This window comes from Equus asinus, chromosome 13, assembly GCF_041296235.1.
Source record: "Equus asinus isolate D_3611 breed Donkey chromosome 13, EquAss-T2T_v2, whole genome shotgun sequence".
Classification (NCBI taxonomy): domain Eukaryota; kingdom Metazoa; phylum Chordata; class Mammalia; order Perissodactyla; family Equidae; genus Equus; species Equus asinus.
Genome location: NC_091802.1, coordinates 3538485 through 4036613, shown reverse-complemented (window position 1 = coordinate 4036613; position 498129 = coordinate 3538485). Strand labels below are relative to the sequence as shown.

General features: G+C 41.5%; 4 protein-coding genes across 21 annotated transcripts; 3 read left to right on the top strand and 1 right to left on the bottom strand.

The window, feature by feature from the left end:
* Positions 1–23395: 23395 nt before the first annotated feature.
* LOC139039960 (uncharacterized) lies at positions 23396–44523 on the top strand. The gene is made up of 3 exons (XM_070481973.1): positions 23396–24086; positions 36075–36208; positions 42480–44523. The coding sequence occupies exons 1-3, from the start codon at positions 23538–23540 to the stop codon at positions 42742–42744; spliced, it is 948 nt and encodes a 315-aa protein (XP_070338074.1). The 5' UTR covers positions 23396–23537; the 3' UTR covers positions 42745–44523.
* SPECC1 (sperm antigen with calponin homology and coiled-coil domains 1) lies at positions 31916–312916 on the bottom strand. Of its 14 annotated transcripts, none has more exons than XM_070481960.1 (15): positions 312598–312866; positions 223647–223813; positions 214505–214640; positions 129012–130591; positions 115565–115772; positions 111759–111832; positions 111181–111359; positions 97371–97516; positions 96127–96227; positions 92113–92194; positions 88790–88946; positions 84567–84669; positions 48231–48347; positions 39678–39737; positions 31916–32454 (listed from the first exon to the last, which is right to left on the bottom strand). In XM_070481960.1, exons 1-15 carry the CDS (start codon positions 312632–312634, stop codon positions 32365–32367), a joined length of 3237 nt encoding a protein of 1078 aa, XP_070338061.1. In that variant the 5' UTR covers positions 312635–312866; the 3' UTR covers positions 31916–32364. The 14 variants fall into 14 exon arrangements, with proteins under 14 accessions (XP_070338061.1, XP_014708657.3, XP_070338064.1 ...); XM_014853171.3 differs by lacking the exon at positions 312598–312866 and adding an exon at positions 290980–291102; XM_070481963.1 differs by lacking the exon at positions 312598–312866 and adding an exon at positions 265387–265516.
* Positions 312917–319296: 6380 nt separating this feature from the next.
* On the top strand, positions 319297–389042 carry AKAP10 (A-kinase anchoring protein 10). 2 transcript variants are annotated; one of them, XM_014853168.3, is made up of 15 exons: positions 319297–319590; positions 330631–330678; positions 335232–335414; positions 338793–339350; positions 353499–353597; positions 357723–357807; positions 358635–358758; positions 359811–359947; positions 362526–362670; positions 365376–365549; positions 370482–370591; positions 372784–372866; positions 380317–380369; positions 380985–381080; positions 387298–389042. In XM_014853168.3, the coding sequence occupies exons 1-15, from the start codon at positions 319503–319505 to the stop codon at positions 387301–387303; spliced, it is 1989 nt and encodes a 662-aa protein (XP_014708654.1). In that variant the 5' UTR covers positions 319297–319502; the 3' UTR covers positions 387304–389042. The 2 variants fall into 2 exon arrangements, with proteins under 2 accessions (XP_014708654.1, XP_070338060.1); XM_070481959.1 differs by having other exon boundaries at positions 319361–319590; positions 335263–335414.
* Positions 389043–410166: 21124 nt separating this feature from the next.
* Positions 410167–497360, top strand: ULK2 (unc-51 like autophagy activating kinase 2). Of its 4 annotated transcripts, XM_070482296.1 has the most exons (29): positions 410175–410402; positions 411498–411590; positions 412716–412757; positions 422993–423025; positions 423328–423364; positions 428208–428381; positions 429248–429321; positions 430931–431032; positions 432119–432177; positions 433858–433940; positions 437324–437371; positions 437731–437819; positions 443599–443770; positions 454777–454837; positions 464144–464281; positions 467368–467513; positions 469404–469484; positions 471139–471425; positions 472477–472664; positions 473072–473175; positions 484037–484186; positions 485520–485728; positions 487971–488149; positions 488610–488728; positions 489093–489250; positions 491710–491845; positions 492707–493029; positions 496757–496823; positions 496921–497360. In XM_070482296.1, exons 1-27 carry the CDS (start codon positions 410313–410315, stop codon positions 492763–492765), a joined length of 3111 nt encoding a protein of 1036 aa, XP_070338397.1. In that variant the 5' UTR covers positions 410175–410312; the 3' UTR covers positions 492766–493029; positions 496757–496823; positions 496921–497360. The 4 variants fall into 4 exon arrangements, with proteins under 4 accessions (XP_070338398.1, XP_070338397.1, XP_044602106.1 ...); XM_070482297.1 differs by having other exon boundaries at positions 410167–410402; positions 492707–496823; XM_044746171.2 differs by lacking the exons at positions 488610–488728; positions 489093–489250; positions 491710–491845; ... (1 more) ...; positions 496757–496823; positions 496921–497360 and having other exon boundaries at positions 485520–485793; positions 487971–488109.
* Positions 497361–498129: the final 769 nt, after the last annotated feature.

The window sequence follows — 498129 nt, the reverse complement described above, 5'->3', positions numbered from 1 at the left end:
CACCCATCCTCCCATCTCCCACTCCTTTCCATCATGCCTCAGCTGCCAGAGCAGAATCCAGGTGGCATCCAGATGGTACTAGAGTAGGTTCAGCACTCAGAAATGTCATCAAAGACCCAGACTGTCTCTGTCTTTTGGCTCTGCCATCTTTCACCTTAGGCTTATTGCCTCATGGTCACAAAAATACTGCCAGAGCTGCAAGTATCATTTGCTTATGCAATCATACTACAGCAGAAGGGAGCTAGTCTCCTTATTGTTTTCATGGGGCAAAGTCTGGATCACGTGCTACTCTAAACTGATCATGAGCATGGGGAAGTGGAATTATCATACCAAGCTTAAAGCAAACATGGTTTCCTCTGTGGGGCAGAGAAAGAGGCCCAGCTGCTCCAAATATGTTGTCATCTAAATATTCTTGGAGTTCTGTAAACTGAACAGGAAAGGAGGACAATGCACATTGTCCTTGACTGTCTATGACTGTCAGAGGGGATTTTCAACTTATAACCTGAGCGTCCTAGGCCTCACAGGCTTGTACGTAAGGATGGGGGCACATGAGGAATAACAGCCTATATTTCATTGGTTCTTATTTTCCCCTGACCTAGTTACTCACAGATCCCTCAAACATTTCTGGGAGTCCGCAGAGGGTATCTTAGTATTCTTGGAATTTCTACTTTCCTCTGATGTCTAAGACTTTATCACTCGTTCTGGAACTGGCTCCATTTTTCCTTAGAATGAATGCAGTCTCAGGAGGCTCCTCAGCTTCTGGTCAGTGAACTGTCAGGTAGGTCTCACCAAGTCTCCAGCTGTAGGTTTGCAACCCAGAGATGGACACAGGAGGAGGCTACAAGTCAGACCAGACTCCTGCCCATTTGCACACACGCTGCATCTCCCAACACTGGTGGATTTCAAGTTCTTAGACTAAAAGACTTTGTCTTTTATTTCTTGTGTACTGTCTTTCCTAGGGCTCTTGAACAGTATTCACAAAGTAATGAACACTTAATTAATACGGTTGCTCAATGTATTATTTCAGAAGGAAAATGGGTGCCAGGCAGTGCACTTCAGTTTCCCCAAATGTGCATTGTGAGTGAAGGTTAAAATAAAAATCAAATTATATGACAAATATAGAAGCACGTTAAAAAGTACTCATTCTATTTATGTATGAAGCATTATTACGTATTTATTCTTTCTGCCCTCAATCAGAGAAAAAAATATAACTTTTTTATTCTGTAATTTATTGTGAACTTCTTCCTGATCCCCCACTTCATCGGGGAGCAGAGGTAACTTAGATTTGCCAATTTACATTATTTGAGCAAAATTACCAGGATGAAGGGAAGCCCCAGAATGACTGCCCTGCAGCATTTCTGGATAATCAATTAAGATTGGAGCAAGACAGAAGGGACGTCCCTAAGTAAGAGTAGAAAGAAGCTACGTTACCTGGTATGTTTGACGTTATCAAAAGAAATCTTAAATACACCTCAAGAACCTAGCAAATAATTAGTGATAGGTACTTGGAAACTAAGCAAATAAAGGAGGCAATTAGTAACTCTAGGACTCTAGGAAAAAAAGAAAGTTGAATGAGAAAGAAAATGCAGTAATAGTACATATGTGTCTCAGTGTAAACATAATTATACAGTCACAATATTGTGACGTGGAGGTTCTTAACCAAAGTGATGCTGACCCCTAAGCTCAAGAGGGTGCTTAGAAATATGTGCAGATGTTTTTGTTCCCTACGTTTGTGTGGCCACTACTGGCACTTTGTTGTCAGGGACCAGGGATGTTAAATGTCTTTTACAATGAAGCGTTGTCCAACTAAAATGCCAATGTTGCCCTTACTGAGAAATTCTGATGTAAAATTGAATATTGACTTCATAAAAAATTATGGTAAAACTTTATTGAGGAACTGGCAGTGGGAAGGTGGAGAAATGTGTATCTATATGCAGATGGGGGTGGGGGGTTAAGAGCACAGCTGCCTGAAGTGGCAATACCAGTTGAGGCTAACAAGAGGCTGGCCAAAAACTTAAAAAGAAAAACCAGAAAATGAGATGTCCATGAGGGACTTTGAAAACTTTGACATATTCCTTGGAATATGGAAGGCCACATACATGTACAAAGACCTGAAAATACCATAATCTCTCACTTTTGGCTGACTTTGAGGCTCTGTGTAGGCAGGAAGTGAAGGCTAAGGCAGAGTTTTAAACTGTCTGCCAGAGCATTGAAAACCTGCCGTAGCACACACACTGAACCCTTCTGCAAAGGCTGGGAGACTCATGGGTTCAAGGCATTTAAGGAAAGCTCTGTCCAATCATTAGCTGACCATTAAACTAACTGAGCAGAGACTTCAATTGTCACACATGACAAAGAATATGGACGTTATAGAATTAGTCTAGGAAGTTCACTAATCAAACAGCAACAACAACAATAAACAACAGCAACTACATACCCTGGGGAGGAGAAAGAATCTGATTTTCAGACTGTAATTTCAAATGTCCAGTTTTCAACAAAAAATTATGAGACCTACATATAAACAGGAAAATATGGTCTATACATAGGAATAAAACAGTCAATAGAAACTGTCTCTGAGGGAGTCCAGATGTTGGATTTACTAGACAAATAATTTAAATCAGCTATCATGAACATGTTCAAAGAACTAAAGAGATTTATGTCTAAAGAATTAAAGGAAAATATGAGAATGATATTTCACCAAATAGAGAATCTGAATAAAGAAACAGAAATTATGAAAACCAAATAGAAATTCTGGAGTTGAAAAGTACAATACTGAAATGAAAAATTTAGTAGAGGGGCTCAACATCAGATTTGAACTGGTAGAAGTAAGAATCAGTGAACTGAAGAAAGGTCAATTGCAATTATCCAGTTGGAAGAACAGGAAAATAAAAGACTGAAGAAAAATGAACAGAGTCTCAGAGACCTGTGGGACACCATCAAGGGTACTGTCATATGCAAAATGAGAGTCCCAGAAAGAGAAGAAAGAGAGAAAGGAAAAGAAAAAAGACTTAAAGAAATAATGGTGGAGGAGCCGTGGCCAAGTGGTTAAGTTTGCACACTCCACTTTGGTGGCCCAGGGTTTCACCGGTTCGGATCCTGGGCATGGGCATGGCACCACTCATTAGGCCATGCTGAGGTGGTGTCCCACATGCCACAACTAGAAGGACCCACAACTAAAATATACAACTATGTACCAGGGGACTTTGGGGAGGAAAAGCGGAAAAAAAAGAAAGCATGATGGAAAACTTCACAAATTTGATGAAAATAATTAATCTGCACATCTAAGAAGCTCAATGAACTCCATTGGGGGTAAAAGCAAAGAGATATACATTTAGATGTCACATAGTCAAATTGTCAAATCCAAAGTCAAAGAGAGAATCTGGGAAGCAGCAAGAGAAAGAGGACTCATCATGTGCAAGGAATTCTCAATAATATTAACATCTGATTTCTCATCAGAAATCATGGAGACCAGCAGGCAGTGAATAACATATTCAAAGTGCTGAAAGAAAAAGACTGTTAACCAAAAATTCTACATCCAGTAAAACTATTCTTTGAAAATGAAGGAGAAATTAAGACAGTAGGTAAACAAAATTGTCACTAGCAGACTTACAATAAATGCTGACGAGAATTATTCAGGCTGAATGGAAGGACACTAGTCAGTAAGTCAAATCTTCATGAAGAAATAAAGTACACCAGAAAAGGTAACTACATAGGTAAATATAAAAGACAGTATAAATGTAAATATAAAAGGCAACATACCAGAATAATTATAAACCTGTGTTGATGGGCACACAACGTAGAAAGATATAATTTGTATGCCACTAACAGCAAAAAGGAGGGAGGAAATGGAGCTATATAAGAGCAAAGCTTTTGTATACTATTATATACTCTAGAAACCTAATAAAAGAATTGATAAGGGAATTAAAATGGTACACTAGAAAATATTTAACAAAAAGAAGGCAGTAATGGAGGAACAGAAGAACAAAAAAGACATAAGACATATAGCAAACACATAGCTAAATGATAGGTGTAAATCCTACCTTATCAGCGTCCCATTAAATGTAAGTGGATCAAACATTCTAATTAAAAGGCAGATATTTGTAGAATGGATTAAAAAAACTAGACCTAAATACCGGCATACTTCATTTTATTGTGCTTTGCTTTACTGCATATCCCAGATATTGTGTTTTTTACAAATTAAAGGTTTGTGGCAACCCTACATTGAGCAAGTCTATTGGCTCTATTTTTCCAATAGCATTTGCTCACTTTATATCTCTGTGTCACATTTTGGTAATTCTCATAATATTTCAAACTTTCTCATTATTATTATGTTTGTTATGGTGATCTGTGATCAGTGACCTTTGATGTTACTGTTGCAATTGTTTTGGGGCACCACAAACTGTGCCTACGTGATGACGAACTTAATTGATACATGTTGTGTGTATTCTGACTGATCCACCACCAGCCATCCGCCTGTCCCTCTCTCTCTCCCCAGATTTCCCTATGCCCTGAGACACAACAATGGCCTTGAAATCAGGTCATTTAATAACCCTACAATGGCCTCTAAGTGTTCAAGTGAAAAGAAGAGTCTCATGTCTGTCATTTAAAATCAAAAGCTAAAAGTAATTAAGCTTCAAGAGGAAGGCATGTCAAAAGCCAAGACAGGCTGAAAGCTAGGCCATTTGCACCAGTTAGCCAAGTTGCGAATGCAAAAGAAAAGTTCTTAAGGGAAATTAAAAGTGCTACTCCAATGAACACATGAATGATAAGAAAGCAAAACAGCCTTATTGCTAATATGAAGAAAGTTTTAGTTGTCTGGATAGAAGATCAAACCAGCCACGACAGTCCCTTAAGCCAAAGCCTGATCCAGAGCAAGGCCCTAACTCTTCAACTCTGTGAAGGCTGAGAGAGGGGAGGAAGCTGCAGAAGAGAAGTCTGAAGCCAGCAGAGGTTGGTTTGTGAGGTTTAAGGAAACAAACCATCTCCATAACACAAAGTGCCAGGAGGAGCAGCAAGTCCTGATGTAGAAGCTGCAGCCAGTTCTCCAGAAGATCTGGCTGAGATAAACCATGAAGGTGGCTACACTGAACAACAGATTTTCAGTGTAGACAAAGCAGCTTTTTATTGGAAGAAGATGCCATCCAGGACTTTCATAGGTAGAGAGAAGTCAATGCCTGGCTTCAAAGCTTCAAAAGACAGGCTGACTCTCTTGTTAGGGGCTCATGCAGCTGGTGACTTTAAATTGAAGTCAATGCTCATTTACCATCCGGAAAATTCTAGGGTCCTTAAGAATTATGCTAAATCTACTCTGCCTGTGCTCTCTGAATGGAACAACAAAGCTTGGATGATAGCATGTCCATTTACAACTCAGTTTACTGAATATTTTAAGCACACTGCTGAGAGCTACTGCTCAGAAAAAATGATTCCTTTCAAAATATTACTGCTCGTTGACAATGCGCCTGGTCACCCAAGAGCTCTGATGGAGACGCACGATGAGATGGATGTTGTTTTCGTGCTGCTAACACAACATCCACTCTGCAGCCCATGGATCAAGGAGTAATTTCAACTTTCAAGTCTTATTACTTAAGAAATACATTTCGTAAGGCTATAGCTGCCATAGCCAGTAATTCCTCTGATGAATCTGGGCAAATAAATCCAAAACCTTCTGGAAAGGGTTCACCATTCTAAATGCCCTTAAGAACATTTGTGATTCATGGGAAGAGGTCAAAATATCAACATTAACAGGAATTTGGAAGAAGTTGACTCAACCCCTCATGGATGACTTTGAGGGTTCAAGCCTTCAGAGGAGGAAGTAACTGCAGATGTGGTGGAAACAGCAAGAGAACTAGAATTAGAAGTGGAGCCTGAAGACGTGACTGGATTGCTGCGATCTCACAATAAAACTATAATGGATGAGAAGCTGCTTCTTATGGATGAGCAAAGAAAGTGGTTTCCTGAGATGGCATCTACTCCTGGTGAAGATGCCGTGAAGATAGTTGAGATGACAACAAAGGATTTAGAATATGACATAAACTTCGTTGATGAAGCAGGGGCAGGGTTTGAGAGGACTGACTCAATTTTGAAAGAAGTTCTACTGTGGGTGAAATGCTATCAAACAGCATCACATGCTACAGAGAAATCGTTCATGAAAGGAGAAGTCAATCGGTGTGGCAGACTTCATTGTTGTCTATTTTAGGAAATTTCCACAGCCACCCCAGCCTTCAGCAGCCACCACCCTGATCAGTCAGCAGCCATCAATATCAAGGCAAGATCTTCCACCAGCAAAAAGATTACAGCTCGCTAAAGGCTAGGATGATGGTTAGTATTTTTCAGCAATATAGTATTTTTTAATTAAGATATGCACATTATTTTTTTAGACATCACGCTATTGCATACTTAATATAGACTACAGTATAGTGTAAACATCTCTTTTATATGCACTGGGAAACCGAAAATTTGTGTGACTTGCTTTATTGTCATATTTGTTTTATTGTGGTGGTCTGGAACGGAACCTACAATATCTCCAAGTTATGCCTATATATGCTGTCTACAAGAGACACATTTTAGATTCAAAAACACAAATAAGTTGAAAGTAAAATGATGGAAAAAGATATACCACACAAAGAGTAACTAAAAGAGAACTGGAGTGGCTATACTAATATCAGAAAAAATAGACTTTAATAAACAAATTGTTATTAGAGACAAATAAGAATATTTTATAATGATAAAAGGGTCAATCCATTACAAATATATATGCACCTAATAACAGAGCCCAGAATACATAAAGCAAAAATTGTCAGAATTGAAGGGCGAAACAGACAATTCAACAATAATAGTTGGAGACTTCAGTATTCCATTTTCCATAATGGATAGAACAACTAGACAACTAGTCAGAGGATCATCATGGAAACAGAGGACTTGAACAATACTATAAACCAACTAAACCTAATGGGCATTTGTAGAACACCCTACCCAAAACAGCATAATACACATTTTTTCTCCAGTGTGTGTGACATTCTCCAAAATAGACCATATGGTAGGTCATAAAACAAATTTCAATAAATTTTAAGTGATTGAAACAATACAAAATATGTACAACCAAAATGGAATTAAATTAGAAATTAATAATAAACGGATATTGGGAAATTCACAAATATTTGGAAATTAAATGACACACTGATAAATAATCAAAAGGTCAAAAAAGAAATCATAAAGGAAATTAAAAAGTGTTTTGAGAAAACAAATCACAAGATACCAAAATATATGGGATACAGTGAAAGCAGTGCTTACAAGGAAATTTTTCATTGTGAACACCTATATGAAAAAGAAAAAAAAACAGCTCAAATCCATAACCAAACTTTTCACCTCAAGAAACTAGAAAAACAAGATCAAACTAAACCTAATGTAGGCAGAAGGAAGGAAAGAATAAAGACTAGAGTGGAAAATAAATGAAATAAGGAAAGGCAAAACAAGAGAGAAAATCAACAAAACCAAAATCTGTATTTTGGAAAAGATCAATAAAATTGACAAACCTCTAGCTGGACTGAGCGAAAAAAAAAAAAAAAAAGGAAGGAGAGAGAGAAGACAAATTTACTAAAATCAGGAATGAAAAAGAGACATTGCTCCCAACTATACAAAAATAAGGAGTATACAGGACTACTATGAACAACTGAATGCCAACAAATAAGATAACCTACATGAAATAAACAAATTCCTTGAAAAATGCAAAGTACCAAAACTGACTCAAGAAGAAATAAAAACGTGAATAAATCTATAACAAGTCAAGAGATTGAGTTAGTAATCAAAATACTTTCCACAAAGAAAAGTCCAGGCCCAGATGGCTTCACTGGTGTTTTTTTTTTTTTTTTTTTTGGTAAGGAAGATTGGCCCTGAGCTAAGATCTGTTGCCAATCCTCCTCTTTTTGCTTGAGGAAGATTGTTGCTGGGCTAACATCTGTGCCAAACTTCCTCTATTTTATGTGGGATGCAGCACAGCAGGCTTGATGAGCAGAACTAGGTTGGTGCCTGGGATCCAAACCTATGAACCCCAGGCTGCTGAAGCAGAGTGCATGAACTTAACTATTACGCCACCGGGCTGGCCCCCTCACTGGTGCATTTTACAAAACATTTAAAGAAGAATTAATACCAATCCTTACAAACAGTTGTGAAGGAGTTTCACAAGAAGGGGGAGAGAACACATCCCACATCATTCTATGAGGCCAGTATTTATCCTGATACCAAAACCAGAGAAATACATAACAAGAAAAGAAAGCTACAGACCAATATTTCTTATGAATACAGATGCAACAATTCTCAACCCACAACTGAATCCAGCAACATATAACAAAGCTTATACACCATGACCAAGTGGGATTTGTCTGAGGAATGGAAAGTTGCTTTAACATACAAAAATCAATCTATGTAATATACCTTATTAATAGAATAAAGGACAAAAATCACATGATAATATCAATAGACACAGAAGCAGCATTTAATAAAAATCTAATATCCTTTCATGATAAAAAAAAATCAACAAAATAAGAATGGAAAGAAACTTCTTCAATCTGATAAAAGCCATGTATGAAAAACTCACAGTTAATGGCCTACTTACTGGTAACAGACTGACAGCTTTCCCTCTAAGATGAGGAACAAGATAACGATGTTTGCTCTCACCACTTCTTTTTTTTCTGCTTTTTCTCCCCAAAGCCCCCCAGTACATAGTTGTATATTTTAGTTGTGGGTCCTTCTAGTTGTGGCATGTGGGACGCCACCTCAGCATGGCCTGACGAGCAGTGCCACATCCGCACCCAGGATCCGAACCGGCGAAACACTGGGCAGCCGAAGAGGAGCGCACAACTTAACCGCTCGGCCACGGTGCCGGCCCCTGCTCTCGCCACTTCTATTCAGCGTTGTACAGGAGGTTCTAGCCAGGACAATGAAGCAAAAAGAAAAATAAGAAAGAAATGAGGCATCCAGATTGGAAAGAAAGAAGTAAAACTCTCTCTATTCACAAATGCTGTTATCTTGCATATAGAAAACTCTAAGGGAGCCACAAAAAAACAAAAACTAACCAAACAGAAACCTATTAGCACTAATAAATGATTTCAGCAAAGTTGCAGGATACAAGATCAATATCTTGTACAAAATATGAAGTCAATTTTTTTTTAAGATTTTATTTTTCCTTTTTTTCCCAAAACCCCCTGGTACAGAGTTGTGTATTTTTAGTTGTGGGTCCTTCTAGCTGTGGCATGTGGGATGCCGCCTCAGCATGTCCTGATGAGCCGTACCATGTCTGCACCCAGGATTTGAACAGGCGAAACTCTGGGCCACCAAAGCAGAGCGTGCGAACTCAACCACTCGGCCACGGGGCCAGCCCCAGTCAATTGTATTTTTATTCAATAGCAATGAACAATCCCAAAATGAAATTAAGAAAAGATTTCCATTTACAACAGTATTGAAAAGAATAAAATGCTTAGGAGTAAATTTAAAGAAGTGTAAGACTTGTACAATGAAAACTGGAAAACTTCACTGAAAGAAATTAAAGAACACCTAAATAAATGAAAAGACATTCCATGTTCATGGATTGGAAAGCTTAATATTGTTAAGATGGCAATACTACCCAAATTGATCTATAGATTCAAAAAATCTCTTTCAAAATCTTTGCTGACTTCTTTGGAAAAATTGACAATCTAATCCTAACATTTATATGCCGATGCAAGAGACCCAGAATAGCCAAAAAAATCTTGGGAAAAAAAAAATTGGAGAAGTAATACTTCCTAATTTCAAAATTTACTACAAATCTACAGTAATCAAGACAATGTGGTACTGTCATAAGGATAGACATACTGATCAATGGAATAGAACTGAGAGCCCAGAAACAAACCCTTACATTTATGGTAAATTGATGTTCAACAAAGGTCCTGTGACAATTCAATGGGGGAAGAATAGCCTTTTTAACAAGTGGTGCTGGGACAACTGATATCCACATGCAAAAGAAAGAAGTTGGACCCCTACTTCATACTAAATACAAAAATTAACTCAAAATGGGTCAAAAACCGAAATACAAGAGCTAAAGCTATGAAACTCTCAGGAAAAAACATAGCATAAATCTTGTGACCTTGGATTAGGCAACAATTTCTTAGATATGATACCCAAAGCCCAAGCAACGAAATAAAAAATAGCTAAATTGGACTTCATCAAAATTTAAAACTTTTGTACATCAAAGGGCACTATCAAGAGAGTGAAAAGACAATCCACAAAATGGGAGAAAATATTTGTAAACCATATATCTGAGAAGAGTCAGTATCCAGAATATATAAAGAACTTGTATAATGCAATGATGAAAAGACAAATAATCCAGTTCTTTTGACGGGCAGAAGATTTGCATGGACATTTCTCCAAAGAAGATATGCAAAACAAATCACATAGCTTGAAACTTGATGCTGTGTAGAGGGGGAAGCAGCCGAGGTGGAGAAACTGGATGGCTTCCCCAGAGTCACTTCACACAGCTCCTACGCGGCAGTGCTGTCTTACACCAGGCCTGTCTGCGCCCCACTTGCCCCTCCCGGCAATGCCCACAGGTGCCCCACGCAGGGACTGATCTGCCTGTGAATCCTCAGTAAGGAAAAGGGCACTGAGTTTTTCTTAGATACGCTGTTTCTATCTACCCAGGGTCGATGGCCTCCAAGGGTACCAGCTCTAAGGTTATGCAGGAAAGATGCTGGGAGGACTTCTGAGACAGGATGCAGGGTGGCCCTGGGGGTGACTTCGGACTCAGGCCCTTAGGGAAGGTAGGTGGTGGAAGCTCTAGGCTCCAGGGGGAAAGTGCCTGGTGAGATGACGTGAAAATTGAATCTGGACCGCTGACTTCCCTCCTCTTCTCTTTCCTGTCTGTGTGGCCCCAAGACTGTGCAGAATTCTGCTCATTCTGCTCTGGGTTTGGCCCAGGGTATATCTCCAACCTAGCTGCCTTTCCTTCAATGGAGGCAGGAACAGGAATGAGGCTGAGGGTCACCAGCCAGACCCCAGGCAGGCCGACCGCTTCTCTCTCCTGCCTCTGTGAGCCTCCGGCCCCCAGTCTATTCTCTGAGAAGCTTGTTCTATTTTCCACCAGATGTTTAAGCTGCAAGCCCATGTCACTGTGCCCTGGATCTGGGGACTTCTGCAGTTCATGTGAAATGAGGCACTTTCTTCTGCAGCTGATTTCAGAAACCTCAGGTGGAAAACGTCATTTTTCACCAGTGTGGTTTGCAAACACATCATCTGAGGAGACTGAAGGAGCCATCAGGAAATTAGAATCCATTTATTGGCTCTTCCCCACATATTTGAATAATTTGTTCTACACTTATAACCATCACTTTACTGCTCCCATGTGGAGTATGGGACCTTACCTCAGGCTGAGCGCTCACTATGGTCACTACCAAGAATCAGGAGCTTGTGGCAAGGTTGCTCTTCGGTTCCCTAACAGCAATCCCCTTTCTGGGTTGCTAACAGGACCTGAGTGTGGTAGTAATATGCACACCCCAGACATCAGTCATGACTGGTCTAAGCCAATCAAAGAATCCTTTTCCCCTTCGCCAGTGATTGGTCTAAGGGATGGGCATGTGACTAATTCTGGCCAATAGGATGTAAGGGGAGTTATGCAGTGAGGTTTGGACCTCCTCCTCCTTCCTTTCCTTCTTTGGACACTGCTATGTGAAAACACAACATCTAGAGATAAGGCAGCCACCCTGCAACCATGAGATGACAAATCCAATGTGAAAAACAACACATTGGAGTTGATGGGGGAAAGATAGAGGAAAGAGCTTGTGTCCCTGGTCGCCTCTTCAAACATCCCAACCAGTGTCAAGAACAGCTCTGCTTAGACTCTTGTTCAGTAACACTATAGATGTCCCTAAGGTGTAAGCCACTGTTGCGATTGTTTTCTGGGACTTGCAGCAAAGTGTCCTACAGAATTCAGAGCTACACAATTATTTAGGTCAAGAAAATCTTAGTTTTTGGCTCATCCATTTGATGGGATCTCATGGAAGAGGATGGCCGGGACCCCATAGCCTAGTGTCCAGGGCAGAGCCAGCTCTCCCTGCAGGGCTGGGACGATCATGTCACCTCTTTGAACCTTCCTTCCTCAATCATGAAGTGAGAAAGTTGAATCCAGTCATCTCTGAGGTCTCTTCCTTCTCCAGTCTCCTGTTTGTTTTTTTTTTAAAGATTTTATTTTTCCTTTTTCTCCTCAAAGCCCCCAGTACATAGTTGTGAATTTTTAGTTGTGGGTCCTTCTAGTTCTGCTATGTGGGACGCCGCCTCAACATGGCCTGATGAGTGGTGCCATGTCCGCACCCAGGATCCGAACCGCTGAAACCCTGGGCTGATGAAGCAGAGCGCATGAACTTAACCACTTGGCCACGGGGCCGGCCCCTCCAGTCTCCTGCTAATTAGAGTCCAGGACAGAAGTCCTAACTGTTGCACTGGCCACAGGAAACACGAGAGAACACAGTGAGCAGCTCCTGCCTCCAGATGTGATCAGGCCGGGAAAAAAACAGCCTCCACTCAGCTCCTGCTCTGTTCTTCCTGGTATCTGGGGCGACAGTTCACATCGTGGGGAAGATGAAAAATGCTGAAAGGAGAATTGCTGCTCCCTTCAGAATAAAGGTTGTCCAGGGTGGGAAAGTAAAACTTGCCCCCCGGCGGCTCAGGATGAGATCTGGCGGTGCTAGTCGTGGCCGAGTTGGGTCTGTCTATTGTTCCTGTTTTATTTTTATGCATTGCAAAAATGACATGTGCTCATAGTACAAATTTAAACTTAGGGAAATGTTTAAGACAGTAAAAGTGCCCCTCGTCAACCTCCCTGATCTTACCCTCCCATGGTTCAGTTTGGAGTATCGTTGCAGATATTTTTCTGTGCTTATACAAACATAATACCATACATTACAGAATCAAAGATGCTAATGATAACATAGCGTGTTAAAACATGAGAAGGGTATGCAACCTGGAGTTAGTGAAATGGGGCATATATAGTCATACATGTATAGATTTTTAAAAACAAAAGTAGACTTACCCTACCCACACTGTCAAGAAACCTGTTTTTAACTACTATATCTTACAGACATCTTTCTAAGAACACATTTGCCTGGGTCTTCCTTGTAGATGCCTACTAGTCCATATTATTGGACACATGCAATTTACTTTACCACTCTTCTAGTCACAGAAATTCCTAGTTTATTCCCATTTTCGCTATTCCTCTTATCCATGTCTCTTCCTGAACATCCATGAGTACTTCTGTGGGGTAAATTTCCAGTAGGAATGTCGTATCAAAAGGTTTATATATTTAACATTTTTATGTTAACCTTTAACATAGTACCATCTCCAAATCACTCTCCAGAAAGATACTACTCATTTATCCTTCACCAGCAGTGTATGAGCGCATCCATTTCTGCATAATTTGCCAAAACTGAACATTATCAACATTTTTTATTTCTTTCAATCTGATAAGTAAACAGACATATCAGCATTGCTTTATTTTATATTTCTTTGCTCTTTAGTGAAATCAAGCTTCTCTTCACTTTTACTAATACTTTGCATTTTTTTCTAAGAAATGCCTGTGAATCCATGTTTTGACTGGATTGTCATCCATTTTTAGGGGCTCTTGGTACATCAGTTATTAGGTAGTGAATATTGTGTATTGCTTGTCATATATTGCAAATATTTCCTCGAAGTCTGTTTTCAATCTTTTAATTTTGTTTATGGTGTCTTTTGTCATACAGAAGTTTTTCATCTTATGGGTTAAGTGCACCGGTCTATCTCTTCTGTTTATGGTTTCTGGGTATTGTTGTGTCTTGCTTAGAGAGCATGAACCTAAGCCACCCTTTCCGTCGGCACCCCGGCACAGGTGTCCACCCACGTGGTGACCGCCCACCTGGCCCTACCTGGGGCGAGGTGGGGAACAACACCCTCCTTGCTCAGATCCTGAGTCCTCGTCCTAAGAACTTATGAATTCCTGGACTCTGTTCTGATTCACGAATCTCTTTTTTCCTCTCTTCCCTTGCTGGTACTACACTTTTGGAAAGTGCTACATCTTTATGGCATGTTTTAAATCCTGCAGGGAGCATTCCCCTTCATTATTCTTTTTTTTTTTTTTCGTGAGGAAGATCAGCTCTGAACTAACATCTGTTGCCAATCCTCTTCTTTTTCCTTGAGGAAGATTGTCACTGAGCTGACATCTGTGCCAGTCTTCCTCTATTTTGTATGTGGGTCGCCACCATAGCATGACTTGAGCAGTGTGTAGGCCCGTACCTGGGATCTGAACCCATGGACCCCAGACCGCTGAAGCGGAGCACGCAAACTTAACCACTATGCCACCAGGCCGGCCCCTATTCTTTTTCCTTCTTTTTATTTTTCCTTCATTATTCTTCTTCAGAGTTTTCTGGGTCTATTATTCTCTGTGAGCTCAGACTCCCTTGTAGGTTGCCAACAAGCGCTACCAGGCCGGCCGTGCTGAACACACACTCAAGGGAATATTGTGGTGTTCAGCAGACACTATTTTCTCTAAATGAAGAAATCTGGACATTTTAATGATAGTTTTGAGATTTTGCACTTGAGATTGAGGTCGGGAAGATAACCATAGAGCCGGTCCTGCTGTGTGCGAGCCTTCTGGCTGGCTGCTGAGCCCCCGCTCCAGCCCGTGCAAATCACCACCCTTGAGAATTCGGAGTCTCAGGATGAGGTTGGAGTGCAGCACAGGAGTAAGCAAAAGTCCTTCCCAAGAGGCACTCAAGCACAGCCCCCCCACACACAGGGTCACCCCTGCGGGTGCTCATCACCTCAAGTCACCACCCACCCTGGCTCTTTCTCCCAGGCCAGAGCCCCTTGCACAGAGTGGGCTCAGGAGAGAGTTTCTGGTCCAATGTGTGACCTGAGGCCATAGGGTGGCCTTAGTTTCTCCACAATGACTTTTTAAAAAACCATTTTAGGGGCTGGCCTGGTGGCGCAGAGGTTAAGTTCGCATGTTCTGCTTCACAGCGGCCCGGGGTTCACCGGTTCGGATCCCGGGTGCGGACATGGCACCGCTTGGCAAAAGCCATGCTGTGGTAGGCGTCCCACATATAAAGTAGAGGAAGATGGGCATGGATGTTAGCTCAGGGCCAGTCTTCCTCAGCAAAAAGAGGAGGACTGGCAGTAGTTAGCTCAGGGCTAATCTTCCTCAAAAAAAAAAAACAACAAACCATTTTACCCATTTCTAAGTGTACAGTTTGGTGGCATTAAGCACATTCACATTGTTGTGCGGCTGTCACCACCATCCATCTCCAGAACTTCTTCATCTTCCCAAACTGAAACTTTGTCTCCATTGAACACTAACTCCCATCCTCCTATCCCCTGCCCCACAACCAGCTTCTACTTTCTGTCTCTCTGAGGTTGACGACTCTGGCTATCTCATATTAGCGGAATCATACAGTATCTGTCCTTTTGTGTCTGGCTTATTTCATCAAGCTTCATCCACGTTGGAGCACATGTCAGAATCTCCCTCCTTTTTCAGGCTGTACAATAGTCCACTGGGGCTGGACCGTGCTTCTGCCTTCCGGCTACAGTGAATCCTGCTGCCGGACCGGGCGGGCACCATGGTGGCTTTTGAAGCAGGGTAGAAGGAGGTTAGCACAATGCTTCTTGGTCACCTCCACAGGGGAGGCCCGCAAGCAGGCCGGCCCCACAAGCAGCCGGGCAGAGAAGTGCACGTCGAGTACCTGCCCTGATGCTGTGTGCTACAGCCCAGCTCATCTGGGGATCCGCTCCAGGGCTCCTGGGCTCGCCTGGGGCTTCCATTCCTCGGACTCCTCTAGAAAGTGCTCCCGACTCTCTGGGTTTTGGCTGGATTCCACCTCATACTCCACATGTTATGATGGCCACACGGCTCAAAACATTCCCTCGTCCGATCCAAATGTCCACGTCCTCCTGACCTCCAAATTTCTCCTGGGCCACCAGGAACTCATGATGTCACCGGAAAATGCTCCTACTCCTCCTTCTGTTCAGCCCTGAGAGAAACTGGTCCCGCCTTCCCGCAGCTGCTTCCCCCACAGCTCTCTCCAGAGGGGGCAGGTCTTGTCTCACACGTCCTGCATCCCAGAGGACCCAGAGCTGACAGTGTTCCCCTCCTCACTCTCCTGGAATGTGTCTCCCCTCTCCTGCCATATGAAGGAAGCATTTTCTCTCCGAAAAGCATGCGTTTAGACCACACCACCGTCTACTCTTTCTTACCGCCGCAGTCCGCTTCCCCTCTGGCCACTTCGCCCACTTCCAGGAAGGTTTTGAGCACCACCCTCCCCCCAAAGTTCTCTTGTCTCTGTTTCCCAACTTCCTGGTCCACGCACTTTCCCTCTAACCCACCTGGACCACCTTTGCCCTGGGCATCCTGCTTGGGGTCACCACCAGTAACTGCTGGTCTCCAGAACTGCTGCTTCAGGCGTCCCCTCTCCCACCCCTGCCTCCGCGCTTGCAGCCCATTTCCTCTGCGAGACCCCCCACCCCACCCACCTGATGTTCAGCCCCTTGGGCCCTTGTATAGCTGCACCAGCTGCGAAAATAAAGACATACGTCCACCCAGGTTGACAAACAGCCACTGCCCCAGGGGCCCTGAGCGATCTCACTGCCAGGGCCTCCTGCCTCCCCACATCAGCCTCAGAGATCCTGGTGTGGGATTTCGCAGCCTGCCCTGCTCCCATGTGCAGCCTTGCTGACCCTTAGGGCCCTTTCTGCCCAAGAATCTGCTCCTTCCATTGTTCCCTGTCCCCCAGCATCCACACACTCTCCCTTACTCCAGGATTGTCCCCACAAGCAGACAAATGTGCTGTATCCTTCCATCCATTAAAAAAAAAAAAAGAATGAATGAAAATGAAAACCCTCCTTAACCCCACATCCCTTCCAGCCATCTCTCTTTTTCTCTGTTCTCCGTTATAGCAAAACTCCTCCAAAGCGACGTCTTCCCTGGCCTCCACTTCCTCTCCTCCATGGGCCTCCGTCAGCCTTGGGTCCCCGCCTCGTCCCTGAAACCGTCTTGTGAAGTCACTGACAGCACCCATCTTGCCACACCGGGTGGGAAATTCTCAGTGCTCATCTTACTCAGCAGCATTTATCACAGTCCGTCACTTCCTTTTTCTTGAATCACTGGCTTCCCAGATGCCACAGCTGGCAGTGCCCTGGCCCTCCTCCAGCCTCCCCGGCAGTCCTCAGCAGCTCCCAGCCGAAATCTCTGGCTCTTCCAGCTGCTACGTGTTGGAGGATCCCAGAACCATCTTCCCACAGTTCTCTTTTTTCTCCTGAACTTCAGGCTCTTTTGTTTTCCTGTCTGCTCACTTCTCCACTTGGACGTCGAAGGTGTCTCAGACCTGCTCCTGACTCCGAGCAGTGCCCTCCAGCTCCGAAGGCGGCCCCAGGCCCACCTGATGCTCAGGTCACATGCCCGAGGGGCAGCTCGGTGCCTCTCCTCTCGCTGCCCGCATCCAATTCCAGTCCGTCGGCTCCGTGCGACGTCTCTTCTGAACTGCCTGCTTCTCCTGTCTTCCCTGCTATCATCCCATCTAAGCTCCCTCTTCTCTCCTGAACTACCCCAGGGACCTCCTCAACAGGCTTTAATTAATTAATTAATTAATTATTTTGAGGAGGATCAGCCCTGAGCTACCATCTGCCGCCAATCCTCCTCTTCTGCTGAGGAAGACTGGCCCTGAGCTCACATCCATGCCCATCTTCCTCTACTTTATATATGGGATGCCTACCACAGCATGGCGTGCCAAGCGGTGCCATGTCCACACCCGAGATCCAAACCGGTGAACCCTGGGCTGCCAAAGTGGTACATGCACACTTAACCGCTGTGCCACCAGGCCGATCCCAACGGGCTTTATTTTATTTTTACACTTTTATCCCTCTACAATCACTTCTCTGCTTGACTTCCAAAGAGAATGTTTAGGAATGCAAATTAGGCCACGTTCAGAACCCTCTAATTACTTCTGATAAGGCCTGGGAGGTTCTTACCTACCTACCTCATCTAGCCAGCTGCCCCACCCATTCTGCTGCTCACGTTGGCCTTCCTGCTACACCCCCAACACACACAGCCTCCTGCCGCCCCCCCCCCCCCACTTCAACTAGCACATTCCTGCTGCAGGGCTTTTGCACATGTTGTATCCCAACTCATCAAGTTCTCACCACCTTTCCATATGGCTCCCTCTCATATCATGAGGTATCTGTTCATATTTTGTCACCTACTCAAAGAGGCTTTCTCTGACCATCCTTCCTAAAATAGCACCTGCCCACACTGGCACACTCGATTTTCTGCCCTGCTCTGCTTCCTAGTGCTTAGCACTGCCTGTCATCTCTGTTTCTCATCTGCCTCCCCTCCCAGAATGTGAGCTCCAGAAGGGCCTGGGCCAAGTCTGTCTTATTCACAATGGTATCCCCAGCACCTGGCGGGCTGCCTGGCCAGAGGAGCCATGGGGAATGTTTGCAGATGAATCTCAGGGTTGCTCAGAAATGCTAGGCTGAAAGCACCGGAAGTAAAGAGAACAAATATCAAGTTATTGCTTATTCAGAGGCAACTGCAACCAGCTAGTCGAATGAGATTATTTGAGTAGTTGGAAAAAAATGCTTTAGGGGCCGGCCCAATGGCGCAGTGCTTAAGTTCGCATGCTCTGCTTTGGTGGCCCAGGGTTTGTGGGTTGGGATCCCGGGTGCAGACCTACACCACTCATGAGCCATGCTGTGACAGTGACCCACATACAAAAAATAGAGGAAGACGGGCACAGATGTTAGCTCAGGGCCACTCTTCCTCAACCAAAGAAAGGAAGATTGGCAACAGGTGTTAGCTCAGGGACAATCTTCCTCACACACACACACACACAAAAGCTTTGGAGAAAAAAAATAAGGCGTTCCCACCTCCCGTGTCTTGTACCCAAATCTGACTGGTTTTTATACTTTTGAAAAGGGAGTCACAATTACTAAATCAGGTCACTTACTGAAAAATAAAAAGTTAAAGCATTTTTAAAGAGAGAGAAATAGAACATGGTCAAATTCTGGTACCAGCTGCCCAGTGAACTGTCATGTCAATACCAACAGATTCCAGGGGCATTTGTGTACCAGGGATGTGGAGGCGGAGGTGTAGGACTTGAAATCTCATGTGACAACAATACAGCATGCTTAAAATCGACAAAGTGAATACGGAGCAGTGGAAGTGACTATTTATAAATGTGAAGGTAAATATCAAAAGAAACTTTGGAAAGACTGGAAAATGGCTGGCAAGATCCATGGGGATGGCTGGAACAGGAGACTGCTAATATGATTTGACTTTTTAACTATGAGCTTGTATACTATGGAAAAAAGTAAATATACTTATTAAAAACACATATAAATCCATACCTCACATGTATGCCATGATAAATCCCAAACACATCAAGGACTTAAAATACAACAGTGAAAGTTCTGGAAGAAAACATTGGAGTACTCCTCTACAACCTTGGAACAGGGAAGGGCGTTCAAGCTTGACTTAAAACCTAAAGGCATAAAGGAAAGATAAAAATAAAAACCTACTGCATGGCAAAAACAAATCATCATAAGCAAAGACAAACAACCAGCTGGGGGAAACTATTTGCATCTCAAATCACAGACATCATCTCTCTAACCTACACAAAGCTCCAGGATAAGATTTCTAAGGACTCAGTAAGAAATATGGGCAAAGGATATGAAAAGACAATTCACAGAAAAAGGAACATAAATAGGATATTAGCGCATAAGAGCATATTCAGCTTCATTCATAACAAAATGCAAATTAAAACTAAATTCTAGGGGCTGGCCCTGTGGCCGAGTGGTTAAGTTTGTGCACTCTGCTTTGAAAGCCCAGGGTTTCGCCAGTTCGAATCCTGGGCGCGGACATGGCACTGCTCATCAAGCCATGCTGAGGCAGCGTCCCACATCCCAACTAATGGGTCCAACTAGAAGGACCCACAACTAAAAATACACAACTATGTACCGGAGGGCTTTGGGAGAAAAAGGAAAAATTAAAAAAAAAAAATCTTCAATTAAAAAAAAAAACACCTAAATTCTGATACCACTTTTCACCCATCAGATCTGCAAAATCCAAAAGTCTGATAACATGCTCTGTAGGCCAAGCCGTGGGAAAGAGACACCCTCACACGTTGCTGATGAGAGAACAAGCTAGTCCAATTCCTACAGTGGCAATTTGGCAGTCTCTATCCAAAGAACAAACGCACACACCCTTTCAACCAGCAATTATACGTTTGAAACATATGCAGATGAACTTGTCTATACGTGTGCACATTAATAATTACAGCACTGTTGCAATTCCAAAAGACTGGAAACAACCCTGATAGGCATCCTCCATGGGGTGACTCTATTTCCCGATTTGCTTGGGACAGTTTCCTCCTTTGCTCTGGTATTATTCATAATAGAGACCTCCACTTTCACTCTTGGAAGGGTCCCAGTTTGGATGACAGATCCCTTCTCCACAAGGGACTGGCTAAGTGATTTACACTGCCCCCACGCAGTGGAATGGCAGGCAGCAGAGACAAAGAGTGAGGCTGCTCTCTGTGTATTACCAGGGAAGTGTCTCCAAGGGACACTGCTGAGGGAAAAGAAAACAGACAAAACAGAACAAAAAGCAAGTTGCAGAACGAAGTACATAGCATGCCACCTTTTGGCTTAAAAAGAGGAGGAGGGTATAAGAATATTCACATTTGCTCGTGTATGCAATAAGACACTCTGGAAGGATACACAAAATAACCAATAACACAGTTAGCGGTGTGCACACGTGTGGGGAGGAGGGGGGAGACTGAGTGCATGGGGGACTTTCCCTGAATATCTTGTCATAATTTTTTATTTTTGAGCCAAGTAAAAATAAGTTTTTGAACCTATTTGAAGAATTAAACTTTAAGATGAAAAGGAATATACATTGTCACAGAGGCTTCTAGGTGCCTACACAGTGTTGATTTTTCCCTTCCTTTTAGTAACGGAACCCCAATTTTTAGCCAGCCTCACTGCTGTTCACCTAAAAGACTACATTTCCCAGCCTCCTTTGCAGCTAGGTATAACCCTAGGACTAAAACCTGCCCGATGAAATACAAGCGAAAGTGTGATGTGGGTCTTCTAGGAAGACTTAAAAGCGACCAGGCGCTCTTCTTCTATCATGTCATCTGGAACACAGCTGTGACAACTGGGAACTCTGGTAGCCATATTAGGTCATGAGGACAAATGCCACTGCCTCAGGGATATCAGAGCTGAAAGGGGCCTGGGTTGCTGCTGATTTTATGACTCCAACATACTAGCCTTGGACTTTCCCCCTCCGGATTTCTTTTTTTGGAAGAAATAAGTAAGTTTCTTATCTTGTCTAAGACAGTATTTTTCAGGTCTCTATTCCTTCCAGCTTAACCTAATCCTAACCGATACGTAAGTGCACCAAAAGGATGTGAATTTTGGAAATTCATTTTTGATGTGATGTCAAGAGATTTTTATTTTCTTTGCACATTTTGGTATTTTCTGTACTGAACACATATTTTAATAACTGTCACTTTAAAATAATGACATTTACACAATTAAAACGAAATGGATCTTCTAGGTTCCATTTTTGTGGTAGGAGAATTTCAGTTTCAAAGGAGATGATGGTGATGAGAGGTAACATCCCTCAAAGCCACTAACAGTGGCCCTTTTCCAACAGCAGAGACCCCATCGCATCTCTGCTGTTTTGCAGGACAGGCTGAGAGCCTGCAAATTGAGGAAAAGCCGCCTGTTGCTTTAAATTGTAAATAGGACTAGTAGATGCTTGGAGCCAGGTCTGATCCAATCTGCCAAGTCCCCAGGCTCCACTTGTCTGCTCCACGCTGGCCAACAGATTTCCTGTGTCTACAGACTGGCTGAAGCAGGGGAGACATCCTCCGTGGCCTGAGGACATGGACAATGACCTTCATGTGGGTTCCTGGCTGACTCAACCTGGGAAGGCCAGCAAATGTTCTTGGAATCCAACGTTGGTTTCCCATATCGCAGTGTGCAAACAATCCGGAGAGAGGACTTTTCCAGAAACATGTTGACAGGGACTCTGAGGAGGCCACTTACCACGGTGCTGCCTGGCTTTCTAACCCCAGACACCTGCAGGCACACAAGTTGTCACTCACCCTGTGGGCGTGTTGCGGGGCTTCTCCAGCTGGTCTCACATCCCCTGAGGGGCCAGGCCCGCCTGTGGGTTCTCAACAGCGCAGGACACATCAAAATGATGTGGTAAACCTTCCTGGCATGTTGATTTCACTCAAAGAATTTTTTGAGGAAAAGTCACCATTTTTACATTAAACTATCACTGGTATCTTATGAAGGGAATGTGGAATTCTTAACATTTTTAAGACTTCAAGTAAAAATTTTAAGCCTTCAAAATAATAAGAACTGAAACACTGTTGTAGAGCACAGCTGCAGATGATGCTCTGGGACCTCTAAGGGGCCGTTTGGGTGCGCTGGTCTGAAGCCCTGGCTTAAAGGATTTCAGGCTCCGACTCAGTGAAGGTATCTCAGGCACTGTAATAGGTCCGCCCCGTCTAGACAAGTTCACCCAATGCCTTCCTGAAGAAAGAGGTTCACAAAAGGCAGTTGGAGAAAGCGGGTCTTTCCCTTCCTGTACATCCAACTAGCTGCCGTGTAGCCCCTTCCTGGCCCCTGACCCTGACGCCGCACAGGCCTCCCTTCCCTTCCCAGCCCGCATCTCCACTGCAGTACCTGCTGGCCACGTACTGACCCCCCGACTCTCAGCCCCTCCGATGTGCCTGCCATTGGACTCCCAGACCTCCATTTCACGCTGAAAAGGTGGTGCCAAGACATAGCAGCCGGCCAAAGAGACAGGTCCCTGCCCTGGGACAGCTTGTAGGGGGGAGGGGGAGCAGACATTGACCCAAACTGACACCCATGGCTGGAGAGTTATCCATCTCACAATGGCCCTAGAGGAAAAGGGAAGGCTGCATGGACGGGTTATTTCAGGGGGCCATGGTTTGATTAGAGTGGGGAGAATTGAGGGAAAGCTTCTCGAAGGCAGTCTTATTCAAAGTAACCCTGAAGGTGAGCAGGAGTCAGGCAGGTGGAGGCACGGATGACTCGATGGACTGCGGTGGGATTGGAAGGTGCACCTTTTTAGGCTTTGGCTGGACAATTCAGGTCAAACAACCCAAACTGGCCCTGAATGTGGCCTGGATCTGGCCGCTGGGCATTTAAAACAGGACACCTCCAGGGCCCCACTGTGGTTGGGTGATGGGGAAGTCCTCCTCAGGAGGAGGAGGAGGCCGTGGGAAAGCCAGGCTGCAATGAAATGCATGTGTTCCCAGCTGCTCTAGCTCAGCCCTGCGTTAGCCGCCCAGGGAACAGAGAAGAAAATCATCTCCCCCTGAAGACCGACAGGGACACCACCCGGCCGCCAGCAGTGGACTGGGCCCGTCTGGTCTGGCTCACTCAGGGTTTAAGATTCACTTCAGTGGAGCCCTGCAGGCAGTGGGGGCCCTGCCTCCCAAGAGCCTAGCATGGCTGGGGCTCAGGCTGCCCATGCCCACCTGGGCAGAAGCCCGCCTGTTGGAGCAAATAAAAATGGAAGACACCCAGCGAAATTTGAATTTCAGACAAACAACAAATACTTAAAAAACATATGTCTTAAATATTGCAGCAGATGTACTTATGCTAAAAAGCTATCCTCTGTTGATCTGAAATTCGAACCTACCAGGGCGTCCTGTATTATCGGTGATCCTCCCACCCTCATCAGGGCAGGAGAAATTCTTCCGAAAGCCTGGCCCCCAGATGCCCTGCCTTGCAGCCCTCTTGGAGGACGGACAGAATGGGCATTGCGAGGAGGTGGGAGCCCAGAGTTCAGGGCCCGTGTGGCCGCATGTGGCGGCCCACAGAGGCTGAGCAGGGGGACCCGAGGAGGGGGAGGCCGGGCGCGGGGAGCGCCTCGCCAGCGTGCGGGCTGCCGGCCGGAGGCAGAGCTGTGTCAGGGCTGGGGACCGACTCGGCCTGTGCGCTGGGGGCCGGCAGGGGCGGTGGCAGCGCTCCTTTCACATCCGCGAGGACGAGCGGTGAGTGCCGGAGACCTGGAGAGAAAGGATGCGGGGCGGCGCTTGGGGAGGACAGGGGCGGGACAGCAGCCGGGGCCCACAGCCCTGCGGGGAGGAGCGGAGGCATCCCCAGCGGGCCCGCCCCGTCGGCACCGGCCCCGAGCAGACTGCCCCCGGCCCCTCCGGCTGTCACTCAGCCCAGGCATGCCCGGTCGGGGGGCCATTTCCCAAAGCCCCGGCACCCGAGCCCCACTACCCGGGTGTGCCCCTCCCGCCTCTGTGAGCAGCCCGCCCGGGGGGCGCAGGGCCCGAGCGCGCCCACAGGCCTCGGGCAGAGCGGGCGGCAACGCTGCAACCCGGCCAGGTGCGGTCTGCGGGCAGCAGGTCGCCTGGCCCCTCTGAAAGTGGCCCCCACCTCCTGGGCGGTCGTGGGGAAAGAGGGGACTTTCCCCGTGCAGGGTCAGCCCGCGCAGGCAGGGGAGCCCCGGACCCGGCCGCTGCTCCTGTTCCTGTGCACTTCCCTCCTCCCAGGCCGGCTGACACGTCCCTTGGGGATCTGAAGATGTTGACAGGTGTCACAGTCCCCAGAGAGAAAGCCTTCTTCTCGGGGAAAATACGGGCAGTGACTTTGGCACACTGTGGCAGACACCTCTGGTCACCCACTCAGTGGCCCCAATATTCCAGGCTAACAACTCGTTTTGTTCAGGTGTGGGGTGCCCCGTGTCAAGGACGGTGGGCCCCTCCCCCATCCTAGAACATGTCACAGATCGCGTCATTCCCTTTGCCGGTGATTGGTTGGGCGGGGGCACGTGACACCGCTTTGGCCAATGGGATGGAAACTGAGGGGGTTCGAGGCGGGTTCTGGGAAAGGCTTTTGACCTGTCTTTGAGTACAGATGTTCTGAACTTAAGTGTCTGACCCTTGCTTATTTAGTCTGCCTTTAGAAAAAGAAATATACGCACAAACTCCCTTTTGGCTAAGATGCATCTGACGTCTCAGTGCAGGAACTCACTTCTAACCTTCACCAGACATGTATTTGGTTGTATTTCAAACACAAAATCACAGCAAGTGCATTAAGTAACGTTACCCCGAAGAGAAGCAATGCTCTCCAGTAGCTCTTCCTTTTCCATGACAGGTGGCCCATGGTGGAGTGTCATGGCTTTGGTGCCAGACTGCTTGGGTTCATTAAATCCTTGCTTTGCCCTTTCCAAACTGAGTTATTTTGGACAAATTTATTTTACCTTTCTGTGCCTCAGAATCCGCATCTGTAAAATAGCCTAGTATCTACCTCATTCAGTGGCGTCCCCAGCCCTAAGAATCAGGGACCTGCTCAGCCGCTCCCTGGCACCGGGTTTCCAGCTACAACAGCACAAGGCTCTATCACTCACAACTGCGCTTGAGTAGGAGAAGCCTGGTTCCCATCCCCTGGAACGCGCCAGCACAGGGCACACCCGTCGCCACCGCCTTTGGAGGGAGACAGCCCTAGTCTGCAGGAGGCTTGGCTTCTTTTTCCGGGGCGTGGCTGTATTCAGTACCACATGACACCCCACCCTCGGTCCACCCTGGGCCCCACTGGTGCACAGCCAGCTCCCCCTTAACTAAGTGCACTGGATGCTTCTGCTGTTCCTATGTCGCCTGTCACTCAGCTCCCTGAAGACAGAGCCACATATTTATTTGCTTACGATGCCTCAACCTTCTGCATAATCATTGCTGGATAAATCATTTTTGATTAATTGGTGGAAACATCCAGCTACCACGAACTCCTGCTCCCACATGGAGTTCCTCATTGAGCTCTGAGGACCAGACGCCTCAGCATCCAGCCTGGTTCCAGTGCTATGGTCGGTCTCGTGAACAGTCATTTCCAGGATTTTCCAGCTTGAGGATAAAAATCCCAGAACTGCAAATGGGAAAGACCCTCGGGGAGAACCTCGAAATCTGATGGTCCGAAGATCTTCGTCATTTTTCCTTCTTTGTTTGTTAACATTACTTCTATTATCATGAATAAAATGATACATTTCCAAGCAGAATCTCAGCCTCCCAACTCTTTATATGAATGCAATCTAATTTAACTCACCTGCCCTACCAAAAACTCAGTGAGATTTTTCTAGATTATAAAAAATGAGCTATAAATAGATTGGGCCTGGACATCTTGCAGGGTTGGCCAAAGAGCCGGCACCCCTCCCACTTGTCCATCTGGGTCACTATTTCTAGCACTCCTTAAACCATATCATTACCCTCCTATCAGAAAAATGAAGCAGAATAGAAAATGGAATGGGGGGAAGTTAGCTGCAACTTTCCTTTACTGAAAATGCACGTGATCTCAGACGGCTTGGCCACCTTTTGAAAACTCATGTCTTAGAAGACACATCTGGCTGGAGAAGAAACCTCGCCCCGACAGGACAAAGTCGAGGGCAGGACCGAGGCAAAGTCTCGCACCTTCTCAGGCCGGGAGGACCTCCTGGGGCCCTTCCAGTTGCTGGGAACAGACCCAGGCAGGTCGTCCGTCACAGGCATCGGGATGCTCGTGGCAGAGGAAGAGCCATACTCAGTCCTGGCGAGGCGTTTTGAACTCACATTTAACTCCTACAAAGGTGACCTCCTAGGTTTGGGGGAAAAGTGATTAAAAAGAAAAAGTGAATGCTGCCACCTGCCATGCCAGTTGATGACCACGTGCCCTAGAACAAGCCTGAGGTGTGGGACGTGTCTGGCTCCCTTCAACCATCTTGCTTCCTGTGGGTCCCTCAATGTGTGTGTGTCTCACAACAGAGCACGATTTCAGTGTTTAAAGCTATGTTTGTTTGTTGTTTGGGTACAGTGTGGCCCCTAACCACAAGCCAACTACTTCAGCTGAAGCTCAGCCATCACTGGAGGGAAACTCAACCGTGTTGGGTTCGTTTGAGAGAGAATTTGTAGGTGTTTAAGATGGTATCTTCTTAAGGGGTTTGCAAGGATAACTTTGGCAAAGAGATTTCCAGCTTCCATGCTGACTTCAGATCCTAACTCCTTAAAAAGAGGCAGTCCTCAAAGTTCAGATATGTCGGGGTCCCAGGAAGCACTATTTTGTGTGTCCTCGTAAGGCTGGGGTCAAGGGTCCCCACTAGTGCTGCACTCCTGACATGCCTTTGCTAGTGTCGTGTTAGTCTTCTATGGCCACTGGAGCAAACGACCATAAATTTATCATCCTACAGCTCAGGAGGTCAGAAGGCCGACACTCACCTTCTGGAGGCTCTGGGGAGAATCCGTTGCCTTGCCCTTTTCAGCTTCTTAAGGTCACCCACACTCCTTGGCTTGTGGCCCCCTCCTCCATCCTCAAAGCTGGTAACGCTGCATCTCTGACCATCCTTCTCAGTCACACCTCCCTCTGATTCTCTGCAGCTGGGAGAGCTCTCTGATTTAGGGAGCTATGTGATTAGTTTGGGCCTATCTGGGTAGTCAGGCTCTTCTCTTCATCTCAAGGCCCACAACCCTTAGTCCCATCCGTACAGCCCCTTCGGCCATGTAAAGCACATACACACAGGTTCCAGGGATGGGGGTGTGGACATCTTTGGGACATTATTCTACCCACCTCAGTCATCTTTTGTGTCCTCCCATTAACGATCAGTAAAATCTTTCTGTATTTCCTGGTTATAATTACCAAGCTAAAGAATCAGATTGACCTACCACCGGGCCTCCCCACCCTGCCTTTTCGGGCACTGTTTTTCCTACCGAATCATTTCACAGGTCACTAACCAGCCAATGGTTAGCTCCCCTTGGGTCAGGTGCCTCTCCCTGACTAGTCAGCAGGCCTGGAGTTCCCAGTCCTCCGTGGCAGCAGGGAGCCACTGATCACAGATGGCATGACAACAGACACCACGGCGAACATTCACTGTGTGTCAGGCACCATCGGGAGACTCCTGCCTGATCCTGATTCAGTACTTACTGGCTATGACAATACCTAGGGCACCAATGTCCAGGGATGTGCTTCATTCATAGAGGGGTTCAGGCACACAGAACAGGAACCTTCCTGATGGGCCCCAAACTATGGAAGGGATCTATTTGCAAGTGATGAGACACTGGCCATCCATCAAGTGCCCGTGTGCATGTGTGTGTGTGTGTGTGTGCAGGCTGAATAGCTGGAGATGGCTGTGGGTGATCAGATGTTGAACCTGGCATCTCCTGGGTACAGCCTCTCCCGTCACCTGACAGCCACAGAGGAAAGTGAGCAGTGGCCGCCGTCCTGGCTCGGGGCATGTTAAGCCCTGATCAGAGACTGTGCTATTCTGAGAAAATGGAGAATCCTTCAGGAGAAAAAGGCCAGTGACAGTGGAGCCTCCCAGGAAGGAGCGGGGCAAAGTGAAGACTCTAGGATGGGCAGCCTCCTTTCCACTCCTGTAGGCAGGGCTGGTGGCCTAGGACACCAGTGAATGGCGGCTTTGGAGTGATGTCTAAAGAACCACACCTCAGCTGATGAATTGGCACACACAGCATAGCGGTGTCAGAGCATTTGCTCAGCCTCCTTGATCTTGGCATAATCCATCCCCTCCCACTTAGCACCCCCGAGCGTGCGGTTTCCAGGACCTCGGTGAGCACAGCCGACACACGGCGTGGGCCAGCCTGTGGTGCGGGTGCCTGTCGTGCGCACATCTGCACAGCTCTGCAGCAGCCTGCGCGGCCCTGAAGGGGGATTTTCACAGGAGACTGTCTTCACAGCAAGAGGTGTGCGAAGGGAAGGAGGTAGAGGAGCCATGAGGACCCCAGTCCTTTCCGGTAACTTCCGGTAATGCCAGCAAAGCAGCTGCAGTGGGGACAACAGCCCAACAAGGAAGAGAGACATGAAGATGCTGGTTTGAAAACAGACTGAATGCAAGTTTGACATTTTGAGAAAATATTAACAATAAATGGCATGGGGAAAAACAGGTAAATCAGACAGAAACAAAATATATTTATTAGAAATATTACAGAGGCATATACACAGTACACGTTCATGTTAATAGTTAAATACATCTTTGTTGGCACGTCATGTCCTGACAACACTGGGACAATCTGGGGTGCTCTCTGTAGATACGAGGCCACAGATGTATCAACTGCTTTCAACTAATGTAGTTACACAGTGAGCTACTCAGATGTTACAGATTTAGCCAAACTCCAACCTGGGTCAGAGAAGTGAAAGACCCAGTGAACTTGGGCAAAGGAGACATTAAAAAGACTTTTTAAAAAGGTTGCTAGGCTACGTCCTTTCCTGCATATCAGGGGTAGTTCATCGCAAAATGGCACTCAAACTTTGGAAGGAAGAGCTGCTGCTGGACTGGCACAGGGGGTGGTGCCCGGCCTGCCCTCCCTGGGGAGGCGGGAGGGGGAGACTGGGAGGGCCCGGCCAGTGTTTCTGAGAGGAAGAGAACACTGCAGACACTCGTCCTAGCTGCCTGCGTGTCACCACACGGTTCATCACTTTGGGACACTCTGGATGGTCTCAACAGAACCTATAACATAACAACTGAAAGAAGAACAAAAACCAAAGACTAACTTGGCTTCTGAGGAAGTGCAAATTCGCCCGCTTCCTCACAGTGCTCACGCCAGGGGGCCCGGCCCCAGCACTGTCAGCCGTCAGCTAGAATTCAAGTCCATGAAACAACTCATAGTGCAGAGAGCCACGGTCTTCTCTTTAAAGACTCCTCCACTCTGCTGGGCCTTGCATTTTGCATGTCTTTTACATAAAAATTAATACATTTTTAAAAAAAAGGATCTGCAGAACCACCAAATAATTTTAAAGGACTAGGTATTGGCTGAAGAAAGATGGGAAGAAATATGGATACTGCAGCCTCAGGACAGGAAACTGGGGATGACACAATGGCTGGCACCATCCTGTCTTCTCAATTTATCAATTTCCCACATTTGCCTTGTGCTCTGAGCTTTCCAATTAAAAATGGGTCTAAAAACTCCAGTCTGTGGCCCAGCCCCGGCCTGCAGTGCTGGAAGGCCTGACCCCGAAGCCCGTCTGCCTTCAGCCCCTAAACCAAGGTCCCGCAGCGTCACACCTGCCCCCAAACGCCACCTGTGTTTCCGTGAGCAGGACACACTTCCTCTGCTGTAATCACGCCCACTGGCCAAGATGATGGTGGTCAAGGAACTTCTGTGACTTATAAAAGTAAATTGCACGTGGCCTTTCTTTCACATGCCATTTCTTTCCTTTTTTTAACCTAAAGGGAGCAGGCTCCAGCGTGGAGGGAGGGGCAACAGCAACACCACCCCTGCATAGAGAGCTCTGCTGGGGCTCATTCTCAAGCATTTGCGGTAATCACAGAAGAGGCACCTGGAACACCAGACACCTCTCCGGGGATCCCAGGACCTCCACTGCATCTCCCCACGAAGCCCTGTAGGACCCCCAGATTAAACAACAATCCACAGCTCGGCCCAACTACGGGGATATGACTCTTCCCCACTGTGCTGGTGAGCAGCGAAGCATGGGGATGATGAAAATGTACCAGTTACGTCAACAAGACGGATGCATGAAGCAACACAAGGAGGAACCTCCCTGTGGGTGTGTTCACAGGAAGGAGTCAGTTACGTGTGTTCAGACTGCGCCTCCAACTTCCCTCTGAAAACAGAGGGGCCAGTTCCGCGGTTTCAGCACCAAACCCTGCTCTGGAGCGACCTGTGCTCACTGCCCCGCGTGGGGCCGAGATGCACGGGGCACTTTCCTCTCAGGGGCTCTCAGGGAACTTGGCAAACACAGAGAACACATCCTTGGTCCCCTTCCAGAGGTTCTGATTCAACTGACAGGCCAGGCAGGAGTGTGTGTTTTCAACAAGCTCCCCGGAAGGTTCGGATCTAGAGCACAGAGGAGAACCACAGCAGGGCAGCGCGCGGCCTGGGCACGAGGGCAGGTCCCTCCGCCACGCCCGCAGAGGCGGCCTGAGGGGGGCCGAGCTGCCGTCCCAGCACAGGGACCGCAGCCTCCAGGCGTCCACTGTGAACAAGGCTCGAGCAGCCATGCAGACTGGCTTTAAGTAATGACGGCAGTATCGTGACTCGTGGTGAGCAGTCCCACAGAGCGACGGGCACTGACGAAGCCACCTCAACCGCCAGTGTGAACCACACCCTCATCTGCTACGCAACGGGCACCTGTTTTCCCAAGAAGAATATCAAAGAGCCACCAGGTGGTTCCTGTGCCGAGCGCTTCCGAGGTGACCATGGCCGCTCCGAGAGCTCTGCCGCCACTCAGGGTGCTGGCAGGTCAGCCGAAACTGCATTTTCTTTTGTTCAATTATAAACGGAGCCATCGCTGCCTCCCCCTAAGGACTTCCTTTCCCACACAGACGTAAAAGGCCTGCCCAAGTACCGAAAACTAAGTCTTGGGTTGAAATGTTTAAATTTGCTGTCTGTCCAATAGCCCAAGAAATACACATCTTCAGCCTGTTTGTGCAAATGCACGAAGGCCCCGGCAGGCACACGCAATTTCACACGAGTGACTTTCTGTTAAGTTCTGCACATGGGACAAATGTGTGTGGGTGTGAACGAGAGTGTGGATAAATGGGGGACGAACAGAGCAGGCGCATCAGCACAGAGGCGGTCGGCCGAGAGGGAGGTCTGCGTGTGACCGCGGCCAAGCACACAGCCATGGGGCAGCACCGCTTCCAGCTGTAGGACTCCCCACGGGACACTGCGGCACGCCACCCAGGGGCTCCTCTGCATTCTCAAATGTTTTTTCTTCCATCCAAGGAATCAAATAAGTAAGTGACGGTGAGATCTAAAAAATGTAATCAAGTTCTAGGTGTTAAAAGTGTTACCCAGAACAGGAGTATACTTCCCACAGACACAGGGCTGCTTGTTTCCAGGCTGCTTGAGAGCTAACGTTTCTTTGACTTTTTGCATTTTGTTGTTTTTTTTTTTTTGAGGGGGTGGGGAGTGGCAAGGGCAAGGTTTTTATAAAGGAAAAAGTCAGGATTTTTAGTAAAAAGATGACAGATTTGGAAGTGCCATTTGTCATGAACTCAGTGCAGCTCACGTGTGTAGACACGCAGTGTGACTGGAGATGTCGTCCTGGGGTCGTGGGAATGAGCCGGGAGTGGACTTGGGTCTGGAAGGAGGAAGGCCGTGGCAGAGCGAAGCTTCCTCGACGTACACTCCCAGTGCCTCTGGATGCACGGCGGGTGCACGGCGCAAGCCAGCTCTGCTTCTTCTTTGTGTTGGTCCCCCTGGGTTGAGCCTTCCTCTGAAATCCAGACAGTCGGGTGGCAGATGGAGCAGGGCCTGTGGAAAGTGACCAGGTGCTTCCAGGACAAACTGCAGGTGGTAGCGGCTGCTCTTGGGCCCTCTGGGTTTACGTCTCAAAGTACTTGTAGATTTGGGCCACGTACTGCATCACGCTCTGCCAGTCGGGCCGGTCTGTGTACAGCATCTCACTGAGCTCCTGCAGGAGAAGGGCAGAGGTCACAGGGGACATCACAGACCCCCTTCCCACAAAGGGGCTCATATCCAGGTCAGGGCTTGAGCTGCCTAGAGACCCTCCACCTACATGCACAGAGGGTAGAGGCAACACCAACATGGTGTTAAATGTGACTAGTTAAAAGAAAAGCTTTTTCTTTCCTTTTATTCAGGAGATATCATCCTTTTTAAAAAACATTAGTCATGACCTCCCACCCCTCTCATCTTTTATTAACGTGACAGCATGAAAAAGTTTTGAAAAGAGGAAAGTCACTCATAATTCCATTATTGTAAAACAATTTCCACTTTTCTAAGTTACATTCAAAGATACGCTTGTACCCTGGCTTCCATCACAGTAGTCATTCTATCGTGTGCTCTGTGCTTTTTACTTAACGCCTTTTATACACAATTTCCAATGTGGCAGCACTGCGTCGGCTGCCATTTTAGGGGATGCGCACTGCCCATCGTCGACATGTCATCTCCTAGCACTTGATGCAGTCTGCGTTCACTTCTTCACGTTACAGACTTTGCAATAAGCATCTTTGTGCAGTATTGTTTCCTTCTGTTGAATTAGTGCCTTAAAAATGCAACCACTGTTTTATCAGAATTAACTGTTACCATTTAATGTTCTCTCCCTTAATTTAGTAGGCAACAAGCAAGCAGAAGGTAGAGGCCAGAAAGTGCTAGACAGGAGGGCAAGGTCCTCTGCTGAGCCCCTAGTCAAGCTTTCCTGGAATTTGCGCCACTGAACATATTTAATAATTCACTTTGGGGCTGAATTTGGAGTCTTTTGTGGTCACAAGAGAACGGAGACCCGTTCTGCTGTGGAAAAGGACCCTGAAGAGGAAAGGACCCTGAAGTAAAGCCAGAAGCAGAGATACATGGAAAAATAAGGCTGAATTTAGTACATCTGTTCCTGGGCGGTGACACAACTGGCTGGGCCTGTAACTAGCCACTCATCTTCTGTTTCAACATCTGAACATATTTTATCAGTTCTGCTCCCTGGTTATGCCATAAAACTATCCGCATATCACTGGTCGTGGAAAAGGAGCAAGTAGAACACTCCACACAGATATGCCTAGAACAATTTAAAGAGAAAAACAAAGTTTTCACAGACTATAACAATAAAAACTCTCCTTCTAGCCCAAATACTGTGGTCAGGACTGTGCACACAGACTCATGCATGAAAAGCTAAAATTCTTACAATAGGAGGGTAGTTACTATGACGATACAGAAGTGATCCAGAATTGAGTATGCTGTTTAGGAGACAGATGAGCTCTAAGAAAGGAAGGAATGCCTACAGATGCAAGAGAGATGGCAAACTTTCCCCTGTATCATAGGAAGGATGTGTCTTCCATCTCCAAGAGGATTCCCAAGTCTGATCAATATTCAGTTTTACTCAGACTATCTTACATGCCTGAACCTAATAATAATTAAATTAAAAAATATTTTGGTACATTGTCAAGATAGTTGAACACATTTGAAGAACTAATTCAGCACATATCAGGAAAGAGTATGCTGCATAAAAATCTGATAATGCATGACATTTACTTGAATTTTTAGCTAAAAACCATCCGAAAAAGAAAACACCAGGCCCAGATGGGTTCACTGGTTAATGCTACCAAATATTTAAGGAAGAAATAATCCCAATTTTACACAATCTCCTCCAGAAAATAGAAGAGGAGGGAACACTTCCTCACTCATTCTATGAAGCCAGCATTACCCTAATACCAAAACCAGACAAAGGTATTAAGGAAAACTACCAATTTCTCACATGAACACAGACACAAAAACCCTTAACAAATATTAGCAAATGGAATCATGATCAAGTGGGGTTCATCTCAGGAATGCAAGGCTAGTTCAACATCCACAAATCAATGTTATTCAGATTAACAGACTAAATAAGAAAAACTGTATGATCATATCAACAGATGCAGAAAAAGTAGTACAAAAAATTCAACCACTATTCATGATAAAAACTCTCAAAAAACTAGAAATAGAATGGAAATTTTTTTTTTTTTTTAAAGATTGGCACCGGAGCTAACAACTGTGGCCAATCTTTTTTTTTTTTTTGCTTTATCTCCCCAAATCCCCCCCGTACACAGTTGTATATCTTAGTTGCAGGTCCTTCTAGTTGTGGCACGTGGGACGCCGCCTCAATGTGGCCTGATGAGCGGTGCCATGTCTGTGCCCAGGATCTGAACCAGGGAACCCAGGGCCACCGCAGCGGAGCATGTGAACTTAACCACTCGGCCAAGGGGCCGGCCCCAGAATGGAATTTCTTTTACCTAATAAAGAAAACATACAGGGGCCAGCTTGGTGGTGCAGCAGTTAAGTGCACATGTTCCACTTTGGCAGCCCAGAGTTCGCTGGTTCGGATCCCGGGTGCGGACATGGTGCCACATGACAAACCATGCTGTGGCAGGAGTTACGCATATAAAGTAGAGGAAGATGGGAATGGGTATTAGCTCAGGGCCAGCCTTCCTCAGCAAAAAAGAAGAGGATTGGCGGCAGATGTTAGCTTAGGGCCAATCATCCTCAGGTGGGGAAAAAAAAATACAAAACCCAAAAGCTGACATCATACTTAAGGGTGACAGAGCGAACACTTTCCCCCTAAGATCAGGAAAAAAGAATAAGGCAAGGATGTTTTCTCTCACCTCTCCTATTCAACACTGTACTGAAAGTTCTAGCTAGTGCAATAAGGCAAGAAAAAGAAAGAAACGGCATACAGATTGGAAAGCCAGAACTAAAACTATCTTTATTTACAGATGATATAATTGTCTATGTAGAAAACCCCAAAGAGTCTACCAAAAAATTTCCTGAACTAACATGCAAGTTTAGCAAGGTCTCAGGATACAAGTCAATAGCTTTCCTATATACCAGCAGTGAGCAAGCGGAATTTGAAAAAATAAAAACAAAAATAACGCTTTTAAATGATGCCAAGGAAAAAAAGAGGATCTATATGCAGAAAACTGCAAAACACTATAGACAAAAAACTATGAAACACTGATAAAAGAAATCAAGAAGCTCTAATTAAATGGAGAGATACTCCCTGTTCATGGATTAGAAGACTGCGTATTGCTAAAATGTCAATTCTTCCCAATCTGATCTATAGAATACAAGACAATCACAACCAAAATTCCGGCAAGTTTTTGGTAGATATTGACAAACTGATTCTGAAATTTATAAAGGCAAAGGTACTAGAACAACCAAAACAATTCTAAAGAGAAGAATAAAGTTGGAAGACTTGATTTCATGATTTGTAAAGCAAAATTAATCAAGACAGTGTAATACTGGTCAAGGGACAGAACTGAGATCATGTTATGTGTATTTTGCCAGAATAAGAATAATTGGAAAGGGTAGGGCTTCTCACCCTCGGGAGCTCAGGGTGGGGGGTAAATAAGCTCTATAAATCAGATAAATCACAGCACAGCACACATACTGCACAGCACTATGAGTAAATCGTGCTTTAAGAGCCCAGAAGGTGGGCACAGCTGTCCTGGTGCGGGGTCACGGGCTGGGTAAGGTGTAGGCTCTGGAGCCAGCCTGCTGGTCTTGACTCTTGTCTACTTCTCACTAGCTGTGTGATTTTGTGTGGAACTGCAGGTGCCTCAGTGTCCCACCTGCATGGAGCTTGATCTCGGAGGACTTCTGAGGGGCCCAATGACTCAACAGATGTGCTTGGCACGCAGTAAACATGAAAAACACGTTTTTCATGTGATTAAGTTTGAATTAACTCCGTAAGTATCCTTTATAAAGTTTATCCACAGAGCAGGCTCAGTTATGGCTAAGGAACCATTCTGACATCCTCGTAAAATCCTGTGTGGCAATGACCTCCCTCCGTAGGTGACCTGAAGAACTTAATCTGTGTGTATAGCGACTGTGCGGGTGGACACACTGGCTTACTGAGGAAGCAACACCCTCACAGAGGACATGACCCCGTGTGGGACCGGCCCCTCACGAGGATACAAACACATCACCCCTCAGAGGACACACTTTCTGGATGTTTTTATGGAAATGGTGATGAGGCCCCATGCCCTCTCTCACCTATTCCTGCTGTGAGGAGTTGCTCGCCCCTGTGACATGGTGGCTAAACCTCTGTGTGACGCTGGCTGAGAAGGAACGCTTTCCACAATTGTAGGAATGCTGTAGAGCTTTCACTTATTAAAATCTCATCCTTGCTAATATGCCACACCCAAAAACCTGTATTTACTTGAATATACACATATAAGTGAATTTTTTTCCTAACAATAGAACTTGATCAAAAACTTGGGATTATCACTGCTGCCAATTCTGAGTATTTTAAAAGTGTCGTGTAGTTAAATGTATTATTTTTCAACCCACATCAAGTTACTGAAAAACAAATTTAATAATGTAGGAAGTTTGTATTTTGTTGACAGCATAAACTGGTTAAATTGCTCTCAAACATTCCTAAATGCTTTTGAGATTATTACGTTTGTCAGTAGCTCCTCACAGACATCTGGACAAAGGAAATTGCTGGCTCTGATAATTAGTTCAACAAGATGATCTCATTCACTTCCAAGCTTTCACTGTAGTACATTAGATGAAAAACAGGAAAAAAGGTTAAATTGAAAAAGAAGCAAATATTAACTGTAACACTACAAAGAAAAACGTCTTCTGTGTATAACATCATCTTCAAACAAGCTCTCATTGTCTCTTTGATTCCTTACATAAACTATCTGTTGCTACTTGTTAGCCGTTTAGTGTGCCAGAAGGGAAGATAAATAAGGTTCCTGTTACCCATCTTAGCCAGATGTGCAAGTCCCCTCACTCCTTTTTAAATTCTCTAGATAGAGACATCTGTTTCTTAAAGGTCTGGTAGAATGTGGGTTTACTGGGATTCTTCTGTGTGTGTTTGACTACATTTTCAACAATGAATTCAACTCCTTTAATGGTTAAAGTTCTACTTCTTCTTGAGTGAGTTTTGGAGAAATATTTACATTTAATATTTGAAGAAATATTTTTATGTTTTTAGAAAACTGTCCATTCTGTTTCAAACATATTGGCATAACATTGTTCACAGTACTAAAATTCCTGTGATAGCTGTACTTTCACTTTTTCATTTCATTCCCTATGTCCTCTGTGGGTTATGGAAGTGTGTCTCACTGTTATTTCAACTTAGATTTTCCTGATCGATAATGAGATTCAACACCTTTTCTAATGTTTATTGGCCATTCGTGAGTTGCCTATTCTAGCCTTTGATAATTTTCTACTAGATTGTTTTTTATTATTGGTTAATAGATACTATTTGTAGATTATCTGTCTTGTCTTTGCTTTTTCTGGAGTTTCATTATGATGTATGTGGAGGGATATTTTTCTATTATTCATCCTGTTCGAGATTCATTAAGAATCTGTAGTCTTTCATCATTCAGGAAAAATTTCAGGCACCATTTCCTCAAATATTTGTCTCTCTCCCATTCTTTCTTTCCTCTTTGTCTGGAATTCCCATTGTACGTGGGATTTAGACATTATCTGATTTTATCTTCCATGTCTCTGAAGCTCTGTGACCGACACTATCATTTGGTTAACCCAACAGTCATTCCCAACCTCTCTCTCCCTTGCAGGCTTCCTGCTAAAGAGGATAAAAAATGTTATATGCTCACTTTCTCAAATTCCCTTGCAGCCGGGGTGGCCATGTAACAGAGTACTGCCAATGAGCTGGAAGGGCTCTAGGAAGCCTTTTGACGTCCTTATCAAAGGGGGAAGATGTGAGGCACTTACTCTATCCCTTCTGCCTCCTCCCTGCCCTGCAGATGGGAGTGAATATCTGGAGCCTGGCAGCTGTGTTGAAACATGGAGGAACAAGTAAGGGAATAAAGAGCCAGTGGATTAAAGACGGTAGAGTATAGAGAAGAGACATTCTGGAGCCCTTGATTATAACAGTGAGCAATGAATCAATCTTGAAACTACTTCTAGACCTGTTCAAAAAAAATTAACATCTTTATGGTTTAAGCAACTGTTAGTTGGGTTTTCCACTTCTTGAAGTTGAATACATACTATTAAAAACCCTCTATTATATTTCCCATTTTTTAATGTCTCTGTTTTATGTTCTAATTTCCCAAAATCTGTTTTCCAGTTCAGTAGTTCTCTCTTCTGCTGTATCTCATCAGTTTTTCAACTCAGCTGTTTTTAATTCCACATTTTTATTTCTACAAGTTTTATCTGATTTTTTTCCAAATCTTTTTATAGTACCATGTTCCTTCTCTATGATTTTTATTCCTTCCTTTATCTCTTTAATACGTTTAAATGTAGTCTTCTGTAGTCTCTTTCTTACTGTTTTATTATCTCAGGTTCTGGTAGATGATCCTCTTGTTTGTTGTGTCTGCTGACTAGCTCAAGTAGATCATTTGCTTGAATGTTTTGTAATTTTGGATTGTGAGCACATCTTCAGCAGCCATTACACTACCAGCCCAGGAGACTCCTGCACCTGAGATAATAAACAACCAGTGGCTTCTTGCAGCACAGATATTATAAATTTGAACTCCAAACATCATCTGGCCCAGTTTTCTTTTCTTACAGGAGATTTCTTTTTGGCCACAAAAAAATCTGAGGTGGAGACCAAGCTTCCTTATCACCTCCCTGAACTAGCAGGTGTTTTTTATTTCCTCCTTCACTAAGAAGAGCAACATTTTGTGAGCCTTGGTTTTGTGCAGGGGTCTCAGAACTAATGCTCTCTTTATGGGCGCTCAGGGCCTTGTCTCTTGTTCCCATGTGGGCATTAAATAAAGCCTATACTCATTAGGTACCCATATATTATGAGCCCTCTACCACCAACTCCAGCCCCACCCCTGCCTCAGCTCATGCCTCATGGCTCTGTTTTTCACTTCTCTTTTAACTGCTGTCATCTGGTTATTTCCCCTTCTTTCTTCGGAGCTCAGCTACGTATTGATGTTTTTTAAATTACATTTTATTCAGATTGCGAGGTGACCTGAACAGGAGGGCTTCAATGATAATTCAGTCCACTGTGCTTCCAGAATGAAAAATTATCCACAATGAAATCTTCACTGAAAAAACTCCAAGTCATATGTGGTCACACCAAATGAATAATTTTATATTAAGGATCATGAGTAACAAATTTTCAGCAAATGGATTTCAATGTTCTGTAAGAAATTATTTAGTAGATGGCATAAAGTTCTTTCTCACGTAATGAGAATTAAGTATCACAAGGATACAAAATAAGATACTTACCAGGCTGGGTTTGATGCCTACACTTTCAGCTGCTTCAAATGCCAACAAGAGATTCCTTTTCTAGGTTAAAAAGACAAAGAGACTGGAATTATCAACTAAAAATACATAGCTTTTCCTAGGAAAGAACACCAACTGACACTCCCATATAGATGATCTCCATTATAAAACATCTAAATTTTTAAGTCAAATATGCAAACAGTGGTCTCAATTTAAGGGAAAAAAAGATTAACAGGTTACAGTTGTCACTAAAAATGACATTACTGATTTGATCTCCTGACTATCAAAGATAAGTTTTTGTTTGGTTATTTTCTTTGTCAAGATTTATGCCATACACATTCTGGTGTGTATCAACGGTTGTTTAACCATGGTGCCATATTAAAAAATTATCACAGTAATATGTGCACATAGATAAATATAATCATATGAAAAACTGTTCCTTCCCCCAATCCTGGTCCTTCGGAGAACCATTTTTAATTTTTCTAATTATTCTGGTGATTACCTCCCTATCTCTGTAACATGCTGTTTCTCTTGATTCCTCAAACAGAGGCATTACCTGCTAACATCCTCCCAAGATAAATAAGGACTTAGGTATCACATACCTCTCTCCACCCTTTACTATACATACGGCCAATTTTAGTTCATTAGTTATGTTTGTGATTTTAAATAACACCCTTAAACCTCCATTTCTTATTCCATCAATTGTGTATGGCAATTTCTGACTCCACTTTGTATGACAGAAAAGTTCCCCTTGCCTATCCTACTCTTTGTCAAGTTTTACTTTTAAACTGCGAAAACTTACAACAATTTCTTCCTTATAACCACATTTGCGTCTTCTGCACTCTCTTACTAGGATGATTCTGAAAACAACACACAGCATTCACACAGCAGTGTGCTGCGATTACACTTCCTTCTCTGTAGCTCCAGTCATGATGCTGTGCCACTCCAAACATTTTTTTAAAAGGATTTTCCTCTTTGTGACTCAAACAAGTGCTTGAAATCATACCACAATTTAATGTGCTCCAGATCTGGACCTTGCCTTTCTTCAAAAGTTTGTATGCTCTCAACAGTTCTGCGTGTCTTGGATTTTTCTTATTGGGAGAAGATCTGTATGCCTCTTTTCATCTTCTGGCTTCTTACTCATCACTATTACTTATAATTCATAATATTCTCCTAGCAAACTGACTTTCTGTTCTAACACAGAGAGACTGCCCCATATTTGGGCCATAATTTCCTTGCACATAATTTCCTTCCTTTCTCACTTTTTCCTTTATCATACCCTCGAGCTCTTAAACATATCATTATTCTATGAAAACCTTCAGCTCCAGAGTCCTCCAGAACCTCACGTCAATTTTTGGATAATAATTCTGTTCTAGTACATTCTTAGGTTTTCTTCTTAAGAGAGGACGTGGCAGAGATATATTTTCTAGATGCATTCATATATGAAAATTTCTCTTTTCTATCATCACACTTGGTTAATAATTTGGCTGGATGTAGAATTCTAGGTTGAAAATAACTTTCCGTAGAATTTTAAAGGTGCTGCTCCACACTTATTTAGCCCTAATTTGCAGCTTCTTTTTGAGACTTCTTCTGGCTGTTCTCTAATGTGTCTTCATGTGTATGAACTTAACAATCATTTGCCCAAGGCTCCCCACCTCCATAATTTGTTTGAAAGTCATTATATTAAAATTGTATATATTAAATTTTAATTTAGTATATTAAAGATTATATTAAAATTTAATTAAACTGGTTAAGTAAGTATAATTGAGAGACAAATGTTTCTGTCCATATTCATGTTTTATGTTCCTCAGTAGAATTTGGTTATTTTATGCATTTAGATTTTACACAGTTTTCCATTTCCCCGTGGCTCCCACCTTCTGTCCTTGCCTGCACATCTGGTGCCTGATGACGAAGGGGTCTGCCCTGACACAGAAGCAAACTCTCTGCTCTGGGTACCAGGTCACGGAAAAACCCTAAGACATGGCTACGCACGTTTTCTTCTAGTCTGTGGTTGAGGCCCTGGGAAGCAGTTGATCTGTGGTCACCTTGCCTAAGCCGCCAGCCCTCTTCCTCCAAATTAAGGGAATTAATGGGGATGGGCTGGAAACCTTACACTTATTTCTCTAACACTATGTTGAGAGGGGAGCTGTAAATTGGCTCCTGGCTTCCTTCTACTTAGCCCAAATGATTGGCAGCAATCTCCTCTTTTGGTGCTAATGAGGCCTTTGTTGTCCTTACTTTAAAGTCCTTTTGGTTAGTTTTGGGGAGATGGGGTTTCTAAGCCAATTTTTAGGCTACCATTATACCAGAAGTCAAGATACAAATATTTGTATTGCTTATGATATATAATGCCAAATTGCTCTCTAAAACGCTACACCAATTTTCAATTCCAGGAATGGTATGTAAGTGTCCATTTTCTCGCACCCTTACCTGCATAATTACGATTTTTCAAGAGTCTCTGCCAAATGTGGCAGGCTAAAAGTAATATTTTATTGTTTTAATTTGTATCCTTTGATTCCTAGTAAGGTCTAAGGAAAAGGCATTTCTAAACCTAAGGTTTTATACAGAATTCTCCCAAGACCCCCTAGCCTGATTCTAATGAAAAAGCTAATGTTTTCTAAACAGATATTGAACAAAGAGTCTATGTTGAAAAATTTTCTCAAAATATTCTGAAATAGTGTACAGTAGGACATGGAACATTATATAGAGAGAGGTGGTTTTTGGTTCACAAAAATAACTTTTATTGGGTTTGGCAGCAGCAGGAATCAGTGACCAAGCATCGCTCCTCTAATTCTCTTTCGTCAGAACACTGTTGCGGCCGCTGCAGGACGGCTGCCGGCGGACGCCACTCCTGGGATCAGAGAGTGTGCCCAGGCAGGGCTCAGAAGGGCCTCGCCTGGCCTGTGGTGCAGCTCTGTGCTCACAGTGGTGCAGGGTGAGAAGCCAGCAACGGATGCGGTCTCGGCCCTGGCTGGGGACAAGGGGACCTTCCAGTTCCAGGAGAGTGAAGGGCCCAGCCCGGCGGAACTCTGCTGCTGGCCGGGCTAGCAGGGATCTCACCCGAAACTGATGGGAAAAAGGGTCCCAAGCTCAGAACTTCTCCTCTCACACCAATATTTTGTTTCAGACGCTGAAATAAACACACTCCATTCTATCACCTGAATTCGTGTAGCCTAAGTGGAAGTGAATACACTTTTTATTGAAAAAATGCTCAGACCTGCCATTGCCTGTGACTCACACGCTGTGCCTGTGTATCTCTTTAATGTCTCAGAAGACATTCCTATTTAGAAGAAATTCCTATTTAATACCAATGTCAAACTATAAACATTACAGACTCTCTCGGTGCCCTTCTCATGTATGCGTACATCAAAGACACCCCCATCCACCGAAGGCCGAGCGCTGCCGTAACCAGGCTCTGGGCCAGGGCTGACCTCCCTCAGCCTGCGGACTTTGACGTGTGCGTTTTCTTCAAATTGGCCGGCTCTCTCTGAAACCCAACTCCAAACACGCCTCCTTCAGGAAGCTTCCCTGCTCCCTCCCTCTCCTCATGCAGGAGCGCTGAACCAGGTCTCACACGTGCTCAGTCGGCTTCACACCGTTTTGGTTTGATTTGCCTGTGCTGACACATTATTTTGAAAACCCTCCTCAGTAACTTTAATACATTTCAGTTTCTCTCACCAAACTGAACGTAAGCATCCCCCGGGGCAGGCTTGTCACACACGGCACAGGCGAAAACCATCACTCCACCCACAGTGCATCCACACGGGGCATTCAGGAAGCGGGAAGCCAGACGTTCCTTGGTAACTGGCAGAGTCCTGGGCCCTGGGACACACATCCAACTCTAGCCGACAGGGAGGCTGTGCAGCCGCAGAGATCTTAAAAAGGAACATCCCGGCCTTCTGGAGCTGACTCGTTTGTCCCCTCCCAGACCTGAGGTCCCTCACAACCTGGCCTGCGTGCTCCCAACGGCAGCACTGCAGATTACGGAGAAGAGAGCCCAGCCTACGGGCAGAACACACGGGCCCCTGCACCAGGACAAGAGACGGGGGTGCAGTGACATCTGCTGTCCTCCCGCACTCTCTCTCTGTGGCGGTCCCTGTCCCTGGGCAGCGAGCCGTGCGCAGCGTGTGGGCCTCAGCCGGCAGGGGCAGTGGAGCGCGACAACGGCGTCTCAGCCACTGGGAAGTGACGCCCACCAGTTAAAAGGTGAAAGCTAACACTTTTAGGCTCGTTATTTTCCAACAGATCTACTGATTCAAGGACAAGGAGCCCAGGCGTGCTCGTATGACTGTGACAAACGGTTCTCCCTCCCAGGAAGATCCCTGTTTGACAGCGTGGCCTGAGGGCTCGCCTCGCCCGTGCTGCTGACAGCCTTACCAGCTCCAGCCAGGTCTCCTGTTATTTTGAATTGCTCTGTGCCCACCATGTACTCGCCTATATTCGTAACCTCACGTGGAGGCGGCAGGCTGAGAACTGAAGCGGGCGGGAAGCGGGGGACAGGGAGGACATGGACGCGGCTCTGCCTGTGAGAGGCACGATGCACAGGCGGCGTGGACCCCGGATGCCACACCCTCCCAACCTGTCTGCCCCTCTGCTGGGTCCTCCTTCTCCACCTAGACAACAAGCACTGGAGTCCTCAGGTTGCCCCGTGGGCTTCTCTTTGTGCCTCTGTGATTTGTGATTTATAATAAGCACATATCTGGTCTTTATCCATTGTTCCTGGCACAGAGCTCCTAAAATCCTTGTCATTTCCTCTTTAAGAACCATAGGGGCATCTTTTGTTATACTATTTGGGTTTTGTCCTTGGTTCCAGAAATGGCTTCAGAGCAATAAAGGTGAAATAGATGTTTTTTGTTATTCATAACAAACTCCTTTCAACCACACCTGAGTTTCTGTTAATAAGGTGATTTTCCCAAAGCCCCTAGCAAACCTAAGGATGGGGGCTGGCTGCCAGGGAACCTTCCAATGATTCGAGGTCTCACTCCCTCAACCCTGGGGAGGGGAGAGGGGCTGCAGGTTGAACCCATCACCAGTGTTCAATGATTTAATCAATCGTGCCCACGTAATGAAGCCTCCACAAAACCCCAAAAGGGTGGGGTTCAGAGTTCTGGGTTGGTGAACACATTCAGGTGCCACGAGGGTGGGGCACCCTAAACACCAAGGGGACAGAAGCTCCTGTGCTCAGGACCCTTCTGGACCTCACCCTATGTATCTTCTGTTCATTGGTACCCTTTAATATCCTTTCTAATAAACTGGTAATCTAGTAAGTAAACTGTTTTCCTGAGTTCTGTGAGCCACTCTAACAAATTCACAAAACCTGAAGAGGGGTAGTGGGAGCCTCTGATTTATAGCTGGTCAGTCAGACGCACAGGTGACAGTCTGGATTGGACTGGCATCTGAAGTGGGGGCAGTCTCATGGAACTGAGCCCTAAACCTATAGGACCTAATGCTATCGCCAGGGAGACAGTGTCAGAACTGAGTTAAATTATAGGACCCCAGCTGGCGCTGAGGAATTGCCTAGTGTGGGAACCCCCAACTGTTCAGAAAACTGTCAGTGCAATAGTGACAGCGAGGGGACACACTGACTGTGGCTTCCTTAGAGCCTCAGTAGGAGCCAGGGACTGGGTGAGCCCAACTCCCACGGCTTTAAATACCATCTACACCTGCCCTGTTCAACACAGTACCCCTCATGACATGTGGCTATTTAAATTATAAGTAATTAAAATTAAAAATTCCATTTTCCAGTCACACTAGCCACATTCCATCAGTAGCCCATGTGGTAGTGGCCACCATACTGGACAGCACAGATGCAGAGCATTTCCATCCTTTTGGTTCAGCTCAACGGCACTGATCTATTCACCAACGATGCCCACCCTGGCTTTCTAGCTCTCATCTCCCCGCTGAACTCCAGAGCTGCTATCCTACTGCCTGCCTGACACTGCCACCTGCACACTTCACGATGTCTCAGACTTAACATGATTCACAAGTGAACGCTTTTTTGGTCGGTTTTTTTGTCTTCCAAATGTTTAACAATCCTGTTCAGGCCACTTCACAGATTACACAGCACCACACATAAAAGTGCTCAGAAAGGTGAATACACTCTGTGATTGTTAGTTTATGTGTCAACTTGGCTGGGCTACAGTAACCAGATATTTTGCCAAACATTATTCTAGATGTTTCTGTGAAGGTATTTTTAAGATGAGATTGGCATTTAAGTCAGCTGACCCTGGGTAGAGCAAATGACTCTCTATAATGTGGGTGGGGCTCACCCAGTCAGTTGAAGGCCTTAATACGAAAAGACTGATCACTCCCCAAGAAGAGGAAATTCTGCCAGCAGACTACCTTCAGACTCAAACTGCAGCACCAACTCTTTCCTCTGTCTTAAGACTTCCAGCCTGCCCTGCAAATTTTGGATTTGTCAGCCTCCACAATTGTGTGAGCTGATTCCTTAATATAAGTCTCTCTGTTCTGTTTCTCTGGAGAATTTTAATACACAGTGTAAAAAATTACATCATTTTGTTCAGTTATTCTCACCATCAGTGCCATGACCATCCTTTGGACTGTATTTAAATCCCAGTGTGGGATCATCAAAACAGAACTTTTAAACATTTCTATTCCTGCCTCATCTCAGAAAATGATCTGGACAAGCTAGACAGCTGGGGTTGTCTCTGACTCTTTCCTTTTCTTCTCCTCTACAACCAACGAGTCACTAAGTCCAGCTGCGTCTAGATCTAAGACTTACTTTGAATTTGTCTATGTCTTTCCATCTGTGATGGTATCAGCCTAGAGCCAGCTAACGGGCGAAGCCAGGCAAATGCTCTCACATCGACGACTGCAATGGCCTCTCAACTGGCAGCCCCTCTTTCACTCTTGTTCCCTCCCATTCCAATTCACTTTTTTCACATATCAGCCAGAGAGATTTTTTAAAAACATGTATCGTGTCTCTCCATGGTGAGAATCCTTCAGTGACTTCCCACTGTGCTTGGAGCAAAATCAAACTTCTTAGGGCTGGCCCAGTGGCGCAGCGGTTAAGTGCGCACGTTCCACTTTGGCGGCCCGGGGTTTGCCGGTTCGGATCACAGGTGCAGACATGGCACCGCTTGGCACGCCATGCTGTGGCAGGCGTCCCACATATAAAGCAGAGGAAGATGGGTACGGATGTTAGCTCAGGGCCAGTCTTCCTCAGCAAAAAGAGGAGGATTGGCAGCAGTTAGCTCAGGGCTAATCTTCCTCAAAAAACAAACAAACAAACAAAACCCCACACACAACAAAACTTCTTAGCAGCATCCTCTGTGGAAGCCATCCAGGGTCTGGACCCTGGGGATCGTCACAGGCCACTCTTCCCTATGCACTGCACTCCAGCCAGCTGGCCTTCGTCACGTCCTTGGCTGCTCCGCTGCCGCCTCTCCCTGGAAAGCTCCCCTTAGCTCTTTGCATCGCTGGCTCCTTCGTGCTGGTTCTTCAGACACCAGCTTCACTATCATCTCCTCAGAAAGACCTCCTCAGTCTTCCTGATCTAAATGAGATCCCCTTTTCACTCTCACAGTTCTGTGTTTCTCTCATAGCTCCTCTACAGTTTACAATTATTTACTTATAACATTACTTGTTATAGGTTTACTCACATGTTTACTGTCTATTTCATGAGGGCAAAGAACACGCCTATATCACTCACTGTTGTCTTTATTACTGTGCATGACGCTTGGCAAGAAATACTTGCTGAGTGAATGAGAGCAAGGCCTGGCACAGCATTTTCCAAAGTACACTCTGTGGAATACGATTTTGTAGAATGGTCTGGGTCATGGTTTGGCAAACGACAGTCTGGAGGCCACATCTGGCCTACAGCCTATTTTTTAAATAAATTTCATTGGAATGCAGCATGCCCATTGGTTTGCATCATATGGCCACTTTTAGTGCTACGATGGAAGAGCTGAGTAGTGAGACAGACACACAAAGTCTACCATTTGGCTCTTAACAGGAGAAGTTTGCCAACTCTTATTATAGGTGATTATATCTGGAAAAAAAAGGTTCTTTGGATCTGATACATGTTGTGTTAAACTGTCACACAGGTTTCTCTAATAAAGGACTTCTTGAGGTCTTACTGTGCTAATGAGCCTTCATTACTGCAAATCTTTAACCATGTGATATGATGTACAGTCTCCAAGCTTATTTGAGAGGGAATTATTTTGGTGATGCTTGCTGGTTCTTTGGAAAAGACTTTGAAAAACACTGACCAAGGTCTCAACACCATGAAGGTGATAACCCCTGAGGCCTTTCTCTGGAAAATGAGTGACAGGAACTTCTCAGCAGCAATCTGGCCTTCGCTGGGCTTTTCTAGGTAACAAGGGGTACACACTGAGGGGGGGAACTGAAACGTGTTCACCCTGAGTGGGATTCCACAGCGCAGTCACACACTCAGTAGTCATCTGTGGCTGGTATCAATGTCCTCATTTCCTCCTCAAGTCTCTAAACCCCATCCCCAGTGGGATGTATCAATATCATTAGGAATTCCCCTCTGTCTTCTAGAGAACAACCAGGGTGACCAGGCAAGTGACTTACTTTCTCCTGACTGTTCAGCTCCTGGTATGGGATGTGGGCAGGCAGGTAGGTATGGAGCAGAGCACAGAACGCCAAGCCATCACTCCAGCTGCTGCTGAAATTGGTGATATCAATGTTCTGTAGGAGGGAAAAGCAGCATTAATCACCAAACTCTGCAAAGTCACAGAATGATGAGACTGTGTTACAATGGGTATCCATCTCAGGGTTTGCAGTAAGGTAAGATAAGAAACTACACAAGTCTGCTGGGAGTACATTTAATTTTGGTGCCAGGAATGGCCTGGTGTTACCCAAATCCATTCACAGAATAGCATGAAAAAAAGGCCTCTGTGCTTCAAACAGCAGGGAATTTCGGCCTGCTCTCTGGTACTGTAAAGGCTCTGAGACGTCTTATTCTCAAATGAACCCACCTGGTTAGCTTTGCATCTCCCAACACTCCCAGCCTGACTGGACCAAGGAAGAATCAGCATCATCATATGACATCCTCACACACAAGCCAATTAACACGAGTAGGCCGAGACAAGATGGGGTCGCAGAGACCTACAAGGCTGGTCTCATGGCTTGCTCCTGCTGCTACACTCTTCTCCCCTCAACTTGAGGGGCTTCTGAGGGGAGAAAACCCTTCATGCTCCATAGTGTCCTTGCTAGCACACCCAACACGGGCATTATGAGGCTTCATGGGGAAAAAGGAGCTCCTCCTTCAGGGCAGACAGGGACCCAGGCAGCTGCCTGGTAAATAGTGATAAGGAAACCAAAAGCCAACTTTATACGGCAGCCCATGGAGATGACAGCTTCCGACAGCTCAGGCAGGGCCCTGGGGCCCCAGTAGCTCCAGGATACCTCCACCTCTTAGATCCTTTCACCTGTCACCCACCTGCCTCTTTCTCCTTGACCCTGCTCATCCTAACAGGGTTTTCTTCCCTGGTTCACAAAGCTCATCCCACATGAAATGTCAGGTTCCAAAGCTCACTAATTCCTGAACGCTTAGGTCGTTTTACAGACAGGCTGCCTAAACATACTGAAATAGTCTGTGAGCGGGACCGTGTGAGGGACACACAAGTGTACACCTCCAGGGTTTGCTGAGTTTTCCATCTGTGTTCTGAGCACTTCTGGTGCGATGAGAGGACTCGGGCAAGTCTGGGGCTCCTTCCTGCAATCTCTCCACAGCCACTGAGGGAGGGGGAAGCAGGGAGGTCCTCCTTCTCCTCAGAGCACCCCATCCTGGGAAGCAGGACGCCGGCGAAGGTGAGGAGGCGCGGTGGAGAACCAGCCCTGTCTGAAGGAGCGGATGCTGACTACCTTGCCCTCCCTCCGCCGGGCCGAATGCAAGACTACCGCCGGTTACTCTGAGGCCCCGGAAAGCAGACTCAGGGCACTTCCATCAGAAGCAATGGCAGTTTGAAAGGAGAGGAAGGGTGAAGAGGAACACGGCATGGAGTTAAACTGGAGTGGAGGAGGGAGACTTTACAGACTTCTCAAAGTGTATGTAAAGAAGTTGGAATAGGTGGAAACGTGTAGTAAAATATGGTTTCCTGTGAGGTTTCCTGAGGGTTTGGGAAGCCAATGACCTGTAATCTCTTGAGCTTTTTATCTACTTTCCTCAGTGTTAGTTCGAGCTAGCTTGGCCCTTAGTGATGAGGTAGGTCAAATGCCTCATTTTATAGCAAAGAAACTGAGGCCGGAGGAAGTGTTGTCACACATCACACATGTGGTTCACCTGAACAATGGACACACCAGGAACCCAGGTCCCCACCTTACGGCTGTTTCTACCGAATCTCTTCCTGCTTTCAGCAGGAGGCCAGGACGAGCCTACAACTCCCCCTGTAAGGCCCCAGCTTTCAGGAATACGTCGTGGTCTCCAGACTGCTTTGCAATTACATTCCCCAGGGAAGGATACCAGCTGAGAGCAACAGGCAGCCGTAACAAGGCCTCTTCATTCTGGTTTTCATGACTCAGCACAACCACCTGTTAAGAGTTGCTCAGCATCAGTGTTACACGTAAGTCTGGGAACGCCCTTGCTGGAAGGCGCCCCATCTGAGTTTTCAGGTTGAATGTGCAACAGCTGGGACTCTTGGTAAGCTGATCGTTTGGAGTTTTGGTTTCAAACAGTCTCTCAGGGGCTACTGATGAGGCCGGGACGCTGTTTTAGAAATGGGAAGCACTTTTATTTTTTGAGGAAGATTAGCCCTGAGCTAACACCTGCCACCAATCCTCCTCTTTCTGCTGAGGAAGACTGGCCCTGAGTTCACATCCGTGCCCATCTTCCTCTACTTTATGTGGGACGCCTGCCACAGCATGGCTTGATAAGCGGTGTACAGGTCCGCACCTGGGATCCGAACCGCTGAACCCCGGGCCGCTGCGCCACTGGGCCGGCCCCAGAAACACTCTGATTTTATATTTTCTAAAGAGGTTTGTATGTTAGAGAAGCAGAAGAAAGAAACAAGCGGGGCCATGACCTATCCAGTTCACGCAAAGTCTCAAGCATTCAAACCAGATGTTGTAGACATCAGGCCCTGGGAAGGCAAGGCAAGGAGCAGGCCGCGCCAGCCTCAGGGAAAACCAGAAACTGCAGCTCTTATCAAGATGGAGTGCCCGCCCTTTCTTTGCCATGCAGAGGTCGTCTGAGACCCCATCTCCAAACCCAACTCTCACAGTGCCTGTGACCCGGCTGAAGGAAAGCCAGACTTTATTTCCAGAGATGCTTTACGGTTACTGTTCATGGTGAGCACTACGGCATCCGGTAAACATCTAGGGTGTTCTTCCCGAAAGGCAACACTGACATGTGCCTCATTTCTTGGTAAAGACACTGAAGCCGCAGGAGGTGGCATTTCCACTAGAAAGGCCATGTTTGAAACAAAGCAAAATGCTCAATGATGGAGATGCAAGCCCTTTAAATATGAGTCCCCTTGAATATAGAGCTCCCAGAAGCGGGGTGATAAGGGAGAAACATCGGCTGAGTATCTACAATGTGCCTGTCACTGTGTATTTTCTCACTCAATTCTCAGAACAACCACACCCAGTAAGTAGCTTTGTACCCATTTTACAGAAAGCTGAAGCACAAGAAATATTGCTGGTACAGAGTCAGGGTCGACTCCAGTTCTGTGTGACTGCAGAGCACAGGTCCCAGTTGCCGTGCTTTCCCTCCTTTTTTCTCCCTCCCTCCCTGCCATCCTTCACAAATTTACTTTACACCTAAAGTTTTAATACTTGATAAATCTTTCTTTTCCTAAAACAGGAGAACATTTTACACACTTACCTCTTGCACCATTCGATACAAAATATCATTTTTCTCCCTCTCCACAATCTTCAGAAGCATTTTGAGAGGCCAAATGGACCCAAATGAGTGATGATGCTATTCATCTCACAAAACCAAGGCAGTGCCAGGTATTTTGGTTAACTGAATGACATTTAAGAACAAGCATAAATGAGTAACAGGTTGAGACGAAAATGTGGCGAGATCAGAGCCAGGGTTGAAAATCAATCAAAATGACTTGCAAGCTCAGGAGGGCTGGGAGATCCCAGACGCTCCAGGACAGACTGCAGCCCACAGGCCACCTCAGGGCCTGAGACGCACTGTAACGCAGACCCTTGCACTTCAGCAGCATGACCACACAAAAACCACACAAGAAAAAGGAGGCAGTGTCCTGTCTCTAAAAAAAAGGAATTATGGAGGGGCTGGTCCAGTGGCAGCGTGGTTAAGTTCGCACGCTCTGCTTCGGTGGCCTGGGCCTCGTGGATTCGGATCCTGGGCACGGACCTACACACCGGTGACTCATCAGCCATGCTGTGGTGGCGCCCCACAAACAAAATAGAGGAAGACTGCTACAGATGTTAGCTCGGGGCAACTGTCCTCACAAACACAACAAAAAAAGGAATTAAGGAAATTTCAAATCTAGTCAGCTCATCAAATCCACTCTAGGTCAGGAAACGCTTCTCTCTCATGTAACCTATATTTGCAAGGCCAAGACTTTGAATTGTTCTGAAATGGGCAGAGATGGAGGGCAACCAGCTGTAATTTCTAATATTACATTCATTCCAAGAACATTACACCATCAAATAAAAACTTTACCCTTCTTATCTCTGAGTGGAACAGCCTTAGTTCTAGTTCCCTGAATGTCATTTGAAATTGTCTGTAATTTGTCTGTTTGTCTGACAGTTATTGTCAAATAATTCTATTTGTCTGTAATTCTATTTTACAAGAGTACCAAAAATTTCCAACTTAAGACAGCAGGCTGAAAAATTACAAATTTGTGTATACATCTGTGATACGTCAAAGAAGATGATGAAGATCAATCTGTAAAGAACTATACAAATCTCCATGGTTGCTTTTGTTACTGTCATTACTACAAAAGTGGCTCATCTCTGCTCACCGACGCGTATCTGTGAGCCAGAAGGTATGTTTTGGTGAATGAGGAGTTAGCTGATGGGGTGCGGTACAGTTTGATAATGCTCGTGTTTTTCGCATGACTCATGGAGAGAGATGAGTTGATTTATGCTTTCCCGGATCTCCCCCTCCCTTCATTTTGGAAAAGCCACGTCACTTGAATTACTGTTCACCTGCGGACCCGTCTACAGACTGCTGCAGCCTGAGTGGCAGGCTGGACTCTCAGAGCAGACCTGAGGGGGCGCAGGGGAAGCTAAGAATGGTAGTAGGGTGGCCTCGCTGAGCAGGGAGAAGGGGCAATATTAAGGGGTCCCTGGGCTTCATGGGGGCCAGCACAGCCTTCCCAGGAGGTCCCGTGGACTGGGCTGTGCAGACAGCTCAGGAATGTGGGCAGCATGCTGTCCACCTGGTCTCTGGGTAGCTGGTTTCCCTGGACTAGAAAAGCATCCAGGGGTCAGTGAGGCAGTGTATGTGGGTCCCAGTGAAGTGGGCTAAGATCTAGTCCCACTGTAGTGACCAGAGAGGTCCAGGAAACCACGGCGGGAAGGCACTCATATGGACTGAACCAATGTACTGGGAAACAGGCAGAAAGACAGCAACTTCTGGGGTATGGGTGGCTGGGCCAATCGTGAGCAGCCCAGGAATCGAGGTGAGTACTCGTTCCAGATGGTGCCCCTGGATGTGGATGCTCAGCCTTATTTTTGGTTAGGGATGATCAGGATTGGCTTGGCCCTTGAGCAGCGGTGGGGAGGGGGCGAATCTTGCTGAGCTTGTGGGCAACAGATCTCAACGTCACAGATGCAACCTCTGACTTAGGACACAGACTGAGGATAAAAACACAAATACCCCAAGGTGTGTTAATATGATAGCCTCCTTTTCCCAATTATCGTTCAGCTGAATTTTAGAGGTTCATCAAAAGAATAACCTAGAGGAAAATGGAAAATGATCAACAAGGCTTTCTATAGGATGTATCTTCAATTATTTTCCTTGTTATTTATTTCTGAATAAAATTGACTAGGATAATTGTTATCCTTGACTGAAAGTTAGTAACCTGAAGGGGGCACGAAGAGGATTCTGGGATGCTGGCAACGCTGTGTTTCTAGACCTGGATGCAAAATACATGGCTATACTCACTTGGTGAAAAGTCATCGAGCTGTACATTTACATGTTACACATCAATAAAAAAGAAAGAAAGGGAGGAGAGGATGGATGGAGGGAGGGCAAGGGGGAGAGAGGAAGGAAAAAAGGGAGGAAGAAAAGCAGACCCTGATCATCTTAAGAGATTCAACTGTGGTTGTTAAAAAGAATGCTAACATTTTGGAATTTATGTGCGATAAGATTTAGTCGGGGGAAAAGCAGAGCGACAACCAAAAAACACTTGCTGATTATTTTCCAAAGGAAATAAACGGTAATTACTCATTGCAAATTATCTTTTAACTTCCTCTAGGATGTAAATACCTTAGAGATATTTCTGAGGGAGAGAAAATTCTGGGGAAAGGAAGTCTCAGAAATAAAAAAGGGAACAGTCCAAGCATCTCCGAAATGGGTTAAGTTTCTAGGAGCACTTAGAAGAACATTTTTTTTTCAATTGATTATTTGTTTTATCGAGGTAACACTGGTTTGTAACATTACCTAAGTTTCAAGTATATGTCATTATATTTTGATTTCTGTGTAGATTACGTCATGTTTGCCACCCAAACACTAATTACATCCACCGCCACACACATGCGCCTATTCACCCCTTCTGCCCACCTCCCTCCCTCCTGGTAACCACCAGTTCAACCTCTGTCTCTATGTGTTCGTTGTTGTTTTTTATTAGGAGAACCTTTTTTAAGATATAGAATCTTGTCCTCAGTGCAGCAACAGTGAATACACCAAAGAGTACATGGGAAGCTAAACCAACTTTAGCAACTATCCAAGAATATTCCCTCAGAATGGTTGAGATTGTAGACAAAGTTCTAGAAGAGTGAATGTGGAGGCAGCACTCTTAAATAACACAGCGGGACAGAGCAAAGCAAACCCTACCATCCACAGCATTTGCTGCTTTCCATTTGCCTTTTGTTGCCTGGAAACGCCAACATTTGGTGAAAACATTAACCACTGGGGAGAGAAGCTGCAGAGCATGTACTGAAACGGGACCTGTGCGAAGTTCCACTGAGCACACAGCTGGATCCCGCAGCTGTTTGACCTCATTCCCACCACTTCACCTTCTCTGAGGATCTCTAGGTTCCTCCATTAGATTTCTATGAATGGGTTGACTCCATGTGCGCTACATGCAAAGTTTTCTTAAAAAGTTAAAAACAAAAAAAAAAATCATAGCTTGGGAAGAAGACAGGAGACTGTTTAGAAAATGCAATGTCTTCCCTGCTGCGGGAACTGGCTGTCCTGGGCCCACCGTGACTTAAACATCCCCTCTCCTGGGACTTCTCTTGGCTTTTTTTGATAGGTCTTTATTGTCCCAGCTGTAGAATCAGACCAAGTTGTTTTTTTGGTGGGGGAGGAGGGAATATAACAATTTATAGATCGTACAAGATAAAGGACGCTTATTCCACTAAGGTTCAGTATGTACAGGAAGAGCCCTGGGGGACCAAGCATACTTTGAAGATTTGGTGAGAAAAAATACAGAGCATATGCATATATATAAGTGGGTTCCCGTGAACTCTCAATGAATGCAGCCTACACTCCCTTCCCGGCACATAGATTCTGGGTTCATCCCTTGCCTTGGGCAGATGTTGACAGACATCCAATTCTAGTACCTCTGTTCCAATCTCAGCCTATCTGGTAAACCTCAAGTAGTCCAGCCCTCAGCCATGGACTCAGGGAGACCCGCACATGGAGCGCTGGGGCCCCCTCTCTGCACTGCTTTTTCCTTTCTGATGCTGCATCCCATAGAATGTGGCTGCTTCGGCTGCCCACTCTGATCACTGCCTCCTCAGCTCAGAGGACCGCCGTGCTCCGATCACGCCCCAGCTCTCTGACTGTGATATGGAAACTGTTCCCAAGCAGGGAGCTCGTGATCATGGGGATCGCCTCCTGGGTTTCCCTTCTCTCGGAGATTAGCTGTCTGGAGATAAGTTCCAGATGGCTAAATTTAAAAACCAAAATTAAACATTATTAGAATACCGATGAATAGGTTTACAATCTTGGGGAAAGAAAGCTATCTAGGGCACAAAATGCAAATAAGCATAAAAGAAAGGACTTAGAAAATGGACTATATAAAATTAAGTTTCTGTATGACAAAAATTAAAAACAATATATATACATATATAGCAAATTACTAATATCCAAAATATATTCCCTTTTTTGTTTAAAGATTTTATTTTTCCTTTTTCTCCCAAAGCCCCCCGGTACATAGCTATATCTTTTTAGTTGTGAGTCCTTCCGATTGTGGCATGTGGGAGGCTGCCTCAGCACAGCCTGATGAGTGGTGCCATGTCTCTGTCCAGGATTCGAACTGGCAAAACCCTGGGCCACCAAAGTGGCGGAGTGCACAAACTTAACCACTCCACCACGGGACTGGCCCCCAAAATATATTCCTATAATTAATAAGAAAGAGATAAATAACTCAAGTTAACACTGGCAGAGGAATGAACCAGTAATGCACTGAAGAGGAAATACAAATATAAAAACGTGTTTAGTCTCACTAGAAAATAAAAATAGTGAAATGTTTTCACTCATCAAATTGGCAAAAATTAAAAAGATTGTTAATTCAGGGGCCAGCTTAGGGCACAGCGGTTAAGTGTGGTGTGCTCTGCTTTGGTGGCTTGGGGTCACAGGTTCGGATCCCAGGTGCAGACCGACACCATTTGTCAGCCATGCTGTGGCAGTGACCCACATATAGAATAGAGGAAGATTGGCACAGATGTTAGCTCAGGGCTAATCCTTCTCAAGCAGGAAAAAAAAAAAAAAGACTGTTAATCAACAAAGTTAATGAAGATGTAGGGAAACGGGTATTTTTATATTGCCTGACAAGAATATAAATTGGTCAAGGCTTTTAGGAAGGCAATTAGAAGCAGTGTTTCAGAAAATGAGAATATGATTTTACAAAGTAATTTCATATCTAGTATCTATTTTAGAGGAAACAGTACAGCATGTGCCCAAAGACACACCTACAAGAATATTTACTGCAGCATTACTGTTCAGAATGAGGAACTGGAAATTTCCTAGTTGTCTACCTTAAGCTGAGTAAACTTTAAAAATTTTTTTATTAAAAAAGTCTTTATTCTTGGAGTGGTTGAGATTGTACACAAAGTTCTAGAAGGACGAATGTAGTTTTATGATCAGCAGTCATTCCTGTGAACCTCATGGGAAAACTCTGATGTTCTGGTTTTCGATGCGTTTGCTATATGCAATAAGTTCTAGATAGTTGATGTTTTTCACTAATTATTGGATAAATGTCAACCCAGAGGGTTGGTCCTGTACTTTTCTACATTGTCAGCAACTTAGTTGAGGAAATCTGGGAGGGATAGAAAATAACAAATGGACAGATTCAGAATCCAAAAATTCGATAGGCCAGAAACAGGAACCAAGTGAAGTGAGATGACATTTAACTTAATTCTTTTTCTTCTTTTTTTGTGTGTTTTCTGATATTTGTACAATGACCATGTATTTACTTTTATAATTAAGAAAAATAACATGTTACTAAAAATATTAAGGACATCACATATGGACAAAATAGGCCAATGCAGACTCCCAGGAAATGAACGAGCAAGAATCCTAATAATTGTATGTTTCTATGTTGAATAGATTCTGGGGTGATGACCTCTTTTTTTTCAAAAATTCTGAGGAAGAAAAGTAAAGACCTGGCTGTAGATGAAAGAAGGAAGAAGCAAGTACGAACTTGCTTTTTTCCTTATGTGGTAGATTAAAGGCAGCTACAGATTCTCGGAAATCTTGCAACTGAGAAGTGGAGTCCAATTCTCCTCTTGAATCTGAGCTGGCCTTAATAATCTGCTGGAACAAGGAGGAAGTGACATTTAGGGCTCCCAAGCCTAGGTCCTAAGAATCCTTAAGCTTCCACCCAGGGTTCTTGGAACACTCTCCCTGGGAGCCCTGAAGCTCCTAAGGTGTGCAGAAGCCCATGTCAGTCCAGTGCAGAGGCTGTCTTGAGAAAGACTAGCCAGCCCCGAGCTGTGCCGGCCTCCAGCCATTTAAGGCCCCAGACATCAGGGAGCAGAGAGGAGTCAGGCCTAATTTGCAGACTTGTGAACAAAATAATTGTCATTATTCTAATCCACTAAGTTCTGGGGTAGTTTGTTATACAGCTATAGATAACTCAGAACACTTTCTTTCTTTTACATATGCTGCAAAGGGCAGAATGGAAACCAACCTTTTGTTCCTCAAGCAAGTAATTTTGGGGTTTCCTTGAAATTCCTTTCCTTTTCAGATCCTATTTCTATTATTGCTTTAGTCGTTATTTTTCTGCTTAAGATTTTATATGGTTAATTATCTCTCAAATCAAGAACGAAAACTTTTGTTTATTTTTTAACATTTTTAAAACATGTGGCCCTACTCAATCTAATCAATACTCTTAAACATGAGCCAAAGGAACCACATTCAGGTCTGTTTCCACTGTTTGTGTTATCCCTTCTGGAACACCTAAGCGGGGTGAGGAGGGGTGATGAAGGAGGGGCCTTGTATACTACGGCTCCGTAGTGTATTTCTAACAGGTAGGACAAACACACCTTCACTATTATTCTTTCTCAAAACTTTCTTGGCTGTCTTATTTGTTCTTCCAGGTGAACTTTTAATTATTTTAAGTTCAAAAATAAGGTAATCCTGTTGGGATTTTAATTGGAATTGAGTTAAATTTAGAGATTAATTTGGAATAATTTACTTTTTAATGATTCTTCCCACTCTTTATCCCTGTGGAAAAAATGGAGGGTTTGAGACCTGGAAAAATAGACTGGAGTACCAAGTCTAGGAAGGAGCACCCTTTGCTTTACATGGTGAAGACCAAAGGGTTAAGTTACAAGAGACAATAGAGCAGGAATATCCTCCTTCCAAAGACAAAGGGCTGCTGTGTCTCCAGAGACTGTAGGCAGATACTGCACAACCTCTCCCTGGAGACAGACTCAAAGGACACTGACATCAGAAGAGTGGCTGGAGCTCTATCTTTCTTGCTTCCTCCTTCACTTCCTCCTTTGTAATTTAATGATCAGTCGAGAGTACCCACCCATTATGTTTCCTTCTTGGTGTTCTCTGGCCTCGACATTGTGACACTTGGTCCAGTTTCACTGCAAGTGCCCTGCTGCCTGACACCTCCTGAACCATCCAGCTGGGTCTACACCCCCGCCAACACTGCCCTCTCATCCCCTCCCAGCAGCTCAACTAGCAAGGCTGACCTCACACAGCCAACGCTGTTGAAAGAAGCTGAAAGGCCGTGGCTCAGGGCAGAAACTCCGACTCTCTTGCAGCTACCTGTGAAAGGTGTCCCCTCTCCTCCCCTCAGCCTGCCTCTCAGATGGTTCTCCGCCATGTTCTATCCCCAGGCCCAGACCATGTGCAAGATCTCCAGAGAAACACTTTTCTGGAATTTTCCTCCCCTCCTTTCCTCTATTGCTATTGTGTTGAGTTGATTACCTCTTTTTCACTAATTTTACTCATCCTCTTGGCTTACTTTTTCTAAAAAAAAAAAACCCATAGTTATTTGCAGCTCTGCTGGTTCCATTCATTCTAGAATCACTCAATCACCCACATTCCAGGCTCAGTAATCTGTTAGCACCACTGAACGCCAGCCTTCTCCTAGCTGAGAGCTTATCTATATCCATCAGTCGCCCAAGGAAATGTTAAAGAAACCTTCTTATGAACCATCTGAACTAATGGGTCAACTCTCTAGGCTGGAAGGAGAGCCCAATCCGTGGCTCTTAAATTTCTAATTATGGCCAGGAAATGTTCACTGAGCCCCTCTAAGTGTACAGGGCTGAGGGACAGACAAACACAATGAAAAGTGGCCCCTGGCCTGAATGGTCCACCACATAGAGTAGAGCATAGGGAGGGAGAGACAAGGTGAGCCTGGCATGTGGAGGAGGCGTGATGCAGTCTGGGCTGCAGAGAATGAGCAAGTCACAGAGAGGATTCCCCATGTGGTTCTGGGAACACTGGAGACAAAAATCTGGTTTTTGTTTTCTATTTCTGAGCTGATAATCAGACTGAATGAGCCTTGGCAAACCAAAATATAAATGACTCTAAGGAGGAAAAAACAAACCCAAATTGTGACCAGTTCCTAGTTCTGGATCTTCCTCTGTCACTAAAGCAGCTGTGTGACTGACTTTGGGCAAATGACTCCACTTTTCTGTCTTTCAGTTTCCCCACCTCTCAGATGAAGCAGTTGGATGACATTAGTGATTCTGACGCCATCAGCTATGGAACCTGTCCTTCCAAATAAAGTTTCTGCAGAAGCTTTTTCTAAACCAGAGTTTGAAAACCACAAGATTAAATGATCTCTTGCCGGCTTCTTTTCATCCTTCCATGTATATTCTATCCTGCATTGTCCAATACAATAGCCAGATGTAGCTATTTAAATTAGTTAAAATTAAGCAAAATTTAAAATAGTCTCTCCATCACATTAGCCACCTTTTACGTGCTCAAGAGCCACAAGTGGCTAGTGGCCACCATACTGGACAGTGCTGCTCTGCACTTACGCAAACATGTATATTATATTTCCCCTCTTTTTATGCAAATGGTATAGCACGTTATGTACACTGTTCTGCATCCTGATTTTTTCCCACTTACTAAGATCTACTGAGATAGGTCCTTTCACTATCTATGGAGAAACAGTTATAGCAGACACGAAGAGACTGGATTCTGAAGCCAGAAGCCCTGTCACTTACCGGTTGCATGACTGTGAGCAATTACTTAACTTCTTTGTGCCCTAGTTTCCGTATCCTTAAAATGGATATGGAATAGATATAGGATTGGAGTCAAGATTAAATGCACAAATAACACGTAAAGCACTTGGAACAACGTCTGCCATATGGTAAATATTTAATAAATACTAGTTCCCTCCTCACCACCATCAGCTACTCCATTCTCTTCTAATGGCTACGTACGGGTCCATCCTACGCACGAATATAACAGTCTGTTGGGTTGTTTCCAGTCTTTTGTTATGACTCTGCACACACGTGGAATAAATTACGACGGATTCTGCCAGACTGCCCTCAAAGATGTTCTCCCACCTTATACTGCCCCCGCGCCTCAACATATGACTACTGCCCTACACATTCATAAGAGAATCCACGACGTTTCAGAAAGCAACAGGATTTTGTCCACACTATGATGCTCTAGCACTCCAAATAGGATATTTTTAGTAAAGGAAAACGTTTTTTTAAGGGAAACAGCCCTTCTATATTTTTGGACGTGCCTACTAAAAAAATAATACGTAAAACTAAACAATGTGTTCTAAGGAATTCTGTTCCAAGACCAAGTTTAATTTATACTACACAATCTTCAACCCAATCTTAACCTCCCACCCCCAGAAAGGCTGAATTCAGCCTCTGAAATCATAAGCTTCTTGTGGCTAGACTACTTATTTTTCCAAGATGAGCATTTCATGAATAAGGAAATGGAAAAAATACTCAGTGCGGATTCACTTGGGACTGCTATTATCTAAAGAGACTTACACGGTGTCCCGGGGGACGGAGAGGGAACAGCGGCAAGCATCGAGGCTCGTCTCCCTTAATGATGGCAGGATAATGGGTTTGGTGTTGGGTGGTGCTGCGCTGCAGGACCAGCTGCCAGCATATTTGATCTGCAGAGGCCCTTGCGCAGGACACGTGATCCACGGGGAGGAGGGGGGATGAAGGCGCTTTCAATCCACCTCGGTCCACAGCATGAGAAAACATTCTCACAGCGTTTTATTTTTGAAAACCCTGTTTTTACTTCTTGAAGCTGGCAGGACATCTAACGTTTCTATATATACGAAAGAATGTGTGCACTGGCACTGTCTGGATGCAGCTGGTTCCTCCACATGATCCTGTAAAGCCAGAAGACTCAGCCAACTCCCGCCCAGAGCCCTCACCTCGAGTCTAGCGCAGCCTCTCAGAGCCCACCTCACTTCGCCCCTCATTTCTCCTGCAGTCCGTAGGAGTCTGGCGGGTTGGAACAGGCAGGGTGTGGGCCCCTCAGCCTCCAGTGTTGACCAGCTGAGTCCTGTCTTGGGTTTCTGGTCTTCCCAGGTGCACTTTGCAGCTGGGCCTCAAAGCAGCGGCTAGCCCTCCAGGGCACACGGGTCCCTGCTCTCCCTCCAACCCTCTCCTTGTCTGTTACCCTCTCATCTCTAAGTTCTCAACAAAGACCTTCATGACTGACAGAACTCCAGAACCAAAATCTTTGGTGACCAAAACAGTCTTTCCTTTTCCTTAAGGACATGGAGAATTTAATCTCCCAGTCTTTCTAGTAGGTGGTGGTGATTGTGGGGGGATCTGGGGGGACAGACTACTTCCACACCTCTGAGAAAAGGGAGGAAAAACCAAACAGCCAAATATCCATGTTAGAAAAGGCTGATCCTCCCCACAGTCCACAGATATGGGTCTAATCTGGTCGGCTACAGAGTCATTAAGGGTTTTAAAGCCACAGTGGCAAGGGGTCTCCCAGAGCTGTGGTTCTGGGAGACTGAAGTGTCCCAGCTGGAGTTCACCCTCGAGGGAGACAATGGCTGCAAAAGCAGAAGGTATGACACGCTGCAACACGGACGAACGTCCAGGGTATCACGCGGAATGAAACGAGCCGGTCACAGAAGGACAGTACTGTGTACTCCATGGAGATGAGGTGCCTGGAATAAGCAAACTCACAGAGACAGAAAGGAAGACAGAAGTTCCCGGGGCTGAGGGAGGAGGAACCGCTGTTCAATGGTAGACACTCGGTTTGGGAAGATGAACAAGTTCTGCAGACGGAGGGTGCGGATGGTTGCACAATAGTGTGGATGTACTTAATGCCACAGAACTGTACACTTAAGAATGGTTAAAATGGTAAATTTTATGTTATGGACATTTCATCAGAAAAAAAAAGGTCAAGAATGACAACAGAGCAGGAGGGGTAGGATCGCCACACCATCTTCCCACGAACCCCACACAAGCAGCTAAGGGGATTTCACTTGACAACAATGAGTCCTCCCTGTGTAATTCAAAGGAGTACTTTCAAGAATATCCTGCCCTCCTTAGCAGGCTGCTAAGTAATCTTGTCCAGTCTGAAAGGAAAGTCCCCGATTATCCCTTTAAATGGCCGCCACTGGTCCCGCTTGGCTGTGGTGTTCTGTCCAGGGGACCCCGTGCTGAGAGCTCCGCCCAGTCCTGCAGAAGCGACGCAGCGCCTGCGCACCCCCACAGGATGGGACTCTGACACCAGTAGACCGGCTCCCAGTCTGGCTACGCCTGCTCCTTCTCTCCTGGCCCAGCTTTCTCAACACCTGAACCGTTCCAGGTTGCTGTCTGACCCCATCTCCACCGGCTCACGATGCTCCAGATTCGTTCTCAGGTCTCCTGAGTGCCTCTTACTCCGGAGCCTAACTCTGGCTGTGGACTGCTCCCCTGGAAGTGCCCTGTCTGCTTGGGGGGCACACGGAGCCCGCCCACGTGATCCGCCCCAGACATTGCGCCTGCCGAGGGCAGCTGAGGCCCTGCCGTGATGCCAGCTCTGACTTCTGACCCCAGGGGGCTTCGCTGAACCACTTTTCATTCACTCAACTGGCTTTTTTAGCTCTACATTTTAAAACTTTGATTTTGATGGGAAAAGTTCTATCTATTCTACTCAAATTTGATAAGAACTGACGAGCTCTAAACTTCACATGATTACCCATTATGCTACTCAGAGTCTCAGGCAGGGATGCCTGTGTTTTTCCACCTCTTCAACCCCCAGGCCTTACCATGAGCATGCTTAGGTGACTAGAAATCAGGGGAAAGAAAATCAGTTAAAAGAGCGTACTAAAAGCCTAAAATAAGATACCAGGAATGAGACTAAATCTACACTAAAAAGATACGAGAAATGTGAATGGGCTAAATTTCCCCATTAGACGAATTTTCAGATTACATATGAGGCTAAACTACTTATAAGAAATCCACCTAAGGCAAGTAACTAAGAAAGACTGAAAACAAAGGCATACAAAGATACATCCTACAAATAAAAGCCGAACAGAAATGGGAACAGTAACAGTAGTATCATAACATGTAAACTTTTAGATCAAAAGGTTTAAGGGAAATAAAAGGTAAACCTATTGAGAAGATGTAAGAGCTACATACCCTGAAGTCTGGTTGCAAAGTATCTAAAGAAAAACTCTTAGAAATCAATGATCTTGACAAAAACCACAGTCAGAGTAAGAGACTTGAACACACGTCACTCAGAATCCAGCAGGTCAGCAGCACCCAGTGAGGCCGCCCTCCAGCGCCCGCAGCAGGCGCGCAGGTCGCCGGGGTAGCTCTGGGCCACGCACGCTGGTCCCTTCAGAACAAGCAGGGACCTGCTTCAGGTTTGTGCAACTACAAGGTCCTTGCAGAGGGCTTTCATCAAAAGAAAAGAACATCCAGTCCCAAGAAAAATTTAAGCCTTAACTGCTACAGACCAGGAAAATTGAAACTTTTAAATGTGAGATCTCCCAACTTCTACCCAACAAAAATCAGAAAACTTCATGGGGCCAAGCCCAGCGGTGCAGCGGTTAAGTTCACACGTTCTGCTTCGGTGGCCCAGGGTTCGCAGGTCAGGATCCCGGGTGTGGACTTGGCACCGCTGCTCAAGCCATGCTGCAGCAGGCGCTCCACATAAAATGTAGGAAGAGGGGCACGGATGTTAGCTAAGGACCAATCTTCCTCAGCAAAAAGAGGAGGATTGGCGGCAGATGTTAACTCAGGGCTAATCTTCCTCAAAACAAAACAAAACAAAAATCAGAAAACGTTGGGTTTTCATTTGTCAGACGGAGTGTCACAGTCTTGTGCAGATCTGTCCTGAATCCCAGAGTATAAAATGTTCCTTCTGACTAAGAATTAATTGTCACCAACCCTCCTGGAAAAGGTAGTAAAATACCTACTGCATTTTTTGAGCATGTACACATGATAAGAGTGTTTTCATGCCCACTGACATCATAACAAAAAACCAGGTCTTATTAACACAAAACTTCATTTATACCTGAACGAAGCAACAATAAGCCAAATGTCCCTTTATTACTAATAGAGTATAAAAACTAATATACTTTGTATTAAAGAATAACATACAATCAAGCAGGGATTTCCCCCCAGGAATAATATGCCATATTATATATCATATACCATGATCAAGTTGGAATTTTGCCCCCAGGTATATAAGAATATGTCCCCTACTAGGAAATTAACATATAATGTAATACGTTAATTACATAAATGGGTTAAAAGAGAAAACACTTTATGGATTGCTCAACAAATGTCAAAAAAGGATGCTATAAAAAATGTTGAATTCAGGGTCCAAAAAAGAACTCCTAGAACTTAAAAATATGATAGCAGATATATACAATAGAATATTATTCACCGTTAAAAAGGAAGGGAATTCTGACACGTGCTATGACATGGATGAACCTTGAGGACATTATGCTGAGTGAAATAATCCAGTCACAAAAGGATAAATATGCATGATTCCACTTACATGAGGTTCCTAGAATAGTCAACTTCATAAGGACAGAAAGTAGAACGGTGGTTGCCCGCGGCCGGGGGATGGGAGCTGTTGTGTAATGAGCAGACTTTCAGTTTTGCAACATAAAAACATTATGGAGATTGGTTGCACAATACTGTGAATATACTTAACACTAGTGAACTCACACTTAAAAACGGTTAAGACAGTACATTTAATGTTGTATATTTTATCACAGTTAAAGACTTAAAAGATTGGGGCCGGCTCCGTGGCAGAGTGGTTAAGTTTGCGCGTTCCGCTGTGGCGGCCCAGGGTTCGGATCCTGAGCGTGGACATGGCACCGCTCCTCAGGCCACATTGAGGTGGTGTCCCACATCCCACAACTAGAAGGATGTGCAACTAAGATATACAACTGTGTACGGCGGGGTTTGGGGAGATAAAGCAGAAAAAAACAAAAAGAAGATTGGCAACAGTTGTTAGCTCAGGTGACAATCTTTGGGGGGGGGAAAAAAAGGAAGATTGGCAACAGTTGTTAGCCCAGGTGCCAATCCAGGAAAAAAGAAAGACTTAAAAGATTGAAATGATGCAAAAAATATATAGCAGAAATGAAACATTTAATAGATTTTGGAGGAGTAAGTTAAGGAAGTCTCTTAGAAAACAAAATTGTAAAACAAAGAGATGGAAGAATATGAAAAAATATATAATTAGGGGACCAGGCCAAGAGGAGGTCCAGAAAAACAAACAGAGAAGAAATTACCAAAGAAATAACTTAAGAAGTATGTCATGAGAAAAGGTGCAGTGAGTGCCCAGCACCATAGAAAAAAAAAATTAAAAGATACACACTAAGGCACATGATCCTGAGATTTTAAAATGCTAGGACAACCAGAAGCTCCTACAAGCTTCTGGAGTGAAAAAACATGACATACAAAGGGAAATACTTCATGGCCTCAAATTCTACACCCAATGAAATCATCAAGTGTCAGGGGAAAACAATGACGCAAGGTCATAAAGTTCTACCTTCCATGAACCCTTCCCCAGGAAGATACCGGAGGAACCAAAACAAAACAGGACAAAAAAAAAAAAAGGACACAGCACAGAGATCACAAACAGAGAGAGGCAAAGATGGCAGTCAAGGGCGACTCCAGCTTGACAGCAGCACAGCAGGTGCAGAGGACGAGCCGTGCGCGAAGGGGTCAGAGGCTCCAGGAGAGATCTCCTCAGGGGAAAACGTGGGGTCCCTGACATGTACGATGGACAGAGACATTTCATAAGAGTTCGGACTGAATTAGTGATAACTGCATAGAAAACTAACGTAAACAAAGAAATAGAAAGATAATTATAAACAAGAAAAACAAAATGTGCAGAAAAGTAATGTTATATATACTACTACATGGCTTACCTAAGAATAACATTTACATCATCTTAATGTAAACTCCAAATACATACAACTAGATTGGGAGAACGGGAAGACAGGAAGCACGGGCAGCGTGAAAACACAAACCCTCATCTGTCACAGTAAGAGATCAGGTATAACACGTAAAATAAAAAACAAGAAAGAGAAGTATAAGTACGCTACTTAGAAATGTGGAGATCAATTCCAAAAGAACCAGCTGGGTGAGGCAGAAGTGCTTGACTTGGGAGAGGAAAATAGAGCTCTAATGGTCTCATAAAGATCTTTCTAGACTGCTACGGGTTGAATTGTATGTTTCGTGTGTCATGCACCCTCCCCCCACCCCCAAAAGGTCGTATGTTGAAGCCCCAACCTCCAATGTGATGGTATGTGGAGGCAATGGAGACAGGGCCTTTGGGAAGTGATTCGATTTAGAGAGGACATGAGAGTGGGGTCCTCCTGATGAGTGTCTGTCTGTCTGTCTGTCTCTCGCCATGTGAGGAGAAAGCAAAAAGACAGCTGTCTGAAGCCAGGAAGAGAGACCTCATCAGGAACCAAATCGGCTGGCACTTTGATTTTGGACTTCCAGTGAAACAGATTTCCACTGTGTAAGCCCCCAGTCTGCGGCATTCTGTTACAGCAGCCAGGCTGACGAAGACGCAGAGATTTTATTATGGGCATGTATAACTTTGATAAAAATAAAAAAAACAAAAACAAAGAGAGCTCTCATATATTTTCAGGAAAAAAGAGGAACACACGACTAGAAGAGGCAAAGCAACTGTACTAGTATTTCAAAGAAGAAAGATAAATGACTAGCAAACTGATGAAAGGTGTCAGCTTGCTCCAGTAGTGAAAAATGAAAAGGAATGCCATTTTCTCCTCTGAGACTGGAAAAGATGAACAGAGTACCTATCTCCAGTCCTGGAGAAGGCGGGAGGAAACAGGCACTCTCGTGCACTCTGTACAGGAGGGCAAACTGGACTAAGCCCACCAGGAGAGCAGTCTGATAACGTCTATCAAACGTGAGAGTGTAACATACCCTTTCACAAGCAATTTTACTTCTAGGAATTTATTTTACAAAAATTTAGCACAAGTATAAATGCACATGGTAAATCATGTTCGTCATCATGGCACTATTTTTTGGGGGGAGTAAAATTCACATAACACAAAACTCACCACTTAAGCCATTTTAAAGTGTACAATTCAGTGGCTTTTAGTACATTCACAACGTTGTTCAACCATCACCACTGTCGAGTTCCAGAACGTTTTCACCACCCCAGTAGGAAGCCCTGTACCCGTTAAGCAGTCACTTCCTAGTGCCCCTGGCAATAATTTTTCTGTTTCTGTGGACTTTCCTATTCTGGGTATTTCATATAAATAGAATCATACAATATGTGGCATTTTGCCTCTGGCTTCTTTCACGTAGCGTAATGCTTTTAAGGCACATGCAGGTTGCAGCATGTGTCAGTATTTCATCCCATTTTTTGGCTGAATAATAGTCAACTGTAAGGATATACCACATTTCCTTTATCCATTCATCAGCAGGCGGGCATTCCAGTTGTTTCCACCTTCTGGCTATTGTGATGATGATGCTCTGAACATTTGTGTACAATATCTGTTTGAACTCCTGTTTTCAATCCTTTGGGGTATATATCTAAGAGTGGAATTGCTGGATCATAGGGTAAATCTATGTTTAACTTATTGAGGAGTGGTGAAACTTTTCCATAGTGGCTGCATCATTTTACATGCACACCAGCAACGTATGAGGGCTGCGATTTCTTCACATTTGTTAATAATTGTCAAAATTTTCATTCCAGTTATAGTACTTTTGAGCTCCAGAATTTGGTCTCTTTTTATACTTTTATCTCCTTGTTGATAATCTTTTTTTTTTTTTTTGAGGAAGATTAACCCTGAGTTAACATTTGCCAGCCACCAATCCTCCTCTTTTTGCTGAGGAAGATTGGCCCTGAGCTAACATCTGTGCCCTTCTTCTATTTTATATGTGGGATGCCTGCTACAGCATGGCTTGATAAGCAGTGTGTAGGTCTGTGCCTGAGATCTGAACCACAGAACCCTGGGCCACCAAAGTGGAGCACATGAACTTAACCACTATGCCACTGGGCTGGCCCTGTTGATAATCCTCATTTTGTTCATAAATCCTTTTTCTGATTTCCTTTAGTTCTTTGTCTGTGGTTTCCTTGAGCTCTCTGAGCATATTTAAGACAGTTGGTTTAAAGTCTTTGTCTTGTAAGTCCAGTGTCTGGGCCTCCTCAGGAAGAATTCCCCTTTTTTTTTTTTTTTTTTTAAAGATTTTATTTTTTCCTTTTTCTCCCCAAAGCCCCCCAGTACATAGTTGTATATTCTTCGTTGTGGGTCCTTCTAGTTGTGGCATGTGGGACGCTGCCTCAGCGTGGTCTGATGAGCAGTGCCATGTCCGCGCCCAGGATTCGAACCAACGAAACACTGGGCCGCCTGCAGCGGAGCGCGCGAACTTAACCACTCGGCCACGGGGCCAGCCCCAGAATTCGCCCCCTTTTTTTTTTTTTTTATTGTGAATGGGCCAAACTTTCTTGCTTCTCTACATACCTGTAATTTTTTGTTGAAAACTGGACGTTCTGATTATTATAACATGACAGCTCTGGACAGCAGCTCTCCCCCCTCCCCAGGGCTTGTTGTTACTGTTTGTGGTGCTTGCTTGTTTGTTCAGAGACTTATCTGAACTAACTGTAAAGTCTGTATTCTTTGTCGAGAGTGGCCACTGAAGCCTCTGTTCAGGTAGTTTCGCGGTTAGCTAGTGACTTGACAGATTTCCTTAAAGGCCTGGAAAAGAACCTGTGCCAGTCTTTGCAGGTTGGCTCTCTGATGAGGTGCTCCTTCAGAGCTTACACCGCGGCCTGAGCTTTCACTTCCTGCTCTGAGGGGCCTGAAGGTCAGCAGAGGTCGGAGCTTAGGGTCTTGTCCGGTCTTCTGAGCATGTGTAATTCTACACTCTATGGACTACATGGGAACTTTTCACAGCCCGTAATCCCCTACATACCTCCTTCCTCAGACTCTGCTCAGGCTTTTCAGTCCCTCTTTGCTTGCCCCAATTGTTACTCGACTCAGGAGGCAGCAGTTAATACCTCTGCCTTTCAGCGCTTTTGACTAATGCTGCCCGGGAAGCCACCTCTGCCCTGGGGAAGTTCCTATGCAGGCAAAACAAAGGCAAGCCCTTGAGCCAATCCTTCAGGGAACCACCAGAGAGGTCAAAATGCACAACCACAACTCTTGGAGAACAAGGTCTGTATGGTTCCCTCTGGCGCTAGCAAGCTGCAGCCGGAATGCTGGCCGCCATCTTGAAGGCCATGGCTGAGCTGGGGCGTGGAGGATGGTTAACAATCACCTATACCTTTCTAGGAGCCGGCAAGTTGAAAAGTACGTTTCCGAGACACTCCTGCAGCTGGGGTTCAGGATGTGTCAATCACAGGCATTTGCATGAGATGGATTGAGAACTGGCACGTGGGGAAAGAGGTAAGTTTGGGGTGTCCACTAGTCCATATACAGCAGAGGCTTCTGATTCTGGAGCCAACAACTCCAGTGGCAGGTTCCCGATTTCGCATCTTCCTGATCATGGATATAGCTCCCCCGGCAGGTCTCTTCTAATATGTAGAATTTGGGAGTTATGCCTAGAATTTCAGCCTAGAGTATGTTTCTTTAATACTTCCAACAATTCTGTGAGGTATGCATACCCTTACTTAATAAATTCCTTTCTGCTTAAAACAGCTGGAGTAGATTCAATGGTCTAAAGCAAAGAACTCTGGGAAATTCAGGTTGCAAGCAACTTTAAGGTCCACCAATAGGAGACTGAAGTATGGCTTATGCATACAATGAAAATCTATGCAGGGGCTAAAAACAATAAAGTAGCCCCACAGGTACTACCTGAAAGATGGCCAGAGTATATCAACTGAAAACATTCATCACAGATCAACATATGATTCCATTTTTGTGAGGCGAATGTGATGACCACTACACTACGGAAATCTCACTCTATTTTTGTAAAATAAGTGTACGTATTTAAAGCAGTGGTTCTCAACCAGGGGCAATCTTGGCCCCACTCTCTCCTGTTTGGAGACATTTGTCAATGTCTGGAGACATTTTTAGTTGTCACAACTGGGAGAGTGCTGTGACATCTAGTGGGTAGAGGTCAGGGATGCTGTTAAAATCCTACAATGGGGGCCGGCCTGGTGGCATAGTGGTTGAGTTCACGTACTCTGCTTTGGCAGCCACGGGTTCAGATCCCTGGCGTGGACCTATACATTGGTCATTAAGCCATGCTGTGGCAGAGTCCCACATATGAAATAGATGAAGATTGGCACAGATGTTAGCTCAGGGACAATCTTCCTCAAGCAAAAAGAAGAAGATTGGCAATAGATGTTGGCTCAGGGCCAATCTTCCTCACCCCCCCCACCCCGAAAAAAAATCCTACAATGCACAGGACAGCCCCCACAACAAAGAATTTTTTGTTCCAAAATATCAATAGTGCCAAGACTGAGAAACCTTGATTTAAAGAAAAAATATCAAGTTGTTATTAAAAAATACTTTTAGAGGGTAGAACTGAGCAATGGGGTAGGAGTTATGTCACTGTTTAGACACAAACATAATATTTTTACTTTTTTTTTTTACAAGAATTATGATTCATTTTTTAAATTGGAAAAATACAAATAAGGAATAAATCAAATACCATTTATTTCTAATAATAAAAGGAACAAATGCTTAGTGCCAAATATTTAGAAAATGCAGAAGCAAAGAGATCAATTACGATCCTTCTATATGAGCCAGAACTCTTAAGCAACAAAACCCAAATGGAGCTAATTTAAGAAAAGGTGAAGTCTGTTTAAGGATTAATGTTTCACAGAAACTAAGGATTTCCGCAGGGATGCTGCCCAGCCTGGAGAGGCATCTGGAACGGGGAGACTGGAAGGAGTCACATCGCTGTTTTATTATCTGGTCTTCTACCCGTGTATTCATTTAATTTTCTGTCTCTAGAAAGGTTTCTTCCACTTCTTCCCTGGTCACTGCGGCCATGTCGGGGGTCTCAAAGACCACCTCCACCTCAAGCTCAGTGATCGCCAGGAGCACTCACGGCACCCAGCACACAGTCCCATTCACAGCTGTGCCCAGATCTATCACGATGAAGGGACACAGAGCAAAACCAGCAAAGGGGACAGCCGTGAGGCAAAGTCTGGAGAGACCAGACACAAGCTTCAAGAGTCCTCTCCCAGTGGAGTCACGTGTTTACTTCCTCCAGCAATGAGCTGTGACAACAGACGTGAAATGGCGTCTACAGGGAAGCTCACTGGAGACTCAGCACCCAGGGTTTTTATACCGGGGGCTGGTCACGTGGGTGCGCTCTGCCTAGCACGTACCAAAACTCCAGACTCCCAGAAGGAAAGCTGGTGTTCAGCATAAACCAGTGTTTGTACCAACTGTGTAGGCACAGTGAGCCTCTCTTATCAGTTCTGGGAACTGTGGGAACCCTTCTGGAACCCAAGTTACCAGACCCCAGTCAAGGCCACCCTTGCAAGCAGCCTTTGTAACCACAGCCATCTCAGGCCTGTTACCTTCACTCTTCTGCACAGCGGCAAAAACACAGCTGCCAACAGCATCTGAGTCCTGTATTATAACGTTTCTCTCAATTCCAGTCCCAAAACTCCTGGGAAGAGGCTGACTGGCCTGGCTTGGATTGGGTGCCCTCCCTTGGACCCAGCAGCAGGGATGAGGGTGGTCACGGCTGCTTCTGTACTCTCGTAGAAGCAGGTGGGAGAAGTCCCCCAACCTGCCATGCAATCCCACAGGTTTCTTTACACTCTTTCATTTGATTTGATATTTTTGTTCAGAAATCATTTTTATTACTCAAAATCTCAAACATCTGGCATGCACACACAACTGAGAGGAAGAAAGGGAATTCCTAAGCATGCTGGCTCATGAGATAAAACCAACTGGAAATACGGTTGCCAAGAGTTGACTGTCTACCACAACTTGGGAAATAAAGCCTTTCCTCTATCTCCCAAACAAATTCTACTGTTGCCTCAGGTTGTAGGACAACGCCTGGTGCCATTTAAAATGTCTTCACAATCACCATGTTCCACACACAGCTGCAGAAGCAGAGACACTGGGTGAAAAGGGGCCTCAACAGAGGAGAAGCCAATCATGACATTCACTTTCTGAGACTCTATCTTTATAATGAAGTCAGGAAAAGAACCACTCTAATGACAATAAATAAATCAAAGCATTTTACTTTCTTTGAGTTGTGCACGAGGCCCTCAAGAGACCTGTCTCAAAAAAGAAAACAACAAATAGAGCCCCAAATGGCCTGATACAGCACAGGCTGCTTGCCATTGGATAAGCATACGTCAGTGCTTATCTGTGGGAACTCAGAGACAGAAAAACAGAAGTTGCCGATAAATGCGGGTGTTCTCTCCAGATGCAAAATAAGATTTGTTTTGGACAGCACGAAGGTTGCTTTTTTCTCTAACAGAGAAGATTATGTACCTCCTAGCTAATAGGTTAAAAACAGGTTCAAAGATGTCTATTTGTGCCTTCATGAGAGCACAGCTATGAGCTATCTCCTTGGTAGCTGAACTCTTGCAAAACAAATTTGGAAACTGAACAGATTCAGATAAATTTTCAAGTCAGTCTCTTGCCAACTGACTACTTGCTTCCTGCTATCTGAACTGCAAGAACCAAATATGAATCGAACAACAGGAGACACTTGTGTGCATCTTTATTCCAGGGAGGGGTCGGCTAACTTCTTCTGTAAAGGGCCAGATAGGAAATAATTTCAATTTGTACATCATACAGCCAGCCAAAAGGGCTCTGTTGCAACTACTCAACTCTGCCACTGTAGCACCAAAGCCACTATGGGTGATATGTAAATGAAGGGTGTGCTGCGTTCCCATAAAACTTGATAAAAAACGTGGTGGGCTGGATTTGACCCCTGGGCTGAAGCTGGCTGATCACAGATCTGAGTAGAAACTTAAATTTAGCGTAACAAGATCAGACCTACATTATTACTACTTCAAATGGCAAAAGCTTTGATGATATAAAATGTCCAGTTTTACTACCTTTAAAAAAATAAGACGGGGTCAGGCCAAAATGAGAAAACTCAGAGTTATACTAGATGCAATTCAGGGTAAGGAAATTTTAGGTACACCATTTGGAAAAGCACCATTTTTATGAAAAATGTTTTATCAGTTTTTTATGTTTATATTTTAATTTAAAAAGACAATTTTTAAAAAAAGATTTTATTTTTTCCTTTTTCTCCCCAAAGCCCCCCAGTAAACAGTTGTATATATTTTAGTTGTGGGTACTTCTAGATATGCTATGTGGGACGCCGCCCCAGCATGGCCTCATGAGCAGTGCCATGTCTGCGCCCAGGATCTGAACCGGTGGAACCCTGGGCCACTGAAGCGGAGCGCTCGAACTTAACCTCTCAGCCATGCGGCTGGCCCTGACAATTTTTTTTTAAAAGATTTTATTTTTCCTTTTTCTCCCAAAGTCCTCCAGTACGTAGTTGTATATTTTTAGTTGTGGGTCCTTCTAGTTGTGGCATGTGGGACGCTGCCTCAGTGTGGCTTGATGAGAGGTGCCATGTCCGCACCCAGGATTCAAACCAGCGAAACCCTTGGCTGCTGAAGTGGAGCGGGGGACCCAATCACTTGGTCATGGGGCCCGGCCCCAAAAGACAATTTTTTTAAATTGACTTGTTAACTGTCACACGGCTTTGGAGTGGCACAGGGAGGGCATGGAACCTTACTCTGCAGGCTCCTTGAGCCCCTTCCTTAGACAGTCATTCCTTAGGTGTTCTCTTCTTTCGCTTTAAAATTTTTCTCAGGAAGGATCTGGTTTAATTATTGACTGTAATACATCTTTATGGTCTTTCCCCTCAGACTTTCACCCTGAAATTGTATGTCATAACGTAACATTCGATACAAAGAATATAGTTGGGTTATGAATCGTAATCATAAAGTAAATACCTGTGAACCTTACCTTCCAAATACAAACTAGAATACCAACATCTTGCATGTTTTACTTTATTGTTTTATTTCAATTACTTTTTAGTATATGATGTAATACATGAATATGTTTTTTAAAGTTATAGTTTGATAAGATTTATAACTTAAACACCAGTTTTCTAGCCCATTCCTACCCACCCCTTATTCACCATCTCCTTGATCCCCCTACTTCAGCTCTTCTAACTGCCCTTTTTAAAAATAAATGATAGCTTTATTGACATATAATTCACATACCATAAAGTTGACCCTTTTAAAATGTATAATTCAGTAGCTTTTAGTATACTGACAAGGTTGTGCAACCACCACCACTATCTAATTCCAGAACACTTTTTTTCTTTTTTTTTCCTTTCTGCTTTTTCTCCCCAATCCCCCCAGTATATAGTTGTATATTTTAGTTGTGGGTCCTTCTAGTTGTGGCATGTGGGACACCGCCTCAACATGGCCCCATGAGCGGTGCCATATCTGCGCCCAGGATTGGAACCAGAGAAACCCTGGGCCACTGTAGCAGAGTGCATGAACTTAACCACTTGGCCACGGGGCCGCCCCTCTCCAGAACATTTTCATCACCCCGAGAGAAAGCCTGTGCCCAGTCACGGCCTAGCCTCCCTCCCCCCAACCACTGGCAACCACTCATCTACTCTCTGGCTGTGAAACTGCCTACACCAGATATGTCACATAAATGGAATCAGATAATAGGTGGTCTCTTGCATCTGGCTTTTTTTCCTTTAAAAGGACGAAATTTTTTAAATGAATTTTTTCTGTTAAAAATTTACATGTTTATTGTAGAAAATGAAAATACTACAGCAAAGTAGGAATAAATTTTAAATATTTACCCAGAGATAACCATTGTTACTATTTGTATAAATTTCTTTTTACAGAATTGGAATCATACTTAACAGACTGTTTTGGAATCTGATTTTTATTTTTAAGGAAGATTAGCGTTGAGCTAACATCTGCTGCCAATCCTTCTCTTTTTGCTGAGGAAGACTGGCCCTGAGCTAACATTCGTGCCCATCTTCCTCTACTTTATATGTGGGACGCCTACCACAGCATGGTGTGCCAAGCGGTACCATGTCTGCACCCAGGATCTGAACCAGTGAACCCCAGGCTGCTGAAGCGGAAGGTGTGAGCTTAACTGCTGTACCACCCCGCTGGCCCCTGAAATCTGATTTCTGACTTAATGTACAATGCACATTTTTTCCAGTGCTTTTAAATATCTTTGCCCAAAGCATGACTTTTAAGGGCTTTATAATATTCCATTGTACACATCTACCATAATTTGGTTTCCTATTGTTAGAAACTTGTATCACTTCCAGTTCTTTTAAAATAATTTTACATAAATAAAACTATAATAAAGTTGCTTGAAATTATATCTTCATAGGCATCCATGTTATTTCCTTGAAATAAATACCTAGAAACACAATTTCTACGTTAAAGGGATACTCACTTGCCCTTTAATTTAGCAATGTATTGCTAAATTTCCCTTCCAAAAGGCAGTATTCATCTATACTCCCACCAAGGGTGGAACAGAATTCTCATTTTGACCATTTCATCATTTAAAAAAATCTTCCAGTAGGGTAAGCAAAGAAATGGTATCTCATTTGTATTTCTTTGCGTACAAGTGAGATGGAACAATTTTAACACTTAGTTTCAAAAACAATTTTAATATTTTTGGCTATTTATAACTATTTACAATGCTTGTTAGAGATTAAAAGAACATTTTAATTACATGGAGTTTAGTATATTGAGCTCAAGGATCTAAAGCCACAGATGGTCGCCAGAGCCTGTGGTACAGAGATTTTCATGACTCTGGGAAAGCAGGATGATCACTTTAATTCCCTCAGAGACAAGCGAGGAATCCAGGGGCCGCCGTGCAACGGTGTGCAGGGCTTCAAGCGTAACCACTCTCCAGCTGGGACTCAGCAAGGATGTTACCATCGCTCTTTCTGCGCCTCAACTCCCACCCACAAGCCTGGAGCCCCATTCCCACTCAAATGAACCACGATCCGGATGTTCCACTCTCCAGGCTCAGCCCCAGACCCCCGGCACCTCGCCCTCCGCCACCAGCCACGCAGGCCTGCGCTCTGTTCCTCCAGCACAGCAGGCTCCTTCTTGCCCAACCCCATGCGCTCACTGTTCCCTCCAGCTGGGATTCCTTCCACCCCGCCTCCACAGGGCTGCTCTTCCCGTCATTCTGGTCAGAGCACACACATCACTTCCTCAGACAGGCCTTCCCAATCTAGAGCGCCCCCAGTCACCCTGCACCGGGAGTCCTGCTTAATTCTCTGCCCAGCCCTTGGGCCTATTCCTCTGCTCCTTCTCCTCTCTTTCTTTGTTGCCTGTGCCACTTTGTCGACTGTCTAGAACTGGTTGCTGAGCACAGTATCCAGCAGGTGTTCAGCATATATTTGTTGAGTGTATGTACGAATAAAATTAGTTCAGTGACCCCACCCAACCTTGGACTAAAACTAGTCTGGTCATTCCGTGATCAGCACTCACCCGCCTGTGTGTCTCAGCTCAGGGCTGGAAGTATGCCTACGATGTCCCCCAGAAACTGCCCGAAACCGAAGCTGCGGGGGCCCGTCCTGACGCTGCTGGCCTCAGCCTGAGGCAACACTGCTCCTAAGACACAGCAGCGTCAGTTCTTCACCACCGCTGTCTCTACAGCCTCAACCAGGGGCCCGTGAAGGCTCGGCACCTCTCTCCTCTGGCCAGGGCTTGCGAAGTAAAATGATAAGCCCCTCACACTTTGACCCAGCCGTCAAAATTAAAAGATAACGTGAATCATACTGCAATGCGACGGGATGATTCGGGAAGAAACAATCTTGTTGACAATTAAATTTTCTCACTAAATTACCTTACTGAAATTATCTTAGTAAAGGTAAGATGAAAAAGAGACAGTTAGACGATACTCATGCGCCAGTGACCACAGAGCGCCAGGAAGAGGAGCACTGGTCAGGAAGGGCAGAGGTCTCACTTGAGTTCAGACCCATGGAGGTTCCAGTCTTCGTCCGAACTCAGTTACTCTGTTCAGCTTCCCCAGAAGGAGGAAGACGCTCCCTGGGCTATTCAACTATTCACCACAATTTTCTGGTTTAATTTCTCTGGAATTAAGCCTTAACCATGAAGCATACTATGACAACAAAGCTTGTTAAAGGAAATAGCATTTACATCTAATATGTAGAATATGTGATAAGAAAATGAATATCTGGGGCCGGCCCTGTGGCCAAGTGGTTAAGTTCGCCCTCTCCGCTTCCGCGGCCCAGGGCTTTGCTGGTTTGGATCCTGGGCACGGACATGGCACCGCTCATCAAGCCCTGCTGAAGTGACGTCCCACATGCCACAACTAGAAGGACTCACAACTAAAATATACAACTATGTACTAGGGGGCTTTGGGGAGAAAAAGGAAATAAATTAAAAAAAAAAAAGAAAATGAATGTCCACTTAAGCAGTTAACGTACACTCAAGGCAAGAGCCTTGAGATAAATAACCCACTGCTCGCTCCCCATGTGTGCGGGGTAGGTTTTTGTTGTTTGTCAGAAGGCTCTAAAATCATCAGGCCCAGCCTTGTAGAAGGTTTGAAAGAAGCAGTACTTCCAGCAAATCCAAATCCAACTATGGAACCTCATTCCCCACGGTGTCTGTGAACCAAATGGGAATTTCTAGCATTAAAGCTTTAGCGTGCTGAGGCCTGCGGACACCCAGGAAACACCGCGGGGGGCGCCCTGCAGTTTTGGAGTCCACGGTGATGAGTTTGGTGCTGCAGGGTCCTTTGCTGTTTCTCTCCCTGTCCAGATGATGCCCTCAGACCTCAGCTAGGCCCAGGACGGTCAGTTTGCTGCACCTTCTGCTTTCCCTTGGCTGAGGGACCATGGTCTGTACCACACTCTGATGAACGTGTGGAATTCGGCCCCAAACCTCTGCAAAGTCCTCATACTTCCCAAGAAGCACGACTAGGCGCAGCCACCCCACACTCTCACAGGCGGCACCTTGGCTGGGTTCCTATGGCCCTGCTGTGCCCTGGACTATGTGGCTGACACTGGTGATGCGGTCAAGGTCATAGTGCAAATTTATAAGGGTGATTTCTGCCAATACCCTGGGTGACCCTGGAAACGGATTCTGTCCCAGGGAAGAGCCAGCCCAGCTGACACCCTAAAATCTGAAACAGAGAATCCAGCCGAGCTCGCCAGGACTCTGACCTACCAAACAGTGAGCTGATCATAAGTGGATGTTGTTTAAGCTGCTAAATTTGTAGTTAATTTGCAGCAACAGAACTAATAGAGTGGAGTTCCTGGGGTCATAAGTTAACAGAGAGAATCCCATAGTTTCTTCCTTAGGGTCAGGTTATTTACTTTTCCTGGATGATAAACCAGTGCTGGTCTTTTCTTCTTCAGGCCATTAGTGTTTCCATTGTTCATGTCCATTGTGTTTCTAATTTTTTATAGCACGCAGGCTCTTGGCAACTTGAGATACAGAACCATAAAGGTTCTCTCAGGCACAGGTGTGACTGTTAGATCCAAGGCTCTCAATGCTGCCTGCACAGTAGAATCCCCTGGTGCCTGGGACCCTGGGTGGGTGGTTTTGAGTCCCTGAGATCTAGAGTGGGGCCCAGGCACAGGTATTTTACAAAAGCTCCCTAGGTGATTGAACGTGCAGTCAGCACTGAGAACCATGGCTGGGCGGAGAATTCTAAGACACCCCCATGATCTGGCCCCTGGTGTTTCTCCCATGATCGTGCTATGTTACATGGCAAAAGGGATTTGGCAGACGTAATTAAGCTTGCTAATGAATTGGTGCTAAGACAAGAAGAGTATCTGGGCGGGCCTAACCTCATCACCTGAGGTGTTTAAAGCAGAATTTTTACAGGCTGGAGGCAGAGGAGAAAGTCAGATTCAAAGTGCGAATTGGAGGGGGATGCGTCGCCGGGTTTGAAGTTGAAGGGGGCCAAGCTGAAAGGACCTGAGAGCTGCCTTCAGGTGCTGAGTGGGACCCCTGGCTCACACCCAGCAAGAAAATGGGAGCCTCAGTCTTACAAACACAAGGAACCCGCCTCCAACCAGAATGACCCTGGAGGCGGACTCTTCCTCGGAGCCTCGGGCAAGAACGCTGCCCAGCTGAGACCTGGATTTCAGCGTGTGGGACCCTGAGCTGGGAACCCAGCACGTGCTGCTGGACTTCTGACCTACAGGAACTCCATGCTCATAAACAGGTGGTGTTTCAAGTCACTGAGTCTGCGGTTACTTGTTACACAGCATAGAAAACTAATACAGTGACTTTGAAAGCAATAAAAATACTTGGTCATTTCTAGCCAAACTATTTTCAAATCCTGTTTCCCATAAGGTGAACCTTGGGTATCACTTTACATACTTCTTTCTTCCTACTACAATACTGCTCTAATGTTTTAATTTGACACTTGAAATCTGAGGCCTTTAAAACTTGCTAAAAGTTATGGATTCTAGCTTTTGAGAGGTAGATGAGATGCCGGTAATCCCCACCTATGCCCTCAACCAAATAAACCACTAGTGTCAGGTGATTCCTGTCCCAGGCACAGCAGGGCCCTAGGAATACAGCCAAGGTGCCACCTGCGGAGGTGTGGTATGGCCTCACTTAGTCATACTTCTTGGGAAGTACAAGGTCTTTGCAGAGATTTAGGGCTGAATGCCACACGTTTGAGGCTAGGGTCCCTCAGCCAAGGAAAGGAAGAAGGCGAAGCAAACGGACCTTCCTTGGCCTAGCTGAGGTCTGAGGGCGTCAGGACAGGGAGAGAAATGACAGAGGATCCTGTAGCACCAACCTTGTCACTGTCCACCCCAAAACTGCAGGGCGCCCCCCATGGCGTTTTCTGGGTAGGACCTCAGCACACTAAAGCTAGAAAGTCCTGGTTTCCTCGCTGACTATCAGCTCCTTCTCATGTGCCCCCTCTACCTTCAAAACCACCAACAAACAGTGCATCAAGTCCTTCTTAGGCTTCACAGAAAACTCGCGCCTTTTAAATGGCTCAGGCTTTTAAAATTGCCTGTGTTCAGTCTACCTGAATAATCCCCCTTTTGCCATACATAGGAAGGAAACCATACAAGGACGAGGGTCACTGGAGGTCATTTTCAGAATTCAGCCCATCATGTCCACCACCTTGGCTTTCTGCCCCTTTAGAACCCGTACTGGTAACCACATTAGAGATGCAAACCTCTGTCATAACCCCAAAGAAGGAACTAAAAGCAGATTAAGAAAGGGAGTTGTGTTGGTTCCATGGGTCAGGTCCACCCCTGGCTTGGGATATAGCTAGCAGGCATAACAAGCACCAAGCCTGGGGAATGAGAGTAATTTGCAGGGCCTTCCTGAAAGTCTGACTTTTTCCAAAAAAGATCCAAGGAAATCTGAGTTGAGCAGAACGTCTGGAAGAGTCTCCTCTGATGAGAGCCGTTTCAAGCTCCACAACGAGTGCTTGCTCATGTTCTTCCACTCGATCTCAATTCCACAGCTTCCTCAAGACACCAAAAAGCTGGACCTGGGCTCAGGAGTGGGCCCGGCCTGCTAGGTTAACTTTTCAGTGCTGCAACACTGGAGTGGCCACCTCATATTACTTACACTGCTACTGATGTAGTCACTAAAGTGATCAGCTCCTCTCTCTCACCTTCCCAAGCCTAGTACTTGGTATGAGATAAACCCTGGTGAAAACACAAACGTTCTCACCTTCTTCAGGTGAGGTGAGCCACGGCTCAAATGTCACCTCCCCAACCTTTGCACTGAAATCCACATATCCAACAGCCTCAGTCCTCCCTCCCTGCTTTATTTCTCCCATAGTACAGACCACCTTCTAATATAGTACACATTCTACTTTTTCATTGTAATTATTGCCACTCCCTTGAGAATATAAGTTCCATGAGAGCAGATATTTTGCCTATTTCATTCACTGCTGATTTCCCAGCACCTGATATATTACCTGGCACTAAATAGGCCCCTCGATAAAAATTCATTGAATTACCACGCGCAGAGTTTTGACTATCACACTATACTTTGATGGGGTAAAAAGAAAGTTATTTTAAGTCAAAATACACAAAGCTATTGCTTTTCAAAAGACCATGAGCCATCTGAGTTTTCTACAATTTACTTTTGGCTTCCTAGGTTGGAGAGAACAAGCTTTAGAGGCTTAAGAGGCATCTCAGACAAGCAGGTCTAGACAGAGGGTGTTTGTGGAAAGTCAATACATCAGACATATGATTTATATTTATCTCTCTCTAAATTTACAGGGATTTAACAATAAATGAAAAGTACTCTTTAGGCAAAATGAGTTTTTGGTTTCATCAAATGTAAGATGCTTTGAAAACTAGTTCAAGATGGTCACAAAACAAAACAAAGCAAAACAAAATCACTACAGCAGGAAATATTCTTGCTCTTCGGACTGGAAATATCTTACTGTATAATTCTTCCTGCAATCTAATCACAACAACATTAATCTAAAAGGGCCAACTTCTTCAATTACAATTTTAATTGTCTTTTCACTTCCATTCTAGCACTTCCCTCTCTCCATTTCCGTCAGGTGGGGAAATGACAGTGAGGTCAACCATCAGTGACCACATGTGGCTCAGCCACTGTCAAGACTTCATTCCTGGCCAACTCCTCCTTTTAATCTTCAATTTTCTGTTACCATTCCTATTTCCTTTACCCTAAAACCTCCTGTAATCAGCCTTCTCTCCTTGACTTCTTGTTCTTTTCCATTTCCTCGGCAGTGTGGCTGACATGCTGAGTATGTAGTTACTGAGATGGCCTTCCTTTACGGGATGGTTTCAACTTTTAGAATGGGGTGAAGCAGAGGGCGGACAGAACAGTTAAAAGAAAACTCAGTGGGTCAGAAGCAAGTCTGTACTGTGGGATCCTCTATTATTGGTCATTAAGCTGACTAATTTTTCTCTTTTTCTTTTTTAACAGAATATAAAAAGAAGGTAATGTCAAAGATACAAGACACTAATATCCTTGGGTCATTCTGATTTTAGAACACCTGACTGCGTTATTACAAAGAGAACCCCAGCTCTGCTTCTTAACTATCTGGGCTGGCTCTTGGCTGCGGCCCTGTTCCCCTACTTGTTTCTTTCTTTCTCTGTCTCCACCACCCTCAAAAGTTTGAGGTTGGGAAAGGAGCATTGTGGTGCCAGCAGCTTCAGAACTTTCAGCAAAATGGGGTAAAGGTATGGGAAAGCTGGGCCTGAGTAAGGAGACTGGAGCGGGAGTTAGCAATTTTAGAGAGGGTGTCTACTTCATGGGAAAGGTAAAAGAAATCAAACTTCTAGAAGGAAACAGGAAAACAATGTCATGATCGTGGAATAGACAAAGATTCTTAAACAAGAACAAAATGCACTAACCATTAGAGAAAAGACTGATAGATTAGACTTAATTGAGAAGTTTGTTCCACAAAAGCGTAAAAACTGAAGCCACACTGGGAGAAGGCGTTTTTAATACATCTCTTTGACAGAAGACTTGTATCCAGAATATATAAGAACTCCTGAAAGCAGCAAGGAAAAGAAAGACTATCTGATTTTAAAAACAGGCGAAAAACCTGAGCAGGCGCCTCCCCAGAGAGACCATCCAGATGTTCCATTAGCACATGAACAGGTGTCAACCTCGTGAGCCAGCAGGGAAATGCAAATCACGCCTGAGTGAGCTACTGATACACTAAAACACACTTATCCACACGACCAGGAGTAAAAAGTCTGACAATACCGAGTGCTGATGAGAATACAGAGAACCAGGTCTCTCGTAAAGTGCTGGTGGGAGTAAACTGCAGGACTGCTTCAGGAACCTGGTGCTATCCGCTACACTGAACACAGGCTTACCCTACACCCAGTAACTCCATTTCTAGGTGTAGATCCAGCAGGAATGAGTACATCCGTGTTCCAAGAGACTTGTGCAAGAACATTCCAGCACTATGTATAAGAGCCCCAAACTGGAAATAACTCAAGTGTCCATCAACAATAGAATGGATACATAAATAATTGTGTGGTCATACAACAGATTACTAAATGGTAAAGAAAATGAACAAACTATAGCTACATGCAACATGGACAAATCTTACAAATACTGTGTGACAAAAGCCAGATGCAAATATTACAGGTTTTTATTCCATTGCTATAAAGCTCAAATGCAAGCAAAACTACCATGGCACATGGGAATGCGCACTTTTATAGACACTGTAAGGAAAAGAACTGAGGACAAGAGTTCTCTCTGGGAGTAGTGAGGGGCTATGATTCAAAGTCATATGAAGGGTCTGGGGGTACTGGTGACACTCTACAGAAGTGAGTAGTGACTGCGTAGGTTTTCACTTCACAATACTTCATGAAACTGTCATTTTTATATGTGGTGCACTTTTATCTTTGTGCATGATATTTCATAACAAAAAAGCTTAAACTTATATCAGGTATTACTTCCTCATCTAACCTTTACAGAAAACAAATACTGTCCAGGTAAACGGAAACTCTTAAACTAAACGCAAACAACTCTTAAAGTAACAGAAAAATTCTGAAGGCCCATCTACGTGGGGGCTTTATGTGAATTAGAAGAAGGCCCCTCTTTAGGAGGATGATTTAGCAAAAGCTGACTCCTTGGGTTGAAGCAGCCTGTTGGGCACACTGCTTAGGGGGTTTATGTCTCTTTGAGCAGAGGAAAGGTACCCCTTCCAGGAGGAGACGCAGGTCTGCATTCAGGCACACGCTTTGCTGGATGAGTGCAAACTGGCCTCCCACTGGCCTCTTTGTCTGGGTGCCTTTGTGCTGTGCACAGATTGCAAACCCTACCTGGCAGCCCTGCCTAGGAGAACAGAAAGATGACAATTATACGCACGGGCCCACCTAAGCACTTGCACACACGCACACGTACAGGCACAGGACTACTACCACACACAGCTGGGTGGAAGGTGGCTGACTGTCACTTACCGCATAACCTTCTGTCTTCTTCTGGCACCACTTCAGCAGAGCATTGCGCTTGGAGCCTCCATATTCCCGGGCCAAGGCAGCCAGAGGATCTCTTCTTTCCACACTAGTCAGAAAGAAGAGCACAGAGTAAAGAGCAGATGCTAAGTTTCAGAGCCCCCGAATAAACAAGAAATAAATAACTAGACTAGAAAAGCAAAAGTCTAGGTTTATTCAGTGAGATTCTGCAGAAACAACCAAATTAGTCACATTAACAATATATTTTTATTATGTCTTGTGGTATGAAAGAAATATTAAATTGCGCTACTTGGCTATCAGAAGTCCGGGGAGAGGTTTATTTATTTGTTTTTTTAATATCTGTTGCTCCATCCATCTAGCCTTTTATTTATTTACTTAAGTACAGTGTCATTTGAAATAAGAAATCTACAGAAAAAACACTCTACGCGGTTCAATGCTACACCTGTATCTAAAAAACATATAAAAGGTAGATTGGAAGAGTGTATTATACCAGGCTGGCTGCTTACAGGGGTGATGGGAGCAGTGATGAGGGCAAAAATCAGTAAAAATAACTCAAAAGAGGGGCTTTGCACATTCCAAAAGTGATACCTATACTCTTCAGTTTGTGGTACATTAACCCAATTCTGAACACCTGATTAGCCAAAGTTGAAGTGATTTTACCAATTAATACCTTGGCATTCAAAGAGCAAGAGTTTACGTACTCCATCCTCAATTTTCCATAGACGTCTCTGTGAATTTTTATGCTAGCTAAAATCAGCCAAACACTAAAACAGGAGTGAAGATCACACAGTCCTTCCATAGTGAACTGTACCCCTGCGGCATATGGAGCAGCCCTTGGCTTCCCGACACCTCGCGCAGGAGCGCAGGCGCAGAGCGAGCGAAGGGCGGTGCAGCTTTGAGGCATCAGCTGCAGCCGAAGAGTTTCAGGGTTCACTCCTACACGTGTGTCATCAGGGCACAGACATGAGGCTGTTCATGCAGCACTTTTTACAAGAGCAAAAATTAGAAACAACCAAATGTACATCATCAGGAAAACAGATAAACTGTGGCATATCCATACAATGGAATGCTATTATATAGCAAGAAAAACTAACAAATTATAGATGGATGCGATAATTTGAAAGAAGAGCAGGAACAATTTTGCACTTTAAAAAAAGAAAACAAAAGAACAAATATATAATATAATATGTTTCCATGAACAGGCACACGCTGCGTAACGACAAGTCAGTCAACAACGGACTGCACACATGGCAGTGGTCCCGTAATCTCAGTGCCATCTAGCCCAGGTGCGTAGAAAGCTGTAGCACCTGGGTTTGCGTAAGTGCACTCTGTGATGTTCGCACAACAAAACTGCAGAACGACATTTCATAGAACGTATCCTCGTTGTTAAGCAACGTACGACTGTATACAAAATTTTAAATATGATGATTATATTTTTGAGGCTGCAAACGTATGTGATGAAACTGTAAAGAAAAGCAAAGAAAGGCATACATAAAATTCAGCACAGTGGTGACCCTGGAGGAGGACGGGGGTAATGCAAACGGAGGGGCTGGTAGGAAACTTCAAAGGTAATGATTTTCTTTTCCTTAAACTGGAAGGTGGGTATCCAGGCGGATCTTCATCGTGTTGTTACTCTTTATACCTTATACATATTTTATGATGATGATTATTTTGTCTCTATATAATATTTAATAAAAATATTTTTAAATGATTTTTAAAAGAGTAATAGGATGATTTAGACTTAAGCAATATGAATTAAGGTAGAGAGATTTTAAGAAAAACTTCATACTTGAATTAACATTTTTCTTCCATAATTGGAAGATTGTGTTTCCTGTGTCTGGCAGACTTGTAAACTCAAGTCCATGATTCTCTGTGGTCAGAGCTGCTGTTAACTATGAAGCCACATTGACTTTGCCCGTGTTTACTATGTCTGCTCTTATTTCATCCCTCAGAGCCAAATTTCTAAGCCTGACGAATTAGAGAATACTGAAATGAAGGCTTGGAAAAGAATTTCTATACAAATGGATGACTAAAACATTTACCAAATAGTTTTATTTAAAAATAAAGTTGGGGGTCGGCCCAGTGGTGCAGCGGTTAAGTGCGCACGTTCATTTCTCAGCAGCCCGGGGTTTGCCGGTTCGGATCCCGGGCGCGGACATGGCACCACTTGGCACACCATGCTGTGGTAGGCGTCCCACATATAAAGTAGAGGAAGATGGGCACGGATGTGAGCTCAGGGCCAGCCAGTCTTCCTCAGCAAAAAGAGGAGGACTGGCAGTAGTTAGCTCAGGGCTAATCTTCCTCAAAAAAAAAAAAAAGAAAAAAGAAATAAAGTTAACTAGATATGATGACCAAAAAGAAAAAAATTAATAAGAGGATGAGAACTTCCAAAGTAGGTAATTTCTATCCTGTCTTGGTTTATCTCAATTACATGAATATAAAAATCAAATAAATTAATTACATGAATTTAAGCTTTCACTATGAAAGGCACACTATAAATAGCGTATTAACATACACATGGCCTTTTTGTATGCATTTCTGGCAAAAAGAAATGAGCAATTTCATAATAGCACTAACCCTGGTCCTTAAAACTTGTTTTGATTATTTAAATCTCTGGGATATAAACAAGACTGATACGTAATATCTGGGGCTTTAAATTAAACCTCTGAAAAGATATGACTTCATCTATTTGGGTCCAAATATAGGCTACACCCAAAGATATTACAAGAGCTAACTTATTCAGACTTTTATAAAATACTTTTATAATAATACTCATAATGTAGTTATAATATTTCTTAAAAAGTCATTACTCCTAAAGCAGCTAATTCAGTACATTCATCCATCTACCTATACCTAAGTACTGAGTGAAATGCTATGTGTGTAGCACAACATAAGGGCTGAGAAAGACACCAAAGTGTAAGATGAAGTATTTACTCTCCACTAAATTACACCCTGACCAGGGACAAAGGCATGCAAACCGTGCAACAGTGACTTAAATACCCAAACGAGTGTCAGAAACCAAAGGCAGAGAAAGGAGGTGTCGATGTTACCAGGGTGGTTAGCTACAACCTCACAGAAGGTTTGACCCTGAAGGAGAAGTAGTATTTAGGAGTGTGAAAGGACAAAAGGAAGACAATTCAGGCCAGAACCTTGTAAGCAGTTAGAAATGCTCGCATTATTTTGCAAAGGCAGGGAGTAAAATGGGCTTGGATGGAGTGAAGGGCTGGGACATCCTAGCAGGTGAGCTGTGGTAGGGCGAGGCTGTGGAGAAGCTAGAAGACCAGGATAAGGAGTACGGACCGAAGTGGGGACACAAGAGTCATGAGAGGTTTCTGAGAGGGTCTGCACAGGATGCACTCAGTGTTTTAGAAGACCGACCCAACATGGAGAAGCAGGGAAGTGAATGGACAGTGAGGAAGGAGTTGAAACAGGTTTGCTGTGGCTGGGTGACCGGGAGCACTGAAAAGGTAGGAGGTGGCAGAGGTATGAGAACGAAGGCAGGCCCTTACTGACCACCCCTGACAGTCTCTGTCCTCTCCCTCTCCCCTCCCACTCCATCAGTCCTCTTTAACCACTAATTTAGAAATGCCCCTCCAATCCTTTCTATACGCCACTGTTTACTGTACCACTACTCAAAATCAAAAACAAAAATCCCACAAATTTAGTGGTTCCCACTGCTTTACCAAAGTAAGTACAAACCTCTTACCACGTTGTGAATGAAGACCCCTCGCAATGTGGCTCAACCTGCCTTTCCAGCGGTGATATCCTAACCATCTCCCCACATCCCCAGCTAGTATGGATTGAGCGCTTGGTGAACGTAGGCCAGATCCCTGTCCTCATAAAGCCCACGGCCTAGTCTATCCACACGAAACCTCCTACCGGTCCCAGAACACTCTGCCACAGCTCCTCACCATGGCACCCTCAGGCTCCCCGCAGAAACACTCCCCCCTCTCCCTCGACTTCCGGATCCAACTCAAGACCCAAGTACTCTGCTTCTACTTCTTTCCTCACAGCCCTTTTTCTCATTTGCTCAGTACTACTGTCCAGTGCCCTCTTCTCTGACTGGTTGGAGGCAGGTCCTGTGTCTTTATCATTTTCATGCAGGAAATATCTGTAGGAGTAAATCGACCAGAGGGGATAACACAAAAGGAAGAGTACGACGCTCCAGCCAGTGCCGCTCTGCTTTCTCACCACCGAAAATGCGTTACCTGAGTTTGCTTTGTGTTTTCAAGCCCCCAGTGGAAGCGCTCAGCAGTCTGGTGCTCGCGAAGCCCAGAGAAGGGGGTCTGCTCAGTGACTCGAGCGAGGGACTCTTACGGAGATAAGGGTCCGGTTTCAGGTCCTCAGCCCTTCCCTTTAGAAGATCTGTGTGAACAACAACATAATCACCTATTCCTGAAGAAGAGAATCTGGTCATCACACTTTGTTCTCAAGTACAATACAATTCTCGTTTTATTCTCAAGTACAAATATATAATAGATACAGATATATAGATATAGTTTCTGGATCAAGTAATAAAAAGGCAAAGAACGACATGGTATTTTCAAGAAAGGATTCTGCAGGGAGGACTGACTATATAATTCACAGGGACTAATGTCAAATTAGCCCCTTGTCCAAAAATTATTATGAATTTCAAGATGGCACCAGTACAGCATTGAACCATGGCCTGTCTGAGAGCCTTGTGCAGTTGCACAGGTCGCATGCCCACAAGCCAGCCCTGTTCCCAAGTAAAGCACTTCGTTTTAATTGATAAGCATCTGACAGAGAGAGCTGGCAAGAAGATGCCTAATGTGATGATCAGGTCACAAGTGGCAGCAGACAAAAAGCTGGGAACCAAGAATGATAACTATTTTACAAGAAAAAAAGCCACTCCAATCACAGGGCCTGGCTCACTAACAATAAGTAAAAATAATTCTTTTAAGGCTCCTCTCTGCTGTCATAGTAGTCTGAGCCAAAACAGGCTAAATCCTCCAGATGATATTTCTTAAAGGATTACCAAAATAAATAACCGGAGAAAATTTCCGAGATTGTCCAGTTTGTATTTACAGGAAATGGGAGCTCAGAGAATTAAGCGACTTGCTCAGTGCCACACAACAGGCCAGTCTCCAGGCCGAGGCCAGGGTCCCTTCCTATGACACCATAAACAGTCATGGAAGAAAACAATATTTGTACAGCTAATAGCCACCAATTATGGGTAGCAAAGCTGGGAGTGAGGCCAATTAGCTCGGAAGAGCGGAGAAAAACAGTGTTTACATCACTACAGAGAACAACAAAAACAGTGCATAAATCCCGTTTCTGCAGCTTCTGATGACCTCAATGTTGGCAAAGCTTGCCTGAAAGCAAGCCATTTTCACAGGGCAATCCTATTTTTGAGTAGTAAGTAGAATCATCTGGGTAGACACGTGCCAGGTGGGGGCACAGAGGGGGCGCTCACAACGAACTAGTTCCTGCAGGGGAACAGCTGCTGTGGGCTCAGCATCGGTATCTATCTTGTCAATTATAGGAATGGTTTCTCTACACGAAAGGAGATTTTAAAGCTGGAGGAACAAACACGAATACTATGACCAAAAGCCCACTTAGTACACTCAAAAATGGTTAAGATGGTAAATTTTATGTTACAGGTATTTTACCATAGTTTTGAAAAAAAAGCCTCGCCCAGGCACACAGCACTATGCATATCAAGCTATTCCCTATTTTACATGACAGAGCAAGTGTGGAGAAGTCAAATCAGGCAGGTTCTCAATACTCTGCTGTGACCTCCCCTCCGTTTCCTGTAAAGGGGCACGTGGTGTGCACAGGGCTAACGACCTGCTCTGCTGGACTCACTCACCCTGTTTCTTATTCTCCTGGCCTTAGACTATCCTCTGGTCTTTGGTCACCATTTCCTTCCTCCCGGAAGTCATTATTATGACTGGAAGCCCTATATAAACCTTTATCACTTCTTTATGAAGCTGCTAATCAGAGCAATCACCAGCCTCATTACCAAAAGGCAACAAGGTGGAAAGAATCAGGAAAAATCCTATGCTGATCCCAGAGCTACTCAAAATCAGCGTGGCCACTGTAAGTCACTTCACAATTGTGGGGCCGGAATCTCTACATGTAATCTTTAAATCCTCAATGTCCATGTTTACCTAAGTCTAAAACCCTTATTAATTCCATGAAAAAGAAAACTAAATTCAGAATGGAAAAAAATAAGGTGGTAAAGTAAAAGAATTTACAATCCAAGGGTGAAACTTATCTCACAGAAACGACCATTTTAGGAATAAACCTGACCATGTTTGACCATGATCTAAAAGAAGCACAGTGGGAATTCTTTTTATTCACACTGTTAGAGAAATGTTGTTTCATACAGTCAGGCGTCGCTTAACAATGGGCACACGTTCTGAGAAGTGTGTCGTCTGGCAATTTTGTTGTTGTGTGAAATCACAGAGTGGACTTACACTAAACCCGATGGTATAGCCTACCACGCACCTAGGCTACTTGGTACTAATCTTAGGGGACCACCATTGTATGTGCCGTCCATCGTTCACCAAAACGTCACTGACTGAAACGTCATCATGCGGCCACGACTGTACTTAAAAGCAAAGGATTTCTATCTATGTGATCCAGACTTCTGGCTTTCTCTCTTCCTACAGATACCAGTAAATCATTCATTTAGTGTTCTCTTTATCTTTTTTGTCTCCTCATGACAGTGGACACATATATATAAATTTCTACGGTATATATCCTGGACAACTTTAACATTCTGCTCACGGCTCTCTGTTCTGGCACGTGAACTGATCTGGAAGAGGACAGCAGGTAAGGTGACAACAGTCGACACTCCTACGGCGCTCACCCCACACGGGGCCGTGTCCACTCAGCCCCTGATGCAATCCTATGAGGTAGACGGCATTATTTCCGTTTTACAGACGAGGGCAACAGGGCAGAGAGGTGCAATAACTGGGCCAAAGCGGGACTGCAGGTGGCAGCGCCAAGACTCAGACTCGAGCAGTCCCGCTCCTCAGACTCCCCCCTAACTGCCACTTCACATCGGCCATCAGTGTGGGAGCACAGCAGGAGTGAAAACGTGACCCTGTGAGGACTGCGGACTACAATCACCACTTCGCCATCAGGATGTGAATTTAAAAAAATATACAGTGTAATAACAGGAAGATGATCACACTCAAAGACCAAGACATCTCAAAAGAGGCATGTTTTGAGAATTCTGGAAGCAACAGATTTTCAGAATCAGATAAGATTTTTTCTTAAAATAGTTACTTTGAAAGATTATACAATATTCTCTTGAGATTCAGTAAAAAACAAAGAAAAAAGCCCCAAAGTTCAACATTTCTCTGGAACATGAGCACACTGAAAAGTGCAGCTAGCAGGAAGTTAGGGTCTGATATCCACAACACATACAGTTAGAGCCTGAAATTGTTTGGAATAAACGCCAATGATTGTTTTTCTAACCTCAGTTTCACGCAAAGAAAAGAAGAAAAGTCAACCCCTCAAAAAAATAAGTCAAAAGTACTTCACATTGAAGGTAATTTACCTGAGAGGGGAAGGTCTGGAAGATCCAGGCGTTGCGTCCCTCCTTTGCTGGCTGGCCGGACACTGCTGTACGCTGAATGCCTCTAAGAAACCAAAGGGCAAAGCGGTGCAGGTGAACTTGTGACACCAGGAGGAGCATGAGGAAGGTGCGTGCCTGCCTGTCTGTACAACGCTTCTCAAGCTCATGAGAATCACCAGGGGGATTTTTTTTTTTAAGATTTTCTTTTTTCCTTTTTATCCCCAAAGCCCCCCCGGTACATAGTTGTATATTCTTAGTTGTGGGTCCTTCCAGTTGTGGCATGTGGGACGCTGCCTCAGCATGGCTTGATGAGCGGTACCATGTCTGTGCCCAGGATTTGAACCAACGAAACACTGGGCCACCTGCAGTGGAACGCGCAAACTTAACTACTCGGCCACGGGGCCGGCCCCCAGGGGGACTTTTTAAAACAACTTTTTTTTCCTGCTTTTTCTCCTCAAATCCCCCCAGTACACAGTTGCATATTTTAGTTGCGGGTCCTTCGAGTTGTGGCATGTGGGACACTGCCTCAGCGTGACCTGACGATCAGTGCCATGTCCACGCCCAGGATCCGAACTGGTGAAACCCTGGGCTGCTGAAGCAGAGCGTGTGAACTTAACCACTCAACCATGGGGCCGGCCCCTAAAACAACTTATTTATCTGAATAGGTAATAAATGCAATTGGCATGATCTTCAAAAGGAACAGAGAGGATACATAGTGAAAAGAAAGTCTCCCTTTCACTTCCATCACCCAGTACTTCTCCCTGGGGGTAATCATCATTAATCAGCTTTGTGAATATCTTCCTGGAATATTCTATGTATATTCAAGGATGTGTGTAAAAACTACTGCTTTTTAATGGCCAAGAGGCATGTGAAAAGATGCTCAACATCACTAATTATCATGGAAATGCAAATCAAAACTACAAAACAAGCTATCACCTCGCATCTGTTAGGATGATCACTATAAAAAAAAACAACAGACAATAACAAGTGTTGACAAGGATGTGGAAAAACTGGAACCCTTGTGCACTGTTGGTGGGAATGTAAAATGATACAGCTGCTATGAAAAATAATAGGGAGGCTCCTCAAAAAATTAAAAATAGATCTACCATACGATCCAGCAGTCCTACTTCTGGGTATTTATTCAAAAGAACTGAAATCAGGATCTTAAGGAGATATTTGCACACCCACATTCATTGTAGCATTATTCACAACAGCCAAGAGGTGGAAACAAACTAACTGTCCACCAACAGATGCCTGGATAAAGAAAATGTATATTTACACACAAAGCAATATTATTCAGCCCTAAAAGAGAAGGCAGTCCTGTCACATGCTACAACACGGGTGAACCTGGAGGACAGTACTGTCGTGCGGGCAGTGATTGCACCTGTGGCAGGCTGGTTCTAAAGCTCATCCTAGGTCCTGACAGAAGTGCTCGTCCTAGGCAAGCACTTAGAGAAAGACTTCCTGATTCTGGCAGAAATAGAAGTTCCTTTAACAGGCCAACTTTGAGGTGTTCTGGGAACCTTTCTTAGAAGCTCAGTACAGACTAGAACCTTCGCCTCGAGCCTTCCCTGTGTTAAATTTCTTTCTGCTTAACTAGCTAGAATGATTTCTGACATCTGCAAATTAATCATGACACACTCTCATACAGAAACAGTCCCTTAAGTGGACAAAAATTTGTAGAAGGAATTTGACTGCATTGTTTTTATAATAAGTTTAATCCAAAACCACCTAAATTCCCATCAATAAAGGAGTGATTCAGTAAGTCATGGCATTCTACGCAGCCTTTCAAATGAATGAACTACTTCTCCAAATACTGACATTTAAAGATGCCTCTGATATACTCCTCCACTCATTCAACAAATATGCACTGAGCTTCTACTATGATATGACTATGTGCTGGCCACTGTTCTGGACAAGATAAAACAGCAAGCAAAATAGATAAAAACCCCGCCCTCAGGGATTACATTCCAAAGACAAAGCGAAACGAGCCAGTGTCTGAATAATGTGTAGTACAATCCAATTTATAAAACTTTCTCACCCTCCCTAAACACACATTATGCTAAAGAGAAACTTCTAGAAGGATACACAACAAGCCATAGAGAGACATTACTTCTGGGACTAGGAAGCAAGGGAGATTTTCAACTTTTTTCCCTTTACACTGAAATTTTTGGGAAAACATAGTTTTTATTTTTTATTTATTTATTTTTTTTGAGGAAGATTAGCCCTGAGCTAACATCTGCTGCCAATCCTCCCCTTTTTGCTGAGGAAGACCGGCCCTGAGCTAACATCCGTGCCCATCTTCCTCTACTTTATATGTGGGACGCCTGCCACAGCGTGGCTTGACAGGCAGTGTGTAGGTCCGCACCCAGGATCTGAACTGGTGAACCCCAGGCCACTGAAGTGGAACGTGTGAACTTAACTGCTGCGCCAGTGGGCTGGCCCCCAGATACTTTTAAAATAAGCACAAGAGTAAAAAATTGGAAATAATCTAAAAGTCAACCATCAGTAGAATAGATAACCTGTGGTATATTTACACAAAGGAACACTGTACAGCACTGAAAAAGAACAAACTCCTGCAACAACATGAGTGACTCTCACAGATCTAATGTTGAGAAAAACAATCTAGTCACAAAAGAAAAGATATTATATGATTCTACTTACATGAAGTCCAAGACTACACAAAACTAATCTTTGCTGACAGGTCAGAATCCTGGTTACTTCTAAGGGGCTACTGACTGGTGGTGGCATGAGGGGGCCTTCTGAGGTGATGCAGATGCTTATCTTGGGGTTCGTTACATGGGTGCATCCATATGGAAACATTTAAGCTGCATTATATATTAAAGAGTTGTACACTTTACATGAATGACAGCCAGCGGTGTGCTGCAGCTGGTGCCTACCTGCTCATAAGGGCCAGCTGGTAAATGATCAGGAATTTTACAAGCTAGTTGTTAAACACAGCTGTTAGTAAAATTAAACTCAATTAAAAGCAAAAGCAACAAATACTCAAAACTCATTGCTTCTTACTCATTTTACTATTGAGGTTATCTATGCCTCCTGTGTCTGTATTGTAGAAATACTACACAGCACACAGCTCTTCTCCACTCCACGTCCACTGACGTCACACAGACGGCTGGATACTGGCAATGATGGGAATATTTACAGCACAGAAATTGGCAAACACCACCAAATGGGGTTACCAGAGCCAGTTGTTAAACATTTACCAGCAAACTAGTGTTTATAGCTCAACAAAGATAAGTAAAAATGAAGCATGACCTATTTCAGTTTTATTAAACTTGATGATTATCATAAAATAAATAGTAGTTTTATTTGGTTTTTCATATAAGGTGGTGGAAGACCCCTTCAAGGACAAAAAAGTGAAAAAAAAACTTAAAAGATCCCAAGCAATATACATAGCTACTAAGGATACCAAAAAACGGTACTTGTTAATAACAACATCAATCTCAGCTTGGCAAGCAGCATGCTGAATGTTATCAATCACATCAAAAGCCCTGGTCTTAGAAAATGCTTTAGACCAAGAAGCTTTGGTCTAAAATCTTCAGAAGATATCACAGGTGACATAGGTTGCATTCAGTGAACTCTAAGAACTTATAAATTGTTAACATTCTCTCTCTCCAGGGGCATTTTTCAAAAACAATTCTTTGAGAAAAAGATCTAGTTTAATGTCCATTTCTAGTAAAGATTACAGCCTTTAACTGAAAATTTCAAGTGTCATCTTGTAGAAAACAAAGAAAGAGCTATTAACCAATTTTATGAAGTTTACAGTGTCTCTCTCAGACCTTTATCAGGCACCCAAAGTGTAATTTTAATGAAAATTTCATTATTATTATTTTAGGCTTATTAAAAATGATGTTCAATGTGCCTCAAAAGATAAATCAATTGGTTTTCACTCCTCTTTTGTTGCTTAGGTATAAGACACCATTATGATAGCACGCGGCACTGACCACCCCCACACATGCAAGGCTCTTCCCATACCTGCATTGGAGAGACGGCAGCGGCTGGCGCAGTCCTCACCGGTATTCCACTTAGGGGACTTCTAGGGGTCTTATGGACAGAAATATTCTGCCCAGCTCCACCTGCCGAGAAAAGAGATGGGAACATCTATATGTTGTTCCTGTTCAAAACAGCAAATCATAGTTCCTGATTTGTTACTATTTTGGTCACTAAAGAGACATCTCATGACACTTGTAAGGTAGCACATTTCCTCTTTTAGCCTGTACTCCTCTGGACTAGTGCTGAACTGGGGAATGAGAGGGAAGGAGCTAACTAAATGGGAGTTGGTCTTAAACGTAAGACACACGAGGAAAAAGAAAATGTATATGTAATGAGGCACCCAAGGCAAGAAGGAACAGGAAAATTCTTGCACAAACCATTATTGTTAACTCACGTCCCATCTTTATAGCCTAAATGTAGTCACTGGGCTTTCATATCTTTCCGTATTTGTAGTCTAATCTTAAGCTAATTTAGTTGCAAACTATTTTAGCAGGTAACCAGCTACATCTTAGCTAGGACTCCAGTCTTCCAAAACAACAGGCATATTTGTTGCAGTCAAGGGAAGAAATATATTGTTATTTTGGACAGGTGTAAATTTGGTTTCTTCTGTTTATTTATATATGTAGAGTACAGATATGCATTTTTCTCATATATATAAGTAACAGTGAATAGAGGCGACTTGTGAGTCAGCCAGACATTTCCAGAAAAGACAGGAATGTACCAAGATCAAGAATGGCAGATTAGCACAGGTGGTCACACACAAGACCAGGCGGAGAAAGTCTAAGAGCATGCTGTGAGATGTGGAAGGCCAGAGGTACCAACCAGAGAGCTGGATGCAGAGTCATTGCCTCGTTTCCTAGGAGATGAAGCCTCTGGTTGACCCTACTACTTCTCATGAGAACGTAAGAAGGCAGACAGCAGTGACTTGAATTTAATGGACATAGAGGCAGAAAAGGAAGATGGCAAAGCCGGAATTGAAAGTGAGGAACAGGTGGAGAGACAGAGGAGACTGACTCACACACGAGCCAGACTCCCCAGCGTCGTCTCGTTGGAGCTTGAACCAGGCTGCAGCAAGTCTTCTCCATGCGGCGGCTGCATGTGGAATGATCTACAAAGAGCCCTCCTGGTTGCTGCAACTTGGGGCCAGTGTGGAGTAGAGACAGGTTTGATACATGGGGACACAGTTTGAAATTGAGTTTTGCTTATGAAACAAAATGATTCAATACCTGGGCGTCCCAAGTCAAACGACTTGATAAGGGACTTCACAGTGGCAGCAGACTCCGAAGGTGTTGGAGATGTTCTGTTCACGCAGACACCACGCCAGCGGCCAGGAGCATCGACCTCGCAGGGCTCTGACTCTTCATTCACAGGTCTGCACGGTAAAGAGCACACCACGTTGAAAAGGCGGAGGATGTTTCCATGGGGAAAAGACATAGATGGAAACAACCACCGTGTAGAAAATAAACAAATCTGGAAGGAGAATCCCAAATTTAAAATCCTGTTTTCTGCATCAGCTTCGCATCTTTAGGAAATAAGGTAGTAACTGTTCTTGATTTTTATCAGAGATGTTTTCTTGGAAATGGCCAGAAATAGTATTTTTATATGTAGAGTGATTTGACGTTAGCTCTAAATAAAATGGACATGAGTCTACTCTGCAAACTGTAAAAAAACAATACAAATGTCACTTATGAATATTTGGCTTACTGTCAATGGTGGATACAGTGCACTGGCTTGTCAATGTGTATTCCACCCCTACATGGCACACAGAGGGTGGAAGGACGACATCTCAGGACTTCCTTGCACCTAAGATTTCAGATGTGATTTGGGTTCCATCAATCAGGATGTGGGCAAGACTTGGCGTGAGACCAACTGGGGGAGAGAGGCAGGGCACAGGGTGTCCACTGTGTTGAGACAGACTGTAGCAGAGGCAGGATGCTTCCGCTGTTGGTAACTGTGGTGGTAGCTTTCCAACTGGGCAGGCAGCCTCCTGATTTTAGGGCTCCCGTTCACGGCAGAGGCAGCAGCTCCCCTGGTAGCCCAGCTCTGTGTTGGGACTTTGGGAGTTGTTCCTGGAAGCTCAGCCTGGAGTCTGTTTCTTCACCCTCTCAACAATCCTGCAAGCCATTTAATACCTTTCTGCTAAACCAGCTAGACTGCAATCCATTATGTACAACAGAATCCTGCTTCATTCACTGCTTACCCTCCAAGAGTGAGAATAGTTGAGAGTACTCTAGAATAACACTGCAATTCTGCATGAGGTGAAGCTCCTACTCTCATCCAAACTTCCCTGGTTAAGTTCTTACTGTGGTTTCTAAATTCCAGCACAGACTCATAGAAGCGTCTTTTAAAGACAGATCATCTGATTCAATTCTCTCAAGCATGGCTTCCTCATCTGGGGGACTTTAGCATGTCATTTAATCTCCCTGTGAATGAGCCAAGACAAGATCTCTCAATCTTCTGATTTCTAAATCATTGCTCTTTTTATTATATCAAATTGCCACAGCTGTTTTGCAAGAAGATGACTAACTTATGAGAATGGCTTAAACAGAATAGTTCTGGCATATGTTTTAATAAGGTCAGCGGAAGTTTAAAATATTTATTTACTGATCTTTTTGAAATCAATCTAGCTACTTATAAGCTTCTGCAGTTGAATTTACTTGTCCTTAATTCTCAAAGCTTTCTTCTGTTGCTCTGTAATCAACGTGAATAGAACAAATTTAAGTGAAACAGAACTTAAAACACTGAAATCACATTGCACTACACTATTGTCTCCACAGGCCCTTCTTTCGAGTGAAAAAAAAAATCAGTAAACTGATGACTTCTTTGGAAGACAATATCAGGCATTTCAGAAACTGGTAGGGGGATGGGTTTAAAAATTGTTTTTTAATTGAATGGGGTTGATTTTTGTATTTTCCCCATTGTGTTACACAGTCTAAAATCAGGTGGTAAATAAGCAGAAAAAGAATAAAGTCAGGGTAGGTACAAGCAGAGAAAGAAAATCTACTTCTGTCCCAGCCATTCTCAGGAGGTCAGAAACAAAGTGAAGCACCTTCTTACCAGTCCATTTAAATGACTTCCTACCAAAGGGCCTTGTAGAGACTCAGGGCACCCCTGAAAGGAAGATCATTTTTAAAAATTCATTTCCATTTCATTCCTTGATGATTTAATAAGAATAAAATGGAGAATCCTACATTCTGCTAAGGTATTCCCTTCAGTTGTCTAAGTTTCTCTGTGATTCAGCATGTCAAATGATAATTAGGAAGACTCATTTAGACTCCACAAGGAAAGAGCAGGGGTTCAAGGACCCATTCCCGGCACTCCCGCCTTCAGATGTCCACACACCGTATTTCAAACGATCAGTCTGCCTGGCTACAACAATAAGAGTCAGTACGAGAAAACCCTGCAAGTTGTTTGAGTGGGGAAGCTGTTGGACTAAACACTCACCGTGTTATACAACTCTGTGCATGTGTGCACACACACACACACGCATGTGCAGGGATTCACAAAACAAAGTCTGAACTGAAGAACCAAAGAAAACAGTTACTAAGAACAGTACTGGTTTTATTAGTACTTTAATCGTAAATACGCTTGAAATTCCTTATACTAGCCTGTCTTAGAATTCTTTGGGATTAACCAGGAACAACCCTAGCAAAAAAGGAAGTATTACATTTCCCCTGTTCCAAGGAAGAATAAGAACTCTGTATTCTATAAAGCATATTAAGACTATTAAAGCATATAGCCAGGTGTACTGTAGCAAATTCACTAAATGAAGAGAAAACTACATGGTACCTCTGTTGGTTAAACATCTGTTGAAGGCCGGCTACTGCCTCCCAAGACAGATATTAGATTCTAAGGTCAATTTGTAAAATAAAAATCATACATATAGTCAAATGAGCCTTGAAAATCCCTCAAATCACCCAAAAACACAGCATGGTTTGTAAATATAACTCTATACAAACATACCATCTTCCAATAAGCCTAATGCATTCAGTTTCTCTATAGCATTTACCAGTTTGCTCTCTCTCGAGGGGCATCTCAGATGAAATAGCTGCCTCATGTTTAGGGGCCATGTTTAAAACAACAACAAAAACAAGGCATGTTTTCCATCCACTCCCAGCCATGTAAAACTATGATACTAATAAGTATGTGGATGATGTAACTCCACTGTCTACGCCTGCTACTGTATCGTGTTCCTCATAAACATCATCTAACTGAATTTTCCAGAAAAACTCTGTAAGTTATTATCCTTTATTTTAGATGAAAAGTTTGACAATGACATGGCTTGTGAACGGTGAAGTTGGGATGCAAATCCAGCTCTGTATGGCCATGCCTTTCTCAAATTTTCCATAATACATGGTTGTCCTGTGAGAGGTATATAAGGGCCCTAAAAAAATAATGCTGATGGTATTTCTTCTTAAAATTTATTCAACATACTTTTAAGGAAAAATAATACCAATATTTATTGCATTGCTCCTATTTTTATGCAATCATCTGCTCCTAGGAAGTGGCAACCCATACCTGAGAATGACAGTTGTAGGTGAGGTCACTTGACGCATGAACACAGGGCAGGAGATGTATTTCCTAAGGACCACGTCATCTACTGACTGCCTGCTAGTCTACCTTATATACCTTTCGTTATAATTTAAACACACATATACATATATATCTATAATTAGCTTTTATTTTTAAAATGCTACCTCCACCTCTCTAATTCACTGATTTCCTTGTTTGGTTACAGAACAGTCTTCAAATGTTGTTGGTTTTCTATAGCACTTACCTCATCATATGGGACATGACTTTGTGTTGCTGTCTATTTTGATCCAGGCATGTGTGAGCTCTTGTACATGAGGATTTTTAAGGTACTCAAAGGTTAACTACATTTGGGAAATGTCACCTTACACCACTGCTACCTTCACAATTGGCAGACTAATATTTGTAAAGAACACCAGTCATGTCAATCACGTACTTACAACTGCCAGGGGCTCTTTCCTGAACAAGTGAGTGAAGGCCAGCTCCAGGCCTTTCCTGGTCCTATACAGACTTATTTCCTATGACTCCCCTCCACCCACCTAGCTTTCAGACTATTAGCCTGGCCACCCGAAGTTCTGTTCCTTTTATGTCCTGCCTCTGTGCCTTTGCTCATTCTATGTCCTTACCTGGAATGTAATTTTCTCAAAATACTTATTATTATTATGCATGAAACAAATCTAAAAGAAGTTTGTTGCTCTAGAGTGAGATAAATTAGTAAGTATCCTGTCTCTGAGGTGTCAAACAGTGTCTTCTGCATTTTACCTTTGACTTTCAATATAAGCATATCGACAACAATAAAAACAAACAGGGTAAGATGGCAATTTTGAACACAAGCATCTTTATCTCCAAATCCCAACAGTAAAAACCAAAGAAATATATCATGAAAATCCTGCATCAGCACTGGAAACTACAGAAAGGTATCATCCACATGCCTCAGACTCTGAAGAATTTCTGCTACATAGAGAATAAGGGGGTGGGAAAAATGGAAAGAGAATACTAAGAGTTTGTCCTCAATCCCCTTTCAAAGAAAATGAAGACATGGGAAAATTCCACTAATGTTCTTGATCCTAGAGGGCTAGGGCTGGGAGGAGCAAGCAGAGCACTCTTCTTGAGAAGCAGCAGCGACATGAAGATCTGATGGTTAGAGGGGAGGGATGGTTTATCCCAGGCACAAAGGACAGCAGCAGAATGGGGCAGATTAGGAAGAGCCACAGTATAGACCTAAAATGGACAATGGGCCATGCAAAATTAGACCCAGAAAGCTGGCTCTGAATTCTGGTTTCACCAAACAGAGAAGAAACTGGATACTGATAAATTTCCCCCACTAGGCACCGATTCCTCTGTACTTTATCTAAGCTTATGTGACTCCAATGTGTGACATAAATTTACCTTAAAAAATCTTCCTTCTAGTTTAAGATATGAGAAGAAGATTTTAAAAGCAGTCAGGCAAGGTGAGTATAGATCTAAGCAGAATCTATAGACACTGATCTTGGGCCAATGTCAGGCCCTGAGACACTTTTAGGCTCAAGCAAAAATAAGTGATGGGCTAAAACATGCCCCGATCCACGAGTATATCTCATAACGTAAAATGCAGAGAATGACTGCACTGAGAAGAACAGACATTTGTAAATTTATGACAAGCAACAGAATTAGACATGTGCTAGCATCTGCCTTGAGAATACAAGAAAATACATGAAAGATGACAATTTAAAATGAAAAGCTGAGCTTAAAAAATGATAACAGTAAGCTAATGTTCCCATTAAAATATTTTAAAGCAAAACCAGCTCAAGATAAAAAGAAATGAGGATATATTGGGAAAGTCCCTCTGAATATAGATGAAACGAGTAACGTCAAGGTAGCATTTCAATTCAGTGGGCAAAGGATGGTTTTGGTAATAAAAGGTGCTGACATGGCTGGTTATCCATCTGGAAGAAAGAGACCCACATCTCACATCAGACTAGGAGTCAGCATGAGAGTGTGTGAGTGTGAGTGTGTGTGTGTGTGTGTGTGTGTGTGTGTGTGTGTGTGTAAAATAAGCAAAGAAAATGTAACAGCTTATTTGTATAAGATTAAGGCAGGGGAAATCAAACAAAAACCCAGAAGCATTAAAGGAAAACACTAGATTGTATTACATAACAATATAAAATTTTCCATGGGGGCTGGCCCCGTGGCCGAGTGGTTGGGTTCGCGCGCTCCGCTGCAGGCGGCCCAGTGTTTCGTCGGTTCGAATCCTGGGCGCGGACATGGCGCTGCTCGTCGGACCACGCTGAGGCAGCGTCCCACGTGCCACAGCTGGAGGAACCCACAACGAAGAATACACAACTATGTACCGGGGGGCTTTGGGGAGAAAAAGGAAAAAATAAAATCTTTAAAAAAAAAAAAAAAAATTTTCCATGACAAAGACGGTAACATCAAAAGACACATAATACACTGAGATAAACAAACATCCCTAATACAATACTGACTTTTAAACTGATAAGAGAAAAACAATCAGCTCAGTGAAAAAATAAGCAAAAGTGCTAAACTAGCAATTCTCAAAAGAGAAAATGCAAATGGCTAATAAACATACAAAAATACACTCATGGAAATGCAAATTAAAGTACTAAAGGGGGCCAGCCCTGATGGCCTAATGGTTAGGTTCAACATGCTCCTCTTTGGTGGCCCAGGTTTGGTTCCCGGGCACAGACCTACACCACTCGTCTGTTAGAGGCCATGCTGTGCTGGTGGCCCACATACTAAAAAATAGAGGAAGACTGGCACGGATGTTCACTCAGGGCAAAAACAAATAAATAAACATAATTTTTTTTAAAGGGTACTAAAGAGACAGCATTTTGTGCTTATTGTACTGGCAAAAATTAAGATTAATACTAATCACAGCTGCTAAGGCTGTGTATAAATGAGGACTCTCATCCAGAGTAAAATGTCACAAGTCTTAGGTAAGTAATCTGGCATTATCTACTAAAAATTAAAACATGCATATTTTTTAATGCAAGAATCATATTTTTAGGAACTCATTGTATAAAAATAAAAACACAAGTATACAAGCCTATATGAATAAGGATTGTTATTATGGCATTATTTGGAAAGAAAAAAAAACCTAGAAAATATAACCTTGATGTTCACCAGTATGACAATATTTGAATAGTCTAGGGCAAATCCATCCTCTGGGATACTTTGCAGCTATGGCAATGAGTTAAGTTTATATATATTACCCTGGAAGGATGCCCATGATACACTGTTAAGTGAAACAAAGTACAGAGTACATAATCCCATTTTTATAAAAAATATAAAAATGAACACTATATGTATCTACATAAGCAAAGGGAGAGGTAAAGAAAAATACACACACTGATTACCTGACAGGGTGGGACTGCAGGGGGAGAAAGACTCATATTTTTCTTCATACATCTCCATTTTGTTATCAGTATACCTAAATATTACTTCACAACTAAGAAACCCAATACATTAAATCACCAAAAAAATCTGTTTTTAAATTTCAGTTAGACAAACCTAGACTTCAAATTCCACGCACTGGGAGATCTCGTCAAGATGGTGGCAGAGGCGGACTCTGGACTCATCTCCTCCCACAAACATAGCCAGGCTACAACTATCCTCGGAAAAACTACCCTGGAGAGAAAACTGAAAACTGGATAAAAAGAACCCCCACAACAAGGGACAGTCCTGACTGAGGCAGAAGAAGCAGAAATTCCTTCTGGAGAGAAAAAAGCCACCTTCTCGAGTGGTGGAGCTTCACAACCGGCCAGGCGGGAGCCACCCTAAGCTAAGGTGCGCAGCTGTCCCTGGAGGAGTGAGGTCCCGAGCAGGGGTGATACTGCTATAAGCATCGTCCAGACTCAGCACAACTGAGACGACTGTCCTCCTATCTGGCTTCGCTGGCTATTAACTGCAGCAGGGATAGCCCCAGAAAAGCTGTCAAATTCCATGTACTATATTTTCCAATACTCGAGAGTTTTGCTTTAAAAATTAATTTACGCAAAATTGGTATTTTGCCCCTTGCCCTTCTTGCTCTAATAATAGTCATTAAAAAATTACATTCATATTTAAAATCAACCTCCTATTTACAGCCTGTATTGAAAGTCCAGCTTGCTTCCACCTCAAATTCTAGCTATTTGATGTGGTTTTCAAGTTCTAAAACTATATGCACTAGAAAATTGAAAACAAAACGACAGAAAGGCCCTGCAGAAACGTGGCCCGTGATTAAAAATCAGGCAAGAGACTCTTCTAAATAATATTTATTTAGCACTTCATAAACGCTTACATATAAAAATGTTCAACAGTACCCAGAGTAAAGACAGATCAAAACATGGGGTACAAACACAGCCATGCATTTTAAGTTGGGGTTGCATTCTTCTTCTTGTTTATATTTGAAAACACCTGGTAAATGAATTTTAAATCACTCTAAGGCTTCTCGATCCCAGGTAAAGGTCTCCTGGTATCAATTTCTATCCTATTAGGACAAATCCAGCGAGTGTCTAAACATCTTACAGAAAAGACGTCAACATCTCTTCTTTTGATCATCAAGTTAAATTTTTCTAGTGACTCTGTGCTCTCAAAACATCCTCCTGGGCTAAACAGCATTCCTGTTCCTAACCTTCCTCGTACTCGGCGGTAACTCTCGTCTCATCCCTTGGATAACGCAGCTGACGGTCCGACGTGCCCGGACTGTACATCAGCTCCTCATGTGAGAAGTGCAGTAGGTCTTGCCTGGTGGAGGTTGCTGGACTGAATACAGATCTCCACAAACAGACGTACTTCCAAAAGCTTAAAATCACATTTTGGATTTGGATCACTTTGAATTATACGTTTCTGGATTTAAGTCTTTAAGCTTCCAGGGTAAGTTTTATTCATGAGGCTTTTGTTGTAGTTGTTGACTAGTTTTCAGTGAGATTCCAACTAGCACGGTCATTGCGTAAACTTATCTGGTTTAACTACATCCTTTATTATCAACCAAATATCTATTTATGTTGAGCCCAAGGGAGACTTTGGAAATCAAACCAAAACTTAGTTGCAGCTTGTTTCAGATGAGGTAATGAAGTCAGACCCCAGAGTGAACAGGCTCGATCAAGACTTGATGTAAACCAAGCACAACTTCCCGACTTCTTCAGGATGAGATGTCACACAGACGGCTTCCCATCTTGCCTTCAGCAGTGTTAATTCCAAGATTATCAGACACTGTATTCATAAGGAAGCATAAAAATAAACTCCAAAAAGTAAAACACAAGCACAGGTTGCATGCCAGCACTCTGAATTTGCTATGCCACTGCCTTCTCTGAACACTCTAGTTGCATGTAAAAATTTTTTTCACGACAGACTTGTACTTTGTTCTTTTTCAGAACAACTTCATCTTATGCTCCAAATAAATGACTGCTGAATCTTCTGAGAGAAAGAAAGAAAAACAGTGGGAGGACTCATCTTTGATTGTGCAATGAGTTGATTCCAACATGTAGAAAAAAGGTACAGAGACTTGATTGCAATGACTCTGTGAAACAGTGGATGCTATCAGGAGACAATGCGGCTCTCTATAAGAGGCGACTGCTCCTCCACATTACTCCCCCTTTCATACAGAAATGGCTGCAGTTTCCCATCATGGCAAGGGCTGGGCTGTCTTTCTTCCACCAAACGCTCTGCTAGCTGACAGGGACCATGGAGCTGTGAAAATAGAAATGGGAGGGGAAAGGCTGGTAAAGGAGTTACTTACTGCAATGTGGTCCTAGTCTACAAATAGAAGAATTAACAGCTCACACTGTCCCACAGGGAAAAGCTAATATGCAGAAAAGGGCCAATAAGTTTTAATTCCTACTTTTCCAATTATTATGGAAGTCAAAGATCATCAGACAGAGAAAAACGCCAGACTTCCAAATCTCATTACCAGGCTCCTTCCACTAGATCTTCACCAACAGACAGCTGTGTTGGTGAAGCACCCATGTCCAGGGTGAACAGATAGGCCCCTCTGTAGTTGACAGAGGAGCTTGTGCTTCCTTCTACGGTCCTACAGTTAAGGCCAAAAAAAGGGTTTCTTTTATTATTATGGCACAAAAATCCTAAAGGCCTATAGGCAGCTCATGTCCATACTTTTCAAAGCAAATCTGTGAAGATGGGGGTTGGGGAGAGGGGAAGCAGATACAGCTCTTGAGAATTACAGGCTATGTATCTAACGACAAAAATGCAAATTTAAACTCTGAAAAAATAAGTAGTATGAGAGCGAAAGGATTATGTTTGTTGGGATACCAGAGGATCAGTTTGCACATCAAGGGACAAATAAAACGCCAGAGGTCACGGACAGCCGTAGGTGCTACTGTGTGGTCTGCTCAGAAACTGCTTAGGAATCCCAACGAGAACTGGTCCCTCCAGCACGCCAAGGGCACTGTATCAAAGCCTCTGCAGCAAGAGAGCTGGAAAGGATACCTTAGTGCCCCGGGGAGCTACGCCTCCACCTTCCACTGTCCTTTCCACGACAGCTACAGAACATTCGGTGAGCGGCTGTGCAACATTAGAGCTGTAAGAACAACATACAGGGCGGCACAGGCACACGACGGACGTTAGGGCAAGAATACATTTGTGCACACGCAGAGTTAAAAGCCAATTCCAGAAAGTCTGGCAGTGATATGCCGCCATGCTGCTCATTTCAGAGGTGACAACGCAAGATCCAGTGGTACAAGCTAAACACATTTTCAATCTTAGACATTCTATTTCAGAAACTAATACAGTTAACAAGGCCCAGACATTTAGTGTTTTTAATGACCTCTGTTTTTTTTGGTGAGGAAGATTCGCTCTGAGCTAACATCCGTTGCCAATCTTCCTCTCTTTTTGCTTGAGGAAGATTCGGCCTCAAGCTAACATCTGTGCCAGTCTTCCTCTACTTTGAATGTGGGTCACTGCCACGACATGGCTTGAGGAATGGTGCTGGTCCATGCCCAGGATTGGAACACGTGAACCGGTGAACTTAGCCTGCAGAAGTAGAGCGCGCCAGACTTAACTGCTATGCCATGGGGCTGGCCCCTAACGATCTCTTTTTTTAAAGATGTTTTCCATGGATGCTTATTGGCATCATATGACCGACACAGTAAAAATCAAGTAAGTCACCCTAAAAACAATGGTCTTTACTGTTTGAGACTAAGAGAAAAACCACATAAGGCCGTCCTAGCTACTGTTTGAGAAGCCTGTGTTGTGGACTGCTCGTCAACAATGTCTTTCAGGTGAAAGGCTACGTGTGGCCCATCAAGTCATTAAATCCAGCTGCATGTATGTTCTCTGTATCTGCCAGACCCCAGGACTCAACTTTTCAGGAAAAAGATGTGCTCTTTTAATTTTGATGAAAGTTTTAATTTCAATGTCTTTCTCTTAATTGTTTCAAACTGGAAGAAGCCAGAGTTGAAAAAGTTATTCATTATCCTTCCATACATTAATTTATACATGTTCAGGAAAACAGATCACTTTCAGGTCCATAAAAACTACACTGGTTCAAAAAAGAAAATTTACCACAAAGTTCCAGCAAAAAAAACCCATCTACATTGGCTTGTTCAAATTTCTAGAAGAGAAAGATGAGGTCCACAGCTCAGTTCAACAGGGAGAGGCCACTGTGTGAAGGAGGTTCAGAGGGTTGCACTGGGAGGGCGCCACGGCTGGCACTTGAGTCCCTGATGGGAGCACCAGGGACAGGCCAGCCGACCTTGTCTCAGAGAACTGCAGAGCTTACAGGGGCCTTAAAACAACCTACTCCTTCTTATCTTCTGACAGAGGTAGGAGCTAGGTCGCAGAAGGACACCTTGCCAGTTGGTGGCAAAGATGAGACTAGAGCCTCATTTTCCCATGTTTCTTTTTTCTTTCTTAATTTTTTTTTTGAGGAAGATGAGCCCTGAGCTAACATCTGCTGCCAATCCTCCTCTTTTTGCTGAGGAAGACTGGCCCTGAGCTAACATCCGTGCCCATCTTCCTCTACTTTATATGTGGGACGCCTGCCACAGCATGGCTTGCCAAGCGGTGCCATGTCCACACCCAGGATCCGAACTGGTGACTCCTGGGCTGCTGAAGCAGAACGTGCGCACTTAACCGCTGCGCCACAGGGCCGGCCCTCCCATGTTTCTTAACATCAGTTATTCTGACTCTAAAATAAAAATATCTTTGAAAACATAACAGGACTGAAGATCACTAATGAGCTGTTTTAGGATTACCTAAAACACTAAGTTAGATAATACTCCAGTTTGTTTTAGTGATTGAGTTTTTGGTAATAAGTGCTAACTTGTATTCACACCCAGGCACTTCATTTGCCCGCCTGCTCGCCTGACTATATTCCCTCAAATGCATATAGACGCAAAATGAGAACACGACTCAGTTCATCCCGCTTCACCATCAAGGTGCTTTTCAGAGGCTCTTACCTTCTCTCAGTTGCATTTGGAGGACCTCATCAGAGAATTTTCTGCAAGTTCTTTGGCTGTGGCTGAACCAAGAAAGGCTTTTGAGTTCTCATTATATGACTGTCAAAGTCAAATTGAGTTTCAGTCAAGAACCCATTTAGCCAAGATGGAAACACTATGTTGCTTCAAGAGCTGTGAGGGTGTGAGCTGGTTTCAAGTCTTGCTTATGTGGTACCTTCAGGAAGTGGTTGAGCCATCAGTGAGTAACTTTCAAACAGTCAACACTGTAGCAGGGGCAGCTTGCCAGAGAAGCACAGAATCAGACAAGAAGCCAGCACCGGCAGTTGTCTGAAGTCCTGCCCCGTGCAATGACAGGCAAGAACCACACTGACGCCTACAGGGTTTCAGTAACATGCCATGTTCTGGACTGGTGTCAGTTCTAGAATTTTGAAATGTTTTGTGATAAGGGATTAAGCTGGATTTGGGAGGTAGGTTTTCAAATCACTGGAAAAACCAAAAGAGAAACATATTGTGTTAAGAAAAAAAAAGTGACCCTAAGTTTGAAGATGTAGGATACAACATGTGGAGCCCTAATCTGTCAAGACACATGCAGAGATTTCCTGTGCTACCAGGGTTCAAGCTGTATCATCTGGCCTGTATCTTAGAATCTACGTAAGAAACGCAGCGTCTCATACAGTCACTTATTTAGGGCCACCACACAGACTCAACTTGTCTTCTACAATTTATCTTTAACATAATGTATATATGAAGCAATGCAAGTTACGATTTGGTTCCTCTTCCAAAAACACACCATATAAAGGCAAGACAAGTGAACAAATACACAAAAGCAGACACAAAAGCAAATGAGAATGACCTTGCAATCATTTCAACAGGGAACACTATGACACCTACTTTTCCTATTCTTCTCCTTTAACTTAAAATCCACATACTTAGATGGCCAGAGCGCATAGGTGTGACTGCAGAATAATGATCTTGATTTTCAAGAGTAATCGTGGAACTAGCTACACGTCGTATTTTAATCCTTCCCTGGAGGCTGTTTTATATGAAAGTCATAAACAAGGGAATGAGGGCTTGATTGGAGAAAGTTTGGTAAGAGAATCGAAAGAGTTCTGGGAAGAAATCTACTCTTTCCAACGTCATGAAATTCATGATAACGCAACAGACCCAAAGGCTCAGAAGCTAGCCAATGACACCCCCTGATCCTGGAAAACATGTGATAAGGGCAAACTATACAAATCAGCATTCAGAACCCACTAAGTCCGATTTAAAAATACTACATTTTATATTTGAGAGATAACTGAAAATTAAAAACAGTTTCCTAATATCCAAAAATCTCAAAGTTCAGGACATTTTTGGGGAAAGGCAACACTGCATTAGTTAAAGCCTAAACTACTGTTTATAATCTTTTTTGTAAACCACTTAAATTTTAAATAATAATTAACTTTGAGCTCACCTTAGGAATACCTTCCTCTGAAACGTGTCTGTTAAGAAGAGCTTTCTGGGGCAAAACATTGTGTGATTTTCCTCCCTCGAGAGCAGAAGGGAAAGTCACACATCAGCTAGATGTAGGTTTTCCATGTTCACCCTTTTTAACAAAGTGGGTTATTTCAACGACAGTTTGAAGTAGCCCACAGATGTTGCCAATAAAGAAGCATATCCCTGAGCCAGGAGGAAGGAATCTGGGAGCGAGCCCAGCTTTCCCACTGCCTGACAGTGACCTAACGAAGGTGTGGCTGCTGCCTGCTGAAGTGTGTGCCTCCCTGCACTAATAAGCTCTAAAGGTTAAGGAGCTTCCTAGACATTACTTCTACTCTTTAAGTCTAGGAGGGACTTGGCCAGAACTTTTGTACATATGAAAGTGAAGAGTTTTCCCATCACCATAGGCCAGACAATGGCAGTGACTGGGCACTAGATGGAAGGTTCCTAGTCACGTAGTGGTGGCAGCAGAGATAGAGTAAGCATAGAAAAGACATGAAGAATCTGGCACAGAGAGACACAAAAGCATCGTATCTCTAGACAAGAAAGGCCCATGCACGGTAATTAAGTGAGAAGCCAAGCACTGTGCAGGCGCCCATCAGATCACGGACGTGCAGCTCCACTTGTGACCAACCTGCTGTGGCCCTGAATGTCCCCCAGCTCCTTCTGCAGCCTGGCATTCTTCTCCTCTTCCTCCAGCAACTTCCTCTTCACAGTGCGCAGCTCCTGCTGGGCCTCACACTTGATGTCATTGGCCACCACCACTGCAGTCTGCAGGTCCGCCTGGAACCGCCTCCACTCCTCGGTCTCCTCCTGAAAACGCCAGAGTCCACACCCATGTCAGACGCCAGCCAGGGCTGGCACCTGGGCAGGGTCTCCAGGGTCCCCCGTGTAGGTCATCAAGAAGACCGGCCGGGTGTACTTAGTGAAGCACTGCTCTAATGGTATCTCGCTACCGGCAAAAGGCACAGGTGGGAATTACACCTTCGTGTTATCAGAGTTCTCCATCCTGAAACTGAATGGCTGCTTTAATTTTACTTCCTGCCAACACTAATTTGTGGTTCCAGGGCCCATGCCACGGAAATGTACTATGAGAAAGCAGACTAGAGAGAGTAATCATGGTATTTTTCAAAGGTTTCCAAACCTAAGACGGGTATGCTTCAGTAAAACGATGGAGAAGGTTGCCTGTCCCCTGCTGTAGCCACATCTCACCTTTATCTGCTTAGTCAGAGTCCTGAGCTGCCTTTCCAGGTCTGACTTCTGTTCTTCCAGCTTCATCACATTGCCTAGAAATAAACAAGTCAGATGGGAGTTGGAAAAGTTGCAAGACTCTTGGGAGAAGGTAAGCCAGGGAGCAATGAGTAGCTCCAGATTCTGCAACAGGCTTTTTTTTTTTTTTTGAGGAAGATTAGCCCTGAGCTAACATCTGCCGCCAATTCTCCTCTTTTTGCTGAGAAAGGCTGACCCTGAGCTAACATCTGTGCCCATCTTCCTCTACTTCATATGTGGGATGCCTGCCACAGCACAGCTTGTCAAGCGGTCCATGTCCGCACCCAGGATCTGAACCCGCGAACCCCGGGCCACCAAAGCGGAACGTGCAAACTTAACTGCTGCGCCACTGGGCCGTCCCCTATAACGGGCTTTAAAATCCATCCATTCTACTATAAATTCCATTCTTAGCACCCTAAAAATGGGGAGCTAGAAGCAGGAGGTTCTGCCAAGATAGAAAATGGGATGATTTGGAAAATAAGTGTTATTTAGTTAGATTACACCCTCAGATGACGGGTTGTACAACCATGTAGCACCATGGGAAGAGATCTAAACAGCCACTCACCCTTACTCCATTTACTCTTGGCTTCCCTGAAATTCACACACAATCGTCCTGAAGGGCCTCTACCATTGTGAGGTAGAGAGCTTTTGTATAACAGATGATATGACTGGTTATTACTATTGTGCCTTTTAGCCCAGTTTCTAGAGTTGTGGTTCTTAATCGCAGTTAAACCTCAGAACCACTTGCGAAGCTTTTTGAAAGAGCAGATGTTCAAGCCCTAGACTCTGACCCATGGAATCTGAATCTCCAAGGGTAGCCAGGATCTGGGGGATGTGAATCTTAACAGCTCCACAGACGACTTGACTACCTCTCCCCAATTAGAAACGTCTTCAGTCTCTCACTCTCTCTGCCTCCAATTCTCTCCAAGCTGCTAACAGTCATTTCCATTTAAATCTGATTACATCCATTACCTAGTTAAAATTCTTCAGTGGTTCTCCATGATCCATTCCAGACCAGTAGTTGTCTATTAAGGATATGAATCAGAATTACCAGAGAAGCTTTAAAAACAACAACACATGGTCAGGTCCTTCCCCAGAGGTTCTAATTCAGCACATAGGGTCTGAGAATTTGTGTGTGAGGTCAATGCTGCAGAAGAAGAAAACACTCCTTTTCATTTTTCTGTCCCCTTCTCTCAAAGATCTTATGGGGAAGAGTGACTGGTCTCGGGCTGGATTTGTGTGTCCCTGGATCTCCTAGTGAAAAGACATCTTAATAATACCTTAACATCCCTGACAGAAGTTAAAAAGCTTCTCCAAAGACGCACGGTCTGTGTTATTTTCAATCTTGGATATATTATGCTATAACCACAGGGAGTGGGCCTGACATTGGCTCTGGACATTAATTACATGTTGGCTTCCTTGGTGTGTCTGTGCTGACCTTTAAGGATTTGGGGACAACACAGCCAAATTCTCAACAGCAATATATCACAAAAACAAAAACAAAACTCTTCTCTATGGCACTGTGTCTGGAAATATACATGACAATGGCAGCTGGGTTTTTCTGTTGTATTCTCAAGCATGACTATCGAGAACAGTCTGAATGACACTGACACTGAATGCCCACGTTCCACACTTCCACTGCATGTCACGTCTAACGAACAATGGAACTCTGACACTAACCCATCAATCAAAGTGTAGAACACACAGTCAGTTGTCATTATTTGTAGTAGTTACATAAAGTTGACATGCACACCGAATTAGCAAATGCTGAACTGTAGCTCCTACAGGAAATAACAGGGTTAGGTTCCCGCGAGCCTCTGGTCACAACATTTTCATCAAACAAAATGCTGTGTGCATTACAAAGGTTCGTTTGCAAAGGTCCTTGTAAAAAAAGCCCGTCCAATTAGTGCCAGAAACCTGCTCGCCCACGTAACTTTTCCTGCGTGACACTCAGCAGAAACTCTTCCCTGGCCTCCTCATCTGCAGAACCTGCCTCACTTGCAAGTTTTAAACTTTTCTCAGCTGTGTGGCCTTTTGAACCATGCCAGCCAGTCAGCACTAGCTGAGAAGGGTTTAACACTTTCCTGACCCTGGGAAATGTGACCGTAAATTTCTCTGGTTTTTGGCTTCACAACAATGCTGTCCACTACATTTTTTTTCAATCGGCCGTCATCTAATGAATCCACAAATTGAGCTGCTTTTCCATGTTTTCTACAGCTTCATCATGCACCCTGGACTTTATGTCAGCACCTTCTGGAGCAGTCTCATATACAGATCGGTGAAGTTCCTCTTCTTTTCTCAGGAAGTTTCAACGCTGAACGATTCAATGAACACTGCTGATTCACTAACCGTGAACTCACGGCCAACAGCACCGTAACTCGTGCTTGAACAGAGCTTATCTAACACGTGTATTTTCTCCATAAGGCAGATCACAGCTTTCCTGCGGCTAGGGACACAAGACAGCGTTTCAGGACTACACTTGGGGGCCATTTTAAACAATGAAACCATCAACAAAAAGCTCAAAAATGCAAAATATGTGGCACTAAATAAACTGTGGAGAAACTTGTTTACAGCATGAGAGCTGAAACAAGAAGGTGGAAGGGGCCGGCCAGGGGTTACAGAGGTTAAGTGCACATGTTCCGCTTCAGCGGCCCAGGGTTCGCCAGTTCGGATCCCGGGTGCAGACATGGCACTGCTTGGCAAGCCATGCTGAGGCAGCATCCCACATGCCACAACTAGAAGGACCCACAACTAAGAATATACAACTATGTACCAGGGAGCTTTGGGGAGAAAAAAGGAAAAACAATAAAATCTTTAGAAAACGAAAAAAAGAAAAAAAAAAGGCGGCGGAGCGTCACCTTGTTCGGCCCGAGCAGGGCATGAGCTCTGGAGACCCGAATTTTTCTTTGCCTGCACATGTCTGTGAATGACTGCGGAAGTGTTGCGAGTACTGATTTGGGGGTTACAAATAAATTTTGGCAAGTGAATTTGCAAATATGGATTCCACGAATAATCAGGAAGGGCTGTACATGTTGTGTAACTTTTCAGGCAACTAACTGACTACGCTATTTTTAGCAATGGCTAGTGTCACTAAAAGCTCTGTGCATTCATTCTTTTGTGACAAAAGCCAAAAACATTAGCTGTGATAATTTGATAAGGCTTATTTGGACAAAGCAGGCAATGTTTAACCTCTTTTAAAAATGTCTTTCCCTATTCAAAGCAAACAATGAGTTCATAAATTAGCCATATACTGATGCCTCTTCAGTAATGAAGTGGCCAAAATCTCTAAGTTATTTGATATTCTCCCATCAATGGGACACATGCTGGAATCGTTTTCTCCCTGAGACCATGAGCACACACTGTTCGAATCAGTCCGACCATGTGTCAACCGTCTTTCCATCCATCAGATCCAAAAGACAACACATTGTCAATACCTGATGCATGTGGTCAGCAGTGTGGCTCACACACAGTACACCTAACACTCCAAAATGTTTGCTTTTTCACAATCACCCCATACTGTTGACTCTCATTCAACAGTCTTTTCTTCTACCTCACCCAGTTTTCCACTTAGCTTAAGAGATTAATTATTCTGTCGTTCTTAATTGCCATTCTTCCTAGGACATTACAGAACCCTCAGAAGGAAGACTTTTCATAAACATTCTCACCTGCCCTCCCAGCCACCCACCGCTGTGGTTTCCTTTGTATCCCACTCGCTCCTGATCCACATTTCAGGCTCTGACTGCACTTACTTTCTAGCTCGCTGATGAGCTGATTATTATGTAACTTGACAGCTCGATGCTGTTCCACCTGATCTTCCAATTCAAATATGGTCTCCTTCATGTCTTTAATCTCTGCATCACTCTCGGATGCTTTCTCTTGCAGTTTTAGGCTGGTTCGGCTCAGCTGTTCCGCTTGATGATCACATAGCTCCTTCAAGTAAGAATAATCCTTTTCCACCTAGAATAAAAGGAAGGTTCCCTGGTCAATTTAACAGGAAAAAGTTCCCCACACATCAGCATTGGGCCCATCATTGCAGCAGCAAAGGAAGCTCTCGGAACGTGCCGTACATGGTGTCATTTCTCTATTCTTAGCCTCAGAAATAGCCAAGGCGACAAATATTCAGAGAAATGTGATGTATGTTACAGGCCAAATGGATGGATTCTGTGCCCCTTCCTACGTCATAAAGAAAGCTGCGTGTACTTATATACCTTTCTCTCCTGCACCAGGGTGGAACAGCGCTTGGCTGGAAGGCTCCGACAGTGCACCAGGAGAGCCGGCCCGGCTGCCTGAGTGAGGCTGCCCGCTGCACATCTGCTAGGGAGCAGCGCCCTCTGCTGGACATCCAGGAACAAGGCCCCTGAGACCCGACAGACCCCCTGCAAACCCCAAATCTCTAGCCATAAAGTACTTGTGGTTACAGTGTATCTTTAGAGGAACACAACATTAATGCAACAGAGAACGCAGGCTGAAGGCACAGAACATAGAAATGGGCATGCACCAGACACGGAAAAGTGGCAGAGCAGTCACTCATTCCACCTTTTCAATTTTTAATCATTAAGCATCTTAGATACTATACAGAAAAACACCAGAAGTGACGAGATAACCACGTACCCTAACAGACAGTGGTCAAATTTTTGCCACATTTGCTCAGTCTTTTTACTTTAACAGGATTTGTTAAAGTCTGAAACCTTCGCTCTGACCCCAGAGAGTAACATACATCCTCCCAAAGCTGGCGGGTGGTCGTTCCTTGAACTGGTTTTCACTTTTACAATATATGTATGTGCCCATGACAATACATAGTACTGTTCTGGATTTTTAAAAATTTTTACACAAATGATATTATACTGTATATGCTTGTGTAATGTAACATATTATATACTGCACTGTATTATATGGTAATATGCTTTTGTTTCGTATATACTATGCTTACTATACATTTGTAACTTGTTTTTAACTGTTTTTGAGACGTATCCATATTGATACACTTGGTTCCAGGTCATTACTTTAAATGCTGCATAGTGTTCTATTGTCTGAATATCCTAAATATTATTATGAACTATGCCCCTTTTCTATAGTCCTTTAATTCATGTTACTAAACAGCTGTATATTTACCGGTAATGTAAGCTTGATAGTTAACAGATTTCTGCCTAGATTTTGAGGGGAAGGATCTCCATATACAATAGGAATTTTGGGGTCCGGCTCTGTGGCTGAGTGGGTAAGTTCGCGTGCTCCACTGCGGCAGCCCAGGGTTTCACCGGATCGGATCCTGGGCGCGGACACAGCACTGCTCATCAGGTGACACTGAGGCGGCATCCCACATGCCACAACTTGCCGGACCCACGACTAAAAAGAAATATACAAGTATATACTGGAGGGATTTGGGGAGAAAAAGCAGGAAAAAAAAAGGATTGGCAACAGTTGTTAGCTCAGGTGCCAATCTTTAAAAAATAAAATTTTTTTCCAACTGCATTTAATGTGCAAAACCTTCTAGTTGTAAAGCTCTATGGGGACAGGGAGCCTATCTGCTTTCTTCGCCACTGTATCCCTGGTCCCAACACAGTCAGACACGTAAGAGGCACCTAATAAATATCTGATGAATGAATGAGCAAATATTAGAAGGCAGTATTGCACTGTTTTTCAATAAGGAAGGAAGGGAAGGAGGGAGGGATTACAAATAGAGAGAACAGCACGGGAAAGGACCAGGGCACACGGCCTAGGTTAAGGGTGAGCACTGTTGAGTGAAGCTTGTGTTTCAAATATAAAGGTATATGGCTCTATACTGCAACATAAAATACATCATTGTAGGCTGCGCTCAAAGTCTGAAGGCTGCTGTGGTACATCAAAATGGCTAAGGGTGCGGACCTGGAGCAGGACTGCCAGAGTTTAAATAAATATCACTTCGACCAAACCAAGCCCTGTGTTCCTTAATCTCTCTGCCTCGGTTTCGTCATCTGAACAATTAAATGAAATAAGGCATTTTGAGTTTATCACAGTGCTTGGCACATGGTAAAAACTCAATAAAAGTTATTATTTCTCTCTTAATTGCCTTAGGTCTTAGAGCATACAGTATTAGATAATAATACAGGTCCAAGAAAATTACAACATGTGGGAAAGACCAAAAGTCTTGTATCTTATAATAGGTCCTTTAATCAACAGAAGATCACTCTTAAGGAGAAAAGAGGCTGCATTTTAGATGCTAGAAAGTTGACGTCTGACAGCCCTTGAAAAGCAGCAACAGAAGGTCGCTTGTGAATCTTGCATCCAGAATCAGACCGTGGCTTTCTGCAGAGCTGGCTGGAGCCCTCAGGCTGAGGGCTGCTCACCCAGACGTTACTTGGCTGGGCCTAGTATGGGTCAGGAGTAAAAGTGGGGACGTAACCAGGTAACAGAAAGGTTGAGCACCCTGAGGAGGGTCTCTGTGTGCAGCTAAGGCTGCTGGCCTCTCGGAGGCTCTGACCCCCTTTACTTCGTATGTGTTGGCTCGTCATGATCACAAGCACCAAATGGTAAGCGCAGGGGTTGGGGGCCACTGCAGCGTGGGCTGCGGGCTGGTGGGGTAGGTAAACCAAATCAACACGCTGTTTCAAATTACAGACTTCATTCTTCTTTCTTGATTTTGGAATCATTCTCTCAAGTTTAGCAGTATATTCCAGAAAGCTCTTTTATTTAAAAAAACAAACAAACCCTTAAGTAACTTCACAACTTCTTCCCCTGTGGGCTTGCTAAGTAATAACATGCAGGTATTTTTATATTCATTTTACAGATCAACAAACGGAGAAAGGGAGAAATTAAACCATTTGCAAAGAACAATCCACTTTGTCAAGTGGCTCAGACCAACCCCCTGTACTCTGACGGGTCTTAGTTCTAGGTCGTCCTCCACATCACTGGCCTTCTGCTGGCCTGTTCTTTTGAGTCTAGTGTCTCTCAGTTCAACAACTGCGCTATCAGACACCCAACAGTGTGCTTTCCAATGTTTCCCTTTAAGAAATCACTTTCATGCATTCCAAGCACCTCTCATCTTCAAAAACCAACCTTGTCCAGAAATGGGGTGTGTGGGATTGCGCTACAGATAGATTCAAATGAATTTCCCCGGAGCACCAGTCCTCCCTAGAGAGGGAGCAGTGAAGCAAGGCAGATGGCAGCAGAGACCATTCAGGACTCTCCTGCAGGCACTGCTCCTCCAGTGCCTTGTTACGCACCTGCTGGGAGCAGGATGCAGGGAATGGCGGGCAGCTCTGAGACAGACCAGGCTAGAATCTGGGCAAGTGTCACCACCTTTCCTCTGGCCCGCCAGACACTGAAAGTGAGGAAAAGGTATTGTCTCACATCTGGTTCCCAGGGAAACAGACTGTGAGATGGGGACGTGCATGCAGGAAGTGTACTGAGGAGCGTTCTGGGGATCCACACTCGTAGGAGAGTGAAGGGAGCAAGACTAGGCAGGAGAAGAGGAGCTGCAAGGCAGGCACAGCAGAGGCCTCAGCCAATCCCACAGGCAGCTCTGCACCTAGGATGCCCATCAGAGTTGTCCCAAATTGAAGCAAGAGCCTGGGCCTGTATCCCTCCCCACCACAATGGACTAGCCACTGGGTGCAGCTACCCTCGGGAAGGTGGACCCTTTGGCAAGGCAGCTCTCCTTGCAGAGGGCAAGTCCTGGAGGGGGACTCTAGCTGGGCAGCCAGCAGCCATCACTCCCCTGCAGCTGGGGGAAGGAGTGCTTCAGTCCTCGGCGGGGCCCTGCAAGTGTACCCCCACCCACTGCAGATATTAGAGAGCATTCTGTGCTGGGTGAAGTGGTGCCACAGACACACCCAGATTCTCTTCCATGGGAAATGAACAAATGGCCGTGAGGTTTTACCACTAGACAATCCGACTACAATGAATAAAGATCATCTACAAGGGCAGAGAACGGTAAAAAGAAGTTAAGAATCCTACCTACCCATCTTCAATAACATGTTCTCCCCTGACGTTGTTGAGACTCTTTGCAAACCTCGGCAAGTGTAAAATGCATGAGTAGAACATCCTGGTTATCCACATTTTTACTGCTTCTAAAGATACCAGAGGAGCAAAGGGAGACAGACTGTAGGCACAAGAAGAGAGGTGGCACCCAGCCTTGGAGGCACTTTGACCTGAGGATTTGTGTGTGGCTGGATCAGCAGGTTCTGAGGGCAGCCTGGCTTGCAGGACTGGATGGTTCTGGCTCCACTATTCGCACATCCACTTGGCAACTGTCCTTCCTCAAACCCTCTCCATGTCCTATGGTCCCTCTCAGTAAACAGCACAACCACATATCCAGCCACACAAGCTAGAGATCTGTGAATGAACGGAACCCCCTCTTTCCTGCACACCCCCAATGTGAGGTCGCCAAACCCTACTGAGCCTACTTCCTAAGTGTCTTTCCAGCCCATGTCCTCCCTCCTACCCGACCCCGTTCAGTCCTTCATTCTTTCTCGCTTAACTGTGGCCAAAGTAATCTTTCTAAATGGCAAATGTGATCCTGTAAATCCCACTTCAATTTCTTCAGACCAAAAGCACAAGTAACAAAAAAGAAAAGAAGGTAAATTGGATTTCATCAAAATTAAAAACTTTCAGGCCTCACAGGAAACTATCAATACAGTAAAAAGATAATCCAAAGAATGGGAGAAAATATTTGCAAATCATGTATCTGACAAGAATATATAAAGAACTCCTACAACTCAAAACAATAAGACAAATACTGCAATTTAAACAACGGGTAAAGGATCTAAACAGACGTTTCTCCAGAGACATACAGATGCCCGATAAGCAGATGAAAAAATTCTCAACGTGATTAGTCGCTGGGAAACGCAAAACAGAACCACAATGAGATCCTACGTCACACCCACTAGGATGACTATAGTAAAAATTTTTTAAAAATGGAAAACAACAAGTGTTGGCAAGCATGTGGAGATATTCTGGGACCCTCACACATTGCTGGTGGGAACGTAAAATGGAGCAGCCACTTTGGAAAACAGTTTGGCAGTTTTTCGAAAAGTTAAATATAATTACCATAAGACCCAGCAACTCAAATCCTCGGCATATAACCAGGAGACAGGAAAACACATATTTACACAAAAATCTATACACAAATGTTCAGGGCAACAGTACTCACAATAGCCAAAAGGTAGAAACAACTCAAATGTCCATCACCTGCTGAATGGGTAAACAAAACGTGGTCCATCCACTCAATGGAAAATTATTCAGCTATAGGTAGTAATGAAACACTGGTTCATGCTGCAACATGGATGAACCTTGAAAACACTATGAAGTAAAAGAATCCAGACACAAAAGGCCCACACAGCATATGATTCTATTTAGATGACATGTCCCGAATAGGCCAATCCATAGGGAGAGGATGTAGCTTAGTGCTTGCCAGGGGCTGGGAGGGGGGAGTTTTGGGGAGTGACTGCTAATGGGTATGGGGTTTCTTTATGGGGTGATAAAAATGTTCTAAAATTGATTGTGGTGATGGCAGCACAACTCTGTGAATATAACAAAACCACTGACTTGTACACTTTATGTGAATTGTATCTCAATAAAGCTGTTATTAAAAAAAAATCTTCTCCAGAGACTCCCACTGCCTTGAGGATAAAATTCAAGCCGCTTGACGGGCGGTCTCCTCCCCGCTCCAGGTCACCACCTGTGACTCCAGCCATCACAAACCATCTGTAGCACTTCCTTGATCGGCCCAGCTTTCTGGCCAGAGAACTTGCTGTTCTCTTCCTGCAACATTCCCACTGTCCCCGCCCCTACTAACTCACCTGGTGAACTCCCACTCCCCTCAAGAATCAGGTTGTAAAGCAAACAAAAGGACGTGTCCCGATGACTCAGGTTTTCACTGTGAATTTCTCTATGTGTTATAATCAAGCAAAATTCTCCTAGTTCATCAAGACTTGAAAGATTGCTTTCTTCAAACCAAAAGGCTCTGGCCTTTTGATCAGTGTCCTTAGGTCTGCTTTAAAGGTTTTTCTCTTTCTTCTTTATTTTCACATAACCATAAAGCAGTATAAATAATTAATTAAGAATAAGAGTTCTGGGGTCAGACCCAACTTTCAATCCTGGCATTGGATTACTTAACTAGCCAAGTAACCATTCTCTGCAGCAGTTTCCTCAACTGAAAAAAATTAGATGACAGTATCAACAGCATAAAATTATGATGATTGAATGAGATTAAATGATCTAAAGGCAGTAAGAGTGCCTAAACATAAAAAGCACTAAAATACTAGATGTCATTAAAATACAATGACAAACTGTGTTTTCTAATATATTGATATGATTACAGCAGCCTCTCTTCTAATTCTGTTGCAAGTTTCTTAGACATTCATTCATTCAACAAGTATTTACTGGATACCTAACATGTGGAAGAAGTCACAGTGTTAATATTACATATAGTACGAAAGTAAATACATTTGGAATGACTGCTTGGGTAACTCTACCACCAGTAAAAACTTGTGTTATTTCTGTTCCATTTGCTTTTACATCCGACTTGGCTGCTCCAAAACTCCTCCTACTTAATGCCCGGCTGTTCTGAAGACACCTGCTGATGGAGAGGCATGTTTCATTCATACTGGCCTAAATCTGAACTTTTTTTTTTTGCGATGCTGTCCTCCCAAGGGAGAGGAGAATATGCTAGTTTAGTTTACACTGTTGCTATGGAAAACTTAAAAGAAGAGGGTGAAAAATCTGTATTTCACTTTGGGGACTGTCTAGGACCCTCCAAAGCCAGGGTGGTGAGTGCTCACAAAGTGCTTCCCAAGATCTCACCCAGAAGAGACCAGCGCTGGGGCGACACTAGGCTTCAGAGGAAGCCCTAAGGTCAAGTTAAAGAAAGAGAATGGTGCTCAGGCCAAACCTCACGAAAGGTATTAACACGTGTAAAGAGGAAAATGGGTCCCTCAGGAGGGAAAGGGGGTCAGCAGAGAAACCCCCAAAGGCAGAGGTGACACCAGGTTCACAGAAGCAGCAGCCCCCCCTCTTGTGAACTACAGGGAAAGGAGGGAGCTGAGCACAGATTCAGCTGTTCTGGTCCCAGTGGCAAGACCACCCTTACTGAAACATCAGTTCAGCTCTTTGCCAGACCCTCTGGTTCAGGTGTCCCGTTCCCCCCCCCCGCCGCCCCTTCACACACCTTGAAGCGCAGAGCTCTACCAGGCGGGAGGCGGGGAGTCATGCCAACATGTGACTGCTGGGTGTGTGGGCCACGTGACTGCGATATCTAACCAAATAAAGGAGGATGGGCGTTCTGGCTTTATAGTTGAATCTTCCTAAGCTCCAGCTCCTGGCACACAGTAGGCTTCAGGGTCTGCAAAACTGGGCTGGGGCCTGTGGCAAAGCTCCGGAGGCAAGTGGCCTGCCTTAAAGGCTTCCAGGTGAAGAGCCCGCAGGCCCTTCCCGAGCTGCCTGACGCCCCCTCCTGACTTCCATGGGAGAGCTGGGAAACAGGCTCTGTGTACACAAGTTTCTCACAGGCCTTCTTCCCAGCCTGAAGTCACAGGACTCTGTTTCACCAAGAGAGCTGATACACTGTTGTCAGCCAAAGGTACTGGAGAGAATGGGGGAAAGTGTCCTACCTGAAGATCACTGAGATTTTCATGTTTTCAGTCTAAAAACTCGGTCTTCACCAACTCTGCCAACAGTATTCAGTCCATGATTCATGCAGGGGAAGTGGTCCCTAAGTCCCTCAACTCTACTGACAGATTCACCAGCACTTCTGAGCCCCTCGAGGGGCCGGGACGGACAAGGGGTTTTCCCACAAGTGATCCTAGCTGATCTGCAACGGTACAGCCTGTTGAGTCCATGAGACAATGACCCCACAGAGCCGAAGGCTTCTCTGAAGGAGTGACACCCTGGTTGAGACCTAAAGCAGAGCTCTCCCCTCCAAGAACAAACAACAAACACCTGGCAAGAACTGGACCTGGCTGGTCTGGGCGGGGAGGGTGACGGGACTAAGGCTGGAGGTGTAGCAGAAGGCAAACTGTGCATCACATGAAGTGTTCGGTGCAATGGGAAACTGCTGAAGGCTTCACACGTTTAGGAGAAAGGATGGGAGTGGGCAGACGCGAATGTGTGCAGTCCTGGGAGAGGCTATGGCAAAGGGTCTTCTTACCTACCCAAAAGCCATTCCCCTTTTTTTTCTTACTAAGAATTCCAACTTTGTTCAAGAATCAGGCTGTGATCTTGTGATTTCGAGGAAGGTGGGCTGGGAGATGGTGTGTGGCCCAGTTCTGACCAGAAATAAAGGGAAAGCTGCTAAGAGTGCTCTGGGGGAAAATGTTTTCCCAACAGGACTGAGGTATCTGGGGAGAGGCCAAGCCTCCTGCCTGTCAGGACTGTGGGGATAAGATGCTGAAGACACTGTGCTCACCTGCACCCGTGGCAGGAGGGTGGAGGGAATAATAGAGCTGCCAGTACAGAGCCTTGACATTATGCAGCCCCTGGACCACGGCTGCTAACTGCCTACCTCCCGACTTCTGATTATGGAGCATGGTGAACATACGTCTGTCAGCTTGGGCCACTGACAGTAGGGGTTTCTGTTTCTTACAGACCAAAGCATCACCTGGGCATCCTCATGGGCCACCAGGTTCCAAGATCTCGCCAGTCCTTCATGGAGTCCTATTCTGCAGTCGTGGCTACAGGATCAAGTACCAGCCACGTCTTTCTCTCAAATCCTGGTCTTGCCATTTGTGGCCAGCAGCTACCCTAATTAGTTTGGCCTGGTGACCAAGCTGGTCACACAATGATCCTTTCACCTCGAGTTTTCCCCAACCACTCACAGCAAGTGTTTCTTTACAATCTCCTTACTCCTCTGGAAGAGATGCTCGTGTTTCTGCAGAAAAAACTAAAAATACCTAAGGATACCTAAAGCTGAGTTATAGGCTAAGCTTCCCGATAAGCTTTCAACCTCAGGAAGAAAAATGCCAGTATTTTCTTCTAGGTTTCAAGCCTTATAAAAATTCTCTAACTTGAAATCAAGATACCAAATGACAGAAAACTTCAAAGTCAAAAAACGTAAACCTAGACTGCATTATAGTCTGGAAAACAATGACCCCATGAACTACAGTGTTTGCCAGCTGGGGCGGCACACGTGCGGCTGACAGGAGGAGACTGCAGGACGCTGGAGATCAGACCCCTCCTCAGAGCAGTGCAGTGCTGTGTTCTAGAATCACACATTCAGCTGCCAGCAAAATGTACACGGCAGATATCGGAGAAGCTGAAAAGAATGGAGATATCAGCCAACAGCTGAAGACAAAGAAACGAGAGGAAGAAAAAGCCTACAAAACAGTCACACAATTACTGTAAATGTCCTACCAATTTTCCACTTACTGTATGAGGAACAGATCCGCCCTGGACCAAAAAAAGTACATTTTAAGGCTTTTCAGGCTCGTCAAACAGCATCTGAGTCACTTAAGCAACTTATCTAAACCGGAAACTTATATAGATTTACTAAACCTATTAGATCATAGGAGAGTTTGGCACTGCCTCTTTGTACTAAATAGGTTATTTTGCTCTTTTCTCATAACATCCGTCTCCTGCTAAGAATCAGAGAGGATGAATGGAGAGCTCAAACGTGCTGTATGAGACCTATACTGTATCTTGTACATCTGCTGTGATCTTACAGTTTTTATGTCATCATAACGGTTTTTCTCCTCTAATTTGTTAATGAGATGAATTACAATAACAGATTTTCTCATACAGTGCAGATGTTACAAATGTGTAAGATCTACCGTAGACGTAGAAAAATTGGATCTCCATCCCTTTTTTTAAGATTGGCACCTGAGCTAACTGTTGCCAATCTTTTGTTTGTTTTCGCTTTTTCTCCCCAAATCCACCCAGTACCTAGCTGTATGTTCTAGTCGTGGGTCCTTCTAGTTGTGGCATGTGGGATGCCACCTCAGCGTGGCCTGATAAGCGGTGCTATGTCCGCACCCAGGATTCGAACCGGAGAAACCCAGGGCCGCCAAAGCGGAGCGCGTGAACTTAACTTGGTCACAGGGCCGGCCCCTCCATCCTTTTTTTAAAAACAAGCAAATAAAACAAAATGCTTCTTAGCAAAATACTTGCATAACTTAGTAAAAGGTACACAGCAAATGCTACAACAGACGTCCTTAATGACGGAATGCTGAAAGCACTCCCTTCAAACAAGGATCCATCCACCACTGCGCTTCTATTCCACACCGTACAATGGAAAGGGGCCGCCCAAGGCCACAAAATTAACCACTAGCCACGTGAGGAGGTCCCAGGCTTTCCAGGTGCCAGCCCTGCCCTCTACATCCTTCATTACAGTTCTGTGCTAAAAGTGCTCCTGTTTCCTGTGGGCATGAGTCCCTACATCTGATCGTTGGAATTCACGGTTGCTGGTGGATTAGCCGACATTCTGCAGTGGGGCTACAATAAGCTAGCAGTCAGCCTACGAGATGTGGGCTTTACTTTTTCTACAGTAATAGAAACGGGCAGGATGATTAGTACAAGTTACAACTTTGCTGCAATGACAGACACATAAGACAGCACAAAATCACAGACCTAGGATCTCGATACATATGAAACTCTAGGTGATGTCCTGCCTCACACATTTTACCTAAGACTCTTACCTCAAAAGACTAGCTAGGACCTTTTTCGACCTACTGTCAAGTATTTGGTAATTCTAATCAGTAAGCAATACACAAAGATATGGAATGTATGAATAATATAATTAACAGCTTGATTTAAAACATGTATCGTACCTTGGACTCTACAGAGAATGAAACACTTTTTCTTTTTCTCCAAATTAGACTTAGTTTATCCCAGAAAATTCTAGATTTTACTGTCCTCATTTAGACAAAACTATAATAAAGGGCAAATTCATACCTTTAAATGCTTTCATTGTCAATCAAGAAAGGACAAATGATCAAAAAATTTTACTCAAGAAACTCGGAAGAAACCAAGGAAATGTACAAAAAGCAGGATAAAAGAATAAAGATGAAAGTAGAAACAATTAGACAGAAATAGATTAACAGTATAAGTGATAAGCTAATCCAACTGGGTCTCTGTATTCATGGAATGTGGAGTGACATACTCTGTTCTTCTGAATAGGAAGATTAAATATTGTAATCATGTCAATACAAGTTTGCATGCATGCCCAAACGTGCATAAACTGGGAAAACATCTGAAAAAACATATAGAAAAACGTTAGCAGTGTTTTTCTCCAAGTGGTGAGATTAAAAGTAATATTTATTTTCTTTATACTTATCTGTATTTTCTAAACCTTCTGTAATGAATATATAATTTTACAATCAGAAAAAAATAAGCTATCGTTTTAAGATGCCAAATTATTTCTCAATGACACATATATTTAATGCAAGGCCAACAGAAATACCAAAGAGACAGATGAGGGACTGAGGGAGGACCTCAAGAAGGTTGCCAGGGAGATTAAACATTTCACAAGAGTAACGGAGGGGGACTTATTCCAGACATTAACACTTAATGTAAAGAAATAAGCCAGACAGAGAAAGACGAACTCTGTATGACTCCACTCATAGGTGGAAGTTAACATATAGACAAGGAGAACTGATCGGTGGTTACCAGGGGAAAGGGGGGGTGGGGGGAGGGCACAAAGGGTGAAGTGGTGTACCCACAACACGACTAACAATAATGTACAAGTGAAATTTCACAAGGTTGTAAACTATCAAAATCTTAATTAAAAAAAAAACAAAACTTAATGTAAAGCTACAACTCCCAACCTACAGTTTAAATAGGCGCCTGGCTAGTACCTTATAATGGAATTGTGTCCATACCTTCAATAAAATGCTGTGAATTTAGAACACAATGATAAAAACTCAGAACACCACCCACCATTCAGATCATCAGACAGCCCAATGTCAGATTAGGTTGCAACTGACAACAGTAGAGAAAAATCCCCCTGGGAGCTCATGGCATAATTAGTTTCTTAAAACACTGAAAACTGTGAAATAAGGTAGGAAGAAGTTTTCAACCTCTCTTACCAAGGAACCGCTAAATCACAGACCCAGAGCTTAGAGGAAACGGAAAATAGGAAGTCACCTGTCTACACACTTCCAGCACTGCTCTGTGAGTGGGCAGAATGTTATACAATTACTAGCAATCTTCATCATATAACAAAGATCCAGAGACGGACTAAAGGACTCTTTCAAAGATGAAAGAAGTGATCATTTATTTGATCTTGGGTTGGGGAAGATCTTTGCAAGTGAAAAAGGGGAGGAGAAAAGAGGAGATGAAGACCAGATTTGGATGACCCAACAACTTGACACCGAGTGTTGGCAAGGGCTCAGGGAAGCAAGCCTGATCTGCTGGGGGAACAAACTGGTATGGTATTTCTGGAGGGTAATCTGGCTAAACATACTGAAAGTGTTTAAAATGGTCATACTCTGACACTGTAAGTCAATGTCTCGGAATTCTTCCTAAGGAAATAATCAGAGAAACATAAAAAATGTATTTACAATATCAAAAGACTAGAAAAGAACATAAATGTTCAACAAGAGGCGACCAGCAAAGCATATATGAAATATTTATATAACAGAATACAATCTGGCCTTTAAAATCATGTTTCAAAGAATAATCATGAGAATATGCTCAGAAAATATTAAATTAAAAAAAGTTAATATGTACAGGATGATTCTAAAAATTTTTTTTAACTTGTGAGATACAAGTACACACATACACACATAGATCTGGAAGAAAACACCAAAACAGTGGCTATATTATTACTTGGTGGGAAAACTCAAGGTGATTTTAATTTTCTGTTACTAGCAGCCCAAAGCATGCTAACTGATAGGCCTGCATAACTCACTCATTCTTCAGGACTCGGCTTTCAGCATCTCTTTCAAGAAGTCCTCCTGCCCTGCCCTCCTTTATCCCATATAATTCTAGGTGGTCCTCCTTGGCACTGGTCTCTAGCCTGGCCTCTATGACATTCTTCATCCCTGCATCATACTCACTGATTTGACCCACCATATCCCCACTACACTTTGAACTGCCTGTAGTTGGAAACTGGGGTATTTCATTTTTGTATCCCCAGTCTGTCTGGAATCTAACATCTTCAAGCCAGAATGCTGGATTCATGAAAGAAACTGATGGAACGATTCTCTGTGCTCTGTGAATTTAAAGGTCAAGGAGGGAAATGTTAATTAACAAGGATGAGCAGATACTGGTAAAGAGGTATCACCTTACCTTGGCTAGTAGGCTTGAAACACGTTTAACTTCACCATGTGCCTTTAGTAACTCTTGTTTGAGCTCGGTGCAAGACCGTTCCAGCTGATCTTTCTCAGCTCGAGCTACTTTCAACATTTCTTGAACTTCACAGCCCTCTGCTGTTTGCCCCACAAGACTGGTCTCTGCAGCTTTTTGCTTCTCATTCTCCAAATGAGCCTTCAAAGACCCATTTTCCATCTTCAGCCCTTCGAAGGTAACTTTATATTCTTCCAGAGTTTTGGCCATCACACTATTACTATGCCGTTCCAGTTCCAGAAGCCCATTCAGTTTTTCATTTTCTTCCTTTAGGTGTTTAATCATTTCTAAAGCTCCTTGGTTTTCTTCCTCAGCCTTCCGTAAGCTACAGGTCAGCTGCTGCTGAATGTTGAGCAGCTTCTCTCTTTCAAAGCGGCCCTGTTCAAGAATTTCTGCACACTTCTGTTCCAGTTCAAGGATTTTTCCTTCCTGAGCACTGGGCTCTTCATTCTTCACTCGCTCTTGTAAGAGATTCATCAGCTTCTCGTTTTCTTGACTTAGCTGCTCTGCCCTCTCTCGATGCTGATGAAAGGAAGTTTCCAAAATAGTCTTCTCGTCCACCAGTTTCTCATTTTCAGCTGTCAATTCCTGCACCATTTGCTGCTGATCTGACAATTCTTGTAAAGTTGCCTGCAGCTCTTCTGCTGTGCTATGGTGATTTTCTTCCATCTTTTGTATCTTTTCGGTAAGGGAAGCCAGGGACAACTCACTCACGTTGTTAGGGGAACTCCCAGTGGTGGAACACTTGGAGCTCTTAAATGGGTTGCTGGTGGAAGACAGGGGCCTAGAGGGGGTGTCTGCTGTGATGTGCTCAAAATCGGAGGCATCTGGTGACAAAGAAGCTTTGGTGACATCGCTACTGGAAGATCCTGACGTCCGTAATGCATTTTCGTGTATGTTTTTTTTATATTCATCGATTTCACCTGACAACTGATCTCCAGTTGGGCTTCCGAAGCTTGAATCTTGAGTTACGGATGTTGGGCAGCTGCTATCACCAGTCTGACTTGCCCCCGCTTCTGAATTTGGAGAATGCTCAAAATAAGTCAGTTTTTCCTTCAAGGCCCGGTTTTCTTCCTCTAGGTCAGCAAGTTCTTTCTGAAAATTTTTGTTCTTCTCCTCAAGAGCTCTTATCAAAGGTTCAGAGTCACCTGGTGAAACTGATGTTCCATCTATATTTGGGTCCAAAGCATTAGTTCCTTCAGTGTTCAGAGTCCTTTTCTCTTTGAATTTCTTTAGTTCACTTCGAAGCCTGTTAATTTCACTATCTTTTGCTTTGGCTTCTGCCAAAAGTTCCCGAACCTGGGACTCGAGCACGGCTTTTTCTCCACTTTCATTCTCTTGCTTGGGTCTTGTGGAAGTGGTCCTCAGGTGCTTGGTAGGGGTAGGTGTGCTGGAAGAAGTTGGGCTGGACACTGACTTCTTTGGGTTGGAGGGACCACGTGGCACAGTTCTCTCTCTTGAGACAGTTACCGAAAGTTCTCGAGGAGCTGGAATGCCTGTCCTTTTGGTTGTTGTAACAGCCCCTAAAGACAGAAGTAGAAACCAGTGAAACAAAGTAAGACCTTTTACAAATGAAACCTAATGACTTCAGCTTACATGGCATAGTGAACAGGGTGGCTGTCGCCCTTCATCCATTTCCTCCTCCTCTAGACAACTACCCAGTTCTGATGGGGTTTCTGTACCGCCTCCCACAACCCTATGCTTTGAGGAAAGCTGACTCCAAGCCTGAGCTACTCAGTATAACCCCATCTCCAGCCATAGTTGCTGGTTCAAGGCATGGGCACCATTCAATTAAGGTCAATGAAACACAAGGAAAGGTTTTCTGGGTGAGCTTCTGAAACATTACTGGACATGAGCGAGGGATCACATAAATCTGGGAACGGCTCGTAACCACCATGTCACCACAAGAAGAAAGTGAGAATGCAGAGAGTAGAAAGAAGGAAACCAAATTCTTAGCAGATTGATTCATTCTCAATCAATCAACCCTGAGGCTGGACCTAGTGCTGGCCTTCCAAATACACAAGCCAACTAATACCCTTCATATAAATCACCTTGAATTAGGTTTTCCTTAACTTGCAACTTAATACAGCTTAACTGACAACCCTGGCAACTAAAAAACTGCTTTTTGACAAAATACAAAAATTCATTGTGAATTTCTCAATAAACACTTAAAAAAATTCATCACTAACATATCTTGACTAAGCACAAATTAGATTAAGAAATCAGAAGATACAAATAATACTAAGGAGAGACTGATCTGATCCAATGACCTACTGCTTTCAACATTAAGTGGAAATGGTGTGCTCATACGTATTCAGACAGAAACAAGAACAAATGGCCTCAGGGCTTATTACATCTATCCAGGGTACAGTTTAAATCTAAAACGGATTTATAGAATATGGAAATGATACAGAATTAAGAACACACAATGAGAAATGTAAGGTAAGGAATTATTTTTAATTTTCATCTATACTACTATAATTATTTTTTAACTTTCATCTGTAATATATTTTTTATTTCCATTTATACTATTTACTACAGAAAATGTTAAAAAAAAAATTCTAGGGATGAAAACCCAGACATCCATCTCCTACAGGCTCTAGAAATGAAACCTACTGCAGAGCTTAGAGGGTAAATGAAAAATCTGGACCTATTTTACAAACTCAAAGACTGAGGAACCAAGGCTGACTGCTATCACTTACACAACTATGCACCTAGACCGACCTCGAGGCCTCTGCAGTGTGGGGAGGGTTGGGGGAAACAGATGCATGCAGACTGGCAGCAGCCCCATCTGCTGAGGCCGAAGCAGACCAGGAGGGCACAGCGGTTCTAAACCAACTGCAAAGACTGCTTCTGGGACAGGAGCAAGTGCACACCCAAACATCCTGAAATCTGAGGTGACGACAGGAAGGCTGAGAGCATGCGTTGCTAAGTGTCTAACAGCTGAGTGCTCTTAAAACTTTGACATAATAAAGGCTAAACACTGTCATGTTAATATACAGAAAAACTATGGTTTTTAAATTGACTTTTTCAAATTAAGTTACTGGAAAGCTAAGAGGACTATATAAAACACATTTAATGCTTTCAGATGTCCAGATGCCTCACTTACATCATACTAAATACTCGATGAAGAAAGGATTTATTTAATTATTCACGTAAAATGAAGACTAAAATCACTAACACGTGTTAGCGACACGAGTTCTGTAGAGTGAAGTAATGTTGGCAAGGACCATAATGAAAACTGGAAGATAACTAAAGTTTCACTATAACTATGGTCAGAACACGCAAAACAGGGTCCAGGACTGAATACAGGGAGCCGTTTGCCGTTCCTAATACTGACACTAAAATTAAGGCTCCTTTTCAGTTGTTTGTTGGTTTTGAAGATGGGAAGGACTACGACAGATCAGTAGATCAACTCCGTCATCATTTCCAGCTACAGTTTAACTCGTTCCTTGTGCTGCCAAACCTCAAGTTTGTTCTCCGCTTAGGTATTATTTATGCCTTATCTTTATATCAAACCAAAGTACATTTATGTAATATATCCAGTTGTGGGTTATGAAATACACAATCCACTTGTATTTTTTCCTATATTGGTTCTTTTTCCCATTCTCTTCACCTCATCATTACTTGAAGACAGTCACCAGTATACCTGTTTTCTATTTTCTAAAAGGTTCTTCCCATCTCTGTACACATCATTCCAGAAACTGTAATCAGCAGAGGTTAAGTTTACAGAGTTGTTAAAATCCATCATCAGACCAAACTAAGGTTGGCTCTTGGCTGCTCACTCCCCATCCGTGCTTAAGTCCGCTGCAGACCCACCCTGTCATGGGCACTGATGGGCAGGAGTCAAGTGGCGGGACCCTATAGCTTATGATGTAACCAATCAGAAGGGTACCACTCAGAGTCTCCTTCAAGGACTGTCAGAAAAGAAGCCACACTGCTGAACAGTACATCCTGGAACCCTGAAAGTGGGCATGCTACCTAACACAATACAACACGGCAAGGGTGACAGCAGGGCTGGGGGGAGGTCTGGCCGATGGAACCGGGACTGGGCTCAGCTGGCACCCTTACTTCTCTGTCTCTTTCCCATCCTCACACCAGAGCATCACTGATTCCTACTGAGGCTGGTTCTCCAACTGCACGTAGTTAAAATAAAAGCAAGCTATACCTAACAGGATAAATTTTTTAAAAAACATGTTTGATATATTACATTTAAAAATGCCAAATGAAAAATTATATTAAATTGTGGCTGATCACAGGTGCATCAAACTGTATTCACAGAGACACGCACTAGAGAGGAGTGTAGAATATTGAGAAGCAGGTGAGTATTAAGCTGGTTGGACCATGAGTAATTTTCCTGTTTCTTTTCTACAGTTACATTTATGCAATAAATCAAAAGAACAGGAGGGAAAAATCCTATCATGACAATATGCAGAGACATAAGAGGTGGGAAAAATAAGCCATTTCCGAGGAAAAGAAAAGAATATATTTAAAATAACAATAGTGTAAGCGTTTAAATCATGGATCAGGTGACTGTGATTAAATAGTGATTGTCAAGAGCTGAAAATAAAATATTTTCAGTCCCTTTTTAATTTCCTCATGTTACCCAAAGAACATGCTACCGGGGTGGTTCTTTGGTAGGTCTTCTGTCTACCATGCAGGAAATGGTGACATTCTGAAATAAACTATTGATCTTTCACTTATTCAACAAGAAATCAGAGAGTGCCAGCTCTGTGGGAGAGACAGGTGGGAGACACGAATGAAAATCGCCATCTTCACAGACCACACCATTGCTGCCTTCCCTCCTCACACAGGAGAACTCGCCCGTTCTGTATTTAAGACTCTAAACTAGCATGTTTTTTACTACCATTCTTCATAAATTTGTCTCAAAAAGTTCTAATAATTTCTTTATTGTCAAATCTAATATTTCCCCTTAATCTTGATCCTTCTCAACTCTTCAGTGGCGGCTAACTTTATTAAGTATCTGTTCCTTCTTTCTTGCATTCTTTTTACTCATGTCGACAGTGGCACCAATCATTTTTCAGGTTCCCCTATTCAAGGAACCTTAAAAACATATTTCAAACTTCTTTCTCCCTTTCTTTTTGCAACCAATCAATCGGTCACTAAAACCTGTTCACTGTTTTTGGAAACGTTTCCATATTTTTCCTTTCCTTTCAGCATGAATCTAGTCCAGGTCCTCAGAACGTTCCATCTAAATTTCTGAACCATTCTCATAGGTCTTCCTGATGCCAGGCCCTCCCACCTTTGAGACATTCTGGATCAATATCCCTTAATTAACTCCTTCATTTTGCTGTTCCAGAATCTTAACTAATTCTTCATCTGCTGCACTGACGCCAAACTTCTTCCCTTGGCTTTCAAGGTCACACAAAATCTCTAATCAACATATCCAATTTTATTCACCTTTTGGGGGTTTTGTGCTCTCCAACACACCCACTGAACTCTAGTCAGTATCCTCAGTGTCCGCAACGTACTTGCGGCTTGTTGAAGTATCATTCCCTTTCCACTGGATCCTTCCAACGGTCATTTAAACATGTTCAGTTTTCTTTAGTTTAAAAAAACCTAGAGGGGCCTGCCTGGTGGCGCAGCGGTTAAGTGTGCATGTTCTGCTTCTCAGCGGCCCGGGGTTCGCCGGTTCGGATCCAGGGTGTGGACATGGCACTGCTTGGCATGCCATGCTGTGGTAGGAGTACCACATATAAAGTAGAGGAAGATGGGCACGGATGTTAGCTCAGGGCCAGGCTTCCTCAGCAAAAAGAGGAGGACTGGCAGTAGTTAGCTCAGGGCTAATCTTCCTCAAAAAAAAAAAAAAATAAAAATAAATAAAAATCTGGAATCCACATCCTCCTCCAGCTAAAATCTTGATTTCTCTTCCATCTCACAGCAGCACCCTTCAAAGACTTGTTTCCTGGTTGTCTTCATTTCTTCCCCTCTCGTTCACTCCTCTACCTACTCCCGTTACTCAACCGGAACCCTGTCTGCTGACGTTGCCAATGACTTCCATGTGGTCCAACGCAATGGATATTCTCAATCCTCTCAGCAGAGCTGGAACAATGCCTTCCTTTTCAAAACATGTCTCTGATGTCACACTGCCCTAGTTTTTCTCTTACCTCAGAAGCCACCCTCTGTCTGTCTCCTTTGCTGGTTCCCCCTCCTCTCTCCACTCTCTCTGTGTGAGAATTCTTCATAGCTAGATCCTGGGTCTTTTTTCTTCTCTTATTACAAATATTTTCCTGGTGATTCTACTTAATCCCATGATCTTAAATACCACCTATATACTGATGGCTCCTCAATTAACTCTCTTATGTGGAGCTCTCCTTTGAGCAACATCTGAATATCAAACTACTTACTGGATAAGCAAAAAGGAATTAGCAGAAAGGCCCTGGAGTGCACAGAGCCAGGGCAGGGAGGGGACTAGTGAGGAAAAAGGCTAATTTATATATGACAGAAATCCTGACTGAATGAGCACTATGAAAAAAAATGAGGATATAATAAAAATAGTGGGAAAAAAACCAGAAACCTCATAAAGACAATAAAGCTTTAGCATAAAAAAGGTAACAAAACCCTAACACATGACTTTACTCTGCAGGGAAGAATAGCTTTGTAGTCACAATAACAATAACACTATTTAAATTGACCTATACACAAAGTATGCAAGACTATTTTATACAACATTTGACTATTATCATCCCTACTGGTAAAAAAAGTTAAAGTACAGATAAAAAATTGGAAGGTAGAAGACAAGGTGGAGAGAGCTGGTAGAATAATATCCATCCTCACCTTACAAATGGAGAATCAAAAATACTATACACAGTTGACAAAACAAGAAATCAAGATGAAATACATTATTAAAATAAATGAGGGAACCAAGAAAGGAACTAAAAACAGCGATATTATGACCCTGGGAAGGGGTGAAAGGTTCTGAGTTAAATCCTCATCTATTATAGCAGGAGTCAACAAAACATCTAAATTTGAAAAATCAAAAAACAGCGATGTCAAAAGAATGAGAAGACAAGCCACAGACTGAGAGAAAATATTTGCAAAAGACATATCTGATAAAGGACTGTTATCCAAAATATGCAAAGAACTCAACAATAAGAAAATGAACCACCGGATTAAAAATGGACAAAACGTCTGAACAGACACCTAACCAAAGATATACAGATGGCAAATAAGCATACGAAAAGATGCTTCACATCATATCATATGTCATTAGGGAACTCAAATTAAAACAATGATGAGGGGCCAGCCCTGTGGCCGAGCGCTCAGGAGCTCCGCTGCGGCAGCCCAGGGTTTCACCAGTTCAGATCCTGGGCGCGGACATGGCACCACTTATCAGGCCATGCTGAGGTGGCACCCCACATGCCACAAGTAGAAGGACCCACAACTAAAAATACACAATTATACCCGGGGGGCTTTGGGGAGAAAAAGGAAAAACAAAACAAAACAAAATAATGATGAGCTACCACTGCACACCTATTAAAATGGCTAAACCCACAACACTGACAACATCACACGCTGACGAGGATGTGGAACAGGAACTCTCATACTCTGCCAGTGAGAATGCAAAACGCTACAGCCACTTGGGAAGACAGATTGGCAGTGTCTTACAAAACTAACCATACTCTTGCCATACAATCCAGCAATTGCACTCCTTGATCCTTACCCAAATGAGCTGAAAACTTATGTCTACACAAAAACCTGCACGTGGATATTTATAGCAGCTTTATTCATGATTGCCAAAATCTGGAAGCAACCAAGATAGCCTCCAGTAGGTGAATGGATAAACTGTGCTACATCCAGACAATGGAGTATCATTCAGCGCTAAAAAGAAATGAGCTTTTCAAGCCATGAAAAGATAGAGGGAGCTTCAATGCATATAACTAAGTGAAAGAAGCCAATTTTTTCCTACATACTGTATGATTCCAACTATATGACATTCAGGAAAAGGCAAAACTACTGAGACAGTAAAAAGATCAGTTATTGCCAAGGCTTTAAGGGGAGGGAGGGATAAATAGGCAAGCATGGAGACTTTTTACGACAGTGAAACTATTCTGTATAATACTTAAATGATGGATACATGTTATTACACATCTGTCCAAACCCACAGACTACACACCAAGAGTGAACCCCAGGTAAACTACGGACTCTAGGTGATCAGGATGCATCAATGCAGGTTCACCAGCTGTAACAAGTACCACTGTGGTGAGGGATGCTGATGGTGGGGGAGGCTGGGCGTGTGTGGGGGCAGAGGGTATACAGGAACTCTCTGTACCTCCTGCTCAATCTTGCCGTACTAAAACTGCTCTGTCTATTTAATAAAATGAGCGGTATGAGCAAAATGGTTCCCTGTGAGAAGTGGGATGAGAAACGGGAAGGTGCAGGGCAGCAGTAGTCTTCCCTGTCATAAGAAGGGCCTTGTCCTATTTCATTTTTATAACTTGTGCATATACTACTTTGATAAGAAGAATTAAGAAAAAGAAATGTAAATGTTTGCAAACACAGTGCGGAAGCAGGACATCAGCAATCCGTTGGTTTTATAGGCAGCACTGATCCTTTGGACTTAGAACAAATGAGATTAAAAAAAAGTCTGAGGCAACTCAGCAGGCAGCAGCACTGCCCTAAGGAACTAAGTCTGTTATCAGATCCCGGCCCCGCCTTGCCTGCAGCAGAAAGGAACTTTTTCCACACTGGACTGCCTTTCGGGGAGTCTCAATGGAGTATTTTCTAGAGATTCACACATACCTCATATTAAAGTTAATGGAAACTCTTTGTAAACCAAACAGAGGGAAAAACACAGAAGAATCCGAATATGCAAGTGAACCAAATTACTTGCTCACTTTGCTTCCTTTGTTAAAAGCAAACAGTAGAGGCCACGTTCAGAGACGGCTTTTCTAACAGGATAAATGCTTTCTGTCTCATCTTCATTTTACGTCTTTTTTTTTTTTTACTAGAACACAAAACAAATTTTGCTCACACTCCACTTGCTCAGCAACTTGGGTCAGAGTTTAAAACACCTGTAAATCTACATCCTTCTCTTTCCCAAATACTCACACTGGACCACAGCCACTATGAACAGCACTCCAGAATGGCGGGGCTTTTGAACAAAAGACCCCTAACACTCAGAAGGGGCTCTGGCCCGCGGAGGGCACGGTGACCGCTCTGTTGCGGGGATAAAGGCAAGATAAGGCAGCAGACAGAGCAGCAGTGTTAGGAGAAGACAGAACGGTATGGTCATCTGACCAGCTTCTTGCAGGCGCCCACACAGCCGGCTGCAGTTAGCCGTCTCCAGAAGCCAAAACGCAAAACAGTGCTGGAGGGGCAGCTTTCAACGTGCCACTTGAAAAGTGCAAAGCAGGCAGGGACACCTGATTTCCACTGAAACTGAAGCGGCCAGAGGAATGGTGGGTCCCAGAATTCACTCTCCACGCTGCATTAGCCTCCTCATCCACAGTGGGTCAAATGAAATCCTTATTCCCTCACTCAAGAGCTTGGCACCTTTGCACAGGAATCCCCCAGAACTCCCATGGTCTCTAGGCAGCCAGCACTAAGAATGAGGGGCAGCTGAGGGCAGTGAGGTGACAGGGAATTAAAAGATCTGCCTCTCCACGTGCAGCCTTCCTTTCAGTAGCGACGGGAAAAGATCAACTTCCCAATTTGTGAGGCCTGATGCAACTTGCAATGACCTGTCCTAGATCACAATTTAGCTCTGGCTCCCTAAAATTACGCACTGGGCTCAGTTAGCTCTCTTAGTGACCACCAACCAACTTCCAGGTTCCATCATTAAAAGATATCAAGTTCATCTGAATTTTCGATTAGAGCAATTAGAGAATCAGGTGCACTGGGCAGGCTGAATCCCATTTATTTGGATTAACATCACTTTTTTCCATGTTTTTTAAACAACCCATAGGTCAAAACATAAAAAGAAGTGTAAGAAATTGTCCACGTTCTTTAAACTGGAGTTCACAACGTAGGAAATTATGACAGCACTTTACGTTTGTGTGGTGCTTTGGTTTTCAAAGCATTTTCATACACATTAATCTGAGGCTCAAAAAATCAGTCAGCAAAGTGTTATTATCTTCATTACAGACAAGGAAACTGAGAGTCTAAGAGGCTTCACAATTTGCCCAAGGGTCACGTGATAAGTACTAACTTCTGATACCTAAGGAAGCGAAACATCCTATTATTTCAGAACTAGAGGAAACAGAGAAATCATGCAGCCTAATCTTTTCCACATGTAGTACGACAGCCTCCAACTCCTGTTGCTATTTACTAAACTCTCATGTCGCAGTTACCATTGAATCTTTCCACTGAAAGAGAACCCAGCATTAGTGCCCTCCAGCGCCGAGCAGCTCAAACAGCTGGACAATCCTTCTTTACATCTGGCTGAATTCTCTCTTGGTTAACATGGCACACGCTGGTTCCAGTTCTGAAACAATCTGGAACCACAAAGAACAAACTTACTGCTTTTTCCACAGGATATCTGAATATCTGAAGCAGCTTCGTTTCCCCTTGGTCTTCCATTCTTTAGCAAAACACTCCCAATCCTTCCCACGAGGCCTCACAGGTCTGACCCGGGGTCATTCACTGGATGAACCGCCTGGAGATCCTTTGATTTAGCAAGGTTCCCGTGAAACATTATCCAGAATCTCGAAAATGCTGCAGATGTGGTCACTGCGAGTTAGGAATCTTTTGGCTCCAACAGAAGACCCAACACAAGCTTGCAAAAATAAAAAGTTTTTGGCTCACATAAGTTAAAGTCTAGGAGTGGGTCCAATTTCAGGTCCAGCTCAATTGAAAGATGTTCTCGGTCCATCTCTCTTCATCTCTTGCTCCTGCCTTCCTCAAGAGGTCACCTTCATCAGCAAGCTGTCTTGCTCACGGCAGTGTGATGGCTCTGGCAGCGCCAGGCCGCACACCTGCTCGCCATCAAATCCAGTGAAGAGAGCTAAGTCTCTCTCTCCCAGGCATCCCAACAAATGTCTCCTCACTTCTCATTGAGCCTGAGTCTGTACCATCCTTGACTCCCTGAGGTCAAGGTGATATGCTGATCCACTGAAAGTGGGAAAATGGTAAATTATCCAAGGAGAATTCTTGAAAGAAGAGGGAAGTTGATTCTGGGAAAAAGACATCAAACAAAAAGCATTCATAATGTGGTCTGACCAACGCCGAGTTAGTTCCCTGGTAGAGTAATACGGCATATAGAAAATGGTATAGCACACCAGCTTAAAACAAAGAAAAAAGGCTTCAGACCCCAGCAGAGGATATTAGGCAACAATTAAAAGAAAATTATGTATACTGTTTAGCATATATCTAGTATATATAATGCACATACATAATACTTAAAACGTTAAATGAAAAAAAGACGAAAATACCAAATTTTAAGATAATTGTGATCCTAACTGGGCAAACATTTCTTATTTATGAGATCGTTTTTCTTCATGCAATAAGCAGCTGGGATTGGCTCTGTAAAGGCTCTTCCGACGTGACTGAGCGAACGTCATCACAGTTAAGTTGCTATTTCCTAAACCCTCATGCTCCAGTTACCGTTGTTTCAGGACAAGTTTCACCATCACTTCATGGCTTAAAACAACCAATTTTATTTTGCTCATGATTTTGGGGTCAGGAATTCGGGAAGGGCTGGGCCAGGCAGCTCTCACTTAGCTGCTCTCAGGAGGTTGCCGTCCAACAGTGGCTAGGGCTGCAGTCCCCGGAGGACATAGCTGGGCCGGCCGTCCCAGCTGGCTCGTGTACATGGCTGACAGTCAGCACCGTCAGAGGGGAGCTTATCGGGGCTGTGGATGGGAGCACTATGGGGCCGCCTCCCCAGCAGGGTGGTCTCCTGGTGGCTGGACTTGTCGTGGAACGGCTCAGGGCTCCAAGTGTGAGTGTTTCTGCAGACAGGGGAGTACTCTGCCTCCTACAACCCAGCCTTGGCAGTCACACAGCGTCACTTGTGCCATATCCTGCTGGTTGAAGCGGTCCTAGTGCTGCCCAGATTCAAGGTTCAGACACCTGGATGGAGGAAGTGGCAAAGTCACAGTGTGGAAGAGCACGTGGGGTCGAAGACAGAGTCACAGCCGTCTCTGGAAAACAATTCATCATGCCTCAGTAGGATGACAAGACATTTTTATCTCATAAAGCCATGAACTGTGCGCCTCTACTTCCCAAACTGACGTTTTCATCGTTGAAATGTTGAGACATGAAAGCCAATGTTAATTCTACTGACAATTTGCCAGTTCCAAAGATACAGTGAAGACAGCTGTAAAGTCCACTCTGCAAACACAAGACTCTCGATGTTTTGCACTTTCTTGGGCAAGCTGGTGCCATTTCTTCAGTACCGTGCAAAGGAGTAAAGACATCATTGAGAAATATGTTGTTGTTTCACCCCGTTCTTCAAAATCAAGCTCTAAGACTGATGAAATATGTTCAGGGCTTCACCACAAAAAAGAATAAAATGAACTTTTCCTTACCCTTGACTGACTTTATTAATATTTTTAAGTTTAAAAAGAATAAAAGCAGCCCTCTCTTATGCACAACTTATTCTACACCCAATAATTTACATATATTACGTCATTTAAACCCCACGTAGCAGGTGTTTTCATACATATTTTAGCTCACAGGAAATGGAGGCAGATTTGGGGCCAGATAACTTGTCTAAGGTTATACAGCTTGACTTGGGATTCAAACCCAGGAAACGTGAGCTCCAAAGTCGTACTCTTAATCACTAAACTCTCCCCTCTGCGTATAGAAACAATAATGCTCTAAAACTGAAATAATCAAAATGCCCCACTTCCCTGAGATATCAACAAGATAAGGAAAGAATGTGTTCTTCCATGTTGATACAAACAGGCTTAGTCTTTTGTTGGGGATCCTAACGTACGCATAAGTACACAAAGCTGTAAACATTCCTTTGTGAATTCTATTTTATTACTTTAGAACACATCGTATTTACAGCCTTCCAGGACAGTGGAAACAGAGCCAACTTGTTCTTTTTAATACAGTCACGTGTCGCTAACAACGGGGACATATTCTGAGAAGTGCACCATTAGGCACTCTCGTCACTGTGCGAACATCATAGTGTGTACTTACACAAACCTAGATGGTGTAGGCTACTCCACACCTAGACCACGTCATACATGAGTCCCGTCATTGACCAAAACATCGTTATTCAGCCCATGACTGTAATACAATATTTCATAAGAATGATTTACTACAATTTACTCAACCAGTTCCTACTGAGGAACAGTCTGATTGTTCCTAGATTTGGGCCACTATAAAAAAAAGGACTGCAGTTAGCAAACTTTTTTTTTAATTAATTTTTTCGTGTGAGGAAGATTGGCCCTGAGCTATCATCTGTTGCCAATCTTCCTCTTTTTGCTTGAGGAAGACTGTTGCTGAGGTAACATCCGTGCCCATCTTCCTCTATTTTATGTGGGATGCCACCACAGTGTGGCTTGACAAGTAGCACTAGGTCCACGCCTGGGATCTGAACCTGTGAACCCCAAGCTGCAGAAGCCTAGCGCACAAACTTAACCACTACATCACTGGGCGGCCCCTAACAAACTTTTACATTCAATACATACTTAAGTATTGATGGTTTAATTTCTGGAGGATAGAATCCCCCAAATGGGGTCACTTTGTCAAAAAGAACATATATTTTCAATCTCAATAGTGACTGCCAGATTGCTTTCCAAAAAGACTGCAATCATTCATGCAGCCACAGCAACGTATGGGAGTGACTGTTTCTCTACATCCTGACCAGCACTGGAAGTTATTATTCTTTTTGATGGGTGAAAAACGGTTTCTTTTGACTTCCAGTTCTCTGATTACAACTGATGTTCAATATCTTTGTTTTTGTTTTTGGTTTTTTTTTTTGCCACTGAATTGCTTATCATACTATTGCCAATTGAGTATACCACCACCTCTTTGGCACAGTTTTTCCTTATTCGTTTATAGGTGTACCCCATACAATCAGGATAGTGTGCAGTATTTTCCCCAGATTATTCCAGATGATTAAGCAGAGATTGGTTGTACCCCAGTATTTCTTCTTTCCTTTCCTCAGTAATGTGACTTTTCATTGGACCATCGTTTCAGGATAAGGACATTCTCCAGCCTCTTTTGCAGGTGAGTGTGGCTGGGTGACTAGGTTCTGGCCAACTAGATGAAGCCTTATCCGGAAATTCTCCTTACAGGCAGTGCTCACCCCTCTCCTCCAGCCTGCTGTCTGAAATGCAAATGTCACTTTGGACCACAAGGTCAGGGTCTCACATAGTGGAGCTGGAAGTCACCAGGAGCCAAGGCCCAGGCACCACTGAGCCCCACGCCGGCCTGGACCACCCACCCAGACTTCTACACGAGAAATAAACTGGGGTCTTGTTTAAGCCACTATTATTTGGGGGGTTTTGTCATTTGAAGCCAAATTTAACCCTAACACACAGAGTGACCCTGAATAGATAAGGTGATACCCATTTCCCAAAATGGCAAAAAATAAAAACAAAATACAAGCTTCTTGACCCACCTGAGTAAATTTTTATTGCTGCAAATAGTCAAATCCCTATCTTTAATTTATATTTTATATACGCAAAAAATTTAGTACGTAGTATCATATATTTACATATAAAACATATACTTTAATTACATATTATGTTAGTATATAATTATATATAATGCCTTACTGCATTATGTAATGTATACTAATACATTTATATTTCTATGTACATATTTAAACTCACATTACATAAAATATATTCATTTAGAAATACTGATCCTATACTCATATTTCAAGAAAAGTTTTACCAAATCCGTCACAGGTACACTCTACAGCACTGTCTCCATCATTACTAGAGCTGCTCCTAGTCCATGCATTCCAACGTGACAGAGAACTAACTAAGCTCTTTGAGACTCGGCACTTTTTTGAATCCAGCAACAGTATCACACTGTCACTGAAAATTTCATACCAAGTCACAAATATATATTTACATGATATTGGGTCAATTAAAAAAATCGTTCCTGGGGCCGGCCCGGTGGCGCAGCAGTTAAGTGCACACGTTTTGTTTCTCAGCGGCCCGGGGCTCGCTGGTTCAGATCCCGGGTGTGGGCATGGCACCGCTTGGCACGCCATGCTGCAGTAGGCATCTCACATATAAAGCAGAGGAAGATGGGCGTGGATGTTAGCTCAGGGCTAGTCCTCCTCAGCAAAAAGAGGAGGACTGGCAGTAGTTAGCTCAGGGCTAATCTTCCTCAAAAAAAAAAAAAAAACTTCCTGTGGGTATACATTTGTGATCTCTACAACCTAATCACTGACTGTACTGTTATATAATCTTTCAAAGCCTCAATTCAACATGCAACATTTGTAACTAGGTAATCATACCCCACAGAACAAATACTACATTTGTTTTAAATTTGTCCCCTTTTTCTAAACCAACTCTACCAGATGGCCTCTATAAAACTTTAAAACAGATAGAGGTTATTTTAGTCTGTCTTCCCCAAATATTACTTTCTTATTCAGAAACAGTAATTAAGCATATGCCCAGTTAAAAATGACATCTTGTGAGGCTTCAATGTAAGGCGCTTCCCTTTTTCCTAAGAAATAATTCTGTGGAGAAATTAGTCTCATATCCAGGTGTATTAATCTGGGAAGGATTAACAACTTTACAATGTTAAATCTGCCATCCTGCAACGCAACGTAGTTTCTCCATTATTTCAAGTCTTGTTTTATGAACAACAATGAGATTTAATACTTTTCACCCTGTGTCTTATAATATTCTAGTTAAAATTATTCCTAGATATTTTATGGCACTTATGAATTGAATTTTTTTTTAATTTCCAATGTTAACCAGTTAGTAGTAGTATAGAAAAAAGCTACTGTTCGTTTTATGTTTAGCTTATATACAATCACTTACCAATTTCCTTATTCTTGGGTTTGTTTTTTCTTTTCAATATTTAAACCAAAAGACATTTCTGCCTTATTGCATTAACACCAAAACAAGGTTAAATAACAGTGATAATACTTCAAGTTTTATTTTTTTCTGGACTAATTTTGTCAATTTACATTTAGAGGGAAATTCTCCCATTTCCTCATTTTTCAAATGTATTGTTATAGACTGAATTCTTCATTTCTTTCATACTTGTAACAATAGAACTTTACTCATTTTTAATATTTCTTCCTCTTTTTTCCCTTTAATCAGAGATAATTTCCATTATTTGCCTTTTCAAAGAACTAGTATTTGGTCTTAATTATCTTCTCTGCCATTTTATGTTTTCTACTTCAATCATTTCAGCTTTTATTATTAATTTATTTCTCTCTTTTATTTTGTTTTTCTCCCTAGTTTTGTAAGTTGAATATTTCACTCACATATTTTAGTCTTTCTTATACCAATAAAAGTACCTATGTTTATACATTTTCCTTTGAGTATGGCTTTACTTCTATTCCACAGATTTTGCTATAAAACTCTTCTCCCTCCATTTATTTCTAGATGATTTATAATTTCTGTTTTGACTTTCTTTTGGTGCAGAGATTATTTAAAAACAATGTCTCTGAGGGGCTGGCCCTGTGGAGTGGTTAAATTCGCGCGCTCTGCTTCGGCGGCCCAGGGTTTCTCCGGTTCGGATCCTGGGCACGGACATGGCACCGCTCATCAGGCCATGCTGAGGTGGCATCCCACATAGCAGAACTAAAAGGACCTACAACCACAGTATACAACTATGTACTGGGGAGCTTTAAAGAGAAGAAGAGAAAAAGAAAAAGACCGGCAACAGATGTTAGCTCAGGTGCCAATCAAAAAATTAAAAAGTAAAAAAAATAGTCTCTGAATTCCAAAGTAGTTTTTTGTCATAATCATCTTTTTTACCACTAATTTCACTGGATTAAGATTTTATTGCATATAAAATCATAATTTTTTATTTTACTTTTTGTTTTCTGTGACAAAGTACATGATCAACTTTTGTTTTTTAAAGATTTTATTTTTCCTTTTTCTCCCCAAAGCCCCCCGGTACATAGCTGTATATTTTTAGTTGTAGGTCCTTCTAGTTGTGGCATGTGGGATACCACTTCACCATGGCCTGATGAGCGGTGCCATGTCCGTGCCCAGGATCTGAACCGGCAAAACCCTGGGCCGCCACAGCAGAGTGTACAAACTTAACCACTTGGCCACGGGGCCGGCCCCCATGATCAACTTTTGTAAACAATTCCTGGATCCAGAGGAAGAATGCGTAGTCCCTGTTCTATAAATTTATTGTTATTTATAACCTCTATATTTTTGCTTTTTTTATCTGTTTCAGAGGTTGAAAAACAGCAGCCTGCAAGCTACAGATACATTTTGTTTGGCTGGCAAAGAGCTTTAAAATGGATGAATCTCAATGCCTCAGGCAAGGCGCGCATTCTCCAGTTCACTGTGCAATTCCCATCATCCCCGCTGTCCGTCACCCAATAATTCACATACTCCTGCTGCCCAACTGGTCCCTGTGGGCATCCAAGTTGACAATCTACTCTGCCTGGCTTGTCAAATTAGAAAAGACACATAATTAACATCTCCTAGTATAATGTGGGTTTTTTAAAAAATCAAATTATTTTATTCCCGGTTTTTGTTCTATGTATTTTGTTGCTTAAAGATTAATGACAGTTACATATTTCTGGTTTTTATCAGGATATAATATCCTTCTTTGTCCTGTTCAATGCTTTTGTTCTTGCATTCTGCTTTGTCTGACACTAACACTGCTGATCTTTGTTTTTTAATAGGTGAATTTACTCAAGAACATTTATTGTGGGGCTGTTTATTTGGCTTCATTGTTTCCACTTCATTTTGTTTACTGTTTGTTAACTCTTGTTCCACCTTTTTTCCTCTCCTCACTTTTGCTGATTTGACACGGCTTCTCTTTATTCCTTTCTGGCCTGCTTATCCCTCATTATCATCCTCAATCCCTGTTATTTTGGGAATATGATGCTTTTCTATTCTGTTTGCGGTTACCGGCCATTCCTAACAATCTTAACCAAACTTGCATCAAAATTAAGTAACTATGCCCCCCAATCCCTTGCCAACAAAGAAGAGATTAATTTTAGAATAATTTTACACGTAATGCCTTGAATGCCCCCACCTGCAATCCTGGGTTTCGCTGAGATAGTCTAGAATTTTTAGTTCTGGGGTATTTCCTAGATTTTCCCTGAAAGTATGATCCTTCTTTTCAAGAATCCTACTTTACAGTTACACTATGAAATTTGAGCACATTAGTGTCCTCATTTATGCATACAATGCTTCATGATGCAAGAGTCACTGCTCACACTGTTTCTTATATTCTCCACCTTCTCAGTTTGATATTTCTACTAATTCAATTACCAATGATATCTTGGCAGGAGAATTTCTACCTGGCATTCTTCCTGACTACCTAGCTTTTCAACCTCTCTTTCCTATGCTTGGGGACTTCCTCACTCTATTAGTCTCAGTTGAAAGCAGGGTCCACCTCCCATTAAATAAGCTGAAAACATCAGCTGTTTGCTCTCTCAGCATCCCCTTGCGGTTAGGGCTGCCCCTTGACCCTGCCATTATTTACACTTGCCCCAGACTTTGACTCAGGAACCAATGCTGCAGAGCAAGGACTATGGTAGGAAATGCTTGCCGGTAGCTATGGTGACTGCAGCAAGATCAAGATCCTGGCAAGCAGTGGCCCGGGTGCTCGCTGCAGGCTCCAGTGCCAGTGTGTCTGGTGCAAGATGCCCCGTCTCTGCTCACGCACAGGGAAGCAGTGTCCAGCATGAGCCAATTCTGTGTGAGGTTTTAGGCAGTGTTCCTGGCTGCACAGTCTCCAAGCCTCACTCTCTAGCCTTTATGACAATTCTACAGTAACTCATATCTTTTAAAAATTGATTCTTCTTTCTAGATCAACTCAACCAGCTTCTGTGGCCAGAAAGTAAGAACCCGGGCCAATATGGCTGGGTATAGCAGACTTACTTAGTTCTTTAGAGTCAGCAGCCCCTACAGACACTACCCCAGCTGCCAGTACAAGGGCATTTCAACGCCATCCTGATTCTCTTCAAGACTAGAAGTCGGCAGTATTTTTATCTTTACTGCTGCAGTCTAGCAATTATGTCTTTTTCCAGAATTCCAGGAGTCCTTTTAATCTGAAGTCTAAAATTTTCTCCAGCTCAAAAGGTTTTCCCCTTTGATTTGTTTATTATGTCTTGTTCTCTGTTCCTTTTTCCCTTCTAGGAATCCCAGTGTTCAATTATTAGATCTCCTGCACTGGTCCCTCAAGCATCTTACCTTCCCGCCTCATGATGTCGAGATCCTTGTGTTTTACGAGATGCTCCTTTCAGAAAACAAATTCAGTGCTCAACAGGGGCTGTGAGCCTTTGCATTTCATCTAGTAAAAGTTTGAAATCAGGAATAAAAACTCTCTGAGAGCTATTACTTGTTTCTGGTGAATACTTTCTTCTGTCTCTCTGATTTAGTTCCGCCTGTTCTGGATGTTCAGCTTGAGCTCTCTATCTCAAGTTATTAAACCCCCTTAAAGTGGATCTCACTTTTTCTTTGCTAAATATGGGTTTGGCCTTTGACACCCACACCCATCAGTGCTTCTCGGGCAGTGGCAAATTATGACGCAGAGGAGGATGTGGAAGCCTTCATTCTGGGACCCAGCAGTGAATGGACTGGCACACTGGGACCTCCACCACCTAGCCATGGGGAACACTTCTGTCTGATCTCAGGTCTCTGAGCAGACACAGAGTTTGAGAAGCACTCCTTCCCAACTACCAGCTCCTCCCCACTCCAGGCTCCTTGGATACGCAGGAACTGGGACCCCTTCAAGGACTGAAGGGAGGAAGGGAAAGGGAGCTGTTATACCTGACACGCTGTGGCTTTTACTGTGTTGAAAATCAATTCTGTTGTAAGCAGAGGCCTAAAGACGGGAGCAGGCCTGCGCTACACCATCCATATACCCAGACTTCCAACCTAAGGTACACCAGAGGAGGGCAGGGTACGGGGGTACTGACTCCTCTTCTCTTTCAGTATCCTTTTCCATAATACGATTCTAAAGCTTCAAACCGCCACACCATGTGAACAATTCTTAAATATTAATCTCTAGCTATAAAGTTTCCAACCAGCTGCTGAATCTCCCCATCTCTACGTCCTGGTGTGAACATAGTTCAGATTATTTTCATTTGACAAACCTTTCCTAAATATTGTGTATGTGTCAAACACAGCAGTATGAGGCATTGATGTAGGAAAGTATGTAACAGACACACAAGGAGATGGTTTCAATACAGGGCAGTAATCAGAGTGAAAACAGTAAACGTGGCGGCTTGGGAGTACAGAAGAACACCGCGTCCAGCCCAGAGTGTCAGGAAAGGCGGTCAAGGAAGGGATCACAACTAAGCCGGGTCTTAAGGGTAGATCAGTAAGATCAGTGAGGACAGGTCATTACAACAGAGCTAACGGACCTGTGGACAAAGAAAGTGGAGCAGACAGGTGAAGCCACAAACCCAATAAAATAAACAACATGTAATAAAATAACAAAGAATACACCAGCACGGCTAAAATTAGGGGGGAGACAATCTCACCCCATAACCTTGAAAAGTGTCATCCTGAGAGAGAACAGTTAAGAGGATAAAACTCAGAGAAGACTCCAGAGAGACCTGAGGGCAGCGCAGCAGAGATAACAGCGAATGAGTAGAATTGTAAATATATACATTATAGCTATCCACTCCTCCTAGACAGGCCGGGGGGGGGGGGGGGGGGGGGAGGAATTGGTATTTAGCCTAAGGAAAAAAGTACAGACCATCTCCACTGACCAGCCACTCTTCCCCACTACAAACCAACAGCAGCTTAACAGAAGAGAGCAAAACCATTCAGATGTGCCTCTGGGCTAAAACTCAACATTTCTAAAAGTGAATTCGTTACGTTGCCTCTCAAATTCTCCTCCTGACTTTCCTGATTTTTGTCTCTCTCTCTCTCAGTGATACTACCATTTTTCCAATCATCCAATCTTAGTATATCAACTTTAATTCATTTCTCCCTTTATAGAAAGTAAGTTAAAAATTTTACTAGAGAATATAAAAGATTGCGAAGGAAGACATTTATCACATTCCTAGAAGGAAAGGCTCAATACCGAAAAACATGCTGATTCTCTCCTGAAGTAACACAATTTCACCAAAATTCACACTGGAAGTTTTGGAAACCAGATAAAGTGACTCAACTACTCATTTGAAAGAATAAACAACGAAAAAAGAGTAAAAAAAAAATTTACAATGAAGAAAACTTGATTTACCAGATACTAAAATATTACATAGCTACAACAATTAAAATCCCGTAATTAATGGAGAATATGAAGAGCAGCAAATATATCCAAGACTATGTAAGCATCTAACACAGGATAAAACAGCAAATCCCAATCAGTGAGGAAAAGAAACCTTGTGCAGTAAATGCTGCTGGAATAACTGCCAAAGGTTTTAAATACATTTTATTAGGTTATATACCAAAGTACATTCCAAATGGATTAAAGACATAAATACTAAAAAATGGAATATAAAACCCAAAACCATGACCTTTGGGTGGGAAAAATCTTTCTAATAAGCCTAGAAACAATGTAAGAAATCACAATGGAAAAAATAAATCTCCATCATAACAGTTTTAGATTTCTTTTTTCCAAAAAAAATATCAATCAATATATTACCAAAAAAACCCCTGCAGAAATTATCTGCAACAAAATAACAGAAATGGATTGGTAGTATTAATATACCAAAAAATAAGAAAGAATAGCATTTAAACCCCAATGGAACATTGAGAAAAGACAGGAATAGACAAATTACAGGAAAAAATGACCAATATATATATATGAAATTCAGCAGACACGCAAATTAAAACAATGAAATACTTTTTTTGCCTATCAAATTAGGGGGAGTTATTTAGGATCATAATAACGCTGGCAAGGCTGCAGTGAGACCAACATTCTCCTACACAGCTACACGTATTTTATAACACTTTTAGAAAAAATACAGAAATACGTATCAAGAGGTTTATAAACAATTTTATATTTTGGTGAGAAGAAACTGGCCCTGAGCTAACATCTGGGCCAATCTTTTTTTTTCTCCCCAAAACCCCAGTACATAGTTGTGTATCCTAGTTGTAGGTCATTCTAGTTCTTCTATGTAGGATGTCACCTCAGCATGGCTTGACGAGCGGTGTGTTGGCCTGCACTCAGAATCCAAATCGGTGAACCCCGGGCTGCCAAGGCAGAGCACACGAACTTAACCACTCTGCCACGGGGCTGGCCCCAAAACAATCTTATATTTTGGCCAAGTAAATATCTATCTAAGAATTTAGCCTAAGGAGACACTCAGAAACTTAAACACAGATTTATGTACTGGAGTTATTTAAAATACAGAAAAATATTGGATCTAACAATAGGAGGATTAAGTAAATTATGGTAATACATACGAGAGAATATTATGGAGCTGTTAAGAATATTGGGGAATATTTAATGACACGAAATCTCATAAGACACTGTTAAATAAATAAGTCAAGATATGAATTTGAGAGGCTAGCCCTGCGGCCTAGTGGTTAAAGTTCCACACAACCCGCTTGGTGGCCCGGGGTTCATGGGTTCGGATCTTGGGTGCAGATCTACTTCACCGTCAGCCACGCTGTGGAGGCGTCCCACAGACAAGGAGAGGAAGACTGGCACAGATGTCAGCTCAGGGACAATCTTCCTCAAGCAAAAAGAGAGGAGGATGGCAACGGATGTTAGCTCAGGGTGAATCTTCCTCAGATACGAATTTGAATACATGACATGGTTTTAACTCTGTGAAAGTACATACGTGCGTGTATGTGTGTGCATCTATACCTATATATACATTTTTATTTTCTGAATACGTTTCTTTAGTTTCTTCATTTTCTATAAAATGAGCATGTATTACTTATACAATCAGACAAAACATTTATATTAAAAAAACAGCTCCACTGGTTCCTCTCTCTTGACAGGATACATTCCAAACCCATTATCACCAGCACACTCTAGTTTTAACCCACACATTTCTTTGCCTACCATCACTCCCTAATGTTCTGGCAACATCAAAGATCTATCTAGTCCTCAAAACTGCTGGATCCTTTCACAATTCCATTTCTTGTCAAGTGCTGTTTCCGCCGCTGAAAAGCTCTTCCAACCCTAGCAAAGACCTCTTTATACTTTAAGACTCAGCTCGAATGTCCCCCTCTTTTGTGACTCTCCCAGCGTCCCCAGGAAGAAATACTGCTTCCTCGTCTGAGTTCCACACTGCTTCGCTTAGGGCAGCACGGTGGAGTGAACGCGCTATAACAAGATTTATTACACGTCTCCCTGCCTGTGGGAGACAGAATAATGCCCCTAAAGTCGTCCACATGCCAGTCCCTGGAGCCTGTGAGTATGTTACACGGCAAAGCGACTTTGCAGGTGTGACTAAGTTAAGGATCTTGACTTGAGGAGATTATCTGGGATTATCTGGTAGGCTCAATGTAATCACAAGGGTCTTAAAAGAGGGAGGCAGGAGGGTCAAAGACAAAAAAAGGAGACGCGCTGAAAGAACCAGAGGCTGGAGTGATGAGCTCTGAAGCTGGACGAAGAATGCAGGTGCTCTTTAGAAGGTGGAAAAGACAAGGCAACAGATTCACCCTGAACTCTCCAGAAGGAATGCCAACAGACCTGCCAACACCCTGATTTTAGACTTCTAACCTCTAGAACTATAAGAAAACAAATATCTGCTGTTTTAAGCCAGCAACTGTGGGAATTTGTTACAGCAGCAATGGGAAACTAATACACTCCCTGATTACACCAAAAGCACCCTGGAGGGGCGGGGCACAGTGGGACGCGGAGGCAGGGGAAGAACTCTGTCAACCTTTGGTGAGAAATGAAATGCTGCCTACCTCAAGGAAAATGACTGGAAAGAAGTAGGAAAATGATCAGCAGGAGGAGGAAAAAAAAGAGGAGGGGTTAACATTTATTGAGACATTAACATTTACTGTTAATTTAATTGTTAACATTTATTAACATTTTTGGGGAACTTACTCCCTTCCAGGCATTGTTCCAAGGACATTACATTGTTCTGACTACTCCTTTAAGGAAACGATATTACCCTCATTTTACAGAGGAGAGAAACAAAGCAAGAAATTAAGAAACTAGCCCACAATCCCACAGCTAGTAAACAGAGAAGCCAGGATAAGAAGGCAGGGATTCTGGCTCCAGAGCCCATCCTGTTAAATATTAAGAAGAAAAAGCTTATACACTGAGGGATTTGCAGGAGTTTGCACATTTACATAAGCCAAGGGCACTGAACACAGTTTAAATCAGACGAAGTTGTTAAAGGAACATTCTCTATTCGATGTGCCATGTTCTGTGTGGTTGTTTCCTGTGTGGTCTACTTCACACCTGGATTCAAATCCCTTGGCATGCCACAAAGGGGGAAGTACAAAGTCTGTGGGAATGCTGCCCTAGAGCCTATCCCTCACCCACCCTCCCACCCCACCCTGCAGAGGCCCAGAGGAGGCGCTCTGCACCAGGACCTAGCTAGCCAGGCTGAGAGAAGCCCCAGCACCTGCAGACAGCGTCAGTGGTGTTCTTTTTGGTCAGGTGTGCTGGTGGGAGCGAGGTGGGTGACCAACGGCCAGCAGCAGCACTAAAACCCAGGAGCAAATCAGTGACAGTTCCCAGATTACGCTGCAAGGCCAGTGTGGTAAACAGATCTTTACAAAGTCTCCCATCCATATTTCCAATAAGATTTGAAAGAAAAACACCTTCATTAAAAGGGAAAACTTGGCATCAGGAAAGATTGCTTTCATGTGCAAAATACTCAACACTATAGAAAATCCAGTCAATGAATCAGAAGACCAACTAAGGAAATTCATTCAGAATTCTGAGAAAAAGGATAATGAGATGAATACAATTTTTTTTTAATTAAGAGACATAGAGGAATATCAGAAAGATCCAATATAAGCATTAACAGAAAAGCCAGATGGCAAAAAGAAAGTGATGGGAGAAAATTAATCTGAGGTAAAGAAAAAGGTTAAAAGACTTACAGGGTTCGCCAATTACCAGGTAAAATTAATAAGGAGGGATTTGCACCTAGACGTATTACCAAACGTCTGAATTCCAAGCTGACCCGGAGCAGATGTTCTCCAACCAGAGACTGGAGGTGAGGGGTTCTGACAGTTTGATGATGTTGTTAGAGGCAGGAGCCTAGGAATGACTAGATCCTGTCCGGGGGCTCAACCCTCCTCTCCATGGGGCTCCAGACTGGAGGTGCTGGGCCCACAGTGAACAAGTCACAGCAGAAACCCCACACCTGAAAGAGCACTTCACTGACAGCTGGCCAGGGCTCTCCTGCCAAAGGCAAGCTTAAGAATGCAGGGGAGGCTCAAGGCTTCAAGAGGCCTAAAAGAACAAATTCTGTTTCTCTATTGTACTCACACCAGCTTCTGACACCAAATGTGGGGGTTTTCCCCACACTGATCAATTCTCCAACTCTCCAGACACAACTGGGTGTCCTACAACTCAACTCTGACACTAACTACCTGGAGTTAACACAGACCCCACAGGTTAAGGGCTCAGTCCCAGACTGTCACCTGTACTTCTGACCAACCAGCTGTAAATTAGAAGTTCCTACAACCCCTGCCTCAGGTTTGATAATTCGGATAACAGTTTACAGAACTCAGGAAACAGTTTACTTACTAGATTACCAGCTTATTATAAAGGATACAACTGAGGAACAGCCAGATGGAAGAGATGCATAGGGCAAGCTATGGGAGGACGCATGCAGCTTCCACGCCCTCTCCAGGTGCACCACCCAACCAGCACCTTGATGTGTTCAGCAACCTAGAAGCTCTCCAAATCCCACTGTTTAGGACTTTTCTGGAGCTTCCATTATGCAGGCATGATTGATTAGATCACTGGCCACTGATGGTTAAACTCAATCTCCAAACCATTCTCCCCTCCCCAGAGGTCTGGGGGTGGGGCTGAAGGTTCCAACCCTCTCATCGCAGGGCTGGTTCCTCTGGCAACCAGGCTCCATCCTCCAAGAGTCACCGCATTAGCATAAACTCTAGTAGGGTTGAAGGGGGCTTATTATGAATAACAAAAGATGTTCTTCTTACCCATATCACTCAGAAATTCCAAGGGACTGGGCACCAAATATATATTTCTTATTATATCATTAGTATCACAAGCCCTCTAACCCTCACTCTCTACTCTGCTGAGCAAGCAGCGACCTGCTTCCCCCTGAGGCACAAAGGTGGTTACAGGCCCTGGTCAGACGTCCTGGGGAAGCAGGCCCTGACGAGGGCGGCGGCGAGAAGCAGAGGAGTGTGAGTCAGGCCCAGATGCTGACCTCCTGAGTCAGCCAGTCCGTGTGCAGGCAAAACCTGCGGTCAGTCATGGAGCCAACTCCTTCAGAGAGAACTTTTTAAGGAAGAAAAAACTGAGAGAATGTTTATTTGCTTTTAGGATATCAGAATACCCCCTTCAGGGCAGAATTCATAAAGGAAAAGAAAGACTGCTGGAAAAAGCAAGCCTTCCCAGGGCTGATGGGGGAAGGTACAAAGGTCTGACCACCTGGCCTCAATTTGGGACAGCTGTGGAGACCATCCTAGCCCGAGCTCCCCGCGACACTGACTGAGACAGGTGCTGTGATTACACCCCATTTCAGCTTCTCCCTCTGCTTGGTCCCCTTCCCTGTACCCCCTCACAGGTACTGTTCCCACACACACCCCCCATAAACTGCACACAAGTTTCTGGCCTATTTCCCCTGGATGCAACCAAGACCATCCATTATAATTATAACCTCATTATATATGTGTAGTACATAAATTTAATTATTTTACCACATCTTAAAATAATCTTTATTTTAATTTAGTCTTATTTTTTAATTAGTCTTATCATTATTATTTTTTCACCAGAGGTCAAAGATTCAACTGCCTGTGGAGCCACACAGGTAAATAACTGTCTGTGAAAGGCAAATAAAGAACCAAAGGGAGGTCCGACACGTGTAGAGCTCAGGTCCTGACAAAGTATTCTTACTCCAAAAACTTCACGACGCTCCGTAAGGCAAATGAGGTTGGCCAATTTGTGTCCTCTGGACCATACTTTTACAAAAATCGAACTGGTATATACACAATTTTGCACTCAGCTTTTTCATCCATCTCTCTATCAAACATTTCTCATCCTTGGGAATAATCCTGACAATTACAGTTTGAACGGGTCTGCGTACCATCCGATGAATGAAATCACCAAATTACTGAACTGTTCCTCTATGTTCAGATGGCTAAACTGTTGGGAGGCGACCTAGCAACGTGTGTGCTGGTATTAAATAGGAGTGTTTGTTCAATGTCTACCATAATCATTTGGGGGCCTAGATTAATTTTTCTAAATTTAGTTCTCAAGCACTGCTCCTGGTACATATACAATTAAGCATGGTAGTTTTATAGTAAAAGCAACCACAGTGCTCTCAAGGATAATATAATCATCTCAACATTATGCAAATATCTTAAAAGTCTGAAGAGAAACTTCTTTGGGCATAAGGGTCAAAGCTGACCATTTCACCTAAATATGAAATAAAACAGAAACCTTTAGGTCAGTTAACGGTCTGCATTCTTTTCATGCCAGGGCAAAGGCTAGACTTGTGTTTTAGTTATTGTTTCCCTTTGTTTCCCAGAGTAGCTGGTGCATCCTTATTTGGTAGTTTCCCTTTCTGGCCCGCAACTGGAAAGAAAAATAGTACTCTGTAGAAATTCAGAATGCTTTCTAGTCTGGCCTCTCCAAAGCATACGAAGGAATCCTGTTCTTCTAAAAGGTGGAAGGGACGTCACAGATGTGGCTCAAGCCCTCATTTCACCAACACGAAAACCCATCAAGGTCAAAAAAGGAGAAATGAGCCTCGAACATCTGTCTCTGAACCCAAGGTTCTTCTAACATCATAACCTAGAGAAAATGGAATTTGTTTATTTAATGTAATCCGTTTATAATCAAACCTCACCAGAAGTCTCCCCCTGCATCCGTCCCCTCAAGGCTAATCACAACCCCGGCTCGTTTCTAAAACACTCAGATCTGCCTCTCACAGCCTCGAGGGGCAGAGCAGATTAAAATTTCTCCTGAGGGATGATGTACACAGTCACATCAGGACGCCTTCCTATAAAGCCAAGTCCTCGGCACTCTCCCACACTTCGTCCTCACTTTGTCCCCCCTTTCTCCTCGCTTCATCTCACCTTCCCCTCGCACATCCCTCCCCTGCACACCTCTGCACGCAGAGCCTCTCCTCTCACCTCCTCCAGCCTGGCCCTGCACAGGTCCTCTTGAGGAAAGAAGCCTAAATTTCTCTACCTATCACAAACCCTGGCTCAGCCCAAGCAAGCCCTGGGGGCTATTCAGCAGCCACAACGAACAACCAACTGCTCTTACCCCCTGGGGAGAAGCCTAACTGGGCTGGTGGAGAAAGGTCCACCTGGGGAGGTGACGTCTAAGCTAAGGAGGCCTGAAAGGATGAGAGTAGGATGAAGGGATAATTTATCTTCCAAATGGCGGCACTTCTGAGGGTAAAAATAATAGGTGTAAACTGACCTGCAATGGGAGTTAACTGAGACTATCCTGGACAAAATGGGACTTACGGCCAAGCTACTGAGAAGTCAGCTGTAAAGTTCTGAGAAGGGAGCAGCAGGTAAAGGCGAGGAGTGTGGTGTGGTTCGTGGGACATGGAGGAGGCCTGCGCATCTCAGGAGAGGTTAAGGCCGGAGGATGGTGCGCGTCCGCACAAGCGTGCAGGAACAGTCTATCTAACCAAGTGCAAGGCCACGCAGCTACCTGAGAGAACAGGAAGAGGTCTCTAGAGAAGCTAAAAATGTGTGCCCTAAACTCCATACCTTTTCATTAGAAGCATCTCTGTTTTAGACACAGTTCTGGCAGCTTTAGTTACTGGTTTCGAGGTAAGCAGGAACAGGTTAGAGACAGGAGATGACAAGTGAGGCAAGTCCAAAATGCTGACAAGCATATGATCCTGGGGGGGACTGACCACAGCCATCAAAAAGCCCCAAAGGAACCCCAAGAATCAAGGCTAGTAACAGAGCTGACACTGATAGTCGCGACCTGAGTAACGGGAAAACAGTGAATGAAAAGGGGGTGTTTGTAACACTTTAAGGACTATTTTGTATCAGAAATGGGTAGCATAAGGCTTGGATACCAGAATTTATTATAAAGAAGAGGTCATTTTAACAATGGCAACAAAAAGAATAAAATACTTTGGGATAAATTTAACCTAGAAAGTGAAAGATCTATACGACGAAAACTACAAGACTTTCCTGAAAGACACTGATGACGACATAAAGAGATGGAAAGACATTCCATGCATATGGATTGGAAGAATAAACATGGTTAAAATGTCCATACTATCTAAAGCAATCTACAGATTCAACACTATCCCAATCAGAATCCCAATGACATTCTTTACAGAAATAGAACAAAGAATCCTAAAATTCATATGGGGCAACAAAAGACCCCGAATTGCTAAAGCAATCCTGAGAAAAAAGAACACAGCTGGAGGCATCACAATCCCTGACTTCAAAGCATACTATAGAGCTACAGTAATCAAAACAGCATGGTACTGGTACAAAACAGGTGCATAGATCAATGGAACAGAATTGAAAGCCCAGAAATAAAACCACACATCTATGGACAGCTAATCTTCGACAAAGGAGCTGAGGGCATACAATGGAGGAAAGAAAGTCTCTTCAACAAATGGTGCTGGGAAAACTGGACAGCCACATGTAAAAGAATGAAAATCAACCATTCTTTTTCACCATTCACCAAAATAAACTCAAAATGGATCAAAGACCTAAAGATTAGGCCTGAAACAATAAGTCTTCTAGAAGAGAATATAGGCAGTACACTCCTTGACATCAGTTTCAAAAGAATCTTTTTGGACACCATAACTCCTCAGACGAGGGAAACAATAGAAAGAATAAACAAATGGGACTTCATCAGACTAAAGAGCTTCTTCAAGGCAAGGGAAAACAGAATTGAAACAAAAAAACAACCCACTAATTGGGAAAAAATATTTACAAGTTATTTATCTGACAAAGGCTTAATATCCATAATATATAAAGAACTCACACAGCTCAACAATAAAAAATCAAACAACCTGATCAAAAAATGGGCAGGGGACATGAACAGACATTTCTCCAAAGAAGATATACGGATGGCCAATAGACACATGAAAAGATGCTCATCATCACTAATCATCAGGGAAATGCAAATCAAAACCACACTAAGAATCACCTTACACCTGTTAGAATGGCAAAAATATCCAAAACAAAAAGTGACAAATGTTGGAGAGGTTGTGGAGAAAAAGGAACCCTCATATACTGTTGGTGGGAATGCAAACTGGTACAGCCACTATGGAAAACAATATGGAGATTTCTCAAAAAATTAAAAATAGAAATACCTTATGACCCAGCCATCCCACTACTGGTATCTATCCAAAGAACCTGAAATCAGCAATTCCAAAAGTCCCATGCACCCCTATGTTCATCGCAGCATTATTCACAATAGCCAAGATGTGGAAGCAACCTAAATGCCCATCACCTGATGAGTGGATAAAGAAGATATGGTATATATATACAACGGAATACTACTCAGCCATAAAAAAGGATAAAATCGTCCCCTTCACAACAACATGGATGGACCTTGAGGGTATTATGTTAAGTGAAATAAGCCAGATAGAGAAAGACGAACTCTGTACGACCCCAATCATAGGTGGAAGTTAAACACAGAGACAAGGAGAACTTATGGTGGTTACCAGGGGAAAGGGAGGGTTGGGGGAGGGCACAAAGGGTGAAGTGGTGTACCTACAACATGACTAGCAATAATGTACAATTGAAATTCACAAGGTTGTAAACTATCATAATCTTAATAAAAAGAAAAACAACAACAAAATGTTAGCGATATATTCTTTAACAATTATTCTGCTATGGGGAAGATTTAAAAGTATTTAGAAACTAATGTACGCATGGAGTTTTCATTAAAAACAACGCAAAACAAAAATTAAAGATACAATTTAAAGCATTGGAAAAAAAGAGGTCATTTTAATGTACAGTTTACATTAAAATGCAATCACAGCTTCAACTACTGTTATCTCTTGATTTTCATTTTTTCTTCTTTCTTAATCACTTACAATTACTGACTGAAAATCCCTACCAAGCATACAGCACAAAAGTAGAATGCCACAGAAGGTCAGGATGTCAGGGAAGTTGTGAGGGACACACACATGGAAACACAAACACACAGGCAAACAACACACACACACACACAGATTGTTAACCTGCAAGAAAAGACCGTTTAGTTTGCAAGCATATAATTCCATGTAACTTTGGCGCACTGTAATGAAGTCAGATTGAAGGGAGAGCAGAAGAGACCAAAATATAACTGTAAACAGATAATTTTCATAATAGTTCTACGACCACTATGAATGGGCTCTTTGTTTATCTGTTTATAAATCAGAAGGTTAGACTGCTGATAATTTAACCTTCCAAGGTTTTTTTTTAATTTGGCTGCTGGTGCTGGAGAAAAATGCAGGACCAATTAGAGCAAGGAGATAAATTCTCTGGCAGATAAAACAAAGGGGATTTTCAAGAGCTTTGGAGGTTGTTGGCACTAGTTCTTTATTGCATATAGTTTCAGGTCAAAATTTATGACTTTATTTTTCCAGGCTTATCATAACCCCTAATCTTAACACTTACTCACAATTAGCTTCAATTTGGAATAAGTAGCTAATGAGAAGAAGATAAAGAGTGAAGAACAAAAGATATTTTTCTGAAGTAACAGAGCAAGGGTTAAAAAAATGAGCAAAGGCAGAGGATACGAGTAAGAGAATACTCACTAATAGATATGAGTTGTGAAAGACCAGAGGGAAGTGGGGATGGTGGCCTGTGTTCCGTCTCTCTGACAAGGATGAAAGGAGACAGCACGTGGGCAAGTTCCATGTGCCATCCCCCCCAGGGAGTTGTTGGCCCAGGATATCTGGGTTATCTTTGTAGTGGTGGAATGCAGAAAAACTTCCCATGAAACAAGCTTTTCTGAAGATCATAACGTTAAATGATTTTTTTAAATCTCAATTTAAAATATCTGGCCAACCACATTAATTTTGAAATATCCAATCTATTTTTCCTCCTAGGAATTCAAAAATTTCCTGAAAACACAAGGGACAGCTGCCATCAATTCACTAAAACTCTCCTTTCTGCTAGGGCCTACTGTGGAGTGTTGGGGGCCATGGAGATGAATAAAACAAGTAAGTGTCTCAAGCGGTTCTTACTCAGCTGGAGAAGAACCAGCTATCATACAACATTCACCTGAAGGAGGATGCCAGTGGGCCTTGAAGGCTGAGTGGGAAGGCAGTGGACAAACTGGGGAGACGGTGTCTCATAAAGCAGAGCAGCAAGGGTGAAGACCCACCAATATGGTCGGTCTGTTGAGTAGACAGGCCCAGGGGGAAGTGCTTTGTCATGGGTTGGCAAAGTCTTCAGAAGGATACACTGAAACCTCCAAAATGCTCAATGTTTTCATACTGCCCCTATGAAACTACTACAGAGGCTGGTCTGATCTGATTGGAGCCATCTAACAATTTTAAGAAAGTAAAACAGAATTCAACAGACTAGAAACCTTATACCTAAAGTACATTTCGACAACACACTCAACAGAGGAAATCCCAGTCTCCTCCAAAACACTTCTCTGAGTTAAAAAGTTTAAAAGTCAAAAAACATAAAATTATAGTGAAAGTTAGAAACGTTAGAGTTAACCTTGCACACACCCCCTTTTTTACATATCAAACAAGGAACCAATAAAAACTTTTGCTAAGTTAAAAAAAATCCATATTAAAAAAAATTCTAAAAGAGGGATTTAGAAAAACCTGACAAAATTTCATTATAAGGTGAAAACTTTCAAATCTTTATGTCTAAAAAGAAAAAAAGGCACTTGACAAAATGTAGCAACTATTTCTGATTTTAAAACCCATAAAATAGGAAGGACAATTCCTCCATATGGACAAAGGACATCTACTTTATCATCACTAAGTCTGCTCCCTGAGTAGAGAGTTTAAAATCATAGAGGCCTTTGATTCCTTATTTCTCCCCCAGGTTTTAGACACTTCCCTCACACTGTGAATGTCACCTTTTAATAAACCAGTGTTTCTGATTATTACTAACAAGAAGAAAGCTACATGCTCTCATATATGCACACACATGCATATTCCTACATATACGAATATATATATTTTCATTTCCAAACTGATTCCCTTTCTGAATTCTCGTTAGTTCTAATAGCTTTTCAGTTGATCTTCTTGGCTATTCTAACAAGAGAATTATGCTATCTACAAATAACACTAATTTTGTCTCATTTCTAACAAACACTTTTTTAAAATCTTACTGCTTTAGCTGGTCTATCTGAAAACAATGTCCTGCATGGGCACCACTGTTTTTTCCTGACCTTTATAGGAATGTTTTAAATTTCCTGTTAAGCATGGTGTGTGTGGCTTTCAGATCATTTTATTTATTATCTTAAGAAAGGATCCATTCATTCCTATTAAATGTTTATGAAGTGGATGTTAAATTTTATCAAATGCATTATTGACATATATATAGTAAGACAAAAATTCTTTAAACTTACTGATGTCTAACACATTTTAAATCAATTATATAATAATATTATTGCATTCTTGGAATGAACCAGTTTTTTTACCAGTGGTATAATATTTTAAAAATACACGGTTGAATTAAGTTTGGCTTCCATGTCAGTTAGGACTCACACACCTACACCAGGAAGAAGCAACTCTGGCTTTCTTCGTCAGCTCTGTCTCTGACAGGCTTTGGTATCAGGAGTGGCCTTAATAGCACTGGTAGTACTTTTGGTAAAATAAATTGGAATGCTTTCCACCTTTTCTGCACTTCTTTTTTTAAAGATTGGCACCTGAGCTAACATCTGTTGCTTTTTCCCCTCCTTCTTCTCCCCAAAGCCCCCCAGTACATAGCTGTATATTCTAGATGTAGGTCCTTCTAGTTGTGGCATGTGGGACGCCGCCTCAGCGTGGCCTGATGAGCAGTGCCAGGTCCTCGCCCAGGATCCGAGCCAGTGAAACCCTGAGCCGCTGAAGCAGAGCACGTGAACTTAACCACTCGGCCACGGGGCCGGCCCCATTTTTCAAGTTTCTATTGAGTATCACCTTCACAGTTTTGGCTATATTTATATTTACCTGTCCCATCATATATTTAATATTTTTCTGCATAAACTTCATATTGATTGACCTCCTTTTTTTTAACCTAACCTCATCCTAAGCAACAGACATAGATTCGATGTACCACGTAAAATTTTTCTAACACATTTGAAATTAATATAAGAAAGTCATCTGTACCCTCTTTAAATCATTATCTTTAAATCATTTATCTGTACCCTCTGTAATATAGTACTCTTTGGGAAACAATGCACTAGACAACTTTAAATAGCATAGAAATGATATTTTTGTTCTATCTGAAAAACTTACTTACAAAACCATCTGGGCTCAGAATTATTTTTGGAGCTATTTTCTTAGTCACTTTGTGATGTCTTCCAAGATTACTTTTCTCTCCAAGTGTTTCACTTCTTCATGAATTGATTTTAGTAGTTTCATCTTCCTAGAAAATTTCAATTTCATCAAAATTTTCTTTTTTTTTTAATCTCTAACTATACACATTCTTACATTGCTACTCTGGGGTATTTTTGCTCTTTGTTTTCCTTAAGTAGCCTAACTACAGCTTTATCTACTTCATTGTTTTAACAAAGAACCTACTCTTATTTTTCAATTCCAGTGTCTTTTTCTTTTTCGTTTATTCATATATTCATTTATTCAACAAATATTTGCTAAGTGCCAATCATATGTCAGGCAATGAGCTGGGTGATGAGGGCAAGAGCAGAGAGAGACACAGCTGTAACTTACTTCACTAATCTGCCCTTTTAAACACTTCCTCCTGTTTTCCCAGGTTCCTTTTATTGTTCATTTTCTAATTTTCGGTGTACAGTAATTACATCTTATATTTTCATTCTTTCTTTTTTGATAACAAAAGCTTTCAGTGGAATGAACTTGCTTATTATTTGGAACTTTATTAAGTACGTCATAATTATTTTTCCATAATTGTAGTTTCTAGTTCCTATATGGGTCAAAATTTCTAAATGGATTAAGTTTTTAAAATTTCAACTTTTATTATCTACAGTTTTATTGCATTATCATCACAGAGTCACCAGTAAAATCTCCCCTGAGATTATAATGAGGTTTTCTTTCTGGTCTAGAATAGATCAGTGTTTCAACCATTCCATGAACAATCTAGAAAAACTGTTTGTATAAGACACACTGTTGAATTCTCTCATTTTACTTGTGAGTTTTTCCATGCATTTCTAATAGGTTTTGCTTTAGTCACTTCCAGTGTTTTGCCAGTAGTGTACTGGATTTTGTAACTGCTACTTTTTCTCCTTGAATTGTACTTTTGTCAATAGGGAAGGCCCTGTCCGACGTAAGGGACTTTGTGGTGTGTGTGTGCATGTGTGTGTGTGGGGGGGTGGGTATCTTTAACTGACAACACTATTTCAGTAAAATTACACTGCAAGTCAAACAAAGCATGAGAGATATCCACAATTAAATCAGGCTTTGTTTTACTATCAAAAAAGATACCACCTCAAGAGACAGAAAACATTAAAACAGCAGGTAGTGTTCTATCAAGCCAAAGGTCTTTGGAGTTAGATGGGAAAATATTTACATACTTTAAGTGCCAAAGAAGTGCAAACTCTAATCAAGCGATAGGTCCTAACAAAGAAGTGAAAGGCTTCTATCATGAGCCATAAGTAAGAGTTACATAAAATATAATTTGAATTTAAGGTGCGTGAGCATTATGACCACCTCCTTCTTCAAGTTTTGAGGTCAGTGTTATAGAGAGGTTACAAAGATTTTGAACCTAGAATTCTATATCCAGGCAAACTATCAAAAAGGATGAGGGCAAAATACAGATATCTTCAGATAAAGGCTGAGAAAATTTATCATGCATGATTATCTTTGCATATGCTCCAATCACAGCAAATGGGGCTCAAGCCGATATCTGGAGTCCAGGGTAGGAATCCGGTTCTTCCTGCCAGAGATCTCTGTTGGTTAAAAAAACCTCAGCAAACTGAGAAGGCAATCCCCAAAACTATATGGGACGAAATCCCAATATTATTTATTATTTGGAATAAAACACTCATGTAAAAATCTTCTAATCCCAGAAGGATTTAGAATCAAGTAAAGAAATATTTAAAAGAACTCAACAAGTATTAATAGTATTACATATTAAGAAATACCAGCATTTGGAATTATATGTGCCATGTTTAAGAGAACTGGACCCATTAAGAGTTACAGATCAGCCTTGTAATTCCAATTTAAAATGTGCAATTGAGTAATTAATTTGTAATTTTAATTTGAAAGTGTGCATCTATATATACACACACATATAAAGAGAGATTGTATGAGTGTTTTGGAATACATAAGAGAATCACTATGTTTATAAGAATAATTATTAAATTTATAAGACTTTAAAAAACTGGACTGTTTGTCAGACTTTAACAGGAATCTAAATATTTTAAACTAATAAACACAATTTAAAATATTTCAAGCTTATTAACCAAGTTTGTAAATAGGATTGAATATTAATCAAAGATCCCCTTAATTAGTGATAATTAAATTTTACTGAACCTATAAATAGAATAAAAAGATACTGAACTCGAAAGCTTAAAGAACTAGTTTATTATTCACAACATCAAATGACAATTTTAAAAATCAAAGTATCATCTGAATATGCTTTTCTGCAGCACATATATTTTGTTTTCTGTCTTAATCTAAAGGAGGAGCCTCTTTTTTTAATGGAGTTTAACTCATTCACATTTATTACCATAACAGATATATTTGATATTACCTATCTTTTGTTTACAATGTATGGTGGATGATCTTTTAGACATACACACATATCTATACACACACATATATATGACACACATATACATATATACACATATATATACACACATCTCTTTTAATCCTAAAAGGGTGCATTTTCCAAAATCTCTCTCAGAACACGAATTCCACTCTGAAATTCTTCTAAGAAACAAAATACATGAGAGAAAAATGCATACTTTATTCTCCTCTTAGTGGATATTGTAAAAATTCTGTTGAATACCTGAAATCTAAAACTAACGATTAACAAAAGCAACATTAACTCATCTGCTCAAGCCCTCCAACCAACTCCACTTTCCTCCCCCTAAACTCAACCCCAAACCCTAAACAGAGTAAGATAAAACAGAGGACAAAAAATATTTTGGAAACAGAAAATATAGTTGATGAAATTTAAAAAGTCAAAAGGAAAACTGGAAGAAAAAGGTGAGTATAGAGATGATAGAATATATAAAAGTTTGGCAACATAGAGCATCATAGGAAATACTCCAGCCAAGGCAAAGGGAACACCAAAAAGGGGGAAAGGACCCAAGAAGTGGTGGGCTAACCTGAGAGCGAGACAGGACCAGAAGCCAACACGTCCAAACCAGAGCGTTAAGTCAGAAGGCCAGTGACATAACAGCCAAAGCTAACCGGGCACTTTCTCTGTGCCGGCCTGTTCTAGCCTATTAATCACCACAACAACCCTATGAGGCAGGTTATGTCACCACCCGCTTTTCTCATTGAAGAAACCAAGGCTCAAAGTGCTTAAACCACCTGCCCAAAGTCTCAGAGCTACGAAGCGACAAAACTTGAACAAGGTGGTCTGGCTCTGACCACCGTGCTTTCTGTCTGCAAGAAGAAAGGGAATTCTCCACAACAATCAGTAAAACTAAGAAGCTGGACAATAGGACAAAAGTTAAGATAATTTTAAAAGTCAACAGTTATAATACTTGTACCAACTCCTTTGCAATCTCCTTACTCCTCCCATTTCCCTCTTAAAGTAAAATGGTCTGTCACTGATCACAAGCTGAGCACCGTAAAGATTACGTTTCCTCCTCTCTAAACCTAAACGCACTACCTGGTTTTCCAGGAAATAATACACATGGGTTCCTAATATTTTAAATGCTGATTTGCTTTCAATTTTTACAATCTACATATAAACAATGCACAGAAGATTTAACAGTGCTAACTACAGAACAGAATGCTCTCACCGTGTAAAACACAGAGGCAGGGGGGGAAACAGGGCACAGAGGATGCTGGGGAAAAGGCAGAAGAAATTTAGGGAAGTTATATCCTCGTTTACCAAGCCAAGGACACTGTTTAAAGTTTGCTAGTCAAGAAATACAAGTGATAAACAATAGAAGATTTCCTTAGAACTTTTAAATTTTTTAAATGAAATTTTCATATAGCAAAGTTGAAAGAAGTGTACAGTCAAAACTGTATACTCACCACCTGTATTCCACCATTAGCATTTTACTATACTAACAAGAGATTTAGAAAATTTAAGTATGGGGCCGGCCCAGTGGTGCAGCGGTTAGGTTCGCACGTTCCGCTTCGGGGGCCCTGGGTTCACAGGTTCGGATGCCGGGTGCACACATGGCACCATTTGGCAAGCCATGCTGTGGTAGGCATCCCACATATAGAGTGGAGGAAGATGGCCACGGATGTTAGCTCAGGGCCAGTCTTCCTCAGCAAAAAAGAGGAGGATTGGCAGCAGATGTTAGCTCAGGGCTAATCTTCCTCAAAAAAGAAAAGAAAAGAAAAGAAAATTTAAGTATGACTTGCAGGAATGGAGGAGGAGAGAAATATAGTAGTAAAAATGCACTTAATTCCTCAGCTTTCAGACTGAGGGTTAGTAGACAGCCTCGAAAGCTAAGAAATCAAGAAATACTATAGTTATAGCATATTATGTAGATTATAGAGATAACCACCATTTCTCTGAAATGTACAAAAAAATAAGATGGAGAGAGGATGAACAGATGGGCAGATATACAAATAAAGCAAATGGAGCAAAAAGTTGATTGTAGAAACTAGGTAGTGGATATATAAGGGTTTCCTATATATGTCTTTCCATTTTTCTGATTAAAATTTTCTTAATAAAATATTGACACAAATGTGGTTGAGAGTGGAAATCATGCCTGGAAAGAGCCTGCAGTATTCACCACCATCTGTGCTGTCCTCTGCTTGGCACTCCGCAGGGATACTCCCCCCCCAGGCATCCGGGTGGGGCTGTGTGCCTGGGGCCGGCCAGTAGAGGTGGGCGGAGACGACGGGCACCACACATCTCCGCAGGATCCTCCAGGCGCTCTCCTGACCGCTGGTAGATCCTGTGCCACTTGGGAGCCAGACACGGAAGATGAACACTCACCAGCCTGAGTCTCTAACAACCATCTAACTCCCGGGACAGCCCCCAACTCACGCCAGACTGTGACGTGAGGGACAAATCAGCTTTTACTGTCTTAAGTGGCTGTTTTGGGATTCATCTTTAACCGGTTAGCATTAACTGTAACTAACAAAGAGTGGGACCTGAAGGAGTATGGGTAGAAGCTTTTAGTTTGGTTTCAAATCATTCGTATTCATTGTTTAAACACACACGTGCAAGTTTAAAGTAAATAGTAAGCAATATCAGCTAGTAGTGAGACTGAGGAAAGCCTTCCAAGCTCCCCTTCTACTAAGGCCTCCCTGAGCATGCTGGGCACCTTTGAGTGATCATAAAAAGGTAAAATTGCAAAATGGCACCCTGTCCTCTGGATTGATACAACACTACTTGGGCCCACTCATTTCTTTATACCCAGATGCCTTTGAACAGTGCACAACTATACCCAGCAGCCCTCTTTGACAATTCAGGCACTGATAACCTTGGTTGGAAACTGAAGGACTATTAACTGGGACCTTCTAGAAAGTAAGAGATGTGGTCATCAACATGATCAGATTCTAGTTGCCCTCATTCAGGCAAATTTTCCTGTCTTTTACTTGATCCATTTCTCTTGTCCACCCTGCAATGCCACAATAAGTCACAATGACCCAACTCAAGAGGATCAGAGACACCACAAAAGAGGAAACTTGCTGCCATCGTGGCGAATTCAAGAGCTAGAAGAGAAGCAGCAGCTGAGAACCTGCCTTCTGCCTCAGGTGTGCCGCAGAGACGACAAGGCGCTTCCACCTGGCAGAGACAGGGGTAACCCCAGCCCTTTTAAGGCAGGGCTGGGGCGGGAAGCAGGATCTGAGACGGGGATTTTACCTCATTTACCCTTTAAATAGACCCTCCCTGTCCAAACAACTGAGGTCCTGTGGAAGCCAGCCACAAGGTGTGCCCCCTTGGATCTCTATTTGAGAAAGAACCTGGCATTCAGCTGCAGGGCCTGCAGTCAACTGACACCTACAGTTGTTAGTGCCACCGGGATCCCAGGACTCAGTCTGGCTTTTGAGCTGAAGGTACACTCTTCCCAGGCAGCCTCCAGCAGTGACTAACCACAGCAAGAGGACAAGGCACTGGCCATTTCTGCCCAACCTGCAGCTCCTCTAACGGGTGGTCTAATGGGGCTCCCCAAGCAGTTGGCCAAGACTTCGCCAGATGTGCACGGCTTTCTGAGGCGCTCTCTGCCCCAACCTGCTGCCTCTCCCTTTTCCTGTCATAAGTGCTGGGTCTGTACCATGGTCTAAAGCCTTCCCAGCCCAATTCTGCTTCCCACCCCTTTTATCTTTCTCGGGTGGTACTCTCTAATAAACCTCTTTCATTCCTAATTCTGTTTAAGGGTCTGTGTCTCAAAGGACAGAACCGACACAATAACAGGAACCGTGTAAAAATGAGACATGGGTGTTGCTCTCGCCTCGTCCAGCCTCCCTGTTTCCTTCCTTACCTCTGCCACTCATCTTTGGGCCCCTTGCTCTGAGGACCCACTGAAGCCTTACTGTTCTGGTTCTAGTCCCACGCCCCACACTGCCAGTGGGAGGCCCCCACCTCACCCCAGCCCTCGGGGTAAAGCAGACTCAAGACACATTCATCTTCAACAAAACTCCAATTTCCAGGATCTCACTGATGCGTTCTCTAGCATTTCATCACAGCATTAAGAGACCAGTTAAAATTAAACTCACACTTTCAGGAACAATAGCCCAGCATTTAAAGTCTTTCCTAAGATTTTCTAATTGGGTATCTTTACTTGCAGCAAATCAGACTGTGTTCCCATTCTGAAATTATATGCACTCTTTGAAAAATGCAACAAAATAAGTCACTCCTATAAAAGTGTCCTTCTCATCTCCTATCCATTAGAGGGCTTTAAAAAGCATGGTCACTTGGAAACTGGAACACAAGCACCCAAATAACTCTTAATGGCTCTAATGAGGGGGACAGTCTCCTCACAATTTTGACAAAAAGAGAATAATACACAGGAGTTTTCACAGTACCTGGGCAGTTGTATACTAATGAGAGGTGTTTTTAAAATGTTACATATCCTTTATCACAGGGCTGTTCATGACAACAGCATTACTTTGCAAATATTGGTTATCCTGCCCAAAGAGGTCTGGGTAAGTGCCGTGTAATTTAGAGAGTTACCCCTATGTAATCGATGCAGTAACCCCATCTCTAAAATTTTTTCTGACAGTGTTCCCGTGTGGCAAAGTTTTCTATCCTGGTTCTTGTACCAGGTCAATGTACCAAAATTGCCAGGGAAGGACCCAGCTCAGCCCAGCCCCAAGGACACGGCCGGTCTGCTGGGCCTCCCTGCCAGGACAGGCAGCTGAGGCACTGGGAGGTGAGCGACGAACAATGACTGAGGCTAAGACCAAAGTTTTAATTACGCCATTCAAGGGATAAGTCACTTACACAGGTCACTTCACCTCTCAAAGCCTCAATTTCCTCATTCAAATTCAAATTAAAAAATTACTCCCTTGAAAAATTCTTTAGAGTTCTGACTCTGTCACAGAAACACAGACTCCATCACCTGCCACTCCAGGATTCCAGCATTAGGTCGACCATCTCTCCTCAGTCAGCCAAGACGCAATTCTCGAGGCTAAATTAAACTCCATTTGCTTCCTGCGACAGTACAGAAATGTTCTGTTTTGCTTTTAAATGCAACCCCGTGGTTCTCAGCATCTAAATCTGCGCTGGAGACCAGGATGACCAACCAGAAGATGAAAACTACAGCCCACTGGACTCTCCACCAAGCTCGCTTAAATTCTGAGGAAATCAAAATCTGATAAACCGGAGACATTTTTGGTATCCCAAAATAAGCAGAGACTATTTTGGGTAAGAAACAGTCACAATCAAGCCTTTGGTCTGAGTATGAGTAACAGATCTGCTGACGGGTTGTCACCTTCCACGGGACTCCAGAAAGTGTGTGACATGCAAACGATGCACTGCAAAATGGACAATGAACCAGAAAATGACTGCCAAGTCACACTTTTTGTCGCAAATGCCTAGAAACTCTGCAAGAAGTGCCTAGACACGGTATATGAGACCCGGTCTAGGCGGCAGACAGGAGGGGCAAGTCAGATTCCACCGTAAAATCTGTACAGACGACCCCCCGCGCCCAGGACCCCTCTCCACGGAGCCAGGCTCCTTCCCGCCCCCCTCGCCGCGTCCGGGCGGACCCAGGGCTTCCAGGTGCGTGTTTACGGTGAGCGGCGTTTCCTTGTCGCGGAGCAGGCACAGGTAATTCCACAACCCCATTAGCGCATTCCAAAGGCAGGAATCACACCCCGGGACTCCACCTTCCCGCTCGCCCCCTCGGCGCCCGCGGGCAGCGCGGCGGCCCGGGCCCGGGAGGCGGGTGGGGGAAGGGCGCCCGGCCGGGGAGGGGGCGCGGCGCGACCCCCGCCAACCGCACAGACCTGCTTCGGGATCCTCGGGCCGCCCCGAGTGGTTGCCCATGCTCGGCCGGCTCGGGCGGCGGCCGGCTGGCCGGCCTCGGACGGGGTGTCCGCCGCGCTGCAGCTCGCGCCGGCTCCGGCTGGCAAGGCAGCTGCGTCCGGCGGGTCCGCTCCAGTCAAAGAAAGGGCCGGGCGCCTTCCAGTTCCCGGCGGCCGCCGGCGGAGCCGCTCTGCGCCCGCGGGGCCGGGCCCGCCCCTTCATCTGCATGCCGCCCGCCCACTCATTTGCATACCGCCCACCCACCTCATCTGCATACGCCCGCTCGCAGGCCCACCCACCTCAACTCGAGGCTGCCAGGCCGGCGGGGCCCACCCACCTCATCTGCATGCCGCCCGCCCACCTTATCTGCATACCGCCCGCCCAACTTATCTGCATACCGCTCTAGAGCACCAAAAGGGTGCCTCCCAGGCGTGGGAGGGACGCACCGTCTGACCGACTGAAGGCCTCTAGGGGCCGACGCTGAGAACGGCTGCGGGACTAGGGAGGCTGGAAAACCCCCTGCGGGGAGGCTGCAGCCAAGTGCCGCCGGGAAGGCAAAATCTGCGCGTGAGAAATTAGATCTTTTATCAGGACAAAAAAACCCTAGGGTTGGCATAGGACAGGAGCTTACTAAGTACTTTTGGGGTGAGGGAATGAATGGACGAACAAACAGCTCTTGAGACGAAGGCGATGAAGAAAAATAATGCATTAACAAAGACTTGCCCATTACTCAAGATGAATACTACCGCTAATAATAAAAATGCATATCAATCTTAAGTGGAAACTTTTGCTGCTATCAGAAATGACTAACTTATGGAAATTACCCTGAACGACTTTGATTGTTAATCTTACAGTGAAAACACTTGGAACTAACTAAACCTTGCAGTGAAAATATTTAGGACTCATAAAATCATGAGTGGAATGGTAGGCTCTGTCTCCTGCATCTCCTGACCACTATGGTACATTCTCAGTTCTCATCTTACCTTCAACCTCTTAGGATACCACTGATCACTCTCAGGTCTTCAAAAGAGTTTATTCACTTGGCTTCCAAGACACCACACTCTCCTAGTTTTCTGCCCACCTTCCTGGTAGCCTCTTCTCAGTCCCCTTTGTTGGTTTCTCCTCATCTCCTTGACTTCTAGACCCTGGACTGCCCTAAAGCTCAGCCATCTCTATCCAACGTGGTCATCTCTTCTCTAACTTGGCCATCGCGACCAACTTGTGGCGTTTAAATGCCATCTATATATCTTCAGCCCAGTCCTCTCTTCTGAACTCCAGACTCATTTATCCAAGTATTTTCCTGACACCTCTACTTGGACGTCTTAATAGGGATCTCCAATTTAACTGGAACAAAACCAAATTCTTGATTTTCTTCCATAGATGCTTCATATAGTCTTCTCCATTTCTGTAAATGGAATATGTCGGTGTATATGTTTGTGTGTGTATATATATATATATATATCATAAATGCCACCGCATCTCACTACTTCTCACCACTTCCACTGCTACCACCTCGTCCAAGGAGATAGTCATCTCCTACCAGGACTATTACAACTGCCTCCTAACCCGTCTCCCTTCTTCTGCCCCTGCCTCTTTATAGTTTAACCTTCACATAACGGTCAGAGTGATGCTTCTAAAACCTAGGTCAAATCCTGTCATGCCTCCACTTACAATGCTCCAATTGCTTTCTGTCTCACTCAGAGGAAAAGCCAAAGCCCTTACAATAGCCTCCAAGGCCCTGAAAGATCTTTTTCTCCCTCCATCAGTGGACTCACCTTCCCCCCTCACATTGCTCTTGCTACAGTTGCCCCCTTACTGTTCCTCAAATAAGCCAAATATGCCCCCATCCAGGGGCCTTTGCCCTCGCCATTCCTTCTCCCTGGAATGATCTTTCCCCACATTCCTACATTACATGCACCACATGGATCACTCTCACTTCCTAGGTCTCTGGTCAAATATCATTCTATTAAGAGGAGCTTCTCTCATCACGCCACATTAAATAGTAAAGCTGACTCCACACACACACTTCCCTGCTTTGCTGACCTCCGTGACACTTATCACCATTTAGTATACTATATACTTATTTGTTTAATGGTTTATTGTCTCTCCACTAGAGTGCAAGCTTCATGAGAGTATGGACTGACTGAACAAAGGAAGGAACAAATGAACAAAAGAATGAATTTATTGGCTGTACCATAAACAAGTCAGCTCTTATACATTACTTCCTTTTAGTAGTAGTGCCATGAGTTAGTTTCTCCCACAAAACTGGTTTGTTAAAGGCAGGAGTCATAAGTCTGTTTGTATAATCTACAAAACCTAGCAGAACCCTGACACATAGAAGCAAATATACCAAGGACAATAAATTGCATGGGATGATTTTAGAGCAGAAATTCACATGAGATCAAGTTCACCCCCCTTTTGCAGAAAAGATGGTTGACTTTCCAAAATATTTATGGAATGGTAGAAAAGGGCTGAGTTTGTCAACACTGTAACAGTGCCAGAACTTCAATTTACATAACAGTTACATACTTACCTAGAGAGTTTTGGAAACTAAAGAGTCATTTTATTAATCCCATAAAATGCTGAGCAATTAATGTGTATCTCTTAATGAAAGCTGGGCAAGTAAGACACCAACCCAAGATACGTCCTGGACTCCTGTGGTTCTCTTTTATAGTCTATAATATCGAGTCAAGTCCTGTGTGTATTTTATCTCCTTAACATTTTCAAGTCTTGCCTTTCTCTTGTCTTTGAGGCACTTGTTTAATTCAGGCCTTTAATTCATACAGGGATGAATTAGCATTAGCTTCCAATTCACTCGAGTGCTTCAAGTTCTACTACTGCTCAACTCACTCTCCACTCTACTTATCAAAACTGCAAATCTGACTATATCACATCTCTGCTTAAAAGCTCCCCATAGCTCCCCTCTACCTTTACGATAAAGTCCCCAGTTCTCCCGTCTGGTACACAAAGACCCTTCCCCACGTCCAGCCCTGTCATTCTAGCCTTATCTTTCAAAAGGACACCCAGCAACATGAAGCCAGTTGTGGTGCCCTGAACTTACCCTATTGTTTCAGGCCTCTATGCTTTTATAGCTACTATATTCCCTTTGACTTGATACTCTTCTATAACCTAGCTGCCTGGAAAATGTCTATTCATCTTTTAAATTCTTGGTTGGACATCACTTCCTCTGATGAGCCTGCCCATCCCCACCAGAATTAAATACTCTCGCCCTCATGGTACTTCTGTACCTTGTAAATACTTGTATTTTCCCAAAGAACCACATTATTCTAACCATTCTTCCTTATAAGATTGTGAATTCTTTGAGTGGCAGTGATGCTGTCTTAATCATTTTTGCATCCTTAATATCTAATATATAGCAAGTGAACTAAATAACATATTTATTAACTCTATAATACAATTAAAATGCTAACTTCTCAGAGAAACTAGCTCTGGGATGTTTACTTGAACTTCCAGAAGATTACTTACTATCCAGAGAAATCCTATGTTATTGAATGAGAAGACTAAGTATTATAAAAACATCAAGCCTGCCCAAATTAATCTATAATTTTAACAAAATTCAAATTAATCATGAACTTGATGTGTTTACTCCAAAATTTACTTGGAAGAATAAAGACACTGGAAAATCTAAGAAAATTTGGAAAAGGAAGAATAAAGAGGAGAGAGTCACCTTATTAGAATTAAAAACATGCCATAAAATTACTTAAGCAAAACAGTGTGGTTACAACAAAATGGAAATTTCCAAAAAAAATAGATTTAAACGAATATAATGTATTACTTCAAATTAAGTGAGATCCATATCCTCTTTATGCCAAAATTAAATTCCAATTCAAAATAAATTTAATCATAAAAAATGAAAATATAAGTCCTAGACATAAACATGGATGAATATTTTTATAATATTGAAGGAGAAGAAAGTCTTTCTTTACTGTCTGACTTTTCATTTTGAACATTTTCAAATTCTTCAGCAAGTGTGGCGAGAACACTCCAAGGAAGACCGTATCTACCCATCACCTGTCTTTACCTACTGCAAACACTTCACCAGTGTGCTTTCTCTCTCTTGCCCTCTCCATTCTTCTTCCTGTTGAATCGTTTGAAACTATGTTGCAGACATCATCACGTCATGCCGCTGCGCCCCTAAATACATCCAGCATGCTCTCCTAAGGCACTCTCCTACAATACCCTTATCACCTAGGAAGATTTTCAAAATATCATATAGGATACAGTCCACATTAAAATTTCCCCAATTGTCTCCAATTTTGTGTGTGTGTGAGGAAGACTGGCCCTGAGCTAACATGTGTTGCCAATCTTCCTCTATTTTATGTGGGATGCTGCCACAGCGCTGTTTGAGGAGCAATGCTAGGTCTGCACCTGGGATCCGAACCTGCAAACTCTGGGCCACTGAAGTAAAGTGCACGAACTTAACCACTCCACCACCAGGCCAGCCCCCCAAATATTTTTTGTAAAAAAACACCAGGATCCGGGGCTGGCCCCGTGGCCGAGTGGTTAAGTTCGCGCGCTCCACTGCAGGCGGCCCAGTGTTTCGTTGGTTCGAATCCTGGGTGCGGACATGGCACTGCTCATCAAACCACGCTGAGGCAGCATCCCACATGCCACAACTAGAAGGACCCACAACGAAGAATATACAACTATGTACCGGGGGCTTTGGGGAGAAAAAGGAAAAAATAAAAAAATCTTTAAAAAAAAAAAAAAAACACCAGGATCCAATCAATGTTAAATACTGTTTAAGGAAGACACATCCTGAAACAACCTTGATCAATGACAGTTTTAGATGCTGATAGAGGTTACCTAATAAAACCATTTTAAAAGGAGGTAGAGAATTTAATACACTCATAATACTTAGTCCTGAGGGCATGACCTCACAATTTTAAGTATTAGACATCACTGTACACAAATCTTTTAAAGATAACTTTAAAAGCAGTGTAGTAAGAAGTCAGGCTGTGGCAATCACACATACAGGGCAAATGAAAACCAGCTGCCTGAATGTTAGGTGAATGGGATAAAATTTCCAGTGGAATCAGAGTGCTTATCTTGAGCAACAGGAGGAAGTGGAGCTGATGTGCTCCAGAACCACTGTGAACTAACCTCAAAATGCCTCTAGTGATGACGGCTGATGGTCACGTCAAAGACGCCTGTGATGCTTGTTTAAAAAAAGCAACAACGTAATTCGAAATTACTACATTTTACATAATGTGTGATTTCAAATGTAAAGGTATATCTAAGTTGATAAATTAGACATTAAAATTATATATTTTCTATTTCATCTGTATTTGAAGTGTTTATTTAAAGAGGACAAAAAAGGTCTTTAGGAATCCTTATTGTATATAAGGAGTCCTTTATATTCAGGCATATACAATAAAATAATATGTACATGGTCCCATTTTTATTAAAAAATACTATATTGTATTGTACATATTAGTATATGTAGAAATAAATTTGGACATGTATATAGCAAATTACTACAAATACCTGTATCTGAAAAATAGAGTTAGAAAGGACTTTTTCCATAGCAAGTATCTCTAATGCCTTAACAATAAACATATTTTACTTTTATGATCAGAACACACAAAAAGAAAAAAAATGTGCATATCCATAAACCCAGCAATTCTTCTACAAGTTCATTCAAAAGAAATAATTACAAATATACATAAACATCTAGTTTCCAAGATAATAATTCTTAACATTTATTGAGAAATAATTACATGCCAGGGACTATTCTAAGAACTTTATCTATTTTAACTTATTTACTTCCTCATAAAAATCCAACAAGATAAAACTATGTTTTAACTCCAAGTTTAGGAAATGACTGAGAGGGTAAGTAACTTGCCCAAGGTTACCCAGCTGTAAAGTGGCAGAGCCAGGACTGGAACGTGTGTCAGGGGTGCCCCAGCCCACCCCCCCCCCCCGGCTTGGAGAGTCACTAGGAGGACTCTTGGGGCTCAGCAGGTAGTTGTGCTCATGGCTATGATTTACTACAGTGAAAGGATTCAAGAAATGAGAAGGGCCCCTGGGATGAAGGCCAACGGAGACCAGGTGCAGGCTTCCAGGAATCCTCTCCCAGTGCAGTCAAAGAGAGTGTCCTAATTCCTCCAGCAACAACTTGTGACAACACAAGTATAATGTTGTATATGAAGGAAGCTCACTAGAGACTCAGTGCTCAGGTTTTTATTGAGGACTGGTCACAAAGGCACCCTCTGCCTAGCACCTAACAAAATTCCCGACTTCCAGAGGAATGCAGGTGTTCAGCATAAACCTCAGTGTTTGCACACACAGTTTAGGCACAGTGAGCCTCTCTTATCAGTTGGGGTGGAGGAAACCATCCTGAAATCCAAGTTCCCAGACATGAGCCAAGCGCCAACCTTGCAAGCAGACTTTCTAAGGATAATGTCCCAGGCCTGCTATATTCACGTTTTTCTGCATAGTATCCATGCCATTTAACTCCAGAGTTTGTACTCTTAACAACGCTGCACTGATTCCCCTGTGTCTATAACAGCAAAAAGCTGGGGAAAAACCTTCAATGTTTAACACAGGCCTAGTTAAATAAATTATGATGCAGCCATACAATGGGGTCCTATGCAGCCCCTAAAACACTGTGTCAGATGTACTAACTTATAATGCAGAATGGTACATATATTAAGAATGTAATTCTTACTTTTTGCATATAAACAAACAAAAAATATCTGAATACAAATACCCAGATATGGAGGAAAGGGTTTGGAAATCCTCAAGGCTCTGATTAAGAGTGGCTCTATTTGAGTGGGTAAGATTTTTACGTCCTTTATGTTCTTTTTTTGCCTGTCCATATACATTTTTTATTTTGCTTTGGTGGGCATGTACTGCTTTTTGCGTTTGTAATTTAAAAAATTCATTTTAGGGGCCGGCCCAGTGGTGCAGGGGTTAAGTTTGCACAGTCCGCTTCGGTGGCCTGGGGCTCGCTGGTTTGGATCCTGGGTGTGGACCTATGCACCGCTTGTCAAGCCATGCTGTGGTAGGCGTCCCATATATAAAGTAGGGAAAAATGGGCATGGATGTTAGCTCAGGGCCAGGCTTCCTCAGCAAAAAGAGGAGGATTGGCAGTAGATGTTAGCTCAGGACTAATCTTCCTCAAAAAATAAATAAATACATAAAAAATAACATTAATAATAAAAAAATTCACTTTGAAAAAATCACATATATTCTTAAAATAATTTCAGGTAAAATTGCTTATATTACCAAAAGATTCTTCAGTTTCTAGGAGGATTCTTTAAATAATTATTAATTCAGTACATATACAATTATTTAACAGATAGTCATTTCTTCCCCGTAATACTATTAAGGACTGAGCTTAATCTGAAGGTGGTACTAGAAGATAGAAGACAGTTTATAATTTTACTAAACACTGAAGTGTCCACTATTTTTTAATAACATGACATCAAATTTTACTTTTAAACATTTATTATAAAAAACTTCAAACATATACAAAAGTAGAAAGAGATATTATAATGATCCTCTATGTACCTATCAACCCCGTTTCAGCAATTATCAACTCATGGTCAAACTGGTTTCATCTACCATTATCCACTCTCTCTTCCCTAGGCTCAATTATTTTGAAGGAAATCCCAAACATCCTATTTCACTGGTAAATACTGCAGTATGTATTTCTAAAGATAAAGACTCTTTTAAAAAAACAAAACCACGATTCCATTATTCCAACTGAAAAACTTACCAATAATTTCTCACCAAATCGCTAATCAGAGTTCAAATTTTCTCTCGTCCAAGATTTTTAAAAAATCGTTATCCATGCCACTAATACCTATTAGAAAGGTGAAAATCCAAAACACTGACAACACTAAATGCTGGTGAGGATGTGGAGCAACAGGAACTCTCATTGCTTGTGGGAATGCAGAATGGTGCAGCCACTTGGAAAAACAGTTTGGCAGTTTCTTATAAAACTAAACATGTCCTTACTACACAATCTGTCAGTCATGCCACTTGGTATTTATCCAAATGAGTTGGTAAGTTATGTCCACACAAAAACCTACATACAAATGTTTACAGCAGCTTTACTCATAATTGCCAAAACTTGGAAGCAACCAAGATGGTGAATAGATGAATGGATAAACAAACTGTGGTGCATACAGTGGAATATCATTCAGCACTAAAAAAGAAATGAACTCACAAGCCACAAAAAAAACCATGAAGAAACCTTAAATGCATATTGCAAAGTGAAAGAAGCCAGTCTGAAAAGGCTACATGCTGTACGATTCCAACTATATGACATTCTGGAAAAGGCGAAACTATGGAGGCAGTAAAAAGATCAGTGTTCACCAGATGTTTGGAGAGAGAGAGGAAGGGATGACCAGGTGGAGCACAGGGTACTTTTAAGGCAGTGAAACTACTCCGTATGATACTCCAGCGGTGGATACATGTCGTTATACATTTGTCAAAACCCACAGAATGTATAACACAGAGAGTGAACTCTAATATAAACTGTGGACTCTATTTAATAATAGTGGATTGATATTAGCCCATCAACTGTAACAAATGTACCACACTAATGCAAGACGTTAATTACTGGGGAATCTAGGGGAATTGGTTAGGGGAAATATGGGAACTTTCTATACTTTCCATTCATTTTTCTGTAAACCTAAAACTGTTTTAAAAAATAAAGTCTACTCCTTTGAAAAGAATCATGATCCAAATAACTATCTCAAACTTAAAGTAACACCACAAAACAGGAATAACAGTCACTGGGGATCGCCCGTCTATCACCCATTTCCTACTTCTTTCTTGCTAAAGAACTCCATGGACATGATGCTGATGGAAGGTCACACTGTTCTTAGCTCAGGAGGGAATCTTAATTACATAGTCTAAGTCAGTCACAGCGACTCCATCTTCCTCGCTATGACTGGGTTAGGGATGCTTTGTGACCCAATTCTGGCCAACACCACATGAGGGGAGGTCTGGTGATGGGAAGATTGGGGAAAGTTCTCTTGCCCATAAAGGAACATACCGGAAGAGATGCCCTCTTCTTCCACTGGACTTTGTCCTCTCTACTCGAGATGGCCAGAACCACAGCAGTCATCTCAAGATGGTGAGGGCAGCTAGCCAGAGCGCCAAGTCAACATGGTCATGATGGTAGACCAGAAAGATGGAAAGAACCTGACCCTCAATGACATTACTGAGCCCACAAATTAAACAGCCTTTGATTCACCTACCTTTTGTTTTGTTATACAACACAGTATACTTCCTCAGTGTTGAAGTCCAGCTAAATCAGATATGATCTGACTGTGTAGCCATTCTTTTTCTCCTCTTACAAGTAAGGGACTCAGGCTCAAAGAGATTAAGTGATCTTGCCCAAAGTTCATATAGACTGAAAGTAAGGAGCTGGAATTTAATTCAGGTCTATTGCCTCCAAAGCACTTGTTCTTTCCTTCTATACCACTTTGCCTCCAGTAGAAGCTGGGCACAGAATCTTGAAAGAGAAGACAACATTTCAAGATTCAGAAAAGCAGGAGCCGGCCCCATGGCTAAGTTGTTGAGTTCACACGCTCTGCTTCGGTGGCCCAGGGTTTTGCCGGTTCAGATCCTGGGCGTGGACGTGACACCGCTCATCAGGCCATGTTGAGGCGGCATTCCACATGCCACAACTAGAAGGACCCACAACTAAAAAATATACGACTATGTACTGGGGGGCTTTGGGGAGAAAAAGGAAAAATAAAATCTTTAAAAGAAAAAAAAGAAAAGCAAATTGTTTCTTGCAATAAGTAACTATAAACTGTGGAAAAATCTTGAAAATCCTTGAATTACAGACAGCACATTTTTATCTTTAACAGGGCTTAACTTAAATACAAATAACATCTCTACAATCTAAATGAAAGAAGATTGAGATATGATAATTAGCACTATAAATGCAAAAATTCCCTTGTCTATACTTGTCTCAGCCACTGACTCATTAAGTGACCATGTTCAGGCCACCCCTGAGCCTATAGGAGCTCTATTATCTACCCACCACCCTCCCTTGGAGCTTGGTATAAAATCATCATTGGCCTTCAAGATTCTGGAATTCACATTATATGTGAAAGAAGGGTCTAGACTGAATACCTACCTATATATTTGCATAACCTATGATTCCCTAGGTTGCACAAGCCTAGGAGTAGAAATGGGGTCACGTTAATAGAATTACACGGTATTTTTCTGGTTCTAGTCATTTACTACTGTAACTTGACCTTCATCCCCACTGCAAAGCTCCCTCCAACTATTTCTGGGAGTCCTAGGAGTGTGGCGGCCTCCAAGGTCTCAAAGCAAGAGCTCAGTGAACTTGGAGCACGTGCTCTTTATGTTCTCTCTCCTACAGAACTCCCTCAGGAAGTCCAGCTGCAGAAGCCTCCACCTCCAGCCTCCACTCAAGTGCACAAGGAGGCCCCCCATTGCCACTGCTCCCCACTCTTCCTGTCTCAGTCAATGGAACTGCTCCACAGGCCAAGCCTGCCATCCACCCAGTGCTGCTGGTGTCCACAGCTTCCATGCCTCATGTGGTCAGATGTTGCTCCTGCTGCAGGCCTACCCCTCAAGGATGCCTATGTCTGGCGGATTCCCACTGCACCCAAAGCTGCCTACCCCAGCTAGCAACTCTATCAGTATTCTCTTTATGGCTGTGTCACTCCTGAGAGAGATGTTTCGAAAGATAATCACCATAGTTAACGCTGGTTGCTTCTGAGAGTTGGTGTTCTAGAGCATGCTCTAACTTTCTCTGTACTTTTCTACATTACATAAACTTTTTAAGCTATCAAGCATTAATCATTTAATAAAAACAATATCATTTTTCTTACCAAAAAATAATAATTAATGTGGCTTTATGTGCAGTGCACTGCACTGAATATAACAGGAGATAAAATTTTCCATGCCTTAGAGAGGTTTAGATTGCTTTATTCCATAAATAGATATCAGTATCTGTTTTGTACATGACACTAATCAAGTTTTCCATATTCTAAAGGAGAGGGGAAAACCTCAACTTTCTTAATAAGCCAAAGGCCAACTTGCTAAACAGAGTAGGCTCACATAAGAAAGAAAAGCAGGAGAAACTTGAACATGGAGAGAGAGTAAAAGAGAGGGTCACAAAGCATAGTGAAAGAATCAGAGGAAAAGTTCCTCAGGCAGATTGCATGTACACTAGTCTAAAAAACACTCCAATGATGAAAGATGGCAGGAAAAGTCAAGGGAGGATGTGCAGGATAGAAAGCAGTGTTGCTGGGGCTGGGGGTGAAATGGATTGACTGGAAACAGCACAGGGGATCTTTTTGGGGTCACAGAAATTTTCTAAAACAGTTGTGGTGAATGGTTGAAACTCAGTAAATTTACTAAAAATCGTATTGCATATTTTAAATGGGTGAAATTTTATGATATGTAAATTGTACTTCAATAAAGCTGCTTTTTTAAAGTCAAAGGAGATAAATGAGTAACCCTTCAAGATTTTATGCATTACTTCCCATCTAAAAAGGGCCCCATCCCCACTCTGAATCAGTTGGTATGACTGAAGCCTGGGGGTGCCTCCCTGCCGGGAATAAAAGCTAGAAAGAGAGGCTTTGGAGAAGATGAGATAAAGGGAAACGAGAGGCCTCACCCATACTGGGCATGTGCCTGCTTACTGAATGTGCTGCCAGCAGGTCCAACAAACTGGCTTCCACTCAAAGCAACCCAGAATTATTAGGCAGGAAAGAGAAACAGTACAAGGAGGGATATGGTGAGCGTCTTAGCACTGCAAATGCAGTGCTACAGAGGGCCTTTAAAAGGGAAAAGCACATCCTGTTGTGAGAGCAAGAAAGGCTTTATGAAGGAGGTGCTGCTTATGAGCTGGTCCTTTCACTCCATCAACGTCCAGAGCGGCAGGAGCGGGCAGGGGGCAGTGGGAGGAGGTGTCTGGCATGGACATGCGCATCCCGGACAAGCAGGGCCCAGCAGCCGGGCCGTGTCTTTGTTCCTCTGAGTGAACAAAGGCTTGATTGTGAGAAAGTCCTGAGTGTGTTCAGAGAACAAGCCACCCTTGGCCCAGGACTGGAGCTCAAGGCACGAAAGGGGATCGAGATAAGGCAGCAATGGGATCACGCTGAATCAAGGCGAGAGGTTTGCCCTTGGTTCCTTACCCGGTGAGGAGTGCCTGAACTGTCTGAGCAGAGAAGTGGTCTGATGAAAGGTGTGGTTTAGGAAGATTACTCTGGTAATACAAAACTTGCTCTCTTATACACCCTCTACCTAACAGTTTACAGATAACCAATTCACCAAAATAACCAACGTACCCCATTTTAATAAGACATACTGATTAACGACCTGGGCCAGATGAATACTGTTGGTTGGTCGGCTGCTCTCCCCAACAACTGTGCACTTCTGCTCCACCATTTGGGTGTCTGTGTGTACTAGGAGTCAGGTGTGTCTGTTCTAAACCTGTTTATGCTAGCTCTACCAGAGCTTTTATTTACATAACTTAATTATTATGTAAACCAGTGAAACATGAGCACAAAGAGAGAGAGAGACATTGTTTCCTCTGAAACAATGCTGAATGCTTTAAAAAGACTCAATGAAGCTGAGTCGTTAAAAAATGGCTGAAGCAACTATAAAAGATTAGGGGAAGATTTGTAAACATGGAAACCATGGAAGATGTACTACAAATGTGGACAGATGTTAAAATCCAATCAACAGGGCTGCTCTAAGAAAATGCCTTGGCCCTATAATTGGAGATCAGCGAATGAATAGACACTTGTATGTTTTAGGTGAAAAAAACCATTTTAAAGTATCTATGCTTCGTTTTAAGATTCCCTGATTTAACCAACTTTTTCAGTTAATTAACCCAAACCGGTCCCAATGGCATAGGACAAGAGAGTACGGAGCAAGCATTAACAGCAGCGCAGCTCCAACTGGGAAGCCTCTGTGCTTTAGATAGAGAGCTATGCTGGGCAAGGTCAGAGGAACCCAGAGGAAATGAAAAGAAGTGGACAGCTGCGGCAAAGACAATACACGTTGAAGGAAAGGAAGTTAACAATGATAACACAAAAATTTACCTGGGTGACTGGGAAACCGGCACTGCAGTCAGGATGAGTCCAGATGCTAGACTAGGAAGCAGTTAAACAAGTCTGCAACGAGGGTGAGTTTCAATGAGAACGCAACGTAAAATCCATGAGAGCAGAGGCTTCCGTTGTTTTGTTAATTGCTGCATCCCCAGCACCTAGAAAGATGCCTGGAATACAGCAGATACTCTAAATATCTGTTGAAGGAATGAATGGATGGACACACATGCAGAATATCCACGAGATATTTTCAGCAAACAATTGGAGGAGTGTTTCCAGAATGTAGGTCACAAGTTGGAGCAGAGATGCAGGTTTGGGAGTCTTCAAGGACCTCGTCTATCTTATAACCCTAGGGCCTGGAATGGTGTCTGCCACGCGGAAGGAAACAAGAGAAGATATCTAAGAAAATGTCTTTGACCTTAATAGCAACCCCTTCAGGGCTGGAAAGGTCTTTCATGAAGATCTTCTAATCCTATCACCCAACAACATCTCCACTAGTTGTTCAGTGCAGAATGAACACCTCTCTAGCAATAACAGGGAATTCTTTATTTCTGGGCCAACACACTTCTCTGAACTTCTGTGGCTATTAGAACATTCTTCCATATACTAAGTCAAAACCTGGCCCTAATTTCACTGCTTGGAACCAAAAAGGAAAAGTTTAATTTTGACGAAAAAAGGAATTGGTTGACAAAGCACAAGTGATGGTAACTTTGGAAGAAAACAACATGTCACCTTGGGAAAGCAAAGCAGAAAGAGTCTGGGAAAGATGCCCCAGAGTCTAAGGCAGGTGGATTTGTTTTTCTTGCCATAATTTCTAAGTAGGAGATTCTGTTAAGGAAGATGGTTTGAGAGGAAAATCACATTTTATAAGAATATCTACATTTCAGGTTCTGCTCTTGGGTTCCTCGCATATGCCATTTCATTTCCTCATCGCAGCTTCCTGAGATGGGTGTGATTAACCTCAGCTTACAGATAAGGGCACATGCTCGGAGAGGCGGAGCAGCTTGTCCAAAGTCACACATGATGCTTCTCCAAGGGGGAGATTCTGACCCCCAATGAGTAACAGACACCAACCGAAGAAAGAAAGGGGGGAGGCTCCTAAAGCAACCAGCGTGACTGTACAGGTTGTTGTCAACGTGCTCCGGAAAACATGAGAGCACGTACGAAAACCGAAAAACAGGACACAGAGCCTTGGATGAAGACAAGGCTGGCAGAAACCTTTATGAAAATTGTCTGGAAAGCTAATCCAGAAAAGGAGCTGAGGTTTGTTGAAAATGGTAGGGCAAAAGCCCCCCGGCTGCTCTCGCAGTTCTGCCCATACTTCTGTCTTCCCTCTTACATAGACACCCCAAAATGGTCTTTGCCCTGCAAACGGTAGACCAAACGTTAGTGAGAGGAAACTGAAATCCAAGAAAACCACCTAATCCGCTTAAATGTCCTGGCCCAGGGAAATTACAACTCAACATGCTGAGAGAATGAGGTCCTGAACTGCTATCGACAAACACTGAGAAATGAGGAAACAATGCCACAGAGACGGAAACGAGAACAAGGAGCCTCTCTATGACCTCCAGAATAAACTGTTCAGAGGAAGAGCACACCACGTGCAGTTGGTGTGTCCATTTCCGCCCTCACCTGTGCGCAGAAAGGAACGAGGATATGCATTTGCTTCCACACACACGGGGTATCTCTAGAAGGATACCAGACTGTCAGACAGTGATAAAGGGAGTGGGCAGAGGGATAGGAGCAACAGTTTTCTCCATACCCTCTACATCTGGAACCATGTGAATTGTATTACCTATTCAAAAAATAAAGAAAATGAAAAAATCTTTACCTGAAGAAAGACTAGATAGAACAAATTTTTAAAGGAATGGTTTGTAAGGACCTAAAAGTAGACACAGAGATCACTGGGAGCCAGTCTGATTAATTAAGAAAAACCACTGAGAATGAGCCAAACTGCTCTAGGAGCATTTCCACTTGCTTTCATTTCAAAATCCACAGGCTTGGGCACTCCCAAGAGCAGAAGTGGTAGTGGTGCTGGATTAATTTGCTTATGGCCACACAGCTAGGATGTGGCAGGAAGGGCAGAACAAAGCTGTGTCTGTGCTCCTCTGTCTGGGCTCCCCTCTGTGACTTTTCTTAGCGTCTTCTTGTTGCTCCATGGACTGTGTACAAGTCTTATTTTCCGCTTCTCTGGCATCAACTCCACATACAGTTCCTAATGTCATACCCTGTACATAGATTATTAAATATATGTTGATTTTATTATAAATCTCTTGGCTTAATGTTCCAAAATTAGTTCCCATAGCATAAAACCACCACAATGGGCTGTCTTTTGGGACTGATCAAATAAGGAGAAGTATGCCATCCAAACAGCACTAAGAAAATCTGATAATGATTCATTTGCAGGCGAGGGGAGGTAGCAACAGCGCACACTTCTGCTCTGACTATCTGTACTGTAATTTGCTTAGGAAAAAAATACTTTCCACAGTATTAAACTAATTTTGTACGTGGAAACCAGTATGCAAACAAAGACAATTCAATGGCAAGCTCAGTCATCCAAGCAAACTTGCAGGAAGAGAGAATACAACACTGAAAATCTACTGTGTGTCAGCAGCCAGGAAAATCAGCATAAGAGAGCAGATCTAATCATGTTTTCCATTGAGGGACTTGAACATTTCAGAAGGTCATAGCGAAGTTCAAGGACTGGAACTTTAATATTCCATGAATTCAGTGGAAAGACCTTCAGTTTCCCTTCCATCCAACATGATGATTACACAGAACCAGAAAAGCAGAACTTTCTTCGGGAACATAAGACTTGTTCGATGATGGGACACTATTTCTTTCCCTTTTCTCCTCTTCCATAGTGAAGCCTAGGGTGCTGGTACCAGGTCACATTGTGCTGACCATGAACCAGCTCAAACTAAAGGAGCAACACCCACGATCATTCTCTTAGAAAAACCAGTAAATTAACGCATATATTTAGAAGAAGAAGCTGACTCTATCAAAGGACTTTAGTCCCAGTGTTTTAACAGGAAGGACAGTTGCAGTGGAAAATAGCCTCATCCTCCATCTTCTGTGCTACAGTCATATAGTGCCTGAGTTTTTACAGTGACCCCTGCCATATTTATTCACAGTGCATCTTCCACATTTCTGTTAGTAGACACCAATTAGTTATTAACATAAACATCCATCACTGATAAACGTACTATCTCCATCCCTGGCATTTATTGATGTCTTATTACTCTAACACATAACCCAGTCCTTACTATAGTATTACTGACACATACCCAATCCTTACTGTAGTATTACTAACACATATCCCAAGCCTTAACGTAGTATTACTAACACATAACCCAATCCTTAATACAGTATTACTTTAACACGTAATCTAATCCTCTTTCCTGGCACAGGCATCGCTTGGTTTACTACACTAAAATCTAACAGTAATGCTGTGTTCTTAATTAAATAGTGTAGAGAAAAGAGTAAATGTATGAATTATTTTGAGAGTAACAAAGGAGAAAACATTAACCAACTAGGCGCTAGTGGGTGTTCAGCCATGTTATATTTACTTTATATAGTGACTTTGTTGACTTTATAATATCGAATTCCTTGATCCCTTCAGATTCCCAAAGGAGACTTTTTTTAATGTTTCAGTCCCAGGAAGAGTTGCGTGTTTCATTAGTTACTGGCTTATTTTCATCTCATCACCATAAATCAGCTTTCCCTCCTTCCCCTGGTTTCTAAGAAACTCAGCACCAAACTAGTAGCCTACCACAGTGCTCTTTACATCTATATGCACTTTACTTTTTACTTCTATCTTCTGATTTTTTTGTTTTTCCATTTCCTCATTTATTTTTATATTCTTGCATTTATCTCTGTAGGACTTCTCATACAAGAAAGGGTATAAATAAAAAAAATTTTAAATCCACTCTTCATTTTTCTTAGCAAGTATTTCACAAAATGCTCTCTCAGCCATCCATGTTTTTATAGAGTAAAACTAGCTGATAAAAATGTTGGATGTTTGCTGGTCCACTTTCTGCATGATAGCTTGCAACGTAAAATTCACAGGGATAGCTCGCAGGAAGCTAGTAAGGATGGGCACTCACCAGGCAGCATTCCCCACGCTCTCTCCGGTGCTAACCCCTCCCAGCTGATTGGGCGCTGGCCACAAGAGGAGCACCTGCAGCAGAAGCAGTGGGTCCACCCAGTCTTTCCGTGTTACCCCAGAGAGAGCATCTCACACACCTTCCCTTGATTGTTCAATATTTCAGTTTAGGCAACGAGAAGTAACTCTTTCTCACCAAGAAAGGCTAGAGTTCCTGCTTTTCAATAATGAAACAACTAGAAGTAATAAATTCATTAAATTGGCTTTATAATATACTATATTAAGAAAGCTCCTGGGCTCATCTTTCCTTCCCTTCCCAGAGTGGAGGGGTCAGCATGGTAGCTGAGATATGGGGCAGTGAAAGGAGGCTAGGGAGCCAGACAGGGGTATGAGTTGGTGGGCCTAGGGAGTTGGGTGGAGATGGCAGGCGCGAGAATGAGTTCAGAGACTGGCTACATCGAGCAAATAACTAAACACATTGAGGATAATGAGAGCCATGTTTTTCACTACCGGAGATGATAGTTACAAACAGAAAGGAAGAAGGCTAGAAAGAAGTCTGAGATGTTGGGCTGAAATAGGTGTGTGTTATATATTATTATATATATAACAAATATATATGTAATATGTGCATTCTATACAAGTATATATAATGTATACATATATGCATGTAATGTGTTGCATACGTATGTGTATACACAGTGAGACTTGTAACTCTAACCATCTACTGGTATGAATGACACCACTTGGGCCCCAAGGAAACACTTCCCACATCTCTTTTCCATGTCCTTGAAGCAAAAGGGACTTTGTCTGAATGCTGTGAAGGTTGGCAGGTTGCACTACAGCCCACAATGGAAACAGAGCCTGATCTGGAACGCAGAGTACAAAGCTGGGGAAGGGCTTTGATAAGAGATAACACAAATGGTTAACTTGTCAAATTGGTTGTTTCACATGGCATGAATTCAATAGATTCTTACACTTGGCCAGAGGTGCCAAGTGGCCATTTTCCATTTTCTTTCTTTTCTTCACATCCCAACAGGTGGTTCTGGAGTACTCATAAATTCCTGCAGTATTTGTAATAGCTGCCATGGTGGCTAAGGAACATTTTGCAATACTAAACAATTCTTATTACTCTTAAATTTGTATATATTGTAAATCTAAACATAACATGGGTCAAGTGTAATTCTGAGGAAAAAACCCATACTTTAAGAAATGAAAGCTTGAAATTCTGGGCAGGTATTCTAGACACTAGCATAGGTATATTCCCTTTTTTTTTTTTAACTGTCATAATTCCTAAGTAGGGATTCCATTAAGGAACATAGTTTGAGGGTGGAAAAAAATCACATTTTACAAAAATGTAGACATTTCAGGTTCTGCTTTAAGTTCTTCTATATGCCATTTCATTTAATTCTCACAACTCTATGAGATGAGTGAGATTAACTTCATTTTACAGATAAGGAAATAATAAGAGAAGAAATTGATGAAATTGAAAACAAAAACAATAGAGAAAAATTAATGAAACAAAGAGTTGGTTCTTGAAAAGATCGATAAAACTGACCAATCTCTAGGAAGACTGACAAAGAGAAAAAGAGAAGATACAGATTACCAATATGGAACAAAATGAGACATCACTACAGACCCTGCAGGCTCACAAGGATAAAAGGGAACACCACGAATAGCTCCACACATACACATTTGACAACTTAGAAGAAATGGATCGATTGCTTAAAAAACTCTCCTCACCCAAGATGAAGTAGATCATTTAAGTAGTAATATAACTATTAAAGCAATTTGAATTTGTAATTTTAAAAACTCTCCCTCCTCCCCCCAAAACATCTCCAAACACAGAAAGTTTTACTGGAGAATTCTATCAAATGTTCAATGAAGAACACCAACTTTATGTAATTTCTCCCAGAAATTACAAGAGTTGAGAACACTTCCCAATTGATTTTATGAAGTAGCATTATGCTGATACCAAAAAAAAAGGCAATACAAAAAAAGAAAACTACAGAATCTCATGAATATAGATGCAAAAATCTTTAATAAAAGATTAGCAAACAGAATTCAGCAATATATAAAAAGAAGGATATACATGAGAAAGTGGGATTTAAGGGATGTAAGGCAAGTTCAATACATAAAAATCAATCAATATGATCCATTGCATTAATATGTTAAAAAAGGAAAAAAAAATCACATGATTATAGCAATCAATGCAGAAAAAGTAGTTGACAAAATTCAATACTCATTCATAATAAACATTGGAATACGGGGGAATCTCTCAGAAAAGTTTCAGAAAAATAGAATAGAGAGGAAATTCCTCAACTTGATAGAGAGCACCTATAAAAAACCGACAGCTAACACTGTATTTAATGGTGAAAGACTGAATGCTTTCCCCCTAGGATCAGGAACAAAGCAACTATGTCCACTCTCAGCACTTTTATCCAACTCAACGTTGGAATTTCTAGACAGTGCAATAAAGGCAAGAGAAGGAAATAAAAGTCCTACAGATCAGAAATGAAGAATTACAAGTGTCCCTACTTGCAGGTGACACGATTGTTTACAAAGAAAGTCCCAAAGAATCTTAAAAACCCTTTCTAGAACTAATAAGTGAGTTCATCAAATTCACAAAATATAAGAGAAATATATGAAAGTCAATTGTATTTCAATATTCTAGCAATGAACACCCAAGATTAAAAACACAATACCATTTACCATTGCCCCCCAAAAAAGAGAGAGAAATACTTAGGTGTAAATCTAACAAACTAGGTATAGGATTTGTATGCTGAAAACTAAAAAATGCTGATGAAAAAAAATTTAAGATCTAAATGAATGAACAGACATACCATGTTTGTGTATTGAAAGATTCAACAGTAAAGAAGCCAATTCCCAAAATATTTTAAAAAATACACAGATGAGATTTTTCTAAAACTTACAGAGAAAGTCAAAGGAACTAGACTAGATAAAACAAATTTTGGAAAAGAAGAAATAATGTCAGAAGAATCAGTCTACCCAACTTCAAGACTTATTGTATAGCTACAATAATGAAAACTATGAAGCACTGGCAGAAAGATAGACACATAGATCAATGGTACAAAATAGTGAACCCAGATATAAACCCACACAAATATGCCCACCTAATTGTTGACAAAGGTGCAAAAGTAATTCAATGGAGGAAGTATATCCTTTTCAACAAATGATGCTGGTGTAACTGGACATCCATAGCAAAAGGGTGAACCTTGACTAAGTCTCACAACTTACAGAAAAATTAACTAAAATGGATCACATGCTTAAACATAAAATGTAAAACTATAATAGTTTTAGAAAAAACATAGGAGAAAATCTTCAAGATCGAGGGCTAGGCAAGGAGTTTTTAAACTTGACATGAAAAGCATGATCTATAAAAGGAAAAATTGATAAGTCGTACTTCATCAATATTAAAAATTTTGCTTTGTGAAAGACTCTGATACAAGGATAAAAAGACAAAGTAGAGACTGGGAGAAGATATTTGCAAACTACATATCCAACAAAGAACTAGTATCTAAAATAGACAAAGAACTCTTGGAACTCAACAGTAAAGAAAAAAAAAAATCAAACAATCCAATTAGAAAATGAGTGAAAAACATGAACAAACATTTCACTGAAGAGGATATACAGATGACAAATAAGCACATGAAAAGATGTTGAACGTCATTAGCCATTGGGGAAAAGCAAATTAAAACTACATACCTATCCCAGTGTGTAAAATTAAAAAGTGACTACACCTCATGCTAGCAAGGATGTGGAGAAACTAGATTACTTGCTCATGTACTGCTGGTGTGACTAGAAAATGATCTACCACTCTGGAAACACAGTTTGGCAGTTTCTTGAAAAATCAAATATGCAATTACCATACAACCCAGCAACTGCACTCCTGGGCATTTTTCCTAGTGAAATGCTCCCACAAAATGTTCACACAAAAACCTGTAAGCAAATATTTTTAACAGCTTTATTCATAATAGCAAAAAACTGGGAACAACCCAGATTCAGTGGGTGAATAGTTTAACTGTGGTATAGCCATACCATGAAATACTATAAAAAAATTAAGAAGGAACAAAATTTTCATACACATAAAAACCTGGATTGATGTCCAGAGAATTAGGCTGAGTGAAAAAAGCCAATCCCCAAAGCTTACATACTATATGATTCCATTTATATAACATTCTTGAAATAACAAAATTATAGAAATGGAAAACACATTAGTAGTGGTTGCCAGAGATTAAGGAGCGGGTGCGGATGGAGGGAAGTGAGCATGGCCACAAAAGGGCCACAGGAGAGTCCTTGTGGTGATGGAAATGTTCTATAACCTGACTGCATCAACGTCAATACCCTGGTTGTGATATTGCACTATAATTTTGCAAGATGTACTACTGAGAGAAAATGGGTAAAGGGTATGAGAGAATCCTTCTGTAGTTTTTTATAAAACTGCATGTGAATCTACAATTGTTGCAAAATTAAAAGCTTAATTAACAAACATATGAAATACATTCTCTACCTTATATTGACTTTAATTTACATTTTGATGAAAAATTTTTTGGTATTTTTTGGTGAGGAGATTGGCCCTGAGCTAACATCTGTTGCCAACCTTAATCCTTTGTGTTCCCTCCCCAAACACCCAGTACATAGTTGTGTATCCCAGTTGTAGGTCATTCTAGTTCCTCTATGTGGGATGCCACCACACCATGGCTTGATGAGCAGTGTGTAGGTCTGAGCCGAGGATCTGAACTGGCAAACCCTAGGCCACCAAAGCAGAGCACGCAAACTTAACCACTCAACCATGGGGCTGGCCCCCTCATGAAAATTTTTTTAAAAATCATACACTTTGAGTACCATTACTTTTTTTTTTAAGATTGGCATCTGAGCTAACATCTGTTGCCAATCTTTTTTCTTCTTCTTCTTCTTCTCCCAAAGTCCCCAGTACATAGCTGTATATCCCAGTTGTAGGCCCCTCTGGCTATGCTATGTGGGACATCGCCTCAGCTTGGCCTGATGAGCGGTGCTATGTCTGTGACCAGGATCTGAACCGGCGAAACCCTGGGCCACCAAAGCGGAGCACACAAACTTAACCACTCGGCCACGGGGCTAGCCCCTCTGCCAATACATTTTTTAGGTCTTTGATACTTATTACGAATCATGAAGTAGTAGAAACTACAAAATATTAACATAGAACTCATGATAAAAAGCTGAGAAGAAAAAGAATAAAATTTGCCAGGGGATTCTGGGAAGATGTGGTATAGGAGGATTCCAAACTCACTTCCTCCCATGGACACGACAAATCCACAACTACCTGTGGAACAATCACCTCTGAGAGAGATCTGGAAACTGGATAAAAAGAACCCCCCTACAACAAAGGACGACATGGATGGGGCGGAAGAGGCAGAAATAGACCTCTGCTGAGGAAAAGCCACATCCTACTGCAGCGCTTCACAGCCAGGAGCAATCTGAAAGGTGCAAAGCTTTTCCTGGAGGAGCAGGGTGGATCTGAGCTGGGGATCTATGCTACAATAGGCATCCAGCCTTTGGATTCAGCACAACCAAGACAAGATCCCATCATATGTGGCTTTGCTTGCTTTAAAAACCAATGGGGAATACCATTGGGGAACTCCAGAGAAAGAAAAGTCTGATCTTAAAGGGCCCCCCAACAGATTCACCCATTCTGGAAACCAACACAAAAACACAAGAAATAAAGGTGCATAGTCCATTGGTAAAAGAGACTTGCTTGCTAAGCTCTGAGTGCATCTCAGAGAGGCAGGAAGCTGCTGGGCCCACCTCCCCAGGGACTAAGACACTGGCAGCAGCCATCATTGTGACCTAGTACAGTTGCACTGACATGGATGCTGGCAGACACTGTTGGATTTCTTCCTCTGGTGAGTTAGTGCAAAGTTTGTACCACCCACTAGAGCACCTATTTAATCCAGCACAGCCAGGGCAGGTAGCCTGCCCCAAGGACTGGCCCTGCCCACCAGCAAGCTCACAGTGAACATGTGTGTCCATGTAGGTAGGGTGTGTGGGAACCTCCATAGCAGGGTGAGTGGGTGGACCTCAGCAGGCTGTGCATGTGAGTGGGCCTGCTTTGGTGGGGTGTGTGGACCCATGAGTGGTGGGGCATGTCAGCCATAGCAGACTTGTGCCCTTGGCCATCTAAAATAGCCACAAAGGGGATCTGCCCCTCATTCCAATGCCTGAAATGACTGTGCACTGTCATGCTTGGGGCTGGCCCCATCCATCTTTGCTCCTGAGAGAACCAACAATAGCTGCATGCTGTAGAGAGCCACACTGGAGGCCTGCAGCAAATGTGAGCCCCTGAGCCTAGCAACCAGCCACACTGGAGGCCTGACTCACTTAACAGCAAAACAGCAATAGTTGTGCAATATCAGACCTTGCAGCCAGCATTGCTGGGGCTTGCCCCACCCAATAAAGCAACCATAGCAGCTGCATACAGCTGAGGCTTACAATCACTCAGCCCAGAGGCCTGCCTAGCCTACTCATGCATCTGGAGCAAGAGAAACCCCATCACAACAGAAGGGCACACAAAGCCCACACAAGGACACTCCTGGAACATCTGGAATGGGTGACAAGAGGGAAGCACATTGCTGGGCCCCATAAGGCACCTCTGACATAAGGCTGCATTTCCAAGATAGGGAGACATAGCTGATCTACCTAATACTAGACATAAACACAGAGAAGTAGACAAAATGAGGAGACAAAGGAATACATTCCAAATAAGGGAACAGGATAAATCCTCAGAGAAAGAACTAAATGAAACAGAGATAAATAACCCACCTGATAAAGAGTACAACCTAATAGTCATAAGGAGGCTCACTGATCTTGGGAGAAAAACAGATGAACACAGTGAGAATTTCAACAAAGAATAGGAAAATATTTAAAAAAACCTAATCAGAACTGAAGAATACAATAATGGAAATGAAAAATTCACTAGAGGGAATCTAGAGCAAAGTAGATGACACAGGAGGATGGATCAGTGATCTGGATAAAAGAGTAGAGGAAATCACCCAAGCAAAAGAGAAAAAAGAATTAAAAAGAAGGAGCACAGTTTAAGGGGCCTCTGGGACAACATCAAGCATACTAACATCCGTTTATAGGTGTCCCAGAAGGAGACGAGAGAGACAAAGGGGCAGAGAACCTATTTGAAGAAATAATAGTTGAAAACTTCCCTAACTTGAGGAAGAAAACAGACATCCAGGAACAGGAAGCAAAGAGAACACCAAATAAGATGATCCCAAAGAGGCCCATACCAAGACACATTATAATTAAAATGTCAAGAATGAAAGATAAAGAGAGAATCCTTAAAGTTGCAAGAGAAATGCCACAAGTTACATATAAAGACAACCCCTAAAGGCTATCAGCTGACTTCTCAGCTGAAATCTTACAGGCTAGAAGGGAGTGGCACACATAATATATTCAAAGTGCTGAAAGGAAAAAAACCTACAGGCAAGAATATTCTAGCCAGCAAGGTTATCATTCAGAATGGAAGGAAAGATAAAGAGTTTCCCAGATAAGCAAAAACTACAGGAGTATCACCACTAAGCCAGCCTTACAAAAAATGTTAAAGGGATTCATTTAAGTTGAAAAGAAAAGGCCGCAAATAGGAATAAAAAAATTATCAAAGGAAAAAATCACTGGTAAAGGCAAATATACAGTAAAAGTAGCAGTTCAACCACCTATAAAGCTAGTATGAAGGTCAAAAGACAAAAGAACTAAAAATATCTATCTCCATGATAAGAGGATAAGGCATACACACACACACACACACACAAAAGAGGTAAAATATGATATAAAATCCTAAAACGTGGGAGAGGCAGTAAAAGTGTATGGTTTTTAATAAGAGGTCAAACTTAGGAGACCATCAACTTAATACAGATCACTATTTGCATAGGTTATTATATATGAACCTCATGGTAATCACAAACCAGAAACCTATAATAAATACACAAAAATAAAGTGAAAAGAATCCAAACACAAAGAAAGTGATCAAATCACAAGGGAGCGGAGCAAGAGAAGAAAAAAGGAAGAGAGAAGAGCTACTGAAACACCAGAAAAAAACTAATAAAATGGCAATAAGTATATACTCATCAATAGTTACTTTAAATATCAATGGATTAAATGCTCCAATCAAAAGACATAGGGTGGCTGAATGGATAAATAAAAATAAGACCCATATATATGCTCCATACAAGAAACACACCTCAGACCCAAAGACACCAACAAACTGAAAGTGAAGGGATGGAAAAAGATACTCCATGCAAATGGAAATGAAAAGAAAGCTGGAGTAGCAATACTCATATCAGAAAAAATAGACTTTAAAACAAAAACTGTAACAAGAGACAAAGAAGAGCACTACATAATGATAAAGGGAACAATCCAACAAAAGGACATAACACTTATAAATATCTATGCACCTAACACAGGGGCACCTAAATATATAAAGCAATTATTAACAGACATAAAAGTAGAAATTGACAGTAACACAATAACACTCCACTTACATCAATGAATAGATCATCCAAACAGAAGATCAATAAGGAAACGCTGGCCTTAAATGGTGCATTAGACCAGATGGACTTAGTAGATACATACAGAACATTCTATCCAAAAACTGCAGAATACACATTCTTTTTGAATGCACATGCAACATTCTCCAGGATAGATCACATATTAGGCCACAAAACAAGTCTCAATAAATTTAAGAAGATTGAAATAATGATCACAATGGTATGAAACTAGAAATCAACTACAAGAAGAAAACTGGAAAAGCCACAAATATATGGAGGTTAAACAAAATGCTACTGAGCAACTATTGAGTCGATGAAGAAATAAAGGGAAAAATCAAAAAACACCTGGAAACAAATGAAAATGAAAATATGACATACCAAAATTTATGAGATACAGCAAAATCAGTACTAAGAGGGAAGTTTAAAGCAATACAGGCCTACCTCAAGAAACAAGAAAAGTCTCAAATAAATAATCTCACAATATATCTAAAGGAACTAGAAAAAAAGAAAAAACCCAAAATCAGTAGAAGGAAGGAAATAATAAAAATCAGAGAGAAAATAAATGAAACTGAGGGTTAAAAAAAGGAGAAAAAGATCAATGAAACTAAGAGCTTTGAAAAGGTAAACAAAATTGACAAACCTTTATTTAGCTAGACTCACCAAGAAAAGAAGAGAGAAGGCTCAAATAAATAAAACCAGAAATGAAAGAGGAGAAATTACAACAGACACCACAGAAATACAAAAGATTATAAGAGAATACTATGAAAAACAATATGCCAACCAATTGGATAATCTAGAAGAAATGGATAAATTCTTGGAATCATATAACCTTTCAAAACTGAATCAATAAGAAATAGAGAATCTGAATAGACCAATCACCAGTAAGGAGACTGAAGCAGTAATCAAAAACCACCCAAAAAACAAAAGTCCAGGATCAGACAGCTTCCTCAGTGAATTCTACCAAACATTCAAAGGAGACTTAATGCCTACCCTTTTCAAACTCTTCCAAAAATTGAAGAGGAGGGGACCCTTCCTAATTCATTCTATGATGCCAACATTACCTTGATACAAAACCAGACAAGGATGACACAAAAAAAGGAAATTACAGGCCAAGATTACTGATGAACATAGATGCAAAAATCCTCAACAAAATACCAGCAAATCAAATACAACACCACATTAAAAAGATTGTACACCATGATCAAGTAGGATTTATTCCAGGGATGCAAAGATGGTTCAACATTGGCAAATCAATCAACATGATACATGGGGGCCGGCCCTGTGGTGGAGTGGTTAGGTTCACACGCTCCGCTTCGGGGGCCCAGGGTTTCGCTGGTTTGGATCCTGGGCGTGGACATGGCACTGCTCATCAAGCCATGCTGAGGCAGCATCCCACATGCCACAACTTGAAGGACCCACAACTAAAAATATACAACTATGTACCAGGGGGCTTTGGGGAGAAAAAGGAAAAGCAAAATATTTTTAAAACAAAAAAACATGATACACTACATTAACAAAACAAAGAATAAAAATCACATGATCATCTCAATAGATACAGAGAAAGCATTCAACAAGATACAGCATCCATTTATGATAAAAACTCTGAATAAAATGGGTATGGAAGAACAGCGCCTCAGCATAACAAAGGCCATATATGACAAACCCACAGCTAACATCAAACTCCACAATGAAAAACTGAAAGCTATCCCTTTAAGAATAGGAACGAGACAAGGATGCCCACCTTCACCATTCTTATTTAACATAGTATTAGAAATCCCAGCCAGGGCAATCAGGCAAGAAAAAAAAAATAAAAGGGATCCAAATTGGAAAGGAAGAAGTAAAACTACCACTATTTTCAGATAATATGATTTTATATAGAAAACCCTAAAGAATATACCAAAAACTAATAAAAATTATAGAACAGTAAAGTTGCAGGGTACAAAATCAACATACAAAAATCAGTTGCATTTCTATACACTAACAAGGAACTAGCAGAAAGAGAAATTGAGAACACACTCCCGTTTACAATCACAACAAAAAGAATAAAATACCTAGCAATAAATTTAACCAAAGAGATGAAAGATCTGTACACTGAAAACTATAAAACATCGTTGAAAGAAATGGAAGAAGACACAAATAATGGAAAGATAATCTGTGTTCATAGATTGGAAGAATTAACATAGTTAAAATGTCCATACTTCCTAAAGCAATCTACAGATTCAACACAATCCTTATCAAACTGTGAATATTTTTCATGTAAAGAGAAAAAAGAATCCTAAAATTTATGTGGAACAACAAAAGATCCCCGATAGCAAAAGCAATCCTGAGAAAAATGAACAAAGCTGGGGGTATCACACTCCCTGATTTCAAAACATACTACAAAGCTATAGTAATAAAGACAGCACAGTACTGGCACTAACCAGACACCTGGATCAATGTTACAGAATCCAGAGCCCAGAAATAAACCCACACATCTCTGGATAGCCAATTTTCGACAAGAGAGCCAAGAACATACAATGGAGAAAGGAAAGTCTCTTCAATAAACGGTGTTGGGAAAACTGGACAGCCACATGCAAAAGAATGAAAGTAGACCATTTTCTTATACCATACACAAAAGTTAACTCAAAATGGATCAAAGACTTGAATGTAAGACCTGAAACCATGAAACTTCTAGAAGAAAACGTACACATACGTTCTTCGACATTAGCAGCATCTTTTTGAATACCATGTCTCAGCAGGCAAGGGAAACACAAGAAAAAATAACCAAATGGGACTACATCAAACTAAAAAGCTTCTGCACAGCAAAGGAAACCATCGACAAAATGAAAAGACAACCTAATAACTGGAAGAAGATATTTACAAATTATATATTGGATAAGGGGTTAATATCTAAAATACATAAAGAACTTATACAATTCAACAACAAAAAAAGAATCACTCAATTAAAAAATGGGCAAAGGATCTGAACAGATATTTTTCCAAAGAAGATATACAGATGGCCAACAAGGACATGAAAAGGTGTTCAACATCACTAATTATTAGGGAAATGCAAATCAAAACTACAATGAGATATCACCTCATGCCTGTCAGAAAGGCTATAATTAACAATACAAGAAATAACAAGTGTTGGAGAGGATGTGGAGAAATGGGAGCCATCATACACTGCTGGTGGGAATGTAAATTGGTGCATCCACTATGGAAAACAGTATGGAGATTCCTTAAAAAATTAAGAAGAGAACTACCATATGATCCAGTAATTCCACTTAGGGGCATTTATCCAAAGGACACAAAAACACTATGTCAAAAAGATATTTGTACCCCTATGTTCACTGCAGCATTATTCACAATAGCCAAGACTTGGAAACAACCTAAGGGCCCATCAATGGATGAATGGATAAAGAAGATGCAGTATATACATACAATGGAATACTACTCAGCCATAAAAGATGATGAAACCTTGCCATCTGTGACAACATGGATGGACCTTGAGAGTATCATGCTAAGCAAAAAAAGTCTGATGGAGAAAGTCAAATATTGTATGATTTCATAAGTGGAAGATCAAACAACAACAATAAATAAACACAGAGACACAAAGATTAGATTGGTAGTTACCAGAGGGGAGCGGAGAGGGAGGAGGGCAAAAGGATTGACAGGGTACATGTGTATGGTGACAGATGGTAATTAGTCTCTGGGTGGTGAACATGATGTAGTCTACACAAATCAAAATATAATGTGCACCTGAAATTTATATAATGTTATAAACCAGTGTTACCTCAGTAAAAAAATAAAAATAAAAAAAGAATAAAATTTTCCACACAAAATTCACCCATTACTGACAAAAACAATGAAAATGACCAAGAAAATTATTTTCATCAAATCCCTAACCTAATAGGTCACCCCAAATCCTGAAACTTCATATTCTTTAATAGCATATTTAATCACTGATTAGAACATTGCAAATAAACAATGGGCCCCATTTGTATTCTTGCCCCAGGCACTGAAAATATCAGGAGTAGCCTGCTTCCCAAAGCATTTCTTAGCATATCTCATTTCAGGATATGCCAGCTTTCATGAAGCTGATTATCTGTAACTATCTGAATTAACCTAACTCTATTTACTCAGAAACACAAAAACAGTTTTTACACAATGTTATCATACACTGAATTTTCTGGGAATGCAAGTAACATATGAATCAAGGGAAGACAGCACTTTGTATCGTTCAGAAGATTACCCTGAGTTGTTACTGGTGCAGAAAATCACTGGTGTCACACTGCCCCGGTATCTGAGCCCTGACACATGCGTCAGCTGGGTCTGCAGTGTTCATCCGGACAGTGATGTCCACTGACACATGAGCATTTACATAGTGAAACAACGTGCTATCTTATTAGAACTTATTTTCCTTTTATTTCTCCTCTACAATATAGTCAGGGCATTATATTGGTTTCTTTTCAGTAACATATACGGGTAGATTATACTGTCAGTTAATTTCACTTCCAGACATTCAAGGGCGCATTGCAAAATATTCATTATAAAAAAGGGTAACTGGCACCCCTAGGTTGAGAACTTCCGCAGGGAGCAGCTTCAGAAAGAAGCTGGCGCTCCTTTCTCCCTGGCTGCATTTCACTCTGAAAGCCATGCAAGGGAAAGAACTCTGGCCAGCTAATAGCAAGGGCCTTCAGGCAACCACCAAAACAACAACACAACATAACGAAACAAAGAAAAGAAAGGCAAAACTTATCAGGCTTTAGTGCCCTTCCCACTCTCACCACGGCTAATGCAAACGCTTTTCCTTCTTTCTTCAACAGGCACAACAGACGTGACCTGAAATCCTCACATTCTACAACGGAATCCCCCCGATTTCCAATTCTGGACAAACACAGACTTCCCTCTGTGGAGATGGACGATGCTAGAAAAATCACTAGATCTATCTGGAAAGGGTCGGCAGTCCACAAAGGGGAAGTATCTGAGGAATCCAGGTGAACGTGCGCTAGGGAACAAGGTACCAGAAGAACCAGGACATTCCAGAACACCTTTCATTTTCATTCTCACTGAAATTTAAGGAGCGTTTATAGCCTCGAAGCTAGTGCAGAAGTCATGAAGAAGAAACAATCTGAGATCAGAGGAATTAGACTAAAGATTAAAAACACAACAGACGAAGTAAAGAAACATACAAAGCAAAGCATATTAGATGATAAACTTTAAAAAATCAGAAGACGAATGAAAGTAATTGCAAGAATCAAAGGAAACATATGACATGGAAAACACACTCAGGAGACCAAACATACACATATTTGAATTTCCTGAAGGGGACTCTAGGGTGAAAGAGAAGTAATAGTCAAGTAACAACAGAATGCCTAGAGGTCAGGTAACAAACCCGTCACCCAGTCCTAATAACGACTCCGAGCAAAGCAGGAAGGAAGAAGTCAACATGCAAAGCAGCACCTCAGCTTTCTGCAGCCTGTGTAATGGGGAGACACCAAAAGCACTCACAGTAAAAGGGAAACAAGGACGTCACTAGCATTTAACACAACTCGGGTCACCCACACGACACAGCAGAACTCAGAAATAAAAGGCACGACAACAGCACTGGAATGGAGGACACAAAAAGCATTGTTTCTGCAGCTGATATAATCATCTGCTTGGAAAACACTGAGAATCAGCTGGAAACCATTAGTACCAGGCAAACGATCAGGACCAGTAAGGGAGTAAGTCAGCTACAAATTAAATATTTTAAAAATATCTAATTAAAAAAGACAATGAGCGTTCATTTCAGCAGTACCTTATTCTAAAATTGGAATGACATGGAGATTAGCACGGAGGATGACATGCAAATTCATGAAGAATTCCACATTTTTTTAGAAAAAGAAGGAAAAAAATACAACTAAAGAATCCCATCCACGATAGCAATAAAAGTATAGAATCTAGGCATAAACTCAACAGAGAAGGAGGAGGAGGGGAAGGGGGGGAGAAGGAGGAGTGGGAGGAGAAAAGCAAGCTTTAGGGAAAGACAAAAAGGAAGAGACTCAAATAAGTCTTGGTGAGGATGTGGAGAAAGGGGGGCCCTCGTGCACCCTTGCTGCAGTCACTGTGGAAAACAGTATGGAGATTCCTCAAAAAATTACAAATAGAACTACCATATGACCCAGCAATTCCACTTCAGGGTATTTATCAAAAGGAATTGAAATCACTATTTTAGGGGGCCGGCCACGTGGCCAAGTGGTTAAGTTCACGCGCTCCGCTTTGGCGGCCGAGGGTTTCGTCAGTTTGGATCCTGGGCTCGGACAAGGCACTGCTCATCAAGCCATGCTGAGGTGGCGTCTCACATAACACAAACAGAGACCCTCACAACTAGAATCTACAACTATGTACTGGGGGGCTTTGGGGAGAAGAAGAAGAAGAAAAAAAGATTGGCAACAGATGGTAGCTCAGGTGCCAATCTTTAAAAAAAAAAAGAAAGAAATCATTATTTTAAAGAGATACCTGTATCTCATGTTCACTGCAGCATTATTCACAATAGTCAAGACATGGAAACAACCTAAGTGTCCATCAATGAATGAATGGACGCGGACACGGACACGGACATGGACACACACACACACAGTGGAATATTATTCACCCTTAAAAAGGAAGGAAATCTTGTCATGTGTTACAATATGGATGAACCTTGAGGACATTATGCTAAGTGAAGTTAGCCAGTCACAGATGGTCAAATACTGCATGATTCCACTTACATGAGGTCTCTAAAATAGTCAAACTCAAAGCAGCAGAGAGCAGAATGGTGGCTGCCAGGGGCTGGGGGGTGGGAGGCGTCGAGGGGGTGGGAAATAGGGAGTTGCTTTCAGTGGGTATAGAGTTTCCAGTTCTGCAAGCTCTAGAGATCTGCATAACATTGTGCCTATAGTTAACAATACTTAAAATTGTATGCTTAAAAATTTGTTAAGAGGGTAAATCTCATGTTAAGTGTTCTTACCATGATAAAAAAAAAAAGAATTAAATGTATAAAAAAATAGAAGAAAAATGAAAACACTGAATCTGAACTGTTATTTTTTTTTACCACAAAAAATTTTCATCAATAAATGATTCCTGTACAAGCATGAAAAACAAAAGCTCTCATTCCTGGCATTCTGTGATTTTACAAGCTGTCACCTCCAAACAGACTCAGTCCCCTAGCTCTGCCCTCCACAACCTCAGGGCCCTCGAGAGCTCACGACTGAAATCACCACGACTCTGTATTCTGAGCCTTGTCTCTGAGTGTCCCCACACTTTCACCTGCCTGCATGACTCCACAGCTGCCTTTTTGAGCCAGTCTGGCCCTCTTGTCATATCTTCAGAGCCTGCAGGCCAGTAGCTGGTGTAGCCCCCCTCCGACTGTCACCTCCCACTGTCTCTCCTCCGGCCTGCTAAACGAACCCCTCCCACTCTGAAGTCTGTGCTGCAGAACATGGCGTGCTCTTCCCTCCCCGTGGTGGTCATCCACTGACCCCACCTCAATACCCCTTCCCTCACCTCCCTGCTCATGAAGCTCCTCCCCCTGCCAGAACCCCGCCACATACCCAGGCAACCCTCTGGCCTCTCCACTCCAAACCTCCAACATTCTTTTCCTCCACAGTCACGCCAGCAAGCCGACCCACACCACCATCTTCTCTCAGCCTTAGTTTCCTAATTGGCAAGTCCTCATCCCAATATTTACTAAGTGTGGATTTGGACAGTCTGCTTAATCTTGATAAGCCTCAGTCTTCTAACCTATGAAATCGGAAGATAATAATGATCCTATGTCATAGGGTTATCGTAAAGGCTAAAGGAGATAATACTCATCAAGTACTTAGAACGGTGGTTAGCACACAGCTAGCATGCAAAGAATGTTAGTTATTGGTAGTAGGAATTCCATTAATAGGCAAAGATGACAGGGAAGAAAAGGAGTCTCCCTACCCCAGCAAACAGTGTGGTGGAGGAAAGAATTCTGGAGTCAGACTGGGATTGACGCTGGGAACACTGCCGAACCCACTTGAGCCTGATTCTTCATATGTAAAATGGCAATAAGAATGTCTACTATCTGAGTTAGAGGAGTGAGCACCTTCCCGGGTCAAAGACGACAAGCATCTTAGGTTGAAGCCTAAGGTACAGCCAGGTCTACTGCATGTCGCTGGAGAATGGTGGGCACGTGGGCCTGTGAGGACATGGACACCTTCCTGGAGGAAGCCTGCTTCATCCTCTGAGATGTCTGAGGTTCTGCAAGCATTAACCCAGAGTATGGAAAATGTGCATCCGGCATCGAACAGTTGATCTATTTAACTTGTAGAAAACAGTGATAACAGTTTAAAATAGTGACATTCTTTTAAATCCCACATGTGCTATATACAGAAGCATCTAAATGAGGACTTTTCTGTATTGCCAGTTTTTATAACGTACATCTGTGACTACAGAAACCTCTTTCTGGCCAAGTGCTGTCTCCAGAAGGGACTGGCGCTCAATCCTCCTCCCTTGGGTACCCATCAGATCTCACTGCTCTGGCCCCACTGCATCTACCTCAAACCCACTGGGAGGATCTGCCATTCTCACTCTGAGGTACATAAGCAAAGGGATCCAGGGCAGGGGCCCTCACAGCTATCTGTACTCTCATGTTCATAGCAACATTATTCACAGTGGCCAAGAGGTGGAAACAACCCAAATGTGCATTGATGGATGAATGGATAAACAAAATATGATGTACGCATACAATGGAATATTATTCAGCCTTAAAAAAAGGAAGAGAATTCTGACACATGCTACAACATGGATGAGCCTTGAAGACATTATGCTGAGTGAAATGAGCCAGTCACAAAAGAAACACTGTATGATTCACTTATATGAGGTACCTAGAAGAGGTAAATTCATAGAAACAGAAAGTAGAATGGTGGCTGCCAGGGGCTAGGGGGAGGGAGGAATGGGGAGTTATTGTTTAATGGGTCAGAGTTTTAGGTTGGCAAGATGAAAAAAGTTCTGGAGATGGACAGTGGTGATGGTTGCACAATAATGTGAATGTACTTAATGCAACTGAACTGTTCACTTAGAAATGGTTAAGATGTCTTTTTCAGACACCATGTCTTCTCAGACAAGGGAAACAATAGAAAGAATAAACAAATGGGACTTCATCAGACTAAAGAGCTTCTTCAAGGCAAAGGAAAACAGGATTGAAACAAAAAAACAACCCATTAACTGGGAAAAAATATTTGCAAGTAATACATCCGGACAAAGGCTTAATATCCATAATATATAAAGAACTCACACAACTCAACAACAAAAAAATCAAACAACCCGATCAAAGAATGAGGAGACATGAACAGACATTTCTCCAAAGAAGATATACGGATGGCCAATAGGCACATGAAAAGATGTCCATCACTGCTGTGCATCATGGAAATGCAAATCAAAACTACACTAAGATATCACCTTACACCCATTAGAATGACAAAAATAACTAAAACTAATAGTAACAAATGTTGGAGAGGTTGTGGAGAAAAAGGAACCCTCATACACTGCTGGTGGGAATGCAAACTGGTGCAGCCACTATGGAAAACAGTATGGAGAATTCCTCAAAAAATTAAAAATAGAACTACCATACTACCCAGCTATCCCACTACTGGGTATCTATCCAAAGAACTTGAAATCAGCAATTCCAAAAGTCCCATGCACCCCAGCGTTCATGGCAGCATTATTTACAATAGCCAAGATGTGGAAGCAACCTAAGTGCCCATCAACAGATGATTGGATAAAAAAGATGTGGTATATGTATACAATGGAATACTACTCAGCCGTAAAACAGAACAAAATCGTCCCATTTGCAACAACATGGATGGACCTTGAGGGAATTATGTTAAGTGAAATAAGCCAGATAGAGAAGGACGATCTCTGCATGACTCCACTCATATGAGGAATTTAAAAATGTAGACAGAGAGAACAGATTGGTGGCTACCAGGGGAAAGGGGGGGTGGGGGTGGGCACAAAGGGTGAAGGGGTGCACCTACAACACGACTGACGGACAATAATGTACAACTGAAATTTCACAAGATTGTAACCTATCATTAACTCAATAAAAAAATCATAATAATAAAAAAAGAAAAAAGAAAAAAAAAAGAAATGGTTAAGATGGTAATTTTTGTCAGGTGTATTTTACCACAATTTGAAAAAAGTCCCTCAGGAGAGTTTAGGGCCATTGACTCTACCCTTCAGATTATACCCAGAAGCCGACTACTGCTCCCAGCTCCACCGCTACAGCACACCCCAGGCCACTTCTTTCCTCCTGCCCAGCAACAGCCTCCCATCTGGTCTCCCTACTCCACACGTCCACTCTCAACAAGTAGCCAAGTACCACTTTCAAAATACAGTCAGGTCACATCACTCCTCTGTTCCCTCAGTGCCCCCCTCCCAGCCTTTCTGCCCGGCTCTCCCACTGCCACCTTCCTTCTTGCTCAGTTGGCAGCAGCTTCTTACTGTCGACTGGCTTCTTACTGCCCTTGGACAGGTCACCCATGTCGTCTACCTGGCTGATTTCTTACCTCTTCCACGTTGTATTCATGTAGCTCCATGAACTCAGGGGTCTTTGTCTTGTTCACTGATGATCCCTTTCGCCTGAAACAGTGCCAGGCACATAGTAGGCACTCAAAAATATTTGATGAATTAACGAATGAATAAAAGGAGAATTGTTCCTCAAGTTGTAATTAAACCATTCTTCAGAACCGGGACTCAGAGCACAAGGGCACGTCAGTGCTCTTGACGAGGCTGCCCTCTAGTGGCTGGACTCCTTCGTAGCTTTGTGGGGGCTCCCACAACTATTCCTGTGACCCTGAGATGGGCAACAAACGGGGGAAGCAAGGAAGACAACTGCTTACACACAAGGGACCACCCCGTTCTCTAAAATCTACACCTATCGGATAAGATGAGATGACCACAAAGGGCACCTTAGGGAGAAAAGGAAGAAGAAGAATGTATCTGGGCCACATGGCAGATACGTTAATAACACTGATTCAGAAAATCAGTTAGAAAGAGTGGATGTTGAGCGTGGAAACATGAGGTGGGCAAGGGAGATACAAACTCATTTGAACTTTCTGAATCCAGGTTTCCTGATGTGTATAAAACACCACGTTCTTCTTAAGGCTATCGTGAGAACGAAGCAAGGTAACAGACAAGAGGCCAGCAGAGCGGCGGTCATGACAGAAGGCTGAGAAATGGCAGCAGCTACTCCTTTCCAGACCTTGGCTGCTGCTGTGTTCCTGTTATTGCTGACGCAAACTTTGGCTGAGCACCAGGGGACAGCATAAGGCCTGGATACCAGAATCAGGAAATAGTCTAGAAAAGGCTTCCAAAATCTTCACGCACCCCCGCTCAAGCAGTTCCCACACCACTGGTTAGATGGCGAGTTAGCACTGTACGCAAGTGTGAGCAACCATATAATTGTTATTACCAAGAGACTGAGCATTTTCTCCTGGTACCAGGTTTGCGGGATTCTCTATAAGGACAGATCAGTTTCCAGGAAAGGGTGCAATACAGGCTGATGGTAGGTTTAACTATTGAGAGTTTAAAACCACAATATTATATTATAATTTCATGACAAGATCCTTTTCAAAATTAACACAGTTGAAAGAAAACACAGATAATATCACACTATGCATTACAGAAAATTTGTCCCAAAGCTAAAAGTTCAAAAACTAAGACTTGAGGGCCATAAAATGAATTCGGTCCCCTAAGAATCTATATATAATTTATAATTACATCTTTCTTTTGAGAGGAGATCAACTACATATTGCTAGCATTTTCCTTCTTCTATTTCTTTTCTTTACAGCTGAGTCTAACTGATGTAAGTCCAGAGCATCGGGGGGTGGGGACGATGACGCGCTTCTAACACACTATATCTATTTCCATCTTTGTCTCAACAGTATTGAGATTTAAAAACCCACACTTACTGGGGCTGGCCCCGTGGCCGAGTGGTTAAGTTCGCGCGCTCCTCTGCAGGCGGCCCAGTGGTTCGTCGGTTCGAATCCTGGCGCGGACATGGCACTGCTCGTCAGACCACGCTGAGGCAGCGTCCCACATGCCACAACTAGAGGAACCCACAACGGAGAATACACAACTATGTACCGGGGGGCTTTGGGGAGAAAAAGGAAAAAATAAAATCTTTAAAAAAAATTAAAAAAAAAAAAAAACAACCTACACTTACTACTAGTACCGGCACTTTCATTTCCCTGTTTTACGTGCATGTAAAATAAAGACAAAAAGTGACCCAATCCTCAATGACCATCCAACGCTACTGCACAACGTGGAGGAGGCAGCACTTACGACAGAGAAAGAACGGCTGATGCGCAGCATCGCCACGCAGGCCACTGCTTCTAAAAGTGGGTTCCTCAGCGGATGCACGGGTCCACACTCGCAATGAACGAGGCAGTTTGGGGATATATAACAATGTACAAAAGTGCCAGCTGTCCAAAAGCTGAGAGAAAAATGTTGAGAACTACCTGCATTTAAAAATAAAAGTTCCAAAGACAAAGGTAATTTTGTAATTCAACTCTACTAAGTCAAAGGATATAATTCCATTACACTAAAGTAGGCGGCGAGCTGAACTTGAATGATGACTATCGGAATGATCACTGCACCTTACATTCCCACAGTCCGTCACAGGTCACGAATATTCACGGATCTGTCTCATCAACATCACTGTGTGGCAGACACTTAGGGATGTCCTCGATTTGACAAATAAGGACACTAACGCGCAGGGGGTGTGGGAATGTGCCCACTGTGGGAGCCAGCATTAAACCAAAGGGAGCGTATGCTGTGATCAAACAATTAAATAATTCACCAACAAATGGTTAAGAAACAGCACAAAAGGCAAGCAGAAGAGGATGGATTTGGTTAAGGCAGAAAAAAAAGTTTCTGTTATGACTTGTATTTATCCTGTTTTTAATTTTCAAAGCATTGCATGTATATGTTTAAAAATTTCAAACAGTTAAGAAAGACTTAAAATGAAAAGTCTCCTTTCCCCACCACTTTCAATTCTGGTAACTCCTCAAAGATAATCATTTTTATATCCTTCCAGAAAAAAGTTATGATTTCAAAAATTAAATTAATGTATACTTTTTATAATTAAAACAAATGAGATCATACTATATGCACCATGTTATTTTCCCCACTTGGTAATGTACTTGGATCTTTCCCTATGGGGACATACAAGTCTATTGTGTCCATTTTCACGGCTGCATTCTATTCCACTGTACCAAAACCTCATTATGCAACCAGCTCTGTACTGACACACACAGGTGTTTCCAGTATTTCACTATTAAAATAATGCTACAACCAAACATCTTGTCCATATATACAGGGATCCTCTCTCAAGTAAACAGTAATGTTAATCAGTATAGCTAAATGCTAAGCAGTAGAAATCCCTGGTGAAAGAGCATATGTATTTCAAATACATATTTCAAACACAGACAGATATTGTCTTTGTACATCAACTATATGTGGTGTGCTACTCCCTAAACCCTTAATTACACCAGAAATTATGAACAGTTTTACTTTTGGCTAATCCATTAGGGAGACTAGTTCTCTAATTACTGTTTTGATTTACATTGACCTATACATGAGACTTAGCATCTTTCTACTGGCTAGCTTTATTTTTTTATGTGAATTACCCATTTTTCTATTGTACTATTTTTCTTTTTATTATCGATTTATATAAACTCTTTGTAAATAAGCCCTTTGTTTCAAGTACTGCAAATAATTTCCTCTTTTTATAAAGAAGTTTTTTATATTTGTGTGATTTTTCATCTTTTCCTATATGACTTCTGTGTTTGTTCCTATTTAAAAAGGCCCTTCCAGGCCAACCCAGTAGCTGAGCAGTTAAATTTCTGTGCTCTTTACTTCAGCAGCCCGGGGTTCGCAGGTTTGGATCCCCAGCACAGACCTGCTCCACTCATCAGCCATGCTGCGGAGGCATCCCACACACAAAAGATAGAGGAAGATTGGCACAGGTGTTAGTGCAGGGCCAGTCTTCCTCATGGAAAAAGAGGCCCTTTCAAGGCCAAGACTACAAATTGTTTTCTCTTTATATTTTCACGGCTTCACTTTTTAATATTTAAATCTTTTTTTTTTTTTTTTAAGGAAGATTAGCCCTGAGCTAACTACTGCCAATCCTCCTCTTTTTGCTGAGGAAGACTGGCCCTGAGCTAACATTCGTGCCCATCTTCCTCTGCTTTATACGTGGGACACCTACCACAGCATGGCTTTTGCCAAGTTGTGCCAGGTCTGCGCCCGGGATCTGAACCGGCGAACCCTGGGCCGCCTGAGAAGCGGAACGTGTGAACTGAACCCCTGAGCCACCTGGCCAGCCCCAATATTTAAATCTTTAATCCACTTGGAATTTATTCTGATGAGAGGAATGAGATAGTGATCCAGCTTTATTTTTTCCTACAGATTCAATCAGTCGTTATTTTTGAGTGCATTATCCATCTTCATATAAAATACCACCTGTATTCTATACTAAATCCTCTGGTGTATTCTGGACTTTCTCCATTGTCCCACTGAACTGCATTTCTTCTCGAGTTCTGAGATGCTTAAGGTTACTGCTTTGATTACTACTTTTCAGAAATTTCCTGGTTATTCTCGAATATTTATTCTTCTAGATCAGGGTTTACCAACAGTGGCACTATTGACAATTGGGCTGGATAATTCTTTATTGTGGGGGCTGTCCTATGCATTGCAGGATGTTTAGCAGCATCCCTGACCTCTACCCACTAGATGTCAGTAGCACTCCCCTAGTTATGACAACTACAAATGTCTGCAGATATGCCAGCTGTTCTCTGGGTTGGGGTGGAGGGCAAAATCACCCCGATTGAGAGGCACTGTCTCAGATAAACCCAGTATCATTTTATCAGTGTCTCCACTCCCAGATTCCCACTGATATTTTAATAGGGATGGAAATGAATTTGTAGAATAATTTAGACATCTTTATTATATTTAATATATTATGCTTATTAATCTTTATTGTACTTAATCTTCCTATCCAAGAACCATGTATGTCCTTCTACTTATTTATGTCTTCTTTTATGTCCTTCAGAAGAGTCTTAAGATGTTTTTTGTAAATATAGGCTTTTGTAATATTAAGTTTATTCCTGGGTATTTTACCTTTTTCATTCCTTTATAAATGGGATCATTTCTTATGTTATTATCTTTTCTAACTAGTTACTGATAAGCAAACTACTCACATTTTATATTCTACAACCAGCCACACACTGAACTCTTATTGTATCTAATAGATTTTCAGGACATTCTAAGTTTTTTCTAATGCTACAATTTTCAGGAAATTCTAAGCATTGTTCTAAGCATACAATGTTATTATCTACATAAAATCATCATTCTGCTTCCTCATTTCCAATACTTATACAGCTATAACTCTTCTGTCTCACTGCCTTGGTTACTACTTGCAGAAAAATTTGGATGACAGTGGTGATGGTAGGCAACCTTGATTTTAACAGGAATACTTCAAGGATTTCACCATTGAGTAGGATGCCAGCTTTGGTTTGAGATACATATATTTCATATCACTAGAGAAGTATCTATGCATTTATAGTCTACCAAGTTTGTTTTTAAATCAGAAAGATTGCTACTTCTGTCAAATGCACCCTCCATTTCTATGGAGATGACCAATGGTTTTTCTTTGGCCTATTACTACTGTAAGATAGACTATATTCCTACACTTCCCAACATTAAGCCATTCTTGGATGGCATAAAGCCACTTGGTTGTGATGTGCAGTAGTATTCTTTTAATTTCTTGTTGAATTCTATTTTCTAACATTTTGATCTCACATTTTGCACCAATATTTGAAAGTGAGATCATTCTGCCATTTTTTTAGTGGAGCTTTGTTAACTTTTGGAATTACTGTTAGGTTGGCTTGATAAAAATAAGTTGTACTTTCATTTGTTTTATTTTTTAAACCAAATGTGTGTATTTAGTATGAAACAAGTCTTTAAAATAGTAAAACCTCTGTGTAGAAGTACAAGGCCATTACCCCTACATCCAAAAAAAGCCACTCTTCATAGATTCAGCTTTTTGAAAGCTGAATAAATTAAAATACACCTTTGGAAAGCTAATATGGACTGTGATATTTTATTGTAGAGTACAGAAATCTAAGAATACCACCATTCAACCTCTATTATAAATTAATAGTGACATATTCAGCTATTTTCCCATCTTAGACAATTTAGCAATACACGGAGAGCTGCATTATAAGAGTTAGACCATGGAAAGCTTAGCTTTCTCATTTATGTGGCTCCATAAGAAACTTAAATACATTCTTTGATGTTTTATGCTTCTCATGCTCTGAACTCAAATATAATGGTTAAAAAACCCTTTTCTGATTCTCAAAAAACTAGTAACAGTGAGAAAGTTCACAGGTCCCAGCAGCCACTGCCATCTAAGTGACTCAGCGCAGCCTTTATGTGAGGCCCTCCCCAGTGTCCCACAGGATCCAGGAAGAAGGCTGTACTCCTGCCTCTGCCAGAGACCTACAGACTTCATCCGCTCATCCAATGTACACTGCAGCAAGACAAGCTCAGAATACACACCGCCCTGCCTGGATCTCAAAAGGATTTCAGAACACACGGTGACAGATGGACAACTAGAGTGACAGAAGGGGCCACAGCACTTCCCATCACCTTTTTGTTTCTCATCTATCTCCCCACCAGATATAAACTCCCTGAGGGCAGGGACGCTGTCGCCGAAAACACTGCCTGGCGCAAAGTGCTCAGTACATGTCTGATGAGGGAGGGATGCATGACTCACTGAAGTGCTTTCCTATGGCCAAGACGAACGGCCCGCCTGTCTCCCTCCTACCTGGGTTGCTCCTCAGGCGGCCCTCTGCGAGCTCAGAGATGGCTCCAGCTGTTGAAGTCTTTTTCAGGCGAACGACTCCAGAAGCGGCAGTACTTCCCGGTTTGCTGAGCATGTCCTCACTACTGGCCCTCTTGAGCTAAGAGAGAGAGAGGGAAAGAAAGAGGATGAAGAGGTACATTTTCAGTAAGGAGTGCTATAAACCAAGAAAACACCTGAGCAGTACCACCTGCCCAGAAGTTAAGATGCAGTAACGGCACTTCGAGGAGCACAACATCTGAAGTGGAAAAATGCAAGGCTAGACAAACTCGCGTCTGTCGTCCACAGGTCAGAGCATGATTTTCCATTACCGTTTCAAAGAATATTATAAGATTATGGGTGAATATTACCCACCATGTCACACTTCAAATAATGAGTTGAGAAAAAAATATGCTTTCCTGGTTAAAAAAAAAAACTTTTTTTAAAGAACAAGAGCTGATGAGAAAAGAACTGTGCGATAGATGCACAAAGGCAGGATAGGGCAATGCAAAAAACTTCAAGGACAACAAAAATGGCTTAAAATATATGTCTGGAGGAAGTAGAGGGAAGAGAGACACACAGCCTCAATATCCACCATGTGCTCTACACGGAGCTCTGTGTTTGATCTCATACAGACAACGTGGTCAAAGGGAAGGAAGGGAGTTTTCTGGAGGCCAGAAGAATGCTGTTAACGGATGACAGAAAGAAAGCACGAGTCCCCCACTCCTTTTCTGCTTTCCTCCCTGTCATGAAAGAGGAGACTAAACATTTGCTGAAAGGTACTGAAGTGTAAGAGGGGGACCCCTGAATGAGCTCACACTTCTGGCCCAGGTAAACTACATTCAAGGTTAATGAGAAAAACTGCAAATAAACTCTCTCGACCACTGTCAATCTCTTTAAAATATATTCCTGAAGAGGAATAGAGACTGGAAGAAGACTGGAGACAGGCAGGTGCCCAGAGCCATCAAGAATATATCTGGGGCTGGCCCCGTGGCCGAGTGGTTAAGTTTGCCCACTGTTTCGTTGGTTCGAATCCTGGGCACGGGCATGGCACTGCTCATCAAACCACGCTGAGGCAGCGTCCCACATGCCACAACTAGAAGGACCCACAAGGAAGAATATACAACTATGTACTGGGGGGCTTTGGGCAGAAAAAGGAAAAAAAATAAAACCTTTAAATAAATAAAAAAAAAAAGAATATATCTGACATCTGGAGAAAACAGGATGAAAAAGCCCCCAAATCAACAGAGACACGGAGCGGGCAGCCCCTGCCCACCGCACGGCTCCGACCTGCTCCACTGGTTTCAGGGTCATTTACTGAAGGTAAGAGGTTTAAATATTTGCACAATTGCAAAAAAATATTTTCCACGTTCACACTGTTTAAATTTCACAGTATTATTACACACACCGCAGAATGGCCTGAAAGAGAAAAAAATACCAATACAAAGTATCGGTGAGGTTGTGGAGCAAGCAGGACTCTCACGCTCTGCTGGCAGGGGGTAAAGTGGTAAACACTTTGGAACACTGGCAGTATCTGCTAGAGCTAAATATCTGCACTCTATGATTTAGCAATCTCATTCCTAGTTCTATACTCAAGGGAAGTGAGTACACAGGTTCATCAAAAGAACGTTCATAGCAGCTTTATTTATAAAGGCCCAAAACTAGCACAACCCAAATGTTCTTCAGCAGGAAAAGGGGTAAATTGAATAGTGGTGCAGTACACAATGGAAACTACACAGCAATAAAAAAAAAGAATTGTGATTTATTAATAAATGGTTGCATCTCACAGATATTATGCTAAGTGGAAGAAACCATATATACTGCCTGATTCCATTTATATGAAGTTAAGAATCAGCAAAAACAAATGATAGTGATAGAAGTCAAAATAGTAGTTACCTGTCGGGGAGTTACTGACTGGGAAGGAAACTTCTGGGCCGCCAGATTGTTCTACATCTTGACCAGGTGGTGGTTATACAGATAGAAACGCACGTAAAAATCCAATGAGCTGTACAGCTAAGACTGAGATTTTTGCATACTTTGACTTACTTCATTGTTTATAAGCTATATCTCAACAACAACAAAAAAGAAAATAGGAGGAGTTATAATTTGGGCAAAACTCTGGTTCCACCCCTGCAAATGCTAGTCGACATTTTTTTCTTCATTTTTCCTCATTGTTATTTTAGAAATTTTTTTATTGTCATAAAATATACAAAACATAAAATGGTAACAATTTACCATTTTAAGTGAAGAGTTCAGTAGCATTAAATACATTCACAATATTGTGCAACCATCACCACCATCCATCTCCAAAACTTTTCCATCGTCCCAAACTGAAATCTACTTTTTAAACAATAACTCCTCATAGCCTACTTTCTAAAAAACGGAAGACGGGGAAAGTCTTAATATTAGCCAAGCAATCCTAGTCAGGATCTTTAAACAAATTATTAATTTTAAAAACAAATAGCAAATACTGAAAGGATGATTTGTGTGTACTTCCAGTTACTAGATGTGAACAGAACCAAATTTTCTGGCCAACAGCATTGACTCCTAGTTTAACAACAGGACTGAATATGACACATGCGTTGATGCAGAAGTCACCTGACTGCCCTTCTCACAGGGACTCCTGCCTCAGAGTAACAAAGGGTCCTACACCCAAGGTCTCAGCCTCTCAATTACCCACCAGGTCACCAGTGTAACACGTGTTTTAGTACTACATGAGAAGAGTTCACAATGTCAGCAACTTTTTCTCAATAGAAAAAACCATTATTTGCTCCTCCTAAAAGCATGTCCAGGTGTCTCCCTGGGTCCCCAGAGGAAAATCAGTTCTGATTTTAGACTTTGAAAATTCCCCAGACAACACCTCAAAGGAAAAGAGAAATTGTTGCAGTTAAGGGAATTCCTAACACAGTAATGCAAATGATATGTACTCCGTGCTGCTTTCCTCTCTCTGATTCTCTGACATTACTAAAGTCAGTAAGTCTGATGCAAAGAACCGTGGAATAACCAAACTACAGCAAAAGGCTCAGAGAGCAAAGGCTCGGTATGCAAACCAGAATGGGGAATCCAACAAATGAGAGGACCCCTACCTGGGCCAGAAGTGAAACTGCCTCCTGCAACCCCACCACAGCCTCCACCCACCCCCGGGGTGCCCCCATTCCCACTTTCCAAAAGAGCTTGGTTCTTGGTGAGATAACAGCCACAGACAACAGAGGATGACAGTTGGCAAGCAGCGGGAAGACTTCCTCCTTCGTGGTCCCGCTCTGTACTATAAATAGATCTGATGCTGCCCTTTCCAGGCAACAGGATGAGTAAGACGCGCTCCAGGCCAGAAGCATGCCATTTCCTTACCACGCAGCATGGGGAGTTCGGGCGGCAGCAAAGCCTGTACAGGGAGCACTTCATTTCCCAGCACTTTCCACATGGAATTCCATTTGAGAAAGATTTATTGCTTAGAAGCTTTCCCAGGAGGCAGGACATAAAGGCTAAAAACTGATCCCCCCTGTTCTCTGAAGCAAGCAGCTGAAGTTATTCTCCCTCTATCACTATTTTTTGGATGCAAAATCAGATATGGAAAACTACTAGTCTCAGTTACTAATTCTTGTTCTTTCTCTGTTCACGGCTGCATTTTCGGCTTTGTTTCCCAGGCATCAAATGCCACTTCAGCACTACCTGAGATTTCTGGTTTGTTACAGATTACAATGAAGGTATGCGCTTCAGTGTTGCTTTGATACGTTTAATAAGTATTTTCACTAACGGTTTCACTGATATTTAAGCTGCTGAGCACCTGCACGTGAAAGCTTACAAAGGGAACAAGTTTAAATAGCTCACAGATTAATGTAACTAAGAAATTCCCCTCAATTCCACAAAGATGGGGGGGTACCCAAAGCTCTAAAATCAATACACACAAGAGAACCTCGTCTTTAAAGGGATAAAACATGTTATGGTTGGAGCAGTGGTTCTCAAACTTGAGTTGCATCAGAATCTTTGGAGGGTTCATTAAAGTGCCAGCTGCTGCCCACACCCCAACCCCCAATCTGCCCACCACCGTCACCAAGTCTGATTCCCTAGGTCTGGGGCGGGGTCTGAGAATCTCCATTTCTAACAAGTTCCCAGGAGATGCTGGTGCTGCTGGTCTGGGGACCACACTTCGAGAAGCAATGGTTTAGAGCAGCCCTGTCAATGGAAATATAATACGAGCCACATATGTAGTTTTATATTGTTTAGTAGCCACATTAAATATGTAAAATAAGTAAAGTTAATTTTAAGAATATATTTTCTTAATCCAATAAATTCAAAATACTATCAATTGATGTAAAACACATTAATGAGGCATTTTACATTTTTTGGTACTAACTCTTCAAAGTCTGGTGTGTATTTTACACTAATAGCACATCTCAGTTTTGACAAGCCACACTTCAAGGGCTCAATTGCCACATGCGTGGCTCGTGGCTATGGCACTGGGCAGCGCAGGTGTGGAGCACTCGCTAAGAATGATAATCCAAGACTGACTGGGTCTCCAAGACTCATATGGAACACGACTAAACGATAAGACTCTGTTTTCTGGGGGTAGAGGGCCCTGACCACACCTCCCCCTCCCCCAGCTACAGGAGACTGGGCAGGGACAATGCACAACTCACACCTAGCCAAGCAGAGACTTTTCCCAATTTTTTGTACTTTTGTTTTTTTTAAACAAATCAGACAGGGCTGGCCCTGCGGCCAAGTAGTTCAGTTCACACCCTCTGCTTTGGCCGCCCAGGGTTTCGCCGCTTCGGATCCTGGGCACGAACATGGCACTGCTCATCAGGCCATGCTGAGGTGGCATGCCACACGGCACAACTAGAAGGACCCAAAACTAAAATATACAACTATGTACTGGGGGGCTTTGGGGAGAAAAAGCAGAGAAAAAAAACCCCCAAAACAAATCAGAGGTAAGCAAAGAAGCAGCCAGGTCTTTCACAGGATGCGGGAGGCTTGGGCATGCGGGCAGCCATGCTTCATAACACAAGATGAAGGAGGCTAGACGTCAGCAGGCGACAGAGAAGCAGAGGGGCAGAGGCAAGCGGAGATGAGCGTTCCACTCCCTGGTCCCGGCCTCTCTGGGCCCCAGTCTTGCACCTCCATCCTGCCTAGTGCGTGGGAACGTTACGATCTGTTTGGCATATTTCTTTTCTGCTGAAGCGATCTCATGCCAATGCTTTGTCATTGGCAACCAAGAGAGTCCTGACTAACAGACCTGGGCCTTATAAACGGCCAGAATGAAGCGGCCTGTCTTCATTGGAGCGCTCCAGGTACTGTCCTTTCCTGGGCTGGGCTCAAAGAGCACAAGGAAGACTTACAGGAGCATCCCCTGTCCCATCTGGGCTCCTGGTCCCTCACCGGGTTCCATCACTGCTCCTGCAAGCTTGGACCAGTATTTGAAGTAGGGTATTTCATTCTATGTTGGTGGACATGCTTCAGTTTTCCTATTTTTGACCAGTCAAAACATATCTATCCACCCCATATGTATCCATTTACTATAAAGCAAATATAGTAAGATGTTAACTGTAGCATCTTAGCGGCGGAATGCGGGTGCTCACTGTATAATTCAACTTCTCTGGATGCTTGCAATTTTCATAGTAAAATACTGAGGGCAACAAATTTACTTGCCTTTCTGTCCACCACCATTTCCTCTTTCTCTTCTGTTCTCTGGATTTTTAGTCTTCCTCCTCCTCCCACAACCATAGGAGGAAAGGATAGATGGTCAAAGCAGAGACACATGACAAAAGCCAGAAAGGTGTGGGCATGGCACAGCTCTTTCTGCTAACCTTCCCTCAAACCCCATCATTCTCTTCTATGGAATTAGGCCTGGAGATCCCAAGAAAGAGAAATGACAGCAAAGTCGCTAACACGAATATCTGCTTTTCCCCTGTGGAACAAGTTTCCAGAACACACACCTATCATCAGCAAGAGCGGCCAACATTTCATTGTCCTTAGGAAACACTCCTAAGCTTTAGACCTTTTTTTATTAACACTGCTTTTAAAAATATTTCAATATATTCTATAAGCGCTAATAATCTGTGATTGGAGAAATGTATGTATTAATTTAAAATGTAAATTAAAGATGTCTCCCAAATGTACCATAGGTCAAAGATTATAAAAATAAAAATCACAGAAATAATGGTCAAGTCCAGGATAATAGGATAATAAACAAAATTATGTGTAGGATACTTTATCCACACTTACTCCTCATGGCAGGTAAGATATTGCCTTCATCTCAGAGTTCAGGACAGTTACATAGCTTGCCTGAGGTTTCACAGCAGAGCCTGGATCTCAACCCAGCCTAGTCTGACCCACTCCAAGACTGTGCTCTCCAGTACCAACATTCCATCACACTACCACTCCCAGAAGAACTGGTGTCCTTGGGCATTCAATAAATACTGAGTGCCAGCCAAGCGGCAAGTGCTCTTCTAAGCATGAGGCACAGAGCTGTGCAACAACCGAGAAAGCAGACAGCCCCTGCCCTCACGGGGCCTACATTCCAGCTGCGGGGAGTCAGACACTAACCAAGCAGGTGTGTGCCATGGTCCTAAGAGCCAAGAGGGAAAATAAGGCAGGGCAAGGAGGTCACCGGGCACTTTACCTAGAGCCATCAGGAACGATCTCTGATAAGGTGACATTTGAGACAGACTTAAAGGAGGAGAAGGGGCAGACACGCGGGGATGGGGGGAGGAATGTTTCAGGCAGGAGAGCAGCAAACACGCTGCTGCAGAGAGACACGCTGCTCGCCTGAGTGACAGCACCACTCAGCCAAAGAACACAGTGTGACCAGAGCTCAGGGAGCCAGGGCAGAGGGGAAGGCGATGACATCCAAGGGGGCATGGGGCCCATCTCCAGGGCATCACTGGCCATTTCAAGGACTTCACTTTTCACTCTGAGTGAATGGAGAGAGCCCCTAGAGGGTTTTAAGCAGAGAAATGATGTGATTTATGTGTTAAAAGGACCATCCTGGCTTCTGCTGAAAATGAAATATAGGGTGCAAAGACAAAAGAAGGGCAATCATTTGGGAAGCCCATATAAGGAAGGTGATGGCATGACCCAAGTGGTCCCAAAGGAGGCAGTGGGAGGTGGTTGAGTTGACATCTATTTTTAAGGTAGAAGCAATGGCATTTTGCTGATGCACTGTGGGATGTGAGAAAAGGAGGGTCCACGGGCTCTGGCCTGAGCGACTGAAAGGATAGAGATGCTACCTACTCAAATGGGGAGAGTCACTAGAAGCAGGTTTAGGGGGCAGGAGAGATGGAGAGGAAGGGATCAAGATTCATTTTGGATATTATACTCAAGGTGCCTTTTAGACATCCAAGAGGTGATGTCACAAAGGCAACTGGAGGGGTCCTGGCTAGAGACAGAAATTTGTATGTCATTCATATCTTGTATTAAAATTCATGAGAATGGACACTATCACCTAGAACAACTGTTCTCAATAGGGACAGTGCTGTCCCTCAGGGAGTGTGCTGGAAATTTGTGGGGGCATTTTTAGTTGTCACCATGACTGGAGGTGCTACTTATATTTAATGGGTGAGAGGATGGGGAATCCAGATGCCCTACAATAAATGCGACAATGTTGCACAAAGCACTGTCCCGCAGGGGCCAGCCTGGTGGCGTAGTGGTTAAGTTCGCGGGCTCTGCTTCAGCGGCCCGGGGTTTGCAGGTTTAGATCCTGGGCACAGACCTAATACCACTCACCAGGCCACACTGTGGGGGCGTCCCACATAAAACCGAGGAAGATTGGCACAGGTGTTAGCTCAGTGACAGTATTCCTCAAGCAAAAAGAGGAGGATGGGCACAGATGTTAGCTCAGGGCCAATCTTCCTCACACACAAAAAAAGAACTGTCCCACACCCCTCACAATTTTCACATATTGCACAGACATTCACAAAGGTGGTGCACCTTTTTATCATTATCTGAGGCTAGAGCATCCCTTTGTTTTACATATAAAAACAATGTACTTCTTGCACAACTTTAAGATACACTGAACTTTCTAAGCACAAGTCAAGACTGCCCTTAGGTTCAGAGGCTTACCAAGAGTGTTCACCATTTCAAAACAATCAAGTCACTCCCTCACTATCCTTCATGGTATCTGAGTCATGGACACGACAACCCTGAATCCGTCTGCATCACAGCTGTCACATCCACGGTGCTGTGAGGAGCACCTTAGGTCCTTCAGCACAGTCATGCTCAGGCATATGCAGATGGAAATAGGGATTATTTGATTATGAACTACTTTCCTTTTATAGTTAGGATATTATATTGACTTCTCAAACGTATGTGTGTAGGTAGGTTATGCTATCTCTGAATCTCATCTCAGGGTAGTAAAAGAGGCGTTGGGTGTGACATAGTAGCTAGACAAGAGATGAAGCCCAAGGACTGTGCCTCAGTCCCACCTGACGTTAGAGACCCAGGTGATGAGGAGGAGCCAACAACAGAGACTCTCAGGTGCTGCCCGGGAGGGAGGGAAAACCGAGAGAAGACGCACTCCTAGATGGGGCACAATCAACTGTGTTAATGCTGCGACCACCAAGCAAGATGAGGATGGAGAACTGACAACTGGATTATTGGGATTGTGGAGATCGTTGGTGATCTTTTTTTTTCCTTTTTTTTCCCCAAAGCCCCCAGGTACATAGTTGTACATTCTTCGTTGTGGGTCCTTCTAGTTGTGGCATGTGGGATGCTGCCTCAGCGTGGTTTGATGAGCAGTGCCATGTCCGCGCCCAGGATTCGAACCAACGAAACACTGGGCCGCCTGCAGTGGAGCGCGCGAACTTAACCACTCGGCCACGGGGCCAGCCCCTCGTTGGTGATCTTGACCCCCATCTGTGGGGTGCTGGGGGCAAAACTCTGGCTGGAAAGTCCACGTAATCCAGGGTAGGGGATCTTAGTCTGTCTGATAAATGTTCTGCAGATTTCCTTTCTCAACCCCAGGGCACCCAGCTACCCGCTCTATGCTCTGTTCCTTTAGGTCAAGATATGCTGGTTCTCCCGGGACCCTGCTCAGAGCCTCCTTTCCCGCCTTGCTTAACGCCCTCTTCAGTCTCCCAACCCAGGGCTACTGGGGAGCGAGCAGCCCTGCCCTGTGGGTTTCAGTCGGTACCTTGCTGAGTCGGGACTCAAAAGCCAACGAAGTTGAAGATTTAGAACTCTTCATGCCGGAAGAGGCTGTGGGGAGGGGCCGTGCACGCTCCGTCCCATGGCTCCCAGCTTTGATGACTGGACTCCAGGGCTTGGCTGCACTCCTCATCTTTGTGCTACTGGGTCTTTCTGTAGAAGAGCAGAAAAGAAAAACGTGTGTCCACAACTGAACCTGGTGAGAGACATCCTGGAGCTTCACCCCCATATTCCATGTTCACCATCGTTCTCGAAGAGAACAGGCACTTATGATTGGGCTGCACATCGAGCATTCTCTCCCTAAGATGGTACCTGTGCACTAGGCTAATTTTACAACTTTGCAACAGCTTTTACCAAACTATTAAAAACATGTGTGCAATATTACTGATGTTCTACAGAAGGCAGAATCTTTCAGCAGAATGATGGCTTCTTCTTGGTCAGGGACGCCTAACACAGTATAATACACCCATACACTATTTCTGTATATCCCCACACAAAATAGTCAGCTTGAGTCAAGACCTACTATGTCCATAAGCCTTGTAGCTTAAGGGTTGACAATGGCGCAATCTACCTAATTTTTAAATAGATGGAAATGAATTACTTGAAAATTAGACGTCACAGAAGCACAGATTTTTTTCTTCTTTTGGACAAAAATGGATATCATTTAAAAATTAATAGGGCACATTTTAATTGGTCAGACCTGACATTATAGGGTAGACTTACTCCCCCTAATTAAAATATTTTATGAGAGAAAAATTGTGCAAAGTAGCAGGATGCAGTTAAAGACCTAAGGGGAAAATCCGCATACAAAGATATGAAAGGCAGCCTGAGTTTTTTGATCATTCCTGAGCAAGGTGCAGCACCATATCTTAACCTGAGCCTGCTTCTTCCATCAGCAGCGCAATGGGACAGGTTCTCACCCAGCTCCAACCCTGACGCTGCCTGTCCCCATGGACTCTAATGACCAAGGGAGTGAGATGGTATACCAAATTCACAGGTAATGCTCCATCCTTTCAAAAAACAAACCAGAGGGGAATGGGGGAGGGGGGAAGGCATAAAGGGGTGATTAGGCACATGTGTATAGTGATGGATTGAAATTAGTCTTTGGGTGGTAAACAGGATATAATATACTAATAATATACTAATATACTAATAATATAAGAAATCGAAATAAACTGATGTACATCTGAAATTTATGTTATAAATCAATGTTGTCACAATAAGAAATAATTAATTTAACTAATAAATAAATGAAATAGAAAAATTGAAAAATAAAAAACCAAAAATGCACTTTAAAAAAACACTAATAGGTGAGAGTTAATTCCAGTGGCCACACTCAAGGACCTAGGGGTCTGAAACTGACTGCCCCCCTGAGGGGTCGCAGCTGGTGCTAAGCAGCCCTGGGCCTCCTCTCCCCTCACCCACATCCTGGTCCACCCCATTAGCCACCTAGGAGAAAAACAACAGGTCACCTCCTCAGCCTTGCTCATAGAGGAGGCTGTGACCTTCTCCTGTTCTGGTCTCCTTTTCCCTGCTGGAAGAGACCATTTCAAGAGACAGTGCCTCTCAGCCAGGCCAAACAGTTTCTGCTCCTGCTGAAAGTTGTTAGCTGTGTGTCTGAGAGCCTACCAGGAGCTCACTCGCAGCACTACTGCGCTGGCAGCTACGTGAGTGTGGCAACAGGTGAAAATAGATATTTAAAGACTCTGAAATTTGTCTTCTATAGTGTTTTTCAGAAAAGTTATCCATGATTTCAGTTATATGATTAGTTCAGAAACTTACTAGTCTCAGCTTGCTTCCAGGTATCATGATTATTTTTTTTATTCTGTATTAAAAAAAAACCTTACCCTTCACGTATTTTACTGACATTTAGCACCAATTATTTTTCTCTCTTGACCCACAATTTTTAATAAGCTGGTTTCCACAGCAACAATGATAGAATTCCTAGGTTAAGAACTACACAGTAACTAATTTTATTAGGACTCCCAGCATAAAATGAACCAACATAGCCTGAGTGATTCTTGGAGGGAATTACTGATGAATTTTACCAATTACTACAGAATCAAGCAGTAACACATCAGTCTGACTCATGGAGACAACCGAATAAAATATCTGTCTAATCAAGGCACCCCTTTATGTGATGGCGACAAGTACTTAGAAACGACTATTCCAGGGCTTACTTTATGAAAACATTCGGTGATTCTGCAATGCATCTACATTTTCCAGAATCTTCCCAGGTTACCCCTGAAATTAAATGCCTGTTGTTTACTCCAAAAAAAAAAAAAAAAAAAGATAAGAATATGAAGATGAAAAGCCAGCAGGAAGAGGGTGGAAATTTTTCTTGCCGTCTTTTCCCTAATGTTTCTGGAGTCAAACTCCTTGGAGAAAAAAAAAAAAAAGCCACCTGAGTCAAAACTCAAGATCTTAACTCCTCTCTCCATCTCTGGCAACAAATCGGACAACCTTCTGGACAGTGCACCCGAAAAGTGTTCAACCATTTTCCAAAGACTGATGAGTTACTTGCTCTGAGGCAAAATTCTCAGGGTTACTTCATTTGTGCCATCACTTTTCTTTATTCTCCTAGAACCTTCTGAACCCAATCAAATTATTCCCAAATGAACATATCTAGAGAACTTTTCTCATCTGGAGCCCTCTTGTTTGCCATGCTACCTTTTCTTGGCTCCCTTCACTCTTTTTTCTCGTTATTTTTCCCAGAGTTAGCCTTTTATTTTCTACCCATCCACCAGCCAGATTCTTCCCTTCAAATTCTACCTTCTTTCAGAATTCAGTGTATGTGGAAATGAAATAATTGATGCCCCACTCATCTGAACCAGGAAGAGAACCCTGTAGGTAGGGAAAGTGCCCGGGATGGGATGCCCAGAACAGAAATGGGCTCCGCGGGATCAACGCAGCTTTCCAGGACGGATGAGAGGATGAGAGCCAGCGCGTGAGGCAAGCACTCCGCCACAGCGAACACTGGCTTTGTGCCCTGCTCCCCAGTCCCCATGGTTTAGGACATTATTGAACATGGGCCCTCACGCCCCAGCCTGGACCAGTGTCTTCGTAGTGTTCTCCAAATCTTCCAGAGGCTGCCTCTTTCCCCTCGCTCTGCTCCCACCCAGCCTACACTCTTCTGGAACAGACCTCGAAAGGTTTGTCCTCAGAGCTGTCCACCCACTGTACTTGGTGGGCTTTGGCCCTGCTCTCTGCCCACTTCCAGGAAGGCCTCCTGCCAGAAGGAGAGCAGGTGCCCCCTAGGCCCACTCCTGGCTTTTGGCAGAGTTTCACCCAATCTGCTTCCTCCACAACCCTCCTCTCAGCCCTCACCCCTGGCCTGGCTGTCTGACAGGGAACCAGTTAATTACGTGAATACTGCAGTGACATGAGAGCGACTATTCCACTCGGAGCCTGGCAAGGCACTGCTGAGTACTCTCCGTGGGTGTCTCTAAACCCTTACTGTAACCTGATGAGGTAAGTGTCACCGCCATTTTACAAATGGGGAAACTTTGGCTCAGGGAGGTTAAGCAATTTGCCCAAATCACAGAGTTTATGATGGAGCTGGGATTCAAATACAGTTTTAACTGGCTCTTAAACACCAGGGACGGATAAGGCCTTTCTGAATAAGCTTTGCTCCCATGGGGAAGCAGGAAGGCTTTCGGATCCAATGCTCCTGGTCCAAACGCAGCTCCACTGTTTACTGTATGAGCTCAGGCACGCTTTTTGAATACACTGTGATTCTCAACATCTTCACCGAATAAAATGGAGTTACTAGTGCCTATTTCACAAAACGGGGAAGATGGAAGAAGAACATGCATGTTGAGGGCTGGGCACTCAGAAGGCACTCAACACATATTAGCTGCTTTCCCAACAAACACTGTTAATTGTGTTCAGTGGAGGGCTGCTCTGTTTTATTAACTCAATGAGACACAGTGATGGACCGAGTAAACCAAGGTTCAGTGGCAGGAACTACACAGACACACCAGATTTAAGGAAAGCGCTCTTCTTGTACACGGAGTGGCCTGTTTTCATTTGGAAACGTGAAGAGAGAAAATAAAGTCAAGGGTTGCTTAACAACAGGATACATTCTGAGAAACGTGTCGCTAGGTGATTTCCTCGTTGTGCGAACATCACAGAGTGCACTTACACAAACCTAGATAGTATAGCCTACCACACACCTGGGCTGTGTGGTACTAATCCATGGGACCACCATCGTATACACAGCATGTCACTGATGGAAACGTCGTTATACGGTACATGACTGCAGAGAGGAAAATAAACACAGACAGCAGGCACCCTACCGTCATTAGAATCGATCCCAGCCTTAATACATCCTAGCTGCTCAAAGTTAAACACAGGTGTGAATGCTAGTAAATAATACTTTCCTCATGGACGTAGATTAGTAACAGAAGACTAATAGATGGGCTCCGGCCAAGTACAAGGAATGAAAAAAAAAAAAGCTTTCTCATTAATTTCCTGATTTCTGAAAATCCTCCTAAACCATCTCAAAGGATCAAACTGATCAAGGAATTACAGTTAAATCCAGGAACCCACTGCCAGGGGCGTAGGGAGAGGGTCTTCTCAAGGGTGTTTTCTTCAAATCTTTCAAACATTTTCTTACCAAGCTTTTTCCATCTCCAGGATAGTGTAAGACGTGTGTTTACACGGTAACTCATAAATTGCATGGCACAAAGTAGAAGAGGAAGAAGGGAGGAAGGGAGGGAGGGAAGAAGGGAAGAACCATTTGAGGAAGACAGGTGTTGGGCATCAGGGAGTCAGAACCCATGCCTATGTCTCCTGCTCCCTCAAAACGTGTTCCTCTGCTACTTAATCGCTGCCTTCAGAATCTTCGACGGAGGGGTTATCTCAGGACTCAGATTTATTATCCTTTCAAGGTAAGAAAACAGGTGACTAGGAAACCATTCTGGACTATCACAAAATAATGAGTCTCTGGGAGTGGGAGAGGGCATTGAGGTCTCAACTACAAGTTACAATAAGCCCCAGGAAGCGGGAAGCTAAAGCATTCAAGTCTGAGAACTAACAAAATAAGAATGTTCACATAGCTCAATCACCAGGGGACTCGGCAGGAAACAGAATGTAAGTGACTAACATGTTGCAAACAGCTAGCTAGAGCTCTTTAGAACATGGCTGAGTTTGCTCTTGACCTCCTCAACAGGAGTGGCTATAAACTGGGGTGGGTGTGGGTGGGTGGATCACTCTGCCCCTGGGAGATATTTGGCAATGTGTGGAGCCATTTTCGATTGTCACAACTTTGGGGGTGCTACTGGGTGGAGCCAGAGATTGCTGCTAGACATTCTACAATTCAAAGGGCAGCCCCTACAACAAAGGAGCATCTGGCCTAAAATGTCAGTAGTTGAGGTTGAGAAACTCAGCTCCAGAGCAAGAACGAGAGTCGTTAGACACTAGTTCTTGGACCGGCACCTGGTCTGTTTCCCATCTACTGCTGAAATGTTAACGCTGAAAATCTAGTTTGGGAGCAGCCGAGGGAATCCCAGACTTCAGCTAGAGGCCACAGGAAACTCTTCAAAGCTTATTATTTCCTGTGGTCTTGAGATGAAAAATCATCCCATTAGTCTTAGATTCCTTCCCAGTAAATAAAGAAAAGAACAGATCTCCACACAGCATGAGAAGAAAAACAGCAAACTAAAATTCATTTATCCCATCAGCAGAAGCGACAAAGAAAATCTAAATGGAAAAGAACATTCGTACATCACTAACCACACCATCTCAATCCTGAAAACATACTTTGAAAATGGAATAAGAACTTGCAGAAACTATGAAACACTGCCACAAGGCAGAGATCGATAAGAGAGTGTAATCTGGAATAAGAAACAGAAGAGGAGTTAAGAAACTAAATATGAAACGCGGACCCTAGAGAGAGGCTGTAACCTGGGAGCTATATTGCAACCACAGGCTCAGAATCACTGCCTGGGGCCATCCTTCTGTCACCAAAGCTGAAGTAAGAAGCCAGCATCCCAAAGAGCTGGATGGCCACTAATCAGCAGTTATCTCCTTACCTATAATGTGGCCTCACATCAAAGAACTAAAAGTGAATGAGCCAAGGCAGGAGAAGAGGAGACAGAAATAAAATACTTCAAGAGCTCTTTCTACAGAAATAGTTTTAAAAGATCTATTGAAGAGTAACTAAGAATAAAAACTACAGTGCAGTGCCAAGACTATTCAATGGGGAAGGACAGTCTTTTCAACAAATGGTGCTGGGAAAACTGGACATCCACATTCAAAAGATTGAAGTTGGATCCTTACCTTACACCATCAACAAAATTTAACTCAAAATGGATCAAAGACCTAAATTAAGAGCTAAAACTGTTAAACTCTTAGAAGAAAACACAGGGAAAAGCTTCCTGGCATTGGATTTGGCAATGAATTCTTAGATATGACACCAAAAGCACAGGCAACAAAAGAAAAAATAGATAATTTGGACATCAAAATTAAAAACTTTTGCACATCGAAAGTCACAACGAACAAAGTGAAAAGGCAACTCATGAAATGGGAGAAAATATTTGCAAATCATTTATCTGATACGCAGTTTTCTATGGACCGAATTGTGTCCCCTCCCAAATTCCTCTGCTGAAGCCCCGGTCCCCAGTGCGACTGCATTTGGAGACAGGGCTTTTAGGAGGTAAATGAAGATGAAATGAGGTCACAAGGGTGGGGTCCCAATTCAATAGGATTGGTGGTCTTACTAGAAGAGGAAAAGAGGGAAACCTCACCCATGTGCACGCACCAAAGAAAGCCCACGTGAGACACGGGAGGAAGGCAGCCCTCTGCAGGCCAGGCCAGAGCCCTCACAGGGAAGCAAATCAGCCCAGCACCCCGACCTGGGACCCCAGCCTCCAGAACAGTGAGAAATAAGTTTCTCTTGTTTAAGCCACTCAGTCTGCGATATTTTGTTGTGGCAGCTCGAGCACGCTAAGATAGGGTTAATGTCCAGAATATTGAAAGAACTCCCACAATTCAACAACAAAAGCAACCCTGATTTAAAAACAAAGGACTTGAACAGACATTTCTCCAAAGAGGATATATAAATGGCCAGTAAGTACATGAAAAGATGTTCAACATCACTAATCATTAGGGAAATGCAAATCAAAACCACAATGAGATACCACATCATACCCATTAGGATGGTTACTATTTAAAAAAGACAGGAAATAACAAATGTTGGTGAGGATGTGGAGAAACTGGGACCCTTGTGTACTGTTACAGGGAATGTAAAATGGTGTAGCTGCTATGGAAAACGACATGGCCATTTCTCAAAAAATCAAAAATAGAGGCCCAGTCCTAGCGGCCTACTGGTTAAGTTCAGCATGCTCTGCGTCAGCAGCCCAGGTTCAGTTCCTGGGCATAGACCTACCCCACTTGTCTGTCAGTGGCCATGCTGTGGGCAGCAGCTCACATACAAAAAGAGGAAGAGTAGCAACAGATATTAGCTTAGGGTAAATCTTCCTCAGCAAAAAAACCAAAATCAAAACTAGAATTATCATATGATCCAGCAAGTCTTCTTCTAGATATATGCCCAAATAATTGAAAACAGGGTCTCAAAGAGATACTTGTATACCCATGCTCATAGCAGCATTATTTACAATAGCCAAAAGGTAGAAGTAACCCAAGCATCCATTGATAGATGAATAGATAAACAAAACACATGGAATGCATGGATGTGGTATATATATCCAGCGGAATATTATTAAGCCTTAAAAAGGAAGGAAATTTGATACATGCTACAACCTTGAGGACATTATACTAAGTGAAATAAACTAGTCAGAAAAAGACAAATCCTGTATGATTCCACTTACATGACGTACCTAAAGTAGTCAAGTTCAGAGAGACAGAAAGTAGAATGGTGGGTGCCAGGGGCCGGGGAGAGAGGGGATGGGAGTTATTGTTCATGGGGAGAGTTTAAGGTTTGTAAGATGAAAACAGTTCTGTGAACGCATGGTGGTGACGGTTGCACAACAAAGTGAATGTACTCAATGTCACTGAACTGAACACTCAAAAACAGTTAAGACGACAAACTTCATAGTATGTATATTTTACCACAATTTTTAAAAATGTGATAAGAAAAACAAAACAAAAACTGTAGTGTAGGAGGGAGCTGGAGACTTGCATATCTACTGAGGCGGAAGTATCTTGAGGCATATTATTTATTCAGCCCCAGGTCTGGGCCCTTGCACACACCCTGCCTCTGCCTGGGACATCAGCTGGGCAACAGGGCAGCTCAGAAAGGAACCCTTTACAAGGGTGTGGGCAGAGTTTGGAGGAGCAACAAGGGAAGGTGCAGAACCCTCAGGCCAGGACCGTTATCACCCCTCAGCCTGCAGGAGTCAGGGGAGGAAGCAGCTGGATCCCAGAGAGAGCTGGACTGAGAGACAAGAAGCCGTGGCCTTCAGTAGTGAAATGCAACCAACCCACGGAGAGTCAGTTGGGAGGGAGCTGGGGCAAGAAATGCCTCAAACTCATTCTCCCCCTCCCTCCAATCTGCTGCTCACTGGCTCACTGGGGAGGCAGGGAGCCCACTGACAGTGTCCAGGAGCCGGTGGAGAGAGATGAGAGGAGACGTGGAGAAGCAAACAGAGGAGGCTCGGGACAGCCGCCCTGCCCTCTTGGCCTGGCTAAGTTCAATGCCACCTCTGAAGTGAGCTCAAGTGTCTCCCCCTAGACACTTCCCCGAGTCGAGGGGCCCACAGGACTCTGAGACTTGTCTGCTGACTTCCCTGCTCGCAGCTGGCCTTTGAGCCTTTCGCAGGGGGCGGCCTCCCGGCATATGCCCACCGCCGCCAGCCCTAGCACAGCGCACGGCACAGACCCTGCAGGAGCACCGCCTCCCCCGACTTCCCCATTTCTATTATCAGCACCACCTTTCTTGCGCTCTCCCAGACTCGAAACCGCAGAAGCACCAAGGACTCCTCCCTGGGGCCCCCATGTCTCAAACCCACAGGGCCCAGACTGGGGGATCAGACTCCGGCCGTTTCCTGGAGAGCCCTCCCAAAAGGGCCCACGCAGACCTGGGCGGAAGCTCTCCCCAATTCCTGACGACTCCCGAAGGCTCATCTGGGATTGTCACTCTGTGCTCAAACCCCTTCATTTTAACTTATTGTTAAGCTAACATTTGTGAACACCAACTACGTGCCAGCAGGACATCCAGCGATTTCCAGAGGTTACTTTCTCTAGTGCTCCCGACTGCCCACGAGGTGGCTGTTGTCACCCACACTTTACAGTCAATGTCAACTGAGACCAAGGAGTTTGCTAACTTCCCTGATGAGGACCAGGCAGCACCATTTCAGGCCGTGCACCCCAGCCTGGGCCCACTGCTCCTCCTTGCTCCAAAATAAAGGACTGCCCAGCTGAGCTCAGCCAAGCCACACTCGCCACTTACGCTGCTGTGTAGTCAAACCTGATTCTTCCCCACGTGGCCAGCGAGCTCATGGTTCTCATCTTGGGGCATTCACTCCAAGACCTTCCTCCGGGCCCTCCCTCTGTGAGTGCTCTATCCCCTTTCTGATGCTCCCACCTCTTAGGCTCCAGAAAATTCTGTGGCTCTCTTCCCTCCTCCGGTACTTCTCTGTCCTGATCTGCAGCCTGCTCCCATCCGAGCCACTCCCATCTCCCACCTGGATACTGCAGGCTGGGACAGTCTCTTTGAGTCTAGCCCCACCCACCTCACGGCAGGAGCTCCCCCGCTCACTGTGCTTTGTCACTGGAGCTGCTTCTAGCTCCCTGAACACGCCGGTTCCCAACCAAGGGCTTTGCACTCGCTGCTCCCTCTGCCTGGAATTTGCCCCCGCTCTTCACACAGTGGGCTCCTTTCCCCTCAGCTGGTCTCTGCTCAAGAGCACTTCTTCCGAGAGGTCTTCTCCTTCCACTGTGTAGAGCAGCTCTCCCAGCCCACCCCACAGCCCCGTTCATTTCTTCAGAACCTTTATTACCAAACTAAGACTATCTGTCATTGATTATCCATCATTGACTATCTGCCTCCCTCACCACCATGGAAGCTCCATGCTGGGCATGCAGTCGGTGTTCATAAATGTTAGCTTAAAAATAAGTTAAAATGAAGGGATTTGAGCACGGAGTGACAACCCCAGATGAGCTTTCGAAAGTCTGTTCACCATGATGTACCCAGTATTTACACCGGGCCTGGCACATAGCAGGTGCTCAAGAAATTTTAGCTAGTAAATATTTAGATTCTGCCTTCCACTGAAGAAATGCCTGCAGGTATCTGCCTGCCCCTCCCTCATCAGGCAAGCACACAGGCCCCAGCACAGGGCCCTGCAAACGGGCATCGTTCACTAAGTAGATGCTGAACTAATGGGCAAATATAACACAGAACTATAAAACAATGACAATCCTTTTCCTGTAGGACTTATAAATGTCTCCAAACAATCGGGAAAAAAATCCAACCCCAAAATTGCTTTCAGGATGAGAACCCCATTGATATCATAGAGCCTTCCAGCCTTATTACCTTGAAAATAATACACATGTTATGTATAAACATGAGTACAATAAAAATTAATCTCATTAACTTATAACTTGAGAAACAGTTCCTAGAATTATTCAACACCAAATCTCTAAAATCATCTACTGCTTCACCTCATTTCCTGAATTTATTCCTGAAGGATGTCCTTTTAAATTTTTGGTATACATCCTAGTTTCACAGTAATAGTAAATAATACTTTACATTTTTATGGTTTAACATTTCAGATGTCTTAACTGAAACAATAATAAATGGATTTATGTTAGACGCTTTGTTATAAGTGGTAGCTGATGGTAACCACAGACTTAGGGACCCAATAATTTAAAGTATCAAGTCTAAGTACTTTGTCTTTTATCTAACCTTTTCTGTTTCTTTGTTCCTAACTGAGGCCCCTAAGTCAGGTGGCACCAAGGGCAAAACTCTATGATGTCAGTGGCTCTGATTCCAAGCCAACAGGCAGACCAGTTCTGACTCATTCTGTTCTATTTCCTCTAGAAACAATGCAAGAACTGCAGGGCACACTGCCCCACCCACCCAGCAGAACCCCTGTGCCCTCCACCGACACCCTGCAGTGCACTTGCATTACGGAGACCCAGGAGGGAGGGCACAAATTCTCTTCCCCAGCACTGCTGAGCATGGGTGCAAAAAGAGACCCTCCATGACGAGAGCCACTGACCACGGGGGGAGAGGTAGATCCCTTCACCACATCCACTGCCCCCCTTTGCTCAACGTACTTCACTACGCTGGCCTTCTGCCCAAGGAAAACACAAGCAAGGAAGAAGCCAGCACCAGCTCTGCACCCTCGGGAGAGGCAGCCTCCATGTGCCACACTATCTATACTGCAAATGCGACTCAAGAGAAACCACAGAGGGTCATCTCAAGGCCCCTTGCTGAGAAAGTGGCTTTAACAACTCAAGAATGGTGGTGGAAGAATCCCCCCACACCCCCACTTCTGATTCAGAGAGCGGTGGTGTTAACGCTTCCACACCATCACAGTCCTTTATCACAGTAACGAGCTCTCCAGCCAGCAACGTCCATGAGTTACGTGACGGGACTTCCTCAATGGCTCCTTTCCCCTTTAATACTTTATCCCGATTTCTGACTTTCTCTTCCCTCTGAAAGATATGTACTCCTCTCTACTGGTTCCTCATCACTTATCTGCATCTCATGTCAGAGACAGGCGCCTTCAGGATGCCAAGGGAGGGGTTCACCTGACAAATGCCCAAGTTGTCTCGACTAGTTTCTGTCAGCGTGTATGGATGTCGGGGTGGGGAGTCAGGGAACAACCAATTTAAAAAGCAAAGTAAATTTTGAGCTTGGCAAAATAAAGAATATATATAGGGAAAAAAACAAGACTGGACTCCGGTTTCTCTCTTGCTTCTTGCTCAAAGATGGCGGTCTTCTCCTCTGATATGGTACCATCAGAGTCCTGTGGTTTCTGACAGACTAACGAAGGACAGCCATCAGGTAGAAGAGAATTTTCTATAATGATGACGTTATTCTGAAAAGGCAGCCCTAAGTCATGAGAGCTTGAAGAGTTCAGAATAGCAGGGTCTCAACTGGATCCCAACCACATTGAGTGTGCGGCCCAGACATGTCAGGAGGCCAGCTGGGGAGGGCCCCTGGCAGTCCATCTGTCTGAGGAACTAAAGAGCCTCCTGGGAGAACTCTCATCCCCTAAGGGACCAGGGAGGCAGGCAGGAATAGGGCCATCAAAACAACACTGAAATTCTGAGCAAATTCAAGAAATTCTGAGGTCTCCCCACATATCCACCATGTCTCTGGGGATGTACTGAATACTTGGCTCTCTGGCAGTTCCCAGCTACAAAGAAACCCTGGCGGTTTCGGGGCCCAGTGGGGTGGAGAAGGTAGCAGTGTGCAAGGGCCAGGCTCCCATCTGTGGCCCCAGGAGCTGTGGAGAGGTGTCTGCAGGAGAGTGAGCGGTGAGGCCTTGGGTGCACAAGGCACGACAACAGAAGCCATCCCAGAAAGGGCCCAGGGGGTGGAGAGAGGGGAGCAGGGGAGGGAGAAGGGAGAGGCTGCATAGGAGCTGAGCCCGTTAGCAGTCTGCGTTCACTCCTGGGACCACCAGAAAGAAAAGAGGGGAAGAGAGAACTTTCCTGGAGCTTCTACAGATGCAGACGGTGCAGGGACCTAACTCCTGCCTGCACTGTCACCCTGGTTGCCCCAGAGTCATGGTGGACACCCCCTCTGAGTAACGAGCAAAGTCTGTCCCCTCGCACAGGCTGAGTCTGCCATTGCTCTGGATTTCCTTATTGTTACCGGATTAAGTAAATCACCGAATACAGCTGATTTCTTTTTTCACATTCCTGAAATACTCCTTTCTAATTCACAGGCTTCAGCTATTTTCCTGTGGTGCCAGCTGGCCCATGAAAGCAGTTGCTGTGCTTTGCAGGGTTAATTTATTCAGTGCCTGGAATATGCCCTACCTCTCCCCAGCATAAAATGGGTCTAGCATTATTGTTTTAAATATATACAATAGCTGCAGATATGAGGGATAATATTGCAGGCCCCTCCTGGGATTACCTTGTCATTACATGTCCCTTGCATGGTCCTCAGGAGTAAATCCACAGGGAACAGCACTACAGCAACGGCTCTGTGACCTGTCCCTAGGGTGGGAGCTGGAGACAACTATGGAACAGCACCTCGCTGCCCCCTAAGGATGGGCTCTTTGTGATACAGATGCCTCTGACTTTCAGTGACGAAAGACGGTCCCCAGTTCCTCAAAGAACACGGCATAAACCATGGCCTAAAGCCGCCCCTACCGTCTCTGCTCTGGGGTAAGGCACACTGCGTGCTCTGCCCACTTGTGCCCAGCGCCTTGCACTCAGATGCCAGTGCAGCAAATGAGGGGCAGCTGCTCTACCAGTTAGCTTCCAGGCCTCCCCAAAGCCACTCCACGCCCAGAACAAAGGGCCTCCCACCCCCATTCCCACTTTCAACCTCACTTCTACTGTCCTGTGATACTCTTTCCTGCCCCTTTCCAGGGAACAGTCCTGCTTCCCCACCACGATGAGCGCCCACAGCACCTCTTACACCAGCCTAACATTCTGTTGACTGGTTTGTCTCCCGCCCCCCAACTCCTTGAGCAAAGGACTCTTTCTCATTCTTCTGTGGTTCCACAGCTCTGGGCCCAGTGTCTGATCCATAATAAACATTAGGTAAAGATGGGTCATCGACCTAAATGTAAACTGAAACAAAACTAGAAAACTGCTAGGAGAAAGTCTTTGTGACCTTGAGTTAGGCAAAGGCTTCTTAGATACAACACTAAAAGCAGGATCCATAAAACAAAAAAAAATTTTAACTGATAAGTTGGACTATGTCAAAATTTAAAACTTCTGCTCTTCAAAAGACATTGTCAAAACAGTGAAAAGACAAGCCACAGATTGGAAATTGAAGCATCTATAAAATGCAAAACTGAAAAAGGACTTGATTCTTGAATTTATAAAGAACTTCCATACTTCAATAATAACAAAACACACAACTCAATAAAAAATGGTCAAAGATTTAAATGAAGACTGTACCCAAGAAGGTATTCTCAGATGGCAAATAAGCACGTGAAAAGATGCTCAACATCATTAGTCATCAAGCAAATGAGAATGAAACCAAAAGGAGATATTACTACATACCTACTGGAATGGACCTGGACCAACTGGAACTCTCATTCTTTGCTGGTGGAAATGCAAAATAGTACATCTGCTTTGCAAAACAGTGTAGCCCTTCCTCACAAAATTAAACATGCACTTCTACAACCCAGTAATCCTATTCCTCAGTATTTACCCAAGAGAAACGAAAACTCGTGTTCACACCAACGTTTGTAATGTGAATGTTCATAACAGCTTGATTTGCAGGCTTGGTTCATAACAGCAAAAACTGGAAACAGCCTGACTGCCCTTCAGCGGTGAGCGGATAAACGGTGGAGTGTCCACATAATGAAAGACTACGCATCAGTAAAAAAAAGAATGAACTAATGATAGACGCAAAACGGTGGATGAATTTTAAATGCATTATGCTAAGTGAAAGAAGCCAAACTCAAAAGCTACCTACTAGATGATTCCATTTATTCTGGAAAAGGCAACACTATAGGGACAGAAGAGAGCTCAGTGGTTACCAGGGCTTGGAAGCTCACCCTAAGTACCTCTTCACCTGGCTGCTCATCTGTATCCTTTGTAATATCTTTTATAATAAATGGGGGAAAGCATGTAAATGCTTTTCTGAGTTCTGTGAGCCACTCTAGAGAATTAATCCAACCTGAGGAGGGGGTCATGGGAACCTCCGATTTACAGCAAGTTGGTCAGAATCACAGCTGGAACCTGGACTTGAGATTAGCGTTTGAAGCGGCGGGCGGGGGGGGCGGGGATGGAGGGGGCAGGCTTGAAGGACTGAGCCCTTAACCTGTGGGGTCTCTGGGAACTCCAGGTAGACAGTGTCAGAACTGACTTAACTTCTTGGTGTGTTGGCAAGCACACATCAGAGGGGCTGTCTATTAAGAGGCAGGAGGGAATTCTGGGGGTGACAGAACTGTTGTAAATCTTGACTGTGTTGGTGGTTACACACATGACACATTAGTCAAAGCTCAAGTGGACTGGACGAATGCAATCTAAGGCTCTCCCGGCATCGGCCAGGCCCACCTGGCCAACCTCATTTCCCTTCCCCCTACACTTTCCACACTCCAGTCAAGCTGGCCTTCCATGCCCCCAGCAGCAAGGGACTTGCCCAGCTCCATGCCTTTATTCTCGTTTTCCTCATGTTCCCTCTGCCTGGTCTGCCCTTTCCCACCCTCACTTCCCTTATGCACAAATCTGATCTGCCCTTCAAGCCCCAGATCAAATGTTACTTCTTCTGTAACCTCATCTGACTACCACTTCCCCACACCCACAAAAAGTTGGAAATTATTTGATGTACCTCTAAATTCCAAGCATTTTATCTATGTGTCTCTTACATTTATCACCTTCTTCTGTCTGACTGTGTATGTCGATATCATCACATCTCTCCAACTAACTAACGTACCAACTCTGATTCACTTTCTCGTTTATGCACAGCATCTAGATCAAGGCCTTACATGTGGTAGATGCTCAGAAATATTCTGTTTGGTGAATTAATGAAAAAATAAATGGCCAGGGTGACCTGTAGCTGGTAAAGTTGGTCCGGTCAGTACTCAGAAAGGAGAATACCACCCAGGAGTTCAGACTGGATAGTCTCTTAGTGAAAAGCAAACAGGGCAGGCAGGTTGTAACCCCACAGCCACTGTTCCCGGGGTAGTCACCTGGAGCAGCAGTTCCCCGACCTGGCTGACCAAAGTCACCTGCAAGGCTGATGAAAAACACACATGCCTGGCGTTCACTCCCTAGGATCCTGATTCAGTCCATCAAGGCTGAGTCCTGCTTCTAAATTTTTAATAAGCTCCCAGGATGACTCTGATCAGCTAAGCTTAGGACTTATCTTCTTAAATGGCCAGAGGATTTGTATAGAAGCACCACATACACACACACAACATGGACAGGTGTGAACGGATCATCTAATCGTAATACATCCTTATCTGTCAATAAAAAAGAATGAACTATCAATATATAGAACAACACGGACGAATCTCAAAAGCAGAGAAAGCTGAGTGAAAGAAACCAGACACAAAATCCTACATAACATATGGTTCCATTGATATGAAATTCTAGAAGAGACAACAATAATGTAGAGTGTCAGAAAGCTGATCAGTGTTTGCTAGCGGCAAGCAGGCAGGGTGGGTGGGCTGAGACCCGGACTTTCTGTAAAGGGACACAAAGGGAACTTTTTGAGGTGATGCAAATGTGCAATATCCTGATCATAGTGGTGGTTCTGTGAGTATATACATTTAGCAAAAGTCATCGAATTGCACATTCAAAATGGAGGCATTCACCAACACTCAGAATCTAGGAACCTAATGATGATCTTGCTGCTGTCCCTCACCCCCTATATATCTAGCCCGTCAACAAGTCTTGTCACTCTGATTCCAAAAATCTCTCCCGGATCTTCCTTTGCTTTTTATTTCCAGTGCTTCACGTCATCATTGGGATCAGAATTACCATTGGTTTCCCTACCTAGAGTCAGGGCCACAGCCACTGTCTGCCACCACGCTGCTAGCAGGCTTTCTAAAGCACATAACCCACTCATGTCCCTCCCCTGCTTAGTACCTTTCACCACCCCTCTCTGGATAAAGACCAAACTCCCTACGCTTCTCTTGACCTCGCACCCACCCCCCAGCCCCATTCTCCAGCTGCAGCTCTTACCATTCTCTTTACACACCCACTGCAGAGACCTGCTCCACAGTGGACAGTCAGTGGACCATTGCAGCTCCTTGAAAGCACAATGATCCCTTGCAACTCCAGGCCTCACACACGCCATCCCTTCTGGCTGCAACACTCCCCCCACTCTCTCAGCCCGTTAACTCCTATTCACCATTCAAGGCTAAGCTGAAGCATCCCCTGACGCAGGAAGCTTTCTACTCACTCTGACCGGCACTGGTTGACGCCCCTCCTCTGAAGATGGGCATCTGTCACACTGCATTGCAGTTGCTATAATTATTTTGTCTGTTTCTTACCTAAGAATCCAGGGTGGGCACCATATTTTTCGCCTCTGGATGCCAGCATCAAGAGGATCGCTGGCACACAAAAGGTGCTCAGTAAGTGTTTCTGGGTATTTCAAACAAATGAATGAATATCAAAGGACATAGTGTTAGAAAGAAGTCCACTAAAGGGCTATGACACATGAGAACAGGGAGACGCTGGAGGAAAAAGTGGTATTTGAGCTGGACTCTCATTATGAACTGAACTGTGTCCCTTCAGAATTCATATGTTGAAGTCCTAACCCCCCGGACCTCAGAATGTGACTGTGCGGTATTTGGAGACAGAGCCTTTAAAGAGGTAATTAAGGTAAAATGAGGTCATCGGGGTGAGCCCTAATCCAATGACTGGTGTCCTTATGAGAAGAGGACATTAGGACATGACACGCACAGAGAAAAGACCACGTGAGGACACAGGGAGCTGACGGCCATCTTCAAGCCAAGGAGGGAGGCCTCAGAAGGCTCCAACCCTGCCAGCACCTTGATCTTGGACTTCGAGCTCCAGAACTGTGAGAAAACTAATTTCTGTGTTTAAGCCCCTCAGTCTGTGGTACTTCATTATGGCGGCCCCAGAAAACTAACACAGCTCCGAAGGATGGGAGGAGTCGATACGCCGACACTGGAAGAGAGGGCATTCCAGGTGAGAAGCACACCCCAGGGCAGGGAAGGCGCAATTACAGGGTGTGTGCACTGGAGCGGTTTGGTTTGGCAGCAGTGCATGAGCGTTGTGGGAAGCAGAGCAAAAACAGCCCTGGAGAAAGGGTCGGCAGCAGACTATAGAGGTCCTGAAAGCCAGGATAAGGAGCCTAGACTTTACTCCGCAGGCCACAAGCTTCTTCCTTCTGTGACTGGTGGTAACTCAGTATTGTCTGGGACTGAAGGCAGCAGGGGGCTGGCAGGGCCAGGCGATCCTCGGGCAGGCCCGGCGGGGAAGGGCTGGAAGCCGCGGCCACTGCTTGTCCCAAGCCAGGCACACAAGCCACGGGGCGCCTGCAGTGGCTTTCAGGGACAGCAAACATCTGTTAATTTAGAAGTTCTGTACGAATTTTAATGTGAGAAACTCAGGACGACACCGTGGCTCTTTTAGCAAAAGTCAGAGCATTGATCAGGGCAACAAATAATGGGATCCTGATGACCAGAATGGCCATATGCCATTGGCTCTATGGTCAGGATATACTCCAAGTCTACCTGGATCCTCTTCTGACCTTCGCTTGCCCCTGTCCACAGTGCTCCTTTTAAAACACAGGTCAGATCTTGTCACTCCTTTGCTCAAAATCCTCCAGTGGGCCCCATACACCTTGGAATAAAATCCAAGCCCCTACCACAGTTCACATGCATGTCCCCATGACCCAGCCTCCTCTCCAGCTGCTCCCCTTCATTCTCTGCCCTTCGCCTCACTGGGAATAGGAAAGTCAGGCCCCAAAGGAATCGTGGGAATTCACTCGTTCATACAATCAAACACCGGGGGACTGTTCCATTCATTTGTTCCCCAGCAAACCCTCTGGAGCACCAGCTGTGTCTCAGGCGCTGCGGGAGGCACCACAAACAGGGGTGAGCAAACACGAATACCATCCCCGCTCACCTGGGGTTCAGGGTCTAGAGCAGGGGCCTATCACATGGTCCTGAAAATACAAGGTTCCAACTGCACAGAACTACTAACGAGAGGAACACGGTGTGTAGGACCTTATCCTCCAGGGAATGTGTGACCAAGTCAGGGAGGAAAGCCCAAGAAGGTTCCCTGAGGAAAAGACATTCCCAGGATAACAGGCATTAACTAGGTGAACAGGGGGAGAGAACATCACCAGGCAGTGGGAAGGCAAGGTAAGGGAGGGATACCACGGCGGAGCGGGAAAGCAAGTATGGGGAACTCGAGGACACTGCAGCTGAAGGATGAGGCAATGGGGAGCCTCATGACACAGGCTGGAGAGCAGGAGCACAAGGAGGGCTCCTGCCAGCCACTCCTCTCTGCCCTGATCCCGTCAGCTAGGCCCCGCCCTCATTGGTGATGTCCAAGGAAATGCCCAATGCTCAGCAGCCCAAGCCGATCCACAGAAGCTGCTGTCGGGCTCCTCCCATGTAGCAAAGGTTCCCAGGTAGCACAGGTGAAGCCAGGACTCTGGAAACCCTTATGCTCAGATCGCGTCAATGAGAACAACAGGTCCCCAGAGGCAGAGGGTGCCAGAGAGGTTCTCAAGGCCCCAGGCTCAGTAAAGACTTTTATTTAAGACCCAGATTGTCCCCTAGGATCTGTTCTTTATCTATTGCAGAAACTCTCTCCAACTCCTCTGCTGGCTTTCCCCAAGGGGCCACTAGTTAGATCACTTCCTTCAAGCACTCTCGGCTTTCCTCATTATCAGAAGGGCCAGTACTGTGGCACCAGGTGTGTCTCCCGTAGTCTGTCTCAGAGGGACCCCCTGTTCCCCTAGGTTGCCATGTGTTCCCAGCTTACCTCACTCTTACGATTGCACCGAATAAATAAATGCTCTCCAGTCTCCTTTGTCTCATCTCTTTCCTGCAGCGTCCTCCTTGAATTCACTGACAATAGAGTCACTTTCTGCTGGCTAAACATCCAAACCTAATACATTTCCTTCTATAAATAGCATCCTTCTGTGAGCAAAGCAACCCCATAGGCCTTTAGAGACCATGTTGAAGAGTTCTGTCTTCATTACTGATAGCTTTTTATTTTAATTTGAAAATTCAGCATTATTTTCGTTGTTGTTTCTCATTTAAAGTAAGTCACAAAATTTCCTTTTTAAAATATGTTAATAATGTAGGTCAGTTTTAGGATATTCAATGAGTAAGTGATGGTGGTTGACTATGGCAAAAACTGTGAAAAGAGAATTAAATGACTAAAATCTTGGAAACAGTGGTCCCGGTGAAAGGAATGAAGAAATGGCAGTAGATGTGGAGAGAAAGGGATGGAATGCAAGAGACTGGAGTGATGGAATTAGCAAGAGGTTCCACCTGGTTGGATGTGGCCAAGGGGGAGGGGGCCTCAAAGAGGATGCCACGTCCCACCCATCCTCTTCTTAGAATAGCTGCAGTCCGGTTGCCCCCTCCTGAACACCCATCTAAAGGAGCTCTCTTCTGTCACTCTCCATCAAGCAATGCTCACAGTCAGTGAGGACTAATTCATTAACACGTTTGCTGCTCCCACAGGCCGGCACATTCTCTCTCCTGCTCACCCTTGTCTCTGCAGGGCCTAGCATACTGCCTGGCTGACTCCAGGTGCTAGATATCTGCTGGACGAATAACTGGACAAATGGCTATTTTGAATATTGGATGACGGCTTTTTAAAATGGAGATAAGGAGCACCAGATGAGAAGGAAGGTGAGGGGCACAGTGAGTAGGGGTGGGGTTTAAGAGCCACGCCGGGGGCGGGGGCAGCCTGCACACCACGTGAGAACAGGGGCAGGAGCTAGGAAGAGGTCAGTGTTCGTCAATGAAGCAACCTCTTCTCTGTGCCTCTTGGGTTGATTTTTCTCAACAAGTTCCTTGCTTTTTTCCCTAAAACATAAGTTAAAATCTGTACGGAATGTTCAAACACTGCCCCCCAAAAGTTCTCTCATCCTAACGTTTGTCGTGTACTTCCCCAACGCCAAGCCTCTACACCCCAGGGTCCTGCTCCCTAGAAGTTTATTGCCTGTGGGGCTGGAAACACATCTATTTATTTATTTATTTTACATAAATTTTTTTGTGACTGTAGACTCAGAAAAAATTCAAGCACAGAAGAACATCTGGCAAAAGATGAGAAACCCTACTCTAATTCTGGTTCCCTCCCCAGAGAACACAGTAAACAGCTTGATACTACATATCCAGTACTTCTTTAAAATGAATTTTTATGTACATACAGATAAAAACATATAGTTTAGGTTTCTTAACATAATGAAATTTTAACGTAAATATGATTATGCTTACTTGAAAATATGTACAGTATTTTTCTAAGACACATTACAGGTACAGATATTTTACATTTTGGTAGATTTTGTAAAATCGCCATACAGACAAGCTTTACTAATTGCTGCTCCTATCGGTGGTGACTGCCAGTGCCATCGCCGTATGTTCTCTTTGATGCTGGATGTTATTTATGTTTTCAATTTATTTTTTTTAAAGATTTTATTTTTTTCCTTTTTCTCCCCAAAGCCCCCCAGTACATAGCTGTATATTCTTCGTTGTGGGTCCTTCTAGTTGTGGCATGTGGGACGCTGCCTCAGCGTGGTTTGATGAGCAGTGTCATGTCCGCGCCCAGGATTCGAACCAACGAAACACTGGGCCGCCTGCAGCGGAGCGCGCGAACTTAACCACTCAGCCACGGGGCCAGCCCCTATGTTTTCAATTTTTGCCAATCTGTTTCAGGGGAAAGGATATTTCCTTATTTGCACTTGCATTTCCATGACTCTTACTGAGCTTGAACCCTACATGTTTACTGGCCATCTGTATTTCTTCTTCTGTGAACTGCCTGTTTATAAAAATAAATATAAGTTGCTGTTTGTAAATTGCTTTTGCCCAGTTTTCCTTTGTGTGTGTGTCTTTTTCTAATTGATTTCTGGGGATTCTTCATCTATAATGGATGGTAATCCTCTGAGGTATGTGTGCTGCACATATCTCTCTCTGTCACTTGCCTGTCTTTCAAGGTACCAAGTTTCCTAACGTATACAGAGTCAAATATGTCATTCTTTCTGTCTCCCAAGAATGAAACCCAACATGAAAAGTTGTCTTAAGCCATAAAAAGAAAAATGACACACTTGACTCTATATAAGAAATATATATAATGCACATTTATGTATATAAAATGCACATGTGTACATCAAATATTCTCTATACATATCTATATACATCAAATACTTTCTCAGTGTTTTTTTTTAATTTAGGTTTTTTTTTTCTGCTTTATCTCCCCAAAACCCCCCGTACACAGTTGTATATCTTAGTTGCAGGTCCTTCTAGTTGTGGGATGTGGGACGCCGCCTCAACGTGGCCTGACGAGCGGTGCCATGTCCACACCCAGGATCCGAACCCTGGGCCGCCGCAGCAGAGCACGCAAACTTGACCACTCGGCCACGGAGTCGGCCCCTACATTTAGGTTTTATTTCCTCACCCCAACAATCCATGGAGTGGACACTATTACCATCCCTGTTTTACAAATTAGAGGAAGGGACAGAGAAGTTAAGACTGAGCAATCTGCCTCCAAGGCCCATGCTCCTTTTTTTTTTTTAAAAAAAGATTGGCCTTGAGCTAACATCTGTTGCCAATCTTCTTCTTCTTTTTTTTTCCTTCTTCTCCCCAGCACATAGTCATATATTCCAGTTGTAGGTCCTTCTGGTAGTGGCATGTGGGATGCCACCTCAGCATGGCCTGATGAACCATGCCATGTCAGTGCCCAGGATCTGAACTGGCGAAAGAAACCCTGAGCTGCCGAAGCGGAGTGTGAGAACTTAACCACTCAGCCACAGGGCCGGCCCCCATGCTCTTAACAATACTTTATTTTGACTCAGTATTACTCCACACAACTCATTCTCTCTATATAGTATACAACAACAAAAATTAACACACTGTGATAATGGCACAGAAATAGTTAGCTCCTATAAATAGAACAGATATCCAGAAAAATCTTTTAACAAAGAAAAGCTGAAGGTGCAAAAAGATAAAATTATAAAATATTAGAGAACATAAAGATTGCTCATAAATGATATTGGGAAAACTGTTTATCTGTTTTTTGTTTGTTTGTTTGTTTTGATGAAGATTAGCCCTGAGCTAACATCTGCTGCCAATCCTCCTCTTTTTTGCTGAGGAAGACTGGCCCTGAGCTAACATCCGTGCCCATCTTCCTCTACTTTATATGTGGGACGCCTGCCACAGCATGGCTTGCTAAGCAGTGTGTAGGTACGCACCCAGGATCTGCACCGGTGAACCCTGGGCCACTGAATTGGAACACACAAACTTAACTGCTGTGCCACCAGGCCAGCCCACAGTGTTTTTTCTTTAAGTTACTTTAAATCCACTTTTCATATCAACCACCAAAGTGAAAACTAGAAGGAAAAAATCTTTTAAAGAGGATAATTTAGAACTCTAAGAAGAATCAGAAAAAAAATTGACAGATTTTATCACGTGAAAATGTTAAATGGCTGCATATTTTTAAAAAATTCACTTAAAAAGGGTAAACAATAGGCTGGGAAAAATAACTGACAAAAATATGGTGAATAAATCTTATTGAAAACCCATACAAATTAGCAAAACAAAAGCATTAAGATCCTATCAGATAAATGAGCAAAAGAGAAAGTACAACTTATAAACAAACATGAAAAAAGTTCAGCTTAACTATATTAAAAGAAAAGGAAAATTGCAAAAAAGGGGTTCTGTTTGGCCTATTCTTTCTTTTATGATACTGTCAGTGGTGGAATGGATGAAATTTAACTGGTGCTCTCATACAGAGTGTTGATAGAAAGTAATTTAGCAACATACACCAAGCACCATTAAAATGTTCACGCCCCCTTTCACCCAGTAAATCCAGTCTGAGAATCTATTCTACAGATATAATCCAAAAACATCTGAAAAATTATATGGACAAGATAGTTACTGAGGTATTATTTATAATAGCAAAAACCAAACAAAAGAAAAGCAACCCAGTTTTCAGGAACAGGGAGTAGTTAAGTAATTTATGGTAACATCCCTTACTAGAACATTATACACCATTAAAATAATTGTGAAATGAATAATATAAAAAAAAACCTTATGCCATAATATCTAGCCATACAGGTAGAAAGAAATATAGAAATTTTAAGTTGTTTTAGGGCACAGGATTGAGTCAGTATTTTTTCTAATTTCTAACCTTACTCTGGATTTAGAAAGACCCCAGTTCCAATCCCGGCTGGACCACTCCACCCACTGGTCAGTCTGACCTTGGCCAAGTCACATAACCTTTCTATGCCTCAGCTTCCGCACCTATAAAGCGAAGACCATAAATATAGCCCCCTCATGGGAGAGATCCTCACTGTACTGTGAGAATCAAAGGAGATAACACCTGTGAAGAACTCGACTGCTGTACAGGTCACACAGCCAGCACTCACAAATGTTGTTTTCATCCTTTAAAAATACGTTGAAGTGTTTGAAAAATAAAATTGAAATGAGGAAGATACTTCACACGTAGTGGTCTTTTTCAGATGAAAGTGTGGTGGTGTTAATTTTGTACTCCCTCTACTTTTGTGAGTTTCTCCCGCTGAGACAACACTTACACGTAAACTCACTTGGCAAGGGGAAGATTAAAGGAAGTGAAACGGCTATGCTAAACCAGAACCGTGTAAAAATACAGAGTCTTTGGAAGTGAGCTGTAAAGGAACAAAATGGAGCCGTATTAGTGGGCACTACAGTAGAAACAATAAATGCATGTCTTTACCTCTGCATTCTAATCAAAGGGGGAAAAATTTTATTTCTGGACTAAACTTAAAGTATGGACTTCTGGCATCGCTGAGCTAAATATTTTATTCTAATAAGAAATTAGACTCTGTAGAAAAAGGAAATAAAAACCAAAACCTTAATGTCTAGAAAAGAGAGCGGTGAAGAGATATTTCAGTAGCTTGAGCCCTTTGCCAGGGGGGTTGGGCCAAACACTGTCTAAACAGAAACCATATAATAAGTAACTTCCTAGAAAAGCCTTTATCTTTGTCACATCTTTGAAGTTCTGCCACCCAGGCCTCATGAGCACAATGTTTGGCCCAGATATTAAGCACTGAGACATTATCAGGCTCTCTGCAAGATGGGAGGGCACACTCCACAGTGCTGATCTTCAAGGGGAGAAGGCTCTAGAACCTTCGGGGGGCTAAGAACCAGTCGAGTGGGCAGTTCTCTCGACAGGCTTTTAGACTTCCCACACTTGGTGAAAAGAACGCACAGAAGCAGCCCTATTCATCTTGGTTGTGAAAATAGATCTCCACACTACTAGTAATTAGTACCCGCAGAGAGGGTTTCTTTTCCAAAGAACTTCATACATTTAACTTGAAGTTGGCATTAATTATCCTTACTTTGCAAGTTGAAAAAAATGACAGGCAGTGAGAAAAGACTATTTTTTCAGGATGTCAGAAGATGAGTTTCAAATCTATTTTTAACCCAAAAAAGCATGCATGTAGCACTAACTTATCTAGTCCACAAACCACAGAAGAATGTATTAATAATGCCTTAGTCGCATCAGGAGCCCCTGGGTACGCAGGACATTACACCTAAAGCAGAAAAACTCTTGCCCAGATAGAGCTGCTCTTCTAAGATTTTCCATCCCCATCTTAAAGAACAACCAATATGTACTTACTGCAAAACTTTCTGCTCCTTCTGCTTCTCGGGAGCTGCTGGCCTCAATCAGCCAGGCAGCCGCGCTATTCTGGGGTTTGGTGCTGGCCGGGCAGGAAAACCACACTCCAGCGGCCGGGGCAGCGAGCACTTGAGCAACACTTCCCTCACGAAGCAGGCAGGCTCTCTCTCCAGGGCTCCTGACCGCCTCTCCCTCTCCCTCCGTGTCTCCCCCTCACAAACACACACACACAAAGTGTAAAATCATTTCTACCCTACTCGTTCCTGAATACTTAATTTGTACCTCTCTAAAACATAAGGATTTAAAGATATGGGCTGACTAGTTTCTTGCTGATTGCTCCCTGAGATATCAAACAGAAGGAAAAAAAGCCAGTCTGCTCGTTAGAGGTGAGTCCTCCCTGAAACCTCAGGGCTCCTTGCTCGGCATGGCCTGTGAGTTGTAGAAAGTCCTGGGTGGGATGGGCAAGTCAGGTTACAATCAGGAAGCATTTCAAAGCAGGAGGTTCTGATAAGCTGACTCAAGTGATCTTGGAGGGGAGGCATCTGGATCGGCAAGGCTCCAGTAATTTGTTGCAATTTCTTTTGCATTCTGAATAAATATTTTCATACCTGATTTTGAATTCAGAGAGCTCCAAAACCACATGAGCACTCTCATAAAACCTGGGGTCCACGTCCCCTGCTACAACAGGTGGCCTACAAGCCCCAATAACAATGAGATCTGCTGCAACACGGAACAAATACATCGGCCAGCAAAGAAATATGGAAGAAATCTGTGAAGGTAAACAAGCTACATGTGTTATAGCCACATTCGCCAAGAACTGGAGTCATCAGGGCTAGGCTGAGCTTAGTCATGGACACGAGCTGGATTTTAATTACTATTTTACTTGCTAATAAGTGTGAAAAGCAGCCAAGCAGCTCTTACACGGCAGAGAGCTCTTACTGAGCAGGTGGGACGAGCCTGCGGAGCTGCAGTGACACTGACTCCCCCAGGGTCACTATAATTCCATCCCCCACATACGCAGACTCTGCCTTTCTAATGACAGACCACAGCAACAAGCTGTGGTCAGGCAGCTTAGAGCTGGCTTCCCCTGCCAGGGGTGTTATTACACTGTGGCCCCATGTCCCCCTGGCAAACGCTGCCACCTTTGGTGGCCCTTCCTCTTTGCCTTGAAGAAAGCCAGAGGCACAATGCATGAGATCTGTTCTCATTGAGGAACAGCCACCCTCCCGGGGGGTTGGGAGCACGCAGGACCTAACTCATCCGGTTCCTCCAGCACATGGCACGGCGGCACAGGCACAGGAGGCGGTAGTGGTCGGGACTCTGCAAGTGACAGAACTCCAACCCAACCCGCTTAAGCAGATTAGCAGATTTATGGGCTTGACTAACTGGAAATTCAAGGGATGAATTCAAGCTGGCTTTAAGCCAGCGAGACCTAGAGGTTCAAATGTCATCAGGAATCTGTTTTTCATCACCTCCAGGCTCTGCTTCCCTAAATTCTCTTCATTCAAACACAAGCGCTCTTGGGATGGGAAAGCCTTTCCCAGGAGCATTCCAGGTTAGCACACAAGATCTCAGAAGAAGAGAGGCACTCCTCAGAAAAGAACCCCAGAGTGACACACTGTCCAACGCAGTGGCTGGGGAGAGGGGCCTGGGTGACTGGCAGCCCCACTAGCTGTCAGAAGAGCAGTTCCCAAAAGCAAAGCAACGCCAGGCAGACAAGGAAGCACAAGCCGGCCACCCACTAACGCCTTGCATTACTAAGCCTTCCCAATTAGACTGTAAATTTATTAATAGAGGATATACACAAAATGTTAACAGTGGTTGATCTCTGGGATTGTGGGTCATTTATCTTTTAAATTCACATTGTATCATCAAAATTTTCTAAAACAAGTAAGTATTAAATTGTGTAATAAAATAATACAATTAAATAAGTTATTGCTTGCTAAACAAATGCTACTCACAAAGCAAAAACATGTATAAAATATCTATGAATGAACCTGCTAAGAAAATTGTAGTCACCTCCCCAAAAATCGATAACATTTTACCGAAGGACAAAAAAGAGGACTAGAGGCTGGCCCCGTGGACAAGCAGTTAAGTTCATGCACTCTGCTTGGGCGGCCCAGGGTTTTGCCAGTTCGGATCCTGGGTGCAGATATGGCACCACTCATGAAGGCACACTGAGGCAGTGTCCCACATGCCACAACTAGAAGGACCTACAACTAAAAACATACAACTATGTACCGGGGGCTTTGGGGAGAAGAAGGAAAAATAAAATCTGTAAAAATATATATATTAAAAAAAAAAAAAGAGGACTGGATGAAAAACATACCATCATCTTCCAATTAGATATTCCTTCTCCACAAAATAATTTTATAAATGTATTGTAATTCCAATAAAAATTCTAATAGGATTAGAAGTGTGAAGAAAATCTTTGTAAAATTATTCTGAAATTCATCTGGCAAAATAATTCATTCTTCTCTATAGAAGAAAAAAATTTTTTTTTTTTTTTTTGGTGAGGAAGATTGTCACTGAACTAACATCTGTGCCAGACTTCCCCTGTTTTGTATGTGGGTCATCGCCACAGCATGACTTGATGAGTTGCATGTATGTCTGTGCCTGGGATCCGAACCTGTGAACCCCAGGCCAGTGAAGCAAAGAGCATGTGAACTTAACCACTACACCACCAGGCCAGCCCCGAGAAGAAAATTCTTGAAAAAAATAATGAAAGGGGATTTGTACCGCAAGATATTAAAATAGGCCAGAAAAGTAAAATAATTACAATGGTATGGTTCAGGAATAGAAAGATTATCAATGAATCATAATAAAGCCCAAACATAAGAATTTGGATAATGATAAAAATGGCATTACTAATCTGAGGACAAATAGATTATTTTTTTTAAATGGCATTGGGAAAACTGGCTATTTGGAAAAGAAAAAGAAGACATAGACTCCCACCTCACAACATGTTCCAAAATGAATTTTGATGGAATAAAGTTTTAAGTGGAGGGAAAAAAAGAAGCATTATAAAACTAGAAGACAACAGAGGAGATTATAACTCCGAACAAGACGAGAAAGGCCCCTTGAGCCCAGACGCACACGCAGAATGCATCAAGGAAAACAGACTTGACTACTTGAAAGATCAAAGAACTCTGCAAATAAAAAAAACACTATAACCAAAATGTAAACGCCAGTGATAAGATCAGACAAGCATCTGTGCATAACCATTGGTTCAGTTATTCCATTTGTAGGAACATATCCTATGAAAATAATCATGAATGAATATGAAGCAGTAAGTGCAAGAGTTATGAGTTTATCCTTGATAATAACGATGATGACTACAAAGGAAATAATTAAAAGTCTAATTGGCTAGGTTATGGTACATCCACATAATTAAACATTATGCAGCCATTATAAGTGATACTAGGGGCCAGCCTAGTGGCATAGTGGTTAAGTTCGTGCACTCCACTTTGGCAGCCCCAGGTTCATGAGTTCGGTTCCCGGGCATACACCTAGACACCACTCATCAAGTCATGTTGTGGCAGCATCCTACATATAAAATAGAGGAAGATTGCCACAGATGTTAGCTCAGGGCCAATCTTCCTCACCAAAAAAAAGTGATACTATACCACTATTCCCTATGATATAGATGCAAAAATCCTCAACAAAATACTACAAATCAAATCTAGCTACATATGGAAAGGATTGTACACCATGACCAAGTGGGATTTATCCCAGGAATTCAAGGTTGGTCCAACATATGACAATCAGTCAATTTAATACACCATATTCACCAACAAAGGACAAACTCAAATGATTGAATAGATGCAGAAAAGCATTTGACAAAATCCAATGCACTTTCATGACAAAAACACTCAACAAACTAGGACTAAAACAGAAATTCCTCAACCTGACAAAGGACCACACAAAACACCCAACCAGCAACTTCATACCTAATGGTGAAAAGCTGAAAGCTCTCCCCTGCGATCAGAAACAAGATAAGGGTGTCTCTGCTCCCACCACTTCTAGTCAACATTGTGCTAAAGTCTTTAGCCAGGGAAATTAGGCAAGAAAAAGAAAAGAAAAGGCATCCAGATTGGTAAGAAAGTAAAACTACCTCTATTAGCAGATGACATGATCTTGAATGTAGAAAATCCTAAGGAATGCATAACAACAAAACAGAGCTAATAAACTTGTTCAGCAAGGTTGTTGGGTACAAGATCAATATAGAAAAATCAATTTTATTTCTATACACTTGCAATGAACAATCCAAATACTGTACTGTAAGACATTATTTTTTTTTTTTTGAGGAAGATTCACCCTGAGTTAACTGCTGCCAATCCTCTTTTTGCTGAGGAAGACTGGCCCTGAGCTCACATCCATGCCCATCTTCCTCTACTTTAATACGTGGGACGCCTACCACAGCATGGCTTTTGCCAAGCAGTGCCATGTCCGCACCCGGGATCCGAACCAGTGAACCCCGGGCCGCCGAGAAGCAGACTGTGCAAACCTAACCGCTGCACCACGGGGCCATTTTTAAGAGGGAGTAGTTAGGGGCCCACCCGGTGGCACAGTGGTTAGTTAGGTTCACACGTTCCGTAGAATTTCTCCTCTTCCTCAGATTTCCCCTTAGAACTCAGACTTGAAAGCTACCCCTCAAGACACTACATTACATCATTCAAGGCTGTCCCTGTGTCTCTGGCATATAACCCACCTGACGTTAAACATATTACCAATAAATTCAATAATTACAATTTTTAGTAATCAAACAATTCTCATGTAAATGTATTGTATGAATTCAAGTGTTACTTACTACTTACTACCAAGATAAAATCTGCCCTGGGCTAATCTTCCTAAAAAAAAAAAAAAAAAAAAAAGGTAAGTGTTGGTGAGGATGTGAAGATACTGGAACCCTTGTACACCGTTGGTGAAAATGCAAAATGGTGCAGCCACTACATAAAAGAGTAGGGAAGTTCCTCAAAACATTAAAAATAGAACTATCATACGATCTAGCAATCCTACTTCTGGGTATTTATCCAAAAGAATTGAAATCAGGATCTCTAAGAGATATTAGCATTCCTATGTTCATTGCAGCACTATTCACAATATCCAAGATGTGGAATCAACCTAAATGTCAATTGACAGATGAATGGATAAATAAGATGTGGTATATAGGGGTCGGCCCAGTGGCACAGTGGTTAAGTGCACACATTTCGCTTTGTCTGCCCGGGTTCGCTGGTTCAGATCCTGGGTGCAGACACGGCACCACCTGGCAAGCCACGCTGTGGTAGGCATCCCATGTATAAAGTAGAGGAAGATGGGCACAGATGTTAGCTCAGGGCCAGTTGTCCTCAGAAAAGAGAGGCGGATTGGCAGTGGATGTTAGGTCAGGGTTAATCTTCCTTAAAAAAAAGAAAAAAAGATGTGGTATATACATACAATGAAATACTATTCAGCCTTAAAAAAAAAGAAGGAAATTCTGAAATATGGATGAACCCTGAGGACATTATGCTGAGTGAAATAAGGCAGTCACAGAAAAACAAACACTGCATGATTCCACTTATATGAAGTATCTAAAATAGTCAAGTTCATAGAATCAAAGAATGGAATGATGGTTGCCAGGGGCTAAGGGAGAGAGAAATCAGGAGTTACTAATCAATAGGCATAAATTTGAGTCAAGCAACACCAACAGGCTCCAGGGATCTGCTGTGCAACATTGTAGCTATAATCAACAATAACGTATCCCATGCTTAAAAATTTGAGAAAGTAGATATCATGTTAAGTGCTTACCACAATAAAACAAAATTTAAAAAAATAAAATAAATCACAAAAAAAGGGATGGTTATCTCTGGGTGGTGGGATAATGGGAAGTTCTAATTTTCTTTATGCTTTTAAGATTTTCTACACCAGTTGCAATGCACATGTAACAATTTTATAACTTTTTTTAAAGATTTTATTTTTTCCTTTTTCTCCCCAAAGCCCCCCCAGTACATAGTTGTATATTCTTCGTTGTGGGTCCTTCTAGTTGTGGCATGTGGGATGCTGCCTCAGCGTGGTTTGATGAGCAGTGCCATGTCCGTGCCCAGGACTCGAACCAACGAAACACTGGGCTGCCTGCAGTGGAACGTGAGAACTTAACCACTCGGCAACGAGGCCAGCTCCTGCACAATTTTATAATTTTAAAAACACTATTTAAGCATAACAAAATTATGTATTCTGATAGCATCAGATGCTATGACTTGATGGCTTGTACTGCAGACCCAAGAAAGGCTTTCTTAATCATAGAAATAATTAAACCCTGGAAGAAACTTCCTTTGCAGGGACTATGAAATCTTTTACTCATGAATTCTCTCAGAACAGAGTAAGGTGCTGGACTACAATGGCACTTTGAGGGGTTCATTTGCATGGAGGCTGCACAGGATCGGGCGGTCTGGCTCCAGGAGCTGAATCGACGACTCCAGACCAGCGCTGAAGGCAACCTCTGTGCTGGCTAAGCTCACAAGGGCCTCAGTGGGAAACCTGCCAGTTCTCCACTGAACAGAATTTCCTAAATCTTAGCCAAAAATCAAAGCCTAAAAATGCTCTGTTTTGCTCTTGGAAAATAAATTTATCAACCCTAAAAATAACTAGGACAAAGCCAAAAGATGAAAGTGATTCTGAATAGGTTTCAAACAGATGTTTGACTAATTTTTGCAAAGACTGTCAGAGTGAGAGTCCTTAGGACTCCTATATTACAGCAGAGAGATACCCAAGAGAATGTTGCCATGCAGATGAAAGGGCACATGCCCAGAGGCAAAAAAGGTGAAAAATCTTCATGGGTTTCTAAGTTTCATCTAGCCAGCAAGATTCAGTGTTTATTACCAGAAAACAAATATAAACAGAAATTGTTTTATCTGCTGGGTTAGCAGGTCATAACGAATATGCGAATATACTAAATAAAATTTGACATAAGCATGTAGTATAGAAATATATTGTTCTTCTTTGTAAATATCTGTAAAGCCTCACAATAAACACTCATTCCTACTAAGAGGAACTTGACTTTTCTATGTTAACCAAACCATCTCTTTAGATGACTTTTTAATTTAGTTCTAATGCATAAAATTTCACTGTAGGAGATTACACAGAGAGAAGGAATTACAGAGGGAGGCACACCACACTGGAGAGGGGTGGTTAGTGAAGCTGCCCTTCCTACCAGCTGTGAGACACGGTTCATCACATCCTCCCTAAGAAAAGGTAAAGCCAGGCTCTCCCTGTAAATGCATGGCTAGGAACAAGACGTTTGGTCAGCTTACCAGTTACAACACACTGATATCTTTTCATTTTAAAAAGCATTACTATAGTGCCAGCTGAATACACACACCTAAAGGAACCCTGAGAAGTCACATCGCCACGAGGTGTGTCTGGCTCAAGGGATGGACCCTCCCTGCTGTCCTCCCACCCCAGCACTGGCCACCCTCTGCTTCTAATGCCATCCATCCAGCTGTCACTCACATTGGCTTCCCTCTTGGCTGTGTGAGGATGCTGAGTGAGGCTATGCATATGTTTGAATCTGGCTAATTAGCCAGGAATAGGAAGCAGTGACTCTTTTGGTTTCAAAGCAGATGTTAAACTAATTTTGGGAAAGAACAAGAGCCCCAGAGAGTCTGAGGAATGACTCAGCCTCAGTCCCCTACAAGTTCCATCATACTTGGGGACGTGCCCATCGGTCCAACTCTCCTTCTATCAAGATTCGAATGTGAAAGAGCCCGTCTGGCCTCCAGCTGCCCCTCTTTCAGCTGCCCCACTGCCACGCTCGCTCCCAGCCTGCCTTGCTTCTTCACATTAAGCGGAAGCCCCTCAAGCTTCCCCAGTGTCAGATTCCTTCCTCCCCTCTTGGTCTCACATGCCTCCCTGCCCAGTCTGAACCCCAAGATCACCTCCTTCCACCATGCTCCCCACCAGCTCCCTGGATGCCCTTACTCTGGCCCTGCTCAGTCAGCTGCCAATCAGGGACTGCCACATCACACATTATTCTTTGTTCCCAATCTGAGTCTCCAAATGGAACTATGCAGACTTAACTTCGCTGAGGCCATGTGGCCATCAGTGTTTCTGAGCAATTGATTTATTCAACCCTAACTAGCTTCTTGTTGAATCTTCCAAAAAGCATTTATTCTAAGAATTTCTTGGTCAAGTTTAACTCAGAGAGGGAGAGTCATTAAGCCGACTGTGACCACAGGTTAAGCATTATTCTCCAATTCAGCCTGACTATTAGCAAAGCTGACCTCCCATCTCCATCAGTCTCATTCCTGACTCTTGTTCTTCACCGATTCTGAATTGTCTGTATCTGCGATGGTGGGTGGGGGCAGAATGATGTTAACAAATATTTTCCCAAGCCCCAACAACAACCTTTGAACCTCTGCTCCCACCTTCCTCGTATGCAGGAAGAGTCTTCCCTAAATCCACAGAACAGAGAAGGAAGAAGTGAATAAAGACTAAAGCAGCAATTAATGAAACAGAAAACATTTAAAAAATGGTCCTGAAGATTAATAAAACTAAAACTTGGTGTTTTTGTTTTTATTTTTATAAAGATTTTATTTTTCCTTTTTCTCCCCAAAGCCTCCCAGTACATAGCTCTATATTTTAGTTGTGGGTCCTTCTAGTTCTGCTATGTGGGACGCTGCCTCAACATGGCCTAATGAGTGGTGCCATGTCCGCAACCAGGATCCAAACCAGTGAAACCCTGGGCCGCTGCAGCAGAATGCGCAAACTTAACCACTTGGCCATGGGGCCAGCCCCTAAAAGTTGGTGTTTTGAAAGGACTAACAAGACAGAACCTCTGGAAAATCTAATCAAGGAAGAAAAAAAAGAAGCTATCCAATTTAGAATCAAGAAAGAGGACCTAATTACATATATGGATTTGTAAACTAGGCAAAACACGTAATTTTCTAGGAAAACACAGATTACCAAAATTAACTCAAGAAGAAACAAACAGTCCCAGAGAAAAAAAGGCAAAGGACAGGAAAAGGCAATTTGAAGAAGGAAAAATACTAAAGACTAATAAACATACGAAAAGATGCTTAGCCAACCCAGTATCCAACCAACATGAACTAAAGCAGGAAGATCTTTTGAAACCCATCATATAGACTAATATTTTGTAAAGGGATAATAGCACTGGCAAAAATGTAGGAAACAGCCTTTCCTACACTTGTGTGTATGGCTCTTGGGAGGCAGCTGGAGTGGGGATTGTAAAGGGGGACTTTTCCTATTTTACTGTCTATATTTCTAAATTTGAATTTTTATAGGAATGTGCTTTTCTTATTATATTTGAAATTTTTAAAATGGAACTTCTAAGTCTGTATGCACAAGGATTAATAGCACAATTGTTACTGTATGTTTAGATTGGAGAACAAAGTATTTTGAAATGAGGACACAGACTTAAAATAGTTTATGGATCTGAAACATAATAGGTAAGAAAAAGGAGAAATAGAACAAATAAGCAGCAAAGTACAGACTGGATATGATACAGAAGAAAAGCACACACGCAAAAACCTTAGCTCCATGAGGGCAATAATCCTGTCCTATTCACTGCACACCCAAGGCTCCCGGTGGGGAGGAGCCCAGGGACATGCACTGATGGAGGACCAGCTCTGCGGGCGCTGGGGGGAGGGGAGCTGCTGCACGGGGTAGAGGACACGGCCCTTCATGCCAATCTGCACCACTGCTGTTCTCAGAGAAGAGCTGACGATTGAAATAAATAAGCTGATCTTCACTCAGTACTGATAAAGGGATAAACATTTCGAATCAAACTACAGTCATGGACAATCTGTCTTTTCAATGTGCAGAATGGACAGTGAGTGCCACGCTTTGCTTTTCACACTGAAATACACTGGCTGTTAAGGCAAAAGGCATTCACACAGATGTTTAAAATGAGGAACGATATAAAACTATTTCTTCATGACACTGACAATGCCAATAAAGACCGTTTCTATGATCTCAGGTGACTTGCTTACGTAGTATATCTCAGCAGTCAATATCTGGAGCAGCCCGAACCTTAGGCAAAGTATCATGATTTTTAATACTAAGAGGTTAGGATACCTTGATATGACCAAACTGCAAGGTAGGCTGCTTAGTCTCCACAAGTTTGACTTCTCCAGTAGTTGAAAGTTTTCTTTACAAATTCAGATATATTTTTCATATATGATTGTCATTTTTAAAAACCACACTGAAATGCTGCAAAACAATATAAAGAAGCATTTTTGTGATGGTGGACCTCTCTCCTGCATGAGAGGCAGGAGATGAAGCTGTCAGATAGGAGGAAGGCAAGTCAGGGATCAAACCTCAAATAGCTTTACCTGCACTGCTGAGGTGTTTGGACGTGATAACCTCTAGTCAATGAGGACAAAACAAGCAAAGAAGCAAGAGGGTCAAATCCATGTTTTAGAACAACGGCTCTGATGGCAATGTGGAGGACAGATTATAAGGGAGTAAAGCTGGAAGAAAGAAACATGTTAAGAGGCAATTTAAACAGTTTAGATGAGCAATATTAAACTAAGAGTGACAACAAAATTCAGAAGAGGCCAAATCAACAGACACCTAAATGGAAATAACAGGACTTGATCACCAGTTGGATTTTGGGGAGGAAGGAAGAGTTGCCTGGTTTGGGTACAATTCGCCAAGAATGGGAAAACAGGTGTGCTGTGTATATTGGCTACCTATTGCTGTGTAACAAATTACCCACAACATTTAGCAGCTTAAAACAAGGAACATTTATTAAATCATAGGTTCTGTGGGTCAGGAATCATGGAGAGGGTTAGCTGGATTGTTCTGGTTCAGGGCCTCTCCTGAGGGTGTAGTCAAGGCGTCAGCTGGGGCTGCATCATCTGAAGGGTCATCTGGGGCCAGAGTTCCAAGGAGTTCACTCACACGCCTGGCAAGTAAGCGCTGGCTGTTGGCAGGAGATATCAATTCCTTGCCAAGTGAACCTCTCTATAGGCTGCTTGAATATCCTTCTATTATGGCCCTTGGCTTCCCCCAGACCAAGTGATTCAAGAAAGAGAAAGCAAAGAGAGGGCCACAAGTCTTTAACGACCCTGAAGGCTTGCACCATCACTTCTGCCTTATTTCATGTGTTAGAAGGGAGTCACTAAGCACAGCCCACATTCAAGGAGAGGGGAATTCAGCTCTACCTCTTGAAAGGAAAAGTATAAAGAATTTGTGGATATATTTGAAAATCATCACACCACAGAAGTAGATAAAGAGCTCAATGCATGCTGAATTTGAAATGCTTGAGACATTCAGCTGGAAGTGTCCAGTGGGCAGGTGAACATAGCCCTGGATGGTCATTGCTGAATTTAGCAAGAACAAAGTGTACAGAATGACAGAGTTAGAAACAAGGTCACAGAATTAAGGATGAAATGAAAGATAAAGGAAGTGGAGTCAGGCTACTCCTGAAAACTTAGCCATGAAAGAAAGTTGAGAGTTAGAGGTCAGAGTACAGGATTTGGGTGGAGTTTTTAAGACAGGAGGCATATGAGCATGTTTATAGGCAGAGGGAGAAGAAATCAGGTGACAGGGAAGTCAAAAATACAAACGAGTAACGGATACTGACAAAAGTCTTGGTAGAATCCCTTCCCCATTGACTTGGGACAGAGGAAGGACCCCCTTACTTGAGAGAGAAGGAAAAGAAAAAAGAATGGGTGCTATTTAGTGCGGCCCTGTCTCTAGGGCAAATAAACATGCAACAGACTGTGTGTGTTCGGAATACATATGTGATCCTACATTAAGAAACACACCTCACATCCATTTAGTTGTTACCCGAGCCTTCCTACCTTCTCTCATTGTTGTATGAAGACTCCTGCTACATCTCTCTGGCCTGTTGTAGCTTCACCATTCTGACTTACCTGCTTCCCTGTTCCCTAACCTCGTATAAGCCCCACTCCTCCCTGGGATAGTATTTGATTGGGCTGCCTTTCGAAGAAGTGGTAACTTCAGCTTGGCCTCAGAATCTCCTCTATGCAAAGTCCCAATCAGCAGCCTGACAGACTTGGTATCTTGGGGCTCTGTCCTGCTCGCAGTCTGCAGCCTATTAGGATCTCAGCCCACTAGGATCCATCCTAGTAGTATGGATGAGGTATTAAAATACCTTTGAACCACAGTCTGTCATATTCTTCAGGGTGCAAGAGATAAAACTGTGCTGGTGCTGATGTTTCTGTACTAGAATTCCATTTTGGTATCGAGATTTTTTTGATGTATTACATTTTAGCTCTACTAAAATTTGTCTTAATACAATGTTAAATGCAAATGTTTCTGTTACTTATGATTGCAAGAAAATATGACCAACAGTAGATGAGCATTAAAATATGACAATTCATCGAAATGAATAAGCTGGTGCCAGCAGTCCCCATTTCAGGAGTTACCATGGTGAAAATGGGCAGGAGTGACTATTTAAAGGTGCTTTCTTTGAAACATCTTATTAGGCACAAGATATTAAAACTAATGAAATCATGGGGAAATTTCTTACTTTAAAAATTTTAATGAAGAAGGCAATTAAGCTAGTAATACTTTATCTACTATTTATAAAGCAACTATTACAGATCAAACACTTTCCTAGAGTTTTTTGCTTAAAGTTGTCACATTTAATCCTCAAAAAGCCCCTATTAGCTAGGTATTATTTTTCACCCTCAGGGCAAGTAAGGAAACTGGAGATCAGAGAGGTTATGTAATTTGCTGAAGTTCACACAACTTGTGTGTAGACCTGAGATTTGCACAGGATTTTATCTAACTCTAAAGCCCATGCTTTCTCCACTTTCCCACATTGCCTCTCTAATGAATTGTGACTAATGTTAAGTTTAACTACACCAACCTCTCACCAGATGTTCTCTACAAGGTCACTCACTATCACATCACCGGCTTTATTTTCTCCATAATAACTGATCATAGTCTGAAATTTTCTTATTTATTGCCTATCTGCCCACTAGGTTATAAACTCAATGAGAGCAGCGTTCTCGTCTGTTTCATTCCCCACTGATGGTCAGTACCTAGAACAGTATCTAACATAGAGCAGGTAATCAACAAATATTTGTTGAGTTAATGAATGAAAAAATGCTAAGGAAGAAACAGCATTAAAACAAATGCTTATATAAACATACATTTTCAAAGAAAGCATTTGACAAGTTCATAACAGAATTTAAATTACAACTTTTTAAAAGAAATACCCAAGTGCTTATTTGGGACATACTATGCTATACATTTTCATGTATTATTTTCAGTAAAGCAGTTAGCAAACTTGCAAGAGCATAATTAGAAAGACGTGCTTCTGTAACTCTGAAACTGTGCTTAAAGAACTTCCTCTACATCGGCTCGTCATGCACTCGTCTAAAGACTGGAGAATATCCACGGCCAGTTTAACCAAAGGAGGATGTTTACTAAGGCGAAGCTATCAAGTACGAGCCTAAGTTGAGCCTAAAATAGAGTCAATATATTCCAGAGCCAAAAAAACCCCTAATTTCCTTTGCCAATCCCGCAAATTCATTTCCTATATCACTGGGGAGCCAGGGTAAGAGAAGGTAGAATGCCCAACCAAAAGTCCTTATTTCTATCAGCAAAATCAACCCAAAGCACATACGTATGTAAATGTACGTCCTAACAATGAACAGCAGTTTATGCCTAGAAGGATCACCTAAAAATATCTTATCGTGAAGGTACTACTAAAATCTTCCAACATGACTTCTCTCCAAAATAATTTTATTGTACTAGTATTTTTAAAAAATATTATGTCTAAATTTTAGAAAGTTTGATACTGGTAAATGTATAGACAAACAGATCAACAGAATTGACAAACCATGAATTAGGTCCAAACACATACAGGAATTTAATAGGTGATAAAGCTGGTATTCCAATGGAAAGGACGGATGTAGTCAATAAATGATGTGAGACAGCTGGTCAGGCATCTGGAAAAAATATAGTTGGGTGCCCTACTTTACTCTTTACACCAAAAATGACTCCAGCAGTACTAGATATTTAATAGAAAAAACTAAAATAATATAATTAGCAGAAGAAAACTTAGAAGAGTCTTGAGAGTGAGAATGGGGAAGGTCTTTCTATTAATTTTTTTATTGAAATATATTTGACATGCATTGTATAAATTTAAGGTGTACAACACATTAATTTGATACACTTATATATTGTTAATATGACTGCTATTGTAGCAATAATTGGCAACTCTATCACATTACATAATTATTTCTTTTTAGTGGTTTGAATAATTAAGTCTGTTAGTAAGTTTGATGATTATAATACAATATTGTTGTCTAGGGTCTCTCTATTTATAATGTGAAAACTCAAAAGCTATTAAAGAAAAAAAATCAACTACATGCAAAAAAATCAAGTCCATGCAAACCAAATCTTTCTTCATATATAAAACTCAGCCCAAACACAGTTAAAAAACATTACTGAATAAAGTAAGAAAAAAAATTCATATCCAGACAAAAGGTTAATTTTCCTATACATAAAGGGTACCTACAAACCCAAGAAAAATAACCACCATTAACCCAAAATAAAAATGTGCAAAAGCAAAGGACAGTTCACAAAAATTACAAATAGCTCTTCAACATGTAAGATGCTTAACCTCACTTTTAATAAAGAAAATGCAAAGTAAACTAAATCTATTGTACCTATCAGCATTGCAAAAATTTGAAAAGAGTGGTACATCTTGTTAGTGACAATGTGAGGAAATCGGCTAGCAGGCTCTCATTTTTTGCTAGTACAATATATACTGATAACATCTATGGAGGGCAATTTGGCAATATCTATTAAATTTACAAATGCACATATTCTTGGACAAAGCAATTCCACACTGGGAATGTATTCTATAGATTTATTCTTTCCAGGGTTGGGAACTAGCACTAGGGAAGAGAGGTGGAAAGGAAATTTCTTTTTCCCCTATATCTCCTTTTGAACATGTTGAATTATGTACATTGTTATTTATTATTTTTTTCACAAAATGCAATTTTTAAGCTATATGTCTTGGAATTCTTATAAAAGAAGACACATTTATTTACTCTCCTCCTCTATTTTAAAGTCAAAGTAGAGAAAGAAATTCAGCTTACAAAGAAAGTAGAGAATGGCCTCAAACCTGGGCAAGAAAGACATTCTTCCAGAGGCAGGAATTCACTGAACAAGACTGAGGGAGGATTACAAGAATTGATACACACTTCTCTAGATCTTGAGCAAGTTCTAGACTTCTCTAAAGTAAGCAAGAGGCAGAAGCAAAGAATATCCTACCAAGGGCGCTGTTCTCCACCAAAGAAAGATATGGGAGAAATATGAGTCATCATGGAAGAGCTAATAAGACAGCAAGTAGAAGACGGAAAGGACACAAATGGAGGAAATAGTGACACCATTACACGATAAACGTTACATGAGGAATAGCCAGAAGTCAAACTGAAATGCTAAAAAAGTCGTGATTAGAAGACTTGTTTGAGAAAATAGAAGAGAGGAAAACAAGGATGCAAGTGATTAGAAAGATGTCAAGATATAGAAAATAAAGATGTGATATACACATAACTGTTAATTCCGAAGACCTGAGCAAAACTAATGGCAGAGGAAAACTCTCCTGAAATTAAATAACTCAATCCATAGACTGAAAAGTTTCACAGTATACTAAGAAAAATCAGTGGAGTGCAGTCAAGACAGGATAAATCCTGGCAAAGTTACCTGGTGTTCAAGGACAAAGAAATAACCTGCCAAAAACGAAGCAGAAGCAGATTACCCATAACACGGAAGCAAGTTAGACTCTCCACAATCTTCTCGAGTCTTCTCCACAAGATCAGATATCAGAAGACAAAAGGGCAATGCCAATGGAGTGCGGAGGGAAAGAAGGGACCCAAGAATTCTTTACCAAGCTAGAATGTCACTCGTACTTAAAGGAAATAAAACATGAAAGAACTCGAAGATTATAGCACTCGAGAATCCTTCAGAAAAATGCAGTCATAATCCAGCTGATTAAAAGTTAAATGTAAGTGACGCGCTCATTAACGGAAAGCTCACAGCATGAAACCACCCTGATCCCTTCTGCCAACATGGCCTGCACGGTTTCCTGCAATGAGCCAACTCATCTCTCCTTCCACTCAACACCCTACAGTCCACTCTCCACAGTGACCATGTGAACATCTACGGCAGAGCCCTCCAGCGGCTTCCCCACCTCACTCAGGGTGAAAGAGCAGTCTGTGCACTGGTCTACTAGGCATCCCCATAGGCTCTCCTCACCCCTGCAAGCGTGTCTCCCACCCTGCCCTGGAGCCCCCCGACCTCTGTGCTGCCTTTCCACTCACCGGGCATGCTCCTCCTCTGGGTCTTCACTCCGGCTGCTTCCTCCACCTGGAATGATTTAACTCCCTTCTCTATTCTAGGGCTTTGCTCAAATGTCCCCTTCTCAGTGAGCCTCTCCCTGACCACCGTAAACTCTAACTCATCCCTCCCAGCCCCCTGGATCTCACTTCCTCTATTCTATTTTTATCTTTATGGTTCAGCCTTGTTCCATTCTAACATAGGATTTGATTTACTCATTTACTAGGTTCATTGTTTGCTGCCTCCAATCACACATACTCTCCAGGGTACAGAGACTTCTGTCTGTTTTCCTCACTTGCACGTCCAGAGCACCTGGTCAGGACATTCAGTACAAACAATGATTGAGCTATCAGTAGCACTGAAGCCAGGCAAGCACAGAATTAAACATAAATAGAGTTAAGTCTAAATAACCTATGTTAACTCTGGCTACAAAACTGAGTGCAATTTTAAGAAGTTTAGAAAAATAAGATAACAATGTAAAAATACTACTAATTCAACAATAATAACAAAAAAATCCCAAAGGGTCACAAAAATTGGAGATTAAGGGGTATAGGGAGTGCCAATTATTTTATTTTTTTCAGAAAGGTATATCAAAGATTTCTTCCTCGTGTTGAAAAATTGAGAAATATGTTTGAAGTATATTGTTTAAGGGGATAAAGATAACAAACAAGGGAATTAAAAACATAACAAGCACATCTTCCAGCTAAGAGAGGGGAGGAAAAGAAAAACCAGACCATGAAGCATAAGATGTAAGTCAGTTTCTAATCGAATACAAGTGAGTCGGAGTTACTTTGCTTCACCCTCACCTGCGACCTCCAACCTGAACGACAATACTAACAACAAGGAAGAAAAGCATCTCAGATAAAGTAGGAAAATTGCCACAGGCCTAAACCACAGACTGTGAGCACACCCGCCCAATTCTGCCAAACCTGGATGGGGCTGGAGTAACAGCCTAAGAGTTGGGATGTGCCAACTTAGTCACCCTGCAGGATACAGCTGTCCCCAGAAGGCAGGGTCACCATCTTGAAGGGCACCTCTAGTGCCCACTGTAATACCCATCATATCTGAGGAGTGGACCACAGTTGGAAGTGGGCAGGAGGCAGCCCGAAGGAGACCTGGGCCACCCAGCACAACCATGGGGAAGGAGAAGAGGACTAAGGGAGAAACCATGGCAACCAGACATTATTTTGTTGCTCCGGCTGCTTCCTCCACCTGGAATGATTTAACTCCCTTCCCTATTCTAGGGCTTTGCTCATATGTCCCCTTCTCAGTGAGCCTCTCCATGACCACCGTAAACTCTAACCCTATGAGCTCTCAAATCTAACCAACCAAAGTTCTCTTCCAGGACAAAGGCCCAGAATGAGGAAAACTGCTGGGGGTGCACTTCAAATTGAGCAGGAGAGGGACATTAGGGACAAAGGAAAGAGAAGACCCAGATAAAAACAGGGGAGGAAAACGGAGCCTGTACATCTCACTAGGCCCAAGGCTGCAGATATGAACACCTTGTGGAAACAATAGGAGAGAGAACTCAGAAGGCTCAGAGGTTATTCCGGCTCACCATTTCCACCCGGCTTAAATGAGAGCAACAGAAAGGAAGTACAGTCAAATCTCACACAAAGGTATGAGAAGAAAAAAGAGAATATTGGGTAGACTAATCTCCCCACGATAAAACCACATCAGAGAGTGAGGCTCACAAAACAGATGACAACTAGAACCTAGTATTCCTAAGCAGGTTAAAAGACATGACACCACATGTTGAAAAGGTTCACTGCACCCAGAAAAGTCAATTCAGAAACACTGCTAGTAAAACGACTAGATTTTGAAGATAAAGAAAAAAAAATCCTTTGAGCACCTAGGCAAAATAACCCAGTTTCTTAGAAGGGGAAAAAAATCAAATTGTCATCAGACTTTGACAGCCGGCAGTAGAGTAACATATTGAAGATATTCAAAGAAGAAAACATAAACCAAGGATTTTGTAACCAACCAACCAGACCATCAAGTATAAAGGTCATAGGTTGACTGTTATGAACATGGAAGAACTCGGGAAAAACTATTCCTCTGGATCCTTCCTGAGGAATCTCCCAGAGAACAAGCACCGGCCAAGCAAAATGTCCACAGAGACTTCACCATGAGGACTAGCAGAAAGCAAATATATACTCACCCAGAAAACTAAGGCAAATGATTATTATAAGGGAAACTGTGGAGTAAGAAACGGTTATGTATTTTGACAATGTAGATTCAGCATAACTATCAAAAAGTACTAGATGAAATTCTAAAGACACAGAGTAGGAAACACCCTTCAATACATGGCATGAAATCCAGAGCCATAAATAAGAGATTCATAATTTTACTATATAAAACTTTAAAACTTTTACACGGCCCAAAACACCATAAACAAATTCAAAAGACAAGCGACAAACTAGATAAAAATACGTGCAACTCTGCCAGCATCACGTTAAAATATAAAGAGCTCTTTGAGTCAATTATAAGACAATCCAGTTGGAAAAAGAGAAAAAAACACACAAGAAATATAAATAGTTAAAAAATATATGTGAAAGGTTACTCACATGGATTAATAACTTTCAAACACATAGTAAAATAACGATCTATGATATATTTGTCAGACTGGCAAACACTGATAATATAAAGGGTTGGCGAGAGTGTGGGGAAATATTTATTATTTACTGAGTACACATTATGTGTAAGGAATCATGCTGGATGCTAGAGATACAAATATGAATAATGTAGAAACAATGTTTCCGTCCACACAGAACTTATACATTTAAGTGGTGAATAAAGGGGGGTAGAGGAATTTTTTAAATGAGTACATAATTATTTAACTGCAATTCTGACTTGTGCTACAGAGGAGAAATACAGGGTACTTTTAGAGTGTAGAAAAGGGAGCACCTGACGTAATTTTCAGAGGGAAGCATTCTCAGCCACTGCAAACTGATCAACGCTTTAGCAGAACAATTGGCAAAATCTTAAACATCCACAACTTTTGTCTCAGTAATCCTACTCCTAGATATCAATTCTATCAAAATACACATAAGTGGGCAAATAGGATATAACACACGATGAGGTTTACTGAAGCATTGCTTTTAACAGGAAAAAATGAGAAATAATCCAAATGCCCATCAACAGGATATTGGCTAAATGAGGGTGCATCCACAGAATTCGACCATGAAAAAGAATGATACAGATGTCCACACACTGACATACAGAGATGTGTGTTATGTGAAAACAAAACCATGCAGCAGCACAGTGTGATTATGGAAGTACGAGCAGATTTCTGAGAACAAATATGTACTATATATTCCTGTGTATGCACAGAAAACTTCTGGAAGAATAGAAACAAAACACTTGGGAAAATATTGGGAATTTTCACTAAGTCATACATCTATATTGTTTGCAATTTTTACATCAAGCAAGAACTACTTTTTGAAAAGAGAAATTAAATTCAGGAAACAAAAAATTTCTTTAAACTTATGGGTGTAAAAGATCCACAACTTTTCTCGTATTTTGATATCTAAGACACACAGAGAATACCTCTAACTCTGCCAAGATGATGGAATAAAATTTTTCTTCCTAATCACAAAAAAAATCCACATACACACACCCTTTACTCGATAAATATAGTGTTTAATATTTCAGTCTTCCCTTTTAGGTTCTGTTCCTCCACTCAAAATGCAGGTTATAAATAAAGCCACTTTATGTGTGCCCTTCTGCCAAAACCCACTTAAAGTAAACTGAAAAAACTATAACCTTACAGTCCCCTTATCATTATAGTCTCAAAGCTACACTCAGCCCGCAAGTACCCTTTCATTTGGAACTCTTGTTAAAATGCCATACTACAACTCCTTTAAATAAAAACAAACCCAAGGATATGACGTCAGGCTTCCTTTGTTGCCACTTGTAATGACTAAGTTCTGTGCTTATAATACAGCTTTTATTTAATTACTACGTATTAAAAGGTTTTAGTGTTTTTCTCATTACATCTTAATTCAATTTGTTTAGGATACTGTCACATTCTTTTCCAGATGAAAATGAGGAAAAGAAATTGAGCAATTGACTTAAAAGTCATAAAACAATACAGTAGCAGTGTCAGTCAGCAAAAGAAAAACTGTAGGTCTCCTATGTAGAGGCTGAATTATCAGTTGTACACTATTCACTTCCAGTGTGAGCTTAAAGCTTTGAAAGTCACCTTCAGCAATCACTCAAAGTGAGTCATGTCCACTGCCTTACTATTACCTGGTAAGAACAGCCTCAGAGCTTATTACAGCATTTTAGTACGCTGAAGCCAATAAAATGCTTGCCATCCAGCAAGAGAAACAAGTTCCGAAACATTTAATGATTTGCCCGCAGTCAATGAACATTTCCACTGCACCTTCTTTCCAGATCCCTTACTATTCTCTACAGAGTCAGAAAATTGGAAAAATACTTGAATTATAAAATGAATAGTTTATAAGTTTAGTTAGCACAATTTAAGTCCAAATATTTATTAAAGGCCTCTTCTTTTCCAGAAACCATGCTAAACACTGCGAATATAAAAATGGGAAAGGTACTGGACTGACCCCCAAGAAATCCATTCTTTTGGGGGAGACAGAGCTCACAAATACTATCACACTGAAACTCTACCTCCCTAATTTTGAACAAGAACCTAAGTCACCAAGAAAACAGGAGCAGTTATGACTATGAATTACTACTTTAATTCAGTACATTATCTTCCCACTATTCCCCCTTAGAAACGTATCTACATTTCTAAATACCATTCCCTACTAAAAGGAATCAGAGATCCTTGGAAAAATAGCCAATTCCCAGGTGTGGAGTATGAAACAAACAAGATGAGTCTAGGACATCATGTGGTGCCCAGAAATCAAGGAAATGCCCAAAGATTAATGGGGCCATGTCAAATGGACAATAGGAGTGAACCTGAAGGAACTCAATTTGGCCTATTTGGGACAATTTCAACAAAAAAATATAACAACAGTAACAAATTATAAAAAACTAATTAACACACATTGATACTAAAAGAAGAATAAAAGGATAAGGAAGATAAAGTTCTTCTTTATAGAATAATACACATATAATAAATGTACAGAATTATAAATGTAAAGGATATGACAGAATTAGAAAAAAACCAACATTTTGTAAACCTTAATATATTCATCAAAACAAGCTAAAACCATTGACTAAAAGTGCTGGGGAAGAAGATGTTCACATGTTCTCAAAGTTTCACCCCACAGACAATTTACCAGTTACAGAAAGGAAGACAAAAGTGACCAAGCTTACCACGACCACAGCTGACACTGCATGCTTCGTCAGGTAATGCGATAAGGGACACACAGCATCACCTGTGTAGCCCTCTCACTGAAATTGTTTGAAACTAATCATGAGAAAGAATTAGACAAATTCAGAATATGGGATACTCTATTGGACAGCTTGCCTCTTAAAAGAAAATTCACTTTCATAAAAAGCAAACATAATTCAAAAAAACACAAAGCAAGGACTTGGGCTTCTGAGAAGATGGAACAGACGTTGTCCCTATTCTTCCCACTAAGTACAACTAAAATCCCTGGACATTAGACATAAAATAAACACAAGAAGGTTCTAAAAGATGGAGAGAAGAAGGTAGACTGTTTAGGAAACTCAGGGCCAGAGTAATAACACAGTGGCAAGTTCCCTGGGTTTTCTTTTGCCTCACATATACCAGACTTGGAGCTGAAGAAACAGGCAAGCTGGAAATACCACAGGGCACAGACACAAGAGCCCCAAGAAAAGTCTGCTCTCTTGTCAAAGGATCAGGAAAGGGGTAGCCTAATAAAACAAACTATTTAGACAACAAATGTTCTATTCTAGCCAGAAAAAATAACCAAAGAACATAAAACAATAGAAATTAAAAGAACAGAGCCTCAAAGACCTGTGGGACTATAATAAAAGACTATGTCATCAGGGTCCAGGGAAGAGACAAAGAGAGTGGAAGTTGAAAAAGTACTCAAAAAATAAAAGCTGAAAACTTTCCAAACTTGGAGAAAGATATAAACCTACAGATTCGAAAAGTGGAACCTCAAAGAAATCCACATCAAGACACATCATAGTCAAACTTCTGAAAGACTAAAAGACAAAGGAAAAATCTTGAAAGCAGCGAGAGAAATGACAGTTACCTTCAGAGGAAAAACAATTCAAATAACAGCAGATTCTTCATCAGAAACCATGGCGGCCAGAAGGAAGTAACACACTTTTCAAGTCATGAACAAAAAGAACTCTCAACCCAGAACCCTATATCCAAAGAAAGAATCCCTTAGGAATCAAGGGACATCCAGACATTCTCAGATAAAGGAAAATAAGAGAATTTGTTCCTAGCCCACTCATCCCAAAAGAATGGCTAAAGGAAGTTCTCTCAACAGAACAGAAATGATAAAAGAAGGAATCTAGGAACATTAGGAAGAAATAATAAACATGTGTAATTACAGTAAAATTTCTGTCTCCTCTTAAGACTTCTAAATTATGTTTGATAGTTGAAGCAAAAATTATAACCCTGTCTGATGAAGTCCTAAATGTAGGTAGAAAATTATAAGTGGGAGAGTAAAAAGAGGTAAGGTTTCTACACTTCACTCAAAGTGGTAAAATGATCATACCAGTAGACTGCGAGAAGTTATGTATACATAATGTAATACTTAGAGCAACCACTAATAACAATATGCAAAAAGCCACAATCAAAACACTTCATATAAATCAAAATGGAATTCTAAAAAATGTTCAAATATTCCACAGGAACACAGGAAAATAAAACAGAAAAATGGAACAAAATTTAATTAATTAATTAATTGGCAGACTGAAGCTGTAACATATTAATAATCACATGAATGTAAATAATCTAATTATACCAATTAAAACAGAAATCAGTAGAATGAATCTAAAAACATGTCTACAAGAAATTCACTTCAAATATAACAATATAGGTTAGTTGAAATTAAAAGAATTGTAAAAATATATATCATGCAAATATTAATCAAAAGGAAGCAGGGATGGCTATATTAATAATAGATAAAGTAGACTTCAGAGCAAAGAAACTTTCTAGAGACAGAGAGGAATAAAAGGATTAATCTGCCATAAGACACAGGAGCCCTCCTGAGATCAGAACAAATATCAAATATTAATGTCAGAAACTATTCAAAGGAGCCAGAATTTTATTAGATTAGTTTTTAGAGCAATTTATGCCCCAGGACATTGTTGAAAACAAGAGAGCAATCAGCCAACAATTAATGGTGTTCAACAGCCGGGTGTGGACAGGGAAAGAGAGGAGGAGAGCCCTACCAACACCACTGTCATCCAAGGGTGACAGTGGTCATACCCAAAGCTGTGCCTTCCTGAGGAGCAACACCAGAGATTTACCATTGTTGGGGGAAACAGGCTTCACTAAAACAATCCACACAGTCACTAAAGTAACAAGTAAGTAAAAATAAGAAGTTCCAGAGGGAGAGGTCAGTACCCAGAGTTGCTACAATATAGTATACATGATCTTGTATTTAGAAAATCCTAAAGAACCTACTAAAAACCTATTAGAACTAATAAACAAGTTCAGTAAGGTTGCAGGATATAAGATAAATATGCAAAAATCTATTGTATTGCTATACACTTGCAATGAACAATCCAAAAATGAAATTAAGTAAACAATTCCACTTACAATAACATCAAAAAGAATAAAATACTTAGGAATAAATTTAACCAGAGAATTGCAAAACTTATACTCTGAAAATTACAAAACATTGTTGAAAGAAATTAAAGAAAAGAAAGAAATTAAATAAATGGAAAGACATCCTATGTTCATAGAGTGGAGGACCAACATTGTTAAGATGGCAATAGTCTCCAAATTGATCTACAGAGTCAACACAATCCCTATCAAAAATCTCAGCTGACTTCCTTGTAGAAATTGACAAGCTGATTCTAAAATTCATATGGAATTGCAAGGGCCCAGAATTGCCAAAACAATCTTGAAAAATAAGAACAAAGATTCAGACTTACCGATTTCAAAACTTACTACACAACAATATTAATCAAGACAGTGTGGTACCGGCACAAAGATAAACATATAGACCAAAGGAACAGAATTGAGAGTCCAGAAATAAATCCAAACATCAATAGTGAGTTTATTTTCAAAATGGGTGCCAAGATCATTCAACAGGAAAAGAATAGTCTTTTCAACAAACGGTGCTGGGACAACCAGATAGACACATGCAAAAGATAAAGTTGGACACTTACCTCACACTATACACAAAAATATAATTCAGGGGCCAGCCCCATAGCCAAGTGGTTAACTTCATGTGCTCTGCTTCAGCGGCCCGGGGTTCGCTGGTTCAGATCCTGGGAGCTGACCTACGCACTGCTCATCAAGCCACGCTATGGCAGCATCCCACGTAGCAGAGCTGGAATGACCTATAACTAGGATATACAACTATGTACGGGGGCCTTGGGGAGAAGAAAAAAAAAAGAGGAAGATTGGCAACAGATGTTAGCTCAGAGCCAATCTTCCTCAACAAAAAAAAAAGAACTTCTTAAAAAAAATCAATTCAAAGTGGATGGAAGATTAAAATGTAAGAGCTAAAATTATAAAACTCTTCTAAGAAAATATATGGATAAATTCTAAAGACTTAGATTTGGTTAAAAATTCTAACCAAAAGCACAACAAAAATAAAAATAGATAAATTGGACTACATCAAAATTAAAAACTCTTCTGCTTAAAAGAACACCATCAAGAGAGTGAAAAGACAACCTTCAGAATGAGAGAAGCAACTTGCAAATCATGTATCTGATAAGGGTTTAATATCCAGATTATATAAACAACTCCTACAACAAAAAAATAAACAATTCAATATAAAAATGGGTAAAAGACTTAATATATCTTTCTCTAAATATATATATATTTATATTTATACATATAAATGGCCAAGAAGGATATGAATGCTCAACAACACTTGTCATCAGGAAAACGTAAATCAAAACCAAAGTGAGACTCCACTTCACACCCACAAGAATGAGTAGAATAAACAAGTCAGATAATAACAAGTGTTAGCAAGGATGTGAGAAAATCAGAACCCTCATTCACTGCTCGTGGGAATGTAAAATGGTACAGCCCTTTAGAAAACAGTCTGGTAGTTCTTCAAATGATTAAACATGAAGTTACCATATGACTCAGCAATTCCACTCCCAGGCATATACCCAAGAGAGATGAAAACATGTCCACATAAAAACTTGCACATAGGTATGTACAGCAGCATTATTCACAACAGCAAAGGCGGTAACAACCCAAATGCACATAAACTGATGAATGGATAAATAATATGTGATATATCCATAAACTAGAATATTATTTGTCCATAAAAAGGCATGATGTACTATTACATGCTACAACATGGAAGAACCTTGACAACATTATGCAAAGTGAGAGAAGTCAGTCACAAAAGACCATATGTTGTACGATTCCATTCCTATGACATGTCCAGAATAGGGAAATCTAGGGGGAGAGAAAGTAGATTAGCAGTTGCCGAGGGCTGGGCAGTGAAAGGACTGAGAGTATATATAAGGCTGCCATAACAAAGTTTCACAAACTAGGTGGCTTAGACAATCGAAATTTATTTCCTCATAGTTCTGAGAACCAGAAGTCCGAGATCAAGGTGTGTGCAGGGCTGGTTCCTTCTGAGGGCCGTGAGGGACGGATCTGTTCCAGGCCCCTCTCCCTGGCTTCTGGATGGCGATATTCTCTGTGTCTTCACACCTGTGTGTGTGTCCAGGTTTCCTCCTCTTATAAGGACACTAGTCAAATTGGATTAGGGCTCTCTCTAATGACCTCATTTTAACTTAACCACCTCTGTAAGGACCCTATCGCCAAATATGGTCATATTCTGAGGTTAAGATTTCAACATGAATCTCGAGGGTTAGGACTTCAACATGAATTTGGGGGGGGAACACAATTCAGTCCATAACAAGAAGATACGGAGGTGACTGCTAAAGGATACAAGGTTTCCTTTAGAGGTGATTAAAAACTGTTTTTAAGTTAACTGTGGTGATGGTTTTACATATCTGTGAATACACTAAAAACCACTGAACTGCACTCTTTCCATACATGAAGGTGATCGTATGTGAATTATATCTCAATAAAGCTGGGTGGCGTTGTCTTTGCAGGGACATGCAAGTACAGCGAGGGATCCTTGTTCATCACAGGGCGGAAACCAGAGAGAATGGGAGACAGTCCACACAGGCGTTGATAGGAGCCTGGGTTTGGCCTCCCCTGTGGGACACATAACACCACAGTTGCTAGTCTTCAGGCAGGGAATGTTGCTTCTTATGAAAGTTGGGGTCGGGAGGGGAGCCCCCAAAGAGAAAAGAATTTGAGGGTTACCAAACAGAAACCGCTCTCATCACAAATTGTGCCTGTAGTTACTCCTGAGAGTAGCTAAGGATGCACCCGCCACTAAGGGAAAGCAAAACAAAATAACCTTCGTTTCCCATCCTTGCTCCTTGCCCTCTACTCTGAGAGGACAGAGCTTCTGGTTCAAGGCCAACCCTGCTCCTACCTTCCCTGCTCCACTTTCTTTCCTCTCCTTTCTACTGGTTTCTTTCCATTTCAGCTAACCCATTCCAGTCCTTCAGAATCTTCTTCTTGTTCCTACCTTAATGGTCAGGGTTCCCCAAGAGTCCAGCCTCAGTTCTCCTCTCCATCCTACCTCTTCCCAGTCAATCTCACCCACTCTCATGGTTGTAACTTCTAAGAACAGATTTGTATTCCCAAGTCCATATCTCCCTTAATCCAGAGACCTAGATTTCCAACTGCGTAACAAACACGTCCACATTGATGTCACACCTAAAATGGATCATTTTCTCCAGATCCTGTCTTAGTTTGGGTTTCCCCAAATCTATCCCCTTAAGGTAAAGATCTGAGAGCAAACTGTTTATTTCGGAGGTGTGAAAAACAGGCAGGGGGGGCCGGCCCCATGGCCAAGTGGTTAAGTTCATGCACTCCCCTTTGGCGGCCCAGGGTTTCACTGATTCAGATCCCGTGCGGGGACTTAGCACCGCTCGTCAGGCATGCTGAGGCAGCGTCCCACATAGCAGAACCAGAGGGACCTACAACTGGAATATACAACTACGTACTGGGGGGCTTTGGGCAGAAGAAAAAAAAAGGACTGGCAACAGATGTTAGCTCAGGTGCCAATCTAAAAAAAAAAAAACACGGGCAGGGGAGTGAGAAGGTGAGACAGGGAGTGAAGGGCAGCCAATAAAGTGTGCTTCAGCAAGCAAGTGACCACTGTGGGAACCTGAAGCTAATAATCCCAGTGGGCAACTCTGGGAACCAACATTTAATTACGAGCCTCAGCGTCATCCCACTGGAGGAGCAAGGAGCTGGGGCAGTTACACACAACTCCATTATCCTTGGTTGAGAGCTTCTGGGGAGCTGGGAAGGTGTTAATTTCCTGGCACTTCCACTCTGCTGTTCTGAGTTGCAAAGTGGGCACCTGTGGGCACCAGAAAGTCCTCAGGCAATGAAATGCAGGTGCTAACAGCTGGAAGTCAGGCCAGCTACTTACTACTTACACAGAAGCAGTAAGTGGAAGGGCACAGGGGGCAGAATACCCACACTTCTGCTACCCATCCAAACCTGGAGCTCCTCTTGGATTCCCTATCACGCTGGGTATTAGCCAAGTCAGAGAAAAATAGCATCAAAACTGGCTCTTCCCTCTCTTTCATGCTACATCCAGGACCCTGAGGATTCTATACTCTGAGTGGTATATCCTTTCCTTTCTTGTCATCCCCGCTGCCAAAGTGGCCCTCATGCATCATCTAGGTTCCTAACTGGCTTTCCTAAACTCAGCCTCCTTCTCCTCTTATCCATCCTCTAAAAAGTTGCAAATATGAATATTCCAAAATGCAGATCCGTTTACACCCCATGTTAAAAATACTTCAGTGGTTCATATGAGGTACCTGAAATAGTCAAATTTACAGACAGAAAGTAGAAGGGTGGTTGCAGGGCTGCGAGGAAGAGAACAGGGAGTTCTTGTTGAACGGACAGAGTTCAGACTGGGAAGCTGAAATAGTTCTAGAGATGGATGGTGGCAATGGTTGGACAACAATGTGAATGTACTTAATGTCACTGAACTGTGCACTGAAAATGATTAGATGGTAAATTTTATGTTACGTATATTTTACCACAATAAAATTGAACACTTCAGTGGTTCCCACTGCCTACAGAATAAGGTCCAAGCATCCCAACATGACACATTAGCCCCAGTGCTCTAGCCCTTGCCCATCCCTCCAGCCTCATCTCCTACCATCTCAGCTTTGAACTTCACCTCCCAGCATTTCCAACTACACGTAGTTTCCAGAACACATCTTGCTTTTCCATGCCTGCCTGCCTTTGCAATTCCTGGTTTCTCTTCCTGGAGTGCCATTCTCATCCCTGTTGATGAGTAATTTATCTTCCTTCCTCAAAACCCATTCATTCATTTGTTCAACAATTATTTATTGGGTCTGTGATTCCTGCCTTAGGAAACAGAGAATGGTGAGAAAGACAGAGTGGGGACAAACAACCTGAAGCATGAGTGTGCACAGAGTCCTTGGAAGCATCTAAGAGGAGGATCTTGCCTTGCCTGGGAAAGCCAAGGGAGCCGAAGCTTAAACACTTCCTCCTGCGGGGAACCCTCTGAAAGAGTCAGTCTCTCTCTCCTTCATGCTACTTCTGAGCCTTGTATATACTTTAATTTCTGCACATACCACATAGTTTATAATCATTTTATAAGCTTCTGTATTAGTCATGATTCCCTAGGTTGCAAGTGCCATTAGACTAATCTGAACTAGTTTTACAAAAAAAGAAGGGAAGGATCACCAGCTTTCATAAATAAACCATGGAAAGCACAGGGGTGGATGTGGCCTAAGGAGTAACTGGATCTGGGAATACCCACTCTCTATGTCTTTCTGTGTATTGCCTTCATTCTCTCAGCAGGAGTTATGGGTTCAGGCAGCATCAAGTTCACTAGATTAATTAACAGCACAAATACCACAGTCCACCAATTCTAAGACACACATTTCAATATCCCTGAAATCAGCATACCTCTTACAGTTGCTGCTGGCAGGTCAATGCCTGCACGTGTGCAAACTCAGTCAGTTAAAGAATAAGCTTGCCAAAAAGCATAGTGACTTGGTTTTCATTCCAGGTAGCCTCACAAGTAGCTGCAACCCTGTAATATTTCAGCCTACAAACCAAGTAAGGACAATCAAAGAAGGAATGTGAGTCCTGGCTGTTTTATCCACTCCTTCTGTTAGAACCTTCCATTAAGATCAAGGAAGTGCCAGCATCAAATTTGCAAAATAGATGTCATAACCTCAAAAGGAAATCCTGGAGACAACTGAGGAATGCTTTTACAACCAGCACATTACCAATGCTTTTTTACAGCAGAGAGCATGTCATCTGTGAAAAATCACAGACATAAATGACTTGGAGTCAAAAAGTGATTCAAAAGGGAAACTTCAAATGTGAGGAAGTTTTAGAAATACCTTAACCAATTTACCTCACTTATATTTTCCTTTTTATATAGGTACAAGAATGGAATATGATATAAATTGATGTCTAAATAAGCTTAAAAGATCTTTTAATAAGTCTAAAATAACAAGTATGCATAATAAAATACATTGTGTCATAGTTTAATTGACAGCATTTTTTTCTCTTTTAGTGGAAAACCAAATTAATTGTTTTAAAATTAATGGCATCTTAGATTTTATGAAGTTTTATTTACAGGGCACTCACTATGCACTGGAGACATACACTGTACAAAACAAAGACCCAGCTCCCGTGGAGCCTGAACATCCTTAGCACTCCAGGGAACGGGGGGGCCTCTCGTTCTACTGGTTCCATTTTGAAAAAATCTGAAGGAAAGTGATTAGCCTGGTTCTGATGACATGATTACTCTTGGACAAACCTTTGTGAACAGGGAGAGTGAAGTTCTGTGATGGTCTCACTCTAGGTCATGGCCAATCCCTGAGTCCAAAGTGACGTCTACTTCCAGAAGAAGAGAGGAAGGAGTGTTGAACAGACAGAAATTACAGTCGTTTTAACGTCTGTTTGTCCTATAAGGTGGTGAGCACAAAAAAGTAGGGTTCTTATCTACATCCAGCAGGGGCCAGTGAAGAAAACAGAATTCAAGACAGGTGGCTCAATAGAAGGAATTTAATATGGGAACTAGTTACAAGGTTTTGTGAAGGGCTAAAAAGCCAAATAGGATGGTGAGACAACCCAGAGATTAGCAACCATGGGACACCTCCTGCACGCTTAAGGCTGGAGGAATAGAGGAAGGAGGTGATATCACCAGTGACCAGAGGCCAGTGTCACTCAGCTGGAGCTGGAAACACCCCAGAGACACTGACCTCAACAGAAAACGGGGGAGAAGTCCTCTGGCTTCTCCATTCCACTCACCTTCCAGTCTCCCACTAGTGACTCCCACTAGCCACTGTAGGCCAGAGGGAGCCTGCAAAATCAAGTTGGCAGGAATTGGCTCCCTCCAATACAGAGACAAGCAAAAGAAGGGTAGGGAATGAGTCCGAGGGTGAGGAGGAAATAACCCGCACATTGTCTAATTCATCTTTGTATCTCCAGCGCCTAACACACTACCTGGCTCCTATAGGAGGAAAACAACTAAGTACTGAAAGAAACTGAAAATTACACTTGAAATGCAAGATTAGAGATATGAATAGAGCATCAATGGACTAGAGAGAAGAGAATAACTTACTCCAAATAGAGTACACAAGAAAGGATTCACAAAGGACATGACAAATGAAAAGTTTAAGAAATAATGAGCAAGGATTTTCCAGAGAAATAAAAAGGTAAGAAAATTAGCCAGGCAGGGGAGACTGCCCCAGTTGAAGGCGAGGCACGGGAAAGCTTTTCAAGGAGAGACAAGATTCAAAGTTAAATTCTATTAAGCGCTTTTTCAGTATCTCTCAAGATGATTCTATGGCTTTCCCCTTTTTATTATTTACATAATGTATTAAACTATCATATGTCCTAATATCAAAGTATTCTTGAATTCCAGAATAAAACCTACTTGGTCAAAGTTTATTACTCTTTGAATTCTGCTGAATTCATTTTCCTGTTTTATTTAGGATGTTTGCATATTTACCATATGTCAACTTGGTCTATAGTTTACTTTTGTGGGCTTCTACTGTCCTCTATCAGGGTTATTTTAACTTCATGAAATTACTTGGGAAGCTTTCTGTTTTCTTATTTTCTGACACATTTTAACAGCATGGGAGTTGTCACCATCCACCTTTGATTATTTAAGCATTCGTGATTCTGTGTGTGGATTTTTTATTCCATCTCATTCTTGTCACTCCTGCTCCCACTTTTGGGCTGCTTACCACCCCTCCTACCTCTGCCCCAACTCCCCCGTTCCTCCACAGAACTCTGATCATTCCTTTCCAGCTTGCTCACTTCTTGGTTTTGCAGATGAAGTACAAAAAGACCCTCGGCCCTTGTCCCGCCTAAGTCCTCCTCCTCCTTCATGTTAGATACCTCCTTCTTATAGGGAGTCTTACCTGATACACCCCACTCTAAACCCCGATGCCCGATTCTGTGCTCACTCCGTCCTGGCCGATTACCCTCACTCATCTGTCTCCCCACCCAGACATTCAGCTTAAAGACTGTGTCTCACCCGTCACTATAATCTCAGCCCTGGCACACGGTAGGTACTTGCTACCTAGTAATTATGTGAATGTTATAACCTCGCATCTTAGAAACCAGAGAAGGAAGAAGAAATTAAGTTGGCAAACTATGGTGTGTGGGCCAAATAAGGATCAAATGAACAGACCACATTCATTAACATAGTGTCTACAGCTGCTTTCGAGCTAGAAGGGCAGAGTTGAGTTGTTGTGAGGGAGACCGTATGACCCTAAAAAGCCTAAAATACTTACTATCTGGCTCTTTACAGAAAAAGCTTTTAGACCCCTGGTTTAGAGCTCCCATTCATATGCAGACTCCACTAAGCCATGCACTTTTTGTGCATCAAAACAAGAAACAATCCAAAAAAGGTTGAAAAGAATGAGTTATTCCTGCTGAAAGAGGCTAAGCACATTCAGTCTTTCTATTACTCTCAGTTGACATCATGACATACAGCAACCAGGGCTGCGCTCTCAACTCCAAGTACACTTTGCCCCATAATCAAGTTTAACATCTTCGTGAACACTGTCACCAAGCCTGTTTATTTTCAAGGTGTTGCTTCACATACAACAAGGGCTGGTCTGAAATCCTGTGCACTACTGGGAGAATTCAGGATGGTGCAGCCACTCTGAAGAGCAATCTGGTGATTACTTGGTTCTATTAAGCAAAGGCACATTCTACGACCAGGCAATCCTGCTCCTGGGCCTAAATCCCAAAGAGATTCTTGAAGAAGTCCATATGGGACATGAACAGGAGTTTCAATCAGCATTGTTTGTAGTGTCTGGGCATAGGAATCGATGTGGGTGTCCATCACCAGGAAAGAGAGAGGCACGATATGGTGGATATAGAGACAAGATAGTCACATAGCAACAGGGATGAGTCATAAAAACATGGTAGTGAGTGACTAAGAAACAGAATAAGAACTATAACATGACACATTTATGTAAATTAAAAACACATGCACACAAAGCAATACACATTTATAAGTACTCATAAAACAAAAGCATAGGTATTAAACACACTAGAATAGTTGGCTATGGGGTGAAGAGAATGAGAGCGGGGTACACAGAAGAATAAAGCAATGAATGAATGGGTCAATAAACCAAGGAACGCATGAACAAGTAAACCAAACACGAGAGGGGCTTGCAGAGACCAATGATGATAAGGTGCTAGGAATGATAAGATGATTAATTCAGTTCCTCACACCTGAGGTCTAAAAACATGGGGAGAGGAAGGAAATAGGTCTACAACTAGATACACCCACAGAGTTAGACAGAAAAGGTGGTTTGACAATCTAAGCCCACATGCAGATGCAATGACCTCACAAAGCCTTTCAAACTAAAACACTTAATTCTACCATCTGCTGCTTGGGAAGACAGAACACAGACAGACAACCCAAGCAGTTAACATCAGCTTGACGCTTTACGTCACCATCCTCAGCACACAACAAAAATCAGCTACATGTCAAGCAGGGGACAGAATGAAGAAGAGACTGCCTCCCACTTCCTGTAGCTGATCTTTCAACAAGCATTAATAGGCACCAACTATAAGCATGTCACCCTACTAGGGAGGCACAGAGTATATACGTAAGTATGATTTGCTATTCAGTCCTCAGGGAATTCTCAATCTTGTGAGAGATAAAACTCTGACAGACACAAAGAGAAGCGACAAAAACCATCTAATACAGCCACGGAAGAGCGGTGATGAAATGCTCCATGAGCAGCCCCAAGGCCAGAGTCTGGGGAATAGCAACTGCCATGGAATAGGGTGATGGACTGGTTCTGTGGAAAAGGTGTGTTAAGCTGCAGATTGCTGTGTTTGATGACGAGCCACTTATCATCTTGAAGTGACCAAAGGCGAATTCGAGAAACAGTAATGTAAAATGGTTGAGTGGTTCCCCACGCCCTGCCACTGACATCCCTTCAAGGCTACTTGGCATGTGCCATACTTTGGCTTCTTCGAAAGTCAGGAAACAGTTCATTTACATCTTTTGAGTGTGTGTGTGTGTGTGAGGAAGATTGCCCCTGAGCTAACATCTGTGACAATCTCCCTCTATTTTGTATGTGGGAGAAGTCATTTCCAGGTATAGTATCCATCTTTATCTGTGGAAAATAGGAGGGAAACGTTGCAGAAAAAAGTTAACACAGCAGGCTTGAGACTGCTCTTCTTAAAAAGGCTTGCTTGCCAGGTTGGCCCTTGGCTGGCATCTGGGGAACTTAGATTCCGGGAGGGTTCCTAACATTTGCAGAACTGATAAGAGAGGCTCACTGTGCCTATTGTGTGTTTGTACAAATTGCTGTACAAACACTGTGGTTTATGCTGAACACCTGCTTTCGTTCAGGGAGTCTGGAGTTTCGGTACGTGCCAGGCAGAGGGCACCTGGGTAAAAACTCTGGGTGCTGAGTTTCAAGTGAGCTTCCTTGGGGACAACATTTCACATGTGTTGTCATGACTCCTTGTCAGGGGAATTAGCACATCCTGTGTGACTCCGCTGGGAGAGGACTCTTGGAAACTTGCACCTTATTTTCTCCAGACGTTGCCCCATGCTCCTCTTCCTTGTCCTGATTTTGCTTTGTATCCTTTCACTGTACTAAAGCTCAGCCATGAGTATGGTGGGATGCTGAGTCCTGTAAGACCTCCCAGTGAATCACCAAATCTGGGGCTGGTCTTGGGGACCCCTGATACAGAAATAAATTCAAGATAAAAGATAATATTGGAGATTGGACCAAGATAATGGACTAAACACATACTTGTACCTTCTGGGTGTCCTAAAATTCTATGGAGTGGCAGAAATATTACTTTCAAAACACTGAATCGATAAGAGACCTAGAAGACAAGAAACAGTGCTACCAGCCAATTAAGACATCTAAGAAATTTCTGAACGGTAGAGAATACTCAGAATCAGATTGCCTGAGCAAACCACAGCCAATACAGGCTTGAGAGGAGGCTGTCATGCAGCGGAAAATGGTAAAAGGTTTTAGGTTCCAAATCAGCAGAGACAAAGAGGGGCAGGGATGGAATATGACCAAGTGATGAACTGGAACGCAGTGAGATGGCCAGGGCCATGGGACCCTTGCCCACATACAGTGAGAAGCCCACAACAAATGCCCCTCACCTGGAACATCCACTCTACTCAGCAGCATGTCACAATTCTTCAACAATTACCAGAGGCAGCCTATGGCAAATAGGACAGGCAGGAAAACAGGAATTCTCAAACTCAAAGATGAGCAGACAAAGGAAGGATCACTGAGCTTTTATTCAATGTCATGAAATGGGGACACCCAATCAACAGGAGAACACATATCTAACGAAAGAGAGTTAATAGAGCACATCGAAAAAATCATTACATATCCTAGGAAATATCTGAGGGAAACTCTACCTATGAAAAGCAAGCAGCTAACTAATAGCTAAACATCTCTCTAACACATTGTGAAATTTAAAAGCAGGGTGAAGGGCAGGATATGGAATAATGCTACTATTTGGGGCAAAAAAAGGAGGAATTAAGAACCTAATTCATATTTGCATAAAGAGACTCTGGAGGGATACATAAGAAATCAATAACAATGGTTACATACTTGTAGGCTGAGGGAGACATGGGTAGATGGGGGAAGGGGTGGTGGCGAGACCTTTCACTTATGTCTTTTTAACACAGTATGATTTTTGAACACTGAACATCTTAGCTATACCAAAAATTAAATTTAAAAAGGTATAGACCTTGAAAACTAAATATATGATAAACATTTAAGAACACTCAACAGATGGGATAAGAGATGACTGGAAAAAGCTAAACACTAGACTGGCGAACTGGAAAGTCAAGCCAAGGGATCTCCCAGAATGCAGCCCATAAAGATAGAAAGAACATTTGAAAGTCAAGAAATATGAAAGATAAATTGAGAGATTTTAATCCTCATTTAACAGTAATTCCAGAAGCAGAAAATAAAGAGAATTGAGGCAAGGAAATACTCAAAGAGAATCTTCTCCAGTGCCAGAGAAATACATTAATCTTTAGAATGAAAGAGACTACCAAGCACTGAGCAGGAAGAACAAAAACGACTCATCCTGAGACAAATAATGGTGAAATTTTAGAACACTAAGGGAAGAAAATTGTAAAGCTTCAGAGAAATAAACAGGTTAACGACAAAGAAACGGAAATCAGACTGCATAGATTTCTCATCAACCACACTAGACGCCAGCAGATAATGGAGAATTACCTTCAAAATTCACAAGTTTTTAACCTAGAATCCTATACTCAGTCAAGAGAATTCACGTGGAAAAGCAAAATAAAAATATATTTTTAAACATGCAAGGGCTCAGAAAGTTTACCACCCACAAAATCCCTGGAGAAAAAAACACAATTTCTTAAAGATTTGTTTGAGCAAGACAAATAATGAATCCAAAAAGGAGAAAAGGGATGAAACAACCAATGATGAGCAAATAATTGGTAAAATTTATAACTGACCAGCAAATAATCGGTAAAACATCATTATTTGCGCATAATGTACAAAAACTCAAAGATCAGCAGATCTTAATATGAGGTAGAATTAAAACATGTTAAGGTTCTTTCTTGCTTTACTCATGAAGAGTTCATATATACAGATTATCTTTAAACATCAAGAGAAAAAAATGTTTAAATATGTGTAAAACTTACGGGTACCAAAGGAGCTCAATTTCACTTATCATACAGGAAAACCAAATTAAAACTACAACGTGATATCCACCAGAATGACTAAAATGGAAAAGACAGAAATTACCAAGAGTTGTCAAGGATGTGCAGCAACCACAAATTCTTCCATAGGACTTAAGTTGGTACAACGACTGCTGAAAACTGGCAGGATCTACCAAAACTGAGCATAAGCACATCCTATGAGCAAGCAATTCCACTCCTAGGTGTATCATCAACAGAAATGCACACACTCCTTCAAAGAAAGAAATATGCCAGAATGTTCACAGCAGCACTGTTCATGATTGCCTAAAACTGCAAACAACCCAAATGCCAATCAAGGTAGAATGGATATCTACATTGCGGTTATAGAAACAATGGAATACATACACGAATGAGAATGGACGAACCACAACTAAACTCAAGAATATGTACAAATCTCACAAATGTAATGTTGATGGAAAGAAGCTCTATATAAAAGAGTATATACTGTATGATTCTATTGCTGTAAAGTACCCAAATAGGCAAAACTAATCTATTGTCTTAGAAATGATAGTGGTTATCTTTGGTAGTGAGCTGCAGAAGGACAAATTCTGGAGTGTTGGAGAGGCGGTTTCTTGTTCTGAGTGCTGGTTATACGTGTATTCAGTTGGTCAAAATTCATCAAGCTATACACGTAAGATGTATGTACCTCTACACATTTATGTTACACCTAAATAAAAGGTTGCCCCCAAATTTACAGGTATCTACCACAGGCAGAGTAGGAATAATATCTGTAACTTCCATGTCTTGAGAGAGATAAAAGGAACAAGAAAAACTCAGTCAATCCAAGAAAAGGTAGGAAAGGAGCAGAGGCTGGAAGGTAATATGCATAAAAGATAGCAAACACAAAATAAGATGACGAGAGGAGCTGGCCCTGTGGCCAAGTGGTTAAGTTCGCATGCTCCGCTTCGGCAGCCCAGGGTTTCGCCAGTTTGAATCCTGGGCAGGGATGTGGCACCGCTCATCAAGCCATGCTGAGGTGCCGTCCCACATGCCACAACTAGAAGGACACACAACTAAAAATACACAACTATGTACCGGGGGTTTGGAGAGAAAAAGGAAAAATAAAATCTTTAAAAAAAACAAATAAATACGATGACAAGAACAGCCCCACAAATATCAGTAATCAAAATCAACATAAATGGGTTAAAGCCTCCTATTGAAAGACTAAGATTTCATACACATTATGATTGCTACTATCAGAAAAAAATCCAGAAAATATCAAGTGTTGGAGAGGATAAGGAGAAATTGGAACCTTGTACACCATTTTGGGAATGTAAAATGGTACAGTTGTGGGAAACAATATGGCAGTTCCTCAAAAAATTAAAAATAGAATTACCATATGATCTAGAAATTCCACTTCTGGGTATATACCCAAAAACATTGAAAGCAAGGTCTCAAAGAGATATTTGTATACCCATATTCAAAGAAGCATTATTCACAATAGCTAAAATATGGAAGCAACCAAGAGATGAAAGGATTAGCAAAATGTGGTAAACACATACAACGGAATACCATTCAGCCTCAAATAAACAAGAAAATTCTGAAACATGCTACAAATGGAATGACCTTGAGGACATTATTCTAAGTGAAATAAGCCAGTCACAAAAACACAAATACTATATGAGATACCTAGAAGAGGCAATTTCATAGAGACATAGAGTGGTAGTTACCAGATACGGGGGGGCGGGGGGGGGGGAGGGAGTGGAGGATGGGTAGTTGTTGTTTAGTGGGTATAGAGTTTCCGTTTTGCAAGATGAAAAAGTTCTGGAGATTGGTGGCACAACAATGTGAATACACTTAATACTAGTGAATTATTAATATAGTAAATTTTATGTTATGTGTATTTTACCACAATTGTTTAAGATAAACACTAAGTAGTAAAACAAAATCTAGCTATAAGCTAATCACAAGAGTAGAAACTAAAACAAAACACCAAAAATGGAAAATAAATGAATGGAAAAAGATATGCCAGATAAATGCTAACAGAAATAAAGCAGATGTAGCAATATTAATATCAGGCAAAATAGAATTAAAAGCAAAAATAATTAAATAAGATAGGATGACTATTTTATTCCAAAGGTACAATTTACCAAGAAAATAAAAATAATTGTGAAGCTTTAAGCATCTAAAAACATAGTTTTAAAAATACAACACAAATATATACACGTTGCTTTGGGTGGCCCTATGAGCAATATATACATTGCAAAAACGAATAGAAATAGAACAAAAGAAACCGACTAGGAATCATAGTGGAAGTCTTGAACACAACTCTCAGAATCAATAAGTCATATTAGAATAGAAAAAATAAGTTAAGGATACAGAGAATATAAATTATAATTGACAAATTTGAGATAAATATATAACTTTGTACAGGGAAAAGTCACTAAAACTGCCAGTTCATTAGACTACAAATTAATTTCCATTTTTAATCTTTATCTTTCTTTCAGCAATATGGCAGAATAGAGATCTCAACAAAATATCTTCAAAAAATGCTAGAAAAAAAACTAAAATAACTTTGAAATCAATGGAATAGAGAAAGCTGGTGAAGCCAAAATTCAAGAATGGGCAAAATAAAGACATTTTCAGATGGTATAAAAACAGAATATGTATCATCATTGAAGAAACTTCTAAGAATGTACTTCAGGGAGAAGGGAAATGATCCAAAGAAGAGTATCTGTGATCAAGAAGGAATGAAGAGTGAAGAAAATGGTAAACAGGTAGATAAATATAACAAACATTGATCTACAAAATAATAATAACACAACAATAATGTCTAATTCGAAGGACTAAAGTAAAAATAGAGCTAAGGCCAAATGGGAGAGACTGGAATGGAAGAATGAGAAGTCCTCGCCTTGTTCAGGAGGAAGGAAGGCTGATTATATAAATGATCTAAGCTCTCAATTCAAGAGGCTAGAACCTGAATAAAATAAACTCAAGTTACGCGAAAAGAAACATAAAAACCAGAAATTAATGACATAGAAAAATAAAAATCAATAGGATTAATCAATAAATCCAAAAGCTGGTTCTTTGAAAAGTCTAATAAAATAAGCAAGTCTGACCAATTAAAAAAGAGAAAAGGCACAAGCCAAAGTATGAACAAGAAAGAGAACACGCCACACATATGGAAGAGTTTATTTTCTTACAACAGAATACTACATTATGCTAACATATATTAAATTTCAACAATCTTAATGATTTTCCAGGAAGATATAAAGTATTAGATTGACTTTGAAGAAACAGAAAATCTGAGAAAAACCAATGATCACGGAAAAAACTGAAAAGGTAGTCAAATACTGATAGCAACTTCTTAAAAAACACACCACCAGCAGCCAGGCGCTCTGCAGTGAGTCTGCCAAACTTCAAGGCACAGACAATTCTTCTGCTCCAGAGCACAGAAAATGATGGAAAGTTTCCCAACTTAATCAGTGAGGACAACATAACCTTAATTACAAGCTCAGTCAAAAACGGGGAGGGGGGAAGTATATACTTATAAGTATAGATACCACACTTATAAATATAGATACCAAACACTTATAAATATAGATACCAAAACCCTAAATAAAATGTTAGCTAATTGAATCTATCAAACAACCCAAAAGTGCATTTCAAATTATCCCAGGATTTTAGAGACAGAAAATTTAGCAGCCTAATCACTTACGTTAACAATGTGAAGAAGAAAACTACATGGTCATATCAATACAAGCTGTATTTTTCCCCCAAAGCATTTGGGGGAAAAAAAATCAACAAGATGGAAACTAACAATATGATAGAGAATGAACTTAGTGAAAGATACACTGGGGGCATTCCCCTAAAACCTAGACAAAAATGTCCTATTTAACCTTAATAGTCAACGCTGTAGAGAGGGTGATCATTGGAAGACAAAGAAATAATTAGTACAAACATTAGAAAGAGACCTCTGTTGTTTCTTAACAGTAGATAAGACTGTCTACCTAGAACAGCCAAACAAATCAACTGAAAAACTATTAAAACTGACAGAGTTTAGTATGGAGGCTGTGCTTTAGATCTTGTTTTGGCGACCAAATTAAATCTGCTTGCCTTGCGAGTTAATTATGCAAAGCTATTTTCTGTAGAGTAAGGTATTAGGATTGACAAGCTTTTGCTCCCTCCCTCCTCCCCCATCTTAAACGTTGCAACATCTTGTTTGAAACTGAATAACAAAAATCTTCTAAAACCAAATTTGTTCCGAAGGGTTGAGTTGTGACTCCACTCCAAAACACTTTTATCTCCTGCCTCCAGCTCCCGCAGTTACTGATGGATAAGCACGTCAACCAGGCCAACATAATTCTTCCGATAGAGGGCAAAGAAGAGCACCTTCACTGTGATATTTTTTTCAAACCGTATACTGCTTATTACATAAACTTACGTGAGGGCAAATGGAGCTCCCACAAAATAAAAATAAGCTATTCAGGGTCAAACTTCCTTTAAGAAAAGATAAGCACATCAAACTAATTTTATTTCGAAGGTATTTGGAAAGGAGGCTGTTCCCGTTGCACTCCTGACGGGCTCCGCATCCCCGGGCCACCCCTAAGCGTCCAAACGGTCCCCAGGGCTCACCAGGTGCACTGCGCTGTGGCACCGCCAGCCGACCCGGGAGACGCACAGCCCGCGCCCTTCCCCGGTCACCCCAGGGCAAGAGGGGAACGAGGGCTCTGTGGACGCCGAGGACGGCCAAGGGCTACGCGGTCTCCGACACCACACAGCACCCCCAGGACAGCACCACGGAGGGCGCGGGAGGCACACAGGGGCCGGAGAGTCCCGGCCCGGCGCGCCCGTGCACCTGCCCCACCACGGCGAGGGCTGGGGGCGCCTCCCAGGGCCGCAGTCGTCGGGGGTCACCCGGCCCTCCCTCCCGGAGCCCGGCGGGGAGGGGGCGGCCACCTGCCGCTGCCACCTGCGGCACCCGTCCCGCCGCTCCTGGCTGGGTGGGCAGGACAGGACAGGACCTCGGTCCGGGCCGGGGGCGGGACCCTCTGGGCGGAGGGGGACCCGGGCCACCAAGGCGACGACGGCAGCGCGTCCTCCCTCTCAGAGGGGCAGTCCTGCGCCCCTGCGCTCGGACCCCTGAACCCCCATGCTGGCTCGCCGGACCCGAGAAGACGACGCAACGGAGACGGAGAGGACCAGGCGGCCAGCGCGGCGCCTACTCACCCGCTCCGCTCAGGTCCCGCGGCGCCGCCGCAGCCGCAGCAGCCGCGCTCCCGGCGCTCCCAGATGCTGAGCGAAAGGTCCCCGGGAACCGACCGGCGCCTCCCCGAACCGCCTGCAGGGGGCGGGCGCGAGCCGGCGCAGGGCTCCCTGGGAGATGTAGTCCAGAGGCCTCTGCATCTTCACCCTCGGCCGCTCTCCATCCGCCGGCCGCTGATGGTCTTTCCTTTCCCCGAGCTTCTCCTGTTTCTGTCAACAGCTTACCTCCGCCTCCGACTAATAAATGTTAGAGCGCCCCACCCGAGCCGTGCGCCCCCTCTCCTCCCTCTAGATCAGTGGTTCTCAAGATGTGGTACCCAGACCAGCAGCTTCAGCATCATCTGGGAACCTGGTAGAAATTCTTCATCCTAGCAATGCTATTCAGTTTACTGTATTAAAAACTCTGGGTGTGGGGCCCAGAAATCTGCATTTTGCAAGCCCGTCCGGTGATTCTGAAGTACTGTACCTTCAAGTTTGAGAACAGCTGTATTACAACCCCTCTCTCCCTTGCCAAGAGACCTCATCTCGCCCATGGCATTAGCTAGACACATACCCGTGGGACTCTAGGCATACTGCTGGAGACCTAGATATATTCTGTCCCAGCCCTGACCTCCCCTCTTGCTCCAACCCACATTGTCTCAATGTCCTCCAACTCCTCCTCTAGAATGCCTCTGAGACACCCGAAATTCAACAGGATCAGGATCAAACTCAGCATCTTTCCTTCCCTCAGTCTGGTTCTCCTCCATTGTGCCTTATGTCCACGGGCTGAAGAATGTCAACTGCATTTATGGACATGGAAGTCACTTAAGACCTTACTGAAAGCTGCAGGGGCAGAATGACAGGACCTTGAGTCATCTTTGAGGGAGTGAGGATCAAATGAGAAGGAATGGAGGTGGGGAAAATACCAACTCTTGCAAGATGTGATGGGAGAGGGAAGGAGAGGTACTGGTGACCGGAGGTGGAAGTGTTGTTGAAGGGGGATTTTTTTAAAGATGTTCAAATATTTACGAAAAGAATCCAGTTGAGAGGGAGCTTCTGACTATACAGGAGAGAAAAAGCTATTTCATACTGTATGATGCCTGAAAAGACTGTATATGTGTGAAGGAGGAGGCAGAGGCCCCAGCAAAAACAGAGGGCTGAGCTCAGACTAGCGGTTCTCAATCAAGCATGACTTGCTCCCTTCCCCCACCCAGGAGAGTTTGGCAAAGTCTGGAGACATTTTTGGCTGTCGCAACTGGGGATGTTACTGGCACGCAGTGGGTAGAGGCCAGGTACGCTGCTAAACATCCTGCAACGCACACCACAGCCCCCACAGCAAAGAATCGTCCAGCCCAAAATGTCAATAGTGCTGAAGTTGAGAAACCTCGACCTAAACAGCAACAACCTCTCTTGTTCTTCTGAAGAAAGAAAGAAAGAAAGAAAGAAGAGGGGCAAAGGTTTGGTTTGGTAGAGGAAAGTTGGAATTTTCTCTAGAAAGGAAGAGAGGAAGTTGCCTGTGAAGATTGGCAGGTGTGGGGTGTGCCTATGTGTATCAAATGCTGAACGGCGGACGGGGGGATCTAAGCTGAGTAAAAAGAGAAGTAAAGGAGGGAGAGAGCTGAACGGTTGGGAGAAAGTAGTGGGTTCAACAGACTGGGAGTCTTGATGAGGATCAGAGATTTATTGATCTTACTGGAGTAATTGAAAAACTAAGCTGGAGAGGAGCTTCTGGTAAGAGAACAGAGGTGGTCACTGAGGACCAGGTCGGGATGTGAGGATGGATGGCTAATGTGGAGTAGGCCACCTAGTACCCTTATGTTGATTGTGCAGTGCCCAGGGCAGCCCTGGTGGAGAAGTGGAGTGAACGGAGAGGCCAAAGTCACACACACGGATGTGGAGACCACCCATACACGTGGCAGGACACTTTTTGCATCACTGTGAGTGATGTCTTCAGTGAATAAGAAAGTAGAGAGACATCAGGAAGGGGAGAGGGTGGTAAAGTTAAATGATTGAAACCTTAAAGAAGCAGGACTTTGGACAAGAGTGGAGGGGAGGTGTGGTCTGGCCCTTTAGAGAACAGGACGCTCAGGTCTCCTCAGGGAGGTCTGTGTTTCAGTCAAGGCAGAAGTGGAGAAGTGGATCCACTCCGAGTGCTTGAGGATGGAGGGGACTTTGCAGGTTGTGGGGCAGAAGTTACAGAGGATTCTAGGTCAGGACAGGAAGGGTTGGGAGGTGGGCTGCGGAGGGGTGAGGGAGGAGGGGGAGGGGTGCGGAGAGGGGAGCTGTGGAGAGCTAGATCAGGAGCAAGAAACACAGAGCCCGGGGGTCGTGGGGCTGGGGGAGTGTTCTATGTTTTAGAAGTTGACTGATGAAAACTGCAGTGAAAATGAGGACTGAGCTTCAAGATCAGAGAATTTGCCTCACTGCACAGGGAGGGGGCCAAGGAGACATCCATCCTGGGCCCTGCAGCCTCAGCAGCCCTGAGAGAGCAGATTTCCTAACCCTGGAATAGTGAGTCTTAGTTGTAATAAATGCCTAATAAAAAATCTAATTGATTCCTGGAATAAACTTACATGTCATGTTTTCTTTTTTTTAACATGCAGCTTGATTCTGTTTGTTAATACATTATTTCTTTAGGATTTTTATGTTGATATTCAAAAGTGAGAGTGGGCCATAGTTTTCTTTTTGAATGTCTACCATTGTTTCGTTTTCAGATTCAATGTTATGCTCAGATCATAAAAAATTTGGAAGCTTTTGAGCCAGCCCTGATGGCCTAGTGGTTAAAGTTTTGCTCATTCCCCTTCAGCAACCCAGCCCTGGTTGCTGGGTGCAGAACCACACCGCCTGTCTGTCAGTAGCTGTGCTGTGGTGGTGGCTCCTATAAAAGAACTAGAAGGACTTACAACTAGAATATACAACTAGGTACTAGAACTTTAGGGAAGAAAAAAAACCCAGCTTCCTTGTTTAAAGGAATGCGTCTTTGTTGGGCTCTTGGAGGGGGGAAATTTGGAAGACTTTATTCTTTCCTTTTACTCTGGAACAATTTAAGTAGCATGAAAATTTTCTGTTCTTTGAGGTCTGATCGTTATCCAGTTGAAAATGTCTGGGCCTGATGCTTTCTGTGGGGAGAGTAACTCTTTGACAACCTTCTTTATTTCTTCTGTGGTAATTTCACCACTTAGATTTTTTTAACTTTTAGAATTAATTTTGATAAATTATATTTTCCTTAAAATAAATTATCTAGTTCATCCAGGTTTTCAAGTGTATTTGCATAAAGTTGAGAAAAGCAGTCTTTTGTGAACTTTTTAATTTCCCCCTAATTTCTTATTTTGTCTATTTTTTGCTTTCTTGATTGTTACTGTTTTAAATTGTATTTTTCTTTTCAAAGAACCAGCTGTCAGATTTATTTTTCAGTTCTACCATGTTTGTTGTTGTTTCCTAATTAATTAATTTCTGCTTTTATCTTTTTTTCTTTTTTTAGATTTTATTTTTTTCCTTTTTCTCCCCAAAGCCCCCCGGTACATAGTTGTATGTTCTTCGTTGTGGGTCCTTCTAGTTGTGGCATGTGGGACACTGCCTCAGCCTGGTTTGATGAGCAGTGCCATGTCCGCACCCAGGATTCGAACCAGCGAAACACTGGGCTGCCTGCAGCGGAGCGCGTGAACTTAACCACTCGGCCACGGGGCCAGTCCCAATTTCTGCTTTTATCTTTATTAATTCCTTTTTCCTGCATTCTTTTGGGTTATTTTTGTACTTTTTTTCTAACTTCTTGAGTTGGATGCTTAGCTTTTCAATTCTTTTTGTAAATGTGAGTATTTAAGGTTAAGACTCGGCCTTTAGATATAGATATGTACTACTTTAGCTATAGCCCATAATTTCTGATAGATAGTATCCCCATTACTGTTATTTTGTAGCTATTCTAAAATTTTGGTTCTGACTTGTCTTTGATGTCGTGTTTCTAAATTTGAAGAGAGAGTGTGAGAGTTTTAAAACTTCCAAGGGTTAGGGTCTTTTGTTTCTGATTTTCTTATAAATGTTTAGTTTTATCTCATTGTGATCAGAGATCAATGTTGTCTGAACTACTTTGTATTTTTGAAATATTTGAGTTTGTCTTTTTCTTTGTGGCCTAAAATAGGGTCAATTTTTGTGACTTTTGTAGGCTCTCGAGGGGAATGCATATTCTGTGTTTAGCCTACAGATTCGGAAATGTGTCAATGAGCTACAGCTTATTTATTACGCCATGTAGGTCTTCTGTGTCCTCACATGTATTTTGACCTGATGTGATCCAAGAGAAGTAAATTAAACTTATTACTGTTGTGTTTTTATTTCTCTGCATTATAAATGATGATGCTATATTATTTGTTCCCAAATATCCCTCTTATATTCCTGTACATTGTCGCTTTTCATTATAAAATGACCTTTCTTGTCTCATTTAATGTTTCTGCCCTTTGCCTGAATTCACAGCTGTCTGACACTGTGACAAGCCTGCTGAGCTGTTTGCGTTGGTCCAATATGCCTTTGCCCGTCTATTGTCATCTTTTCTGAGCCTTTGTTTTAGGTAAATCCCTTGAATAGAGCACCAGCTTTTGCTTTGTGATTCAGTCTGCAGGTCTTTTTTTCTTGGAGTAGAGGAGTTTAGCCCTATTCGTGTGACGGTTATGTTATTTCATGCTATGTTTTCATAGCCTTTTTAGTTCTTTTTTTACTCTTGCCTTACGTGCTTTGTGTTTGCTTTGCTGTGTTTTAGGCGTGTTTCTCCTGGCCATTTGGAAGGTTTGTATTTTCCTTCAAGCAGTTGCCTTTATATTCATAATTTGTACAATACTCTCAGTCCTCTATTTCTTCAGACTCTTTCTGCTGACTCCCTGTTCTGAACGATGATAATATAGTGCTTTTCCTCTTTTTTCTTGACGTCTTCTCCTTCTCTGTACCCAATGTCAAACAATTTTATCTTTCTTTAGTTTCCTTCTTTTCTATTAAATATTTTTATACATACTTCTATACTTGATTTTTTAGCAGCTTTCCATGTGGTATTTCGACCCCTGGCTGTAAAAGGAAATCAGTGTTCCTAAACATCCCTTTTTTTCTCTCCCTTCTCACCCCAGTTTTTGTTAATCAGACCCCTTCCACGTAACTGGGTTTGTAAAATCAGACATTCTGCTCTGTAACCGTAATCCCCACATTCGTTTTTGTCCTAGTCCTACAGTTAAACAGATTCAGAATTCCTACTAGCTGTTTCACCCAGTGTTTCCCCCAGCCCTTTTGTGGTAGATCACATCTTGTGATCTTATCCTGTGAAGATCTTGAATCAGTATTTTCTTCAAGAAGAATTTATGGAAGTGATATTCTCCGAGTTTTTCGTGTTCAAGAATACTTGTTGCCTTTATCCTGAAAAACAGAGTGTAAAATTCTAGGGTAGTACTTTATCTCTGGAGGAATGTGTGGCGATCGCTTCATTGTCTTCTAGGCTTGAATGTTGCTGTAGTGAAGTCTGAAACCAGCCTGATTTCTTCTTCCTTATAAGTGACTTAACTACTTTGTCGCCCCAAGAATTATTTCTTTGTCTATGAAATTCGTAAACTTCCCTGTTGCACATTTTTGAATGATCACTCTGGACTGATGTTTCCTGGGACACGATGGATTGGCTCTATGGATTCAAATCTTCTTTTTATCTGATCATTTTCTTAAGTTAAATCTTCAAAGATTTGTTCTAATATGTAATTTCAGTCTACTTCTGGGGTGCATAAGCACCCTATTCCCACTGTTCCTAGAGAGGGCTTTGCACATTAAGGTCTGCCCTCACGTTGGGAGTAAATTTGGCTGGCTCTTCCTGAGACATCCAGCTTCTCCTGTTTGATTGGGAGTGCTTCTGTCAGCCCTCCACCTGTCTTATGGTTTGGCATTTCACCTGTCTCCCAGCTTTAATAAAAATAGTGCTTATGTTTGTGTCTCACCCTCCTTGTTACTCTTGGGTAATTTCTGAGAGAAGAGTGGGAAATTCCAACTTTATTTCACCATATCTAAGCCAGACCCATTTTCAATCCTTTGTCCAGACTGTTCTATTATTTTCATTTCTCCTATGTTAGGTGACCATATCATCAACATCCAAACAGCATACTATGAGAGTGAAAGAGGGTGATACTAACATGATGCTGGGACTAGCATTGTAAAGTGGGATTATCTCTGGGGAAGCAGGTGGTATGGTCATCCTACCCGTGCTGTGCTTATCTTTTTTTTGTCTTGGTGAGGAGGCTTGTGGCTGAGCTAACATCTGTGCCAATCTTCCTCTATTTTGTGGGACGCCACCACAGTACCGCTCAGTGAGTGGTATGCAGGTCCACGCCCAGGGTTCAGAACCACGAACCTGGGGCCGTGTGGAAGCAGAACATCAAATTTAACCACTACCCCACAGGGCCAGCCCCCCGAAGGTGCTTATCTTTTGATTGATGAGTTTGGAGTTCCTAATTGTTTACTAAACGAGAGTTGTCTTAGCTCAGTTCCCGTGTCCTCTCACCTCCCTGAATGGGCCGCTTCAGGGAAACTGTAAGTGACCCTTAGCCAGGGATCGGCGGCAGCTTTTCTTAGCATCCTTTCAGGAGCCAGGAATCCCACCTCAGGCTCTACTGCTGCATTTCTTTTGAGGCAGTTTTTTTTCCTAGTACCCACAGAGACACCCCCCTCCCCCACCCGCCTTCTCTGCCTGATTCCAGACATGGTGTCCAGCCGTCCAAAGGCTTCAGGCTTACGCCTCACTCTGTGTTTCTGCCCCACCTCTAGTCTGTGGAGATACGTTCCATGTCTTTGAGTCTGGTTGTATCTTTAACATTTGTTCTTTTTACATTTCTCTGCTATATTTAGGGGATGAGTTTACAGTGCTATATTAAATAGAAACATCTGTATGATTTCTACTTTGGGAGATATTCCATTCATAAATATTAAGCCACAAAAACAAAATCTCAAAAAGATTCCAAAAAACAACAATCACACAGACCATACTCATTTAATCTCAATACAATAAAATCAGAAATTAACCACAACACGCTGTTATAAATTACTCAAGTCAGGGAGGAAAGAGGAAATCAACACCAAAAGTACAAACTCTCTAGAAATAAATTTCAACATGAGAATTATAAAGCAGACCCTGTGGGGGGTTGACAAAAGACGATTCAGAAGAAAATGCATCAGCTTATGTGGATTTATTTGAAAATAAGTTTGAAAACACCCTAAAAATAAAGGAATCAAGTTTTCAACTCTAGAAACTAGAAGAATGTAAGTGGAAGGAAATGATTAATGAAAGTAAAGGCAGAAGGTAAAGGGGGGGCCCCACAATGTTTGACCTGGTCAATTAGAATTTTGGTTCTGTGAAAAGACCAATTAAGAGAGCAAATGTTGGCAAGCTCAGGCATGCACCCAGTCAGAGGAGCATTCCTGAGAAAGACACCTCACCCAGCTGACCCTCTCACTTCCAAATCCATGGCCAGGCAGCCCTCAGCACTTCCTAGGAATCCTTCTGTATTTCTGTTCACCTCTCTCTCTCCAGAAAAGCTGTTTCTTACTTTCTCCTCTTTCCTCAAACCTCCAACACTTCCTTCCCCATCCTCATCCTCAGCTGTGACCTTGACAAGAAACCAGAAGCATTTTAGGGTGAACCTCCACTATCCTGCACAACCACACTGCCCATTTCCATACACCTGTGACCACACACAGCATCCCCTCCTGGCAGGATGGATGAACGGTCCTGGCTTCTAGCCAAAGCCTGTCCTCTGAGCGCTCCAGACCCCACCACCTGTTGATGTCTCGAAGACAGCTCCCTAGCACTTCTTCCTCGCTCTGCTGTCTGCACTGAATGATTCCCAGCAACGTATAAACTTAATGATATATCTCCCATCTGATAGTCTCTTAATCTCATTCCTGCCCTTGGCTACCGATCTATTTGTTTCTTTCTATTCCCAGAAAAATTCCTGAGGAGAGTTGTCTACGTGTGCTGACGCTGTGTCTCTCCTCCCACTCTCTTGTGAACGCCCTCCACTTAGACTTTTGTCCCAGTCACTCCATGAAACCACTCCTGTCAAGGTCACCAAAGACCTCTCCACGACTACCTCCAGTACTCAGTTTTCAGTTCAGAATTCTGCTGGAACTTTCAGCGGCGTCTGACCCAGCCGATCACTCCCTCCTCTTAGAAAAACTGTTCTCAGCACGTTCTTTTGATTTTCCTGCTGCTTCTGGCTGCACTTTCTCAATCTCTTTTGCTGGTTCTTCCTCATCTTCCTGACTGCTTTGACCTTGGAGTGCCCCAGAGAGAAGTCCTTAGACGGTCTCCCTATCTACACTCACTCCCTGCGTGAGCTCATTCCATCTCAGGGCTTAAGTGCCATCGATATACTGAGGACTCCCACATTTTTATCTCTTGCTGGGAGTTCTTTGAACTCCATATTCATATATCCAAGTGCAATGATTAGCATCTCAAATGCAATATGCTCCAAAGTAAACTCCTACTTTTCTCATCAAACTTGCTTCCCCTGAAGTCTTTCACATCTTAGTTAATGTCAAATCTATCCTTCAGGTAAAAATATTTGAGGTCATTCTTGACTCTTCTTTTGTATGCCTTATCCTCTTAGATACATGCCATTACATGCCAAACCCTGTGAGCTGAGTTTTTAAATCTATTCCGAATCCGATGAACTCTTAGCATCTGCCCTGTCACCACCTGGTCCAAGCCATCTTCCTCTCTCACCTGGATCATGGCAGCCACCCCTTCACTGGTCTTCTTGACTCAGTTCTTGCTCCACTCCAGAATGGTCTTTACAGAGTAGTCAGAGGGATCCTGTTACAGCATAACTCAGAGAAAGTTACTGCTCTGCTCAGAGCCCTGCAGTGATTCTGCATTTCAATCTCCTTCAGATGAAAAGCCCGAGTCTTTCCAGTGGCTTCTGTGAGCTAACCGCCTATTGTCACCTCCAAGTTCATTGCCTTTGCTCCCTCCACTCCAGTCCTACAGCTGTCCTTTCTGTCCCTTAACACCACAGACTTTGCTTCCGTTTTGGAGCCTTTGCACACGCTGTCCGCTCTGCCTGGAATGCTCTTCCAGTCACATGACACTCTACTTCCTTCAGGCCTTTTCTAAAATGTCACTCCCTGCCCACCATGTTTAAAATCACATACACACACACCCCTCTTCCTGTGCCTTTCCAAGTTTTATTTTCCTCCACAGCACTTATCACTCTGTGACATACTTTACATTTCACATTAAAAAAAAAAAAACCTCTGTCTCCCTCCAGCTAGAGTGTATGCCCCCTGCAGGTAGGCAGTTGTTTCTGCTTTGTTTATTCTCTTCATCCCCAGGACTGAGAACACTGGTTTTCCATAGAAGGCATTCAATAACTATTTGTCAAATGAATGTGTTAATCTCACAAATGCAAGACTGGTTCAACATTAGTAGATATGTTAAGGTCGTTGTCTGTAGAAACACATTAAAGGAGGAAAACTTTGTGCCCATAAATCATTTGATAAAATACAATAGTGATTTCTGTTTTCAAAAACTCTTAATAAGCTGGGAATACAAGAAAAGTCAAGCCAAGAATGTCCGCAGTCTTCATAACGATGCCAAAAAGTTAAGAAGATGAAAGAGCAGTGATAAAAATATTGTGATGAGGCAGAGTCTGGCAAAGGCTCCTGATGGACTCCGGTGAGGCCTGCCCAGCAGGCGGGGGCCACTGCTGCATCCTGCATGGTGCGGTAGGAAGCAGGCCCTACCACCCCCACCCCCAGGGAAGCCGCATCAGGGCAATCCTCCCTCTCTTCACCCTTTGGGAGCCGGGGCTCTGGAATGTGGCTTAGGCTCTGTGGAAGGATCCATCCACCCAGAAGTCTGGGAGGCACGGTGCAAAGTGAGGGAACAGTCCAAATTTTGAACCCTTCCTCATGATTCTTCAACCTACTCTCATATCATGCCAATAAATTCCTTTTCTGCTCAAGACAGCCAGAGTGGATTTCTGTTGCTTGCAGTTAGGAAGCTAGGCCACTGGGGTTTCCATGTTTTTGTTCTTTGTTTTTTTTTTTTTTTTTGAGGAAGATTAGCCCTGAGCTAACATCTGCTGCCAATTCTCCTCTTTTTGCTGAGGAAGACTGGCCCTGAGCTCACATCTGTGCTCATCTTTCTCTACTTTATATGTGGGATGCCTACCACAGCATGGCTTGCCAAGCAGTGCCATGTCCGCACCCGGGTTCTGAACCAGCGAACCCCGGGTCCCCAAAGTGGAATGTGGGAACTTAACCGCTGAGCCATTGGCCGGCCCCTGGGCTTTCCATATATATGGCAATTTAAAGCCTTTCTCCAAGCCAGGCAACGTGCAGCATTGCATATTTCTTATGGTAATCCACTCATTCATTGTTCACCCAACTCTGCTCCAGGGACTGAGAATACAAAATGTTAGAGGTAAAGTCAGTGTGCTTCTAGTTTAGTTGGGGGAAATCTGTGCTTCCAATTTTCAGATCTGTGCTCTCTGAGCCCTTACTGAAATCAATCCAGCGGTCAAAACCTGGGACCAAGAATCACAGCATTAGCACTTGAGTATATTTGGCTCATGCTGCTATAAATCATGAAAAGAGCTGAAAGAAGTCTGGGCTCTGGGGTCCACCTTTGGCATAAAAAAAAGGGGACAGGAAAATTCAAAAACCAGAGGAAATGTTTATTTGAGGGTTTGCTGCCACCTAGAGGACTGATCTAGTACTGAACTACGCGTGCTGAAATTCACAGCCACAAACTGATGGTTGCTTTTAACCGAACAAGGCTAAAATAAAGATATAAAAAAAATTTTTTTTAAAGAATTATTTGTAGATTTGACCAAGAACTTTTCGATGTTTCACGGAAAGAAGTAAGAACACTTTGGGTCATGGACCTGTTTTAAGATGTGGTGAAACAATGGACACTGGAAAAATGCACACACCACCCAACCGATTTCTAAGGATCCTGAGACCACAGAAGACTATACCCAGGTTGAGTCCACAGCTAAGAACCTGTTTTATATGGAAATTAACTAAAATATCAGTATTCAAATCAATTTCAAATGCAAATACAATTCAAAGACAGACTCAAAATTCAACTGTTTACAAATACTCCTGAACGACTTGTTTCACTTCCCAGTGAGGTGTTGGCCCGCTCAGAGACACACACGGCGTGAGAAAGTGGAGAGGAATCTGGAGCAGAGCATCAGTCAGGCCAAGCCAACTCTCCCTTGATCTCCAGTACAACTCTGGACAGAGCAGTGGGCAGTGGCCAGCAGTGGGCAGGCCCTGTGGGAACACTGGCTGGATCATTTACCATGTGTCTAGCTTTAGATCTCAGTCTCAGTTTCCCCCGCTACAAAATGGGTACAATAATGGTATTGACCTCATGGGATTGGGGTGAGGGTTAGGTAGGATAATGAATGTAGGGCCGGCCCAGTGGCACAGTGGTTAAGTTCACATGTTCTGCTTCTCCGCAGCCCAGGGTTCACCGGTTCGGATGGCAGGTGTGGACATGGCACCGCTTGGCAAAAGCCATGCTGTGGTAGGCGTCCCACATATAAAGCAGAGGAAGATGGGCACAGATGTTAGCTCAGGGCCAGTCTTCCTCAGCAAAAAGAGGAGGATTGGCAATAGTTAGCTCAGGGCTAATCTTCCTCAAAAAAAAAAAAAAAAAAGATAATGAATGTAAAAGGTATGTCCAGTGCCTAATATAAAATAAACATTTAATGAGCATTAACTGTTCATTACCTATAAATGGTTTTCCTGGTCAGGGCTTGATAGGACATTACACAAAGCTCTTGCCTTTGCCATGTGTCTTTAAAATTTGTGTAAAAGAATTAAGATAATGTTGGCCCACTGAAGCAGAGCTCCAGAATCTCCCTCATCTGAAATGTAATAAAATTAACACTATATTGGGGAAAACAGTCAACAATTCACAGTGGAAACTAAAGAAAGGGGATATAATCTTACACAATAAACTTCAAAGAGAGGCAGCCAGGGAAGAAACCACAGATTCTGGTGATTAACTTGGTTCTGCCTGGGGCCAGGTTCCCAATTCCAACCCAGATGAGGCTGGAGAAAGAGTGGCCTGAGGGAGTATGTGGGCAGAGGTGGTGGTCATCAGAGCTGTTCACAAATGTACCATTTCCTCTTTTTCCTGGCTCATGGCAGTGTAACAGTTCCCTGCTTCATTTAAAGCTCACGTTTGAAGTTAGGAAAAACCGTGTGACTTGTTCTGGTAAATGGAATGTGAGCAGAAGCTCTGAGACCTAGCACATGCTTTAACATGTCCCCTTCACACGGATGTGGTAACAGTGGAATCATGTATGGCAATGAAGTCACTGTCAACTTGTGTCCCTGACCACCACAGGTCACTGTAGACCTGTATTGGACATGTAAGATGAGTGAGACATAAACTTTGTTGTTTTCAGTGACTGGGATTTTAGGGTTGGTTGTTACTGCAGCATAACCCAGACTATACTGACGGATACAGCTGGCCTGGAGAAAGTATAGAATCAGCCCTTACGACTAACAGCCTCTGGGAAGGACTTAAATAGAAATTTCTCCAAAGAAGACATACAAATAGCCAATTAGCATGTGAAAAGATGCTCAGCATTACTAGCCAGGAGAAAAAGGCACATCAAAACCACAATGAGATACCACTTTCAATAGGCACTAGGATGGCTATTGTTCATAAAAACAACAAAAACAGAAAATAGCAAGCATTGGTGACAAATTGGAACCCTTACACATTGCTGGTGCAAAGGTAAATTGGTGCAGCCACTTTGGAAAACAGTTTGGCAGTTCCTCAAAAAGTTAAACATAGAATTACCATATGATCCAGCAACTCCACTCCTAGGTATATATCCAAAAGAATTGAAAGTAGGGACTTAAACAATACTTGTACACCAATGTTCATAGCAGCATTATTCACAATAGCCAAAAGGTAGAAACAACCCAAATATCTATCAACAGATGAATGGATGAACAAAATATGGTATATGCTTACAGTGCAATATTATTCAGCCTCAAAAAGGAATGAAACTGACATGCTACAACATGGATGAACCTTGAAAGCACTATTCTAAGTGAAATAAGCCAGACACAAAAGGACAAATTGTATAATTCCACTTACATCAGATACCTAGAGTAGTCAAATTCACAGAAACAGAAAGAAGAAAGGTGCTTGCCAGGGGCTGGGGGAGGGAAGCGGAGATTAAATAACAGGGGAGTTGTTATTTAATGGTATCAACGCAAAATAACCAATAACTATTCTATAGATAAGAGAGACAAGGTGACCTTTACTTGAACCAAGCTGAGGATTATGACCCAGGAAGGCAGTCTCCACAAAGGAAGAAAACGTTCCCCAGAAGCATGGTTTTCAGTGTAGTTTTATACCTTTTTAAAACAAAGAATATCCATTAAACACACACCCAGGACACACATTCATCAAAGTTTCAAAGAGGTATTCAGTTGCAAATTAGCAGGTCAACACGACCCTGATGTCCAGGAAAGGAGACTTATCTTCAAGACTAGTGATGTGGGTGTTACCAACACTAGCATCGCAGGAGGGGAAGTATGCTTTCCTATCTTTAAAAAGTGCACTCTTTTACTTTGAGATAATGTGTAATGTGTTCATCACTTTAACGGTTAAAGCAGATGTACAATGTATGTTTGATAGGCTGTTAAGTCAGGCTTCTTTAGTTCAAGCTGAATTAGATTCAAACGAGAATAGCTACCCCATATACCACAATATGTGAAAATTTCTTGCCATCGGGTATAGTTTCAGTTTGGGAAGATGAAGAAGTTCTGGAGATGGATGGTGGTGATGGTTGTACAATAATGTGAATGTATTTAACGCCACTGAATTGTACACTTTAAAATGGTTAAAATGGGGGCCGGCCCCATGGCCGAGTGGTTGAGTTTGCACGCTCTGCTTCGGTCGGTGGCCCAGGGTTCACCAGTTCGGATCCTGGGCACTGGCATGGCACCGCTCCTCAGGCCATGTTGAGGCGGCGTCCCACATGCCACAACTAGAAGGATCCACAACTAAAAATACATGACTATGTACTGGGGGAATAAAAAAAGAAGAAGAAGAAAAAGAAGATTGACAATAGTTGTTAGCTCAGGTGCCAATCTTAAAAAAAAAAAGGGGGGGTTAAATGGTAAATTTTGTTATGTCTATTTTATCACAATTTGAAAAAAAGAATAACAGCCTGTGTCTCCACATATTATGATATGTCCACAGATTGGCAACGGCCAGCAGAGTTTTTCAACATTGGGACTCTATGTTGAGTTGGAAGAAGCAACCTACGCCCACAGGAGTGAGATCTGCATTTTGATGAACTAAACAGAGATTCTTAACCATGAGAGAAACAAACTTTAGAAGGGGTGAGGTAGGTGGTAGGAATGCACTCTCAGACTTGAGATTTCAAAGGAAATCTACAGACCAAAAGGGATGGAAGGGCCCTCAGAAGTCAGTTAACTCAGCCTTCTTGGGTTATAGAAGCAAAAATGAGATGTGGAGAGGGGAAAGGACCTTGGTCGGAGTCCTGTGGCGATTTAGTAACTGAGCTGGAACTGGCTTCCAGGCCACCAGACACACAAATACATCTATTTTTACTTCTTGGCTTTTGAACACTGACTATAAACAACAAAAGAAGTGAGGTTTTCCTATTTAAAATTTTTCTCCCAAGTTTTCCCTTAAACTTATGTAATTGTTAGCTCCTGACAAAACTGAGGAACAAACGGGAAGAACATGTTGATAGAAACCTGACAAGCAGCCCCCAGGTCCAAGTGGACCACTTTGTTTTTCGGTTTTGTCATGTGGAGGCATATTTGTGTATGTGACTCTAGAAGCATAAATGCCATAGAGCCATTGCAGGAATGAAAACATTTCTGGGTCTATGGATGGAATTAAATGAATGGCCCAAACTGAGAGCACTGGTTTTGGGGTCAGACAGATGCATTCCAAGTCTGGGCTCTGCTACTGCGGCAGAAACAGCTGATTCTCCCTCATATCCATCCTTATCTTCTAATATGGAACAGAAACCCCAATTGTATTAAATTTATTGTTTCCAAAGAAAGAAGACTCTGGGTCCACGGTGCGGTCCAGACCTGGTGTTGACGCTCAACACATTGCTTTGTTCTGAACCTGTCAAAACTGGCTTGATCTAAATGTCACCACAACTCCACCCTCCCCTCAAACCTAGAATAACTCTGTTCTAGCCTTTGTTTGCTTCGTCATCCTGTGGGTGCTGATGGCAGTGGCCTGACTTTGTGAGACTGTAGGTTTGACCGTGGCAACTTAGGCTGCCTGGGCCATGACAGTGTGCTCGGACACTCTGCCTGTAGGCTTTGCCCTCAGGAAACTCTATGTAATATGCATATTATGTGGCGCTAGGAGTGTGGTGGTTTGTGCTCCCTTCTCATGACAGTCCCCTCAAACGCTTGCCCAGGGATTTCTTCCTCTACTCCCTCAAATGTCACTGTTCTGCTGGGACTGAAAGCTGCAGGGTCCCAACTTCCTCCCTCACACCCCATGACCACAGGCTCCTCTCTCAGAACCCTGAGAAGAGTCTCCTACTGCAGACCCCAAGAGAAGCCATGCCCCTCTCTCCCACCCTCTTCAGATTCAGACCGAGGTGATCATACCACCCAGGGGTAACATGTGTAAATGAACGCCCTGGAGCACGCCAATGGCATCCTCTGGACTTGTGCAATAGCACCACTGCTGGCCCCTGCGGAGAACAGGGTGCCATTCCAGGAGCCAGAGTGCGAACCTCAGGGAGGTAGGGATGATGGTCAAACAGGCTGCCAAGGGTTGATAGAGTGAAGCCACCAGACCTTCCTGACCTTCCTCCAGAACAGGGACTGGTGTGCTGATGGTCCCTGGGCTGACTGACCCCTCCCTTCCTGGCGGCTATAGTCTCTGCCTCCAATTGCCCTGAATTCCTGTGGGTTTCCTGCTGAGGTCCTTCACTTCTGCCTGCAGACCCATGTGTCACCTTTGCTTTCTGACTCTCCTAAATCAGGGCAAAGAGAAGGAGTTTAAGTCAAAAAACTGGGAACTGAAAACCTCTCAGTCACTTACAGTCTCAAAAAGACACCCAGGTGAAACTCAGTTATTACTTTCAAATAAAACGAACAGTTAGATTTGCTGAACCAAATCTTTTTGCAGCACAGTACAGAGAAAGGGGCTTTAGAGGCAGACAGAACCACGTTCCAATCCTTGTCTCTGACTTTTACTAGCTGGAAGATCTTAGGCAGTTCAACCTCCCTGAAGACTCGTTTTCTCATTTGCAAAATGATGCAAATAATAACACCTAACATCCCAGGCTGTTGTAAGAATTAAATGAACATTACTTTAATCAATTGAAAAGGCCCTTGGACAATATCCGGTATCCAGTATGCACTCAACAAACGTCAGTCTCTTGCCTCTATCCTCTTATCTAGATACTGAGCATCTAAGAATAGATCCTCATAATAACAGAATATGGGAGAAAAGCCATCCAGATTCATTTAAAAGGATTGAAGGTAGATAGGCAATTAAAGGAGAGGGACAAGAGGGTTGATTTAAAGGTTCAGGCTCACTAGTCTTTTGTGGGAGAGGGAAACAAAACAATTTTAAGTTAAACATCAGTGTCTACATTCTAGTCATTAGAATCATCCAGACTGATTAAATCAGAGCCTATCTGAGACCCTTTTTCACCTGCAAAATGAGAGCTCTTATGGGCATTAAGTTTTCTAAAAAGTATGTCTAGTAGGTACCCAAAAATGATAGCTGAAATGATCACTGTGGTGGTAATTATTGCTGTTATTATTACACCATGAGCTTCAGTTTTTCTGATCCGTGGAGTGTGGGACTCGGGTGAGGCCACTGCTAAGATCTGTTCTAGCTTTGACAATCACTGGTCATAGGGTTCTCTGCGACATATATTTGAGACACCCTGGCTGAAGGACCATGCAAGGAGGATAAACGTGGTGGCATAATTGACCCCAGAGGCTCAGCCACTCCTGATGGGTTAGACCTGCTTCAAATGCTCCTTTTGTGAACAAAATAACAACCAAAACAGGTTCTTCTCAAATTCCATTTATTCAGTTTCTTTACAGCCCTCACTCCCAGCAGCACATTAAAGGTATGGGCAGTCAAACCTTTGGGCCCCTCAGGTAGAACCCACGCGACTCTACATTCCCTTGGCTTCATTCCTGGTCCCTCTGAACCTGGTGGTCTGGAGTCAGGGTGGAGCACGTGGTGTTCACTCACTGCTTCCGCTCCCTCTCTTGGGCCACTCCAGACCCTCTTGGTCTCATCTGGCTCTGGTTTCAGCTCTGCAGGGGCTTTGGACAGCTCTATGCAGGGGTAACCTGACAGTATGTCACTTCCTGCCCATACCGTGCTTCTCTGCCCTGCTCTGTTGACAATGCCTTGGGGTCTGTATGCACAGCCTTGAAGTGCAGAAGAGTTAATGCCCTCTGGGGTGAATCTTTGCTCAGTGGGAGGTGGGGGCTGGTAGGTGCAGTTTAAAGAATGTCCTTGGGGCACAATCCACAGATCCAGCAATTCTTCCCATTTAGTGGCAGCCCACTCAATAACACCTTCCGGCACTGGCTCTCCCTCCTTCCCTGCTTCACTCTCCTTGTCCCTAGGAATATGCTCCTTAACACATCTCTGCCATGAGCCCTCAGCTGCAGGCTTTGTTTCCAGGGAACCCAGGCTAAGCCTAACAGGGTGGTTGAGATTTGGCAGTTAGATTATTCACCAGTATGACAGCAATAAAAACACTACTGCTGGTGCTAAGTGGAGACGCAAATAACTCCACGCAAGCAGGAGAGGATCCCCACGCATCAAAACTACTCAGGCTTTCAGCTATGATTGATTGAGACGAAGTTTGGCGATAGGTGGTAGCTGTGGCACTTAAATTGTTTGGAAGCAATGACATTTTTAATAACTGTGGAGTAGTCTGGCTTCTGGTTGAAAAACAGAAACGGTAGGCTCAGGGTAGCCAATTGCCAATTCCAGTCACACTGTGAAATGAAAGCCACAGGGCCCCTTTGGCAGCTTTTAAGAAGCAGTTGCTAAAGAGCAGGCCCAGGATCTACTTGTAAGAGTGGCAGAGTCGAAAAAGAGCATACGCAGTCTTAACAGGTCTCCAGTCAAGGAGACCTGTCATCTTAGCCTTATGGATAAGAGTGGAACCTGAGCCCTGAAACTGGGACATTTGAGTGGATAAGCCCGAGAAGCTTGAACCTGCTTCTCCTTGAGCCTCCCTGAGCCCCCTTCTTTTCAGCAGAGGAGACTAGACCATGACCCCAGCTGAGGCAGGTACCCTGCAAGATGCCACTCCTTTTACTGGAGAGCCACCCCTCCACTCTTGATTGTTTCAAAGCAAATAACCAAAATCAGCTCTCCACACAGCCTGAGCAAGGAAGTCAGTCCCTGCTCTAAGAGAAAATAGCACACAAGCCAAAGCACTTGTGGGCCCTGGCTACTGTGTAAAGGAAGAACCGGGGGTTGTGTGGGAGAGTGGATTTGGAAGATGTTGGACTGAGGAAGGAGTGGAATATAAGCCTGGGAAAGGGGAGATTTTCCTACTCGGGGGCCTTCATCCACAAGTCAGGATCCAGTGCCATGGCAAGAATACCCAGAGTTGGTCCTAACAGACTGCTGGGATGGAACTTAGCCTAGAGAAATGAGGAGGATATTACCAGAACTTCCTTGACACAGTATTGAAAAAAGCTCAGAAGGGTTAAGGAGGTAGGAATGTTGGGATTGATTTACTATGTAAGACCTGAGAATCCATCAGAGGACACTCGTTTTTTAAGGCAGCCGGCATCTCTGAGACACCTGATGGTGGCAGTCCTCTGTCGGCTGGTGTCAACAGTGAAAGGTGCTACTGTCAATGGAGATGATGAGATTCTGGAATGGCAGAGGCCAGGTGACTGCATTTAAATGTCAAAGGAAAGTGAATGTAATTATTGTGTTGGAGAGCAAGTTTGGACCAGCCATCAGGGTTCCTTGAACCACAAGGATCTGGAGAGGTGGCTAATGGATCATAGTGCTTCTAGTGGGGAGAAAGATGGACAACTGACTAGTGTATGCTTATTTACATAATTAAAAAAAAAATCAAGAGCTCATGAGCAGAAGGCTGCTGTCAGCTGTCATAATGAAAAACCACATTCCCTCTTAAGCTCCCAGGTGTAAGTCAGTTCTCAGGCCCAGAGCTCATCATTTGAAAGAGAAGTTAGGTCCCCTTAAGGGAGGAACTTGCAACACAGCACATGTATACAGAGTAAATATTTTCCTAATCATTCTCCCAGAGAGACTTGAGGTCCCTTTCCAGGGTAACTATGCACCAGGGAAAGGACAATACCCAGAATTCCCAAGGACAATGTGATATGGGATCTCAGATAAGATTGATTGAAACCAGAAGACTCAAAACATCACAAGCTCCTGTACTTAGAATGAAGGCCTGTGGAGGCCAGATGATAATCAAGTCCCGACTCAAGTCTAGCTGACAGTGGGCCCAGTGAATCTTCAGACCCACCCTGTGGTTATTTCCTCAGCCCTAAAGGAGGAATTGGGATAATGCAGCATACACTGTCGGTTCCTGTTCCATACCTCCTGGGCACTTACTATTTTTGTGCACTATAACTTGACAGCTTCCTACCGCAAACACCAGTGACTCTTTGCCTATGGTCTTTCTTTAGCAGCTGGCCTGTGCATGGAGCAGGCTGGACTTGCCAGAGAGCTAACAATCTCAGGTAAGAGAGGTAGGAATTTCAGAATGTCTTATGTCATGCCAGAGGATCCGTCAGCTGCTATGTTTCCTGGGAGGTCCCAGAAGTCACTCTCTTCTCTAAAATAATAAGGAATGAATTGGTGAGAAGGCTATTGAATCACTGCAAACCTGAATGGCACCCAGGGCTTCTAGTAGGACATGCTGTTATGGAACCAGACTCCCTAGTGTCGATGGTCATAACAGGATTCCAGAATAGCACAAACTATGTGACAGCTCTAAACTGTCAGAAACATGGTAGATATCATGACCTCATAGGTGGGAAAGGTACCAAGAGCAACTTGACCCACAGGGATATGTGGGAATGGCTAATGATGATTATGTTCCTAGGATGAGGTAGATGGGCAGTTACAGACTGATTGTTTGTGTCTGCCCAAAATTCATATGTTCAAATCCTAACCCCTAGTGTGATGCTATTAGGAGGTGGGGTCTTTGGGAGGTGATTAAGTCATCAGGAAGCCCTCAGGAGTAGTGCCCTTATAAAAGAGACCCCAGAGAGCTCTCTTGCCCCTTCTGTCTTGTGAGGACATAGAGAGAAGACAGCTATCTATGAACTAGCAATCAGGCCCTCACCAGACACTGAATCTGGCAGCACCTTGATTTTGGACTCCCCAGCCTCCAGAACCGTGAGAAGTGAATGTTTGTTCTTTAGGTTCCCCAGTCTATGGTATTTTTGTTATACTAGCCCAAACAGACTAAGACAGGCAGCAAACAAGGGTATTGTTGGACTTACATAATCAAAAGAAGATCAAGATCAGACACCATAAGACTGACGTCACTACCAGGATAGAAAAGTCATGATCTTTTGTCAGTTTCCAAACTTGAGATAGTTCTAAGATCTAAGCATAACAATTGAAAGGCAGGCGGAGTCTCCTTAAGGAAAACCCCTGAAATGCCATAATAAATATATATAGTAGCTATTCTCCCAATCCTTTTTCCCAAGAGGCCTTCAGTCATCAACCAGAGTAACTGTCAACTGGGAAAAAGAGAATACTCAGATTCTTTGAGGGGTGTTGGATTTAGGATCTGAGCTGACACCAGGGGCCGAAAACACTATCATGGCTTCTTGTTAAAGTGCAGGGCATTTGAAGGTCCGGTGATTAAATGGAGTCCTGGCCCCAAATCCATTTCACCATGGTCCAAAAGGTTTGCAGACCCACCTGTGATCATTTCCTCATGACTCCATGACCATAATCCATGCCCAGTTAGGAGTCATAATCAGGATGGATTTTCCTAGCATTTAGCAGAATCCTCACATTGGCTCCCTGATCTGTTGAGTAAGAGTCATTTAACTTAAAAAAAGGAAAATGAAAAAGAAAGGCCAACTGGAAGCCCCTGAAACTACTCCCAACTCCTGGCCAGATAATAAATCAAGCAATATTGCATCCTGGGTCGAATGACAGATTAGTGCCTCCCTCAAAGACCTAAAGAATGGGTGGTGGTTTCCATTCTATTTTTCGTTTCATTCACTGGCATATGACCCCTGCAAAACCCAGATGGATCATGCTGGATAATGATGGACTACTATAAATTTAACAAAAACGCAGCCCTAATTTTAGTTGCCATTCCAGATTAACACAGCCTGACAACTGGTACGTGGCTATTGATTTGGCAAACGCATTATTTCAAACTCCATTAAGGAGGGGGATCAAAAGCAGTTTGCTTTCACCCGGGATGGACAACAGCACAAATTCAGTCTTGTCCAGTCCATGTTAACTCTACTGTTCTCAGTGAATTAGTCATAGTTCTCCATAGAAACAGAACAGAGAGATGGATTTATTGTAAGGGAGTGGCTCACGTGATTTTGGAGGTTGAGAAGTCCTACAGTCTTCCATCTGCAAGCTGAAGATCCAGGAAAACCAATGGCAAATTCAGTCCGCGTCTGAAAGCCTAAGAACCAGGAGAGCTGATGGTGTAGATCTCAGTCCAAGGGCAGGAGATGATGACATCAGATATCCAAGCTCAAACAGCGGGGCAGAAAAAAGGGGTAAATTCCTCCTTCCTCCCCGTTTTGTTCTACTAAGGCCCTCAATGATTGTACGATACCCACCCACACTGGGAAGGGCAACCTACCTTGTTGAGTCCACCAGTTCAAATACTAATCTCATGCGGAAAAACTCTCGCAGACACACCCAGAAATAATGTTTAACCTGGGCATCTCGTGGCCAGTCAAGCTGACACATAAAATTAACCATTATACTCAGTACCAAAATAGTCTAAGCAGTGCTGTCCAGTAGAAATATAATATGAGTCACACGTGTAATTTTAGTAACCACGCTAAAAAAAAGTCAAAAAGCAACAAGTGAAATTAATAATATATATATTTAGTTAGCCCAACTTGTCTAAAATATTATCATTTCAGTAATATATATATTTACTTAGCCCAAGTTGTATAAAAATATTAATGAGATATTTTACATAATTTTTTCATACCAAGTCTTCAAAATCTCGTGTATATTTTACACTTACAGCACCTCTTAATTCAATTAGCCACATTTCAAGTGCTGAATAGCTACACATTGCTAGTGGCTACCATATTGAACAATGCAGGTCTGAAGAATCTTTCATTGTCTAGACATCCTGCAGAACATCACATTGGAGCACTATACTGATGACATCATGCCAGCTAGACCCAGTGAGCAACAAATGGCAGGTATTCCAGATGCCCTGGTAAGACAGATACATGCCAGAAGATGGGATATAAGCCCTATAAAGATCCAGGGGACTGCCACATTGGTGAAAATTTTAAACTTATTAGATGCTTGTGTAGAAAAATAATTTAACTTGCCCAAAAAGAGGTCTGACCTCAGCCCTTCACCAGCGGGCAGTCATCTCTGGGTCCTTGAAATGTCATGCCTCATAGGAGTGTTTTTGTTTTAACTGGGGACCTTGGGCCAGCCATATAGTAACAATGTGATTTGGGGTGGGGGCTTTGGGTCACTCAGTAACAGTGTGACCTCTTGAGAGACTGGACACTGAGATCAGCCACAAGGGTGGTCAACCACGCTTACGTCATGGAAACTCAAGAAAAACTTTGGATATTGAGGGGGCTGGCCCGGTGGCACAGCGGTTAAGTTTGCACGTTCTGCTTCTTGGCGTACCGGGGTATACCGGTTCGGATCCTGGGTGCAGACATGACATTGCTTGGCAAAAGCCATGCTGTGGTAGGCATCCCACATATAAAGTAGAGGAAGATGGGCATGGATGTTAGCTCAGGGCCAGTCTTCCTCAGCAAAAAGAGGAGGATTGGCAGTAGAGAGCTCAGGGCTAATCTTCCTCAAAAAAAAAAAACTTTGGATATCAAGGCTTGGGTAAGCTTCCCTGGTTGGCAATACACAATGCATATTGTCATATATCAATGCCAGGAAAGTAAAGGTATACTGACTCCATGGAGAGAGGACAACTGGAAGCTCTGCTTTTGGTACTTCCCTGGTTCTGCCCTATGCATTTCTTCCCTTGGCTGATTCTAATCTGTGTCCTTTGCAGTAATAAACTATAACTGTGGGTATAATAGCTTTCTGTGAGTTTTACAAGTCCCTCTAGCAAATTATCAAACGTAAGGGTGGTCTGGGGGATCTCCAAACTTACAATTGGTGTCAGAAGTGAGGGTGCTCTTATGTGGACTGTGCCCCCTAACTTCATAGTTGGTTGCTTTCATACCATTATTAAATTTTTATTTACATTTGTCCACATATTTACCACGATCTTTGCTCTTTATAATATCTTGCATCTCAGACATCCCATTTGACATCACTTACCTTCTGCCTGAAGTAAATTCTTTAGAGTATCCTTTTGTGAGGTCTGCTGGTGACATTTTTTTTGTTGTGTTTTTCCTGAAAATATCTTATTTTGTGCTATCCTTGAAATATATTTTTGGTGGGTATAGGATTCCAGATTGGTAGTTACTTTTTCTAGCACATTGGAGACTGAATTCCACAGTCTTCTAGCTTCCACTGTAGCTGTTGAAAAAATCAGCTGCCTGAGTGTCATTTCTTTGAAGACAATGTTTTCCCCACCCCCATATATTTTTAGTAAGTTTTCTCTCTTTTTTATTTTCTGAAGTTTTATTACTAATAATCTAGGTGTGGATTTCTTTTTATTTATTTTGTTTGTAGCTCATAATGATTCTTGAATTGGTAGGTTGTTTTCTGTCATCACTTCAGGAAAATTGTCAAATACTTCCTCTGCTACATTCTTTCTCTTCTCTCCTTCTGGGACTTTGATGAAACATATGGTAAACCTCACTGTATTCTCTATGTCTCTTACCCTCACTACATGCTTCATTCTGGATATTATCTTCTGACCTGTTTTCCATTTCACAAATTCTCTTTAGTTGTAATTCTGTTTACAGATCCATCTATTTAGTTCTTAGTTTCAGTTATTTTGTTTTTCAGTTCTAGAATTTCTAGTTGCTTTTTTTATATATACTGTCACTTTTTATAGTTTCCAGTTCTTTGCCTAAATTTCCAATCTTGTTTTTTATATTCTTGATCATAGTAAGCATAGTTATATTAAAATCGATGCCCAATAATTACACTATCTGGAGTTCCCATGTGACTATTTCTATTGCTTGTCATTTCTCTTGGCACTTATTCCTAACATCTTGTCTCCTCGTGTGCCTGATGTCTGTGATTGTGTGCCAGACATTATATTTGAAAAATTGTCTGTGGAAGCAATTTGAGATCTTGGGTGATGCTATCTTTTTCTAAGAGGAATTCATTTGCTTCTATCAATTTACTGTTAAGGAGTAAGATTTCCTGGACCACACAGACGACTCGAAGCTGGGTTGCAACCCCAGCGAGGGCTGGTTTACTTCAGGTGTAGCTTTTTCAGAATCTCAATCCAAAGCAGGGCCTGGGCTCCAACTTTTGTCCTCTAGTGTGTGATGCCAGCAAAAGCATTACTCTCTTTTCCGTGAACAGTGAATGCTTCCAGAGCAAGAGGTCCCAAACGCGGGACTTAACTCACTGGATTTTGTTTTTCTTCTCTAACTTCACCTGGTAATTCTTCATTATCTTCTTATTGCCTCAATATTTTTAAATATTTTGTTCACCCTTTTTAGTTTTCCTCAGCAGGTGGCTAGTCCAAATTACCCGCTCCACTGTTATTAGAAGTGGAAGTCTCTGCTGTGCAAACTTAAGAGATTATTATTGCTATAGTCTCTTGACTACTTGTTTTGGGTTCCTTTGATGGGAAAAATGTGCACTAAATTCCCATTTATCTGCAATGATTAGAGACTATAGAAGAAATAAATTATGTTAAGCCCAAATTGTTTTGATTCAGCTTTGATTAAAACTAAAATCAGAGGCTGCAATATTTTTAGAGATAATTTTACAAAGCTATTGATGACTTCCACTTCTGATAACAGTAGAGTGGGTAATTTGGACTAGCCACCTGCTGAGGAAAACTAAAAGAGGTGAAGAAAATATTTAAAAATATTGAGGCAATAAGAAGGTAATGAAGAATTACCAGGTGAAGTTAGAGAAGAATGCTTCTGAGAATGTAAAATGCTGGGTTAAGAATTAGCTTTTGTTTAGACAGTTGAGGAGAATTTTAAGTTATATAAATACATATTCTGAATCATATATCTGAGTTTGTCTTTCTCTGTTTACTAAAAAGGTACAAGAAGCTTTTTTTTTCCTATAATATAAAAACATTTGTTTGAATAGTTTCCTGAGGTTATGAATGTTTGATATAGAAAGCTGCATTTGCTAGAAACTTTGTCGTAGAACACTGTTCATTAGATTCGTAAACGGTGTTTGTCAGAGGAAATTAATTTTATTCACTGGCTTTGTGATAATTAATTTGCTGATTTTACCTCACTGATTTGTTGTAATTGATACAACTGATATAAAAAGACTGTGAAGATTCCCTTCAAATTAGGAAAACAAAGGAATACCTTCTGGTAAAAATTTGTTTTGTTTTACGTGTAAATTAAAGTGGCGCCAACAAATTAACTTAGAAATGCAATGCCAGCTTGCCACAACTGGTTATTCAGACTAATGGAATATTCTCGTTTATTTTTATATTCTTGTTTTATTTTAACTTTGTTCATATGTGGATCATCAAATTCCAAAAGCTTAAATGATAATACTCTTAAAGCTCCCCTAAGCATATAAACACTTTAATGGGTGATGATTTGGAAGGCATCTGCACTGCTAGATATCACTCATCCCCTTACATTTGCCCAATAAATAGACATCCCAAGCTGGGACACTGGATAAATGGATATTAGCTGTAAGTGGAGGAAAAGACTGGAGGAAGTGATATAAGCAAATGGCTTAGGACTGTGACAGTGGTTGAAATCTAGTCTCTACCCCTTACTAGCCTTGTGATCCTGGGTAAATTACTCTGAGCCTCAGGGTCATCATCTGTAAATTGGGGGTAATGATGGTTGTCATCTCACAGAATCTTTTTGGGGGAAGAAGGTAAAGGATTGAGATTGTGATTATAAAGCACTTAGTACATTGAGAGCACATAATAAGTACTTAATAAATAAGGACGGCTATTATTACCTGACTGGGATGTATTCAGCTGCCTGGGGGAATAAAGGCAGCTCCAGAATTTCTGCTAGGAGGGACTCAAGGGCAGTAATCACATTGGAAGGCAGGGGAGGACACTGTTTTTACACTGATTCTATGCTAAATTGGAGAGAATGAGGAAGGATTTGAGATTTAGAGAGACTAGAGCATTCCCCCCATACTCCTCAGCATTGCTCCTATTCTGGTGATATTCAGGGGATTTCTTGCATTCCCTCCTCTGGCCCCAACCAACTAACCAGTCAACAAATACAACAGGCCGCTGCCAAGGGATTGGGCTCCCAAAGAGAAGGAGCGAGAAAGACACTGCGCTTTCCCACTGAGTGTAGACTCCCTATTCTTGCACCTCTGCTAGATATCACTTACCCTCTTACACTGATCCAGCAGAGAAATCTCACTTAGATTGCACCCCAGCCCCGCTCCTCCTTGACTATAGCCAACCACCCCTTCCTGGGAGAGGCGGGCGTGATCTGTAGTTTTATTGGCCATAGGCAGTTGAGAGTCTCCCCACCCACCCCTCCTCCCCACTCCCGCCAGTGCACGCTGGTTTCCAAGGCACCTCTGATCCCCGGGGGACACCGCTCAGACTCCCCTGCAGCCTCTGCTGAGGCCGGGAGGACACAGTCAGACAGACGTCCATTCTCAGCTCCAGCTCAAGTGGAGGATACACTGGGGCATCCAGAGCCGCGGCCAGTCTCTCCTGCTCTTGCCGCTGTACGCTCTCCTTACTCAGGGAGAGGCGTGACCTTGGGCTCTGGAGGCTGACTCTCTAGGTTGGAAACCCAGGCTTCAACTCTAGTTAACTTGTGACCTTGGGCAAGCTATTTCTCTATGCCTAGTTTTCCCCACACCAAGACCGACTCCAAGGACTATTATTAATCTGGAGGCTTTAGCACAGTACCCGTGCATAGTAAACTTTCAATAAGTATCAGCTGTGATCCTTACATGCCCGAAACAAAACAGACAAACCTATTAAGTTGCTCTAACTATATGTTGAAAAGACCCCGGCTTCCAGATATAGTCTCAACACTGACACACTGAATAATCTTGGGCAAGCTGCCTCTTCTTTCTGGACCTTTTTCCCCATCCGTCACATGATGGACTTAATTGATTAAAAAAACCCAGTGATCATTTATTGAGAGCTACTGTCTTCCAGGCTCCTTTCCCGCGCGAGCGCACGGCTGCCACAATTATCACCCGGCCGCTGAGCGCACTCACGGAGTCGTGGGGACACTGAAGGTGGGGAGCCTTGTTTCACTGTGCTTTAGGGGCAGATGGAGAGCCAGAGATTCACTGGAAAACCGCATTTGAACAAGGCTTAAAGGATGATTCACTGGAGTTTGCTTGGTAAATACTGGCGAGGCTTTTATGTTGCTGTCCCCTCCAAATTTGAGCATTCGCAGGGATCCGGTTCTGAAAATAAGTCCACTTCTCCTTGCTCAGGTCACTGTGACCGACGGAGCCAGTGGAGCCACATAAAGCAGGTTATGCCTCGTATTCCCCATTCGGGAACCTTGATCGCCTGGAACCAGCGCGACCAGGGTTCGGGCACGCCGGGAGAGCAGGGGTTGGCGGCGCTGGGAGAGGCTGTCTCGTGGGCTGGGGCCCTTCAGCCTAACTCCAGCCGAGAAGTGGAGGGGGACTAAGCTGGAGCGCCGCAGTGTTGGCCCTGCCCTTTACAAGGGCACGCTCTGAACGGAGTCCACCGCCGGGTGCCCGACCCCGAGGAGGGGCCGCGCCATCCCAGCTCCAGGGGGCGCTCCAGCTCCAGGGTGGTTAGTTTTGCAGGAAGTGGGTCTCCGCCGCTCCCCCGAGGGCCCGCGCCAGTCACCAGAAAGCGGCGGCGAGAAACCGCCACGAAAACCAGGAAGCCGGCTCGAGGGAACAGGGCGCAGATCCCGCGTGCGCACGGTCACGTGGGCGGCGCGGGCGCGGGGCCCCACACCCACGAGAGGGGAGGGGGGGCGGGGCCGGCGGCGCGGCCTCCCGTGAAGCCTCGCGCGGGGAAGGACCGGAACTCCGGGCGGGCGGCTTGTTGATAATATGGCGGCAGGAGCTGCCAGGGCATCTCGAGGAGGCGGTGGGGCCCAAACCCGGAAGAAGGGTCTCTTTTCGTGCTAGCGCGGCGGCCGCTGCGGACCCGGAAGTCCGGGCCGGTTACTGAATGAGGGGAGCCGGGCCCTCCCCGCGACAGTCCCCCCGCGCCCTCCGCCCGGACCCGGGCCCCGCCATGTCCTTCTTCCGGCGGAAAGGTAGCAGAGGGGGCGGCGGCGGGGAGCCAGGCCGGGCCTCAGGGGCGGCGGTGGGGCAGATGGGCCTGCCAGGGCTTCCTCCCGGGCGGCGGCGAGACCCCGGCCGCCGCACAGACACCCCCCCGTCTCCGCGCAGACGCGCCCCGCGTGCGTCGCTCTGCGCCGGGACTCTGCAAGGAGGGGGACGGCGGCCTCCTCGCGCGAAGTCGGAGGGGGACCGTCTCGCTGGTCCAAAAGCGTGTGCCGAACCCACGCGAGTTAATGCCTCTTCGCATGCAAACAGCTTTCCAGGGTTTGTGTGTGTGAACTGTGGATCAGGAAAAAGGAAATTCCTTTAGTAGCTTGTTACGGAAGTCTGACTTTTCAGAATATTGAGGGGTTTATGTCTAAAAGCAACACGTGAAAAAATTTTCTGCAACTAGTGCTATATTCCAGTTTCCCTCTTTTGGGGGCGGGAGGAGGAGGGTTCTTCTGTTTGTGAAGTAACATAACTTATTGCGAAAAGTTCTCTAATGAAGAATAGTTCTTTTGATGACTTGGGAAGTTTACTAACTACTGGAACTCCATAAACTGCTGATATTTCTGATTTTCACTTGTAGTAGGTGCCCAGTTTTTAGGTAGAGGCGTAATTTTGATCCTGCATAAGGTTGTTGCATTTCATTAAAAATATATATCCAAAGTGAACAAGTGTGGGTCTTTTTGGATGATAGTGGTTCTTCTTTCAGTTCTTGTTGCTTCAGAGAAAATGTACCAGACAAAAACGGGTTTTGGAAAAAGCCCTCCGCTAAATCAGGGTCTTGGGTTCTCATGACAGCTTTGCTGCTAAGTAACTGGGGACAGAAAATTGTTAACCTGCTTTTCTCTCCTCCTCCAACTGAGAATTAGAGGATTCCTAAAGGCCCCATTCAACTCTAACTGAGTTAAAGGATTCCTTTTAAGTACCTACAGAGTTTTAGTAACTGATGTCAGGTGATCAGTGAATGAAACCAGTGCTGAATGAATGAAACCAGTGAAGTGATACAAGCAAGCTTTATTGGTGAAGTACTTTGGTAGAATTAATAGCTGGCTAATTTGTTTAACAGTGTGCGAGTTGTTAGTTGTTTTTTAGGTTTTTTTTTAAGAAGAAAAAAGCATTCTATATGTAAGGCAAATTGCATGTTGCTTAGTACACTGTTGTCTCTATTTAGCAAATACTTTTGAGTGTCTACTGTTTGCCAGCCACTGTGCTAGGCCCTCAGTATTGAGCACTGAACAAGACAGAGTCCCTGCACACATGGAGCTTATTGTCTGCTGGGGTAGACAGACAATTAGGCAGTCTTTTTTCCCTTTCTCTGTATGTATGTGTATACTTACAAATTGAGTAGAGTGTTATGAAAGTGATAACTTCAGTGAAGAAGCATATTTCAGTTGGATGTTGGAGAAAGATCTCAGCAGGTGACCTTGAAACTTAGAGCCAAAGGATCAGTAGCAGCTAACATTTAGAGGCCAGAGAAGGGCATTCTAGGCACAGGGAATAGCATGCTCAAAGGACGTGAGGCAAGAAAGAGTTTGGTGCCCTTCAAGAAAGGAATGAAGGTCGCATGACTTGGGCTTAGGTAGACAAGGATCAGATGATTCAGAGCTTTATAGGCCATAATTAGGTTTTATTCCAAGTGCAGAGACAATATTCAAACATTTTTAAAGAGGAGTAACTTGATCTTGTTTTAGTTTTAAAAAGATCATTCTAGATGCTTTTTGGAGACTAGATGTGGCAAGAATAGAAGCTAGAGATGGTCCCGTTTAGGGATCCCGTACAGTCTTTAAATACCACCTTTATGCTGATTACTCTGAAATTTACATCTCCAGCTTGGATTCTCTCCCCAGAATCCAGACTGGTATATCCAACTGTCGGTCCACTTCATACCTCTACCTAATAGATTCCAATAGATAGTAATATCTTTTTTTTTTTTTTTGAGGAAGATTAGCCCTGAACTAACATCTGCTGCCAATCCTCCTCTTTTTGCTGCGGAAGACTGGCCCTGAGCTCACATCTGTGCTCATCTTCCTCTACTTTATATGTGGGACGCCTACCACAGCATGGCTTGCCAAGTCGTGCCATGTCCACACCCGGGATCTGAACCCGAGAACCCTGGGCTGCCGAAGTGGAATGTTTGCACTTAACCACTGCACCACTGGGCCCACCCCAGTAATATCTATTAATAGATATAATAGACTATCTAATAGATAAATCTTAACTTACTACTATATCTAAAATTTAACTCCAGATTTAGTCCTCCTAAACCTGTTTGTCCGCTTTTCTCATCTCAATAAATTGCATTTCTGGCCTTTTAATTGGTCAGGCTAAAACTTTAGTACATTCTTAAACCTCTCTTTCTCTCCTTCTCTATATTTGGTCCATCAGGAAATCTGTTAGGTCTACCCTAGAACATAGCCAACCACTTCTCACCATCTCTGACGATTAAGGGATCTAGATCCCTGGTCTAGGAAGTAGTCTCTATGTAGATTTAAGGAAGTCCTCTGAGAGGATGTCATTCAAATCTCAGCTTAAATATCAAGAGGAAGCCAGTTTTATGAAAATTGAGGAAGCAGCATTATTTTGTTATAGCCTTCAGTTTGGTCTCCTTTCTTTCATCCTTGTTGCCTGTGGTATATTTTCAAAACCCATTATACCAAACCTCTTTTCAGACCTCCTCAAGTGGCTTCTTATACATGGCCCTCCGTAATCTCCTGCTCTCCTTCGTCACTCTTCCATTTATATTGGCCCCATTGTCAAGTACCTTCCCACCTTAGGGCCTTTGCATATGTTCTCTCTGGAAACATCTTCCCACAGATACCCACCTATTTTGCTCCCTCATCTCCTGGTTTCTGATCAATTGGCATTTAGTGACGCTTTCTTTGTCTATCCTACTTAAGATTGCAGTCCCTGGCCCCTGCATTCCACCCCTCGCCCTGCTCTCTCTACAGCATTTATCACCATCTGCTTTGGGTTCATTAGGATGGAAGCTGATTTTTGTTCATGGCTGTATCCCCGTGTCTAGTTTAGCACCTGGCATATAGCTAGGAATTTAGTAAATATTTGTTGAATAAGTGAATAAAAATAAGAAAAATATCAGCTAATAAGTGCTGTGTAGGAAATTTAAACAGTGATGTGGGAACAGATCCCTGGATGACAATTTATGTTCAGATAATAAGGGAAGGCTTGTTTGAGAAAATGGCATTTAACCTGAGACATGAATGAGGACAGAGTCAGCCTTGCAAAGATAAAAGGAACTGCATTCTATCCTGAGAGAACTGGTGATAGAAATATCCTGAGACAAGAATGAGCTAAGAGTGTTCAAAGAACAGAAAGAAGGCTAGAACTTCCTGGGAGAGGAGGGGAATGGGATAGGTTTTAGAGATAGCATGACTTGAATACGTGATTGGAGTCAAGAAAAACTGGGAAAGCTTTGGGCTTAGAGCTTGGGGTAGGAGGAATCAAGAATTCTCGTTTGGCAGGGGTGGCCTGGTGGCACAGCGGTTAAGTTCGCACGTTCCGCTTCAGCGGCCTGGGCTTCGCAGGTTTGGATCCCAGGTGCGGACATGGCACCATTTGGCAAGCCGTGGCAGGCGTCCCACATATAAAGTAGAGGAAGATGGGCACGGATGTTAGCTCAGGGCCAGTTGTCCTCAGAAAAGAGAGGAGGATTGGCAGCGGATGTTAGCTCAGGGCTAATCTTCCTCAAAAAAGAAAAAAAAAAAACCAACAAAACCTCACCTCATTTGGCAATTGTGAGTTTGTGATAACTCTTTGACATCCACGTGGACATGTTAAAGAGGCATTTGGATGTACAAGTTCTGGAAAGAGCTGTAGTTCTGGATAATTCTGTAGTTCTGCAAAGAGGTCAGAACTTGATCTGAATTAGGAGTGTTTTGCGTAAATGATGATTAAAGACATGGGAATGGATGAGATCACCTAGGGGGTACATATAGTACATGAGTTAGTTATGTTGAAAGGCTAGCCTACCATAACAAAGAGACACTAAAGTGTAAATGACTCAAACAAGATAGACCTTTATTTCTCTCTCATGTAACAGTTCAAGTTCCTGGTCATCAGGTGGCTTTGCTTCATGATCATTATCCCCCCTCCCCCATCTTGTTATTGCTCTTTTGCTTAGGGTATGGCCTCTTTTATCAAAGCCAGGTCATAGCCCCTTCTGTTGTGCTCAGTCTTCTGACCCGTGGTAAGGGGAAAGAGTATGCAGGAAAGAGAAACTGGCCAGAAAGTGGCACATACCATTTCTATTCACATTCTATTGGTGGGAACCTAGTCATGTGGTCATAGCTAACTGCAGGGTCTCCTGGGGAATATGGAGTAGCTAGCCAGTTATATGTTAGGCCACAGCCCTCTTGCTAGGGGAGAGAAGGAGTTTAGTGGCCAGATCCTGCCATACTGTAGACAACAAGGGAGCCTAGGAGAGAGCTATTAGGTTAATCCAGCTTTTAGAAGTTAAATTAAGGAATATGAGCGATTGGCAAAGGAGAATCGAAAATAAAATGCCAGTGATACAGGAGTGCAGTGTCATTAAAGCTAAGAGAAGATACTGTGTCAAAAAGGTGGGAGTGTTGTGTTGAATATCACCTGCAAGGTCAAGATAAATAGAAATAGCTACTCAATTTGATCATGTGGAAGTAGTTGATGACTTTTATAGGAATAGTGTCAGTGGAATGTGTCGAGGGGAGACTGTGAAGTGAGGAAAGTAGAGTAACTAAAAGCACCTTTTTCAAGAAACTTTGCAGTGAAAAGGCACTAAGTGGCAGTAGCTGGAAGAGGCCATTGGGTTAGGGGAATTTTTTTTTTTTAAGATAAAAGATGCTAGAGCATGTTTCTATGCTGATAGGAATGATCCAGTAGGGAGGGAGAAAATGATACAGAAGAGAGAGGTGTTACAAGAATGAAGTTCTTGAGAAGACCTGAGGGATTAAGATTAAAGCCTAACTATACCAGGATTTGTTAGGATATACCGCTGCTGGAAATGGTAATTGGTACAACCACTTTACTTGTATAAAGTTTAAAAGCCTTCAAACAATGCTCTATATTGTTGATGGATACATAAATATATTAAAGAGTAAAAATATGGATGGAAAGAGTAAATATTCAATTTATGAAATTGTTTCCCTAGGCAGAGGGGGAATTAGATCAGGGAGAGACTTCAGTTGCACCTGCAATGTTTTATTTCTTTTAAAAATTTTTCTGAAGCAAATATGGCATAATGTTAAGATTTGATAAACCTGAGTATTCTTCATATTAAGGTCTAGTCTTTGTGTTTTAAATGTTTTGTAATAAAAAGAAATATAGAAGCAAGAAAAAGCATAGTAGTGCAAAATAAGATGGCAGAAATAAACCTAGATAGATCAGTAAGCACAATAAATGTAAATAGACTGAAATCTATATGGCTAAAAATCTAGCAAAAGTCCATATAGCTGAAAGATTAAAGGCTCAGGTTAGATGATTAACTAAAATCCAGCCATAAGCTATTTACCAGGGACACAACCAAAACATCAGGACACAGAGAAATTAGAAAAAAATGGATGTAAAGATATACCAGACAAACGTTAGCCAGAAGAAAGCTTGCGTAGCAGATGAAATAGTTTAGAGTATAAAACATTATTAGGCCTAAAAAGGTCACTATGTTATGATAAAATGAACAAGGTACTGGGAAGATAAACTTCTAAACTGATTTGCACCTAACATTAGTCACAACATATATAAAACAAATATACAGAATTACCAGGAGATATCAGCAAATTCATAATCAGACTTTTTAAGAATGTTCTTTTTTAGGAATAAAGTGCAGTAATCACAATAAACAGAAAAGGGCTAATCTAGACAGTAAAAAGATGGTGATCTTGAGATTGGATTCCTGCTATGTACTGTTTAAATATAAAAAGGATCATAAGAAGGTTAAAAGTAAAAGAATTGGAAAATATATCAGGGTTGTACAAACAAAAAGAAAGCCAATGTATTCTTCACAATAACACATACACTAAAAAAAGAAGGAAAAGTTAAGTTTTGGGAGGGAAAGGGAACAAAAGAGTCATCATTCCCGTATAACATGATTGTGTACATAGAAAATTCAAGAAAATCTACACATATAGATAGCATTAGAACTCATAAAAGAATTTGGCTTTTAAAAATATATGCTTTTATATGCAAGTACTTAAAACTCATCCCTGTATGCCAGTTCAAACAAAAGACTTTGAAATCTTTGTGGAGTTTACAAAATATAATTGGACATAAAAGAAGACCCAAATAAATGGAGAGGTATACTATGTTCATGGATAGAGTCAATAAGAAAGATATGAACTCTCTCCCAAATTAATCATTAAGTCAATGCTCTTTAAAAAGAAATTCCCATGGGGGGTTTTAGGATCAGGACACATTGATCCTATAATTAATATGGAAGATAGTTTTGAAAAATAATAAGGTAGAGAATGTGGCCTTGCTGGAGGCTTATTATATAGTTAAGTAATTAAGGCAGTAGAAGTGAATGCCCAGAAACAGACCCAGGTATGTATGGGAACTTGGTAGATAAAGAGTTTCTATTCAGTTGGGGAAAGTTGCACTAATCAGTAAGTGATGCTTGTTATCCCTCTGGCAAAAAAAAATAGTAAGTAAAAAAAGAGTAAGTGATTTCTTATCTCCTGTCATATACATTAGGGGTCAGTGAACTTTCTGTAAAAGGCCAGATAGTAAATATTTTGGGCTTTGCTGGCCATATGGGCTCTGTCTTACTCTTTATCTCTTATAGCCATAGATAGTACATAAACAAATGGAAATGGCTGTGCTAAAATAAAACTTTAGGGGCCGGCCCAGTGGTGCAATGGTTAAGTGCGCATGTTCCACTTCGGCGGCCTGGGTTCGCCAGTTCAGATCCCAGGTGCGGACATGGGACTGCTTGGCAAGCCATGCTGAGGTAGGCGTCCCACATATAAAGTAGAGGAAGATGGGCATGGACATTAGCTCAGGGCCAGTCTTCCTCAGCAAAAAGAGGAGAATTGGCAGCAGATGTTAGCTCAGGGCTAATCTTCCTCAAAAAACAACAACAAAAAACAATAAAATAAAACTTTATTTACAGGAAACTGATGGTGGGCTGGATTTGGCTCATGGGCTGTGGTTTGCCAATCCCCGATATACAGAAATAAATTCCAGGTAGATAACAGCCCCAAATTTGAAAAAGCAAAACTTGAAATCATAGATGAAAATATAGGGGGAAAAAATGTGATCTTGGGATAGGAAAGGATATTTTTAAAAATAAGACTTAGGGGCTGGTCCGGTGGCGCAGGGGTTAAGTGTGCATGTTTTGCTTTGGTGACCCGGGGTTTCCCAGTTTGGATCCCTCATGTGGGCATGGCACCACTTGGCAGGCCATGCTGCGGTAGGCTACCCACATACGGGGTGGAGGAGGATGGGCATGGATGTTAGCTCAGGGCCGGTCTTCCTCAGTAAAAAGAGGAGGATTGCTAGCAGATGTTGGCTCAGGGCTAATCTTCCTCAAAAAAAAAAAAAAAAAGTAAAATAAGACTTAGGCAAATACAATCCACATAGTATAAATTTGACTAAATTAAAATTTAAAACTTCCATACAATAAAATATATCTAAGGTATTTGCAATACAAACAAGAAAGGATTAGTATTCAGAATATGTTTGAAATTTCTGCAAATAATAAGTAAAAAATAAAGGACACAAATAGGCAGTCCATAAAAGAAGAAACCTAAATAGCCTCTAAACATGAAAGGATGTCACCTCAAAAGAAATGAAGGAAATGAATTAAAAACACCATCAAATGCCATTTGAAAACTGTTAGTTTGGCAAAAATTAAAAATACCAAGAATGAGAATATGAAGCATGATGATAGGAGTGTAATCTTGTATAGCCACTTTCATTAAAAATGCACATAATTTGCTACCTAGCAGTTCCATTTCTAGGGATTTATCCTAGAGAAATTTTTGCATATATACATAAGAAGATATGTACTAGAATGTTCTTCACACCAATGTTTGTGATAGTGAAAACTAGAAAATAAAACCTAAATGTTCATTAACAGGAAAATGGATAAATAAAGGTATATTTATTTAAAAGAATTCAGCAGCTACAATGAATGAACTAGAGCTACATGAATGTAGAGCTGCGTCAATATAGACAAATGTCTAGTTATTGAATATATACAAGTGTCAGATATGTGTAGAAGAATACCATTTATGTAATTTTTAAAGATGTGCCGAATTATGCCATGTTTCTTTTTTTATATATATTCATATGTGGATAGTCTAAAAACTTGGAAGGCAGTGAAGACATTTAATTTAGAATAGTGCTTGTCTCTGGTAAGGGAAGAAGAGCAGCGACATCAAGTAGTGATTCATAGGAACCTTTAAGTATATGGTAATATTTAGGGGAAAGAAAGAAATAAGGCAGAACCAAATAATATTTGGTAAAGTTAGGTGTGTTTGTACTTTTCATTTTGAAATATTGATGAGGAGACCTGATTGTTAAAATGAGAATCATTGCAGGTGGCAAAAGTGGAACTGTGGAGATGTATTTTGGTGGTAGAATCAGTTGGTCTTAGAAGTAGTTTGGGTGTGTGAGATAAGGGAACGATTATGTTAAGGATGACTTCCAGATTTTTGGCCTGAGAAACTGGTGGGTGATAGTGTCATTCACGAGAGAAGATGAAGACTGAGGTAGGAACAGGTTTGGGAAAAGATGGTACGTTCCACTTTGATCAAATGTAACTATGGAAGATGGCAAGTAAGTGGTTAACATGAATTTAGGATCAAAAAGGATTTAGACTAGAAATAGAAACTTAGGAGTCATAGCATATCTGTGGTATTTAAAGCCTTAAGAATGGATAAGTTCAGCCAGGAAATACGTAAGTATATGTAGTGAAAAGAAAAGAGAACCAAACCCTTTCCCTGAGAAACTCCCAGTGGGACAAAGGAAGAAGAATTGGCAAGCAGATAAACTGAGGAGTAGCTAGAAAACCAGGAGAGTAGAGCATCATGGAAGCCAAGACAGTTCATGTTTCAAATGGGAGCTGTAGTTGGTTGGCAACTGCTGCTGGGAGTGTTACTGAACTAGGTCCATTTTGCCCCTGCACACTGTGCCAGTCATCGAGATGACAAGTTTTGCAGCAGAGAAAGGGTTTATTCACAAGGCAGCCAAGTGAAGAGACAGGAGAACGAGTCTCACATCCGCCTCCCCGAAAATGGGGATTAGGGATATTTATGGAATAAAGGGGCAGGGTGGTCTGAAGTGTGGGGATAGATGGTTGGAGGTAAGGAAAAGTGAAATAATCTAGGATCTGTGCAAGTGTGGTCAAGCTTCATGGCTCTTCATAGGACACGTTCACAAAATGGTGGTGTTAGCATCATCTAAGGGTAGAGTTTTTGGCCCCCCTGATGTCAAAGGGTCACCTATTGGACATTTGTGCAGGCCCAGTTGATGGGTTGGTAGTCTCAACTGGCCTGAACTGGACAAGGAGTGACTCTCACTTCCTGAAGAACAACTTAAGCAACTGTTACCATGGTGACCCCAGCGTCAGAGACGTTATCTGTAAGGAACCTAGTGGGAATCTGATAGTACATTGTTTATCTACATGACTTTTAAGAATACTCATTAATGGTTATCTGGTCCCTGGTTTCAGGAGGGCTGCAAAAATCAGTCACCCTACCGTATTTCCTTACTTTATCTTCCTAACAGCAGTGTTCAGTACCTGGAATCATCTTACTTATTTTTGTCCTTGTTTGTCTCCATGTACTTGCATGTAGATGTCTTGAAGGCAGGACTGCTATCTTGAGCCAGGAGAGTGTCTGGCACATACAAGCCACTCAAATATTTGTAGATGATTGACTTACGAGATACTATGAGAGCTAGTTATTTCCTGCTACTAACCTTTCAACATTTAATGTTTAAGAGCACAAGTAGAGAGATGGTCACGTTTTGGGATTTCTTGCTTTGATAGCCTTTTTATGGTGAGATTAAAGAAAATTTAGTGTTGAAAATACGCAAGAGGGCTTGGCCCCGTGGCCAAGTGGTTAAGTTCGCCCGCTCCGCTGCAGGCGGCCCAGTGTTTCGTTGGTTGGAATCCTGGGCGCGGACATGGCACTGCTCATCAAGCCACGCTGAGGCAGTGTCCCACATACCACAACTAGAAGGACCCACAACGAAGAATATACAACTATGTACCGGAGGGGCTTTGGGGAGAAAAAGGAAAAAATAAAATCTTTAAAAAAAAAAAAAAAGAAAATACACGAGAAAAGAAAGGAGGGTTAAAAATAGTCTTATATCAGATCCTATGAGAGTTCACGCCTTGCGTAAGCTGCCGTACACATTCCTTTCTTGGATATTGTGTTATTAGTGTATCTGCAATAGAATTTCCACTGTTTTGTGTAATAGGGGAGAGATTGTATAATTTTTTAAGAGGGTTAGAATGTTGGTAAATTTAGAATGTTTGTGTTTGATGCTTTGGGGGAAATATACAAGAAGACATGATACGTAACCAAAGAATTCTGTCTTTTTCTTTACGGTGTGTCTGGTAGTGGGTGGTACATGGTGATGATATTAGCATCCTAAATTTATTACATGCTAGTTACTTTTCTAAGCCCTTTACAAGTATTTATTTTTTTCATCCAAAACCCTTTTAGGTAGGTGTTAGTTTTATTGACCTAGTTTTATAAACCAAGAAAATTGAGACCTGGAGAAGTAAAGTAACCTGTCCAGGATCACGTGGCTAATAAGTGGCAGAACCAGAATTTGAACTCAGGTATTCTGATATTGTCTCTCCATAAGCAGTCACTGTTCTCCACTGAATGCTGTTCACATCACTTCCTTGGAGAAAGATTCCCTGACAACTGCCCTGCCCTGCCCCCCTCCAAGGCAGTTAGTCCATAGTTGTAGAACTTTGAGTACTCATCTAATAGAATAAAGCTTGTCTGATTTTTACAGTGTGTAAAATGGATCCTTTTGACTGTAAAAGCTGATCATGATGCTTTTTTATCTTCTAGTGAAAGGCAAAGAACAAGAGAAGACCTCAGATGTCAAGTCAGTTAAAGGTGAGTTCAGTGGCATTTCATTGTATTAAAAAGCAATATGCTTTGCATTTATTAGCTCTTTAATCCTGTTATCTTCTCACTTCTTTTGCCATTAATCATTTCTACCATCTTTTATGATTATTTATGATTGTGACTTATTTCCCTGTTTAACCTATATACGCTTCCACACCTAGCAACTAAGCATTTGTTGGCTATCCTAGTGATTGCAGTAAACCAGTATCCTCCTTGTTAATCATACATTTGATTGTTTCCTAAAAGCGATTAGTTGACTTTAAAAAAACAGAAACAATACTCTGAACCGAGCAGTCTGATAACTGAGTGAACGCCCTGCCACTTGTAAGGCTTGGTTTTCTGTTGTTTATGCACAAGTGTGGATGATTACAGTTTTCATTTCTCTCTTACTTTGGATGAATGGCCTTAGCTTAACATTTATTTAGAGTACTTTAGTGGAATCAATATATTGTCCTTATTTATAGATTAGAGCATAGAGCGTGCTTTTTAGATTGTAATCTCTGCTGTAGTTTTAATTGACTTCATTATGTCAGTGTACAAAGATTGGAGTGGGAAAATTATAATGGAAATTATTTCCATAGTACTTTGAGATATTCATTTACATATGTTGTCTTATCTACACAATAATTTTAGTCTGAGTTTTTAACCAAAGGTAAAAGAGAGATCTTCTAGAGTCTAGCAGACCGTTGTTGAAATCCTGCTCATTGAAATGACTCTTTACTAACTCAGTGACTTAGGGCAAAGTATTTAACTTTTTTCTGTTTGTGTCCTCATTGCTAAAATGAGGAAAATATTAGTTTTGCAAGATTGTTGTGAGAGAGAAATGAAATAATGTACCCCAAAAATGTACATTGAGAAACCAGTACAGTACATAGTAGGTAGTACTTTGGTAGCTATTATTTAATTTTAACGAGTGGGACCTCAATGTAGTTGAATTTGTTAAATCAAGTGAAAGTATTGCAGGGAGTTCAGAGGAATTTGGAGCCAGCAAATGATTTCTGAAGTGTAGGGAAGACTTCATAGAAAAAAGTTGAATAATAATAAGGATTTGAATGAAAGAGGTGATTCTTTTTCTTTTTCCCCTACCAGCCCAGCCTCTTACTTTGAGTGCATATTGGGGAAAGTGGCCTTCAGACAGGTAAAGGGGAACTTTTACAGATGGATTGAGATCAGATTGTAGAGGGCCTTAAAGACCAGAAAAGACAATTGAAACAGAGAAAACAGGGAGCCACTGTAGGCTTTTGAGCAAGATATTGGTGCTTTACAAATGGTATTTACGAAAGGTTAGTCTGGAAGAGTTATACAGGATGGAGACACTAGAAGTTCTTTTGCTATTAAACAGAAAGACCTGTACTAAGCATGTGGTGTTGAAAATAAACAGATAAGTAGATGTTTAAACATTTTAATGGTAAAGTCAACTGATCTTGGCGAGTAAACAGATATAGTAAAAAAGAATGGATGCAAGATTTTGAGCTTTGGAGACTGGTAGATTGAACAGAGACAGGGAAATTGAGAAGGAGAATTAGTTTGGAAGAAGATGTTGTAAGTTTGATATTTGGCCAAATTGGTCTTGAGATGATAAAGTCAAAGTGAGAATGGCTAGTAGTGAATAATTAGGGATATAGTACTGAGGCTCAGATGAAAGGATAGTTCTGAGCTATCAGCGGTTTTCCACCTGGGTTCCAGTTCCACAGAGGTGTATGCTAGGAACTGGTGCAGAGAGGGTCCACCTCAAGGGCATCCGTGAGACTTTCCCCTTGCATCAACTAGAGTTACTGTTAACTTTGTTTTATCTATTTTAGATTCCGATTATAGATTTTAGATAGCTATTTTATAGACATATGAGGCTCCCACTTAAGCTCATGTTTTGGGGAAAAGAGGGAGCTTATAGCTAAAAAAAACAAACTTTGAAAAGATTGCTCTAGTATTAATTGAAGGTTTGAGAATAAATGTGCTTTCTAGCAGAAAGAATAAAAGAACAGAAAACCTTAGGAGGAAGAGGAGTCATGTCTGAAGACCATATCTCATTTATTATTTATTTATTTAATAAATGTGTACTAAGAATGAGAGGGAGGAACAGATGAAGAGGAAATTGAGCAGAGTGTACTACCATGGACCAAAGGAAGATAGAACATCAGGAAGGACATGTAAAATCAGTTACTGGTTCTAAGAAAGAAATTAGGGGGCCGGCCTGGTGGCGCAGTGGTTAAGTGCTCGTGTTCTGCTTTGGCGGCCCGGGGTTCGCCGGTTCGGATCCTTGGTGCAGACATGGCACTGCCTGGCAAGCCATGCTGTGGCAGGTGTCCCACATATAAAGTAGAGGAAGATGGGCACGGATGTTAGCTCAGGGCCAGTCTTCCTCAGCAAAAAGAGGAGGATTGGCAGCAGCTGTTAGCTCAGGGTTCATCTTCCTCAAAAAAAAAAAGTTAAAGAGAAAAGCCTTGCACAAATAAATTAATAGCATTTTTACATCATCATACACGTCTAATTAGGAAAGAATTAGAAAGTCTCATTGTTCTTAGACAGTGTTCGTTGTAGTTTGTTGTCCATACAAAACTAGCTATTATTGTTTATAAACTTGCTAAAATGATTTTGCTCCCTTCAATTTATCATGAAAATAAAAACAAAAACAAAACAAGACTTCCTTCTAAAATTGAAAAAATTGTTTGAAGACAACTCCAATTGCATAATTCTCCCAACTCTTGTTTAATGACTAATAAGTATAGATACCTGGAAAACAGGTATGGACATTCATGTTCTTATCTGCTTTATCCTATAACTACATCTTGAAGAGTAATAGATTGAATTACACTACTGTGTTTTCTTCATAAGCAATGTTACCTAGTGTTACTCAGATTCCGTGTCTGGGAACTGTGGCTAAGATTGAGAGTTTGTATCTGTTGACCTCTCAATAAAGTAAATGGTACTAGTAGGTACAAGGTTAGTTATCTGAGGGTATTTACATGGAGTGTGGAATGCTGAGTGCCGTGCCTCTTGCTATAGCAGTGTACTAACCAAAACTTCTTAAAACTCTTTAATAAGAGTCTTTGTTTTGTTTTGTTTTTTTGAGGAAGATTAGCCCTGAGCTAACTGCTGCCAATCCTCCTCTTTTTGCTGAGGAAGACTGGCCCTGAGCTAACATCCATGCCCATCTTCCTCTACTTTATACATGGGACGCCTACCACAGCATGGTATGCAAAGTGGTGCTATGTCCGCACTTGGGATCCGAATGGGCAAACCCCAGGCCACCAAAACAGAACGTTTGCACTTAACTGCTGCGCCACCGGGCCAGCCCCAAGAGTCTTTGATATTTGTGTGGCATAACTATGATAGATGGAATTTTATTTTTGAGGTCACATTGGTTTATAACATTATATAAATTTCAGGTGTACAGCCCTATGTTTTGACTTCTGTATAGACTGCATTGTATTCACCATCAGAAGTCTACTTGCCATCCACCATTGTACATGCATGTTATTTACTCCTTTCGCCCTCCCCCCCGCCCCCTTCCCCTCTGGTAACCACCAGTCTGTTCTCCATGTCTCTGTGTTTATCTTCCATATATGAGTGAAGTCATACTGTATTTGTCTTTCTCCATCTGACTTATTTCGCTTAGCATAATACCCTCAAGGATGGGTGGAATTTTAATTCAGTTGTAGCAACAAGTTCATGGGGTTACTTTGACAGTATTGTAATATCAAGGTGATTATTTCCTATTAACACATTGATAACTAACCTCTTTATTCTGAAGTCAAAGGGATCATATTAATATTTCTTCAGAGTACTAAGGAAAATGTATTTTGTGAATTTTAAGTGTGCTTTATCTTTAAGTAGCTTGAACTTTGGTCGTAAATGTTTATTAGATAGTGAAATTTTGTTACTCAAAAAGTAAAATAAGAATTCTGAAGAATATTTTTCTAATTTTTTCCCCTCAAGCTTTTCTTCTGTAATTTTAGTTTTGTTTCTTAGGCAAGCAAGGATTAAGGAATTGAAAAGAGTCCACATTTCAGAATGTTTCCTAGCTTTGGTACTTTCTCCTCAGTAGAAGCTCTCAAAGAAAAATCTCTCTCTCTGTTTTATTTTTGCTGAGGAAGATTTGCCCTGAGCTAACATCAGTTGCCAGTCTTCCTCTTTTTGCTTGAGGAAGATTTGCCCGGAGCTAACATCTGTGCCGGTCTTCCTCTATTTCATATATGGGTTGCTACCACAGCATGGCCACTGACGAGTGGTGTAGGTGTGCTCCTGGGTGCCAAACCCAGGCCGCCGAAGCAGAGTACACCAAACTTATCCACGTGGCTCTGAAAGATCTCTTTTTTAAGTTCCATTTTTGGCACAGTATTTTGAGAGTTGTAAATAATAATAGAGCGTGTCTTTCTAGTTTTCTACTGCTTAGTTAATTTACCTTTCCCCTAAGTATTTTTCGTTTAGTGTACTTACTTAAGAGAGGTATGACAAAATATAATTTTTAAGGTTCTCTTAAAGCCCTCTTATGGGACAGTTTTAGACTATCAAATTGTGTTTAATTTTTTGAAAAATTACAGCTTCAATATCTGTACATTCCCCGCAAAAAAGCACTAAAAACCATGCCTTGCTGGAGGCTGCAGGACCAAGTCATGTTGCAATCAATGCCATTTCTGCCAACATGGACTCCTTTTCAAGTAGCAGGACAGCAACACTTAAGAAGCAGCCAAGTCACATGGAGGCCGCTCATTTTGGTGACCTGGGTAAGTGACTGTCGCTTTTTGTTAACTTCCAGTAGGAGGAAGGATATGAGTATTATGTGTGAAGTTCCTGCCAGAGGATACTGAGCTGTATAATTGGAAGGGGTTTTGGAAACAATGTATTTAAACTAAAATAATAGCTGTAAGTATAATGGGTGGCACTATGTTGTGTTCCTATAAATATAAAATAGAAAGCACACCCAATAGAAAATGGGCCATTTCTGGAAGAAGAAATGCATTTGGCCACTAAATATATGAAAGAGTTGCTTTTTTCACTAATACTCAGTGAAAAGCAAATTAAAATAATGAGTTAATGTTCTAACACATTAGCAAATATTTAAAGTTTGATAATTTGAATCTTAATGGAGATGTAGAGAAGTAGCCACTCCTATTTAGGGGAAGTGTGAATTTGTGAAGATGTTTTTTGGAAGGCAATTTGGAAGTATTTATCAAAAAATAAAATATAAGGAGGCTGGCCCCATGGTGTAGGGGTGAAGTTGTGCACTCCACTTTGGTAGCCTGAGTTTTGCTGGTTTGGATCCTGGGCTCAGACCTATGCACTGCTTATCATGCCATGCTATGGCAGGCATCCCACATATAAAATGGAGGAAGATGGGCACAGATGTTAGCTCAGGGCCAGTCTTCCTCAGCAAAAAGAGAACTGGCAGTGGATGTTAGCTCAGGGCTAATCTTCCTCAAAAAAAAAAAAATAAGATCTAGCCCTCAGATGTGTTCATATATATGTACAAAGATGTATATACAAATATGTATAAGACTATTCATTGCAGTATTGGTTGTGATAGCAAGAAATTAGGAAGAACATATAAATATCCATTAATAGAGCAGTAGTCAAATTGTGGTATGCCCATACGCATACTCTGGAATACTATGTAGCCATTTAAAAGTCTGAAGAAGATGTGTGGAAATGTCTACGTTATGTCTATGTTAAAGTGAAAATAGCAGGTCACATAGCGATATATGTAGTAGGATCCCTGTTATGTTAAAATACTCCTCCTTCTCCCTCCAAAAAGAAAAGATATGCAAAAAAAAAGAAAAGATATGCAAGAGATCCTTGTTTTCTGAATATTTCTTACCCGAATTTCTGCTCTTATAAAAATTGCATGTCATGTTATAAATTGAAAAAAATCCATGAATGAATTGACATCTAATAAAATTGCTCCCTGTTTTGACATCTCTCTGCTTAACATTTGTGTATATTCAAAGCCAGAGTGTCAGTCTTTGTGCGGCACACTCAGCAATACACTGCCAGCAACATTCATATTGGTCACAGAGTAAAATTGTAAGTTTTACTGGAATACTCATACATTGCTGGTAGGAATATGAAATAGTACAACCACTCTGGAAAATAGTTTGGCAGTTTCTTGTAAAGCTAAACATGCAATTACCATGTGACCCAGCAATTGCACTATTAGGCATTTATACCTGCGAAATGGAAACTTATGTTCACATAAACTCCTACACACTAATGTTCATAGCAGCTTAAAAGCCAAACACTGGATTTCTTTCACTAGGTTAATGGTTAAACAAACTGGTACATCCATACCACAAAATACTGCTCAGCAATTAGGAAGAGCAAACTATTGATACGCATAACAACTTGCATGAATCTAAAGTGAATTATGCTGATAGACAAAAGCCAGTCTCAGAAGGTTGCATACAGTATGGTTCCATTTGTATAACATTCTTGAAATGATAAAATTATAGAAATAAAGAACAGATTAGTGTTTGCCAGAGGTTAGAGACAGGGAGGTGGTTATATAAGGCCACATGAGGGAGCCTTGTGGCATTGGAACTGTTTTGTATCTTGGTGGTAGTTAGACAAATCTACATGTGTAATAAAATTGCATAGAACTAAATGCACACACAAATGAGTACAAGTAAAGCTGGAGAAATCTGAATAAGATTGGTGGATTTTATCAGTGTCACTGTCTTGGTATGACATTGTACTATAGTTTTGCAAGATGCTACCATAGGGGGACACTAAGTAAAGAGATCTCTCTGTATTATTTCTTACAACTCATGTGAATCTACCGTTATCTCAAAATTAAAGTTGAATTAAAAAAATTCTAAGACTTGGCAAGTGATCAGGATTTCCTTTCTGAAGTTCGTGAAAGTGATATGTTGACAAAGATAGACTAGTTAACATTGACAATAAGACTGTCAGCAAAGATGGTGATACATGAAGTGCTTCAAAAGAAAATGATTCGAACATCAGTTAATTTTATGAAAATAAACCTCTGTATGTCGTGCTGTGAAAGTAAAAAAAATTGATTTTTTGTTTATTTTAATTATTAGCTTGTGGTTATAATCATAACCTAAATTTAATTAAATGTAAAATAACTTCTTTTTATTAAGTTTTACTAAATTTAGTTTTATTTTTCAAAATAAAATCCCGGAGCTACTCCTTATTCCTGTTGTAAATAATGCTGGGAATTCATAACATCTTTGTAGCTATATCCACACATCCACAATTTTTCCTCAGGATAAATTCCTAGAAGTGGAGTTACTGGATTGAAAATCATGCAGCTTACTAAGGCTTTACTGTCTGTTAGTCAATGCTCCTCCAGAACGGCTTTACCAGTTTACATTCTCATCAGCGGGTGAGAGTGGTGCCTGTTTCACTGTGCACTTGATAGTGCTTGTTATTGTTTTTTGAAAAAAATCTTCCAATTCAACAGGCAAAAATGTTATCTTGTATTAATTTGCTTTTCTGGGTTTTTTAATGAAGTTGAATGCTTTTTCATATTTTTATTGGCCTTTTTTCTTTCTTTAGGACTAGTATCCTAAGATTTTTTTTTTTCCTTAAGAATTTGCATAGTCTGAATTGCCATTAAAAGAGATATGAGGAATGAGGCTGGCCCCGTAGTGCAGCAGTTAAGTTCACACGTTCTGCTTTGGCGGCCTGGGGTTTGCCAGTTTGGGTCCTGGGTGCGGACATGGCACTGCTTGGCACGCCATGCTGTGTTAGGCGTGTCATGCATAAAGCAGAGGAAGATGGGCATGGATGTTAGCTCAGGGCCAATATTCCTCAGCAAAAAAGAGGAGGATTGGCAGATGTTAGTTCAGGGCTAATCTTCCTCAAAATAATAATAATAATATAATAAATTCAAACAAACAAAAAAGAGATATGAGGATTAATTGAGTAACAAACAGCTGTTTAATAATTTGAGTAAGTTTTGGACAGTTGTTTCTTTGCTTGTTTAGAAACCAAAACTATAGTATTTCTATTTCTTTATTCATTTAAATTGCTGGGGAATTACACTTGATTCAAGAACTCTGGTACCACTCATGCTAAAGATAACTAATCTGTCAATCTTAAATTATTTATTACTGAACTGCTAATTCTTTTGGTTCTTTTAGGCAGATCTTGTCTGGACTACCAGACTCAAGAGACCAAATCAAGTCTTTCAAAGACACTTGAACAAGTCTTGCATGACACTGTTGTCCTCCCTTATTTCATTCAATTCATGGAACTTCGGAGAATGGAGCATTTGGTTAAATTTTGGTTAGAGGCTGAAAGTTTTCACTCTACAACTTGGTCCCGAATAAGAGCACACAGTCTGAACACAGTGAAGCAGAGCTCATTGGCTGAGCCTGTCTCTCCATCTAAAAAGCACGAAACTACAGCATCTTTTGTAACCGACTCTCTTGAAAAGAGATTGGAGGATTCTAGCTCAGTCCAGTTGCTTATGATGCAATCAGAAGGAATTGACCTGAATAACAGAACTAGCAACATTCAGAATCACTTGCTGCTTTCCCAGGAATGTGACAGTGCCCATTCTCTCCATCTTGAAATGGCCAGAACAGGAACTCATCAAGTTTCCATGGAAACCCAGGAGTCCTCCTCCAGACTTACAGCAGCTGGCAGAAATAGTCCCTCTTCTCCACTAAAGGAATTATCTGGAAAGTTAATGAAAAGTAAGTATGTGATTTTCTTCTCTATCCTGTTTTTTTTTTTTAATCAATTTACGAAGTGGAACTTGAGATAGGGAATAAAAGGATTGGAATAGTTTTCTTTTCCACTTGCACTTGCAAATTTGAGAGGATTTGAAGAGTGCCCTGGAATAGGATTGATATATGAAAAAGGAACAGAAGGGATATCTACAGTGATCGGATCCTCTAAGAAGGATGTTAGCAGAGTTAACAAATGAAGGGCCGAGTATCATCCTACTTTTCCTTTCTATAGATTTTGAAACCAAGGCATAATCCAGATAGGCTTATTTCATCCTTATCTCCGTCTTCAGTTTATTACTATTTTACTGTACTTTGCAGATAAAATGATTTTGTAATTGCCAACAGGTGATGTTTATTGAGTTCTGTGCTAAGTGCTATGCTTGGATTTTATTTAACAGTCACAACACCTCTGTGAGGTAGGCATTATCCCAGTTACACAGGAGAAAATCATGGCTCAGAAAGATTAAGTAACTTGCTGTAGGTTATACAGTAAGTAGGGAACTAGAATTAAAGCCCAGGCATTTCCAAAACTTAGCCCCTCTTTTTTTCTTCTCTATTAATTTGGAAATTACACACTCTTTTAATTTTTCAGTTATCACCTTCTGGAATTCTAATTAGACAGTCTCCATATTTTTCCTTTTCTCTTTCATCTTATCTATGTTTCTCAAATGCTAGGTAATTTATTTTTTGGTTTTTCCTTGTTTACTTTTTTCTTTTGTTTTCCTATCAAGACTTTAATTTTTTAGAGCAGTTTAAGGTTCACAGCAAAATTGAGGGGAAAGTACAGAGATTTCCTGTATACCATTTGCCCCCACACATGCACAGCCTCCCTCGTTTATCAACATCCCCCACCAGAGTGGGACGTTTCTTTTTTTTTAAAAATTTTTTATTGAGTTAATGATAGGTTACAATCTTGTGAAATTTCAGATGTATATTATTGTCTCTCAGTCATGTTGGTGGTGCAACCCTTCACCCTTTGTGCCCAACCCCCAATCCCCCTTTCTCCTGGTAGCCACTAATCTGTTCTCTTTGTCCACATGCTTAAAGTCCTCATATGAGTGGAGTCATACAGAGATTGTCCTTTTCTATCTGGCTTATTTCACTTAACATAATTCCCTCAAGGTCCATCCATGTTGTTGCAAATGGGACGATTTTGTTCTTTTTTACGGCTGAGTAGTAGTCCATTGTATATATATATATATATATATATATATACCACATCTTCTTTATCCAGTCATCTGTTGATGGGCACTTAGGTTGCTTCCACATCTTGGCGATTGTAAATAATGCTGCAATGAACATTGGGGTGCATAGGACTTTTGGAATTGCTGACTTCAAGCTCTCTGGATAGATACCCAGTAGTGGAATAGCTGGATAGTATGGTAGTTCTATTTTTAATTTTTTGAGGAATCTCCATACTGTTTTCCACAGTGGCTGCACCAGTTTGCATTCCCACCAGCAGTGTATGAGGGTTCCTTTTTCTCCACAATCTCTCCAACATTTGTTACTATTAGTTTTAGCTATTTTTGTCATTCTAATGGGTGTAAGATGATATCTTAGTGTAGTTTTGATTTGCATTTCCCTGATGATCAGCAATGATGAACATCTTTTCATGTGCCTATTGGCCATCCGTATATCTTCTTTGGAGAAATGTCTGTTCACGTCTCCTGCCCATTTTTTGATCAGGTTATTTGATTTTTTGTTGTTGAGTTGTGTGAGTTCTTTATATATTATGGATATTAAGCCTCTCTCAGATGTATTACTTGCAAATATTTTTTCCCAGTTAGTGGGTTGTTTTTTTGTTTCAATCCTGTTTTCCCTTGCCTTGAAGAAGCTCTTTAATCTGATGAAGTCCCATTTGTTTATTCTTTCTATTGTTTCCCTTGTCTGAGAAGAAATGGTGTCCGAAAAGATCCTTTTAATACTGATGTCAAAGAGTGTACTGCCTACATTTTCTTCTAGAAGCCTTATAGTTTCAGGTCTCAGCTTTAGGTCTTTGATCCATTTTGAGTTTATTTTGGTGAATGGTGAAAAAGAATGGTCAATTTTCATTCTTTTACATGTGGCTGTCCAGTTTTCCCAGCACCATTTGTTGAAAAGACTTTCTTTTCTCCATTGTAGGTCCTCAGCTCCTTGGTTGAAGGTTAGCTGTCCATAGATGTGTGGTTTTATTCCTGTGCTTTCAATTCTGTTCCATTGATCTGTGCACTGGTTTTTGTATCAGTAGCATGCTGTTTTGATTACTGTAGCTTTGTAGTGTGTTTTGAAGTCAGGGATTGTGATGCCTCCAGCTGTGTTCTGTTTTCTCAGGATTGCTTTAGCAATTCGGGGTCTTTTGTTGCCCCATAAGAATTTTAGGATTCTTTGTTCTAATTCTGTAAAGAATGTCATTGGGATGGCGTTGAATCTGTAGATTGCATTAGGTAGAATGGACATTTTAACTATGTTTATTCTTCCAGTCTGTGTGCATGGAATGTCTTCAGAGTGGGACATTTCTTACAGTTGATGAACCTACCTGCACATGTCATCATCACCCAAAGTGCACAGTTGACATTAGGATTCACTCTTGGTGTGTACGTTGTGTGGATTTGGACAAATGTGTAATGACATGTGTCTGTCATTATGGTATCATACTAAGTATTTTCACTGCCCTAAAAATCCTCTGTGCTCTGCCTATTCCTCTCTTCCCTACTCGCTAATCCCTGGCAGCCACTAATCTTTGACTGTTTCCCTAGTTCCCCTTTCTCCAGAATGTCATATAGTTGAAATCATACAGTATGTAGCCTTTTCAGATTGATTTCTTCAGATCTATCTTTTAGTTCATTGATTCTCTCTTAAAATGGATCTAATCTGCTATCAAATCAATTTTTTACATTTTTTTAATCTAACAGTTATTGAAAAAAATAAAAGCTATTGAATTTTTCATTTCTAGAAATTCTTTTTTTTTTAATTCACATTTGTCTGGTCACTTTTTAGTTTCTTGTTCCTTTATCCCTTCATCCCACTTCTGAGCTCATTTTTTTATTTCTTTAAATTTATTGAACATATGTTCGTTATCTGATAATTCCAGTATCTACAGGTTTTGTCAGTCTGATTCAGCATTTGTTTCTTCAGATTCACAGTCTTGGTAGCTTGTAATTTAGTGTTTTTTTTGCTGTGAACATATGTTTTTGGAGTTTTATCTGTGGGAATCCTTTGAGGATTCTGTTTAAATTGGGTTATTCCAGAGTGTACTTGCATTTGCTTTTGCCATGCATCTGGGGCCAGCTTCACTACTGTTCTGGTACCACTTAAAACTAAACTTTTGTCTTGGGTTTTTCAGGCCCTAAACTCTTAGGGCCTTTGGCGTGGTTTTGAGCTAATCTTTTACCCTGTTTGGACCCAGGGAACTGCCCTTGAAAGTGCAAGCTTCAAGTCTCTTGGGGTTGGTGGCTTTTCTCAGGTGAATGTCCTCCTTGTCTTGTACTTTTGCCCACCTTGATTTGCACTGGCTCTTACAGGTCCACAATTCCTTATCTGCAATTCAGAAATCCAGACAACTTTGACTATCACAATTTATTTTTAAAATAAACAAAACTTGACCTAAGCTGGTACGAACTTACTGCAGAAATATGAATGTGTTTGATTATGGGGTATTGTCCCACATGCTGCTGGGGTATTAATATGGTATATATAAACAGGGCATGTTACCTCTGTAAAAACTCCCAAAATTCTGAGGTCTAAAATAGTGTCCCAAAGGTTTCAGATAAGGGAACTGCCCTGTACTTATTTCTGCCTCTCACTGTTTCCCTTACTTTACCACAAGCTCTGATATTTTAAAAAGCACTTTGGGAGAATTCAGTATTGGGAGTTCATCCATGTTGTTTCTATCAGTAGTTCATTACCTTTTATTGGTAAGTAATATTCCATTGTATGGATGTATTATCCATTAACTTGTTGAAGGACATTTGGATTGTTTCCAGCTGTTGATGATTTTGAATAAAGCTGCTGTAAAGATTTGCGTACGGATTTTTGCATGGACAAAGTTTTTATTTCTGTAGGACAGATACCTAGTAGTGGGTTTGCTGGATTGTGTGGTGTGTGTTTAATTATATAAAAAACTGCCATGGGGCCAGCCCTGTGGCTGAGTGGTTAAGTTCACACTCTCCACTTGGGTGGCCCAGGGTTTCACTGGTTCGGATCCTGGGCATGGTCATGGCACTGCTCGTCAGGCCATTTTGAGATGGCATCCAACATGCCACAGCTAGGACCCATGACTGAAAATACACAACTATGTGCTGGGGGGAATTTGGGGAGAAAAAAGCAGGAAAAAAAAAAACCTGCTAGACTGTTTTGTAGAGTGATTGTACCATTTTGTGTCCCCACCAGCAATATGTGAGAGTTCTGCTTGCTTCATTTCCTTGCCAGCACTTGGTATAATCAGCATTTTGTTTATTTGAGGTTCTTTAAGCCCTTTTTTTTAGCTGAGGAAGTTTTGCCCTGTGCAAACATCTGTTGCCAATCTTCCTCTTTTTGTATGTGAGCTACCACCACAGCATGGCCACTGCCAGACGAATGGCATAGGTCTGCACCCAGGAACTGAACCTGGGCCATCAAAGCAGTGAGTCCCACACTTAACTGTTAGGCCACTGGGGCTGGCCCTAAGCCATTCTAATAGATGTATAGTAGTATCTCATTGTGGTTTTACTTTGCATTTCCCTAATGACTAATGATATTGAATGGTTTTTCATGTGCATATTTGCCGTCTGTATATCTTCTTTGGTGAATTGTTTGGATCTTGCTCCACATTTTGTTGGATTGTCTGTTTTATTGTTGAATTTTGAGAGTTCTTCATATGTTCTGGATATAAGACTTTTGTAGGCTATGTGATTTGCAAATGTTTTCTCTTGATTTATAGCTTGATTTTTTATTCCCTTAACAGAGCAAAAGGACTTTTTAAAATTAAATTAAATTTATCATTTTTTTTCTTTTATAGATTGTCCTTTTGGAGTCATATCTAAGAGGTCATGAAGATTTTCTCCTGTGTTTTTTTCTAAAAGTATTATGGTTCTGTATTTTACATTTAGATATATGATCTATTTTAAGTGAATATTGTATAAGCTTTAAGGGTTAGGTCAAGTTTTTTGTTTTATTTTGTCTTTTGTTTTGCATATGGATACCCAATTGTTCCAACGCCATTAATTGAAAAGACTACTTTTAGTCCACTGAATTGCCTTTGTACCTTGGCCATATTTGTGTAGGTCTATTTCTGGACTCTCTTCTTTTCCATTGATGTATACGTCTGTTCCTTCACTATTACCACACTGTCTTGATTACTGTAGCTTTATAGTAAGTCTTAAAATTGGATATTATCAGTCCTTTAAGTTTGTTCTTTCTTTTTCAAAATTTTGTCTATTCTAGTTTTTTTTCATATAAATTTTAGAATAATCTTGTCTATATCTACGAGAAACCCTGCTGGAATTATTGGAATTGCATTCAATCTATAGGTCAATTTGGGGAGAGTTTGTATTTTAATATGTCAAGTCTTAGAATCCACGGACATGGTGTGTTTCTTCATTTACTTAGGTCTTTGATTTCTTTCATCAGCATTGTATGGTTTTCAGTATACAGATCCTTCACATATTTTGTTAGACTTTTATCTAGGTATTTCTTTCTTGGTGCTATTGTGAATGGTATTTAAAAAAAATTTTTGTTTCTAACTTTTTGTTGCTCATATATAGAAATATGATTGACCTTTATATGTTGACCTTCTATTCTGTGACCTTACTAAACTCACTTATTACTTCTAGGAGCTTTTTTGTAGATTGCTTGGGATTTTCTATATAGATATTCATGTTATCTGTGAATGGGAACAGTGTTATTTCTTCCTTTCCAATTTATATTCTTTTTTTTTTTCTTTATTCCACTAGCTAGGACTTTCTGTACTGTGTCAATTAGGAGTGATGAGAATGGATATTCTTATCTTGTTCCTGATCTTAGAGGCAAAGTATTCAGTCTTTCACCATAAAGTATGAAATTAGCTATGGGTTTTTTGTAAATGCCCTTTATCAGGTTGATGAAGTTTCCTTCTCTTAATAGTTTACTGAGAGTGTTGTTTAGATCACGAATGTTGTTGAATTTTGTCAAATGTTTTTTCTTTGTCATTTGGTATGACTATGTGGTTTTCCTTCTTTTGTCTGTTAATATAATGGATTACATTGATTGATTTTTTTTTTAATATTGAATAAGCTTGCATTCCCAGGGTAAGCCCCATTTGGTTGTGGTGTACAGTCATATGTCGCTTAACAAGGAGATGGTTTCTGAGAAATGTGTCGTCAGGCGATTTCATCGTTGTGTGCGTATCATAGAGTGTACTTACACAAACCTGGAGGGCATAGCCTAGTACACACCTATGCTATATAGTACTTGTCTTATGGAACCACTGTTGTATATATGGTCTGTCGTTGAAATGTCATTATGCAGTGTATGACTGTTTTCTTTTTTATATATTGCTGTATTTGATTTCCTAATATTTTCTTGAGCATTTTTGCACCTGTGTTTATGATATTGGTCTGTAGCTTTCTTGTACTGCCTTTGTCTCGTTTTGGTAATACTAGGTAATACAAGGTACAAAATACAAAATACAAGGTAATACCCCATAAAATGAGTTGGTGTTATTTCTTCTTTAAATGTTTGGCAGAATTTGCAAGGGCCTGGAGTTTTGTTTTTTAGAATGTTTTAAACTATGAATTCAATTTCTTTAATAGGTAGGGACTATTTAGGTTATCTGTTTCTTCTTGAGTGAATTTTAATAGTTTGTGGCTTTCAAGGAATTGTTGATGTCATCAAATTGTTGAATTTATGCAATTATTTGGTATCCCTTGCTATATTTTTAATCTTGGGTTTATAGTGATATTCCCCTTTCATTCCTGATGTTGGTAATTGTGTCGTCTTTTTCCTTTGTCTGTATGTATAGGGGTTTATCTTTTCTTTTTCAGAGAACCAGCTTTTGATTTAATCGGTTCTTTTTTTTTTTAAAGATTTTATTTTTTTCCTTTTTCTCCCTGAAGCCCCCCAGTACATAGTTGTATATTCTTCGTTGTGGGTCCTTCTAGTTGTGGCATGTGGGACGCTGCCTCAGCGTGGTTTGATAAGCAGTGCCATGTCGGTGCCCAGGATTTGAACCAACGAAACGCTGGGCCGCCTGTAGCGGAGCGGGCGAACTTAACCACTCGGCCACGGGGCCAGCCCCTAATTGGTTCTTATCTGTTGTTTTTCTGTTTTCAATTTCATGGATTTACTGCTGTGTGTTATTTCTTTCCTCCAGCCTGCCTTGGATTTATTTTACTCTCTTTCTGGTTTCTTAAGGTGGAAACTTAGAATGCTAATTTGATACCTTTCTTTCTTAAGATAAACATGTAATGCTATAAATTTCCTTTTAACCACTGCTTCAGCTACATTGCATAAATTCTGATATTTTGAACTGAGTAAAAATAAAATGTCTAATTTTCCTTGAGTCTTACTCTTTACCCATGGATTATTTAGAAATATGTTGTTAGTTTCCAAGTGTTTGGAGAATTTTTTCCCTGTTACCTTTCTGTTACTGATTTCTCATTTAATTATATTATGGTCAGAGAACATATTTTGAGTAACTTCATTTTTTTTAAATTGGCTTAAGTTTTTAAATGTCCTAGGATATGGTTTGTCTTGGTGAATGTCTCATGTACAGTGAAAAGAATGTATATTCTGCTTTTGTTGCATAGTTTTCTGTAAATGTCAGTTCCATAGAGTTGGCTGATGATGGTGTTCAGTTTTTCTGTATCATTGCTGATATTTTGTATGTTTGTTCTATCTGTTGCTCAGAGAGGGGTGTTGAAGTCTCCAACCCTAATTGTGGATTTTTCCAATTCTACTTTGTCTATCTATTTTTGCTTCGTGTATTTTGAGGCTCCATTGTTAGGTGTGTACATATTTAGGATCGTTATATCTTCTTGGAGAATTGACTCTTTTATCACTACGGAATGTTCCTCAGCATGGCTTGATGAGTGGTGCCATATCTGTGTCCAGGATCCCAACCAGCGAAACCCTGGTGACGTCATCAAAGTGGAGCACGTGAACTTAACCACTCAGCCACAGGGCCAGCCCCTATTGAGTTCTTGATTACATCCCTGTGTAGATTTTTTAGTGGTCTCTAGAGATTATAATATACATAATTTTCATAGTCTACTTAATATTTTATTGCTTCAAGTGGTATGTAGAAACCTTACTACCACATAGGTCCCTTTGCAGAGGGTAAACAACTTACATGTTGTAGTTGTCATCTACATACGTTGATGGAGTCATCAGACAGTGTTATAAATTTTGCTTTCAACTGTCATACATATTTTTAAAAACTTGAGAGAAGAAAAATGATCTGTTATAGTTAAACCAGACATTTGCTATATCTGTTGCTTTTCCTTCATTCCTGAATTTCAGCTACTGTCACCAGACATGGACCCTAGCCCACTTCTCTTGCCCAGCTTAAAAATCTCACTTTTATGTTAGACCTAATTCTCTTGTCTTCTTGCAAGGTGTAGGTGTTCCTTTATCTAACATCTTGGGGCCTTGAGCTTATGTGGTTTTTAGCAGTGTTCCAGGAAGAAGCTCTAAGCAACAACTGCTGTGGACCCAGTTGCACTGAACTGGACCAGGTCAGGCCAGACTACAGCCACAAGAGTGGCAACTGCACAGATAGGCTGAAAATTGTACTAAAGTAACTTGCCCTCATTAACATTGTATATTCCCCTCTTCTGGGAAGGGCAAAGCAGCCATTTTTAGGTCATGTGATATATGCAGAAGCATGATTTTAGACCATGCATGTGCAAGCTTATGCCCACCTCTACCTATGAGGATGAAACTTCCCCTTTGAATACTCATCTCCTACCCCAAATCAAATTGCCTACCTCCTCATGCTCAGGGGACCATAGTTTTGTGAAATTATTCCTTGTGGTCTCCATTTTTCTTTGCTTCATGCTGCAAATAAAAATTGTACTTTGTGAAACAACTACTCCTGGGCAGTTTGATTTAACTCTCAAGAAGGGACCCACGTTTGGTCTGGTAACATTATTATTTCTGTTATCATTTCATGAGTGTCTCAAGAATTTCCTTTAGCATTTCTTTTAGAGCAGGTCTGCTCTTAAAGAATTCTCTCAATTCCTCCCCAAAGCCCCAGTACATAGTTGTATATTACAGTTGTTAAGTCCATCTAGTTCTTCTGTGTGAGCTGCCGCCACTGCATGGCTACTGACAGACAAGTAGGGTGGTTCTGCACCTGAGAACCAAACCTGGGCCACTGCAGCAGGGTGCACTGAACTTTAACCACTAGGCCATCAAGACTGGCTCTGAGATCATTTTTCTTAATGTAAGCACTTGTAGCTATATGAGTCCCTATTAGTACTACTTTTGCTGTATCCTGTAAGTTTTGGTATGTTCTATTTTCATTTGTCTCAAGATATTTTTGATTTTTCTTTTGATTTCTTTGACCCATTGGTTGTTCAAGAGTATATTGTTTAATTTCCACATATTTGTGAGTATTCCAATTTTCTTTCTGCTGTTGATTTCTAGTTTCATTCCACTGGTTGGAATGTGGTTGGTATGATTTCTGTCTTCTTAAAGTTATCAAGACTTGTTTTGTGACATAACATGTGATCTGTCATAGAGAATTTTCCATATGTATTGAAAAGAATGTGTATTCTGCTGCTATTGTGTGGAATGTTCTATATATGTCTGTTAGGTCCATTTGGTCTGTGCTGCTGTTTGAGTCCTCTGTTTCCTTTTTGATTTTCTATCTGGATGTTCTATCCATTATTGAAAGTGGGGTACTGAAGTCTCCTACTATTATTGTATTGCTGTTTCTTTCTTTTTCTTTTTTGAGGAAGATTAGCCCTGAGCTAACATCTGCCACTGATCATCCTCTTTTTGCTAAGGAAGACTGTCCCTAAGCTAACATCTGTGCCCATCTTCCTCTATTTTTCATATATGGGACACCTGCCACAGCATGGCTTGACAAGCAGTGCATAAGTCCACACCCAGAATCTGAACCGGTGAACCCTGGGCCACCGAAGTGGAATGTGCAAACTTAACCGCTGCACCACCGGGCCTGCCCTGCTATTTCTTTCTTTCTTCACTTCTATCATTGTTTACTTTATATATTTAGGTGCTCTGATGTTGGGTGCATATATTGTTATATCTTCTTGGTCGATTGACCTTTTTATCATTATATAAAGTCCTTCTTTGTGTCTTGTAACAGTTTTTGACTTAAAATCTATTTTGTCTGATAGAAGTATGGGCCTCTCTACTCTCTTTTGTTACTGTTTGCATGGAATATCTTTTTCCATCCCTTTACTTTCAGCCTATGTGTGTCCTTAAATCTAAAGTGCGTCTCTTATAGACAGCATATAGTGGGATCTTGATTATGTTTTTAGAAATCCATTCAACTGGGACCGGCCCCGTGGTCAAGTGGTTAAGTTCACGTGCTCTGCTTTGGTGGCTTGGGATTTCACTGGTTTGGATCCTGGGCACAAACATGACACTTCTCATCAGGCCACCCTGGGGCAGCATCCCACATAGCACAACCAAACGGACCTGCAATTACAATAAATAACTATGTACTTGGGGGCTTTGGGGAGAAGAAGAAGAAGAAAACTCAGGTGCCAATCTTTTTTTTTAAAAAAAATCCATTCAACCACTCTTTTGGGAAGTTTAAAGCATTTACATTTAAAGTAATTATTGATAGCGTAGGATTTACTATTGCATCTGTTAATTGTTTTCTGAGTGTCTTTTGGTTTTTTTTCCCTCTTTTTCTCTCTGTCTTCCATTGTGTTTCCTTGTTTTTATGTAGTAACATTCTTTGATTCCTTTCTCATTTTCTTTTGCATATCTTCTATAGGTATTTTCATTGTGGGGCTTATTACAGATGATCTTACAGCTTAACAATATTTTTAAACTCATAACTTAAGGCCACTTGCATACAAAAACTCAATACTTTAGCTTCTCCCTGGCCCGATCCCCCACCCCAGCACTTTCTTGATTCAAATAAGTCATTTTAGTTTTTTGTACGTAAGTTTTCTATAAAAATAGCCATAATGATGTATTCTGCTAACCCAGGGATTCTCAAAGTGTGGTTTGCGCACCCATAGAGGGCCCGTGAAAACTTTTTCAAGGGAGTCCCTGTGGTCAAAACTTTTTCCACAGTAATTCTAAGATGTTGTCTTTTTTGCTGTGTTGACATTTGTCATGATGATGCAAAGGCAGTTATGGGAAAACCTGCTGGCACTGGACCAAATTATACTAGTAGTCATTGTATGCTGCCATATACTCCCAGTAACACCAAGTGCCAGTTTTACTTAAGGATGTCTTTGGAGAAGTAGATAATTAGCTTTATTCAATCCAAACCGTTGAGTACATGTCTTTTAAAATGTGTGATGAAACGGAAAGTATGCAGAAGCACTTCTGCATGCTGAAGTGTACGACTTTTCTAAGGAAAAGTACTGTGTAGTTGATTGTTTTTGTGAGCTCAGTTAGCTGCTTTTTTAATGGAATACCATTTTTATTCAAAAAATGACTATAGACAAACCATGGTTATTCACACATGGGTATTTGGCAGACATTTTCTTAGAAATGAATGAAGTGACCTTGTCATTTCAAGGAAAACAGCTGACAGTATTTGTTTGTTGCCCAGTGGTAAAACAGAAGCTTTCAGGTGAAAATTAGAATTTTGGAAAACTTGCGTTCACCACCTTCTGCTTTGACAACTTTAAAGAGTGTTCTGATAAGATCATGGGTGATATTAATGATGTGATTTCTTTTTTTACACTCTATGATGCAGTGTATCAACATTTGGAAGATCTGCATAAGTCAGTGAACCAATATTTTCAAAAATATATGATGCTGTAAAATCATTTATGAGTAAAATATGGCCGCCATTTCCCATATTTATGGGAGACAGATCAGTGGATTTTAATGTAACAGAATACAGCAAGTTCATTCATATGGTTTCAGATTCTACATTCTAACTAACCTTTAAGAAACTACTACTTGTCAAATTTTGGTGTAGTATCAAAGAAGAATATATCCACAGTTATCTCAAAAAGTATTAAAATACTGCTTTTCCCAACTACACATTTCTGAGGCTGGATTTTCTTAATGTATATAAAACCATTTCTCTGTTCACAACACTCCTGACACCAAGTGTGTGGATTTCCCACACCAAGCAATTCTCCAATTCTCTTTGGACCGTAACTGGGTATTCTATAGTTTCATTCATTCTGACACTAACTACCTGGAGTTAATGCAGATCCCACAGGTTAAAGACTCAGTCTCATAAGACTGCCTTCCACTGAAGACGCCAGTTCCAAGTCCCAACTTGTCGCCTGTACTTCTGGCCAACCAGCTATAAAGCAGGGGTTCCCACAACCCCTTTCTCCTGTTCAGTAATTTACTAAAATGGCTCACAGAACTCAGGGAGACATTTTACTTACAGTTACTGTTTTATTTTAAAGGATATTGTAAAGGATACAAATGAATAGCCAGATGAAAAGGAGGTACATAGGGCAAGGTCCAGAAGAGTCCCAAGCGCAGGAGCTTCTCTTTCTGTGGAGTTGGGGTCTGCCACCTTTCCAGCACATGGATGCCTTCACCAATCCAGAACCTCTCTGAGCCACTTCATTGAGGGTTTTTATGTTTCCATTACGTGGACATGGTTGATTAAGTCATTGGTCGTTGGTGATTAACTTGATGATCCCTAGCCCCTCTACCCTACCTAGAGGTTGGGGAGTGGGGATCAAAGTTCCAACTCTGTAATCGCATGCTTGGTTCCTTTGGCAACCACTTCCATTCTGCAAGAGTTGCCTCATTCCTATAAACTTTCTTATGCTTGAAAGGGGCTTGTTATGAATAACAAAAGATGCTCCTCTCGCCCCTACCACTCAGGAAATTCCAAGGGCTTTAGAAGCTCTGTGCCTGGAACCAGGATGAAGACCGTATATGTATTTCTTGTTATATCACAATATACTTCAACCAAAACAAAATAGCACAACACATTGAATGCCAAAGCTGATAAGAGAATCCAACAGTTTGCTATCAAGACAGAGAGTTGGAAAAATGTAAAACAATGCCTGCTCACTGATTTTTTCAGTTTGGAAATAGTTATTGTTCATAAAAAAATGTTTATGTTAACGTCTAACAAATTTAGTATTGTTAATTTTAACTGAGTCAATAATTTTTTCTCATTTTAATTTTTTCTTTTAAAGATTGGCAGCTGCGCTAACATCTGTTGCCAATCTTTTTTTTTCCTTCTCCTCAAAGTACCCCCCGCCCCCCGCCCCGTACATGGTTGTATATTCTAGTTGTGAATGCCTCTGGTTGTGCTATATGGGACACTGCCTCAACATGACCTGACGAGCGGAGCCACGTCCGCACCCAGGATCTGAACCAGGGTGAAACCCTGGGCCACCGAAGCGGAGTGCGCGAACTTAACCACTTGGCCTGGGGGCCGGCCCCGTCATTTTAATTGCTAATACTTTAATATCCATAGATAGACCTTAAATAAACAAAAGCTTTTTAGGGTCCTCAATAATTTTTGAGAGTAAAAATTTGAGATTCATTGTTTTAACCTTCCAGAGTTGTTGAAGGTCAAATGAATGTGTTCATGAATGTAAAATCATTTTGTAAAATATTTCAAATGTACATTTATAAATAATTTTTGAGTTCCTACTGTTATATTGCTGTGTAAGTCCTTCAAGTTGGGACTTTGGAAAAGTGACATGGAAAGAGGACGTGCGTAAATAATTGCTAATGAGGAGCTCGTTAGCTTAGATGAGGAGTGGAGGAGGACATTCACATGTAAGTCCTCTGTTCCACGAACCAAACAGTGAAAACAACATTATGATGGAGGCTTACTTTGTCCTAAATATACTTCTATGTATATTTACATTTGTGTTAAATATTTTTATTTGTAAAATATATCTATTTCTCTGTGCCCGTGTGTGTGCTTGGGCGCACAGCAAACAGAAACTGTGCTGTTCATGGATGCAGTCCGCTACTGGGACAAATTTCTTTTTTGATTTCTGAAGTTGTCCCCTTCTTCCCTTGCAGGTATAGAACAAGATGCAGTGAATACTTTTACCAAATATATATCTCCAGATGCTGCTAAACCAATACCAATTACAGAAGCAATGAGAAATGATATCATAGGTAAGCAGTGTTTGAAGCTATGGCAAAAATGAAATGCCTATTTTTGGTTATTGATTAAGAGAACTTTTTATGAACATGGAATCCAACACATCCCTTTCTAGTCTGTTTTTCAGAGTACTTTATTATGTCTGATGTAGCTCACTTGAAAACTTTCTCTGTTATATGTTGGACCCAAATTCTTAGACTCTGACTTGAATAACAATATAAGCAAGAACAACAGCACACATTTATTGGCTGCTGTTATTGACTACAATGTTCTAAGCATTTCCCTGGATAAACTCATTTAATCTTCTAGAAAACCTTGCAGCATAAATACAGTTATTATTTTGTAAATGAAGAAACTGAAGCAAAGAGAGGGTAAATAGTTTGCCTGAGGTAATAAATCAACAGCACTAACAACAAATACTGAGTCACAAAGATATATTTCTCTGCAGGTAATAGTAAAAAAAAGAAAGTTTGAAAGCTTTTCCAGTGTTGCATCAGAAAGACCTTAGGTGCACCTATAATCACAGATGAAAATGGTTCATTTATTCATTGAACAAATATTTATTATGTTTCCATCGAGTCTTAGTACTCAGTTTTGTATTTTTGTTACACAAATTTAATATTTTTGATTTATGAAATAAAGCATGTTATTCTCCTCCTAGCAGATTCTTCCCAGCATGGGGCTCTTGTAGTCTTTCCTGAAGGGATTTGTACTCCCTCATTATTGGAGACGGCAAAACCCCTCTAGTCTCAGCTGTGGTTCCTGAATTGGCCCACCATACTTCCCAGTGGAGCTGTTGGCCGTTTAGGGGTCTATCAGATTGTTTTCCTTTTCTTTCTCCCACATAGACACCTATAACACATAGGTCCTCTGGCTGTTTTTGCTTTGTCCCCATCTGCTTGTATTTTGGGGTTTTCACCCAGTTTTCTTGCACATGTTGTCATGGGATGTTGGTCTTTCTATATAGTTTCTCTGTCTGTTTTTGTGTTGGACTCTGTTGCTGCCATCTTCCAGACTTCCCTAGACCAACTTTTCCTAATAATTCCACTAGGGTGTCCTAACTGATTAGAATTCGGCTATTTGAGGAATTGATTGGCTAGTGATTCCTTTGGGGATTTATTTGTACCAATTGATAACCAAACTCTCCAGGGTAGGGAGAAAAGGAAGGAGTTTTGAGCCAAAGAAAACATTTAAAAATGAAATGTCATTTCAATTCTCATTTTCCTTTTCTTAAACTTTATCAAATTATTGCTTTAATCCCATGAGGGGAAAAGTGTTCTGAAAGATCGGGTTGGGAATGTTTAATGATCAAGGGATCTGAGAAAGTTTCCATCTCAGTGTCTCTTATTATGCGTTTTAAAATGTAAATTACTCGTATGTCTGTAGACCAGTCACTTTTCCTCTGTGAGCCTGCCCTAATTATTTGTCTCCTTTCGGTTGGAATATTTTAATATAGCTGTACTTCAAGTAAGTTATAGTTTGAAGAAACCTCCACATTAGCTTTTATTATGTATCCCACCTGCCTGGTTTTGTTGTAAGTGTTATTGTTAGGTTTTTGTTTTTGCTATCTAATTACTCTGTTTTTATGCGGGGATTCAGAATGACCCAAAAACTATGCTTCCACTGCCTCCTCCATCTTCCACAAATCCCTGAACTGGCAGAATTTTTTAAATATTTTAGAAGTACAGCTAACAGAACTTGCTGATGATTTGAAAGTGAGTGGTGTGAGAGGGAAGAAAGGAATCAAGCATGACTTCATGTTTTTAAAGATCTGAATACCTGGGAGATTTATAAGATGGGGAAGATTGTAGGGATAATAGCTTATGGGGGAAATTAGGAGTTTGAGTTTTAGACATCCAAATGGTGAATGTCAAGAAGACAGTTGGACATCTGCCTTAGAAGTTCCTGACAGAAGTCCAGGTTGGCAATATAAGTTTGGAGGTCATCAGCATATAGATGAGTTTAGAGCCATGAAACTGGATAACATTACCGTGGGAGTGAGTGTCATGAGTGAAGACCGTTAGGTCTAAGGACTGAGTTAGGACAGGCCTTACATTTACAAGTCTGGCAGATGAGGAAGAACTAGCAAAGGAGACTTAGACGGAACAGCCAGTAATGTAGGCCCTCCTACATCAACTGTGTATCAAGAAGGTAGTTCTTCCCAGAAGCCAAGTGGAAAATTGTTTCTGGGAGAAAGGGAGTAATCAGAGGTGTTAAGTCATGCTGATGTGTTAAGTAAGATGAATACTAGGAATGGAATGGATTTGGGAACCTGACGGGCAACTGGTCCACTGGTCATCTTAATTGTAGTGGCCATTAGGGACAAAAACTTAATTGGAGGAATCTTAGAGAACAGGAAGAGGAGTGGAGATGGTAAGTACTGGCAACTCTAAGGAGACATTTTGCTCTAAAGATGAGCTGGGAGGGGATGTTAAGTCAAGGGACAGTGGTTTGTGTTTTTGTTTTTAAGGTGACGTGTTATAAGCATATAAGGTGAATGATAGCATGCAAACAAGTATATATGTATAATATGCAAACAGTTTGTAAAGCTGGTGAGAATGAGACGATAGTGAAGGAAAAGTTGATGCAGGAGAGAGGGGACAGTTGCTATAGGAGAAAAGTCTTGAGGAGGTGAAAGAGGATGGGATCCAGTGCTCAAATAGAGGTTTGCTCAGAGAGGAGCAGGAACAGTTCATCTGTGGTCACAGGAGAGAATGCAGAGTACATGGGTAGATGGGTGAGTGACTTGGTAGATGTCATGGAGGTGATGGAAATAATTTTCTGATTGCTTCTATTTTCTTAGTGAAGTAGGAAGCAAAGTCATCAGCAAAGAGAATAGAAGAGGTGTTAAGACGTTTAAGGAGAGAGAAGATGATGTGCTGTGTATTGCCTAGGAGACTAAGAGAGTAAATGGACCAGGAAACTGTAGTACAATCCTTAGGTTTCATTAACGTCCCACTAAGGTCATGAACTTAAAGTGAAACCAGCCATCGTGGTTGTGTGTTTTTTCCCCCAGACGTGTTAATAGCTAGCTAAACAGCTTATGGATTTGCTGCATTTTATTTAGGCAATTCCTAATTTTAGCACATTTTATGTTTTAAAATTTCTACCAAAAAACATGTGATAAACTTTACAGATAAATCTTTTCATATATTCATAATTCTTTAGGTTATAATTCTAGCAATAGAATTGCTGATTGAAAGGGTATGTTCATTTTTAAAGCTTGTGCTAGAAACTGCCAAATGGCACTCCAGAAAAAGAGATACCAATTTATATTCTTACCAACACTAGTGTCAGTTCTCCCATGCCCCTGCTCAAGCATACATATTGTTAAACAAGCATATGGATTGTTAAAGCAATTTTCTGCCAATTTACTAGACAAAAGGTGGGATGCTCCTTTTTCTAATGTAAAATTATATTTATTTGATTACTATTGAGCTTGCATATCTTTTCATATTGGCCGTTTAATGTTCTTTTGTGAATTGTGTTTTCATGTCCCTCGTTCATTTTTCTTTTGGGATATTTCTTATTAGTAAGACCTCTTGATGTATTAATGACAATCTGTCATACATAGAGTAAACTGTCATACATGCTGCAAATTTCTTTCCATTAGTTTGCCTTTTTATTTTGTTTTTGAGGTATTTTAACGTATAGAAGTTAATTTTATGTTGTTAAATCTTTTGATTTCTGTCTTTGTACGTGTGCTAGAAAGAAAGACCTTCCCTACCTGAAGATCAGCTGTTCACCTGTATTTTCTCTTAGTTTCATTTAAAACCTTCTAATTTGGGGCCGGCCTGGTGGCACAGTGGTTAAATTCACATGTTCTCTCCTTCTTGGCAGCCTGGGGTTCACCGGTTCGGATCCCGGATACAGACATGGCATTGCTTGGCAAAAGCCATGCTGTGGTAGGCGTCCCACATATAAAGTAGAGGAAGATGGGCACGGATGTTAGCTCAGGGCCAGTCTTCCTCAGCAAAAAGAGGAGGATTGGCAGTAGTTAGCTCAGGGCTAATCTTCCTCAAAAATAAATAAATAAAACCTTCTAATTTATATGCCTTTACAGTTATTTCCTACTTTATTCACAAATGTGTATACTTTCGATTTAGTTGAAATTTAATTATTTACCGTTTCTTTTACAGCAAAGATTTGTGGAGAAGATGGGCAGGTGGATCCCAACTGTTTTGTTTTGGCACAGTCCATAGTCTTTAGTGCAATGGAGCAAGAGTGAGTTAATTTCATACTTTCACATTTTGCATTCTTGGGAATTTGGGTTCAGTGTTAGGAATGGGCTTCACTCAACTAAAAACAATCTATCTTTGAGGATTTAAGCATTTTGAGTGTTCACAGGATCTTACAAGCATACTCTGACTGTCTTGGTTAATGGTTTCTTTTAAATATCAATTATGTGACTTTATGAAATGAAAATAAAGCAAGTTTTCATTTTTCATGTTAATATTTCCTAAGTTAAAAGAATTTTTCATTCTGAAGTCATTTGGTAGTGATTGTGAGCGTAGTGTGACTTTTAGAATTGTTTTATTTAATTAAACAATGCGTGTCTTCAGATGGATATCCTAATTTGTAAGTGCATGCTTTAAGCTTAATGGATGCTGTATTACTAAACCCATGTAGGATTATTGAAACTACCTCCAGAGTTTTTTCTAGATTAATTTCTGCTGCATGCCCTTAAAAAAAAAGATCTATGTATTCATTTAACATTAATGAGAAGGGTGCTCGGTGCAAGGCACAGTTCGATATAATAACCTGCCTTGAAGGAGGGAGATTACAGCCTAATAGGAAAAGTAGGGCATGTTCTTTGGTTACTGTAATATGAAGTAGCATGTGTTAATTATCAGAGGAGAATTACAAAGTCATTGAGAGGTAGGAGAGATTACTTACCTGTAGAGGAGTAAGGAACGACACCTTGGGAGGAGAGGTAGCATTTAGCTAAGCTTTTAAGATAAAATAGGCACAGTATGGAAAGAGTGTCTTTTTCCCAATGAAGCTCTTTCCTTGGTCGTTCCCTCAAATTTTCCCTTTTTGTCCATGTGCAGGCACTTTAGTGAGTTTCTGCGAAGTCACCATTTCTGTAAATACCAGATTGAAGTGCTGACCAGCGGAACTGTTTACCTGGCTGACATTCTCTTCTGTGAGTCAGCCCTCTTTTATTTCTCTGAGGTAAAGTCTGAGTTTCCTTTCACACTCTATTAGAGCATTCCAGCCTCTAAACTATAAATGCTGGGGCCCTGTCTATAGAAAATAACGTAGAAGAGACAAATCTTCAAAAAGATCAGTTGGATTTAAATAATTTTATTATTGTTTTAAGTTAGATATAATGGCAAGAGTACTTTAATGGCATATTAGTCAGATTAAAGAAAACATGAAAATCAGTGTAAAATAACTCTAATTTGGAAAAACCTAATTAAACTTTTGCTTATAAGAAAATGCATAATTTTGATTATTTGGACCTGTTTTCAAACCACAGAATTTGATACTTGATATTTGCAGACCAGACTTCAGAAGAGAGAAGGAAAAGCAGTAAATTTTTTCCATTCTCGCTTTTACTTTAGCCACTTAATAGGATTGCCTAGGGAAGCATTTGCAACAAGTAAGAGTATATTAATCTCTTTGAGGCATACAGTTTAGTATAATGGTATTTGTTAGGCTTCAGCAGATGAAATTCTTTTGTTGCAAAGCAAATGACTATTAAGTAGAGATAAGAGGATTCTCAGTCTCACAAAGTGGTGACTTAGATACGTACTTGCATTCTGCGTCTTCAAAGAATACAGTTGTTTGGTTGATTTGTTTCTTCACTCCCTCTCTTTGCCATAAGTTGAAGTCAGCATTTGTTCAAGTTAATATGGCCACGTGGAATGATGGAAATGATCAGGTATAAAAAGTTTGATCTGATTAGTTTACTCTCTCTGTTTGCCAGCGAGGAACTTCTTAATCCATCTTTACTATACTTTTTACTGCAGTTCACTAAAGTTCGCATCCAACTGTTTGGTGCTGGTTTTTTGTTAGTTTGTTCCCCGAAAAGAGTATTTTTAAACTTTTCAATCTTGAATGACTATAAGTTGCTGACTGGCATTAACTGAACAAGTGGATCTGTTTTTTTGTTTGTTTGTTTTTGCTAATGTCCTGTATTTTAATAATTGGGGCTTATAGATTAGAGATGGTGAAAAAATCTTTTTATAGTCTTATTTTCCTCTTGTATTTTTCCTTCCTAGTACATGGAAAAAGAGGATGCAGTGAATATCTTACAGTTCTGGTTGGCAGCAGATAACTTCCAGTCTCAGCTTGCTGCCAAAAAGGGCCAGTATGACGGACAGGAAGCACAGAACGACGCCATGATTTTATATGACAAGTGAGTGTTATTGATAGAAGTATTCAGCATTCAGCAAATCTATTATTTGATAGGTACTTTGGAAATAAAGATGAATAAACTCAGTCTCTGCTCTCAAGGAGCTCAGAGGGAGCAGCATAAAAGCTGCTTTTCATATGGTGTGTATAGTTTTGGGGGTTTTTAGAACAGAAGCTTCTCTTGGGGAAAAGGGAGGTTTGTGTGTGGCAAGCAGATTGATGATCCTGCAGTTCAGAGAGGGTTTCACAGAAGAAAGAAAATACTATCTAAGAAACATCTGAATTAGATCCTGAAGAATGAATTGAATTTTGCCAGCTGGAGAAGGTGGGAAAGGACATTCTAGGCAGAGGCATTGGCACAAGCAAAGTGAGGGAAACTTGGGGGAATGTGGCACTTTCAAGAAACTTGAATTTGGGTAATTGAAACTTGGGTAGGGAATATAAGAGAAAGATGAAACTAATTGGAATATATTGTAAAGATATATTCTTGAATATCTATGTATGGGTGTATCGTATTTTCTGGTGCAAATCTGCTTAGCCAGTTTACTCAATGAATAATAGTTTTTTATTAATCTTCACTTGAAAATGAGAGGGTGGCAAAATCTTACAGTGAACAGAATTGAAAACATCTGGTGAGGCAAGTGATAAGGCTGTGGCCAGCTCTGTAACACATGGTGTTCCTTCTTTTCACTTAACTTTTCTTATTCTATAAAGAAAAGTAATGTATTATTTGTATCCACAAGCAAATGCTGAGAGGATAACTTGAGGGTAGAGAAAAATGCACGGCATATTAGGGTTGGAAGAAGGCTAAGAGCATCTAGGTCAGTGGTTCCTGAGCATTGATTGCTCTGCAGCTCATGCTGGACTGTCTGCATAAGAATCACCTGGGAGCTTGTTAAAAATAGATTTCCAGTTCTCCTCTCTAACAGATTCTGAGTCAGCGGGTTTGAGGTGTGACCCAGGAATCTTTATTTTTAGAAGACTCCTCAGATAATTCTGATGAATAGCCAGATTAGGGATCTAGTCTGATTTTCCCATTTTGCAGGTAGGAAAACTAAAGCCCAGAGAGGTAGTGACTTCCACAGGGCAAGTTAGGGCAGAACTTGGACTGGAATGAAATTCTTAATGTTTGTCAAGTGTTTATTTTGGTATATTTGTGGAAAATATTATCTAAGAAACATTGTTATAGGGACGTTGGAATAGCAAGCATTTACAGTTAGAAATTTGGTCTTTGGTGCCCCAAAATTCAAATCATGGAGGAATATTTACCAACTTATTTGTCATAAGATGGGAAACTCACTTTTTGTTAAGGAAACATAACAAAAAAGAGATTTTTTTTTATGCTGGAAGAGAAGAGTGGCATTAGTGAGGTCCTGGTGGGGCTCAGTAACCACACAGAGCAGAGATCCTGGTTTTCCCACTGGATCCCATTTTCACACTGGGAGCCATTTTTTTTTTTAAAATTAATATTATTATTATTATTTTGAGGAAGATTAGCCCTGAGCTAACTACTCCCAATCCTCCTCTTTTTGCTGAGGAAGACTGGCCCTGAGCTAATATCCATGCCCATCTTCCTCTTCATTATACGTGGGACACCTACCACAGCGTGGCTTTTGCCAAGCGATGCCATGTCTGTACCCAGGATCCGAACTGGTGAACCCCGGGCTGCCGAGAAGCAGAACGTGTGCACTACCGCTGTGCCATCGAGCCGGCCCTGGGAGCCATTTTTAAATGAAGATTACTGTATGGCATCCGACTGGCACTGTCATTTTGCCAAGTTCATTGTGCCAAATTTGACTTTACCAGTTCCTATTTGTTTGTTTTTATGTCTTACGTATGCATCATCACAATCTAACCTCATCAGCCTTTCTGTATTGTATCATAGACAGGAGTTAGAAGCCACTAGAATTCTTGAAAGAGAACATATATACATTTTTCTGCTTTTAATGCTTTTTCTTAATATGTACTTTATAATCAGATTACAAAAACACTAATTGCATGTTATATCATATGAAGTAAGAAATCTTTGAGTTACTATTGATTACTCCTTTTCCTTTCTATACCAAATCATCAGCAAGTCCCATTATTCTATCCAAATACGTCAAATCTATCCACCTCACCCTCAGTACTATCTTGTTCTGAATTCCTACATGTATATTATGAATGCCTCATAGTTATGATGGTGTGTCCATCGTACCCTGTGCAGGGATCTTTTCTGCTCTCTTTTCAGGGGAAATACCATATCTTACCCTTTTTTAAATCCATTTCTGTCTGTCAAGTGCTGAACAGAGAATAGATGCCCCTTAAATGTGTGTGATTGATTTCTTTGCCTGACCCTTGAAAATCCTAAACAAGAACTAATGATGATGGAAGGCAGATAGGGAGGTAGCAGGTTGATTCAGATATCTGGGCAGTGGGAATAAAGTTGCAGCAGGACCGTCAGGATGGCTGTCAGCACCCAGCTCTATAGTCTAGGTCTGCAGGCTGAATCAAGTAGCCTCACAGAAGATTCGCTGGTGTAGGTGCCAAAAGTTGCTTATACTTACTGTAGAATTTTTTATTTGGCTATCTTTCTACCATAGGTACTTCTCCCTCCAAGCCACACATCCTCTCGGTTTTGATGATATTGTACGATTAGAAATTGAATCAAATATCTGCAGAGAAGGTGGGCCACTCCCTAACTGTTTCACAACTCCATTACGTCAGGCCTGGACGACCATGGAGAAGGTAATCAAGAACTTCAAAAGTGTTAGGGGGCCGGCCCCTGGCGCAGCGGTTAAGTGCGCACGTTCCGCTTTGGTGGCCTGGGGTTTGCCGGTTCGGATCCTGGGTGCGGACATGGCGCCGCTTGGTATGCCATGCTGTGGTAGGTGTCCCACATATAAAGTAGAGGAAGATGGGCATGGATGATAGCTCAGAGGCCAGTCTTCCTCAGCAAAAAGAGGAAGATTGGCAGTAGTTAGCTCAGGGCTAATGTTCCTCAAAAAAAAAAAGTATTAAACTACAAGAAGTTTTTGCTGGTGGAACTTAGAAAATATAACATGGGAAAAATCAAGTATAGCAGAACAGTAGAAAATTGAAGCAGTGCAGCATAGTGATTGAGAGCAGAGGCTTTGAGTCTGACTTGGTATGTATTAATCTTAATCTTTATAGGCTGAGGGACCTCAGGCAGTATTTTCCTCATCTGTAGAATGGGGATAATATTGATACTTATCTCAAAGCTATTTTTAAGGATAAAAATGAGGTAAGATAATATGAAGTGCTTATTATTAGCATAGCACCTGACACGTAGTAGGCATTAGAAAATGTTAACTGCTATTATTTTTACATCTTTTTGGATAATTAGAAAGCAGTATTGGGTAAAGTTAGCTTAGGAGCGATCCATATATTTCACCGATATTTGTCATCAGGGTTGGAACACTGGTTTTGTGTATCATGATCACTTACAGGGAATCACTAATGGTTTATTAGTAATATTAATAAGAAAGTGTTGGAATTTGTGAGTGATTTATTCTTCTAGTGAAGTAGGACAGATTTTACCAGGAATTGCACAGAGCCCGGGATAAGCCCATGAGGTTGTATTACTTACATATGTAATGTATATCTAAGTGGAAAAGGGTTAAGTAAGCATGGTTACATAATGCTACACACAAAAGCTGAATTCCAGGAATATGGAAGAGTTACATTTAAAAATCCCATCATTATGGGGCTGGCTCCGTGGCCGAGTGGTTAAGTTCACGCACTCCGCTGTGGCGGCCCAGGGTTCAGATCCTGGGCGCGGACATGGCACCGCTCATCAGGCCACATTGAGACGGCGTCCCACATCCCACAACTAGAAGGGCATGCAACTAAGATATACAACTGTGTACAGGGGGAGTTTGGGGAGATAAAGCAGGAAAAAAAAAAATCACATCATTAAAAAGCTGGTGTTGTGGGGCCGGTCACATGGTGTAGTGATTAAGTTTGCACGTTCCACTTTTGCAGGCTGGGGTTCACAGGTTCAGATCCTGGGTGTGGACCTACACGCTGCTTGTCAAGCCACACCGGAGCAGCATCCCACATATGAAATAGAGGAAGATTGGCACAGATGTTAGCTCAGGGATACTCTTCCTCAGGCAAAAAGAAGAAGATTGGCATTGGCAATGGATGGTAGCTCAGGGCCAATCTTCATCACCAAAAAAAAAAGAAAAAGCCAGTGGTTGGCCAGCCCTGGTGGGCTAGTGGTTGAGTTAGGCTGCTTTGGTGGCCCAGGTTTGGTTCCTGGGTGCAGACCTACACCACTCATCAGTGACCATTGCTGTGGCAGTGGCTCACATACAAAAAGAAGAAGATTGGTGACAGATCTTAGCTCAGGGTGAATCTTTCTCAGAAGAAAAACTAGTGGTAAACTGAATAGAGTATCAGCTTTTGCCCAGGGGTAATAATTTTTTCATGATTAAAATTAAAATCTTTCTTTAAAGGAAAAGTTCTATATCATATAAAGAATGTAAACTTTCTGAGTAAGAAAGAAGATAAACATACAGAGAAAAACAAAATGTTACTAGATGTGTGTATGTAAAGATCTTATACTAATTTTAAGAATACTATCAAGTAGATAAATGGGAACAAGCCATAGATGATTCATTCCCCAGTATTTTGAGTATTTCTGTGCTGGGTATTGGTGTTACAGCGGTAAACAAAAGACACATGGTTTCTGCCCTCCTGGAGCTCTGTCTTTAAAGAAGGCACATTTTAAACAGGCCTTGATGTTTACACGTGTGCTAAGTGCTGTGAAGGAAAAGTTGGGAATAGGAAATGCCAGTAATAAACTTGAGAACTTATTCAGCATCATTAATAATTTTTAAATGCAAATTAAAACATCCATGTACCATTAGGCATTTAACAATGATTTGAAAAAACACAACTCAGTGTTAGAAATCCTGTGTCAAAACAGATACCTTGATATATTGCCAGCAATACAAATTGACAGTATCCTTCTAAAGGGTAAATTGGCCATATACATCAAAACTAAAATGTTGATACTATTTAACTCAGTAATCACACTCCTGGTAATTTATCTTAAGGAAATCAGTTCAAAAAGTAAAAGTCAGTATATACACAAAGACTTTAATATTCGTAACAAACCAGAAAAATCTAATTTCAAATTATATCCACTCCCTGGATTGTTTTCTGGTCACTAAGACGTCTAAATATCAAGTCTCTCTAATAGTTTCCTGGCAAGTGTTTTGAGGGAAAAAAACCTATAAATTGTACACGTAATTTTAGTTACAATGTAAACTCTGTACAAAGGGATAATAATACTTCGAGTGTAATAAGGAGAAGTAAAATCATTTGTGCCAGCTGGGAGAATTGTAGGTAAAATTTTGTTTTAAAATTAAGTTTTGATTTTTATTTGGCTTCAACTTTAAAATAATGCTTGTCCTCTCTTTCAGGTCTTTTTGCCTGGCTTTTTGTCCAGCAATCTTTATTACAAATACTTGAATGATCTCATCCATTCGGTTAGAGGAGATGACTTTCTGGGAGCGAATGCTTCACTGACCGCTCACAGCTCTGTCGGCTCTGCTGACGACTCTCACCCAGGTGGCGCCGACAGCTCAGCGGCTCAGGTAGTCACCAGTTTGCCTCTACCATTAGGAAGAAACGAGTGCAGGTCCTTTCCTTCAGATACCAGTAGTGCTTCCGTTTGTAAGTTTTAAGTTGTAGAAGAAACAAAGGAGAAATAAAATTAGCCTACATATTATATATTCTAATCAAAGTATTTGTGGTACTTAAAAATATATTATATTGTAAAATACCTTACCATTATTCTGCTTGATACTGTACCTGTTGCTTTTAATAAATAATATGACATACATTTATAGCTTCTGAAGAGCTCTTTGTGTAATTATTTGGGAAATTTTAGTAACTAAATTTGGGATGCTTTTTTATAGAATAGTTGACTGAACTCCTAGATTTCTTAATGTTGTGTTTCACTGAAGAGCTTTTGGTGCCATTGTGCATTTGCTTAACCTCTCTTGGTTTTTTGGAGTGCTTTCATATATCAAATCCTGTCTGATTCTCCCCAAAATCACATGAAGTGGGTTATCTCAAGAGAAGAGACCTAAGGAGGTATTAAGAAGTTCACTGATTTTATTAAGGTCACACAGTAAGTGGGAGAGCCAGAGCTCCATTCCCTGTCTAGTGTTCTTCACCTTAAGTTTAATAATATAACATAATTATTTTCTCGTCACCATTGACAAATAAATAAATGGCATTTTGGATTTTTGACACTTGGCCTTGGATAAATTTTCTTAACTTAGAAGACAGTACGATTACACTGCCTCAGTACCGTTTCCTCCTATTAAGGTTACATAGGAGATGACCTCTGAATGTGGTTGCCGTTTTATTTTGTGATATAGGCTAGAATGTTTTGTTTTTATTTAGGCGCTTAAAAAGTATAGGTTCTAACCGTAAAATATATTTCTACATTTTTGGTTGAAGTATAATATACATACAGAAAACTCTGTGTATTATAACTATATATAACTTGAAGAATTTTCATAACTAGACCCAACCCATGTAACCCACGTCCAGATCAAGAAACAGAGTATCACCAGTGTGTCAGAAAGTCCCTCAGGCCCTCCTCTAGGCACTCTCCTCCGTCCTGCCACGGGAGCTCCTATCCTGACCCTTGGTGGCATAGATTAGTGTTACCTGTTTTTGTCCTTTTATAACTGATATCATACTCTATGTTTTTCTCTCTTTTTCTTTTGTACAGCTTTGTTGAGATATAATTCACATACTGTACAATTCACTCATTTACATTGTATAATTCAGTAGTTTTTTAGTATATTCATAGAGTTGCTTAACTGTCACCACAATCAATTTTAGAACGTTTTTTCACCCAAGAAGGAAACCCTGTTTTCTTTGACTGTCACCTTCTGAATTCTTCACTTCTCCATCCCTACCTATGCTACTGTTAATGTACTTTCTGTCTGTAGATTTGCCTATACTGAACATTTCGTAGAGATGGCACCATATGATATGTGGTCTTTTGTAAATAGCTTCTTTTGCTTAGCATAATGTTTTTAAGGTTTATCCATGTTTAGCATGTATCAGAACTTTATTCCTTTTTGTGGTCAATAATATTGCATTGTACAGACATATCACATTGTGTTTATCCATTAATTGGTGGACAGTTGGGTTGTTACCATCTTTTGGCTGTTATGAATAATGGTATTGTACAAGTTTCTGTATGGATATATGTTTTCATTTCTCGTGTGTGTATGCCTAGGAGTAGAATTGCTGGGTCAAATGATAACTCTGTTTAACTCTGTCTTGGTGACTGTTGCTTTGCAGTAGGTTTTGAAATCAGGAAGTGAGAGTCCTCCAGCGTAGTTCTTCTTTTTCAGGATTGCCTTGACTGTTTGAGGTCCTTGAGTTTCCATGTGAATTTTAAGATCAGCTTGTCAATTTCTACGAAGAAGCCAGTCAGGATTCTGATGGGGAGTGCATTGACTCCATGCATCAGTTTGGGGAGTATTGCCATCTTAACAGTATTAAATCTTCTGATCTGCGAACATGGAGGTCTTTCCGTTTATTCACATCTTTAATTTCTTTCAGCAATATTTTGTAGTTTTCAAGTACAGTCATGCATCACTTAATGACAGGGATGCCTTCTGAGAAATGTGTCATTAGGCAATTTTGTCACTGTGCAAACATCCTAGAGTGTACTTACACAAACCTAGATGGTGTAGCCTACTACACACCTAGGCTATATGGTGCTAATCTTATGGGACCATTGTCGTATATGCGGTCCATTGTTGACCAAAACATCGTTATGTGATGTGACTGTATAAGTTTTATATTTTTTTTTAAAGATTTTATTTTTTCCTTTTTCTCCCCAAAGCCCCCCGGTACATAGTTGTGTATTCTTCGTTGTGGGTTCTTCTAGTTGTGGCATGTGGGACGCTGCCTCAGCGTGGTCTGATGAGCAGTGCCATGTCCGCGCCCAGGATTCGAACTAACGAAACACTGGCCGCCTGCAGCGGAGTGCGCGAACTTAACCACTCGGCCACGGGGCCAGCCCCATAAGTTTTATATTTTTTAAAAAATTTATTTCTAAGTATTTTATTTCTTTTTGATGCTGTTATAAATGGAATTGTTTGCTTAATTTCATAAGTGTATAGAAAAACCATTAATTTTTTAAATTGAAGTAAAATTCACTTAACATAAATTTAACCATTATAAAGTATACAATTTAGTGGCATTTAGTATATTCACAATGTCATGCAACCATTACCGCATCTGGTTCCAGACTTTTTCATCACCTCAAATGAAGCCTCATGCCCATTAAGCATTCACTCTCCATGTCCATCTACATTTTCTTCTAAGAGTGGCTTTGGATCTATTTTAAGTTAGTTTTGCACATTATATGAGGTGGGGTCCAACTTTATTCTTTTGCACGTGCATGTCTAGTTGTCCTAGCACCACTTGTTGAAAAAGCTATTCTCCCACCGTTGAATGGTCTTGGCATCCTTGTCGAAAATCATTTGACTGTAGATAGAAGGCTTTATTTCCGTGCTCTGAATTCTACCCTGCTGATCTGCGTGTCTATCCTTGTGCCAGTACTACATCATTTTGATTACTGTGGCTTTGTAAGTTTTGAAATCGAGAAGTGTGTGTCCTCTGACTTTGTTTCTTTCATTTGCAGGATTGTTTTGACTATTCTGGGTCCCTTGCAAGTCCATATGAATTTTAGGATCAGCTTTTTCATTTTGTTCAGGATTATAGTGCATCTGTACATAGCTTTGACGAGTATGGCCAGCTTAACAATATTGTCTTCCAGTCTATGAACATGGGATGTCATTCCATTTATTTAGACCATCTTTAGTTTCTGTCAGCAACATTTTTTAGTTTTCCATGTACAAGTCTTACACCTCCTTGGGTCAGTTTATTACTAAGTATTTTATTCTTTTTGATGCTATTATAAATAGAATTGTTTTTAATTTTGTTTTCTGATTCTTCATTGATAGTACATAGAAATATCACTGCTTTTTGTGTATTGATCTTGTACCTTCAGCTTTCCTAAATTCATTTGTTACCTCTAATAGTTATCTTGTGGATGCTTTAGGATTTTCTATATATAAGATCTTGTCATCTGCAAATAGAAATAGTTTTCTTTCTTCCTATGCACTTTGGATGCCTTTTGTTTCCTTGAGTAATTGCGCTGACTAGGACTTCCGGTACAGTGTTGAATAGAAGTGGTGAAAGTGGGCGTCTTTGTCTTCTTCCTGATTTCACAGGGATGGCTTTCAGTTTTTCATCATTTAGTGTGCTATTAGGTCTGGGTTTTTCATACATGCTCTTTATCAAGTTGAAGAATTTCCCTACTATTCCTAATTTGTTGAATTTTTTTTTATCGTGAAAGGGAGTTGGAATTTATCAAATCCTCTTTCTATCAAGTGAGGTGAATATGTGGATTTTTGGTTTTTACTCTATTGATATGGTGTAGTACATTAATTGATTATCAGATGTCAAACCAGTCTTGCATTCCTGGGATAAATTCCACTTAGTCATGGTATATAATTATTTTTCGATATCGGTAGATTTAGTTTGCTAGTATTTTGTTGAGGATTTTGCATCTATGCTCATAATAGATATTGGTCTGTAGTTTTCTTTCCTTGTGATGTCTGGTTTTGATATCTGAGTAGCAATGGCCTTCATAGAAGTAGTCTCCCTTTTTTTATTCTGGTGCTTCTTTCTTTTTAATTACGTGCCCTTCTCAGCACATAAAGAAAGTTCCTTTTCCCCCCACTATAGAGTGTTCTGTGTCTGTTCAATTATGTATTTTATTAATTTAACCTATACCTTAGTCATGGATACTAAGTGTTTCTATCTTTTGTTATTTTAAATAATGCTGCAGTGAATAATTTTATATGTAAGTCACTTTGTATAAATCTGAGGCTATCTGTAATGAATTTTTAGAAGTGAAATTTCTGGGTCAACCTTGGGTCTGTGTTTCATAGAAATACCAATTCTAACTTGCTTTTTCTGTGGAGATGAGAAGTGGGAGATAGAATGCTAGAGGGGAACTTAACACTCATCAAGCTGGTCGTTTTAGAAAGTTTTCTTCAGCTTCTCTTTTGTCACTGTGGCTCCCTGAGAACCAAAGCATTCATGATTATCCCGTAAAAGTTGAGCTTCACATCTGTTAGCCAAGATCAATGTGCTTGGATGAATGGGAGTTTTGCACACTTGGGAACGTAATGGCTGTGAAGACAGCACATTTGTTGGAACTTAGGTCATTAAGAAAACAAATAGATTTGGACTACAGATGCATATGTTGTACATTTTAATATCGTGCTTTCCTTCTGTAGTTATATTTTGAGGTTACGTTTCAGAGTTGTTGCTGTTAAGCATCTCAGTAGTGATGGGGTTGAGTGAAAATTATGTGTGTTTCCAACACTGAAGATTTCGTACAAATCTGTCATATTCCAAACCCAGGACTGATTTGATTCCTGAATAATACGCTACTAATTTTACAATTTCTCTTGTAGTCCGGTGTGAAAAAAGCCAGTGTTAAAATTCTGAAAAATTTTGATGAAGCGATAATTGTGGATGCTGCAAGTCTGGATCCAGAATCTTTATATCAACGGACATACGCAGGGTAAACTTGGCTCATGTCTAGACTTTTTACAAGTGTAGTGAATTTTGCATCTTTTTTATTTTTTAATTTAAAAATTTTAAATTGTTTCTAATCTGTTATTATATGCCCAACGCTTTTACATGTAGTGTGCAGGAGAACGTGGTTAAGAGTGAGGGCTCAGGTGTAACTTTCTGAGGATTTCAGCATGGTTAATTGCTTTTATCGGAAAGTAACAGTGATATTTGGGAGACCAAGAAATCTGGAAAGTACTTTGAAGTTAATAAAAGGTTGTATGACCACATTGTCTTTGGAAAGCACACTTCAGCTGTGTCAGCATTACAGTAATCTTTATTTCTTCTTTTAGGAAATGATGGACAGTAGGTCTAAATGACTTAATTCCCAAAGACAATATTTATTCTTTTTTATTATTTTTTTAAATTTTATTTGTTTGTTTATTTATTTATTTATTGAGGAAGATTAGCCCTGAGCTAACATCTGCCACCAATCCTCCTCTTTTTGCTGAGGAAGACTGGCCCTGAGCTAATATCCATGCCCATCTTCTTCTACTTTATACATGGGACGCCTACCACAGCATGGCTGCCAAGCGTTGCCGGTGCCATGTCCACACCGGGATCCGAACAGGCAAACCCCGGGCCGCCAAAGTGGAACGTGCGCACTTAACTGCTGCGCCACCGGGCTGGCCCCAACATATTTATTCTTAAGGAATGGTTGGTTCATTTATTTAAAACTGTATTTAAGAAAGTCTATCAATTGCAATTGCAAGACTAATTCTGTAGTTTTTTTGTGCATAAAATAAATATTTTTAAAAATAATTTGTAAAATGGGTCAGAAAAAGTGAAATAATGACTTTTCTCCATCTTTAAAGATAATTTCCATTGTTTGTTTTGGTTTTATAGTTTAGCATCTTCCTGAAATTTTTCTCAAGGCAAAAAATTTGTATCTGTTTATTAGCAGCCATATATGAAATGGAATTTATTAGGAAGGATATCTCTAAAATAAGATCCACTTTGCCTGAAATGAAATAATATATAGGTATCACAAAATTTATTTTTGTCCTTTTAACTAACTTTTAATTATAGATACATTAAATATAAAAAAAATAAAATTTACAATTATGGTGTGTATTTTTGTTTGCTTATTTTTATGTAATTGATATTACACTCTATTCTGTATCTTGCACTTGCATTTATGGTGAGTTTTGGAGATTTTTCCATGTTAGTCCCTACAGGTATATTCCTCATTTTAACTATATTGTAGTATTCCATATATAATATTAATTATAGCTCATCACTGTGACCAAATATCCCATAGTGTGTTGTGCCACTTTGTGGCCATTTTCTTATTGATGAGTGTTTAAGTTGTTTGCAATTTTTCTCTGTTATACACAGTATAGTGAAAGACTTCCTTTTATATACTTCCGTGTACCAGGAAGCAGATTTTAAATTTTAATAGATCTTACCAATTTACCTTTAAAAGTATCTGTACATTTTACATTCTTACCAGCCAGTAATAAAGATACTAACTTTCCCCACATCTTTGTCAACACTAACTAATATCAAACTTTTAATTTTTTAAAACCAATCTTGGATTATTGCTTATGAGATTCAGTTTCTTTTGGTGTGTTTGTTAGTTGTTCAGGTTTTTCTATGAATAGACTATTCATCTCCTTTTCACATTTTTCTGTTGGGTGTTTTCTTAGTGACTTGTTAGAATTCTGTGTGTTTCTGGATATTAATTATGGGTTAGTAATATCTGATAAAAATACAACTTTTCACTGTGTTCTTTGCCTTTAAACTTTGCTTTGTTTAGTTTTATAATATATGTAATTGTTATATATGGTTAACTCCAGCTTTATAATGCATTTTGATCTTGTTAGGGCAAGTCTTACCTCCTTGGCTGTTCTTGTGCCTTTTCTCTTCTGTATGAATTTTAGAATTGTGAGTTACCTAGTAGCTTGGCACATATCATAAACCTTTTTGGGATTTTGAATGGAACTGCATTTAATTGAAGATTATTTTGATTTCTGTGGGGGATGGTTCTATTTAAAATAAGCCCCACTTTGAATAACATGGGATAGCTATTAATTATGTATGTAGCTTTCTAGATTTAGATGAGATACTTATAAATTGATTTTTTTCTTCTTAATTTAAAATTGACTGTTAGAAATTACAGTCTTCTCTTTATACTTATAGGAAGATGACATTTGGAAGAGTCAGTGACTTGGGGCAGTTCATCCGAGAATCTGAGCCTGAACCTGATGTAAAGAAATCAAAAGGTTTGTGATGTTTTTATACTCCACCTTAAAGCTTTTGCTCATATTAGTCATTGACTATAAATGAGGGATCATTTAAGATTTAAACTGTTTTATGAAATAAGTGCCATATCTTTCACCTTGTGTTTGTAGTCGCAAGTGAGTACAAGGGCTGTGTGTAATCGCATCTCTGTACAGTCTCTCTGAATCAAAAGTTATTGAACTTGCTTTACCATTACAGAAGGCACATCTCTATGAAAAAATACTCGTCACCTTTTTATTTAATTGTGAAATACCCAGTCCAGGTTGGACTTGAGGTTTATCTTGAGACCCTTTATTTTATTAAATTTCATTTAAATAGCTGAGAGTTGTTATGAAATATATATGTGGAAAATATCAATAGACTGAAATTTATATCCTGTGTTTAATCAACAGAAGAGTGCTTGGTCAATTCCAAGAATTAAACATAGAAATACTTTTTGACAGGTGGCTGATTTCAGCTTCCAAACAATTGATCTATACAGGAAGATTTTGGAAACCAATGTAGTTCCATTTAGATGGTATCTAAAAATTTTTCAGTGTGATTAGATTGACAGTATTGTCTTGAGTAAAAGATACTTTTCTAAGCAGAAAATGTTCCATTTTGATAAGTGTATTTAAAACTGAGAGCTATTGTTAATCTTCCTATTGAGTTTGAAGGGACTCTATTCCTATTATGTTTATCTTACTTTTTAATGCCACTATTGTTTGGATAGTGAATTACACCACTTTAAAAATGTTGATGAACGATCTACTTTTGGGTCAGGTATACATTGACAAAGTAAGCAAAAAATGCAACAATTGTTGAAATAATTTAGACCAAAAACAATCTGTTACCTTTTTGAACTTATTTATCCAAATAGTTGATTTAAAACTGTTTAGCCAGAGGAGTGTGAGGTACACAGTTAGAGAAGTATAAAGACTGAAGGAAGTCTACATAGTTCATTCAGTAAATAATTTTTGAGTGCCTCTGTGCCCTTACATTTGCTGGGCAGGTTGGAAGGTACAGATCCTGGGCCAGCCCGGTGGCACAGCGGCCCGGGTTTGCCGGTTCGGATCCCGGGTGCAGACATGACACCACTTGGCATGCCATGCTGTGGTAGGTGTCCCACATATAAAGTAGAGGAAGATGGGCATGGATGTGAGCTCAGGGCCAATCTTCTTCAGCAAAAAGAGGAGGATTGGAAGTAGTTATCTCAGGGCTAATTGTCCTCAAAAAACAAAAGAAGATATGGATCCTGCCATTAAGAAACTTACAGTCTAGTAGTCTTTTATTGGGTAAAAGATGAATACTCAGAAGATGTCACTGGTGGCCTTGGAGCAGAGGAAGTGCTAGACAACCTCTGTGGATTTGACTCTACGTTGTCATCAGGTAGCTTCTAACAGGACAATGGGGTCTCCAGTATTAATAGAATCTCTGAGCTGTTCGTTCTTTAGTCTTATTTCTCTGATGGTTCGTGAAGAAGTGCTGCTGCTCAGGAGTATAGGTGTTGAATGTTTGCAGTTTCTTTTTGTCTCTTTTATATGAATTAAGATACATTATGAGTAGTTAAAGATACACAAGAGGGTCCGGCCCCGTGGCCGAGTGGTTGAGTTTGGCCGCTCTGCTTCGGTGGCTCAGGGTTTCGCCAGTTCAGATCCTGGGCACAGACATGGCACTGCTCATCAAGCCATGCTGAGGCAGCGTCCCACATGCCACAACTAGAAGGACCCACAACTAAAAATATACAACTGTGTACCAAGAGGCTTTGAGGAGAAAAAAAGGAAAAATAAAATCTTAAAAAAAAAGATACACAAGAAACTTTTTCCCAAACCACTATCTCTGTTCATTCTCTTTATTCAGTCTCTTCATGTTATTCATTTATTCATTCATTCTAAAATATGAGTGCCAGGGCCAGCCCCGTGGCATAGTGGTTAAGTTCACACGCTCTGCTTCAGTGGCCCAGGGTTTCACCAGTTCGAATCCTGGGTGCGGACATGGCACCACTCATCAAGCCATGCTGAGGTGGCATCCCACATGCCACAACTAGAAGGACCCGCAACTAAAAATACACAATTATGTACCAGGGAGCTTTGGGGAGGAAAAGGAAAAATAAAATCTTTAAAATATGAGTGCCTATTTTATGCATCTACTGTTCTAGATACTGGGAGGAAAATAAAATTCCTGCCCTCATGGAGCTTACATTATAGTGGAGGAGACAGTAAACAGATAGACAAATACATGTGTGTGTTCATATTTATATATAAACATAAATTAGCAGAGTAAGGGTCTGGAAGAGTACTGGGGAGTGCCATTTTATTATTATTATTTTTTTTTTTTTGAGGAATATTAGCCCTGAGCTAACATCTGCCGCCAATCCTCCTCTTTTTTACTGAGGAAGACTGACCCTGAGCTCACATCCATGCCCATCTTCCTCTACTTTATATGTGGGACGCCTGCCACAGCATGAATTGCGAAGCAGTGCCATGTCCGCACCTGGGATCTGAACCGGCGAACCCCAGGCTGCCAAAGCAGAACATGCGCACTTAGCCACTGCACCACCAGGCTACCCCCGAGAATGCCATTTTAGAAGTGGTTGTCAGGAAAGGTCTCACTGAAGAAGCTGCATTTTGAGTAGAGACCTGAGCAAAATGGGGGAGTAAGCCCTCGCAGCATCTGGAGGAAGGGCATTTTTGGCAGAGGGAACAAGAATAGAGGTCCTGAAGCTTAAGAACTCAGCATGATCAAGGGACAGCAAGACAAGTCTGGCTGAAGAGGAGCGAGCAAAGGGATGACTGATAGAAGGCGAGTGAGGTTGAGAGGGTTACCACAGACCATGTTAGGAACTTGAAAGTGTTGGGGACACATTGGAAGCTGGAACAGGGAAGCAGCATGATGTGATTACAGGCACACCTCATTTTATTGCACTTTGCCTTATTGTGCTTTGTGGCTATTGGGTTTTTTATAAGATTCTCCCCCACAAAGGGATTACAACTCCCTGAAGGCTTAGATGATAGTTAGCATTTTTTAGCAATGAAGTGGTTTTTTCCTTTCTTTTGAAGATTGGCCCTGATCTAACATCTGTTGTCAATCCTCTTCTTTTTTTTTTTCCTTCTTCTCCCCCAAGCTCCCCAGTACATAGTTATATAAACTAGTTGTAGGTCCTTCTAGTTCTGCTGTGTGGGACACCACCACAGCATGGCTGGATGAGCAGTGTTAGGTCTGCACCCAGGATCCGAACCGCTGAAACCCTGGGCCGCCGAAGTGGAGCAAATGAACTTAACCACTTGGCCACGGGGCTGGCCCTCTAAAGTTTTGGTTTTTTTTAAGATTTTATTTTTCCTTTTTCTCCCCAAAGCCCCCAGTACACAATTGTATATTTAGTTGTGGGTCTTTCCAGTTGTGGCATGTGGGATGCTGCCTCATCATGGCTTGATGAGCGGTGCCATGTCTGCGCCCAGGATCCGAATTGGGGAAACCCTGGGCCGCCAAAGCGGAGCGCATGAACTTAACGACTCGGCCACAGGGCCGGCCCCTAAAGTATTTTTTAATTAAGGTTATATACATTGTTTTTTAGATGTAATGCTATTGCATACTTAATAGACTACAGTATAGTGTAAAAATAACTTTTGTATGCACTGGGAAACCAAAAAAACTCATGTAGTTCACTTTATTGTGGTGGTCTGGAACTGAACCCACCCTGTCTCCAAGGTGTGCCTGTAATGTTTTAAAGAGATGGCTCTGGCAACTGTCGGGAAAATAGAATGTAGGGGTTTAAGAGGAGAAGCAAGAAATAACCTTTGTGCTAGGTCTAAGTAAGGGATGATGGTGGTGGTTATGGATTAGGTAGTGCAAGAATGGTCAGATTTGGGTTACATTTGAAGGTAGAGGCAACAGGATTATATCTCTAGAATCCAGCCCGTCCGTCAAGTTACTTGCATTATTAATTTAATTGAGACATGCCTGCGTAAAGAAATGAATAGTAATTTTTGCAGTTTGAGTAAATACATCCGTATATCCTGGTGCTTTTTTCAGTTGTCCAGATGGGTCTTTAAGTCAAGTTTTGGGGGTTTTGGTAAGTAAATGATGTGATGTAGGGGCCCGCGGATTCAGTTGACTCGCTCAGAAGGCATTTGACTTCTGTGAGCTGGACGCCGTGCTAGGCGCCAAGGATGCAAACAAGGGGTGTAGGCTCAGTTTCTTTTAATCTAGCTTAGTCCCTTTTTTATGCCCTGACTTGGTAAGCTGGTTATCCTATAAAATGTCCAGCCTTCTGGATTTTCCTGGTTGTATTATTTAGCTTACTATTGTACCTAAAGTCTTGATGATTCAAGTTACACCTTTGGTTAGAATACGTCATGGGTGGTGTTGTATATGGTGTTTTTAAAAGGATATGTATACATTTCCTGAAAGGATACACAAAAAATGTAACATGGATTACTGTAGGGATGAGAAGAGGGAAGTACCTTTTGCTTTTCATTATAACCTTTTCCTCTATTTTTGAATTTTTTTATGCTACATGCTTTACTGCTTGATCATCACTCATTTCTTCCCCTGTGGCTTCTTGTCACCTCTTTGCTGTGCCCTATGCATGTCTCCTGCCTGTCTCTACAACTTTGCCTTGAACTGCTCTTCCCTTCATGGACTAAGCTTTAATTGGACTCTCCTTTATTGTTTTTCTAAGGTCCCTTCTCTTTTAGGGCCCCTATAGTTGCTATTTCCCCTTCCATGAAAATCCTCCATGGCTTTCACTCAGACTGGCTGCTTCTCATCGCAGATGTTCTCTTCGGAGACGACTTCTCAGCCCACACAATCTAAGATCATCCGTACCACTAACATACCACTTCTTTGTATTCACTGTCTAAAACTGTGTTTGTCATTTATTTGCATACTTGTTTATAGTCTGTTTCTCTTTTCTGACTAGAATATTACTTCTCTGAGAGTAGGAATTTTGTCTGTCTTATTTGGCACTATATTTCTTGATTCTAAAATTATGCCTGGCTCATGATAGGCACTCATATTTGTTGATTGAATTAATCTAGAAGAATTTCAGTAGAGATTATCTGTGGTAAGATTATAGATCATATTTATTTTATTAAGAAAAAAATCATTTTTTTTAACTTACACAGACACTAAATTTTCTTATCCAAATTACTTCATTCTTCTGAGATACTCCTCGTGCCCTAGTCCCCAAATTTATGGAGACTTCTTAGCATTTTCAAGCTCATACAAATCTTACATGATACATCTGTGGATACTGCCTTCTTATTCTACAAACGAAGACGTTGAGGATCAGGGAAATTGTAACTTGTTAGGGATCACACGGCAGGTTAATAGCAACCCAGGGACTTTGGTTCAGAATACCATTTTGGCAACAGTTGTTTGCAGTTCAGCTCCGCTTCTTCCTGCCCTGCTGAGGGCAGCTGCAAAGAATGTCTGTTATTTAGCAGCCTGTAGTTTGAATTTGGTTTTGAAACCCTGGTAAAAGAGCACAGAGGAAAGGGTTGAGTTTTGAGAAGAGTGTATCTCAGAGCTTCTGAGAGTATGAGAACTTTGCTTTGAGGGCAAACAAAGTGATTTTAAAAGTTACATTCCAATCATTTAGGAGAAAGTGTAACAAGAAGGAATTGTAAAGGATGTTGTAAGCATGTGGTCCCTGTAGTGGCTGTCCTTGGTGCCTGGATGCAGTGGTGGGAGATGAAGCTGTACTTACATTATGAAAGCCCTTGCATGTCATTTTGAGAAGCCTGGATTCTTATCCTATAGTCATCAAGGATTTCTAAGCAGAGTACCAACGAGATGCATTTTTTTCTGGCAGTAGTATGGGAAAGAATTGGAGTTGAGGAGAGACTGGTATCAGAGAAACCAGTCAGATAGTAGGATTAACTACTAATGTAGATAGAAGAAAAAGGATTTGAAGGTAGGTGGTGGTAGCAGGAATTAGAAAGAAGGTCAGATTTATAAGACATAGAAGGGGGAATTCAAGAGATTGTATCCAAGGTGGAATTTGGTGATGGATTTCGTATGGAACATAAATGAGGAAGGTAGATTGAGTTTTTTAACATGGGTTTTCTGGATGAAAAATTATGATGTTAATTTTCAACAAAAGATTTAAGTTAATTTCTGAGATAGAGAATACAAGAAAAATACTAAGTTGAATACAAGAAGGTTAATGCTAAGTTAAATGCTAAGTTGGAGACAGATGAGCTCAAATTGGAGCATAAGTTTGAGACACCTTAGGATAATATATAAGTATAGATTTAACACCCAAGGACAAGTTTTTGAGTTATTTGCATTTTGAAGGAAGTTAAAGCCACAGGCAAGGATGAGATGCCCCAAACAGAATGTGTTGAAGGAGAAAATAAGGCTGAGAATGAGATCTTGGAGATGTTCCATGTTAAAGGAGGAGGGAATGCACAGAGAGGAGTCAAAGATGTGGGTATTAAAAAAAAAAAAAAGGAGAAAGTATTAGCAGTTAGGAGACTGTCAACAGTGTGACTGTGCAGGTGAGCCTGAAGAGAGAGCAGTGCATTGGGTAATTTGATAACCATTTGAGACTAGGCAGAACATGTAATTTTGTGGCCCTGTTGACTCTGCGTGGCCATTAAATGTAACTAGACCAGTATTCAAACTTTTAGCTAATAACAGAAATTATTAAGGGAAAAGGATCCAGGCTTTGTATTTTTCATGAATGCTCTGTATAGTTCTGTCCCAGTCATTGAATCAAGCAGGACCTTGCCAAAGAAATAACCTACCAACCACTTGGTTTAAGACAAAGTTAGGGTGTGAACCTATTTGTATTAATGAAAGGATAAGCTGTGTATTTCATTCATGGAAATAGAGGCTAACCTCTGTCCTTGGTGGTTCCTCAGCATCTGAGTACAGATGTAGATAGACTTGTGTGCCTCCTAGGAAGTTGAGGTATACTATGGCTTGGACAGAGCGTGGCTACTTAAAACTCTGCTCTTACCCAGATAATTGATAGAAACCAGAGACCCAGCATGTAACAGCATGTCTGTACTGGAAGCCCTTTTGTGTGGAAGCTGCTCCGGAAGGTTTGCATATGTAACAAGCAGATTGATATCTCCTAATGTATTGCTAGATTCTTACTCAAGATCAAATCCTGGTCATGGTTTTGTTTTGCTCTCTTAATGTTTGCTGCAGAGCTAATACTAGATGATAGTTTCTCTCATCAACTGAGGAGAGTAGAAGAAAAATCCAGAACTCTGAAACAGCTTTTCAAAAGTTTTTTGAACCATGATATTTGCAAGTTAAATCCTGTGTTTTGGAGATAATATCATCAGTTTCTGTTAATGGTAATATTCCTTAATGTTTTGAGTGAGATTGTACAAAAAAAAGAATATCCGTGTGTGGAAGTAGCTTCTAAATAAGAGCATTTTTAATATAAAATTATGGATGGAATCTACATTCAATTTTGGCTTTGTTTGTCACTAGGATCCATGTTCTCACAAGCTATGAAGAAATGGGTGCAAGGAAATACTGATGAGGTGAGTTCTACTTTTAGTAAAGAGATCCCTGTTTAGAATGGCATCTTGTCTAAGTAAGGTTTCAAGTTTTCTCTTTCTTTACTTCCCACCTTTAAGCAGCATGGCACATCGTTGCTCCTTTATCCAGGGTATAACAAGAAAGGGTGGGCTGTTTTTAGCATCTAACAGTTGCCTGGTGAAGGCAGTGGAGGTATCTTCAGTCCAAAGACTCTGGCTACTGAAAAATAGCCATGCATTCAAGTTTCCATCAACCAGCAGCCATCGGTACTCATTTTAGAAACAAAAGCTCAAATGTTTCTTTCCTCACTGTCAGTTTTCCTTTCAGAAGTAGAGCCTTGCTTTTTGAATAGTTAAGAGATGGGAACGGACAAAGAAAAATGTTTTATTTTGACCATCTAACGTGCAGATACTCATGATGTTGGGTACCCAGTAGCTGACTCTGGAAGACAGTGAATAGCATGTTAATAGACCACAGCCAGAGGGTAGCCCAAGTCCTTTCTTACCCAAATAAGTAGAACTGATATGCATATACAGTTGTGTTTAGAGCACTGATAATATATGTCTTGATTCTTCTAGTGAATAACTGTCATCAACAGTTTGAATTACTTCTTTTAGGCCCAAGAAGAGCTAGCTTGGAAGATTGCTAAGATGATAGTCAGTGATGTTATGCAGCAGGCACAATATGATCAACCATTAGAGAAGTCTACAAAGGTAAGGGTGACTTTTGTTCTGATCTAGCTTGTGTAAAATGGAAAAGAATTCTATGCCAGATATTCAAAAATAAAAACATAAGGGAGCTTCTGCTTCTGTCTTTGAGGCATTAACTGCTATAGGAGTTGCCTTCTCATCATAAACAACTAGAAAACTGACAAACTAAATGAAACAACTATTTCTAGATATCAAACAACAGGCAATAGAGGATTGTACTCTGAATGAAGGGTAGCGTTGAGGTGATCCCTAGCTCACTGTCCACGAGCAGTTTCCAAAGTGCAAAGAGGGGAAAACCTAACAGAATCCATAAGTCTTGCAGAACTGAGAAGTCAGAAATCGAAGTTTAGAGAACCGAAGGTCGCTGGAAGTCATAGAACAGGGTACCAAAAAAGACAGAGATGGGCGGAAAGGGAACTTCAGAGATATTTAGAGGGGTCCCTTCAAGTCTTTGGCTGAATACTGATCTGTACATCTTTTGGGTGAAAATGCCCGTGGCCAAGGAAGAATCTACCAGAAATTAGTAGTCTGAACAATTCCTGGAACATGGGGCTGGGAATTGTTTATGTTCCTACTGATCAGTCTGGACAGGTCTTGTAATACACAAAGCATTGGGTAGTGTCTTCAGAAACGTTTTTCCTTACTACTGGAGCTAAATTAGTCCTAGAGTAAAGCACCTTAACTAAACTTAAAATAACTTTTTAAAGGATCAGACTGCCTTGTAAGTGACAACTGCATGCCAGAACAAAGGCCAACCCTCTTTAAAGATTGGCGCCCGAGCTAACAACTGTTTCCAATCTTTTTTTTTTTTTAATTCTTCTTTTCCCCAAAGCCCCCCAGTACATAGTTGTATATTCTACTTGTGATGTGCCTCTGGTTGTGCTCTGTGGGACACCACCTCAGCATGGCCTGATTAGCAGTGCCGTGTCCACACCTGGGATTCAAACCAGCGAAACCCTGGACTGCTGAAGAGGAACACACGAACTTAACCACTCGGCCACAGGGCCAGCCCCCAATGGCCAACCCTCTTTAAAGGAACACAACAAAATTCAGCACTCAACAGTGCAAAAATAGTGTCTGACAGACTATCAAAAATTACCAGGAGCTGACCCCATGGCCGAGTGATTAAGTTCCCATGCTCTGCTTCGGTGGCCTAGGGTTTGTCAGTTTGGATCCTAGGCAGGGACCTACACACTGTTCATCAGGCCATGCTGTGGTGGCATCCCACATAGAAGAGCTAGAGTGACTTACAACTAGGATACACAACTACGTACTGGGGCTAGATCTTTGAAAAGACCAGTTAAATTGGTAAACCTCTAGCGAGACTAATGAAGGGGAAAAAAAAGATTAGATGTAAATTACCAATTAACAGGATTAAATAAGGGAACATCATTACAGATCCTACAGTTATTAAAATGATAATAGAGGAATATTATGAACAACTTTTTGCTAATAAATTCAGTAGCTTGGATGAAATGGAGAAATTCCTTGAAAGACATAAATTACCAGAGTTCACTCAAGAAGAAGTAGATGACCTGAATAATACTGTATCGGTTAAAGGAAATGAATTTGAGGAGTTAATATCCAAAATATGTAAGGAACTCCTACAACTCAATAGCAATAAAACAAATATTCCTATTAAAAAATGGACAAAGGACCTGAATAGACATTTTTCCGAAGAAGACATACAGATGGCCACCAGGTACATGAAAAGGTGCTCAATATCACTGATCATATCCTATGATCCTATTATATCCTATCCCTGGTCATCAGCGAAGTGCATATCATAACCACAGTCAGATATCACCTCACACCTGTTAGGATGGCTGTTATCCAAAGGACATGAGATAGCAAGTGTTGGCGAGGATGTAGAAAATGGGAACTCTTGTTTACTGTTAGTGGGAATATACATTGGTACATTTACTATGGAAAATAGTATAGAGATTCCTCAAAGAATGAAAAATATAACTACCATGTAATCCACCAATCCCACTTCTGGGTATATATTCAAAGGAAATGAAATCACTACCTCAAAGAGATATCTGCATCCACATGTTCATTGTAGTATTATTAGTATTATTCACTATAGCCAAGACATGGAAATAATCAACAGATGAATGGATCAAAAAAATGTGTATGTATATACAATGGTATATTATTCAGCCATAAAAGAAATGAAATCCTATCATTTGTGACAACTGTGGATGGACCTTGAGGGCATTATGCTAAGTAAAGTAAGTCAGACAGAGAAAGACAAATACTGTACGATTTCACTTACATGTGCATCCTAAAAAAGTTGAACTCAGGGGCTGGCCCAGTAGTGTAGTGGTTTAGTTTGTGTGCTTTGCTTTGGTGGCCCAGGGTTCACAGGTTCGGATCCCAGGTGCAGACCTTCACCACTCATCAAGCCATGCTGTGGTGGTGACCCACATACAAAGTAGAGGAAGATTGGCAAGGATATATTAGCCCAGGGCCAATCTTCCTCACCAAAAAAAAAAAAAATTGAACTCATAGAAACAGAATAGCACTGGGGGTTGGGGAAAGTGGAGAGATGCTGGCCAAAGAATACAGACTTCCAGTTATTAAGATGAATTAGTTCTGGGGATCTAATGTACAGCATGGTGACTATAGTTAACAATACTGTATTATATACTTGAAAGTTGCTAACAGAGTAGATCTTAAATATTCTCATTATAGTCATGTGCCACATAACAGCATTTTAGTCAACAATGGCTGTACCACCTAGGTTTGTATAAGTGTGCTTTATGATGTTTGCACAATGACAAAATCGCCTAATGACACATTTCTCAGAATGTATCCCCATCATTAAGTGATGCATCACTATATTAAACAAAAGATAATTATGTGAGGTGGTAGCTGTATTGACTAACCTTATTGTACTAATCATTTCACAATATATGTGTGTATCACGTTGTGCATCTTAAACTTACACAGTGTTGTGTCAATTATATCAATAAAATTGAGGGGAGAGGGATTGAATTTGTAGTTAAAAACCTTGGGGCTGTCTCCGTGGCCGAGTGGTTAAGTTTGCACACTCCGCTGCAGGTGGCCCAGTGTTTTGATGGTTCGAATCCTGGGTGCGGACGTGGCACTGCTCATCAAACCACACCGAGGCAGCGTCCTACATGCCACAACTAGAAGGACCCACAATGAAGAATGTACAGTTTTGTACCGGGGGGCTTTGGGGAGAAAAAGGAAAAAAATAAATAGATAAAATCTTTAAAAAAAAAAAAAACAAACCTTTGCACAAAGAGAACTCCAGGCCCAGATGGAATTTAAAGAAGAAATAATACCAATTCTAGACACAGTTCCAGAAAATTGAAGAGGAGATAATATTTCCTAACACATTCTGTGAGGCTGACATTACCTTAACACCAAACACCAGACAAAGGCATTGCAAGAAAAGAAAACTGCAGACTAGTATTCATCATGAACATACATGCAAAATCCTTAACAAAATATAAGGAAACTGATCAGCAATATATAAAAAAAGATAATACATCATGACAAGTGGGGGTTATCCCAAAAAGGCAGAGTTGCTTGAATATTTGAAAATCAATTACTGTAATTCACGATGAAAACAAAAAGAAAAGCATATGATTCAGGAAAAGAATTTGACAAAACTCAACAATCATTAATGGCAAAACTCTCAGGAAACTAGAAACAGAAGGGAACTCCGTAAATCTGCTAAAACTGACAGCTAGAATTATGTTTAATGGGGAAAGACTTAATGTTTCCTCCTAAGTAGGAAGAAGGCAAGGATATCTGCTCTAAAGCACTTACCCTGGAGGTCCTAGCCAGCGCAAAAAGGCAAGGGGAAAAGGCATATAGATTGTAGAGGACGGAGTAGGACCAGTTTTCTTTGCAGAAGACATAATCATTTATGTAGACATTCATGAGGCTGCTTTATCCAATATGATAGTGATTAGCCATGCATGAGTGTTACAGAGCATTTCCACCATCACTGAAAGTTCTGTTGGACAACAGTATCCCAAAAAAAACTATTAGAACTACTAAGTTTAGCAATGTTGCAGGATATAAGATTAGTATACAAAAATGAATTGTATTTCTATATACTAGCAATTAACAATTGGAGGTTGAAATTTAAAAAGCTACAATCTACAATAGCATCCAAAAACATAAAATTCTTGGGAATATATTTAACAAAATATGTGCAAGATTTGTATAATATAAACTGCAAAACAACTAAGTGCAATTAAAGATTTAAATCAAAACAGAAATATGTTTGTGAATCAAAAGATTCAGTGTTATTAAGGTGTCATTTCTCTCCAAGATGATGATTGGGGTGTGATTGACATATAACGTTATATTAGTTTCAGATGTACAACATAATGATTCAAGATTTGTATACATTGTGAAATGATCACCACAATAAGTCTAGTCAGTGTCATCACCATGCGTGTTACAAAGTGTTTTTTTCCTTGTGATGAGAACTTTTAAGATCTACTCTCTTATCAACTTTTAAGTATGCAATACAGTATTGTTAACTATAGTCACCATGCTGTACATTACCAGAGCTTGGTTTAATTTTGAACTTTTTGCAGGGCTGAGTCATACCAAAGCTCTGTTCACTTCTGCAGACTCTATCTTTTCTATGTAAGGGTGATAATTTTTGTCTATATTTATCTTCACTGGTTCATTCAAACCTAAAATAGTAAAGAGCGAGATAAAGGTGCGTAAAGAAGTACGAGGTAGTTATTTTTGTGATTCCCCATTATCATGTCGATGATCAAATGTTTGATAATATGAAAGTGTTCTTTGGAAAGCAGATGTTTAAAATTAAGGCTTTTCATTTGAGTTCTGTGTTCAGATTTTATTACCATGTGATTTTCATGTTTAGGATATACAGGTATATTTTTACATATTTTGTTTTCTAAGCTTGCTAGGCCTTCTCTTTGGCTGGCCAGGACGTCTGTCCTGCCTGCCTGTTAGCCATCAGCGGTGTATTGGTATGGAAAAAGCCTAGGCTAGCAGAACCAGTTCAGTCCATTTTTAGTCAATACGTGTGACCTTTGGCAAGTCAATTTCCTTCTCTGGTCTCTTATTTCCTCATCAGTAGCTCAGAGAAATTGGACAAGAAAATCTCATAAGCTCTCCTTCTAATCCTCATTCCGTGATTGTATGAATGTGAGAAGTCTTACATCCATGAAGGACTACCCAGCCTCCTTAGCTCATGTTGATAGCTCTCTGCTTTGAATCTCCTGCTCTCCATTTGTCTGTAATGTACTTGGGCATTTAATGTAAACTGCCTCACAGCAGTACTGAATTGTTTCATGTGTGTGCCTCCCATCTCACAAATAGCAAGGGCCATGTCTTCTGTGATGTTTCTTTCCTCCCCAGGGCTATAAGTAAAGGGAGACTCAGCCTCAAGAGCTTGGTCTTAGGAGGCAAGAAGATCAAAGGTTTTTCTTTCTAAAGGCATTGGAGTATTCCATATTATGGCTCTGACTTCATTTAATGAATCCCCTATGGATGGTCATTTAGCTTGTTTTGGGTTTTTCTCTGTTGCAAACAATTCTTTAAGGAATGTCTGTGTATCTAAGTCTTTGCCCTCTCTTGTGAGTATGCTGTTGGGTTAGTAATTCTGTAGAAGCAGAATTACTCTGTCAAAAAGTAGATATTTTGTTCTAATATCTATTGCCAAAACAGAAAGATAAAAGCAAATCTGGAGGGCCAGTCCCGTGGCTGAGTGGTTAAATTCATGGACTCCACTTCGGTGGCCCAGGGTTTCACTGGTTCAGATCCTGGGCTCAGACATAGCACCGCTCATCAGACCATGCTAGGCAGCAGCTCACATAACACAACCAGAGACCCTCACAACTAGAATATACAACTATGTACTGGGGGGCTTTGGGGAGAAGAAGAGGAAGAAGAAAAAAGAAGATTGGCATCAGATGTTAGCTCAGGTGCCAATCTTTAAAAAAAAAAAAAAAATCTGGGTGCCAGTCCTTGTTATGTAACCTTAGGGCGAGTTCCTCGGCCTCTTTAATAAGCTTTTGTTCACTCATGTGTAAATAAATTACAGTATTTTCTCTCACATGATTGTAGTCAGATCCTGGCTGTCATAAGTGCTGGTATACAGTAAACACTAAGTGTTGGTTCCCTTCTTCCTTAATCTGTAATGATAGGTCACTGATTATAGAAATGTACCTTACCTTTTTCTTTTTCTTTTTTTCAGCTCTGACTCGAGACCTGAGATAAAGGAAATCTGCTTTTGAAAAATAAGAGAACTTATTTCCTTTGGTTGGATTCTTCAACACAGCCAATGAAAACAAAGCACTGTATTTCTTTTCACTGATATATCACTGTTGTTCCCAGGAAAGAATGTCAGACAATCCTAGACTTCCACCATAGGCAGAGTGACATGTAGACATTTGCTGCACATGATGTTCACACAGTGAAAGTCACAAAGAGACAAGGTGGTATTGTTTACATTACTAGAAATTAATAGTTTTCCAATGGCAATAACCCATTTATGAAAGAGTTTTAGTCCACTGGAATAGACAGGGACCACATACTGTGGGAGGCAGATAAGCATAGAGCTGATATTTGATGCATGTTCTGTAACGGTAACCCATCTCTAACAGCATCGTAAAGCAGGTGCCAGAGGTGCTTTGCTTTGGCCTCCTAAAACAAACAGGTGTGTCAGCCCCTCGAGAGCCAGGCAGCTCAGAGCGGCCGTTCGGTGCTGGAACGGGTGAAGGCTCCTCGTGCAGTCTTCCTTCACAGGGGCATTAATTTAGAAGGAAGCTGACAGGTCACAGGTCAAGTCTTGGTGACATTGTCCTTCCCTTTGATGACAGTATATAATTTTCACATTTTAATTGCTCCTGAGATGCAGTATACTTAAACCAGTCTCTCTCCTGCTAAGAAAAGGGTGAATCTCCTTTACTTTGAGCATTAGGACTTGCTTCTCTGGAATTCTGTGCTCCAAATTAGCTTTCCCTTCAGAACACATGTAGAAAGGAATAAATAATAACGATCACTCCAGTTTTCTCCCTGTGAACTTGAACAAAGTGTTTATTCTCAGATTGTACGATTTTTTTTAAGAAGGTGGGCGGGCAGGAGTTGGGGAGAAGAAAAGCACTCGACTTTGACTGCTTCCCCTTTCTTTGCTGTGAGCTGGGAAGTGTGCAGTTGGCCCTTTTTTTTTTTTTTCTGTCTTTAGGATAGTAAGAGACTCCCTCATTGCACACACTCAGTTGGCTTCTGGGTCTGGACTGCGCTGCCCAGCAGGGCTGCCCGTTGGTGAGCACACTCCACTGGCCAGGTGGTGCCAATGCTTCCTCACCACACGTGACTATTTGAGGGGAAAGCACACACTTTAAGGTGTTACTGCTTTTGCTCAGACTTTGCAAAAAAAAAAAAAATATATATATACACAAATATATAATTATTAATCACTTCTGTCCTTGAGAAAGTCTTGAATGAATAGAGAATTTATTCCATTGCAATATTTGATTGTGTAGAGGCGTGCTGTTTCATCAGCAGAAGAAGCAAAAAGGCTGTGTATAAGTTTTTGGTACTATGTACCTCCTCTGTTATTCTTCTAAAGCGAAGTATTCATGTACTTAAACCATATTCTATTTAATTGTGTTTGATTTTAAAATATATATATATATGAATTATATTTAAAATTGTGTCAACTTTCTGCTTTCAGGGCATTTATGGCTCTTCTACTGAAATGTGTTGATTCTTCCAAAATTTCCATTTGCTTTACAAAGACCCAGAACATGAGCCACTTCTGGACTTAGCCTTGTGTTTGGAGTGTATGGCACAGACCTGAGGTTTTATTAGGTGTTTATGCTGTGATTAACATTTTGTTCTTTTAACAAAATATTTCCATCCATTTCACGTTGCTTCAATCTTTAAATAACAGAAAAGCAATATAAAGGTTGTAGAATAAAATGTGGTTTTTGGTGACTCTTGCTGCCTCTGCATGTTTTGGAGTAACAATTTCTGTAAGACTCTTAAGCATTTAAATTAGTGCTTTCAGTTAAGATAATATCTAGTCATTTCTTTGTATAGATTTTGTGCTTCTGAGTTAGAGATATCAGTAGTTGTAAGGATCTTTTAAAAAGAAGAATAGCAAGTTTGAGGCTTGGTTACTTTTTTCTGCCCCACCTGCTATGGGACACAGAAGCAGAGTATGGCCTGAAATTATTAGCTAGATTTAATATTTGGTCTGAAGTAGATCCTTATACTTATTTTAAAATTGGAATCGGATTCATCTGACATTGAGCACCCACTGTGTTCCACGCACTGTGCCAGTGTTGCCCACAAAACGTGATTCCCTGGCAGGGTTTTTGTAGGTTCAAGGAATCAATTGAACATCCATCTTTATCTTGTTGTTGGTATCAGTGTAGATTGTTAAAAAAGAAAAGATGTTAGTGAGAAAGTGGTGCCTTTTGTGATTTGGTGTGTCTTCATCACTTTTGTAAGATTCAATGAAAGTAAAAAGGAAAGAGTCAGTTAAGTCCAGTGAGGAGCAATAAAACAGAGAGCAACTCTGTAACTTTTTCTACTTGAGTTTCATTATTCAGTAGAACTTTATGAAATGTAAATAATTTCTATTTCTGGAGCTTTGACTAGCTCAATAGGAATTTGGAGGGGAAGGTCACTCTGAATTTTAGAAATTGACAAACTTCTTTGTTGGTTTATTTAGGTACTGATAGTTAAGCACCTGCTGAAGCAGTTGACCTCTCTCTAATAACACTGTTTGGGGTACCCATCTGACTCACACTGACCCCCTCCCTCACTCCTTCATGAGTGGGGACCATGTTTGTACACAATCACCTTTGCCCTCTCCCACTCCCCTCCCCTGCATGCTACCTGACTGGACCAGGATTGAACTCCTGATCCAAACAGGCCCAGGAATATTCTTTATCCTAAGAGTTTTGCAGGGGAAAGGAGAGAGATCATTCACCATCTGAGAAGATAACTTGTGTGGGGCACTTAGAAAGTCAAGACCTGTGAGCCAGCATTGCATGGTCAAGCAGAGAGGTTTAGAAGCAGAAATACAGACATGAGAGCAAGTGGATGCAGGAGAGCAGCTGCCTTGGTAGCCTTGAGGACTTGGCTGGTTTCTGGATCTAGTCTTATTTCCTTGTCGTGGACTCCATTAATTCCTCAGGTATCCTTAGAATACATTTTTGCTTTTTAAAAAATCAGTCTGAAGTGAGTTTTTATTATATACAACCAAAAGGACCTTAACTAAAATACTACCAGACTGCTCTAATTACTAAAGATCATGTGTACTCAGCATGTTTGCAAAGTACCACTGAATTCTGGAGAATTTTTCTTTAATAAACCTTCCTTGGTCATTTTATGTATTCTCTCAAAATGGAATCCTAAACTAATGAAACTAAAAGACACTCCTTCATTTTTACAAGGAGGAGTTAACTCAGGCCAGGGAAAAAGGTAGGTCCTTGGCCTGTTGTGGGATGGTCACCATTAGAACTCAGGCCTTCTGGACAAGGGCCTTTTCATGCTTCCCAGCCTCATTCCAAAGGATAAATACCATCCCCACCTTCAGCAACTATAATAAAACCCAGAAATAGGCATAGAGGGCATTTCTATTAGTGAGTAACTGATACAGGCTTCAAATGATGGAGGGCAATAATAATTAGAAAATTTGTAAATGCTGACCACGTCTATGGACTAGGCAAGGTGTCTGGCCTTTGGGTGGAGCCGTAAGTGGTTGTAAGTCTCAGCAAAACCTTTCAAGATTACAACTTAGGAGCCCCGCACTTACAGTTACTCTATGAGGCCCTTTACAGATGAGCACTGTGGGCCCTTAGGAGGCCTCTCTGCTTGGGCAGGATAGGGAATGGCTCAGAGTTGGAAGTATGGTCCTATATGGATTTTGGACAGGTGGAAATGGCCATGAAGGGTGTTGGAGGGACCAGTGTAAGCAAAGGCCAGGAGGGCATTCATGTTCCAGGAGGGAAAAGCCCATCTGCCTGCCTGTCACACAGGGTGGCGAATATTTCCGCCTCAGCAATATATGCAAACAAATATTTCCTCAGTCTGTTCCTTTCAAATACCTGCTCTGGCACAGCCAGGGTGTCACGACTCACCTGGAAAAATTAAGCCCCTTGCCTAAGGGTGGTAATGCCTCCCTGCCCCACCAGGCACCAGCAGGGCCCCCTGGGGCCCGTCTGTGGTGGGTGGTCAAGGTGCCTAGGACAAGTGGGCTCAAGTTCAGCTCAAAGGGGGCTGCGATTTGCCAAGGAGCAAATGAGAGAAGAGGGTTGTGGCGGCTGTGGCGTTTCCCCCAACTTGAGATGTCCGAGTCCCCTAATCTTGACTGTGCCTTCAGGCTCACCCCTAAATGATCCCAAACTGGCCTCTGCCTACATCACAGTAAGAACCCCACAGCCATACCCCTCATGAAAAAGGCTCTAGCTGAAAAGCGCCTTGGGCCTCCAAACTAAAAGTAGCTCTAAGTGGTGGGCCCCCGCTTTACCTGCTGACCACAATCAAGCGGGCTCCACGCGGACCTTAGGTTTCCTCATCTTGGCAAAGAGCAACCTTTGTTCCTTCTAGTGTCAGAACTACTGGTTTAGCAAATGTTCACCCATTCAGCAGTATTTTAATGCCGACTAAGTGCCAAGACACTGTTTACAGTGCAGCGATGCAGGAAGGAGCAGAACAAGCTTTGGGGCCCCCTGGAGCTTCCATTCCACTGAGGAGGAGATGTAACTCGGAAGTCCCACTGAGAAGGTGTGCTGGTATTTTTGATTCAAGGTAGCCTGTCGAGCCTGTGCTTTCACACCTTTTCCTTCCAGGATCCTCCTGGCAGTACTAGCCTTTGCTGACCCAGGGGGACCCACAGGAAGAGAGGGGCCTGAGGAGGGGTTGCCCTTCCGGGACCTCACCCTCACCCTTCCTTCCTTTCCATAGCCCCTTGAGGACTGGTTGCTGTGCCGTCCCATTTACTCACTGTGAGACTAGACACTTATTCAGGTGCTGAGCACCTGGTTGACAGCAAGGGATGGGCACGTTGATGTTGGAGGCCATCAAGGCAAGTCTCTGAATAGGATGGGCTTAGAAGAGGCCACAAGGTCAGTCTCAGCCCCATGGAGCTCTCTGCAGAGCTTTGGGAAATGTGAATGCTTAGAAACTAGAAACAAGAAGACTAGCGTAGGGTTATTATACGTGTGTGGTATAAAATCCCAACCTTGGGGGCTGGCCTGGCCTGGTCGCGTAGTGGTTAAGTTGCTGCACTCCGCTTCGGCAGCCCAGGGTTCACTGGGCAGATTCAGATCCTGGGCGCAGACCTAGACACAGCTCATCAAGCCATGCTGTTGCGCTATCCCACATGCAATTTAGGGGAAGATTGGCACAGATGTTAGCTTGGCGACAATCTTCCTCAAGCAAAGAGAGGAGGATTGGCAACAGATGTTAGCTTAGGGCTAATCTTCCTCACCAAAAAAAAAATCCCAACCTTGGAAAAAGCTAGCTAGTTATTGAGCCGATTCCATGAGGCGATTAGCTCTTTCTAAGTTCTACTTTAATGATGATAATAATAATCAGCATAATTGAGTACTTACTGTGTGCCAGGCACTATCTCATTTCATCTGTATGACAATCTTAGAAGGTAAGTACTTACTTTTCCCTCATTATAAATGAGGAGACTAAGGCTTCAGAGGTAAAGGAATTTCTCTAGGGTCTCACAGCCGGGAGCTGTGTCCAGGCAGCGAGACTGCCCTCTTCCCTACTACTCTGCGGTACTGCAAATCGTCCCTGGCTCTTTTCTCATTTTGCTGTTTATTGGTACTCACTAAAGACTAGTATAGCTGATGTCGAAGGTGTAAGAAGAATTTAGGGGATTGTGGCTTTAAAATTGAAAACATTCCATCCATTACCTTAAAGCAGTAGTTCTGAAACTTTCACATGCATCGAGATCCCCCAGAGAACCTGTTACGATGATTGCTGGGTCTAACCCCTAGAGTTTCTGATTTAGTAGGTCTGGGATGGGGCCTGAATTTGTATTTTTGACAAATTCCCAGAGGCTGCGGCTGCTCCAGAGACCACGCTTTTGAGAATCACTGCTGTAAAATCTTTCCTGTAAATTGGGAAATGAGTATTTTCATTCCCTTTTATTGGAAATGCCCATGTTACACAGAAATGTAATTTGAGACCTATTACTCATGGTTCAGTCAAACAAGCCATAAATCCTATTGTCTTAGTATTCAGATGTTTATCAAAGCCAAGAACGCCCAAACACCACCCCACTGTCTCAGCCACTAGGCAGGGCTGAGAGCGTCGGGGCAAGTCTTTCCCCTGGGGCAGGGCTTAGAAGAGGCCAAGACCAGTCTCGGCCCCACAGTCTTCAGCTCCCTGGCCCCCAGTGCCTTTGCTGGGGACAGTGCCCCTGACATATTCCTCCACGGCTGAGACTTTGAGCTGCTGGTATCACACCCAAGGTCTCGGTGGAACCTCTTACACAAATCCTGTCCAGTGTATTTCCTTCCAGTTTGGCCCCCAGGTCCTTGATGCCAATTGCCCTCTGAGGTCCTGACCATGCCTTTCCTGACCTGTCTCTCCCTTGCTGTCCTTTTTCAGGTCCCTCCCATAGGACACCAGTACCTCATTCTTCCTTTCTTCTCCTCTTCATCTTCTCCCTCCTCTCCATTTCTTCCTTCAGCACATATTTCCTGAGGACCTGTTACATGCCTGTTCTAGTTCTCGGGGATACCGCAGTACCAGGACAAACATACTGCCTGCCCTCCTTGCAGCCTAGAAAACAAATAATGACAATTCATGTGATGAATGTTATGGGAGAGAGCAAGGAACCTGTTGGGGGCAGTCTAGGTGGACGCTTCTTTTGTTATTCGCAGACTTCCTGATCATCTCAGTCTTTCCCCAGAACATGTCCATTCTGTGTCTATCTTTTCCCTCAAGGTATCATTTCTTCACAGTGCCGACATGTGCGGGCCACTCCCTCTCCCTCTCCCCAGCTGGACCAGGACTTCCTATCAGCATTGTCCATGACCGCCCACTCCTGGCCAGTGCTGTTACCATATCCTTGTTCTCCATCCTCCATTGCTACCTGGGGAGGCTGTCCTCTCATCTCTCCCACTTGCTGGGCTCCAGGACACTCCTGGCCATCTTTCTCCAAGTCTTTGATGCATCACTCCGAGCTTTTGTCACTCTGTCATTCCCACCCCAGGAAACTTCAGTGTCCATAATGACGATCCACCCAACAACCTGGCCTAAAGCTCTTTGATCTTTTCTCTTCCTGAGGACATATTTTACTCTTCAGTCACCCGGACTATGTCATCTCCTGCAACTGCTCTACCTCTGATTTCTCCTCGCAGTTAGCCCACAACAACCTCAAACAAAGCAAGTTTTGTATGGTTATAGATTGCTCCTATTGGGATGGGTTACAAGAGGAGTGGGAAGAAACTCAGTAATTATTCCGGGGGTATTCCCTCACTATTACAAGAGTTAGGTTTTGTAAACCAGCCTTTCAAAGAGCAATTTCAAAAGCAATAAGTGAGTAGTTTTGTTGTAAGGATTACAAAGTGCACCTATGCGCTAAGGTGGAGGTGGGAGAGGACTGTCCTGACGTGGTGACTTGGATCCAACTTCCCAATGACACTGTCACTCAAGTATGTTAGAATGCTGCATCTCAAACAACTTAGACCAAGTGATGGAGATTCTCTTCAAGAAACCATGGTTCTAAGATGTGATGAAGACATTGATGTCCAAGATGCACGTAGAGAACTTGAATAAAATTGTTACTTGAAATGTGAAAATGGGGAAAAAGCAATATTTTGTATTAATGTATTATTGTATATAATTTTAAATATGCCTGTATAACTAAATTAATAAATTAGGTATTATAACTTGACATCTGACTATTTCGTCAACATTCCTAAAATTTTAAATAATCAGATTGATACCTTAATTTTTTTTATGTTTTCAGTAGGAAAATAGGGATTTGCCTTAAATATAGGATCACTTATACCATTAGTGGACTCCCTGTTGTCTGCTGAATAAAGTCCAAATTCCTGATTTAACACCCTGACTGAGCTAGCCTCCTAGATCTTGGGACATTAGACTTTAAACCACACCTCTCTCCACTCTTTCCTCAATGGGCTTTTACATCTGAGAGCCTGTGCCTTTGCTCAAGCAATGCCCACAATTTAAAAATGTCCTTTCCACACTCTGCCTAAAGAAGTCCTTCTCCTAGTCTTTGAAAGCTGGCTCACTTCCTGTTCCACCCAATGCCTTGGTTTGACCTCAGGAAGCATGGCCCAAGAGACACTGAAAAAAAAAGTTTGCTTTAAATGAACCAGGTCCAGCTAATGGCCTTCCTAGGTCCATCTGCCCAGAATCAGAACTTAGCCTTCTTATGCCTTAAGGGCTGAGGAGTCCCTACCCGCTCCTAGCAATAGGCTGACGTTAAGATGCACTCTCTTGCACCAGTCCGGCAGTTTCCAAAGCATGATTCGTGGGTGTCTGAGAGTCCTGAGACCCTTCCAGGAGGTCTGTAAGGTCAAAACTATTTTCATGGTAGCAGTAAGACATTAGTTGCCTTTTTCACTATGTGAATATTTGCACTGATAATGCAAAAGCAATGGTGAGTGAAATTTCTGGCACCTTAACAGGAATCTGGACAGTGACACCAAACTGCATTGTATTCTTCACCACCATGCACTTGCCATTTAAACAAAAGCCAGTTTCCCATAAGAATGTCCTTGATGAAGCAGTAACTATCATTAATTTTGTTAAATCTCAACCCTGAAGTACATGTTTTGTAATATCACGTGGAACGGGATGGGCAGTACACGCAGAGAACTCCTGCACAGTGAAGGATGGTGGTTTTCTCCAGGAAAATAGCTGATGCACTTGAGTTGTGAGCAGAGCCGGCCGGCCCCTGTTTTCCTGGAATAGCAAGAAAGAACAACCGACCACTGGTTACTCAGACTTGGGTCTTTAAGACATTTTCTTGAAAATGAAGTGAGCCTATCACTTTGAGAACAAAATACTGACGTATTGATTGCTAAGGATGAAATTTGACTTTTCAAGCAAAAATTAGAATTTTGGAAAACTGATCTTCACCACTGTAAGCTTGGTAGTTCCCCATACTTAAAGGCATTTCTGATGAGATAGGATTAACAAATGTGATTTTTTTATATTGTGTGATGAAATGTGTCAATTTTGGGAAGATCTGCATAACCCGATGAGCCAATATTTTCCAAATGACCAATGCATGATGCACAAAACCATGCATAGGTAAAAGATTCATTCAAACTGCAAGATCCACCGATCGAGTGTGAAGCGTTTCTGAGGTGAGTCTGAGAACTGCCCTGTTTGTCCAACCTCAGACTAATGGTAGAAGCCACACAAAGGAGGCCAGACCTTATCTGCACTGTGCTGTTTGCATGAAAGTAGGTTCGATTCCATATTGTGCTACATCCTTGCTGTGGGATCTTTGGCTTTTCCCTTACCTCTCTCGGCCTCTGTGTCATCTATAGAAATGGAGACAATGATTCTTCAGCAACTGGTGGTGGCAGAGAGAGAAGTTTGCTGATTTGAGAAACATTTGGCAGTGCGATCAAAAGGTCTTGATGACATATTTTGAAGAAGAGTGTGAAGAGTTGATTTTCTTTGTTTTCTTATAGAGAAAGACCTTCTGTAATCCTATTTGCAAGGCTGCTCTCACAGTGCAGATCCAGCACTTTGTGCAGACCCTTGGTTCCTCATTGGAGGCATCTCTAATCACGAGGATTTATTTACAGTTGTTGTGTAATTGCCAACCCTGGGAAATGAACATTTCCTTCTTCTCTCCCCACTGTGGGGAGAATTGCTGATCTGATGTCTTCACCCAACTCAAGAGGAAGTGACAGTTCTGTCCTGACTGCTGGGCCCAAAGCTGTCTCCTCTGCTTCCGGAGAACCTGGCCTGGATCCCCGCCTGAGGTCAGTCACATAGCTGACATGTTGGGCCTCAGCAAAGAAGCTCATGGAGGCTGTGGGCCTCCAAAGGAAGGAAGAAGCAGAACCCATGGGCAACAAGAACTAAAACTGTGCACGTGGTCTTGGTGCAGAAAAAACAGAGATCAGCGGAACCAGATGGAAAGCCCTGAGACACACTCTAGGTTAGCCCGCAGCCCTGCACTGATGGTGAGCTGCAGCATCCGGAGAAGCTGGCAGCCCCATGTCCTCCCTAAGGCTTCACGAGGATGTGCCTCCTCTAGAGCGTTCACACAAACCTGATTTGGTAAGCACCCAGCGCTCAGGGTGAGAGATTCCCTCAAGAACAGTTCACATTAATCAAGTTCCCAGAGGCTGTGACACACAAGTATATGCCAGAGGGCCAAGTCATTGATTTATGAGGAGAAATTCAACTGTCAAAAAGTAAACCAGGAGCCGGCCTGGTGGCGTAGTGGTTGAGTTCATGCTCTGCTTCTGTGGCCTGGGGTTTGCAGCTTCGGATCCCGGGTGCAGACCTAGCACCACTTGTCAGGCCACGTTGTGGCAGCATCCCACATACGAAATGTAGGAAGATTGGAACAGACGTTAGCTCAGGGCTAATCTTCGTCAAAAAAATAAAAGAACAAAAAACAAAACAGAAAAAGAAAAGAAAAAAGAAAAAGGTAAACCAGAAAGAGCATTTGACAAAATCCAACACCCATTCATGATAAAAACTCTCAGCAACTAGGAACAGAGGGGAAACGCCTCTCAACTTTGAAGTGTCAAAACATTCTAGTGCAGCAATGAGTGAACCCTGAGGTAAACTATGTACTCTGAGTGATAATGATGGGTCAGTGTAGGCTCATCAGCTGGCGCTGGATGTTGATAGCGGGGAAGGCTGTGCTTGTAGGTGGGGCATAGGGTATGTGGGGAATCTCTGTACTTCCTGCTCGATTTTTAAAAAATTGAGATATAGTTGACATATAGCGTTGTGTAAGTTTAAGGGGTACAACACATTGATTTGACACATTTCTACTGCAATATGATTGCCATTGTAGTGTTAGCTAACACCTCTGTTGCATCACACGATTATCATTTCTTCTAGTGGTGAGAACAACTTCCTAGTCAGTTTTGCTGCGATGATGTTGTTCTTTTGTTAAAAACCTTATAAAGCTTTCTCATCTGACCCAGGGGAATAGTCGAAGTCCTTAAAATGGCCTATGAGACCCTACAGCATCTGTCGTGTTTTCTCTGTGCTGTCGTCTCCAGTCACCCTACCCCTCGTTCACTCAGCTCCAGCCACACTGGGCTACAGACGTGCTGCTGCCTCAGGGCTTTTGCACTTGGGATTCCTTCCACTTGGAATGCTCTCCCTCTAACTAATTGCATGGATCGCACCCTTCACTTCTTTCAGGTTTTTGCTCGGTCAAGCCATCACTGGTCATGTTTCCTTAAATTGTATCCCTCCCTCCATACTTCCTGTTTCCCATCCTGGATTTAGTTTTCTCCTTAGTACCTATGTCTAGCTAACATCCTATTTTATTTATCCTCTTTACGGTCTGTTTCCCCTACTAGAGAATAAGCTCCTTGAAGGCAGGCACCTCGTCAGTTTCGTTCACTGGTAAAGACTCATTGAGTGAATGAATAAATGAGCAGTCAGGTGCTAGAATGCTTGTCTCAGCACTGCAAAGCCACAGGAGAAACCAAACCTTCAGGGGTACTGAGTGAGCTGGAATCGGAGTTAAGGTTATCTGTGATCCTGGGTAATGGTGTTGCAGGCACTAACCCACATCAAGGAGCTAAAATCTCACCAATACTCCCTCTCCTGCGTTGTCTCCTTGACTCCATCTTTTTTTCTTCCAAGATTCCCAGCCCCTTTCTGATTGGCATAGGATTTTTAAAGATATGCTCAACTTTAAGATCTTGCTGACTTGGGAGTCATATTTTTTCCTCTAAGACATTTTGCATAAACTCTGCTGCGAGCCATTCTGCTGATTTTGAACTTTGACTCTCAGAGCCAACCGTCTATGAACGTAGCCCTCCTGTAAAATGTCTACTACGCATGCCTCGGCCGTGGGAGGGCCCACTGCAGGGGGCTCTAGGAGACATCACCAAACAGAGGTGCCTCACTGAATACGGTGTCCTGGGAACGCAAAAGAGCAATTTTTAAAAGTAGAGCTTCATTTATACATTAGGAAAGGCTAAATTTCAGATGGATTAAAAATTAAATGTTGGGGCCGGCCCGGTGGCACTGCGATTAAGTTTCCCTGTTCCACTTTGGCAGCCCAGAGTTTGCCCGTTCAGATCCCGGGTGCAGACATGGCACCGCTTGGCATGCCATGCTGTGGTAGACATCCACATATAAAGTAGAGAAAGATGGGCACGGATGTTAGCTCAGGGCCAGTCTTCCTCAGCAAAAAGGGGAGGACTGGCAGCAGATGTTAGCTCAGGGCTAATCTTCCTAAAAAAATAAATAAATAAAATAAAATATGAAAAAAAGAACTTCTCAACTAACACAGGAAACCCAGAAGAAAGGGGGAAAAAAAACCCAGAAATACATATTTGAAAATTAAAAATGTATCATGAAGGATACCGCAAATTAAGCCAAAAGGTAAATTATAGATTTGTAAAAACAGTATTTTCAAGGCAAGTGACAGTGTGTATTATGCAGATCTATAAAGAGCTCTGACGTACTGCCAAATATTAAAATAGGCAAATCACAGAAGAACAAATCCAAATGGCTACAAATACATGAAAAGATGTGCATACTCCTTAGTTTCTAGGGAAAAGTACATTAAAGAAAAATGAAACATCATTTTATTGCCTTGAGATTGACAAAAGTTAAAGAGGTAGAAATGAGAAATGTGGCAGCATTTTAGGAAAGCAATCTGGACAAATCCATTACATTTAAAAATCCATACACTCTTAGACCTAGCAATCTCACTCCTGGGAATCTATTCCAGGAAATAAAAGCACCAATACATAAAGGATAAATGCAAGGTAGCATAGTTCATAGTGGCAAACATACAACAAATGTCCCCCTTGTTTTCTGAAATTGTGAACAGATCAGGCAAGAAACTATGAGTATCTATGCCAAGACTGGGAGTCCCTTGTATTTTCAAAATTTTCTGCAATGACTTGATATCGCTTTTATTATAGTGAAGACATTAGAAACAAGAAAATCAGGGAGAATTTCTTAATAAACTCCCACCAGATGTTCCAGTGGCTCCCGCTTCCTTTCATGACCTACTTTGCTGCTCCTGAGGCCCATCCTCCTCTCTCTTCTTGTCTCTATTGTCTCAACCCTTCTCATTGTGGTATCTCCTACACATTCACTGATGACTCCCAAACCTCTCTCTTGTCCGGATATAAAACAAATATTCGTTGAAAGAAGAAATGCTGTGTCCCTTCGTCACCTCCCTAGCTCTGTCTCCTTCAGCCCCTATTCAATTCTTACACTCCAGCCCTACTAGGTTATCGACGGTTGCTGGACCTGGACACGAGCTGCTAACTTGGCCTGAGTTAGGAACCCTTTCTTCCTCAAGTACACCTGACTCAGTGTCCAGATCCACCCGAAACACCATCGTAGCCTCACCTGACTCCATCCAGATCTGATTGGCTGCTTCTGGTTCTAGTTCTGTTTTCGGCAGATTGCCCTCACTTGCGGGAAGCCCCAGCCACTGCATGACAGGTAAGTCAAGAGACAAGATTTATTCGTTCAACAAATTGAGCTTTTACTGTGTGCCAGGCACCTTTCTAGGCATGGGGGCTGGAGCAACGAACAAAGCAGACACAAATCCTTGCTCTCACAGAGCTTACTTTCCAGTGGGAGGAGACAGATACTAGAGACAGATGGGTAAAACAGACAAAAAGGCGGTGAGGGGCCACGGGGAGGGAAGTGAGTTCCAGGCCGAGGGGGCAGCAGATGCAAAGACCCTGATGCAAGACATGGGTGGCTTACAGTGAGGAGATCCAGGAAGGAGTGGGGAATCCTGGAGAACTTTACAGAGAAGGTGACATTAGAGTTGGGATGTTAAAGACCAGAAGGGTTTTGATAAGAGAATAGAGTCATGCCAGGCAGAAGGTTTACAACAGCAGCCGAATCACAGAGGTGTGAAGGGGCTGGTGCATTTGGACAACGACTGGTACAAGGAGCGTCTGGAGCTGAATTTGAGGTGTGTGATAATGAGGGTGGGGAGAAGTGAAGGAGAAAAGAATCAGGATGTGGATCCAGGTCTCTTGATTCATGGTCTGGTGATGATACAAGACTCTGAGGAAACCGAGAGAACAAAACTACCACCCACATCCGCAAATTAACTTCCACTGATTTTCAAATCACTGTCCAAACCAATTGCCAGAAAGTTGCAGTTCCTGAGGGCTGTTTCTCATGGCTCCAGAGGTGAGGAGGCTGCTCCTCGTCCCCGACACAGACCCCAGGATTTCCCTGGACCATATAATGCAGCTTACAACATTCCAGGAGGAGGTTAAGACCATCCTGTCACAGCCACCAAATGGATAAAAAGACTAACGATACAAGTGTTGTTAAGAATGCAGAGCAGCTGGAATGCTCATAGTTGGCTGGTGGGGGGATAAATTGGTACGGCCACTTTGGAATGCACTTCGTTAGTATCCGCCGATGTTGAGTATGTGCATTGTGACCCAGCAATTCCATTGCTAGGCATATACCAAACAGAAATGCATACATATGTTCACCAAACTTCATGTCCTAGAGTGCTCACAGCAGCACTATTTGTAATAGACGTAAACTGGACACTATCTATCTTGCTGATCAACAGCAGAATAGCAACGAGAACGAATGGATGACAATTGCAGGCAACAGCTCAGATGAGTCTCATATACATAATACTGAGCAAAAGAAGCCAGACACAGACCAGACAAAACTAAATCTACAAGTTGGGATTATAATACCCTTTTGTGGGTAGTGACTGGAAGAGGGCATGAGGCTATCTCTGGGTGAATCCAGCCTACCTCACAAGAAGAGGTCCAGTGCTCCCGGCCAGCCCCAGCTGGTCAGGTCATGACCCAGGAGAGGCACCAGACACTTCAGTGAGGCTGTGCTGGATTGTCCAGCCCCAGGTGAACCACCGCGGCCAAGACTGTGTGGGGCAGAGAAGAGCCTTTTCTGACGGGCCTGGGGCGGAATTCCCAACCCACGGAACCCTAAATAATTTTTTTTAATGTTCTTATTTTAAGTGACTGTGTTTTGTGATATAGTAATAGATTACTAAACAATTTTCATCTTCAAGGGGCTACTAAGGACAGGGACCAAATCTTTCTCGTAGTCTTGTGTCTTGGTGTGATGGTAAAGATATTTAGCAATATTTAATATAGACAATATTGTATAGTAATGTACAAGTAAATAATGTCAAACATTCTATTTTATTCTCTGAGTACACTACACATCTACCATAAAGCTTCTTACCAACACATATAAAATATAGCACAAACTATTTATTAAATTATTTTGATAATTCCTAAATAATTTGTTAATATTTCAAAATTGTAGGGTGATCCTTGATGTGGCTATCATTAGCTAAGTGAACTGTGGTTTAACAACAGGCAATGATAGCAAACTCACAATTTCTGCATTAAATTTAAAGCCACGAGGTCACTTTCAGTATTCTTAATAAGTAGAGACTGTCTCCCAATAATAATATGTTGTTCATGGCTCTAAATCCTCTCTTAATTCCTGTAATAGTGTCAGAGATTTTTTAACATATTCAACATTTTTATCATCAAGTACATATGAAATATTTTATTGTATGCCTTGTTTAATTAGTTGGCGTAATTTTATTAATTTTTGCTCATCTTCCATCCACGCGGCTAAAACATCATTTAAACAAGTTTTATAATTTAATAAATGGAAAGATTGAAAAGTTTGCTGTAATTTTCACTTTTGTCATTAAATAATAAATTCATTTTCATATAATTAAACAACGTAAAATTTTCTCTTGGAATTGATACTTTGTTTTATTTTTAATAGCATATCATATCTCTTCATTTCTCTTTCTTCCAGTCCCTTTTCACAGTCCCCCTCACTATGTGTTCAATCACGTTTACCATTTGCTTAATTAAATCAACAGTTCTCGAACTTTTACATAGCAAGGCCCCTGACATATTTACTGTATTAAAAATTAAAACTGAGAAATTCAAAATATATTTATTCTTAATTTATTTAAAAATAGCAATAAGGCCATTACAAATTAAGACAAATAACATATTATTATGAAAAATAACCATATTTTCCCAAACAAATTTAGTGAGGAAAGTAGCTTTTGCACCATTAGTGCCAATACTGACAGAGTGAAAAAGGCAATTCAAGTCTTTGTGTTCTTATGAAAATAGTGTTGAGCTCCCGGAACCCCTGAAAGCGTCTCACAGAACTTCAGGAGCCCTCAGATCTTTGAGGACCATTGAACTGATCTATCAGCTTCAACAATATTCTTGCAAAGGGAAAGTATTGACTTTTCTATTATAATAGGTAATATATAATATCACTTATTACATCTAAACTCTTAAAATTTTTTCTTTTTTTTTTACTTAGATACTCCTATTTTGCAATTTTAATTAAACTCTACAGAACAGGATTGATAGAATTTTTTAAGGGCTTTGCCATTTTAGGATAACAGGCTGCCTATCAAAGTCCAAGTCTTCATCTAACTGTCATTTCAATCCCGGCTTTCTCATATTTTATTTCACTCTCTCTGCTGTTTATTTGACATATGGTAGTAAACATAGTATCTATCAAGGAAAGATTTAAAGTGATTTATTTGATTTGAAAATTTGTTGCATCATCCAGAGATCACTGAATACAGTGACTAGGTGCCAATTGAAAACATCTGAAAGTTTTCCAAAAATTTGGCTGAAATGCTAGACTTTCTCCCCAGCATTACACTGGCACCATCTGTGCAAAATCCAATAAAGTTTTTCCATACATATTTCTCACTGAAACCATTCTTCTCGAGCTCCGACAATCAAACCTAATATATAATTTTAGATGTTTTCCTGCTAACTCTGTAATCCACAAGACCCACTAAATGATCTTCCAAGTCTTAAATTTTACATTTTAAGTACAGTATTAAAATATTTGTATATGAAACAATAGACATGTCATTCATCGATAACGATAGAAATTTTACAACTTGACTCATAAATTTCCCAAAAAGTTGTTGTAGTTGTCTCAGAGACACGCTGCCCAGACCCCCCTGGGAGGAAGGACATGCTGTCCAGGTGGAGAAGTCCAGTCAGCCTCCAGCCCTCTGCTCCTTCAGGGTCTCAGCCCGAAGAGCGGCCTAGCCCTCCTGGGGTCACGCCCTCCTGAGCAGCCCCATCAGGTGATTGAGTAAGCTGGGGCATTTATGCTCAATGCAGGACAACTCCAGATGTTTTACTCCAGAGATTTCTGCAGGGGTTGCTAAGGCTTGGTCAAGCCTGCATCACAGTCCTCCCTCTGCCAATCTTGCTTCCACCCCCTCCTGTCACCGGTGTTAATCCCCAATAATCATTTTGCACCCCAACCCCAGGTCAGCATCTGTTTCTGGAGAAAGCAACCTGGGACAGTGTTTTCTCATTTCAGCAGGTATGTGTTTTACAAGAGGGAGCGAAAATCTAGATTGCAATAACACATTTACATTCATCTTACTCTTTTATGAAATGCTAGTAAATCCATCATGGCTAAAAATGTTCTATTATTTTTAAACCGTGTAGTAGATTCTGCAAATCTTATACTGATTCTTGCACAATATGGAAAGATGCTTCTTGCTCTTCTTATGTTATCATGGGATCAGAAAATTCCTAGGCTGAAGTTTATTACTAATATCATTTCAGAAGCTTATTTATGATTCAGAAGATTTGTAGTGGGGCCGGCCCCATGGCCGAGCGGTTAAGTTCACGGGCTCCACTTCGGCGGCCCAGGGTTTCGCTGGTTCGGATCCTGGGCACAGACATGGCACCCACTCATCAAGCCGTGCTGAGGTGGTGTCCCACATGCCACAACTAGAAGCACCCACCACTAGGATATACAACTAAGTACTGAGGGGGCTTTGGGGAGAAGGAGACGGGGGAAAAAAATTGGCAACAGACGTTAGCTCAGGTGCCAACCTTAAAAAAAAGAAAAAGAAAAAGATTTGTAGTTATGATATTTCTTAAAAACTGTAAGAAATATATGCAAACCTTGTTGTCTCTTCATTTCATGAGCTTATTTGCATGTCTTATTATAAATTCATGCATGTATAAATATCAAAGCTCTGGGCACTGACTGTTCACAACAGTGTCAAAGCATCGGCTATATAATCAAAGAAGGAACAATAGGACCAAAATAGGAGCAAGAGCGATGATGTGATTTGAAGATACTAATAAACTGGTGATTCTCCTAAATCTCAGAATGCCTTCCCGCCCAGGAGATGGGGCTGGGAGCGCTTCTCAAATTTGCTTTCATAGCAGGCCCTCTTATCGTCACAACAGCCTACAGCTTTTGGCTGGTAAACTAAGTTTATATTAGTAGTTAATTTTATCTCTCATTACAGTTACTAAGATACAATTCACTAACTAGTACTGAAACATTTCGAGAGTTTATCCACAGGCGTGTTTACACACACGCACACAGAGTAATAGGACAAATTAAGAACAAAGAAAGTGAATCAGATTGGCAAATTTGAATGATTTCAGAAGCAAACTGAAAATCCTCCTTGCCCCCATTCCTGAAAAAAGCCTAAATGTGACCCACGGTAAACACCTTCCAGGTTGCCTCTCTGGCCCCTTGTCTCTGGGAACATCCTCCTCCCTCCCTCTGGCACCCACAGGCTTGCGAAGGGAGTAGCCCTGGTCATATGATATGCCTCCCTCAACTCCTGTCCCCAGCTTTAATTCTTTTTTTTTTTTTTGAGGAAGATTAGCCCTGAGCTAACATCTGCTGTCAATCCTCCTCTTTTTGCTGAGGAAGACTGGCCCTGAGCTAACATCCATGCCCATCTTCCTCTACTTTATACGTGGGACACCTACCACAGCATGGTGTGCCAAGTGGTGCCATGTCCGCACCCGGGATCCGAACTGGTGAACCCCAGGCCGCCGAAGTGGAACTTGCAAACTTAACTGCTGTGTCTCCCGCCCGCCCCGTCCCCAGGTTTAGATGCTTGTTCAGTGCACCTTGCCTAAACTGGACCAATCATAATCCCTTCCTTAAGAATCTGGGTTTGAGACTGGTGGCCACTGGTGCTTATGCCCTTTTGCCATGTCCTTCTGCCACGTGCAACGAGAGCTGAAGTGAAAGAATGAAGCGGGCGCACCGAGGGAAAGCAGTCTTCTTTGAGTCCCTGGTTTTACTGTATGAAAACTAATAAACAGAAACCTCATTTAAAACGGAGTTGGGAGGCCAGAAAGGGGAGCTCTCAGGCCTTACATGATGTCAGAGCCCAACAGTTAGAAGAAAGACTTCCTCTTCCTGCCCAAGCTCAGCCAGTGAGAGACTGTCACAACTCAGCCAGGGAAAAGCCCCTGTGCTTGGAACTCTTAATTCTTCCCATGGACTCTTTGTTTATGACAGCCCTCCCTACTTTCTCTTCCCCTCTGTGAAACAGTTTCTCCCCTTCTTGTTGCTCAGAACTTGCATGTGGCTTGCCATGGTCGCGGGTCCCAAATTGCAATTTTTTTTGTGAGGAAGATTGGCCCTGAACTGACATCTTTTGCCAATATTTCTCCTTTCTTCTCTTTTCTCCCCAAAGCCCCAGTACATAGTTGTATCTCCTAGTTGTAGGTCTTCTGGATCTTCTATGTGGGACGCCCCCACGGCATGGCTTCATGTGGTGTGTAGGTCCGCGCCCAAGATTTGAAGTGGCAAACCCTGGCTGCCGAAGTGGACAGCGCAAAGTGGCTGGCTCCCCAAATTGCAATCCTTTGTTGATGAATGAATCCATTTTTGTTGGAGAAATAACTGGCTATTTGTTTAAGGTGAACAACCGGTAGGTAATTTGCTTTTGAGGCCCTATCTGGGAACACTGAGAGGCACACCTGTATCTTTAACTACATTCCTCTTTTATTTTTTACTTTACCACATTTGGCATTTGTTATTTGCTGTGGACATACTCCTAACTGAACATTATTCCCTTAGCAAAGCTCTCACCTCTTTTTTTTTGTTTTTTGCTTGAGGAAGATTGGCCCTGCTAACATCTGTACCAATCTTCTGCCATTTTGTATGTGGGTCACCACCACAGCACAGCTTGAAGAGTAGTGTAGGTCTGTGCCCGGGATCTGAACCCGTGAACCTGGGCTGCCAAAGTGGAGTGTGCTGAGCTACCACTACACCACCAGACTGGCCCCAGCCCACCACTTCTTTTCAATAATGAGCCTCAAGGTCAGAAATCCTTATGTGTAGAAGCTGCATAGTTTATTTTTAGAGCAATAATGTGTTCATGGGGCCCATGCTTGGCCTGTGCATACAGGATGTGATGTAGGTCTGAGTTAAGGGCCTCCGGTGGCTTCTTTAAAAACATCTCCATAATCTCTTAGTGTGTGGATGTAATTTTTTTTTCAACATCTCATAATTTTATTTGTCAATTATACCTCAACAAAGTTGAAATTTGAAAAAAAACATAGGGAGAATGTCCACCTTTGCTTTTTTTAAAAAATTAATTTGAATGACATTAAATATAAACAGCTCAAAATTATATATTAATTATTAGCTTCAGTGCTTAGAGGATGTGACCTTGTGAACAGGGCCAAGTTATGAATTACGTCTCATGACAAAAGCTCTGTACAATGTGCGTTGGCTCAGCCGACAAAGGGGTACACTCATCCCGTCTGGATGGTGATGACATCAAGCAGGAAGGTCCGAGTGCTGCTTCCAGGGGGCACTGAGGCCCAAGGAGGCACCCCAAGTGGACACACCCGAAGCCAGCAGCTTTGCTGCCTCTGGGCAGCCTGGGAGGGCTCCCCCTCTGCTCCCTGGGGTGTTGGCTGCTGCCAGGTACTGTGTAGGAAAGGTTGCCCGACCCAGTCCTGGCGTGTGAGCCCCTCTTCCTCACTTCCCTGCTCTCCAAAAGTTTTATACTCTGTTTCTGCAGAGAAAGTTTATAGGAAATGAATTCTCCAGATGTCTGTTAGATAAACCTCCCTTACGCTGGCGTAGACGGTCCATCCCTAGAACTGAAAGCTTGGATTCTGTTCGCAGAAGAACCGCCTGGGCAGTGGACAGAGGAGGCTAGGGGGAAAGCTCCGCGGCACCGGTCTCGGGTGGGGAAGCGTTGCCTGAGGCCAGCTGTGATCTCACTTTGTTACCTAAGAGACATTTAAATAGCGCCTTGTACACAAGCCAGGCGCTGTTCTAAGCTCTTTCCACATTTAACTCATTTAATCCTAACAACCTGATGAGGTAGTTAATGTTACTATCTTCATTTTACAGATGAGGGAACTGAGGCCCAGGAGGTGCGTTAACTTGTTCAGGGTCCTATAGCCGGTAAGATACATATTCCCGAAAAGCTATTTTTTAGTGAATTTTGGGACATTGAACCCTATATCTTATTTAAATACTCATATTTACAGATATACTATAGAGAACCTTTCAAAGGGGTAGGGAATCATCTACAAATAAACTTCGGTGTGTACGTGCAACCTTGCTTCATTTGCTCTGAACTTTGAACGCTCTAGATTTTCAGCGTCTAACACCAACCTGGGCCAGATTTTGAAGCAGGGAGAGAATTACGTAGGTGCGCACGGTAGTGGGAGCAGAGATCCAAGAGGCCTTACGCTTTGAAGGTTTGAGGAAGGGGAAGAGCTCCCCTCAGAATTGCGGGGCTGATTGCCTCAAGATGGGAGATTCTTTGGGCTCCCGTCTGGCCGTCAGAGGCCGGTTTGAAGGGATGGGCCTGGGTGGGAAACGCAATTCCGGAGGTGAGAGAGAACCTCAGGGCACATATGCTAAACAATTGAGCGCCCAGAACAGTCTGGGGCCCGAGTCTTCTATGACATTTTCAAGCTTATTGTTTATAAAATGGTTTCGTGGGACATTTCCTTGAGGGAAAGTTGACAGATGAGCTCCTGTTAGTTGGACTGTAATAATCAGGTAGGAAAGCAAGCTCCCTTAAGCCATTCAAGGTAAGCTTGCGGGCAAACCAGCAGGACACCAGCAGGCTGGGAAGCAGGGGTTCTCATCAAAGTCTGGAAACGTATGCAATACTGAGACTGCAGGCATAAGAATTTCTCTGGGAAGAGGGTTCTGCGCTGTCACAGAAGCTGAGGGACACGAAGCGGTGCAGGATCCCTGCCCTACACCATCTCATCAGAGACCCTGAGCAGTCCACGCAGAAGGGTCGGGGAAGAGCGGCAGTTTGGCAGCATGACTTCTGGTTTTAGAGGACGCGAGAAAGGCCGGGCTCTAGGAGATGCTCCTTTGCCCTCACCAGATCCCTGGGGTCTACACAGCACAAGGGACGTCCCCGTCCGCCCTGCAGCAAGAGTTCAAGACCCGCTTCTTCAAAGCCCACCTCCCAGCAGGCCCACCCCGGGGCGTGGCAGGCTAGAATCTGCTCCCAGGCCCGGCGCGGAGGCCGCAGCGGCTAACTAGCTGTGGCCACCGCGCCTCGCACCCTCCTTCTCTGCCTCGGGGAGTGACGGGACTCGCCCCGGCGGCGGCCGCCTTGCCCAGAGGGGCGCGTGCACTCGTTTTTCCGGCGGAGGGAGCGCGGCTCGCTGCGCGCTGCGTCCTACAAGAAGCGCTGACGTAGCGGAGGGCCGGCAGTCGGCGCGGGAGCGGCCGGCGCTCGTTGCATCGGGTCCCGCTCTGGTGTCGCGGTAGCGCGGGCCGGACGGCCGTGCTGGCCCCAGGGCGGTGGTCGCCGTCGCAGCGGCGCCCTCAGCGGAGAGGGCCGAAGCGGCCGGCCGAGCTGGGGATGGGGAGGGCCGGGTCCCGCACCTCTGCCGGGCGCGCGTGCGGCTCCGAGCGCGCACAGTGACGGCGACGGCGCCCCTGGCCCGGCAGCGCCGAGGCCGCTTCGCCAGGGAGCCCGCGGCCGGCGGCGGCCGGGCCATGAAGAGCGGGCGAGGCCCGGCCAGGCCTCGCTGACCCCGGCCCCGCGCGGCGGCCTCCCCCGTTTCTGCTCCGGCCTCTCGGCATGAGCGTCCGCCCGGGCCCGGGGCCGCGGCTGCCCCAGTCTGGCGGCCCGCGGGGGCGCTGCGGGCCGGCGGGCCCGCGGTGCTGATCCCGGCCCGCTGCGCTGCCCCCTCGCCCGCTGTGTGCCCCGGGGGCGCGGCCATGGAGGTGGTGGGCGACTTCGAGTACAGCAAGAGGGACCTCGTGGGACACGGGGCCTTCGCCGTGGTCTTCCGGGGGCGGCACCGCCAGGTGAGCCGCCGGCCGGGGCGCGGCCCCCGGGCTGGGCCTGAGGCGCGGCGCCGAGGCCCGCCATTGTGCGCGCCGGCCGGGGCGCGGGCTCTTTCGGTCGGGCGGGGTGGTTGTGCGGCCGGAGCCGCCCCTCCTGCCGGCGCCTGGGACCCGGAGCGCCCTGAGGGCTTCGTCCCCTGGCCTGCCCGGGGAGCCCGGCCTCCCAAACGTGCCCCGCGTGCGAGAGGGCTGCCCGGCGCCCTGCACGGCCCGGGGCTCGGGCGTGGACGGACCTGGGGTGTCGCCTTCGAGGTCGATAACTGCAGACCCAGCGGAAAACGGGCTGGTTTCCCGTGAGCCCGCGGCGTTCTCGAACCCGGGGGTGTCGCGTTTCCCAGCGCTGGTCCTCCACCTGCCCCCCCGGGGCTGAGGCGGGCGGCCTCCGAGGGGAGGAGATGGTTGGACGCTCCCTTTTTCAGTTCAGATAAACGCGAAAGCAGGTTCGGCATTTTTGTTTTTTCTTTTTTAAGCTTTTGCTCTTTCGCAAGTAGGGTCACACGAGGTTTTAGAATCTGAAGAATTTGGAGAGGCACCTCGGGAGTGGAACTGATCCTAACGGGGGTGGCAGGTCTGGTGGCTGCCAAGGGGCATGTTAAAAGTGGGCTGGCTTTGTTGCTTCTCAGAGTAATAAATGCTACTTAGTTTTCATCTATTATGAAAATAGGTTAAAACTCAAGAAAACGGTAGTTAAAACTCGGTTTAATCCTGCCAAGCTGTCAGATGTGTTTTCGGTTAACCGTACCATCTTCCAGCTTCTCCACATTTCTCCGTAACTGTTAAATGGTTGGAAATTGTTCTTTTTTCTCTCAACGCTGGTTACTATGTGGTCTTCATATGTATCATTTTTGGTGGCTGTCTTGTAGGACGTTAGCTTGTTAATCATCGTAATTTATGAAATCATTTTCCTGTTGTTGGAGATTCAGGTTCTTTAACGTTTTTTTTTCTCAGTGCTGTACATGAATTTGCTGAAAACATCGTTATGTTTATAGGTTTTTTTTCCCGTTGAGTTATTTCTGTGGAATAATTTTCAGGAGTAACACTGTTTTTTCTTTTCAGAAAACTGATTGGGAGGTAGCTATTAAAAGTATTAATAAAAAGAACTTGTCAAAATCACAACTACTACTTGGGAAGGAAATTAAAATCTTAAAGGTATGTTTACTTAGGTGATATTTCGTACCAGGTTAAAACTTACTGTAAGTTAAATGAATGCATGATGACATTCTTTACAATTTTGGTATTTGGAGCCAAGTTTGAGAGTTTTCACCTGTTGCTCATTTTTGCACGCTCTGTTTTTTGAAACATTGAGTACTCAGAAGATATTTTTAAAAAACAGAAGTTTGTGGCTCTTGGTCAGTGGTTGGACAGAGTCTGTGGAAACTGATTTTAGCTTTTCATAATTTCTTTTCTTCTTTCCCGGAGTTGTGTTGTTTGAGAAGAGGCAGGCCCCTGTTGTATGTTACTTACCTCTTCTGTTGATGCCTTTCGTGTTACGTGTGCTCTGGGACGGAGAGCACTTGGGGCCTTTTTTCCTTATAAACTGAAGAAAGTTATTTTCCTTGGAAGTGGTCTTTTGAGATCACGCACTAGCACTGTTATCAAGTAAGATGTTTTGAGGAAAAAAAGCGTCCTGTGGTCAAATAAGTGTGGAAAATCCTGTTTTCTAAGGACCTAGAGAGTCACAAAGTGTTTAGCCCATTAAAGAAAGTCTGAAAAATTACTCAATGAAGAAACTAGTTTAGGTTTATTTAACCCAGTGTTTCCCAAACTAATATGAACATGGAACCCTCATCTAACACCAGCTTTCATCAAAACTACTATCTGTGGGCAGCGCTTTGGTAAGAATTAGCTCTTTGAGCTAAGAATTATACTTTGTTTTCTTTCAGGCAAATAATGTGCTTTTTAAACCACTTTGGAGTTTAATGCCTCTGTTGTTGTTAGAAATTGTGTATTGTATTGAAAAGACCAGCAGAAAGCCTATGGTTATACTAACTATGACATTTATTTTGTAAACAAGAGTACTCGCCTTGTTAAGAGTCTGAAAAATGGTGGCGAAAAAATATTTAGGCCCCAAGTAAAGTTTAATCAGGCACATTTCTTCTTATTCTTTAGTAGATTGAATTGTCCTAATCTTGTATCAAGGTGTACTAAACTAGAAATAGAATATGTGTATATATATGTGTATGTATGCTTAAATTAATTTTTATTTGCATATTGAAATATATTAAAGTTATCAGAATATATACAAATGTTTTGAATTCTCAATTTTCTTAACAGGAACTGCAGCACGAAAATATTGTAGCTCTCTATGATGTTCAGGTACCTTATTTTGCATTTAAAACAATTGTATGTCTGTTAATAAAAAAAGGTTTTTTTCTGTTTCATTCAAATTAAATGAATCTTACTGGAAATAGAAAATTGCCTTATTGTCGAAAGATATGTCACTTGAGTTACATGTTTATTAAGAAATTGTTTAAAATAGCATAGAACAATAGGATAAAATAAATAATGTGCTGCCTGAGTAAACTTATTAAGTCTTAATATACTGTAGGAGTAGTGTTGTTTTAGGTCAAGTAGAGGAATATTGATACCAGATCTAGCATTTCTGTGATAAATATAGAAAGGACTATTCTGGGCTATTAAAAAATTAGGTAGAGCTTTGTTCTTATTGCAAAAGCAACATTTGCTAATTGTAGAGATATTAGAAAATAAACTAAGAACAAGGAAACTCTGCATGTTCATCACCCAGGTATGTCTGTGGTTTTGCCCTTGGATACAGTAGAGTTGCATTTTATCTGGAGGTGGGAATGCTGAGTTCTGAAGTTATCTTCTAAGGCAGCATTTCTGTATAGTCAAAATTACCTTTGAAAATTCTTTTAAAAAGCCCAACTTTGGAGAAAGTTACCATTTTTGGGTGGAGCACCAGAGCAAGTAGTTGGCTCATATTTAGGGGCCATACTGTGCTTAGAAAAACTTCCTTTAAGCCCTAGACTCACACTTGGCCAGTGTGGTACTCACCCTGTGAGAGCCCCGGGCTCCGAGGGCTCCGAGATCTACCGAGAGACAGCAGGTGCCGCGTTTCCCTCCACTCACACCGAGGCACGCCGGGGTGCATGGTCTACACGACTTCCTTCTTTTGTTTTGCTTAATCTGGACAGTTGAATGCCAGTAAAGTCAATGGATGTGTTATGTGATTCTGCTGATGTATTTCTAGCTAGAATCTTTTCTGTTTACACTTGGCATTACTCAGATTCATTCGTTTTGTAAGGTTTTGAGTGGCTGGTATGTGCCAGGCATTGTTCTGAGTGCTAGGAATAAAGCAGTGAGTAAAACAAAGTTCTTGCTCTCAGTGTGCTTAATTTTAGTGGGGTGAGACAAGATGAACTGTTCCATGTGTACTTTTTAATATAGTCATTTTTCATGTAGTCATATCACACCAAAGTGTTTAACTACACCCATGTTATAAGACGTTTAGATTTTTACCATTATAGAAAAATGCCTTGACGATAATATATACTTTCTGAATATGTCTGATTATTTCTTTTAAGTTCAATTTCTAGAATTGGAATTACCAGGGCAAATAGCATGCACAATTTTAAAGTTTTTGATTGTAGCATGTGATTATTCTCTAAAAAAATTGCAATTTAAAGTCCATGCACAGAATATGTGAGAGCTGCAGGTGTGTTTTATACCTGTTTAAATAGGTGTAACTTGTTCCTTCATTTGAGAAATTCAAAGCAGCATAGAAAGAAAGGGGAAAAAAAGTTTAAAGTAAATACTAAACACATCTCACAGTCTCTAGTTGAAATGTGTGAATTCTCCTCAGAGTTATTTGTGGAGTTTGTCTTAGTCTCTATAGATAGAGGGCACCAAGTGGTACCAGTCAGTGCCTGGTACAAAAATTGTTAAATAATATTAACACTTAATTTCCCATTTTTTGAGAGGTACAGAAAACCCTGTCAATTGCAGAGTAGGTTTTGCTTTCTGAGTAGAGAGTATACTTAGATTTTGTCTATCACAATGAAAAATATTAAGTACTAGCTTTGGTTGTAGAATGAGATATTGTTAGGGAGAACATGTACTCTTGAGCATTTGGCTATCAAGTAAATGGTCTTGATCTAATATTTTAGATTTGCTTCCTTGAAGGGGTACAGTGTGTTTGTAGAGGCCAGTACAGTAATTTTATCAACTTGAAATGAACATAGTTTTTACTGGCCATCAATTTTGGAGATCCATCTAAAGTTTATGGACACACTTTTATAAATTGAGGCCTTTTGACATTGTTTATAAGCATCAGGTTTCAGTTTAGAGGACACTTAAAAAGAAAAACACGTTTTCCCTAATTACAAAAGTAATATATGTCCGTAGTTAAAGTAATCAAACATTGTCAAAATGAAGTAATTCAAAAAGAAATGGCAATTCCTAGAGATAACCACTCTTGTATTTTTTTTAGAGTTTTCTAAATACATATATGAATTTATAGTCATTTATACTTGGGTTTTTAAGTTTTTCATTGTGAGAGACTTATTAATAGTGTTTTTACAGAAACACAACTTGTTTTACTAAACTTAATGTATCTTGGATAACTTTTCATATTAAGTATAATACTGTAGGGCTAAATGATAATTTATTTACTTGAAACCTGGTTGTGGCCATTTGAGTTGTTTATTTTTCCCTATTAGAAACAGTGCACAGAGAAAGTTTTGTACATACATCTTTGCTTATTTGTATGAGTGTGCCTGTAGAATAAATTCCTTGACTTGGAATTACTTGGTCAAAGAATTTACCATGTTGCCTTCCAAAAGATTGTACCAATTTATTTTGACCAATAATGACCTGTGGGTTTTTCTTTTCTTTTTTTTTTTTTTACCATCTCATGTGAGGAAAATATCGTAATTAAATTAATTAATCAATTAATTTTTGGTGAAGAAGATTGGTCGTGAGCTAACGTCTATGCCAATCTTCCTCTTTTTGCTTGAGGAAGATTTTTGCTGAGCTAACATCTGTGCCAGTCTTCCTCTATTTTTTATGTGGGATGCCACCACAGCATGGCTTGATGAGTGTGGTTTGACGAGCGGTGCTAGGTGTGCGCCAGGGATCCGAACCCACGAACCCTGGGCCTCTGAAGTGGAGCATGTGAACTTAAGCACTATGCCACCTGGCCGGCCCCCTAACCCGGAAGCTTTTGGAAGCCTGTCTGTTTGGATTTTTAGGGAGGCTTCTTTATACAGTTATGCAGTATGTAATGATGGTGGTCCCATAATATCAGTACCTTATAGCCTAGGTGTGTGGTAGACTATACCATCTAGGTTTGTGTTAGTACATTCTATATGATGTTCCCACAATGACAGAATTGCCTAACGACGCGTTTCTCAGAACGTATCCCTCTGGTTAAGTGATGCATGACTGTGTAGGTACAGTTGATTAAATCATTGGCCATTGGTGGTTGAAACTGAACCTCTAGATCGTTTCCCCTCTCCAGAGGTCAGCAGGTAGGACTGAAAGTTGCAACCCCCTAATCATATGGTTGTTACCCTGGGAACCAGCACCTGTCCTTAGGTGACCTGGGGACTTTCAGAAAGTGACTTCATTAACATAGCAAAAGACCTTTATCACTCTCATTGCTTAGGAAATTCCAAAATTTTAGCTTTGTGCCAGGAACAGGGGCATAGACCAAATATATATTTCTTATTATAAATCACAACCTCACGTATGTATTCTGAATATTTTTGAAATCTTTAGTGTGATTAGCATTATTGAGATAGAGATTAAGGAAAAAGTTTTTCTGCAAACTTATGTTGGTTTGTGTCAGTTCAGTACACTAGGACTGGCTTTCGTAGATTGTTTTTGCATCTCTGAGTTTTTTCGAGCATGATCTAAGAGGAAGGGTCCTGGATGGGAATAAGGAAAGCTGGGCATAGAGTACTATTTCTATATCAAGCTCAATTTAGGAAGTCGAGCAAGCCACTTCTTGTCCTTTTTACCACCACCCCCTCAGTAAAGTGCGGGTGATAATCCGACCCTGTTTACTCTTGGGATAATATGAGGTTATTTAGTACGAGGTAACCCCCTGGGGGGGGCTTAGTCTTAGGACTGCAGGAGAGTGGTGTTTCTTTCTTCTTTTTCTGTGAGATAACCTGTAGCAGTTGCCAGAGGGGTAGAGAAAGAATTAGGGAAAGTAGCAGAGAAATGTGAAGTATGGATATAGGAGACAGGAATTTTTCCTTCAATCTTTCTCTTGCTATTTACTTAATTCTTTTGTTAATTTGTATTTCTCGAGTTCTGCTTCTTTGAATTCTGCTGGAGAGAACCATCTACTCATGCTGACTTTTTAAATTCACTTTATCTTTATTATTTTTTAAATTACAAAAGTAATAGGCCCTCAGTAGAAAAACAGTTCAAGTGGTCTAACAGTATAAAAAGTAAAAAAGAGAGACCCTCTTTTGAGAACTCTGTTTCCTTTTTCCAGAAGAAACCACTGTTGTGTGCTTCAAGACTTTTTTTTTTTTTAATTTTTATTGAGTTGATGATGGTTTACAACCTTGTGAAATTTCACTTATACATTATTGTCTGTCAGTCGTGTTGTAGGTGCACCACTTCACCCTTTGTGCCCACCTCCCCCGCCCTTCCCTTGGTAGCCACTAATCTGTTCTCTTTGTCCACAAGTTTAACTTCCACTTGTGAGTGGAGTCATACAGAGATTGTCTTTCTCTGTCTGGCTTATTTCACTTAACATAATACCCTCAAGGTCCATCCATGTTGTTGTGAATGGGGTAATTTTATCCTTTTTGAATGGCTGAGTAGTATGCCATTGTATATATACACCATATCTTCTTTCTCCAATCATCAGTTGATGGGCACTTCGGTTGCTTCCATGTCTTGGCTATTGTGAATAATGCTGCAAGGAACATAGGGGTGCATGGGACTTTTGGAATTGCTGACTTCAAGTTCTTTGGATAGATACCCAGCAGTGGGATGGCTGGATCGTATGGTATCTCTATTTTTAATTTTTTGAGAAATCTCCATACTGTTTTCCATAGTAGTGGCTGCACCAGTTTGCATTCCCACCAGCAGTGTATGAGAGTTCCTTTTTCTCCACAACCTCTCCACCATTTGTTACTTTTTGTTTTGGTTAATTTTGACATTCTAATGGGTGTAAGGTGATATCTTAGTGTAATTTTGATTTGCATTTCCCTGATGATCAGTGATGATGAGCATCTTTTCATGTGCCTATTGGCCGTCCATGTATCTTCTTTGGAGAATGTCTGTTCATGTCTCCTGCCCATTTTTTGATCGGGTTGTTTGATTTTTTGTTGTTGAGTTGTGTGAGTTCTTTACATATTACAGAGATTAACCCTTTGTCGGATATATGACTTGCAAATATTCTTTCCCAATTAGTGGGTTGTTTTTTTGTTTCAATCCTATTTTCCCTTGTCTTGAAGAAGCTCTTTAGTCTGATGAAGTCCCATTTGTTTATTCTTTCTATTGTTTCCCTTGTCTGGGAAGACATGGTATCCGAAAAGATCCTTTTAATACTGATGTCAAAGAGTGTACTGCCTATATTAAGACTTGCTTATTTTTTTAATGCATATGTTCACATATGCATGCACTCAACCTATTTGGAAAACAAAAGCACTTTTTTGTTTTAATTGACCCTATATTGAGGACATCTTTTCAACTCAGGACATCCTCATTGCCTTTTTTTTTTTCTGAGGAAGATTAGCCCTGAGCTAACATCTTGCCAATCTTTGTCCTTTTTTGCTTGAGGAAGATTAGCCCTGAGCTAACATCTGTGCCAGTCTTCCTCTATTTTGTATGTGGGTTGCGGCCACAGCATGGCTGATGAGTGGTGTAGGTCTGTGCCTGGGATCTGAACCTGTGAACCAGGGCCACTGAAGCGGAATGTGCCAAACTGAACCACTAGGTCATGGGGCCAGCTCTCTCCTCATTACTTTCATAGTAATGCCTTCTTGATTTAAGAGGCTAGTAGAAGCAATAAAAATGGCTTGTTGTGGTTTCTCCTTTGGATCCTCTTTTACCGTTTCTCCTTGTTGAAATGGATCTTGCAAGGGGCAATTCCTAGGAGAGGAATTTCTGGATCATAGGGGATAGTAGACCCAGTTTTAGTAGATACTGCCAGTGTAATTGATACCAAACCTCTTAATCTCAAGTTTGCATGCCCGATGCACAGTAAACCAATCACTGAGACATTGGTGCTTGGATATGGGGAAAGGTTTATTTGACTTGGCCAAAACAAGGTGGGAGCATAGGTTCTCTCAAATCTGCCTTAAGGAGAAGAAGGCAAGAGGGTTTTATACTGCTAAGGGGCTTGGCAGGAAGAGCTTTGGAGAAACAAAAGGGTCACTCCCAATAAGCCTCTGGGCAATCTGACTTCAGGGAATATGGCAGCTAGGACTGGTCATCCGGGTGGTTGCAAAACAAGCTCACAAATCCTCGGGACTCCTGAGTCACCCCCAAGGTTAAACAAGAAAACACTAAATCGACAAGATTCATCTATGTCTGTGTTGGGAACAAGGCTGAAAGGCAATCACATTCTTTTTTTTTTTGTGTGGGGGGGAAGATTAGCCCTGAGCTAACATCTGCTGCCAATCTTCCTCTTTTTGCTGAGGAAGACTGGCCTTGAGCTAATATCTGTGCCCATCTTCCTCTACTTTTTTATATGTGGGATGCTTGCCACAGCATGGCTTGACAAGTGATGTGTAGGTCTGCACCCGGGATCCGAACTGGTGAAGCCCGGGCTGCCAGAGCAGAACATGTGAACTTAACTGCTGCGCCACTGGGCCAGCTCCGCCATCATGTTCTTATTGAACATCTACAGTAATCCTCAGGTACATGGCTTTGTATTTATTTCTGCTCCCACTAAGTGTTTGACAGTTCTAGTTGCTCCACATCCTTGCCAGCACTTGGGCAATTTTAGCCATTCTGATGTGGTATCTTACAATATTAATTAGCATTTTCCTGATGACTACTGATTTGGGCACCTTTTGTAAGTTTATTAGTCATTTAAATATCTTCTTTTTGAAATACCTATGGAAGTCTCTTGCCTGTTTTTCCACTGGGTCATCTTTTTGTTATTAATTTGTTGGAATTCTTTATATATTGTGGATATGAGTCCTTTGCCAGATATATGTGTTGTAAATGACTTACCCATACTGTGACTCACCTTTTTACTGTCTTATTGGTTTATTTTGTTGAACAGAAATTCTTAATTTTAATATAGTCCAGTTTATTCTTTCTTCCTTCTATATTTAGTGCTTTTATAGCATATGTAGGAAAACTTTGCTTACCCTAGGGTTATGAAGATATTTGCCTAGGTTTTTTCCCAGAGTCTTTATCGTTTTGTCTTTACATTTAGCTTCATAATCTACCTGGAATTGATATGTATATGTGGTGTGAAGTAGATCCATTACTTTCCCAGGTGGGCAGCTGCTGGGCCCGTTTACTGAGCAGGCACACCTTTCCCTTTGGTACCGGGGTGTCTGCTTTGTCCTAACTTAACGACTACGTGTGTGTAGGACTGTTTCTAGATGCTCTCTTCTGTCCTCTTAGCCTTTACCCCACTGTCTTTCTTACTGTGGTTTTGTAGTAAGTTCTGATATTTAGGAGTATGTCTTCCAACTTTTATTTTCCTTTTTTCAGATTATATTTAGTTATTGGCCTTTTGCATTTCCACATAAATTTTAGAATCAACTTGTCAATTTCCATACACACACACACACACACAGACACAGACACACATAGACACAGCAGACACACACAGACACAGACACAACCTCCTTGGATTTTGATTGGGATTACACTGAAACTTAAGGAGAATTTCTTTGTGGAAAGGTTTTAAATTATAATTCAATTTCTTTAATGCATAAGAGCCTTTTCAAATTTTCTGTTTCTTGTCAGTTTTAGTAAGTTATAGTTTCCGTCAAATTTTTTTTAATTTGTTTATTTCATCTAAATTTCCATGTACTGGCATAGAGCTCATAATAATAATATCCTCTTTTTTTTTCCTTTGAGATTTGATTTTTATCTTAGTTATTAAGGAATTTGAGTAGGGAAATGGTAAAATGAGATTCATTTTGTTTAACTTTGTTGATGGAAGTGCTGGGGAATAGTTGAGAATGAGAGTTTCTTTATATTAGGAAAGGAGGATAAATATGTGTTATGCTTTGGAAACCCCATAGTGGTCTGGCTTACAGGTTATATTGGCCTCACTTCTCAGCCTTTCTGACCCTACGGTTATCTTTTCAAGTTCCTCCCTGGTACTCCAGTACCATTTGAGTTTCAGTGTGTCTATAGATGACTTGACAGATTTTGCTAAAAAAATGAACCGTTTTTCTCTTTCCTTCTGCCGACTGTCTTCTGACTCTTGCAGCTACTCATGCTGCAGATTAGTTAAGCGCTTCTTTTAAAAGATGTGCACTGTTTTGTAAAGGGATCTTTAAGAAACAGGGTGTTCATGAGAGAGAATGATTGAACCTGTGGAGATTTTCATTGTTTTAAATGTGGGCAGAAGAAGGTTTGCATGAGAAGTTAAGGATGTTAAACTATTTCTGTCTTATTTATTATTTATTGAATGGGTGAATGAATGAATGAATGGGGAAAACTCAGTGGTTATGTATACCCCCCAAATTGTGAATACCAAAATGGGACTTGGACTTCTTCATTCTGAGTAAACAAAAGTTCTTTGTGGCTGTTTAGCCTCCCCTCAGGAATTCCTGGTGCTCTTTTCTCTTCAGTGGTTAGGGTGTGGTGCCATTAAATGATTAAACAATACTGATTGGGGATAATATTTTTGTACTTGATACTAGAGAAGAAGAGTTTATCGAAAGTTATCATGTTTAAGGATTTCTCAGTACTTTTAGAGATGGTAGGATAGTTTGGTCTGGATTTGATCAGGTTTTGTGATTAAGACTAGTTCACAATGGAGATGCTTGAACTCTTAGAAATATATTTTTCTTTTTATTTATGATAAAAGGAAATAAATATTTATTTCTTACAGACTTGAGCCTCTAGCCTGCTGGGAGCTGACTGTTCTCTGCCTCCTTCCTAACGTATTAGGGGAGTGCTCTTAGGGACGCCAGGCGTCCGCTTCAGGCTTGCAGCCTGCCTGTCCGTGTGTGTGATCCTGCTTGGGCAGGACTGTGGCTCCTTGTTCCTTGGCAGAGAGCACCAGGCATTGCCGTTCTCCTGAACCTCCATATACCTCTGGGAAGGGGGTCAAAGAATTGGTCCTGATGTATTTTAATTTTTTTATCTAGTCCTCTGGAGAAATAAGTGATGTAAGTCATCCTAAGTCACTGAATTCTTGCAGGACATAATTTAATTCAGGTCTTGACTTGTGGCCTCCCGAACCTTGGTGAATGTGGTGAAACCACTTGTGTGGCAGCCCCTTGTAATGCTCCGCATTGCACTCAAGTGCTTTAAACTACCTGTGGTGAGGCACAGGTTTTTATTGCTAATCTGTGTGAAGTGACACTTTTAGAAAATCCTATAAAGATGAATTATTATAAAAGTGAAATAAAAAAGGCCCTACAAAGAGATGTCCGAGGTTCAGCAGATACAAAATTACTTTGTTAACTTACTTTAACCTTTTAAAATTCTTACTCTGAATTTCTGTAATGCTCTCATTGTGAGCCAGTACCAAATAATTGGCTGACTAGCACTGGTCCTTGAATCACCCTCTGAGGATTGCTGCCCCGGACCGGCCCCGTTTCTGCCCTACCCCTCCTTTTGTTTTCCCATGAGCACTCTATTCTTGAATTTAGGATCTTGGTGAAGCGAAGTACTACTTGGAAGGGCTATCTCTTGAATCACATTTGGGCACTGGCTCCAGTTAAACTGAAGGGAAGTCCACTTTAAAATTTAATTAACATTATGAAAATTATTATTGAAGAATCAGCTAATCAGTGTTTGAATTACTTACCCAAGCAACAGACCTGGAGCTATATGAATTTTGGAAGACTTGGTAAAAATTTCTCGAATCATTCCCTTAAAATCAGTCTCTTACCAAAACATATGATGAAATGTCTTCCCTTTGCCAACAATTGCCAGATAATGTGATTGCCTCCAAATAAACATAAAAACCAGAAAGAAAAAAAGCATTCTAGACCGTATGTTCCAGAAATCAGGTTGTGCATTCAGCATTCTGGGGAGGAGTCTCAGGGTGCTCTAAATCATGAACTTTTTAAAGTGGAAGTGCTTCTCTGAGGACCAGAGAATTCTTCCCTTTTTTCACAAGTGGTAAATTTACCGTAACCATAACCAAAAGGTGACTCTTTCTTTAGTTCTGTTAATGAACAGAATTTAACTTCTTGATCACTACGTTAATGTCATCAAAACTTTATTTGGCTTTGAAGCTGAGATGCTTAAATCATTGTGTTGGGGATTTTAAATTTCACTTACTAATGGATTTTGTGATTTCATTTTACTTGTTTAATAATGAACAAGTGTAGTATTTTTATTAGCTATCATTATTTTAAAATTTGTGCTTAATTTTTTCTCTAATCTAAATGATATTTAGTATGTTTACTTTTCAGGAATTACCCAACTCTGTCTTCCTGGTGATGGAGGTAGGTAGTATACAAGCTTCTGTTTAATGTATTCCAAATTCCTTTGGATTAATATGTATGTACTTTAAAATTGACAGTAGATTTATTATTTGAAATTTTGAATTAATAAAATTGATTCTGTGATTTAGAGTTTACTTCATAAAGAACATAAAATTAAAAAATTTTTATTGTGTAATTTTTATAAATGTTTTTCAGACCAGATTTACATATATACAAATTTTTAATTAAAATTAACTGATAGTATATTGAATTAATCTTGAATTGGTGTCCTTATTTTCATTACTTTTTCTTTTATATGTCAGTATTGCAATGGTGGAGACTTGGCAGATTATTTGCAAGGTAATTTTTTGTATGTGTCAATGTTCAATAAAGATCGTACTATAGTCTGTTTAATCCTGAGAGTTACTTGTGAAATATGCTACCCCTGTTTTCTGCACTTGTATAGGAACTTTCAATAAATATTTGTGTATTTGTTTAATTGTGGTCACTTTGCTGACTAACTATTGTTTGTTGTGATTTTGTTCCTAAACTTTAAGTACTTACTTTAGATATGCGTCTCTTTCAGTGTGTTTGAGAAAAAACCAAATAGAATTTCTGTTCTTCAGAAGACTCGACTGGGTTCCCTTCAGTGAAACGTTAATCCCTTTCATGTCTTTCAAAAAAAAAAAAATCATAATGGAAGAATATATCCAAGAATGTATTTATTAATGTGAATGTTTCTTGTAAATTAAAAAAAGGTGTTATTAAGGATTAAAGGTAACATTGAAATTATTTTGTGGCACAGAGATAAGATTTTAGTACTAAAATCTAGTACTTAGATCTTAGATCGTGCTTGAAATTCTGAATCCAAAATGTGTACTTTTGGGATAATAAGCATTTGGATCAAATTGTGTCCCTCAAAAATGTTTTTTTTTTTTTTTTTAATGATGTTAGGTGAGACCAGCATCTACTTATTCAGCCCTTAAAGGTGCAAGGGAAATATGTAAAAAGATATAAAAGGTTCATAATTCACCTATAAATAGATTCTGCCAATTGATGGTAATAACATGAAGGCATCAATAAATATACCCACAAAGGGTATGGACAGTTTACAAGAGAGAAACATATTAAAAATGTTCAATTTCACCTAGTAATCAGAGAGTGCAATTAAAAATTAGATTTAAAAAATCTTTAAAATATAAAATATTGCTGACATCAAAAGCTGTGTGGAGAATGATGGTGCTATAACTCCTCCCCCCAATTAAAAAACAAATGGTAAGTACGCTTGAAGCTCCCTGTAAGCCATTCTGTAGTCCCACTCCTGTCCTTCCTGCTTAGAGACAATTGTTATCCTGAATTTGGTTGTTTGTTCCATGTGTGTTTTGTATTTTTCCCAACTGAGATTCTTTTTAAAAAAAATGTCAATTTGGTAAAAAAACATGTTCAAAATGTCATTTATTAGTAGATAGAAAGCAGTGAGACAGGTACTTTTGCTCACTACTGGTGGAAAGGAGTTGAAGCCAGAAGATACCTTGCTTCTGCCTTCTTGTCAGTCTCTGAACCCTTGAGTTCCTCAGAATCTAGACGTTTGTTCTTAGTGATCCAGATAAAGGCATCTTTCCACTGGGGTCAGATTGAGTGGCACCTTAGCCCTTTAGAGCCCTCGGTAAGAGTATCAGTTACCTTCACTGACAGAAGTCCTCTATTTGCTGATATAGGCAGTATTACTGGTATGGCAAATTGAAGTTGGCTTTGACAGCAGGTTGTTTTTTTTTTTAAAGATTGGCACCTGAGCTAACATCTGTTGCCCATCTTTTTTTTCTTCTTCTCCCAAAAGCCCCCCAGTGCATAGTTGTATATTGTAGTTGTAGGTCCTTCTGGTTGTGCTGTGTGGGCCGTCACCGTCACCTCAGCATGGCCTGATGAGTGGTGCCACGTCTGTGCCCAGGATCTGAATAAGCAAAACCCTGGGCTGCCAAAGTGAAGCACACAAACTTAATCACTTGGCCACGGGGCTGGCCCTGACAGTGTTTTGTCTATGATGTTGAATTCTGTATTTGATCTTCCAGGGCATAGTGTTAGATTTGGAGACCAAAGGGTGAAGCTTAGCTGAACGCTAGAGTCAGACAGGCAAGCTGGTTTGCAGCAGTTTGACTGTTTGCATTGCTTAATTGCTCTGTGATTTTGGTCCACTTATTTAACCTCTCCCTTGTCCCTGTCTGCCACAGTCCTTAAGGGAATCCCTTGTATTTTGAAAATACTTGAAAAGATATATAAAATAAATTTGGTTCTCAAGGAATAGTCTAGAGCTATACCGTCCAGTATGGTAGCCACTGACCACATGGGGCTGTTGAGCTCTTGAAATGTGGCTAGTCTGAAGTGAGATGTGCTGTTATGTAAAATTACACATTGGATTTTGAACATTTAATAAGAAGAAAAGAATGATTATATCTCATTAAGTTTTTTATATTGATTGCAAGTTGAAATGATAATATTTTGGATGTATTAGGTAAATATATATTTTTAATTTCACCTGTTTCTTTTCACTTTTTAAAATGTGGCTGCTAGAAATTTTAATATGTGGCTCATGTTATATTTCTATGGGAGAGAAAATCTGGAATGTCTAAAAAGTCTAGAAGATCAAATGCCATTATATCACAACACTTATTTAGTCCTTTTATTTGCTTTAACAAATAAGGTGCCTTACACATTTTCAAAAGATAGAAAACAAATTCTATCAATTGCAAGTTTAAAATAAAGCAAATTCTAAATTAATTGGTAAGTTGTGCTTAAACATTTATTCTAGCAGAATACGTTAAGTGTGGCAGCTATGGCTGAATCTACTCTCTCAGGGCTAACTTGCTTAATTCGTTCATTTGAAAGACTTTTGATGTTGACAATGCCTTTAAAATATTAAGTTTTTAATGGGAATTTCAGTTTATGGGATTGTGTCGAGAAATGCACATCCATGTTCATAGAAATATGTGAATTTTTACTACAGTTTGTGCCCAGAAACAGCCTAAACTAGATCATTAATTTTTTCCCCATGGGAACAGTGTTAGAATTTGGACTCTGAATCAAATAAATTTTAAGTATATTCAGTAGTGTGTCATGGGGCAAAGATACAAGTTCTAAGCAGCTGTCATTTAAAGTAGCAAAATTTTTCTAAGCCCTAGAATGAAAACGTAAATGAATGAAATGGGAAAAAACCATACTATTTATTTTAGCTGTTGCAATGTAATTTAAGTAAAACACGTTACAAAAATAAAGCTCTAGTTGTTGATTTGACGCACCCAGTAGTATGCAGTAATTTATGTGTTGCCATCTGTGAGAAAGTAGATCTCCAAATTTAAACTGTTCATCTCCAAGGGCTGAGACTATGAAAGATTTCACTTTTTATGTGTTTTAGAGTTTGTTTGTTTTTTTTTTAACAGTCAGCATCGGGAAAACAATCCCAAAGAATTAAAAAAAGGGGATAGATTAAGAACAGCCCTCACAGAAGACAGTATTTGATGATTTTTAAACTATGGGGATTTGTTTTTTTCCCCTAAAGATTGGCACCTGAGCTAACAACTGTTGCCAATCTTCTTCTTTTTTCTTTTCCTGCTTTTTTGTCCCCAAATCCCCCCAGTACATAGTTGTATATTTTAGTTGTGGGTCCTTCTAGTTGTGGTATGTGAGATGCCACCTCAACATGGCCTAATGAGTGGTGCCATGTCCACGCCCAGGATCCGTACTGGCGAAACCCTGGGCCTCTGAAGCAGAGCGCGCAAACTTAACCACTCCGCCAGGGGCCAGCCCCCCTGGGGATTTGTTTTATTTGAAAATGTTAAGGACATAAAATGTCACTTAGATGTTGTTAAAATGATTTTAAAATCCTGATATTTCACTTGTTCCCAGTTTTTTTTTTTTAAGATTTTATTTTTCCTTTTTCTCCCAAAGCTCCCCAGTACATAGTTGTGTATTTTTAGTTGTGGGTCCTTCTAGTTGTGGCATGTGGGACGCCACCTCAGCATGGCTTGATGATCGGTGCTATGTCTGCACACAGGATTCAAACTGGCGAAACCCTGGGCCGCTGGAGCGGAGCTCGAACTTAACCACTCGGCCACAGGGCCGGTCTCTATCTTTCTTAATCTTAATTGTATATGGAAAGATTGTATAGAACATATTCTAGAGTTGTATGTGCACGAGTATATTCACAAAGGATTTAGATAGGGTCATGGATATTAAATCCTTGATGTAGATTCTGGGAATTACACTTGTGACTTTTAGATCCCTTACAATGAAAAGTTGATGTTTGTGTGCTGACTACAGTTTGAGTACTTACTATGTGCGAGGACTTTTTCTAAAGTCTTCATTATTAAATGTGCTATCTTGTTTGATGGTCACAACCACCCCACGTGGTTAGTCTGTTTTCAGCTTTTTATAGACGAGAACTGGGCACAGAGAGATTATCTTCCAGGGTCCCACAGTAAGTAGGTGGAGGTGCTGGGATTTGAACAAAGGCAGCCTGTTAACCATTACACACTCCAGCATACATATAGAAACACTGCAGTATTTACTGAATAATGACTACCTTCAAATAATATTCACACTACTTTATAGTAGTAAAAACAGGTTAAAACATTTTTTAAAGGTGTCTTTAGTTATGAAAGATGCTATGGTGGGAAAGGGGTGTTGGGCAGCAGGGGAGATTAAAAGAGACAGATGTGGGAACACAGATCTCTGGAAGGTCCAAGTGGCAGTCATGTCCCAAGTCTCCATTCAAGAATTTCACCTTTTTAAAATTTGTGCTCAGGCAATGCTTCGAATTAAACATGGACAGTGATCCTAGATATCGACCCATGTGAAGGGGAGCTTGCTTGTTGGCTTGTAGAGGAGACTCATGTTTGTTGAGCACCTGCTGTGTCCACAGTAATGTGGCACCTTCAGCAGTAAAAATGGGACAGGAAAAACAAGAACGGATACCAGTGGAAAGAAAAGGTCAAATGTAAATCAGTTCTCTTGACAACAGACTGATTAAAATTTTTGAAATATCTGATATCTCTTAGACTTAAATTGTTAAGGTAAAAAAATGAAAAATGTGAATCCCAGTCTCTTATTCCCTTTATATTCTTCTTTACAACTCAATTCTGATGATGGAATATGCAGACGAAGTTTGATTTTGTGTGCTTAAATCTTTATGTGACTCCTTTTCTACCAGCTAAAGGAACTCTGAGTGAAGATACTATCAGAGTGTTTCTGCATCAGATTGCAGCTGCCATGCGAATTCTGCACAGCAAAGGAATAATCCATAGGGATCTGAAACCACAGAACATCTTGCTGTCTTATGCCAGTCGCAGAAAGTCAAGTGTCAGTGGTATTCGCATCAAAATAGGTAAATGTCCTGTATTTCATGCAAAGAACATTTTTGAGACACACTGTTTTCAGATAGTTTTGCTTCAGCTCTAATAAATGATAGATTTTGTTGATGCACTTTTGAAATTTTTATTGCATTCAGTGAGGTGCATTCAGATATGTGAACTCATTACATTATTGGCAGCATATGCTAAATTTCAGAGAGGGCCAAGGGGCCCATGTTAGGAACTCTAGTATGAGCCACAGCAGTATATCTTGCTTCTTCTCATCAGAGGGAAGCTGATGTGTTATGGTTGCTGGCAGCAAATTAATAACCCTGATTCTTTACAGCTCATGGGATTTTAACATAAGGGATCTAAGAGACTATTTAGTTCAGTTTATTTATTTGGCAGGTTTTTTAGCACTTGTGTATCTCAAAATTATTCGAAGCAGTTTGTAATGCTAGATTTTTTTTAAAGTTTTTCTCTTGGTGGTTAGAAAAATAAATTTTTAACAGTATTTTAAGAAATTTCTGATATATAGATTACATCTGTTATGTGGAGGAAGACAAAAACAGTTCAAATTCTATACCTGTAGTGATATTTAATGAGAGCTGTATTAATGAATCATTTATTATAATTAGCATTTTCTCTTGCAGAGCTTGATGCTCCCTCCTTGGTTAAAAAACTGGCAGAGCAGTGACTTGTACAATTGGTGATTACTACTGTTTCTTAGCTCGTCAAATCGAAGTAGCTACTTTTTTCTTGGGTGGAGAGTCTTATTCAATAAGCTGTTAATTTCTTGACAATTCATTTGTGCCCTCTTGTGTCTTGAAGAATTATATGATCTATGTTAAGTGTGAGCAAAGGTATCATTTGTTTTTCTCCTTTTTATTTTGTGAAATAGCGGATTTTGGTTTTGCTCGTTACCTACATAGTAACATGATGGCTGCAACTCTGTGTGGGTCCCCAATGTACATGGTGAGTGAGTGTTTGCGTCCTTGTGTGTTTACAGCACAGCACCATAAGCATTAGAATTTAAGTAGAATCTTGTTTCCAAGTAAGATGTGGTTTATATATAGTCTGAATTGTTATAATATTACTAACGTTAATTATATTACCAATATTGCTATAATACAGACCTGTCTTTTGCTTTAGCATAGTGGACTGTAAAAGTCAGTCATCTTTGCCTGTTGGTTTTTATTTTTTTAAAAAATTGGTTACTATGGTAGAAATCCCCTATTAGATTAAACTGAAAATAAAGATTGGTGAAGTGTGGTCATGCTATACTTGTTGTTTAATCTTAGGACTACTTAAAAAAAAAAACTTTTGGGGGCACCTCGTCAGCTATAGGATATCTCATCTTTTGCATGTCGTCTCACTTGACAAGATCCCTATTTTGTAGAAGTTTTTTTAATCAGCGTCACACTAAAGTTGAAAAAAATCTTAGTTTTCCTCTTTATCCTTTCATATGGATATTGTCATGTCTGATAGAGTGAGGCAATGAAACTTCTGAACTAATGTGAAGTACTAAGCCAGGAAATGCTGTAATTCTGGAACTTCAGAATCCAGCAAAGTAAATAAATGTGCCTATTTCACTTCTAAGTTTAAAATGGATTTATGTTCATTTAGGATTTCCTCTAATCTAAAATCAACTTTGAGATTAAGGGAACTGGTAATCAAAGTTCAAGAAAAAAATTTTGCATTATATTTACTTTCTGGATTGTACTTTTACTGCTTATATAATAAATTTTATAATTTAAAAATTATTTTGCACTTCTTGAGTATGAAATTAGTTAAGCCTTGAACTACTAGCCTTGAGGATAGAGAGTATGCTTTGGCTGATTATTAAAGGAAATTGAGTCAATAAGAATTTACTAGGGACAATAAATAAAAGAGGAAAATAAAATTTCCACTTTTATCTCAAAGTATATTTGACATTTCTATGTAGTGTTTCTCCTGATTGACGGTATTTTTAAAAAGCAACGTCTGATGAGAGGTGGGAAAATAGCTGTAACAAAGCAGTGGAGAAATGCCTTTGCTTTTAAGACCATTTTTATTGTGTTTTTATCACTTAAATGACAGGAAAAAAGGGGAATAATAATGCAAACACTTGTGTACCTACCATCCAAATTCAACAAAGTCAGCATTTTGCCATCTTTGCCTTAATCATTTTTTTTAGAAACAAAATATTTCAGAGACAGTCCCAGTCCCTTTTGTACTTCTCTCTTTTCTCATTTCCCCCTCTCCTACTGCAGAAGTAACCTCTATCCTGTAATTGGTGTGTATTTTTCTTTATTACTATTTTAATACTCACGTGTATTTTATGTGTCCATAATAATATATAGAAATGTTTGTTTCTGCAAGTTGCTTCTTTTTGTGCAACATTGTTTTTGAGATTTATCAGTAAATCTCAATGTAAAAGTGTGGTCCTGTATTCATTGCAGTATCATTTGATTAGGGAAATATCATAATGCATTGCTTTTATTTAAGTAGTTTTGTTAGGAGTGTGACCTTTTCCAGCTAACTAATATATGCATGTTAATTATGTAAATAACATGATGCATGTCTTGAATTTTTTTATCCCCAGGCTCCTGAGGTTATTATGTCTCAACATTATGATGCTAAGGCAGACTTGTGGAGCATAGGAACAGTGATATATCAGTGCCTAGTTGGAAAACCACCTTTTCAGGTAGCCTGATTTTTTCTTATGTGCTCAGTTTTGGGATCTTCTCCTTTTGCACTTGCCTTTGACTTATAAAATGGGGAATGCTTTGGAAGCAGCATTTTTGGTTCCTTTGTGACTTACTTTGATTTTGTTACAGGCAAACACTGCTGTAGTACTAGTGAGCCAGAGCATCTTTTGCTTTTTTATCTGCTTTCCCTTGGTAGCTGGACTGGGCATGAAGCCTGTGATATGTTTTCCAGACTAGTGAAAACTAGCAAGGGTTGGGGCTAGCAGCCTGCTGGGAAATGGGTATGAAAAGGTGTTAGGGCTTCCTGCTTAACCTGGTTTTGGGGTCCTGAAATCCAAGTGAGGAGTAGAGCTGGTCTGAAAGGTCACTGGAAGCTGTATCTCCAGCTCTCTATGCCTGTCACTGCTGAGTGAGAGGGAGTTAATGGTTTAGGCTTTACGGAAATTACTTGGGGTGGGTCTCGCTCTCTTCCTCTCCCGTAACGTCTTGTCAAAAAGAAGCCATCCAGAATATAACCATGACGATTCCTCTTGAGTTCATATTTCCCGGTAACAAAGAGGTTTTTTGAATCTGAAAACTGGAACAAAGTGAAATTATTTGCACAAGATGATATTAAAAATCAGTGCCACCACCAGGTTAAACACTTAATTTCCCAGTCTAGTTTGTATGTAGAGGCAGCTGCCCTGATTCAGCAGCTCTTATTGTGAGGGTACTAACTGTTGCTATGGAGTGACTGAAAAGTAGCAGTGTTCTTAATTCTCTTCTTGAATCCCTTGACAGTCCTAAGGTAAGATATACCCTGACTTTACACAATAAAAATGTACCTGTTGGGTAGGCCACATAATCTCCAGAATAGTGGTGCCTAAGTTTCAGAGAGTCTGACCTCAGAAAAGATACGTTATGCCCAGATATGGAGAATTTGCATGTGATTTCAGAGGTTATATAAGTTCCTGGTGCCCATCTGTGTCCTGCAGCAAGGCATGACTTTCAAGTTCAGAATCTGTGAGCATTGATCATATGATTTGGAATTTTTGCCCCTGTTGTTTAGGAAATTAAACCTTTTTTTTTTTTTTTTTAAACAGGCCAATAGCCCTCAAGACCTGAGGATGTTTTATGAAAAAAACAGGAGCTTAATGCCTAGGTATGTGTTTTGATTGCACTGGGTTTTTGCTATTGATGAATACAGTGTTGTTTATTTGAACTCTGTGTTTTATGTATTTGCATTATTGAATCTTTTTTCAATTGATAGTAATGAGAGCATTTATTAGGATAAAAATTCACAGGGGCTGGCCCCGTGGCGGAGTGGTTAAGTTCACGCGCTCTGCTGCAGGCGGCCCAGGGTTTCGTCGGTTTGAATCCTGGGTGTGGACATGGCACCGCTCATCGAGCCACACTGAGGCGGCGTCCCACATGCCACAACTAAGAATATACAACTATGTACCGGTGGGCTTTGGGGAGACAAAGGAAAAAAAATACAAATCTAAAAAAATAAATAAATAAATAAAAACCCAGGAAATTAAAAAATTATTAGCTCAGCATAGGTGCCTGTGTAGTGTTGCACCATTTTCTTTCTTTTTTAAAATGTTAAGTGTATTAAAAGAAAAAACTACAGAAGTTATATGTGTTCTTTGAGGGGAGGGAGATGAAAACAAAACGTGTGTAAAGTACAAAGTAAATTCTCCCTAGGCCTTCCCCAACCCTAAAGGAAAACAAGAGTTTGCCGTGTATCTTTGGAAATCTTTTTTTTTTCAAGTTCTTTTTACACGTTTGAGTACTTGTTTGTGTTTGTATTTACACACACATATAGTTCAATACAAATTACATCATACTTTGCAAATTGTTCTGCAACTGTATTTTTACTCTGCAGTATAGCATAGAGGTTGTTCTGCAATAGTATGTAGAGAACTACTGCATTCTTTTAAATGGCTACATAGAGTCCCATGGTTAGAGGTATAGTATTTTGTTTAATCGGATCCCTGTTTTCATTTTTTGGTTACTACAAACAGGCTTTAGTGAAGAGAGAGAGAGAGAGTGTGTGTGTGTGTGTGTGTGTGTGTGTGTGTACACATTTGTGCATTTCTTTAGGATGGACTCCTAGAAATGGAATTGTTGAACCAAAAAGTATGCTCTCCAGGTTGGCCATCCTATTGATACAGCAGCATGAGAGAGTGCTCCTTTCCTCATATTTCACCAATGTGGGATGTTATCAGACTTGATGTCTCACAAATAGGGGAGGATCAATTAGTTATTAATTTAATGTGCATTATTCTCTTTATTATTGAGGTTGGTTCTTTTTTATTTGTTTAATGTCCTTTTGTAGTTTTTATTCTGTGAATTGTACATTCTGATTACTTACTCATTTTTCTAATGCCTTGTTTGTCTTTTTCTTACTGCATCTCAGGAAGCTGTGTTATTTCTCACTTGCATTTATTTAAGCTCTGCCCCTTTCCAGACAGGATTGGAGGTGGCTCTTTTTCCAGTAGAGAGCTCCACAGCAACTGTTAGTGCAAGGTTGAAGTTGTCTTAAGCCTTCAGATTGTCTGTGCTTGTGAAGTGCTTTATTCTTGCAGATAGTCCAGCAAACAGTAATAAGCACATATAGGAATCTTCCCAAATTGATGCTATTTCTCAAAGGCAATTGCTTAATGTTTTGTTTTTTTTTTTTTCCTTTAAAGAATGAGGCTTTACCATGGTCATCTTGGTATAAAATGTAGTATTTGTGAAACTGCATATACTGTTCATTTGCCATAGTGAAGGCAAAAGTCATGTGGTTAACATACATAAACTCACCACTTAGTTTGTTTTTTTCTCTTTCCCCCAGCATTCCCAGGGAAACATCACCTTATTTGGCTAATCTCCTTTTGGGTTTGCTTCAGAGAAACCAAAAAGATAGAATGGACTTTGGTAAGTAATATTTGCAAATTTTGTATGCTTTCTAATATCGTTTTTGTGTATTCTGAAAATATTTTTTTAAAAAGATACTATAGAGGTTTCAGAAGAAAAAGTCAATTTCACTTTTCTTTCTATCTCTTTTTCTTTTTTCTTTCACTTATTTTGTAAATATTTATTGAGTGCCTGCTATGTTCTAGGTACAGTGGGTAGAGTAATAAACAAAATCCCTGTCCTCATGATGCATATATTGTAGTGGAGGAGAGAAACAATTATGAAATATGATTATATGCTATAAGGCATTATATAATTATATCATCATATGATTATATGATTATAAGGCAATAAATACTGTGGAAAAAACATAAGAGAAATGGGGGTGGGATGGGGATTGAAATTTTAAATAAGGTAGTCAGTGAAGATCTTTCTGAGAAAGTGACATCTGAACAAAGACTTGATTGACAGGTGTGAGGTAGTGAGCCATGTGGATTTCTATGGAAAGAGCTTTCCAGGCAGTGTGAAGAACCAGTACAAATGTACAGAGGTGGGCATGCCATGTAAGCTGGAGGAACAGCTGGACAGGCTGTTAAAGAATTCGGTTTTTGCTTAAAGTGTGATGGGGAGCCAGTGGAGGGTTTTGAGCAGAGGAATGATATGATCTGACTAGTGTTTTAAAAAGGATCAGCCTGGTTGCTTGTTGAGAACAGACTGTGGTGAGGTAGAGGAGAGCAGAGGCAGGGAGACTGATAAGGAGACTAGCAGTTACCCAGGTGAGAAATGAAGTAGCTTAGACTAGGGTAACAGCAGTGGAGGTGGCGAGAAGTTGTTGAATTCCGGATCTTTTTGGAGGTAGAGGCAACAGCATTTACAGATGAATTGGATATAGAGTGTGAGAGAAAGAGAAGACTCCAAGATGACTCCCAAGATTTTTGGCCTGAGCAGCTGAACGAATGGAGTTGACGGTTACAGAGATAGGAAAGACCGTGCAGATAGAGCAGGCTGTGGGGGCAAGATGAGGAGTTTAGGTTGGCCATGTTAAATTTAAGATGTCTATTTGACATCTAAGTGCAGATACCAGAAGGCAGTTGGATTTCAGAAGAGAGGTCTAGGCTGGGCATATATTTGGGAAAAGATCTGGGAGGAGAAATGTTAGAATCCTGGTAGAAAAGTCCGGAATCTTGAAGATGGGGTTTAGGGAGACAGGGAGGGGCAGCTCCATGTGTGGTGACCCTCGTGAACATGTGCTTTGTGGCAGCTTGGCCCTAACTGTGGCTTTAGGAGAGTGGGTGATGGTTGCCTCTTGTAGGCCATGGCCTCTGTTTAAGAATTTTAGATTCTTAAGGTGGAAGCTGATGTCATTGATGTTGAGCCTTTCTTCTTTTATAAGATAAGCATTTCATTTTTCTTTAAGTTATCACAGTGTATCTTCAGATAATATGTTACCACTTCATGTGTAATGAAAGGACTTGGAATGCTTAATATTGTAGAGATTATCCAGTTGTTGAAGGTCTTGAAAGAACATTTATCCCTGAAACTGTTAGGGTCTCGGCAACCCCACCTGTTTGGGGGATAGTTTGTTAGCTTGTCCTTATCAATCTTCTGTAAAAGATTATTCTTATCAATCTTATGTAAAAACAGTGAGACTTGAAGATGTCAGACCAGAAAAACCATAAGACATGTTTTATAAAAACGCTTATCAAATTAACCCTGGTCTTCAAATTTTTAGAAAAAAGTTAAAACACTTTTTTTCTGTAGTAATAGTTGTAATAATAATAGAGATTTGCAAAAATTTAGTGCAGAATTTTGGACTGTTAATGTATATTTGGCAAATCCACAAGGCTTCTGGATCAGGCAAACTGGGGTTTGAATTCTGGTCCCTCAACTTACAGCTCTTTCACCTTGGAGAAGATGCATGGCCTTTATGTGCTTCAATTTCCTTATCCATAAGAGGAAGACAATAATATCTTGAGTGGAAGTTTGTGAGGATTAAATGAGGAAGTGGTATGTGAAGCACTGAGTTCATTGTTCTAGGAAATGTTCTCAGTAGACGATAGCTCTGAAAGCTTCTGTAGGGGGGAAAGATGAATAGTCTGAATATATATTTTCTTAAAGTTTTGTAAAATTGGAATTAAATTTCAGTTCATCTAGCTGGTAAATATTTTTTATGTTTCAGAAGGAGAAATTAAACTGAGTTGCTCTATGACCATGAGGAAGATGGGTCAATAGTGACACAACACACTTGTGGATAATAGTTTTAAAATTATAGATTGTGTTAAATGTTTATATACTTCCCATACCATAGCAATTGGTTTGGAAGGTGGTTTTAGAGTATTTGTGTTCAATCAATCTAGTTTATTTATATCTTTTCTATTTCATCCCTATAATGTGCTTTGTAAAAGCATAAAAAAATCTTACATGTTAAACTAGAGTTTATGTATATATTTATATTGATTTTTGTTCTAAAAAAGATCTAAGGTAGAAAACTCATGATTTTTTCCAAAACCTTCCACATTTCCATTCCTTAGCAAGTCTTGTGGTTGATATTTACTCTGAGGGGCTTTGGCTATTTATTTCAGTGAAACTCATGACGTTCTTCAGAGTGGAAGATAATTTAGACTAAACCTGAGTTAAGCTGATTCCTGATCTTGTATTACCTCGTAAACCTCATGTGGGTACTGTGCTCTTCTCCCTGCCGGCTCTGTGATATTTAATATCATTCAAGTCTGAGATTTAATGATAAATGAGATCATTTTTGTAGGTTTTTCTATTTATTTTGTAGAAATAATGAAATAATTTATACATTCAGGAAAATAAAAAGAGCAAAATAATGAACTGTCATGTACTCACTTATTTATCTAATTAGCAGGCTTATTGTATAGGTTTTATCCTTGGTGGGTAGCTGAATAAATTAAATCAAATTAATAGTTTTTAAAAAAAAATGTGAAACCAGCTGCAGGAATACTTATTGTAGGATAGAAGGATAGAATTTATCCTACAAATCAGCTGCCTAGATTTCCTTTTAGGACGATTAACAGCCATAGTTCAGAAATGTGCTTAGCAAGGGCCTGGTGGCTGCACTCCGTGCACTGTCTGCTGAGGACAGCACATGTGGAGAGCATGCCTCCTTGCGTTGCCTCGGGTGTGCTGTGTTGGTAATGTAGGTTTTGAAAATTCACAGTTGTTATTTTAAATTTTTCATTGATTAAGAAATACTTATAATTTGATAATTTTTATGTATTTATAAAAATAGTGTGTTCCAACATTGAAAGGAAATGGAGGCTACATAAAGGAATTAGTAATTATTTATGATCTCAAAGACACGTTGACTACATTGACAAGATTAACCTATCTGCTAGTCAATGCCAACTTAAAGGTTGCATTGTCATTTTTCATTACAGAAGCATTTTTTAGCCATCCTTTTCTTGAGCAAGTTCCAGTAAAAAAATGTGAGTATCCACTTTTTGAATTTTTACTTAAAGAGTGAATGTAAGCTTAAGGAAAAACTACTATTTTGTATTACAAAATTAATTTTTTATGGTGCTTCTCAAGATTTCATTGAGGTTTTCTTAAATACTTGTAGTTGTGTTTATTTAATAACAGTTCTGTTTTTCCTTCCAAATCCAAGTCAAAATAGTTTTAGTAATTGCCGCGTTTTTAGTTTCATCAGTGGGAGCTGTAATAAGTAGGTGAACGTGAATTTTCGCTCAACACAAAGATGTAGTAGTCTTGACAGACTTTTCTATAGACAGGTGATGTACTTGTACTACTAAGTGGTGTTTCTCTTCATCGGTGTTTCTTACCCCAGCCTGCCCAGTCCCAGTGCCTGTGTATGCTGGCTCTGTCTCTGGAGGCTCCTGTGGCAGCTCTCCATCGTGTCGTTTTGCCTCTCCACCGGTAAGTTCTGGTTTTATTAAAAATAATTTCAGAGTTAGTGCTATTGGCATCTGTTCACAAATGGAGCCTGCAAATATGTTGTGGATATTCTTTTTATGTATAATATTTACTGGTGCAACTGAGGCTTAGGGAAGAGCGTTATTGTTGGGTCAAATGGACCTAGATTTGGACCTCTGCTCTTACTTAGCTGTGTAAGCTTCAGCAAGAAATGTCACCCCTTGGGGCTGTTTCTTCTGAATAGTGAGTGCAGTGCTCTCACCTTTTTATGCCCTACGGGGTTGGGAAGGATGATACTTGCCAACAGAGTACCTTTTACATGTGGATAGGTAGCACATAGTGATTTTATCTGAATGTCATAAGCATCAGCTTGGATATTTATTGTACTCGGAATTTCCACTGGGGAGGAGTGACATCTGAGCCAGATTTCACTGGTTTAGATTCCCGTCAGTCATCGTGATTGCTGGCCCTGTAAGGTTGTTCCACTCCCACCTCTTCCTTCCCCTGAGGGTCCCAAGCCATTTCCTCCCTGGCTGTCTTCCCTCCATTCAGAGTACTTCTTCCTGATCCCGAGAACTTCTGATCACTTCTGGTCACTACTTCTTCCTACTAGAACTCTCTTAGGGTCTTACCTTACCTTCTGTACTTTTCTAGACTAACCCTTCCCCTAGATCTCAGATGCAGCTTGAGAGGGTTGTGACCTTAAGGCTTTTCCACATGCTGAAGGTCAAAGGGATTTTGTGTCAGCTATTGTGAGTATTTTCCGGATTAGCCTGGCAGACGTGAATTTTCTGAATTCTGCTGGCAGAAGGGAGGGGGAGCCATAAAAGGAGGTGATTGTATGCTTAGTGGGTTGAGGCAACTCAGAGGTTTAAGAGTTGGGCTTGGGAGCTTTCACATCCCTTACTTGCCATATTAACTAGGACAAGTGACTTAATCTCTCTGAGCCTGTTTTTCATATGTAGAGGGAGTATAATTTACCTACTTCATAAGATTTTTTAAGGATAAATGAACAAAAGCATCTACTACAGTGCCTGGCACACAATAAATACTCAGGAAGTGGCAACTGCTATTATTTTCCAGGGAAACCTGATAGCCCATAGCTAAAGCAGGTGCTGAAGCAGCCTCTTGCAAATGGATGAGACCTAAAATGGACAAAAGACCTTTTGCACAATCCTGCAGATTCAAACCAAATAGAATAAGCAGATGGGCTAATAAGACCTACATTGTATTCCCATGAATTTAAGAAACTAAGAGGAAAAAAAAATGTGTCGTATATGCCCTGTTTCAGTCTGGAATATAAAAAAATATCACTGAGGGGCCAGCCCAGTGGCACAGTGGTTAAGTTTGCACATTCCACTTTGGCGGCCTGTGGTTTGCCGGTTTGGATCCCAAGTGTGGACATGGCACTGCTTGGCAAGCCATGCTGTGGTAGGTGTCCCACGTATAAAGTAGAGGAAGATGGGCATGGATGTTAGCTCAGGGCCAGTCTTCCTCAGCAAAAAGAGGAGGTTTGGTGGCAGATGTTACCTTGGGGATAATCTTCCTCAAAAAATTAAGTAAGTAAATAAATAAATAAATAAAATACATCACTGAGTTTGGAGTGCTTGGGGAGAAATGTAGAGGACGTGTATTGACATGGAAAGATTATAGGCTTTATTTGGAGCCAAGCAGAACTGGTTTCAGTGCTGGCCCTGCAGCTTGCTCACTGTAACTTTGGGTAGGTTAGCTCCAGAGCTGTGCCATGGCTTCCTCATCTGTAAGGTAGGTCTCATTAATTCTTGGTTGAAGGGTGGTATCTGGTAACATGGAAGCTGCCTAGCCATAGTTAGTACTTGATAAATTGTAGCTTTATTCTGAAGGATATAGTGTAACACATAACATGAAAAGCAAAACTTACGCTAGAGAAAGAAGCAACAGGGAAGAATCTGATTATGGGAAAAGTGTGGGAGAGCAAGAATAAAGGAGCCTGTGGGATGGTAGAATGACCCAGGGATGAGAAGGAGAGGAGCTAGTAGGAGGCACATTGAGCTGGAAATTGCTTTGACTGGAGAGAGCATGTTGGGGTTTTTTGTTAGATGGGGAAGCGTTGAAAGGGAGAGCAAAACAGGAGCTGGGCCTGCACTGCTAGGACAGAGCAGAATGGAGTGCCAGCAGGAGGAGTGAGGAGGTGCAGGAGAGAGGGGAGGCATATTTAGATGCTGAAACGTTGGTGGGGAAAACCATTTTTAGAAGGTCTTTATTAAAAGTAATGCTTGAAGTGAACATAGAAAGGAAAGCTTGAGAATAAAAGGAAAGCAGGAACGTTTCTGTATAATTTCCCATTAGTAAGAATAGAAAGATGGGATGGTTTGATAGGCTTTGTTTTTAACGTAATCTGCCAAAATTAAGATGATTTCATACATGCCTCTGCTTCCTTCCTAGGGCTGGAGTAGACTGTAACTGAAGGTTGATGCAGGCACACACCTGTAACCTTCTCTTTTTTACTTTTTCACACAAATATCCAGCTGCTACTTTGTTCCAGAGAAATCTTTGAAAGGAAAGAGAAAACAAAAACAAAAGAACCATAACAAAAAGATCACTCTTTTAGTTATGATACTGGCTATCAGTTAAATGTTATGTAGATAATATCTCTTGAATTGGTTTCATAATGTTTACTAGACGTCTACCTTGTGTGAGGTTCTGGTTGATATTAATGAACAAGATGACCAGGTCCCTGGTCAAATTAAAAAGCCTACTAAGGGCTTTTAATTTAATTGTGTAGAGAAGAGGCAGTAAATCAGTCACTATTAGAAGTATATGTATATATATATCTTTATTGCCTGTGGGAATGTGGATGAGGGGCATGAATCAGAGCAGAGCTCAGGAAGGCTGCTCAGAGAGGGCATTGAGCTCAGTTTTGAAAAGAGTAAGGTGAATTAGTAGAAGAATGGTATTGTAGGCAGAGGAAACCCCTTCATGAAGTCATGGAAGCATGACCCACTGAAGGAATTCTGTACCCCTCCTTGACCACTTAAATTAAAATTTGTTAGAATTAAGTGAAATTGAAAATTCAGTTCCTTACACTAGCTACATTTCAGGTACTCAGTAGCCATATACAGTTAGTGGCTCCCATACTGGACAGCTCGGATAGAGAACTTTTCCGTTACTGCAGGAAGTTCTATTGGACAAGGCGTCTCTCAGCAGTTCAGTCTGGTGGATGTAGAGAGCATTGGTAGAGTAGTGAGGGGAAAATAAAGCTGTAAGGCAGGGAGAGGCTATATCTTGACAGAATTTGGGCACTGTGCAAAGAAGTTCAAACTTTAGCCTTAAAGCTGAGGTCAGCCATTTGAGTGATTTTAAGTGGAGGCATCATATGATCCACTGTGTGTTTCAGCTAGATTCTTCTAAAAGCAAGTGGAGGACGAGACTGGAGACAAGTAGAGACTGGAGAGGTCTCTGTTCTAGAGGAAAGAGAGCAACCTGAGACTAGCTTTTTTGTTCCGTTTCGTTTTTTTTGAGGATAAGAGCCTGAACTAAGGCAGCAGTAGGAAAGGAGAAGAGAGGGGCCAGGGAAGAGAAAGGTGAAGAGTGTGCAGAGCATGGAGCTTGCTTGAAGCTGGGACTTAAGGAAGAGGGAGACCTTGATGGGGACTGAATGGATGGATGAGGATGAAGTCACTCAGTAACGGAGCCTGGGAGGCATGCTTGGAGTATAAAGGTGATGAGTTAGTGTTGTACAGGCATGGATGTATTATACAGGCAAGTGAACAGAGGGGCCTAGAGCTCATTGGAGAGATTCTAGGCTGCGGAGTCATCAGTATGTATGTGGTAGTTGAAGGTAGGAGAGGGAGAATGGTCACTAGGATGAGTATAAAAAGTGTGAGGAGTAGAGGGCCCAGGGTGGCACCTTGGGGAATTCCGTACCCTACTCCTCCTCTAAAGAGAAATGAGGAGCCAGTACCCACAAAAGAGACTAAGAGGTAGGGTGAAAAGCAAGAGAGAGCAGGGTCATTCAGTGAGGGGTAGAGAGTCAAGAAAAAATGATGCACAGTGCAGGCATAGCAAAGAATTTGAGTAACTTAGAGAATAGGGGAAATGTCGGCAGGACTTGACAATAGGAGTTGTTGGTAGCTTTAGTAAAGGCAATTTTATTGGAGGGTTGAAGGGAGAAAGTGGATTATAGTGGGTTAAGGGATACATGGGAGGTGAGGAATTTGTGTCAGTGAAGATTGATCACTTCAAGAAATATTAAGAAGTGAAAGAGCGAGAGAAGATGGTAACTGAAGGGTTGCAGGGATTTGAAATGTGACAAAATTAAACATGTTTCTGTACACAGATGGAAAAAAACCGGAGTAAAGGAAGAGGTGAAAGTGTCAGGAGCAGAGGGGAGTTGATCTCCGTCCTTGAGGAGGTGGGGGAGGAGGGAATTAGAGCACGGGTGGAGAGATGAGTTTTGAATGCAAGGAGAAGCCTCTCTTCCACCAAGATGACAACCAGATAATTTTGTAAATAGCAGAGGAAGAAATTGAGAAAGTTCCTGCCTAAACCACTGGAAGAAATTGTGGAGTTAGACGCTTGGAATCACATCTTAACTCGACTGCTTTTTAGTTGTGTGACGTCAGGCAAATTTCCTAATGTTCTGAATTTTGTTTTATTTATATTTGAAATGGATTTCAGAATAGGCTGAAGTTAGATAATACATGGAAAGCTCTTAACAGTGCCTAGCCCTTGGTTGGTGCTCAGTAATGTTAGTCCTTCCATCTTCTATTCCCTTTATAATCTTGAGACGTAAGTTCTCTTCAAAAAGTGATCAGGAGATTTTATGGGATGTGTATGTCACACACACACACGAAGCCATAAGAAGATTTGAGACTGATTTCATTGCACAGTGACATTCAAAGGAACATTAGCAGTGAATTGGGTGTTTAAGACTTGGGTTTAAAGAGTATTATGTAGTATTTTTCCTTTTCTTAACTAGAAACAAATGTTAAACAGGGTAATGGGGATTTAACACAATACGTTATGAAGTTCATTGTTTTAGAAAACCATTGTATACAAAGACATTCAATTAGAGTTGTCACTAGAGTTTTGAACCAGGCAAATGCCAAAAGATACATAGTTACTTACGCCTCAGTATTCGGTATTCGTTTAAATATATTTATACGCTCTTCTTCCCTTCCTGTCCTATCTCCCACAAACTGACTCCTCTCCTTAACAAAAGAAAGACAAAAGGAACACACCCACACCTGTAAGGTTTTCCACATCTTTCTGTGAGTGTAAATAAGTTTCTAGGCTTAAATGCAGTTATCCTTCTTGATTTGTTTACTTTTTTACATAACATACTCTCTTGCTTTCCTGTCTAATGTTTTCTTCATTGGAGATTTAAAACTTTTCCTGTGTGCAGGGTGTCATTAATTTAAAGTCCCTGGACATTTTGTTTCACCCAGTAAGTGACCAATTATTGAGTATTTGCTTTGCTAGGCCATGAGCTGAAACTGGGGATGTTGAGATGATAACAACTCACCTCAAAAATTTCAGGAGAGGTAGACATGCACCTGTGATAGGTGGTATGATGTATTTTTTTAAGTATCATTTTTGGAAAACATTTTAGAAGACTTTATACAAAGACACTTTAAACTGTACATTTGTAAGGAGAAGGATTTCCAAAGAGATTTTTTGAAATCTTAGATGGAATTGAACTTTATGCCCACTTTTATGAAAAAATATTCCTTAGTCTAATGACTGTTCTGACTTGCACTTTATTATTAGGCCAGTTTTAATTTTATGTTGTTAATTTTAGTCCCTTCCAGATATGCAGCACATTCAGGAAGAAAACTTATCCTCCCCACCGTTGGGTCCTCCCAACTATCTACAAGTGTCCAAAGATTCTGCCAGTACTAGTAGCAAGAACTCTTCTTGTGACACGGATGACTTTGTTTTGGTTCCACACAACATCTCGTCAGACCACTCATGTGAGAATCTTTTCTACTTATACACATTATATATCTTAATTTACTAGACTAGCATTTTTTTTTAACCTTTATATCATGCTCTCTTGTGTAGGGTACCTTTTCAAATGGACATTTTATTTAGTTGTTTGAATTCTCAGAATTATATACTTACCTTTCTAAAATCTCAGTCATCTTCCGTAAAACAGTATCTTTGGATTCTGAAGGTAGATGGAAATTTTATAGGAAATGATCTCAAATTCTGTTTGTATCCAAAAAGAAAGGAATAGAGAAGCTAGCAGAATGAGTAAAAATTAAATTTAAGGAAAGGAATTAAAGGAAGACCTCTTTTGGAAAAAACCTAAGAGTAAAAGGAGTCTTAAAAACAATTCACAAGATATTGGCTTACATTCAGGAATGAGCTTCATAAATATGTAGAAAGAATTTTTATGAAGGAAGCAGAATCCAAGATGACTAAATACAGTTAGTGTTCTGTGGAATAGTGAAGGGTACCAAAAAAAGTGCAAAAAATAGAAGTTAGATAAAACCATTAAAAAAGAAGGAACCATGTTTTGATTGTGAAGGAATAGAATCAGAAAAGCTGGATATTTGATATACCTTAATAATTGAATAATGTTAAGTTGACCATGTGCAGGTACAGATGGTTGGAGATATTTGTATCCAGAGGTCTATTTAGTTTTTTGTCAAATACTCAGTAGTTGCTTGTGTTCGGCACTGTGCTGGTTGTTGTGAAGGCCGTAATGCCCAGACCAGACACTCTTCAGGATTATTTGGCCAGGGAAGGGAAGACACAGCAGTAGGTGGCAGTCGATGATCAGTGCTATGAGAACTGGGGGTTACCTTGAAACATCATCCAGTACAGTGGTTTTATTTCATTTTAAAAGGGAATCAAAACTTAAAATTATGAAATATTTCAAACAAAATAAACATCAGATATTCGGATCACCCACCATGCTAATTTTATTTATGGCAGTGTGTTGCTGTATTTCTTTTAGATGTCTTTTTAAAAACTATAGAGTGCTGACAGCACAGCTAAACTCCCTTTTCTCATTCTTCTCTTGCCAAGATACATTCTTCCCGTAGATCACTTTATACTTCTTACGTATGCTTGTATCCATAAATATTGTACAGTACGTTTGTGTTTTTACGGTTTTAAGTAAATGGTATATAGAATGTTTGTTTCTATAGTTTGTTTTTTATTTATATTTTTGCTATGTATCTAGATATGTATCTAGATGTGTGTCTTGTTCATTTTAATATCTGAATTTTGAGGTACAATAAACTACCGTTTATCCATTTCCCTACTGATGGTTTATTGGATCATTTCTATCTTTTCACTATTCACAATGTATTGTAACAGCTGTTCTTGTGCCAAAATTTCTTCCAAGTGGGAATTCTAGATATGTACAACTTCAACTCTGTAAAATATTGGTACAAACAAGTTGTAGGCAACAGTCTCTACCATGCTGCCCCAATGTTATAATGGTACCTTCTGAAGATTTTTATTATTTTTTTCATATTTAACTTCACCTGGAATTTGTTTTTATAGATGGAATAAGGTAGGGATCTATCAATTTTCCCAGCATTTTTTATTGAATATTGTCCTTTGTCCACTGATATGCAGTTCCAGATTTGTCATATTAGGTTTATATAAAGGATTGGGTTTTAAGGTTTTCTATTCAGTTCCATTGGTCTATTTTTGTCTGTATTATAATAATTTTTAAATTCTTGTGTATCTATGTGAGATGGGGGTAGGGGTGATGGTAGAGAGCATCCTAGTAGTCTTTGGAATCACTCTGGCTATTCTTGGCTCCGTTTCCCACCAAATAGTTTTAATTTCAACTTGACAAATCCTAAAAAAAACCATTTAGGGATTTTGGTGGGAATTATGTTGATTCTATAAGACCTTTTCAGGGACACTTAGGATCTTTACAATATTAAATTGTCTACCCAAGAATGTTTGTGTGTTTCTCCACTTATTTAGGTTTCTTTAATGTGTTTTGATACATATTTATACTTTTCTACATAAAGGACATTCATATCTTTTGTTTTATTCTAGTTACCTTTGTTTTTTTGCACTTGTGTAAATATTGTCTTAAAAAAATTTTTTTTCAAAACTCTTCCTGTCGAGGTCTTTTTGTTGCCAAATCCCAGGGATCATTTCTCAGTCTTCTTCTTTTTGATGTGTGCACAGCATTTGTTATGGTTGACCACACCCTTCTTTTTAATTATCGAAAGTTTCTTGTTATAAAATATAACATACATATATTTTTTAAAAGATTTTTTTTAGAGCAGTTTTAGGTTTACAGTAAAATTGAGAGGAAGGTACAGAGATTTCCCATATACTCTTCCCCCTGAGTTCATGGCCTTTCCCATTATCAACATCACTCCGCAGTGTGGTACATTTGTTACCAAGGACGAAGCTCCATTGACACATTATAATCACCCAAAGTCCACAGTTTGCTTTAGAGTTCACTCTCAGTGTTGTATATTCTTTGTGTTTAGACAAATGTATAATAACACACCCATCATTATAATGTCATACAGAATATTTTGACTGCTGTAGAAATCCTTTGTGCTCTGCCCACCCAACCCTTGGAAAACATTGATTTTTTTTATTGTCTCTATAGTTTTCCCTTTTACAGAATGTCATATAGTTGGAATTATACAGTATGTAGCCTTTTAAGATTGGCTTCTTTCACTGAGAAATATGCATTTAAGGTTCCTCCATGTCTTTTTTTTTTTTTTTAAGACTTTATTTTTCCTTTTTCTCCCCAAAGCCCCCTGGTACATAGTTGTGTATTTTTAGTTGTGGGCCTTCTAGTTGTGGCATGCAGGACACTGCCTCAGCATGGCCTGATGAGCAGTGCCATGTCCACGCCCAGGATCAGAACCGGAGAAACCCTGGGCCACCGAAGCAGAGAGCACGGACTTAATGACTTGGCCACAGGGCTGGCCCCTCCTCCATGTCTTTTCATGGATTGATAGCTCATTTCTTTTTAACGCTGAATGATATTCCATTGTCTGGATGTACCACAGTTTATCCCTTTACCTACTGAAGGATGTCTTGGTTGCTTCCAAGTTTTGGCGGTTATGAATAAAGCTACTGTAAAAATCTGTGTGCAGGTTTTTGTGTGGACATAAGTGTTCAGCTCCTTTGGGTAAATACCAAGGAGCATGATTGCTGGACGGTATGGTAAGATTATGTTTAGTTTTGCAAGAAACCACCAAACTATCTTCCACAGTGGCTGTATCATTTTGCATTCCTCCTGATAATGAATGGGAGTTCCTGTTGCTGTACATCCTCACTGTCATTTAGTGTTAATATTCTAGATTTTGGCCATTCTAATAGATACGTAGTGGTATTGCATTGTTTTAATTTTCATTTCTGCAATGACACATGATGTTCAGCATCTTTTCATAAGCTTGTACACCATCCATATATCTTCTTTAGTGAAGTGTCTGTTAAGATCTTTGGCCTATTTTTTAATTGGGTTGTTCATTATTTTGTTGAGTTTTAAGAGTTCTTTGTATATTTTGGATAACAGTCCTTTATCAGCTGTATCTTTTGCAAATATTTTGCTTAGTCTCTGGCTTGTTTTCCAATTCTCTTGATATTGTCAATATAGAGCAGTTGTTTTTAATTTTAATGAAGTTCAGCTTAATAATCAGTTTCTTTCTTTCATGGATCATGTCTTTGATGTTAGAATCATGATATACCTAAAGTCATGATGTAGGTTTTCTCCTGTGTTATCTTCTAGTTTTATAGTTTTTTGTCTTACATTTAGGTCTGTGGTTCATTTTGAGTTAATTTTTTTGAAGGTATTAGGTCTGTGCCTAGATTCTTTTTTTTGCATGTGGGTGTCCAGTTGTTCCAGCACTATTTGTTGAAAAGACTGTCTTTGTTCTATTGTTTTGTCTTTGCTCCTTTGTCAAAGATCAGTTGACTATATTTATGGAGCTCTATTTCTGGGCTCTCTTTTCTGTTCCATTGATCTATTTGTTCTTTTGCCAATACCATGGTGTCTTGATTACTGTATCTTTAGAGTAAGTCTTGAAGTTGCATAGTGTCAGTCTTCCAACTTTGTTCTTCTCCTTCAATATTATATTAGCTATTATGGGTCTTTTGTCTCTCCACGTAAACTTTAGAATCAGTTTGTCAATAGCCACAAAATAACTTAGTTGGATTTTGGTTGAGATTGCCTTGAATCTACCAGATCAAGATGAGAGGAACTGACATCTTGACAATATTGAATCTTCCTGTCCGTGAACATGGAATATTTCTCCCTTTATTTAGTTCTTCTTTGATTTCATTCGAGTTTTCTAATTTTTTTAAAAAGAAAATATTTATATGTATTATAAATATATATTTATATTACACGCACACAATCTGAACTATCTTTTTAAAAGAATTTTTTTCTCTTAAATATTGGCACCTGAGCTAACATCCGTTGCCACTCTTTTTTTTTCACTCCTTCTTCTTCCTGAAGCCCTCCAGTACATAGTTGTATATTCTAATTGTGAGTGCCTCTGGTTGTGCTATGTGGGATGCCACCTCAGCATGGCTTGATGAATGGTGCCATGTCCGTGCCCAGAATCTCAACTGAGGAAACCCTGGGCCGCTAAAGTGGAGTGCATGAACTTAATCACTCGGCCATGGGGCCGGCCCCTCCTCTTTCATTTTTGATACTAGTAATTTGTGTTCTCTCTTTTTTTCTTAGTTATCCCGGCTAAAAGCTTATCAATTTTATTGATCTTTTCAAAGAACCAACTTTTGGTTTTGTTGATTTCTTCTATTAATTTCCTGTTTTCAATTTTATTGACTTCTCTTCTAATTCTTATTATTTCTTTTTGTTCTACTTACTTTGGATTTAACTTGCTCTTCTTTTTCTGGATTCCTAGGGTGGAAACTTAGGTTATTGAGTTTAGATCTTTCTTCTTTTCTAATATGCATTCAAAACTCTAAATTTCCTTTTAAGTGTTGCTTTTTCTGCTTCCCACAAATTTCAATAAATTGTTTTCATTTTCATTTAGTTCAAAACATTTTAAAATTTCTCTTAAGATTTCTTCTTTGACCTATGTATTATTTAGAAGTGTGTTTAATCTCCATATATTTTGGGATTTTTCCAGTTATCTTTCTGTTACTGATTTCTAGTTTAATTCCACTGTGGTCTGAGAGCAGACATTGTATGATTTCTTTTCTTTTAAATTCTTTAAGGTGTATTTTATGGTCTAGAATGTAGTCTGTCTTGGTGAATGTTTCATGTGAGTTGGAGAAAAATGTATATTCTGCTGTTGTTGGATGAAGTAGCCTATAAATGTCAATTATATCTAGATGATTGATAATGTACTTGAGTTCAAGTAAGTCCTTATTTTCTGTCTGCTGGATCTGTCAAGTTCTGAGGGGGGTGGTGTTGAAGTCTCCAACTATGATAGCAGGTTCATCTGTTTGTCCTTGCAGTTCTGTCAGTTTTGCCTTACATAGTTTGATGCCCTGTTGTTAGGGGCATACACGTTAAGAATTGTTCTGTCTTGGGGCTGGCCCCGTGGCCGAGTGGTTAAGTTTGCACGCTCCGCTGCAGGCGGCCCAGTGTTTCGTTGATTCGAATCCTGAGCACGGACATGGCGCTGCTCATCAAACCATGCTGAGGGAGCATCCCACATGCCACAACTAGAAGGACCCACAACGAAGAACATACAACTATGTACCGGGGGGCTTTGGGGAGAAAAAGGAAAAAAATCTTTAAAAAGAAAAATAAATAAAAAGAATTGTTATGTCTTCTTGGAGAATTTATATTTATTTAAATATAAATTTATCATTATATGATGCCCTTCTTTATCCCTGATAACTTTTCCTACTTGAAGTCTGCTGTCTGAAATCAATATACTACTGCTTTCTTTGTTTAGTGTTAGCATGGTCTATTTTTTCTCCATCCATTTGCTTTTAACCTCTATGTGTCTTTATATTTAAAGTGAGGTTTTTTTAAGAGAACATATAGTTAGGTTATGTGTTTTAATCCACTCTGAAATGTCTGTCTTTTAATTAGTGCATTTAGACCATTGGCATTAAAAGTGATTATAGATGTAAAGATCTACCATATTTGTACTGTTTTCTGTTCATTGTCTTTGTTCTTTGTTCCTCTTTTTGTCTTCCACTCTTTTTCTGCCTTTTGTGGTTTTAACTGAGCATTTAATATGATTCCATTTTCTTTCCTTTCTTAGCATATCAATTAGACTTCTTTTTTGCTTTTTTTTAGTGGTTGCCCTAGAGTGTGCAATATACATTTATAACTAATACAAGTCCTCTTTCAAGTAACACTATACCACTTCCTGGGTAATGTGAGTACCTTATAATAACAAAATAATCCTAATTCCTTCCTCCTGTCCTTGTATCATTCCTGTCTTTCATTTCACTTATACTTAAGCATATATATACACACACACACACACAAGATATATACATAAGTGTACATGACCAAGTACATTGTTGCTATTATTATTTTGAACAGACTGTTAATCATTTAAGAATAAGAAAAAGAAAAGTTTTTATTTTACCTTAACTCTGTCCTTCCTTGATGCTCTTCCTTTCTTTCTGTAGATCCAATTTTCTGACCTATATTATTTTCCTTCTCTCTAAAGAACTTATTTTAAAATTTTTTGTAAGGCAGATCTAGTGAGAACAAATCCCTTCCGTTTTTATTTGTCTGAGAAAGTCTTTATTTTTCCTTCACTTTTGAAGGATAGTTTTTCAGGGTGCAGAATTCTAAGTTGGTGGTTTATTTCTCTCAACACTTTAAATGTTTCACTCCACTTTCTTCTTCCCTGCATGGTTTCTGAGAAGGTGATGTAATTCTTATTTTTGTTCATCTATAGGTATGGTCTTCTTTTCTTCTGACTTCTTTCAGGAATTTTTATTTTTTGATTTTCTGTAGTTTGAGAATGATATGCCTAGTTATAGTTGTTTTGGGCATTTATCCTGCTTGGTGTTCTCTGAGCTTCCTGGATCTGTGAATTGGTGTCTCACGTTAATTTGGGGATATCCTCAGTTATTATTATTTCAGATAATTCCTTCTGTCCCTTTCTCTCTTTCTTCTCCTTCTATTATTCCTATTACACATGTTACACCTTTTGTAGTTGTCTCACAGATCTTGGATATTCTGTTCTGTTTTTTAAAGTCTTTGTTCTCTTTGTTTTTCAGTTTCCGTGGATTCAGTTGATATCTTTTCTCGCTCAGTTGTTCCTTCCTCAGCTGTGTGCAGTCTACTAATAAGCCTATCAAAGGCTTCTTCATTTCTTGTTACAGTGATTTTTTATCTCTAGCCTTTCTTTTTGATTCTTAGTATTTCCGTCTCTCTGCTTATATTGCTTATCTGATGTTGCATCCTGTCTACTTTTTCCATTCGAGCCCTTACTATATTAATCATCATTGTAAATTCCCAGTCTGATCATTCTAACATCCTTGCCATCCTTGCCATGTCTGGTTCTGATGCATGCTCTGTCTCTTTAAAGGGGTTTTTTGCCTTTGGAATGCCTTGTAATTTTTTCTTGATAGCGGTACATCATGTACTGGGTAAAACAAACTGCTGTAAACAGGCCTTTAGTAGTGTGGTAGTTGAGGGGCAAGGGCTGAGGAGCATTCTTGTGTCCCAGGATTAGGTCTCAGTCTTTTAGGGAGCATATGCTTCTGGTCTGTGAATTTCACAAGTGTTTCCGAGTTTCTTCCTCCTGCCTTAGGTTAGACAGGATGGCCAGAGGGGGCTGGAGTTGGGTATTTCCCTTCCCCCAGGTCAGTTAGGCTCTGAGTTTAACCCCAGGAGATTAAGCTCGGATTAACTAGTTTCTCCTGAGGACAGGCCTTGTTAAGAACAGAATGCTCTGACATATTTAAAAATGGCTCCTTTTCTCATCCCCCTGCCAGAAGAAGGAAGAGATTTTTTCTCTTCTATTTACTGTGGGAATCAGATTGAGCTCCTGGAGGTAAGTCTGGCGATATTGTGAGCCCCCCATGACTGGGTCCTCCTGGAGTTTTTAACTCTCAGAGTTGACTGCAATGAGCCTCTGACAAGTTGTCAATTGCAGTTCAGATTTTTCTACCCTGGTTTCTGTGGTGGTTTCTGCTGGTGAGTCTCTTCTCGGGTAAGCCACAGCTCCCTGTATTTGCCTGTCTCTCCAGGCTTGGGGGCATTGGTTTGCCCTGTGTCTTCCCCACTCTTTTGGATCCAAGAATTGTTGATTTTTCAGTCTGTTCAGCTTTTTACTTGTTATTAGAATGAAACATTGACTTCCAAGCTCCTTACATGTGAGACCAGGAACTGGAAGTCTCCATTTAAGATGTTTAGAATATCTGTACAATTTAAAAGTAATAATAGAACAACTACTTGAGTATGCTTGTCTGATTTTCTTATCTTTCTGTCTGATTTTCCATCTTTTTGTCTTATTGCTCTTTTAGGGGAAATTTCCTTTGTTTTCTTCTAACTCTTCTATTGAGTTTTTCATTTATGCTCTCATATTTTTAATTTTCAGAAGCTATTTTTTTCCCCATCTGAGTATTGTTCTTACTTCAGGGTGCAATATTTTGTTTTATATCTGAGGACATTAATTACATACTTTTTAACGTTCCCCTGAAAAATATTTGTTTAGTTCTTTTTTGTTCCCCAGTTTGTTTTGGAGTCTGTTTTTCATATTAGAGTCTTTCCTTGAGTGTTTGGTGATTGTTGTGTGCTCATAATTAAGAGTGGAAAACTAAAACATTGTTGGAAAGCTTTGTGTGTGGTGGGTCTTATGGACAGTGAGCCTCCACACTGGGTGATGTGGCTGAGTCATTGCCTTGGATTGCTTCCTTTTTAAAGGGCTGCTCAGATCCCCTGGAGTAGACTTAACCAGTCTTCTGCCTAAAGAGTACATACCTGATACCATGTGAGGGAGCCAAATAGAAGAAGAAAGCTGGGAACCTCAGTAGTCAGTGTGTAAAATTTTGCTTACTAAGCCCCCTTCCTCCGAGCTGTTCTCACCATATACCACTGCCTTCATCTCCGCCTGGTATTCTGCAGTCCAGAGACCTTCTGTTTTATTCTTTCCCAAGTATAAACATCCAGTCTTCTCCTGTAGTGGGAGGGATGGGTGATGCCTGTCTGCATAGAGCTGGGGAAAGGATATAAAATTCTGACTGCTTCCACATTGACTTTAAAAGAATCCTTTCAGTCCTGCCCTTAATGCCATTTTGATAGTTATGTGGTACTGGTAATTACTCAGCCTTTTGGGAATCTGTGATGTAAATTGGTATACTTCTGGGCTTTCCTTCTACTAGGTCAAATACCACTTGTATCAACTTTCTAGCTTCCAAATTTTTGTGGCTGTTGAATTTTCTGTTCTTGTGAGTTTAGGCTCTTCTCTTTTCTCTCCTTCCTTCTTTCCCTATAGTGTCAAAATAACAATATGGTATCAAAATAACAATATAATTACTAAAAACCATTAAAAATTTTTTTGTGGATCTTTTTGTCCTTAGTTAAATTCCATTAGGGATGTCCAATCAAATTACTGAGTTTTAAAGTCACTTGAAAGAATTCTCTGGCGATTATGCTACCAAGTGGATGTGTGATTAGGTTCCTTTGATTCATTCTACTTTTGGTTTCTAGAGATTGTTCTTTTCTTTTGATTTAGTTTTGTTTCATCGTTATTTATGGTTCCAAACTCAAAGCTACAAAATGAAGTATACTTAGTGAAACCTAGCTTCTGTCCTTCTAAGGAGTCTATTTTAAAGACTCCTTCCTTGCCTCACTTCTCTTTATCTTCTTACCCTGATTTATTTTCCTTTATACCTCTTATCACTCCCTGACATTATTATTTTATTCACTACTAGAATGTAAGCTTCCTGAGAGCAGGGACCTGAGATATACCAAAATATAGTCATGAGCCTCATAAGGGCATTTCAGTCAGTGACAATCAGCAACTATGATGGTGGTCCCGTAAGATTAGTACCATATAGCCTAGGTGTGTAGTAGGCCATACCATCTAGGTTAGTGTAAGTACACTCTATGGTGTGGGCACAATGATGAAATCACCTAACAACGTATTTCTCAGGACACATCCTGTTGTTAAGCAATGCATGAGTGTAAATGCGTTCCTTATTCCTGTTTAGAGCCAGTCAGAGGGATATTTCTGATTGTTTTTTCCCTTTTTGAGTATAGGTTAACAGCATAGTTTCTTGTTTTAAATGTATATTATTTAGTCAGCACTGCTATTTCACATCAACACGTCTTAATTATACCTTTATAGCCATTTAAAATCACACAGAGCAATGTGATAGTGGATATAACAGTGACAAGGAATGGAGGGACCCCTGCATTCCTGAGCTGTGCTCTATTCCCATATACAGATGATGTAGGAGTAGATGAAGATGGCCTGTGGCATGTGCTGCTGTGTCTGAGAGGCCCCAGCTTCCATGACATCTTGTTCAATGGCCCATTCAACACATAAGAGAGTGTTATGCAGGAGCATGGGGGTTTTCCAAACTTAGAGTGAACTAGACTTTGTTTATAGTCAGTTGTGCTGGAATGTGACATGTGTTCCTAAAAATCACCACACTCTGCAAAATTGTTCAATAAAAACCACAATTTATGGGCAAATTGGGATTAGGGGCACAACACTCAAAACCTTTGTCATTGATATATTAAAAGGAGCATGATAAAGACAGTAGCAAAGTTTTTGCACATGTTAAATGGTAGAGAAATACATGAACACTGCAATAAATATGCCACTTAAATATGCCACCTTGAAAAAACCTGACATTTGCTTATAGAAGCGGGCATGGTGAAAGGGTTGCAGCCTGTGAATTCAGCTAGGTGAAATGTTCTGTGTTCACCTGTTGTTGCTCATGTACAACATTGCATCATAAGCAAATGGTAATTTGTGTTGTGCTCAAATTGTTTTCTAGTAATCATATTGGAAGAATTTGTTTTTTAAGCAGGTGGTATAGCAGAACTGACTGTATTTTTCTCTTTCTCCTTTAGATGATATGCCAGTGGGAACTGTTGGCAGACGTGCTTCAAATGAGTTCTTGGTGTGTGGAGGGTATGTTTTGTTTGTTTCACAATTTATCGTTTCTTTTTAAAATTTTTAATTGTGGTGAAAAACATAGAATTTGCTGTCTTAACCATTTTTTAAGTTTGCAGTTCAGTAGCGTTAAGTATATTTACAGTAGTGTGCAACAGATCTTCAGAACTTTTTCATCTGGCAAAACCAAAACTTGGTACTCATTATGTAACAGCACTCCCTGCTTCCCCCACCCCCAGGAACTGATAATCACCATTCTACTTTCTGTTTCTATGAATTTCACTATTTTGGATACCTCATATAAGTAGGATCATACAATATATGTCGTTTTGTGACTAGCTTAGTTCACTCGGCATAGTGTCTTCAAGGTTCATCCATGTTGCAGCATGTCAGAATTTTCTTTTCAAGCCTAAATAATTGCCATTTTGTGTATGTACCACATTTGGTTTATCTGTTTATCTGTTGATGGACACTTGGGTTGCTTCTACCTCTTGGCTGTTATGAATAATGCTGCTATGAATGTGAATGTACAAATATTTATTCGAGACCCTACTTTCAATTCTTTTGGATATAAACCCAAAAGTGGGGTTGCTGGATGATATGATAATTAATTCTATTTTAATTTTTTGAGGAGCTGCCATACTGTTTTCCATAGCGATTGCACCATTTTACATTCCTACCAACAGTGCACATGGGATCCAGTTTCTCCGCGTCTTTGTCAACACTTGTTATCTTCTGTTTTTTTTGATAAAAGCTATCTTAATGGGCGTGAGGTGATACAAGCATACCTTGGAGATATTGTTGGTTCGGTTCTAGACGACAGAAATGAAGCGAGTCACAAGCATTTTTTGGTTTCCCAGTGCATGTATAAATTAGTTTACACTATACTGTAGTCTATTAAGAGTGAAAGAGCATTATGTCTAAAAAACAAGGTACATAACTTAATTAGAAATACTTTGTTGGTAAAAAATGCTACCCATCATCTGATCCTTCAGATCTTTGATCCTTGTTAACAATGGTAACATCAAAGATCACTGATCACAGATCATCATAACAAATATAATAATGAAAAAGTTTTAAATATGGAGAGAATTACCAAAATGCGACACAGAGACACGAAGTAAGCAAATGCTGTTGGAAAAATGACATTGATAATGCTTGCCACAAACCTTCAATTTGTAAAAAACAGAGTATCTGTGGAGCACAATATAGTGAAATACAATGAAAATGAGGCATGGCTGTATCTCATTGTGGTTTTGATTTGCATTTCTCTAATGATTAGTGGTTTTGAGCATCTTTTCATATACTTATTTGACATGTGTATATCATCTTTGAAGAAATTGTCTATTCAAGTCCTTTGCCCACTTTTTAATCAGATTTTTTTGTTCTTGGGTTGTAGGATTTCTTTATATATTTTGGATATTAACTCTTTATCAGATATATGATTTACAAATATTTTCTCCCATTCCACAGGTTGTCTTTTCACTCTGTAATGTGTCCTATGAACACAGCAGTTTTAAAATTTGATAATCCCATTTTTATGGTTTTCTTTTTGTTCCCTGTGTTTTTGGTGTCATATCGAAGAAATCATCACCTAATTCAATGTCATGAAGTGTTTCTCCTATGTTTTCTTCTAGGAGTCACATAGTTTTGGGTCTTATTTTTAGATCTTTAATCCTTCTTGAGTTAATTTTTGTATATGGTGTAAGGTAGGGGTCCAGTTTCCTTCTTTTGCATGTAGATGTCTGTTTTTCCCAGTCCCTTTTGCTGGAGAGACTGGCCTTTCCCCAGTGAGTGGTGTTGGCTCCTTGTTGAAGATCGTTTGTCCAATATGCAGGGATTTGTTTCTGGGTTCTCTTCTGTTCTGTTGCTCTGTACGTCTGTCTTTATGCCAGTACCACGCTGTTTTGATTATGATAGCTTTGTAATATGTTTTAAAATCAGAAGTGTGAGACATCCAGTTTTGTTCTTCTTTTCCAAATTTGTTTTGACTGTTGAGGGTTCCTGCAGATTCCTTATGAATTTTAGGAGAGATTTTTCTATTTCTGTAAAAAATGCCATTGGGATTTTGATAGGGATTGCATTGATCTGTGTAGATCACTTTGGGTAATATTGCCATCTCAGTATTAAGTGTTCTAATCCACGAATGCAGGATGTCTTCTCTAATTTCTTTCAGCAAAGTTTTGTAGTTTTCAGCATACAAGTCTTTCACCTTCTTGGTTAGATTTATTCCTAAGTATTTTATTCTTTTTGATACTATTGTAAATGGGATTGTTTTCTTAATTTCCGTTTTGGATTGTTCGTTGTTAGTGCATGGAAATGCAACTTGTTTCTTTGTGTTGATTTTGTATCCTGCAACTTCGGTGAATTTATTAGTTCTAATGGGTTGTTTTGTGTGTGAAATCTTTAGGGTTTTCTGCATTTAAGATCATGTTAACTATGAATAGAGATAATTTCACTTCTTTTCCTATTTGAATGCCTTTTATTTCTTTTCCTTTCCTAATTGCTCTGGCTAGGAATTCCATGCTGAATGGAAGTGGTGAGAATGGGCATTCTTGTCTTGTCCCTGATCATAGAGGAAAAGCTTTCAATCTTTCACCATTAAGTATGATGTTAACTGTGGGCTTGTCATATATGGCCTTTATTATGTTGTGGTAATTTCCTTCTATTCCTAGTTTTTGAGTGTTTTTATCATGAAAGAGTGTTGGATTGTGTCAAATGCTTTGCATCAATTGAGATGATGATGTGGTTTTTGCCCTTCTTTTTGTTAATATGGTGTATTATAATTCCTATTTGGTGGGGGTATATCATCCCTTTAGTGTGCTTTTGAATTTGGTTTGCTAGTATTTTGTTGAGGATTTTTGCATCAAACTTCACCTAGGGATGTTGTTCTGTAAGTTTTCTTATAGTCTCTATGTCTTGCTTTATCTTGGTATTAGGGTAATGCTGAACTCATGAAATGAGTTTGGGAGTGTTATCTTTAATGTTTTGGAAGAGTTTGACAAATGTTGGTGTTAATTTTTTTAAAGTTTGGTAAAATTCACCAGTTGAAGCCATCTGGTCCTGGGCTTTTCTTTGTTGGGTTGTTTTAGATCACCAATTCAATCTTTTTACTAGTTATGGGTCTGTTCAGATTTTCTTTTCCTTCATGAATTTATCCGTTTCTTCCATTTCTGATTTTGAGTCTTTCTTTCTTTTTTTTTGGTGAGGAAGATTGGCCCTGAGCTAACATCTGTTGCCAATCTTCTGCTTTTTGCTTGAGGAAGATTGTTGCTGAGCTAACATCTGTGCCAGTCTTCCTTCACTTTGTATGTGGGATGCCACCACAGTGTGGCTTGACGAGTGATGTATAGGTCCAGGCCTAGAATCTGACCCTGTGAACCCCAGGCCGCCAAAGCAGAGCCCTTGAACTTAACCACCATGCCACCGGGCTGGGCCCAAGCCCACTTTTTTTTTTTTATTGATCTTTCATTTGGTTGTTCTATCCATTATTAGAAGTGGGGTATTGAAGTCTCTAACTATTGTAGAATTGTCTATTTCTCCCTTGAATTCTGTCAATATTTCCTTCATGTATTTGGGAGTGCTGATGTTTGGTGCATAAATATTTATAATTGTTATATCTTCCTTGTTAATTGGCCCTCTTACCATTGTTTAATGTCCTTTTTTGTCTCATAACAGTATTTGACTGAAAGTCTATTTTGTCTGACACTAATGTAGCAACCCCTGCTCTCTTATGGTTGCCATCTGCATGGAATATCTTTTCTATCCTCTCCCTTTCAGCCTAATAGAGAAAGGTTTATTATTGCTGTTTTGTTGCTTTTCTGTTATGTCTTGTGGGGTTTTTTGTTGCTCATTTCCTCTCTTACCACCCTCCTTTGTGTTTTGTTGATTTTTTTGTAGTGACGTGCTTTAATTTTTTTCTCATTTCCTATTGTGTCTATTCTATAGGTATATTCTTTGTGGTTACCATTGAGATTCCATAAAATATCTGAAAGTTATAACAATCTATTTGAAACTGATAACAACTTCAATTGTATACAAGACTCTACTCCTGTAGAGAGTATAGGAGTATACTGCCCCCTCCACTTTATGTTATTGGTGTCACAATTTGCATCTTTATTGTGTACCCATTAAGATAGATTTATAGGATTTTCTTGAGTCCTTTTGTCTCCTAGATTCTATATAAGAATTTGAGACATGCTCATCTCAAAGGAGGGAAAAAGAGTGGTGGCAGAACTACATAATGGCTCTGAAAGCTTCTGTTCTGTCATCAGACTATTTCCTTCTGCTTTGACAACAGCGTGTCCCAAATGGGAGCTGCTCTTTCAACCTGCTTCCCAGGCGTTGTGGCTGGGAGTACACTAGGGAGTGTAAAAATGAGTCCAGGGAGAGGTCATGAATATTTGGAAAAAAATAATACACTCTATCACAAGATACTAAGTGCAGTGAAAACATAAATATAAAAAGAATACTAAAAATTATGCTGTTGACCTTAAACAAGTAGACAGCTAGTTGTTTGTCCAGCAAAAATGGGTTTATATGGGATCAGCAAAGAATTGCAGTTTGAGGTCTGCAACCATGGTGAGCCACATACAAGTTTCCCAGCAGCAAGGGAGCAGAAACTCTATAGAGGGGAAGAGGAAGTTGGCAGAGCTGTTGGAAACAGAGAGTTGTAGTGTACTGGCTTTTCACTGGCTGCGTTGTGACACTCTCTCACTGGCTGAGCTTCTTTCCAGTCAAGAAGAGGAAGTCTTTCTTTTTCCTGTTGATCTTTCCCGTCGACGTAGGGCCTGAGAGCTCCCACTTTTGGCTTCCCAACTCCAATTTAATGAGGTTTCTGTTTATTAATTTCCACAGCTGAATGCAAAATTAAAATGGTTTGATGCAGGTGGAAAGCTTATTCTTTGTGGAGCCATTAAGATTTCATATCTCCATATCCCAGTGCTATCATTTCATATGATATACCCTGTAATTTTAGTAGTATATTTACCTCACTTTTATTGAAATTACTTTGAAATGTTTTATTATATTGAAATGAGTAATTTTTTTCTAAAGATCAGAAATCTTCCTGGAAAACTAAATCTAGTCTTATAAGAATATACTAGAAAAATAAGACTCAGGATATAGAATTTTACTTTCTAGTATCCATTAGGGAACATATATTGAGGGAACTATATGTACATGTTGTTTGATGTTAACAAAAACCTCTTAAAGTCTTAGGATCTCAAGTTTTTGGCCTGTGCTCCTTTGGCATTTCTGGGCACAAATTTAGTCTGCCTTTTCAGGAAAGCATTGCTTAGGTTAAGAGTTTGAGTGAATTTACAGTGTGGTGTCAAAGATAATTAGACACTATTGTGAGCCACACTTAAATGAATCTTTTATTTTTCTTAGATATATTAATAGTGAAATGCCCGAGTTAGTACCAACTCTCTTGAGGTTTTCATTTTGTCTGTCTCTAAAACAGGTTTAGAAAGTTATACTTCTTGACATTATTGCCTAGTTTCCTGATCTTTCATTGAATGTCAGCTGGATAGTACGTGCCTACCAGGTTACTTGTGAAAGCTTGCCAAAGACTTGTCAGATCTTGCTGAACTGCTCCTTAACAGTGTCGATGCATTTTAGCACTTTGAAGGAATTTTTTTTATAGGAAAAATAATAAAATGCTATGGAAAAAAATCCAATTTGGGACCAGGAATTTTGGAACTATGTGGTCGTTTATCAGTAAAATGTCTAAATCCGGAAGTTCTCTTAGTGTCTCAGTAATGTTTGGTGATGCCTCTATGCTAATGGAAATACCTAACAGTTCCATTGGTTACGTAGTTCAGCCTGAACAACTTAACAGCAGTTTTAGTTTCTGTTGGTGGTGGTAGTTTTCAAAGTGTCTGTGTGTTTACTTAGACAGTTTAATGTCCTCCAGGCACCGTTTGAGCAGCAGGGGCCCCCTGGAGTCCCTCGTGCATGGTTGAGGAACCATGGGAATAAGCACATCTGTACAGACTTGTTTGCTACCTTTCTTTGCAGATGTGTTTTAAATATAGGAATTGTATGTTTCCATGTTTTCACTTCTTTTGATTTGCTGCTGTGTTTTCTTCTTGAGTAGTCTTTGGCTCCTTTCTCAGCTTCTCTTCCTATGGTGTAATTCTTTAACTTTTCTTTCCTTCACCGATAAGTGCATTTTCACCTAAAGAAACTCTTCTTAGTGCTAGTTCTTTCAGTACCCATATGACAGTCTCCAGTACATGCAGGGAGTGTAATATCCATTCCTTGTCCACCCAGACGGAAAGTAGGCACAGCCATAGGAGTTAGGATATCGCATTTTTTTAATGTTTAAAAAATTTTTTTATTTTTCTATATATGTATTTTTTCTTTTTCTTCGTTGTTTGCTGTTTTTTTTTAGTTTTAGGTTATCAGAATTTAGAAGACTAATTGTTACCAGCCATTGATGTAGGCCAACTGTGTGCACAGTCTGTGGTGCATTGGGGTGTGTCTTCTCTGAGTGGATTCCTACTTCTGTGATGGCTTCTCACAGACGCTGACCCCTTTCTTGCTGGACCTGTCACCTTTCCATCTGCAGCCATGGGCCTGTATACTAGGCTAGGCCCTTCAGTCTTTGTTGCTCCCTCTCACTTGGTGCTGCCCTGTGAGCTTGAGCTCACAGCTGTGGCTCAGCATGTGGTGCAGGGATTGGGCTTCCTGGGAACTCGTGTGTGCATAGATCCTTCCCTCTTCTCACCCTCCGTCTTGGTATTACATTCCAGCTGTGTCCTGCCATCCAGTCACTTGTTAACCTCTTGGGGTTGTCTCATGGAGTCTTCCTAAATCAGAGGGAATGATTGGGACTCTCCTGTTGTAAAGATTGTGAATTTGAAGAAGCTGTCGTGCAATCTAGTCTTTTAGTTGTCCTTTTGCATTTGTGGGAGAAGATAGATAGAACGACATATGATTGTGTTACGACGTGGGCAAATGCTTAGTCTTACATGCAGGGCAAAGATGACTTTCCACAGAGAATCCTCTGAACTGCAGGACCTAGTGGAGGTGAGGAGGACATGCTGGAGACTCAGGGCATACACAGACCTTCCTTTTCCTCACCTTGGGCTTAGGGAGTTGGGTAATGGTTAAATATCACCGTTAATATAAAACTAGACAGAGAATTGGCTGCAGTGGTCTTAGCAAGCTGGAGCTCTTGGAATTTGTCCAGGGAAGACTTTCTGGACTGAGCAAGCCTGCTTGAAGGTCCTGTCCAGAGATTCTGAGACAACATTTACAGGACGCCTGCCGTGGCTATTCATCTGATACGCTGGGTGTATGGGGAAGCCAGAGTCATTAGAGAAGCCAGCTGGTTGCTTAGGATTCCCTGAGAGAGGTGCTTTGAATTATGAGGTTGCTAAGTTTACTTCTTAGAGTACCTTTGTCCAACTTCTTAACTTCCCTGTGTTGATTAACAAGTACAGGAAAAATATTAGAACTTGACAATGTATAAGTTAAAAAAATTTCCGAGATGTAGTTGCTTCATCAACTCTTTATTTACTTATTAAGTTGAGACAGTGAAAGATGGCATTTGTTCATTCATATTCTGATATTTGATGGCTGTGCTGGTTGTTCTGTTACTGAGGAACTTAGGTTGTTGGGCCTGTGTGTGCACTGGGTTGCAGGTACCTCAGTTGGTTAGCGAAGTCTTGTAAAGCTGTTTAGTTTCGAGTAGTAGAAGTTGTTTTGTTTTGATTTGTTTTCAGGTTGTAGATTAACTTCATAATCAGATCTATAGATAGTAAAAACATAAATCATTGTATTTAAAGGATACTTAATGGAATTACCTAAAGGAAAAATAGAGAGCTTATAGAAGCACACTAAATGGTGTATGAGTGACGAATTCCACTTGGCTATAAACAACAGGGTGGCTAACCATAGTGTAGTTGAACACTAAAGGTTTAGTTTTCTTGCATGAGGAGAAGTCAAGATAAATAGTTGTTGCTTTTGTTTCTGTGGCTCAAGGAAATTGTGTCTCCAGTTCTTTTGGCCTTTTCTTTGTGGTTCCAAGGTAGCTGTTGAAACTCCAGCAGGCATACCCACGTTCCAGGTGGGAGGAAGGAGGAAGAATGAATAGAAGATTTCCACTTAGATCTCATTGACAAAGAAAGACATATGACTACTCATGGCTGCAAGGGAGTCTGGGATATATCATAATTTAACTGGACGAATCACTAACCTTCCATAAAATTTGAGTTCTGTTAGTAAGAAACAGTGGGTGAATAAATATTGGGAAAGCAGCTAACATCTCTGCTACAGATAAGATTTTCTTTTCATTTAAATATGAAACGGGCTGGCCCGGGCTGCTTCGGTGGCCCGGGGTTTTGTTGGTTCGGATCCGGTGGGACATGGCACTGCTCATCAGGGCATGCTGAGGCGGCGTCCCACATAGCACAACTAGAAGGACCTACAACTAGAATATGCAACTATGCACTGGGGGGCTATGGAGAGGAGGAGAAGAAGAAAAAAAAGAAATACTCTGATAGTTCTAATAGTTCAAAAAGTTCTAAAGTGGCGCTTAAGAAGATAATCATATTGTTTGTTTGGATAAGTAAATATATAATTTGTTTATATCTGTAATATTGTAATTGGGAAAGAGTGGGAGATTTGTGTGGCTGTTTTAGAATTATAGAAGGGCAGAAGAATGAAATGAGTCATCTTTCTTAAGGGCAGTAATGTCCCTGATCTTTCAAGATATGTTGTAAATTGAATTGAATTGAAGTCATCTAAGGATATACTATTTCTGAAATTATGAAAAGCAAGGAAAGAGGCTATTAAACCAAATACTAACACTTCAAAATGTGGACCTCAGATCAGTAATATGCTACGAGAGTTGCACAATGTATCTTTCAATCTTCATAAAAGTCAGAGTTCCTTGGGAACGTTTACTGCATTCATAACTTTTGTAAACATTCCAGTCATCTTTGCTCTTGAACTTCCTGTTCTTTTACCCAGCGTATTTTCCTAGAAATATTTTTTTCTCTCACACAGTAACGAATAGCAGATTGTGGGCGGAAACTGAGTTTTGCTGACCTATTGTTGTAGAGAAATATTTTTCTAGTTTCTTGTTACAATTCTTAGTCCTTGATATGCATATGAATGCCAGAAGAGTTCTTTAAATGAGAGGTATGATTTTTTGGCTTTATAGATATATTTTAAGATGATCATTTCTTTTCAAATACAAGAGTGATCATTTGGCTTTTTCTGTCTTTTTCTTTAAATATTACCAACGAGTCAAATGAAAGAAAAAGGGTCTTACTTGGATTTCTTTCCTTTTTCAATAAATTATGGTTGCAGGCAGTGTCAGCCTACTGTGTCACCTCACAGTGAAGCAGCACCAATTCCAGTTCCTACTCAGATAAGGAATTATCAGCGCATCGAGCAGAATCTTACATCTGCTGCCAGCTCTGGCACAAATCTGCATGGTTCTCCAAGGTAAGCTAGTATTTTTTCCTTTCTTAATTGTTTTTCTTTTCTTTTAACAATGGTGTTGTTGTTACTTTCCGTGGTCGGCTTAGTCTCTTACATATGTGTATAGTAGAGGTGTACAAAATTGAATAATAAAAAAAACTTGTAATGCATTTATTTAAATGATATTTGAGCTTGGCTGGATAACATAGCATGATATGTATATATTTGTCCACACATGTAATTATTTTTAAGAAGAGAGGAAGAAATTGTTAAAAAATGAAATCTCTCCAATTGTAGCAGATTATTTCCATATTATTTATTTCTTCCACATCCTGAAACCACACTAAGGTAGTAAAGGAATGACAAAGGTATAAGTCCACAAAGACAAGTAAAATAAGAATAAGTGTTCAGTGGATGAGAGATTTCAGTAAATTTCTGGAAGAGGGATGCCTGGTGTATCAGGGCAGGTATAAGTGTGCATGCAGTCAGAGATTCTGACAAGATGAGAGTGACTGTACCCTCAGAGACGTAAATCTCAGAGAACTCAGGTAGAGTGGAAGGATGGAGGCATAAGGCTAAAAAACAGGAAAACTGAATCTGGAGGAAATAGCAAAAATCCAAAGAAAATAAAACTTATTTAAAAAATTAGTACCCTTGGAGATAGGTTAGAGACTGCGTCCATAAATAAGAACAGAATGCTGAGGCTGGCCTGGTGGCCGAGTGGTTAAGTTCACGTGCTTTACTTTGGTGGCCCGGGGTTCGCTGGTTCAGATCCTGGGCACGAACCTACCCACTGCTTATCAAGCTGTGCTGTGGCGGCATCCTATATAGAAGAACTAGAAGGACTTACAACTATGTAGCAGGGCTTTGAGGAGGAAAAAAAAAAAAAACAGGGAGAATGGCAACAGATGTTAGCTCAGGGCCAATATTCCTCACCAAAAAACCTCCCCCAGAAAACAGAATGCTATTGAAAACCATTAAAATAAAAAACACCTCTTGGACATTACAAAATATAGTAACTGAAATAAATAAAAATAAATGTTGGGGGGGCTGGCCCCATGGTTGAGTCCCTGCGCTCTGCTTCGGTGGCCTAGGGTTTCGCTGGTTCGAATCCTGGGCATGGACATGGCACTGCTCGTCAGGCCATGCTGAGGTGACATCCCACATGCCACAACTAGAAGGACCCACAACTAAAAATACACAACTATGTACTGGGGGTCTTTGGGGAAAAAAGGGAAAAATAAAATCTTTTAAAAAAAATAAAAATAAAATAAATGTTGGAAGACAAAGTTGAGGAAGTATCTGAAATAGGTGAATCAAATAAAGAAGATGGAAAATATGAATGAAAAAAATTCTTCAAGGATTAATTAATATAGGCATTCCAGAGAGAACAAGTAAAATGTTGAGGAAGGAAATTTCTGGGAAATAATCAAGAAAAAATTTTCCAGAATTGGAGGATATAAGATTTTAGATTATAGGGCCCACCAAATGAATAGCTCAATGAATAGAAAAAGATCCTCATGATCTTGTAGGATATAATTGAGAAAACTTCTACAAAGGGCATTTTGGCAATATCTATGAAAATTATTAATGTATATATCTTTTGACCCAGCATTTCAACTTCTGGTAACTTATTCTACAGATATACCATCCTTGCCTGTGTATGAAATTGCATGCATACAAAGTTAATTGTTCTAATAGGAAAGGATGAGAAATAAGCCCAGTTCCCACTAGTAAGGGACTGATTTGTTATGGTCTGTCTGTGACAATGGAACACCTTCCAAAAGAGTAAAGAAGCTCTCCATGTCCTGAGGTAGAAGAATTTCCAGGGTATATTATAAAATGAAAAAAGCAAAGTGCTTAACAGTGTATTAGCAGTGGTTCTCAAAGCGTGGTCTATGGCTCCCTTTCAGAGGGTCCATGAGGTCAAAACTGTTTTCATAATAATACTAGGTACTGTTTGCTTTTTTCACTGTCTTGACATATGCGCTGAGAGTGCAAAAGCAATGATGGCAAAACTGCTCATGCCTTAAAATGCATCAAGGGAGTGGCACCCAATTGTACTGTTAGTCTTTGTATTCTTTACCACCACACACTTGCAGGACCAAGGACTGTCTTTAATGAAGCAATAAAAATTATTATTTTTCTTTGAAAATCTTGACCTTGAGTGGAGTGTAGGCATAAAGCACTTTTGCTGCACGTTGAAGGAGTTCTCTTAAGGAAAAGCACTTGTATGATTGTTTTATTGCAAGCTAAACTAGCCACTTTTTTCATGGAATACCATTTTTACTTAACAACTGACAAACTATGGTTATGGGTATTTAGCAGCCATTTTGCTGAAAATGAACTAAGTCAGTCTGTCACTTCATAGAAAACTATAGTGACATAAAATTTGAACTCTTGTCTTGAGCAAAATTTAGAATTTTGGAAAACTTATATTCACTACTGTGATCTTGATAGCTTCGGTTACCTCTTGACAGCCATTTCTGTTAAGATTGGTGGTGATATATATGTATAGATTTTAAGATTGGTCCTCAGCTAACATCTGTTGCCAATCTTCCTCTTTATTTTTTCCTTTTCTCCCCAAAGCCCCAGCACATGTTGTATGTCTTTGTTGTAAGTCCTTCTAGTTCTTGTGTGTGGGATGCTGCTACCACATGGCATACGCAAAAACCCTCAGGAATCTTCAGTAATTTTAAGAGTATAAAGAGGACCCAAGACCAACAGAATTGAAAGTAGTTGGTATGGTATATATTACCTTTGTTAAAACAAGATGAAAATAAGATTATGTATTCAGTTTGTTTGGTCTATCTGAATTAAGGAGCTCTCGAAGGATACATTAGAAACTAAAAATGGTAAAATGGTGGTAACCCTTTGAGTAGGATTGAAGAAGTGTTGGGAATTAGGCAGGTAGGATACAAGGATGGGAAGGGAGACTTCACTCTATATGTTTTCATTCATTTTGTTGTTGTTGTTCCACATGACTATGTTACATATTTTTTAAAAATGTACTCCATGGCATGTTATTAGGAAATTTTTTTTTAAAGACAGAAATAAATAGAGAGTTCTAGAACCTGTCAAAGAGGGAATAATTTTCTTTTTCTTTTCAGATCTACGGTGGTACGAAGGTCTAACACCAGCCCAATGGGCTTCCTCCGGCTGGGATCCTGCTCCCCGGCACCGGCAGACACAGTACAGACAGTTGGACGAAGACTCTCTACTGGGTCTTCCAGGCCTTACTCACCATCCCCTTTGGGTAAGGAGAGTTTAAAGCGGTTGTTTTCAACCTTTTTTCACTATGACAAATCTGATATGGCGTTCTCTTTAGGAACTTTGGCTCAGGATGGCAGTGAGTCTCAGCTGCTTGGGAGGCATTTCCACCGCTCCAACTCTACCTTGCTAACTCCCTCTTAAGAATCGCTATAGAAATTTGTTAGGACCTCTAATGGAAATAAAATAATGTAAATAGATTTTTATGGCTAAAAAGCGTCTCCGTTGGGTTTGGACTTCAAACACAAAATCAGAAATGCTAGGTTAAAGAACATAAAATGCCTACCCTGCTTGGCACTCAGATTTATGAGGATCAGAAGACAATAGTGTACATAACACCACTGGGTACATTCACCAGAGGCCTTTCAGGTCCAGGAGGCATGTGGTGGCAGCTTCATTACAGATGCTCCCACCTCTCCCCATACCATATACAGCAACAAGGAGAATGCTAAAACAAACAAACAAAAGCAAACCATAAAACCACAGCAACAACAAAAACCCAGCCAAATGGAAAAACAAACCTCAAACCACATGTTTAGTGAAACAAAAAGACAAAGAAAATGCTCCAGTGTCAGAATACATGTAAGAAAGGCCAAAGCAACTGGATTGTAGCACCTGTGAGGAACAGCATTGGTGTGCTGGGGAAGAACAGGGGGCACAGAGAAGGCCCAGTGGTGGCAGATCTCAAAATTGGGGGAAAAAAAATTATATACATATATTTACTTCCAAAGGAGCGGACCCCTACCCTCAGTCAAAACTGCTGGTGTAGGACTAAAAGGGAATGGGAAGAAATCTCAGGAGGGAGGCAGAGGAGGAAGGATTGAAGTAGTGGCCAGGAGCCTTGGTTGAAAAAAAAAAGAAAAATCACAATGATAGTGTTTTAAAAAAAAGTTTATATTACCACCTCACCTATTGCAATGATTTTGAAGCTATTTTTAGCTGAACAAACTACTTCCAATAAAATCTTGACCCTCCCTCAACCCCCAGCAGCCCCTGAGGCTCTCCAAGGTCTCCAGATACAAGGTCCTTATCCTTGCACTCAAGGAGAAGGCCCTTCCTCAGGATCTCATTGTTGCCTGCCTGCCCAACCACTTGGTCAGTGCCTCTTCTTTTTTGTAGACATTTGTCTCCTGTCTGCTTAAACTCCTTGAAGCCTTCCCAACTCTCTCCCTCTTGTTAGTTTGGGTTCTCAGAGGTAGATGCAAAGAAGATGTGCAAGAGGGTGATTGGGGAGACACCTGTGATGAATAAAAAGGAGGAAACGGGAGTCGGCAGTGAGTCACTTCAGACCTCCATGCAAGTCTGACCCTATAAGAGACAGGGGAAGGAAGGTGGAGTGGGCTAGAGGAGTCTTGACTATAGTGAGTTCCAGAAGGTTTTAGCTAGGCTGAAGGAGTGTTCCCAAGCGCTAAGTTGTCCTGCTCGAAGCAGCCTGAGTTAGTACATCGTCCACACACAGTCATCATCTGGGAGCAGCCCTGGGGAGCACACCTCAGCAGGAGCGTGTGGATCCAGAGGGACAGCAGCAGGGCTGTCTGTCAGCTGTGCCCCTGCGGCTCCACAAGCCCCAAACACTTTGTGCAAACTCTTTGTACTTCTCTGTCTTAAAGACACACCTGTTACAGGCATCGATTTGTTTACATGGCTTTCTTTCCAGTTACTCTTGTTTGAAGGCAGATTGTGCGATACTTTTGATCTTAGTGTGCCCAGCACCCAGCACATTGGTTGCTCGGTAAGTGTTAGCTGAACTAGATCTTTGCTAATTAGATTTTTTAAACTATAATGTACTATGCAATTTTGTGTATGTGTTGCCTGTTTCCATCTTTTATTGGATTTGAATCTTTTCTCCTTCCTTTCCCCATTTCCCTCTTCATAGTTGGTACCATTCCTGAGCAGTTGAGTCAGTGTTGCTGTGGGCATCCTCAGGGCCATGAATCCAGGAGTAGAAACTCGTCAGGTAGGAGATGCATTTGGTATGTTAATATTTTTAATCCTGTTATAAGTGGATTTGAGTTAAGTTTTTCTAGACTCATCAAAAGAACAGAATGATATGAAATATTTTCTCTATTGTTTTTTAGAATCTTGGTCTAATATATTTTAGCATTTCATATAGCCAATCAGATATCTCCTTTTGGATATATGATTCTTTTATGAAAGTAGGTCTTAAGAATTAAGTAACTTAGCTAAAGTTTGGTCATTGACACAGATAATAAAAATCAATCTAGAAAATGAGATTTCATTACTTTGATTAATACTATTCTTGATAAGAACTGCCAGTTAGCATCAGATAAAAAAGAAATATATTTGCTTTATTATATAATGTATATAAATCTGAAAAGATATGTGTAAATCATACTTTTATAAGTCAAATCTTAGTGTATGTGCATTTGAGGAGTTGGCTAGTTAAAGGAATCCTGTGTTACTTTATAAAAGCACTCTTTCCTAAGTTTAGTTTTTCATATTTTGTGTTTCCTTAAAAATGAAGCTTAGATAACTTTCTCCAGATCATAACATTTTGCCACTAATTTCATTTGTGTGTGTATATACACACACATGCACCCATATACGTATACATATATATATATATACACACACAGACACACACAAATATATACATATACATATATATATAAGTGTGGCAGAACCCAGTTCTGAAAACTTAAATACCAGATTTAGGATGAGATTAAGCCAGGAGTGATTGGTAGCAAAAGCTCTCATTGGTGCTGCTTTTGGAAGGCTGATGGTTATAGGTCACTAAGAAGATTTGTATGTCCTTAACATTATTGGTGGTAGTCTGGCTTGCAAGAAGCTGCAAAGAATTTGTCACTGGAGCTCAGGGCTTCGTGGACCTTAAGTTGGCAACAAGGTTTGTGTGGGAGAATTCCCTTAGTTGCCAACTGTTCACCATATCAAGACCCTGTCTCCCAGGCTCTTGATATAGTGTCCCCTTAAGAGGCAAGAATATCTGGATGGACAAGTGTTTCCTTTGTAGAGAATATGGATACTTCAGGTTTTAAATGAATTTCGTTAATGAAGTTGACATAAATTTATTAAAATGCTTGTTATTTTTAGATATATAAATAAAATCCAGGAAAGGTGTATTATCTTTCTAATTTTCTTTCTCACATTATATATATATTTTGAAGAGGGGTCATTCTGGGTTAGTTTGGAAAGTTCTTTTAGTTGTTGTGAGAATGATTTAGAATATTCATTGATATACCCAAGTATGTTTTCATATAAAGAGTAGAAATCATCTTGTTCAGCACAGATTTTTATTGTTTTCATTAACTTTAGCCATTTACTGTATAGCTGTCTTTGGTGGCAAATAGACCTTGCATTAATCTGAGTTATTTGATAGCTGCTGATAAAAACAGATAGTATACCGTATATCATCAACTTCTGTCTCTTGAGAATGCCAACAACAGTGACTTGTCACTGTTTTGTAAAGGATGCCAACAAATAGTCTATTGCCAAGTAAACAACTTGTAGAATATCTCATGAAAAACAAGATGTTCATTAGAATTCTCATTTTAAGAATTGTCTTCCTAATTCTTAAATTTTCGCCCGGTACTTCTTCACTCTGGGATGACATGGCATCCATTTTCTTGTAGGTTCTCCAGTGCCACAGGCTCAGTCCCCACAGCCTCTCCTGTTGGGTGCTAGACTACAGAGCGCCCCCACCCTCACTGACATCTACCAGAACAAGCAGAAGCTTAGAAAGCAGCACTCTGACCCCGTGTGCCCGTCCCATGCCGGGGCTGGGTACAGCTACTCACCTCAGCCCAGTCGGCCTGGCAGCCTTGGGACCTCTCCCACCAAGCACATGGGGTCCTCTCCGCGGAGTTCTGACTGGTTCTTTAAAACTCCATTACCAACAATTATTGGCTCTCCTACTAAGGTGTGTTTATTAAACTCTTTTGTAGGTGTAATAACTTTGTTAAATTAATATTTGTTAAGTGGAACGCAGGGTGCTGGATGGTGAGCAGAGGTTCAACAACAGACCACAGGACAAGTTGAAACAGAGAAGTCTATTACTCACATGTCCTGGAGGAAGTACCCGCATGCTTCAAGGGGCCACACAGGGATGTCAAGGCAGAGCTCAGACAGAGAGACAGGACCTGGGGCACATGCTGTTTTTAGGGTCCGTGGGTGGAGTGCTTTGGGGTTCCTGAGCTAAGGCCAGATTGTTCAATTCAAACTGAAAGAGTGGGGTTCTGGTAAGCTCCACAGGGATCATATCTAAAGGCACAGGGGGAAGGCCCTGAGAGCTGGAGGAGTCTGTCAGTCACCAGGGCTGTTGGGGAAGTCATATCCGGAACTTAGTTTTGCTGTGGGGGCTGCTATCTAGGGCATGTGCTTGCATGAGGGCTAGTGTCAGCTTAAGGTCCCTGCAGGCTGCTTGGCCACAAAAAATGGATGCAGAGGCAGTAATACCCTGGAGTAACGCAGCTGAACGCTTGACAGTAGCTCATGAACTGGTATAGTAAGTACCTTATGGAAAGGATCCATGATGAGAATAGCTACAATTTAGTTATGAAGACATCTTTAGGTGGACATCAGGGTAGCACAGACAGTTTAAATTCAGATTGACTTATGGATATAGGTATGGAAAATCTGGTTTCTTTTTAGCAGGCAATTTGTTAGCATGTGCATTAGTTTCCTGTTGCTGCTGTAACAAATGACCACTTGGTATGCTCCAGGCACAGTGTAAGTCCTTTACTTGCCGAATGCTTTATATTCGTTATCCCATTTAATCCTGAAAAAAGGAAATTGAGGCTCAGAGAGTATAAATGCACTGTCCAAGGTTACAGAGGTTGCAAGTAGAAGAGCCGGTATTTGAATCCAGGTCTGATGGACTCTGAAGTCTATGCTTCTGACTACTGTGCCACGTGGCCTGACAATTCTGAGTGCTGCTTACATCATAATAACTAGCTTACATGTTTCTTTAGACCACGGCTCCTTTCAAAATCCCTAAAACGCAAGCATCTTCCAACCTGCTAGCCTTGGTTACTCGTCATGGGCCTTCTGAAGAGCAGTCTAAAGATGAGAATGACCCGCGGGAATGCTCTCATTGTCTCTTAGTGCAAGGAAGTGAGAGGCAGAAGCCTGAGCAGCAGAACAAGGCAGTGTTTGGCAGGTAAAAGATGCCAGTTCCTTCCAGCCTTAAACAAGAAAACTGTGACAGTACATATGTTTTTATTACAAAAACAGCCAGACCAAATTAGCCTAGTAGCTGGTTTATGCCACATGGTTAACGATATGAACTGTATACATTTAGAATCTCTGAAAACCATAGATGCTTCCTGTAACTCTGTAAATAAAGAGCTCTTCCTGAATTTCCTGAACATTCTATTTCTGCCTTTTGTTTATTTTGGTTATTGAAGTTTATCTCTACTTTGAATTGTTTGGTATCTATTTTTGTCTCCTTATTCTCTGACTTCCCATTAACCCTTTTATGACTTGGCTTAAATCACCCTTATTATTTAAATGTCTGGATTTTTTTAAAGTATACTTTTCTATTATTAACATCACTCTTCTTTTTAGATCTGTCAGTACTGGGAAATTATCAGATCAACAAGTAAAGACGCCTTTAGGTGGACATCAAGGGAGCACGGATAGTTTAAATACAGAACGACCAATGGATATAGGTAAGAAAAATCTGGTTTCTTTTTAGGCAGGTAGTTCGTTAGCATGTGTTTTAGTTTCCTATTGCTGCTGTAACAAATGACCACGAACGTGGTGCTTTAAAACAAGACAAATGTGTTATCTTGCAGTTCTGCAGATCAGAAGTCTCACTGGGCTAAAACCAAGGTGTGACAGCATTGCATTCTTTCTGGAGGCTTTAGAGGAGAATGTATTTCCTTGCCTTTTCCACCTTCTAGAGTCTGCCTCATTCCTTGACTCATGGTCCCCTTCCATCTTGAAAACCAGGAATGAAGCAGTCTAGACTCTGACCTTCCTCCTCTCTATTGTACATTTAAAGGAGCTTGTGATTACATTGGACCTGCTGGGTAATCCAGGATAATTTCTTTATTTTAAAATCAGGTGATTAGCAACCCTAGTTCCATCTGCAACTTTAATTCCCTTTTGTCATGCAGCATAGCCTATTCTCAGGTTCCAGGGGTTAGGACATGGATGTCCTTGGCCGAGGGGAAGGGGGCAGAGCGTCATGATTCTACCTATCTGCTCTTTTGACTGTTCATGAACCAGCTGACCCGGATTTCTTCACCTAGTCCCTGTATTTTCATCTTTCTCAGTAGCCCATCAAGACGAGGGCTGGTTCAGTATGTTGATAATCAAGGGCTGGTTCAGCTTGTGAGTTAGAAGGAATTCTGATCGAGATTGTTTTTTATCAGTAGGATAATACTGGTTAGCTTAAATACACATGCTCTTGAGCATTTCTTATATAGCAAGTAGATCCCATAAGGAACCATAGGTCACTGTGATCTGTGGCCCTTTCATAGTTGTTCCAGGGACTGTTAGGTGCCCATAGAAGACTAACATCTAGATTACTTGGACTGCTTGTCAGAAAATAAAAACAAAGAGCAGATTCCAGACACTAACTCAGACTTTTAATAAAATTTTTTTTTTTTTTTTAAAGATTTTATTATTTCCTTTTTCTCCCCAAAGCCCCCTGGTACATAGTTGTATATTCTTCGTTGTGGGTTCTTCTAGTTGTGGTATGTGGGATGCTGCCTCAGCGTGGTCTGACGAGCAGTGCCATGTCCGTGTCCAGGATTCGAACCAACGAAACACTGGGCCGCCTGCAGCGGAGCGCGCGAACTTAACCACTCGGCCACGGGGCCAGCCCCTTTAATAAAATTTTTTGGGAATGGATTCTAGGAATCTATATTTTTAACAAAGTTCCCACATGACTATTATGTACACTTAAATTTGAGAGTCATTATCATAATCTCTCAGTTCTTGTTTTCTCTATAATTTTTTAATTGACTCTCCTGTGAACGTCCAAAGAAGGAAATATCTGGAACAGCAAATATCTTATTGAACATGGTTTCTAATCCAAAGGGAATACTGTAGGACTTACTGTTTTACTCCACTGTCTTCTTACGTGCATGGTTTCTGAAGAGGTCTGATGTAATTCTTACTCTTATTTCTCTAGAGGTGGGATGTTTTTTTCTTTGGCTTCTTTCAAGATTTTTTTTGTCTTTGATTCTCTGCAGTTTGAATATAGCTAGGTGTAGAATTTTTGGTATTCTTCCTGCTTGGTGTTTTCTGAGCTTCCTGGATCTGTGGTTTGGTTCTGTCATTAATTTTGGAAAATTCTCGGTTATTACTACTTCAGTTATTTCTTCTGTTCCTCTCTTTCTTCTCCTTCTGATATTCCCATTATGCATATGTTATACCTTTGTATAAGGTAAGTGTTCCACAGTTCTTGGATATTCTGTTTTTGTTGTTTTTTAATTCTTCTTTCTCTTTGCTTTTCAGTTTTGGAAGTTCCTATTGACATATCTTCAAACTAAGTAATTCTCTTCTCAACCCATGTCTGGTCTACCAATGAGCTCATTAAATGCATTTCATTTCTGTTTCAGTGGTTTTGATTTATAGTATTCCCTTTTGATTCTTTCTTAGAGTTTCCATCTCTCTGCTTGTGTTACCCGTCTGCTCTTACACGTTGTTTACTTTTTCCATTAGAGCCCTTAGCTTATTAATCATAGTTATTTTAAATTTATGGTTGGGTAATTTCAATATCTGTGTTATATTTTAGTCTGGTGGTGATTCTTGCTCTGTCTCTTCAAATTATTTTTAGCTTGGTTTTTAATTTTTTGTTGAAAGCTAGACAGGATGCACTGGATAAAAGAAATTGAGTTAAATACTGTGAGTTTTTTTGTTTATCTGGCTAAGAGGCTGTTTTTAGTGTTTACTGTAGCTGTAGGTGTCAGAGGCTAACCTTTTCTCTGGTGTCCTTGTTTTTGTCTCCCCTTGTTCTCTTTGAGTTTCCCTAGATAGCCTTGTTTAAATAACATCTGAACCTAACTATATTTTCTTCTAAGTGTGTTATAGCTTAGCTCTTACATTTAGTTCTGTGATCTGCTTTGATGAATTCTTGTGGATGATGCAATGTAGGGGTCCAACTTCATTCTTTTGTGTGTGGATGTTCAGTTGTCCCAATACCATTTATTGAAAAGACTATTCTTTCCCCCATTGAATTTTTTTGCCAGTCTTGTAAAAAAATCAGTTGACCATAATATGTTTATTTCTGGACTCTTAATTCTATTTCATTGATCTATATGTCTGTTTTTATGCTGGTACCATACTGCCTTGATTATTGTAGCTTTTTAGTAAGATTTGAAACCAAGAAATGGGAGTCCTCCACTTTTGTTCTTTTACAAGATTGTTTTGGTTATTCTGGGTTCTTAAATTTCCATTATGAATTTTAGCATTCATCTTGTCAGTCTCAGCAGATCAGTTATGATTTTGGTAAGTATTTCATTAAATCCATAGATCAATTTGGGGAGTGTTGCCATCTTATTAAATCTCCTGATCTATAAACATGAGATTTCTTTCCATTTATTTAGATTTTCACTCCTTCCTAGTTTTTCCGAATACAAGTTTTCCACTTCTTTTATTAAATTTATTTCTAAGTATTTCATTATTTTTGATGCTATTTTAAATGGAATTGTTTTCTTAATGTCATTTTCAGATTGTTTATTGCCGGGGTATAAGAAATACAGTTGATTTTTATATATTGATCTTGTACCATGCAACCTTGCTGATTTTGTTTATTAGTTCAAATAGTTTTTTAGTGGATTACTTAGGATTTTCTATATACAAGATCATGCCATCTGTGAATAGAGGTGGTTTTAGTTCTTTCTTTCCAATCTGATGCTTTTTATTTCTTTTTTTCCACTCAGTTACCCTGGCTAGAACCTTTGATACAATGTTGAATAGAAGAGGTGAGAGCAGGCATCCTTTTCTTGTTCCTGATCTTAGGGGGAAGCATTCAATCTTTGACTGTTAAGTATGATGTTAGTTGTAGGTTTTTCATAGATGCTCTTTATTAGGTCAGGAAATTCACTTCTATTCCTAGTGTATTGAGTGTTACTTGTTACATTAATTGATTTTTGCGTGTTTAACTTTGCAGTCGAGGGATGAATCTCATCTGCTTATTTTGTATAATCCTTTTTATATGTTGCCAGAATCAGATTGCTAATATTTCTGGGAGATGTTTGCATCTATAGTCATGAGAGTTATTAGTCTATAGTTTTCTTGTGATGTCTTTGTCTGGTTTTGATATCTTGGTAAGACTGGCCTCATAGAGTGAACTGAGAAGTGTTCACGCTTCTTCAGATTTTTGGAAGAGTTTGTGAAGAATTGGTATGTCTAAATGTTTGGTAGAATTGACCTGTCAAGCTGTCTGAGCCTGGGCTTTTTTTTGTGAGAAGGTTTTGATTACTAGTTTACTCTCTTGTTACAGATCTATTCAGATTTTTAAATTCTTCTTGAGTCAACTTCATCGAAGTTATCTCATTTGTTGGCATTTAGCTGTTCATAGTATTCCCTTAAACTCCTTTTTCTTTCTCTAAATTCAGTGGTGATATCCACTCTTTCATTTCTTTTTTCTTTTCTTTTTTTTTTTAAAGATTGGCACCTGAGCTAACATGCGTTACCAGTCTTTCTTTTTCTTCTTGTTCTTCTCCCCAAAGCCCCCCAGTACATAGTTGTATATTCTAGTTGTAGATCCTTCTGGTTGTGCTATGTGGGACACTGCCTTAGCATGGCTTGATGAGTGGTGCCATGTCCACACCCAGGATATGAACCAGCAAAATCCTGGGCTGCCGAAGCGGAGTGCACGAACTTAACCGCTCAGCCATGGGGCCAGCCCTCCCATTTCTGATTTTAATATTTGAGTCTTTTCTTTTTCCTTAGTCAGTCTAGCTAAAGGCTTGTGAATTTTGTTCTTTTCAGGGAACCAACTTTTGATTTTGTTGATTTTTCTCTACTTTTCCTATTCTCTATTTCATTCATTATTCTCTTCCTGCTGCTTGCTCTTCTTTTTCTAGTTTGTTAAGGTAGGTTAGTTTCCTGACTTGACATATTTCTTCTTTTTTAATAGATGCATTTAAAGCTATAGATTTCCCTCTAAGCACTGCTTATCTACATGCCATAAGTTTTGGTACATTGTGTTGTCATTTTCATTTATCTTTATTTTCTAATTTTCTTTGTGATTTTGTCTTTGACCACTGGTTATTTGGGAGTGTGTTGTTTGATTTCCACATAATTGTGAGTCCACTGAATGTCCTTCTGTTATTGATTTTAATTTTATTCTCTTTTGGTTGGAGAACATACTTTGCTGAATTTCAGTCATTTAAAATGTATTAAGGATTGTTTTGTGGCCTAAAATATGGTCTTACTGTGCTTGAGAAGAATGTATTCTGGTGCAGTTTGATATAGTGTTCTATAGATGTCTCTTAGGTCTAGTTGGTTTATATTTCCTTGATAGTATTCTGCTTACTTGTTCTATCATTATTGAAAGTAGGGAATTGAATTCTTCAGCTATTATTGTTGAATTGTCTATTACTGCCTTCAGTCTGTCCTTTTGCTTCATGCATTTTGGGATTTTGTTGTTAGGTACTTATATAGTTATAATTATTATATCTTTCTGATGAAATGATACTTTTAAAATTATAAAATTTCCTTATTTATAGTAACAAATTTTTGTTTTAAAGTCTATTTTGTCTGATATTAATATAACCTCTATAGCTTTCTTATGGTAGCTATTTGTATCATCTATCATTTCCCATCCTTTTTTTTCAATCTCCGTTTTTTTTTTGGTGAGGAAGATTCGCCCTGAGCTAACATCTGTGCCAGTCTTCCTCTATTTTTTAGTATGTGGGCCACCAGCACACCATGGCTGCTAACAGAGGAGTGTAGGTCCAAACCTGGAAACTGAACCCAGGCTGCTGAAGCAGAGTGCTCTGAACTTGACCACTAGGCCTCTGGGGCTGGCCCAACCTATTTGTATTTTTTAATCTAAAGTATGTCTTCTGTACAAGGCATATGGTTGGGTCTTGTTTATTTAATCTAGTCTAACAATCTCTACCTTTTGATTGGATTGTTTAATCTGTTCACATTTAATGTTATTATTGATATAGTTGGATTTATATGTGCATTTTACTTTTTGTTTTCTATATATGTTGTCTTTTTTGTTTCTCCATTCTTCCTTTACTGCTTTTGCATTAAGTGAATATTTTCTAGTGTAACTCTTTGTTCCTTTAATGATGTTTTTAATTTTTAAAGTTATTTGCTTGCTGCTTGCTTACAGTATACATATTAAGTTATCATAATGTACTTCAGATTTACAGTGAAATGTAAATGCAGTACTCCTGTAAAGCTCTATTCCCTCCCCTTTTTAGTGCTAATATTATTATACATATTCTCTATATGTTAGAAACCCAGTGGCACGTTATTATAATTATTACTTTTATAATTTTGTCTTTTAAAGAAGCTGAGGTAAGAAAGGGAATCAAGTACTTATTTATAGATATATTAACCGTTATTTTATTTACCACTTCCTTTTCTCTTAATTTGTTTTTGTGGATTCGAGTTACACCTAGTGTCACTTCCTTATTCCAATACAACTTTGCCCCCACTTGCCTCCTTTGTGCTGTCATTATCAAATATACTGCATTTCTGTATCTTTTATAAGCCCAGCAATACAGTTATAAACACATTGTTTTATACAGTTGCTTTTTAAGTCAGTTAAGAGAAGAATGGTTAGGAAATATGCAATTATACTATGTTTTATATTTACATAATTACTTTTATCAGCACTCTTTTCTTCCCCCATGTAGATTGGAATTACCATCTGGGGTCGGTTGCTTTTGGCTTGTTGAACTTTTCTTGGTATTTCCTGTAATCAATTAGGTCTACTAGTAATGAATTCTCTCAGCTTTTGCTTATTTAGGAATGTCTTTATTTTGCCTTCTTTTTTGAAAGAGTTTTGCTTGATATAAGATTCTTGGTTGACAGTTTTTTCTTTCAGCACTTTAAATATGTCATCCCACTGCCTACTAGCCTGATCGTAAGTTAGCCGTTAATCTTACTGGGCTCCTTTGTATGTGAAAAGTCATTTTTGTCTTGCTCTCAAGATTTTCTCTTAGTCTTTGGCTTTTGCTGTTTGACTGTGATGTTTCCGGGTCTGGATCTCTTTGAGTTTCTCTTACTTTGAGTTCGTTGAGCTTCTGGCATGTATAGGTAGATTTAATGGTATCTCACATTTCTCTGAGGCTCTGTTCATTTTGCTTTGTTCTCTGTTCTCTCTCCAGGTTGCATGCATAAACTCTATGGATTTATCTTCAAGTTTATGGAGTCTTTATTTTGCCACTTCAAATCTGCTGTTGAGCTCTGTAGTGAATTTTTCATTTCAGTTACTGTTCTTCTTAACTCTTAATATTCCCATCTGGTTCTTTTTTATAATTTTTTTCTTTATTGATATTTTGTATTTAATGAGACTTTGTCACCATGCTTTCCTTTACTTCTTCAAGTATGGTTTCCTTTAGTTATTTGAACATGTTTAAAATAGTTGCTTTGAGGTCTAGGTCTTTGCTAATGTTGACATTTGAGCCCTCTCAAGGGCAGTTTCTGTTGCCTGCTTTTCTTTCTGTGTATGGCCACTCTTTACTTTTTATTTGCATGTGTCATAAATTTTTGATGGAAGTGGGACAAGTATGTATGTAAGAATGTAGATATGTAATATTTTTGTAGCAATTCTGGATGCTGATCCCTCTTGTTCCCTAACCCTTGGCTTGTTGTTTTTGACTTATTGGTTTGGTCTTGGCTGGACTATTTCACTGGTGGCTATTTGCGCTGTAATGTGAAGCTTCTACTGTCATTCCTCAGTGGGCACAGGCTAGGGCATGTGTCCAGTTACCCTGGGATGACAGTGGTTTTAACAGGACTCTCTTTGACTCTTTCTCTGACCTCTCAGGCTCTCTGTCTCTATTGGTATCACACCTGGCTGGTCTCTTCCACTAATTGCCAGCTGATTGCTCTATCGTTTTTGAGAATAAATTATTGAGGCAAAAATTGTTCCACAGTCTTGTCTAATTAAATTCTGTCCCTTTTGCAGAAGTAGTCTTTGAAGCCAGTCTTCTTTGAGCCTGATCTGGTATTCATAGTAGGGCTCTTCTTTTTTTTTTTTTTTTTTTTAACATTTTTTTTTATTGAGTTAATGATAGGTTACAATCTTGTGAAATTTCAGTTTTGTACATTAATGTTTGTCATTCGTGTTGTAGGTGCACCACTTCACCCTTTGTGCCCACCTCCCACCCCACCTTTCCCCTGGTATCCACTAAACTGTTCTTAGTTCATAATTTTAAATTCCTCATATGAGTGGAGTCATACACAGATTATCCTTCTCTAGCTGGCTTATTTCACTTAACATAATTCGCTCAAGGGCCATCCATGTTATTGCAAATGGAATGATTTTGTTCTGTTTTGCAGCTGAGTAGTATTCCATTGTATATATGTACCACATCTTCTTTATCCATTTGTCTGTTGATGGCCACTTAGATTGCTTCCATGTCTTGGCTATTGTAAATAATGCTGCAATGAACATTGGGGTGCATAGGACTTTTGGGATTGCTGACTTCAAGCTCTTTGGATAAATACCCAGTAGTGGGATGGCTGGATCGTATGGTAGTTCTATTTTTAATTTTTTGAGGAATCTCCATACTGTTTTCCATAGTGGCTGCACCAGTTTGCATTCCCACCAGCAGTGTATGAAGGTTCCTTTTTCTCCACAACCTCTCCAACATTTCTTACTATTAGTTTTAGATATTTTTGTCATTCTAATGGGTGTAAGGTGATATCTTAGTGTAGTTTTGATTTGCATTTCCCTGATGATCAGCGATGATGAGCATCTTTTCGTGTGCCCATTGGCCATCCGTATATCTTCTTTGGAGAAATGTCTGTTCATGTCTCCAGCCCATTTTTTGATTGGGTTGTTTGCTTTTTGTTGTTGAGTTGTGAGAGTTCTTCATATATTATGGATATTAAGCCTTTGTCAGATATATGACTTGCAAATATTTTTTCCCAGTTAGTGGGTTGTTTTTTTGTTTCAATCCTGTTTTCCTTTGCTTTGAAGAAGCTCTTTAGTCTGATGAAGTCCCATTTGTTTATCCTTTCTATTGTTTCCCTTCTCTGAGAGGGCATAGTATCCGAAAAGATCCTTGTAATACTGATGTCAAAGAGTGTACTGCCTACGTTTTCTTCCAGAAGCCTTATGGTTTCAGGTCTCACCTTTAGGTCTTTGATCCATTTTGAGTTTATTTTGGTGAATGGTGAAAAAGAATGGTCAATCTTCATTCTTTTACATGTGGCTTTCCAGTTTTCCCAGCACCATTTTTGAAAAGACTTTCTTTTCTCCATTGTATGCCCTCAGCTCCTTTGTCAAAGATAAGCTGTCCATAGATGTGTGGTTTTATTTCTGGGCTTTCAATTTTCCATTGATCTGTGCACATAGTAGGGCTCTTCTTAGCTGTCTCTTTCCCTGGTTCTCTCTTTTAAACTTCTGGATGGTCTCTTTGTAGCTTGTTGCTCTCTTGGAACTAACAGCCTCCTCTTACTTGCTTGCCACCAAAATCTTCATTGTTTTTGACAATGCCCTTAGGCGTGAACTTTCCCCATGATCTGCTTCAAATAAGGTCAGTTGCCTTGGAGGGAGTTTTAGAATTCTCTGTTCTCTGCCTCCTCCACCCCCTGGGGAAATCCTGTGCACTGTTAAGCTAGAGCTGGGCGTGAGAATAGTGGCCCATTTTTCTTAGAGTGACACCCCTGCTTTGTGAGCTAGGTGCTGGATAGGTTGGAAGCCTCTGGTCTTCATGGCTTGTCTCTACTGGCATGGAACCTCTGCCAGACAAGTGAACTGGTATGAGAGCAACAAGAGCCCTAGTATTTGATCTGCTGGCTTAGGTTAGAACTTCCACCTACAGTTCTTAGTGAGATGTAGTAGATATTCTTGAATAAATGTTTCATTTCCTGTATGGCCTCAGGACAATTTCCAGAGACTTTAAATGGTTTTTTTAAAAGATAATTGTCACCAGTTATGGTTGTTTCACTGGGGAGCAGGTCTGCAGTGCTCCCCATACCTCACACTGCTATTCTGGAAGTCATTCTTCTTCCATGTACCTTTTACCAAAAGTCACTAAGTTACTAGGAATTGGGATAATTTTTCAAAACAGCTTGCCTAAATGACCGTATTACGTCTCATTCTCCTTTAGAAGTAAATTTAAATTTTTTAGAGCTTATAAATTCTATGTGAATATGTGTTATAATTTAAGGCCAAGTTTATGGATGTGAAACCAGGTGTTTTTCTTAAAGAATGTTAAGGCATAAAGTACATCTTTGATTACTTTTATTGTCTTTTTCCTTTCTGTTTTCCTCATGAACTTTATCATCATCATTTGAAATTATAAATTTCTCTTTCTAATCTTGAAGTTTCAGTTTCTGAAAATAAAAACTGTTGATAGTAAGAAAAACATTTAAGACCGTAGGGAAAAAATAGAGTCATTGTCTCTTAAAATATACCCATGAACATCTTTAAATACTTTTATGCTAATAATTTTACTAGTACTTTACTAATACTTTTACTACTTTTACTAATGCTATACTTTTATGCTAATACTAAAATAAAATCATAAAGATATTACATTAAATAAAGAGAATATCTGTGTCACTTTATACATCTTGTGCAACAATGGGTACTATTTAATTAATTCCCACTTACTGTTCCCTTGCTCACTAGAAGATTTTTTATGAACTCTCTCTTCTGCTGTTAATTAGATGCTTTGAGTTTGTTATACTCTGTTGCACATAACATGGACACTGAGAGGCAATTTTTTCTATATCTGATTCAGTGGCTCTTCTTTTAAATTTATGGTTTGTGTTATTAACTCCTACCTCCATTCTGTAGTCTCAGAAATGGAATGTTTTTCAGATGCTTGATGTGAAAAAGCTTTGGACAGCTTTTATTGATTCAACCTGGAGGGGTAGATGGGGGTTTTCACATTCTCTTCATCCTGCCCAGCCTCAGCCTGTTGGGCCCTTGTGACGTTTTTCCCACCTCATTTTCTTCCTGATAGATATAGAGTGCAATTCGAAGGAGTGTGTGTACTGGACTCTTTCTAAAGCTCTATTGCCGTGGTAACTGCTCATCTCCCTTCAGCTTTACCTCACATTTTTATTCCCAGTTCTTGGTTTCCACTTTTTCAAATTATCCTCAACAGATGTGACTGCAGTTTGTGTATTTTAGGAGTATACAGAAATAACTCTAAATACTAGGCTTTGGTGTCAAGAAGGTTCACAACTATGAAGAGAGTACTATAAAATATTTTTTATGGAGATCTGTGTTGAATTTTCTGATTTTTAAGAGTAATAAATGCTTATTGTAAAAAAAAGAAACCGACCCTAATATAAAAGTGAAGGTCTCGGTATAATCCCACCCTCACACATAAGCACTATCAAAGTAATGTGAACTTTTTGTTGCAGCCCCTGCAGGAGCCTGTGGTGTTGTACTGGCACCTCCTGTAGGAACAGCAGCAAGTTCCAGGGCTGTCCTCTTCACTGTAGGATCTCCTCCACACAGTGCCACTGCCCCCACTTGTACCCACATGGTCCTTCGAACTAGAACAACGTCAGGTGAGGAATTGTCTTATGACAGCCTTTGGCTAGTGTTTGGAGTGTAGTGTTCTGATAATGACTTGATGTAACTTAGACGAGTCACTTAACCTCTCTGGATTTCAGTTTCTTTACCGATGATGTGGATGTGACTATTTTCTTTACCTTAATGGGTTATAAGGAGTAAATGAGGCAATATTTGTGGGTGAAAAAAACTTTATAAAAGTACTACATTGTATATTTATAATAATGTATAATATTATAGCATTATAATGTCAATGTGACTTCTCCATGATGAAGTAGCTATGCATATATGGTGTGCACAGCCAGTAAATTTTTTGAAAATGGTAGGTGGTTATTTATCTTTGTTTTGTTTTATAAGAAACCTAAATTTTAACTTTTTTTGTACTTTGGGTTTCAGTCTTTGCACTTAATCCTGTATATATTTAGACAGGCTAATAGATTGATTTTATCATCCATACTCTATAAGTAGGTTTCTAACACCAAAAATTAAGAAAGTATTTAGATTAGACTTGAAATAAGTCTAATTTGACATCATCTTATATATTGTAGCTTGTGTCCTTTAAATTCTCTTATGCTAAATAAGTCATTAATCAAGATATGTGTAGATTAATAAGTAAAGAGTATAAATAGATAATAAGACAGGAAGTAGAGCTAATAATCTTGTTTTTAAGATTATTAAAAGTATTAATAAGAAAATACCGTTTTAAGCAAGTAACATTTTATACCTGTTAACTAAGCTATCATTAAAAATATATAATGCCCAGTGTTGTTGAGGTTTAGTGAGATCTGTGTGCTTACTCATGGCTACTTTAGAAAGTAGTGTAGCAGCTCTTACAAAGACCTATAAAAATGTGTATAATATTTAATCTATGGTAATCCCATTCCTGTTTATGATACCACTTGGAGTATTTATCACAGATCATTCAAACAAAGGAAAACTTTGGATTTCATTACAGTATTATTTCTGATATAAAAAATCAGAAATAGTATACATGCCTCCAGATAAACATTACATGTATAAATTTAGTGAACTACTAGGCATCCGTTGAATTTTATAATTATGAATACTGTGAAGCAATGGGGAGAAACATATGCTATAAATTCGTTTAAAATAGAATGTTTAAAACTAGCTATGATGTCTATAAAATAAACATATAGAAAGAAATAAAAGTGAACATGGAAAAATAAAACCTGTCCATATGCTCAAATGGGGGTCAGTGACTGTTCTTTGAACATTTCCTTTGTTTCTTTGATAGTAGGAGTGGGCACCAAAGTCCTTAACTCTGTGCACTCACCCGGGCATGGTGCTGCCTGTCCTGTTTCCTTGCAGTGGGCTCCAGCAGCTCCGGAGGTTCCCTGTGCTCTGCAAGTGGCCGTGTGTGTGTGGGTTCCCCGCCTGGGCCATGCCCAGGGTCTTCCCCTCCAGGAGCAGAGATAGCTCCCAGCCTGAGATACATGCCTTATGGTGCTTCACCCCCTAGCCTAGAGGGGCTCATCACCTTTGAAGCCCCGGAACTGCCAGAGGAGACACTGATGGAGGTAGCGAATGACCACTGTGACATGTCATTGTAATACTGATACCCTAAGAGAAAGTTCTAGTGATGGTGAGAGAGCAAAATACTATTGAAAGTTCTGAGGTTTTTTCCTTGCTTTTCTTACCTTTTCTTTTCTATTTGAAAAACTTCGCTGATATATTTTCAGAATAATGTTGACATTGCCTTTCTTATCTTTCCTTCTATTTGAAAAACTTTGCTGATGTATTTTCAGAATAATGTTGACATTGACACTCATCCATAACAAGCTTTGGTTGATAGGAAGTGACATACAGAGATTTTGGGTTCTTAATTTTTTTGTCTGAAGTTTATGTACTACTTATTGGACTTGTAATGCATAATCTTTGTCTTAAAACCATAACTTTTTATTCTCAAAGCTTGCTTTTCTTCATAAGATAAAAATAATACACTTAAACTTAGGTTTAAAAAAATAGTAAGCCGTAGTGCCACATTAGTCACTAACATTGAGAAAGAAACCTGCCAAGCAGACTAGATGCTCACATTTGTAGACCAGTACCTTCCCTCCATGGAGCTGGTTCTGCAAGGAAAAACACATTATAATCTGAAGCATACTGAGCGCAAATCCAGAACAGGAGAAGTTAATTTTATGATTCCAAAGGCTTTGCCAGCTCAGTTCCTCTATCTTGACTCTAGGACAGCATTCAGTGGATTACATTGTATCCTCAGTCCCTGAGTACAATGCTAACTTAGCCTACATTTTAAATTAAAATGATCAATTCTCCAGACCAACTAAAGAACAAATTCTCTCTCCATGCTGGACCTCTAACATTCTATTTTGTGTGAATGAGGAATATTTCACATAAAATTTATAAAATATTGCATGCAAAATTTTAGTAGTCATTTTGTAGTAAGTTTAGTAGCAATTTTGAAAATATGTGTAATCCAATTTAAGATTGGAAAAACAATCTTGAGAGTTTTTTCAATCTGCATCAAATTAGACGTAAATTATATTCCACTATGTGTTCTGGTGCATTGGAACATACAGGCCAATATTGTGTCATTGAACAGAGAGCTTTCAAAAGTCTCTAGGAATATGATTCTCATACTTTTTTTCTTTTTTTTAAAATTCAAACATGTTTTATTTATTTATTTATTTATTATTTTTATTTTTTTGAGGAAGATTAGCCCTGAGCTAACATCTGCTGCCAATCCTCGTCTTTTTGCTGAGGAAGACTGACCCTGAGCTAACATCCATGCCCATCTTCCTCCACTTTATATGTGGGACGCCTGCCACAGTATGGCGTGCCAAATGGTGCCGTGTCTGCACTGGGATCCAAACTGGCAAACCCCTGGCTGCCGAAGCGGAGCATGCACACTTAACTGCTGCACTACCGGGCCGGCCCTCTCATCCTTTTTTAACCATGAAAGGGGAATGAGAAACTTAGTCTTATTTAAGATTTCAAAATACGTTTATAGGGGCCGGCCCCATGGCCAAGTGGTTAAGTTCGCACACTCCGCTTCAGCTGCCCAGTGTTTTGCTGGTTCGGATCCTAGGCGCGGACATGGCACTGCTCATCAAGCCATGCTGAGGTGGCATCCCACATGCCACAACTAGAAGGACCCACAACTAAAAATATACAACAAGGTACCAGGGCACTTTGGGGAGAAGAAAGAAAAATAAAATCTTAAAAAAAAAGTTTGTAGCTAAAAACAAATCTCAGTATTAATTTTAGAATACCCGTTTTTAATGCATACTATTTTGTCTGTCTGTACTCCCTCTTTAACTGAAAAGATCACAGAAGTTTTGGTGTTAGGAATCATTGTTAACTGAAAAACCAGCAGAAACTAAAATAAAGCATCTCTGAAATTGTAACTCAGTAGAATTCACTAAACAAGAAGTATGGTTTAGTGTGCAGAATATCCTTATAATCTTGGTATCTATTCTGTCATGTTTTTGTCTCATGTATGTTGGTTTACTTATTCCGTACTTGATTTGTTTCTGGTAAAAGCACAGTGACTTCATATCTTTGAAGCTTAATTTTGTGGGTGCTCTCATACACACAAACACATGCACATGCCTACGTTTGGTTTCATCTGTGTTTATTTTCTCACTAGTTTTCTGGAATTAAAAAATCTCAATCTCCTTTGATCATTCTGATATTCATAAGTATCGAAAAACATTAGCAGTGGCCATGGTTTATATGCAGAAATGAGTATGCATCTCTTCTTAACCTGGAAGTTTCTAAGACAAATTGGCTTTGCCACAGCGAGAACACACAGACACCTTACGCCACCTGAATGTGATGTTGATGTTCACTGAGTGTGTGCTGGACCTGACAGCTGTGCGGGGAGGGAACCCAGAGCTGTGCACATCCGCTGTCTCCTTGTACCAGATTCAGGAGAGTGTGGTTGTGGACCAGATCAGCCAACTGAGCAAAGACTGGGGGTAGGTGCCCCTTTGTCATTCATTTCCAGATTCTTCCTGCCTTCTGTAAATTCATGTCTGAGTTAGAGGCCTTGTCATCCACTGGAGATCATATCTCATTATTAAAAGCTTCAAGGGAGTCCATGGTGTTCCATTGTGCTAGATTTCACTGTATGAGCCAAGACTTAGAGATTCTTCAACCTTAGCATTGCCTTTTCCCTGTAATTTATACTGTTGGAGATACTTGACAATAGAGAGATTGTATTGATTTTTATCTCAGTGTATCTGTTGTATTCAAAATATACATGTCTTTTTACATGCCAAACCTTCTCCCTTCAGGAGTTATTTGTGCATTAAAAATATCAAGGATAATGATATTCCCTTAGATAAGGCTATTTTAATGGTGACCTGATGTGTAGAGAGCCAAGTCTGGCATAATGGTTCACAGGATAACACTCAGCTTGCTGTCTTCTGGGTGCAGGCGAGTGGAGCAGCTGGTGTTATACATGAAAGCAGCACAGCTGCTGGCAGCATCTCTGCATCTCGCCAAAGCCCAGATCAAGTCCGGGAAACTGAGCCCATCCACAGCTGTGAAACAAGGTGAGGGTGGAGCGTGACAACACGCGACTCCTGGGGTGCTGGAGCTGCCCCTTTCCCCATTACACTAAGAAAGAAAATTTTTGATGAGGAATCACTGTGTTATTAAATATTCTTAAATGAGAAAAGATGCTGGCTTTTCTGGTTTTTGTTTTTGCCATTTAGTTGATATAGAGAGCAGTCCAGAAGTGCTTTTATTCTCAATCTTTTCATAACTGAAAGAGAGGACATATGAAACAATCTGATTTCCAGTCATAGTTTTCAGTGATCATTTAGGGTCACATTCTTTAAATCAGTAGGAAAGGTGCGTGTCACTGTGACTTTATTTCTGGAGGAAAATTAAAATTCTCATCTCAACTTTTTTCAGTTGTCAAAAATCTGAATGAACGATATAAATTCTGCATCACCATGTGCAAGAAGCTTACAGAAAAGCTGAATCGTTTCTTCTCTGACAAACAGAGATTTATTGATGAAATCAACAGCGTGACTGCAGAGAAACTCATCTATAATTGTGCTGTAGAAATGGTAACCCTTTTTAAGGTTTTGATAGCACTACTTTAAGGTTCTATAGTACTACTTATCTTTAAGAATATCCTTTGAATTGAATCCCTACTTGACATTATCTATCCTTTTAAAAAGAGTTCATGCCCTACCGCTCCCAAGTCCCAAGTATTGTGATTACCTCTTACTAAAGGAGTAATTGGACTTAGTTAACATTTAAGTGCACATTAAGTAACATTGGTTACATTTCGTAAAATATTATATCTCTTAAAAATTGCTAAATTAGGTGTGATTAATCTTTTCATAGTTTGCATCTAAAAGCTTTAGCTAAATCTCTTTCTGCATTTTCTACTATTTGAGAAATTTTGGCTTGATAAAACATTAGAAAAAATACTGCCCTGTTAACCACAAAAATTCATGTGCTCAGATTCTGCTTACTGACTTTATTTAAATATAGACACAAAGTAAAATCTACTCTTCCAATTATCTAGTTGTATGATTGGAAATAATTTTTCTGTCTCATGGGGAAAAAATTCCTCTGAAGTATAGATGAAATTAGGGACTGTTAAAGAAGTATTAAGTGGGGGAAAAATTTATTATTGGCCAACTTTATTTTTACCACATTAACATCATAAACTTCCTTCCTCCCCTCAAAATTTGTCTACTTTGAATTGTACTGTTATATTACACCCTTAGTCTTATTTTGAAAGCCGTTATAATAAAAAGTTATGTGAAAACAACTTTGGAATATAAACTATTGATAAGAATAGTACACAGTATTTTACTACAAACTATTGACGTGAATAATATGCATTGTATCACTGTGTACCGAATTAAGGCTTCATATGATAAATTTTTTTTTTAGAAATTTGTGCCAGGAAAAATGCCCTCTCGTAAGGAATTAGGATGCGTCTTTCTTTTCTGACGATGGAGCCATGTAACTTCAATAAGTTTCCCCTTTTGCTCTGGCTGCTTAGGGTGAGGAGGAAAAATTTTTCTTCTACCCTTCTAGATTCTTCTGGCTGGTCTGAGAATTAAACAACATGAGACAGATTAACAGGAGAAAATCAAATTTAATTCTTACGTACAAGGGCTCCATAAGAATATGAGACCCAAAGAAGTGACCAAAGCAGGCAGCTTTTATACCTTTTAGACAAGCAATAAATATGTGAAGATGTGACGAGACAGGGAGACTTAGGCTTGGGCGCTAATTAGCAAAGAGACTAAGCAGTTTGTTACACAGCCTTGTCGGCCTTGCATTCCCTGTCTCTGATGATACGGATGTCTCTCTACCTCCTGGTGCAAAGAGGGTACCTTCACATGGGAGATCTATTTCCTGCTTCCAGGGGGATAAAGGAGGGTCAGAGTGGCCTTGCACTGGCTGTTTTTTAAGTAACTTTAATTCAAAATAATCAATGTGCTGAAGTGGCATATTTCAGGGCAGCCTGCCCTGAACCCCATTGTAAGCATGCTTAGAGATATTAACACTTATGTTATTTATTTCTCCTTCCTTTTCTCCTTCTCTTCCTCCTGGCTCTGATGTTCTGTGTCCATTTTATTTATCTTATTGTAAGTGGCTTCAAATTATTTTTTCCAAGAGACAGAGCATATTGACAAGTAAATTAGGATACTGGATTATTGACAGTCCCTAGCATTTAATGATTAAAGAGAAAATTAGAAAGCTATTGGGAAAACTCCTGAAATACTGATAACCCTGTGAATAATACTGCTGTCCCCTCTTTCTGGAAAGCCCCTATCCACCTTTTCCATCACCTAGATAGCTCCTATTTTTTCTTTAGGACTTGGCCTAAACATCACTTTTGGAGGCTTTCCCTAATCTTCTTTTCCTTCCATAGTGGGGTTAGTTGCACCTCTTGTGTATTCTGTACCATCTCGGGTTTCCTCCTATAATGCCATGTATCCCTTGGAATTTGAATGGCATGTTTTGCAGGCCTGTATCTCCCTCCAGACTGTGAGCGTTCCTTCATTGTATGCTCAGCACCTGGAACTCAGTAGGTGCTCAGTCACTATCTCTGAATGAATGAATGACTACAGCAGAAAATCCTTTGACTAAAAGAAGAGGCTGATAAGTGGCTTTTAACATTACTTAATTATTTTACTGTAACAAAATCTACTTTAATGAAATGCTCTAGTGTGCTCTAGTTACTCCAGTGTAAAAGTATATGTTTAAGACGAGGTTTTTAGTGAAGTCATAGAAGAGCCAATTCAGAAGTAAGTTTTATGAGTCATGAATCTCTGAGTATGAAAAGGCTGTTTAAACACAGAATAACTGTTGTCAGGAAGCTCCTTCTTTATATCACTCATCTGATGAATCTTCAATTTTTATATAGTTCAGTGGATTATATCATTTTGTCAAAGTGTGTTAATTTTGGATAGATTCCATTTAAAGCTGTATTGACCAAATGGATTTGTTTTTTCTTGGAAAAGTTGAGAATCTTCTCATTTTTGTTGACTGGCTCCAGGTTCAGTCTGCAGCCCTGGATGAGATGTTTCAGCAGACTGAAGATATTGTTTATCGCTACCATAAAGCAGCCCTTCTTTTGGAAGGCCTAACTAAGATTCTCCAGGACCCTGCAGATATTGAAAATGTACATAAATGTAAGTTGACGTACCAATAAACCAAGTGTGTTTATTGATTGCAGTCTAGTTGTCTCCTACAGGTAGAGTAGGAAGAGCCTGGAGTTGGGAATCATACTGCCTGGGTTTGAATCTTGGATTTCCAACCTTGGGCAAATCACTTACCCTTTCTTTGGTCTCAGTTTCTTCTTCTAAAAGATGAGGGAACAATGCCTGACTTGCATAGTTGTAGTGAGAATTGGAATGCTGGTAAAGTGCTGATGGCTTTTGTCATCAGTCTTTAGATTTCTACACTGTGTTACTGTGGTGGTGGGTGTGTGTTCGTGTATGTAGAGAACTTTGTTTTTGTTATTAAATAACAATAAATGCAACTATTTTAAGCTTCATGGGCTTAGTGACTGAAGAATCCTATGAAGAGCCTAGGTACTTCAGATTTGAGGTAGACTGCAGAGTGGAGATTGATAGCGTACCAGGATAATATTATTACTTATCACATAGAAGCCCAGTGATAGGATTTTTGAGGAGGAGGTGGTGGACTCCATGGAGTATATGTGGTCATACCACATTTTGAAGAGCCACATGGGGATGGTAGGTCTCAAATTATTTGCAATTGTGAGCAAGCTAGCTGTTGAAATCTAAATGTTCTTTATTTGACTTGCTAATCTAAATTTTACTACTGTGCAGCACTAAGCTAGAAATCATATCTAAACAATTACCAGGCAGAAAGAAGAGGAATATTCAGACCTGTTAACTCTGGGGCAAAGATAGAACAGAGATGAGGATGTAGGTAGAGAAATAGTGATGTTTTAAAATTAGTTCTTCTTTCCTTGGTTTAAAAAAATATAATGATTTTTATTATGAATTTAATTTTTTTATTTCCAGATAAATCTAGTATTGAAAGAAGATTGTCGGCACTCTGCTGTAGCGCCTCGGCCATGTGAGCGGCAGCAGGCTTGTCCGCGGACCAGTGGTGGGATGTGAAGGGATGCGTCTGCGAGTATAGCTTGGATTCGGTTGCCCCATCCCCAGGAAACTGTAGTTTCTTACCTGGTGATTACCAAAGAGCAAGCAGTCATTTCAAAAAGGAAAAACAATCCAAAAACTACATATTTGTAGGAAATCTGCCTTATCAGAGATGCTACCCCTTCCCTTTCTTTGTAGCGGCAGAAGCAAGAGTATTCCACTTGGCTCTCACTTTGAACTTGGTAAATAAATGTACGTTAGAACTAGAATTATCAGTACAGTTATTCTTAAGGATAATTAAGAATGAAACAAAGTGAGTGGCTCTTCACTCAGTTCACCAGAGCAATGTGTGAAATTCCACATGTTTACTGAGGGATAAAAGTGAAAAAACCTACATCTCATCCAGGCAGTTTGATACGTGGGTAAGTTTGTCTAAATCTGAGCACGCGTCCTTAACCAGCTCAGGAAGAGATAGCTTAAGAAGCAGCGAAAGATGGCTCTTGGAAGAAATTGTGAAATCTTCAATTTGATCTAATATGGACACACGTTAATCTTCCAGAATCTTTCATATTGCACTAATTTATTAAAACAACTGTGTATTGGATTTTACAGTTTGAAACTAACTGAGGCACAATAGACTTGTTTAAAATATTTTACTTGGTTATATACACATCCCCTTTCCAGAATTCACATGTAATCTGTGTGGACTTTTCTCTGGTAAAAGCTTGTGTTCATGTGAACCTTCGAAATTTTTTGACCTATTCATCTACACCTGCAAATCTGCTAAGTGATGTTTTTGAGTTGCTGGTGGTTTGCTTTTGGTTGCATTTTTTGTGCATGTAGAATGTGCATTGATGCTGTGACCTCTAGGTTTATTTGGGCAGTAGTAGAAAAAATACCAATCAAGAGAGTCTCTCAAGAATTGTATAGGGCCAAAACAAAGCTGGTGATCTAAAAGGCTTGTTGGTGATGTGAAGTTTCTACATGAGGTTAGTGAAAAATCAAGTTTGTTTTCTCTTAGGAAAGCGGGCAGCTCTCTTCAGCCTACTGTGTATTTTTTAGGTTGATCCTGACAGTTCACCCAATAGCTAGTCATGGAGAATGCAGGCAGTTAACACCCCTCCAGGAATGGTTCCTCCATTGTATATTGTTTGATTTTTTTTTTTTTTTTTTTTTTTTACTTATCTGCTTGAATACTTGAATAAACCATTCTCTAGTTTTAATCTTTTTATTTTAATCCTTTTAGGTAATATAATCTGAACTCTGACAAATTGCACAGAAGCTCTTTGGCATTAATCTAATTTTAGTGTACTGATTAAAACAAACAAAAACATGGTTTTCCTTTACTTTGACGAAGTAATGTAATTTTTACCTTATTTATCTCTATGAAATTCCAGCAATTAATTTGAACATTTATTTATATGATGTTTGTATTTTTAGGTCTTTAATACAGTGTTTCTACCTCTCATTTGTAACTGCATGCATTATTCTTGAAACTAGGTAAAACTCACTGAATTGTTGTGTAATAACCTTTTTATTATTGCCTGTACAGATATATATTAAGGTAAAATAAAACTGACAAAGTGTTTCTAGGGTAAAACTGGGTCCGTATTACGTGGCTTATTAGGCCAGGTCCTTCCTCAGTGAGTTTGGAGGCTTGGTCATTAATATTCTTTGTCCTGCTCCAGATTTCAGGTTCTCGGTGACTGTCACACAGGCTGCCAGGAATGTAGACTAGTGAGGGTTCCTGCCCCTCCCTCAGAGTTCGAAGCACTGTTGTTAGTGATACTCTATTTTGTATAGTTTTTTTTTTTGAGTCTACAGGGCAATTTTCTTTATTTTCTCTCAGATATCACCCATGTTATCTCAATGGATCCTTTAAGTGGGTGGGTTGATTCTGACCCTTCCTCCCCTTCCATTTTTTTTTAAACACAGGATGAAACAGGTTCATAGAGAGTAAGTGATTGGTCTGAAGTCAGGTAACTGGGGAAGTGGTTAAGCCATGCTTTGTGACTTCCAAGTTCATTCTTCCTCTTGTGTAATAAAGGTCTGTGGTAGATAGTGTGTGTGAAACCGAGAAGTCTGAACAGCAGAGGAGAACAAACTGTAAATTCATGAATAATGATTCTGATTATACTTCCGTTATCAAGGCCAATTGTTTTAAGAGATTTTGCCTTGATTATAGCAATAATAAACGCTTTATGTTTCCATGAGTATTTTTTAATTTCGTATCATGTATTTCATAAAATAGAAGTGAGCCAGTCCACACAGGCGTGAGTTGACACTTACATTCAAGCCATAACTTGGAACGTTATTGACCATATGCATCTCAGTAGAGGAGTAATCAGTGGATTTGCTCAGTGGCTGTTCCTGCTGTAAGGATTTGCTGTGCCCTGCTCTGTGCTGAATCTGATGCCTCCCACAGTCCCATGCTCCCTTCTCCCGGCCATGAGGAATACTAGAGAGCGATTATTCTGCCCCTCCTGGAGTCGTGAGAGGAGCTAGGAGAGTTTATTGCCTCAATCTCCACAGTGTAATAAGGAGGAAGTTGAGTTGGACACAGTGGACCTGAGGCCATTGACTCAGTACCTGAAAAAATCCTTGAGGTGATAGAAGTCATTTGAGCACAGGCCTTGGGGCAAGACTTCCACTTTTAATGGAAGCTCCCTCCTTGTAGTTTCCATCATCAGTCTTAAATTCTTTCTGGAACAAAGCCAAATCGTATTGCTCTAGGAAGATTGCCTGCTGACATTCTTGACTGGGAGTAGCTGCTGCTCAGAGCTCCTGATGTCCTCAGAAGCATGTGTGCCCACCTCTCCACAGCCTTGAGACAGTTTACTTCTGGGTCCTAGACCCTTGAATCTTCAGCCAGGGAAGCTCTTGAGGCCTACCCAAGTCTCTTTCTTCTTTGTCAAAGCCTTTGTGAGAAGACTTTCTTTGGGAGAGGGGTCAAGATGGTATTTTCCTCACCTGAATCAGAGGAAACCTCATCAGAAGCAATCCACCTGGAAAAGCCCTGCGCTACAGGACACTGACAACAGCCCTAAAATCTCAGATTTTGTGAAAGAGGCGAAGTCAAACAGGTGCAGGGTCGATGTGAATTCAGTGACCAGACTATAGCAGAGAAAAGATCAGAGGCTGAGGGCCTGCTGGCAGCGTGGCCCCACACACAGCCACCTGCAGAGGCTGTGCAGGGCAAGGACACGGGCACACGTGGTCCTGAGTGAGGCCGGTCTGCACTCTGTGCAGGTGAAACTAATCTGTAGGTTTTCCCCTTTTTACAGAGGGCCTCTTAGCCCAGTTTTTAACGTGCCATAAGGATCTTTGTTGTTTAGTGTGTCCTCTTTCGACAGCCTCCAAGGAGCTTCCTGGGAGTGGATCTGAGCTGTGGAGGCTGTGGAGGTGACTGAGCACTGGGCCTTCCCCTTGCCCTTGGCCTAGGGGCTTTCCTGAAGTCCGTACACAAGGGAGACACAGGGCTGGCCTGTCCTGGCCTGAACGCTTGGGTGCACCATATGAGCGCTGCCCAGCGCTGAGACCATCCTGCTCTGAGACTGCCCTGCTCTTTGAGAGTTTACTTACATCACAAGACAGACCAGCTGAGCACTCGTTTGTGGAAAACTGTTCTCTACCTCCTTGGCGTAAGGGTCCACTTAGTCTGGGGCTCCAGCTCCCCTGTGCCTAGCTGTGTGTCCGTGGACAGGTTCCCTGACCTCTCCATATCTGTCAGACAGTGGGAACGGCACGGAGCTCATAGAGTAGGGGTGAAAATGAAGCAAGTGTGAAGTTGGAACAGCACTGGGCACATCGTCCTTGGTGACGTTAGCTGTTGTAGGATCGTTGGTCTGCAGCTCCTTGCTGTTCTGTTTTGTTTGGGGGAAAGGAGGAGAACAATTTGTCTTGCGTTTCTTTGGGGCAAGGCCTGGATTTAGGACTCACTGGAACCATATTTGCTCTTATCTCGTTCAGATAACTTCTGAAAGGACAGAGCTCCTTCTCCAGCTGACCCACCAGGCACGCTGCTTTCAGACATCCTGTAATTACCCTTTTAAGTTAATGAAATGTTTGTATTAATCTAATGTTTGTTACTTCATTTGATCCTCATGTTAACCCTTATTTGCCTCATTTTACAGATGGAAAAAACAGTCTTGGAGAGTAATTTCCCCAAGAGAAAGGCCACAGGGCCGATGGTGCTGGAAGCAGCCTGCTACCAGGCTTTGGACAGCCACGCTGCTGGGCTGGGAGCGCTGTCCTCTCTGCACGTGTGCCTGGAGTCCCACATGTGCTCACTCCCGCGTCCTTCTGTCCCGGCTTTCTCGTGGTGTACAGGAAGAAGGGACAGAAGGCAGTCTTATGCCATGTGGTGCGCAGATGTCTGATGCCGGACCCATCTTCTCGCTAGTGGAAGGCAGCACATTTCAAGAGCAGGTGAGGTCAGCAGCTCTGTGCAGCCGCTCGCTTGTCGGACTGGAGTTGGAGCTCAGGAGCAGTCGGTTTCAGAAACCACCGTTGAAACCCCCAGTGAGAGGGCTTCCTCGACAGATCAATAAACTTGTGTGTTTGACCGACCCGCTTTGCAGCGTCCCTGTTTGTTTTTACATGTGCCAGGGGGACTGAACAGGGAACTGGGCAAGTCCCAGATGGGAGGAGCCTCAACCCCTCTTTTGCCAAGGGGACCTCCACAGGCCCTGGCCACGTCCTGGGAGCAGTTCTTTCCCGGATGGCGGCAGATACAGACCTTTCCACAGGGAACTCCTTAGTCTGCCCCCACGGTGACCATGCAGCCTCACGCTCTCAACTCAGACCTGCCAGCACACAGCACCAGCACCCTGCGTGCACCAGGAGGAGGATGGCACTAGAGCCTTCTTTGTCTCAAACCACCAGTTGCTGCTCCTTCCACCGTCCTGTCCTGCCCTCCCCACCTCAGCCTACTTAGCTCTGAGTGTCCTGTGCCCACAGGGTCTGTTGCAGGAGTACCCATTAGCATTTGGGCCCCGCCCCTACTGCAAGGAGAGGTTGGGGAGGAAGGTAGTGGGCTGGGCAGGGGCAGACCTCCAGAAGGCCTTTCCTGAATCATCCATCTGGGCAACAAAATGACTTCCTACCTGGCACATTTGCACCTGTTAGGAAGCGCCATAGGAAACCTGCAGACGGGGTTCTGATGGGCCCTGACGGAGGCTATGCTCTGTGCCAGCTGGAGGGTCTCTGGAGAGGCGATGGGTGAATGGATTGTACACTGGAAATAAACCAGATGATGGCTAATTTAGGAATTCCCATAGGGGCAGAAAGCGTAGGCAGCTGAATTGGGATAGAATGCCTTGAATTGAAGGTAGAAAGTAGAT

Excerpts from the sequence above, each read along its gene's own strand:
- LOC139039960 (XM_070481973.1), top strand. The coding sequence starts at position 23,538 with ATGGCTGGGGCTCAGGCTGCCCATGCCCACCTGGGCAGAAGCCCGCCT. Across the intron at positions 24,087-36,074 it reads CACATCCGCGAGGACGAGCG|GTGCCTCAGTGTCCCACCTG; the intron begins GTGAGTGCCGGA and ends GTGGAACTGCAG. Across the intron at positions 36,209-42,479 it reads ATTAAGTTTGAATTAACTCC|AACACTGTTGCGGCCGCTGC; the intron begins GTAAGTATCCTT and ends CTCTTTCGTCAG.
- SPECC1 (XM_070481960.1), bottom strand. The coding sequence starts at position 312,634 with ATGGAAGACTGTAGGACTTCTCAACCTCCAAAATCAC. Across the intron at positions 130,592-214,504 it reads CCGCCTGAGGAGCAACCCAG|GGGCTGTTACAACAACCAAA; the intron begins GTAGGAGGGAGA and ends TTCTGTCTTTAG. Across the intron at positions 84,670-88,789 it reads AAAACACAAAGCAAACTCAG|TGTGGAAAGAAGAGATCCTC; the intron begins GTAACGCATTTT and ends CTTTCTGACTAG.
- AKAP10 (XM_014853168.3), top strand. The coding sequence starts at position 319,503 with ATGAGGGGAGCCGGGCCCTCCCCGCGACAGTCCCCCCGCGCCCTCCGC. Across the intron at positions 335,415-338,792 it reads CGCTCATTTTGGTGACCTGG|GCAGATCTTGTCTGGACTAC; the intron begins GTAAGTGACTGT and ends TGGTTCTTTTAG. Across the intron at positions 339,351-353,498 it reads ATCTGGAAAGTTAATGAAAA|GTATAGAACAAGATGCAGTG; the intron begins GTAAGTATGTGA and ends CTTCCCTTGCAG.
- ULK2 (XM_070482297.1), top strand. The coding sequence starts at position 410,313 with ATGGAGGTGGTGGGCGACTTCGAGTACAGCAAGAGGGACCTCGTGGGA. Across the intron at positions 484,187-485,519 it reads TCGAACTAGAACAACGTCAG|TGGGCTCCAGCAGCTCCGGA; the intron begins GTGAGGAATTGT and ends GTTTCCTTGCAG. Across the intron at positions 489,251-491,709 it reads ATAATTGTGCTGTAGAAATG|GTTCAGTCTGCAGCCCTGGA; the intron begins GTAACCCTTTTT and ends GACTGGCTCCAG.